Source organism: Diorhabda sublineata, chromosome 5 (assembly GCF_026230105.1).
Source record: "Diorhabda sublineata isolate icDioSubl1.1 chromosome 5, icDioSubl1.1, whole genome shotgun sequence".
Classification (NCBI taxonomy): Eukaryota; Metazoa; Arthropoda; class Insecta; order Coleoptera; family Chrysomelidae; genus Diorhabda; species Diorhabda sublineata.
The window spans coordinates 16,248,425-16,723,421 of NC_079478.1; the positions used below are offsets into that span (position 1 = coordinate 16,248,425).

Genomic DNA, 474,997 nt, shown 5'->3' on the forward strand with positions numbered 1-474,997 from the left:
GTAGGAGGCCCCCCCTAGAGATCAAATGTAGCTAACCGCAAAGCGACCAAAGTCGTAAAACGTGGGAGCAATTGACTTTCTTACCTATTAATAAATTCCGCATTTCATGAAAAATTAAGGTTTAATGTATGTTGTAGAAAGTATTGAAATATTCACAATGACATTAGGATTTTGACATCCGTTTTTAAAATCGCCGTCATTTTCATCACGACTATATCAAATTTGCAAAAACGCAAGGCAATTAAACAGTTTTAAAATATGTAGTTAGGGATGATGTGTGTGTGCATTGCATTTCTTTCTACAGTTCACCAGCATTCACTTTAGTTTTGTATAATTTGTGTGCGGCATACGTACGGCATTATTTTTACGAACGTACAATTTTAATTTGTTTTGTGTACAATGCCATCTGTAAGTGTCCATAAGAAACAGCAATTTTGGCACGAAACGCTTAATCTAACACATCTAACAGTTGTTGAAGTCCTAGAAGAAAAAAATTCCTTCTTTTCCGAAACGGAAAAAGTATTAAAAATTTTGATCGCTTTATCATGCACGACTTGTATAGTAGAGCGATTCTTTAGCAGGCTCAGAAAACTAAAAACATGGCTAAGAAGCACCATGGCAGAAGATCGCCTTAATGGTCTGGCCATGATGAGTGTACACAGAGCTATAATAAATAAAAACCTAAATAATTTGAATGATAATGCGGTTGAAAGTTTTTCAAAAAATCCCCGCAGGTTATGTTTTAATTAAATATTATTTTTGTTAAAATAAATAATTATTACTGTGTGTAATAGTTTGATTTAGTTATTGTGATGTCGAGGGCTTGTGAAGTTTTATACATTTATATTGATATTAGAACCGTTCTTATTACAATCGTCATCGAGGCAAAGAGGCAAAGTGTAACGCTTCATGCTCTCCACTATACCATAATATTGCCCCATTGTCCCCCCCTTAGTCATAAGCTGGCGACGCCCTTGCAACAAGGTGTTGTAATAAAACGATCTTGAGAGTGGATCCAAACTAGAGCTTTAGCAGACACTTCAAAAGATAAACCCTCCTATTTCTATGCTCTTTTTCATCTTGATACCTCAACTGCTGTCGTGATTCAGCATGTTTCTTGGCTTTGGATACCTGGTTCCCTGGTGTAATCCGTTAGCTCTTTGAATCTCTTAGCGATGTCGTCCATAATTTATTGATTTTATTTGTCTAACTCTTGTTGGCTTCTCACAATGGCTCTTGACAGCTAGAGTATCCCTCTACTGTAGATACGTATAGTAGGGTGGCGATAAGGATAGCCCTGATAAGAGAGAAATTGTTTCCATCTTGAATCGTCTTCTGGTGAGCTCTTGAACGTCAGTATTTGTTGTGGAACTCGTAGTCTTTGGCCTTGGTGGCCCATGTTGTCTCTGATGTTTTCCTGTACTCTTTGAAGTACAGTTTTTGGATTAGTTTCGCATTGATGTTGATATTCCAAGTTGCGCAGCATTCGGTGAATTATAAAATCTTTGTGTTACTATCGTCGGTTCGGTGACCCTGTTAATGACAGAGGATGTCCACCGTTTATACAAGGATATATTGAAAAATTCTTAGCCTACAATAGAACCAAACAAAATTTCCATGTCAAAATATTTTATTATTCAACATATTCTCGTCTTAATTGGATACATTTATTACAGCGAACCTGCAACGTCTCTAGTCCTTTCAAAAAAAATGTATCTTCTGGCTTTGCAAACCACACCTCCACAGCTTTTATTACCTCCTCGTTGGAAGAAAAGTTGAGGAAAGAGATGATAATCTGGTGCGCGTCTTTTCTGGACATGAAACTTCTTAGATCTTGGAGAACCAGAGTGTCGCCATTCCATAAATTGTTGCTTTGTTTCTGGGTCGAAAGAAATGTACCCAAAGTCTTATCCATACTAACAATTCGGTTTAAGAAGTCTGCATCGTTTTCAAATCGAGCACAGATCGAACGCGATACTTCTACCCTTGCACGCTTTTGATCAACATTCAAACATTTGGGGATCCATTTTGCAATTTGCAATTTTTTTCATGTCTAAATTGACGTGAACTATATGATGAACGCGTTCGTATGAAATATTCAGAGCTTCAGATATCCGTTTTAGCCCAATTCGACGGTCTAATACTATCATGTCATGAACTGCATCGATATTTTCGGGGACTGACACAGAAACTGGCCTTCCCGATCAGTCATCTTCAATGGAAAATATACTTCTTTTGAAGCTTGCAGTCCAATTTTTCACGGTCGCATACGAAGGACATTGATCACCAAGGTTATTAAGCATATCTTCGTAAATCTGCTTACCTCTTTCAACCCTTTTAAATACAGGTACTTGATGATGGCTCGATACTCCAATTCTTCGATTTCCACAATTTCGGCGGACATCTTTTTTCTTTTAATTTATTGCGTAACTCTGGTTTACTTTTTTGACATCAAAGTTTACACTGACACTTCTAATAAGTTATTGTTCGTTGCTATGGTAACGCAATATTTTGTTTATGCATGGAACTGGTCTAGGCTAACTAGGTATCAATACATCCTCGTATGTGTATACCTGGGGAGAGAAATGCTTCTTGTAGTAATCCTGCCTTCATCAATTCTAGTTCGTATCTAGGCTTTTCAAACTTGACAAGCAACATGCTCATGTTTTTATCATAAGTTCTAATATTATTAATCAAGAACCTGAACTGGTTATTTCAGGAAGTTGATTCATCGGCAAATATCTTTAACCTCTTAAATTGGTAAAATAATTGGCATATTGACTATAAGCATGGGTCGTCGTCTTTAAATCAGTCCTATTCCGAGGCAAATTTGTGGGTCTATGAGCTATGTTCGGTTTTACGGTGGATGGGCTGCTAACTCGTTCCACTAACCCTCCTCCTTTTCTCGGGCTTGGGACCGGCAACACAATCGCTAAGCTACTCAATCCACCCAGCGATCATGCAGAGACCCGACCTGAGACCTCTAAAACGAAACGGATATTGGAGACTACAGAAATGAAAATAGTTCGAAGAATAGCGGGAAGAACACTACTGGATAGAGAAAGGAGTGAAAACATAAGACGAACATGCGGAATAGATAATATCAATGACTGGGTACTGGATAGAAAGATAAAATGGAATGAGCACATTGACCGCATGACGGAAGAACGAATTGTGAAAATATTAAGGGACAAATCACCAGCAGGACAAAGAAGCATTGGAAGACCTAGGAAAAGATTGAGTGACAACCTCCCAGGTAACTGAGCAGAGGCAATAACGTGAAGAAAAACAGGCAATGATGCCTTTATACACAGCAGGAAGAAGAAGAAGACTATAAGCAATCCGGGTTAAGTGGAAATATGAACGTTATTGCCTCTTGTGCTTTTATTAAGATGCATAACATAGAATTTTCCGTTAATAAATTAGTACAGGCGAACACGACAAATGAAGAAAGCAACTTGTCAAGAGACGATATATTTTTTATTGGTATTCTCCTATACCGTCATTACATCAACCAGCTTTAGAAAATTCTTATTTTTTACGCTTAGGAAAATCTTTTTAAAATTTCATGCGAGTGTGAATGTTGTGAATGTAGTCGCTAGACGAGAGAAACAACAAGCGAAGTAATAGCCGAGACACACTTCTCATACACCACTCCGATCCGACTTTAGTCCGATTTTGCTCTAAAGAACGGATCGGTGCGGAATCGAAAGGAGTGCACACATGTATTAAACGCTTCCGAGCTCTTTCCGATTATCAGCTCTGGCTCGATTCATGCGCCACTCTAGCCAGTCTCGATCAATTAAAATCGCGAAAGTTTCCGTGCGCACAATGTTAAAAAATTTGAGCAACTTCGATTTAGCCATGGTGGCACTTTGTTTAAAAGAGGAAGATAAAGAATACCGGAGAGATTTCATGGAGAAGAGGAAAACCCAGATTTTGGGTACATTCTACTTGGAAAAGAAGATCTGTAGAAGGAGAATATTCTACACTTTTATCTCATCTGTTGGAGGACGAGACAAAATTTTACCAATGTTTTAGAATGTCGATGGCGGCATTCAACCTGTTGGAACTCCAAGAAACTTTGTCCTAACAATTTCATTGGAAATAACGAGGGCTACAGTGTGCGTGAACTATTCGACAGTACTGATGATACGACTTGAGAGGAAAGATCTTATCTTCAGAACTTTCCTCGACACGGCGGAGGGGAAAATCGCGAAGCATTTAATTTGGGGGAGAAGTTCAAACAATTTCCAGAGGGTAGTGTAAAGTGGCAAGATCGTCGACTTATATAATTTAATTTTGTTTGATTTTCTTATTATCGGCCTGATTTATTACAGCTATACAATGTACTCATTAAATTTGTCTATAGGTAGGCTACGGATTAACAAAAAGACAATAAATAAACAATAGATAAAAATTTTTGCTAGGTTTTATTGCTTATAAGTATTTTGATCTTATAGTCAAGGCTATCGATATTTGGATTTAAATAAAAACAACTCGGTATTTATAAAATCAAAAACTCCGTATCTGTCATGGTGGGAAAAAGTAAACAAGAAAAATATGCTTAGCATCGAATATTGTGTTTATGCGTCTATTTTGTGTGTAATAAGTAAGGATTATATTTAATCTGTACTGTACCTTTGACATTTAATTCCTTTGCACATTTTTTCCAGATCATATCTTTGTAGTTTGCGTTTCGGTACTGTTTTTACCAATTTAGTAACAAAAAACAAACATTATCGGATGCATTACCGTGTAGGACTGGGATCGGACCATAGAGATATTACCATAGAGTAGGCATGCCTACAAGTGAGAGCGTCTCGCGAATGAAAAGAGAAAGAGAATCATTTATGTATTTCTATCTCTTTCTTTTGTTGCGTACTGCGCATGCGTGTCTCTGATTCAACGGGTAACAGTAAAGTGCGTACATGAAATCTAATCAACGCGCATGCGCCATTAGACAGAGACAGCAATACATAAATTATTCTCTCTCTCTTTCTATCGGCCAGACGCTCCCACTTGTATGGGCGCCTATAGCATGCCTACTCTATCTGTAATATCTCTATGGATCGGACACGTGTCGGAAAGGTGTGTACTACGCTGTTCAAACTCTAGTATCATTTCATTCTCAGACACTCGTCCGACTGTATGATCGTAGTCGGATTGGAAGGATGCATTATAGGTGTGTCCCGGCCTTAAGAAAGTAAGTTTCTACCGAGACTTGTGAATGTTGATTTAATTTTAAGGCCGCTTGATATGATGCAATACAACGTGAAATGCAATGTAAAGTACAATATTTCTTGCTAAAAAGCATGTGCAGATGAAGTTCAGCTGATTGTTTCATGAAAGATCTCGCACTTGCGAATATTATCGGTTCGGTGTCATTTTTATTACGTGCACTTCTAGGGAGAAATCTAGTTACTTTTGGCTTAACAACCAACCTATCCATCCGGCTCGAAAACTTTGTAACTTACTTACTTAGTTTTGTTATCATTTTTAAACCGTTCACAAAACATTGAACCAAATTTTAAGTAAATTGTTTGTTCAATTCACTTATTGAATTTTTGTTAGTGGCAGCTATAATGGCAAAAGACTTGCATAATGTCAAGCGATGTGCAATATTTTGACCTTGCAAGTAGGTACGCATACACCTTATTTTATTTATCCTGTAAATCATTTTGTTGATTTCTTGAGACTCGACAAAACAAAATAAATGTCATATTTTTAGTTTCAATCGGTTAAAGTGAGATTATATATCGGAATTTTGTTACTATTTTTTGTATTCTCTGCGTAAAGTGTTTTTCAAAGATACGAATCGTGTGAAATCTTTCATTTTGGTATACATGTGGTCATAATAGAAATAGAAGTTACTCGTTATCTTGTGGTTGTCTATTTATTACCAACATACTGTTATTTTATTATTAAACGTATTGTTTAAATATCTTGAATATAATCGCTTCAAATTAGAGGACAAAATTTCGTTACAGCCGGTCTGACGTAGCAAAATCATGCGAATGTGCTGCTTACGATGTTTGACACATTAATTTCTTTCAGATATTGAAATATCTATGGTAACCTATAGAAGTAACCAGAATAGTTAATTAATGAAATAGGCCAATGAAGATGCATGTAAACGAGCTATATGTTAACTCATAACTCATTTGTCTTATCTATCTTAACTAAAAGCAGCTACTGGACTTTTTTAAAATTTCAATCAAGCAGATTTAGCTACAAACATTAATTGAAAAAATTTATTTGAGGACTCCAGTTAAGTAAAAAGCTTAGAAACAATACTCAAGTGAAAATTCAAATCACTCAAGATAAAAAATGAAATTTTTTTCAAATTCCATATGTTTTTCAATACTCCTCCTTTGAACATTCATATTTTTAGCGTATTTTTTACAATACAATTAAAAAAGCTGTCACACTCTCAGCGCAAGAAAAGAAGAAGAAACAAAAATTTTAATTTATAAAAGGAAGTTTCCATGAGAAATAAAACAAGAAAAATTTATTTATTTAATAATTTTGTTCTTAAAATAATTGGTTTGCGAAATTGACGTCGATTGATGTCGATTCACGACTATTCATGTCATATGGCCAATAGAATCAATTGGATAACATTTTGGTTAATTTAATTTTTTCTACATTAGTTATAATATTCATTTTTTTTTTTCATTCATTTACATTCATAAAGAATGTAATTTCTGAATTGGTCAAAAAGCGCGACAAAAAGTTTTGTGTCTAATTAATGTAGTATTATTATTAGTGATGGAGAGTAATAGTGAAGAAAACTGTACACCAGAAGATGTTGATGAATCGGCAACTGCAGTGACTATGAATCTTCTCTCTGAGAAATCCAGGGAACAGTATTTGAAGGAATTTAATTCTTTTATGGAGTGGCTTACTAAAAAATGCATAAACAGCTTCACAAAAAGAGTGTTTCTAGCTTACTTTGAAACTAAACTCAAAATGTGAAACTCTTCAGCACTTTGGTCGACTTAATCAAAACTGAAAAGCACCTTAATGGTGAATAACCACGTAGACATCAGTAAATACTCGAAACTCATTGCATACTTGAAAAATAAGTTAGTTAAAATAAGTTGGTTATAAACATTTGCCCGTGAAGATATGAAGTTTCTGTTTCAAGCTCCAGTCGATCATTTATTATATTATAAATATTATTTGTAACATCTTTCAGGTTGTTTTAATATTCGGAAGGAGCTCTGGGAGGGAGGAATTATAAAAATTATAAATTAATAATAACGGAAATGTTTTAATTATCAGAGCATCTGATACAAAAACTTATGTTCAACGTCGATTTACTGTTATTGGTGGAATATCTGACAATAGTTTAAACTTGGTCAACATATATAATAAAAAATTTTAAAATCAACGACCCACAAATGTCAAAACAGATCATTATATTTTGCTGTATAGAAATGGAAAATGCAAAACCCTAGTTGTAGGTATCAATACCTTTTCAAAAATTCCCTCGCTTATCGCAACATATTTGAATTTACCTAATCGAAAAAACTACACTGGGCATACAATTCGATGCTCTTCGGCGTCAGTATTAGTGGATTCCGGGGGTGATATAATTCAACTAAAGAAGCACGATGGGTGGAAATCCAACACAGTTGCGGAGGGTTACGTAGACGACTCAATATTAAACAAAATGTATTCCGCAGTGAAATTTTTAACGGGAACAACTATACCGACCTCAAGCAACATTGTAAATGTTCACGATCCTACGAACAATCCAATAATCACTAGCTAAGTCAAGAATCAATAGTAATGTAACTTGTTCTTCACTTCAAACTAATAATGCTCACAGTTGTACTTTTAATATTACTATGGCAAACTAAAAATTGATAAAAGTTTTGTCGAATTTTTAAGTCTTCGGACGTAATGAGTAAAGTAACTTTTTTGACTCGTAGGAATTGCCGTCTTACTCGCGAAAAAAGTTTTACTTTACTCACTTATTGCATAAATACCTATTTCCTTATAATGCCTATATATTTCATTTCGGCACATCTACAGGGATTGAATGCAAAAATCCCAAGCTCTCTACATGCTTCCTGTGAGGAGATGTAACAGACAAACGGGCGGACGGACAAAAAGCTAGTAATAGCATATTTTTTGTAGAAAATACTCTCCCAGAGTGCGACGATTTTTTTACTTCTCTTGTGAAGAAATGTATTTATTGGGTAACTGTTGGAAGAAAAGAAAAAATCTCCTTAAACGTCATTTGACTGTGTTTTTCAGAAGAAAGTAAAAATTCGATAAAATTGTTACTAAAATTTTTTTGTATGTAAAATGAATTTGTCGTAGTTTTGAAAAATTGTTATCAATTTTCCAGAGGAGTAGAGAAATTTACGTAAAAACTGATTTCCCTCAGCGATCTTCTCACAAGATTTATATCAACATTGCAGTGTGACGTACTTGTCTTTGAAAGTTGTTGCCTTAAAAATGAATTATGATATATCTTACGGGGGATTATCAATAATATCTTCAAGCATACTTTATACATTTTAAATATAATTGTTTATTAAAGAGTTATATACTATTTTAATATAAAAAAGCGTCTTTATATAATTACTTTCTATGTGTGTAAATTCCTTATCAAGGTCTCCATCAAAAAAATAACGTCAAGTTATTATGGTTACAATCAGTTTTTGTGTCATAAAAAGTCAAAGTTGATTAATTTTCTGTAGTGTTAACATTGTTGTTGGTTTGCTTGTTGTCTAGTTTTTTTGTTATTGTATGGTAAATACCCAACCCTCGGCATTCCAAAGGCTTATATGTTGTGGGCGGTGATTCAACAATTATTATAGTTCATATAATATTATCTCTGTTGGGATTACAATTTCAATTTGCAAGGTCTTCCACTAGGTACATAGTGTAAAGAACAGGCCTGTTAAACTAGAGACACCAAATATTTTACTATTTTTTCAACTTTTTCTGTAAGCAGCCTTGTTGTTTTCCAGATTGCCAAGATTATTCTAAAAGTATCCCAAAAAGCGCTTATAAAAAATTATCATCTGCACTATTTTCTTTAATCTATGTTATTAAGAGTTTTTAGTTAATATATTTGCGGCATTTACTGCTCTTTACAAATTAAAACCCTAACTATGGAATTTTCATTAAGATTACTAAAGATGACTAATCTCTAATTTTGGTTGGTTTCTCCTTTTTATATTATCATATTTTGTTTTCCAGTGAAGGTATCATTAATGAAACTTTATGATACACTGGAGTATTTGTTGTGAATAATTATATAAATACTAATTCACCCTACAATTAAGACCTCAAAAAAGAAAAAGAAGCTGAATGTCGAACTGAAGTAAACTTTCAAGAGGTGTAAAAGTTGATGAATAGTAAAAGTTTTTAGGTGGTAAGGAAGTAAGGTCACTGGTTAGTAAAATGTTATTAGGTGTTTTGACTTGCTGACCGGAGAAGAGTAAGAGTAAGGGTATTTAAAGTATAAACGTAAAGTACACAGGAATTGAGTTAGCATGGAAATTATTTTCTTTGAGCAAGTAAAAATAGTTCTGCGCACTTACTTTCTTAAAAATAAGCTTCTTGTCCTGAACTACAAGATATTCTATTTTAATGTTGAATCACGTCTAAATTTGCCCCAAGTTAATCCCTTTACCTGCATTTCCAAAAGTATCGCTAACAATGACATGAAGAAGGGAATACTTCAAATCCAAAATTAAAAGTTTCTTGTCAATTTACTTTAACTAATTGCTATTTCTACCGAAACGAAATGAATCATAGTTAAAACTATCAGTGTCAGTTATTGAAACGTACCTAGAAGTTTGATTGTTTGCGAAAATTTTACGTTTTCGAAAAAGAAGGTTTTGGAACGTGGAGAAATATCATGGAAGTGTGGCCATAGAAAAATGAATTGTAAAGGAAATAATTTCAAGTGTATGCAATAAAAAGTCAAGTGAAAGGCATTCACAAATTATTTGTCGAGCTTCAGCAACAAATCCGCCACTGTCAGTTACTTACTTACTGATGTTGCCTGCATTAGAAGAAATATCTATTTGTAGTCGCCCTAAAATCCTTCCAGGTCTATTTACAAGAAGCATGGTATCGACAGATTAAGTCGATTGGATTAAGTTCTGATTATGGATTAAAGACATCTCCAATCCAAGTGAAATGGAGGGCTGTATCGTATTCGATTTATTGTCTCACAATCCACATATATCGTCCTCCTACTGTGTGGGTGTAAAAAAGTGTTTGGCTATTTATTGAGTTTCCTGAAAATTTAGAAGAATGTTGAAGTTTTGTTGTTATTACTAATTTCTATGAGAAATATGTTAAAGACTGCGATAGTGTACTTGGTAAATTTAACATTTAGGTGCTATTATATAAATATTGGTATTGAATAATAAATTAGTCAAAGTTAAGTGTACCATTTGTTTTTCGGTTTTTTCGGCCGATATAAAAATTCGGCGATGAATTCACCCACATGAATTAAATGAACCCTTAAATTCCAGCGACCAATTTAGTTGTCGGATTAATGAAACAGGTGATCTTGGCGACGAGTTTAGCACCACCGGTCCAAAGAAGGGATTAAAGAGCTTCTAGGATTAACCGACCATAACCTGAATCGCGATAAAGTAGTTCAGATCATATTCACTGTCTGTCGGAACTGAGAGATATAATAGCCTTATGATAGAACCTTTATATAGAACCTTAGTATATTAGTGGGCAAATGCAATCAGGTTTTGTCGTTTTTTTTTCTCTCACTTATTAAGTTGCTAATTACCTGCAAATGTTTGTATGAGCAGTCTAATATAGTCAGGTACTTATTAATGCTTGCAGTCCGTGTACTTTTCGAGATAATCAATAGCTTGTTAGTTTTCAGAGTCAATGTGAAAATCCATAAATATCGTGGAAAATCTTGGATCTCGTAATAGGTTTTACGCTTATTTCTTATCAATATTGTAGAGAATTAGTGGATTAACTCCGGAATATCGACATACTCAGTATATAACCGCGTAAAAAATTGTATTTTGGCATCCTAAAACTATTATCAAAATTGATATCGTCGCAAGTGGTCGAAGGTCACAAAAATCGATTTTTTTCACATATTTTGCAAATATCTTGTCTTCTATGAGTTTTACGCTATTTGTATTAAATACCATTATTGTAAAGAATCCAATTCTCTACAACTTTTGTATTCAACATTTTCTTATACCTTGAACTGTTTTCGAGATAGAGGACGTAGAGCGCGCGGTCAGAGAATTATCTGAGGTCAACTAGTAGGCTCGATAAAAAACTCGTATTATTAAGGTTTATAGATTTAATATTGTCGAAATTAATAAAAATTTTAAGAACAAGTTCTAATTTTCTTCTTCTTCTCCATCTTCTTCTTTATCATCGTCGTCATCGCCCCTCTGTTGCAGAATTTCAAGTTTCTCTTCTTCTTTTTCAACGACATTTGACTCTAAGTCATCTTGAGCTACAGCCACTTTTGCAGTTACAGAATATTGTATTGAGTAGTTAATCTGGTGCAGGTCGTGAAATAGTCATGATAGGTTCAAGGAATTCGATACGCATGGTCTAATCCTATCCATGGGGTTTTAAATCATGGCCTAACCAAGTTGATGGAATATTTGATAACTACACAGGTTTGTTCGACTTTGTTGACTTGACAGAGATGATCAATGCTATCCACCGATTTCGGAGCATTATAAACTGCTAATAAGGTTTGCATTCCACTCTCAAATAATCTCTGAACTGGACAGCTTTCTTGTTCAAATTCTGTAGCAAGTTTATAGATTTTAAATGAGATGTACTTAATTATTTTCTACTTCAAATGCTATTAGTATAAGTGAGAATATAATTACAATGTAATTAAATTACATCCCTTACTAATTTTTCAATTACCGAAAGAGATTATGAGTGTTAATGAATTGATAAATTTAAAAATTATTAGAAAGAAAGATTGAATTTACGAGGATGTCTTGATATCTAGTTAGCCTAGAGCAGTTCCATGCATAAACAAAATAATGCGTTACCATAGCAACGAACAATAACTTATTAGAAGTGTCAGTGAAAAGTTTGACGTTAAAAAAGTAAACCAGAGTTGCGCAATAAATTAAAAGGAAAAAGATGTCCACCTAAATTGAGAAAATCGAAAAATTGGAGTATCGAGCCATCATCAAGTATTTGTATTTGAAAGGGTTAAGAGGTAAGCAGATTTACGAAGATATGCTTAATACCCTTAGTGATCAATGTTCTTCGTATGCGACCGTGAAAATTGGACTGCAAGCTTCACAAGAGATAAATTTTCCATTGAAGATGATGACCTATTGGGAAGGTCAGTTTCTGTGTCAGTTCCCGAAAATATCGATGCATTCATAACATAATTTTATCAGACTCCCGAATTGGGCTGAAACGGATATCTGAAGCACTGAATATTTTATACGAATGCGTTCATCATATAATTCACGTCAATTTGGACATGAGAAAAATTGCTGCAAAATGGATCCCTAAATGTTTGAATGTTGATCAAAAGCGTGCAAGGGTAGAAGCATCACGTTCGATCTGTGCTCAATTTGGAAACGATGTGGACTTCTTAAACCGAATTGTTACTATGGATACTTAGGTACATTTCTACGATCCAGAATAAAAGCAACAATCGATGGAATGGCGACACTCTGGTTCTCCAAGATCTAAGAAATTTCATGTCCAAAAATCTGCTGGATAAGTTCTTACTTCAGTTTTTTGGGATTGCTTTGATTGATTACTGACCACTCTACGGTAAAACATTAAAGAGAAAGACGCGGAAAGCTATCCAAAGGGGTTTTGTTTTTACAGGACAACGCCTCTGCACTCAAATCTCATGTTGCCAAGCAAAAAATTCGTGATTTAGGGTTTGAATTACTAGAACACCCCCCTTATTCACCGGATTTGACCCCGTCCGACTATTATCTCTTTCCTCAACTGAAAAAAAGTTTATAAGATCGTAAATTTTCTTTTAACGAGGTGGTAATAACAACTGAGGAGGTCTGCTATGCAGAGCAAGAAGAAACAGTTTTTTTGCAAGGTCTAGAGACGTTGCAGGTTCGCTGTAATAATTGTATCCAATTAAGAGGAGAATATCTTGAGTAATAAAATATTTTGACATTGAAATTTTGTTTGCTTGTTTGATTCTATAGTAGGCTAAGATTTTTTCAATACATCCTCGTAATCTAAAAGTTAATGAAAATGACCTTAATATTACGAGTTTTTGATCGGGACTACCAGTTGACCTTAAATAATTCTCTGATCGCGCGCTCTACGCCCTCTATCTCGAAAACAGATCAAGGTATAAAAAAATGTTAAATACAAAAGTTGTATAGAATTCAATTCTCTACAATATTGATAATTAATACAAATAGCGTAAAACTCATAGAAGACGAGATATTAATATTAACGACTTGCAACCATTGAATTTTTGTTTTTGAGTTTTGAGAATAGTTTTAGGATGCCAAAATACAATTTTTTACGTGGTAATATACTGGGTATGTCGACATTCCGAAATTAACCCCCTATAATGACTGTACAAAGATAATGTGGAAAAATTTACGATAATAAGGTAATGAGAACAGATTAATTTTTAATTTCCATCAATAATCGTACGGGAACTTGTCTTGGGCTAACATCACCAATCAGCTGATAGGTGATCTATCCGATACAGGATCATTATTTCATTTCATCACAGGGGAAAGTTGCATACCCCACTCCCCCGATTTAGGATCTTTCTTAGTCAGGGTAATTGTCAAGTCAAGATATTCGATCATTAGAATTCTACTTTTAATATACAAAATATAAACCAAAAACTCATTTATTGATTAGATGTAATGGAGCATTTTGTTAGCGACATAATCGGAGTTTTCAGTGTTTTTCTCTCGATTAGAAGCTAATTATTTTAGGTAATGAATTTAATGTGCTTTATCATTGTTTACTGATAATTACAGATTACCTATTAATGGGCCAATGTTTAGTTTGTTGCAGTAATGTCTTCTATTATATTTTATGAGAAATAATGACATAAAATTTTTAAAATTTGAGATATGTAGTATGTGGCTTGAACTTCTGTCATAAACTGTTCGTCTACAATGTATATACTTAGTTACTCAACGAGAGCTTGCCATTCAACTAGCACACTTGAAGGAATAATTTTTGAAAGAATTGCCATCGGCTAGTTTGTTCACAGTGCCTCATTATGCTAGTCCATATTTTTTACAATGAAGATTTTGATTCAAACGATATTTAAAAAATTAAGGTGAACTATTTTGATAACAGAAAGTGCGTTCCACTTAGCCTTCACAGCATCTTAAATACTGTTTTGAACGTTCCACATAGCGACTATGATCCTTATGGTTTGGCTAAAACGTCACTAATGACGTCGTGACTAACGATTGGGACCCATGTCAAAACTTGGCAAGAACTGGCATAATTTGAAAAACTCAAGGCAACATAAATTGCAACCATGGAAATCTACCTTATTATTTGATGTGAAAAAGGATACTATAAGTACTTTTGAAGTATTTTTGAGACACATCGCCAAATTTTACTATCGCTGCAGAAGGCATTTCGATTTTATGAATGTATATTAGTTAAACATTCCACCAAAAAAATTAATAACTCACAGATTGTAGCATGACCTCTTAAAACTTTTGCTTTATATTTTACTTTGCCATTTCCTCCAATGCTCAGAACATTTCATAATTCATTCTACTTAGGTTTACCATTATAACGTTTTGAACTAATTGGAACGGGAAAGACCGTGGTTGTGAACGTGATTGTCGTGAGTGCTTAGCGGAACGCACCATAGATTATTTGATTAGATAGAGCGTAAAGCTCATGAATCTAGCTCGCTAATACTGATCTATTGATCTATTATAAACCCCGGACATTGCAAAGTCTACCAAGTGGCTATACGGCTTTAAGAAGCATGCTTGTAGGTGCTACAGCTTTTCTCTATGGATTTCCTATCATTCACAGACTGAATTATGAAGAGAGTTAAGACAAGTGTGCATTCTATCACCAATGCTCTTTAATTTGGACTCTGAACAGATATTTAATGAAATTATATACGACATACAATAGGATATGGTAGGAAACGAAAATCATCATGCTGAAAGGCACTAGGAATAGGTCAAATATTTATATCCGAACACGTAAAGTATCTCGGGATATGTCTCGATTCTAGCTTACGTCTATCAAAACATATAATTTTGACAGCGAAAAAAGCAGAAATTAAAACTACAGCTTTTATGAAAATCATGCCGAATATAGAGGGGCCCAGTATGGGGAAAAGAAAAATGTATTTAGAGTTAGTCCACTCCACGGTGCTAGATGGGTCACTGATATAGATCAGAGCTCTCGATAAAGCCAAATTTCAAGATATTATTACTAAAGGGCAAAGAAGACCGTGGATAAAAGTAACATTGTCTCTACAGGTACTCACTGGTACCCTACTTATACACCTAATGGCTAAAGAAAGAAGCGATATGTACGAATACAATATGAAAAAAAGGAAAAATATGTTAGAAATCAAATGTTAAATTTATAGCAACTGGAATGGGAACTAGAGATAACAAATACCCAGTTAACAAAACAAATTAATACCGGTCAGAATCTGGTACAAGAAAACGTATTAGTTTTTTACGTAGGGATTAGGCATGGGTCCTTTGAAGCTTATATAGACAGCATAGGGACAATTTTAAATAATTTGTGCGGCGTATGTGGCACTCTCGACAACGCGGGGCAAATTTTACTGCTGCAGAGAGACAGGACCTACAGACGATGGTAGGAAATTTAACAATAAATAATTTCTTTAAAAAAATCATTAAAACAAAAGAGTCCTATAACAAAATTGTCCATTCCATAACAGAAATAGGAAAACGACAGAAATATGATCGAAGAATGAGGAAAGAATGTGTGCTATGTTACGTTCCAGCAAGGAATTGGTCCCGCACATGATGAAATAAGGGGTGGTTTAAGTTGGTGAGGGTCCCACACTATCAGATTGGAAGAAATCCGCCCCTGATGCGTCACCCCCCACCCTTCAAAGGCTAGATTAGGCTCGTTATAAGTTTTGTTATTTGAAGCAATTTATTCACAATTTATATGCCGTTCATGCAATTTTCTCGTTTCAATAACTTTTTCAAAATTTTTCATAACTCCGCCCCTTTTTAATTCCGCAATGAATGGTTGCATATTTTGAGTCCTCCCCAACAATCCAAACTACATACCAAAGACTTCCGTCACCGACATGATACGGAAGTCTTTCCCAATTATTTCGAAAGCTGAACCGATTTATTGCGATTTGAAGACTTTTTCTAGAAATTTTATAAGATAGTTACTATGACAACACACATTTTTGCCCCACCGTAAAACCTAAGTAATTAAGCCGTGACGCCAAGCTCACAATCGCTTATCTATACGTCGCTCAATTTTATTGACTAATTTTGTCATGAATTATATTTATATTTTCATGAAAGTTTCAATATTAGAATGAGTCAGAAAGAGATTTCTTTATATAACCGCTATTAGATGCTAACAGTCTTATAATACTAGCGGCTTGCGAGCGGCTGCGGGAAGGAACGAGCGCGCAACGAATGAGTGCCGAAGACGCCGCGGCTGCGACGAGAGGACGTCGGAGACGAATACGAGAGGATCGACGAGTTTGGAAAGACCAATTATCCATTAATCGAATGGAAGAGAGCGACTACTTTGTGTTGTTTTGCAAACGAATAAAAAATAATCCATAAAAATTTCGTACTCACCTGCGAATGTCACGACCTACAGTTGTTGCATCTGATACAAACTGACTTAAGACATGAAGACACACATTTAAGATTATCAATGACACTTGAAGAAAGACTTGTATTGTATTATACTTCATCAATATTATTAATCGGTTGATTATAAGTTACTCACCAATTATCAAAAGAACGATGGTTTTACAGTAACGATTAAATTATTTCACAATGGTAGTAAGTACTAAGATTTGGGAAATTACTATTTAGAAAAAAAATCATTATAAATTGTATCTTCAGTGTTACTGTTTTCATCATAAACACTTGGTGTCTCATAGACATATGCTTTTATTTTTTTAAAATCCCATGATCTCCATTTGATAATCTGGATGAAATGAGTTTAAATCTTCAACCAGAGATAACGGAAAGTTGTATTCGAATTCACTTTCACCACTTTTTCTGTCTTTATTCAGCATTTGAATTTACTTTGTAATCACTTTATCCTCTTCCCATGCGTTCTTTTAAGTACGATCACTAAATTCTCTGCTTCACTCTGTATCAATATCCGAATCTCCCAATGATACCATGATGATACGAGTCAGCATCTACGTTCCATCACATTCGTGTCTCGTTACGAACTCAAGTAAGGATTGAAGTACGGATTGATGTTTGTACGCGCAGTTTGCAGCGATCTCGTTTCGCATCCGCAACTAATCCACTATGCGTGCGCGACGTGATCGTTGCGCGCTTGCTTCGCTCGCACACCGCTACTATGATAAGCACTAAATATTCAATATGGGGCACGAATGGCAACTTCCTTTCAAAACACCAAATATCAAATGATTGTACTAGACAAACTACTTAACACAAGTTGTTGTGTTGTATAGGGAAAAGTTTATTTTCTATTTGAATTCAATAATATGCATAAGAAAAATTGTCATTCTGTCCTCCTCTTGTATAATGGTTGGCAACATATTATCGATTGATTTTAAAAGTGTTATTCTTTTTATGAAATATTTAATCAATACGAGTATTCCGGACCTGTTAAAAGATAAAATTGTAACGTGGGTAGAAGGGATTATCCAAACAGGATGTATTTATATGGCTTGGAAGAAGACTGATAACGTAAAATTACCGTAACAGTTCTAATTAACTATTTAAAATGGCAAGTTCTAATAATTTAACGAAAAATATTCGTAGACAAAATATTCCAATCCTATACACGAAGGGTACTTATTATGAAGTTGGATTCAATGTTGTAAGTTTATATCTTACTTTATTATAAAATAATTTTAGTTTCCTACCTGCTATTTCTCATTCCAATCCTTTATTCTCCATATTTTGCTTAGCGTGGTTACTTTTCTTCAATTTGTTTTAATGGAATTTCTGTCTTACGCGCGTTTCCACAACCAGGTTATCGTCTTCAAAGACCGAAGGTTAAGTGTTTTGAATACATCCGAGTTAACTGTTTCTTACTAATATCATCCATATACGAAATATTACTCATGTAAATTCCTCTCTTTCTCACTTTTATTTTAACTATTTTTGAAAAATAATCTCAGCTGCTTCTATAGAATGTTTTAAAGAGTCGTACTTCAGACAAGCAAAGCTGGTATCAGCCCCATTTTCTCCTAGGGGGCGCGAAAGTGGGAAAATACCTATATTTTTATCTTATATAGGCTTCCCGTGTTACAAAAAAATGTGTTGAAAACAAATCTATTGCTATGTTGTAACTAATCTCATGTACAATTCTATTGTTCTTATAATATTGTATGAAGGCTTCGCTCACGTGAATTATATTGACTACATTCACAGAGCATCTAAATATTAGTATATACATTCTGCAAATCTTGCACATAAATTTGTTGCAAGAGATAGAATCTCTTATATCATCAAATAGAAGTGAAGTTGCTAGCAGAATTTTGGAACCATATCTTGCTTTTGTAGTTCTATTGACATATTCAAGATGCTAGAACCGTTGAATTTCTCGAATCTCGATATTTGACAACCATATATCGAATACCAACGTTATCTCTTTAGAAAAACCTGAAACAATATCGCATCCAGCAAGTTACCAAGGGGGCTCATACCATATCATGTTTTGCAGTACAATTATAATTTATGTGGTTTTTCATTAAATTTTTGAATGAATTTATTAAAGTGATTAATATAGAAAAAATCTTGTGATTTGGATTAAAAAAATACGGCGGGGTGTTTTAAAACCATCCCTCCTTATTAAAATGTTTTGCAAGAACATTTTGATTAGATGGTAGAACTTCATAATGCACAATTCTTTGAAAATTTTCCCAAGCTTTGCTAATCAATATTAAGCAATAATTTTTCATTTCCAAGAATAATTTACTCCAATAACAGTAATCCGTTTTTTTATGTCGATGTTTTGTTTTACAATTTTCATATCATTACCACACATTAATTAACTTCTCAGTTAGTTTGTCTGTTCGTTTCTTTGTTTGTCTATTTAGTTGCAAGCTTTTATTCAAATTCTAAACAATCTATTGACTTGTAGTTTCGCATATTTTCTCGTTTTTGATGACAATACATGATTCAATAAAAAACTTAATTATAATATCGATTATCGAGTGAATTTATTACCTTAATTTTTATAATAAAATGCTATAAAACTATAGTATTTGACAAATAGATGCCTCTGCCAGAAACAAAGAATTATAATTTCACTAAAGATGTATTACTAATTTTAATGAGATATTTGTGGATGAAATGGAGCTCGGTATTATTAATTAGATTGAAAAAACCAAAACTGCATTAATCATTCCAAAAAAATAAAAATTCCGTATTCAAAATAAGGATATACAAATACGATAGTTAATAAAACAAAACTTATTTATGAAAATGTAAAACACCTTTCCTTAACATATTCACAAGGACAACAACTATAAAAAGTTTTAATAAATATGATATTACTATAAGTCATAAAGGACATAATACGTTATCGAAATATTTCACTACACAACACCCGAAAACAAAAGAAAATATTATATATCGAGTACCTTGTAGTTATTGCGATACTATTTATATAGGGCAAACATCTCAATATTTAGAAAATAGATTAAAATTTATCAATATAATGAACAAAGTAAAAATTCCATTAACAACGCATAAAATATTAAAAAGCATACATTAAATTATAAAACTCACTACATATACAAGCAAGAAAGTAATCAATGATAAAATAACAATTAAAGTGAAATTTATAATTCTACTTGCTACTTATTTATTATTACTTAATATTTTTCGCTTGGTAAATACGTTACCGCCGTCCAAGCCGAGGTATTCGCTGAGATCGAATGCGGATGCACCATACTAAATCGACGCCACAGGAACAAAGTAATTTCAATCTGCTTAGTAAATCATAACGGCTGATAAGGAGTGCTCTAGACAAGTGCTGGAGTGCAAGAAAGTCCTACAAAATCTGGTGAGTGATGGCTGCAAGATCCAGCTCGTTTGAGTGCCCGGTCACTCAGGCAACAAAGGCAACGACGAGGCGGACTCACTCGCCAGACTATGATCGGCGAACTCACATAGAGGCTCTAAATTCATTATATAGATGAACCTTGTGCGACTCACACCAAACAACTGCACCATCTAAACAGGCGAGGAATCCGACTAGTGACCGGACACTTCTATCTAAAACGTCATCTCCACACCATGGGTCATACACTAACACGAGCGTGGTTTAAACACTTTAAAGGGTTCAAGCCAAAGCGTTTAAGCGGTTTCGCAAAGGATATCGGCCTTTAGTAACATCAAGTGAGGCACGAGGGGCCTATTTGAAAGCCTATGTGCTCAACGACCCCTTGGCCGCCTACAATGTAACTATGCACTATTCAATTTTACTGTTATCTTTCACTTTTTTATTGTGAAATCCGGTTACCATCTCCCTACATATCCATACCATTTTAAAAATCAACTATGTTTTGTCCTTGCACTATTTCTTCTACTACCTTATTCTTAGGTTTTCTTCTGTCTTCACGAGATACATAATTTCCTCGGCGTATGTGAGAATAAATCTAATAGCAGCTTTGTGTATTTAGATAACTTGGTTGTGGTACTTAAATTCTTTCTACTTGAGGCTCTTCACTTGTTGTTGTGAGGTCATGGTGAAAGCAGTGCCATCATGAAATTAGAAGTTTAGAGAATTAGAGTTTTGGGATCAAAGTCGCTCCTAGCGAATTCAACCGCATAGTTGATCAAATTCTACAAGGCCTACCTAATACTAAATCGTATTTTGACGACATGGCACCACCAAAGAAGAGTGCATTAAAAATTGAAACAAACAAAAATGCATACTATTCCAGGAAAAAATCGAATACCTTGGGCATCTTATTGAACACAACAAGATATCTAAAAGCCCTGAAAAGGTTCGGGCTATAGCTGACATGCCTAGACCTGCTTTATACCTAATCACTCGACTGCATTCATCAAACTGAAAAACGAATTGGCTAGCGACCGAGTATTGATGCCATACGATCTAACCTTACCTTTAATCTTGTTCAAAACTATTCTATGTTTATGATTTTTCGATCATTTTCTTGTGTGTTTCTAATTATTTTTTGCTTAAGCTATTGATTTTTTGATGTCATCTGCATATGCTGCTAACTGAATGGATGTTTGTGCATCGTTTCTTTTAATGGCACCCTGTTTTATTGTTGTATCTAAAGCTGTATCAAATAGTTTTCACTCACTAAAAGCATTTTCAATTAAACTAGGTTCCAAAAAAATTTTCTATAGTTCAAAATTTCGTAAACAAGTATCTCACGTGAAAGAAAAAGTCAATTCTTATTAAAAAAACTTTTACTCTAAAACTATTTTTAGTCTTATAAAACTGGAAAGGATAAAATAAAAAATATTGAGTAGAACTTTTTATATAAAAAATTACACTTTATTTAAAATACACCAAAAAAGAAAAATTTGGCATAAATATTGTAGTAATGGTCGATTTTATGTTTGCGTTTGTTAGAGATTCATTTTACCTTACGGAACTTTTAACGAGTATTAGCAATTTTTTGTAACGAAACTCAGCTAGTGAAAAACATATTCAATTCCCTTGTCTTCGTTTCTTGGATGATGGTTTATGCAGCTGTGTTGGTTAGAGCATTTTTGTTAACTATTTCAGTCTGTGATAAAGACAAAAGAAAATAAAAATACTATGTTGTAGGGTGTTTTTTGGACAAAAAAGTTCCTTCACACTTTTTTTGTAAAAGCTATAATTTCCTCAGAGAAAGTATTAATGCATTCCGCGCTAGCTGCATAAAATATGAATTCCACATAATATAGTTGCATTATCACGTCCATGTGACACATATTTAACATATGGAATAGAATATTGAAACCATTCATTTTGAAGCTGGAGATAATAAACTTTTCGATGGTTGCATTTATCTATCTAAATAATAAATATCCTCACACATATAATAATACCAATAATTTTTTAAAACACGTTAAATTATCAGTTTGGTGAAGTCCTTCGAGCATAAATTTTTTAGTTTATTAACGTTAAAAAACACGATCAGTACATCGATTTTCAATTTTTTCGATTTCTTGAATTTTTAACTGAAATATGTATAACTCTGCTTAAACTTGATATTGCCTATCATTGCCTCATCATATTGCCTATACCATCATCATATTGCCTACAAATAAATAAAAAAAAATTAAAAAGTTATATTTGAAAATGTTTCGGAAAATTCGAAATTTTTCAAAAATTTTCAAATGTTTGCTTAAAAAAACCGAAATACTCATTTCTACAAAAGTAATTTCATAAATGAGTCAATGGAAATTAATTGTGGCTTCTATAGTAGGTATTTATAAGCTTGATTGCCTTAGAAAAATGAATATATATTTACAAATTTTTGGCGAGAAAACTATAGCTTTTACGGAAAAAGTATAATAGACCTTTTTTATTGAGTAAAACTTACCCTATATTGTAGTATTTTTTATTTTTTTTAACTTATTCGCAGACTGAAATAATGGGAAATTTTGAAAATCATAGAAAATCGATAGTTTTTCTTAAATCAAGTAGAGTATTTCAAAGTACTTTTAAACAAAAATCAACCTTTTTGCTTTGAACTTATTCTTTTGATGAAAAATTGCCTCCGCCGACTAGGCTATCATAAGAGCTATTCAAAGTAAAAATCCATAACACTTAATCGTACAATGGATATTAACGTAAATACGTTAATGTTATTTAAAAATGGTTGTAATATGTGAAAAAATGATTAAAGAAGTTAATGACAATACTAAATTTATAAAACTTTAAACGCCTATTTTTTATGGTATTACTATGTTCGGTAAGAGTATGATAAGCCACCCCTCGACAATCATCATGAAACTCTATACATAGACTATTGATATTACGAGAAATCTATTTATTACATCTATTTTATGCGGAAATATTTACTTCCGTAGATACCGGAAGTGGCCATTATCTTAGGAAGGCTTACTGATATCGAACCATGAATAACTTTGTTCGATAGATCTCATGAAGATCTATCTTTATGTGAAAAGTGCACTGCAACATTTTATCTATTGCAGAATATTCAATATTTTTATCAAAAAACCTAACCTTACAAAAATTACTAAATTTTCAAGTTATATATTGATTTTTCGTGAATATAATGTATATTGTATTTGGATACTTTTTCCACAAAAACTCTAGTGCACATGCGTCAATCATCATAACTTTCCACACACTGATAAATATTGATGATATCTATCTAACAAAGTTATCCATCGATATCTGTCAATCATCCTGAGATATTGGCCACTTCCGGTATCTCCGGAAGTAAATGTTTCCGCATAAAATAGATGTAATAAATAGATTTCTTGTAATATCAATAGTCTATGTATAGAGTTTCATGATGATTGTCGAGGGGTGGCTTATCATACTTGTGCCCTATGTTTTTTCTACTTTACTTAATAGCGAGTTTCTCAGCTAATTATTAGATACTAATAGATCCTAAATGATCCAATTCTCTGTATATTTATATACCTATATCAAAATTTTTTTGTTTAATTCCAAATAAGCTGTTCTTTTGAAAATTTTCTTACTTATTTTGTTTAATTAATTATGTGAGCACCAAATAGCTGACTAATACCAAATATTCAAGCCAGAGCAATTATCAAAAAATTCCTAATCGAATTAAAAATTTGCTTTTCATTAATTCTCTTAAAACTCGATACAATTATATTTTATTCTTCGTATTAAAAAAAAATAATAATAATTCAAGGTGCACATGTCAACTATTTAAAAAGAAGGGATTTAACACGCACTTTTGTTTTTATCGTAAAAAGTATCAGTAACTTAAGGTCAACCAAATAAATAGTGTACTATCATCAACGTTGTATTCATTTCGTCAATCGGAATGAGTTATCACCAACATCGATTCTATTCTCGTTTTATCAAAACATCTGTATAAAGCTCCCAACATATATAATACTCTAATCAGTTGGTTATGATAGTGCTGTGGTGATTCGACGGCAGTTTTCTTCTAAAAATAATGCCTGTAACCGCCACAAAATCGAGGTACCAATCTATACCGATACTCTACACGAGAGGGACTTATTATGAAGTAGGGTACGATACTGTAAGTATCTTGTTTATGTATACAAATTTAGACTTTATGAAAAATTTATTATAGACTTATTATTCGTTACAAAATGATATGAACTAAATATATATTCTTACATGAATCAATTATATATGGGAAATGTCACATTTAAAAACAAAATTCTTAAATAAGCAGTGAGCAAAAACAGATTCTAGATATGAATGTCTTGCAAGAATTTCGTATTTAAATATGTTTTCCTCAAAAACAGTGGCGGATTTATAGATTTTCCGTCTGTAAGCTATTTATCTTTTGTCGCTTCTACTGATCTTTGTAAAATGAAAAATTGGACATTGATATCGGTATCGCGAATCGATCGCAAAAGATCGATACCGATACCAGTAAATGGAGAGAAAAATTATATTTTAATCCAGTTTATATAGTTGTCAAAATGAAATTATCATATTTTGAAAAATCATTAGCTAGAATATTTATCTTTGTTTAAACAATAGGCTGCCTCGGTACATTTATTGCGCTGACAAAGTAGTTCCATATCGTCTTTGATATATTAGGTGTAGAGTGTACAAAAATCCTACTTTTAGATAATGATTTTGATTTTTGATACAATAACCAAAAAACCAAAGAGCTTAACGTAGACCGTGTGTTTCCCTCTGTTAAGGATTGGTCCAATTTAATTTCACTGTAAATGTTTATTATACCATTGTTTGTTTTTTATTTGCGAAATTGCCTCATTTATCCCTGTATGGGCATAGATATTTTAAAATTGGTTTGTAGGTTGTTCAAACAAATTATGAATATGTTTCTAGTATGAGAATTTTTTTACAAGGGGCTACTATACATCGATGGTATCGGTTTCGAGAATCGATTTTTAGGTATCGGTATCGAGAATCCACTAATTTTGGTATCGACACATGTTTACTAAAAATTATTGCTCATTATATTATATTTCTGGAAGTCTTAAGCAAATGTTCATGTAAAGAAGTTTCAGTATTTGATGCACTGTATATTAAACTATAATTCAATTTTATTAAATTGTAAAAATGTCACATAATTTTATTTTTAAATTTTATAAATCAAAGTAGAAAACTTGTGAACAAAAATTGTCTCGCTAGGCTACAGCCTGCTGCTCGGGTGGAATAGGCTCAGATTGAGTTTCAAAAATAATTTGTCAAATAATTTACGGCCGAGGCACACCCTCTGACTCACAATTATCTATATAAGTGTGATAGAGCTGTGTCATGTTCGAGAAAATTGTTTCTAAATATTCTCGTGATTTTTTAGCACGACAGTAATGCGACGGCATCTTTGGAAGACCTGCTACAAACTTTTCAACATATTTTTGGTCTTCAATTTTCTCTGGATTTCTGCGATTACTGGTTACAGTAGGCAAATCGGGAGGCATGGCACAGTCTGTTTTTGTCAGCCAATATCTGACAAACCAATCTTTAATGCCAAGAGTGGCTAAAAACATTTTTTCACAGGCTTGGTGACGTTCATTATCAATCGTCAAAACGTAGGTTCAATTATCAATTCTTTTGGATGAATCTGGATTTTTGGTAATTTTCTTTGGTATTTTATTAACGTGAGAAGCTATAAATCATTTTCGCTGCTCCCAGTTCATGTTCTTCCAGAAATTTTCAAACAAATACTGCCGCTATTATTCGTTTATGTTGTCAATGATTTGAATTTCGGTTTCTTGCAAAACGCAGAAGTGCACGCTGGTTCCATGGATCTTGCAGGCTTAAATTTCGCATTAGTCTTTGCTTTTATGTCTCTTCTGTATTTTAATAATTTTCACCTTTCATCCGTAATTCTCTATTAACATTGCGTTTGATCTTTTGTCGCTTTGTTCTGTCGTTTTTTATGATTTAACAAAACACCGTGGTATGGAACATTACTAAGTATGAGAATTTTTGAAGAACACGATAGAGTAGCAGAAACACTGGATTGCTGCATAGTTCCGGGTTTTATTATTTTTATCTGTACATTGAGTATTATTTTCATTATCAATGACTATATCAGAAATTGTGTCTTGAGTAATCGTAGATACGAGAAGATATTGGTTTGAAGTAGGGGAAGATTCGTTGCAGATCAAATAAGTCATTGCCAACTATTTCTATAACTTGTAGATTGTTAATGTCAATCTTTGCAATATCTAAGTCTATGTTTTGATCAAATATTTTTTACATTGTCCTGGCTACTTATAATACTTTTCATTGAGTCCCCGAAAATTTTTTCGTTTATTGGTATTGCAATAATTTCGTATTTATTAGGAACATTGCATACTTTGATATCAGAAGAACTAGTGTTATCTTTTTGATTCAAATCTAAAAAAAATAATAGGAATTATTGCATTGAAAATATAAATAACAAAAAAATAAATGGGGACCTCAAAACAAACCTATGCTACTAACCTAGTTTAATTATTTTTTTTTCTTCTTTGCAACTTTGTTTACGCCGTCTATGTTTTGACGTCCGTCCTGCTCCTTGCAATTGTGCACATAACAATTTATCACCTGAATTCGGATCACTCCAGGAATTTATTTCTTCTCCATTCATATTGTATTATTCTAATTATTGAGCTCCCTGAAAGAAATGAAATACATATTGAAACACCGCCTTAATTAAAAAAGAATGTTAGTAAACACCGCTTAAGTAAATGAAGATATTCTATTATCATTTCTTTTTATATTAATACGCGTAAATCAATAAACATTACTTTATTATATAGCTTACCTCTTAATATTTTATTAAAGCTTCTTGCATAGACCTTTCAGCGATAAAACTCACATGAAAATATGATAATCACAGAGCGCGAAATACTTTTACAAGAAAAGTATGACAGACTAACGATATGATCTTTAGATCTTGTGCGTAGATCCCGGTTGATTTTAGGATGTTGATCAGTTTTTGGTTTGGCACACAGTCAAAAGCTTTTTTACAGCCAATAAAGCATACAAATACATTAGCATTCATGTCTCTACATCTCTGGGTTAGCACATTCAAGAAGAAAATAGTTTCCCGGGTTTCCATTCCGTTTCTAAAGCCAAATTGCGAACGATCAACCAGTCGCTCACACTTTTTATATAAACGTGTATGAATGATCCGTAAAAATATCTTCAAGGCGTGTGACATCAAACTAATCATGCGGTATTCGTTACATTGTTCCTCTTTGGCAGAGTGACAAAATTGGATCTTAGCCAGTCTGAGGGTATTTTTCCGACTCTGACATTCAGTTGAATATTTTGGTGATAAGATTTAGACCACCCCTGTCTTCCGCAGCTGCAAGGTTTCCGCGTATGGTTTCCGTAAATTATACCGCTGATGCTTAAATACTTCAAGACGATTTAAGAGATAACCGACGTAATGTTGCAGCAATTCATCCAGAACTCTACGAGCTGTTGACACAGATGTTCAGGGACGACACTACCAGATATTTCTACTTCTACTAAATTTGTGCTGAGAAATATGACTATTTCATGTCCACACCAAATTGATTATTCATTAGGGTCTGATTCTACTTGTGTGGCTTTAAATGCGCGCTGATCGAATTTTATTTCTTATTTTTGTGATATCTTTTGAGATGTAATAAAGAGATTTTGAAATATCGATATTTGTTGTCCAGTGTCCAGTTCACTATACCATAAAAAATGAAGCTCATGAATACGGAGTTTATGAAGGTCAAAACGAGCATAAGTGGTCGCCAGCTACTGCACAGTAGTCGTCTCGATCGTACCTCGATCTGAAGATTTTGAGCTGACAAATGAGTACGTTTTTCTGATATTGGTGTTGCAATGTGGTATTTCATAATTAACTAATCCATTAAATAAATTTATTGTCATTCTGCAATGTACGTTTTCTACATGCAATGTATGTTTTAAAATGTATCGATCATAATTGAGAATTGAGAATTGAGAATTTTAAATAAAAAGGAGGGAGAGTTGCTTCTACGGGAAACATGTTTTAATTTTTTGAATATTTTTATCGTGTTATCGAAACAAATTCAAGTATGTGGCTCGAAATCGTCGAGATGTGGTGAGCGAGTCGAACAGACGACAATTTGTTACCAGAGCGACCATAAAAAGCGGCCGCTCTTACACCATACTTTACATTTATGTTTTTGCTCGATTGTTCCCTGAATACTTGTTCTTCTCTACTTATTTAATGATGTCATTATCATTTTATAACCTAGTTAAGGTAAATAACAATAAGTTGTTCACCTTACTGTCGTAAACATATGTTACGCGATGAGATACAAACGACAAAACTAAACTGAACAATTTGAAAAGATCTATTATGTGATAAGAGAGTGATAAGAGATAAGAATATTAAATTTGATTTCAAAAATTAAAATAAAAAAAAATGATAGTATTCATCAAAAGTGTATATATTTCTGGGGGCCGACACATGTCTCCGTAAACATCTACCAATCTCATCCAAAATGTGTTCAATGGGATTTAAGTCTGGACTGGGAGCAAGCTAAACAAATTGTTTGATTTTAACCTTGTCAGTACGAGCAGTGGGAAGCCAAGCATTATCATGCATAAAGGTTGCGTCGTCTCCAAGAATAACCATGAATGGTACAACATGGTCTTCTAGAACCTCTATCAGGTACTTGTGCGCAGTCAACATCCACTATTCGATAAAGACTAACTCCGTGCGAGCGCCAATAGATATGCCTCCCCATACCATTACTGATCCTCCACCAAATGAAAGTCGCTCGGCAATACACGCTTGAGCATATCTCTCGCTTTGTTGTTGCCACACTCTCACACGTCTATCCGATCCCGGTCGATAGAATCGCGATTTAGATGATTTCTTAGTGGAACCGCCGTGACTGTTTGGTTTTTCAAAGCATTAGAAACGAGAAACCGTCATCTGCTATTGTAACCGACTTATTGCTTTTTCAAAAACCTCGTTAACATTTTTTATGAAATCTTCGTGCACATTTAACATAACGAAGATGGTCCCTAAAGTACCTGGCCTGACCTAGAGATGGTGATAGTTGCTTGAAGAATATCACTGAATCAAAAACAGCACAAGCGTGGGTCCACGACTTCACGCCCAAAAACAAAGAATAATAAAACAATGGTTTGAAAAGGGAGAACCGGCTCCAAAGATGCCAAAGATTGTTCCACGTACAGACAAGGTCATGGCATCGGTTTTTTGGGATGCACGAGGTATAATTTTCATTGACTATATTGAAAAAAGAAAAACTATTATAACAAAATCACCTAAAATGACTGATCTCAGAAAATAATTAGTTTCTGACGATGTTTTAGAATCCATGTCGCTCTTTAATGAATTTATTTTCTATTGTGTTTCACTAAAGTTTTTTCCATATTTTCTTTCAACTACTTTTTTGTAATTCCAATAGAATTGCGAAAAGGTTAAAATTGGTAAGAAGAGCTAAATTCAATTAATGTTATTTGCAATTAACGTTTAGGACTTCTGAATCTTAGTTTCGAATTACTACCTGCACACCTTTCGTTCACGAATGCTAAGTTTTTGAAATATTTTTTAGTATGCCAAAAATGTTCCTCCTAATCTGCGCAATTGTTATATATTATACCACGTATTTTCCAAATAAACTATATTTCAATAAATCCCATTGAATATTATTGGAAGTTTTTTTTTCCTATAAGAAAGATATAAATTTAGAATTAGTCAGAGAAGATAGATCATGTTATTTTTTTCAAGGAACTAGTATATATATTTATTACAAAAACGGTCTAATGCTTATTTCTAAAAATTTATCGACAGAATGTGACATTGTATTCATTAGTTTTATATTCATGTATGTATTCATTTATAAATTATACATTTATAAACATGCAAAATCGTCCTTCGGAATTAAATCTAGAAGATTAATGCATTCATTTCATTAACCCAGATGCTTTAAATAGATATTTTATACAATTCTTATCTTTTTATATAAAAAAAGCCGTGAGCAGCAGAGCTCCATCACGAAAGTCGAATTTTTCGTCGAATGAAGAATTTAACTAATACACAAGCAAATCTTTCCATAAAATGAATTTCTTAGAAATGATATCAATTCTCAATCTTATTTCTTTATATGGAAAATTTGCTATTCCTCAATAACTTTTCATTTCACAAGTTAACTCTCTCTCTCTCGAATGAAAATTCATAATTTTAATAGACCCGGTGGTCTCAAACCCTCTTGTTCAATTCCAATGGACAACAAAGAAAAAATTGTCATAATGACAAGAAATTTCGAAAATGGGAAGTAAAAAAATCACCCTAGTAACGATCATACTCGTATTATTCATTAAATAGGAGACGGTCCAGTTCAACAATTACAACGATCAAAATGATTTCGGGCGTTTTGTGCTAGAAGAACTGAAGAAGAAAACTTTGAACTTGAGAAAGACAATTCTTCAACATCACCCCTACTTGCATGCGAAGTTCGAACCCTCTAGTTAAACTTTTTCTGGCCAAAAAATAAGAAAATATAACAAAAATGACCATAAAATGGAGAGGGGTGGAGATGGAATGTGTCGACCTTAGACAGGAAATAATCTCGCAACTAATTGAACCTACATGTGAAATTTCATTTTTCAGTCGCTTTTCGTTTGACCTGCAGATGTGAGCAAAGGTCAAAAACAACTTTTTTTGCACTGCGACCCATCGAAATATTAATTTGTTTTCAACCAAACTCTAATAACATCAATCCGCCGCCAAAAAAGCCATGTATGCAATTTTGAACCAAATCGGACCCATAGCAATTGCTCGAGAGACGAAAATAAGAATTGTAGCTTAAACAGATATATATATATATATATATATATATATATATATACATATATATATATATATATATATATATATATATATATATATATATATATACTACAGACATTCGAAAAACCATCATAATCGTGTTCTTCAGGAGGTCTCAAAACATGGGAAAAATGATGCCCCCCATTTTTCTTCTAGTCATGTCATTTAATTTTTCCTTGAAAAATTCGACTAATAAGATAATTTTATTCTATTCAGAATTTGATTACAAATTTTAGTTATACGTGGTTTTAAATTTCAACATTCATAAGAAAGTTGAAGAAACAGTTGGAACCAGAAAGCAAAGACAGCTTATTAGTGGATAAAGATGGCAAAATAATCATAGACACTCAAAGCAAATTAGAAAGATGGACAGAATATATACAACAACTTTTTGATGATATCGGAATAGCAAGATCAACATCAGAAACAAGGAATTTGGAGGGTGGATTAGATATAACAATAAAATTAATTAAGCACTCAAAAATATGAAGAATAACAAGGCACCTGGACTTGATGAACGATCGGTAGAACTACTTAAGCTGTTTGAGGAATACCAATTACAAATACTGGAAAATCTTTCTAATACTATTTATAAAACAATATGTAGCCCATTAGAGTGGCTACATCCATTTTCATAACAATCCACAAGAAAACAACTGCCCGAAAATGCAGAGAATATCGGACTTTATCACTAATGAGTTAAGACATTCTTAAAAGAATACTGGAGGAAGGTTTTTGAAGAGGACTTGGTAATCGGGATGCCCTTTTCAATTTTAATGTATTAATCCAACGCTGCCTTGATGTTAACAGAGCTTTATTAATTAGGAGGAGGCTTTTGATAGAGTCCGACGTAAAGAATTGATACAGATACTGAAAGAAAAACAAATAGATTACAGAGACCTCAAACTATTAGAAACACTTATCATAACTAGACAGCCAAGATGAATATAGAGGTAGAACTAACAGAAGAAATGCATATAAAAAGTGAAGTAAGACAGGGTTGCATATTAGCACCAATATTTTATAATATATATTCGGAAGTAATTATCCAGAAAGCACTAGCAGAAGAGGAAGCGGGGATTCGAGTAAATGGAGTCCCAGTTAATAACATAAGACTTCTTTCCATGTAAAAACTTGTATAACCAATTGGAAAAGAAAATTTAACATATATACATATACTCGATCGTTCTGTACAGCGGAGTGGAGCAGATACTTTAAACAAAGCAATAATGAAAAAACTGGAAGCCTTTGAAATGTGGATATTGAGAATATAATGGACAGATAGAATCGCAAATAAAGAAGTTTTACGCAAAATGGCAAAACATGACTATCATAAAAGCCTGTAAATTAGAGTACTTCGGTCATGTAATAAAAGGACAACGATACGAATTCCAGAGTTTGATTATGCAGGGAAATATAGAGGGGAAGCGAGGTATAGGTATGGTCGCCAAACTTCGGTCGAAAAATGCACGATAAGAAGAATAAGAAGAAATGATTTTAAGGACAATATCTCATTCAATCACTCAAGAGATTTGAAAAATTAGTTCAGGAAATTTCGTTTGATAAACTATCTAGATAATGAAGTTCAATTTTCACTGATACTAAATCATTCGAGTCAAATCTAATTTAGATGGGGGATTTTTTTTTGAATAATTACCAAAAAAATTTTGGTGTAGCAAAACCAAATATATCCAGTGAAAAATGCTGATACCAAGTTAAATTCAATTTTTTAATTCCATTTATTTAGTCATCTACTCTAAGGAAATCATCTATCATTATGACTTACAATGACATATATGGTCATAGTAACAGTGTAATATTCTTTATACTTTTACTAATATCTTATGATTGTGTAAAGTTAACATTAAATAAATACACTTGTAAAGTTTGAAATTCTATCACCGCCCTTCACCGCTCCGATTGAGTAACTTTTTGGATGTATTTTTGACTGATTTGATTGGGATATCTCGCACTATAACACTATTGGCTACAAATCTGGAAGCGTTGAAAATGACGAGCATCACCTTTTGGAGTCTCTGCAGGATCTCTGTATTGTCGCTGTCTTTCAGAGCTAAATTCCTTATGTCTATATCGGCATATGGTTGTAGTAGCACTTCGTTTTCAGTTAATAGGCCTATAAGCCAATATATTTGGTCAAGTTTTACACCTAAGTGCTACCGCTTGGTAAATATATAAATCTGCCAAGTTACTCTTTGGTCTAAGTGAGGTCCTAGGTATTTAGCTATGTTGGTTGTCTGCCAAGTTCGGCTTCGTTGATTTTGACATAAGCACATGTTTCCTTTCAAAACAAGACCGAATATCTTCTGCTTGATTATTGTTGAGGCTAGATGTTCTTCTCTTCCTGTAAGTTGACCAAAGACTGCACATCGAAGATCCTGGAACTGTTATATAGTGTAAAAATGGGATTGTTTTTACTAAAAAGCAAGAAATCAAGTGAATTGTTAATGGCGGAGCTCAGAAAAGAGCTAAAAGAGCGAGAATTGGAGACCAAATTGGTTTAGAGATGATTTATGATTGATGGATTTATGATGATGGAATGGGAAAGTAGGAACAATATCTCCAGAAGAAACAGCAAGTATAAGAAGGGATATGAATCCATTACGAGTATTAAAAAACTACATTAAATACTAAACTGTTCGAAAAATTTGTTATCACAAAGGCTATTCTATGAATTGTAACATCAAGGAAGCATTTTATGGACAAACCGTAATGAGTTTATGCCACTATCTTGTTCAGGAAGAGGCGACCGTAGACTTTATGTTTCACAGCGAGCTATTCGAAAATGCAGCTAGACACCTGCGAAGTTCAGTTTCAATAATGAAATTAGCCTATCGTAGTTTTGGTGCCTGGCGAAGATAAAGCTGTCCTCTCTTTAATCACCTGTGAAGTCCTGTTTAATAATAAGAAGACGTTACCGTGGTCTATAGATGCAAGCATGCCCGATGTACCTAGGAAGTTCTTTTTCGTAAAATGAGGCTAACTTGGACTTGATATTTTGTGACAAGCTCGCTGAAAATGTCCCTTTAAAGGTTTTCAGATCAGGCACATGCAAAAATCTTGATCATTGGTGAAATAAAAGAACTTACGAGAATGTACTGGTGCTCTAGAATATGCGATAACTGCATAGTGATAGAGGCAGAGGTGAAAAGGTGAAAGAATAATAACTTATAATCTTTACTATATTTCCAATTCTCGTAATAGATTAAGTGCATATTTATCGGAAAACCAGTGTCTGAATAAACTTTTTTATATTGTGACGTTTGATTATTAATAAATAAAATAAAACGGTATTAAATATTCCAAAAGAATCAGCTTCTAAAAATAAAAGAACGAAATTATCTAAAACTACCAATAGATTCAATCTCACTCAACAACAGGGTCAGTAAACAAGAACAACCAATAATGTTCTATATTTTTGTTAGAAAACAATGTTGCTTAAAATTATTTTTTGTGAATAATTTGCATTGAATATGTATAGACAATATTTAAATTAAATATGCTAATTAGTCGGATGTTATTCAAAAATATTTCATTCAAAATGAATGTTGATTAATTTTTATAAATATAAATTAGAGCTCATTTAGTTAGTGATATTAATATTGTGAAGTGAGGTCTTCAGTTTGGTTTTGTATATACAGTGCGTCCATTAAGTAACTATTAAATCCATTAATGGCTAAATAAACAGGAAGATGAAAAACTCTAGAAATGAAAGGAATTTTGATACTGTTTCACTTATAAAAAAGATAATGTGTGATACAGGGTGAATAAAATTTAAGTTATGACATCGGCAACAGTAAAAACCTCTGTTTTGTAGATTGCTACCGTTTTTATGCTCACTAGTTGGCGCCATCGGCGAATAAGGTCAAATATGCGCTAAAACATAAGTTTTGTTCTGTGGGAAAAAGAAATACATAAGATTGCGAAAGAAAAAGTACTTGTTGGTAGCAATTCGCTTGGACAAATATTGTGTATAGTGTAGAAAACAATCTCAACTCAGATGTTCGCGTTACCTAAAGAACAAACCACTGAAAATCTGTCATAATTACCGTTAACATACTAATTATAATAAAAAACGCTTGATCGACAGAATAAAATTAAATCATAAAACATCCAAAAAAATTACATACATGAAAAGTTCTATAGATATTGATGAGTTGATTACCTCGACACTTATATTAGAAGCTGATACTGATTTATGTTTCCACGGAGTAAGAAAACAAAGACCCCTTTATCACAGAAACATAAACACTTCTTCAAGAGTCCAGAGCGGCGTTTTTAAATACTAATAAATCGAAATACACATTATCATGTTTACATTCTTTTCGCAACTTTGCCTTATTATTTGTTACTTATACACCTCAAATCCATTTCGAACTGGAAACTCATGAAAATACATATTTCTCACACAGATAGTTTTGAGATTGGATATCAAGCCTTTTACATTTGACACCTAAGAAATATCATATGTTTAAAATAAACTTAAATCCGTTTCTGTACTCTCACTAAATTCATTTAATTTTGTTTTGACTGCTGAAAATATATTTGACAATAAACAATATTAGCATATAAAGAAGCTTTCTCATGCCCGATTGTCAAAAATGAGGCAAATTTTTGCTGTGAATTCATACGTCTTCGGATCGTTATTATTAACATCCTTATTACCAGATATTTTAGTTATAATATTAGTTCCAAAAGTTGTTTGTAGTGAAAGCATCGAGAAGTAATCATCAGATTTATAATAAACGCATTCAGAAATATATATAAAAACATTATTTAAATATAAAATACATTGAAATATATTGAAAGTATAGTAGATAATTCTGCAATTAATTAGCCTAAATCACATTTGTGGATGGTTTCAACATTCGTTAGAGTGATTTAACTAATCCGGCAACCAGAATCATAACATTACCAGTACCTTTCTGATTATATTCCTTATTCGATGACATAATTTACGATAAATAAGAGCATTTAATATGATAATAATATTTCAAATAGTAATAATTTAATTGGTATTTAGACACGTACTTAAAAAAACAAAACAAACAGTAACATTTCCTCCAAAAATATATTTTGAGTTGGTAGACACAAAACAAAAAAGTACTTCGTTATTTCAAAATTATATCTATCCACTATTTCTTCTACATTATTAGTTTAATTTTACATTAAATAAGTTTCTTTGGTATACTTGATACGATTTTATTAAAATTTGATACCAGTATCTGAAGTTTCTGTAAAATATATTAATTACTTATTAACCCATTTTTTGCCTGATATCAAAATTAACTACAATTTGAACCGCAGAATATGTTTTAAACACGATAGCACTTCGACACAATTCACTTTAACTAGGCGCTAGATTTTAGACAGATTCGGAACAAAACAAACAGTTAAATTGTCTCGCTACATCATTTATTATTATGAAGTTCGTCACTCAATTTGATTACTTATTTTTTAAATAATGAGTTGCCATGAAAAACTTGGCGATTGGGAATTTCAAAAAACTGTTTCAATAGTCATATCAGTCTTGGATTTTTTTTCGAATAGTATATTACAATAGGAAAAACGCATTTTTTCGGAAATTGTTCTTTTAGCTCATACAATACTTCGTAGACGCTGTATATAATATATATATATATATATATATATATATATATATATATATATATATATATAAACAGATATATAAATTTTAATATTATGTTTAGAACGATATAATCATATTACGACTAAATTATTTTTAATTTCATACTCAAGGTTAATATAAACACCTATTTCGTGTTTTCAATTTCAGCTGCTATGCATTTGTATTAATCGAAATTACGTAAGAGGAATGATGAAACATATTACTGTGAATGAATTTTTTATAGCAGCAATTACTTGTATCTATTTCATCCAGTATGTGTCGAGACGAGCAGTTTCAAGTTCCGGTATGTGATTTTGCTACTTAAACCGCTTTAGCGAGAGCGTGTTTGCCGTGTCTGTCATGAAACATGAATCATATATAGCCTATGCATTAATTTCAATTTATTTGTTATTTATTTGTGACGAATTGAAATGTAATTTCATTTCAAACGTCTATTTCTATAGTAAATTGTCTATACCTAATGAAAATGAAAAACCACTGGCAACCCTGTGTGGCCGGAATTTATTTCCACAGTATTTTGTCTTTGTGGAATTTTTGTCAGATCATACCGCTATAAATTTATAAAAAAAATCCATTTTTGTCATTTCATCAGTATTCAAATTTTAACAGAATAAATAAAATAAATAAACAATTGATAATATACAAAACTACAGAGAAATTCCATCACCAACAGTCTGCCCGCGCCAAAAACGTGTCAGAGCAAGTGCAAGCAAGACAGTAATGTAGAAACCTGCGGACCTAGAGTGAGAGCGCTTATTGGGATCTGTGGACGTAGAAACATCACTTTTGAAAGATTTTTCTGTACTTTTGACGTATATATTCTCTAGGTCATTGTCAAGGATACGGCGGGAAAATATTAAAACGTGGAATATTCTCGGTATTCTTTTCTTTTAGGAGTGACAATTCGTATAAGTTTTATAGCTGTTACCTGTACACAAGTGACGTTTCAACAAGATTAAGAAAAATCAATTGTATTATATACCATTTTAAATCTACGTCTAATGAAGTCCACAGATGCCCAATAAGCGCTCTTACTCTAGCTCGCAGATTTCCATATTACTGTCTTACTTGCAACCGCACGTACAAAATACTGTCGAAAGTAATTTCCTAAAATTTTATGACTGATACTTCAACTGAAATAAATCTTATTTCTTCTTCCAGAAGTGACTTTTCATTTTCAGTAGGTACAGAGGATTTACTATAGAAAGTTTCGTGACTTTTGAAATGACCACCTAAAATTAGTCACTGGTTTTTGGTCTACAACGAACTTACACTGGACTATGAAGTTATTCGAGGCAGTAAAGCTGTGGAAACGCTACATTAAATAGCTTTAAATAGTGTCAAAGTATTTTATCACAGCAAGCTTTCAATAGACAGATTGTAACCGTTAATATAAACAATAATCGAACCATATGCTAAAATAACACTGGTAGCTAATTATTTTTTGCTGGAAAATAAAGCTGAAGCATAGTCTAATAGAATGAACTTATCTATATATGAAGATGGCATAAAAAAAGCTGTAAAACGTGAGATTTTTTGGTACACCACCACATACAGAACAGTTACATTTAATAGCATCCCAGGGATCTTAAAGTTCATTATCTATATTTTTGCCCAAAAATCCCCTTACACTTACGAGTTCCAAGCTATAAGCGCTTACTTGGTAAGCTTTTCTCTCCAATTATTACCACCCAGCCACTTTCTAGTTCGTATTCCAATAAAAATATATCCTCTTAACTTGGCGTCATTGTACTGGGGCAAAATTAAAGGTATTCAAATTCCTCGCCCTCTTCATTCCTAGCCTTCACAAAGTTTTTAATTAGTTCAATTTTAACATAAAGCGAAAGCAAAGGGACCTTTTTGGGTCTATAAGAGGTACATACGGTTGAAGTTTGGACCTTACTCATTCATTATTTCATTAATCTTCCGTGAGTGCACTAAAATTGCGATAACTATTAAATCACCAATGAGTCTTTCAACAAGTGCAATTCCTTAGGAGAATGCGTGATATCTAGTTCCTACATTAAAATATCAATATCAGTACATACACATAATGATTTTTCCATATTGTAAAATGTGAGAAACGTGAAATTCCTTTTTCCAAAAAATTGTAAATTTGTTTCTTTAACAAGTAAGTTCAACTCCTTAAGACGGGAACCATTGAAGTTCTGACTGTTACTCTTAAAACGATATCTTGCTAAACCAACCACTGGTAAGTCTGCATTGTGAGGAACAAGTTTTATGGCAGTTTGCACATTTGGATATTCGATCTTACGCTTTTCTTTTTTGGAATAACTTTCAGTCTTTGTCATATAAAAAAAGCAATCAAAATGGTTGGTGGGTTCTCGCCATACCATTCGAACTGCCAGAGACATATTCCTTCTCTTCCATGTTTGCTTCTTAACCAGTAACGCTGCAACTACACAGCACAAATGGAGAACCCACTGTTTGTCTTGATCTTCGAGTACAATGCCAAAATATATGAAATAAGCCTTTTCCACATTTTCAGACAATGGTATGTCTTGTGACTTCGCCAAACAAAACTTGACATGCAAACATTTTGATCTTCACTCAACCATTAACTTAAATGTAAACTAAATAAGATAACAAATAACCTACTGTATAAAATCTTGATGTTCATAAATACAATTTGATAACCTTTCAATGTATGTTATATAAAAATAGCAATCATTAAAATGGTTGGTAGGTTCTCGACATCTTCCTATCTGTCTACCTTACATTACTATATTTAGCAGTTGGCCTTGTTCTTCCTTTTTCTTTTTCTCATACCGTCTTCTTATTGAAGGTTGGCGAACCACGTTTTTAAATGCGTCTCTGTCCCTCGCATCTTCAGGATGCGTCTATAGATATGACTATATCTCAAATGCTTCAAGTTTTTTTATCATATGAGCTCTCAAGGTCCAGGTTTTCTCTCCGTACAGCAGTACTGACCACACAACATTTCATAAATCCTATTTTGACGTGGAGGTTTAGATTTCTGTTTGCAAACATTGAGGAGTACTCGACAAATGTCTTTCAAGCTATTTCAATTCTGATCTTGATTACTTCGTTTGGATCCATTTGAACGTTTATGACTGAACCAAGATACTTATATTTTTAAACCCATTTCATTTGTTTTCCATTCAATATTAGAATAGGGTTAATACCAATATTTTGTTTTTTACTTATAACCATGAATTTAGTTTTTTCAATATTTATAGTGAATCCTACATTTTCACATTATTGGTTGATTCTCTCCAATAGGATTTGAAGATCTTCTTCTCTCTCAACCATTATAACAGTATCAACGAGTTTTAAGTTGTTGATTAATGTTCCTCCTTAAATAGTTGTGGAGAACGAACGCAGCCTTGACGAACTTTTAAATTTCGATTTCATCTGTCTCTATGTCCTCAACACACACTACTGCCGTTTGATTGTAATAGATATTTTTGATTAATCGTATATCGCTTGGATCTAAGTTAATAGTTGTTAAATTCTCTAATAAAAAATCTGCTAAATAGCTACGTTTTGAAACAATTCCTATCACTGAAGGGTCTAGGACAAAGCTTTTAAAAATTTTTCAGAAATTTCAAAGATTCATGGATTCAACGTTGAGATAAGTAGTTTATTGCTACCTATTTACTAATATAATAATTCACCGTATGTTTTTATAATTACTCGTATTGTTAAGAATATAAAGAAATGTATATATTGTCATTCTCGAGGCTGCTTTTGTTGGATGACATTAGTATTTAGCAGTAGTTATTTCGCATTGACGTTTCTTGGTCATATAAAAAAAATTACTTGAACAGTTGAACTTGTAAGCATCGTACCATTCGCGTGATGGGTAATGGGACTAATTATACACCAAGATAAAACTATTATTCAACAATAATGAGTATAATTATTATCTCATAAGCTTCAAGGTGTTTACGTCGAAACTAGAACATATTGTAAAGTAAATAGAACATTATTCTAATTAAATACTCCATTGTTTATAATGATGAATGTGTAAACTACTAAACGTAATATTTTTTAACAGAAATAATTTACGATGTTTTTACCTAACTAACTTGAATTTAACTACACTGATATATCACTTGCAGCATGAATGCCAAAATATAATTTGTATAAACCATACAAAGACTTCCCGTCATAAACAGCAGTAACAAACTATGAAATGATAAAATAAAAGAAAATAAAAAAAAATAAAAATTACTACTAGCCATTACTTGCGAATAGAATCCTGTTCTTTATCTACAATTATCAGAGAAAAAATACGATAAATCACTAATTTTTGTCCATATGGTAATCATAATCACAGTGACAATACTACAGCTGGAGCTTTCTACTTTTCTACGGACAATCTAATTGATAAATTTTTAGATTTGTGAAAAAATAAAATTTTATATTCTTTTGTAAAATGTCATTTTTTGTCAATCTTATATTTTATTATCTACCTTTCATTTATTTGAGTTTTGTCGGAATGAAGAGAAACAATAAACACCTCAGTCGGAATATAAATTAATTCACTGTTTATTATGTAAAATCAATCTTTTATACTTGAATTTCTTTTCTTAAGTACAATACAAGTATTTACTATTACTCGATTTTTCAAAATTATAATTATAAAAATATTAAATATTAATTGAAAAAATTACATTCAAACGATAAAACAACAAACTTGAAATAAATGTTTTATTGAATGAAGATACCATTAAAATAAAATTTCAATATACAGGAGAAAATCACAATGACTAACAAAATTATAAAGACACTTTCCAATAAATATGCCCTCAAAATATTGCAGAAAGTGGGAAAAGATGATATTGATTTGATTTCAATTGGTAAATGATTGTGGATTTTTTGCATTGTAAAATATTGAGCCCTTAACTAATTCTTAACGTGGAGTAGATAGGTAAAGGTCGTGTTGGAGAAGCTTACGAATTAAGCAAACGTATTCAAAGATGAATAAGGAAGAAAGAGTCAGAATTTTTAATCTTTTAAAGTAGTCCCTGCAGTGAACCCTACTGTTTAGTCCGAGTGAATATCTAACAGCTCTCTTTTGTAGTTTGAATATTCGCTCAAATTGAGTCACACAATAAGGGTATAATAAACTGTTAAGGAGATTAATAAGTTCAGTTCTTTGGAAACTGATTTCAGCGCAAAACAGGAGAAACTTAATTTTTTTGATAAGGCGGTATTATGTAGCTCCCATCTCAAGGATTTGTCCAAAATAAGCCCTAAAAATTTTAGAGATTCAATAGTGGTGTTATTTAATAAAAAAGGCTACAATGTATTTTTATATGATAAAACTTTAGTTTTTAAAACGTTGAGACAGAGAAGATTAGAATCGCACTATGATTTAACGATGATTAGGTCACTAGATATGGTCCTATGAGGTGCAGTGATATCTGGGTTCCTCTAAGAGAAACTAGTCTCGTCTGCAAAAGTACATATTTTACCACTGGTGTCTGGATAAGCGATGAAACAAAATAAGAGCTAGTACTGAACCTTGAGGTACTCCACATTCTATTGGCTTGCAAGAAGACATCGTTGTATCAACCCTTACAAGCTGACTTCTGTTGGTAAGGTATGACTTGAGCCATACGAAAGGTGTTCCCCTGAAACCGTAGTACTACAATTTATTAAATAAAATATTATGATTAATACAATCGAAAGTCTTAGAAAAATCACAAAAAGTTGTTGCAGAGGAGTGATGGCTGTTTAGGTTAGATTAGCACATGGAAAAAACCTCTTTTGACCAGTCTTTCTATGATCTTAGATAAGGTGGGAAGGAGTGCAATTGGGGGATAATTCGATGCTTGATTTTTATCTTCTCCTTTATGCGGAGGTATATTTATAGCTGTCTTAAGGCAATAGGGAAAAGTGTTATTTTGAAATTAAGCATCATGGATATATAAAAGTGAATCATGAGAAAGAGTTATAGAGTTTGATAAATTTTTGTCTACATTCACAAAGTAATTGTTGAGTTTATCAGGTGAAGTAGAGATTATTCTCGACGAAGAAGGTTTATTTCTTAGATCATTCACAATGGACCATGTTTCTTTAGAGACGAGTCGAGTCTCCTATTATAATAAATATCTTTGGCAGCCTTTATTGTCTCATGATAAATTTTTTTGTATAGTTTCACGTAATTTGTGAAGATGACACTATCGGAGAATTTCCTTAGGTGAGATAAAGATCGCATGTTCTTTGTAGATATACGTAAACCTTTAATGGACCAGTGTTTATTTTACTTATTTTCAATACGCCCGAGGGAAAAAAGTGATGTGAGACTAGTTAGTGTTTTATGAATCTAGAAAATTCGTCCACATCACTAGAGAGCATGTTCCAGTCAGAGGTTTGACAACGATGCTTGAAGTTTTGAAAACTTTTCTCCGAAAAGATACGACATAATTTGCGAGAAGCATTTTTAGTATTCGATTTTACCGAAAATTTTGTAATCACTACTTTATGATCGGAGAGACCTGAATTAAAGACAGAACAGTCGGTGGATTCTAAATCATACGATATTTGGCAAATAAATAAGTTTAACTTTTTTATTTATAAACGTATTTAGAAAGTGTTGTAAACGAGTGCTTACAGATACTTGAAACATTCATCTTGGTCAAAAAATAAAATTAAATCGCGAACATTTTGATGCGATTATTTTCTAAGACTTTCGAAGTGTATTAAACCAAATAACTCGCTTTAACTTTTGGTGATAAAGGACCATCTTAAGCCACCATGTTCCGCTGGTTTTCCGAATTTAATCGTGGTCACCCTTCGTTACAGGATGAATATCATAATGATCGTATCGGCTGCTGTGCCAGAAAACATCGATGCTGTGCTTAAACTGATTATGAAAGATCGTCATGTGCCGTACCGTGAGATTGAGGTATACTTGCGCATTAGTTCCACTCGAATACATTAAAAATTGTCGGTCAAAAAGAGATGTTGGCATTGGACACCACATAACTTGACAATCGTTCAAAACAAAAGTCGTGTCGATTGGTGCAAACAAATGCTGGGAAAATTAAGTCGCGGTGCAAAAAGTCGTGACAGGCGACGAATCGCGGATCTATGCATATGAACCTGAAAATAAACACAATCGACTGTATGGGTCTATCAAGACTAATCAATTCCAACAAAAGTTCTTCCGGCACGAAGAACTTCGAACCAAAATTGTCGCCTGTTTTCTCGGAATAACTGAGCCTGTCACCACCGTTCCATTAGCGCAACGGTCGATTTTGAATCGCAGAACAGTAATCATTTTCCACGACGACAATGCGAGCTCTCACAGATCAGTTCAAATGAAAAACGTTTTTGAATAGTCAAAATATCGAATGATTTCATGTTATTTCCGCAAATCAAAAATAAATTGCGAAGTCAACGTTTTTCTATACGTTCTATATGTTCAAATCACATGTTTTGGAGATCGGAATGGAAAAAATTATTCGACAATTAGTTTAAACGCATTTAAAAGTGTATTGATCGTACTGGAGAATATTTTAAAAAAAATAATGCCTTATCCAATTGTAAATATTTTTTTTCATTTGTCTATCTTATAACAATAGCAACCCTCGTAATACGTTTTTTTAGAATGTTTTCAATGAACTGACTCATATGCTAATTAAGCTTTTAATTACAAGAGGGACAAATTTGTGACATAGTAGTAGTTATTAATTACAAAACATTTCAACTTTTTAAATGATAAAAAAAAGATTAATTATACTTTGAATTTATGAGAGAATATAGATTTCACTTAAATTATCTAGGTCTTTTTTTATGATTAAGGTATGTATGTATCAATATTTTTTTCAATGTATTTGATTATGTTCAGAGTTTTTCAAGTTTCTCTTTAATCAGATTCATTACACTTTATGTACCCTTGATAATATAGTAATTACTGAATTCATATATGCTACAGAATAATTATTAATAAAAATAATATTAACAATCAGGGTATTTCTCAAGAATTCTGCAATTTAAATGAATAAGAGTAGATGAAAAATTAAATAATGTGAATATTATTTCAATAAATAACTCATGTAATAAAGTAATAATTGTAGTTATTTGAAATTAACGAGCTTGAAATAAGTATTATCGGTGTAATTATATGACATTATACTGTTGTATTCTGACTCGGTAGTACTAGAATATATGTTATTATACAAATATCTAAAAATGTTTAACTCCATTCATCCTTATATATCCTGAAATACAATAACGAACATAAACAAGGGTCACGAAATTAGAATAGCTTTTTGATAGGCAGACATAAACAAGCTTCATTGTGTACTATTTTTATAAACTAGAAGAAAATTACTTAAATTTAGTGAAAAAAAAAGGTATCTAATAGGAATAAATTCTAAACATATGATATATATTAAGGATAAAATGTAAGAGGCTTAATTTTAAACCAAAAAGTTATGTGTTTATGTAAGTAATATTTGTCTGGACATTATAGTGCTTATTTTAATTGAATTTAATAAAGAAAGAACACATCTATTTTAAGTAAGTGTTTTAAGTTTGAAAATTATTGAATTGAAAACACAACAGTGGAATAAAGAATGTGAATAAATTATTAGTTTCTAAAGCTAAGAGTTCGAATAAAATGAATACTTCTTCATCCACACTTCTTTCTAAAACTGAATAATAAGGATAATACCATTTTTAAAGGGGTGAATTAAAAATCTTCTTAATTCATATGAAGTAAATTATTGTGAGATAAAAGAATTATTAAGTTTATATCTTCACTTACTCGTCCCATATCAATACAAGGTAGTTTTGGTATTAAACTGATCACACTGTTCTCGCTACCACTACACCAAAACTCAAAAAATTATACACGCGTTTCGATAACCAAGTTGTCGTCTTCATAGACTAAGTTTACCTTCAGTCTCTGCGTCAGGCAGTGTTGTTGTGAGTGTTGGTGTAGTGGTAGAGTGTTCAGTATGAATAACACCAACAGCTTCAGAAATTCCAACCTAATTTGACATGTATTCCGCATTTGAAAGAGTACTTCTTTGCATAGAAAAGTCTCAAAAAACAATTTTTAGAAGATTAATTCTGATAAAATGTTCTCCATAATTATCCTGTATTCATATAGATTGCAGGATAGTATAAATGATTATCATAATCACTTCTTCCCAAAATATGGGAATCTGTTATTAAAACCGTTTGGCAGTTATTTGCAAAAATCATATTCACAATTCACCTCTTTGAAGAATTATATATCCCGTATTATAAAATTAAAAATATAGAATATTGTGGAAGGGACGGACGTAGGAGCCGATAGCTTACCATGGTCGAGAAGTTTTTTTTTTACGAATGGGGTCATTTTTTCTTCAATCGTCCTTCTCTAAGTAGTTGATACACATCACACCTTGTAAATACCAGAAAACGGTTGCTATCACTATAAAACATAGACCTTTTTTGGAGCACGTTCATCAGGTATCCACTGTTTTGATTGTTCCTTGGTCTCCGGTGTGTAAATGTAGTCTATTCTCACGAAACGAAAGAAAAAATTGTTAGGATTTCGTTTACACAGCATCAAATACTGCTCTGAACTGGTATCAAGATTGCGCTTGTTGTGCGAAGTGAGCAAACGTGTACCCATCGCGCTGACAGCTGACAGCTCGTACCCATAACTTCATGCTGGAATTGATCCATACCTACTGTCTCATTTATCTGCGGTCTGCTAATGCAAAATCGTGAACTTTTGTCACGTGATAATCGTTTTTGAGGCACCTGGGTGCGATTCATCAAAAGCCGACATGTAACCAGCATTGAAACACTTTTTGCTTTCGCTGGACAATTTCTTCAATAAATGAATTGACTCATTTTGCTCTTTTTTAATTTCATTAGTAACTCTACCATTATCCATAGAATGGTCCCAGTAGTTCCTGATCCAACAAAGAAAACACAAAAGTTTTGGAAAAAATGTTCAATAAGCTTGATACCCTTTTTACAATAAGAATCGTCAAGCTTCTCAAAATAGCGATTAACTACCGACATTATTATTGACAAATATTTGATCACCGAGCCATTTTTTCGAGCCTGGGAACAGAAAATAATCCAGGGAGGCTAAATCTGGTAAGGAGGGTGCATGAAATAGCAATTCAAAGTTTAATTCATTAATTTTGGCCTTTGCAATACGGATGTGTGAGCAGGTACATTGTCTTGATGAATCAACACTTTCTTTTTGGCCAAATGCGGCTATTTTTGCTTGATTTCTTCGCTCAAACGTTGCAATAAGTTGCATAATACTCGCCGTTTATAGTTTTTTCTTTTTCTCAATCTAGTTCAGCTTTTTTATTGGTTGGGCTAAGGCCTTTCAAATAAAAATATGGTATCGTATAACGATGACCAATTTTTTCCATGTGTACAAATTAACTGAAAACGTTCAATATTAATGGATGCCAAACAAATACTAATCGATGTGGCCTCTTCAAACTTTAAACATATGCTGTATAGACTATGTACTTTCTAATACATTCATCTCTAGGTTAGGCCATGTACTTTTGGGACCATCTTCGAAGTATGCCGATGTTCTTTATTAGCAGTTCGGACATAACTTGCTGTCTCTATCTCTAATAATAATTCAATAACTACACGATAGTAAATTGCTAATGGATACTGGCTCCATCGGACTTTGAGCATGGTACTTATGGGACTGTCCTTCTACTTAAGACGTATTATTGATTTTGAATCCCCTCTAGATGTTAATGTACATATTTATAGATCACCTTGTATTAAAATCGAAAGTATGAAGCCTTTAAAATATGCAAATGATGAGCTGTTTACTGTTTATTTTGTTGTGATAATTATTGGATTCGAAGTTATAAAAAAGTAAAACTATTTTAGTAATCTTCAATTATATTTTCAATGAAAAACTTTGATATAAGGTCATTTCTAAAAAATTTGCCTTGAATTTCGGTCATCAGCTTTAAGAAGTGTGTGAACACAACGAATTATGCAAAAGGAATTTTTAAACACAGCATTGGTCAAACTAGATTAACGATAATTTCTCGCAATAAACTAGAGTTTGCATGTTATTAGCAACATTGTTAATCATTTTATCTGCATAAAATAAATCATTTTATATAAAATAATTTCATATAAACGTTAATTTCACCGTAAATAAACATCGAGAAGCGGTGTCACAACAAGCAGAATTCTTCAGAAGCTAACAAGAAAACGAATAAGAACAATTCAATCAATATTTGATGGAATCGTTCGACCAAGACATTTTTTCCAACAATGGTAAGCTGCTGAAATAGTAATGCTCTCGAAACCTAGCAAAAATAAAACAGAATTGAGCTCATTTAGGTCTAAAACATATATACCTATACCAATACTATACAAAGTTTTTGATAAACTTATTAAAAAACATAGCATGCTAGTTAATTCATCATCAATTCGGATTTCTCACAATGGAACAAGTTCATCAAGTAGTCGAGCTAGAAGTGAAGTCCAAAATGATTGAAAAAATTATTGCCTTTTTTGTAATGAATCGTCTTGTTTTTAGGTCTCGTTTGATAGGTAATCAATTTAAAATTATAGTATATTTCGGTTTTTCTCAATGAAGTAAAACCATATCTCTTTTATGAATTATCACAGACCTACTTGCATAACAGATTCTTTCTCGTAAAACATCACATATTGCTATACATCTATTTGTGTCCAAAGTATTCCAAGGAAGCGTATTGGGACAAATACTGTATCTGTCTCTTACCTCTTACTTGCTAACCATAGACACAGCAAACTAGCGTCTCACCACAATCCAGTTTGAAAAATAATTTAAACAAAATAGAAGTATGGCTGAAGAAATGGAAAAGGAAAACCAATAAATTGAAATACTCAAATAAGGAACCAGTATCCTCCAATTACACTGAATAACTGCTGGTGCACACAAGTACAGAGCAAAGATGTAGGCAAAACCTAGTAAACACATATATTCATCGAGATAGAGCAACTGAGACTTAGACTCCAAGGGATTTATTGGGTCATTGATAAAAAACCACAGCTACTATTCCTAAAGTTCTAATTTATTTAGCTTGTTAGCTATACTATTATAAATCTCATTTGTACATACGAAATATGGTTATGTTTACAAATATAATATAGAAATTATAAAATTATTCTCAAATTTGATTTTGAGTTTGTACGGTACATGCCCAATTCCGTCATATAAAGGAGCCTACCGTTAATAATGTACAACACTGCTGTGAAGGATATAGAGACCAGATTTAATTTAGTTTTCATTCTTATAGTGAAAACAGAAGAATAATTAACATTAGAAATAAGATATTTCATTGAAAATATCTCCTACATGTCAAAATTTGTAAAGTCTGCCCTTCGACTTTTCAATCGTTCTGTGAAGGCATACATTTCAAAATATGGAGGTTGTGCAGGAACTGCTTGAACGTGACTGCAATTCACAGAAAAACGCGTATGAGATTCTCTTTTTTTAGTGATAATGAATAAATTGATAAATAAAACATATGCAAATGGGGTGACGGCAATCCTTGACAATTGCGAAAAAGTCATAAGTCACAGTGCAGTTTCCTCATCTGCAATTATTGTTACCTGGTTCTTCAATGAAAATGAAGTATTAGTGAATTCGGGCTACTATGTAAACAAAAAGTTAGTTCGCACGGCTGGTGCTGGATTTGGTTCCAATAAGACGATGCAACGACACAGACCGCAATAGTATCGATGGCTGTTTGGAGATAACACTTCCCAAAACTCCTCATATTAATGTGAGTTTTTTCTATCCCGTGTTTGTATGACCCTTCAGGATACAAAACAATATCCAATAAAAATTACCATCAGAACGCCTGCTATTCTTGAGAGAATTACAAACGCCAGAAATTGAGAATAGGGAACATCGTCTACATGATTTGCTCTCGAAAATTAAAACTTTCTGAGTAATACAATGCATTTTATTAAGTTTAGAAGTTATGCTGTCGCTCCCATTACGTGTAAAAGAACAAGTACTAATTCCATTTAACGTGTTACGTTGATTTTTTTAGTTTAATTAATAATATTATATTTTGAAATTCTCGTATTTTTGACTAAGTACCGTCTATTAATTAACTTAAAGCGACGTTCTACACACGTTTGAAATCAGAGGTACTCCATTAAAAAAATTGGGTATCGTCGTCATTTGAAAAAATAGTAAATTGAAATAAAAATTCGTCCTGCTTATGAAATATTTAATATTATTGTTTATTTAGCTAAGCTATTTATTAGAGTTAATGCGATAAGTTTTGTACTTTCTCCTACCATATTTTTTCAATTTTCAGTGTCATATGCAATTATGTCAATGTGCACATTTAAGAAGTTGATTAAATGTATCGATTAATTATTTACATACCGTATAGTAAATATTGAATGAATTGAATATTGAATACTAATAAATGATAAGTCTAACTATAAATAGTGCATTTTTTGTTGCAAAACGTAGTAATTTCTTCTTCAACAAGAAATGATTGATAAAGGCGCGTTCTCAAGGGCATTGATCGATTTACGTTGATTAGAAATAATTTGAATTCCAATCGAATTCTATTTAAAATTATTGCCAAGCAAATATTGCTCTTCTGACCCTGTATTTTGTGGGAGTCTTTATCACTACTTATTACTCTGCATTTGTTGTTCCAGTCACGTATTCCTTGTCTTTTCATATTCTCGACAATCTGATATTCTCATCTACTTTTTAGTCTTCCTTGCAGTCTTCGTTCGGTCTCCATTCTGTAATTTCCTTTTTCCACTGTCGTTTCTGCATTTCTTCATTCTGTTAATTTGTACGTTCCATCGTAATCTTTTTAATTCCATTTTGTTTACTATACCCTCATTTTCAATTATATTGTTAATTCTATAATTCATAAATTCTCCATACATTTATTACAGCGAACCTGCAACGTCTCTAAACCTTTCAAAAAAATGTTTCTTTGTGCTCTGCAAACCAGACCTCCACAGCTTTTATTACCACCTCGTTAAAAGAAAATTTACGATCTTTTAAACTTTTTTTCAGTTGAGGAAAGAGATGATAGTCGGACGGAGCCGAATCTGGTTAATAAGGGGGTGTTCTAGTAATTCAAACCCTAAATCACGAATTTTTTGCATGGCAACATGAGATTTGTGTGCAGGTGCGTTGTCCTACAAAAACAAAACACGTTTGGATAGCTTTCCGCGTCTTTTCTCTTTAATTTTTTCGCGTAAAGTGGTCAGTTATGTCAAATAGTAATCTCTAGTTATTGTTCTACCCTTACCCAGAAAATCAATCATATTTACTCCATGGCAATCCCAAAAAACTGTCGCCATTCCATCGATTGCCATCGATTGTTGCTTTTTTCCGGATCGTAGAAATGTACCCCAGTATCCATAGTAACAATTCGGTTTAAGAAGTCTGCATCGTTTTCAAATCGTGCTTCTACCCTTGCACGATTTTGATCAACATTCAAACATTTGGGGATCCATTTGCAGCATTTTTCTCATGTCCAAATTAACGTGAACTATATGATTAACGCGTTCGTATGAAATATTCAGTGCTTCAGATATTCGTTTTAGCCCAATTCGACGGTCTGATAAAATCATGTCATGAACTGCATCGATATTTTCGGGGACTGACACAGAACTTGGCTTTCCCGATCGGTCATCATATTCAATGGAAAATTTAACTCTTTTAAAGATTGCTGTCCAATTTTTCAGGGTCGCTGACACTTTTTTATGCATGGAACTGGTCTAGGCTAACTAAATATCAATACATCCTCTTCTTCTTCCATATATCCCTAAATAATTACTGGTTTTATAGCAGTCTTACTGACTCTTAATTTGATTGCTCGGCTCATTTTCTCAAGTCATAAATAAAAAACTGTGATTATTTTTCAATATATTCTCTCTTTATTCCGTCACACTTTGCAGAACATCAACAACGTTTAAAATTATAATATTCGTACATCTGTTTAATTTCATCGTCGCTATTAAATCTCTTACCCCTTTGTCGGCCTTTAGCTTTGCGAACAATAAATGGTCGAACAGAACGAGATTAAGACTGTATGGTGGGTATTCAATCTATGTGAAGCCACTTTGGTGTACAGTAGCCTTGGAAAGCGAAGCAGTGTGGACTGGAGCGTTGGCATGAAGCAAGTGTACGCTTGCTTTATGCCTCAAGCCATTTTACCTCATCTTTTTCGATAATTTATTGATACATCTTTCCTAGTAAGTCAGAGGAATATACCGTGTTCACGGTAATATTTAATTCAAAGTAATTCAAAAGGATACACTTGCAGTCCCAAATTATTGTAGCAATCACTGTTATGATGCTTTTCGTGATATTTGCATAATATATATCGTTTTGGTACACGCTCTCTTAACCGTATCCCTCCAAGGAATTTCTTTTGGATGTCGGTTCATAGTAAAAGAGCCCTAGTTTCATCACCGTATTATTTCCATGCATTTAAAGTTGCCGAATACTTCGAAACAGAAGTCATTTATGTCTTCAACACTTTTTTGGTATCTCGCTATTAAAGTTATTGATTAGCTATTCATTATATATCTATTAATAATAATGATAATAAATTCCATGTTATATATTGCGATGAATATTGAGTTACAATTGTCTATCGACCTTTGTGTAAATATTGATACCTCAAAGGCTCCTACGTTAGGGTAGTTAGTCCTGTGTTTGCATCACTGGTTGCCTAGCAGCAGCTGGGATAATGAAGACCAGCTTTCATACCATCTTTTTTAGGTGGTCGGGATGTATTTGGTTTTTCTTCCCTTGCAATATTTGCCAACCTATCATCTGACATTCTGTCAACGTTGTCTCTCCAATCCCTTCGCCGATTTCTCGCCCATCTCATAAATCCTAGATGTCCCATGTTTATATAGACTTTTCCGTAATTTGGAGGATTACAAAAATAGCATTTATAGCAGACCTGTTCTTTCTGAATCCCTGCTGTTTCTCAGAGATACCAGATGACATCACTTCTTCCGCCAAAATTTTAATGAAAAGTTTTTGTATTGCGCTCATCAAGCTAATACCTCGATAATTTTATGGATTGTTTTTTCACCTTTTTTGTAAGTTGGAATCAAAATACTTTCCATTATAAACACTCTTGGTGTCAACTATTTTAATGAAAATACTCTATAGTTCTTCGTGTAACATGGTACCTCCATACTTGATCATCTCGTTTGATATTTCGGCAATACCTTGAGCTTCAGTTTAGTCACCATTTGTTGTATTTTCTCCAATGATAACGTACATCTCTCAATTTATTCCTCATCGTGATGTAAGTTCTGTGTTGATGTACTTGTTGATGTTGAATCCTAGAATTCTCTAAAATACCTCTCCCATTCTTCTATAGTTATTTTTGTGTTTTGTATATACTCATTTATTGGCTTTTTTCTATTCCTGAGTAGGCTCCATATTTTCTTTCCCCCAGTAGAGATCATTCTCCATATCACTCGAACATTATTCTCCCAATTACAAGAAAAAAATATAATAAATTGATCGGTTACGAATTATATATCGTGATGATTATTGAGTTACAACTGTCGATCAACCTTTTTGTAAATATTGATATCTTCAAATAGTCCTAATTACAAGGAAAAAATCTGAATCTATTGATCAGTTTCCAATTATACATCGTGACTAGCAGACCCGCGTTGGTGTGGATGAGTGATTTGATTTGAACTAATTATATTGACAATACAATTGCTCACTCTTCTGCTTGTTCATTCAATGAAATTATACTGGCATCGAGTTGTTACACGTTCTTCACATAGAATAGATCTGAAGAAATTTTGGATCTTCATTTGGCATTGGCATCAATGATCCAATTTTATGATAAACCTGGCCTTGAATTTTGAATGTTTTCTCAAAATTACGAACATCAGATGACAAATCACAAACTTTACATGCTCCAAACGACGTAATTTCGAAGCAAGAATTAAATTTTCGTGTCTTACGCAAAAAAATTGATTCATTTGAAATTCCAGAAAGAAGGGATTTCAAAGGTTCAGGTGGAGTAGGGAGTGGTGACAATACAACTTTTCCTAATGCGCAACACATGCCGGGTGTTTCATTGCAAAATTTTAACGCCTGACAATAATTGCATATTTTGTCCATCGCACCAATAGTAACATTGGAATCAGCCACGTTATTGATGTCTGGTTCATAATTAAATACAAGACGAACTAATAATCCACGTGTTACTGCGCGGTTGTTTCGATGATTTTCTCGGTTTTGTTCTCTATATGAATCCATGTGTTGTTGACGTGCCACCCTGGTTCTCAATGCATTTTCTTGTCGACGATTCTCACGCTGTTGTCGTGCACGAATTTCAGCTGCATTTCTTTCTGCTCTCTGCTCAACTGATTCATGAGCTCTTTCAACACGTGCACATCGAGTCTTCTTGCTACGGGCGTTGAGGTTGGATTTTTTGGGTGGCATTTTACTAAAAATAGTAATTGAATTTTTAATGTGAATGAATTTCGCTGTTGTCTGAATAACTGAGGGTTAGGAGTAAAAAAAATATTCGAAGTAATGTACGCAACGAAGACAAAATGAAGTATGATTTGAAAGAAGGGACGTTAAGTGGTACAGGCAAGACATGTATAGTGTGTAGTCTAAGAAAATATATCACGTTAAAGTGTGGGCCATCTATGAGGTGCAAAGGACAAAATTTTACAGTTCTCTGTAAAGAAATTCGCTTAAGGCGCCATCTGTTCCAGATTTATGGAAACTACGATTAATAACAACAATCAACGTTGATAATCAGTTTATTATTAATTATTGAGACCATTAATTTAAATAATAACTATCCAATAATTTAAGTTGGACCAATTGCCAACTTTCATGAATATCAGTTGACTCGTTTTTGAGTTCATACGGAAAATACACACGGACACTGAATTTTTATATATTCATCATAAAGATGAATATTGAGATACAACTGTCCATCGACCATTTTGAAAATATTGATATCTTGAAAGACGCCTAATTACAATGCCAAAATCATACTTTATTGATCGGTTTTGAATAAGTTAGACCCGCCATGACAACGTAATGTTAGATGTAATGCTAGTAAACTTTTAAACCCCGTTGTGATAAAAATAAAGTAATTAATTACATTAATCATTTAATTTAATGATACTTATGTAATATGTAAATGAAGATTGACCTGAAGAAGTTACACACTAAATTGTTATGAATAAACTTTTCATTGGTGTATTTGTTTAATTTAATTTATGTGTTAAATTTCCTCTTTTCAGGGAAGAACGTTTTCTGGAATAATACATAGCTTTTTAAATGGCAACCCATCCTTAGAGGAGGATTTTCTACCAGCATACAACACACTGGAAGGAAAACGAGCATATGAAGAAACTTTGAATTCAGTTAAAAAGAATTTTCCCCAATATATTAGAGAACTGGAAGGGATTGCCGATGGAGCCAACGTTCCGTTTTACAAGGTAAGAAAGTTGATTCATACACTTCGCGTTTCGTTCGCCTTCCACCGACGAGCCTAAGCAGCAGATAAATTCTACTCAACGCCCGTAAAACCCTAATAACAGCTACTGGAATTCTCTTTTTTCTATAAAGCCATAGATGTTGTGGGCAAGATTTATGGGACGCATATCTCCAGCGCTGTAAGCTTAAAATAAGGCTGCTTGATACGTGAAATTTACAATAACTATTTTGCATAGACTGAAGATAATTTGGTAATTATGCAGTTTAACCCTCTCACCTCCGATCACCTTGAAATTTTAATATGTTGTACAGGTTTTCACGCTAAATATGTTGGGCGCGCAAACGTCATCTTCACATACTTAGTTTTCTTAGGTTGAAAAATGTAAAAATCAAATAATGTGTTACTTAGGGGCAGGGGCGGGGGTTGTTCAAAAGTTGTCTGGAAAATGATTATTTGACAAATTCTTCGCACGGTGATTTCATTTTTATTAGAAAAAGTAGTAATAAGGATTAGCCTAATACACATATTTCTTCAGAGTTTCAAAGCTGAAAAACTATGTGAAGACATACTTTTCGCCTCCAACATATATATAAAATTAATCAACATAATTGCCTCTATAACTTATTGAAATTTCAAGGTGATCGGAGGTGAGGGGCCAAAACTGCATAATTACCTAAAATTTTTAATCATCATGAAGTCTCTTGAATTCGTGGTTCCATTTTTGACAAAACTGACGGTAGTTCCTCAGCAACATCATATCAATGAAGGATTGTAGAAAATCATTTGATTCATTGTCACGTCTTGATGTAGGCGCGACGAGGTAGCAAACAATGACGACATCCATGACGTTGAGCGATCGCTAGCGATAACATGTTGGTGTTATAATCGATGTGGGTACCCAGATTATTATACCTTCCATGACTCGTGTCGCCAGATATTCAAATAAGCGTAACCCAAAATTTTCTGCTAATATTATTTGTATCTATATTTCATATCTACTAGTAAATTTTTGCCTTGTTTTGTCTTTAAAAAGAAATGAATCAAGACGAATAAACAAAAAGATAAAGCTATCATAATACGAGGATGTATTGATATCTAGTTAGCCTAGACCATTTCCAAGCATAAACAAAATATTGCGTTACCATAGCAACAAACAATAACTTATTGAAGAAGTGTCAGTGTAAAGTTTGACGTTAAAAAAGTAAACCAGAGTTACGCAATAAATTAAAAGAAAAAAGATGTCCACCGAAATTGTGAAAATCGAAACATTAAAGTATCGAGCCATCATCAAGTACCTGTATTTAAAAGGGCTAAGAGGTTAGCAGATTTACGAAGATATGCTTAACACCCTTGGTGATCAATGTTCTTCGTATACGACCGTGAAAAATTAGACTGCAAGTTTCACAAGAGGTCAATTTTCTATTGAAGATGATGACCGATCGGGAAGGCCAGTTTCTGTATCAGTCCCCGAAAATATCTATGAAGTTCATGACATGATTTTATGAGACCGTCGAATTGAGCTAAAACGGATGTCTGAAGCACTGAATATTTCATACGAACGCGTTCATCATATAGTTCACGTCAATTTAACATAAGAAATGGATCCCCAAATGTTTGAATGTTGACCATAAGCGTGCAAGGGTAGAAGCATCGCGTTCGATCTGTGCTCGATTTGAAAATGATGTAGACTTCTTAAACCGAATTGTTACAATGGATGAGACTTGGGTACATTTCTACGATCCAGTAACAAAGCAACAATCGATGGTTCTCCAAGACCTAAGAAGTTTCGTGTCCAAAAATCTTCTGGAAAAGTTCTTGCTTCAGTTTATTGGGATTGCCAATGAGTAATCATTATAGATTTTTTGGTTAAGGGTAGAACAATAACTGGAGATTACTATTCGACATTACTGACCACTTTACGCGAAAAAATTAAAGAGAAAAGACGCAGAAAGCTATCCAAACGTGTTTTGTTTTTGTAGGACAACGCACCTGCACACAAATCTCATGTTGCCATGCAAAAAATTCGTGATTTAGGGTTTGAATTACTAGAACACCCCCTTGTTAACCAGATTTGGCTCCGTCCGACTATCATCTCATTCCTCAACTGAAAAAAATTTAAAAGATCGTAAATTTTCTTTTAACGAGGTGGTAATAAAAGCTGTGGAGGTCTGGTTTGCAGAGCAAAAAGAAACATTTTTTTGAAAGGTTTAGAGACGTTGCAGGTTCGCTGTGATAAATGTATCCAATTAAGAGGAGAATATGTTGAGTAACAAAATATTTTGACATTGAAATTTTGTTTGGTTCTATAGTAGGCTAAGAATTTTTCAATATATCCTCGTATAATACTATATGAAAACGAAGAATTTCACACTATTTTTGTAATATTAAAGGATGACTGCTAATGTATTTGGAAAATTACTAGACAAAGCTAGATCTAAAATGCGAAGGCATGAAGCGAATGGTAAAACTTCGGAAGAAAAGCTAGTTATTGGTTTCGAGGAACAGAATATATATTTTTTGAAACCCTCACTACAATAATCCATGAAAACTCTGTATATATCAAAGAAGTACATTTTTCTTCTATCCCCCACGTAACAAGGCAATGGAGAATTATCCTCCAATAAGGATTTACTTTTTACACTAACTCATATAAGTTTTCATAACATGGACTATAATTTATAACTGACAGCTTTTATATTTTAACTTAATCTATTTACAAGTTAGTTTGGTTGGAATCGTTTAAGGCGACGCAACTCTACGTTTTCTTTAGTTAATTTCCTTACGAGTACTTTAGAGTGGGCACTTATTTTGGCATTGTAACTTAAAATTTTGTTCTCGACTTCATCTCTGACCGAATGCACTCTTTCGAGGATAGAATTGGGCACGTACCACGGGGCGTTCATAACAGTTATAACGGCTTTCTCCTGAAACCTTTGGAGGATTTCAAAGTTTGAGTAACTTACAGTAACCCAGATTTGAATCTCATAGGTCCATATGGATTTTAAATTTAACTTATGGAAGAGCAGCTTATTTTCAACGTACAGACGTGAGCTTCTGCCAATTAGTGCATTTATTTGAATTGGATACCTTCTATCTAGGTATAGGTATACCAAGATGTTCTGTCTCGTTTTGTTGTTTAGCGTCGCTGTTGAGCATGTGTCTTCGCGTAAAGTACCTGTTACCTGAGTTGGCTTATTTACGCAAGGCTTGAATTTCCACTTGATCATTCAGATTGGATTTTACTACTGTGATTCATAAGATGTCATATCAACTACAAACTGAACAGATGGCTATAGAGAAACAACCCAAAAGACTCAAACTATAGCTGCTAAAATTCACCTCAGGATTTTGAGTGTCATACTTAGGAAGAGAATAAGTAATGTACTAATACTGTAATATTTTCCTGTGGTTTGTATCGTGAAGTTTTCCTGGAAAAATCTTAAAACCGGCGCAATCGACAAAATAGGAACATTCCAAAGACAAGAGTGGCAACAAAAGTATAAATTTTCCTAGCAATACTACTAAAAAATTTATTCAATTCAACATTGTTTCAGATATATTTAGAAATAAATATAACAGACAAAATGTTTTCAATAAAGTTTTTGTAATTTTAAATTTTGTTGTTATGAAATATATTAGTTTATTACGAATAATTTACATACAAAAAAAATAACTACACTAACATTAAGTCATGTTTTCTTTTTCCAATTAACTTACTTATAAACAGTATAAACTTCATTTCTCTAAAGTAATTTTTATATGATAATATCTACAGTTTCGTTTTATTAATTTTTACTTTACTTGCAGCTATTTTTGTTACACATGGACGACATAATGTTACTAGCTGTTAAAAAAGAGACGAAAAATGAACACCCCACAGGTTGTTCATCTATCTGTGTAAATAATAAAGGACATGTGAGTAATGTAAAACATCTGGTGGGGATTTTCGATTGACTTGCTTGAAATTCTCCAAAAATTAACAATTACAGTTTATGCTTTCGTTTCTTTCTTTTGTATTTTAACTCTAAAAAGAGAATAGAAACGTACTTTTTGATTTTTTTATTAATAATGGGCGTTAGTAAATTCGGCGAAATAGAAGGTGGATGCTCTTATAAGGACTTTCGATTAACTCGCTTGCAATTCTCCAAAAAAAAATAAATTACAGTTTATGCTTTCGTTTCTTTCTTTTTTTTTTCAATTAATAATGGGCGGATGGGCGGTAGTAAATTCCGCCAAATAGAAGGTAGATGCTCTTTTGGTGTGGTAATTTCAGCCAGAGAAATTTAGGATGCAATATTTGTACATGTAAAGGGAAAAATTGTGGGGTGCTACTTTAAAACCAAAAAAACTGGATTAAATATTATAAAAATATATCAATTTGAATAAAGAACTATATAACTTTCTTCTGCTGTTATACATATTGCAATTGATGCGTTCCAAATCTTGTATAGTGAGGTCCTTGGCTTCTTCATGATTCAATTCCACAGGCCTACAATGATTTTGGTGCCGCTAAAAGTAAAATAGATTTCAAGTACGTTCGGGACCCTGATAAAAAATTGATACTTACTTTTTTAATGCTAAGTGTAGTTTTCGCGTTTTCGCAAGGGTAAATAAATAAAAAAACATTTAATAAATTTATTAAAAAAACAAAAGAACATTTAATTCAAAACATTTAAATACATTAAATTACTCATTATTTAACAGGTTAGATGCACCTGTTTTCAGATTTTCTCAGGTGGACGTCTTCAGGCATTCCCGTGTAATACTCCAACAGTTATCTGCCATCATATGCTCATCCCAGGGACCTTGGTATCTAATCTTCCATCACCTTTAAATCTTTATGGAAACGTTCTCCTTGTTCTTCGCTATATACTCCAAGATTTTCAGGAAACTTGTCTAAATGATTATCCAGATAGTGTACTTTTATGCTTATATTACATCCAAGATTTTTAGAACTAATTAAGGGCTTATGAACTAATTCTTTGTAATTTTCGGCCTTCTGATTTCCTAGAAATTTTTTTACAACAGCAACAAAAGATTTCCAAGCCTCTGCTTCTAAATCATTCATTGAATGAATGAAATCTTTCATTGAAAGTCTAATCTGTGGACCATCAAAAATACCAGCTTTTAGCTTTTCATTATTTAAACCGAGAAACTTTCTTGAAAGATATACAAAACACGGACCGGTTTTATCTAATGTCTTAACAAATTGCTTTATAAGTCTTAATTTGATGTGCAGTGGAGGCAAATTAATCTTATCTATAGAAACTAAAGGTGGGTTTATAATATTTTGTTTACCAACAGTCATGTTATTTCTCAAATATATTTCTCAATCTTTCTTGATCCAGTGATCTTTCTTTGCCCTGCTGTCCCATAAACATATGAAGCATGGAAATTTAGTGTACCCTCTCTGTTAACCTAATAGAAAGTTCACCATTTTTAAATCGACACATATAGCCTATTGGTGCTTCGAGTACTCAAGTTTTTTTAAAACAAGATACTCCTCTTTTAATTTCGTTGGATGAACAATAGACACAGCTGCATGTTTATAACCAATATCTAGTTAAACACATTTTAAACTTCGCTTAGAGCTGTCCATAAACATTCAGCTTTGTACCTTGAGAGTCTCAAGTTCATTAGAAGGCCACCAATATTATTACAATAAACTATATCATTTCCTGGGCTAAAAAATGGAAGAAATTCTTTTTCGTGATCATCATAAAATGTTATTTTAGTACCTTGAGATAACAAATTTCTTTCTTTGAATCTAGATGCTAATAGCTCAGATCGCTCTTTCAAAACGTCAAGGTCTCTAATTAAATCATTTAAAGCATCTTGAGAAAAAAGTGAACGCTCTGTTTACACTTCAAAATCACTATCACTGTCACGTTCATCAGAAAAAACTTCCAGCACCTCTGTGTCCGACAAATCTGAAAGATCTTGACTCATAGGAGATATCACGTATCAGGTACGTCACCTGAAAACAGTCGAGGTTTTTTAGCACTTGGTAAATAAGGATATGTCATTTTTCTTTTGTTTATACCATGTAATTCTACAATACAAAAATAAAACAGCTGTCATCAATGCGATTTTTCGGTTCTGTCCAAATCATCGGCACACTATACTTTAGATGATTACGTTTTACCGTTTGCCCACTGTCTTAAATGTTCACTACACAACTTGCACACAATGTTTGGAACCCACGGTTTGTCTAGAGCTTTCATCTCTACGGACTAATTAAGCAAATTATAACATATAATTAGCGGCCCCAAACAAAAAATTTTTTTGTAGACCTGTTCTCTTTGCAAAATTTTGCATGCGCGTTCACATAAGTCATCCGTGGACTCTCGTTTGCAGAAATGGAAAATTATTTGTAGAGTGGCATAACTGTCAAGTTCATACAGATGTTGTCTTTTCCATCTAGTTTTATCAGCTTGAATGGTATTACTAAGTAATACTGAAGTAGTTTATGCCACAACAAAAGTTTACCGTGCAAAATAGCTCTAACAATGATTACGATTTTCCAAGAATTTTATTCTTTTGTTCTAATATATAAATATCTACTCTAGGGATGTTTTCAAGTATATTATTGTACTAAAATGTAAATTAGGGTGAAAACCATTTAAAATGACCTTCGTGAAACTGTAGGTCACATAATTAATTCTGCCGAATATACATCCCCTGTTTGAATCGATCTTGATTCCTTGAAAATAATAAAATTTGTTTCTAGCTTTCAATACCTGTAAATCAATATAAAACCGATTTAGAACCATGAAAAATTCTATTCGATTCCTTTGGAATCTTAAAAGCAGCAAAAGGTATATAGTTCGTTCTTTTTTAAAGTGACGGTACATGGTAGACGTCAACTTTTCGTTGCCAGTAATAAGCAAAACCGGTGGTTGTAAAAAATTACTTAAATAAAATTATTAATTTCCGTCTAGGCTGTTCAACCGAAGCCGCTTTTGAAATTCTGTAATTGTTGATAAAAGGACTTTACCATAAGTTATTCACAAACTTTCAAAAGCATCAATTTTCTCACATTTTTCAGGAAGTATTAGGTCATACAGAAGATGCTTTGGGAGAAGTTTTAAACCACATTTATTTCGTTTCCGCTCATATTATACCAGATAAAATTGAAGGAAAATGTCCATTCAAAGAAGAAAAATTCACTTCACTTTGTTACGCTGGTCACTTACCGGGATATACCATGAGTTATAACCACCATGGACTAATATTTACAATTAATACTTTGAGTGTTAAACACACATATCCTGGAAAAACACGTAAGTTTGACACACAAATATGTAATTTTCGCTGTTATGTGATTTAACAGAGTAAATTTTGAAGTTTGTTTTTTGGTATGTACTTGTTTAATTGTTCAATAAAGTACAATTTACAAATATATATATATATATATATATATATATATATATATAAACATATTGTAATCTTATTGTAATTTATTTATATTGATAGACGGGATAAATTAAAACACGCGGCATATCCTCTTGCCTCCAATTTAATTACACACAACTAATTTATCTTCAAATAGATAAGTAAATAACCATTAACTTATAATTAAGCCTACACTGTAAATATACATTTACAGTGTATTTCAGTGAAAATATTTTATTTTCTAAACACAAAACAAAATAAAAAATAATAAAAATTATTACATTTTGTATCTACAGGAGACTTATCACAAATCCATATTCTGTTATTTTATTTTCATCTAACATGTTAATTTGTTTATCTAAAATTGATTCCACCTGTCTTGCTCTTTTAATTTTCATTCTAACTAGACAATTAATGCTTTTTATTTTTATACGAGGGCTGTTTTTTTTCAGCTTCCGATAGGCTATAAATAAAAGACAAGTTTATATAAAACAATCATTTTATTACCATTACGGTTATTCTTCGACATAATCACCGAAAAGATTGAGACATTTGTCATATCTGTGGGCAAGCTTTTCAATACCCTCTTCAAAGAAAGCTGCCGCCAATGAATTTAAGTAGAGTACAACACAGACCTTGAAACTTCTGGAAATTCCATAGACAAAGCAGTAATGGTGAATCTGGTTTTCTTTAACCATTTTCTCAACTCGTTGACCAGGTCATCTGAAACGACAGATTTGCATCCCTGGCTCCCTTCATCATGCATATCTTTAAATATTCGACTCCATTCACGCACGACACTATCACTCATTAAGTTTTCCCCATTTTATGCAGCATTATGGCCTTCAGCCTATAGAAAACGAATCACATCTCGCAATTCACACTTGGCGGGAGCGTAAATAATGGCGGACATGTTTACGTGGCTGTAGCACAACGCCGTCTGACGCCTGAATGTCAACAATGGTGGAGTCTATAGTGCGAGAGCTTCGCAGTCGCCTAAAGCGTATGCCCGGTTCCTCTGCCCGCGTAGCGTCTGCACAGAGCGATCAGAGGTTGAAAAACAAGACAAACGGGGAGTTCCGAAAATAAATGAAAAAAAATTGGGATTATTAAAGGTAATCGGAAAACCAAACAAGGAGTTATATAAAAATTCGAGTGTACATGAAGTGACGATAAAACCAAACCGGGAGTTTCGGAAATATGGTGATTAAGGGCTCTGAAAAATCAATTGAAACAAAAGAAATACAATTAAGAAATTCCAGAAGTGTGCAAGGACTCGAAGTTAAGGAACATACGAAAAAACTATCTGCATGATGGGTGCAACAATTACTTAATGCTGAACAAAAGCCTGCTCTTATCAAAAATTTATAAAAATGTTTACGGAAATCAAATTTCTTCATCGATACATCACAGTAAATGATATTTGGGTTGAAACAATGGACTTCATCCGAGTGACGCGGTCCGAAGAAAGCAAAAACCGTTTTTTGGGTTATGGCCACTTTGATTTAGGATTCCAAAGGTGTAAGTTTCATTGCTTGCCAATTTAAGGTATCGTTAGAGAAAAATTAACCGAGCTTGGCTTGGAAAAATAAAATATTTTACTTTACTTTTACTTTAATATAACTTTTTCATTGATGTGACCCTTCCGTAAAACAGCCCTCGAATCTTAAACAAAATTATTCGAATAAAACTCAGTTTTCAATTTCCAGCGAGAATGTTTATTACCAGAAGTCTTCTGGGTGCGGAAAATTTCGTCCAAGCTCAAGAAATTATAAGGGACCGAGGTTGTGGAGCCGGTAATGGCTGTTCAATTAACATGACTTTTTTGAACCAAGAAGGGGACAGAATGTTTCACAATGCCGAAATGGCACCTTCCGATAAACAAGAATCTCAATTGAACGTTTTTACTGCTAGTCCTGGAGAATGTATTATCCATACCAACAAGTGAGTTATAGAATTTCTTTATTAATAAATGAAAATTCGAAAATATTTAATATTTTGGGAACAGCCGCCGTATGGACTTGAGGAACAACAATTGCGTTATTTACATTAAAACTATCATTAGTAATGATGTTTTATTCTCATTTTTTTATAGAAAAGCATTGCATCTTGACTGTTAGGACAATGAGTACATTACATTTTCACTTACACTGCACTGTATCGAATCAGATTATACGCAATTCATAATTCGAGTTTGTTAATGTTTGTAAAATCCTATTTTTTATCATTGTTATATTATACATTTATTAATTAGGATCCGTATTAACTTGTCTGTTAACTTCATAGAACTCAAACCTGAGAGTTGGACCTACTTTCTTTACATAGTTCCTGCATCAGGAGCGAAGCTTCTCTTAGATGGACCCTGCACCACAATTTGTGTGGAACCTTAAATTAAACTACAGATAAGCCTAAATGGAGAGTGAATTTTTTTAAAACAAAACCAAAGCTGTGATATCAAATTTGTCTATGTTAACTACATAGGACTCAAACCTGAGAGTTGGATTTACTTTCTTTATGTAGGTACCATATCAGGAGCGTAACTTCTCTTAGATGAATCCTGTAACAAAATTTTTGGGGAATCCTTTAATATAACTTCAGAAAAACCTAAATGGAGAGTGAATTTTTTTAAAACAGAACCATGGCAGTAATATAACATTTGTCTGTGTAAACTTCATAGAATTCAAACCTGAGAGTTGGATCTACCTGTATCAGGGTCGTAGCTTCTCTTAGATGGACCCTGTATCAAAATTTGTGGGGGGATCCTTTAATCTAACTGCGGAAAAGCCTGAATGGAGAGTCAGTTTTTTAAAACAATATAGGTTCTGCCTGGATTTCATACTATCTGTTCTGTTTTTTGTCTGTTTTTAAAAGATACAGAAAAAATGATTTATTTTATGATGACACGGCAATTGATTATTAAAGATAAAAAAACATTTTATTTAAATTTGTTTTTCTACTCTTTTTCTTTGAAGCAAGAAGAAATAACTTGTCATGTTTCTATTTTCTTTCTTTGTTTGGTTTGTTGTAAAATGAAGGGATTTATGTTTAATAACAACTTAATATTCTTCCTATGCGCAACCCCTAATTCATTAGGAAAATATCTTTGTAAGGCGCATGGTTTGTAAGCTTTCTTTATTTCCGTATCGAGTGATATTGACCGAGTCCAAGTGATATTGTGGGTAACATTTTAAGATTTTTTTACATGGATTCGGGGCCCTAGTACTTGAGGGCACCGTATCTCGGATACAGCTGTAGTGCAGATAGCAATGGAGCATTTGTTGATTGTTGAATTTGAGGTTATTTGATGTGATTCTTGCCTTGTAGTATTAACAATAATTGAAAACGATTTAGTACTTTTTAATATTTACATTCGTCCGATGACGAAGATGTAGTGCCACCGTTTCCAGATTACACTTAATGCACACTGCACTGGCTGAACCGACTCTAGAACCAGTGCAAGCAGTACAGTGAACTGGGTGAACTAGTTCTCTTACATTGCTACTAAGAACAGCGACACTAGCTACAAAGAACGATTAAGTGTACACTTCCTGAATTAGTTCTGCCAGTGCAGCTACCAAGAACAAACCTATTCTGGTATAACTTGTTTCGAATTTCACTTTGTGATATTGTGTGTTACTATTAAGTTTTTTTTAGATATCTGCGAATCAAAATAGATGAAACGAATGAAAATATGACAAATAGTAGCCTAAATAGAATGGCCACTTTCGCAACCTATCCTTCACCAAAACAAAAACATGATGTACTAAAAATGCTGAGCGATACTACTAATCCTAATTTTCCAGTATTTCTTGACACACCGAACAATTATGTTAAAACTGTTGCAGTAGGTATGTATTTAATCGGTTTTTATTTCCTTCATACTGAAGTTTATCATACACTGGTAGATTAACAAAAATGGTTGAAATGGTGCTATTTCTCACTTAAATATGTATTTCACTAGTGTCTTCATTCAATTCAAGTTTCTCAAAGGTAATGATACCGAGAAAACTGGGGAACTGACCAAGAAGGTCCTACAAATTGAGGAAATCTTTAAATCTCCCTTTTATTAGCACATGCCATTAGTAGTGTCTATATACTATCTTCTGTTCTTAATTCTTAATTTTCATTAATCTTGTATTTGAATGTGTCCTAATATTTTATTTTTTAGATATTAACTTGTAGTTCAGTTACATTGGTAAGAACAAAATACCGGGTGTTTCAAAAAAAGGTGATCCTGTCTTTAGGACAGATAGAAAACTGAAAAATATTTGAGGTTCAGTAAAAAATTTTGGTACGCCAACCTTATTCAAGATAAAGGGCAATGAATAAAAAAAATACACATTTTTTTCTATTTTGGCGCAACTACTGGCAACCTTGTATTGAAATTTCATACGAATATGTTTTAAAAGCTGATATATCCAATGAATTTGTTTTTATGTCTAACCCTCATAGAGGGCGCTAGTTAGACGGTTCGTTTCAAGTAGTATTGAACATAACTTTTTCAATATTAGATTAATTAAGCAAAATTTCTGGTGAACTCAAACATCATTTAATTTTACACCAAAAAGGTATTCTTGATGAACTTGATACTGTGTACTGTGTTTGAAATGTTTTCATTTGAAAATTATGAAGTAATAACTGATGCTGGTATAAAGTATTGACAACGTTATTAATTATTATTATTATTAATTAGTGAGCATTATGTGAAATGAAAATTTTTTGTCATGTAAATGAGACCCCATCGATAAAACATACATTTAAAAAAACTAAGACTGATGCCTTAGTTTCTTTAACGTTTCAAAAAAATTCAGTCTAATCTGTATAGGATCTTGTTTCTCAAAGTTATATTATACATTTATTAATTAGAATCCGTTTTAATTTTTCTATGTTAACTTCATAGTAGTCAAACCTGAGGGTTGGATCTACTTTGTATCCTTTAATCTAACTTCAGAAAAGCTATAATAGAGAGTGATTTTTTTAAAACAGAACCAAAGCAGTGATATCAAATTTGCCTATGTTAACTTGTTTTTCAAAGTTAAAAAAGTATGACATTGAGCTATTGGAGGCCTTAGTATGAATCAAACAACAATTTGATGATCATGGATTGTGGTCCTGGAACTCAAACTGTTGTTTGTTTCATACTAAGGCCCCCAATAGCTGAATACCCATACTTATTCGACTTTACACGGCAATAGCATTTTCTCTGAGTTTTCCATGGAAAACTGTCATTCATTGATAGTTAAGCCGTTGAGACAATAATAATTACATTTCTGCAACCTTGTTATTTGTTAAATTAGATATTGTTAATCACACTCAAATGTCGAATACATTGACATGTTATTAACCTTAGGCGAGTGTTTAGGAAACTCTAGTGCAGCGTTATGCACAAAAGTTTCCTTGAAGAAACTTATCAAGTAAAAATACATTTAGAGCCATTGAACGACGTTGTCGAGAAACTGGGAATGTGAGTCCTAAAAAAATTAATTCTGGTAGGCCAAGAACAAGAACTGTTAATAAAGAAGATATGATTTTATATTCAGTTACTCTATGAGAGTCAAGACATATAAACAAATTCATTGGATGTATCAGCTTCCAAAACATATAATAGTTGCGCCAAAATCGTAAAAAATGTGTATATATTTAACATGAATATTTAAAACAAGGCAGTCGTCAACAAGTTATGACCAAAAACGATGTAGCAATTATTTTTAATATTACATGCATCCATAATATCAAAGACGAACACCTAAAATAATACATATATAGCAAAAAAATCGACTTAGGCCACACTCCTACAATCGCAAGTCACTGGCAAAAATAACAATATGTTTTGATCGCTAAACACCCTTTTTTATGCTTATTAACAATAGTTATAATTAGGGGTAACTGACCCTTATAAGGGGTCATCTACTTGACCCACCACTATCACTTAGCCATCAAACGTTAACCAATATGCATCTCCATTAACAACAAACAAGGATTATACCTGAAAATGGACACAAGTGATAAAGCCGCCCAAGCGGTCACTCTATCGCAACAAGACCATAGTCGGCGAGAAGTGACCAGTGCGCTGAACATAAGTTCCCAGAGTTTACAGTCGTTACCAAGAAAACAGGTGATAAAGGTGCATAGAAGGAATATACGATTCATTGTCGCCGAGAAATCAGGCGCTCACTCTTGTTCAAGTCCAACAAGAGCTCAGAAAAACGCGAAGAATGGCAATGAGTGACTAGTCGGCCAGGAAAAGACTTAAGGCAGCTAACCTTAAGCCAAAAAGGCCAGCTATTGGCACCAAATTAACCCCAGCCCATCGAGTAGCCCATCTACAATTTGCCACAAAATACGTTATTTGGACTGACGAACAATGGAGCTCCGTTCTTTTCTTAGACAAAAGCAAGTGTGCCCACATGGTAGCGATAGAAGAGGACAAGTCTACAGATGACCTGAAAAAAGATTCAAGTAATGTTGCAGTTCATAAGAGTAAACTTATTAGATTCTTATTATATATGTTTGTAAGTTGTTTCTTAGTTTTATTATAATGTCCTGAGTCAGTTCTTTTGTTTTAAGACACAAATTAAAGTATACATCTATCACTTTGTTTACATGTTAGTTTTCACTATGTATTTGTAGTGTTTATATATACATTCCATTCGAGAAACTACAATTTCTCAGACATTAGAATAAAAACAACCTTTTAAAAATTATACTATAATTACAAATTTTGTTTTCAGGTATATTCGATTGTGTTGCTAAAACATGGAGTTTGTACTCAGACAACCCATCAAAAAATGAACCATTGGTTGTACTACCATTAGTACTTAAAAACAATTAATTGCTACCACTTCTAAACTAATTTATATGTGTATGTACTTAAATAAAGTCTTAAAGATTACTAGTGTTTCATATATTGGTGAAAAATTTCATTGTGTTTGAACACTTTAAATAGTTCAATTTAAAACAAAAATTCCTGAATGTTATTTAATAATATTAATCTAAATAGTTCAAAAATTATAAAAATAAAATTTATTATTGGCATATTTATATTTCTTAAACAAATGTTTATTATTAATTCATTATATTTTTAAACATATTTTATTTCATTGGCAAGAAAAGTGAAAATGTCTCAGATACCAGTGAAGCCTCAATTGGTTGCTATAGAAAAAGGAACTTTTCACATGAGAAGCTAACCCAACAACTGCAAACAAAATCAGACAACCTTCTCAATGGCTCAAGCCCAAGCAAACTAAGTCATATTGTAACAATAAATGGTCTTCACTTGTTAAAATGTTTTCACATTTTGCAAAAATTGATGCTAGCTGGCTCTAACCATTCAATGTGATTTCAATATGGGCTTCCGTTTTCATGTTCCCCAATTGACAAGTAATATAGCTCTAAAAATAAGATGTCACATTTGTGGAAATAGTTTAAATATAATTTCCTAACAATGCAGTTGAAGAAAATATCGAGCATGCCTTAGTGTTGTGCAGTTCCATTTTGTTTGAAATAAAAAACTTACAAAAATCTTCAGCTCTCTTGAAGCAATGGTAGTGCTGATGATGCACAAAATATGGAAGATTGGGAACTAAAAGATGTGTACTGACCCAGTAATAACCAATAGCAACAAGAATAATTTCTGTTGAAACTGATGTAAAACCATTGTTTATTGAGAAATTTCAAATCATTAATGAATTAAAATTATTTAAACATTTATTATAATTTTTTCAACACCAAAAGAAATAAGTATAACATATATTAAATTGCTTATATTAAACTAGAATATATTAAATAAAATATAGTACTAGAATTAGATATTTCAAATATACAATAAACATAATGGAATTTTTAGTGAAGTATGTTGTCTTCACTGGAATCAAATATTCACCTCACATACCACAAGATCCTCCAGGACAACCACCAACTGTGGGAGGGTTTATGTCTCTCATAGTTCTGAATCTGGCTCCACCATTGCCACCACCACCCCCAGGTCTAAAAAGAACACTGTTAAAACTTCCTTTTTATTAAAAATCATATAAACATTTACCCAAATGGTCTTCCACTACCCCAACCCCCTCCTCCACCGCCACCGCGACCCAGGGAACTACCACTTCCCCTGTAAGAGCTAGAGCCACTAGAACTGCTTTGGCTGTTGTAATCAATTGGAATCAGTGTAACAAAACTGTAGAGAATAGTGAAATTGAATATAAAAAAAAAATACCAATATATTATTCTAGGATACATACAAATTAATGATGAAGTTAATGACACCATCAAATATCTTTGATATTCGTGTAAACAAGGGAGGATTTTGCTGAACTTGACCACCTAAAAATCCAAAATAAAATGGAATTATGCAAAGCAGAAGAAATTCGAAAACTTACCAGTCACATACGTCATTTTTAATTGGTAATGCTTAAATGTGAATTTTATTTGATATAACAATCTTCTATAGGCACAATTTCCATATACTATTTAATGAAATAAACCAAAGATGGTATTTTTCAATACACCACGTCAAGTTATCTAGTTTGACAGTTTATCCACAGATAATTTTGACATTGATGTATAAAGTTTAAGGTTCAATATGTGACTAAAGTTTTACAAAGAATACATTACACAGGTGCTATTAAAATTATTAATTTGCATTTGCGAAAGTGAAACATTTTTAATTTTATCATTAGTCACTCAGAAATAAAATTTAAATGGCCAGGTAATAAAATATCCTATTTGCAAAGCCACATAGAAAGAAATAACTTTGTGGTTCCCTATAATGAAAATTTTACTTCACCAAAAATTGCCTAAATAAACGATTCTGAAGTTGAATCGGAATCGGAAATGTCAACCATTGCTAGATTTGTGTTCCGTGGTATCCTTCTTTTGTGATTTTGCTAGGAACACGAGAATCACGTTGTAAGTTTTATAAAAAGCTTAGGTAAAGCTTATGTTAACAGTTTCACAATTATCTAAATTTTAATTTAATAATCTTTATATTTAATTAATGATATATATTTTCTTCATTAATCATTAACCTGATTTTAGCATGGCTCCAAGATACGAGATAGCAGTTGGTCTTCATAAGGGCCATAAGACCACCAAAATTGCAAGCAAATCTAAAATAAATAAAGTTCGTCCCGCGAGGTTGAAGGGGATCCAAACCAAACACACTAAATTCGTCAGAGACATTATCCGCGAAGTAGTAGGACATGCTCCGTATGAAAAGAGAGCTATGGAATTATTGAAGGTATGTAATTTTATCAGATCTTGTAATTTTCATGATTAATATGCTCATACAATTATTAACTCAGAAACTGGATTAGAATTGCCAATTGAATATGCTATTTCACCTCACTAACTCTTTCTACTATCACATTGTTTAATTTTTAGTTTTATTTGAATATATATTTTTTATAATATTTACAATATGTAATCAATTTTAAATTTTTGAATATATTTCTCAAAGTTGATACTATTAATAATTATTATCTTCTAATCCTAAATAAGTTTTTAATGAATGTTTATATAACTTGGGATTTTCTGGCTTTTGAAAATGTAATTTTCCAATCATTTTTACAATTTTTGCATTATTGATATCTGTATGTCACTTTTGAATGAACTTTTATGTACAATAAATTTAACTGATCAAACTGACTACTTAATCCTTTTTATATTTAATTTTTTGAATATTAATTTTTTTATTTTAGATCAATTTGATTCAATAACTACTATTGTATAGTATTTACTTTTTATGTTGTGTTCCAATTTTAATCCATCAAAACATTACATGGCACTAACAATCTTTGTCTGTAAAATGATATAATAAGTCTTTTTTTCACAATTTTCGTATATACAAAGAAGTAATATAGGAATTTTCTTGTAATAAATATAGTTTGAAAAAACTCTTTTAAGGGGGTATTCTGGTATAGAAACCTAAACTTTAGTCATTTCAAAGGAATTGGTCGAGTAGAACTTGAGATATCATGTTAACCACTTTAAAAAAAAAAGTAGTTTCGAGAAAAACGTGTTTAGAGTTTGAGAAACAATTCTAAATGAATAACTCGTTCTACTGGTCCATCTTAGAAACACAACGTCACAAAATTACTGTACCTCCAGAAATAATGCAAATTTATAAAAATCCATTTAAACACATATTGCGATTTTTTCAAAATTCTAGACCAGAATACCCCCTTGAATTGATTCAAACTTGAAAGTTGAAAATTATTTTTGAAATAAGCTTACAAAATAAAGAATGAAATATACTATTATTGTAAAAAAAACGTCAAAATCATGATTTATGAGAAAGATGAAATAAAGTGGCCCACACTTTTTTCACAATAAGTATAGGTCTCATTATTGCCTATATCAGGACCAACTCCAAGAAACTCTCCTCATATGAGAAATGTCTCTTATTCTACCTAAAAATCCGACAAATCTCTGTTTCATTCATTATTGTATTAAGCTATTTTAAAAAAAGTCTTTTTTTTTTGACTTTTTAGTTTGATGTGCTTTAAAAGTGTGTTCTTCAGTTTTTTAAAACTATGTATATTTTTCCATTTTTAGTTTTAAATGCTATGAAAACGTGTTTTTCTTTTTTTTTTTTTAAACAAATTATCGAGTCGCAACGTTGGAGTTGATAAATTCTTTGAAGTGCTTAATTTCCAACACTGAGATCGGAGTTCGAATCCTTTGTTGCACGAAATTTTCATTAATTAAATAAGCCATTTGCTCTTAGTTCAAAGAAGAGTTAAAAATAAACAAACCTACATACAGGTGAAGCTAATATAAGTATGTTAAAAATTATGATGCTTTCTACATACAACAGATATCTGAATATTTGGAAAACTGATTAAGAAGTCATCAAAATGGTCAATATAATGTAGCTGCATTATTAATCAACAAAATAAAAAACATACTTTATTATAAATAAATTCTTAAAACAGTCAATTACAAAAAATGTGTGAAAAGGGTTTTTAACAAAAAATGAAAAATATATCAATGACCAAGCAAAATTTATAATTGTATTTTAGAATTTTGACACTTTGAGACTGAAAAATCTAAGTGTGATTGCATTTTGATATTTGTGTAGTTTACCAAATAATTTATATAACTTGGCATTTTAAGAGAATTAGATATTAACATTAAAAATAGCTTATTCAGAAGGTTTAATCAAGAAATTCTAATATAATTCTTTTGCAGGTATCAAAAGATAAGAGAGCCCTAAAATTTTTGAAACGGCGTCTTGGCACACATATCAGAGCTAAGAGGAAGCGTGAAGAACTATCCAACATATTGACGCAAATGCGTAAGCAACAAGCTACACATAAGTAGAATGTATAGTTTTAATAATTAATAAAAAATACTTTCTAAATGGTATTTTATTTCAATATGGAGGTACAGTAAAAACCCATTGCTACGGCATTTTATGGTTTGGTACTTTCAATAGTTTATTCTTGGTATTTCACAAGTTACTTGAGTTATATTTTTTGCCCCTGGGATGCGAGCGCCATCTAGCAATGAGATACCACAACTATGCGTCGGTCTTATTGTTAATGCGTTTTTTGTAAGCAACCCAGGATGATCATACCTTCATCTTTCAATTCTTTTAAAGAATTACTGAAAGATGTGAACTGAATTCATAGTATATAAATACCTTGTCATACTAAAAAATTTGTCGTGGGCCGCGTTAAATTTTTATAAACAATCTGACCGCTCATATATCGCACCACCCTCAAATAGTGTTAAGTCAAAAAAAAACAAGCTATCAAATAATAAGCGTTTCGGATGATAACTCAAAAACTGATAGAGTTACTACAATAGTAACTTTTCATAACATGAGTTTTATAGCACCTACGGATTTTGCTAATTTTTTGACTTTTGGCACTATTTGAGAGATGTGATATATTCTGCTATTTAATATTACGCCAAATTTCGTTTTTTAGTCTTTTCAAAAGCCTAGATTGATGGAAAGAAGCGTGAAGAATAGTACCAAGGACTAATTACCCATAATTGTTTTTTTTTACATCCTCTTTACACTGATCATCAGTCCATATTCCTGATGAAAACATTCAACGTGAATATAATAGAGAAAATTTTGGGTTTTCACACAGGAAACGAGACTGAATAAGACTCCGTAAAAGACTGGAAATATCGAAATGTCTAGGATGATCTGAAGTCCTAAATATCTGAAAAAAATCTCAATTACTCTTAGCGACGCAATTTCAGCAGGGAAATTGAAATCAAGTGGAAGACAGAAATACTATTCATGTGTATATTGTTTCATCAAATGAAAAGATATAGGGACACACATAAAATGATTTAGGAGAATTGAAAGCAATAAAAGTGAGAAAAAAAGTTATTTGGACATTAAGATAAAATGTGATAAGAGAAATCCTGACTCCGGACGAACAAGAGGAAATAAGAACACTACAGTGCCATAAGCACAATAAGTGGAATACAAACCTTGCCAAGCACTATCGCACTTTCCTCTGGCAGCACTTTCATACAAGAACGAAATAAAAGGTTAGAAGTGAGCTTCTAAACTCTTGTAATTCTTCACATCTTCATTGGTCGTAAATTTTGTACGGAAAACTAGGTACTCCAGTCTGTCTAATTTGGTAACGCGTGGTCACTGGTCCTTATATGCCTCCATATCTTATGGCAGCTCAAACGGATCACAACCACAATCCTGAACTAATCCTAAATTAAATTAATGAATTTAAAATTTTTATTGGTTTGGGAGTGTCTTGGAAATCTTCATTTTTTCTGGATATGTCATGAAGAGAAAAACTTGTAAGAACTCCATATTATTAGTTGTACAGTTGATAGAAAAGATAATTTTATAAGTCTATTAAATAGAATACATTTTTTTCTTCCATCCCAATCTAGTTGTGAAGGGTTTCTTAACATTCTTTCCACGTTTCTCCTGCCGATTGGCCCATGCCTCTGACATAGTCTTTAATATATTCTGGTATTTTTGAACCATTTCAAGGCTAGGATATGATGATTGTGCCACTTGTACTTGTGAGAAAACTCGAATTAAAATTTTTTTGCAGTATATTTGTAGAGGGTAATATAATTTTGGCTACTTTTAAGGTTCATTTTTTGATAAAGTTACAAAGCTAAATCGCCTAATTGAACTAATTTATAGTATGTCAAAAAGTATTGATAAGACCTTACGAAAATTTAATTCAGATAGAAATTTTAGGTAGCAACGAAATGGAGTTTATTGAATAAATCCTCCCTTATTTCATTAAGAAGTTTAGCCAAATGATGTGTTTTTTATTTTCAAGTAGGGAAATTGTAATGAGCCTTATAGTCGAGAATATTTAGAAATTACTAAACACAATATTCTGTGTTAACCAATGTACCTACTTATTTTCCAAATTGGAAGCTACTGTTCTAATCAACTCCAACAGAATATTCATAAATATTCTGCAAATATAAATTTTGTAACTAGTAGATGCATCTTGCTACATAATATTCTAACTCTGTGAAAACTATGATTTGATAAAATCTAATTAGTGCAGTAAAAAATACTATAGTGAGTTAAGGTGAGGATGAATTAAAGTTTCTATTTATTTCTAGGAATTCTATGTGAAATTTTCTGAATAATGTAGTTATATGTGATAAAAATATTTGTTCCGCAATATTAAAATTGTATATATTTCATTTAAATCAATACAAAACTCGATAAAGGTATTTATAATATCTGAAAATTATTAATTATGCTGTCTACATCATTGACTACAGCTTCATCCCAAGGACCATAAATTGTCTCCTTATATTTCTGCAAATATACAAACAAGAAAGGACAAACAATGCTTATTAAAACTACTGTAGACATGTATAAAATAAGTGCTAGGTTACTTAAATACACCAACAAATAAATATCTATTATTAAAAGAATCCAAACAAAATAAAGAGGGTTTTTCAGAGCAGTACATAAAATTGGAAATAGTACAAACATTTCTATTGCTGCTGTCATTAAAATGAATGCATTAAAAGCCGTTGACAGTCTTGAAGCTAAACAAATTGAAGCAAAAATTGCTGTGCTCAAAGATACACTGTTGGAAACAATTGCTGCACCTACTCCATAATCAAAAAAAATCATGTGTATTGCCATCATTAAGAATGTTGTAGTGTAAATGGTATCTGTACTCACAGTATCTGTAAGTGTATGAAGAACTGGAGAAAAGAGCCTACCAACAACTATAAATGTGATAATAGTTCTTAGATCATTTCCAAGTTTATGGATTACATTTTTACTAAACACTAGAATGTAATATATGAAAGCTATTGTAGTCACTACACTCATACAAGTAAGTAGAACAACTGGTTCGATCCATTCATATAATAAATAAAAGTAGATTGATACAAATGTAACTATATTGCAGAATTCTTGTAGTATTAGCAGGGATCCTAAGACAGCTTCTGTAAATGTAAGTTCCCTGACATTTATATTTTTCCTCAAATCGCGTAGAAAGATTTTTTTATCAGTATAATTATCTGGATATGGTTGTCTTTCATAAAGTACTTTTTTCCAAATGGGTTTTGTATTCGACATTGAAAATTTTTGACTGTTTTAAAAATAAGGTTAGTGTTAGTTACATTTCAGATTCTTCTTTTTAAATAAAACAGCCTTAAAAGATATGTACGCTATTATTTATTAATTTAAATCAAATAATGGTAAATATTTTAAAATATAATAAAGAATATCTTTTGTAAATAAGATGTATTAAACACTAAGCTCCATAATTTATACTTCTAAAATTACCCAGTATAAAAAAGAAGATAATGGAGTCAACATGTCAGTAACAGCTGTATCAAATATGAACCTTGACTTGAGTTAAATAATAAAAAATAATACGTAAATAAGTTTTATTTAAATAAGTTTTAAGTTAATTAGATTTATATAAATACTGTTCGATAAGAACATTTTTAATGGAATGCGCAGTTTAAATAAATTAATAGTGATATTGTGAATTACACACAATAAACAAATAGGATATACGGAGAATGTGCGACGAAAGTACGAAACAAATCCTTGCTTATTATTCGGATTCGGATGACGAAGATAACGAGCCATCAGGTTTAAGCGACGTAATGCGAGGTCTACTAAACACGTATGGATATAAACTTTTTATTTATGGCACTATTTTTATTCTAACTTATTTTATGTAAACATTCATTTATCTTGTTTACTGTCAAAGAGATTTCATATTGTTGAACTTATAAAATATGATTTACTTGATAAAATAAATGAATATTCAAAGTATAATTGTCAATGTGAAGTTAACACAATTGACATTTAGGCTTCTGTTTGATATAACAATAATAAAATGTGAGTTACTTGATTAAAAAAAATAAAAGTTTGAAAAATAGTTGTCAATGTGAACGTAACACAGTTGACATTTAGGCATTTATATTAGACAATTAAATTGACATTAACATTAAACTACATTGTGCAATTTACATTGGTAAACACTTCTGTAAAATTTGTAATAATAATCCTTGATTTTTTAAGAAAATGAAAGTATATACACATACAAATAAATCGAGTTGCTTCTAGATTAGTAGTCTTATTTTATGATACCATTTTATCTGAATCATGTGAACTCAAAGCCGAGATAACCAATTTATTCATAAATTTGCAGCAATATTTTTGTTCCAGTTGGAGACACGATTTAGGCTATGTAGACCAAAATAATGAAGATGATCATTTTGAAGGACCTCATCGTCGAGGAGGTAGATGTGAAATTACTACCAAAACCTTAAATGTAAGTAATATAATCACAATTCACATTTTATTTAGACCCAAATAATTAAATGCCTTATTTATGAAAATATAATTATTTGATCACAATTCAATAGTCATCTTAACACAGTAATCATTAGAAATAATCTAATTGATGGAAACTCCCAAGGATTTGGTCAATAAATCAATCTCTTGAATATGGTCTAAGACATTAAAACATAGAGACAAAATATATCATAAATCCCATATAATAGTGGACTATTGTTGTTGTAAATTGTTCAGGAGAAGGAAAGAAAACCAGATCTGTTTGGATTCCTGGTATTTTATATGATCAAGTTGGGCATATACTTTGAGAATTAATATTTTCAGAGAGAGTGGTGTAAAATATGAACTATATTTTTTAATGATATCATGAAATTTGGGCAAGGTGATGAAACAGAGATGTGAATAAAAAAAAAGTTTCATTTATAATTTTTCTGAATTAACTAATTAATTCGGAAAAACTTCACAATGGTGAAATCCTAGAGAAATTCAATTAAAGATATTTATCTAGTATAAGCTTGAACTCCTCTATTAGAATACAAAATTACCTAGAAAAATGAATTTAGGAAGTAATGAAAAACTAAAATTTTCAAGTAGATAAATGTTTACTAATAAGAAAATTACTAATAAATGATTTATTTTCGTATTTATACTTTTTATGTGAACTTGCCTTGAAATCAATGTAATGTAACCTAAAACCCTTGAGGCAAAACGATAAAACTAGATTAAATTATTTACTTTTTTGTAATTACATCCTGAATAAAAATCCTTTACACTTTTCCATCAACTTTCTCATATCCCATTTGTACTCCTTATTACAAAACATATCAATATCATTTCAATTAAAATAATGTATCTTGATTAATTTATATCAAATTTATGTCTTCCTGAAAATTTTCTCCTACTTTTTCTTTAATCTCCTTTCATTTGCAATATAATTAATTAATTTAACTAATAATTAAAATTTGTTATAGCTTTTACTATCTTGAAAGTTTTTTCTTCTCAATTTATTATAGCTTTATGTTAATTTAATACATCTGATACCAGCAATTCATCATAATCCATGTTTTCCCATTTTATTACATTTTTCTCAAATATTCACAAAAATAATAAGTTCTTAAAATAAGATTGTAGTGTTGTCATATCAACAAATATTTTAGATCATTATTCAATTATTTTGTCTTATGTTGTTGACTTTGAAATATAACTTCATTGAAAGCATATTTTTATTTATTTAATATTTATCGAACACTATTTTTTAAAGGAACTTCCAAAAATATTTTCTCATAGATACAGATAAAACTGACAAAGTTGCAATAATCCAACTAAGTAAGAAAATTTGATATGTGTAATGATTTGCCATTTACTGTCTTCGTAATGACTTTGAATTCGATTTAGTGATTCTATATAAACTTATAAAGATATCTTGAAATTCTTCTTTAATATTTAGGCTAGTCAGTTTTCCTTAATGACTAAGCAGACTTCAGGTGCAGAAGAAGCTAGATTTAAAAAATTGAAGAAAGATAATGTTGTCCAAATGGTGATTGATAGAGCGGTAGGTACAGTAAATATGCAACAATTATTTATTTCTTGTATGTCTCTTGTATATATAAAATTGAGGATATGTATTTCCCTATTTCATTAGAACAATTATTAATTACAAGTTGCTTATTGATATTTTAATAATAAATTTAGAAGAAATATTTTTCAGAGTGGCGTTTATAATAGAAATGGTTTTTGCCCTAGAAGAAAATGTCAAATTTCCAATTTATATTTACCAAATACAAACTTCATATTGGATCATTCAACAGACAAAATATTTTGTGGGGTATTTTCAAAGGATGGGAATCGTTTTATTACAGCAGCACAAGGTAATAACCAAAAACCACTAAAAAATTCAAATAAACTTTTGGGAGTTCAGACTTCATCACTAATTCATTCCAATTTCAAGCTGTTTTGTGGTAATTTTTATAACTAATAATATATAATCATATTCTGATTACATTGTAGTAGTAGACATTACCCTGTTTCATTTTTCAGATAGAACTATCCGAATATATAATTCAGAAAAGAGTTCATACAAGTTTCAACATTTTATTTGTGCCAGAGATGTTGGTTGGAGCATACTAGATGTTGCTTTTAGTCCCAACGGTGAACATTTTGTTTATTCTACATGGTCATCATCATGTAAGTTATTTTTTTTTATAGATTCAAAAATCTACAATCTTGTTTCTCTGATAAAGTCTGCAAAATTGTTTTTATACAAAATAAGAGGAATTTCGAATATCATAGGTATTTTTCCCCCCAAAAATAAGCAATATGAAACACTGTTTTTAATTTATCTATATCTATAATTAGATTTAAGCAACAGAAAAATATTTTTTCTACTACCTTGTAGTAAAGTATGTAGCTTAGACACACTTTCGAGTACAAAAAAAAAACAAACTTTAAGCAGTAGTGCGTAAAAAATGTATTATTAAGGTGACCATAGTATAGTGGCTACAATACGAGGCTTAGATGGGGGAGGTTCCAGGTTCAAGTCGTGCTATGCCATTTTTTATTTTTATACTTATGTAGTCATAATTATTCTTAGGTGGCATTTATACATGTCAATAAGAAGTTGACTAATTTAATAACACAAATTTGTCTCTTGATTTATACTAATCTTGATTAAAATATTCAAAATAATTATAAATATATAATATATTTTATGAGGAAAATTACCTTTAAACTTCTGTATTGTGATGAAATTTTCGCTAGTAGAAAAAATATTGTATGCAATCCGTGTGCAAAGGCCTTTTTTCGACAAAATTCACAATAAAGGTTACTATACCACACACTTGTTACATAAATAACTATTTGATATTATAAATTTTGATTCAATATATTTTATAAAAACACAATAACACACTACAAAAGGCAAAATTTAGAGACTGAGCAATACAAACTGCAAATATAAGTATCAATACAAATAAATTAATGTAATGATAAATCTAAAGAAAAGAAAAGTACATCCATTTCTTTAAAACACTTGGAGAAACATTTATCATTGGAGCAGATTTAAACGATTAAAAAAATATTAATTGGTGTTCTAGGCTAATCAATACAAAAGGTAAAGAGCTACATGCTGGTATAGAAGCTATAAATGGAAAATGCCGTTCAACTGGAAAACCCAGATTCTGGCCCATTCTTGATATAAAATACCAGATTTTTAGGTCTCAAGAAAAGTAGCTATGAATTTTATAAAAATTGACGATGCTGAAGGCCCAAACTCAGACCATTCTCCTATATTACTAACAATTGTCAAATACATTATATTAACAGAATGTAAACAAACTTTAACTAATAACTGGACTGACTGAGAAAGTTTTAAACAATGTATGCAGCATGGAACAATACAAAACAAATTACACAGAAAACAAAAGATGACATTTACACTAAAAAAATCGGAAAACTCGTTCAAAGGAAAAGGAAAGCCAGAAAAACATGACAGGAGAATAAGAACATACTAAATAATCTCACCCAGCAAGTAAAAAAAAATAAAATAAAAAAAGAGCATCTAAACCATTATTCAAGTGGACTAACGGATTTAATCTATCACTTCCAACACTCACAATTACGCTGTGACTCACATTTCGACAACCAAGTTATCGTCCTCAGAGACTGCGCACTATCCACTGTGGAAATATAGGAGAGGATTAAATCAATTCAACAGATCCCGCCAATTCGAATGAAAATGTATCGTGGCAAGTGACGAACAACAAGAGGCAAATATTTTCCAAATTACTGACATGGAAAATAATGGTGGAATTTTTAGGGACAATGATAGGGGTATTGATGAAGGATTAAATTGTGGAGAAGAAGAAAAATAGAGCTTACTATGTCTAAAGAGGTGGAAAAATATTGTAACAGTTACCGAGAAAGGCCATTGTGAAATTCGCAAACTTCATACTGTACTGTACAACAAGGAAAACAGCTACAGATACTCAAATGAGGAAAACCAATGCATAAAGTAAAATCCTATAGACCAATATCATTATTACCAATTAATTGAAAATTATTTAAAAAAATACTATTAATAAGAATGCAAATAATATTTGATCGAAACGAAGCTATTTTATCCCACCAGTTGGATTTCCACAAAATGCACTCCAAGTTCAAGTATTTCATATAACAAGTTTTTTTTTAGAAATTGCAAAACCATTTGATAAAGTGTGGCATAAGGGTTTGTCACTAAAAATCAGAAAATATTTACTTGCTCATTATGTTCAGCTAATAGATTGCTACCTAAAAGACCATACTTTCGTAGTAAAACAAGAAAACTAATATACAGAGCTCTGACTAATGTTTGGGATCAATATTGTACCTATTGTGACATTAAAAGTAATATATGAAGCTCAATCTTGGTTTAAGCGATGTTTTTTTCTACAAGAAAATCAAAATGAGGCCAAGAAATTGACTTTTTCACTTAGTTATTTCTAATTTTGAATCCACACAGCTAACTGTTTTAATTACAAAAAAACGAAAACTTATTGACTCGCCTTCGTAAAAATACAAACAATTTCTCACAGATTTTAAAAAAATAGAAAAATGATTAAAATATTTGAATAAAACTTCAAAATTGATGAGAATTTTCTAAAGAAGTTTTCAAAAATTCAAATTACACTGAAAAAACAAACAATGAATGTGACTGTTACGGAAAATGTTAAATACGCTACGACATTTTGAAAACGACACTATTGGAAAATCAATTGGAGAGATGGTCAAGAATCTTCAAGATTCAATAAACAAAATAGATTTTGGACGAAATGTCGTATTAAAATCAAAGAGGGAAAATCTGCCCATATCAACTTTACCTATAAAAAAATAAACTATCTCTCAGTTACACTAAGCGATAAGAATATCGCATATAAGAAAACGGTCAAATATCTATGACAACAGCTGAATATGAAAATAAAGTGACAGGGTCATATCAAAAAGAAAACAGAGGAATTGAAACTCAGATATAAAAAACTATATTTGTTACTAGGAAGAAGTATATTTATATATTTTTGTTTGATAATAAAATTCAAATCAAAATCCACTAAACCAAAATATCAAATACATGATGAGTAATACTACAGTTCGATATACAGGTCCGCACTAAGGGCCCATTATTGTGTAGTACAAAGTATTATTATATATTTTAGTCGATAGTTTTGTTGACATATTTTGAATATTTTATTTTTTGTTTCCAGTACATCTTTGTCCAGTGTACGATACTGAAGATAATCAAGAAACATTGAGCATCAATAATAGTCGTAGATTTTGTATCTTCTCAGTAAAATTTTCTTCGGATGGTAAAGAACTTGTGGGTGGAGCTAATGATGGTTTTTTGTACATATACGATTTAGAGAGGCATAAGAGAATTTTTAGAGTAAGAATTTCTTTAAAATCAAATAATGATTGATCACATTTCAATATAATTTTAGATACCAGCACATGAACATGATATCGATGTCAATTGTGTAATGTTTGCAGACGATTCGTCACAGATAATTTACAGTGGTGGAGACGATGGACAAGTAAAAGTTTGGGATAGAAGAACATTGAGGGAAATCGGTCCTAAGCCAGTCGGAATTTTAGCTGGTCACACAAACGGCATCACATTCATAGGTAAAGTATATTACACAGTATTTCATCTAACATTTATGAATCTTTGGAAATATATGCAAACCTCACTTTTTTTATTTTTCCACTCTAACTAGTTTTTTATGCATATACATGAATTACTCAAATTTTCGTTTTTAATCTCAATAACTGGATACTGCAGAATAAGATGTGTATATTGATATTACTCACTTAACTGTAATGCTTTTTGCCTTTGCAAGTGTCTTTTCTATACATTACTTTCCGTTTCATCCCATAATTTCCTCATTCCATATTTTCCTTAGTGTTTTGTTTCTTTTCTGTTGTTCTTACTTTTTCAGAAACTACTAACCATTTTGTTTTCTCCCATTCTTGTAATATCTTAGCTGCGCTTCTTTAGTATGTATATGTATCCTGTCTTACTTCTTGCTTGGTCCTGAATGGTTTTGACGTTTTGTGCCTTGTCCTTATAGCATTCATATTCTTATAAAGTCCTTTGAATTCGTTTTTCATTGTTTTCTTCTCTAGTTTTTAGGATATGTTGTTCCTGTATATTTTATCGAAAACCTTCTCTAGATCTATGAAACAAAGATGCTCTCATAGTTTTTTCTGATACTTGTCTTGTTATTAAGTTTGCTTCTATCACCCCTATATTTGGTCTGAAGCCATATTGAGTGTCTTCTAATGTTTGTTCAATTACTCTTCTCAGTCTTATTTCATCAACCCTGTATACAGTTTGATCAACTTTTCTTAGTAGTGTAATTAGTTTTCTGGTGCCACCGCTGTTCTCAGTATTCCACTCATTATAGTGTTTAGGAAGTCTATAAGAAAGTAACTTTCTGCTTTCAGCAAATTAACTGTAACTATTATGCAGTATGTTCCTGCTTTCATTTTTTTCATCACATTTGTTTTTCTTCATCTGTTATATATTGTCTGGTTTTTCTCATCCCTTTGGGTTAACAAGTATTGTTTCCTGTTTACTTTCTCTTTCAGTTGTTATTTCTTCTCCTTCAACAATTGTTTAAAATATTGTTTCCATCTTTCCATGATTTCATCTTCTTCAATTTTAATTTGTCCATCTTTGTCTTTTATATTTTGTAATGTTGCTTTATTTTTCTTTTTATTTCACAGTACTCTAATTTTTTTCACAGGAATTCTTCATTGTTTCTTCAAACTCAGTCCATGATTTTTTTCTTTGATTCTTTTCTGGACTTCCAATCTTTCCAATGTTTTTTGTTTTCATTTTATTCTTCTTGAGTTTTGTAGATAGGTAATTCTTCTATATTTGTTATTACTTCTTCGTTGTTCCTTTCACTCTCTTTCCATCAATGTGTTCTTCTAAATCCTTTTCTCATCATTTTTTTTGGAAAGACCCTTTTTCTGCACAAAAATACAAAAACTAAAATTATTCAAAGAATCTAAACAAATAGAATAATCATTACCATTACCACAGTTAATAGCAAAACGACTATTTGTTAAACACATACTTTATTAAGGCGCTTCTTTCTCATGTCACTGTATAAGTTAATAGAGAATCATACAATGATTTTTTTTTCTTGTTCTCTTATCTTCTATTCTATATCTACTTTTCAGATGCCAGGTTGGGACTCGTGTTTTTCACATTTTCCAACCCTATCAAGTACCATAATTTCTTTCAAAGTTTTCCTTTTTTATGGTTTATTCGGTCAATCCATTGTTCTTTTGGCTTTGGCTTTCCCCTTTGATTTTCCTTGATTCACGTACCTCCATTTTTTTCCTTACAGAAAAATTATATAAAAGAGTATATATTTAAAAAAAATAGTTCCAAGCTTGCCCTGTAATCCCCAATTTTTTCAGTCCTTATCTTGGGATGACGATGTCCAATATTTGGCCCACCTTTTCCCTAGCCAATTCTCCACCATTAAGTCAACGTGTGCCTTCTACTTTCGTATTCTCCTCCATACCCATCTGACTACATCTGTATTAATGATTAAGCAGTTATATACACACTGTACGAATTATTTTATTTGTATTTCAGATTCAAAAGGAGATGGTCGGCATCTAATATCCAATAGTAAAGATCAAAGTATAAAACTTTGGGATATAAGAGTATTTTCTGATAAAGGAACAATTAAGCGAGCACGAAAAGTAGTAGCACAGCAAAATTGGGATTACAGATGGGAATCTGTTCCAAGAAGATGTTGGTATATTATTTTTTCAATTATTTTATAAATAAAAATGTGTATTTGTTCACGTTTTATTTTTATTCTAGTGGGTTCTATGGGTTTAATAGATGGAGATACATCTGTTATGACATTTAAAGGACATGTTGTAACTAAGACTTTAATGAGATGCAGATTTTCGCCTTTAGGATCCACTGGACAAAGGTATATCTATACAGGATGTGGTATGGGCAGAGTAGTTAGTAAGTGAACCAATTGTATAACAAATGTTATATTGATCATCTAGTTTACATATAAACATAATTATTCCATAAGATTACAAAAATTTGGGTAGTTGTAGTATTTTTGGTAAAATCTAATAGTATCTATATTCTATTTGTTAAAATACATTTTTTTCAACGATGTTTCAACTTTTTTAACTCTTCTAAATAACAGTAATCGTCGGTTTCTGCAAAATAGATTTGCTATCACTTTCTCAGTTGGTGATAATCTCTTTTTTTTAAGCCGAACTTTTAGGTTACGAAATAGGAGAAAGTTACTAGTAGCAAAATGTGGGAAATATGGATCCTGATCAAACTGTAATGACTGATTTTGTTTCTGCTATATCTCTAAATTTAATCAATTTGTGTCCAATACCATTCGATGACCCCTTACAATGACTAACATAAGTTATTATCAAATAATCACTATACTGAAATTCACCAATTTGAATGCAAAGCTCCTTTATCTTCATGTTTAGGTCTAAAACTTTTTAGACGATCCTCGTATGCACATAATGGGTTTACTACAGCATAATAGAACAGAAAATATCCCTGCATTCTTAAAAATTTACCTGTTATCTTTTGTCAGCTAATTTTTTATAGTTAGTGTACACAGGGTGTCTTATCAAACACAAACTACAAATAATACATGCAATTTCATATTCCTGTGACTCAAGTTACTTTTATGCAAAACTGTCCTAAGAGAGTTATTTTAATACTGTCACTTTTTTGAAGCATATCTCAAAAAAATCCTATAAATTTAAAACTTTTTGCATTATATAAACCTGCAAGAAGAAGTGTTAACTATGAACCCGCGTTTCTTTTTTATTACAAACGTTTCAAAGTCGTCAGGGAAATGAGTAGTAAATTAATAAATTTACAATCTAGTTATTTTCCAGATAAACTGAAAACTGCTCTTGTTTGGTCTTTGATTACGATTTAGTAGCAATAACATATCTCACCTGGGGCGGAGACTTTCATTCGTGTTCCAAACGGTAACCGATGTGCCTTACCAAATTGGCAAGGCAAGTTTTGAACGGACGTGGCGCTGTTCATGTGACCCCAGCGCTCCTAATACAGCACAGATTTCTGCCGGTTGTACAGTGTGAAACAAGGCATGATAAAGGGTTCCGCCCGTATGACGGACACCTCTAAGATCGTCTTTTCCCTGGTACTGAACCGACATTCAGTGTCAGTTTCTTCAAACACATTCGGATTTCGATCGTGAGAAGTAAGGACAGAGACGAGGTTTCGAGATATGACTAGCGTGAATGTTTTCAACTTTCCATTGTCATAGTTGGCCACTTCAATTGTTCCACTGTCAAGAGTTTTGATTAACTCCTTTCCCGCCGCTTTGACAATAGCGTTTGTAGTTACTGGAAAAGGCTTATAATTAGCGAACCGGTTTAAATTTGATATAATATGGCGTGTAGCTCCACTAGTCATTTGTGGTAGCCATGTTGACGTAATTGCCAATCGAGACCAGAGCAACACGATAATCGGTCACATTAGCTAGAAAAATCAAGGCACTGACAAAACAACCGATCCTCAGCTTTATTGTCAAACTGCTCAACCAGAATGTTCAACCTATGGTTCCTTAGCTGACAAGCTACCTGCAATTCGCTGTTAGCTTGAGCTGCAGACTTTTGCGCTTCGAGTTTTGGTTTCTCAGCCTTACTTGGCGTTTCAGATGAAAAATCAGGCTTCTTCCTGGTATCTCCAAAGATTCCGACCGCATCATACCACTCCAGCACGTTCATATTACGATCTTTCTATGTCTTCCAATCCTCTGCACCTTTTAGTCGTTCGGTACCTTTCACTCAACCCATTTTAGAGGTGGACGAACTCCAACTTAGCGTTTGAGGCTATCATAAAACACATATGGGCGAAAGAGGCACTTCTAGGATTACGCCTAGGTTGCTTAGATCTCAGAACACAAAATAACGCAGTTAATCGAACTGGAACCCATAATGTAATGAGATTTTAAGGTCTAATCTAAATAAACTTAACAAAATGCACCATTTTCAAGAAAAATTTATCAAAGCCAAATTTATCTCGGTAGGTTTTATGAAGTGTATTAAGACTGAAGTTTATAAGTAAATGTTTTTTGAGATATGCTTAAAAAATTACCAAACAGCATCATTTTCGAAATGAACTACACCCATTAGAAAGAATAAAGGTAAATTAAATTATTTGGACATACAAATACATCTAGTATCTGTGGTTTGCATTTTGTCAGAGGGTCCTGGACACTATAAAAAATTGATTTTCTGTATATTTTTTTTAGTTTATGATGCTCTTACTGGTAAACTGGTGAAAGCGTTAGGAGGACATCAAAGTTGTGTTCGAGATGTAGACTGGCATCCTGTTCGGAATGAAATATTAAGTTCATCGGTAAGGAGTGAACTATTTTGATAGCACCTGAAGTAAAAAAAAGTTTATTAGGTTTTAGGGACCTTAAGTACATACGATTATAATGACTATTTCCTTCGAAAAATTTAAGCCAACCAAAAAGCTGTAATATTTTATGTTTACCTAGCAACGATCAAATTTCAGCGATAATACTGCACTAGTGCAAATTATCGATAATTTGCACTAGTGCCAAATTTTCGTCTAGGATTAATAAACATCATTTGGTTTTAATTTCATATTTTAAGAAAAAGAACAATTATTGTTTATTTTAAATTAAATTTTTCTCAGGAAATAGTCTGCCAAAATGCCCTCTCGTGCATGTCAAATTGTCTCATAATTTCCTCTCGTGCGCATTCGCGCACTCGAAAAAATTAAATTATCGACAATTTGACATGCACTCGGGACATTAATATTGATAATTTGTTTGAGAACATAAGTAAATTATTGTACTACACTTATTACTTGCTTGCTATGAACAATATTGAATGGAGGTCAAAAATTTTGTGTAATATTCTAATTAACAATTTACTTGGAAATATAAATTTTTAATATTTTATTCTTTTATCCCGCTCAATAATTTCCAAATTTACATGTAGTTATCAAAATACCATTGTTTTTGTGATAGTATACCTAAAAATATACAATTTTGAGACTTATTTCAATAAAAAATCATGTGTTTTGAGGTTTATAGTAGAATAGAGGTTGGCTGAGGGCCGTTAAGCCTTCTGAGAGGCCGTCGTGCCCAACTTGACTTACCAAAAACCGAGGCCCGTTGAAAATGTGTTGTTATAAATCTAAAATTAGGTTGGCATTCACCTTTTTTATGTACGTTGTCAGTACTACTGTAAGTGAATGTATCAAGTAGGTGTGACAACGACATGGAATAATGTAGTCGTTATAATTAATCGAATCCTGTTCTATACAAAAAATGAATTGGATATTTACAATCTCTACTTTTATTTCATTATTTTTAAATACGCTAAACAACAAAATGCGATCGAGCGCTTTTGCTTAAACCTTTTGTCGAATTAGGATTTGATTCCTAATCAGCCAAAGAGAGATAAAATGCGGTGGCTTGGTTCCGCTGTCAGGTAGAGACCACATGATGAGCGTCACCACGTCAATGAAATCCACCTGTTATTCCATCAGGTTATCCCGCTCGACTAATGGCCAGTTTCAGATTCAATAGTCCTTCCGATTTCCTGTAGCTAGCACCGGGTCCTACTGCGAATGCAGTTTTGTGGCGTTTGGAGCAAACTCGTTGTATAACCAGGGGTTTTTGGTTTTTTAAAAGACTTTACCTCAAACTCACGGTTGAAAGCACTGGGTGGAAAAGGGTTGGAGGTTGAGGCAACCTTACTATCCGAGGCCATTAAACGTTGACCTCTCTCTGTAGCCATAGCCTTCCTTCTCCTTTTATTTTCTTCACACTACTGATGTTGCCGCATTTGAGCTGGGCCTTGTTAAAAGCACCAGTCAAAGCTTTGACATCGGTAGAAACGATGCTATGGTGATAGTGAGTTCCTTGGTATCTGTTTGCTCTTGGGGGGAAGGGTTTCCTGCAGTCATTGTTCGCGACACCTGTATTTTGTGAAAGATGTGAAATTTTATTAGGAACAAATAACATTGTTGTAACCATTTAAATTTTTCATTTGCCTGTAAAACTATTTATAATTCTTATCTGAAATTTTATATTATTATAACCAACAGGTGAAGGGGTTGTTTTTTGTTTTTAGTGGGATCGAAGTGTTCGTAGATGGGTATATCACAACAAACAGTATGTTGATGAAGAATATTCTGGTGAAGAATTATAATTCTAAGATGATCCATCAGCATTGATATGAATTCTAATAAAGTCGCTATTTTTATAAATAATGTAAATAAATATATTTTTATAGGAGATCGTTTTTTTATTGATTTCAATTATATAAATAAATAGTTTGACTTTTTTAGAACTGTTTATTTATTATATAAACTATATAAAAATGTTAATATGAAAAAGTACAAATTACATAAAGGAAAATCTAATTTAATAAAGTCCATGGGCTTATATTGTTATTGGTAAATTAAAATTCATCACCTAAACATGTAATTAATTGATTGGATTCCAAATGAGAATGTATAGCATATACACAGCAAAAATAATAAATATTAAAGATACTGCTAAAATAAATGTTTTTCTATTATGTGTTCGCAAATGAGCCAACTGTTCCTCGTGGGTCTGAAGTAATTTACGTACTTCTACTAATTCTTGTTGAATTTGGTTTTTCTTATTTTCTTCTAAAAAACCAACTCGCAGTTTTTGTTCCAAAGCATGAATCCTTTCATATGTTGTTTTGATAGCTTCTTCTGTTTTATTTATCTAAAAAGAACGATTTATTTCCAAAAAAAAAAAAAAAAATAAAACCCACACAAAAATATTGCGAATAATAATACTAATTGGAAAATGTATGCATTTAATATCCTAGCATATTAAGGATATATATAGTTGTAGGCTATGAAGAGCTCTTGCATAGAAAACACCAACAGTTTGGCTTCTATCAGTAACACCTAGAAGAAGTACCTCCACAAAAAGGTACTTCAAAGTACAATGTTTATAATTAAACCAGAAGTTCCTCATAGTCATGTGCTGAGGCCCATTTGCTATAAAAAGTACACCAGCTAAACTAAAGAGGCCTTGTTACAATACATACTCAATTGAAAAAAAAATGTTGGAATTGTAACGAATGTCTCAGCATTGGAAATGTTAATAAACACTTGCGCATTTTGTATAAAAGAATGTAAGCAAAAAAATATCAACTACATGTTTGACCAACTGATTGTGTTTGTAAAAAGGAACAAATAGGAGATTTCATTTTCCCCTAATCTCTCTGTAATAAAAGAATTTTTTAGTTTTTCAGAAAAATCAGATGTTCACTTGTTACCCATTAGTAAGAATATATGTTACCTCAACCATTACTGAATAGTTTACTGTACTCATATTTATTTTCAGGGGTTTATTGACTTGCTGTAGGTAATGAAGTCATTCATAAACAATATTTTTTAGATATGACGTGGAGGTAGTTCAAATCATTAAACCTGAATATTTAAATAAATGTAAACTACCTTATTTTGTGAGGTTATAAATATGTCAAGAAGTTAAACAAAAGTCGTTTAATATATATCGATTATTAGCGAGCTTAAGTTTTCGAATAGGAGTGTAGTACCACAGAAAATGCATTCCACTAAGCGTTCACGTTTTCGTATAAAGGCTATCTATGGTTCACAGCGACTGAAATATTTTTTTGAGCGTTCCGCATAGCGACTACCATAGTTATGATTGCGCCGAGAACATCACTCATGACGTCATGACTAACGTTCACGACGACCCTTGTTAAGAGGTAGGACGAGGTGAGCGTTGAGAGAATTCAAAAACTCAAATAACACAGACTGTAACCATGATAATATAACTCATTAATTGCGGTATGGAATATTATAAGTACTTTTGAGGTATTCTTGTGACGCACCATCAAATATTTTAGGTACTATCGCCGCAGAAGATATTTTGATTTTACTTTAATGTAAATCAGTTAAGCACTACATAAAAGAAATGGAAACAGCATAGTGGATTTTCGATGCCAGTGCCCTTAATGATAAGCGGCAGAACTAATCTATTTTCACGCTTCATTTAAAGTTAAAACAAAGATGGTATGTTCTGTGTGTAGTACGCCTGTCAACTATCATATTTGTAAAAAGAAGACAAATTTTTGGTTATGTTTAGAGCATCTCAAACGCCGCCGTAACGTTTTATAAAATATAAGTATTGTAAGATCACTTACACCGAATTAAAATGAAGCTAGTACGGTTAGTATTCAGATTAGTTGTAATATATGACGTTTTTAATACCACTATTTATTTTTGTAATAATTTTTTTTTCTTAACCTTATTTCGGTTTTTGCCTTTCAGTTTTTTGATGAAATTAAGTCACGAAACCGTGAGTATGGAACTCAAAAATGGCACCCAAATCCACGGTACAATAACGGGTGTAGACGTAGCAATGAATACCCACTTAAAAGCTGTGAAACTAACTCCCAAGAATCGTCCAGCAGTAAATTTAGACACATTAACTATAAGAGGCAATAATATTAGATATTTCATACTACCAGATAGTTTACCACTTGAAACTCTTCTTATCGACGATACTCCTAAGGCAAAAGCTAAGAAGAAGGAGTCTGCTCGAGGAGCAGCTAGAGGTAGAGGAAGAGGACGTGGTAGAGGTGGTCCTAGAGGAAGAGGTAGAGGCAGAGGTCGTCGATAAGGAAATGAAATATAATTATCTACAACTGTATACAGTTAAAGACTTATTTTCTATGACTAGGTTTAATAAGTGTTTGAAAACATTCTCTTAATAGAAATAAATTTTTCATATTATGAGTCCTATGGGATTTGTGAATTTTTTAAAGTTTTTAAATAAAAACTTTGTAATTATTGTCAATGTGTTAATCAAGGTGATTTGTTTCCCATAGTATAGTAATAGAAATGGTAACATGATAGTGACTTAATTATTTGATTTTTTTTTAATAAATACCACTGTAGAGGAATGTTTTATGATATTACAATCTGATCAGAACGAAATCAATGAGCAATATTATTCTAACCTAAATTACTAAGATTACCTTAGAGTCTAATGTTTTAATAACACTTAAACCATTGTACTACACCTATCCTCATTAAGCTCTGCTTTCTCACTAAATAATTGTTGCACTAATTGATGATAGTCCTTAGTATCTTATTCTGGAATCATTGAATAATTTCAAAGTTAATCTTACTGGCACAACGCCAGATTGTATGCCATAACATAAAATAGGTCTCAATATTTGCTTGTATAGAAGCAGTTTGATGTACATTGATAATTTTGAACTTTGTTCTAGTAGCCAATGCATCTTTTTATTCTTAATATCAAGCTTCTCACCTACTTTTTTTTATATGGACTTTCCAGCTTTCTAGTGAAGTCTAACATCGAGAGTTATATACATATTTTGCTGTATTAGCATAAGGAACATAAACATTGTTCATTCTGATAGGAAACTATCTTTTTTATTCATGAAGTTGATGTGAATGGATTTAGTTTCATTCAATTTAATATCTCTTGGCTCAGTTGCTAATTTGGACAACAGATGTTTGAAACTTTTTAGCAACTTCTTTGTGGATATCTCTCAAGGCCATAACTGCCGAGTCAACAGCGAAAGTAGTTATTGTGTGGTGTTCATGTTCAGGAATGTTATTAGTGTACAACAGATAGAGCACTGTACCAAGTACACTACCCTGGGGTACTCCTGCCTTGATTTCTTTTAAATCAGTATATGATTCGTCTTTGCAATAATCTGAAATATCTGACTAGTAAAATTTTAGGATTTGGGAATATTGTCTTGGCAGAACCAATTTGTGAAGTAATCCTTTGTACCATATTTTACGAAAGGCTTGCGTCACATCTAAAAAGACAGTGGAACAGACTTCTTTTTTCCAATGATTTGGTTGAAAAACTAACATAATATCTAGAAAAGTTTTCAATGTTAGTTACGACAACCTTGCATCTAAGAGGAGTCTCTTTCAATGCCTTGATGCTTACTAATATTGTTAATGGCTGTTATCAGGAGACAGGCTGCCATTTTACCCTTTTCAAAAAGCACAATTTTCTGATGTAGTTCACAAGATTTTTGCATGTGAGTCGTGGTTCATCTACTTTTATAATAAATTTTATGCATTAGTTGCATAATAGGTAATAAGTAGGAATCAGTCGCACCTACGCATTGGAAAGGCTATTTTATGTTTTAATTATATTACCCCAAACATTAAAAAATCGTTATAAAAAATTATATGCCTTTATGTGATTGGGAAAAAATATGCAAACTCATTTTCAGACAACGTTTTTGGGTTTTTTTTTTGGCAAATTAAAGAAAAAAATGGAAAATATCACTGGCTTCTTAATAATGGTTTTCAATATATTTCATATTTATAAATAAATTGTAAGAGGTAGTTGGGATATAACTTCACCAAGTTCTCATTTTACAAAGTGTATTATTTGCCTTTCTAAAATATTCCATTTGAAACTCTTACAAAATATGCCTGTCTTCCGACTCCCTGTTGTTTCTTTTTTTGACTTTGAACATAAACAAGTAGCAAGTAAATATTAAAAAAATGGTATGGTTATGATGTAATATATTTTTTTCTCCAGAATAGTTATTAGGGACTTCTGACATTTAAAACTTTCGACGATATATATAATAGTATGAATAGTATCGGTATATGATAAATAAAATTCCTGTACACTCTGTTTATTTAATTTATTCTCAAAAACTAAGATATAAAAGTGCAAATCCCTATGTTCAACCCGGTTGATAAAATATTGCTGGTAGAAACTGTAAAAACACCATCTTCAATCCAAAATGTATAATACCAGCTTCAACTAAAGAAAATCCGGAGGAATACATTTTTTGAAGAAAAATGATATTGTTTATTTGATTATCCGTTTATTTTAAATAAGAATCAGCGATAGTAAAAATATATTTTGAAAGAAGCTAAATACATCAAACAAACTTTTGTTAATTCGCCTTTCGCGATATTACATAAATAAAAACCTCATGAAATTTGTGGGGGCAAATAAAAATATTTATTGCTAAAGAATATGGTTAGATATTTAGTATACTAAATTTTATTAAATGAAAATTATGTTATTTCTCAAAGTTATTATAAAAATATAATATGAATGTTCAATAACATTGGATTAAACATGTCGAAATATTACATCTTCCATGAATTGTTCTCATAACAAACCACAATAAACGTTTTGCAAATGTCCTTAAGAGCATGCGTCGCCTCAACTGGTGCGTTTAGATGAATTCTAGCGTAAACATGGCGAATATCGGGCAAACTGTGTAACTTTAATAAAAACAAATAAATCTGATTGTGCTATATACTTTATAAGAACAATTTAATAAACTGTGTGCACCATAATGTGAGTGATTTTTATCGATAATATTTCGGGTTCGAGTTATTATCCGGGCTTAATAATGTATGACATTTAATTGTCAAGATATTTACCTTTTTCCACATTTTTGCTTATGGTTTTAATTAGATTTTGATGAGATTACATTCGCTGCTTTTGGCCTCTATTAGGTGTTTAAAATGATCAGTATTTGTATTTTTAATTATTTTCAGCTTAATTTTTTCCAAATGTCATTTTTATAGGTTAAGTTTTGAAAAATTTGTAAATTTTTTTTGTTTCCATTTTAAATCTTGAATAATTTTATTGTATATTGAGTAAATATTTAGGTTCGTTTAGTAATTGTGGAAATAAAAATGGAAATCGCGAGGAAAACATGCGGAAGGCCCTTTTCTACACTACCTAAAACTGCTACTGAAGAGGTAAGGAATTATCTTAAATAAACAGTAAAATATTGGGTCTGTATACTTGTCGTTAAGTCAAGTTTAATTTAATTGCAGATGAAATTACCCAGATATTTAATTTTATCTTATTTTTGTATCGAATTTGCATTTGGCAAGTTCACAAGAATTATATAAACTGATATATTTAACAACAGATGGCAGTTAAAGTGTGATTTATTGAAAATTCCCAGGATAATACTCCCGGGCTAATTAGTCACAAGATTTAATTGATATAGTATATAAATATAAAAATCCAGAGTTTAATTTAATTATTATTGGAAACATATTTCTGTAGTTTAAACGAACAAATAATAGACAGATAGTAAACTAACTGTATTTTAAACACATTCATATTAGTCTAATTGTTCTAAAAAGAAAACAGTTTAGTTGCTGTTACATTATTATCTAGTTAGATAATGTCCAACACCAATAGGGAGTAACTTTAAATATCTAGATATTTTTGCTTTGTAATTAGTGATTATCGTTTTTTGATAGCCAATAATTTTTATGTTTTATAATTAAGTAGAACTATGTGGTATTAAAATATTTTTTAATTATATCCCAAAATATTGGTGTTCAATTTTTCTTGTTAAACTTGAAATAATGGTTTATAAAACCAGAAATTTGAATATAATGAAATTATGATGAAACCCTGTTTTTAATAATTTCTAGAACTCTAAAACTCGCTTATTTGGGGGTACTTAGTTGCTGTACATTCTAGCTCATTCAATTCTAAATTAATAGTCTATAACTGATATTTATAGGATATTTTTAAAAGTATTTAACTGAAATTCTAATATAGGGTATCTACATTTAAAATTCTTCAGATATGTAGTTAATTTTAACTGTTAGTGATAAGCTGATTTCTTGTGGGAAATATAATTTTCAACACCAGAAAAAGCAGTTTGAGGGTTCAGAGTGCATGGTTTGCAACTTCTTCACTCGGAATGAATAAAGTACTTGAAAAATTGGTTCAATCATCCACCATATAACCCTGATTCGGTACTTAATGACCTGTGCCTGCTTTTGTACATCAAAAAACTACGTGGTTGACGATTTTCAACACCAAAAAAAGCAGCCTGTGAGTTCGAAATGCATCGTTTGTAACTAATTCTGTTAGAATTAATACAACTCCTAAAAATTGCTGCAACCATCCACCTTATAATCCTGATTCGGTATCTAATGACCTCTTTTTGTTTCTGTACAGAAAAAGCAGCTTGTGGGTCAGACTGCATGGTTTGCAACTAATTCAGTCAGAATTAATAAAGTTTCCAGTATAGACCAATAATTACAGTTTTAATAAAATATATTGTATATTGAGACATCTAAATTGTTATAATATGGATGAATATATGTATCATAAACAACTGACATAAAGTTGTTTTAAGCCTGAGATCATTTGGAGGAATAGTTTAGGGCCAATTTTACCTAGGGTAAAACTGGATATTAAACTAAAGTTTAAATTATGATTTGAATTCTAGTTTAAACTAAGAATAAACCAGCTTGTTCTATTTACCAGGTCACAGTTAGACCGACATTTTTCTACCAGATGCCATAAATATAAACAAAATTTTTCAGATATTGGTTTTAAAGCTGAATTGTTTAAGAAGGTTGTATAAATTAAGAACAAAAAAATCGTGCAATTTCTATGAAGTAGTACTTTTAGTTAACCTTCTAAACAAATACAAAATTACAGTAGAATCCGTAAAAAAGTGATATGGTAACTTGAAAGGAAGAGGAAAAAAATTGGGAGGAGCTGGCAAAGAAATTTAATGATGAAAATTACAAAGTCGGTGATAGTACCACAAAGAATTTAAAAAATGTGGAATAATTTGAAGATTCGTTTGATTGTATTCATCAAATATAAAGTGCAAATCTTCAATAATTCAACCAAAACCTTCTATAATTTAAAATTGCAAATAATTTGAAAAAGTTAGGTTTCAGATCCTCCGTTTTATGTTAAATTGAAGTTCAAACTACCCTCAGACCGCCGGTAACATTTGAGGTTTAAACTTTACTTGTAAAATTGAGCCTTACTAGAGATAATGACTAAAATTTAAACCTTAAATTGTCAATATCCTTCAAAGTATAAACATCTATCCTAATTAATTTATTTTCTTAAAATTATTACTACTATCTAACACAAACTAAGTGTGATAAATAATATATAAAATCATTTTATCAACAAAAGTAAGAAGGTATAACATTTGAATTCATACCCTCAAACAAATACTTGTGGCGTTGCTATTGGCTCATGTTTCAGAAATCACTTCATAAATATTCCAAGACTCCCTTGCACCTTCACAGTGTGTTTTTTTTGAAATAAACTAACATCTGTTTTTGGGGTTGAGAAGCGTCCCTATGGTTTCTCTTCCTCAACTGATACATTTTTATTTATAAATCGTTCATATCGAAAGAAGTTGCAAATAAAGTGGAAGTTTGGAAGAGGAAAATACTCAGAAATTTTTTGGAGAAATCCAATCTGATTAAGTGGTTTGAAAAATAAATAATAGCCGTTTATGGTCAACAATAAATTTCTTTAGAACATCTCTTCATATTACCATCATGGCAAGGTGGCGTCGAGGTGTCTTGTTCTTGCGTAGGCAGGAACTATCGTAGTCTTCCTTGTAATTCAATAGAAATTCTAGATGTCTGCATACTTCTTCCTCGCAGTTGTTTCAAACATGACTCCTTAGCTAAAGCTTTCAAATAGAATCGCCTGTTTTAGTATTTTGGCAATCCCATATTATTATTATCTATGGAAATTTGTGAATTGATTCCCCTTATATTGAGTAAGGCCAAGAAAATGATCATAGGCCATCCGCGAATATTTCTAGCAATATTATATGTCGCACGTAGTTTGTCCACGACGTCTACCCCAGATTTTGTTGAATTGTAGTCTAGTATTATTTGAGCTTTTCCCGTTTCTTTATCGACTTCTTCATCATAGTGCATACTAGAGATTACCATAACATTTTTTCCTTTTTTATTTTGGAGCCAAGATAATCTTCATTTAAATCAAAGAACGTGCTTTTCAAGATCGGTGGCAGTTCAATGTCTTTTGTGCTATTTGAAATAATCAAATAACACTTCATTTTTACAATGGGAATTTGAATGGTTAGGAAACACAATCAATTAATTTATTCTTAATTAATAATGTAAAAAACACTATTTTTGTGTTTTTTGTTTTATTTTTAGATGAAAGTAATCTTGATATTTTAAGAGATTTAAAAAAAAATTATTTAGACCGCTTACCATCAGATGAATTAAACAAACTGCTCACAATTCAATCCTCATAAATACATTTTTAGAAGAGCGATTTGAAGACAGGTGGTTAGCAAATAATGGTCCTTTTCGGTGGCCCCCTCGTTCTCCCAATATGAAGCCTTTAGATTTTTTTATATGGGTTAACATAAAACAAGAGGTTTACTCACAAGCCTTAACAACTAGAGAAGATTGTGAGCTAAGAATTCGAAATTCCTTCAATTCCCTTTCTGTGATGATGATGTGCGACGAATGAAGGCGTACTGAGAAGGGTTGAAAAATGCATTGAAATGAATGGAACACTTTTGAACATTTACTTTAAAACATCAGACTACGAGGATGTATTGATATCTAGTTAGCCTAGAGCAGTTCCATGCATAAACAAAATATTTCGTTACCATAGCAACGAACAATAACTTATTAGAAGTGTCAGTGTAAAGTTTGACGTCAAAAAAGTAAACCAGAGTTACGCAATAAATTAAAAGAAAAAAGATGTCCACCGAAATTGTGAAAATCGAAAAATTGGAGTTTCAAGCCGTCATCAAGTACCGTATTTAAAAGAGTTAAGAGGTAAGTAGATTTACGAAGATATGCTTAATACCCTTGGCGATCAATATCCTTCGTATGTGACCGTGAAAAATTGTACTGCAAGCTTCAAAAGAGGTAAATTTAGATGATGAGCGATCGTGAAGGCCAGTTTCTGTGTCAGTCAGAATTGTTACTATGGATGAGACTTGGATACATTTCTACGATCCAGAAACAAAGCAACAATCGATGGAATGGCGACACTTTGGTTCTCCAAGACCTAAGAAGTTTCGTGTCCAAAAATTTGCTAGAAAAGCTTCAGTTTTTTGGTTCCGTCCGACTATCATCTCTTTCCTCAACTGAAGAAAGTTTAAAAGGTTGTTAATTTTCTTCCAACGAGGAGGTAATAAAAGCTGTGGAGGTCTGGTTTGCAGAGCAAGAAGAAACATTTTCTTGAAAGGTCTAGAGACGTTGCAGGTTCGCTATAATAAATGTATCCAATTAAGAGGAGAAAACGATGTGGACTTCTTAAACCGAACTGTTACTATGGATACTTAGGTACATTTCTACGATCCAGAATAAAAGCAACAATCGATGGAATGGCGTCACTCTGTTTCTCCAAGATCTAAGAAGTTTCGTGTCCAAAAATCTGCTGGATAAGATCTTACTTCAGTTTTTTGGGATTGCCATGAAATAATTATAACTGGAGATTACTATTCGACATTACTGACCACTCTACGGGAAAACATTAAAGAGAAAAAATGCGGAAAGCTATCCAAAGGTGTTTTGTTTTTACAGGACAACGCCTCTGCACACAAATCTTATGTTGACAAGCAAAAAATTCGTGATTTAGGGTTTGATTTACTAGAACACCCCCCTTATTCACCAGATTTGGCTCCGTACGACTATCATCTCTTTCCTCAACTGAAAAAAAGTTTAAAAGATCGTAAATTTTCTTTTAACGAGGTGGTAATAAAAACTGTGGAGGTCTGGTTTGCAGAGCAAAAAGAAACATTTTTTTTGAAAGGTCTAGAGACTTGGCAGGTTCGCTGTAATAAACGTATCCAATTAAGAGGAGAATATGTTGAGTAATAAAATATTTTGACATTGAAATTTTGTTTGGTTCTAGAGTAGGCTAAGAATTTTTCAATTTTTCATAAAATTTCGTAGCATATCTTATTATTGTCACAAATGGTTTAATTCGATTAACTTTTGCTTAAAATCTAAAATGAACCCAATAGCTTCAAATTGTAAAGTATTCTTTTAATAATTTGCGGTTTCGATCGTGGTCTAACTGGATATCTTACTGCAAAGAAAGCACATGTTCTTGTAACAACTTTGCCATACTAACCATGTATTAAAAGCAAATTTACAAAATCTTTTTTATTTCTTAGTGCTTGTATCAACGGGTCAAAATAAAATAAAAAAATAATTTATAAGGGTTTGCAACGGTCAACTTTTTCACAAAAAAATTAATTATTCAAAAAGTATGCATTTTTCGAACAAAGTTTTTGGACAAAAATATATTAAAATGTACAAAAGTAAACAGGATGTTTTATTTAAAATAACAAACTTACAGTCGACTTTCGGTTCTATCGGAAGTCGGCTATCTTTGAAAATATTTTAGTTAAAAACATCGTATCCGAAAACCCAAACGTAGAAATTTTCATGATTTTACCATAAGTATTTTGCCATATACAGATAGTATTCACTCGTCGTGGGACACACTGTATATTTACTCTCTATCTCTATCTTTCGCTATATATACATAAATAGGAGCGGGTAAAGTAAGTATAGACGTCTGAACAATCATCGATGGTGTTGTTGTTGTTAGTGTTTGCATTATTCCATCCATCCACCGATATTTTTCACACAAGACCGCTCACATGTTCATAAACACCAGTCAGCGGAAACTGCTACCCGTGAGCAATGAGTATTAATGAACCGATGATGATTGATCGATACGATGTATCTAAAAATTCCCGTCGCTTAGTCTGTTTATTAGTACACGATCGTCGGTTGGATTTTAGATACAATGTTATGTATGTCACTTACCTAACTGATACAAAGTATCTTTTAATTTGTTAAAAAAGGTTATTTAAACTGATAATGATGCGTCCAGGGTAGGACTAAAGTATTTTTTTCGAGAAGTATAATTTGATTTATAAATTATGTCAATTGTAACATTTAAAAATCACTTTTATTACATAGGGCTACTATGTATGTTTAGAGATGCCACGAAACTAGATGAGTTAAAGCTGTCATCACTGCATTTAAAAATCCTGAAGTAGTAAGCTCAGACTGCAGTTGAGTAGCTGCTGTAATAGAATATACGAGGATATATTGAAAAATTCTTATCCTACTATAGAACCAAATAAAATTTCAATGTCAAAATATTTTATTACTCAACATATTCTCCTCTTAATTGGATATATTTATTACATCTAGACCTTTTAAAAAATGTTTCTTCTTGCTCTACAAACCAGACTTCCACTGCTTTAATTACCTCCTCGTTGGGAGAAAATTAACGACCTTTTGAACTTTTTCCAGTTGAGGAAAGAGATGATAATCGGACGGAGCCAAATCTGGTGAATAAGGGGGGTGTTCTAGTAATTCAAACCCTAAATCACGAATTTTTTGCATGGCAACAGGAGATTTATGTGCAGGGGCGTTTTCCTGCAAAAACAAAACACCTTTGGATAGCTTTCCGCTTCTTTTCTCTTTAATTTTTTCTCGTAGAGTGGTCAGTAATGTCGAATAGTAATCTCCAGTTATTGTTCTACCCTTTACCAAAAAATCAATACTGATTACTCATTGGCAATCCCAAAAAACTGAAGCAAGAACTTTTCCAGAAGATTTTTGTACACGAAACTTATTAGGTCTTTGAGAGAGTGTCGCCATTCCACCGATTGTTGCTTTGCTTCTGAATCATAGAAATGTACCCAAGTCTCATCCATAGTAACATTTCGGTTTAAGAAATCGAGAACAGATCGAATGCGAGGCTTTTACCATTACACGCTTTTGGTCAACATTCAAACATTTGGGGATCCATTTTGCAGCAATTTTTCTCATGTCCAAATCGACGTGAACTATATGATGAACGCGTTCGTGTGAAATATTCAGTGCTTCAGATATCCGTTTTAGCCCAATTCGACGGTCTCATAAAATGTCATGAACTGCATCGATATTTTCGGGGACTGACACAGAAACAGGCCTTCCCGATTGGTCATCATCCTCAAAGGAAAATTTATCTCTTTTTAAGCTTGTAGTCCAATTTTTCACGGTCGCATACGAAGGACATTGATAACCAAAGGTATTGAGCATATCTTCGTAAATCTGCTTACCTCTTAACCCTTTTAAATACAGGTACTTGATGATGGCTTTCTTTTAATTTATTGTGTAATTTTTTTTGACGTCAAACTTTACAATGACACTTCTAATAAGTAATTGTTCGTTTCTATGGTAACGCAATATTTTGTTTATGTATGGAACTGGTCTAGGCTAACTAGATATCAATACATCATCCTCGTATAGTGGTACATACGATTTGCCATCGAAATATGAATTTGTCTAGAGATGAGTTTCCCAACGTGGGATCCACGCCCCACAGGGAGAAAATTTGATTGTAAATGGGGGCAATTCGAAAATGGACTCAACACAATCTTAAACCTGGGTTTTTTGGCGTCGTCGAACTTCCCTCCGGCAGACACTTTACAATCTCGCTAATCAATGCAGTTGTTCGCTTCTGAATCAAAGAACTTTAATTAATGAAGAACGTAAGCTGAGGCGACTCGTAATGAATCTGTGGTTCGATGATAGGTACCTATCAAAAAAAGAAGCAAGCGGGGATGTTGCAGCCAATATTAGTGGATTTGTGTGATATATCAAATATGCTGTATCAAGAACTCGCAGAAATGCAAAATGAGTGAGTTAAAACTTTATCTAATCTGGCAAAGCCTGGCTTTGTGAGGAAATAGATATCCAATACCAAAATTTAACCAAATGTGCTAGAAACCTACTGTTAGAGCACTTGTAGACGTCCGTTTTTTCACCGAACAACGAACCGTCAATAAACGGCTGTCCTTGAATATATATTTTTTTACCGGATGGATGTTACCTGGGACTGCCGTCTTACATGCGCTAGTTAATAGTTTTGAACTGGTAGTCACGCGTGAAATGAATAATAAGAAAAAAAATTCGTATTATACAAGAAGAAACAAAAAGAAATAGAAAAACATAAAAGGTCATTGTGGATGCATCCTATATTATTAGAAAGGGTGAATATGGTGCATTTCCTACTCATTTTACGTAGTTGGAAGGAGATGAAAGATTTACAATTACTTTCGGATGAAGAAAGAAACCTTTCAACTTTTATTAACAGCCATTTATAATAAAATAACACAAAACAGGCAATACGTGCGGCAGCGTCAACAAGCAGCCATAAACTGGCGTTGATGACCGCACTTTCTTACACCGGAACTGTGTCCGTCGTCCCGAGGGGAAACGGTGGTGCATCCGGCGTATATTGTTCGCCGGACCGATGTCCGGTGCATGTACACACATCCATTATAAATCATACATCACCGCGAATCAGGCAAAAACCACGGTCCGTTTTTTTCTACAACGTCTACAAGCGGTCTTACGGTTTCCATCTTCATATTTAGTTTTTTAAATTTAAATTTGGTTAAATTTACCGGAGACTGCAACGGGGAGACTTAAGACTGAAGCTAACCAAATTGGAATCTAACATAAAATCTCTGTGCAGCAAATATCAAGCGCTAGGATTCAACTAAATTTAAAAAATTAAATTATAAAAAAAATCTTTATTAAAAATTATTTTAATTTTTCATCATATGTTTTGAAAATTTACTTACTGTGTTTCGTTAACAATTTCTCCTAAAACTTACTTAGTTTCTTAATTGAACAATTCAATTTCTTAATATTGAAAAATGTGTATATGTTACATAGGGCGGCAACTAAGAAGGGCTTGGGTGGGACATGGCACAAAAGTGTTTGGGAAACACTGGTCTAGAGAAAACGTGTGCGGTTTGATGTACTATGGCTTTCAAGGTCGGTTCAAGTCGTAGCTGTTCAAGTCTTGAACATCTACAATGCGCATTTGGAGATGAAAGTGTAGGTAGGCCCTGTTATTCAGCTACTGTTGGATATATTCAGAATCCAAGTTGCACCTATCAAGATTGATGCAGTTCTTGAAGTTGGATCTGTAAAACCAAATTCAATTTTTATTTTATCAATGCAAATATTGAGACGGCTAGTTTGAAATTAGTTGTTGATGTTCATTTTAAATTGAATCGCATTTACCGAAGATGTTGAATGCTTCTTGGTAAATTTTCTTTATCGTAGAATGCAGAATTAAAAGCACAACCAGTGATAGCGTAAAATAATATTCCGATCTTTCCTTTATTTTTCATTGTATGTGGCAAAATACTTATAGTTACATCATGAAAATTTCTACGTTTGGGCTTTCGGATACGATCTTTTTAACTAGAATATTTTCAAAGATGGCCGACTTCCGGTTTTACCGAATGTCGACTGTAACTTTGTTATTTTAAATGGAACACCCTGTATATTATTACATTTTTGAAATGTACGTAAAACTTTAGTTTACTTTTGTCTAAAAACTTTTTTTAAAAATGCATACTTTTTGAGTTATTACAGAATCTTATAAATTATTTTTTTACAAGGATACCCTTAAAGATATGAAAATGTTTTGTGTTCGTTTGCTTGTAGCAAGGTCAGAGGTATTTGAATCTACGTTGAAAAAATTTTCATTTTATACAGGGTGTTCCATGTTTAACTTCATAAATATCAAATTTCTTTATTTTCTTAAATAGAACCACCCGGTACGTAAACTTTACCGTTATCCAGAAATTAAATGTTGTCTGTAAATTTTGAGAGATGCAGGTGTGGCTTAAATTTTGTTTTGACCCGTTGATACAAGTACTAAAAATAAAGAAAAAATTTTTATCTTGTCAAGATGTGTAAAAAAATCAAATCAAATTTTTATTTACTAATTCTATTCCAAATTTTAGTCGGTTCCGAGATATTTGAGGTTTTAAATTATTATTGTATTTTCTAACAAGTTTTAATTTTTTATGTATACTATTTAGTAGGCTTTATAATAAATGACACTTATTTAACTGTCATTAGTCAATTGTTGATACTTTCGAAAATCGTTAAAATGCCTCGTTCTCAATTTAACAACGAAGATTAGGTAAATTTGTTTTTAATACATGGTGAATGTGACGAAGTTGTTACAAGAACATGTACTTTATTTGCTGCTATTTACATAATCTTCGTTATTAAATTGAGAACGAGGCACTTTAACGATTTTCGAAAGTATCAACAATTGACTAATGACAGTTAAATCAGTGACATTTATTACAAAGCCTACTAAAAGTATACATAAAAATTTAAAACTTGTTAAAAAATACAATAATTTAAAACCCGATATATCTCGGAAACTACTAAAAGTTGGAATACGATTAGTAAATACAATTTGATTTAATTTTTTTCACAGACCTTGACAAGATAAAGAAAAATACTTTTTTATTGCTTAGAGCTTGTGTCAAGGCTCAAGATAAAATTTAGAGCACACCTCTAAAACATTTAACATCTGGATAACGGTGAGGATTAGGTATAGGAAAGTATACATGAATTTGCCTTATTTTTTACCCCTGAATGCATTAAAATAGAAAAAACCGGGTGGTTCTATTAAAAAAAAATAAAGAAATTTGATATTTATGAAGTTAAACTTTGAACATTTTTCATACACACCCTGTATAAAATGAAAATTTTTTCAACGTAGATTCAAATACGTCTGACCTTGCTAAAAGCTAACGAACATTTTTTTCATCTTCAAGGGTGTCCTCGTAAAAAATAACTTATAAGCGTCTGCAACGTCAATTTTTTTACAAAAAAACTTAAAAAGTATGCATTTTTTGAAAAAAGTTTTTAGACAAAAGTAAACTAAAATTTTATGTAGATTTAAAAAATGTATTAACATACAGGTTGTTCCATTTAAAATAACAAACTTACCGGAAGTCGAATATCTTTGAACATATTTTAGTTAAATAGATCTTATCCGAAATTTTCATAATTTGACTATAAGTGTTTTGCCATATACAGATATTTTTAACTCATCGTGGGACACCCTGTATAGCGAAAGTGAACAAGAAAACCTCGTAATATTACGTACATCCTTTTTGCCATATAAAGTTTGGACAGTTTTACGTCTGGAATACTTTACAAAATAAATTGGATAATATTGTCCGTGATTCACGCTTCACAATAACATTTTTCACATATTTTTTGGGGCCAGTCATAAGCATTATAAATTTATATTTTTACTAATTCTACTAATTTGAGTTAATAGCAAGCTCATTTAGATATACTGTAAACAAATCGGATTCCACTAAATAAACTGAACAATTTACTTCATTAGTAGTAATATAAACATACCCACATCTCATAAATATTTTTGTATGCGTGTTTGGTATGTCATTAATAACATACAACGACTACTGGTAAATTATGTGATATTTTTTTTGGGAAAGAAACACCAAAAGGTACATCTGGTAATCCTAACGAAAGAAAAAATAAATATCGTTTTTTTCGATACGTTTAAAGTGCTTTCCTATAAGTTATGGGATTAATAAAGTCGAATTGATTTGTTGGCTCTGCATACTTACTCACATATATTATACAGCAAATAATACTTTAAATTATATTGTTGATAATATTCAAACTCATAAATTTATTAAATAATCATTCAAAAAGAAAGCCTCTATATTCAAAGTATAGCCCATCGTATTCTATGGTTTTGTGGCGATCACGCCATATACACATTTCTCCGAACAACTTCCTCGATAAAACATTAATTATTCGATTCCTGGAATTCCAAGGTACCTTTCTTTATAATCCCATTAACATCCTAGTAGAATGTAATGAATTTAATCCTTTTTAATATACCTGGTAAACGTAAAAAATTAAAATACTAACACAAATCCAGGCAAGACGTTTTGATTCAGCAAAGCGATCAATTCTCGAACGCCATCGAAGCTATGCAGCTTCCAGAGATTCGGCGCGCGTGACTAAATTTAGTTTTCCGTTTTGTATATGATTTTGTGTACATTGTTTTGTTTGGTATTTATAGTAAGTTTAAGTAGTTATGAAACTTTTTTATTGTGCTACCTCATCACCATCCTCGACCTTAAGACATGGACCCATAGTTTTAACCCAACGTTCAGCAGGCTATTTGAGACTTTGGTGAAACCATTCTTTGAGCTTAAGGTACGGTACCTTACCTAACCTTACAAAAATTACTAAATTTTCATTTTATATATTGATTTTTCGTGAAAATAATGCATTTGCATACTTTTTCACAGAGATTCTAGTGCGCATGCGTCAATCATCATGACTTTCCACACGGATAAATATTGATGAGATCTATCTAACAATCTATCTATCCATCGATATCTGTCAGCTTTCGTGGAATAATGGCCACTTCCAGTATCTCCGGAAATAAATGTTTCCGCATAAAATAGATATGATAAATCGATTTCTCGTAATATCAATAGTCTATGTATAGAGTTTCATAATGATTGTTGTGGTGTTGCTTATCATGCCGCTTTTGGAGTGCATGGATTAGCTTTCCATCTTCTATCGATGTATAGCATTTTTACATCTCCTTTAGATTCAAATTTTTTCTAGCTTGAGTCTATACCAGCGGTGGTAACCTTGATTTTGGGAGCCGCGAACTCCAAAAACTTTCAAGGATAGCCCAATATGGCCCATAAAATAATAAAAAAAAAACGTAAATTTGAATTTGCCACACAATCTGAAACAACGTGTTATTTTTGTGATTTAGGGGAGGGTGGCCTAATCTGGATCAATTTTATAATTTTTACGATATAAAAGCAAGGAAGAAGTGTCGATAAAAATTGAGTAGTAGAAAAGAAACTCACTAAGTGCACTTTCAAAAAAAAAACATTTATTAATTTTGAATACCATTTATATTAGTAAAAAACAAATTTTGTCATCGTTCCAATATAGAAAACTGGTTCCCTTATTTGAACCCCTAGCTTTCTAAATTGGACCATTAGCTTTCTTAACGACAATTACAACAATACAACCTTTTAATTGCAGCACTAACTCCAGCACACCCAGTTTGATTCCAAGTGCGACATTTTATACATTGTACCATATCTTCTTTTTTTTTACACAATGCACAAAACCATTTTCTGTTTTATGTTTCGGCATTTTGTTAAAGTTTGTTGAACTTATTTTTTCAAAGTTTTTAAGTTCATTCCGTCTAACTGTGATTTGTAAAGGCTGCTTGTTATTTTCACTGCTTTCTGAGCTATTGGAGCTTTACGAGAAGACGAAGGACCATCTGGAATTTGCTTTTTTTTGTTCGCGGTGATATTTCTTCAAGAACTCTCCTAAATCGTTTATTCTTGTTGTCACTTCTATCTTCATCATTATTACTTCTAGAAGTTTTATCAGAGGTTGCAGATTGCAAAATATCAACTGGTGCAAATTGGTCATCTGTGAATACCGGTCTAATTTTGGAACTACGGAAGGCACTCTCTGCAATTCCCACAATGGTCGCTCTGCCATATGCCTCATTAAGTAATTTTAACATTTGCGTTTGATATATAAGAAACGTTTCTTGAGCTTGTGTAAAATAAGTCTGCAAAGGACCAAAAAATGCTATATCCAAAGGCTGCAAAAGGTGGGTGGTAAAGCCAGGCAGTTGAAGTAAAACGATTCCATTTTTTCTAGCAAACTAACAAGCCTGCAAATTTTTGCTGTGTGTTGTATGGCCATCAAGCAGTAGGAAGACTTTATTATGTGTATTGCAGTTGATGTTTTTGGAAATGCATCAGCCATTCAACAAAGAGATCTGACTCAATATATCCTGTCTGAAATTGTAACAATACTGGCGGGAGGTGTTCCAATTTTCAGATCAGGATGAATTTTTTTCTCTTAATAATTATTATTTGTAGAATATATACACTGGCAGCACTAACTGCACATACTAATAGCCCCTCCACACTCTCGCGAGAATCTCCACGAGATTCTCAGCGAGAACGTAGTGAGAACTTTTTTAGGGTACACACTCTCACTTCAGTTCTCTGCTCGATAACGATGGACGCTGAAGTGACTGCGGCAAGTTTATTGTTATGCGCATTTGCATATTATAATTATGCGTATATTAAAGAGAAAAGAATGATTAAAAAGAAGTGGCGAAAAAGAAGATGGTGGATGACAAGAATTCATGGTAACGAAGTTTTTTTGTTTTTTAATTCGTTAAGAGGTACTTCCATCAATGCACGATTCCACCGGTTCCTCTTGAAAATATTCTAAAAACTTCAATTCAAGTTCGTTTATCCAAGTTACGCTCACATTGATGCCTTGCGGCACACAACACCATCATTCAAATCGGAAACTCGCTGGTTACTGAGAAACATGCGAGTGTGGAGTCAATAAACCTTCTCACATGTTCTCACGTTCTCGCGCTCCTTTCTCGCGCTGTTCTCCGTATTTGCCGGAGAATAGCGCGAGAACTTGATAAAAATACGCGAATCCGTTCCACATTCGCATTTCTCACATGTTTCTGCGTTCTCGCGAGAGTGTGGAGGGGCCTTAAGAGTATTGACGCCACGTTCATCACTTATTAGACTTCCTACCTGGTGCTTCCCTTTACGAGCAACTATTTTTGGGAATCTTTTTTGCATAGAGGTAAAACCAAATTCGTCTACGTTATATATAGTGTCTGCTGTAAATTTATGTTTATCGACAATTCGTTCAGAAAGATAGAAAAAATGGGTTTTTCTCTATTAAAGAAAGCCTATGGCTCAGAAATAATTCTTTCCATATATGTAGAAAATACCGATGGTCTACCAAATGCTTTAACATTATTGCGAATGGAGTTTTTTTATCAGCATGCCTCTTGATAGTCCCTTTGGAGCCCCATACACTCGACTACATCAATTCAAACCGTAATCACCACTTTTGTACGCAGCAAGTGATATCATCTGGTATCTCAGAAGAATAGCAGGGATTCAGAAAGAACATGTCGGCTGTAGATGCTAGTTATGTGATCCGCCAAATTACAGAAAAGGCTATAGAGTTCAATAAGGCAGCCTATACGTGCTTCATCGATATCATCGAAGCATTTGATAGGGTACGTTTAAGGGATGTAACAACTCTACTCAAGAGAAAGAAGATTCTTTCCAATAGAATAAAAGTAATCGGAGACTTAGATACCGATAATTACACATATGTCAGAATAGATAATAAACTCAGCATTATAATGGATGAGATTATAAACGAGGTAAAGCAAGCTGGAAGAGGATACCGAATGGGAAACAAAGAAATAAAAATAGTATGTTATGCTGATGACGCAGTGATCATCTCAAACGAAGATAACTTACAAAGGCTAGTGTATAGGTTTGAACTAATAGCGAAAACTTTTAACATGCAAATATGCCTAAAGAAAATCAAATCTTTTACTGTATCCAGAGAACCGAGAAGACAACAAGTGATGTCATTCAAATATCTAGGAGCGAACATAAAAAGACGTCATTAATATCAGGGTACCTGAGAGATGTAATTTGGCGAAATAAATATATGACTACCGGGAGCAAAGTCAGAATATACAAGACCTGTGTGAGACCAGTAATGACATACGCGATAGAGACCAGAACAGAGAACACCATAACTAAGCGGTTTTTAAGTTCTACTGAAATGCGAACGCTGAGATCAATAGCGGAACACACATTATTTGACCACAAGAGAAATGATGAAATAAGGGATATATGACATGACATCCAGGATGTAGTCAGATGGGCGAGAAATCGGCGAAGAGAATGGAGAGACCACGTGGACAGAATGTAAGGTGACCGGTTGGCAAAGATTGCAAAGGAAGAAAACTCGAATACATCCCGACCACCAGAACTACCACGTACAAGTTGGTATGAAAGCTGGTCTTCATCATCCCAGCTGCTGCTAGGCAACCATTCATGCAAACACAGAACTAACTACCCTAACTTACGATGATGAAGAAGATCCGTAATTACTTACGTTTGGGCGTACTAACAGCTTTCACTCTCTTATCAATATAACAAAGTTTCTTCGAAATCGAACAAATAACACTTCTTTCAATGTAACCATGAGACGTTTCCTCAGAAACACGATTGCATTAACCTCGTCTGCATCTACGAGTATGTATAACAAGTTGCCTATCTAAAAGCATACAGATTTTATCAATCTTTGAATACTACAGCGGTCCAAATTACGTTATGTTCCAAATTAAGCTACTTACTCCTACTTATTCTAGCTTAGCTCTAAATTTAGATTTAACAAATTTAGGAGCTCATGTGATTCACATGGGTGCTCCGAATAATTGTCTCATGGCACACTCTATTGTTTTTGATTATATTCTTTTCGAAACATTGTTCCAAAATGTAATTGTTTACCAGTCATTTCTCTTAAATTCTTTCGGGCGTTTAACATATTGTAGTCCAATATCTTCAACTCTACAACTGTTGTATCTTTTATTATCGTAAGAGGGCATTGCCGATAACATCAATAGCGAAAGGATTTAGAATTAGAACGAACATTTAGTATAACACATAACAACTTATCCAGATTTGCGTGTTAGTTTCTCAATATTGTTGAATAACTGAGATCTTAGCTGTTCTATATGGTGCGGGGTTTTTAATCATAACTGGAAAAATGAATTTTATTTTTATTGTAAATTTGGGCTCAACAATAATGATAGCTTTCTACTCCTAGTAACATAATGTACTATTTTGTAGAGCTGTGTTATTGAAACATGTTTTCCACTTGTTGGGGCTACACTAGCGGCTAACGTTAATGCCCAAAATCATTATCGAATGAAGAAAAAAAGGAAACAGAGGAAAAGAATAAGGTAATAATTCCATTATTCGTCGCCAAGCATAACTTTGCATTAGGTACACGATTCTTGAAACTTTTGTGTTTCGGATCCCACAAACATGGTTCTGTTTACAGAATCTCGAGAAATGCAATTACTTTCTCGTTACTCCACTCCATGACAGTAGTATGTATTTCAAAGACAAACACGTGCGATCTCGTCGTGCTCACGACACACACTGACAATACGTAGTGTGGCCGCTTCATGGCATTGATTCTGGCGTTAATATTTTTGATGTATCGCCACTTGAGCTATCGCCTAACGCCAAACGGCAATGTTAATGCCGTTGTTTAATTATATCGTTAAGTCGTGGCTACACCTACGGTTAACGTCCTTTCTCGCGATAATTAATGGCATTTCTCGTTAGTGTGGCCCCAGCATAAAGATAATAACTTTTTTAGCTTCAATAAAATTGGTTGGTTCATAGATAATCATCCAACATAAAAAAAATTGTTATTGGAGTAAATGTCTGAAAAATGAATGTTTTTATGAAAGCTGTTGTTTTCTAATTTTCTCTTATAACTGCACACTCATTTTTACCTAAGAAAGTAGCTCATTTCACACGTGTACTAAAAAATAACAAAACGTACATGTATTGAAATGCTTCTTTTTCTTATGTTATAAACGGTCTCGAACGATAGACGGAATAGGTGAATACAATATGAATCTGGCTGGGTGCCGAAAGGCAAAAGGCCAATTTTAAGAAGACTGAAGAAGTAGACAAGATGATTTTTTGAGGTTATATTAGTGTTTACAATACAAATTGAAAGTTTGTTGTGATTTGTGTTCAAATACATACTAGTGTCTGCAAGATAATTTAAACGTTAAAATTATATTAAGTGTTATTACTATTACTGGGTAATGTATAAAATAGTTGAATGAAAATTTATTCTCCATAGTGAAGAAAAACATTCTTCACGTCTGACTTGATTTTACTAACAGTTAAGTTAAAAGTTTGAAAAAAATATTTCATAATCATTCTTTTCATTTTTGTCATCTCTAATATGACAAAATAAAAAATATTTCGTATGATTTTTTGACTTTTCAGCACACGTGTTTATATACGTTTCAACACATGTGTTGAAATACTTTTCAACACATTTGTGATATTGTTTAATTGTCTTTCTTATTTAAGAAACATGTTTTTTTGAAGAATTTTTTACGTGGTCGTAGGAAAAATAGTGTACACAAATTGTTGGAAAGTATATTTCACGAAATGTATCACTTTCCACACTCGTTATGTAATATACTATTTTAATTCCAGTTTTTTATCTATATTTTTAAGATATTCTGGTCTATTAGAAATACACTAAATTACGTGATATATTTTTTCGGAACTCTTACAAATACACTCTTTGGGTAACGAGTCTGCTTCCAATGTTACTTCGTCGCAGTCGGTTCGACGCATCGGCTTAATTTAAATACCAAATTAGTGATTAGGAAAATGAACATGGTTAACACAAAACAAATCGTATTTAAATATATTCTTGTGGAAAATGCGAATGGTCCGCACGAAATAATTGATTCTGAATTGGAAATAAACAATGGTAGTTTGAGGGTTAATTCGTTTTTGTATGTGGGAAATTCGTTCTGTGTTTGTTTTTCGCTGATGGTAATTGTAAATTTATAATTCATTCAAGGAAAATAATTATCCTGAAAAAATTATAATTAAAATATTCATGTAAAGGATAAACATATTCTATAATCAATTAAGAAACAAAACAGAAACTAAACATCACAACAATTTCCTTATAATAATATGTACTTTCCCAACAGCTATCGAATTATTTCAATGAATATGATATTAAATCATAAAGGACCTAATACACATTATTGAAATATTTCATTAAACTAGAATCTAAAAGGGCCACTGTCAAAGAAGCATTGTATATCAATTACCTTTTAATGATTTAGACACTGTTTACATAGAACAAACATGCCAGTATTTAGAAAATAGATTAAAAGCTCATCAATACGATGAGAAAACGGATCTGCAATAACAAAGCAAGGAATATCATAAATACATACATTCAATTACAAAAATTTACATTACATTACATTAGAAATTTTTTTTGAACGGAATCAAATACAGCAAAATAAAAGTATGTTTAAAAATGATTCATATACATAGAAAGAAGAAAGCTGATAAAAAACGACCTAAACAATTAATTAATTAATTAATTTGATTGATTTCTACATTTCTTTGGATTGCAACATTTGAGGAAAATTGATTTTTTGTGGTTGATACAGATTTTCATTTTGATAAATTGAGTCCTATATAAAATGTGTCATTTAAATATGACTGTTTTGTCATTTTGACAGTGATAAAAAAGGTGCATCGTTTTTTATTACCGATAAAAACGCCTGTTTCTGATTAGTAAACGTTCATTTAAATAATTTGATTGTATCAATATAGATAATTATTGTTGTTGTTCATTTATATATTCTGTCGTTAATTTATCTTGCCAAAAAACACTTGTTTGAGGATAAATTTCTTTTCAACTCAAAATTTTTTCATCAGTAATTTTGCTCAAAAAACATTTGACAAAATCACTGGACCTTCGGTCTCACGATTTTGTCATTTTGTGATTGGAAAAATCATTTCGTTGCAAAAATAAATTTATCCGATAAAAAAAGTTCTTGTGTTTTTACTTTTCATGGAAATAGACGTCAATTTTCACTTGTTTTTTGAAAATTAAGACGATTTATCAAGAAAAAAGAAATTCGTTAGGCTATTGTTCACACACCGATTTTGGACGGCCAGTATAAAAGCGGCCGATATTTTATTGGTAGCAGGCTACTTGCACATACACTTGATTTTTACTTGTCAAACAATCAGTTGCTTTGTTGTAGTGGGGTTAGTGGGGTCGCCAGAGATCCTACCCGCTACTTGGTGTATTTTTGGTCATCGGATATTCTGAGGGCTAATGGGGATTGTATATATGTGTATAATTGTAAACAAGATATTGTGACGGATAAAACAGGAAACTATATACCAAATGTATTTTTTTTGCTTATTTTCCAACTCAAAATCGTTTTTCAGAGCGCAGCAAACTTCGATCCACTAACGAAATAAGGACATAATTATCAACAGTGTAAACACAACAGCTTTTGGAAACGAAACAATTTTGCCAATCAGTAATTTAACGAGAAAAACGGACATCGTGAGAACGAAAGTCTAGGGATTTTGTCAAAAGTCAGTTTTTCGAGCAAAATTACTGATTTTGAGTTAAAAAGAAATTTTTGTTTTAAAGAGAAGCTCGAGTGTTTTTTGGCAAGATACATTTTCTCCTATATAAAATGTGTCATTTAAATATGACTCGTTTGTCATTTTGACAGCGATAAAAAAGGTGCAACGTTTTTTATCACCGATAAAAACGCCTCTTGAGCGTCTTCATTTAGTATGCTTACGTCACTCTAATGTCTGCCCTGTCTTTTTGGGAAAGTTCCAACTCAACAAATAACAAAAAATATAGACAAAACAATCCAGCAATCAACAAAAAAATTTATGGAGAATTTTTTACTCTACAATTATTGTTACAGCAGTTTTTCTAGAATTCCTCATAGTTTTCTAGTTATTCCCGTTTCAAAATTTTTTGTGTTTCAACTCCCAAAATTTGGAATATCCGTGTCCGTAATTTTGTTAAGAGTTGCCCAATTTAATTTAAGGTTTTACCTTAAAATCACCTAATTTGTCTGTACTAATTAGTGACATTCATTTTCTCATGAGTAATTTTATTCTTATACCAAGAATTTTTTTTTATTATTGAAAACTTTGTTTAAATTTTTAAATTATAATATATGAACACAAAAAAACGGCTTCTTAAAACAAGTATGACGTTTTAGAAAATAAAATTTTCATTTTGTTTTAAGATTACTTTCTCTGCCATGGAAAATTCTTAGAATCAAATGTTTAATAAAATCGTTAACTAATAGAAAATTGTTTATTAATGGGGGTCATCAATAAACGGTGTTAAAGTACACTATAATACATATCATAAATACCGTTCGGTATTTATTTTCACGACATCTTATATATCGTTAATTTAATGAATTTAAGATGCAAATTGATTATAAATAACTAATATAATTTGAATCGAAAAAAAAGTCTGCATAGAAAGAAATTTAGTAGGTAATATTAAGTAAGCAGGCCTGTGCATACCACAGCAGGAAAGAGTATTGTCAGCAACACGCGAACCGAACGAGAAAATGTAGGAGGCGCGCGCGCGTCGTACCTCGCCTGCCTGCCAATATTGATCTTCGCTTGTTCGGCGCTCTCGACCGCCTCAGGACCAGTCAAAGGACAGCGTCAGCAGAGTAGCCAACTACGATAGACAACAACAAAACATACTGAACGCGAACATTTTCCGCAATGCTGCTAAAGAGGAGCGCGTAATTTTTTTCGCTTCCCAGATTTTACGATTTGTTCGTTAGTGCGTGCCGGTTAGATTTTGGTATTGTTTGTGGTTTGGCGAAGTGACCCTTGCGAATTTTTTTTGAAAATACATTAGTGCAACAGTTGAACCGGGTTAGGAGCGCTGTGGCAGGATTGTTTGTGGTTTATAGTTGTCGAGGATTTTCGAGCTGTAGGTAATTTTCTTGTTGTTTTGGTTGTTGGTATTTGTACTTATTTTTTTATCGATTTATTTATTGGTATAAACTTTTATGTTTTTGTTTTATTTAATACGAATGAAAAATTACAAACAAAAATAGATATACAAATTTGTTATTTAAAATATTGCTATCGAAAGACGTAAGTTGCGTTTTTATTTATTTATTTTTGAAAAATTGTATAGATCTAATAAATATTTAATAAAATTTATTATAAATCATTCTTCAAATACGTAAAGTAATAAATAATAGTCGCGCAGAACCTTTTTCAACAATTTTGAAGCCACTAAAATATTCCAGAAATTTAGCATTTGACAACCATGAGCGTAGTTGATTGTAAGTATTGAAATAATATTTTATGCCTGAAAAATTGATTTTAGTTCATATTAACAAAATTTGATATCAAATATAACCACTTATCAGGATTTTCTATTTAGTCACTTGATATCCTTTATCGATAACGATTACATAATATATAGAATATTGAGATATAATGACAGTTATTACTCTTGTCAATTGATAATATTGAATAATATTGACAATTCGATGGAATGATATTAGTCAATCGCCATGTACAAATTGAATAAAAATGCATTATTTTGTATACTTCCTTTTTCCCTTTCAAATTCAATTTTAGCGTTATTAAGTACTATGTGAAAAAAACTTGAAACAGGTCGATTTTGTTTCTTAAATTGACAATTTACAGTATGCAAATATTATCCCCCTCCAGCACCCCTCTCCCAGAACTATAAACAACCCTTCGAAAATTTTAAATGAGAAAGAGGGGCACCTGGTTGGAAAGGAATTCTAGTCCTTTGTCCAGCAATATGAAGTTTTTTTTTTAAATTTGGTTGAATAATAATTGAGAAAATTAAAAAGGTTTTATTATAAAAATAATACACATCTTTCCATACGTTTTTTCAATTGATCGAAGCAGTGCTGAAAGTCTTTTTTGGTGAGTGCCTTTAGGAGCTCTCCCGTTTTTTCCTTTAACACTTCCTTCAACTCAAATTGGATCCCTTTCAAAGCAGATCTTTTTCTAACCTTTCCAGGAAATCTGAGCAGACACATTGACGCGAGAGATTTTGGTCATGAGTCATATTTTTTAGCACCAACTTCTCATAGAATTTCCTCATGTGTAATTCCTTGTGTAAAATTTTCTAACCGTTTCTTTATCGGCGTTTACAGCCTAGGCAATTATCTGGATGCTCATTCGACGATCTGCACGCACAGTTTGGTTGATTTTTCCGCAGTTAAAACAGTCACAGGGCAACCTGGGCGCTGGTCATCTTCAGTGCTATCTCGGCCCTCACTAAAGCGCTTATACCACTCAAAAACACGCGCACGAGATAGAGAATAGTCCCCATAGGCCTCTTGCAACAATTTATAGCACTCAGTTTGGTACCGTAGAGCTTGAATTGGAAATACAAAGAAAAAACGAATATATTACAAATAAATTACAGGAAGGAAACAATAAAAAACTATCCTATTTACTCTACTGCAGTATACTTACAGTATACGTCTTGATTATCACAACAGGTGTTCGAAATGACCTCGAAAGACATATAGGCATGTTTGAAAGTGAAAAAGTTACATAACAAGGCATTTCTGTAAAAACATTCCCAAATTTATTCCGTTTTATTTCCATCATGTCATCCCTTGTCGTTGGGGATATTATGTACACTCTATTATTAATGTGACCCCAGAAGAAATCCGGAAAGAAGGTTGTAAAAAATTTGAAAAAAAATTTAATATGTTATGGCCAGAGCATGTTCGTTATAAAATTCATCTAACAGCATGATAACGATCCCAAGCATTTCTCGAAGCTGTGCTAAGAATATCTGACAAATTGGAAGGCAATGAATTACTGAAAGTAATGATCTGGCCGTCATATTCGCCCAACCTCAACCCGATTGAGTTGTGAGATAAATTCAGGTTATTTTTTAATTTTAAGAAATATTTAGATAGTTATACAATAAACGATGATGATTGATTACAAGCTTCTAAGTTATGGAAGCTTCATCATTTATTCCAAATTTCAAAGAAAAGTATTAATGGAGTACCTGGGCGTTAAAATGTGTTATACAAAAATAAAAATCTACTTATTTAGAAGTTGTGCATTTGGTTAGGAAATTGTGAAACAGAATACGCTTTAGATTTTGTTTGGGATAGCGAAATATAAGTAAATTATGAATATTTAAATTAAATAATATGAAATATTCGCTTTAAAAATTAATAGTTCTACTTCAGTTTAGATCAAACCACGGACGATAATGTACTGTTGGTAGTTATAGTCGGAAAAAGGTAGTGGAAAAGAGAAAATAGTATCCATAAAGTTAAAGCAAAAAGACTGACATGTGCACAGTTTCACATATTATTTGGTCTTCTTGTAATCCACGACGAAAGGTTCTTTTTATACTTTAGAATGAGTATGTCTTCATTTGATGAACTCTGCTCTTATGTCAAAGAAGATATACAGAGACAAAGAACTAATTTAATAATGCTATGATCGAAATTGTATATATTGTAATACAAAACGTAAATTTAATTATCGATTGTCCAGGGCAAGAATATTCATAGAATGCACTTTTGACGGTTTAGCGAACAATAATTTTATACTGCCATACACCTCGATCCCGATTTTGCAAATGGCACCGTTTTAACTACCTGGTTTTCAAATAAATTTGCTACGTTGAAGCATGGTTTCAAATTTGAAGATACATTGATTTGCGAGATGCTGGTTATACCAATTATACGCACAGTTGGTGCAAATACAAGCTCAAATCAAGTGAGAGGTTATTTCTCTGCAGGTAGTACTACTCTTAGCACTATGACAAGGTATAGATATTGTTCTTCCAATGTCAATTGCAGATTATGAAAATCCTTGCCGAGAATTTTGTTTGATCTACCATAGGCGTAGACACCTCATTTCATAAATTTATTATTTTTATAAATTCTTTCAGAAATTAGTATACCTTATGCGAGAACGTATTCGTTAAGAATCAATCGAATCATTATAAATTGGACGGCATTATACGCCGTTATTTAGACAGATGCACTTAATTGTCATAATTTGAACTTCATTGAACTGAAAATCATTATTAACCGAATGTTAGATTATAAAATGTGAATAGACGAGTAAAATGTTCTTGCCTGTAAGTGCGTTTGGTTTAAACAGGATACCAGACGTGAACTGAAGTCTTTTTGTACCCCATTCGTTTTTTTCTCTGGAAAACGAAATTCCAAAGCAAAAACCATAAAGAAAAAAAATTCATTGTAAATAAAACGAAAGAAAAAGAACAATTCAATTACAAAGTATCTTTAGAAATAATCATGGTAGTCATAATCTTCTGATGTTACGTTCGCCCATATTTACTCTATAGGGTTAAATATGCAATAGTAAATAGATAGAGAAGAGTATGACCCTGTTCTTTGTACAGCTTATCAATATAATAAATTTTACTTTGGACCTTTAATAACAGTAAGCAATTCTTTGTTTATTGGGCTTTTTTACGATGCTAAAAAAATTTATAAATTAAATAAATCTCACCAAGCACCGCCACTGCTTATCGCAGACTGTCTGGCAGGAATATTTCGAAAAAATTGTGTACATTCGCCTTCCGACAGTTTCGGCCAGTAGAAATGCATTTATGTTTACAATTCGATGTTTTCATTGGTAAACAGTGGAGATGAGTCCACGTGGACTGACGGTTTGTTAGATGTTTAATTAATTTTATACGGGGAGTAAACATTATTTTTCATTTCAATTTGGTATGAGTGCCGTGCGTATTTATGAAATATTGATTGTTCCTCGCATAACTATCTTCTGCAATTGATATTGGAAGAACTATACCAAAATCAACAAATATATATTTTCTTGCCAACATTTGACAAAATATACGTTAAAAGTTGCTCTAAAAGGTTTTTACAGATCTTCTACACACTCTATATAGTAATATAATGAATATTTCTTTAGAATACGATAATTATTTTATTTTCAACATAAAACGGTTTGACAATGAAATGTACCAGTATAATAATATAATAATAAATAAATCTTTGCCTACCTTTTAACAGTATTATCAAGTACATTGAAGTTTTTCTAGTACTGTTTACTTGGATCCATAATTTTCCCTCGATGTTTCTATTAGAATACTTTATATTCCAAAGCGAGGGCTGTGTTTTAATTTTATTTATAAAGACCTCAGTATCAAACGTTTTTTACTTTCAATATCTTTTCGCAAACTTGTCGTAGACTGAAAGAACGTGGTTAAAACGTGGCTGTTGATCGTCGCATTTTGAGCACTAACATGACTATCCACATAAGAAACTGTGAAGAGCATTTTTGTCGCGGCACGGCGTCCCAAAAAACGCTTTTAAAAGCGTTTTTTAAATCAGTCGCGGTCGTTGGTCGCAAGCGGGGCCACCTACAATCAACGTAATACATCGCTGCGACCAGGGCGCGAGCAAGGCATTAAATTAATGGTATTCCACCACATCAACAAATAAGTAAATATAACATATAGAATCGTTTAAATTAAAAGAAATTTTGGAGAAATGTTATTTTTATCTATTTTTTTGTGTAATGCAAATATTGATTTTACAATATAATATTAGAAGTTAGAATTTAAAGTATCAAAAACAAAATCCCGTTGTAATTTCATTCATTCCTCTAAAGGTCCGAGATTAAAACCCTCGGGAGCCTCGCTGTATGTATCATGGATATCAGTAATACCTTTCAACTTAGAATGACCCATATAAAGATATGAATCTTTTTCATTTCATACCAGCTTGCTGGTAAATCCGCTACTGTCTTTTTTATAAATAGGAATAAATAACAATTCTTCCTGTTTCTTTCCACTACCACATTCAAATAATAAATGAAATCTTCAAGTTTACATTGACAAAAGAAAATACTAACCATTATAATTGGAAACTAATAATTTACATATCACAAAATTGGAGTAAGGGATAAAGCTGAATATGTGTCACTCAATTTATATATCCAATGTACTTGAGTTAACTCTTCAGTGTTTTTAACTTCATTAGTTTTTGTGAAAAGGGAATTTAGTAAGTGCTAGTCATATGAATTTCTCATACAAAGGTTCTTCAAATTAAGATGATTATATTCATGGTCTTTGTAGAACGATTTCTGCGTCAAAGAATTAAATTGAATTAACTCCTCACTCGGTGTTTTAAATCGTAGTAGTATATATAGTATATAGTATAGTATATATAGTATAGAAGTACAGGGCTCTATCCAAAGTTCTTATTTCGTGTAGTAGGCGCCTGTTTTATCTTCGACATCCTTGCCTCCTATCCTGCTTCAAAGTTGTAGCTCCATCTTTTTCTGGGTCGGTCGGTACTCCTTCAGTCCAATGGGGATTTATCGCGCGCTATCTTGACCAGTCTGTTGTTATCCATACTAGTTATGTGCTGATTCCATTCTTTCTTTCTTGATAGAACCTATTCGTTGACGTCATCTATTTTGCACAATCTTCTGATGTCCTCACTTCTTTCCCTGTCTGCGTAGCACTTTCATCTCTGCTGTTTCCATCATTATTTTGGTTTTCGTCGTTTCTGGCCATCTCTCTGCGGTATAGGTCATTATGGGTCTTACCGTCACCATGTATATTCTCGATTTGGCTTCTATTCCGATATGTTTATTTCGCCATATGGTTTCGTTCAAACATGCTGCTATTCTTAAAGTTTTAGTGTTTGCTCTCTTACTTCGTTCTCTACGTCTCCAAATTCTGAAATTTCGATTCCTAGGTATTTGAATTTCATTACTTGGTGAATTATCTTGTCGTCTACGACTAACTTACTTCTTATCGGAGTTTTGGATGTGGTCATACACTTTATTTTGGACGCAAATATTATCATATTATTTTACTATCTAGCATCTTGTTTATTATATTCTTAGGCATAGTTGAAGCTAGTAAGTTTTCCATGTTTCTTCTTTCTTCCACACATATCACGAATTTGAAAAAGGTGTATTCCTTCGTAAGTTGCCACTTGCTGTATATGCACTTGAACGCTATATATGTGCGCTTGAAAGTATTCGTGACCAGTTAGTAATTGCGTTAAAAAAATTTACCTGACCATGCTTTCGAGTATTCCTTGGTATGATTCTATTTTTTTGTCCATTCATCTTTTCCTCCCTCCATGTTTCAGCTTTCTTACCATTATTATTATATTATTTATTATTATATTTACCAACAATAATCGCCTTCTTTTTTGGGGTTTCCTTGTTCTTTGAGTGTTCTTTCTTCTACTAGCTTCCGTTAAAATTGTTCGATATGCGTTCATAACTGATACTATCCTTTTTTGAATTATAACCAGTATAATTCTATGCTGTTGCTTTTTCGGTATCTTTTCCCATGTGATCATTTCGAACAGTATTATAGAGTTTACAGTGTTGAATATTTTTCTTGTCGATTATTTCGGTTCTCCGATATTTGGCATTAACCGCGAGAGGTTCCAAATTTAGTGCCATTTATCACACGCGTGTTTTTTGCTTGGATTCTTATTTTCTTTATCTTTCTTCCGGTTGCGAATATAACAAATTCGTTTCCTGTGCAGCTTTTTCTAATGTTTCCAATATGTAATATTCTTTACGACTTTTTTTTGGATGTTTTGGAAGAGATTCTTTGATTTATGTGGTTTTACCTATTATAACCTTTACGTTCAATTGCCTTTATTGTTTCTAAACTTTTATAACCAGGATACGACATCAATCTATCCACAGATGATGATTCTAACGTAAGTCTATCTCAGCTATAGAATTAAATATGGATAAAAGAGGATCCATATAAATGATAAAGTTGCCTCGGTCATTGATGAAGAATTGAAAGTAACAACCCTAAATACTGAAGAGCGAAGAGAAACTTCTACCAACAACACTATGGGAAGGTATTAATTTTACGAAAGGCTTTCATCTTGAAATTTCGGATCCTTTTTTACTTTATCGACTAGTCTATTGTAACCATAATGAAAATGAATTTTGAATATTAAATTTTCTAGTCCAACTGAAATAATATTTGGATTTGTCTAAAAATACAACGAATGACGATAACTGAATTACGTACTTGATCTTGTCACGCCCGTTTCTAAGGCAACCCTATCGACTAAATATGTACAATAAAGACGTGTGGTACACGTTTCTTCTATGTATCGTTGAAAATTCAATGAAAAATATTGGTATCGTGTCACTTTCTTTGAGAAAAATTTTTGTTGAAATAGGTTGTTTTACCTAGATATTGAATTGTGTTGGATAATTTTCTTTCTTCTACCAGTTTTTAAATTTCTTTGACAATGTTGAGGGAGAAAAGTTGTTCATTATCAACCAAATTAGAAAAATACAGAGCACCATGTTTCGAACTAGATCTTAATCGATTTGGTGCTTCTAAAATAAATTTCGTTGTCATCTCTCCACAAATTAGATGCTTTTTTAGGTCCAGAAAATTTGCTATAAGTTTAAAATAATACAGATAAAAAATTCATATAGCATACTATACTATATAGTATAGCATTCTATACAAAGTTTGCTATTTTAGTTTTGAGATATGGCAACACTGTTGTGAATATGGCAAATCTAACATTACCGTCACAAAGTTTGTCATTTTAATGGTGAATGTACTCAGAACATATTGTCAGACGAGTGCTATTTAAGTTGTTTACAGATACTTGAAACATGTAGCGAAAGTCGCCCAAAATCTGTGCCAGAAAACATCGATACTATACGTAATTTGATATTGTATCGTCATGTGACGTACCGTAATATTGAGGCATATTCGGGCATTAGTTCCACTCGCGTTTATTCAATATTGCATAAACATTTGACTGTCAACTTTTGTTCGCCTTGGATATCACATAAGTTGACAAAAAAGCTCGCGTCGATTGGTGTAAAGCAATGCTGAAAAAATTCAATAGCGTTGCTTTAAAGACGTCATAGTCGACGAATCATGGATCTAACTATTGACTGTAAGGCGTCTTTTATGCACGCGTTGTTTGTCGATGGTCGCGGGGCGACAAAAAACGCGGCGTTTTCAAAAAGCACGTTGTTAAATTTGAGCTTTTATGCATCGACGTCAATCAGCCGCTCGCTGCCTGTGTCGCGGCGTACTGAAATCCTGTCCCCGCGTCGCGATAGGCGTTTTTGCAGAATTGTATTGATATGTAAAGAAGTACCATGGAAAATCTGGACGTTAATTTTTTATTGACGCAATAAAAGAAAAAACATGTTTGTGGGATTCATCATCAGAAGATTACAAAAACAGGCAGTTGATAAGAGATGCGTGGAATGAAATTAGCGATATCATTATTTCGATATTATCATTGATTTCAATGTGTATCTACACATTAACACTATTATTATACTTGATAATTGATTCCTGGTTCAAACGCAAATCCCCGTACCAACTCCACATGGTGCTATAACGATCACCATCCACACTAACGTGGCGACCATTGTCGTCGACGAAAAAATATGGCCTTATAACGCCGCTGGCATGCAACCGCACCTAACAGTTATCTTTTCTGGATGAAGTGGTTTTTCATTAAGCACATGTGGATTTTCACCCGCCCAATACCGCATATTTTGTTTATTGGCAAACCCATTGAGCCAGAAATGAGCTTTGTGAGTGAAGACGATTTTGCGATGAAATTGATCATCTTGGCACATTTTTTCAGAGCCCAATCGGAGAACGTACGTCGCTTTGAATGGTCCATCGGCTTCAATTTCATAAGGTGGTCTTGGCGAAGCCCACTCTTGAGAACGCCGTGGAATTGACTGATTTGGATCATTTGCTACGGACGCTTCAACGGCAGCGATATTTTCGACACTTCGATCAACTCGTAGTCTTACTGGCATGGCAACATTACACAACGAATATGTAGAATCAAACTTTTTCCCTAAACTTGTTACTGCCTGTCTACTAGGTCAAGAATACAACCGAAAATCGGACTTGTTCGCTCGTGTACTTAACCATAATGAAAAGGTTATGTCTACTGAATAAACTGACAGTGACAGTTCGATGTTAAGTGGAAAGGTGCGTTCACAAACTAATTTCAAAATTATCAAGTCCCTATTGGAAATCCCATTAGATTGCGAGGTCAACGTTATTCCAAAGAGGCGGTTGATGCGTCCAAAACACATATTTTGGAGTTACATCAATCAGAGTGGATAAAATACTCAGATCATTGGTTTAAATGCATGCAAAAGTGAGTTGATGTCTTGATGGAGAATATGTTGAAAAACAGTAAAGCCATACCCAATCATAAATATTTGTTTTTATTTGTCTATTTCAACACTTAAGGTAGTAACCCTCATATTAAATCGTACTCGACAATTTTTTTTCCACCACCAGTTTTTAAACGTTATTAATGATGTTGATGGAGAAAAGTTGTTCATTATTAACCAAGTTAGAAAAATATATATCATAATTGTTTCGAACCAGATCTGAATTGATTTGGTGCTTCCAAAAAAAAACTTTGTTGTCATCTGCCGACAAAATAGATGCTTTTTTGGGTTCATATAGAGACTTTTCTCTCTTCAAAAATGCAACGTTCAAAATAACATATAGCGTACTATAGTAGAATGAACCTATCCAAATATGAAAATGGCTAAAATAAAGCTGTAACGTGATAATTTTACACTTACAGAACATAAAATTTATTAAAGTAATTACTTCTTTACTATTTTAACGTTTTAACTTAACTTTAACGTTTTGTATTGATTGTATTCGTATAACCTAACATACTGTGTGGAACAGCCAATCGGAATAAATAGATTTGAACTGTTGATAAATACATAATATAAGTCTTTGTTAGGTCACAAACTTTCCAGACGACTCTCGTATGCTAAAAGTCCATTTCAAAACATCAAAAAATGTGTATCAACGATTTTGATTATACCTAATTAAATGTATGGAGATGGAAAGAGGACATGTAGAATTTTAAATAAAATCAAAAGAGTTGATTCTTCATGTTTCTGACCGCTTTTGTAGCTTTTTATTTATGTTCAATGGCTAGTTTTCTGGAATGTATCAAGAATAACATTTCATGGCAAATGAGTGGAACTTTTTTATATTGTATAGACTGTTTGAACTGAATGTGTAAGTAATCCAAAAGACACTGATATTTAGTGTGTTTATTGACTTCTTTTATGCACTCTTCACTTTCTGAACACATTTTTGTAACTACCAGTTGCGCAATGATGTTTTAATAACTTCTGTATACTGTTTATTTAGAGTAGAACGTAAACGTTTTACAACATTTTCGAAAATCTACTTTTATGTTGGCCTAATATTTATGTTTTTCATTGAATGTATCAAAAATAGTAATTCAAATTTCAATTTATACAAACTTTATTTATTTACATTATTTTCTCAGATTTATAGCTAACGTTTATTTTCGAAATATTTGATTGAACTCGAATGTTTTTTTTCAGAGACAACAATTTTATTTACTGATCTATTTCAGTACTGAAAGGATAGAAATTGACTAAATATATAACACAAATGAAGGATTTCTCCTTTCGAATTTTGCGATATATCAAAAACGCTGCGGCGGCTTTAACGGCATTGATCCGATTATTTGTTGATTTTCCTTTTTCAACTCCTAAAATATTTCCTTCACTAAATCTGGATAAGTTATTCGAATGAAAAATACGTCTAAGTCTAACCTTATTTAAAAGTGCCAACCGCATTTTCACAAAGTAACGTAGGGTGAATAAGAAGATTTCAAAACAAAGAAATAAATCCTTATCTGGAATGTCAAAAAGGTCTTATACGTGCGTACGAAGGCTTTAACTACCTTGAATTTGCAGGGTACTTTATCAAATTATGCCAAATAGGGTTACACTGAAGTGATTTATACGCCTGTTCCAGAAGTAACTTAATTTCCTCATATCGAACAATCAGTCTCTTAGGTCTAGTAAACAAAAAAGGCAAATCTCATTTTAATTATTAAGATAGTTTCCTCCTAAAGTGCTATAATCAGTATTTTCAACGTTTCTATGTCCGTTTTATATGCTTCTGATTCATCTAACACTTTCTCTGTTAGTATTCGTCAATGTAAAAGGTTTTTTTGTAGTTTCTTTGTAAACTATTGTCTATTTTTATGAATCAGTGAATAATAAAATAATAAAGCATTCGAAAGTCATAGGCGTATCACTTTTAGTAAAACTGTTTAATTTTTTTAGAAGGTATAAAGGTTCAAACTGTTATTTTCAAACGATCGTTTTATCAGTAATATTGTCAAACTCTTTTTCTTAAATCATATTAGGCGGGGAGCCGGTAACACTGAGAGTCTTGTCAGAGCCGAATCAAAAAATTCTATTTAAATAAATAAAACATAAGTATATGAATAAATTAAGCTCGGTATGCGTGGGTTTCTATTGCCGAAACTATGTAAAAAAAAATTATTAAAAAAATGTTTCACAGTAAATTTTATTGGCATTTTATTGGAAAAAAAATCACGCAAACCACTTTTTTTGCCGGAAAGGTCTGGCATACCTATTTGAAGCGTGTTATGAGGGTTAAATTTTCTCCATCATGTCGGAAATTGTTTTTTATTTTATTTATTTTTATGTGATTTTTAAAAATATCTTGGTCTGCGCGATCAGAAACTACCGGAAATACCTTTATTTTGGAGTAAATCTTTTTGTTGAATTATCGTTGTTACATAATTATTATGATCTCGTAAATTATTTCAATAATAATTAAGTTTCTTGTAAAATTACTCTTCTTGATTAATGTTTTTTTTACATACATAATATAGTTATGACAGAGTACTGTTTTACGGGTGAATCGCAAGAGCTGGAATAGTTTCTATCATGGAGAATAGACTATATAGTCTTCATGGTTTCCATGTATATATTTATTACTTTTCTCTAGCTCAGGTAAGGTTGTCTTTGGGTATTTTAGAAGGTAGAAGACTGTCGCTTCAGTCTGCTTCATCTTCAAGTGTCGAAATTGATTTCGATAATTATCAATAAATATACTAAGTTTGAGAATAAACTCCTGTCAATTATTTCAATATTATCTTGTTGTTTCAATTAACTAAAATAAAAATTCTATTATTCCTTGATTCCTATTAATCCCCACATTCTTTTAAATCTAAGCAGAGAAAAATACATCTTATTCCACAAAAAGCATTTACTCCAAAATACATTCATTGAACATCGTACATTTTGGAGTAGATGCTAATATAGTTTATGAACTTCAAGATGGTATGCTGGATTTTTCCGGCAGTTTTGTAGTTTGCGTAATTTTTCTTCTAAAAGCCAATAAATCATCACTCATTTGAAAAATATTTTTTTTTTCTTGCAACTTTCCTCTTTATTGTGCCAATACTAGTACGCAATGATATGGTGGGATCTAACTACCGTCATTCCACGACATCTTTTGCTTCAAATGATTTTCTATTTGAAATTTTTGTTTTCTAGGAGTTTTATGTGCTGTTTGAAAATCGACACATCTTTTTGATAATTCCGTAAAGCTTTCTACTAACTAATTGCATTGTGTCATCAACACTTTTACATAAATGCTTGACTCTAAACGATTTAAAACAAGAAAACAATTCCTTCGTTTTGTCAAGGCATTATGTTGATTTTTGTTACTACCTTACCACTTGTGATGCATGTAAAACCAACATCAAAATTATCGACACAGCCATGCCGAAGTAATTTTTGCTATTCTAGCGCCATCCCTTAAACAAAATAATTTCTTCTACCCACTTCAAAATAATTCCAACTAAATCCAATTTACTTGATATTTATTTGCTTGGAGTATTTTCTTTAGGTCTCAATGCTAATTCACGTAACGAAATGAAACAACAGTGAAAATACATTTTTCCTACGGCTTTAATGCTGTATCTTATCTGTTCTCGATAGATCCGTGAGGATGTCTGCAATTTCTTCACCTAACCAATTGTGTTACAATATCAACAACAGAATGGAGACCGTCTATTGAGAGATCAAAACGAAGTTTTAGTTCATAACGATAATATATTTCCATCTTTGCCTGTAGTATATAGCGCTAACTTAGAGAAGGCTGTCTTGAAACAATTGTAAAAACTAAATATGCCCTCAAATTATCGCGGACGGCGGGAAAAGATGGAATTGATTTGATTTCAATTGGTAAGTGATTGTGCAGTTTTTTTGCATTGTAAAATATTGAGCCGTCAACTAATTCTGAACGTAGAGTAGGTAGGTAAAGGTCGTACTCTGCGTTCGTAAGTGGAAAGCTGCGCAACGACCTTCATGAAATTGGAGAAGCGTGCTAACGAATTAGACAAACGGATTCAAAGATGAATACTGAAGGAAGAGTCCGAATTTTTAATCTTTTAAAGAATTCCCTGCAGTGAGCCCTAGTGTTTAGTCTGAGCAAATATCTAACAACTCTATTTTTTAATTTGAAGATTCGCTCAAATTGAGTAGTACCACACATACCCCAGAAGGGAAAGGCATATCGGAGATGTGACTCGATAAGGGCATAATAAACTGTTAAGGATGTGGATAAGTTCAGTTTTTTGGAAACTGATCTCAGCGCAAAACAGGAGGAACTCAATTTTTTAGATAAGGCGCAATATGTAACTCCCATTTCAAGGAATTGTCCACAACAAGCCCTGAGAATTTTACAGATTCAACGACGTCATTGGTAGTGTTATTTAATAAAAAAGGCAACAATGTATTTTTATATGATAAAACTTCATTTATAGTAACGTTAAAATAGAGAAGATTAGAATCGCACCATGATTTAAGGGTGATTCGGTCACTAGATATGGTCCTATGAAGTACCGTGAGGTCATGGTTGTTTCAAGAGAAACTAGTCTCGTCTGCAAATGTACATATTTTACCACTGGTGTCTGGATAAGCGATGAAACAAAATAGGGTCTAGTACTGAGCCTTGGGGTACTCCACATTCTATTATGATTAATACAATCGAAAGCTTTAGAAAAATCACAAAAAGTTGTTGCAGGGGATGGATGGATGTAGATTATTTAGGAGGAAGAATATATCATCATTTGTTCATTTATTTCTTAAAAACCCAAATTGATGGGTAGTAAGTATTTTATATTTAAACAGAAATGATAAAAGCCTCTTTTTGTTTAATTTGTCTATGATCTTAGATAACGCGAGAAGGAGTGCAATTGGGCGATAATTCGATGTTTGCTCCTTTATGCAGAGGTATAATTATAGCCGACTTAAGGCAATTGGGAAAAGGGCCATTGTGAAATGAAACGTTAATTAAAGTAGTAAGCTGATTTAATGTGCAATCGGACAGACTCGAAAACATTTTAAAGACGAGTTCCAGTTCCAGACGAGTATTTATTTTTGATGTCATTAGTTATACTGCGAAGCTCTGCTAAAAATACGGACATAAAGAAGAAACTGTGTAAGCATTAGCATCAAGGAGATATGAAAGCGGATCATGTGTAGGAGTTGTAGAATTTGATGAATTTTTGGCTACATTTATAAAGTAATTATTGAGGTTATCATGTGAAGTAGAGATTATGCGCGTTGAAGAACGCTTATTTCTTAGATCATCCACAATGGACCATGTTTCTTTAGAAACATTACGAGAATTGTCGAGTCTCCTATTATAATAAATATCTTTGGCATTGTCTTCATTTTTCAGTATAGTTTCACATAAAACCTAGAACATGAATAAATTAATTTCCTCACCTTACTAATGATTTAGTTGTGTTACAAATATAGTTATTATAACGCAATAAATCAGGTCGCCTGTGGAATGTCAAATGTCAAGCAATGGCAGCTCTATTCACTTAATTGTATAGTTGTGAAACGTTCTACAAAATTGTACAACAACAGTGCAATGTCTTAAACCTTCTAAAAATAATGAAAGTATCGTTTATTTGTTATTCTTTGTGTAATTGATATTTTTATTATACTTAAATGGAAATTTTCATTGACATTAAATCTTAAGTTCCTGTTATTTATTACATCATTTTGCTATTATCTTTAAGGCCATAGAAAAAGTATAGTGTTTAACTTGCATGGAATGCTAATTTCCCACTCGTATGATTCATACTCATGGGATATGACTATCATTCCTCGCTCGTTAAACAATATACTATTTTCAAACTAGAGTTTTTACAATAACATTTGTGGCCTAAATCTTGTTACAATTGGTCTTTAAGAGTGATTGTTACATAATAGATGACGATGTTGACAAAGTTGAAAGAGTGTATATTAAACATATAGGTACAGAAGGTTTGGTCATATAGGAACAATAACATTCTAATAATTAGCTGAAACTTCCGTTATAGAATAAAATAAAATTCATGATCAGGGATATCACTTTTAAAAACCAATTATACCAAAATTTTATTTTTGTGTACATTTCAAATTCCTTTTACTTGATATTTCCATTTCCAATACTCTATGCAAATAATGCTTTTCTTACATATGAATACGTGGGCATAAATGTCAGTTGTAAATTTTATTCAACCGCAATATTTTAATGAGATTGTTTTCGAAGCCAAACCTTCAGTTTCAGAGGGAATAATGTATTATTCAATCGATATCAAAATACTGGTAAAATCTGTCGATTGGCGGAAGGGGAAGGGGTAATATATTTACCTTTGATGTTCTATCTTTTCAGCAAGATTAGATTTATGTTATTTGCTTTGCCACTTGTATCCGATACGATTCAGTTCCTGAAATTTTTATAATGTTATAAAACTGTTCATTTTGATCAAAATGTTTGATTCATGTTTTTTTAGACTGTCGTTCTGAAACGAAAAGAAGAGATAATTGTTTTCTGTTTAAAATTTTGTAGCTTACAAATTTTACAAATGTTCCACAACTATCGAGAGATTCCTATACTTTCTTTAGAGGCATTGCTCTAATCTAGAGCACAGCAGGCCTTTTATGCCTATGGCCTGAAGTCTCTCTACTGCTTTTCTCCAACTCCTTTTGTTCATAGCTGCATTGCGCCAGTTCGCTGCCCCTTACTTCTGCAAATCTTCCTTACATGCCTCTACTTGTTAAGGCTCTTTCCACCCAACTGTTTTCTTCTATTCTGGCTATATGCCCCAACCAACGCAGTCTTTTCACCTTTACTATATAGCCGATCTTTCCCTGTCCATATAACCTTTTAACACTTCATTCGTTCTTCTCCTTTTATCTTGTTCCACTTGTATCCCTCCAAAATTTTTTCTAAACATTCCTCTTTCCCATGAATTTAGCCTGTTTTCCTGTTTCTTATTCATTACTCAGCATTCACTACCATATAAGACCGTAGAGTCTAAACTATCCTGTAAATTCTTAGCTTCGCTTAGACTTTAAAAGGTTTTCAAGAAATTCAATTGTTTTTTGCCTCTTGACAACATTTTCTCGAATTATTTAATTTCTTCTCTTTTACTTGTTACCGTCACTCCCAGGTATTCAAACTCTCGTACTCTATAGAACTGGAACTCTTTGTTTTGTTTTGTTGTGATTTTTAATTGTTTATCCCTTAAAAGTCATTACCCATTTCCAAATACTTGGTCTTGTGTTCGTTGACATGTAGGTCATATCTTTTTGCTACCTTTTCAAGTAGTAAAAACATTTTTATAGTTCCTGTTTTGTTCTGGTTATGACCAGTACATTCGCTCGATTCTTTAACAATTTTCGAACAATTAGTCCTATATTTCAGCATATTCAAAAACTTGCTCCAGTACGCTAGAAAATTTCCAATATTCGAGAACTTGCGAAGAATTGTTCTAATTTTCAATAACTTTTTAAAAAGTTCTTTATTTTCCAAAATTTTCGAAAGATTACTGGAATTTTACAGAACTTTGAAAAGTTGTTCGAATTTTAAAGAACTTTCATGGAATTGCTTAAAACTTTCGAGATATTGATCCAATTTTATAGAATTTTTGTGAAATTACTACAATATACAAAACTTTCGAAAAAATACTCAAATTTTCCAGCACTGCCGAGAAATTGTTTCAACGTCTAAGCATATTCAAGAAATTGCTCCAGTATTCTCGAACATTGTATAATTTCTTCCCATCTTCCAGAACTTTCGAAAAATTGATACAATATTCCACAACGTTATTTAGATTTCTCTAATATTTCAGTTGAATCAAAAAATTGCCCAAGTGTTCAACTATATTCTATAATTTGCTTGAATCTTCCAAAACCTTGGTGGCTTATACCAAAACTTCCGAGAAATTGTTCAAAAATTGCAGTAGACTCAAGAACTCGTTCCAGTATGCTAGAACATTCTAAAATTCATTCAGATATTCCAGAACTATGAAAGAAAATCTCCAATATTCAGAAATTTCGAATTCTCTTATTTTCAAGAACTTCAAACTTTCGAGGTATTGCTTTATTTTTTGAGAATTTCGTTAAATTATACCAATATCCCTAATTTTTGAGAAATTCCTCCAATGTTCTAAACCTTTCTAGAAATGCCTGTAATTTCAAGAACTTGCTTCCATTTTCCAGTTTTTTGGATAAATTGCTCCTATATTTCAGAATATTCAATAAATTGCTAGTATTCTAGAAAATTCTATGATTCACATCTTTCAGGACTTTGACTATCCCAGAACTTTCCAGGAATTTTGCTAATATCCAAAAACTTTTTAGAAATTGCTATTATTTTTGAGAGATTGCCAAAATAATTTTGAAGAACTGAAAATTTTAAAGTCGAATTATGTCGAATGTCGAATATGTACCATAATTTTCGAAACCATGCTCCAGTTTTTGAGAAGTTTTCAATCCTTATCATATTTATCAGCACATTAGCACCAGAGTGCAGAAGGAGAAGATTGAGGCTAGTACCACATTCAAATACTGTTCGTCTCTCCCAATGTTTCTTAAAAACTTGGAAACTGAGTAGAAGGTTTTTAAGGAATATAGTAAAGAGTTTTCGAGTTTGAAACAAATAGAATAATTAAGAGCTCAGTTTGATACTAAATACTAGAAATGTGGTGTTTCGGAGCGACATAAATGTTTCATGTAGGACATACACAGTGACCCAGTAAATATTTGGAAAAGTACCACGGAAAACCATATCGTTCAGCCTTTTACCAAATTAACCGGTGATGTGTGTCTGTAAATGTTACAAAGTGCAATAAACTCGTTAATTATCAAAATTATGGAAATATGAATTCAGTAATTTGGGAATAAATGATGTTTAACACGATTACGACTACAGTAAGAAGATAGTTGAACTAGGACTAATGTGGTAGATGGATTGTACAATAAGGTCCAACAGAATAGTTAGCACGTTCAAACCTTTGGATTTTATTTTTATGTAAAGGCTTACAGTGCTGAGCAATGAAATCGGTGTTTCGAAACAACGTAATGTTGCAGAATGTAGAGCTCTTTCCGCAGATATATTTTAAATAAGGCAAGGGCTTCACTGTAATTTCAAGCACATAAACAATATTGGTATTAATGAATGATTTTTTCAATTAATCTAAAAAAAGTTGTCCTTAAAATTGATTCAATTTTAAATAATCGGCCACAATGGCCCTATGACATTAATTAATAACACAAGATTTATCTGAAAAAATTCTGACTTCAACCAGTAGATGTTAGCACTTATCAGTATAAGCTGGGTAATATATTTGCGGATGCTTTGACAGATTCTCACTAAAATTTCAGTTATTTTGGACGGTTAGTTTATTTTTTAACAATCGTATAAATGAGTAGTTGCAAACGGAAAAATTGAGTATCAAGTTGCAATTAAATATTTATTTTGACAATTCGCCTACGCAAATGAAAAAGGAGCTAGATACTGTGAATAGAGACTCTGCACCATCACCGTATAATTTTGGGCATTTGAATATGACCACCTTGACTGACGACGAGCTTTCGGGACGACCAAAAACTGCGACATCAGCGATATCATCGAAAAAGTTTTTGCATTCGAATGCACATTTCCTAGGCCTTATTGACGAGGCTTAAGCAAAAATATACAGATTTTTCGCGTCGATTTATAACTGGATTCACCATTACACTTCTGAAACGAAGAAGCATTGAGACAGTCAGTAACAAAAGGCGAACCAGCTTCAGAAAAAGGTAAAGATGATCCCATCGGCTGGTGATGGTAAGCACATTTGAAGAAAAAGAATACACTTTATCTGCCAGATCTGGCCCCTAGTGACTTTTTCCTGTTTCCCTACTTTAAAGTTTCACTTGCACCAGGACGTTCTCGCATAATTAAACATCTATTTTGGTGGAAAATAAAAATAAATTTGAAAACAATATCTTGGTTCTTTGTTAGATCGAAAACTTTACCGACAATCCTCGTATGTTGCACTCTGCTCGCTTTCAATACTCACGAAAATTATAAATTTTTCCGCTGAACTTATTTCTAAAAATATTAATCTCGCTAATTTTATGTGAATATACTAATTTATTTCGGGCAATAAACAAAAATTCACACTAATACTTATCGAAAAAAAAAAATAAACTTTACGAAACTAAAAATACAAAAACCGAAAGTGAATCTATTAAGAAATTTTAATTTCGACTAAACTACCTCTATTTCTTAATAGATTCTATTGGCGGGGAAGTTTGGAAATTTTTCCACTCGCTTTCCAAAAACCGACGCCATGACTTGTCTGCAGATGGAATGGTCTTTGTCTTCTTTGGAGCTGGTTCTCCATCTATTGGTTCATCCGCATCATTCTAGTTACTTCCATCGCTTATCTATGTTTAAATTTTCATTATCTGTATCTTCTTCTTCATCTCTTATTCTCTACTTTATCTTCTATATCATTCTTACAATTCAAATCATATATTTTTTGAGCTATCTCTAACCTAAAACAAATATTGTATTTTAGTCGTAATCTTATAGACCGCATTCGTTTTTTGGCCAAAAAATTATTATTTCCTAAAATGTATCTATCGACAATGTCTTATATCTATCAACAAAAAAAATTGTATCTGTAAGTTCAGTATTTATAGTACTTACAATCTCAGTTACAGTGATCTGAACAAAAACACTTTTTCAGTAATACTCAGATCCACGATGGAATTCAAAATTATATGAAAACGAAGTAGTGTCGAAGCTAAGAAGATACACTGGAGAGGCACCTTCAAGTAGTGATGAAACGAATGCCTTCTGATCTCACATCTGATCATCTGCGACAAACGAAGGGTGAAAAATAATTTTATCTCCAAATCACCTTTGTATTATTGTGACATGACTATGCAAATGTTTGAATTGTCTAAAGTCGTCGAAATATGGAGGAAACGTTTTTAAATTTAGAGCCTATATATACTACTGTTACTTTTTATCTTTTGTTAAGAAATAACAACGGAATCGACTCCATAAAAGGAGCTCAATCTATTACTCGAATATCAACAAAAAGATACATAGAGAGTCTCCAATAACATAACAAGTACAAGTAAAGTGAAACCCGAACGCTCTTCAAATCCCAAAGGTCAAGGCGTCATTCGTTTTTTTCGATGGGGATGACATCAAAAACGCCAACTATCTCTTATTTCTTACGTTTTTCTTTTCTTCTTTGAAGACATTCAAGGATTCAAGGAACGTTATGGTTTGAAATTAACTAACACTTTAAACATATGTTGACGAAATTGAGATGTTGGGCAGTAATATACATTGTTTCATCGATTCAAATAGTCATTAGGTTAATTTCAGTCTAGTTTTATAATTTCTGTATGAAGTGATTATCAAAATTTTCATGTTAATTGGTAATCTTCATTCAGAAAACAACGAAGGTGTTTAATACTTGTTCTAGAAAGTTTTATAATTTTGCAGAACATTCGTGTTTAAGAATTTGAATTTTCTCTAGAATTCTATATACATATATATATATATATATATATATATATATATATATATATATATATATATATTTACAAGCTTTAAAAGTATTAAAATCACCGGAAAATCTTAATTAAGTATTTCCCAGACGATGAATACATATTCGAAAACTTGCAAAATATATTAAAGTTAGTCCTCTTTGGTGTTTCCTTGCCACGTTCCCAATAAAAAACTACTCGTAATATAGCTGGCAAAGACTTATAAGGTCAGGATATCATACTAGCTATACTCTTGAGAGCCTTTAAAACTTATTTATTGCAGTTAAAGTTTAAAACGTAGATTCGCACACTGCAGTGCTAAATTTTATGCTTGCCACAGATGCAGAAATGTCTAATTTTTTTTTCATTACATCTTTATAACCAACCCAACTACGAAAAAGTCAAATTAATATATATTTTATGACATATTGGAACAAGCAAAATATCGAACTCTGACGTGCTCAAGTATTACCATGTGCCTGTTTTTATCTACAATCTGTAGACGCCCTAGTAGGTTTCCGGTACGCTCGACAAAGTCCACATTTAATATCATGAGCTCCTCTAATATAGTGCATCAGTAATATTCTAGACGGCTTGATTTTTTTCTAGACTTGAAGAAATTAAAGGTGTAATATACATTGTTTCCAGGATTCAAATGAAGTGATAATCGAAATTTTCATGATAATTGATAATCTGAATTAAGAAAACAACGAAGATGCTTATTACTTGTTCTAGAAAGTCTTATAATTTTGCAGAACATCCGAGGCATTGCTCCAATTTTCAAGAATTTTCTAGAGATTTCTAAAATTTTACAGGACTTTGAAAAGTTGATAAAATTTAAAAAAAAATTCAATTCTAACATAACTTTCGTCCCATAATCTAGAACTATGAAGAAATTGCTCCAATATTGCAGCATATTGAACATCATGTTCCAGTATGCTAGACCATTCTACAATTACTCGAAGTTTTGATAACTATCGAAGAAAATCTCTAATAGTCCAGAAGTTTTGAAGAATTGCTTTAATTTTCAAGAACTTTTAGAGATTTCTATTATTTATTTATAAAATTTTGCAGAACTTTACAGAAAGTTGTGAAAATTTTTAAGAAATTTCTGGATTGTCTCGAAACGTTCGAGATTTTGTTATAATTTTATAGAACTTTCGTGAAGTTGCTCCAATAATTTGAAACAGATAATGTCATTCCATTTTTTTAATATCTGTATGGAATGGTTATCAAAATTTTCACGATAATTGATAATCTTTATTTAGAAAACAACGAAGATGTTTATTACTTGTCATGACAATTTATAAACATGACCTACAGAATGTATTCGAAAGTCATGTATTATAAACAATCGACTTTGGATTCAACGTAATTCACGACATTTCCAACAACGTTAAATTAATAATGTGGTTGGTAAGTAATGGATCAAACCTCACTAAAAGATTCTCCACCTCTCTGAGTATTATCATCATATGCGACTTTAAAAATATATTGATAATAAAAAAGATATAAAATGGTGAAGTTAAAGTAAGAAAAAAGTATTTAAACACAATAAATAGAAAGACTATGGTTATAATACAAATTTGAAAATTAACGCTTGCATGTATGTTTGAGTGAATGAAACAAATCGCAATCGATCTAATATATCAAATTCTCGTGTTGTGGTGTTTGTAATTGAACTCCTCCGAAAGGACTTGACAGATTCTCATGAAATTTTGTGTGCAAATTTTTTTTTTAGATAAAACTTTTTGTTTTTATTTTTTTATGATATAGCATTAAAAAATACATACAACTCTACATTTTCAAGCATCTACGATTTTTTATGTGTTAATTATAATCTTTAATTTTTTTAGCAAGATTTTTATTTTTTGTGTTATGACTTAGAATAAAAAATAATATATTACTCTCAATTTTTCACCCCTCTACGATCAACCCCTCTTTTTCCATCGCGATTTTTTTTTGTTTTATTTTATCCACAGATCCGCAATACGATTGCAAGATGGCAATATAATAATTATAGTACTAAAAATTCTTATTTATAATTTCAATTTTCTTTTTGTATAGATCATAGTAGTGACTGTTATACGTATCATTTAGATTTTTCTGTGCAACTCTCATGTTAATTTTACTCTCATTGTAAATTTATCACTAAGTTCCAATGAAATAATTATTTATTAATAACTGAAAAGACAGTTTTCACTGTCATGTAAATAAACACGTATTGTGAGGTCACGCTAACAACGGGCATTATCGTACCTGTACATATTCTACTTAACATCTTTTGCAAATAGTTTTAAATCAAAACAGAAACGTGTTCGTGTTCAATAAATATACGTGCTCTATTATTGTGAATGTTAAGTCAAATAATGAGCAAACGAATACAATATTGAGTCACTGTTTCTCACAAATAACTATTTGAACTTGATTTATTTACTGGTTATATGTACATTCAGCAATTTGAGTCGTCGAACAATCAAATCTCATGCATATAAGAGCACGAACATCAGGCGAACAAAAGAATGCAGATGTGCGTGTGAGCACGGCGTAGTTATGTCAAATCACAAGAGGCACGAGATGAACGAAATCAACAGAGACAATGAAAACGAAGAGAAACGCGTAGATTCATAGTAAACAGATGTAAGGAATTGACCACCAACAATGCATTTACATCAGATTTATTTCTTCGACTAGCATTCCAGTATGAGCCTGAATATTAGGCTCATTTCAAAGTGCTTTTTGTACAACTATATAAAGCATACTTTCATTGTCTATGAAACACTCATAGTAAGTTAGTTTCTTATTGGACTAGAAAAATATTTCGTATATAAAATTTATATGGAAGAACAACGTTTTATCTAGTTAAAATCTATAAAACCATCCGTTCAACCATGATTTAAAAATCGTAAGGACCAAATAAAAATCGATCGTTTAGGGTTGGGGCACACTAAAGTGACATACTCATGTCTATTCAATCGATAAAATCCTCCAATATGGGAATCTTGTAATGAGAATCTAAACGTGAAACAATTATTATTGAACTGAAAGAAATAAAAAGGAAAGAATAACTAACAACTTCAGAAACAATATAATCTCTCTCTATTTAACAACAACCAAATATTTAAAAGATACTCAATTGTATCACAAATTGTGAACTGACATGTCACTAATAACCTTTTAAGTTGATGCGACAATAATATAAAAATATGGATATGGATATGAAACTATTAAATCCTCAATCATCAAGAGAATAGCGGCTAAGATAGTTGAACTTGCTGATTTGGATGTACAGATCTATGCCTGAGTGTTTGTCAGATAATCATTAATTGTTGTGTGGGGTGTAACTTATTACCATAATTACCGTAATATTGAAAATATTTATAACATCTGAGATCTACGATTCGCCATGTAATTAGAAATGCGAGTAACTGCTATCATATCAACAATTAACATGATTCCACCAATTCAGATGGAAATATGATGAGTTATACATAGAAATCTTCTTCATGCATTCTCTAGCTATTAATGTATATTAATACATTATAGTCCAGTAAATAAATGTCGAAAAATCTACGAAGCTGGGCAAATTCTGTATAGTATTAATTCAAGTTTTAATCAGTAGATTCTGACTAGTACTATGATATTCGAAAATGTTTTGGGAGAAAAAGATCGGGGAGTCTCCTGAAAATAGTCCTAAAAATTCGTTTTTTTGCCAATATCTTCTCAAATATTGTATTTGGAGAATATTATATTATGTAAAAAATGAAAATTATTTCGTTACCTATAAAAGTTACATAAATGATTTTTTTCGCAGCACAATATTTTTTGCCCTAGCGAGTGCTTTGAAATTCAAAATTTGACCAGGATTGTTTTGATTTTAGATTTGATTTTGAATAAAAATTATGTTTTATAACAGGTATATGGACCTAGAGATGGTGCTAGTTGCTGAAAAGTATCACTGTATTGGAAAGTACATAATCTATATAGCATATATTTTAAGTTTGAAGATGCCACGCTGTTTAGTATTTGTTTGGCATCAATAGTGAACGTTTTCAGTGAATTTGTTAACATTAAAAAAATTGGTCATCCATACGTGTTACATTAGCTCAACCAATATAAAAGCTGAACTAGATTTTACTCTGGATGAGACTGTTCCTTCGTTATCAACAGTAAAATATTGGGTGGCACAGTTTAAGCTAGGCCATACGACCTGCGTAGACCAGGATTGTAGTGGTCGACCAAATGTTGAAGCGGTACTGGATGATCATTAATTGAAACTGCGAGAGGTAGAAGACGTAATAGGCATTTCAATAAGTGCGGTACATCACATTTTAACTAAAAATTTGGACATGAGGAAGCTGTGCGCAAGATGGGTTCAGCGATTGCTCACAATGGAACAAAACCAACGCCGCGAATATTGTCAACGGCGAACTTATTGAAACGTTTGAGCGAAGAAATCAAACATATACAGTCGCATTTGGCTAAAAAGAAAGTGTTGTTTCATGCACCAACTCACACATTCGTTATCGCAATGGCCAAAATTAATGAATTAAATTTTGAGCTGCTACCTATTGCACTCTATTTGCCAGATTTAGGCCCCTCCAACAATGAAGAGGTGATGTCGGCAGTTAATGGCTTTGACGATTCTTATTATGAAAAGGGTATCGAACTTATTGAACATCACTGAGAAAGGTGTATGTTGTAAGTTGAAAGGAGAAAAAAATAAATTTTTTCCCAAAATTTTCTTTGTTGGTCTTGATTCTTTTAAGTCTGTCCTCGTATATATAAAAAGGTCTAAGAAATAAGAATCTATAGAAATTCCAATTAATTATTTAGATAACCAGAAAATATGTCAGTTTCTTATAAATTTGAGATCAATTTGTGTGAAATCACGCTGAGTGTCATGTTTAATATCGCATAGACCTATTGTAGATAGCCGCGTTGTTCTCTTGCGAAATATACTGCGCCTTTAAATGTGAAACCACGGGTATAGTCGACTTCTCAACAATTATCGGGATTGCGAACGTGATTTTTCGCCTGAAGATGAGTGTTTGGAGTACATTCATTGTTTGAGCATATGTTAAGCATTACAATATCATGATGGGGCTAAAAAATGTATCAAAAACTTACACAAATCAATTCAAACCAGGTGACAACATCTTTAATTTATCAGGGTTTTATCTAAAGGAAATTATAATGTTTGACGTTGAGACATTTCTACGTTACGCGTGACATTAGTATGGTATCAGAAACAACGAAGTATAGGAGAATCGATCAGAATTAGTAAATTATTTTAGTATCTGTTCTTAAATTAAAATAAGGTAGAATGCACTTAAAAATTCCACAAAAAAAAATAGAGCTAGTTTGGAACAATTTATTTTTTCCTGAGAAATCGGAACATATGAGTTATATACATAAATGAAAAGCTCAGAATGTAATTTTCATGTTGAATAAGTTGTAAGGATAAAAAAATAGGGACCAAGAGCAAAAATGACCGTATTTATCGTCTGTTGGCAATCCTTGATTTTTGAAAAAGGAGTAAGAGCCAAAACAAAAACGCACTATTAAAAAAAGGACATTTTAAGCTTTCCAGTGATGTGCAATAGAAAGCGTTAAGGGAATTTATATATTTTTTATTCAAGATTGAGCTTCAAAAACATCCAAAGAAACGAAATTTCAAAAGTGACTACATATGAAGTTGAACAAAAACACTCTAAACAAGATTTCTTGGCTTATTCAATACCCTTCAATGACCCATCATCTAAAAGGATTCATAATAAAATAATGGACAAGTTTCTAAAAATCGACAAAAAATCTGAAAAAATTTGGGTTAATTTTTGCTATATTTCGAAAAAAATCAAAATAGGGCTCAAGTTACAGTATATGATATCTATGGATCTTTTCTTTTGAATCAATAGTGATCAAAATATGGACTCAGAACAGTACTTAGAAATAAAGGGCACGTTCAGCTGCCATTATCTTGAAAAAAATGAAAATACTGTAAGTGCTATATTTTTTTTAAATATTAGCAGAAAACAAATGATCAGTTTGGAATCACTTCTCAGGGCCTCCTTTGCCCTCTTTTTCCGAGAATAGTGTCGAATTTCAAAGTACTAGTCAGACTATACCGATTGAAACTTGAATGAACGATACAGAATTTTTTCCAAGGCTGGACTCTTTAATTACTAGACTTTTATTTATAATAAAGTGTTTATAATATCAAAACTATTACAGATAGGTATAGGGAATCTTTAAGCACTATGATGCTTTGAAATTATACAAGGTATTCCATTTGAAATAGTAAAGTAATTGATATTTGAATATAGTTGAAGATGACATAATTATTTGAACACCCTATTATAAACTTATATAATTCAAAGTCTCCTTAATCACTGTTGTAAATTTCACTTGTCTAAATTAAATTAACTCACTGGAATCTTTAAGCACTATGATGCTTTGAAATTATACAAGGTATTCCATTTGAAATAGTAAAGTAATTGATATTTGAATATAGTTTGCAAAAATTGGAGCATTACAAAACCTGCATACAGTCAATCTTTATCCATTTTATTTTTGATACTATTCAATTTCATATTGTTCCATATGCGGCAGTAGTGAGATAACTTGCATATGAATCTAGCTTCGTCGATTTAAAACAAAAGTTGGAGTAGTCAATTCCGACGTGGTCGTTTTGTTCGCTCTAGGCGATCAATGTGAATCACAAAATAATCAGATGCTGGTGCTTCTTCAAGATTATTAAAGCAATTGTTCCTAGGAGCGTTTTGCGAACATTCTTTTCAAAACCAATATCATAAAAAAACGATTCTCATTCATTAGACTTATCAGAAAATGTATTCCCTGGGGCTAATTTCGTTAAAGAAAATTTTATTTTCTAGAAAAATAGCATAAACATGACCAGCATAATTGCATCTCAAGCGTACTTATTTCAAACATTACACTTATTGCTCGTAAATTTTATTATTCCATATAATATGTTATCGGAAAATATAATTTCACAAGGGAATATCCCAATGTCCTCAATTTCAAATAAAAGCAGCATTAATGTATTCAGACAAATACGAATCACAATAACTATACAGGGTGTCCCACGATGAGTTAAATCTATATGTATACGGCAAAATACTTGTAGTAAAATCATGAAAATTCCTACGTTTGGGTTTTCGGATATGATATTTTTTACTAAAATATTTTCAAAGATGGCCAACTTCCGTTTCCACCGGAAGTCGGAAACGTAGAAATTTTCATATTTTTACTATAAGTATTTCGCTATATACAGATAGTTTGAACTCGTCGTGGGACATACCGCCACTATTTATTATTTAAATTTTTCGAAAAATCTTTGTCAATTGTCTTTGTTCCCATTGTGGTCAAAACATGTTTCTTCTATTATTAGTCAGGTGAAAGTTGATTAAGGTTCCAACCTTCTACCATAAAGTTCCAATTGCCTTTTTTCACAATATTTCGTAAGATAGTTATTGTTCTACCAAAAAAATTTGATAAGTTTTACGAAAAATGAGATATTCCATTTTTTTGAGCCAGTATTTTGCGGCATAATATGAACAATTCTTAAAATTGTCGATATATGGTTGGACTTTAACCTTGCATATCTTTAGAAATAGTCATCTTAGTAAAAAATCATTGCATCACAATATTAAGAGCTCAAAATTTAACAGAACTGCCCCACTCTAATATTCATCTGTGATTACTTAATCAAGTGAAAAGATCGCCTAGGGCCTAGCAATAAAAAGTAGATCAGCATGCGAAGTAACACGAATAAAAATGAAAGCGCTTCATGGTTTCAACCAGTAGCCACTGAAGCAAATATCACTTCAGAGGCGGAAGGGACGTCATTGGTGGCGAGGAATGTTCGTTATAAACTGTCACAAGCGCAATCTGTTCTATACAAAGTATGTCAAAACAAAGAAAATTTTATTACAAGAATACATTAGATGAGTCATGGTTCCATCACATTGAAGTAGATACTCAAATGCAGAGTAAATACTTTCACCACCCTCTCGAAAAAAATCATAATGCAACCTCAAGTAAAAAAAATTATTTTGGGGTGATGAAGGATTACCTGCAGAAAGCCATTGTGACAATTTGGTTCCACAATTAGGTGAGGCGATAAAAGGAAAACGCCTATGGAAGTTGCGTGAAGGTAATAAGGATAACGCACCAATAGCAGGTCCAATATTGCAACATCTCCTATAGTATAACCGAACTAGTTGAGAATCTATCATTTTTTTCAGATTAAGCGGTAACCGACTGCTTCCGAAAAACACTTGCATTCAGTTTAAGCTCGCTCCTTGACGTAGTCCTTCTGTTTCCACGTTAGTTTCAAGGGTCAGTTGAGTCGCGACTATTAAAGAGTAGACGGTGTACATACAGTACATACGATTTGATATCGGAATATACATCTACAAAGCGATTGAGGCATCTCTTGGAGCTGGATTCGCTATAGTAAATTCAATTTCACATAATTATCTTCATGTGAAAAAAAGTGTTGTCGATGAATGCCACATACGCTTAACGGTTGCGAAAAGGCAGAGCAAATACGAATTTAAGAAGTATGAAATGATAGTAGACATCGTATTCTTTTTAAAACAATAACATGTGATGAAATACACATACCATTTTATGGCTACCATACCTGCCAAGAAGAACCGTGTGTACATTCACGACGATTCATCAACACCAACAATGGCGAAAAAATAAAGGTCTGTCAACTTAAAGCTACAGCATAATGTACACCACAGAGTGTTTACCTTCAGTTCTTTTGTCAGTCAATATTGCATATTCATACACTGCACAGCAAACAGTTGGAAATAATCTAATTGTCATTGAACATCCCCATTTGCCTGATTTAGCCATGTATGATTTCTAGTTAGTCTTTAATTTAATGAAATTATTTACGTGGTCGACGTTTCACGACCGAGGATGAGTTACATAAAGCACTTATTCAATTTTTTGATACTGGTAATTACCTTAAACACAAATACCATCATTTTCATAAAAAGACTTGTATAGCTACTCTTATGCATTACGAAGTCTATGCTATTTTCTCATATTATTTTTATAACTATTTTTGACTAATACACTCTCTTTCGGGATCTTGTCGATTGCTATTTCTAGGTCTATATAACCTGAAAATACCCTTCTCTATATATGCTTTTTGTTATATTAGTTTTTTGCGAAGATTTTGTGCATTTTCTTCTAAATCCACTTTGGTTTTCCAGATTTGGTCTTAATTTTATGACTACATAGTTTTCTATAATAATATCTAAATAACTCATATAGGAGGTTTGCTACTAAGTTTTGAGGTATGGTAACACTGATGTGAAATTGTCAAATCTGACATAGGCATCATTAAACTTTTTTAATGGTGAACGTGCTCAGAACGTGTTATTATACGAGTGCTATTTCAGTTGTTTATAGATAATTGAAACATTCGGCTGTCAAAAAGATTTGTCGCGTTGGATACCGCATAATTTGACAATCGCTTAGTAAGAAGCTCGTGTGGATGGGTGCAAAGAAATGCTGATAAATTCAATCATGAATCTAAGCATATTCATCCGATCTAAAAAACAATCGACTGTACGAGTCTTTCAAGACCAGCCAAATCCAATCAAAGTTGTTACCGCACTTCGAAGCAAATGGTCGAATGTTTTTTCGGATTAACACGATATGTCGTCACCATTTCATTAGAGCAACGTAGAACGGTCAATTCTGAATGGTACACCAGCAGAAGACAAATCATTCTCCACGACGACAATGCGAGCTCTCACAAATTAGTCAAACAAAAACGCTTTTGAACAGTCAAAACATCGAATTCCCACAGATTGAAAATTAATTGGAAGGTCAGCATTTTTCTACACCTGAAGAAGCGGTTGATGCGTCCAAATCATATGTTTTGGGGCTACTTCAACGGAATGGAAAGAAATGCTTCGACAATTGTTCAAACGTTTGCATACGTGTATTGATCTTAATATAGAATATTTTGAAAAACAAAAAGCCATATCCAATTATGAATATTTGTTTTATTTGTCTCAACTATGCCTCGTTTTGCGGAATATTTATTCGCGATTCTTTTCCGAGTAACCATATTTTCAAGTTTCTGTTAGTTTAGTAAAGCGTCCGATTTGATACGTTTTCGTTTGTACAGATTTATGGATATTATTCGAGGCAAAGAAAATACTGAAACAAAAGAGAAAGATCGAAATCAATGGGAGGTTTAGAGTGTAAGACATTGTGTTTTATGTCTTGTCGAGCTACGGTGCTGGCAATATATTGAGTATATATTGTGTGGAGTTTTGGGACTCAAAAAATAAAACACCAAATCAATTTTCCTTAGAAAACTTTAAAATAATAGAGACTATGGAACATTCATCTTTTGTTCTTGCTATATAGTGTATTATATAAGAAAAATCACTACTATTGTATGAATTTTATTAATTTAGTTGATACAAACAAGCAGAAACGACCGCCACAAAAAAAATCTCAGACTGAGAAAATTACAAAAAAGGAAAAGCTGGCTAGATGATTAATGTTACAGTGAAATACAACAAAAAATTAAACTCAAGACAAAAGATGTTGCAGAATAAAGTTGTGAAAAGCAAAATTGAATATAACAATCAAAGAAAAAAGTAAAGAAATTATGTAGGAGGAAAAAAAGATGTTGAACATATAAGAAAACAAAACGAGAGTACTACCACAAATATAGAAGATAAAGAAGGAATCCTTGTCGGTGACGAAGAAGAAAAAATTAGAAGATGGAAAGAATATTTCGAAGAAACATTTGAGGTCGGAAATGACAGAAACGAAAATGCACTTGAAGAAATAGCAAATGAAGAAAACCTTGAAAAGTGCTTCCAAACCTACCAAACAGAGAGAAGAAGTTGAAAAAGTGATAAATACGATGAAAAACAATAAAAGTCCCGGAGATAAAGGAGTAACAAAAGAACAAATAAAACATAGCGATGAACAGTTTAAAGAAGAAATTTCCAATTTACTTTGTCAGATTTGGAAAACCGAGAAAATTCCAGAAGCATGGAGAAAAGTCATTATATTACCCATTTACAAGAAGGGAGACAAAACATTGTATGAAAATTATAGAAGAATAGCTTTGCTAGACGTCACATACAAAATATTCGCATCGATTTTGAAAATATACGCAGAAAAATTGTACCAAGAAGGGTTAGAAAAGGCAGAGGAACATTCAATAAAATTTTTATGATAAATCAGCTAATTACTGAGTGTGATTAATATGAGATACGAACACAGATGCCCTTTCTGTTGATTTCAAAAGAGCTTATCATAGTGTGAACCAAATATTACGAGAAGCATCAATATCAACAGAAAGGGCATGATATTTAACAGAAGTCACCAATAGTTAGCTCATACCGATGATGTGGCGTCAATAGCATGAAACAGAAGAGAGCTTGAAAAAATCACAAAACAACTAATAACAGCAGCAGATGAGATAGGCCTACACTCAAATAATGAGAGAAGAATGCTTATGGAAATAAAGAATAAATGTGAAAGTAAGACAAAAAACAATTTCAAAGTACATAAAAATGATGAAACGTTAATAGAATTTAAGATAGTAGTTAATAAATGCCAAGAAGAAAAGGAAATCGAACTAAAAATTGCCAAAAGTAATAGCTGTGCAAGTAGTATTAGAAGAATATTAACATCAAAAGAGATATCCAGATCTACGAAAGTTCGAATTTATAAGACAATTTTGATACCCACTCTGACATACGCCTGGGAAATAATGACGAATAAAACTAAACCGAAATTGGAAATCTGGAAGCGAGAATTATTAAAAAAAATGTTTGGAGGAAAACAGACAGAGTTAGGATGGCAGAGAAGATCAAAACATGAAATTTACACACTTTTTAATGAGGCACCAATCAGCGCATTTATAAAGACAAGATGATTACAATGGCTAGGTCACTTAGAACGAATGGACGAAGACAGATTCTTGTCAATTGTGTAAGACTTTCGTGACTGTCTTCCAATGCTTGAATGTTTCTTAGGCTATTAGGATATCGCGTCGTCGAAAACTGTTTCTACCTAATGTTTCTCCAATTCGTGCTGTTGGCATATCTATTCAAAAGTTACGTGCTACTCAGACTGATTCTGACTATATTATCTCGTTGGTTCAGTCTTTAAAATATTTTGAGTGCTTGGGTCTATTTATTTTGGCTTGATGATCTTCGATATTCATTATCGCAATGGTATATCCTTTATCAGCTTGAAGAACTTATATGTTTCTGTCATTGTTAAGTTCCCTAATAGTTCTCAATTCTTTCTGTTTAAGATTATGTTTGGATTGGAGAGTTGGTAGTAGAATCCTTGCTCTTTTTGTACGAATCTCTTGAGCCTTTTCACTTCGAAATTATGTGGTACACTAACTTTTCATCCTCTGACAGGATTCTATTACTCAAGTTTTGTTGATGTTTGGAATAGGGTTTCGGTTATTGCTAAGATGATAAAACATGCTTACTTATTTTGCTCAATTCTCCCTAATGTTATATTTTCTTTCCCGTCAGAGTACTTTCAAGCAAAACAAAGTCAGCTCGAACAAATGATACAAACTATGGTCCTTTAAATGACAAGATCCTATTTCAGATATTTCTTATAGCAGTGGACCCGTACTGCAGTCTTCTAAATTACAAAATTTTCGAATCAGCTTAGGGACGCCTTTCATACACAAGACCTGAGAAAGGTTCAACTGTAAAGGTCAATAAAAACAAGTTATCAAAATAAATTAATTGCAAGTACAGGTTGCTATGGTATTATCTTTTTGGTGATTTTTGATATTTGTTATTTATTTCGAGAGGTGCTTTTTGAAAATAAGAAGAAAAATACATTGTTTTTGCTAACAATACTTGATATATAGAATAAAATTACCCTCTAATAGGTTTTGGGACACACTAGAGTGGAGGGAAATGAAATAGTGGACAGACTTACTCAGTAGGGGCGGATAAACCCTTTACAAGAATTGACTGTTCTGAGGTATCAGCTGTAGGTCAATAGTATTAAAAAACTAGTGAGTGAGGTAGATAGGAAAATAAACAGGAGTTGAGATGGGCAAATGTACTTCTGGGAAACTATAATCAAAGAAGATCTATGAGTGCAAATCTATTCACATTATCTTGAAGTGCTAGAGACTGGGAGCGTGTGAAATATAAGACGAAAGTCTTTAGTAACTGGAGCCACCCGATAATTATGAACATTCTATGAAAAATGGGACCAATAGATCAGCTGAGAACACAGTATCTCCTATGCCATCGTAGGAAAGGAGACACGATACATTGTTTGAGTCGTGGTGTATGAGACACCCTAAACTATATACACATAGAACGATACAAAATTAATGTCATACAAATGATCAAAAAAACACAAGATTTATTTTTCTGTGAAAATTTCAATTTAATCATAAAACGATGAAATATGTCCTGTTGATTTTTTTATATTCCCGTGGTGAGAACTTAATATTTCCCGGGATAAAAATAATCCAGGCAATTAACTATCTGTATACACATTTTATCCAAATCCCTTCAACAATTTTTACGAGATTGACCAACCAATATTGTTAATATTAGTATGATACGACATTAAATCAATATATAGCAAGACATATTGGCCTTGTTTGCGAAAAATCAACGAGCAAGGGAATACGAAACTCGAGACTGATCAAAGTGAAAAGTGAAACTAATAGAAAATTGATTGTTTACAGAAGTTCAGAAGTTAAACGTATCTATTTTCCCAGTTGTGGATACCGCTATTTCCTTTAAGGTCGTCACTAAAAATACATTGTTTATCTTATATAGTCTCATAAAATACAATTCTTATTCTAAGATTAACATTTTTTCTCATTATTGTAACCAATAGGCTATTTGATGTGATTTTAAATTGTTTCAATTTTTTCTTAATTGCATAATAAGCACCTTGAATATATTTAATTGTCTTTTCACCGATATGAAAATATTATTCAAATTATTTTGTCGTGTTATAGACATTTTTAAGCTATTGAGACTTGTTCTTCCAATATCAAATGCAGAAGACAGTTATGCGAGAAACAATCAATATTTCATAAATACGCACGGAACTCATTATCAACTTAAGAAATGAAAAATAATGTTTAAAATAATAAAATAAAATCTATCAAACTGTCAGTCAACGTGGACTCATCATCTGCACTGTTTACCAATGAAAACATCGAATCGTAAAAATAAATGCATTTATTTTGGTCGAAAGGCGTATATACACAATTTCTTCGAAATATTCCTGCCAGAGACAGTCCGCGATAAGCAGTCGCGTGGCTTGGTGAGATTTCTTTAATTCATATTCAATCATAATAAGACTTGCTGAAATAACTAGAGTATTTAAATTTTCTATTTATCGAGTAGTGGGTTGCTTTGGATCTTTCACAGAACCGTAAAACATCTAGAGACAAACTGAAATCAGTTGACAAAGCTGAGTTTATATAAGGAGAACAGGGTTGCGACATTAGAATACAATTACACCAGTTTAGAAACATTGCGTCAAATTTTGTCAGCATGCGATTTTAAACACAAAAAACTGAATAAACGTATGGCAATAACCGAATCGTCGGTAACAAATTCAATTCAAATAAAGAAACAATTGCTGAAACTGAGGCATATTTTGAGGCAAATGAAAGCAAATCCTTCTACAAGCACAGATCAACTTTTGGCAGAAGTGTCAGTTAATGCAGCAAGAGCCTCATTAGACAAAGCTTCTGTTTACTTAACAAAAGTGATGAAAAAGCATTCCAGGCACTTTTTCTCGTGCTTTGAGGCAAATTAATATAACAGATTTCTTCGGAAATATGAATTAATTCCCATTATGAATATGTACACGTATGTACCTCTCAACTTTTCTATAGTTAAGAATGGCAGTTAATAAATAATATGTACTTGATTAGTGGCACTCAATAGTTTTATTTCTTTTTTCACAAAAATTTCGAACCAGTTGATATTTCCAACACCCGATAAAACGTAACATTATAAGGGTCCCTCGAGTTTCGAGTTAACGAGAGTGGACTGACTATATATTGATTATTTCCAATATTATACTTCATTGTACCTTACTCTAATTGTTTTGACTTTCATAACAATGAATCCTTGTACGTTTTGTGCATATTGTAGTTACACCACTTGATGTTATAATAATACTACTCCAGATATTTTTACCTTGACCATGAGTTCTTAGCTGGGAACTAATTAATAATAGTACGTCCAAGATGGCGATTTGAAATAATTTCCTGTCATAAATACTGTAGATATCTTTTAATGTATATATTTCTTTTTTAATCTAGCAATGCTCACGATTTTCTTCAGTTTTCGCGTCAAATCAGTAAGTATTGTTTAAATGATAACGATGATTGGTAATTGTTTTTAAAATAGTTCAAATTATAATTTAAAATTATTATCGTAGAATTATATTTACTTTTTCACTCGCCTTTTTTATATAAGTATGTAATAAACTGGTTAATAAAACTTGCGTACATGGAAAATCCCAAAGTTTGGTTTAGTTCAGTGGTCGGCAAACTTATTAGCCAAAGAGCCAAAATATGAACAAGACAAAAATTTTTAAAAACTAGAAAAAAATAAATTAAAGTTTGAGTAAAATAGGTCTGTCTACTGTTGTTTTTAATGGCATGATTGCAAGTTCTCATCGATAAGACCATTTCTCGGTATACTCTTGGTAAAATTTGATGATATGATTGAAAAAGATTGTTCGCATATATATGTGAAACCAAAGAGCAAAGAACAGCAAACGCAAGCTTTTTTAGCTAATCATGAAGACGGCTTTAGACTTATCGCGTTTTCGTGTTTCACACTATTTTCGTGTTGTTTCGCGAAAAAGGAATCGAAATGCGAAACACAAACAAATCGCTTTCGAAAGACGAAATGCATCTCTTTACACTTATCGCGTTTCGCGGTCTTTTCGTGTTATTTCGCGATAAGTCTAAAGCCGGCTTGAGAGTCAGGAATACTATACCAAGCGTTGAAAATGATCATGTCTTTGTTTTCCAGGTCATTCAAAGCAAACCACTTGTGTTGTGAACTAAGATCACATTTTTTTTCCTTCACCAATATTTCTACTTCAACACCAAGACATTCGTATTTAAAGTGCCATATCTCTTTATTTTAAAATCTACTTGTCAATTTCGAGATATTCGAGATAAGAAAATTTCGGTTGTTATAACATTTAGAGAATTTTTGACAAATACTAAAGTTGCTTTGCCGTTTTCAAATTACTGAAACTCGCTGGATAATGCTTCAATATTCAAAATTATGGTTCCAAAATGGTGTTTAACAATAGAGAAATTATTTTCTTGAGGATTCTTCACATAAACAATAGTTCATTTCAAAATCCTAAGCGAAATGGATAATTTCTTCTCGAATGTTATTACTTGTTCTAGCATCGAAAAAATTAAGTTTCCTTTCCCTACCTACCTTTTAACTTGAAGAAAAAATACGTATATTCTCGATTTATAGAGGAATTTCAATTTTTCAAAATAATATTTAATTTTGTTCTCAGCAAGTTTTTTAGAATGAAAATATTATTGCACCTTAGGTAGATATTTGTGCCAGAGCCACACTTGAGTAGCCAAAGATCCACATGCTGCTCAGGAGCACTTTACCGACCACTGGTTTAGTTAAATGTTTTAAGTGTTATATTTTTCAAAATCTATAATTAAAAATTCTTAATGGCTTCTTAAAATCTCAATAATAAAGCCTTTCAACCCTCCAACAGTCGCGTGAATAACAAATTTGCTAGCTCCAAGTAGTTTTTTAAAAATATTTATTATTAGAATTAATAGAAAATATGAAGACCATTACAATAAAAATATATTTTATTGAACTGAAAGCGAGTTTAAAACTTCCTTTTATATTATTGCTCTTGAGAACATCGGCGACCTTGATGGAGTTTCTGAAAAGGCTGGTACAAAGAAATCGACTGTGGGATGCGTGCCGTCAGTCTTATGGAAACTTATGTTGGGTGACGACATAGTTCGTGTCATATTATCCGCCCGGTCGTGTATATGGATTTTTTCTAATGGCCAACTCAAGTATACAAACAATATGTGATAAGTTATTTTTGAAATAGTTTATTGAGATAACAAAATGACAAACATAAACTTGAAAGTTTTCTACAGAATTTAAACTTGAGTAATATAAAAAAATTAACTTTGTAAATGAATATTCCTTTTTCATTGTAGTCATTTGAGTCCTTGTACATCAAACAAGTAAAGTCGAAAAGTTGATGCAATATGCTCCTTACCGTGAGGGAATTTGTTTACATAGCGGGGTTTCTCGTGCGAAGAAGGACATTCCACCACCCCCTGCCCCTAAGTTCTATAGGAGATTTTTTTCATTTTATTAAGAGTTAGCCTGTTGGCTATACACTCTTACCATCGTGGTTTTATGGTCATCGTATTGTGTGTGTCTGTTTTCGCTGCTTTGGGTAAACCCTTTCCAACCGTATTCGGCAAGAAAAGGTCCAATGCGAGTGGTCCTTCGCCGTCCTTAATTCGCCACTTGCAGGTGCGGATTTTCCGTGTCGGGGGGTGCCCACAGGTGGGTTGATACGGAAAACCTACGATCTTAAAAAACATTTTCTTCTGGTTTTTGATTTAGTCGGCTTTATGTTAAAGTTCGTCTTAGAAATGAAGCAGTTTTTGTTGGAAGTGGCAGGGATAAACAAGTGATAGAAGCTGAAGTGGTCATGTGAGGTCTGATGAGAGCTCTGACCAAAGATGTTATAATTTTGGAATTTATAATCGTTATATTTAAAAGGCTACAAATAAGAGTAAAAGGACAACGATTACGGTATCGTAATACTCTTTCATCTTATCAGCTACATCCTCAACACATTTAGTAACATTATATGCCGAATGTGCATCATTATGAAATGTTGAAAGTATAAGAACATGTTCGTGTTTTTTCGAAATACTTGGGATCAAAATATATTCATTTTCACTATATCCAAAGGCACACGTGTGTAAAATAGTTATCGGTTATAATATTTCTTACTGTTAGTCTATAGGATGTATAAGACCACTTGTTGCATCGTTTGGTAGGTTGAGGTGGTTTTCCGGCATATGCCTTCATATGATGGACATGAAAAGTCTGCGTATCTCCATTTTTTTTTCCATATTTAGCTGGTTTATTGCTAACACTTCTACTAACGTGATATGTCGACTAGAACTAACAGTCATAAATACAGAAAATTAAAATTAATTGAAACTATGTATGATAACACTATTTATTAGGGACCCACTAGAGTATTTCATTTGAAATAAGTTTTACTCGTTCTTATAAAATCGAATATTTTTATATAAAATTAAGTATATTCTGTTAACTTAGGAAAAAAATCAGGTGTACAATCACTATAAAGTTAAACTGAAAATCTAAAGTTGAATACAGGAACATATGGTGCTCGTTTTTTTTAATGCGTTTTAGTTTTCTCAATCTAGACAAACGAAAGAATAATCTTGCAGACAACGATATTATTCTCAGTCTTTTTAAGAGTATCTGATGAGCCTTTTCTGTTGTTCTTTCCCAAACTGCTGAGTTGCTGTAAGGAACCACATCCATTGCTATACTAACAGTAGAAGGAGTTAGAAAGCGTAGGCTATGTATCTGTTAGATATTGGAATGTTAGGAAGCTTATCGTCTAAAAACATAATATATTATTCTGGTTAATTAATCTTATTGTTATTTTTCTGGTTAATGTATACATCATTGCCAGAAAACTCTGATGCAAACCGAATTACTTTGAAACCACATTTCATTCGGTAGACTTTTCAAAGATATCATTGAATTAAGTAAAAATAATCCACAGTTTAATACTCTTAGTTTATATTTCGATTTATTTTTGGAATATGCCACAATTGATATTTCACTACCAACTTCTTTTATTAGCTTAGTTATAAATCTTTTAAGAACAACAAACAAATTATACACTTGCACAAAATATTTTCTGCATTGTTAACGTAACAGCTATGTAATATTTCAAGAAAATATAAATATGCCTCGTTAAAAATAAGCAGAAATAATACCGTCTAGAATATCCGTTATATATATTAAGGAGCTCAATAGAAAGAAAAATAGAACAGGGAAATAATTATATATAATATTTAAGGATTTTTAAGTTATATTCTATTCAATAGATATAAAAATGGTATGGGATACAATGAGGAAAATAATAGATAATAGATATAACAAAAGGAATTTATGAAAATGTTTGAGGGAATATTAAAATAGATCGATAGAGGGTACTATGGAGATGGAGGTAAAACAAGGAGACAGTCTTAGTCCTCTTCTATTAATACTAGCCACGGAGAGGATGATAAAAAGGCTAAAAGAGAAGATAATTGATTACTGGAAACTAGAATTGGTGAAAATGGATGGATTAGTATATGTCGACGAATGATAATAGTAGCAGATTAATTTAAGAAAATGGAAGAAAAAGAAGACACATGGATAAAGACAATAGAAAAGAAAGATAGTAAATATCATGAGAAAGTGGGTAATTAGGTAAGTAATTTCATAAATTGTGGAAAATAAATAGTAATCATGACCAATTTTTGGACAAAATTGCCCGTTTAATTGCTATTAAAAATAAATCTCTTTGGTTTTATAATTTAAACTTGTATTACTATAAAGAACAGCCCTTATAAAATCGACTATGCCTAGATATCTAATGAAAAATTCAATCAACTAATTGAAACTAAACCTAGTTTTTTAGTATCTTAGCAATACGTTTATGGACTCAATAAGAATGGGAGAATTATCTGCTGTTAACGATAAGATTAATTTAAAAGGGTTCTCAGTTGCTATTAAAGCAAGTTAATCGCTTATTACGTAAACTTTAATCAACCCCAACCGGGTCGATTTATAAGGAATAGTTGATATTATATCTTTAACGTGAATTAAAGGTTACAATCTAATAGAGATATATTCATTAATTACACTGGACGACAAGATTTTCGTAACACAGGGGACACATTTACTTTTAAAATGGAAATACCAGTCCAATAATAGGAAAAAATATTTATTAAGCCCTAACACGTACCACTTTTCAATAGCTTAATTATCCCTGTTTACATTAACAGGTAGGTAATTTTATAAATGGGCGGTTAATATCGGTAATTTTTATGGCCGAAAAAATACCTGAACTGTATTATTTAGAATAATAAACATTAAAAATTAGTATTCTGTTGAGTTTCATCGTAAGTGGTTTTCTGTTCAAAGTGCAAAAAGTGATTATAAAGACGAAAATGTGGAGTAAAACGTGTCCTGACAAATTTTGCTATATTTGTGAAGAATTTATGGAGAAATCGCAAACCAGCCTATTTTCCGAAAATGTGGAAAAAGCTTATTTCAAATATTTTGGTACTTTAATTGGAAACAAGACAGGAAGTGGGCCCCCACGCGTGCTGTGATTGTTGTAGCGTGTCATTGGTGCTATGGATGAATGGGAAGAAAAAAGCACACCTTTTGCAATTCAAATGGTATGGTGGGAACCTGCTAACCATTTTGACGACTGCTAGTTTTGTCTAACAATGACTGAATGTTATTCTAAGAAAAGAAAGAACAAGACCGAGTATCCACATTTGCCGTTTGCTATACGACCTGTTTCCTATAACGAAGATTTACCAGTACCAATTACGCCTTTAGATCCGCAAAATATTGTTTTAGACGATACTGGAGACAACGTATCATCAGGGAGCTCCGAAGAACAATGCACCGATCCTATTTTTACTCCAAGTACCAGTTCCGGCGAGCCACATTTGATTGTTCAGAGTGAGTTGAATGATTAACCACGTGATTTGGGGTTATCAAAGCAACAGTCTTGCTTCCCGTCTTAAGGAATGGAACTTGTTAGCCGAAGAGACAAAAATTCTACAGTATGGAAAATTCGTTGTGTGCGTGTACGAATTTTGATGGTCTAATAAAGGAAATTGATATTGAGCATAATCTCGGTGAGTGGCGCCTATTTATTGACTCGTCTAAATACAGTTTAAAAGCAGTGTTATTACACAATAGAAATTTAATACCCTCTATACCAATTGCTCATTCTGTGAGGATGAAAGAAACTTATGAAAATATGTGGGGACCTGAATGTGACGAAAATTTTAATGAGACTTCAGGGAAGGTTTACGAAACATTGATGTTTTCTTTGTCTATGGGATAGTCGGGCATTAAATCAGAACTATGTGAAAAATTGGCAAGCAAGGAGTGAGTTTCAACCAGGATCTCAAAATGTTAAGTTTATACTCCTTGTATAAATGTCCTCATGCTCCCCCCTTCACATTAAACTTTGATTGATGAAAAACTTTATAAAGACTATGGATAAAAAGGTTTATGGATTCAAATATCTTAGAAAAGTTTTTCCCCAGTTGAATGATGCCAAATTAAAGAAAAGTATTTTTATTGGGCCACAACTAAGAAAATTGCTGGACCATGACAATTTTGCAAAAAAGCTCACCAGATAGGAACTTAGAGCATTTGTTAGTGTAGTGAGAGGATTTTTGGGCAACAATATGGATCCAAACAACCAACAGTGATGAGCAGGGTGAAGAGTTTCACCAAGATATTAGAACAATGGAAATTCGGTATCAAGGGCGACGGAATTCTGCCATGATTGGGGATTACTGTTGGTTTTTAAAAAGAGAAAGTACAACTCTTAATAAAAGGACAAATTGGAGTTAATTGATATTTAAAGTGATTTTTTTAATAGATTGGCATCCAAAGATCCCTTCTCATTCCGCAAATCAAATATAAATTGCGGGGTCAACGTGTTTCTATACCTGAAGAAGCGGTTGATGCGTTCAAATCATATGTTTCGGAAGTACATCAATCGAAATGCAAAAAAATGTTTCGATAATTGATTCAAACGCAAGTAAAAGTGTATTTATATCAATGGATAATTATAGTTTGTTGGGGGGTGACGTATTCTTGGGCAGCACTTATCGGAGCAGCTAAGCATACGCAAACTATTGAAATTCACTATTTTTCGCTCGAACTGATATTTTTAAAGCTGCTTTAAAACTTGCCTTGTTTTATCAGTTTTGTGGTCGGAATTCTTTGATACTCCTTACAGACCTTCAAGTAAGAATAGATAAAGTATACATACTCAATAAACAGCAACCTGATTAGTCCCGACCGTTAAATAATAAATCCAAACAAAGTACCAGTGCGTCTCTTTAATGGCTTCTACATTCTTGTCGATTCATAATTTATTACTTGTTACTCACATTTAATTGCTAAAAAGGTAATTAACAACATTGTTGAATTTGAAATTTGATCGAATACTGCATTCTACAACCTTAAATTATGGTAGAAATTTATAAAAACAGTATATTATTCTCATTGCGGTATGGCAATGTTAAGAATTTTAAAACCGCTTATAAATTTTTCAATTACTTTTTCAAACCTAAAGGTTCATACAGACATGCCAATGTACTTGGCCGAGTAAAATGCACGCACATCACTAGCAAGAGATTTGGTATGCCGAGTTTACACGTATGAAGTAGCTAAAGCAAGTTACTAAAGCCAGTAACTAAAATTTAAGTCCTTCTTTTATCGAGTGTCTACATTTTGATAAGTATTCCGGTTTAGTTATCATTTAGTACTGTGGAATTAAACATGACTAAAAAAATACGTGCAGCAATACGGCATTGTATATTGGACATATGTGGTGAATTATCAGAAACACTTGCAGTTGAAATGAAGAAATGAAGAAAAATAAGTACCACCAAACAGTCGATTTTTTAGTTTTTTTTAGTACTCATGTCGAATTTACATGGGGATAGTAGCTAAAGCAAGTAACTAAAGTACTCACCCCCACTACGTGATTTGTGTACTACAATTCCCACTTAACACGTCTAGACAGGTCTTTTTAGTATAGTAATAGTGGTTTAGTGGTTTATGGTGTTATTTTATTTAAATACGAGAAAAATGGCTGTACCTAGCCGGAACGCAGATACCACCGTGAAAATTTGTTCTGGAGTACCGCTTAAAGAATTCTATGGAACAAAAGAAGGGGTGTTTGTAATAATAGAAATGTTCGCGAAGCAGCTCTTCAACAAATTGAAGAAATAACGGGAAATAGAGGGATTGGCCTCCCTCATAAGGGTGTCAGACTTCATTATTGAAGGATCAACTTTATGTAGTAGTATGTCAAATTATTGTTTGGATATTCTCATGCAGTTTTTATATTCCTCGAGGTCTTCATTAGCCAGTTCCTTTAACAGCATACAAGAAAACCCATGAGTATTTCTACGTGCTAACCAGTTTCTTATCCATATACGCTTCTTTTTCTTTTGTTCACGTTCTATTACGTTACTAATTTCCTCGCATAATACAACTAGACACTCTTTTACTACTGATCTAAAACGTTTTCGTTCAATTTACGCCATTTTCATTCAGTGACTAAACAGAGTTGGAGAGCTGGTCGCCACTTCGACTAAGGTACTTTCACAAGGCTGAAACTTTTTCTATATGTCATTTAATATTATATTTAAAGTAGAAAAATCAAATTCTGGCAAGGTTATCGCGGTTACAGCAATATCCACTACATATTGCAAATTTTTTATTTAAAAAAATGTATCTTTACAAATCTGGCTTTCGAGTATATTTTTAATTAGACAATTTTGAGTAAAAAAAATTCTTCTGCAATTGACAGTGGAAAAACTGTACAAGAAATGTCCCGTTTAATGAAATTTTCATCTACCTACAACGACTTTTTGTGAAGATTTGCATGAAATCAAAACCATAAATAGATACATTGTGAGTTGAAAGAATGGTACCACTAAATGTCTGTAAAATTTTTCACAGTTTCTCATGAAATAAGTCGCGTTTTCTTATAATGTTATGGAAATGAATGCCATATTATTAATGTTGTTTCTGCAACAAAGTATAATTTATCGACTTTCTTCTTTTTATTGTACTTTTTACTGGTCCCTTCAATTTCTTTTCTAACCGAGAGATAGGTAGGAATAGGTTTAGGTAATTTCTAATACACCAATAGTTTATTCTCAATGTATGGTTGTAATTTTTCTTCAAGTATCCGATATAGTTGTCTAAGTTTAATCTCAATCTGTTTTCTTGTATTGGACGAGTTTTTCTTCCAATAAAGTCTACTATTCAATTGGATTCAAACATAGACTTGAATTCGTCATATGTCTAACTATTCTTGTAACATATCGAGATTTGTTTGAAGGATTTTCAATGCAGTTTTCCGACGATCATCTAGCCAAAAACATAGTTTCAGAACCTATTATCCGATGTAAACTGTTTGTTTCGTTTAAAAATGGCGATTTAATGATACTACTAAGTCGATTTGTAATTATGCTCAATCGAATTGATATTTTATAACGCGACAGCTGAAAACGGACTACTGATACTCTCTAAGGTAGTTTACCTGTAAGGTTTTCTTGCACAGGTCAAACGAACGTTGCTTGTGTGTATTAGAACGCTCCGGTGTACTAACGTGTTTCTTGCTAATAAATTGGTTTTTTATCTTACACTGGTCACCCACAAAGGTACAAAAAACTGCACAGATCCTTTCGTTCTGGTCTACTTGCACAGGCGTTCCATCTCAGATAGACCTCTCCAGTGAACGTGTATGGCAATCGTAAGGCTCTTTGATCAATATTATAACCACGAATCCAATATCTACTCTAATTTTTTGTTTGTTATGAGCATAACTATTCTTGTAAATAAAACTTGCAATTTTATTAAAATTTATAATAAATTCGAGTAAATTTCTCCATTACTTCAAATATGGAGCACTCAGTTTTTCGTAAATTCTCCATTTTCTACAAAAACAATTTAACAAAGTTGAATTGTTCGCCTTCTTGTTTGAATTTTCATGAAAATTGCCAATCATCCAAGACTGATTTAAAATTTTATTATACTAAAACTTTTTTGTTTTTTCCTGGAAGTTTTCCGATTAGAGAAGTGTTTACGATGAATAAAAAATTAATGTTTTTCTAATTAAGTTCACAAGCGTTTATAAAAGCGAATCAGGTATACACACTCATTTACTTAGTGATAAGGATTTCGAAATATAAATACTTGTATGTAACGAATCTTTTTTTTCAATTATGTTGCATACTGAATGCACTGTTTTATACTCAATTTTTCCACCAATAAACTTTCTCTCCCGAAAATTAATTCCAGTGGGAATCTTTTTATTCATTCTTTGACTACTAAACTATAGAGTGGGCTGTAAGGAATTAGCCCTTTGTCCCTATTTAAGCTACTTTTACATCTAGCAATTTCAATGCTTTCAAACGCATTTAACAATTCATTATTGGATACAATATTTATGACATAATTGTGACTGGCAACGTGATCGGCGAATCCTTATTTTCCGATCAGTCCATTTTTCAAATGAGCTATGTGCTCTTTAAACCGGACAATAACGGATCTCTTAGACTGCCCAATATACTTTCCATCACAATCACCACAGCAGACAGTGTAATTGTGAGTGGTGGTGTAGTGATGGTGTAAACGGTGTATTTAATATTGATATCGCCAACGGTTCCAGAAATTCCAGATTAAATTATGTTACAAAGAATTTAATAAATACTTTCTATAAAATTGTTAATAACCAATAATTATTTCAACTCTAATATCTACTTAAATGTACATAATTCATAGATATGAGGCGTTACAACGAAGCTCCTTTTATAAATAAAAAAAAAGAAAGTTCCACACAAAATTTTATTATGGATACACACTCGTGCGGGCATCTATCCCCGAACAAAGACCACGGACGGTTAGGTTAGGTTAGTATTTCGTGACACGTTTTTCATGCGTAATTCCTTTCCTCTTCCCCTAGTTTTGTAGGAGATTCCGAGAGGTCTTTTCTTCTCGTGAAGGTCCGGTGGCTATACAACCTTGTCGTCACGGTTCAGCGATCATCCTAATATGTATGTGTATCGCAGCCTCGTTTAAATCCTTTTTAAAACTTATACAAGAAAAGATCTTAGAGGCCCCTCGCCTTCTCTAGAGCTGTCCTTGATGTATAACGCTTCACTTGATTATGAAATTATGTCGTTACTGTCGGGGGGACAGTCCTTTTATTTAATCCGATTCCTGAGACCACTTTTGGCTTTCAATATTTTTTGTTTTCTTTTATTTTTGGAGTTTTTTATTTTGTTTCTCTTATTTTTGGTGAGGGATGTTATGTGTATTGTATTTTTAAAAATGTTTGTATTAACCTATAGATCCAATTGTTTGCCTTTTTTCCTGTAGTTTTCTCTGGTGTAATTAATTCTTAGTTTGTATGTGTTTCCGCTCCTCGTAAACATTCTTGTCTTGGCGTCCATTATATCTAACAGTTTTTGTTTTGACGTATATTTTTTCACTGTTTGTGGCCCAATGGTAATTTAATACTTATTTTACCGTTATGTTCTGTCTGGCCTCTAATTTTTTCATATTGATTTCGCGTGTGTCCCCATGTTACCAAGGCAATTGTGATGAATGGTACTATACTCCTAATAAATCGTGTGAGTTTCGTGTTTGTCTTCATTTCACTTTCTGTACCGATTAAACCGTAGTCTCACTTTGTCCACTGTGTTTTTAACGTGTTCGTTAGAAGCACGGGAACAAAAAACTAAAATTTACAAGAAAAACAGAAATGGTTATAAGATACAGAAGAAATTCGATAAATGAAAGATATATGATATAATAGGAGAACAAAATATTAGCAGGAGGTTGGAAATAGTGGAAAGATTGGAGTGAGACACCGAAATCCTCCTCCAAAACCTAATAAAGTAGAAAGAGACAAAAAAGAATTCAGTGAAAAACATCAAAAAGTAGTATCTATTAGAGTTTTTGGAAAGTAGACAAAAATGGATCTTTTTCCTATCCTGAGAGTTTGTAAGGGTTTTCTGAGTATAAAGTTAAAAATTTAAACCTAGAATAATAATGCGCACTTGCAATTGTTTGAAATTCTACCCCCAATATTGTGCCACTACCCTCTGTTAAATTGAAATGATAAATTCGTTGCTCCGTTCTTCATTCTTCAAACAGAAGACGTGGTGTGGGTGTTTGTGACAAGATAGAATGACATTAGTACATCGTAGATTTTATGCTAAGTCAGCGTAGAGCTAGGTTATGTGTTTAGAATGTAAAATATTTTTTACTGAAATAAACTGTGAATATATATTCTACTTTTGTTTTTATTTCATAATGAAAATCCTGAGCTGATCAGCGAAGAAGCAATAAACTTGTGAGTGAAAAATTATATAAGAAAAGTTATCAAGTCCGACGTCTTAGTGCGTTAAAGATTTACGTGTTGTCAAATCTTGTGTGAAATTGTCTATTGTTCTCAATATGAAACCATGACTACTATTGTACACTTCACGTAGTTTTTCGAATTTCCGTATGTTACTTTATAAACATATTGTAGCTGAAAATATATTTTTTCTACGACCGTGCGTTTTAACCCACTTTCCCGCACGCATTTTAGTTTTGAAAGTGTCACTTTCCCGCACTAGTGCGGGAAAGTAAAATTATACAAATTTTGACCTTATTAGATAGTTTTTTACTTCTGAGATTATAACTATTGTTACTACAGGTAAATAAATATTTACGAAATAGTCCATCAAATAAAATTTAAACTTTTTCTAGCTTTTTGTAGCATTTTTAATTTTTTGAAAATATGAAATAATACAGATATTTTTTATATAACCTTGTAATTGTTACTAAAACGTTAAAGTTGTTCAAAACGTCTTGAAAGTGACCGAATATGTGGAATCTTCTTTTAAATTAAACCACATTAAACCGAATCCGACAATAATATTAATGGATTCATCCGACGAAGAACTTCCTGAAGCCATTTTGAAGGCTGCAAATGAAACTAATTCCGAGCTGTTGCCTGCCAAATGACTTAAAACCGTTGCCGTCATCGTCATCTTTATGCGACCTGCAACCGATGCCATCCTCATCGACGTCATCTACCTTCCAGTTGAAACCAAATAACTCCACTGGACCGGCAATTCTTACTTGTCTACAGAATACAACAAATTGTGTTTTCAATATTAATATTTATAATAATTAGTAGTTTTTAGTTAAAGTTTTGTATATTATTATGTTTGTTGGAATAAAATAATTTTTGAAAAACGGGTTGGTATACTTTTTTGTATATACGGTCGTAGAAAAAATAATGCGTAAAGTGTCTTGACCGCTTGCCCGAACTCCGCTCCGCGTCGTTCGGGACAACTGCAGTCGCGTGCGGGAAAGTATCACTTTCCGCACTTTTAGGAAAATAACTATTTCAAAGACGGAATTGATTTATAAAAATCTTTCCGTGGCGCAGTCGGTAGGATCAAGTTAATGTCATTTTTTATCTAACTGATTCAGAACAATTTAAGGATATAAGAATAAGGATGAAATAAGTATATCAGTATTAGGGAAAAATTCAAGTTCTATGGAACAATTTAATCAATCTCTGACAACTATTCGATAAAATCAACAAAAATTTCAAGACAATCTAGAAAAATCTAAAGTCTATTGACTCTTTAGATAGATAGATATAGAGACTTTTCGCGATAGAAATATTGAATATTTCTATCAACGTCACTTTGAATATTCAATTTTGGAACCTAAGAATCTAAAATTTTTACAAGAATTTATACATACATAAGTAATACTTTGGTGTTTAATTGCCACATTCCCAATGTAGCTGGCAAAAAATGCGATATAATTTTTTTAAAGAAACATAAATTTTTACGTTTCGACTTTTCTTCAAGTCTTTATCAAAATATGATATTGACTCTGACAATATGCTTATTTATATTGATCTATAGAACACCCTCATCATGAATATCAAAATAAAGATAAAATCAACTTAAAACTTTGTTCTAATAAGAAAAATTAATTTTTCCTTGGTTTCCACATCTCAAATATATTAAATTAATTTGAATTTACAAAATAGAGCTATGAATTTTACTTAAATTATTTAGGTCTTTTTATCATTTATAGCTTTTTCGTTCTTATAAATGTGAACCTTGTACTAATTGTGACGCTTTCTACATAGGGCAAACATCTCAGTATTTAGAAAATAGACTAAAAGGTCATCAATACGATAAAAAGAATAAAATTGCATATCAATCAAATAAATATAAATTATAAAGATTCAAAAATTGGAACGGAATCTAACACACGGAAATGAGAATTTTTAGAAATGCTTTACATTCATAAGAACGAAAAAGCTACAAATGGTAAAAAAGACCTAAATAATTTAAGTAAAATTTATAGCTCTATTTTGTAAATTCTAATCAAACTACAAATAATTTAATTGTGTGTGTGAATAGTAGAAAATAAATTTATTTTTAACTAGAAACATTTTATATTCCTCAAAACTTTAGTTTAAAGCAAAATTTTAATTTTGTCTTTTATCCCTATAAAAATGTTACACTGGGCGTAAATCTCTTTCAAAAGATAAATTTGACAAGTTCATCATTTGAACTATGGCAGGGTAGGTTTGCCATGGAGTTATGCAATATAGATTTGGTGTAAATTTATGAATTATTTATGTACTAGTGATCGATTCTATGTTACGTATTCCAAACACGAATACCTTTTCGAAACGCCAAGGAACGTCTCCGGCATCGTGGTGGAATTTATTGGCAAAATTCATGTCAATGAAGTGACGAAACATACCGCACAAAGATTTGTCCATATTTTTATTGAAATCGGTATCAGACTTAGAACATTGAATTAAAACATCAGTGGTAGCGAATCTATAAAATCGTTAAAATGTAAACATAAATTATAAAAAGTTTTCCATCACCTTATTTTTGACAAAAGGTATCAGGTTGTTCGTATTGCTTGCCAGTAATGAATTTAATATTAGTATAGACTATTGCTATAAAAAAAATGTAGCAAATACAGATAGATACATAGATATATGATGGTATATTATGGAACAAACATATCTCAAGAAATATGTAACGTATTGTAATGTTCTTCTTATTTGATTGAACGGCTTTTAAACGGTGCGGTGAATTTATAGACTTGGCGTATCTTACTTATCAGTATGAGAGGGTCTCTTGAACAATACTGGGTCGAAGTTGTCCCTTCTTGTCCGACCCGTTCTAGTTTTCTTGCGACTGGGGTTCTTCGTTCGCGGGAGTCTAGCACTAACTCGCCCTAATTCCAGCATCTGATATTCACGGCTTCTTATCTACCATATCTCTTATCAAATTGACGATCTGGTCAAGTTTGTTTTCGTCACTTTCTTCTTGTTTAGTTTTGTCCTTGTTATATCATGAAAATATAGATTATTAAAAAGTTTTCCATCACTTTATTTTTGTGAACCGGTATTACGCTGTTCGTATTGTTTGATTTCAACCACCAACATTTGTTTACAATCTTGCTATTAATGAAATTTAAATTATTTGAAAAATAAATAAATGACTTTCAGATTATTAACTTGAAATATATTCTTTAAAAAATTTATTTCAAATAAAACTTATAATTATAATTCAAAATCTACTGTTACAAGTTGTATTATCTTAACTAATAGAGCGAAGATTGTGAGTTCCATGTGTATGGTTATTCTGGTGACTGCGTCGTCTTGATGCCCACACGTGTAAATTAGCTGTATATGCACGTTGGGTTCTTGAGAGTTTGTTTGTTGGTGACTGAATTTTAATTTTGAAGCACTCAAATCTTTTCCAAAATTAATACACTTATTTATAATGGATGCACTAAATATAAGTAGTGCGATCCATGATTTCTTAGCCTAACATAGAAAGGTTAGTCATTAATAAGAAAAACTGATCCTGTTTTAATATATTTTTTGACTGAAAAAACTGAAATTAGAAATTAGTACTTTCCGGTTTATTTTTAGGTCAGAAAATCTCATTTTGTCGGACCGAGCCAGAAAATTATTGTGATAGTCCGATAAAAGCTTCTACCGGACTCATTTTTATTTACTTTCTGGTCTATCTTCAAAGAGAATATTAATAAAATAGTTAGTCTAAGATAGTGGTCAATTGGTTTCTATAGTAACCGAGTTTTGTATTATTTAAAACAATAAAATAACTTGACATATTTTAAAGTTTAGTTGAAAACGTGACAGGCTTGCAGGACTCTCCTGCTTCTCTCCCTGTAATTTGCCTACTCATCCAGTAAAAGATAACTTTCGGGATTTGTTACGTAAACTACTATTTCCTTTATTACCATATTATTTACATACAATTTTCACAACGTGTGGTTAAAGCGTCTATGCCACTATAAAAATGTGATGTGTCTTAGCCTCTTTAGATTATCCCGCCTATTCTATTTGACCGTCACTGTCAAATCTACTACCCCTTGACCTTCAGCTTTACGAACAAATAATAGTCGGACAGAACCCTATCAGGGATATATGGTGGGTGCTCAATTTATGTGAAGCCACATTCTTGTAGAGTAGCATTGGAAAACGAAGTAGTATGGACTGGAGCATTGTCACTAAGCAAGCGCATACCACGGCTGATTTTGCAGCGCCTTTTTTCGATACTACTTCGATGCTAAAGCAACTGCTTTAGTAAGTCACAAATAATATGCCACTAGCACCGTTGTATGTAATTCCTCAAGATCAATCTAAAGAATACCATCGCGATCACTTTTGTGGTGCTTTCCGTGACCTTTGCTTCTAGCACTCCATGAAATCTCTTTTGGATGTCCGATCATAGCACAAGACTATAGTTCCATCACCAGTTACAATTTATTATATTGTTTTTCTTAGTCCTCGCGAAAAAACTCTAAATATCGCTTACAATATTCTAAGCGGTGCTGCCTTTGCGGTGCACTCAGAATTCGAGGCACCTACATTGAACTAATTTTTGTCATATTGCTGCTCATTTTCATTAGGACACTTGTTTTGGAAATGCCGGTGTTTAAGTGCCGGTTATTTAGAGCAGTTTTTTCTACTAATTTAATGTTTTTGGAGTAGTTATTATCACAGGACCTCTCTCACAGGTCACCTTTTAATGATCCGCGTCATTCTGTTTTTGATTTATGTTGGTAGTCTTAGTCACCTTAGTCAAAAATGTTATAACTCAATTTGAGACATTTTTCAAAATAATTTGATTAAGTGGTCGGTCGAGCTTTATTAGAAAAAATGGATAGAAGCTGAAAATTGAAACTCTATTTATATATATGAAGTTAAGAAATCATGGACTGTCCTACGTACTTTTGGGACATAATCATAAGCCTGATACACTTATTACTAAATACATATATATGTATATCATATTTTTAGGATAAGTTTTACTTCGATTCCTTTCTTTTCCACTAAATTTATTGAATTTTTTATCTCCGTTTGTGAACGGAATTTTCATTTGTTATCTCAGTACACTTTTCGCTACATGTCTATGGGTTTTTGGACAAATCACATAGATATATCTTGCTATTTGTTATTATTTCAATATTATCAGTTATTCTCATGATTTTTTTACTGTAGTTATAGTCAATATTTTTATCATTTTTGTTCTTGTTTGTTTCAGGCGTCTCAACCATGGGGTGTTTTGGTAGCAAAGACAAACTTTCCAAAGAAGATATGGATTTTCTAAAATCGCATACCCGTTACGATGAAAGTACAATTAAAGAGTGGTATAAAGGTTTTAAGGTGAGTACACCTACATTGAATGGTTTTATTCAAATAACATCCAAAAATCTCTAAGTAGCAGATTTTTTGTTACTTCACTTTTCGACTCAAGTTTCTTGTAACCCTGTAAGGAAGTTATAAATTGAGTTAACTATGAACTAATTACAGTTCATGGAGTATTCGTCATGGTATAAGACTATATGGCCTGTTCTTTGAGAAACCGACAATACCTACAGCACCGTACCAAGAAACCGCAGTTGTAAATCTTTTGATACAAGTCGAGTAGTCTAACTGCCCAAGTCCATCGTATTCTATGTTCTAACACAACGTTCAGAAGCTTTTTGAGACCATTTTTGGGGCTTAGATGCAAAAAATTACTACACTGGATTTTCAACAATTTCTTCGGATTCAAATTGTTTCCCATAGATCTGAATAAAGGACTATCCACAAATAACCGTGACGGGACGGCACCGATCCGTAGCCTCCGGTGACATCTATGATAAATTTTTCTTCACCATTCACATAGTACTAAACCTTTTCCTCTTAATGTGATCAAACATATATCATCGAGTTATCTCAGTTTTCCCTCCACAATGAATTTCAGTACAGAAGATTTAGCAGTAATTGCATTAATTATTCGAATTACCACACGTTGTAGTCGCTGATGAGTCTTTTCAGTTAAAACCGGTCAGGAATTAGACGATCGAAAAAGGATACTCAATTATCGCTTGTGTCGTGCCAGAAGGGGAAAAACTCAGATTATACAGGCAAATTCAGTCATTACATGCAAATACATACGAAAGTATGAAAGATCATCAGTGGAGATACGAGTACTTCTGGGAAAGAATACAGTCCAGTCAACTCAGCACTAAGGAACTTGTCTCACAAAGGCGAAAATTCCACCAAACACACCTTTCAAATTAGAGATGCATTTAAAGATCGTTTTGCTTCAGAAGCAGGATCAGTTTCTTGGTAAAACCAAGCTATCGGTGGTGAGAACTAATTTAAAAACTCACCATCGACTTTGAGCCCAGTTTTATTCCAAATTCTTCCTTTCTAATTGGTATTTAGGTATTTTGGGCAGGGGGTCCTTCATATAAGAACTGGTCGTTCCCGAACCAATTCGATGAGAAGCTCGACGTTCATATTACAAAAATTGGGTACACACAGAAAATATTGAAAAGTGAATCGAGTAAATGTTTTTCAGGTCCGTTTTTAAAGTAAAAATATCGGCGAGGATGTATTTCTAATTTTAACGATGGATAACGGAAGGGCACTGAGAGTGTCGGAGAGTTACGAGTCATGTTTGAATTTCCCTTTCCCTCTTTAGTTTACTAAGAATTTCATCAGCCGATATTTTTTCCACTGGAGGTGGACTTTATTCGGAGTAACTTTCGCAGTATGTTGTTTAGCATTATTTTGTTTAAATTTTGTTAAATCGTGAGTTAAAAATTTCTAAGCAACCAACACGACTATCAATAAAAAACAAGCATGGAACAGGAGACGCGAAGATACCGGGGCGCAAGTAAACAAGTTGGACATTATGGCAAATTTAACTTTCTCATCTGGGACAATGCCTACCTACAGTTGAATTTGGAGTTGCGGATTTTGGAATAGGGAAAAGCCTAAATGGAAACGCCACACAAAAACCTTTACATTCTCCAAAAGTGATGGTTTGGATGGCAATATCCTCAAAATGCATAATTGGCCGGTATTTTTTGCCAAAATGCACTTGATAGCATTTTTACTAGTATATGTAATCATTGTTAAAAGTAACGTAACAACAGTTTCTATATGGCAATAGTAGTTTACATAACAAGTTCCGAAAGTGGTATTTTACTGGACGAGTGGGCAAATTGCAGGGCGAGCCGCAGGCGAGTCCTGCAAGAATGAGAGTTCAAGTAGGAGACCACTTTCGGGACGCATTACGTACAATATTTTTTAAACGGGCATTGTTGTTCTATAAACACAATCAAATGCATCATTTTGAACATCCATTTTATAATAAATGTCACGTTTTCAACTAAACGTCAAAATAGGTCAAGTTAATTTATAGTTTCAAATAATACAAAACTCGGTTACTATAGAAACCAATTGACCACTATCTTAGACTAACTATTTTATTATTTTTTTCATTAGGATAGATAGGCCGGAAAGTAAATAAAAATGAGTCCGGTAAAGGCTTTTACCGGACTATCACAATAATTTTCTGTCTCGGTCCGAGAAAATAGGATTTTCTGACCTAAATGTACTAAAAATACTACTACTACTAGCCTGTTTTAAAAAAAATACTATTTTTTAAGGATATGTATTAGTATTAAATCGACTTTACGTAAACCATGAATTTTCAGCGCGACCTCATACTTATCCCTATTTAAAACAAACCGAGAAAAATAATTTAATCTAACATGAACTGGAACCACGCAATTTTCTCTACCAATCATATCGTTCATTATCAAGTATGCAGTATGCGCCTTTCGGGCGTGCTTAATTTTGCAAGAGTGGCACGGAAGGCAACTGGGATGAGTTGGTTTAGATGAACACGCTCCGAGCGTTAAACGAGCGAGGAAAAGGTGTCAAATTAATCGAACAGATTTTCTTTTCATTTGTTTTTATTGTAAATTGGAGTGAGTTAAGTAGTTCGGAACGGTCGCTGGAGGCGTATAAATAATTTAGAAATTAGAAATTTTAACATAAATGTGAAAATTTCATTTAAGAACTTTCCTAAAATAATACAGATTGTTTTTATAGAATAAAAGAAATTTTCTTTCAAATCGACACAAACATTTATTTTTATCCCGAATTGATATTTCTACAAAGAAATGCAAATGTATTGAATACATTTTTACCTATAGAAATATATATTGGGTATATTATGGTAAAAACATATATCAAGAAATTTATAATGTATTGTAATGTTCTTCTTATTTATTTAAGGACTTTTTAAACGCTGAGGGTAAATTTATACATATTGCCTTACTTATTAGAATGAGAGGGTTTTTGGAACAATTCAGGGTTGGTGCTGCCCCTTCGTATCCGACTCGTTCTAGTTTTTCTGCTACTAGGGTTCTTCGTTCGTGGGAGACTTGGGGCGTTTACACGAACTGCGTAGAAACTCTAGCTTTCCCAACCTCAGTAAATGCCTGTATTCCCAAACATTCCATCATGTTTTCTGGCGCTGATGGATAAGCAAATCGGTCTAGTCTACTTCATATTCTTGAAGCGCTTCGTCACGTTTCTGCCTTTGGTTCTTCAGCTAAGATTGGTACAAGTGTTGTAGATATTCGTGACCATATCGCATGTCCATCCTCTTCCTCAGCGGCTGGAAGTCATCAGTTTCTTCCAGAGGTATCGTCTGAAGTACATCTGAGGCGTCTCCTTGCAGTGCGACATAGTCAAGTTCACTATAGCTGCTGTTTGACTCAGACAAAACTACCAATGTATTCTGTCTTAAGTTGAATTTGTTGTTTGAAGAAATTAATATGTTTGATCTTCTTCTCTTCTAGATATAACATTTTATAGACGTCAGTTGCTATGTCAATTTTTAATGATAAAATATTGACTGAAATATCTTCCCTCGTAGTATAAACATTCTGGTCTATATTAGTAGAAATATCATTCCTCACAGTCGAGATTAAAGTGGAAGCCTCATCATTGAATAAAAATGTTTTTGGATCAAATCTGTCACTTTCTAGTACCACTTTGAGTCTTTCTACTAATTCACTCTTCTTCCCGGACGTTTCCAACTCGCCATTTTCCAATTCTGCTTTAAGTTCTCTCACTTTCAGGTCACTTGGTCTCTTAGCCACTTTCACGTCCCTATTTATTTACATTACCCCACACCTGACACCAATGTAATATTCTTATTTGTTTAAGCATACGGTATGTCTTACTTAATATAACACTAAACTATTCACTAACACTTATTACTACACACTTTATTTAAATGCAGTGTTTACTTTTTAGTATCCTGATGTATTTACTATGACATCAAATTATTTATTAATTGCGGCTGCTGAATTATCGCTCATATATATCCAGCAGCTTTCTAAATAATTCGGATTCTTGAGATGTCTAAAATGCCGTAAACAAACAAAAAGGCCGTACCTAGAAACTGTAACTATAAAAACGGTCACAAAATAATGTAAAAAGGTAAAAAAAATAGATAAACAGATATACAGACCATACAGACCTTGAAAAATATAAAAAATAGGCGCATTCGCCAAATTTTAGCATCGATTACGATAATAGAACGGGACCGGCTTCGCGGTCTATATCAGTGGACGAGTACGTAATAGTATAAAAGCATATAGAAATGGGATATAACATAAAACATAACTAAATTATGACAGATCTAGAAATTACAGATTTATATTTTGATGTCAGTCCTACATTAAAAAATTACAATATTTATAAGAAACATCTTATATAATGTTAAGTTACATTGCGAAACAATTGACAGCAATTTATCTAAAATTGGACCCCTAATTAATCTATTATTGCAGTATTTCTTAGTACCTTACCTTAGTAATCGGCTTATCTAAGATTAACAAATTTGGTCCAGTCGCTATTCCAAGAATGTTTTATCTATTGGTGACATAGAAGAAATAGTGGAGAAATTTAGTCACAGTCTTACATCAGGTACGATTCAGTTAGTAAGGTGAATTGTAAAAGATATAGAAGACGATAGGTGTGAAAAAATATAGTTTGAAAAGGAATATGAGGATATCAGCAAGTAAGAAAATTCATCTGTTAGTGACAGAGATGAAATATCGGGGAAGAAAGTTTTAAATCGAAAGAAGTACGTATGGTTCAGTATCTTAAGTTGGCGAAGTGAATTCGTACAAAGAAGGCAAAGGTGATAGGTTTAAAAAGGAAAATAAGAATATAAACGTAGAAGAAAATTCATCTGTTAGAGACATAGATGAAACATTAGAGATGAAATTTATACATCGAAGAAATCACGTACATAAATTTCAGAATCTGTAGTTAGTAAAATAAATTCTCACTGAAAATCGAAGATGGTAGGTCCGAAGAGGAATATTAAGAGAAGAATCCTGGAAAAATGAAAAAATAATTTGGCACTAGGGACATATAATAAGTAAGTTCAATCTAGCAAAACAAAAAAAACCTTGTGAGAATTTTGCCTGAGTTTTATTTATCATATAGATTCTAAAATTTATGGAGGGTACAATGGGTTATATTGGAATTATGAGTTTAAAAAATTATGATCGCTCTCGTGAAGCAAATGGTACAAAAATATTATGTTTGTGACTTTGGTAATTATTTTTCGTATAGGGAATTGAATAACATGTGTGTAATTCAAAAACAAAATTATATTCTAGAAACTTTTAATACGCCAGTTGCTATTATTCATCGATTATTAGAGCTGTGGAAAGGCAAAAACAGAAATAATACTTGCGACAATTCGTATCAGTTACCAATAGAACTTATAAGAAATAAAACAACCTTGGTTGAGACGTTTAAAGAATATAAAAAGAAAATAGCGGTTAAATTTATGCCACATAATTCAAGAGCACCAATATCTTTTCTGTTTGGTTTCTAAAAAGGAACTTTGTTTGCTATGGTTCAAATAAAATATAGAGATAGGGAGTGTGCTTAAAAATACGAATGATGACATTTCGATTTACTTCTATGGAATTTTGTTTGTGCAAACTAAACAAATTATGAGAATGAATGTATGTATGCGTATTCATCAGAGCAAAAATATAGAATAGCAACAGCAACAAAAATCCAAAACTATATGATTTTATTTAATATACATTTTCACAGATAACTGTAATGATAAGACTGTAAAGACATTTTATCCGATGTTTGCGTTAAATTTTTTGTTCAAACTTCATAATCTGAACTGATATCAGTACTAATAAGAGTCTGCGTCACCGACAAAATGCGCCACTTTTAGAAGAACCAAAAGATGACCTCTGTCATTTTTCCAAGTTATAGTTGGATGATAGTTGGAATCAATATGAGAGATTTCTTAATCGGACTTTTTTTATGAAAACACATCTTTCAAAAAGGTAGGAAATGATCAGGTTGTCTAAGGATATAGAACTTTTCGAAATTTGTATTTCTCCAGCCCAATATAATTTCATAGAGCATCCATTTTTTTATTTAGGTACAATAATTTCAATTTCATTATTTTACTCAACCCTTGTACAAAACACAACACGCGTGTATTCACGTGTTTTATGGTCCCTTAGGTCACACCCTGATCTATACATGTTTTATAGCAGGTACTTAAATGATAATGACTCAGTGTAACAAATAAAAAATGAAATTAGTGCAGTACATTATTGGTATACAAAAACTATTAAAATGTACTAGTTTGTTTATGATTTATTACCATTTTGATATTGGTTTTTAATTTTTAGAAAGTGAATCATATCAATAGCGTAATCGTAATAATAAATAGTTCATAGGATCTATATATTAAACAACGAGCCCTATATAAATAATGTCAGTTCTCTATGTTCATTTTGTTTTTATATTAAATGATCATCCAAAAACAAAACTTCAATATTTGCAGTGTATCTTATTTTTATCTATGGTTCTAACCTAACGATCAGCAAGTTATTTGAGATTTCTTTGGGCTTAATTGCAAATAATTATTGCAACATCTCCTTTGGATTCAAATTTTTATCTACGCAAGAATCCGACATGTTTCTGACTGAATAAATACTAATCTGACGGTGCAAAGTTCAGACCAAATACTGGATTTGTTAAACGTTCAATACCACCAAGTTCTTCGATCTTATTCCGCGTAACTGTCGTAGTATGTGGTTGAGCATTGTCTCGTTCCAAAAGATACCCTCTTTCGGTTAACTAAACCTAGTTATTTCGACAATCTGCAATGATTTCGAAGTACATTAAATCCTTTGGCTATCGAATGTTATAAAACGATCATCTTTCGGCAGGGTAAGCATCTGTTAACACACCTCTACTCGACGTGTCGTTTAATTTTCGGTTAATTTGGGTAGCACCTTTACAGATCTAACCTAATGATTCTAAAAGGCAATAGATGGTATCTTTAGAAGATCCGAGGAAATCTGATAATTGACGAGTGTTGATACTAGGTTGATTTTCTACTGCTTTCCCTGTAACGGACGACCTGAGTGCGAACGATATTGAAGCGTCAAATCTCCACTATTAAAACGATTAGACCAACGCTGTGCCTTTCGCTCGTTAACAGTATCTTTTACTTCAATTTCATATATTTTTTTGCAGCCACGGCTGCTTTAAACTTTTGTTTCCAATATGTCTTAACAATACACGAACTCCATACTATTTATTACAAAAACTGAGTCGTCAATTAACAAAGAGAGAATAGTTGAAAGAAAGTAAAGCAATTGTTCTCTTAATAGAATTAGAGACTAGTCTTATCAATTGAGACGTACGCATTTTCTCCTATTAAAATCGACTTATAAGGCACCCTTTATATGTTGTTTATATGTTGCATATAATTACACTGGTCGACAAAAAAGGTTTTTATGTTACATTTATAGAACCATATTCATTGGTAAAATATTTAATATTTATTAAAAAAATAATTTCACGTTTTTTAAATCGTATATATTGACAATATTTATAGTTTACATCTATTAAAAACAAAAAAATCACTTTCAATGTCAATCATGGCCGAATCCCATCGTCTTTGATACCGAATTTCCATTGTTCTAATATCTTGGTGGAACCTTTCACTGAAATCTCCCAAATTTTCGGGGAACAATGTCAGAGGAAATGAATTTTCAATGACATTCGAGCACCAACGGATTTATAGGTGTCTAGAAGTTCATCAACTAACTGTTGGTAGTTTGGATCCATATTGTTGCCCAAAAATCTCCTCACTACTCTAACAAATGCCTTCCATGGTCAAGTTCCTGTCTGTTGTGCTTTTTTGCAAAATTGTGATCGTCCAGCAATTTTTTTATTTGTGGCTCAATAAAAATACTTTTCTTTAATTTGGCATCACTCAACTGGGGGAAGAATTCTCTAAGGTATTTGAGCAATCATCTTTATCCATAGCCCTTACAAAGTTCTTCATCAATCCAAGTTTATTGTGAAGGGGGGGGGCGGAAGGACATGTTTGGGTCTATAAGGAGTATAAACTTAACATTTTGAGATCCTGGTTGAAACTCACTTCTTGCTTGCCAATTTTTTTTTCACATAGTGACGATCTAATGCAATGTTCCGTAAACCTTCCCTGAAGTCCCAATAAAATTCCCGTCACATTCAGGTCCCCACATATTTGCCACTTGTAGTTAATTTTGTCTAAAAGCAAGCGAATATTTTCATAAGTTTCTTTCATTTTCACATAATGAGCAACTGGTATAGACGGCTTTAAATTTCTATTGTATAATAACACTGCTTTTAAACTGTATTTAGACGAGTTAATAAAAAGGCGCCACTCACTGAGATTATGCTCAATATAAGTTCCTTCATTATACCATCAAAATTCGTACACGCACACAACGAATTTTCCATACTGTAGAATGCAGAAAATGTAGCATTTCTTTTCCTAAAGGTCTTAATTTGTCTTTTCGGCTAAGAAGTTCCATTCCTTAAGACGGGAAGCAAGAAGCTCAAACTGTTTTCAGAGTGCTTTGATAATCCAAAAATCACGTGGTAAATCATTCAACTCACTTTGAACAATCAAATGTGGGTCGTCGGAACTGGTACTTGGAGTAAAAATAGGGTCGGTGCATTGTTCTTCGGAGCATCCTGATGATACGTTGTCTCCAGTATCTTCTGAAACAATATACTTTGAAATAGACTTTTTTCACGTTCTCTGAAAATGACTTGCGATTTCACCTTAAATTCTCCACAAATGTAGCAAAATTTGTCAGGAGAGAAGTTTTGCAACTGCGGCGCGTTTTACTCGACATTTTCGTCTTTATAATCACTTTTTGCACTATGAACAGAGAACCACTTACTATGAAACTCAAGAGAATTTTCAATGTTATTTTTTTGTTTATTATTTTGAATAATACAGTTCAGCTATTTTGTCGGCCATAAAAATTACCGATATTAACCGCCCCTTCAGAAAATTACCTACCTGCTAACGTAAACAGGGATAATTAAGCTATCGAAAAGTGTTAGGGGTTAATACTTTTTTTTCTATTATTGGACGGGTATTTTCATTTTAAAAATAAAGGTGTTTGTGTTACGAAAAGGCCAGTATTATTATAAATAACTAAAAAAAATTATTTTGATGTAAAAGTATTCTCGCTTATGCTCCACGTTTTTCAGTGTATCACATTATATCCGCATCTTATATAAAAATATTTGTTTATAAAAATTAGTCATCTTGTTTACTATTGTAGAAATATTGACGTCATCTTTAGAAAGAAAACGGCAACGGAATATTACTTATCATCATAATAGACTAAAACCTTTACCTTTACAAGTGACGCGGAGGTGGTAACTACCGCACCGAGTACTGTAAGCTTGAACGAAGCCCATAAATAAACCACAAACCCTAATAAGGTACACGTTCTGTGCTTTTACTTTAATTAAAGGATGGGTGTCCCAGGATGTCGATTTAACATCAAGTCATTATTTGTTAGTAAAGGTCTCGTTGAGTTGAATTTACTTTAGGTGGACGTAGAAAACTTTTTACTGTTCACGAAGTTAAAGAAACATAAAAGTTATCATTAGGTCTAAATTGAAGGCTACATACACCCACATTGTACCCGTTTCTTTCATTCGGATATTTCGGGATGAATAATGGCCGTACGTGTCATGGACAGCATCGTGTAGGGGGCGATTTTATATATAGCGGCGGCTAGATTATGGTTTACTTTTCATGAAAATATCAGAAATAAGTTAATTAAGGACTACATTTATTTCTCGTATCATTTATTATCAATTACAGTAAAATTTAAAAAAAAACGGGTAAGTATTTTTAATTACAAATTATGCTGCTTTCCAAACGCAAGGTAGTTATTGGAGCTCTTTCTTTCGATTCTAGAAACTTCGTTTTGGAATAGAGCTGTTCACATTGATAAATTGAGCCAAATAAGGTGTGAATATACTTTCCATTATGAATTTAATTCTGGAATCCTTCTGCGGGCACACACTGGAACCAAACGTCAAATAGTAAGGGCTGAAATTCTAGGAAGGTTTTTGTTGGGAAGTGAAGGGGGTTAGTTGCTGTAAATTTGACATGGAATTCGTAATGAGCGAACCCAAAAATCTCCATTTGAGATATTTTAGAACGATAACTTGATTTTTTTAGTTTTGGCCAGCTTTTTAAGATTTGGCTTCACTGTGCGCCATATCAAGCTGATATTTCTGAAAATATGCAACATTTGGAAGGTAAAAGCTCGTCCTTAAGTTGCTTTAATTCTATTGTCCGCAAAGAAGACAGTTAATTATTAATAATATAAAGCAAAGTACAGTTCTATTACATGTCTCCATCTTTATTTTGCATCATCACTGCATTAGAAGTGCCTGAGTTATGATTTGATACGTCAATAATATGTAAGCTTAATTTGAATAGATGTCTTTTATAATCAGACGTAGTCTTATCTGAGATTTAATGTATTTTTCAACGCTCATGTCTGTAAATGTCAAATATCGCACTGTCAATATTCTTTGTAAATGACATTTAACAATAACATGCACGTATTGAGATCTCATAACAAACACGTGCGTTTTGAAAAGAAAACTTAAACTTCTTGGTTTAATTAAATTACAATCAATTTTTTATTTACGTAAGACTTTATTTGGTCTATTTACAAAAATTTACCCAATTAAAAAACATAAAAACTTTTAGCATTGGCGAGATATATTTAGGAATGACAGAGTGATGCCCCTAAATGTAGGCAGCACATTATGTAATCTTTCTAAAAATATGAAACGTTTTCTTAAGTAGCATGCTAGGAAAATAAACGTCATATAATTTTTATTGCCAATTTCTTGAACAAAATATGATTGTATCCGAACATTTTCTCAACTTTATGTACGAATATGTCTGATAGTAGTGAAAGTGATGAAATTATGAGAACTCAATCATTTAAGATTTTAGAAAAAGCTCAAGCTGCCATACATAATTTTTTACCGCTAAAATCCAAAGAAAGGTACGAAATTATCTATGAAAAATTTATGGATTGACGGCACAAGCATAACGTTAAATCCTTTTCGGAAAATGTTTTACTTGCGTATTTTGAAGAAATATCAAAAACTATGAAGCCATCTTCTCTATGGGCCATTTATTCGATGCTAAGAACTACACTAAACATGAATAATAACATTAACATAGCAAATTATGTCTTCTGATGTACCGAGCAGTACGACAATTATCTATAAATAACCGTTCATCATCTTTAAATAATAAGGCACAATCGATTTACAATAATTGTTCAATTGTTATCAACAACTATTACAATAAAGTTTAAATAATTGTGATGTTTTTTATTTAATGGAAAAAAATTAATGGGCGTAGAAAGAGTATAGTACGTTACACGAGTTATAAGTCCATTACGCAGTCATTTAATTTATAAAATTTTTCACTTCATGCGTAATGGATTACTTACAACTCTTGTTACGTAAAATACTATTACGGTGCTTCGCAATCCTCAAATGGTCGCGATTTGGTAAAAAAATTTTTCTCCCTGGTTGACCATCAATGACTGAGCACAATATTGTCAAAGAAAAGGCAATTTGGCAACTAAAATACCTTTTAGTTGTTACTTTTTTTACTATACCTCTCCATCTGTTTCTGCCCTCTCTTTTCTTTCTCTTCTCAATTATTTCCACCCTTATCGAATCTGATTTTACCTCTTTTATCCTGTCTCTTGTTTTTCTTATTCACTCGCACTTCTTTTGCGCGCACTTGTAAATTTTGCTTCCATTTATTCGACACATATGCCTCAACCACCTGACTTCATCAATACGGTGATATAAGGCTCGCCATAAATTTCTTTCAGTTCATTGGGTTTTTCTCCATGATTTGTTCTTTTGCTCCCAAAAATTTTTTTTCGAGGTACTTCTCTCTCCCACACTTTTATTCTTTCAGCATCCTTCTTCAGTAACCAGTACTCACTTTCATATGATACAGTCACTCTAATAATTTTTTACAGTCGTGTCTTTACTGCTTTGGATATTTCTGTTACTTCTATAACCATTTGCAATCCAATTTTCTAACTCCTTCATCTCATTATACGTTTTCGTTATCAGCACTCCAAGTTTAGCTTTCAAAATTATATTCTTTGTTTTCCATCCGAAAAGTCTGTTTTCTCACTTATTCTTTCTTTACATTTCCATATATTTAGTCTTCTTACTATTTACCCTGAACCCTCAATCTTTTTAATCCGTTTTCCAGTTTTCTGTATACTTTTAATAGTTCCGGTGGTAGATAACACCATGTGTATGTATTTGTGTATTTGCGCTTTCCTTGTGATTACTTCCAATATGAGGTTAGAAAGTGAATAGGGGTCTCCCTACTTCAGCAATCTTGAAATTTCAGTTTTATGTAGAGTCAGTATCACTATTCTTCTTAGCTTTTATGGGACCCCTCTAACTTATGAATTCCCATCCAACTGTGTCCTCCCTATCGTATCGTAAGGTTGCTTATAACTTATGAATAGTAGATATAGTTCTAGATTTTGGTCTTGGTTATTGCTCTGTGTTGTTTTTAAAGTAAAAGTTTCCGTGCTTCGTCCTTCCCTGAAACCTCTTTGATATTCACCTACGTCTTGGTTATTATTTGATCCCAATTTGTTTCCTTTTCTTTTGTAAGATCTGAATTCTTTCGTGCAATCGCCTACGAGACAGTAGACAATTGCTTTAACTTTTAAGGCTTTTTTGTACAAAACTGACAGTGGTGACACACCATCCAATATATTGTAATCGTTTTTATTCTCAGACATATCGCGTTTCACGGACGCTATTATCACCTTTTTTGAATGCGCAACGCCACGCATTATAATTGTGTGAGAAACTATAATAGAGTAGAGATATATTCTGGAAAATGGGCTTTTGTGCTTTAAGACAAAAGAGCTCTCAGAGAACGAAAAGTAAATGAAAGGGACGTACCGACGACGGTGACAGGTTGAAAAGGGAATTTCAATTAGAAATCACAGCTTTGAAACTGAAAGGGAAACAAGCGGAAAGTGTCTTATCGTTAAATTTTGACCAATATTAGATTATAATTTCTTGCTTTTTCCTAAAGATAATCTGCTAGATAAATTATTTTTCCTCTTTTAAACTCGTCTCACAGAAGGAAAAATCCATGTCAATTCGATCCAAACTAAAGGTGCAATTTTATCTAATTATAATGAGAATGTAATTCTCTGTTGTTTTGAAATCTATTATAGTAGATAGCTGAAAATTTGGTGTACATAAAAACATATCGCTTATTATTTTTTCTGTTCCCTTTCTCTCATAGCCTAAAATCGCTCTCAATCTAAATGACATATACATCAAAAAGCGGAGCTGTCAGTTGCAAAATAGTCTAAGCCGTTGATTCACAATTGATCGATTTTTATTATTGAGCCTCATACAATATTCCCGACTTCTTGAATCCTATTTACCCTTACGTGTGTAAAACGTGAGGTGCAGTTTCTTTTTTTCATCGATTCTTTCTTCAAAATTCTTTCCGTTTCTTTCGGTTCTTTGTTTGTGGTAGCACTTTGTGTAGTTTCTTTCCTCCGTTTTTAGAAGCTTTTTTGATTTCGTCTATCCAGGTCTTCCTCTATGTCTTGCTCGTATTATTACGACTTCAAATATTCTTGTAATCCTTTCTCACTCGTTCTTTCCACATGTTCGAACCATTTTAGTAGAATTTCTTCTTTGTATTGTTCCACATATTTTGTTTTAAATGTTTTGTTTCTGATTTCGTTTCGGGTCTTGTCTCAATTTTCCGGAGGAATCTCATGTCCGTTGTTTGTACCTTTTTTCTGTGTCTACTTCTTTGGGCATTTCATTGTTCCATAAAAAAGATGTTTCTATCCTGTTTTCCAGCGTTTGCTCTTATTTCTGTTATTTGTTTGTTCATTTTTCTATCCCTCGTTATCATTCAGCCGATGTATTTGTTTTATTTGTACATTTCCTAATTTGATGTCGTTTGTTTTTGTTTCTGTGCTTATGTCTTGATAATATCTATGTATGTATCCATACTGTATTTTTTGAATATACAATAGATGGTTTCTTATCAGAATTGGATGCTCTACAAAAGTGTCCATTACGGCCAAGCCGAAACTTGAACCGTAGAAGTAAAACGCGTTTTCTCGCATTTATCTCGTTAATGACAAGAGCTACAACAAACTTGTAGAAAATTCTATTTTCTACATAAAAAGCCGCTAAAATTAATTTTTCCGGAGATATTTAATCACGTCAAATGATTAAAAAATATCTCTTTTCTACTATTCATCACAGCTTTCTTAAGTAATTACTTTTTTTAAAAATGGAACAGCAAAAAGATATAAATTGTTGGAAATATGTTAATATCGATTGTGAAAAAAAGTTTTTACAGTTATAGATAAATTGACAAGTTATAAATTTTTGTAGTCTGTAAGATTTTAGCTAAAACTAAAATAAGTAACGACAAAAAAAGGTGAAATGTACTTGTGTAATTTTTATATTCGGTATATTTCGGACTATTTATATTTTTTTACCGTAACATTTTTTTAAAATAGTAATTAGTTCAAAATGTGTGATGGATAATAAAAAAGAGATATTTCTTATAATTCGAAAAAAAATTGAAATTATAGACACTTGGTGCTAAGGACCTTTATTGTAGAAAATTCTATCATTAGAAATGAATACGGAAAAACATGATTTCTATGGAAAAATCAAATTTAGAGGCCTGTACTACCTCGCCGGTTAAAGTTACGGCTTGGCCGCAATGGATACTTTTGTAGAGCATTCAATTCTGAAAAAAAAAACTGTACATGGTCGAGCCATAGAAAATAAAAAATAAAAAAACAGAGTTCCTGTTTTTTTAAGGGATAATCTTTACACTCCTCGGTCAAGGGCTCAATATTAATATAGGGCACAAACTTTCAGAGAATTTGTTTGGGTACTTGCAACATTTCACGATGGGACAGCAAAAAAATAGTTGTAAAAATACATCCTAGTGTATATACGAGTATTAATATGCAACCTTGTGTTACTCCATTATTTATTTCGAATGTTCCTCACGTTTCATGTTGCATTCTGACGTGATTTTTGTTGTATACAGTTTTCTAATGCTTTTAATTAAGTTTTATTTCCTCCTATTCCAATATTTTCCATAAGTCTTTTTATTGACTCGAAGGCTTTTTAAAAACATGTTTAAATTCCTTGTATTTGTTTCTCCTAGGTTTGTCTCAGTATGAATATTGCGTCTTTGTCCCTTTGTTAGGTCGAAATCCTAATAAGTTTTATCTGGAACCGTGTCTAATTTTTTCATCAATCTCTTTTCTACAAATCTAATATACAGTGTTTCCGGTGGCAAAATTAGGATTTAAAATCTATATAACAAACATTTCTAGTTTTAATCAATATAAGGTAGACAAATGCGGGTTATATTTTTTAAAAATTACATCGTCCAAATGTTTGCAGTTAGGTTGGACACATTCTTGGAATCTACCTTTGGTATTTCTTGCCACTAGCTGGAGAAGTGCCACCGAGATGCCATTGACTTCGGGAACGATATTCTTTTTCAATTCAGAGATTGTCGCCGGGTTTGTTACATTTTACTTTTGAGGTATCCTCACAGAAAAAAGTTCATGAGAGTAAGATCCGGGGACCTCGGTGGCCAAGGGATGTCACCGAAACAGCTTATTAATTTGCAAGGGAAGAAATCACGAAGCAGTCCCATGGTCTCCCCAGCAGTGTATGGCGTAGCGCCATCTTGCTGAAACCATGTCTGTGAAATGAAGGCAGGATGTTTTCTTAATGTTGGAAATAAATAATGGTTAAGTGTTCGCCTATAAGCAACACCGTCTACGGAAATTGCTTGCCCTCCACGAATTTCAAGAAAAAAGAATCCAATTATTACCCTACTTGACAATGCACACCAAACCGTCACTTTCGGACTGTGAAGTGGCTGTTGATGTTTTAAGCGAGGGTTTTGTCTTTTAGGGGACCAATAACGACAATTTTGCTTATTTACACTTGCAGTCAAATGAAAATGTGCTTCGTTACTTCAACAGATAGTGTTCACTGTGCGAAATCGCTCCTTAAGCACAATTTAAATTTTAAATGGATGAAATTGGAGATTCTTCTCCAATATTTCGTGCACTATAGTATTTGGAAGCTCCAAGGTAGCCGCTCTCTTGCGAAAGAACTGACGCGGATTATCTCGCAAACTTGCCGCGACGGGTTCAATGTTTTCATTAGTTCTCGACGTCCTGCTGGGCCCCGGTCGTGGGTTGTTTTCTGCTGAACTTGTTTCTTGGAATCTTAGCACCCATGATCGAATCAAATCTTCACTTGTAGCGTGACGTAATCGTCTAATATTGTAACGTGAACAAAATCTTCGACGGGCAAATGCACACGAATAATTGGCTTTGAAATACGCTTCGATTGCAAACGCACGTTATTAACACGTCCACTGCGACATCGCGACTAAATAACCCGCACGAACGACGAATTCAGCCACACCGGACACCTGTTATACAGGTATATTTTCGCTACGTAACTCAATAAGATAATTGCTCTTTAGTCATTACATTCTTGGCTGTCTTCCATTTTTAATATTTGTGATATAATTTCTATTACAATTTTAAACCAAGAAATACCGATGTTAAGTATTGCCACAATTGATCCTCATAATCAATCAAAAGATTTTTTTCTTCATATAAACTCTTCATCATTATAATGTCAGGTCCAAATCGTCCATTTTCCGCTGGTGTACGACCACCGTTCGCCGGAAAAACATAATTTTTACGTTAATAGTCACTCATATGGTAACTTAAGCGCGTCGTTGCGTAAATTAAACCATAAAATTGCGAGACCGTTAATCATTTGAAGGTATAAGCTCATACCTTAATTTTCATCATTCGTTAAGGGTTATAACGTCGTCGATTAAATATCCCATTTTTATGAAAAGAGAATGTTAATGATATACCTCCATTTCGTAAAACTTGAACCATTGTTCTTGAGACATTCTTCAAGATACATTTGTTGACTCGTATTTATATAAATTTTTGACATGCTTTACCTACTTTACAGTGTATTTTAGTTCAAAATATTTATAAGTTCGATCTAATATCGTATTCAGATCTCGAAATAATATGCTAATAACATTTACATAATTCAGCTTTCGAGTTTTTTATGAGTAATTGCACGTATGCGATGGTAATAAGCTCGTTTATAACACTTGGCGTGTTCAGTTTGACTTACGAAATAAGATTTTATTGGTATTTAGATTTAGAATTCCATTTGCATATAAAAATGAATGGTGCAAGTAGATATATTGATGATTATTCCTTTAAGATTATTAAATATATCGTGGGCTTACAACCAAAACTGACCCAGTAAAAAATTATCTATTCGTAGTGAACAGAACTACCAAAAACATTGGCCTCTTTTTGGTTTCCTCATCTTCTCAATAGTTTAATTCAGGGAATAGAAAAAATAATAATAATTTTATAAAATTACTCAGCTTCCTGTATGAAATATCAATATTCGACACTCACTGAACCAATAGATTGAGACAGTAGCTTCAAAAATGCACTAAGACACCTTCACCTTTACTGGAAAAAATAGATGCTTTTAGATAACCTTTACTTTAACGCATTATGGATGCCTTACAGCACATGCAGCAAAATTTCAAGTTATAGAAAAAGACAAATCTATGTACTTTCCACTTGAATAAAATATTTTCATCTCTCTCACTTTTAAAGAACTTCGGAAACTATAAGACCTTTCGTAGTTTTGAAGTTTATATCTAGTATTACGTTTATAAAAGAATAAATATTGATAAGATATGGAATTATAATTATTACGGAGAAACAGTATTTCCACAAAAAACACATACTCTAAAGTGAATTTATAGGTTATATAGAGGAAGTCTTATAAATAATATCGATTTCCAATGTTCACTTTGTTTCTGTATTAAATAATTATACAAAAAGAAAGCTTAAATATTCGGGTAATTTTATATTTTCGCGCCTCCTCGTTTTTTGGTTCTAGAAAATCGAAAAATCATCCGATTTCGATGAATTTTTTTTAAATCTTCGTTTTTACGGCGGATTTACGAAAAAAATTATGGGAATAAAAAAACGAAAACTTATATTGGTTTCAGGGCTTCAAATGTTTATATACACTCACTCACGTATAATTGTTGATAACTTTTTTCCAAATAATCAAATGAAGTTGTTGAATTGTATTTTTTCTCATAATCTACACATAAAAATGAACAAATTGAAAAAAAATTCTCTTAAAATTGACCTTTAATCACATATAATCGTTTTTACCTTTTTTATTAAGTAATCAATACAGTTATATGAACAAAAACATTCTTAAAATCAACTGTACAATATTAAAAGTTAATTTTGAATAATTGAAAATTTTCACCATTAAAAAAATGGTACCTGTTAAAGAGAATTTAAAGTCATAAAACCATATAAAATCTTCAAGTGAGATATTTCCATTTTTTTTCACATTTTTTTTCGCCGTAAAAACGAAGATTTAAAAAAAAATTCATGAAAATCAGATGATTTTTCGATTTTATACAGCCAAAAAACGAGTATAAAATTACCCATTCCATTTAGCGTACATGCAAAAAAGTTTCTGCACCGCATTTTCAAAATCTGAATTTGGATTAAAATTTTGTCATGCATCTAAATAAATAGTAATCTAACGGTGCAAGGTCAGGACTAAATGCTGGATGTGGTAGGAACTCACTATCGCATCAGCGCTGTATATGGTTTAGAGTTGTTTTGTTGTAAGAGAACCAGCTTTAGTTTAACTAAACTTGGATATTTCTCATCAGTTGTCCACTCTGTACTTCAGCATTGATAGGCCGACAACTGAAAAGATTTCGAGGTACATTGACTTTCATAATTCAACTGGACACACAACAAGACTTTTCGCTCGAATCGAGCTCTCTTTGAGACGGGTTCAATACGTCTAATAAGATGATAATCTTTAGCACGGCAAAGTGCTGTGTACCCAGCTCTACTCGAAAATTTGTATGAATCTCGGTTGAATACCAATGTATGGTATGTACGGTATCTTTAGAACGTCCAAGGGATTTCTATAAACGGCGAAAGCTGGTCTATTCCACTGAGCGCGAATGATCCTCGAATATCAAATCTTATCTATTGAAACGAATAAACCAACACTGTAACGTTTGTTCATTAACTGTGTTTTTCCTTTCAATTTGACATTTTTTTCTGCACGGCTGCTTTAAACCTTTGCTTTCAATAATATCTTAACAATAGAGGAATGCTAGATTTATGCACTCTATACTATTTATTATAAAAACGTACTACAAAAGAATAATTAAAAGAAAGTAAAGCAATTGTATTCTTCATAGAATTGGAAACTACTCTTAACACTTACAACACACGTGAATTGTCGCATAGGAATTTACACATATGAAAACCAGCATTACTTTTAAGACACCCTCTATAATTCTATTTGTCGAAAAAGAGTCAGTGCATTTTAAATCGGTTTGCCGATTCTTTGCCGATATTCTTGAAGAGGACATTAAGAGGAATAAAATAGAAAAAGTAAAACCATATCACATATGTGGGGGAATGTTCTCCCTCACCACACACTCTAAAAGGTTTGCCTGACTCTTCCAACAAAAAAAATTTGTTTGTGTCAATTTTTCCTGAAAGAGAATGAAAGTTTTTATCGAATATGCTCTAGACAAACCATTTCATAACCACGGGAGAAAACATTATTAAATTTTTATAATAATAATAATTAATTTTTTCCCGCTTTGCAAATCTATGCGAACTCGGTTCCCATAGTTTTGAATTTTCAATTTCCATTGGCTTTTAAGATTGATAACTTCTGGACTATCAATTGACTGTTTTAGTTCAAAAACGAACCGAAGGATTTATTTGATTGATTATATTAATTTAGGAGTAACTTTTCTAACAAGTATAATCGATGAACTATTGTTTGTTAAATAGATGCAAAATAGATAAATTTTCACATTCCATATTTTACCAGAATGAAAGAAAGTGTGCAATTCACTTCAATTGAAAAAGTGGATTGTGAACAGCTTAAAGCTCTGAATAAATCATAGTTTATCGATTTATTTTTTCTGTTTCTACGTATCTCTTCGACCGACCAGTTTTTATACGAATACCGATTAGAGATTGAGGAGAACGTTTTAAATTATACCTCGTCAATTTGAGTACACGTATACCTTTTTTTCTGATTACATATATCCCAACGATATTGGTTTGATTTGATAGTCATTAACCGCTATTTTCCGTTTCCATTATTGGAAAATTTTTACCCGTCACTTGAAGGAAAAAAAATCTTGCTTGGTAAATCAGTACATTTCCTTCGGTTTTGGATATGACGATAGATGAGAGAACAAGACATCCTTTTGTTGAATTTAGCTCGATGTAACTCTCGTTTATATATGTTCCAGACCGTTTACGAAAAATAGACTATATATAAAAGGACTAGTCCGTATAGAAGAGGACTGAGGATATTAGTCTATATGTTTAAAAAGCTTGTCTTTTAATGAACTGTCTGGTGCGTTTGTAATAGGTCTAGTCTATTTATATACGGCCCGGTTGCAACTACGCCATATGTATATTTCTAAAATATTTATTATAGAAATGAGTTATACATAAAAATACGTACGTAAAGAATACAAATCAGGACATTTCATTTTTTTATTTGTTTGTACAACTTAAGCTATTATGGCATTTAGAATTACATAATACATTACCTTTTTGGACAAGTACATTTCTTTGATTGACATTTATCCTTAAAATTACATTTTTTAAAACCTTGCCCATATCCTGACGATTGAGCAGTAGTCATCGATTTATGAGGGATTTACCTGTCTTCGGAAACTTCTTCAATTTTCAAAATGTTAGAAGGGCACTTACTAAATTCTGAACGGCTCTAGTATTTTGAAATCACTCCTTGTTTTGTTCTCAAGCGGTAAAACCCATCTTCTATGGCTTCCAGTACTACAGCTAAAACTGACATAGCATCTCCTCTGCCTAGATCGACGTTTTGAATGGGAATTCTTACGGTTGATTGATATTATTTTCATTCGTTTTTGCCTGTAGCTGTAATCCATCATGAGCAGCTTTTCTCGCCATTGCTATGTTTCTGTTTCTAGTGCAAAAACTGCAAATATTTTTCGAACATGGGTTTCCAACATCGAAACCTTCACGGGATTGAAACAAGTACTGCTACTAAAATACTTTGTACAACAGCAAAAAACCGGTAAACTATCCACGTGCTTGGAAATACTGCCATCGAGCATACGGCCTGAATCACAATAGTCCGTAAATGAACGGTCTATGAAATACCATATTTTTTACATACACCCAATTTAGACTGTATGTATACGACGAAGGAATTTCAATATAAACTATTTAACTAGCTTCTTCCCAATCTACCAGTATGAATTTAAATAGAGCATCGCCATTAATTAACTGAACTATTGCACTATTGAGTACAATACTTATTAGAATCGATATCGATCAGTATAAAAAAACAAGAACGAGAATATGTACGCCTGTCTCACAAAAGATCCCGTTCAATGTAGTCTCCTAAAATTTTCGTCGAAACAAGAATTTGTTAGAGTTATTAAGTCCATACAGACGTGCTTAGGTGTATATTTTCGTACTTTCGAGTACGGAGTATATCTACGATTTATCGAAAAGGTAGATTCATCCATAAACAATATTCACTGGTTTTTACAAAAATATTGTACCTCTCTTTTATGTTTAATACGAAGAATCCTAAGTATGGAGGCTAATCTACCCCATTGGGTGAAATCTCACTTCGCCACTCATTGGAGTTTTATGCGGTTTTCCTGTAACTGTAACATGAACCAAATAGCCATCAACAGAAAATAATACAGCTGCAGTTGTATCCGCCCTTGCACAACAATATGTGCTATACTTTCCATAAGCTATTTAAATCGACGAACTATTTTGTTTTGTTCCCTTTATCTTCACTTTTTATTGATCCAATCATGTTGTAGGTAGGTAGACGCACACACAGCAAGTGAGTATCACACGGAAAGTGAGCTCTTCCAAAAAATTACCACAATCCCAGATCTGCAGAGAAAAATCTCTCCTGAAATATCCCATATCCTATACGAAAATGTCGCTTTTTCAACCAAAATACCATTCAACCAATCTCTCTCTAAGAAAAACAACATTAAAACATGAAAATTTGGGAGTAATAAATAAAAAAATAATTAATTTGAATTATTAATGAGAGTTTCCCTCTCTACATCTAACAAATGCAGCAATTTCTCTCTGCATCCCAATATTCAAGACCTGAAGAAATCGTTTACGGTTAATCACTTTTTAAGAATGTGAATAGTAAGACAAACAATTTACGATATCTGTCGGTCTGTTGGTACAGGTATTTCGTATGAAAAAAAGTCAGGATCAGGCAAAAAAGCAAAGGATGCTAAAAAAGAAGAGAAAAGCTTGGGTTAAAGTGGCTCACGGAAAACTGGGAGGCATTTTTGTGGAAATTGGGCAGAAAATTAAAAATCTAGAATAAATATTCTAAAGGAACAGCATGTAGTTCAAAAATCAAGGACATCGGCTCCCAAATATTATGAGAAGCAACAAATGGAACACAAATCAAAAATTAGAAGTCTCAGTAACAACGAGTTTTCACCCGCTAAAGTTTAGAAATCATTATCGATGACGAGTCATATTTTACTTTTGACGGGAGTTAAACGGTGACTTATTATTGTCAGTCGAGGTAAATTCAGAAGTGTATTTCAAAAGTCACATAAAGAACAAACATCCTGAAGGAAATTTTGTGTTTTGACCAGATATGGCAAGTACTCAATTTGCAAAGGAGGATGTGGGAGTTTTAGCAGAGTTGAATAGTGAGAAGTCTAGGAATGTGCCTAATGTGTTTCAACTGACACCAATTGAATGCTTTTTTGTTAAATATTCCAAAGTTTGGGAAGCAACTATACATGACTATTTTGAGCAAACTCCGTCTGGGTGCCGACGATTGTTTCATAGAGTAAAGTGCAAATATTCAAAATTCAAAAAACAGTTTGTAATTTTTTTGTTCCCACGCCCTTATCTCTAAATAGAAATGACTCAGTGGTTACTCTTCTGATCTCCGTACCAAATACGTCGTGGATCGATTTCTACAATTGGTTAGACCTTATATCGAACTTGTGTTTGTGTAGTATAACCACCTCGATGTCTGATTGCCTCCTCTTTCGTTTTTACGGTATAAAGTTGTAAAGTACGGCTTTCTATGGGTTTCAACCCATAGAGTAGCGCTGTATAACTAAAACCCTCTGGTATGTTTGAAAAGCATTTATTGAGAGAGACATACATGTAAAAACGTCAAAAGGAGAAATAATTAACTATGCAAGAACATATAACCATAAAATAGACAAACAAGGAATCAACTAGCTAAACAATACTGGAGATTGAAAGTATACTTAGTAACTTATTGGGTGAACACATTTTAAGATATTTTACCTTCAAGTTATTGTAATGTTAAATAATTTACTTATTGTACGTATGTATATTAATGAGATTATACAGATTATGTCCGGAAAATATTTTTTTCTGAAGTGGCTGTACGTCGCAGCAGTAACACAGCAAACCCAGCCTTAATCTAGAGTGACAGGACATATGGATTAATACACGTCTTTCTCGGAGGGAGGTCAAATTCAAGATGGAAAAAACGTTCGACCACTGGTGGATGATAAAGTTTTACGTGAGACTCAAAAAACACCAGCACAGACTTTCGCTTTACATCAGAATGCATTATTGTCGCTTGAGATATCCCAGTTGGACAGATAGCTAAGATGTTAATTTCCTTAAGTCTGAGTAAGCATCTTGTTGCTTCATTCTAGTGACTCATTTTCATATATACCACTCTTTGGTATACGGATATTGTTAAGGCAAGAGTTTGTTCAGTAAATATTTAAGCTCTTTATCACTTTGTCACATGCCTAAGTCACGTCTAAGAAAATTTATAATTTTCCTATGACATCAGTTACCCTGTGTACTCTGTAGCGGAGGGTGTTTTTCTTGGAGCTAAACTGATGTGACGGGACTTAAACTATTCAGTAGTATTTTCTAGCTTTGACATCATGGGTAGTAGTGATATTGGCCTAGATAAGATACTACATTTGGTGGTTTCCCTGGTTGAAAATCATATAACTTTGCACAAGCTAGGTACATACTCAAATCGGTATGTGTATTAATAATATGCGCTAATTTAATTATAGCAGGAGCTTTCTCCGAGTTGATATTTTATTTAATAATTGTGGATATTTTCTTTGGTATTAGACGGACTGAAAATAATTGCGATGTTCTTTTCCACACGATGTCACTTTAAATGACAGTTATCCCGATATTTTCGCTCTTAGTAATGATGCTGGAAACCAAAAAGGGATAAATATCTTTTATTATAAAATAATCTATCTTTAGTCATTTTCACACCCACGCCACGTTATGCATGTCATTTAATATAAATCACGGATTCAAAACAACGCTAATTGAATCTGATTCCTGTTACATTATTAGTTCTAATTCTGTTTGCCATTATGAACTAACATATTTGTGGGTTTAATTGAAACATCTACGATGAATATGCATGCAAACAAATCTGAATTTTAGATTATATTAGACGTGTGCGATTTTGAAAGCAGAATTTGTGCGTCAACTTGGGAATTTACAGCAAAGCGAACGTTATTAAAATATTAATATAGTCATATTTCATGAATAAGAAACATCTAAATTCTAAGAACTTGTTGTAATTCGGAGAGATGCGACTGAATATATAGTTCATCTCTACAGGTCTTCTAGACCCTTGGCTCCAATTTCTGTATTCTTCTCCATTTTCTTGGTTCTTTTGCTACTTTTCTCTAATCGATAATTCCTACCTCATCTATATCCCGGCTTCTTGTAGTTTCTTGTAGCTATTTGCTCTTTGGGCGTCTTCTGGTAATTTTCTCACCATCTCTTTCCTCCAGTACAATTCATACAAATTATTGCTGTGGAATTCTAGTAGTGGGTCCTAACCATCTTACTCTTTGTGTTATATTCGGCTTCTTGTGTATCATTATTAGTTTCAACGTTGTTTTTTGAAAAGGGGGAAATTGGCCATATTTTCGACGGGGGATATAAATATGCCTATAATCTGTAACTACTGTTTTATTCAACTTCTATGCTCTAACAGGATTGAGGTTTTGTGCCTTTCGTATATTGATATTTTTATGACGCCACAGGAGCCCTCCTAGCCAATCGGTACCGATCATTACTGCTTTGGAATTCACATTTAAATTATTCCAGAATTCCTTGACGCATATACGTAACACTTTTTGTGTTGTGGGTATCCTACATTGCATAAGCGTATAATATGAGAGACCAATGTCATTTCCTACGTTTAGTAAAGGCTTTCTACCCAATTTAGATTTTTTTCTTTGTTCTCCTCTAAATATCGTCTCAAAGTTCGACGACAAAAATAAACAGATTTTGCTTAAGTATCACTTACGACATTTATTGAGAGGCAAGTAAAAAAAATATCCTTAGGATATTTGATGTGTGGGTAGAAATCAAAACTATTTTATTTAATAACTTTAAATATAAATACTGAGGGACAGACGGTCAAAGAAACTGTTCATAAAAAGGATAAAACTTGTTTTAAAATAGTTTTCAATTTTTCCTACTGGAAATAAGGCCAAACGACGCTGATATTTTTACGGTCAATCTACATTTTGTTTTGATTATGATATTCACAAATCACATTGAACTTTTTGAAACTAAACACTGTTGCGCTAGGTTAAAATGGGCTTTGGCTACAGCAATACTGGCAATATTTTCCTCATCTTTTTTTGTCATAGTTAATGTTTCTGATGTATACAGATATCTTACAATTGTATCATACGCTATCTGATTTTGACTGCTCTTGGTTTTTTTCTTTGAGTATTTGAGTATTATAAATTTGTAGATGTTACGGTTACTCCTATCAAATTGATTAATTTTCTGAAATTATATTCTTTTCCATTTGCTCTCTATTTAGTATAATTGCTTTCATCTATGCGCTTCTCCATAGTGTTATTTTATATGCTCTTTTTTATCTCCAATTTTCTATATCTCTTTCTTCTTGTTTGTTGGATTGTATAATTGTCTCTTATCCTTTTTGCTTGATTTCTGTCATAAAGGTCTGCCTTCCACTCATCATGAAACCACTCTTATTTTCTGTCTTTGACTTTTCTAAGTTTCACTGTTTGTTTGGATCATCGCCTTCAAAATCAATCCCTAATCCTTTTTAAACGATGAGTTTGTATCTTCTTTTTCAGTTAGCTTCGTTCCTACTTCATGCGCTTTCAGTTTTTCAATCTGATACTTTCCTTCTGTCTTGATTTTATTGTATGTCGGAAGTTCTTGTTTGAGTTGCGTCCCCACAGTCTTTAATAGGTCCAAGATGTATTTGAAAGGTGATCGATTCGATTTGATTTTATGTCTTATCTTCTGAGGATACCTACATTTTTTATGAATGTGATCAAACGCTGTGCTTACTATTTTCATTTGATCATGCAAATTCAATTAATTTTCTGCCACTTTGGTTTCTACTTTTGCTTTCTGCTATCACGATAAACTCTCGTATTTTTCCACTTAGGTCTCTTAGTGCAATAGAAATATCAGCAATTTATGTCTGTTAAGGATCAATAATTTTATATCGAATAGCTCCATGTTAATACTTCTGTTGACATTTTAGTTTGGGTATTAAAACCCTTGTCTCGGACTTATACCCATTTGAAAGTATAGTTATCATAGATCAAAACAACACTGCGCAAAGGTGGATTTAGAAAAGGGAGAATTACAAACTCAAGAAGATGTGTCAAAAATCCCTATTCTAAAACTCCCAAAAACAGGTGTTTTCGACTATACCGATGTCTCCAAGATCTTAATAAGAACAGGCATAGTTGTATATGGGCCAAGAACCAAATGCGCCGAATCAATAGAAACTCCCCTAAGCGGAAATTCTAGACGATGAAATGTCTAAATTAATTAGGCAGTAGACGGAGGACCGATAAAGCAAATAATCTATGGAAAAAGGGTATTAAGTTGCTTTTCATCGGAGCAAAACTAAAAAAGGAATCTACAGATTTAAAGATTCGACAGTAATCCTTGGAAACTAGAATCGTAAAATATCCAATGAATAAATAGACAAATAAACAGTAACAACCTATCTGAATGGACGCCTACTAGATGATAATTTAGAAATATTGAGGAGTATTTAATTACCTGCAGACTTTTGTTTACGTGCAAATTTCTACAACACCGTCCATTTCAGTTCTATAAAAGATTATTAATTTTTAAATAGAAATAATCAGGCAATTTAAAACAACCTTAGAAAAAGAATTTGCTCCAGTGGCGTAAAAAAATAGGGGAATAAAACTACAACTACAACTAACCCTGACAGCGCGCTACTGGTTAAATTTTTCCAAAGTTTGCTTATGTCAAAATATTACTTTATTAAGGAGCATATTGATCACCAAATTTGGAAAAAAATTTGAAGGCGTTCTTGATTTATGGCTAATTTTTGATTTTGATTTAAAATTTTGAACACCCTATATCTCAGCAACTAGGTCCTGTAAGGGTTCGTATTCCTGTATCAAAATGAATGATTTATTGATATCTCTCTGTGGTAGAGCGTTGTCGGTCGAATATAGTCGAAGATTGAGACTGAAGAACTAACCTCTCTGAACCGTCCTAAATAATAGCAAGCATCAATACTCTGGGACTGTAGGAAGTGCATGACCTGTCAAGATCTTTCCGATAAGGGACAAAATCGATCTTTCAAGTCACGGTTCCTGTACAAAAACCCGTTATATTTATTAATACATGACATGTTTTAATTTTATTTTTCTCCCTATTGGAAAGAAATAGAAATATGAGGTTTGGCGGAGCATTTACCAAGGAAATTATTATTTGAAATATCAAATTTATCCTAATTACAGACTGACAGAGCGCTAATATGAAAGAAGCCTAACTCTATTTATAAGCATAAGAGATGAACAACAACAGCCACTTGTTAGGAGCAGTTGAAGCATTTTTTCTGCAAACATCGGTCAAAAGTACGTACTTCCGTCCCTAGTAGCAGATGAAAAATCGTATACACTACATGGGTCGAAAATTCTTTTTCCGCTCAGATGAAAAGTTCGCTTTTGGTCATTGGTATGCGAGACAAAAGTACGTTATCCTTTCCCAGCAAGAACTTGATTTTGCTTCCGATATCGTAGCAACAACTTGTTTATCGAGATATTTATTCTTGATAACAGTATACTTTTCATAACATTTAATTTTCATTATAGTGTTAAAATATAGAATTGTGATTTGAAATATGAATTTAGTGATATCAAAATATGAAAAACTATATGAAGAATTTGTTTCGTAAAAAGAAAAACAAGTCAAATTCATTTCCTGAAAAGCTATGATAATAAAGAATTTCAGTTAGTGTTCAGTACAATAAAATTCAAGCATCTATTCAGTGGGGTCTACGCTCCCCAACCCACGTTCGTTATGAATTTGTAAGTACCACGGGACAAAAGTAGAGATACAAGAATCGCGGGTGAGTATCCCCTACTCCCTAGTTGTATAATGTACTGATTGTCATTGTTTCGAGATAGATACAAAGATACTCAAAGTATTTTAATTTGAAGTACGTTTTTTGAAATTACTTTTAAAAGGCGTCAAAATTTTCATTTCTAAGTCCAAATGAAATTTTTAATTACATTCTAAGTATCTATAGGGCGTCCAATTTTTCAACAGATTTTCCATATTTCCTGATTTTTATAATTCCTACAAATTCAATTCAATAAATATTTTTCTCATTTTTTATGTATAATTTGTAATATCCTCTCAATATTGATATTTCAGAACAATCATATATTTTTTCTAAATTCGCACCCTCCAAAATACAAACGAATAAATAATTTCCTGCATTATTTTCCATGTTTCCTTCACCTCATATTCGCTTGCCGTCATTATGATTGATGATTTTTAATTAAAAACGAAAACAATTTTTTTCCTTCGATATTTACAAGTTTTAATATGTTATATGTTATAAAGGATTATATATACATCGTCAACAGCACAATAAACATTGTTTGGTATCTTGATGAGATTCATCAATGCTGTTAAGCGTGATAATTGGCATTTCTGGCGATTTTTATAATATTAACCCATCAATATTAAACTTTCCGATAGTCTAATAATTAAAAACCGCATAAAAATATATGAGATATACACATTGATTGTTTTACTGCTTTTTCAATCGTATTTGATCTTCTGAAAATAATTAATTGATTAATAATAACACTCTTTTAATATTTTATTTAAGTTATTTTGTTATTTGTCTGCTTGTTTATTTGCTTGTTTAGATGAAGTTTTCGAATAAAATTTTGGTAATTTTATACTTTCGCGGTCCCCTCGTTTTTTGGCTCTAGAGAATCGAAAAATCATCCGAATTCCATAAATTATTTTTAAAATTTTCATTTTTACGGCGGAATTACGAAAAAAATTATGGGAATAAAAAATGGAAACTGTTTTTTTCACAATCTACACAAAAAATGAACAAATTGAAAAACAATTATACAAAAATGTTGATTTACCATGCTTTTACAATTAAAAATAATTTCGCTTAAAATTGATGTTTAATCACTTCCATTAAAAAAATGGTATCTTACTAAGGTTGTTAAAGAGAATTGGGAGTGAACATTTGTTCTGAATTTTTAGCACACCCCCCTAACTAATTTTTTTTATTCCTATGCTTTTTTTCATGAATTCGATTTTCTAGAACCAAAAAACGAGGGGACTGCGAGTATAAAATTACCAAAATTTTTACTAACTTTCAATCTTACTCACTTTCCATGCGGTACGACAGCCCTGTGTGGACCTTGGCCTTCTCAACAATGGTCCTTAATAACATTATTCATGTCTTGTAGCATCATCCTTTAATATCCTTTAATATTGAATATTTCGAAGATCATCCAACTATCTCATTTTTCACTCCTCTATTCTTCTCGTATTGTTAAATCATTCGATTTTGTCTTGGTTTTGCAGGATATCGCTAATTTCGGGTTCTTCATTCATCTCCCACTTTCATGCCTCCATATATTTTTTTGATGACTTTCTTTGGCATCTGTTTCTGTCATCGTCCATGTTTCCTCACTGTATCTTGACTAGAATTTTTTCTGAGGACCCGATAAGGATCTTATCAGGTAATTCCGCAAACTGCTGAGGTAAAGATCAGATTACCTGACAAGAACCTGATGAGGATGTAACGTAAAGTTTCTTTGGGTTACTTTCCTCATTTTCGATATATTTGCATTACATACATACGTATATAATTGTTTAAAGACACCCTAATCGCTATAAGGTTTTTTCATATTTTTTTGCATGAAATTTCTTACAAAACATTTCACTTTCAAATAAATAGAAATAGGATGAGGAAGAACGTTCGTTAGGTCCAAACGCTTCCAATATAAATAGAAGCGATATAATATATATTATCATGTTAACTATATTAAAAAATTTCTATTCACCCAAAGATTTAGATCTGGTTTAGATTGATATCATCATCATATGATCTGGGAAACCTTATAAAAATCATTATCCGGTAAGGTGAAACAGAGAGATCCGTTGTATGGACTTGATCAGGAAAGCCTGAAGAAAAATTAATTTATAGGGTCAACCTAATGTGATCCTAGTGTGGACCTCGTCAGGATAACCTTCTTCTTCTTCTTCTTCTCGTGTAGTCTTCTCATTGAAGGTTGGCGACCACGTTTTTAAATGCGTCTCTGTCCCTCGCAACTTGAAACAATTTTCCGTCGCTTAGATTTGTCCATTCTCTTATGCTACGGAGCCAGGATTTCTTGTTTCTGCCCTGCATTATGTTTTGTAACAGTAGGTATTTGTCGTTACGTAAGATGTGTCCTATGTCAACATTCTTTTTGTTTTCCATTCAGTGTAAGAATAGGGTTAATATCAATGGTTTGGTTTTTACTTATAACCATGAATTTAGTTTACAATTTACAATTAGTATTTACAATATTTAGTTTTTTAGTTTAGGGATAACTTAATAAGAAATATTTTTCTTTTCAATAAGGTGATCCTAAGAGTTTCCTTATATGGACATGATCTGTGAAACCTCATAAAAATCATTTTTCGGTGAAGGTGAAACTGAGAGATCTATTGTATGGACTTGATCAGGAAAGCCCTAAGAAAAGTTAATTTATTTTCAATGTGATCCTAGTGTGGACTTCGTCCGTCAGGATAACCCGATAATAAATATTTTTAATTTCAATAATTTCAATTTTCAATTTCAGGGCAAACTGATGAATAATTAATTTATTTCAAATATGGTTGTCATGAAGCGCTCCTAGCATGGAACAGGTCTATTATGTTGGAAGTTTTATCTATTGACTTAAATTTCGTATACATTGTCACTTAACGATTTATAACAAAAATGCGTTAACGTGGTTAGGTCGCCACTTTGTTCTTAAATGGTCCCAGGTTTAAGTCTGACATACGAAATTTTGCATTTCTGTTATACTCTAATTATATTTTCAATTGATTCAATTTTATGAATTTCATAACAATTTTTTGTGAAATAAATCAGTTATATGAGCTTCTATTATTCTAATTGTGGTCTCACAAAACTAACAACTTTCTGATAAACCACACTCTAGAATGCAGTAAAAAATAAAATATGGCGTGAAGTTTATGTTTGTGATTTTTGAAAACCAATCTTTTTATAATTCATAACGGAGGCTGACATAAATTTTCCGACAGAAAATCTTAAAAAAGATAGCAATTGAAAAAAATATAATCCACCACAGCCACCATTTTATATGCTCAAAATTGGAAAACATCTACTTTTATAAAAACATTGTCTCCATATATTTCCGTACATATTAATTTTATTTTAATTAAACTTGCCGTATAAACAGATTGGCAAATTGTTTAAAAGTTTATTCAAATACAGGTATTTTACGAGTTGACTAACCTGCTGCCCGTCAAAAATACTGAAAATTCTCCACTTTTGTCAAACACTGTTCCATTAGGCCGACTTTAATATGAAGTGAAGGAAATATGATGCGATATTATACCTACTTGAAACAAGGAAAATTTCTGTACCCCCCTTGTTGACCTAAAAGAAACCTAACCATTTTTAGATCAACACAAATGACCCCTTTGTGGTCTTCATACTTTGGATTTCCATTATACTGGAAATTGTTCGTATATCTTCACAAATTGTATTATCTCATTATTGTTGTTCCATTTATCAGGCATCTTGAGTTAAAGGAACACAAAATACAAGCTCAACACTCTGTCCCACATATTCAAATGTTCAAATTTCACAGTTAATTTTATTAATAAATTGATTAATTTAATCTTTTTAGCATTTAGCATCAAGTTTTTTTCTTCCTTCCTATTCATCTTTGAAACCGTTTGCCTAATTCCTAAGCACGCTTCTCCAATTTCAAAAAGCCCATTGCACGGATATTCAAACGCGGAGCACGACCTTCACCTACTTACTCCACGTTCAGAATTAGTTCAGTGCTCAATATTTTACAATTCAAAAAAATGCACAATCACTTGCCAATTGAAATGAAATCGTTATCCCGCATTTCGCAATAATTTGCATTTATTTGTATTTACTGGAAAGTGCCTTCTACTCTATAAATGATTTTTGCTATGGACTCATTAATTATTATCTATTACTATTACATATCATTGTGATCTTCTTCTGTATATTAAAATTTTATTTTATTTGTATCTTTATTTAGTTATTTTTATGTTTGTTTTTTAGTTTTTACAAGGTTTTGTCAAATTTGTAACAATTTTTTGACAATGAAGCAGTTTTCTCTCTCTCTTCTCAATTATTATAGCCATAGCTTAAGTATGGTATCGAAATAGCGGTAAAGATAATAAATTAGGGCTAAATTCATGATATTAAGTCGCTTGACAAAAAAATATTCAATTATAATAATAATTGTATTACATCAATTGTCAACCCACTCTGTGAATTTTGACTAGACTATTCCACCAATCTGTCAGATCAGTGGAGCTAATATTTTCGTTTTTCGCTTTAATAATTTGAGAGCAGACTTGTAGGTCGTAGAAATTGAAATAATCAAAAAGGTTCTATACTATTTAACTTTATGACGTCCAGAATCACCTTCATATCCAGTTTTTAAATTAAAAGCATGACTATTAATAACGTATTGAAAAAAAAATTGAATTGGGAGCAAGTATGACAGTTTTACTGATATGTAGATCAATTTAGTTGTATAAAATAGTACCTCTGTATGTTAAAAAGTGAAAGTAATGACCTTTTATTTATAAGAATTATTTATAGTATCATTATAGTGTATTGAAACGATCAAAATAATCTAAACAATTATTCTAGTTATATTTGACATGAATTTATGTATACTATAATAATAGTATATGATGATTTTGAATCAATCAAATGACATTTGTGGGTAATAAATGTTTCAATATATTGCATATATCAACAAACAATGAATAATTTATAAACCTGTTAAACATTTACTAAGCTTGTGAGAATTATAGATTTTCGGAGACTCGTTTTCGTTCTTTAAAATAGGTCTAACTGATTGACTCATCATCGCACAACTTCCGAGCTGAAAATTTGCTGCTTACAGAGGTAGATGTGATATTTCTTCTTCATTTGCTTCCTGTTCAATCCATTTTCAGTTCAGTCCTTTCTTTCCAAGGTTATTTGCTATTTCTGTATTCCATTTATTTCTGGGTTCCAAATCACCTAAACTGTTGTGTCCTCTTTCATTCTCACTATGTGTCAAACTATCTTAACCAATGTTCAATTTATTGCCCTGTACTCCCTAATTTTAATTTGTGTCGTTCCTTATTTTATCTAGTCTTCCCACCCCTGCTATTTTTCTCAGTATTTCCAATATATACGTTGTTAGTCACTGCTTCAATTTGTTGGTTAGCAACCAGGATTCGCAACCATAGATCAGCATTGGCAAAAGTACTAATAAGAAGATTTTCCTTTCTGTACGTGTTATTATCTCGTTATAGTTGAAAATACTATTTAGACGGCTGCATATGTCGATTTTGTCTTGTTTACTGTCTACTTCTTGTATTTTTATATTTATTTCTTCTGATTTGATTGATACATTCATTATTTCTGTCTTTTATATATTTATCAGCAGTCCGTATTTCTTCATTTTGTTACTCCACTTCTGTATTTTGTTTCTTTTGTGTTAACGAATATTAGTAACGCATACATTAGTTCATTTATGTAGATTGGTCTCAGTCTGTTGTATCCTATGTGTGTTTTCTTCTGTTTACTAACTTTTCTGTTCCTCATTATTTCCCCTTATTTTTTCTCTATTTATTCTATCGAAGTCTATCTCTAAATTAATAGCTGCAAAATAAATCCCATTGTCCGTATTTTTATTTTTTCTGTTATTTCTTTAAAACTGAATATCCAATCTTTCGTTGAGATAATGCTGCCTATGTTCAATAGGCTTGTTTGTACAAAGGAGTGATATCCCTCTGTAATTTTTGCAATCCTTCCTTTTTTGTGGATGGGTGCTATTATTGTTAAATACCAAATATTTCGATAATTTTTTTCGCAATAATAAGTACTATTTATTGGAAAGAAGACCTAATTTCACAATAAGAAAAAATCTTAGAATATTATTACTATTTTTTCAACTATAGATACAAGGAGTTTCAAAAGAAACTTACATAACCTAACAGGAAAAAGTCCATAGTGGTTTCGTGGAGATCAATTTGACAGAAAAAATTTAACGAATTCGTGGGGCAGATATCCATTGGAAAAGTTGCTTCGTCATACTGGAACCATGTCCTTTTGTTATAACCATTGGTTTTGCAGTTTAGGCACGAAGAATTTGTCTTACATCTTCACGTAATGCTCTAAATTTACTGTAACTGTGCGTCCCTATTCCTCTTCAAAAAAGTAAGTGCCTATAATTCCTCGCGCTTACATAGCATCTCACACGGTCACTTAGTTACTCCAGTAACGGCGAGTTTGGTTGTTGACGTGTCGATTGAAATTAAAATGAACCTCATCCAAAAACAAGATGTTGGTAAACGTTGGAAAGCTCTCAATCATCTGATTTATGAAGCAAGCTTCTGACCAGAATCGTGAGGTTTCAATTGTTGCAACTTAATTTTGTAATGGTGCAGCTCCTAATCTTTGATTAAAATACGAAAAAATGATGATACACGCACATTTAAATTAACAGCACGCTTCCGAAGAGATCAGTCAGGCTCGTCACTAACACTCTGAGTATCAGTGTTTACGTTTTCGGCCTGGATTTTGATTTATCCAATGTTGATGCGGTCTCTTCAAACTTCCCGACCCATTTTCCCATCAGTAGAGGACCTAACGCATCATTTAAGTGACGAATATTGCATAATTTTTCACGAGCTGCTGTTGAAGAATTACCATTCTCCACCACAACAATACGAGCTCTTACACATCGGTTCAATTAAAAACGTTTTTGAACCGTCAAAACATCGAATTGATGGGTCATCCGCCGTGCAGTCGTTGTTAGGCATCCAATGACTTCTTCTTATTCCCGCAGATGTATGTTTGTAAGGATTTGGGGTCTTGTGTACACTGTGATCTATTGTGTCCCTCTTTCTACCTATTGTTTACAACTGACCCATCAATTCCACCCCCAATCCCAGCTAGAATATGGCTTGGCTTTAATTGCCTCTTCGTCTTCTATTTCATAGTTTACCTTCAGACGATAACTTTGTTATTGTGAGTGTAGGTGTAGTGGTGGTGTAAACAGTGTGTTCAGTATGAATATCACCAACGGTTCCAACTTGAACGTTTTTCTACGCCTGAAGTAGCAGTTGGTTCGTTCAAATACATGTTTTGGAGGTAATGGGGAGGCAATTGTAATGGGAAAAATTCTTCGATAATTGGTTCAAATGCATGCAAAAGTATATTGAGAATATTTTGAAAAACAATAAATCCAATTATAAATATTTGTTTCTATTTGTCTATCTCCAAACTTGAGTAGTAACTCTCGTATGATTATTAAACCCAATCTATTTGTCAGATTTATGTGAAATTTTGACAATCTAGCCAAAGTATTGCAAACCTCTTCCGTTAAGCCGCTTTCGTAGGATATTACAGCAACATTATAAAAATTTATGTTGGTTGTATTAATGAATTAAAAATTATTAATATGAACAAAAAAACTATCTACAGTTTTTAATTGGAACGAGAAAAAGTCTTTACATTAACAAAAGTCTTTATATTAACAAATTGTTTCAATTATAAATTAGCTGAAGACAGAGTATCTTATTATCCTAAATATTTTTGTCTGTGTATTCAAATTCTAGGCGTTTAACTAACTCAATTGTCAATCGACCAGCAATGTTGACTAAATTTGTCATTTTGGCCTCAAATCAAAATAATAAAACTGTTTATGTCACAGAAACTTTGTGATGATTTTTATTTGTTTTGATGGATCCTCATTATCATTTTGTTTCAGGCACATCCAGTTTTTTTCTAACAGCTAAATATTCTGTTCTGATCTGATTTACCTGTTTTTGTTCGAATAACTTAATTCAGGCGACTGTATCTAGCATTTAACTAACTAACGAAAATTTACGCAGTTAATTGAAAAGTATTTTCGTTTTCTTGTGCGCCACCAAGATAAATCCTGGGTTTCAAATATATGTTGTGTTACATGTGTGAGACTCCTATTAGGTTGGGCTAAACAAGAATCTAGACATTTACCTTTTGGTATACCAATGATTTGAACGTAACCAAAAGATTAAGTAAGTAATAGTTATTTTTGTTTGATTCAAACAAATGGTGTCACAACCATGTCCAAATACACTCTCCAGTACCCAAACTTGTCTTTGGCCAACAAACCAATCTTAGATAGTGCCGAACTGCTTGTGCCAGAGCCTTCAAATCAAGCAAAAAGTCGAAATCTGTTTCAGAAGTCAACCCGATAGCGGATAGGGTATCTCAAGAGAGTGACCCAAGTTATGAACCGCCGATTTGAAAAGAACCGTATTTATTGATATAGTGATTTGAACGATTTAGTACGTGATTTGAATTTGAAAAAACAAGCTGAGCTTTTGGGGTCTAGATTGAACGACTAAAATTTACTTTCTCCTGGTACGAAAATTTCTTATTTCCGACATCGTGACGATGAAATAAAATCCTACTTTTCTAAACCAGATGACTTAGTCTATTGTAATAAAATTCTTGTAGATTATTCATTGACTCCTCAAAAACTTGCTTGAAAGCAGTGTTGCTATACAACAGAAACAAATGTCTTTCAGGGCATGATATGAAAGAGACTTACGATAATATAAATTTCCTTATTAAAAAAATTGAATACAGTGAACATGTTTGGAGTTTTTGAAGTCATTGCTCTTTTGCTTGGGTTGCGTCTTGGTTAAACAAAATATGTTCCACTTGCGAATTTGACAGCAGTGACAGAAAAAGTAACTACACGAAGAAAGTATGGCCCAAGCGTGGATCACTTACTCCAGGGCAGAAGAATGTTAAAAATGGTCCTTTAGTGAACCCTGACGACGTACTTTACCACCGTTGCATATAAAGCTCGGCCTGACGAAACATTTTGTAAAAGCTGTGCTTATGGCAGTGGATTATTATAGCTGAGAGAAGAGAAATTTCCCAAACTCGGCGAGGCAAAAATTAAATAGGGAAATTTATTGGTCCACAAATTCGGCAACTAATGGATACAAACTTTGAAGGAAATCTTAATGATATGGGAAAATTCGCTTGAATATATTTTTAAAAGGTTGTTGAAATTTCCTAGGAAACCATACAGCGAAAAATTTCAAAAACCTAATCAATGAGCTTATAATTTCATACAAAGCTATGAAAAATACATATCATGCACTCTCATTTAGATTTCTTCCCCGAGAATTAGGATGCTGTGAGTGACGAAAGAGGCGAAAGATTTCATCAGGACATTTCGTAAATAGAATAGCGCTATAAAGGGAAGAAAAAGTCTCGGAATGCTAGCATTTACTGTTGGGGACTTTAAAGGGACCTACCGGAAGCCAAACATTCACGAAAATCATAGCTATTCATTATAAATTGAAGAATATTTTTGTGTTTTTGCGATTTTTGTACTTTTTATAAAAATATATGTCTTGATGTGAAAAAAAACCTGATGTATCAATTTTTTTCCATTGATATATTATTGTTTGGTGCCATTAAATTGGTGAGGTACCTATGTCGAATCCGAAAAATCGTTCGATGAGCGCACAAGAAAATTTAATCTGCCGAAATGAGTCCCACAGATGGGCAAACATACCAGCTTTTGAATAATTATTATAATTAAGACAAAACGAAAAACTATCAGCAACATCTAAGATTTTCCAAAATGAGCAAATGTTTAATATTATACTATAAAATATTGAACAAAAATTGACTGAAAAAATTATTTTTTCTAAGAATAAGTGCATTTTTGGTATTAGGTTCAAAATAAGACAAAATTGCGTATTTTAAAAATTCCACAAAAATGGCTTTTAATTTAAGAATGGTTCGATTAGGTTAAGTTAGGTTAGGTTAGGCTAGGCTAGGTTAGGTAAGGTTAGGCTAGGCTAGGCTAGGCTAGGCTAGGCTAGGTTAGGTTAGGTTAGGTTAGATTAGGTTAGGTTGGGTTAGATCAGGTTAGGTTAGGTCTCCTACGACTACGACTATAATTGCATTGATGAGAAAGTATTAAATCTTTGTTACTCTGTTGTTAGCTCTTGTATAATTTTTCTTCTTTTGTTTACAATAATAAACATTTCAAGCTAAATATAGGGATTGAAGATACCGTCTTTATACCAACGAACGTACGCTCGATTCATCCTCCTATATAATCTCTGCGCTTGAACCACTGTGCGCTCCACTCACGTGCGCTCCACTCACGTGCGCTCGATGTACGCATTCATTAAATTTTGTTGACCAGTGCAATTATAAATAATAGGGGCAATGTTTAATGACACATTTATTAGTCATTACTATAGAAAACTCGTCTGAAATTTGTATTAAAAAAGACATAAACAATAGAGAATTGTAAGGCTGCAATGCAGTATAACCCTGAATTACACCGAACAGTAAAAGTAGAATAGAAAATCGATGTTTATAAAGAAACGATTGGAACGGTACATTACGAAGAAAAAGTAGTATTCGATATGTTGTTGATTGTATTCGTTTCAGTACTAAATCTAATAAAATGAGAATTTACTGAACGAGATTGAAAATATTGTAACGTTCAGTAGAGATAAATCTGAATTGGTTGAATATGGGAAACTAATACTTCCTATACATGTTGCAAATCACTCATAATTTCAACGAATTGCGATAAAAAAAATAATTTTTTGTTACTTTGTAAATATGCCGCGAAATTGTTCTAATAACCCGGACAGTTTTTGTTACGTCTTTGGAGAATTAACTTTTACATCTCAGTGTAGAAATTTTACGACTTTAATTGAAAAGTTTCATTTAGACTATTTTCGTTTTCCCGTGAGTCACTAAGATAAATCCTGGGTTCCACGTTTATCTTGTGTTACATGTGTGAGACTCCTATTAGGTTGGGATAAACAAGAATTTAGACATTTGTCTTTTGGTATACCAATGATTTGGACGTAGCCAAAAGATCATGTAAGTGATTGTTATATTTGTTTGATTCAAACAAAAGGCGTCACAACCAAGTTCAAACACACTGTCCAATACCCAAATTTATCATCGGCAATCCTAGATAGTGCCGAACTGTCTGTGCCAACGAAAAAATCGTCTGAAATTTGTATTAAAAAAGTCATTAAAGACTTAAATAAGAAAAATAGAGAACACCGAATAGTAAAAAAAAAATAGAAAATCGATGTTTATAAAGAAACGATTGGAACGGTACATTACGAAGTAAAATTAGTATTCGATATGTTGTTGATTGTATTCGTTCCAGCACTAAATCTAATAAAATGAGAATTTACTGAACGAGAATGAAAATATTGTAACGTATCAGTAGAGATAAATCTGAATTGGTTGAATATGGAAAACTAATACTTCCTATATAGATTGCAAATCACTTATAATTACAACGAATTGCGATAAAAATATAATGTATTAGAATTTTTCAGAAAACTATGATCGGGAATCCGATCATGAGCTGTTCGTAAACTAACCCGGATCACGTTCATTGTTCTTCGTAAACTGATTAAGTTGGTGGTAGTCATATGATGGATCCTTTTTAGTAGTAGACCAGTGGGTGAATGATATCAATTGACAGTTATTTTCAATTGTTGATGGTTTCTTAATAATAAAACTTATTTATAACTCTCAAATCGCTGTCTACTAATAATTCTCATGTGTAGCGTAATTGGTTACTAAGGTTTGTGGTTTACATTTTTCGCTATTTCACTATAAAAAAGTGTATTATACAACTAAATAAATATCATGGAAGAATTAACGCTCAAACCAGTAACAAAAATCAAAAGTTCTTATAGATCAAGTTTTAAATATGAAGTTTCTACCGAAAATTCGGAAATTATGATCTAAATTCCGTTCTGGGCTAGGATCGACAATCAGCTGATAGTTGATGTACCTGAACCCGGGTTGTAGTTTCCAAAAATGTTTCATACCATCATGTGTGGAGACAAGCATTGATAATTTTGAATCCGTTTCGGCTCGCTAGAAAAACAGTAACAATTTTCAAGTTGCATTCGAGATTTTTAAGTCGATTCAGTTGAGGATGTTTTTCGGCTTCAAAAACATATGAAAATATACACACTTCTTCGATGAAACAAGCTATTAAAGAAGACATCTACCACAATTTGCTTTTGATTCATTTTTAGTCCTAGTACCAAGAGATTGCTGGCTCTTCCCGAAAATCATAAATGAGCTACAAAGGAAACGTTTTTACACCATTCCTGGCATTGAAAAGGCCACGGCAGAGCAGATGTTTCGGAATATGCCTTCCAGTTTACGATTTTTGTAGTTAATTTTGGTGTATTCTTTTTATTATTATTAACTATGCAAATTCTTCTAAGGTGATAGTAATCTTTCCATCATCATTTGAAGTAGACGATAATGTCAAATAGTCAAAAAAAATGTATGTAAATTAAGATGTAAGTTTCCGATGTCAAAAGGTTATTTCAAATAAGTTGTCGAGAACATCAGTTGGAAATGTTATTATTTAACCGATTGAAGAATAAACTAAAATTCCATATTATTGTATTGTGCTATAGATAATACACTGAAACGACAGAAAGTTGACAAAGAACTGAAAATTTAATTATTATGTTATTCGAGAAAAAGTGTATTTTATGAAGCCAATTTATTGCTGACATTGGATATGATTCAGAATAGTACCTTAATTATGACTGGAAGTGTTTAAAGACGGTGTTTTTAAAGAGTATGGTTTTAAACATGAAAAACTCAACAATATAATTCATTATTCATGTTTTATGAGTCGATAATTTTTAAAACCAAAAAAAATATAGTAGCAAGATGTAATCGATTGGGAAAGGAAAAAATTGAAGAAAAAATACTTCATTGGCAATCTGAGGTCGAGAAGTGGAAAAGGGTGAGGTTTTAAGGGCAAAAATGATTTATATCAATTTGTAGAAAAACTAAAGTTTAGTGGAAAAAGTTAAATAGCAAATTTGTGTTTAATGAAAAGTTCAACAAATTTTTTGTCTTATTCAATATCGAAAAAGCACGCCAATTTTGAATAAAAAATGCTTAAGTGAAATTATCGGCTTTTTTTAAAGTAGGTGCACTATTTGTTCATTGAAATCTCTACTTTTCAGTGGTGTGAAAAATATATATCACTGTAGTAAATTTTTTCAGAAAACTCTCAGGAACTTATTTATAAAATAATTCACCGCCTTTTTGATCAAACCTCGTATATTATGGTCTGAACACAATTCGGCGTCATTACATATTGTTGTCAATTATCAAGTAATTATAATAAATAAATAGAATTAGCTTCATTCCCTGACCTTGTGAACTTTCAAATGAATACATAAATGTTTCAACCCTTAAAAATGTAAGTTTTCATATCTGCAAAATAAGCATGAAGATGTGCTATCACACCCTCTTTAAATGGCAATAACTATTCTCCAAGTAAAATTGTTAGGTTGAGAAACAAAATAAAGTCAGTAGGTACCAAGTCTGCCATGGAAAAATTACGCAATATCTTCATCAATTCAAGGAAATAACAATATGCAATTTCTATAAATTTTTTATAAAATTCTTAAAGGAAGTAAAGTGTTCGGTCACATAGAACGATATATATTTTTTTGTTACAGCAAGACTGTCCTAATGGCCGCCTTACACCAGCCAAATTCGTAGACATGTATAAGATGTTCTTCCCATCAGGTAACGCAGAAGAATTCTGCGACCACGTTTTCAGAACTTTCGACATGGATAAAAATGGATATATAGATTTTAAGGTAAGATCACACGTTAGGCTAAATTATGTCGAATACAAATCTTGATATTTTTCAATTATATTAGTTAATTGAACTTAACTTTGGTTCTTACCAAGTTTAAATATTGAAAATTAATCTGTTTCCAAGTTAATAAATTATGCCTCAATTAATCTTTATTTTTAGGGAACAATACTAAATCGTCAGCAAAAACACATTCATAAATTACAACTATTTCTATATTTCTGTATCCTACTTGTATCTGTTTCACTTTTATTTTCACTTTTTTTAATCTTTGTCGTGAAACCTTCGGTTTGGTTATCATTTTTCTTCACTTCACAATAATTCTATGTTCCTTTTTCCCTACGGTTACCATCTCCTCAATCCTCAAAATTCTTTCTTTGAATTTCAAGTTTCTTAGTGCTGCCATCTTATTTCGTTGATATTATCTTTATTTTTGTTCCTTTAGTCTTTAGGTTTATTTTAGTAAATCTTTGTTCCACCATCTCGTTACTATGTTATTGCCACCAATTCTGCTAATGCCCCACACTCTCATGTCCTTAGTATTACGAGGATGTATTGATACCTAGTTAGCCTAGACCAGTTCCATGCATAAACAAAATATTGCGTTACTATAGCAACGAACAATAACTTATTAGAAGTGTCAGTGTAAAGTTTGACGTCAAAAAAGTAAACCAGAGTTACACAATAAATTAAAAGAAAAAAGATGTCCACCGATATTGGCGTATCGAGCCATCATCAAATACTTGTATTTAAAAGGGTTAAGAGGTAAGCAGATTTACGAAGATATGCTCAATACCCTTGGTGATCAATGTTCTTCGTAAGCGACCGTGAAAAATTGGACTGCAAGTTGCAAAAGAGATAAATTTTCCATTGAAGATGATGAGCGATTGGGAAGGCCAGTTTCATCATATTGTTCACGTCAATTTGGACATGAGAAAAATTGCTGCAAAATGGATACCCAAATGTTGACCAAAAGCGTGCAAGGGTAGAAGCATCGCGTTAGATTTGAAAACGATGTAGATCTCTTAAACCGAAATGTTATTATGGATGAGACTTGGATACATTTCTACGATCCAGAAAAAAAGCAACAATCGATGGAATGGTGACACTCTGGTTCTCCAAGACCAAGAAGTTTCGTGTCCAAAAATCTGCTATGGGTCGCCATGGAGTAATCATGATTGATTTTTTGGATAAGGGCAGAACAGTAACTGGAGATTTCTATTCGACATTACTGACCACTCTACAGGAAAAAAATTTAAGAGAAAAGACGCGGAAAGCTATCCAAAGTTGTTTTGTTTTTGCAGGACAACGTCCCTGCACACAAATCTCATGTTGCTACGCACGCCAAAAATTCGTGATTTAGGGTTTGAATTACTAGAATACCCCCCTTATTCACCAGATTTGGCTCCGTCCGACTATCATCTCTGTCCTCAATTGAAAAAAAGTTAAAACGTCGTAAATTTTCTTGTAACGAGGAGATAATAAAAGCTGTGGAGCTCTGGTTTGCAGAGCAAGAAGAAACATTTTTTTAAAGGCCTAGAGATGTTGCAGGTTATTTTGACATTGAAATTTTTCAATATATCGTATATCTCAAGTTTACTCCACATATCTTCCATTATACACTTTTATCTGAACTTGCGCATCATTTCCATTTCTTTTTTGATACATTCTTTGAAATTTTCAGCAGCTTCCTTCTCCCTTAACTTATGATTAGATGCTGTGAATCCTTATGTTGATAAAATATATTAGTTACTATTATCACTATTTATCAACATCACTCCACTGTTATTTCTTTCCTTTTCTCCATATATACCAAAATATTTATTTTGGCGTAGGAATAATTCTTATGACAGAAGTGAGGCTTTTTAAAATAAAGAAGAATATTATTAACAAAGAATACATTTCAAGTAAGCGTTTTAGGTTTGCGAGGGATTTCATGTGTTTAAATGCTTAAAATTGCGTGTTCACAATGAAGTAAAGGAAAGTAAAGATATGTATTGAAAATATGTAATCCCTTTGTAGTTAAAATGTTAAGACCCAGATACGCGTAAAAATTCTATAACATTTCGCTGTTATTATACAGCCGGAAATAGAGCGAGTTTGACATTTCTCATTTCTTTATTCTTCCTTTTACCATGGGTCTAAATAATTTGCGGCAAAGTTTCTAAAGCCAAGGGGGAGCGATTGACATACAATACATTTCCGTCTTTTCAGTCCTTTTTCGTTTAATCCAAACAAATTTCGTTCGAAGTAAGAGCTATTGTAAAAATCAAATTGTGTTCGTTGCCGTTTGGGTAAAACTTTGTAAGAGAATTAATATATTTTTTACAAGTGACAAACATGAATGAACTAAATGACGTAGCTAATTCAAATAGCTTGAAAGTATTATTTCGACATTTAAAAATGGAAGTAACAAAGGAAATGATTATTTCTGTAATTTTGTATCATTACTTTCCATCAATTTTTCTTTTTCCTTTGATATAATTTTTAAGTTTGTTTCTATTTAAGTAGCATTCCGCGCAATTCCGTATCATAACTAACACGAAGTATATTAACGAGAGTTATAAACAGATAAAGTGAATTAGGAAATGGGAACCGATTACAGATTAACAGCGTTAATTATTCTAGGTATTTGTGCGTGATTGACACTTACACACGACAATTAAAATACATTCTGGATAAAATGATGTTCGTACTCATAATCATTTCGATTACTTCAGTCGCACAAAGTTTTTAAAAGAAAAACTAAACCCAGCAAAGTTTGATATTCGATCAGAAAGAAGTAATAACGTTACTGAATATATAAAATAACAAAACTCATGTTTTTCGAATTTTGTGTTTTTATATTAATGAACAGATAAGTCAAATAACAAAATAAAAACCAGTAATCATTGATATAAACACATTTCTAAAATTTAGACAAGAAATGTGTGATGTAAGCAGATAGAGGATAGACTAGATAAAGGAGATTGGAAGTAACAAAGGAAAATTCTATTCAAGAAGAAATAGAACGATTAATAGAAGGCAAAAAAGAATGAAAAAGTTATGTATAATAGCAATACGAACCAGAATCCTCGACCGACAATATTAATGATATTGATAAATAATTAATTTCTCCCTACTTTTGCCAATAAAAAACATTTCCTCAGTCTAGTATAGAGGTGTCAAACTCAATTTTGCTGAAGGCCATGTATTAAATTTTGATTTCGTAAGTGGGCCAGATTGAAAATAATAGAAATTATCTGAATTATAACATTTTATTTATTAAATTATACAAGTATATACTATACGGTTGTTAAAAATTATATCAAAGTTATAAAAGATGGTAGGTAATCATGTTGAGCTCGAGGATACAGATACCTGACTTCGCTTGTTTATGACAAGCTCATTGATGTCAGGTATCATATTTTAAGAATTGATTGGAGATGTCTTGTGCGATGTTTGTTCTTATTTATTTTCATGACGGAAAACATCTGCTCACATAAATAGGAGCTACCAAACATGCAGAAAATGCGTGCTCCAAGCTTTTTTAATACCGGGTAATTATCCAAACTCTTGAAATAATGTGTATAAAATGTAAGAGCGTTAATTTCATTAAATTTTCCTTTCAAAATACTGTTCGTTTGAAGATCTATCAACTCCATTTGCAAATGAACTAGTGCCTGTGAAGCTTCAATGGATTGTGTCAAATTGGGAATTCCATTTCATTAATTTTGTAAAAGTCTTCAAAACGATTGTTGAATCTGTTTGGTTCACTGTGCCAAATGATTTTAAATGAGGGAAATGGTCCAAAGATTGATTTTCTACTTGATTTTCCCATAGTCTCTACTTTATTTCAAAGGCTTGAATATATGAATACATTTGAGTGACAATCAGTTTTTTACCCTGTAACTTTGTATTCAGATTAGTCAAGTGTTTATTCATATCTATCAAAAGGTACAATCAATCCACCAGTCATTGTCAAAAAATCTTTCTCAAACAACTCCTCGACTGAGCCAACAAAGATCGTCCAAATCTTGTAAAAATTGCCTGAACTATCGATGATTTCGTCCTCTGCTCCTTATAAAATTTACAATTTTAATTAAAGATTGCATGGCAAGGTCCGTTTTTATATGTTTGGATGCCAATGATTCCTGATGAATTATATAGTGAAATCCCACAAAATTCCTGATGTTTTCTGTTTGCCAGCCATGACAGGAGCGCCATCCGTAGTTGTATTGCTTCGTATATTCCAGTCGAGTTCAAATTCTGCTATCAAATGCTCATTCGCAGAATTAATATCATTTACTGTTGTAGTACCTGTCAATGGAACGCACTTTAGTAGTTCTTGAGTTATTTCAAAGTTACTGTTAATGCCTCGTGTAAAAACAGCAAGTTAAGCTATATCAACAGTATCGGTACTCTCGTCAACAGCCAGTGAAAAGTTTGTAAATTCCTTCATTTTCTCTTTCAACAGTAAGGTCACTGGTCAACTCTTCTGGAAATAGCAGGATGGTCCCAGAAGTACGTGGCCTGATCTAAAAATGGTTTAAAGAAGTTTAAAGTTTAAAGAAGCCACGTTGTTTAGTATTTGTTTGTCAGCCAACAATAGTGAATATTTTCAGTGAATTTGTAAACATGGAAAAATTGGTCATGTTCATTTGATACTTTTATTTGAAAGGCCTCAGCCCAACCAATATAAGAGCTGAACTAGATTCTACTCTGAGTGAGACTGCTCCTTCGTTATCAACAGTAAAATATTTGGTGGTAGAGCAGGCAGTGGTGGCCAAATGAGGTGACGACTCCAGAAATAAAGCCGAATTTTTGCGCTTTTTCATAACCATGGATGAAACGTGGGTCCATCACTTCACTCCCGAAACAAAAGAAAAATCAAACCAATAGACTGAAAAAGGAGAACTGGCTACAGAGAAGGCAAAGACCGTTTCATTTGCAGGAAAGATCATGGCGTCGATTTTTTGGGATGTGTATGGGATAAACAATGGTTTTTAAGACTTTTTTGTTCGTAACAGACATAATGAATCATTTTAATGATTTCAACATACGACTCCAAGGAAGTAACAGCACAATTTTGAAAATGTTTGAGGAATGGAAGAGTTTTACTTCAAAATTGATATTATTTGAAACTGACATAAAACCTAATAAATTTCATTTTTTTTCCTTGTTAAAAGGAAGGAACGATAGTTACATTTCGGTCATTATCAGTGAATAGGAAAGTCAGTTTCAAAGTCTTAAGAAACATGGAGGAATGTTTACATTTATAATAAAGCCCGATGAAATGATAGAAAATATTATAAATTTGCAGTATTTTGAATATCTAAGCATTGACAATTTTAGTTTAGAAATGATTGATTCTAAAAGTTCAACATTCGGGTTCACTTATAAATATTTTCACAATTGAAATTTATTCTAAGTAAAAACAAGAGCTGGTTAACTATTGAAAATTCAGATGTTTGTGTTCGACTTAAAATGACTAACTATAATCCAGAGTTGACTAAAGTTACGTCAAAAATTCAACATCAGGTGAGCCATTGATATCGAAGAGACAGTTTATAAAAGTTATTTAACTATGTTTGTAATTATTTTCCTAATAAATTATATTTTATTATTTACTAAAATGCTGTTCGTATACGAAAATATCTATGGCCCAAACGTATCCTTAATACTCGCATTTTGGTTGATTTTGACCCGCAGCCAAAAAAGGTTACCGACCACTAATATAGAGGCTATAACCCTGTCAGCCATTTTGTTGTATCTTGCTAGTTTCGGACGGGTTTCGTCAGAAACAGTACACTGCTGTTTTGATTCAGGTGTGTAATAGTGTATCCAGGTTCCTTTAATACTTACATATCCAAATTATTTTTTCTGAACAGCCTCAAACAGTGCTTAGAATCATCAATTCGTAATTGCTTTTGTTCTTTTGTTCGAAATTGGTAAGAAGTTTCTACTATTCAAATGTTCATTTAAAACTACTCAAAGTTGTCAAGACTTCTTCCAAATTTTGATTTTGCACATGATAAATAAATTAGTCAAGATATTCATCTCGCATCTTTCTTACTCTCATGCGCTGTCATAACCAGTGACAAGTTTAAATCCGTTGTGGCTTCTCTCTCTGCTACTATAGCCGCGTCTGTCGTGAAACATGGAGCTTGAACAACGTATCAACGTATGAGATACCTAGACACGAAATTGAGTCAGCTGAGAACGTGAAATGACCATGACCTCAAAATCAAATAAAAATGTGTAAAACTATGTAACTTCGGTTGCTCGCAAAGAACTATCAAGAAGTTACCTTATGGGAAAGTTGGTACTGCTCTTAAGTTACTTTTTGTTAATGGATTTTGGTGGTATCATTGAGAAATATTCCTAAGGACGGAAAACTGTATATTATAGTCGAACTTACAAATTGGTAGTGGAGACGCAGCCGAAGTAAGTCATTCGATTAGACAAGATAGTTTTTTACCAAGTATTTAGCCATCAAAATATTGAACTTATAGTTTGATAATTTTTGATATTAATTGCTGCTTTCGAAGAAGATGCACGATTTGGTACATTAGATACAGGTTACTCTAGTAGCATAACTTTGAGTACTTCACCCGTTAAAATTCTTCGCGATACGTTTATGTTGTTGTGAATAGAATCCTCGGTGATATTTGAGGATTTCATGGTAAATTCGTTGCGAATGGTAAATATGTATTAAAGTTGTTGGTGATGTTTATTCAAACTAATAAAACTGACCCAGAGACAAACTAACATGGACAAATAACGAGTTAGAATTTATGTCTACGAAACTTGGAATGGTGCTATAAATTAGTTTTGTTTAATTTATGTAAACGGAGTACATGAATAATTAATTAACGTTGAATTAACGACCAATTTAACAGTACAACGGGTACGTAATAATATGAATAGAGTAACAACTTGAATCAAGAAATCAAAGAAGCATATAAGTGTAGTTGATAATAAAATGTAAATATCATTGATAGATTTCTATTCAAAAGATTGTTCTACCCGAAAAATATTCTAGGATTTTTCGAACTGAACGGGATGGAACCATCAATTCAATCCTTGAACATATAGCATATTTATATTATTTTCCCAGATTTATCGTATAGCGAAGCGGCGATAAGAGCTAAGTTTATTTATACAGGGTGCGGCAGCATAACTTCCTTTTTTCAAAAGTTAATAAAACTTATTGTATGAATCAGAAAATTTTTATTCGTTTTTTATAATACAGGCACATACATAAAGTTTTGTTTTACTGAGTTTTGAAGATCAAATCAGTTAGGTGACGTCCCCCATTCTCCATACACTGAGTAAACCGATTTCTGGCGTTTGTCATGACTCTTGCCAGCATAGCAGGCGTTATGTTGGCAATTTCTTCCTGGATGTTCGTCTTCAAATCTTGTAGGGTCCTTGGACGGTTCACATACACACGGGATTTCAAAAAACCCCATAGGAAATAATCACAAGGGGTCAAATCGGGAGAGCGGGCTGGCCACTCCAAATCGCCCCTAATTGAGATAAGGCGCTCTGGGAAGTGTTCCCTCAAAACAGCCATCGATGTTCTTGAAGTGTGTGCCGTTGCTCCGTCTTGTTGGAACCAAGTGTCCCCTAAGTCCAACTCATCTAGCCGTGGGAAAAAAAATTCCTGTAACATGTTTACATACCGGTGCGAATTCACTGTCACTGTGACTTCATTTTCCTCAAAGAACCAGGGACCAATAATTCCACGTGAGTAAATTGCACACCACACTGTGACTTTAGGTGAATGCAAAGGCCGTTGATGCAATTGTCGAGGATTGGTATCAGCCCAGTAGCGCATGTTTTGTTTGTTTACGGATCCACACAAATGAAAATGGGCTTCATCACTAAAAAAAACAATAGCGTCCTCAGGAACGACTTCCAGAAAAACCTCACACGCGTTCCTCCGAGAATTGAAGTCACGTTCAGAAAGTTCCTGCACAATTGCCATCTTGTATGGATGAAAATGAAGATCATCATGAAGTATTCTCCTCACAGAACGATCGGAAAGTCCAAGGGCAGACGCATGTTTGCGCGCAGAACGCCGTGGTGATCGCAACACTGAAGTTCTAACTAACTCAATGTTCTCCGGTGATCTAATGGGCTGAGGGACTCCAGTTCTTCGTCTTGTCACACTTGCAGTTTGTCTGAACGTAGTGACCCACGTAACAATTGATTTCCGGTCCGGGACAGGGGCCAAGGGGGCTAAATTAAAGCGATTCCGAAAGGCGCGCTGGGTTGCGATCACAGAACATCCGCTCGAAAAGTAAACCTCAACGGCAAACGCACGCTCCTCACTGTTCCAACGCATGATGGCGACTGAACTGTGCCGGGACAAAACTTTATAGTCCCCCCTCTCGAACGAGACCACTAGCACTCCGTTACGACATCTACCGACTAAATGGCGAACTTTTTAAAAAAGGAAGTTATGCTGCCGCACCCTGTATATGGCGCGGAGATATGAGTGAAAACCACATCCCTTAAACTGCTTTTATTCCTCGTCCTACAGAAAATTCTACTAGACCAGTCAAAATAAACATTTGTCTATTTTGACAGTCAAATGTAAAAAATCCCCATCGATCCTACTTTTGCAAAAAAATGTATTCAAGGTCATTAGTACAAAATTAAGTTTTTTTTTTCGTTTTTCTCGAAAACGAGAAGAATTATCGTGAAAATATGTTTGACAAAAGTTGTAGGTCATACAATTCTCTACAAAAATGGTCCAGTCACTTTTTCTCTTACGACTCACCATTCGTGAGATATCGCGGTTTTAATAATTAGAAAATTCATATTTTACATAATATGCACTAAAATGCCGCATGTAGGTGTCATCGGACGTTCAATATAAATGAAACTAAGAAACTATTGGTTTTTGATCGATCTATGAAAGTTCCAACAAACAAATAAAAATTTCTTGCAAATCCCCTTAATAAGTCTTGCGTCTTTTTAATGTTATGTGTAGAATATACAGCTGCTAGTATTCCAATAAAAAAAGCTGATAACGATGCTGATGTTATAATTGATACAGCAATAGAACACTGGAAAAGTTAAAATACATCTGTCGTTGTTGACGAGGATGTTGATTTGTTGATATGTTTGACTGTACGGAATCCAAATGATAAAATTCTGAAACCTGGGAATGCTCAATTACAATCAACAATATATTTATCACAAAGTCTCACTGCATATCTGAAATGTCCAGCTCATATTTAATTTTTACATGCAATGACTGGTTGCGATACAATATCGGCAATTTTCAAAAAGGTAAAATATCAGTATTTAAATTGGACATGAGAAAAATTGCTTCAAAATGGATCCCCAAATGTTTGAATGTAGACGATGTAGACTTCTTAAACCGAATTGTTACTATGGATAAGACTTGGGCTCATTTCTACGATCCAGAAAAAAAGCAAAAAATTGATGGAATGGCGACACTCTTGTTCTACAAGACCTAGGAAGTTTAGTGTCCAAAAATCAGCTGAATAAGTTCTTGCTTCAGTTTTTTGGGATTGCCATGGAGTAATCATGATTGATTTTTTGGATAAGGGTAGAACAATAACAGGAGATTACTATTCGACATTCCTGACCACTCACGGGAAAAAATTGAAGACAAAAGACGCGGAAAGCCATCCAAAAGTGTTTTGTTTTTACAGGACAACGCCACTGCACACAAATCTCATGTTGCCATGCAAACAATTCGTGATTTAGGGTTTGAATTACTAGAACACCCCTTATTCACCAAATTTGGCTCCGTCCGACTATTATCTCTTTCCTCAACTGAAAAAAAGTTTAAAAGGTCTTAAATTTTCTTGCATCGATGAGATAATAAAAGCTATGGAGCTCTGGTTTGCAGAGCAAGAAGAAACATTTTTTTAAAGGTCTAGAGACGTTGCAGGTTCGCTTTAATACATGTATCCAATTAAGAGGAGGATATGTTGAGTAACATAATATTTTGACATTGAAATTTTGTTTGGTTCTATAGTAGACTAAGAATTTTTCAATATTTCCTCGTTATTATATATTCAACGTCGCTGCCAATTTTCAGCTCTATGCGAATTTTGGCTTATGAATTATTTTTGTCTATTTTAACTGGATAAACGTTCATATGCTGCGAAATAAAACATGAAAAAGATTTACCCTCATACCATCAACCAAACTCGCAACGTTCACGTTTATTTTCTGAATCACAAATTTGTAAATCTTTGCCGATTAATCTAGAAATAAATAGTCTAACTCTTAGCAAACTTGTTATAAAATAACTTGACATTCATTTTATTTTTTTACGCATACTATTATTTCCAATTACTTTTAGAATGGGTGCTATATTTCTTTAACTAATCGCTTACGCTGTAGCTAGGCACTATCCGATTTTTCAAAAACGTTAACATTCATGACTACATTTCTTACATCATTGGATGGCCGCAACATATCGACATAGTAAGGATAATCCTCCTTCTATTTTCCAAAAGATGAAGTGACACCATTTATATTTGATTCAACAGTTGTTTCCATGCTTGCCTATCCTGTTCAATCTTTTCGTCATGATGCAGTCTCATATTTATTAAGAATTTTGTTTGGTCTACCCACTTAGTAGGATATCTGCCTCTTGGGCGTTTGCCTTCTACTTTCCCTTCTATGATTAACCGTTTCATTGTTCCTGTTCTTCTAGCTATATGTCCGAGGTACTGCAGATACATGCGATTTATTCTGGTTTTCCGCCTTGTACGTGGACCAAATTCTTGTACTACGGATACGTTGGTTTGGTGTTCTGTCCATGATACTCATGCTTATAATCTTCCCTGAAAGTAAACAATACCATTCGATTTCCTTACAATACAATCTTAGTCACACCGTTAACTTAACAGAGGTCTTTAGTACAACTGATTTAATGTATGTACTCGTACATTAGATGATATGCAAACACTAGTCTAGCACCCTCAATTATCATTTATGGAATCATTGACCGGAGTTCTTTATTGATTACTTCATTCTCATTCCTCTAACTGTGCAATCTCGCTTTTCTTAATGTACAAGATGTGCAGATGGACATGGAAATGATTTAGATTTGCCTGTAATCCGACCCTTCTTCATCTGACGATGGGTTTCTTTATTCACAGTAGCATGAAAAAAGCAGATTTATGAGTAGAAATAAAGTGAGAAATGGCAAAGTAAAAATGTATCGGCAAAGATACCCACATAGAACATTTCAATCAAGTGTTTGGTTACTGATTAATTGTGATGTACTGGTTTCGGTTATTTTCTTTGGGTACACCGAAAAATGCAGCATTCTAAACTCTTGTGGATTCGAAAATTGATATTGTTGCAAGAATCGTCAGTGGTGCTGCGAATATCCAACAAAATCTGGATTTGGAATTTGGAACCAATAAACATCTTTTGCGACATTCTCAAAGTTTGTCCCAATATTTATAGAATACGTGTATACCACGGGACTGCTTATTAAAAAAAATAATAAAAAATAACAAATTTTGATTACGTGAAGGTGTCATTAATCTAATAAACCGTTACAACCAAATCGCAAATAAACTTCATTAATTAACGCGTTGCATTCACTCTATAAAGACAAGTTGATGTCATTTATTACGTGTAACTAACAACACCGCATAATTTCCAAGTTTAAATTGACGGTTTTCTAAAATAAATTATTGTGAAAGTAATTGATAGTACGGTCACAAAGTTTAAATACAAGTATTGAAGACCATTTAAAAGACAATGTGAATCAATAAATACTTTCGATAATGAACCTAGTTGTTATTACGAGGGTTATTAAGAAAATAAGGCACGCAATGCTTAAGCGATAATCACTTATATTTTGTGTCTGCGTGCGCAGCATTTCGGTCGGTATCAATAATTCCTTTACGGTGTCCGTTTTTTAGATAATCAAATTTAAAATGCAATTGAAAATCTTGCAATTATGGGTGCAGTCTGATTTGGATTGTTTGGGAAGAACATAAAGAACACCCGAATACTGCGATTGACGAACTTACCGCTGCTTTGATATTTCTATACACGGCGATCGAATCGTAAGGTGGAGGGGGTCCATAAGTTCCCTAAAAAAACCAAAGAAATGTCTGTCACCAAGGAAAATCACGGCGACAGTATTTCGGAATTTAATTCTGATTAATTTTTTCGAACGAGTTGACGTCATAAACTGTCAAAATTTGCGCAACCTTAGAATAGCAAGTAACATGCTTATTGACGGTTTCATTTTTTTTTTCAAATATTTTTCTTATTTCGTTAATTAATTATTGTATTTACTTCTGTTTTATAGTCACTTTCAAGTTCAAAAAGAAATTGATTTATTGTCGATCTCTTACCTATTTCGAAGAGAACAATAAAATATAAGTCCTGAATTTTACACTGTCTCGTTACCTACAAAGCATACCAAAGGGTAATTTTCGTGGTGATAGGTTATTGTTTGTATTCACTGGTCTGCAATTGTCCGGTTGGTATAACAAAAAGAGAATAAAACCAAACCACTACCACCTCCCCCACCTTGAACACAGTTGTGTGTTGTAGCCATAGTTTTCTCTGTGCTCTTGACGTGTGTTCGCAGCTTCTCTGTAGGGATGCTGAAAACTCAAACACTTCCATTGAACTCGAATATGTCCAGAACTCCAGATATACCTAATAAGATTAGTGAAGATGATTTTTATTGAATCGATTAATAAGACCAGTAATTTATCACTAGAATCTGTTTTAAATTCAATGTTATTTGGTTTCTTCCGTGCATATTATTTTGTCAGCTATATGAGTTTATAGGCAACATTTTCCATCTTCCAATTACACTGGCGGAAAATATTTTCGGAACACAGACGAGACCTATTTTTAAAATGGAAATACCTGTCCAATAAAAGAAAAAAAAGTATTAACCCCTAACACGTATCACTTTTCAATAGCTTAATTATCCCTGTTTACATTAGCAGGTAGGTAATTTTATAAAGGGAAGAAGGGATAATATCGGTAAATTTTATGGCCGAAAAAATTACCTAAACTGTTTTATTCAGAATAATAAACATGAAAATAACATTAAAAATTAATATTCTGTTGAGTTTCATATTAAGTGGTTCTCTGTTCATAGTGCAAAAAGTGAATATAAAGACGAAAATGTCGAGTCAAACGTGCCGCAGTTGCAAAACTTCTCCTGACGAATTTTGCTATATTTGTGGAGAATTTATGGTGATATCGCAAGCCAGACCATTTTCCGAAAATGTGAAAAAAGCCTAATTGAAATATTTTACTACTTTAATTGGAGACCAAGACAAACAGTGGACCCCCACGCGTGCTGTGTTAGTTGTAGCGTTTCATTGGTGCACTGGATGAATGCAATTTGCAATTCCAATGGTATGGCGGCAACCTACTAACAATTTTGACGACTATTACTTTTGCAAAAAAGCTCACAAGACAGGAACTTGGAACATGGAAGGCATTTGTTATTGTAGTGAAAATATTTTACCAATGAACATGGTTCTATAAATGTAACAGAAAAACCTTTCTTGTTACAATAATTTTTTTTCATATTTTCATGATTGTATATATGTCCATTTTTTCACAATATGCTATTCATTCTTGTGTTACTATAAAAAAAAATTTTTGTCGACCAGTGTTATTAATGGAATCAGCACTTATTCATTCAATCATTTTTACTACAGCATAGGATTCACACACCTGCATTACCAATTAATAAATGTTACTTTTTCAAGTATTCACTCTATTAAGATAAAATATTCCATACATATTATAAATACTACAAAAAGAGTAAATTATATACTTAGCGAGAAATTTCGAAGACATTTAATTACTGTACATACACAATGAAATATTGTGTTTCTCGGCTTCTTATTAGAATCAACAAGCAACGATCACACAATAGTTTTGAAAAAAAATTTAGGAGTTTATAGGTTGTAATAATACAATATCAAAATGGCTTTATAAATAAGGAATTCTTTATCTTTTTGACCTTAGGCTAGACTGATCCCTAAACCTGACAGTTTGCATTTCTCAAAACCATAATATTTAAAGCAGAAGTATTTACCGTGCCATAGTCGAATGTGAAGAAGGGATACCATATCTGAACTTTCTATTTATTTATATTTACCCGAGAAGAGCAAAAAGACTGGTCGAGGAACTGAATCGGGATTTTCGTAACAAAATTTGCGCGTGAATATTTTAAGACGATTACATATCGCGGGCATTAACAAGAAATGGTCAAAAATACCCAAAAAGACGAGAGTGTCCTATATATACCCCAATTAGTAAATACCAAGATACTGTCAACTACGGTGGATACAAGAGTTATTGTTGTGGAGCATAAACAAAGTTCACACTCGCCAATTTGAAAAGCAAACGAAACACCCTAATAATGTAGAATATAAAGAAAAAGCAACATGCTACATGGGTTGAGTAAGGCGGAATATTCTATATTTTGGAAGGTATATCAGCATCACGTTCTCTCAAGGACACTTTAAAGTTGACTACATCAAAATAACATACCTTTTGTTCCAAAAAAAGTAACCCCCCTAATTTACCTCAGACCTGTCCAATTGCAAGGCTCTACTCGATTTTAAATAAGCAAGCTGCATCTTTTTAACAGCAATAATTATGAGCATATGCATAAAAAATACAGTAGAATTTTCCTTTATCAAGATTTGCATTCGCACGACTATTACAACAAAGAACTTGAGAAATATTTATTAGTTTCATGCAAACCAACAATTTTGACTAATATCGAATTATCATTAAAGGTGTGTTTATAAAATAAAATGCGACAGCGCGGCCGCTCTAGTACTAAAAAAATACAATTATGTGCACGCGAAAAAGTCATTTTAATTTCTACTATCAACGTGTTAATTATTATTCCTGAACATGACTAGTTGCCTTACAGTTATTCCATTATTTATATTCCAGATTGTTGAGATTTAACAAAATCTCTGAAATTTACTTTAATTAGGTATAATTAAATAAAAATATCGTTTTACAGTACTCCAGAGGCTCTGTTTATAAATAAATATTTGATGACTTAAAAAGGAGAGACTTGGAAATAAAAGGTAATAAGGAATTACGTGCCAATTGTGGCCAGTACATTGTACTAAGGAACTGTTCATAAATTACGTAACGCTGAAATTTCAAAATTTCATGGCCTGTCTGACTGTCTGTAACGCTACCGTAACAATGTCTGTCGGTCTAGGATAACGTGACAACCTCTCGAAAAAGAAAACGATATAGACCATAAAGGATATTCAAAAACGATGCTTTGCTTATAAATGTTTATTTCATTCAAATATTGCAAGCTAAATTATCTAATATCATATTATATTAGACTGTTGAAAATATATTTGTTCTGATACATTTTTTGTCTTATTAAAAATAAATTTTGGGCGTATCTTAAGTTATACACTCATTTTAGATTAATCAGTACAATTATAAAAATCATTTCGTATCCTCGATAAAAGGATGTTCCGACAATTCTCAAAGATTATGAATTTCTGGAACAGAATTTTTCTTAGTTTCTTAGTTTCTCAGTTCATAATAATTGATTATTTTCAGATTTTCTATATCAACGTATCCACCCTCTCGGCTTGTTGTAATATTTCTTTGACTCGTCTTGCATTAAATTGAAATGGTTTGACTCTTTCTGATAAAGACACAGATGAGCTATGTATGCTTTGCTTATGAATTTTGAAATTTTTTTTGTAGCGAAATACAAGCCACACGAGCTGCAAGTTCTTCCCAACAAATATTTTTGCACGCTTGGGTAAAAATTGTCATGAGGCATGCTAGTGAATCCTGGATGTTCTGGTTTAATGTCAATACGGCATGGCAATGGTTACGCCGAATTGTCTCAATTCGGTAATTTTTAGGATTTTAGGATCGTTCAAGTCAAATTTAAAAAATGTTACGTTACATTTTTAAAAAAAATCCCCTCTGTCTATCCGTAACACTACCGTAACAAGTTGTTCTTAGTATGTCTGTCTGTCAAGGCGTTACGTAATTTATGGACAGTCCCTAAGCAGTAAAACTGTGTTTCAAGATCGACAAAACACAGAGAACCTAGAAACTTTATGATGTGTCAAAGTTACCTAAATATTCATCAAGACATGTAGTAACGTCAGGAGGGATTGAAACCATTTGCTGGGATTTTATTACTCTGGACTCTGCTAATAACGTCTTATCCTAAGTACTTTTCTTCTTATAATATTAATTATACACACTGTATACACAATTTCGGTCCAGACCACTGAAATATAATTGTCCTCACAGTCGTGTACAATAGTTGTTTCTTGTAATGTTTAACAATGGTATATTGTATATTAAGTGATGAAAATGTAAGACTCTACACGAATTTGTAGAATTGAACCACGAGGCCTTAGTGAGACAATCACAGAAAAACGTAGTTGTAATTTATTTCTTAAATTATGTTTATTGTAAAGTTACTTACTACTATTTTGAATATAATTAGTGCCTGCAGTCGGTTTTTGACCATTTTATGTTTCTCAGTTGATATAAAACTTGGAATTTCATGCGTTTAAGAAATCATATAAAAATTGTTAATAATAACAAATTGTGGAGGTTTTTAGTTTTAGGAAAAAAGGAACATCAACGATTAATGCTGAGTTCACGTCTTTGATATCACCAAGTTCAACATTGTAAAGTTCACCTTTCCGCGTACATCCACAAATTTCAAAAATATTATTTTAATCATGTTCATGGTAAAGTTACTAATATTTTGAATATAATTAGTGCCTGCAGTCAGTTGTTGACCATTTCATGTTCCTCAGTTGATATCAGACTGACAATTATTTTTCCCATAATGGCAGCAGTTGGCTTGAGGAAGATACATGAGAGTATCCTACAGCTTCTGTAATATGTTTTGAGATTTCTATGTTTTTGATAATTATCAATTACCAATTTTATTGATGCCTACAAATTGCTTTGTACATTTTCTTTTTATAGATAGAATCTTTAAGAAATTATATAAAATTGTTGATAATAAAAAATTTTGTTTTAGTAAAATGAACATCGACGATTAATGCTGAGTTCACGTCTTTTATATTCTGGTTCAACATTGTGAAGATCAACTTTCCGTGTACATCAACAAATTCCAAAAATAAAGGCGGGCTCAAAATATGAATTTTAGTTAAAAGAAGTAAAGTTGCACGTCATGTTTATTAACAAATAGAGCAGTACAAATGTTAACACCCTGTTTTGCTACTAGTGATTCATGGGGCGTAATATATATGGTCTACAAGGTACTATATTTGCATTTGGTAAAGAGCTCACATTCTTAGGAAAGGATTCCATTTGTTTTTAATTTGCTAGTCCGTTTGATACCGTCAAGCATGACAACACTATGATAAATAGGCTGCAGAGTGCCAACATCAACAGCAAGGATACAAGAATTATTCAAAACCTCTACTGGAACCAGAAAGCATGGGTTAGACTGAATCAGACAATCAACACAGAAGACTTCAAAGTTTTAAGAGGGGTACGCCAGAGGTGTATTTTGTCTCCTATGCTGTTCAACCTTTATGTAGAGAATGTCTTTGCTGAGGCTCTTGAGGGCTCTAATTATGGCGTTAAAATTAATGGATACCCGCTGAATAATATTCGCTATTCGAACGATACGGCAATACTCACAGACAACGTACTCGAGATGTAATTATTACTGGATAAAATAAATAATATTGGGAAATCATATGGCTTAAAAATATGCAATAAAAACCAAGTGCATGGTAATAAGTAGAAATGCAATTTTAAGTGCTCAACTGCATATAGATAAGACGCCTATCGAGCAAGTGAAGACGTTTAAATATCTAGGGATAAATGGGACCCTCAGCAGGAAATTAAATACTGCATTGAACACGCAAGACAGGCATTCATTAAATTTAAACCGATGTTGTGTAACCATAATCTCTTCTTTGACCTTCGGTATAGAATGGTCAAATATTATATGTTTTCATTTTTACTGGGCGGCATGGAAACATGGTCATTAAAGATATCGTCCATCAATAAACTAGAAGCCTTCGAAATTTGGACCGTTCGAAGAATGATGCGTATTCCATGGACAGACAGAGTGAGGAACGAGGATGTACTAAGAAGAGCGGGGACTGAGAGAGAGTTATGTAACTTGATCAAGGTGCGAAAGGTTGGATACTTGGGTCACGTTCTTAGAGGAGAAAGATATACAATATCCCATTTAATCATACAAGGAAAGATCGAAAGAAAGAGAGGTATAGGCCGAAAATGTCATGGCTACGCAATATAAAACACTGGACAGGCATAAATAACACCGATGAGCTGTGTTATGCCGCTATAAATAGATGTCTGACCATAAGATAATCGCCAACGCACTGTAGGTGCAAGGCAGTAGAAGAAGAAGTCGATGTCCAATTATCTATATGCAGGTTCATATCGTTTCCTTGAGATAGCTGGCAATAAATATCCACTGATTTGTGTGGCTCTTTCTACAATTTCAGTGGCAGTTAGGTTCTTCTCGTCGTTATCGTCATTTTTATCGCAGAAATCCATCCTTTTGTAACTTTCCAAATTTTAGTGCTATTATTATATTTTATTATTCAATATATAAATTATTATGTTTCAACTGAAAATTCTATAACTCTCTCGAATTAGCTCTGCGGAAAAAATAATTATGCCATGGAAATGTTCGCTTGGGTAATCATCAACCTGTGTGCAGAATAAAAACACAGCCGTCGGGCCCTAATCAGATTTCTCAAATTTTTTATTTCACTCGCGTATGCCGTTCGTTCGTTTCCGTGTTAAATAATTTGCAATTTAAAATTTTCGATAATGGGAAACTGTATGGAGTATGTCATATTTTCTAGTGGTCGTCGGAAAGTTGTTATATTCTTTTAGAGACATTTTCGTACGTTTATTTAAAATAAAATAAATATATTTTTAAATGAATTAGGTGTCTTCTGGAATATTTACGATGTACGGTAACTTTGACTCCATGAACTCAATGTTGAGTATACATTGGTATATGACAGATTACATCGGGTTATTGGTCACCGACTATATGTTATTTATTTTTATTGCTTTTATACCTAGAAATAAGAATTAGAACAAAAAATACTTCTGAATTTGTTTTATCAGTATAAAATCAATGAAAGTGCATAGAAAATCCACAAAGAAATTTATTAAAACATATAAAAAATCAACAGTTTTATAATGGAGTTAAGAAATTTAAAAATGAATTTTTTCTGTCATGTTCGGTGGAAATTTCTCTTATTAACATCATGCTTTCAGTATACTGGCCTTGGTAATGTGTCTCAATTTCCACTTGTTCTTCCGAATAAGTTCCCCATATTATGCTTAAATTTATCTAGATGAAAATTTAACATATGCATTTTTAGAGACATCCCATAATAGAAAAACTCGTGATCATATCAGTGATCAGCTCTTCGTACTTTTCAGCTCTATGGTTTCTAAGAAAATCATGAACTACTGCCTTAAAACTGATTCAGGCTTTTTTCTTTATTGCACAGTTAGTCTACAAAAATATTACAGTTCATAATTTTTTTTATTTGAGGGCCAACAAAGAATCCAGCTTTAATTTTCGCCTCTGAGAGATTTGGAAAAACTTTTCAATTATTTGAAAGCTTTAAACTCATGATTAAGAGCTTTTACAAATTATTGTTTAATAAGACCCAATTTAATATGCAATGGTGGCATTAATATAGTTTTGAGATCGACAATTGCTTCCAGTTTAATCTAGTATTTTCCTACTTCGTGCTCAGTACGTGCAGGCCAATGTTTTTGTCGGTAGTGAGCGATATCATTTCTACTATCTCACAGGCATAAATAAAAGGAGTGTTTAATATAACCACCTTGCATTCCTGTCAAATACACCATCTTGAAATCAACAATAACTTCCCACTTGCATTCCATATATTTAATTGCAGCATTTTACTACTGTCGTAATTTTCTTTGAGATGTACGGAATTTGCTAATGGAATCGATGGAAATTTGTTCCCATTATGTAGTAAAACAGCTTTCAAACTTTCAGTAGAACTGTAAATAAAAAGACTCTATTTAGATGTATGACATGGAATACTGATTTCTTTAAATAGACCTTTCATGTCATGTCAGAAACAAAAACATCTCCTTACTGAAGAAACAAAAAAAATCTTCATGACATTTTTTTGACGGGATAAAATTTAATTAAATTCCATTATTTTAATCGCGATTCTACTAACTCGGCTTTACTTTTTGGAAGATTTAAGTCTCTTATTAAGTCATTGAGATCTTGGTAGTTGATTAGATGTGGTATTTTTGGTTCAGATTCAAAAGCGAATTCAGAATGTACGGATACAGATTGCGAATTGCCTTGAGAGAGTAGTTGCTTTTCCAACAATGGCGAAGCAGGTGCAGGATTTTCTTCTGTATGTGGTATTGGAGCAGATGTGGATGGTAGGTCAGTATAAGTTGTATTCTTTGAAGTTCTACCTCTGAGTAGATTGTCAATACAAAAATAAAAATCAATGTAATGATTACTGGGTTTCCTCCAAATTCTCGGCACTGCAAACTTCATTGCTCTTTTCTCACCTTGGTGCCAATAAAACAATAAAACGTAACATAACGTAAAACTAGTTTATGTTATTATAAGATAAAAATAAATAAAAAATAAACTTACTGTCAAGATTGTATCTGCAAGAGTTACATGATACCTTTGGAGCCCATTTTTTGTCTTAATTTTCAACTGGTAGATTGAAGTAAGCTCGGAAATCTTTGAATTTGTGCTTAAATCAAACTTTTTCTCTCTCACTTTTATCAATTGACCGCAAGTTTAACAAAAATCATCTCGTTTATAACTACTTGTAGCCATTTTGCATAGATTGATACAGTGAAAAATGATATGAAAGAAGTTAGTTCTCTGTAATATTTAAACACCAACTGAGGTACACAACGACCTATGCAAGAAGCACTCCTCATACGACCTCTTATTCTCTTTATACACCAATAGCGCGCGAAAACGGACATTGATTGGGCGCAAAAATCAAACATTGTCAAATTACTGTAAGTTCTTAAACAGAAAAAAATTTTTAATTCTAATTACATCTCTTTTTATATATTTGCTTATATAATCAGATTATATTAAGTAAAACCTGTGCGCAAAAAAATTTTGTTGACTCGTATAATTGATAATTATTTTTTTGAAGTCTTTTTTGAAGAGATCACTCCATGAATGATAATGAAAATGAAATTGTTAATAGGATTTCACGTTAGGTCAATTTCAATCAGAATATTCTCTGAACCGTAATGGAAATAAATTAAAGATCAATGATTAAGAGATCCCTGAAATGTTACATAACGCCGAAATTCCATTATAGTGCTTTCTAGTCTTGAGAAACGAAAAGGCATAACGGAATTGATATTCAAGGAGTTGATTGTACTAGTCGAAAGCGACCCGAACTTACAGATAACTTCAAAAGATAAGTTATTCCATTTTCAGTAGATCACTAATTATTTTGAAAAACTCGCTTTGGAAAATATTTATAAAGTTTTGATCATTTTTTTGACATTTCATTTGCGTGGTAGAAAAAGAAAGTATCAGCATTTCTTATTTTTGTTAACGCTATTTCCACCCTAGTTATATTTCTACTATTTCTTAAAAATGTAGTTGTTAAAAAGGAAACTTGGTATTAGCACAGGTAGCAGCGTTTACTGGTACTTTAAGCCTGTTTGCTTTGGTAAAATTACGACATTGACAATTCGAAGTGCACTCAATAAATAGTGCTACAAAACAAAGAAGATATAAGAAAATATAATCCTGTTTTCATTGGCTAGACACTGGAACGCAAGCCTCGAAAATATGGCCATCTCCTAGCGCGAACTCAGCGGTATTTGAACTCGAGCGTGTTTATACGAACGCGAACGAAGGCGTCAGCACAAGTTTATAAATTGTCCTTCCTGTTCTGAAGATAATTAATGTTTTGCATGTTTATAATAACATCTCGTGAGGTATTTATTCCACGTCACCAAGACAGAATTAAGTACGAGGATTAGGAGTAAAGTGCAAAATTGCTGACTGCTCCTTATATAAGGGTTGATCCCCAAGAATACCTCATCTCAACAACGAGGTCCTATTGGGTAAAAGTGATATATATTATCATTATCTAGAATCATAACAATAAAAGTAAATTCAATTTAAAATTGTGTCGTCTTGTTGCAAAACCTTTCATTTCCATAAGAGAAAATATTTCAGAAGAGCCAATTTTCTGCCACACCTAGGGAAATTGAGATAGGATTCAAAATATCTTGTTGTTAATGTTTCAAAACATTAGTAGGTTTCGTTTGGACGTTGACGTTAAATAGCTGGGTTTTAGGGAAGAAAAAATCATTTACAATGTTTCATATAACTAAAATTTATTTCAGATTGAGTAAAGTTATAAAGCAAAACCTCATATTCGAGTGGCCTAATCGTTTTCCTGAGGTTTGCACATGATGTTTTTATTCTCCAAGAATTCGTTATCTCTTACCTCGTAAACTTCCAGATTATATCCCTTTTATTTTTCACTACAGACTTTCTGGTTCCTCATTTCTGTAAAAGTCTGCTTCTTGCACTAACTACTATTAACTGACTACTTATCTTCCTTTAGTCATGGCCGTTATAGTTTCTTCCATGCTTAAAAAACTCTTCCACTTTCAGTTGAAATACTTTCATGAGTTATAGGATCATCGACAGTATCTATTCCATTCATCATATTCTCAGTTTGAACGAAAACCTTATCTGAAACTAGTTCATATTACTCATCTTTAGAGAGCTGCTTTAGTGAGCTTTGGATGAATGCCCGAATTGAGGTTTCTTCGGGTTCTCTATAAGGCAGTATCTGTAACAAGAAACGTAAAAATCATTGAGAAACGATGAAAAATGTCATGAGAATAAAATCTTCCACCAGTACATTCTTTATTTTCAGCCCTACATTAGGATTTCAGATACTAGTAACCTAGTAAAACTCTCATAATGAGATGAAAAAGTCAATACGAGTAAAAATAATTTTGGACATACCTTAAAACTTTTTCTTGGCTCCTTTTTCATGCAATAGGATTCCTATACCCCTTCTTTATTTAATTTGCAGTAACTGTATCAACGAATTTCTCCTTTTTCTGGAGGTAAAAGGAAAACACTCACTTCCTCTATACACATCTTTTCTTCGTCAATAAAATATTCAAACACTATCGTCAAGACGTGATATAATAGCGGGTACATTAGCGCTATATGGTGAATATAGCTTTAAAAACCCATGAAATTTGCGGATTTCACCGATTTTGGTATGATTTCTCGTCAAGGAATCAATACAATTGTCTCTTGACATTTTTTACCTAAGCATGCAGTAACAAATAGAAGTGCACAATTAACTGTACATATTGTGCTTTATTATCATATTTTGAACACTAAAATCTACACTTGCATGATTTGATTGTGATAATAAATAATAATTGAAAGCTTTTAACTAAATATATAAAAAGGAGATTAAAATTATTATGCGGTCGGTTTAATTAAATTTTGGATGTTTCTGACTTGCCGTGAACTTTCGAACTCTTCTTGACTTGAAATGGTTAAAATGTTCGTTAAACCACTTGAAACGATAACGACCTAACCACGAATATTAATCCTTATGGAGTTTCTAACTTGTTCCAAAACTTTGTTTTGATAGTACACACAGGACTGGATTTACAGTATCTTTCAGTTATAATTCATCAGGTTCATGTAGTCCAAAATATAACAGATAAAATTCAAATTTTCTTTCCATTTAAATCATGCTTCAAGATTTTTATTACAAGTGAATTTATAGCAAAATAATGAATTTGTCCCACAATAGCCGCGCTCTGTATACTAATTGGCATTGACTAATTGACGAAAAACCCATTGCAATGGCTATGATGGTAAGGGTCTTCTTACTTTTGTGGAGATTCAGAGGTTTGTGTTAAAGTATTAAAATACAGATTCGGATTATCTAGGTAACCGCCTAAATTTTATTTGGGTCAATTTTGGAGAAAATATATCTCTGTCCAGTTACTTATTTATCATTTGCATATTAAAATATCCCAAATTTTGGTTGTAAAATACCGTACTAAAGATTTCAAGGTTTTCCATTTATGATAAGCATTTATTACTCTACGCACTTTCCAAATAGAGTATAATAACTGAGTAGTACAACACGTTCAAACAAACAATCACAGTCCATAAAGCCACAGAAATACGTCCGTACCTGACGCGATTCCGATACAGGATTGTACTCGTTTACATTCATGTATCACTTTGTCAACACCGTGTTGCCATATGTTGAAAATAAATACAAATAGGTAGTCTGTAACAAATATATTCAATAAATATCAATAATATTATAGTTAAAATATAGAATCACGTCATAAACATTCTTAAGAAACATAAAACTATAAAAAAATACAGTGCGTCTTATAATTTGGCTGTGAAGACTGTAAAGACTATATTCTTGCCAGTTAATAATGTACTTGGTTGCTTCGAACGGCTTTTTTAGAATCCAGTCCATTCAGGTGACTGCAGTTTGATTTAGATCTAAAAAAATATTTTCTATTTTGTTTAAACAGCTTGAAATAGCTTTCATAATAATCAATTGGTAATTATCTTCATTCCATTATTAGAAAACTCGTCACCCGCTTGGAAAGAAGCTTGGTCATGCTCTAGTGTATGTAAAATGATGTAAACATTTCTATATATCTTCATAAGTCCTTCTAATATCTTTTAATTTCACTTTATGCTTTTCATTATGATTTTTAGTACCTAACCTCTTCTATTGACCATCCTTCTGGTCCACCTATGTTTAAGAAGTTTTTCACAATGAAAAATTGTTTCTATCAAACTATTACAAGAAATAAACTGAACTTTTGAGTGTCTTTATACTTCAAGGAAATAATATGATTAGTGGTGATCAAAAATATTGCATTACCTAACTAATTGTCTATTCTAAACCTATGTAGTCTATCCGTTTACCTGAATGGAAAGGGTGATATTTTTGGGCGAAATCAATTCTCTACATTGTTTTGTTATACAAACTTTAAAAGTACATTTCAGTTTTGTAATTCTGTAAATTACAACAGAATCTCTTTTAATCTTCAACGTTCACAAAGCCGCCAATTAACGTAATTAAGTTACATCCGTAGTTAAACAGCTTTCATTGATTTGAAAAATTTTAAGCACGTCCTTCTATTTCTAAAAGAGCATTTGGAATTAGCAACCAATTAAACAAGATTAACACTCTAGAAACAACGGATATTTGCCACCTTCCGGGATTATAAACAGTAAGGCTTTTGGTAGAGAAAATGTTAATGCCGAAGGGACTAAAGTTTAATTCAACTATTTTGTTACAAACAATAAAGTTGTATCAAAATGGTATATTGCCTTCATTTAACTCAAATACCCAAAAATTAATTCATATTATTATACTCTTTGACATATAACGCATGTTATATGTTATATGCGCTGACGCTCTCGTTGACGTTACGTTCGAGTTCATGTTAGCTAAGCGTACGCGAACTCGGGCGTTTGTGTTTATAAATCTCAATTCATAATCTGTTGAATTTATGTTGACGCGAACGAGGGCGCCAATGCATGCGTAAAAGTTTATAAATTGAATTTATTATCCTTTAACAAATAAAGGTCACTTCATAAACTTTTGTGCTCACCCCCGCGCTGGCGTGGAATCGGTGCTGCATCGGAAAATCCAGACTTTTTGGGGTAAACTCATATATTATTGATAACTTGAAACTGATAAAACATTACATATAATGAATTTAGGTCAGATTGTTTTTTTTAGGAAAATCAACATCTTGTTACATGACAAACATTCCTATCCTTGTATAGCTACGATTCTTACGCTCCTACTCATACTCGTATGCGGATGATTTTTATCACGCTTATATTAGCTTTATCTGTATGTTGGGTTTGTTCCGAAGCTTGTTTGTAACTTTTCTTCTAGCTTATTACTGTTAGTATATCCCACTACTTTAATTGCGTTCGTTAGCGGGCGAGCTAAGACGTTAACCTCCGGATTCGTCGGTCATGAGTTCAAATCCCGTTAACGCTAAAATTTGTTTTTTCAGTAATTTTTTTTAGAAATTATCACTGCAAATTTTCTCTATACAACTAAACAAACTTTACAACTTTTTGCTCTCTGTTGAAGATTTATTGTACTACCTACGGTACTACTATACTTTAGAATTTAACACATTAAATTTAATATGTTGTTCGAGAAGATTTTTGCATCCGTGTACCCTCTGTTGGAGATTTACAATACTAATGTCTAGAACTTAGAGAAAAATTTTATTTTTAACAATAATTCCAATCAAAAAATGGAAAATACATATAGTTATAAGAAAACCAACCAAAAAAGACGCTTTCATAGCATATGAAACTAAGAAGTGAAACATATAGTTTAAAAAAATGAAAAACCAGCTTTCAAAGCACATCAAACTAAAAAGTTGAAAATAAGCTTGAAACAATAATAAATGAAAAATACAACAAATATGGAACGAAGCACTCCACGCTTTTATCAAAATAACACTAGTATTTTCGATAATTACTTTTTTCAACTTATTTTAAAAATAATTTGGGACTTTGCTTCAAAGCCATTTTTTAGTTTATTTAAAATATCTTTATTAATAGTCGGGATGTGAATATGTAATTCGTACTCGTATTAGTAACTATTCACATTTGGTAGGTATGTGTAGTTTTTACTTTTGAAACATTGACCCAATTTTTCGTACCTGCAATTCTTCGGAGTATCCTTCGTAAATTATTGAAACGGCAGGAAAGAATCCTTTGAAAAAGTTTCATGTCCCTTTTTTTCTTGTTACAGGAATTTCTGCTGGCGATCGATGTCACGTCGAGCGGCACGCCGGAGGAAAAACTAAAGTGGGCCTTCCGTATGTACGATGTCGACGGCAACGGCGTCATAGACATTCAGGAGATGACAAAAATTGTCCAGGTGAGTGATTTCTATTAACTTTTTCACCCTAAAGCAGACCATCATTTGGACGTTTGAAATTATTAGATCTTCTTTTTTTTCGAGTCATATTAGTCATGAAAAAACGTCACTCTCCATAAATCGCAAATTGCATTAGTGAAGAGCACTCTGCGTAGGATAAGGAATTCAAATTTTTAATGTTTCGGGATTTGATGCAAAAAATTCGAATTAGAAATGTTTGATTGTGTGTGTAAGTATTTTCAATAAAACTTACAATTTATGATAATTTTCTTCAGAATGTCTCTTTATGGCGAACGGTTTCCTTGGCATTTATAACGATCTAAAAATCTATACATCTCCTAAACCATACATTTTATCTAGTTGAACAAACAGTACTTTTTTATTAAAAAGTTGATAAAAATTTATTTTTACTATATTCACATTGTATAGGTTGTCCCCGTAAAAGTTACGGATTTTTAACTATTAAGCATGAGCTGCCTCTAACCTATAGATCAGAAACCTGTGGTTGTGTGAGAATTTCACAGCATTATTTTCACTACCGAATTTTTTGCATCATGAAACAAACAACGCGTCCGTAAAATGTGTTTGCGAGAAAATGTCATAACTTTGCAAAAAACTGCTGCACTAGGAAGAAATATATATTATTTCTCACTAGTTTTACAAATAGTATTGTATACGTAGCTGGACTAATTCATAAAGTTACGAAAGTTGCAAAAAATGGAATCTTTTGAAAAGTTATTGTAACAAAATTTGATCACACGAAAGATAAAAGCTTTGTAATAAATGAGTCTAAAACAAAAACAATCAACATCAAAAAAGTAGGCGAGAATATTCTCTAAATATGATGGTGTTTTTGATGTAAATGAATCCCTGCAAATTTGACTTTAGTCAGCGATGTTTCAAAGAGATATTGAGAATGAAGTAAATTGTACTAAAGCCAACGTTGATCGAATTCGTAGGAACAGCCAACCAACGGGAAATTAAGTGAAAAAAGATGTCTCTTGAGAAAAAACGTCGAGTGAAGATAAACGCCACAGCTCGGATTAATGAATAGATGCAGGATGTGTCGTCTCATCGCTAAAATACATAAAATAATAAATTAGAGTTTTCATAAAATAAATCGGAACTTCAATTTGAATAAATTAGTTACAATATTGATGCTGCTAGTTCAAATCGGTTTATCTACATTGAATATACAATAAAAATTTTTATTGTTTAGAAAAGTAATTCATCATTCAAGCATCAAAAATATTTAATTCCAAAACAAAATCCAAACTTGTAACAAAGCTTTGAACAAATTTATCCATGTACAGAATTAATGCTAAAACAAATATAAGTAAAGATTGTAAAAATCATGTTGAGTGTGAGAATCTTCCAAACAAGATATAAGTTAGGCTGAAAACTTCGTAGGTTAACACATAGGTGGCGATACTGGTATTAAGTCCATATGATTTTCAGTTATCTCTAACCTTCAAAAGACATATGTAAAACTTTTGTTGGTTTGAAAAAATAAGAAGAAATTTCGCATGTCAAGAATTATTGATTTTTGGAAAAAATACTATTGAAGGCGAAACTTGACCTAAAAAACATTATTGCGTTCAAACATCCTTTAACGAATCCTGAGTCACTACCAATATGGTAAGATTAAGGCTTTTTCCGTTTACACATGGGGTTTTTCAACTTGAATGTTATTAAATTAACCAGGTTTATGTCGTATACATTTTTTTATCATTTCTTTCGGAACTCTGCGTTATTTCTTTCAAATATTTTCTGTGCCTCTTCCTCTTTAAATGCCTATTTATCTCACGTAAAATACGTAACAAGACACGACTTGATATTTTTGTTAGATTTCCAATAGATTAAAGAGAGAATACAATTTCTTTCACAATTGGTAATTCATTTTTAATAAAAAAACTCACATACTACACGAGATTCCCTCTCTGTTATTTTGTACCGATTTTGCCAAATATTTTTTGTAGTGAATTCCCCAAAGAGGCTGTCACTGACGGAACCATCAAAAAAACCCACAAAAAACATCGGATAACCAGAAAGTGATCCTGACTGAGACAGCTAAGACCCCAAAGGAATATGTAGGATATATCGTGATTGAAGATAAAGCTCTGTTCAAAGTGGGTGCCGCGCAAGCTCAAAATGGAACTGACGACAAAGTGACGACAAAAGTCAACTAACAAGATTATGATATTTATTATTTTTTTAAGATGCGCATGGTATAATATTTATCGACTTTCTTAAAAAGAGAGAAACCATAATCAGGGACTATTAAGTAGCTTTATTGGAGTGTTTGGAGGATGATATTAAGGAATAATGATTCAATTTCAAAAAGAAGAAAGTTTTGTTTCTGTAAGATAATGCACCGTGTCTTAAATCAATGAAAATGATTGCAAAATTGCGTGAATTGGGCATCGAATTGCTTCGGCATTCTCAAAATTGGACCCCCAGCGATTTTGTCCTTTTCGCAGACCTCAAGAAGATGCTCGTTGGACAGAAATTTTGCGCCGATGAAGAGGTAATAGCCGAAACGAAGCCTATTTTGAGGCTAAAGATTAATTGTATAGAAAGAGAGATTTGTTGGTTAAATTTGGTAGGATAAAGAGGAGAGTTTGTTGGAGTGGGCCCTGGTATAGGAATTGCTCCTCTTCAGGGTTGGAGTTGTGTGGGGTTGTGTTTGTCGTTTGTCCTCTGGAGAGGAAAAGCGGAGATTTTGGCTAGAAGAAAGCGAAAGGGAGCTTGCAAGCAAAAACGGATTTTCTCTATACTTTATTTGGAAAGAGCGTAGAGTAATAAATGCTCATCATAAATGCAAAACCTTGAAATCTTTAGTACGGTACTTCACGTCCAAAATTTGGAATATTTTAATATGCCAATGATAAATAAGTAACTGGGCAGAGATATATTTTCCCCATAATTGAACGTACTAAAATGAAAAATAGATAATCCGAATGGCCATCTTTTTCTTTCCAAAATTGAAGGATATCTTTATTTCTTTCTCTATTTTAATACTTTCACATCAAACTCTGAATCTCTCCAAAAGTAAGACACTTACCATCATAGCTGTTGCAATGAGTTATTTTTATTTAATTATTTACAAATACGAGTATATACATGTAAGTATGAAAAATAAAAATACAAAATATACTAAACTACACATTACTATATTATATACAACAGTCTACAAATATTTCCTGTAACATATTTAAAGTATGTACATATTTGCAATATATGTATTCTATTCCGAAGAATTAGTGGATGAATTGTTTAAATTAATCATGAGAGGTTCAACAGTTTGATCAATAATGTTGTCTAATTCCCACATTTTTTCTTCCTGTTTGATAACATGCTGAATGCGTTTTTGTCAGTTTACAGCAGTAACGTATTTAAAGCTTCGTTTAGTAATATTCTAACGTCCTTTAATTTAAATGTTGTGTTTTCCGAGCTACTCCGCCTTTAACTTGGGCCCATATCAATTCGATCACAGTGATAGGCAGGAAGATGAATAATAGTAATTTGGTGATTTCTTGCCACTTCATCAATATTATATTTCTTGTGGGGATTTTTATTTATTTTGACAATTGACAAAAGGTCGTTTTTCACCAAGTCATTGTTGAATGTAATATTTTTTTGTATTACCCAGTTAATAATGTCTTGTTTTCTCCATGATGTCGTAGGTAGACTTTCAAATTGTCTCGAGTGGTAACTGGCGTTGTCAAGAACAATTACAGATCCGGCTGGAATAAGATTTGTTACTATTAATCGTCTGCCTTTCCCTGATGGAGATCTCAATCCTGTTTATAGTCCCTCCAAGAAAACTTGTCTAAAATTGTTAACCGTCTTATTTTGCAATATTTTTCAGTGTGCCCCTCGTTAACCCAAGTCTTGTACAAATAAAAAATAGTTTTTCCTTCCTCCCGGAGTTTTTTAATCGTCCGTAAATAAGACCTTCTCCAACACACGACTAGACCTGTCATCTTCGAACACATACTGTTAGATCTTCCAGACTCACTGAAGGGTACTGATATTTTAATGCACCATATACAGTTAAAGCCATGGCTTTCTCGTTAACAGAGAGTGCGTATGTCTTCACTTTATGTATTGGAGTATAGTTTTCGAAGGTCGACATATTGAAAATTCACTAAAGTTTTGTAAACGTTTCTGTGACAAACAGTGCGCTAGAAATGCAGTTGTGTACTGGGAATTTTCTTTTATAGGACTTTTTCTTAAACTGGAACTTATCAATAACCATTTAATATATATTTAATATTTCAATGTTTTATTACCATCTTGCAAAATTTACCTAATTATCGTTTTCCCCAGGAAATATTTTACAAATCGTTTTCAAATTAACCTGTCTGGTATAGGTATATACTATAAAGGAAGTGAAATATTCACCTGTCAACATCATTCCTTTCTTAAAATACCCCAAAGGAATTGTTTTGGCCGATAACTAAATATAGTTGGAAATTTGAACTTGATGCAATAAATTTCTTAGAAAATAAATGTTGGATTCATTTGCTAAGGTTAAATAATGAATTGTTCTTAAATGTGACTACGGCTATCGTGGCCAGGAAAGGGATTGATTTATTACTCTACACTCTTTCCGAATGGAGTATAATTGAGTGTTTTTTTTATTTTTGAAAAGTTTTTTTATTTTTTGGTTTTTTGAAAAAGTTTCCTTTACAATTGGTAATCCATTTTTAATAAAAAACTCATATACTGCACGAGACTCCCTCTCTGTTATTTTGTACCGATTTTGCCAAATCTTTTTTGCCCAAATTATAATTTTGTCATTATCGATTTGTGTATCAATAAAGTATTGCTTTTTGGAAAAAATACTATTGAAGACAAAACTTGACTTGATGAAAATTTGTTGCGTTCAAACATCCTTCAACAACTTGCAAGCAATTTTTTGGTTTTTTGAAAACAATTTTTTTTGTTTACTTCAATATTTAAAAGGAGGTTGGCGGGTACAGCTGCGGCTGCGGCTGCTCAATTCCCTTTTGTCGGCCATTTGGCTGGAAAACCGGTTCACCAAGTTGCAGACTAATCGTGTTATAAAAATGGTATTGAAAAACAGTATGATCTCTATAATATTTGTAACACCCTTGAAGAGAACTATATTAATAATAATATTAAATTTGATCAAAAAAGATTTTTTTTAATCTAACCTACGAAATTTTCAGCCTACCTGCTAGAGGGAAAGATGTTATTGAATGCATTCCTTATAATTAAAGAACAATAATAATTCAGACATATTGTCGTTCACAGTTCAATATATTGATGCCTGAATAGCTAAAATTGAAGGAAATCTTGGAAAATAGATAAATATTTTTTTCATAGAGCTTGAAACATTTTGTCTATCAACGGTTTTGAACGTACATTGAGTAATTTCTTTTTTAAACCCAAAAACTTTAAATCGGCGATAATAATGTTTTCTTCGGGGAAGATAGCATATAATTTATCAATATTTCTCTCCAATAAAATCAAAAAAATTGGAAACTGACTTTAATTAATGATTTTCCCTTACAATTTTCCCATCAATTTATAAGCATCAAATATCAGAATATCTATCATTTTCCTGTCTGGTGAGAAATTTTTTGCTTATAATTTACATTTTATTATGATGAAATGCTCTTCAGTAATTGATCGCAATCCTTCCCTTAACTGAAGTGTAAATCCATGTTAATGACAACTGCTTGGCTAAATGAAGGCCTCAAGTGGGCCATTAAAGGAAAATGTCAGGTGCTTTCATTCATTACCCATCATTTTCATACTTCTAAACTTATAGTACGGTAGCTTTTAAATAAATTTCTTCTTATATTGGATGGACTTGGTTACTTTTTAACGGAGAGTCAATTAATAATATATTTATTTCCTCCTATCAATTTATATATTAATTATTTAACAGATTTTGTCCAATTAATTATAATTTTAAACAAACAATATGAGTTATGATTCGCTACTATAACTCACTATAATTTATCTGAATTTATTCTCGGAATTATTTACGAACCCAATACCAGGGTAGCTCAGTAATTTCGAACAAGCTGATTAGCCCAACGAAAACACTCCATTGTTGTATATTAGGGGAGTATTTTCACCTTTATAACTTTGACATGTTTAGGTTAATATCTAATTATTGTAGCTTTTGTACTAACAAAGGTCAAGTCACATATAGTAACAAATGTATACAGGGTCCGCCCACGACGAGATAAAACTATCTGTATATGGCAAAATAGTTATAGTAAAATCATGAAAATTTCTACGTTTGGGTTTTCGGATACGATCTTTTCTATAAATTATTTTCAAAGATGGCCGACTTCCGGTTCTACCGGAAGTCGACTGTAACTTTGCTATTTTAAACTACCCTGTATATTAATACATTTTTAAAATCTACGTAAAATTTTAGTATACTTTTGTCTAAAAACTTTTTCGAAAAATACAAACTTTTTGAGTTATTAATTTTTTTTGGAAAAAATTTGACCATTGCAGACCCTTATAAATTATTTTTTACGAAGATATAAAATTAGTTTCTGTTCGCTTGTTACGAGCAAGGTCAGACGTATTCGAATCTATGTTGACAAATGTTCATTTTATACAGGGGTTTTTATATTATTATTGTATTTTTTAACAAGTTTTAATTTTTTATGTATACTTTTAGTAGGCTCTGTAATAAATGACATAGCATTATGTTGACGGAAGTAGTAAGTCCGTCAAATTTTTCATTTAATGTTTGGGCTTGGATGAGTATCAATGGACCTGGCGTTTCTTGGAGAATTTGTGCAAGGTTCAACTCTCAAGTTTACCTTAATATTTTAGACAATATTATGTTGCCATTAGTAAATCAAACTTATGGTGAAAACAATAATTGTCCTGTTCACACCGCATAATTTAACAATGGTTTCGACAAAACAATATTGAAACTTTGCCGTAGCCTGCATAAAGTCCTGATATAAATCCCATTAAAAATTTATGGTGGCTGCTGAAAAAAATTCCCGTACTAGAAATCAAGAAGAGCTATGGGGAGCCATTGAAATAGCATGGAAAGACCCAGATTTAAATGAAATTTAATTCATTCCGTGCCAAGAATATTAGTTATTGCGAAAAATGGATCTCTAATTAATTACTAACAAATTTTCGAATTCAATTATTTATTGTCAAATATTTTGAAGATTTGTTATGTTATCTAGTGTTTTATCATCAATATAAGTATTAGTGTAATAAATTTTTTTGTAAATACTTACCTGATAACTTGGTGAATATTGGTGAATGTGGCAACAAATATCAATTAAATTTATACAGCTAAAAAATTGCAAATATGTATAATAAGACTTGTATGTTTGAGATCATAAGTTTTATTGGGTTTAACTCGATAGTTGTAGGTGACAATCGAATTAAATTACGCCTCGTTTTCGCGGTATTTCATCTACTACTTATTCCAAAGATTAATGATATTGTGTTTTAGTAATTTTATTAATTCAATTTACAAAATGGAGCTATTCTCTATTGGGTGGTTGGTAAGTTTTCTACCTGTCGGCTGTGGTAAGGGGCGTTACCTCTAAGAACTACAGATCCTGGTTATATTCTTATGAGAATATCTGAAAACCATTCTTCTGCACACATTTCATCATAATAAATTCCAGTTTTTTCAAAAGACAAATGAATTTAAACTTCCTTTGACGATTCCCAATATGAGTAATATTAAGGAATTTCCCGTTTATATATGGGGCTTTTAAACTTGTATGTCCTTCAATCCGCCAGGTTTATTTGGTATAATTTTTCTATCACCATCTTTGACATTTCTTTCAGATATTTTCTGTGACATTAAATTATATACTATTTGTCAATAAGTGCATTATTCCTATTTTTCTTTAAATGCCCGTTCATCTCACGTAAAATACGTAATAAGACACGTCATGGTATTTTTTTTGGATCATTAGTTTGAAGGGAGAAAATAATTTTATCTACAATTGGTAATCCTTTTTAATAAAAAATTCATGTACTCTTATTTTTAGTGCCAATTTTGCTTGCCAAATTTATTACAATTCTAATTATTTTCATTATTGATCCTTTTCCAATTATTTTTAATATAGAAAACAAGAACAAAGTGTAAAAACAAATTTGAAACTTTTCATTAGCAGAGCTAATTCTGTTCCAATGGTTGTTGAATTGGAGGCCTTAATAAAGAAAATTGTATATATTTGTTCAACTTCAACAATCATATTTTACGAGACAATAAGTGGCACCCAGTATCTCCATATCTTACACCTCTATATTTTTTTGGAGTTATTCAAGCTCATAGATAAAATGTAACACCTACAAAAGCTGTTGGACCGAATTAGAGACGAAGTTAATAGAACTCATTCGGAAACTTCATGTAATGTGCAAGAAGAATGTGCATGTAATTTTGCAGTTCGTCAACTGAAAATATTATCTGACTAAATGAAATTATTTTTTCCATTTTCTATGTATAAGCATTAGTCAGTTGAATGTATACTGCTGAATACATTATTCAAAGAACTTTCAAATGAAATATTAGAAGACCCACTCTTCAATATAAAAAAAATCAACGATTTATTTTTTTTAATAAATTGTCCAGAAAATAATTAATTTGTTCCAAAAATTAGCTACGCACTGTATGCACTTAAATCCATTGAAAAAGATCAATCAATATGCAGACACTAGTTTTTGAAGGGCAGCTATCACTAAAAGAGTCATCTGACAGAATCATTGAAAAGACCCATCATAGTGAAGCAAACATTTACTTTTATAAGCTACTTAACTATCGATTTACCGTTCCTCTCACTTTCCAAACAACGAGTACACAAATCGAGTTTGAGTGAATTAATGGACTGGAAAACGCCCAGATATTTTTATTGAAGTGACAAGAACTCCTTGTTTTTTCATATTATCGTGTTCCGGTTCGACTGTTAAAGTAAAAGGGGTAGAAAATATCAGTTTGAGCAAATGATAGGGCATGACCAACACTTTAATGGTTATAATGAAAGTTTATTTTAAGATTTTCTTCACCTTGACATTAGTAATTTGTCGTCATTGCGGTGTTTTTCACAGTTTTCACGAAATTTCTTTGGTACTTCACATACTGAAACTAGCAAATATATTACCAAACATAGTTTCTATTGAGATGGACACACCGATATTCTAGCGTTTCTAGTAAGAGGAAACATCTGATTTACCCCACATATGACAAACGTAATTATTAAGTACGTTGAGGAACCACTTATCTATGCAATGAACTCTTTTCTTTAAGGCAAAAGATGAGTTTTAATGATTATACTAAAAATGAAATCGTCCACATCCACAAAACAAAGAAATAGATCATTAGAGACGTGAGATATTTCAAATATCACATATATCACATAAAATACCCAGACATTGGATATTGAAAAAATAAATCACGAAATACATATGTATTGAATCAAAATAAAAGAAATAAAACCTGGCGCAAAGGTGATAGACAATGGATACATTGATTAACTAACATTATCAGTAAGAATATTGAAAAGTAAAAAAGAAGACCACTGATAAAAGTAGAGAAAAGGAAATGGAGGATATTAAAGTGATTAAACGGAAAATACAATATGAAAGAATAGAAAAAACGATAAAACGCAAACATAAAATTATTAAAATCACGACGTGAATTCGTGCATCGAGCGCACGTGATTCGAGAGCACGTGATTCGAGAGCACGGTAATTCAGCGCACAGGTTATATAGGACGTTGAATCGAGCGCACATTTGCAGGTATAAAAACGGTATCTTCAATCCCTGTATTTAGCTTGAAATATTTATTACCGCAAATAAAAGAACAAAAATTATAAAGAGTTAACAACAGAGTAACAAAGAGTTCATACTTTCTCATCAATGCGAGTATAATCATAGTCTTCAAACTTAACCTAACCTAACCTAGCGTAACCTAACCTAACTTAACCTAACCTAACCTAACCTAACCTAACCTAACCATTCTTAAATTAAAAGGCTTTTTTGTGGATATTTCAAAATACGCAATTTTCCAATTATTTTGAACCTAATACCAAAAATGCACTCATTCTTAGAAAAAATAATTCTATCAATTTTTGTTCAATATTTTATATAATATTGAACATTTGCTCATTTTGGAAAATCGTAGATGTTGCTGATAGTTTTTGGTTTTGTCTTAATGATAATAATTATTCAAAAGTTCGTATGTTTGCTCATCTCTAGGACTTCACTTCAACAGATCAAATTTTCTTGTGCGCTCGTCGAACGATCTTTCGGATTCGACACAGGTAGTGTGCGCTAGATGCAAGAAATGTTTTCTAAATGTGCCTGTGTGCTCCTAACCCCACCCACGACTTGAAGGTGTCCACCAGATTACAGGTTCATGGTCGACTACAGGAAATAATACAGTTGTAGCTGTACCTGCCTACAACCTTTACCCATCTCCACCCTCCGAAAGCTGTTTGGTTCGAAAATCCATCTTTACGCCGTAATCATTATCAAAATTAATTTCACGCACGTAAAAAGGCGGACCTTTTCCAAAAATCAACATCTATATCAACAAATATACTTGAATTTAATCCATATCCTATATGAAAATGTTCCCATTCCAATCAAAAACTAACCAATGAGTGTCTCTCTCTCCTTCTACACTTCTCATATTATTAATAGATGTACTTCTAAATCGTGATTTCAAACATTTCATATTTTTATTTCGTTTGTTTATTTTTATTTATTACTTCCTGCTGTATATTTCGCGCATTCTTTTCAATATTCTTCTTGATAGTTCTTCTGTTACCCTCTTTAATAGTCTTCCTGATGGTTATAGTTCCTCGATATGCTGATTTTCCATTAATTTGTGTCCGCTATTATTTCTGCAGAAAGAATAATAAATAGTGACTAAGGAATTTATACTAACAATAATACTATACAATTTTTTTAAGCACGAAACAAAAACCTTAAGACTAATAATGAAAATTGAGAACATCAACTCAGATTTCATTAAAAATTAACAATAGCGAGATAAATCAAATTTAAGAAATATAGGGTAACATATCGCGAAGAGGATGTAGTAAATGTAGTAGTGCTGAAAGACAAAGAGAAAATAAGACGAGAAAATTTATATATTCTAATTAAAAAAAATACTAGAAAGCAAATAAATGACAAATAGCTGGAGTGAAACAAAAAAGTAGAGATTTTAACATCTAAATGAAACAACGAAAACTAGCAGGGCTTAGAATAGGTTTTAATACAAATGACAATCTATTAACCATAAAATTAAAATTGTAAAAACCAACCAAGTTCTACTATACATGGCACTCATTGATTTCTAAAACTCTTTTCACAGTATAGAACACTGTATCGTAGAAAACTCATTACAGACTGGAAGGATCGACTATAAGTATAGTTTTTCCAATATCAATTGCAGAAGACAGTTATGCGAGGAACAATCAATATTTCATAAATACGCCTAAGCGGCCTAAGACATAAGACTACCGAAGTTCTAATGGGGTACAAAAAGGGCTCAGTTCACGTCTGGTACCCTGTTTAAATCAAACTTCCTGAGAGGCAGATACATTTTACTCGTCAATTTACGTTTTACAATTTAATATTCAGTTGTAGCAAGTTAACGAGGTGTTATAATGATTTTTATCTCAAGTTCCAAGTAGGACTACAATAAATGCATCTGTCTAAATAAAGGCGTATAATGCCGGCCAATTTATACTGATTCTGTTGCCTTTTAACGAATACTTTCTCGCATAAGATACACATATTTTTAAAAGTATTTATAAGAATAATAAATTTATAAAATAAGATATCTACGCCCATGGTAGATCAAACAAAATTGTCGGCAAATTTTTTTATAATCTGCGATTGATATTGAAAGAACTATTACGATTTAATAATAAATACATATGAAAAAAACACACTAACTATTAAACTAAGGGTACAAACAAAACCAATTAAGATATGCCGAAAAGATAAATAAGAAAATATTATTTTACCCAAACTGTTTAATCAAGAAACGAAAAGCGACATTTTCAAAGAATTTCTTTGAGGCCTGAATATAGACGAGAAATAACTTAATCACCTGCTATTTCCGGAAGATATACTGTCAATAATAATTAAAAAATAGAAACTGCATGTCATGATTAAGAAATAAAACTATGAAGTAATAAAAATCAACAAGGAAAACTATAAATTACAGTGGGACGGATAGATCTAGAAGATGTAAAAAATCATATATTTAAGAAAAATAATAAAGCCGAATATTGAAAATCAAATTGAAGAAATAAAACGAATAAGATTGACACAGGCCTCATTTGGAAATCTGTCATATAAAGTGATGAATAAAAAATAACTTCATTACCTGAAATTCAATATGTAATTCTGATATTCACATAAGGCTATTAAAACTGGAATTTTATAAAAGAAAACATCCATAGAATGGAGGAAACAATCAGATCCGTGGAAAGATGAATGTTAAATATCAAACTGGCAGACAACAAAAGAAATAGTTGGATCCATAACAAAATAAATTCACAGGATGTCTCTAGACACGTGGCAGAGTTAAAGTGGAAAACGACTGATGGAATAAGATAGTCATACGCTGGAGATCTAGAACCATATGAGGAAAAGAGGAAGAGCACAAATGTAATGCTTGAACAATTTGAAAAAGCTGACTAGGACCGAAATGGATGGGACTCTAACAAGATGGAGAAGTGTGGAGGAAGGAGAGAGATGTCTATGTCTAAAAATGAACATATGAGGCTAATTAGGTAGATAGTTTACCACTAAGGGGCTCTTATAACGTTAGAAAAACCTGGGGCCAGAAAGGAGTATGGCGGATGCTTAACTAATTCGAATCCCAACTAAACTATTGCGGCTATTGCATTAGCAGACCAGTGACTGCTTTCAGCAATCAAAAATACAGTTGGCATGACATCTTCTTGAACTGTTTCGGCAGCTGTCAACCTTTATACTGTATATTTTGGCCTATACATTATAGTGATAGATCCATGACGCGTTCATTGTTACTAAAAAGTTTTTTCGTCTTGTCATACTGTGTCAAATATGACTGCGAATGTCTTTTTGAGTTTGCTTGTGTATTTAGTTATAGTTCAGACAATTTTTTCAAGTTTCAAGTAATAGTCAAATGGAACTTTTTAACACTTTCATGTGTAGTAGCGGTTGTGAATCGTCCACCAGCATGTTTTTCTGTAGTAGTTTGTCCACCAAATTAGAACTTATCTTCTCATTATGTCACCTACCTACCAAATATGAATCTTCATTGCAGACAACTTTTTTAAAAGCAAGTATTTAATTACAACGCTGCTCGGCACGATTCATTTTAATTCTGAGATGTGACTCTCTCGAATTCGTGTTTCCACTGTAGACACGCTGCAACAGTTTCTAGCGTAAGACTTGATTTATAAGTGGATCGGGGCAAAACCTCAATCAATAATATTGCGGTCCTGAATTAGTTATTTTGAAGATTGTTTATATTTCTCCCATATGGCTATGTGGATAAACATAATCCATAATATTAAGAGATAAATAATATTTTTTCCCTTGGAAATTTCCGACTAGACTGACTACCCCTGACAAGAAGTGTCACATGACTTGCGAACTTGTTGCAATAAACAATGAAAGTATGTTACTAAGAAGATACTTACATCTAATATCACAAATTTCTACACGATTTGAGTTTTTGTTTGAGACCATATGGAAGCAATCCTATGTGAAAATGTGTAGAATATAATGTGATGAAGTTCCTGATGGTTCATGTATAAACTTTACTATGAAGACAAGATTATATTACTCATTTCAATTATATTGCAGGAATACCACTAACAACATGAATTTTATATCCCTAACGTGAATTTTGAAAATTCAAATTATATAGTCACGAATGCTTTATGATGAAATAAATAAATAACCTATAGTCATAAAGTTACTTTTCAATGTAATCCTTCCAGCGTTTGATGACTACAATTTGTAAATCTAGTGAACTTCTTATCTATTTATTCCCATTGTATCAAGATTTTTTTTGTTACAGGCGATATATGATATGTTGGGAGCGTGTTCTTCCAATAGACCTGCCGATTCGGCCGAGGAAAGGGCCAAAAATATTTTCGCCAAGATGGACGAAAACAACGACGGGCAATTAACGCAAGACGAATTCCTCAAAGGATGTCTACAAGATGAAGAATTGTCTAAAATGCTCGCGCCCTAATGTGTTTAATAAGAATTTAAAGAAAAAAAGAAAATTCCTATCGTCGTTATAGGTCCACATCCACACAACTTTTTAATATATTTGTGTCCTACAAAAAGGACAATTTACCAAAAGGTTTTAATTATCATGGCGCATTTTCATGTGGATTAGAATAATAACATGAAAAGCATCGATGAAAACTTTTTAGAGTAGGAGATATGATCTGTATATTATTTTGATTTTTTTTTGTTGAGCCTCTTTTTTGTTTAATCCAGCTTGTCTCTGTTGCTCAGCTTGAAAAAGTATATTTTTATTACGGATTGGTAGGCCTACCCCTAAATTAGCCATTATATAGTGCATTTAATTTCGAAATAAAACATGTGTATCAGTAGCCGTACATATCTTAGACTATCTTAAAGTGTTATTGTATGTAATATTACGGGACTGCTTATTATTAGTCTGGTCAATTTAGACATTCGAATTTACATAAATCTCCACCAAGCTAAAAATCAGTAAATTCTTCAAAATATATTTAAAATCAATACTTGAAAAGAAACAAAAATTTATTCGAGAATAAAGGTCAAAAAAGGAGTTTTTCGCGATCTTCAGCAAAAAGGTAAGTTGTAAGTATCGTAAAAATAACTCTGGCAAAAATTATAAATCAAAAAATTATCTACAAAAAACGTAAAAATACTTTTTGTCCTACGAGCCACTGTTTCTGTGATATAATGATACAAAAAGTTGCAATCATAATATCCATGGGTCTGTTGTAATCATGTTTAATTTGAAACTATAGCAAAATAAAGGAAATTAGTAGAGATTGAAAAGATAGAAGCGATTTAAATAAAAAAAAACAGTTGTGAAATTTAATCGTCGTAACTTTCAATTTCTTCTTTTTGTTCGTCTTCTTCTTCATCTTCATTCTGAGTGCATGTAAATTACGTCAATAGCGATGTATCGCATGTCGCCCTGTTGGAATCAAACGGATTTTCCACATTTGGTGATTCAATTGCAGTTGCAAAAAATTGTGTTGAGCAGTTTTTCCGTCACAGGTGGGAATAAAGTTTGAACGGGTTCTAATGTATTGTTGGCTAACTTCCAACCCCAGTCTGTAGTGTCTAGCTGACAGCTAAGTCACACTTGAACTTGGTAATATACCCGAAAAAGATGTTGATGAGCAGCAACTCAGGTTGGAGGAAGACAAGCCAATTGAACTTGTTTTTCACTTTTTTTTTAACGAAACATGCATATCGATACTTATCTAAGCCGGTAGTTTTTTAGGAGATCCTTACATAGAAAGAAAAAAGCGAATGTTGTTGGTAATAACTTGTCGAGTTTAATTATTGTTTTTAAAAACTTTAGCACATTAAACAAAATCTTTTTTTCTACATTTTGAAAACTGTTATTTTACACTTCCTGTAAAATGCAGATGTCGTGTCACAGCCAGTTATTACGTGTAAAAACATTACATGATTTTGACATTTTGTAGAAGTAGATAATAGATGCCCGATTTATGTAGAGCTATTACAACTCTAAGAGATGTTATACGTGGCGCACTCATGTATATTATGACGATTGCAACTTTTACAACTTTTTGAATCGTTACATCTCAGAAACGATGGTTATTAAAAAAAGTATTGATACGTTTTTTGTAGATAATTTTAATATCTACAATTTTTGTTTGACGTATTTTTATGATAAAACTTACCTTTTTGCTGAAAAACCTATTTTTTGACCTTTGACTCTGAAAAAAATATGGGGACCTTCACAATTTTATTTTTAATTATATTTTAAACAATTTTACTGATTTTCAGCTTGATCGGAATTTATGTAGTTTCTCTTATTCTTTTATTTAATTTTACCGGACTATATTGTGTATTGGAGAGATATAGTTATGTATTCTTCAATAAATCTTAAGGACAGTAATGGAAGTTCTCAAAAACATATTTTCAAATTGTTTCAGCCGTAAATAGAGCTAAGACAATGTCTATTACATTATCTATTGGAATTATAGCTTAAAATATGATAAAAATTACTTGATTAATTCTATAATGTTCGGTAGAGACACATTTTGAAAAATATTGAGATTAAAACGAATACTTGTGAGAAATTTATTAAAAAATATAGTTAAATATATCCACATTATTTATAAAAAGATTCTATTTCCAATTTAAATGCACTTTGTATAGTACCGATCAAAAATAAAGTGACTGCCGTGAAAAAAAATCACTTTAACCCTTTAAAACATTTAATTAACCGAAAATTAAAAAAAGTAAATGAAAATAAACTGAATGTGATAAAAGTGAATAAAATTTTTTGCCTATTCATTAGATGGTAACCATTTTTTAAATTAGGTTGCACAAAGTACCTATAGGTATTGAAAAAATATTTGATATGTTTTTATTATTTTCTATTGTAATAAGACATTTTATTACAGGGTTGGCAAAGTGAATCTAGTCCAGAAAAACTCACAAATATTTTTTGGGCGTGTACAACAACAAAAACTCACCTGACTTTTTGATTGAACTGGGTTTTTGAAGAGTATGCAATACTAAATAATTAGTATATAAAAATAGCATTTTACTTTTCAAACCCAAAACCTAAAAATAAGTTTTGTATGTTATAATCAGATATAGAATATTTATATTTTCACATTTCATTTACTACATTTCTTAGTAGTCACAGAGTGTGTGACAAGAGTATAACAAGGAATAAGGATTAACAAACATATAAATAATCATAATTAACAATATTTTTATGTTTAAAAGATATTTTGTTAGAGGAGAATGAAATTTCCTTAATAAAATGAATTTTCAATTCTATAATATCACACAAAATAGGTTTTCATACTAAACTTTTAATATTTTGTTGATCCCATTTAATTACATTTTTGCCAATTGCAGTAATAAATAATAATAAATAATGTTGCCCCACTATAACAAGAATTTTCATACATTTAATTTGATGATAATGATGATAAACTTGCAAAAACTATATGAAAGAGTTTTTAACCTTTCAAATTGATTCCTAATTTCTTCAAGGGTCTAACAACAGGGTTTTATTGACATAATAGATTCAATATCCTTTTCCGGAATAAGAATCAAGAAACATACAAATATATGAAATTAATGATATTCTCTTCTTTAAATGATTTTGAAAATTTTGAAAAAAGTGAATAAAATCATGATCATTTACTCAAGAAAATAAATATAAAAAGCTCCAAGGAGGAAGAAAACGGAAGAAATTGATATTTTCACTTCAACAAATATAAAGAAAAAGGAAATTTTCAGTTTGAAAACATGCCAAGGACTGAAAGTGCTACTTTCAGTATTCCAGCCGCGGCGTTCACAACATTTTTTAGACGACTCATAAGGATGTAACAAGAATTCTATTATATTTTCTCTGGTTTTGATTTTTTTGCAGTATACCCTTTGTTTTGTTTCTTCAGGAAATTGATGAGTTTTGGATATTTGTTGATGTGATGTGTGTGAGTACTTTTAATCATCGAGAATGTAGACCATAAAGTAGAACTTTTCCATATTTTAGATTTTTCTGAAAAATAAGCGAGCACTACGTTTTCTGTTGGGTTTTTCGCCTTTTTTGGTAACACCACTTCATAAAGAGCTCGTTCCATTTTTTTAGTACCTTGCACGAGATTTATCCGGCAACGAATTAAGAACGGCCCCGTTGCCTTCTTCGTTGAGATCAGGTGGCGTGGATTCGATTAATTCTTCATCGCTGATGTTTTATTTTTCATCATCATTCATTGTTATTCAATAATTTAGACAAAACTTCGGATAAAACAAATAATTTCAGAAAATTAAAAATTTAAATGCAAAATCATCGAAGTGAAACTGTCAACATTGAAGTGGCTAGAGTCGCATTTAATGAAGTCTAAGTCAAAGTGCAGTAATTAATAATAATAAATAATGTTGCCCCACTATAATAAGAATTTTTATATATTTATTTTCAAAAATGACGATAAACTTGCAAAAAATTATGTGAAAGAATTTTAATCTTTCAAATATATTTTTCATTTCTTCTAGAGTATGGACAGTGTAGCAACAGGGTTTTTGGTCATAAGCAGAATCATTATCCTTCTCAAGAATAAGGATTAAGGAACATACAATTGTATATAATCAATAATATTTTGTTGTTCAGAGAAAATCATGGACATTCAATCAAGAAAATAAGTATAAAAAGCTGAAGGAAGAAACTCAGAAATAAAAATAAATATAAAGAAAAGGGAAATTTTCGACTTGAAAACATGACACAAATTAGTTATAGATATTATACTATTTTCATTAGTTTTTATATTATTTTATTACTACATATCAAATTGCAGTAATATATAATGATAAATAATTGTACCCCATTATAATGAAAATGAAAACTATGCGAAAGAATATTTATGTTTTTAAATTTATTCCTTCAACAGAAAATTTCTTCTAGAGTCTCTACTGTATAACAACATTGAGAAGGATTCAGAAACATGCAAATATATATAATTAATAATATTTCCTTGTTTAAATTATTCTAGAACTATTCTAATAAATGGAAATAAAATTAAGAACATTTAGTTAAGAAAATAAATATGAACAGTTCTAACACAGGAAGAAACTGACATTTTCAATTTTACAATATCATGCCTGAAAGTTTTCAATTCCATACTTTTTTGATTTTTTTTCATTTTCAAAAACTGTTGAAAATAAACTTGCAAAAAAATATGTAAAATGATATTTATGCTTATAAAAATAAATATTCAAAAGTCTAAAAGAGGAAGAAACTGAAATTTTTAAATTGAAAACATCACACCGGAAAGTTTTCAATTCAATAAAACTGTAAGAACGTTTGTAAAATATGACCCAGGTATGTAAATTTATGTAAATTATTATATCTGGTCTAATTTACAGTTTATCAATCAAATTTACATTCACCTGAATTTTTGTGGTAATATTTGTAAATCTTTATTAATACTTTCAATTACTCTAAGTCTGTTCCACAACTCACATTATATAAATCCAAATTTAGATTCTCTTAATGAAACCACAGCAAAATGGAACTAAATACAGAAATTGAGAAATATTATGAATATTAGAATACCAATAAAACTCTGGTGGCCTGTGTTTTTATACAAAATATTTTTGTTTCATACCAAAAATAACAAAAACCTAGAAGTTTTCAAAAAAATTCGGATGGGTTGGGTTTTGTACAAAAATGGGATTCTTGCCAACCCTGCTTTATTATTAGTATATAGGATAGCTCACTTCTACGACAGTATCTCAAAAATTCTCCGGCCAAAAGGAAGCTACAGATCGGTATAGATTAAGATAACTTAACTTAATTTACCTTTATCAAAAAGTTTCTAATGCCCTTTGATAATGACACTGCTAAGTCAGTTTTTCAATATACTGCAACCCGCAAACTTCAATTTTAGTACATTTTATTAACCTGCAGTCATTTTCTTTGCTTAAAATCGCTATTATCTATCGTCTTAGATGAAATTCAGTTTTAATGTTTTGTATATTTGTCATACAATATCAATATTGAATCCCCAAAAGACTTTTCTTTTAGATAAAAATATTTAAAGTGGTGTCCCGTTCCTCTAAGCATCCACTCCCGGATAAATCCGCAGATGGGTGCAAAGAAGAACATTCCACCACCCCTGTTATTTCGACAGATTCTCATCCTCATTCGCGTCACAGTTGCGCGCGTAGACTCCTCTGAGTTCTATGAGAGATTTTGGAAAGTCTTATTTTTTTGTTAAAAGTTAATCTTATGGGTATACACTCTTTTCTACTTCGTAGAAAGACGTATGGACGTCTTAATGTGTGTGTTTGCTTCGGGTTAATCCTTTCCAACCTTTTACAAATATTAACAAGATTCTTGTCAGGGCATTGCCACCTCAATAGATATCTAGAGACGCTAGGTTTAGCAGAAGCTGCAATGTACAAACTCTGCTATGTATACAACGAATTCTATATCCACAATCTCTCGAAGTGTGAGAGATTTCGGAACTGTGGAGCACTACACCTGTGGGCGTATGAAATGGATTAAATCCTCTCATAGAACAGGATCATAGTTTGCAAGCAGATGCACGAATTTCACGTAACCACATAACATCGATTCACTTTAAACTAAGCATAAAATAAAAGAAGCGTAAAATACCCATGAATTTGATGCACTGACATGAAAACTCTGCAGGTTTTCTTAAGCTCGTTTTACGATATTGAAATGATTACTACATCGTCTGCGTATGCCAGAAGTTGCGCGAAGCAACGCAATACGAGCGCCTAAAACTTTTTTCGCCTTTTGATAATAAATGGTATAACTAATCAGGAATTAGATGCTTGGATGTTATTTTCACCTTTATAGAGTACACGTCTAATTTATGCGTAAAATACTTTATTTGTATTAATATTTTGGATGACTTCGGGGCTTCTCTGCATAAATAACAAAACGTGAATATGAATAAATGAACTCGTTTTTAAATTCACTCGTTCCCGGTATTTATAATTTGCGTTGTTTTCAAATTCAATAACTTATAAATTACAACTAACTTCTTAATGATTTCGCTTTATTTTTTCTGTTTTGCAATTCGATAATATTTATCTCAAGTCTCAAAACGCCTCGTAATCCATTCCACTTGGGTTTGGACTAAGTGGAACGGGAAAGATCTTAGTCGTGAACATCATTGTCGTGAGTGCTTAGTGGAATGCACCCATAGTAGTTCTTTTTTCTGTTCAATTGAAAAAATCGAGCCACTTGCCACCATCTTTTCAGTAGCTTAACCCAACGCTGTGCTATCGCTACGTTATGGGTTGATTGGTATTCGAAAGATACATTTATATGTTCTAAATAGTTGACATATTTTATATATATCGACATTTAAAGAAAAGAAGAAAGATAACTATTTCTTGTCAAAAAAATATTGATTGCAGATTTCAAAAAAATTATTAATTAGATTTCCTCAAGTTAATTATGTATAAAATAAACACTCCAACGGAAATTTCGTATTGAAAAAATACATTTAATTTCATAATTGTGCTAGTTTCGAAATATGTCGTACAAGTGACCCAACCTATAGATATACAGTTGATATTATTCCTTACAAGGCATTTATACATATACAACCTTTATTTTTGTACATACACTTAAGATTTTTAATACGTTCTTAGAATATTGTTTATACGCATATATGATATACTGGGTGATCTGAATTAAAAAAAAAAAAAAATAAATAATCCAAATACATAGGTTGTCTCTCCAAACTTTTTACTACTACTACTACTATATAATAAAAAAATTCTCAATAAACCTTCACAGTCAAGGAGAAAACGGCTCATGAGTACCGAAAATTATTCCACCTAATTTTATTTTATACGATTCTTTTCAAATTGCCCTACTGATGATAGAAATGCATGTAGCCATGAGGCAACCCCGTGTCATTTTATTTAAACCGAAATTGTTTAAACAATTGCAAGAAATTATTATTATTCAACCGGACAAATTTTTTAAATTCTTTATTGAAATACAAATAACAAAGGTCTTTTCACGATAAAGTTAATATTTTTAGAGATATGAATTTTGAAAGGCTCAAAAAATTTCGAATTTAGGTACTTTCGACCCATGAAAAGTATATTAAAACAAATAAAATACAAATATTTTTTTTTTCAATTCAAATACCATTATATTTTATTATTCTGGATATAAATGCATAAATTACTATGATTATAACAAATAAGTAATATAAAGTGATTGAAGTTATTATTACGGTACCCGATTAGATATTCTTGACTCAGATCCTTTGTTGCCTTGTCCATAAACATCTATCTCGTACCGTACTAAATCACTTCCCGGATTATAACGTAAATAACTATTACAGTACTAATTTCAGTCCGTAAAATGGCACTTTACGGTATCCTCGTACTTTACAGTACTCTTAAATTTTCCCAATCCCGTTCGAAATAATTAGAAATAAAAAATCAAATAACATCAATAACTAAACTTTTATTCTAATTTTTGAATGTTAACAGTAATGATGCAACTACTGTTACCAGAAAAAATTATTATAGGAATTACTGGATGTACTTCTTTATTTTTAATAATGCTGGAAGATGTGTGGTTTTGGTTTAACACTTGTACAAAAATTTCACCCTCTTGTATCATTCTTGCTATTTTCTTTTTGCACTCGACGGATTCTTTCACATATTTTTATGCCACTGATGAACTCTTCCATCCACCATGTCGTTTTAAAACATTGATATCAGCCCCAACATTGACGAAGTTCTTCTGAAGCAATGTACGGTGTACTTTTCTGGATGCTCAAGATTGAGGAAGTCAGCAATTTTTTTAGGTGCCCTGCCAACAGTGTGTATTCCAGCTCTTTGACCTATGCAGTTTCCTTGTCTGTAGCGTACTAAAAGTGCTTTTAGTGAAAGGTGCTTTCCCAAATTTTTATATTTTCTGAACACATCCAAATTGCTGTTGATGGTTTGTATTGCGATATATGTCTGTGAAGTTGTTATTACGGCACTGGATTAGATATTTTTGACTCGGCTCCTTCGTCGCCTCGTCCATAAACATCTATCTCGTACCGTACTAAATCACTTCCCGGACTTATAACTATTGTAAAATTGTATCCAGAAAAAAATTGTCGCTAACAAATTGTAGAAAATTTATTTTATTTATTTATTTATTTATTAATAACATTTCTCTTCTTAACAATTTTGATAAGTTAACAGTTTTTAAGATAAATGGGAAATAATGATACACGACACGAGTTTGTTCAGTGTGAATATCAGTAACGGTTCCAAAAATTCCAACTTAGCTCGGACGTATACTAGTGAGAGCGAGAAATCAATAATTAAAAAGCAGACATAAAACAATAAAATTTTTTCTATTCGGAATATTATCAACTATTGTATGAAAAATTGAAGAAAATTATTTGTCTTATATTTTTTTAATATATTTTTCATGGGTTAAAAGTACCCAAATTCGAGATTATTCGAACCCTTACAAGTTAAATATCTCTAAAAATATTAACTTTATCGTGAAAAGTCGTAGGACCTTTTTAATTTGTATTTCAATAAAGAATATAAAAAAAATTCCGGTTAAAAAATAACAATTCCTTGCAATTGTTTCAACAATTTCGGCTTAAACAATATGGCACGTGGTTGCCCTATGGTAACATTCATTTATATCATCAGTAGGGCAATTTGAAGAGGATCGCATAAAATAATTGACGTGTAATAGTTTTCGGTACTCACCAATTTCTCCTGGAGTAACAATTTTTCGATAATTGTTTTGTATTCAAAGGTGTACATCGTATTCTATGTAATATAAATGATTAGATATAGTATTAGTAAGTGTTCTTGAGATATTTAGCTTAGTATAGCTGTACCGGCTTTATTTATTGATGAAAAGATTCTTCTAATAGAGAATGAATTTTTATTGAATTCGATATACTTAGAAACTATATATATTTGTCGTTCACTTGGACCTATAATTTTACAGACAACCAGTATCGGTGAACAAATTATTGTTTTAATTCATAACATGAACTAATTTACGTATTTGGAACACTCAGTATTTGTTGGGAATTTTTTATTTACATAACTAATTATATTATAGTCGAAGAGCACAATGTATCATATTTAGATTTTAGTTTCATGATAGTTTTTTGCTGACGTGGCAATCAGATCCCACAGTGAGACCAACAATTTTAAAACTAAAAAAATTAAAAAAAAAGTCAATTAATATATTAAATGAATGTGATCCCTCACCTCCCAAATAGCATGTAGTAGTAATAGAAAATCATCTTGATACTGTCGTGGAAAGTACGACAAGAATATTTTGTCCAAAAAAATCGAGTGGCGTTAAATATGGAGATTTCATTGGGCGAATTTGATGTAGGGTAAGTATTTTTGTCATTTTTTCTACTGATGTGCATCATTCCATTGCTATTGTCTGCCTCAATTTTGTGTCTACTTTAATCCGTGATAGAAGTATACAATGGTACTAAGAAAATCTACTTATTCTGTTAGATATATAATGGATTCCGTTGAACTGGGCAATTTATCAAATGTTATATTGTTTAATATTTGAATTTTAATTTAACGAAGGTAATAAAGCAAAGGATTAGATGTAATTGAAATTAGTTGGAGCCTATCCTTGAATTACCTATTAATCGACTCAAACAAAAAGTACTACATAGAAATTTGAGATTGACTTAAACATTCATGGATTTAAAAAGGAGATGAAAGCATAATATTTTTAATCAAAGTTAAAATAATGTCTTCCTTTTGACACTTCCTGTTATTTATTCAAGCTAGAATTAAGTATAATAGTGTTAGAACAAATAGTAGTCCTAAAATGTGCGTCTTCTGAATAAAATTAATCTTTGCAGATCAATTATTACTTTTAATCTAATAATTCTTACAAACTAACTACTTAAACTCTGAGATCCATTCTCTGATGTCTCCTAGTTGATTATAATAGCTACGTATTTCATTGTGCTCTGCTATGACACTGAGAGAGTAAGCCGATGATACAAGGTCTAATAGCTTAGTTCCTTTCAATCTTCGTACTGCTTGTTGATGGTTTAGCAGCTACAAGGCTTCAGGATTGTCATGTAGATGTAGTCTGGCTTTATGCTTATCAGCAAATCTTTCTATTCCATCTTTATCTGTAACGTGGGGTCTTTATTATATTGCGTTATAATTTGTTGTGAAAAGGTTTGATTGTTGATGTGTACCCTGACAGATCGAATTAGAGGCACATCGGTTTTAGTATTTGTGTATTGAAATTTTGTTTTAAACCGAGGCACATCGGTTTTAGTATTTGTGTATTGAAATTTTGTTTTAAACCGATAACTTAGAATGTTGGCCTAATAACCAGTAATAATGATTATAGTGTATTGGTAGTTCTAGATGTTTTCTTTTCACATGCTCTTTCCATCTAAGTCATAACTTTTAAAGTTATGCCCAAATATATCTCACTCTTGTGAGTTAGTAAGTATTACATAGTTTATTAATGAAATCTACATGTAAAGATTTCTGAATGCTTGATCTTTCAATCAAGAATGCATGAAACAATTAAATTGTTCTGCCATCGATTCATTTTGATTTTATGTTACATTTAGTAATGCAGTGTCATCTGCGACATTAACTATTACTATTCCTTCTACATCTGGAATATCATGGGCGAGAAATGTTGAATATGTGTCCTAAAATATTTTCACGCCAAAGCTAATTTCCATTTGTTTTAATTCTGAGTATCAGTCATCCTGTTTTGATTAGATTAGATGAGCTAGGGCGTAAGGTCATGAATCTACCTCGATAACACTTTGACTATTGGGTACTCCGGACTATTCACCAGTCAGAAAGCAACTACTTTGCAAAGTGAGTTAACTGTCTGGAGCTATGCGGCTTACCTCTTCTGGCTTTAAAAAACCGAATGTAAGTACCATAGTTTTTGTCCTTCAGATAATAGTTCACCAGGTAGGGTCCAGTAAGTATACCAGTATCTCCTTAGCTCGTCTTTGTTAAATGAAAGGGCCTTTTCAGACCAATTTGTGGAATAGGAAAGAAATCTTCTTGATCGTTTCAGACCTTCTCGTTTTCCTAGTTCTTTAAGACCATGACTTGATGTCTTTTTTCTCCAGATGATCGGCTTGTTTATTGCTGTATGCTCCGGGGAGGCAATGTACCCACATAAAACTAATTTTACTATTTACTCCCAATTATTTCAAAGATTAGATGCAGTTCCACACTAGCTTTGACTCAATTTTATAAGAGTCAAGTGCTTGTAGGGATACTCTGTTATATGATAGGATGAATATCTTTGTATTGTTATAGTAACGTTGTGCGCAACAAGCTGCGCTTGTAAGGATATTGCGGAAGAATCCTCTTTAATACTGAGCAATCTATTTGAAATATATGTTGAAAATATTACTGGATATTGTGCTAACTACATTTTATTTCGTAGCAGTCTATTGGCATGGACCACATCTGAAAATACTGTCGAGCAATTTTGTTTCTCATCTATTATATCGGTATTACGATGTTCCTGATCTATTGTAGAGTTTTTTGACTGATGGGTATTGCCATATCTTTTCTGGCTAGTTTGTTGATAATTATGTACCCTATAAACGCGTAGTATATTATTCCTGGCTAGTTTTACAAAACTACTTTTAATCATATGGGACAAAGTGGAAGGTGACATGAAATTAACTATCCCAATGTCTTATAATCATCTCCAAAATAAGAACTCATTCATAGAAACGATTCAATAGTTATTTTATAACATATATCTCCATATTCAGTTTTAAAAAAGTGTACATATAAATCAGGTCTATAAATTAATGTTCATAGTTCTGAACCAACTTGTATAAAAATATGAGGCTAAATTTGTTGCTATACTGCTTATATGAGTTACTTCTAAACTTAATATTCTAATATTTTAATCTCAAGAAGGATTTTTGTAACTTTTCTTATCACTTTCAGTTAACAGAATGAAAACGTGTTTCAATTTTGACAAATTAGGACACATATCAGTACCAATACTTTCAACGTGTTTATTCTCATAGTTAAATTAGCAGTAAATACATAATATCTAATTGAAAGTTTATTGAAGGAGAAAAATTAATGACATCGGTTTATTTGAAGGAATCAAAAATTTTTCCATATTTTAGAGAGTTAGAGATCTAACTGACTAGAAGCAATGTCAAATGAAACACGAATACAAGTAATAGTGAAACAGAAATTGCATTATTAAGAAGTTGGTTAAAGTGACAATAAAAATTTTGACAAAACATTCTTATCAACTTTTTTGATAATTATTGAATGTATTAGTCAATGTCGTAACGATATTTATCCCAAAGCCATTATGGAGCAGACTTGGTAAGTCTTTAACAATTCAAACTCACATTTTCCACAATAGCTCTGCTTAGAATTTTCCAAAATTATTACACAGACAGAGGAAAAATATGTCAATAACATGAATTCGTCTCCTGCTTTTATTGCAAAGTTAAAAGAGCTTCAACTAAACATTCCCGTTAACAAAAAGTTATCATTCAGATATTGAATATTCGGAATATAAATAGAGATTTTCTACTGTTGCTAATTACGACTCTGGGTTATTCTAATTGCTTGGTTTCGATTCATATCCTTGCTGTGTGTGATATTCTCATCTCTATGATCTGTAGGGAAGAATGAATCCGCGTCGTTCAGTTATCACTTGGATAAGTTCCCACGATCGAACAATTGGATTAACTTTTGGCACACTAAAAGACCTGACTGGCATGGCGTAACAAAAAGGTAGAGTAGTGCAGCGAGCTAACTCAGATACATACATGTTTACCTACTCATTGCACATCTCGTTGTGTTAATTTATCTTTAAATTTTCAAGAAGAAAATTTAAATATGTCATTCTAAATAATACGTGTTTATATTCTGTGTTCTCATTTGTAAGTATATCTTTTGTGACACAAAATATATGAAAAGTTAGTTAGAATATTCATCCAACAGAATATGTAGTTTTTCTTTATTAAATGACTAGTCATAACCTTTCATGTTTCTGCTTCTTTCTTGAATAAATCAGATGCATTTTACCCTATTTTTTTTCATTTACGTTTTTAGCTAAACATTATTCATTAAGAACTCATTAATGTCATGGGGACTGTTTAGATAATGTATTTTGATGAAGAACATTAACGTTTTAGTAGAGATATCAATGATTCGGCAATTCCAATAATTGTTCGTAATTTATTTCAAATTCCACTGCGTCACTTTACGTGATTTATTGTGTATAATCTTTCGGCCATTTGTTGATATAATGGTAGATGGACTGCGCTTGGAATACTACATATTTTTCTTGGAAGATGGTTCCCATATTCAGTAATAGAGAGATTTCAAGCCACATGCATTTTGAAATATGTTACACGCTAAACTATTATGATATTTTTACATCTAAGAATTCAATTAACGGAAGTTAGACGTTGGGCGGTTTTGCCTAACTAACCTCAAATTATCTGTTGTCTGTGTTATTTGATTTGTATACTATGCACCTAAATGAAATATTGTCGGGACAAATCGGCGTTACCAAGTTAAAACATTCAGAGATGTTTATATTCTTCTTCTTCTTCTTCTTCTTCTTCTTCTTCTTCTTTTTCTTCTTCTTCTTCTTCTTCTTCTTCTTGTAGTAGGACGAGGTCCTGTCAGGTCTGTCATCTGCCCTCTTGTGACGCCGATGTCCAGGTATCGTACCAGCGTTTTGGGGGCCTACCGATTGGGCGTCTTGTGTCTGGTTTCTGTGTTTTGGCCCATTTGGCAATCCGTTCTGGAGCCATTCGTTCTACATGGTCTCTCCATTGTCGGCGTCTTGCTCTTACCCATCTAACGACATCTTGTACTCCCAGTTCTCTTAAGGTATCTGTGTTGGGTATTCTATCGTGGAGTGTGGTACCCTTTATTGTTCGTAATATCTTCATCTCTGCTGTTCTCATTTTTCTCTTTGTTTGTGTTGTGTCTGCCCTTGTTTCTGCGGCATAGGTTAGTATGGGTCTGATACAGGTCTTGTAGATTCGCGTCTTACTTTCTATGCTCATATATTTATTTCTCCATATAATGTCCCGTAAATATCCCGATATTCTAGTTGCTTTCTTGATCTGCTTATCTACCTCGTCCTTTATGTTTCTGCTGCTCGTTGTTTCTACCCCCAAGTAGTTGAAATTCATTACTTGCTCTATAATGCGCTCATTTACTACCAACTTGCATCTTATTGGGTCTTTGGATATTACCATGCTTTGTGTTTTCTCGCATGAGATTTGCATGTTAAGTCTCTGTGCCGTCAGGTTAAATTTATGAAGGAGGCGTTGTAGATCGTCTTCATTTTCAGCTATAAGTATAGCGTCATCTGCGTAGCAAAGGATTCTCAGGCGACGGTTATTCATTTCGATGTTTATATTATATCTTAAAAACAAAAATTTTATTTTTCATTGATAATATTTTGTGTGACTAGGGATTGAACAAAACTTGTGCCGTCTGGTTTCATCCCGTGTTACATGCTATATTTTCCATAAAATCGGCATTAAAAATTAAAGTTTTAATGCTTCTTATTTTATTAAGACTATTATCACAATTGGTGCTTTATTCATATACAAACATAACAAATAATATTAATAAGTTGTTTTAAGGCTATCACTTTTTACTATTACGTTTTGGTGGAAATTTCAAATTTGAAAATCAACTTACAAAATATTTTTGTTATTTTATTACTTTGTTCATAGATTCTAGTTGTTTTACCAATTATTATCGAGCAGTTATCAACGATTTACTAACACACAATGTTTTGAAACATTGAAAATAAAAAATAACAATTATTAACTTTTAAGTTCAAAAAGGAACAAAAACAAACGAAACAAACTATCAGCTGATCCCCTCGATATATTAAAGTAGAAAGGACGCTTTCATATAGCTATGACCTAATTATTTCATTCAGGAAATCCCTAATGTTTGCAACTAATGGTTGACCTAAGCATCGAATAATTCACCCACAGAGTTGACGGTGCATATTTTACACTTTGACCTCTGTACTAACTCACTAATACTTCAGACTATGATGCAACTCATTCAGATTCTCAAAAATTTATGAATATCTCGTGAACACTCAGATATTTCAATTTAGTTTCAGTTTTAATGTGTTGCTTTTGTTTTGTACATCTATATTTATTGAATCCTTGTTTATATTTTTGATTCAGTCACAGAAATATATCAGTTTATTTACTAGTTAGAAAGACGATATAAGGGCTTGATATAAATAAAATATATATGAGGGAAATAACTGGTAACGTATTTCGTTGATCAAAATGAGAGGCTTGAACTCTCTCTTTGTTCTGGGCAGAGATAAGACAATAAATATTGCTCTAAATAATTGAAGTAAATCGTTCGAAACCATTGAAAATACTTGAATCGAATTTTCATTGTCAATCTGTGATATGTGCAGTTGAAATTTTATTTCATACATTACCTAAGATGGAACTACAAATTTCAAATTTTTCATAGGTTATATTCTTTTCAAAACAAAAACTGTATAACCTCGAAAAGTATAACGTCATACAAAATGTTGGTTACACTGCTTAATTCTGCAATAATTTTTTTCCCACAAAAATTTTTTTATTGGTTTTGGTTATTTGTCAACCTACATAACGAGGATTTTTAAGAAAGTGAGAAAGTTTCTGAAATAAATAAAAAATAATTGGCGGTATATAATCGCAACAACATGTTCCTTTGCGGCAGCTTAACGCCGCGCCGACAGACACTAAAATATACATCATCAACGCTTTGCCTAGATCATCCAGGCATAAAAGTTTCTTACTTTATGAATAGCCCTCGTAATACTGAGTATATCTTTGTGGTAACGTGAGATTAGAGAATGAAGAATTGTATGCAACAACTAATGAATAATAAGTAATAACACATAAAGAAAGATGTAAATGAAAGTTGTATATAGTAATCAACAAGGTGAACTTCAGTACTTTTCCAGTCTAGTATTTTTGTCCAGATTCTGGGCCAGTGGCAGTAGATACAAAGTAATTAATTCTAGTGTATACACAAAATGTACTAATAAAAACTGAGTTGTTATTGTTTTCATTAAATAAATGTGTTATCTAAACAGTCTTAATATTTCTCAAATGCACTCTAAGAAATTGCAAAGTGCACTTTCTAAAAAAGGACCAGATTGGCAGAGGGTATGCGCATTTATGGATAAATTTGAATTTTAGATGTTTTTAATATGGATGTAATCTGTACTTTACATTATAAGCATATCATATGTGTACAAGGTAAGCATTTATTGACTTTAGATTGATTCACCGTATATATTTTGATATTGATTATTGTCTTGGAATTTCTAACACAACGCATATTGGTCGTGCTATAATAGAAATTCTATTCAACACGAGAATATATGCGATTGTGGTAGTAAAGTCCCCGTTTCCAGGATAATTTTAATGTATTAGTCTGATTAACACGATTAGTTTTATTTTCAAAATCACAAATGGTGGTGTCAGACACAATCTTATGTAGACAATATTTGTAGTGAAATTTATCTTCCTCTAATTTTTGATTGTGGCATATGATCTGTGTTTTTTAAGACCTTTAAAACTTATATAGAAACTTATTCAAGAGATCAACACATGGCTTTAACATTTGAAACTGATTTTGGGCTCACGGTTATCGCGATTGTTCTTGAATAAGCGCATTCTGAACATCCAATTTTGGGCCACTTAAGGTTAGCTTGTTGTCTGTCACGAATATTACGAACAATATTGTCTTTCGAGATATCAACTATTGATGGTTTATCATTATCGTGATGAAAAACTCTATTTTTTTCTGTCTGATGGCAACCATAGGTTCTGGCTAGCTTACAAAAAAGATAGGCGTGGTTCACTATAAATTTGTTACTCTTTAAGATAAAGGTGTCATATGGTTTTGTCCAAGACTAAACTTTGTATATATTTTTCACCTGAAAATTAGAAAAATAGGAAAAAGATAGACACCTATCTTCACAAAATATGGAATTTAAATGAAAATAAAAAGAAGCTTTTCAAAAAAATAAAATTTCAAGAATACTAAGAGTAAAAAAAATAAAATAAAGAATTTATCTTTTAAAAAGTCATATGAATAAAATCTGCTCCTAGCCTTCTAATCGTCTATTTGACCAAAAGCACGTCATTTGGCCACAAGCACGTCATTTGGCCAAAGATGTAGTCCAGTCAGAAAAAATCTTCTCCCGATAAGAAAGACGACGTCTCGTAATGAGACGGCTACCAGTAAAAACAGTCAGCAGGTACACCAAAAAGGTGGATTCTCAATCAAATAAATAAGCCAATACTAAAACCGGCGTGATTTTGTGAGGGCCGCTTCTTCTATATAGCGTAATTAAAGCCTTTTTTAATCTATAACAAAGGTTCTCGAGTCAAAATTTCTACAAAATCTTTACCCAAATGACGAGGTAGAATATTGAAAATTACCAATAGTTGTCCAGCAGCACTACAATGCACAGAAACTATTGACGTTACCAGTATGTAAACCATACTAAAAAGTGCATTTTTCTAGATGTTTTGTTTGACTTTATTCCTTATACTGAAATTTAGTTCACGTACAAAAATTCAATAACCCTTATAAATTTCGAGGTAAACATTTGATCGGTTTCCAGATGGTTTAAAGCTCAAATAGAAAAATACCGATGAGCTGAATATTTTAAGGCTAAGCTGCTAACACTGTTGTCAAAAGTATCCCAATAAATACACGGCAACAATGGGTGGCTTGGCATGAAAGAGTTTTGTTGTTTGTATCCGTGTATCCCATTTTTACAATTTCATTCTCATTTACTTACTTAGATCAGATAAGTTTATTATAATTATTTATGCATATTGTTCATTATTTTAATCATATATTGTATCAATCTGACCAAGAGTATCTGAGATATCAAGTTTCGTGCTACAAAAATTCTCTTTGCCACCACCTCCCTTTTCTATTCTCAAAACATACAGCAATAATCGCACATGTAACAGCAGCAACAGTCTTTTCCATTTTTCGAATAGTACTGATATCGGTGTTCACACGCAAATTATTGACAACATGTATCCATAATCAATACGATACGATAAGATTTATTGACTATTATAAATACAATACCATTTGCGTAGTTCTATAAGTAAATCTCACTAAGCGGTTATCAATAACATGACCAAAGCAAAGTAAATCGTGCACACAACGCACTTTCTGTCAATAGAGGAGCGCAATTTTCTCATTGCAAAAATTTCACAGATTCCCCTCTGGTACCTCTTTTTGTAGAGCTAAATGTTATTTTCATAGTTTAATTTCAAGTTGTTTGAATCCAACCAAGATTCAGCTACCTTCTCGATGTTGTTACCCTCTTTTGTTAGGAATGTAGCATCGTCGGCGATGCATCTAAAATAAATGTTGCAAACATTTCGAACTTGTGTATCTCTGTCTATATTAGCTTTCATGCATTTAGGTTAAAATCTTTACTTTACTTTATTTATGGCCCAGTCATTATAGGGGATTCACCGCGGAAAATCGACATATTCAGTATATTGCCAGGTAAAAACTTGTTTTTTGGCATCCTAACCTAACCTAATCTAAAACTATTCTCAAAATTCACATATAAAGTCGGTTGTCAAAGGTCACAAATATTGATTTTTTGCAAATATCTCGTTATGGATTTACGCTATTATTGTAGAGAATTTAATTCTTTACAACTTTTGTATTCAACATTTTTTATACCTCGAACTTTTTTAGTGATAGAGAGCGTGGAGCGCGCGGTTAGAATATTATCTGAGGTCAACTAGTTAGGGCAGACTTTACAAGCCCAGTAATGGGGTTGTAAATGCGTAACGAAGTCCTGGAACCTATTATCACTATTTTACCATCTATACCAGATGAATTACTCAATGCAATATTCTGTAACTTCAAAAGTGGCTCAAGATGTGAATGCAGGAAAGCGGGGTTACAGTGCTCTTTAGCTAGCGGCCAGTGTAATGAATAAGCTTGTCTTAACGCTGTACCATATCAGACCGATATTAATGATGATAGAACCTCTGACCCAGAAATCATGAATGAATTGAGACAAATGTCGTTGAAGACGGTAATGAAGAGGAACTAGAAATTCTGTAGCAGACAGACAATGACGACGATGATGAAGTAAAAGAAGAAGAAGAGAATTGTAATTAGAACTTGTTCTCGAAATTCTTATTAATTTTGACAATAATAAATCCATAAAATGACACGATTATTAAAAACATTAGTTAAAAATTTATATAGAAAGTCATTAGTATAAATTAGATTAGATTTAAAATACAATTTAAGTATTTTCCTCAATAATTTCTTAATTATAAGGCCAGGTAAGTGTTATTGAATAAATTGACACTTAATTAATAAGAGATAAGTAACCAAAAAAAAGAATTTAATTTAAAAATTAATAAAAAATGCTAAACATTAAAAAATACATTAAAACCCATAGAAAACGAGATATTTGCCAAAAAAATCGATTTTTGAGACCTTTGACCTCTGATTTTAAAACTTGCGATCATCCAATTGTATGTGAATTTTGAGGATAGTTTTAGGATTCCAAAATACAATATACGTGGTAATATACGATTTTCCGAGAAATCTACCTAATTAGGAATAAGATGACTGGACCATTAGCACTTTCTCGAATAAATCATTCTCCAAAGTTATGCATGAGATTTTTAATATGTTAACCCTATTATTTTTCTCTATCTTTTTCCAATATTAATTTTTATTGTTGATATTCTGCGCAAAACTTTAGTGATCCTATTCAAATATGAAATTTACATTTTGAAAGCTACTAGTTTTATGGGCAGTTTCAGAGCAGTCGCGTTCTGTATATATATTAGATATTTATCATTCTATCATTTTAAAGCCGTAAATAGCTGACTCTCTCATCTTTATTATTTTAGTCATCCAAATTTATATTATTATGTATTTATACTTTCTTCTTGCATTTATCTTTCAAAAACAAATTTTAGTGCTGTTAATTAACACTAACAATTAACAGGATCATTATTTCCGTGATAAAATTACGTCAACAATTTTTAAGTTCGATTTTATTAGATATAATAAAAGTAGAGGTGGCTGCGTTAAAAATAAGGCTGGTTATATAGCTCATTTGGTAGGTACCTCTTTATAGGTTTATTTTTAGGGTGTCATTCAATGCGACAGTTGTATATTTACTTTTCATTTTTGTCTACCATAAATCAAATTTACATCCTACCAACTGATTCTTATACTTTTTATTAGAATACATTTTTTTCCACCGGTGCCACTGTTCAATGTTGTGGAATCAGTGTCCTATCATGCCATTGGACAATGGCATCATTTTCAGATAAAAACTTTTGAGCGTAGATGGCTGTGTATGCAGCTGCATTGTCATGGAAGAAATAGCTCCTGTCTGCCACAAATTGAGTATTTTTAGACGAACACTGACAAAAATTAGATATAGAATTTCGCTGATTTGGATATTTGATACGCGTCCACACAGAGATTTGTCATCAATGTGTCGCTATTTCTGAATTTCCCCCACAGCGTCATTTTCATTAGATGCCTTCAGTAGAAAACAAAACTTAACAGCTGCACGTTGTTCACTTAAACATGGTATCATAAAAAACGAAACAAGAACAAAGTAGTACTGGCAAAAAAATCAATGCGGACAAACAGAACAAGACATATCGATATCACTTAGAGTACTCAACTGGTAATTAACGCTATCTAATCTCTCACGGAAACTACAAAAACTTCAAAAGCTCCACTCATGGTAATGCTATTTCGATTATTATAGGATTCTCGTAGTAACAATGCCTCCACTTATAACTGTTGGATTACTTTGAAAAAGACATTCTGTCACTGGTTATCTCATTTGCTCTTCAACTAAGACACAAAATTGAGGAAAGTGAAGATTAAAATGATGAAATGGATGAAAATATTAGAACAAAGTTTAACTTCAATCAATTCACTGTATTCGAAAATTAAGGAATCACAAAAACGTTATCGTTGTTAGATATTAGCTCAGAATCTTACGCAGACTGTGTTGCCGAAGAAAACGTTTTATACATATTGTTTTATAAATTTGATAATATTGTATATTGTTTGCCTCATACAGCTCTCAATGTTTCCTGACAAGTTCTATTTGTTTTTTCCCGACATATTATATTAGAGAGAATAAAAAATAGCATTCGACTAAACATTTTTAGGACCTGTTTTTAAACTCCGATTCCTGAGTTGCTGAGGTCCTCCTTTTTTAAAATTCTTTCTGTTGTCTAATCGAAAGTCTTTTTTTGTTTGGTAAACATTATTTGATAGCTTCTTACTCTCCGTACATGAACCACGCTATCCATATCTCTGTCTTCTACATCTAACCCAATCTGACATCTTCTACTTTTATTTGTACCATGTTGTTCCACTGGTAGTCCTATTGTCGGAGTAGGAGTTTTGTCATTTCGGCATATGCCATGGAAGGTTTTTTAGATTTTTACTTTTCTTATTGACATATATTTACATTATATCTCCATGATGTCCTTCAAAAAGCCTGGTATCACAGTTACCTTATTCTTCAAATCTTTTGTTGAGTTTTTCCTACTGGTAATGCTAATCCCATTGTTGTTCGTGGCATAAGTTTCAGTTTGATCGTGTACAACGATTTGGTTTTTTTATTATGAGGGATTGAGTCTTTTGTCAATATATTTTCAGATTCTTTTTGCTTCTCGCTCGATGTTATATAGCATTCTCTGTAGGTCTTGATTCTCAGCTATGAGAACAGCGGCGTCGACGTAGTAAAATATTTGTGGTTTTGTATTTAATTATGATTTTGTCATTATCAAGTTAGAGTATGTAGATAATTTCCTTGCATTATAAAATCCGTTACTGATGGTTGATGATGATGCATGGTTCAGGTTATCTGCCGTTATTAGAGAGGAACAACATTCTAAACCAGTTTTGATACATCATTATATATTGGTCGAAATTTGGAAGGTTAAGCACTAAAGAGGATATCAATGTATTGAACAAGAAACTAAATAAATTCCAAATGTTATAAAATCAGTAAAAGGAATCCGGATATGTGCACTTACAACCCTTGGTGGTCTTTTATAGGCTTTTATCCTCACTCAACTATAACTTATAAAATAAACAAAAGTGCAGCTATACTCATAAATCATCATAGAATTCTATATCATCTCTATAGTTGAAAAAGTTGTAGGACAAAATCATCGAAAACATGATAAATCATCAACGCTGTTGAGATAATTTTCCTTGGAAAAACTTTGTTGGTGATTGTGTTGAAAATTTCCAGGTTATCCTTTTCAATTTTTTACTGATACCAAAAGACATTAATAAAGTTAAATGTCCGCAGTTCTTATTCATATAAACGTTCGGTTTGAACTAAGTTGTGCAAGTTTCTAGCGACGTTGTGCCAACAGGGCATTCCAAACATAATCTTGGAGAGATCAATTCACTAAACGGGATAACAGCCGACGGTGCATTAATCTATACAGTGGTAATGTAACGCGCGTAGCTGTGGCCTGGCTATTGTGCCGCATTGTCAATATGCGTCACCAATTAGTTTATGATTTTACTCGCCTCTGGTAACAAAGTGGAAGTTAAAATTTATTATGTAGCTAGGTGTTAGCTAGATTAATTGCTAATTAATCAATATATCTCCAACTTTGTGGTGGTTCAATTCATAATTTTAAATATGCTACTTTTTACTACCATTGAAATTGGATTCCAAATTAGCCAGTCATTCAACAATTCAGCATTTGTGCGTGGGACCTATGGAAAACAATTCTTGGGTTGGAGTGCAGATTATCAACTCCTTGATTTCGGTATGTTCCTCTGCTTTCGTGGAGTGTGGTTTCTTCCTCTCGCATCGTGAATCTTTACTTTGTATAAATTAAATCTGCTTTTTAATCTACATATACATCTTTTGGAACCAATTGAAGATCTAATATGGTTTTTTATAGGTCAAATGTGTTTTCACTTTACATACATACCTTTAAAATATTTTTCCAATATAATTAATAATCGTGCGCATCTTCCCATACCCTTGAGGTACATTGCCGTATACTAATGGCCAGTATTAAATCCGGTGATCAGCCTTAGCTCGGGTATGTCTTCCAGTACATTAAATGACGGATTTTGGTGTGTCGCGTACAGTACAGTACGTTGTCTGTACAGCTATACATGTAAACATAGGATCGGAAATTGAGAAACCCAATCGCGTACTCGCAACAGTACTTTTCGCTAATTTTATTACCATTTCTGATATTAAGTGCAACTAGCAATTGAATTAAAACAATTGTCGACTAGAACTTTACAATGAAAATTAGTATAACAAAGATGTCGGGAACAAAGCACGAAATATCTAGCAAACGGATGAGACATAAAACTAAGCGGCGTTTAGATCAAAAAAATTGCAATCTCCGACAGTTCCAAATGTAATGGGAGACCAAAAAATATCTTGCTGTAGTATGAAGTTGGATAGTAGAATGAAGCTTAATAAGGATATCTCTAAAAAAGCTTCAAGTTATTGCATGGTAAAACTTTCTATAAAATTAATATCGCTAAGCATATCTCTAATTTGTTTCCGAATAAAAATATTTTCGCCTCACTAAATTGTGGAACAACTTGTCTTGGTGTTTTTAGAGTTGAAAATTCCTTCCCTAGTAAATCTAGCCTTGCCAGTATACAACACATATTTTGGAAAATTTCGATTTTCACGAGACTTTTGTTTATAACAGTTTGAAAATTGGATGCGCACCTGAAAATCTCTAGGTTCTAATGCTTGAACACTGGCCAATTTGTATGGATGTAACACTTGTTCTTTTTGAGTACTTAAAGATGGCCTTTCAGAAATTTTATTTAATAATTCCCCTTCAACACGATGGGACATCTGTTCATTTTGCTGCAGCGGTAAAAAATTACTGAAACAGACCTTTTAGAGAAAAATGGATTGGTCGGGGTGGACCCAATTGTTGGCCTCTAAGATCACTTGACTTGAATCTTATCAATTTTTATAGGAGGCTATATGAAGTCCTTAGTGTACGAAACAATCATCGAATATGAATAAGATCTGATAGCTAGAATTCAATCTGCGGCAGAAATCATTCAATCCCATCCAGATTTATTGTCAGGCACGTTTTTCAATGACAAAACGGTGTAATAAGTGTATTGAAGTAAGCGGCTAACGGTTTGAATAATTGGGATTATGAATAATTTGTATTTGTTTTGAACTACTTACGCTTAATCATCATTCGAAATTAAATGAATAATTAATTAATTTGTAAATTACTTACATGCTTGTTTTAGACTTTTGTTTAGAGGCAAATTTCTACAACACCGTTCATTTTAGCTCTATAAAAGGTTATTAGTTTTTAAACTAGAAATAATCAGGAAATTTAAAACAATATTAAAAAAAATAATTTGCTTCAGTGGCGTAAAAAATGGGGGGATAAAAGTGACAACTAACCCTGACAGTGCGCCAATGGCTAAATTTTTCCAAAGTTTGTTTATGTCAAAATATTACTTTATTAAGGAGCATACTGGTCTTTAAATTTGAAAAAAACAATTTAAAGGCGTTCTTGATTTATGCAAATTTTTGATTTTGATTTAAAATTTTGAACACCCTATATCTCAGCAACTATACCCGTAAAGGTTCGTATTCCTATATCAAAATGAATCATATATTGAGATCGCCCTGTCGGTCGAATATAAAAACACCCTGTATAACTAGCTGTTTGTCTTTCATCAACTACACATAAAATCATTCACTTTAAAACTCAAACGAAATAAAGAATAAGAAAAGTTACGTAATATGAATATTTTATCAAGGTGTTAGCTTTATAAAAATAATTGTTTGAACTAGTTTACAAAAATCGTGTTGTTTTTGATTGTTTGCGGTTTTCTTCCTATCATTGGTATATCCTGGAAACTAAATAAAAAAAATTATTGCAGCTTTATACGGTGAATACAATAGGAGTTTACCTTGTATAAATCTAATAGTGGAATACTGTAGTTTTCCAAGTATCCGAATTTTTGAGAATCTAGTACTTTTTCTGTGCCCTCTGTATCAGATTTTGGGAACAGTCAAATCAACAATTTGTTGTACGTACTTACATATCTTGTAAAGGAAATTAGATAAGGTAAATATTGTCGTATATTATAAATTTGTTCCAGTGATTAGGATAAGCTTACGATTGAGTGTTTTTGTTTTCGTATTTTTTCATATTTCATTTACAACGGATGTGATTAAATAATTGGTGACACATTCATATGCATTGTGTATATGAGTTTTTTGCATAAATTAGAATCGTAAAGTGTGGTAAGTGAAATAAAGTTTTGGATTCAGAAAATAGTAATTAATCTTATAGCATCTAATAAACACGCAATACTACTATGTTCTTGATATAAAATCTAAAATTAGAAAAATGTCTGGTTCGTTATTGAATTTTCCATACATAAAATTTTAAATTCTTTGTTCGTGTTTTGTTAAATATAAGTTTGCCAATAGTATAGAACGTTTTTACTCATTTTTACTCACAAGTGTACGAAATTTTATCAAACTTTTTTTATAGAATCTTTTTTCTGTAATCATTTGATTATGCGTAGTAAATGTCGATTTCCGTGTTGAATTTTATTAATTTATTTCCGTATTTGAACTTGAAAATTTTTACAAAATGTGTCTTTTATGTTTTACAAGAGTTGTTACAAAAAGTTATTTTCTATTACTTTTGTACGAGGTCTCACAATTAAATAAAGTGGTTGATACTGTAAAAATAATTTATGTTAAAATTTTGATAACAACTTGATCCCCTTTAAAGTAATTTCCTTCCACCCTTCCAGCGATTTTTCTAGGCGTTGCGTTGTAGCATTTTATAATTAGCACCCGATAGCACCCTCGTCTCAGTTGTTTGGATGTTCTTAGTAGATTCAAAATGTGCTCTTTCTTCAATGTATTTGATTTGTGCAAAGTCACAGGGCGATAAATCCAGTGAATATTCAACACATACAATTACTTTTGGAATGGCTGCACCATTATGCTTATTTACGTGCCCATTAAAGTGAGAATGAAATTTATCTAGCAACTAGACATTGTTAAACGTCAAAAAACGCTATATTGAATTTATAATTGTAGCAAGATTCGTATCTTTAAAGAAAAACTGCTCTACACTCTCTACGCTTTTTGCCCTTCACGATGAACTTGGGCTCTGTATTTCGATTTTTCTAGTGTTAAAAGATTTATTTCAAACCTTGATTACGTTCCGGTGGTTAAATCACTTAAATCACGTGCCCATTAAGGTGAAAAAACAAGACGTGGTTAAACGTTGAAAAGTACCTAATTTACAAAATGAACATTGGGCTCTGTATTTTATTTTATCTAGTATTTTACGAGTCTTTTCAAACCTTGATTACGTTCCAAGCGTTGTATTACTGTTTTTGTAAACTTCTGGCATTCACAGCACGCTAATCTGCTGCCGAGAACTGCTTACAAGAACCTACCTACCGGCAAAAGCCTCATACTTCTCAGTTTCAATGTTCATGCATTAGACCAAATATGATATTCTTCCTATTCTATCTTAGGAAGAGAAAGTGACAAAACATCTGTTAGAACTTACGTAAAGTAGTGAGGTATTTCGATTCGTTTTCTTACAAACTGGATTTTTTTCGATTCCAATTCATGCAATCCTCTCTTTTTGCATTTCAATTATCAACAGCGAATAAAAATATTACTGTCGGATTCTTTTTATTATTTTATTTTATCACAAAACACTGGGGTTGGTGTTACTGCAATGTAATTCATATGAAAACTGGTCAATAGAATGTATTCCTTAAACATGTGTGACGTGGCTTTGGATGTTTCCGAAATTTCTATAGAAATCCAAATACAGACCTTCATAACAATCTATGTGGAATGTCAAATTCATTTTCCCAACATTTCTAATGAGTTCAAATTTTGAATTGTTTAAAATGAAAATATATGTGAAACTGAAGGTGTAGTTTTTGATAAAAAATTATTTTCTCCAATTAAAATAAACACATTGGCTATGAAATTTCTCCTAATTAAATATTATGAAATAGGATTTGAGGATATCGACTACTTGAAAAGTGTAGAAATCATTTGAACGTCAAGAACCCAACTCACGGTACTGCTGCGTCGCATCCAACTAAATCGTACGATTTGAGTGCAAGCAGAAAAGACTAACTGCTGCAGTATAGCAGTGTCGGTTTTTCTTTTTTAAAATTTGTTTTCTCATAAATATCGAGAATGGCTTCTGCGGAAAATTTTTTTGAGTTGTACAAGGAACAAAAGTGTTTATGGAAAGTTAGAAATGATCTATATCACGATAGAAATGCACGAAGTAGGGCTATGGACATTTTAATTGAAAAATTTATAGAGGCTAATAAAGAAGCACACGAAGATTTTGTGAAAAAAAATTAATTATTTTAGAACATTTTAAAAAAAGAGAATTAAAATTAGTCAAGAACTCAAGTAAGTCCAACATAGTGTTAATGCAGAATTATCCACATCTCAGTTCTTTTCAACTTTCACTGATAATTCTTAATAATAAACAAAATAAAAAGCAATATTACATATTTGTATATGTAATCTTTGTTTATTTATTGAACTACCTTTAAATATTCCTAACGAAGAACTGTATAAATTGCATAATAAGTTTCGGGTATTATTCTATCCAATGATTGAGCGAATATGATACTGACAAACTTTAAATCTTCAGAGCTCCTTCCGGTGGCTAGAAATCTAGAATATTTGAACAAAACGGTAACTTCTCTTATTTATGTGAACATCGCTTTCATTAATAAAACCTATAATTGTATTTTTACAAATTTTACGTCAAAGTTGCTGAAAGCCGCTCATGTTACCAGTGTCAACAATTCCACGTAAGTAGATTCATCCATCCGTAAGTAATTTCTATTCTATATCTGAATGCAGTCGTAGTTGTTCTAATAAGTTAACGTGACTCGGTGAACAATTTTACCTGAGCCATTCTTTGCACCAAAATCTGCGGTTTCTTTTAGTTTCATTTTTTGTTAAGCATAGAGCGAGAGACGCTAATAAAATTAAATTATTTTGATTTGACATGACCGAAAGCGAAGATTATACTGCGGCGCAGTATCGTGTGTGCCTTCGTCAATGTTTCTACTAAGTTGTACGATCTTGTCGTTCGATCCTGTCGAACTTCACCGCAGTACCGTGAGTGGCCAGCTTTAGTTCTTATAGATGTTTTGCTAATTTCTCGGCCAAAACAGCAGTCCATGTAATGGTGCAGTCTTTACGCAGTTAGATAAATGAATCTACTCTTGTGACATACGGATCCAACTTTTAGAATGTAATGTCGATATCTACTGTTTCTAAAAATATTCGTCGAAAGGTCGTCGTCTTCATTATCTTCTGTCGCTTGCAGAACTCTATAACTAAATCATCAAAACAGTCATGAAATACATCTGTCTGTAGTACCTATGCAACTCGCCAATCTTTCAGTTTTATTAAGGAATTAAAATTTCTCAATTTTAGGAAAAAATTGGTGCAGTGATTAAAAATAGTTATAAAATGTATGCTTTAAAGATGTCACAAAATTGTATTCCAGACATATATTTGTACCTTGCTTCGTACTATGAAGATTGAACGTAATTTTACTCTATCATCGATACAGTTAATAAAATTTCACATTTCCTACGTTGACGAAAAAATAAATATATATTGCTGTTTCTAAAGAACACTTAGATAACCACAAAAACTTCCATTTTATAGTAGTGTGAAAAAAATATATACAAAACATTGTCCAAGTAACCCTCTAATTTCTGCAGAAACTTTCCTCTTTTGATTGTTACTTGTTCTAGAAAACACAAATTGTGGTCTGTTAGTTTTTTCATCATCTTCAGAAATTTTTTTCCGCTGAATAAATGAAGAGCAAGAAAAGTAGAACTTTGTAAACAATTTTCTCAAAATCTTTAAGTGAGGCACGGATATATCAAGAGGAAGTAAATCCAGATCCACGTCAAAAACTACACTCTTGTATTTGTGTCACGAAACATAACTACTCTCATGTTCAGTACAATAGAACCTTGTGGCAATGTTTCATTGAACGATGACGCAAGTACTCTGTGGCGGTCCTTAGTGGAATTACAGTTATTGTTGTTTCAGAACAGCGATATTATCTTCAACATCAACTCTTAATATATATTTATACAATATTATTCCATATCCTTCAATTACAATAAATAACTTAGACTACAGGGTTGCATTCTACGCTGTTGCTGTTCAACTTGTACTCAGAGCAAATATTTATAGAGGCACTATAAGAATGCGATAAGGGCATCAAAATTAACGTCAATCAACAATCTCCGCTATACTGTCTTATTGGCAGATCACGTCGAAGATCTACAGATGATTCTCAATGAAGTAACTACAATAGGCGAAAAAGCTGGTCTTAAGATCAACAGAAAGAAAACCAAATTTATGGTGATTAGTAAGAGAAAAATACAAAATGTAGATCTGTATACAGAAACGGATCCCATTGAGAGAGTACACCGCTTTAAATACTTGGGACATACAATAAATGATGAATGGAACCCCGATTTAGAGATTAAGATTAGAATTGAATTGGCAAGATCCATATTCATAAAAATAAGAAAGCTCTTGAGCAACTTCAACCTGAGCATTGGTACCCGATGGCGAGCGACTAAATGTTAACTACTCTCCACGCTGCTTTACGGTGTGGAAGGGTGGACACTAAATAATGTAGTAACAATGCAAAAATTAGAAGCGTTTGAAATGTGGCTATAGGCTATATAGACGCAGCTTAGAAATACCTGAATGACTGATAGAGCAACCAATACGGAGAATGGCTAAACATTTAGAATTGCTTGTAACTATTAAGAAAATAAAAGCGTCCTACCTAGGCCATATATTTCGGAATGAAAAATACTGTTTGCTACAGCTTATCTTGGAAGGCAAGATAGCAGGTAGGAGAGGGTTAGGTAGAAAGAGAAAATCCTGGCTGAAAAACGTACGCGAATGGTTCCAAATACCAGAAGCTTCGTATATAATTCATGCGGCGTAAAATACGTAAAATAAAGAAGTCTATCAAATGATGGTCGCCCACTTTCGGTACAAGACGGCACTAAAAGAAGAAGACGAAATTTGACTACGTTCTCTGTAAATTCGTCTTCACTTTTATTATCTCTGATTATAATGGTATTAGACATTTCCCAAAAATTTACCAACTGTCCATTAATTGTTTCCTATCAGATAAATAAAGTTTTTATTGTACATCGTACATATTCTGTCGTATGACTGATATGTGTGGATATGAGCTAAATCGATAAGTTTAGTGAGCTTGTTATTCAAATGTCCTTGAAGAAGTGTTTGTATGTTAAGCACTTGCGTTTTGCACGTTAGAAGAACCCTTTTTGATCGATGCTGACTGTTCTCATGCAAAATGTACATCGTACCACTTAAAACTTCTATAAGGGTAAATCTAATAGTTTTAAAAGTATATTTTTGTTTTATAATATAGTAATAGATTCAAATACAAAATTAAAAAATTTATGATTTGTTCTAAGGAAATGAATTTCTGTATTTGAGAAACAAAAAACCCTCTCACATATAAGTGGTAAAAAAATGGTTGTTTATTTATGTATTTATGTATGATAAATCGTTTATAATTAAGGTCTCTTCTGATTGGAATTTAGTTTTTGAAACAGGAAAAAATATTGACGATATCATATTTTGATATAGACCGAAATAAGTCGTAACGCCAATATTTTTACCTGTTTCGAATTTATAATTGGAAAAGATCTAAAATTAAGACGATTTTTCTATAAAAACATATAAAAAGGTCTATGAAACGGCCTTAATTGTCTAAAGTAAATGATTTTTAAACAAACAGATTAACTGAATAACTAATTGAAAACTCTATGTAAAGAAGCAGCTATTATTGAAAAGTTGAAAAAATTTGAAATCAATCAATCAATCATTATAAAAAATTTCTTTTTAAAAAAGACGTTTTCCTACCTTGACATACCCGTTTTACTTTTAATACTTGCTCAACATCCACATCGAAATTATTATTTATAGTCAAAATAATACAATAAATGTATCTTACTTTATATATTTTCATCTTTGAACATCTTGTATCTTCATAATTCTATAACTTTATGGTTTTAACCACAAAACCATAAATGAGACTTTAGGTGATTAATCAGTTGATCAATTGATTTTACAGTTTCCTCTTCTATATTTTCAAGCTTCCACATCTTCAATTATTTGTTCATCTGCTTTTTTCTTAAGTTTTGTTATGATTTTTGATAAAATATTGTTACATTTATGTCCAAATAAGCTCGTGTTCATAGTGATATAATAAAAGAACAGTGATTCCACATTCCTTTGTTATTGCATCAAAAGCGTCTTTATATAAAATGAAAAGTTCTTCCTCCTAGATATAGTTGTAATTCCTTTCTCAATTAAACAGGCCTTCAAGCACTATATACACCTAGTCCAAATCTGCTTTTTCCAAAATACCACCATCAAAGGACAATGCATTCAGGGAAGAGCTTTCTTCCTCCCCCACGTATCTCTTAATAGAAACATTAAACATTCTCTGCTCTCCTTACGACTTCCATGAGCTATCCGGTTATCTTTTTCTTCAGGGTAGTGCCATGCATTTTAATCGCAGCCTCTAGAAGGAATGAATCCTTAGCCGATTTATTATGAATAAAATAGCGAATCCGCTTACTAATGCTACCCCTACTCGAGAACCTTCCCAACCTCGGTTTGACAGAATTTCTACTTAATAGTCCCTGAAATATTCTTCCAAAACATTGGTAAACGTTGGTCTTTGATTCATGTAAACTGCCATGAGTTTCATCTTCCCCAAAATGAGTTATTGTTAAATTTCAAACTTTCCCAGTTGGAATCTGTAAAACCATTGATAAACCCACGTGAACTTTCCTAGGAATTTTAAGCGATTTGCCTTTCAACTCTTGTAAAAGTGTGTTAGTCCTTAATTCAGAAAGTTTAATATAAATAGATTATTCATTTTCCACAACAGTTATTCATTCTTTTTTCAACATTGCTGATCTACAATATTTTTTTCTTTCCTGTTTTGCGATGAGATCAGTTTCCAAAGAACTGAACTTATCCGTTTCCTTAACAGCATATTATACCCTTCTGGGGTATGTATGATGCGACTCAATTTGCGCGAATCTTCAAACTACAAAAGAGAGCTGTTAGATATTTACTCGGACTAAATAGCAGGGCTCAATGAAGGGACTTCTTTAAAAGATAAAAAATTCTGACAATTCCTTCCTTATTCATCTTTGAATCCGTTTGCCTAATTCGTAGCATGCTTCTCCAATTTCAGAAAGGTCGTTGCACGGCTATCCACTTAGGAACGCGGAGCACGACCTTTACCTTTCTACTCCACGTTAAGAGTTAGTTAAGGGCTCAATATTTTAGAATGCAAAAAATGCATAATCACTTGCTAATCGAAATCAAATCGATATAATCTTCCCGTATTTCGCAATAATTGGAGGGCATATTTACAGAAAAGTTCCTTGTACTTTGTAAGTGACTTCTAGTCTAATTTCTCTCTCCCTTAAAGAAAATTAGATTCATATTAAATTTTGTTAACATTAATAAACTTTATTCCTAATAACATACTTCATATTATTTAGTATTATTTTGCTTTCAGACAGGTAACATTTCTGCGGGCTCCAAATGAATAGCAAACACTGTTTTCAGTCGAATTGGAGGAAATCATTTTTTCATAAAGTACATTTGTCCACAATCCTAATAACAAAACTTCCAAGTTCCTTCTAACAATTTAATATTCTATCTTTATTCCTAATTAAAATGTCTCATTAGAAATATTCTAGAAAATGGTGCTTTCAAGTAAAAAAATAAGATCTATAAAGGACGAACCCTGTACTAAATGTTTTAGAAAGTTTCCTTGGGTCCACAGCAGAATTTATTTATACTTTTCTTCACCATATTAACCATAAAAAGTTGAGCAAATAGTATGTAAAAGCCTTCTTATAAATTTATTTTTCGAAAACTCTGCTGAATTATGTTAGTTTTTATAAAAACAATATTGTCATAAAGAGTTGGTTAGGCTAAAGTTATTTTAAAATTTTCTAAAAACGATTTCAATATATATCTTGTTTATTTATCGTTTTCAACTTAAAATAACAACTGTTTTCTGTAGTTGAAGAAAAAACAACTATTTTCGCCATCAATTCTCATTTTTACTGCAATTTTCAAAACGAATCATCCTGTGCATCCATTCACACTACATTTTATTATAGTACAGTTAATTTCAGTATTATATCAAAATAGTTATTTATGATACAAATGCCAGTATCATACAATATTTTATGTGCGACCACATTAAAAAATATTTTATTGTACTTTTCAACATTGAATAATGGGATCAAAACGTTGATGATTTTCATTGACATTGGCTTAACTTTTCCGAGAAATATGCGATAAAAACATTTTTCGTGTAATTTTTGATTTTGTTAATGCTACAACAATAAAAAAAATCGCCATATGACTTCATGTAGATATTTTTCTTGAGTTTTCCGGATACAGGTTTTAAGTTCTTCTCCCATGTTTATTTAGCTTGAAAATCAATGTTGTATCAATCAAAATTTGAAAAATATTTTGCAAAATGATGATGACATTTCTCACTTCTTAATGGCAGTACAAAATTATTACAATTATAGAACCCTTGACAAAACGTATACTGCTTAGTACAGCTTTTAGAAGTATTCTAGAAGCTGTACTAGTAAAGTGAGAACTCATCATGTCCCTGTAGAAGAGAGGACAGTAAACAGAGATATTCTTATTTATTAATATTATGATACATTTCAAAGAAAATCCTTTTCTTCGACAATCAAAATTTTCACTGATTAAAATACCTATTCCTCATCGTCACTTTAAGTATGTCTATAAGTAATTTATTCTTTCACTTCCACAAATAATAAAAAAACTATGGAACTTTATCCTGTACTATAAGCGACAATTTGAAAAGAATTTACTATTCACTTAATATCTTTTTTTAATAACAAACCATAATTGAGAGATCGTACATTGCAACTACCCCATTTTAAATCATCCCAAGCACAGCAGAGGAAAGAAATCCGTACCAAAGCTATCCAAAATCAACCCAGTCCAATATTAAGAAACTCCTAACCAAAATAGATATAACAAGCCATCGAACTTGCTTTTTTCTTCAGAAAAAATGTATATTCATTACTTAAACTCTTTTCTTTAACACGAAATAGGAATAATGAGTAAAAAAATTTAAGCCAGTTGGTCGATGTTCAGATATGTTAAATTCTTATTAATTAATTTTATATTTGTATAAATACTATAGTATTTACCTTTTTGATACATTCAAGTACTATTCATTGTTTTTAAATATATTAGCTAATATGATTATACAATGAAAATGTTGTGTTGAACAAGAAATATTTTGTAAGAATTAGACATTAGTTTGTTTTCAACTTTCGCGACGATTTCAAATTGTCGAGAAACAATTCAGATACTGCCCTGTTTTCTTCTATACTTCAAACCTTTAACCAAATGATTCCAAAAAAATTCAAGAGGAAAAGGTTGTTCAATTGTTGATAGAATTAGAAAATTTTAGCTAAAAAACGATCATGAAAATTTTGACTGTTCTCTTGATATTCTAGAACGTTTTTGAAGTATCACATTTGAAAACAGCTTTTGAAATTGAAATTACGATATATACATTGAATACAAGGAACTTAGCTCCATTTTTCGCACTGCTCGACTTATCCCTATTCCTGGCCTTGTTTTTCCAACTTTCAAATTCTCTTTAGCTCTTGTTTCACTTCATCTTCCATCTGATCTTCTGAACAGCCAACAAGTTCAACTTATAATTATCCATCTGTACATTCTTTATGAAAGGTTATCTGTGCAGGTTTGCCTCTGCGTGGAATCAACTATAACGTGTATAGTATCCATAACTGCTTCACTGTTCCAAAGTTATTTACCGTTTCCCAGTTGTCGCCGTCTTCTCAGTCTAGTTGTGCTGTGTTTTTTCGGTAGGTGATCGTTATGAAGATGAATCCTAAACACGACAAGGTAGTAATACTAAAATTGAGGGTGACTAACTCGATTCCTGTCCATTTAATTTATTCTGTTTAATTCTAACTCAAACTGAGTTGAAATATTCACCATTACTAAAGGAGATTATTGATTTATTGAAAATGTATATAAATCGATTGCTTTTGCAAATATTGAATTATATATAAACAAATTGTTAAACATGATATATATCGCAATACGTAAGTTAGTCTATTCAGTATTATCCAAAGACATGTCCCTAAATAATCATTTGAAAACCGCATACAGTCTCAAAATCAATTGAAAAATTATAAGTATTTGATGAATAATAGTTATTTGTATTCCAAGGACTGAAAGTGCTATTTTGTTGGACGAGTCTGAAAATTTTATATTATGGATATATTGAATAGTAGATTTCAATAGTTATGATAATAGAATCAGGCCATGATTCGAATAAATACAGACAATGAATAACAAAAATGTTACATGAAAGCAAGATGATACGCACAAACAAAACTTTGTTTCTCATGGGTGTAAGATTTTCAAAATAAATATATATTTATTCAAATTTCTATAATTCATAAAAATGATATATTTTCCTTTCACCCTATACAATTGCATTTTCGTTCCTAGAATGTATTGTCCGTAACTTTCGAATCGAAACTGTTTACTCTTTAACGCCGTTTTCCACCGGTAGTTTTTCCATTTTCTCGCGTGATCTGTTAGAAATTATATTCTCGGCAAATAAAGCGCTGGGAAATTCATTTTCACCAAGTTTAATGTCATCTAGCGGATTTTATTTTTGTTCTCGCGCGGTTCGTGTGTATTAGCGAGTTGTGTGGAATAAAAAAAGTTTTTAGTTGGAAATGCTTGAACGTTTTCATGTAAGTACACTGTTTAATAGCAAAAAACGATTGTGGAAAGACCGTTGTTGACTGTTGAACATTTTTGATTCACTTTTAAATTATTTATATAATTTACATAATTAATTAATTGAGTTAATGGAGTATTTGCTGCAACCTGGTGAACTTGTTTGTCAGCTAAATAGTCCAAAATCAACCGTTGTGACTATTGAACATTTTTATTCACTTTTCAAATAACCTAATAAAATATCAAATACTCAGACGAATTAAGGTAATTATTAAGTTAACACTTCTTGTTGTAAAACTGTAGTTTTAACGATAATTTCAAAAGCTAATTTTAAGTATAATAGTACGTAGGTGATGATGGTATCTGAAATGAACCCTATAATTATATTTATTTCAACTTGATACTGTTTTTTCATCCGTTTCATATGAATTCTTCAATCTCTCGAAATAAAGTTCATAAGCGGTTTCAGCCTTCATATTATCAATAAACATCATTAATGAACTACCAATTTAAACATGCAAGTAAAATCAGTTTCGTTAGTATAAAATCGATAATAGAACGCCGGTAGGTACCTATAATCTAGTCGTGATCTCTGTTTCTATCACGAAAACACTTTCAAATAGTCTCAATGACTTTTAGCGAACAAAGTTTAGTTAAATATCAATTCTAACTTCAAGGACGTTGGGAATGTTTCAGGTCGATTTCTTAACTTGATGGTGGCTATTCTGTCAACCTTCAATTTTATAACCTACAATTTATGCGTTGGAATAAATCTGGATAATATAAATTTGGTCTATTTTTTTATCAGAAACTTTCTAAAAACAACAGTAAAAATTATCCTGAATGTACAGTACAGTAAAATAGAGGAGATATTGCAATGTATACACAAGAAGAGAGAGATTTTCAACTATCCAGATAAACGAAAGGAAAATTCAAATTTTCATCTATTTTATATCAACTTAATAGACGATAATGACGATATTGTCCCGTTAGAAAAATCAAAGTAAATGGAAACAATATATTTCAATGTTACCATGAAAAAGGGGTCCCTGTAAAGAGTGAATCTTCTTGGAACTGTTTTTCCACTCTTCTCGATCCTTTGCTGATTCATTTATTGTTTTGTCTTTTCCTTTCACCGTCCTTCCTGTGTTACATGTCTAGCCAATTTTTTCCCTTGGTATTCCTTCCCTTTTTTTATATCACTTTTCTTATTAAGTGGAGTTTTCCTTTTTATATTTCCATGTCAATTTAAACATCTTTTAACTATTTTTTTTCTTATTGAGCTTTTCTATAATTATCTTATTTCTGTCCAACCTAGTTACGAAGAACGCCTTCCAGAGGTGTATTTGGAAATCACAAGTGACTCTGAATATAGCCATACAATATTTTTGAATGCCGTTTGACATGGTGCAAGATTGCAATATCAAAAATAGTGCACGATGTTTGACATTATGCGAGACTCTTGCTATTACATCATGTCTGTCATTATCTGAAACTAACGCTTTTCTCTTCTGTTATCTACTTTCGAAAATTGGAAGAAAATGATGTCAGAAAACAAATAAGAATCAATAGGAATGTTAGATTTGCCATAGGAATCTAAAGAGCTTTAGAAAAATGTTTTGACAGATGAGATTATCTAACTAACATTTGGTCAGTTGTTAATCCAAAAGTAACTAGATATGCATGTAATATAGATGGTACTATATCAATAAATTTGCAAGAATTTATCAACCTATCTTCATATACGTATACTTGTTATCGAGGTACGAGACTTCATGTCAAACAGCCTTAAATAAATAAAACAATATTTTAAGTTCAAATTTGGAAGATTCGCGATAAGAATCTCTATTTCTGATCTTGCTTAAACAATACCCTTTTTTCTAATTGATTTCGTAGAATTAACGCTTTTTAGAAACTATTTTGTGAGTCTTAGATAGAATCAATACTTATTGAAAAGAGGAAAAAAATAGATATTGAAGACTAAAAAACTTATCATATCCTAGTAATATTTTATAAAAAATATCAGTTTAGATGAACAACTATTGAACATTATTTTCAACATTTTTCTATTGTTCAAAAAATTATTTAGAAAAAGCTTAGTCGTTGGATAATCCTAACTTTTAGACGGTTCTTCATTATAAATCCGCCGTCGTCATTATTACCCGTTTATAGTTATATTTAACATAATATGACTAAATTTTGGTAATATGCCATTAAAAGTTCAGTAGAGTATTAATTTAAATGGATACAAGAACATCATAGTTTATATTTTTCAATTTGTAAAATAATTTTTTCAGTTTTAAAAATGATACCGATGTTTTAATTGTTTATTAGTATCAAAAATTTAAGATAACAGATGAAAGTTCAAATTTTGATGTTTCTCTTAATTTCTAAAGCCGGCCCCACATCTCACATAAATTATTGTGTTGCGTATCATTCGGCAAAATTTTTTGGGACGCACATTTATTTATGTTAAGTGTAGACATAGTACCGCGCACATTTCCTACGCACACACTATGCACGCTTTCCGGCAGTCAACGAACGCAAAGGATTTGCGGCACATAGTGATATACAAGGGCCGTTTTTTTAAACCTCCAATCGCTCCGTGTAGATGCTACGAGGGTGGAAGAAAGCGGACATGCGCTGTAAGCACTACAGTGCTGCAGAAATCCATCGGTGTGTATGGGGAAAACTTCATGAGTGATAGTGTTGTGCGTGAATGGTGTCGCATGTTTAAAGATGTGCATGATTAGGGGAGCAAAGGATGCAAATCTCTCGTTTCAGATGACCTGGTCATGGAGTTGACCGAATGGTTAAAGAAAACCGCAGATTTACCATTACTGCTTTGTCTACGGAATTTCCAGAAGTTTCAAGGTCTGTTTTGTTACTGAACGATTAGGCTACATTGGCGGAAACTTTCTTTGAAGAGGGTATTGAAAAGCTTGCCCACAGATATGAAAAATATCTCAATCTCTTCGGTGATTAAGTCGAGAAGTAACCGTAAGTGTACCAATCGTTTGGTAATAAAATTATTGTTTTATATGAACTTGACTTTTATTTATAGCCTATCGGAGGTTGAAAAAAAACGGGCCTCGTATAATGTGGACGTACTAACTAGTGTCACGCAAATTCGTGAAGGAAATTTACAATTTGTGTCGGATAAGATTTCCATCTTTGGTTTTTCTTGCTCTCTGTTGTACTTCTTGTTGTGTTTTCATTACTACCTAATAACTGAATTAGAATTAAAGAAAGAATGTGACGTTTTCATCATTATGAATCACCTCAATACCAAAAAGAAGGCTAAACAATGGAGACTTGTTGGATTAAGAATCTGTATGTAAAAAGAAATGAATATGGTGGAAACTATTCAATAAATATATCATCCCTGGATGACAGTATTGGCAATTTTCGAAATTTCTTATAATTTATCCATTCTAATAAATTTGAATGGATAAAAAATTGCGAAACAAGACACATACTTTCGGGAGTGCATAATAGTGAAAGAAAAATAATTTTCGGCTTTTTGCCAACTGGTGATTCGTATACCAGTTTACAATACCTTTTCAATTATCGAAAGAAAATATACAATGTCATTAGAAGTGCGACTTACAAATTGAGCAACACTGCACAACGCATGACGCAATAATTTACTTTGTGTCATTATTCGCTTTCCTGTACACATTTTTGCGCCTCATCGTTGTACCGTACCGTACAACACAAGAATTTATGTGAGGTGTGGACCCCCCTTTACACAGTACTAGTACACTACCAGAATATTCGATGACTGCATAGCCATATAAACAAAGGTCGAGTTACATGTAAAGAAAGGATAAACTAACAGTCGCGTTACCGGTACCTACTTATACTGTTAATACAATGAATTACTTTGAAAATATTACTTTTTTCTTATAATCAGAATTAGTTTTTATGATATTTTCAGTATTCAACGACTGAAAAACGGTTTCGAGTTTCGAAAATATACAAGATATCCCAATAGAAACAAACTATGTCTTGTCGTTTTTTACTGTAATTTTGAGAGCATACCTGTACCAAATTTAGTCACAATCACACATTTTTCCAAATTATTTTTTTTTCTATTGATAATAAGAATGATGATAAACCTTTGAACATTTCTATTATAAGTTTTTCATTATTGTAAATTTAAAATATTAGAGATATAGTTATGTTACCCAAAATCTGTCTGTTATTCTATATAGTATCGGGTTATACTGGGAATAAATTTTTTCTGGAAAATTTTTTCATATTAACCACTGTTAACAAAAATGAGAGAACTTTAACGAAGAAGAAGCTTTAATCCAATTGTTAGATTTCCATACCATAATGATGTTTGAAAATATTGCACTGATTTCAATAGGTACACAGTAAAATGTGATATTTTTCCTCTGGAAATTTCGAATATAACAATTTTGTATCTATCATAGATGTTGAGAAGGTAATTACAGATATGGAATACAAATATGAAAAGTTGATGACGGAATTAGATATAGCAGAAACAAACATCTGTTTCTGTCTGCGGGGGATGATGAATCTCCACCCAATTCTAGAATTCCTCTTACAAACATTTGTAAAAGGATACATCCGATAAGAAAATAAAGTAGAGGTTAGACTAAATTTGAAATTTTGTTTGCTTAAGAACAAAAAAAATTAGAAAATAATACTTTCAGCCAAGTATTGTAATACCATGTGTATCCCTATGAAATTATTGACTGAAATACCCAACTTGGTCTATTTCGGCGTCGATTAACTCCAAGAAACGCACTGTTTGGATTGCTGTTTGGTCTCTGGTGTGTTAGAATGGATCCAGATTACGTCTTTGGTTGCGAAACGGCACAAAAATTTCTTTACATTGCGGATGGATAGCATCAAACATTCTATCGATGTACACCAGCTCTTCACCGTTAAAATTGTTTTAGAGGGATAGTTTCCTTCGCGGAGTAAATCACTATTGAAAACTTTGTACAGGCGCTGAAATTATCCTCTAAAAATTTCAGCCATAATTTAAAAAAACAATAATCATAGAATTTATTGTAATTGAAAAAAAATCATGGTATTTCCAGTAAAAATCTTACAATCTGAGATTGGAATCTTCCGAAAGGTGTAAGATATATCGGATCCGTCATTTTTCAAAAATCTTTATTGTAAAATCAACGCAATTAGTGCATCTGTGACTCCTTTTTGAATCTCTGTATAATTTATCTAATCCTGAAATGTTAATTATTATTTATAAACTGTAGGAATTATAGCATATTTTTATTCTAAAAGTTTAATTTCTTACAAGCGACAATTCTTTTAGAGCATGAAAGTTTCAGTAAATTGGTTGAATTCTCGATTGAATTGAATGTACTCTATTATGTGTCTAGTATTAAAAATTTTTTTACTTATCAATTAGTTATAAAACTAGATTGGATTGTTGTTGTGGATACATCAAACATTGTATCAATCATATTTTAATAAACAACAATTAATCTCTAAATTAAATTTTTGTTCCGACTCTTTGCAATTCCTTGTAAATCAATAAGTAATCGTTAAGTGATTATCGCACTAATTAAGAAATGTGAAAAATATTCAGGATTTAGAGATTTTATAGATCATTAAAAACCCCAAATATTGTACATTTTGTATGTAATTTGAAAGAATGATTCATCTCTCGGAGTTTCTCTCTTTTTCCACTTTATTTCATAATGACGCGGTTTATTCAAATTTTGACAGGCCACAAATGACAAATACTTGTTGAAAGAAGCAGTATTGCTTTTCAATTAAGAGGCAGAAGATTCAAAGAATCATGTTTTCTTATTATTATCACGTGGATTCAAGTTTATTTAATTATTTTGATATTGACTAACTTAATTAACATCAACAACTTCTCTCTTTGCTTTGGTGTAAACTCCCAAAGTCTATTTATCGAAGAAAAAAAAGAGAACCAAAACATATTCAACGCATAGAGGACGTGATCAGGGCTAAAAATGCCAAAGCCCGAGCATCTAACAGGAACACACTCCGCGCTTAAGAAATCATTTGCGGTTTCATACAGCAGATTAATAATATAAATTATAAATAATTGTGCATGATCATTATTACAAGTTAGGAATAGAAATAAGATTTAGAAATAGCGTCTGTTCTCTTCTTAGGCGGACTATAGCTAATGAGAACAACTTCATCATTTGTCTCTGTGTCAGACATGTTAAAGAAAATTGTGCAACAGACAAATATAAACAATCTCACTGCAGTACGATATCTGTACTACACCTGATTTAACGGCACTCGCCCTTCTCACGCGGCTCTTTTTTGTGGTATATTATGGACCAATAACGAAGCCGCCTTTCGCCCGGGATGGTCACGTGCTGATCAGTCACTGATCGTTGTTTTGGTTTACCATTTTTCTTCGATAAATAGACTTTAAATGTAATACTATTAGATATTGTTGATCAATGAAAGTGCACGTAATATTTTTAATTTTTGCAAAAATGAAACATTGGTGACAAATACTTTTTTCTATTTTATTGTTATTGTTTCTACTCAACTTTGTATACATCTAGTATTTACTATGTCATTAAACAAGCCAATAAATAACGTATTTACGTATATAAATAAAACCAAAACTTTTCCACAATAACAGGAAGTCACGCGATGACGTTATCGAAGGGCGAGAGAAAGTTAATATGCGTGTGATTGTTTTAATATTATTAGTAAGTTATTCTACATTTTCCGTATTTCGTTCTTTCATACTCATCTTTATAGACCTTTTAAGTACCTTAATGAAATAGATTCAACGCGAAAGACATGCCTATAACACTGTGTGAAAATAGAGACCATGTGCGCTGTACTTCGGTAAGAGTCTAAATAAGGAAAGTGACAAATAACTACAGTGGAGCTCAGATTATTCACAACGTAAAGAAAAATGATTATACCATGAAAATTCAGTGCACCATGACATCTTTTGACGTCAAAGTCATAATCGTACATCGACTTTGGAATTACTAAATTTTAACAACACTATAGAATTATTTGTTGGGATTTTTGCTATGAGAAAATGTGAAATAATTTTTAAGTATATAAAGGAAGTGAATAAACCAGTGTTAGTGTTTCAAATTGAGACTAGAATTTTTGGTAAAAAATACGAAAAACGTTCATAGCATACCGGAGGATTCCATTGTCACCAACAGGGTTCATAGAAGGTATTGGAAAGATCATAATGACTCATCGAATTTGTTGGGTACACCAATAATATGAAGAAAAATATATTCCCCCAGGAAAGAGTAATTAAGTGCTTCCAATTATTTTTATTTTTACCACAGCATTTAGTGAAAATATATGGGAATCTTATTGAAATAATGTTAGTAGTAAAGCTGTTACAGTATTTGCGTGATTAACTTACTATTGACTATATCTGTTACGCTCAAAGACCACAAACGCAAGGCGCACAGAACGCGTTGTGGCTGTTCTGATATAGCCAGAACCCGAATGAAATTATTTTAGATTTAGAAGACGTCAGCTAACGTAATATAATGCTGCTTATTAATAATCATTTGGTAACAAAGTAGTACAACCCTCATTATTTGAATAAATGTTTAATGACAACGTTTTTATATATGTTTTATATCCATATAGTCAATAGTTAATATAACTAACCTAACTGCATCAAACATAAAGTTCAATGCAATTCAAAATGCCATAATAATTCCTCATGCAAAAACAAATAGGTGAATATGCAGCGAAGGTTGATTTTAGTAATATACTTTCTTGCATTAAAACGATTTTTAATAATTTATATTAACTATTGACTATATGGATATAAAACATATATAAACAAACACGTTGCCATTAAACATTTATCCAAATAATGACTGTGGTACTATTTTATTACTAAATGATTATTAATAAGCAGCATTATATTACGTGAGCTGACGTCTTCTAATCTAAAATAATTTCATTCAGTTTCTGGCTATATCAGAACAGCCACAACGCGTTCTGGCAAACGCAAGGCGCACAGAACATGCTGGTTGCTTTAAACGGCCACTGGCCGTTTTCGATCTCTGAGCGTAGCATTCTAATTCATAGGTTTTAAACCAAAAGGTTTGAGTAATGCAGCTGTTGTCGAACTGTTTAAATACACTCTCAAACTTAACGTAATTGCCACAATTACAGTTATCAGTCGGAGTCATGGGAAATACTCATCTTCCAAATAGATTTGTCTAAAAAAAGGATTGAAAATATATGAATTTTGTATTAAATAAAATAATATAGCTTGAAATCCGCGAAGAAATTGAACACTATGGCCATTATAAAAAAAAATTAATTCATTCAAATAAATCTCATAAAAATCCCAACTTCCTTATTCTTCAAAGTGTAAATTGTTGTTATTGTTGTTCGAGGACTATATATAGGATGGGATAAAATTTATGGCTGAATTATGTCGTAGAAAAAATTGTTACAAATGAATCTTTAATTGTGTATTTCGTATACTTTGTAATGGTATTTGCAGAATAATCTTAATATCCTAGGTAATTATCGCTGTATGCCACCCATTTTGACGGTTTTGTCAAATCACATTTATTTCTAATTCGTTATTGTAACAATGTACAAAACGAATAACAAAATTAAGTTTCAAACTCCCATATTATTGTTTCTAGTTGTTTTATCATGAACTTTCGCTCAATGTGCAACAGTTTGGGTACCAATCGTGCCTTTAGTTTGCGATATTTGCGTTGTTCTACGCGGCGAATGTTGTTTGGTGTGATGCTGCTTCGGTACAGACCATCATGCGGTTCATTCTCCGATTTCGGGGCCATCTTAGAAAGCATTTAAATACAGCACATCTACTCAGGTACTCACTATCAAATTGATTTCGTAAACGCCGAAGAATTTTCGTGGTTTAAAAAATTAACAGAAAATCTGCAAATACCGTTACATAGAAGGTATAGTTGTGCCAACACGAGAGGTTGGCACCTTCAAAACTACTGGTAGTTCTCTAGCAGTCATATTGATAAGACCATAATCATAACCTCTCGTGTTAATGAAACGTCTAGGGTAGATACAAGACTACGGCCGATCGCAGGTTCTGAAGATGCCAAACTCTCGTGTTAGCAAAATATCAAGAATAAGAGAGAACCAAAAAGTATACATATATAATTCTATTTGAGATTCAATATTAAACCACAAATTCGGTGTTCCGCCCATTTTTCTCAACATTTTATACTTTATAAAAACATAGCCTAACCTAACCTCAACCGTTTGCTTATCTTGATTGATGATTATTTCAAATTTTTCTAACACACTTTTTTCTTCACTTTCCATCGTTGTTTGTGAATGAGTCTCTAGTGTCATGACACAAATTTAATTTTAATCTGAGGTACTTAGAACCCTCAATCTTTTTCAAACTTAAAATGGACTTATTTTTTGTGCCTAATATTCAATTTGGATGAAAACATCTCACTTCAGCCACAATAATTAATTAAATTGAGCACTATCATTTCAACGTGGAAATTTAAAGTACCTATCTTTGATGTTTGACATTGAACCTTTTACTTAAATTTGATAATATATCACACAATTTTACTTGGATATCTTCTTCCTTCCACTAAATTTGACTACGATGCAAACCGATAATTTTCAAATGAAATACGAAACTAAGTTGTATGTGATTGCATACGCATTACCTGATTTTTAGTTTGGAAATGAAATTAATTTAATTCCATTTGTACTATAACCAGAATTATTCTATTTAATAATACATAATAACTTTTCTAACAATGTAAAAGATTATTTATTTAACTGATTGAAGCAAAATGTTTAAAAACCCTTTTCATATGTTGTTATTAGTTGAAATAAATTCCATATTCGGTCATTTTTGTTAACAGTTATGTTCATCCATTAACGAATACGGGTGTTTGGATGGTTTTGTTCTCTACTTGCACATAATGTACGATATTCTCAATGTAATGTTTACTCTAGTTGTTAAAAAACATAGAAAATAAGAAGTACGATAATTGTGAAGGACACAGGACGTATTGTACATGGAAGCGCCCTTGGTTCTAATATAGAATATTTAATATCCAGCGAAAACCTTTGAAAATTCATATTCAAATAAAAAAATTTGATGTATTTATTGAATAAAAAAATAACAATAGAAGCCAAAATGTATGAAATCAACTTTAATATTAACAAGAATTTATTGAAACAAAGCAAAGAAATGTAAAATTTTTTGAATAGAATATGTAAATATTGTATATCATTAATTTTATTTCTCAAGCATTTAAATATGGACCTGAAATATTTCAGAAAATTGTGAAATTTGAACAAAATATTGATAAACTATTTTTACTCCTATTTACTGGTGACCAAGCCAGAAAAATCACAATACACCAATAGCACGTTTTTATTAGTTTCCTTGATTTATAATAATAATAATAATAATAATAATAATAACCATTTAAAAATGGACATTATATTCCTATATACAAAATGATTCATAACTTAGTAACTGCGTTTGTTTTACTGTTCAAATTGGTTAAATTTGTCGCATTTATGACATTGATCAATATTGTAAACAATAATTGTCTTTTTTATTTACAGATATATAAAAATCTCGGTTTTGGTATAAACGTAATGTCATGCATAGTCATCGAAACGGTGGCAGCTATATTATTAATTATTAGAAATCTTTTTGAAAACCTTCATTTTTGTAACTTTCTAAATACAAAATAATATATAAAAACAGCTATCAAGACCATAAATTTTAATAAGATGCTTCAGGAGTTGCTGCACTTAAAATAAAAGAAGTGTTCTAAAATCAATTTTTGTTGAAAATGAACTAGTTTTAATCCTTCAATAGTTTCTTCACTTCGCTTAGTTCTGCTTGTTTCTTTCACAATAGGTCTATCGCCTGTTCCTTCTTTGATATTTCCCCTAATCCTGGCCGTAGGTTATCACTCCACTTCTTTCGTGCTCGACCTCTACTCCAATGTATGTGTTCCAATTGGAGATTTATCCCTTTCTATTTTTACTATTTTATGATTTTCGTCCGAATTATATTTTGGGTCCATTGTTTTTTATGCTGTAATTTATTGATGTTTTCTACGTCACTGATATTTTTGCTTCTTTCTCGGTCTAGTAGTGTTTTTACCGAGATCCGCCTAAGAATTTTCATCTCTGTAATCTCCAAGAGCTGTTTCGTATTTGATGTTTATGGCTTTGTTTCTAATGTATAAGTCATTGCTTTACTTTGTTGTTGTTGCAATTTTGATATAATTAAATACCAAATCCTTTTCAAACATAAAGCACTTACTTAAAATTTATGTACTTTGTATTCCTAATATTTGATTAAAAGGAGCTCACTTCATCTACAGTAATAAATTAATTAATCAATTTAAGATTAATTTTACTTCTATATACCTTGTTCTCCACTTGTTTGATTATTCTTTGCTATCAATTAAAATATTCTCGGTTCATTATTTGATTTGAATTTCTTATAAAAAGAATCTAAATATTTCCGAATTTATTTTTTCAAAAACTGAAGTCAGCTAAGTTAACTATCCTGTATATTAACAATAAATTATTGAACATTTATGAAATTTTGTGCTATTTTAATAATAGAAAATACTCAATAATTTTTTTAACATTACAAAAGGTGAATTTAATTGATTTAACTGACATATTTAAATAATATAATGTTGAAAAATCATTTTTATATGGTATTATTAAATAATTAATTCTACGAAGTTACTACTCTGAATGGAACATTATGTATTACTTTATATATAGGAAGGATAAAAATAGAAAAAAATAATGTTTTGTTCAATATTAAACGAAATTTGTAATACTATATGTTCTAAATTATATAAAAATCACTTTATGTGGACAGTTGACTTAAAAAAGTTGATATAGTTGAATACGCAAGATTGTAAAGAAAGATTTGGTATGAGAAAATATTATTTACTTCAAATATAAGTGAAGTAAATTCCAACACAATTGAAAGTTTATTATACGTGAATATAAAAAAATAAATTCAATTCTAATGTTTGAATTACCAATTTTTTTATTAACTGTGGTGCACTACCCTATAATTTTTAATTTAGTTTTTAATTCAAATCTTTCACATAAAGCTTTAATCATTCTGTAACATTCACTAATTCTTATTCTTAGAAAAATAATGAATTATTATTATAATAATATACGTATATATGTGTTTTATATTTTTTTGATACTAAAGTATTTTTTTCAAAGGCTTTTGACTCTTAAGACACAAACAACTCGAATGTAATAATAGTATATATTATACCTATTATGAGGCCCGAAGCAGTTTTTAAGGGTAAAAATATTATAATTAACACATATTGATGGCAGATATCTTTGGATTTTTATCACTAAATATTATGACAATTAAATCATATACATATTGAATTTCGAATTTTATTTCAAGAAACTGCACAATATTCTATCAATAAGTAGATTAAATTTTCCCAAATAAATGTTTTGTCGGTCATTTTGTGTTGTTATAAATAAATTCCAATGTTTCTAAAGACTTATCGCAGACGAAATATTCTGTCATAGATTTTAATATGCTGCTTGTTATTACTCCGGTTTTGGTCATGTAAATGGGAAGATTAGTAAACAAAAGAAATAGCCAAAGTAGCCAAAAAAAATTTTTAATAGAAATCAAATCCTTAACTTACAAGGTAATTAAATAAGTACTGCTGACACATGCGCTGTTGAAACTCTTAAATCGCCATTACTCCACAGCAGTTCTAAAACGTTAAAGCGACAACTTCGCAGTATACGAGTATAGTTCTGGAAGTACCTGGCCCAACAACAAAAATTTTGAAAAAAAATATATTTATCTTTCAATGTAATCTCCTTTTAGCTCCACACCCTTTTCATAATAAGAATCATCAAGCCATTAACTGCCGACATAATCTCTTCACTGTTGGAAAATCATTGACCTCCGAAAAATTTTTCTAAGTCTGTAAACAGAAAATAATCTGAGGTTACTAAATCAGGCCAATAGGGTGCATGAGGTACCAATTCAAACTTTAATTCATTAATTTTGGCCATTGTAATAACGGATGTGTGTTGGTGCATTATATTGATGAAACAACACTTTCTTCTTAGCCAAATGCGGTCGATTTTATTTTATTTCTTCGCTGAAACATGCAATAAGTCCGCATAATACTTGATAGTTTTCTATTTTTCAATATAGTTAATGAAAATTATTCCACATGCATCTAAAAAAACCGACGTCATTACCTTGCCTGTATATGGAACGGTCTTTGCCTTCTTTGGAGCTGCTTCTCCCTTTTGATTCGGGTGTGAGGGACCTACGTTTCATCCATGGTTATGAAACGGCGCAAAAACTCGACCTTTGTTCTATGAAACATTGCCAAACACTGGATGGAAACATCTTAACGACACTGTTTTTGTTCCATTGTGAGCAAACGCGGCCTAGCTTTCTCATGTCCAAATTTCCAGTTAACTTTTTGAAATCTCTACTATGTCTGCCAGCTCGCGCACCGCTTTGTGGATTTACTTGAACATTTCTGAAGTCGTCATCTCATTTGGTCGATCGTTGCGATGCTGATCTTAGAAGATTGTACGGCCACATTTAAAATCTGCTACCGAATATTTTACTGTTGATAACGAAGGAACAGTCTCACCCAGAGTAGAATCTAGTTCAGCTTTTATATTGGTTGGGCTGAGGTGTTTCAAAAAATAGTATTGTATCGCATAACAAATTTTTTCCATGTTTACAAATTCACTGAAAACGTACAATATTAATGGCTGCGAAATAAATACTAAACAACGTGACGTCTTTAAACTTGAAACATATGCTGTGTAGATTGTGTACTTTCTAGTACAGTGGCTTTTTTCAAGCAATTAGCGGGTAGTCCGGGATACGGCGAAAATAAAACATTTCTGTTCATACTCTTGACTAAAGAATGAAGAAAAAAATGGAACGCCGACTTAATGCATTAATTTATACACTCGTCATTTACAATTTCACTATAACAACCTACATGGTTATAAACTGATATCCTTCTATACAATATTTTTCATTTTGTTATTAATGTCCAAATCAAAGTGATTACGTACCGTAGAAGTTATGCTTAGCTACATTTGCAGCTAAGCCATTATATCGCTTCGAATTTGAACAATAAATACTTTTTTAATATAAATACCTCTATTCTGTGATAAGTATTTCAAACTATCAATTTCGAGTTTTGATATTTTATTGTTTTCCTGTTAAGAAAGATAATGTAACAAAAGCAGTTCTAATGATTATTTTATAATTGCAAGTACATATCAGTTTTAAAACGTCGTATACTTGTTGTTGCAACCAATTTTGAAAAGACCACTTCCAGTCAAGCAATATAGAGTATAAGTAGCTCAAAGAAAACATCTAATTTAACCTGCCGCTTTTACTTTATGGCCTATTACTGCGGTTCGGTGTACGTAAATTGTTACCGCATCAATTACTACTAATTTTAGGATTTATTATCAGCGATAAAATTAGTTTTGAAATGAAAATTGTAAAAAAGTATATTTTGTTTTTTAGGGAGAAGATAGAAAATTGAATTGGGGGTTTAGGGCAGGTTGAAAGAAGTGAAGTTATGGGGAAACAGAATAGTAAATTGAAGCCGGAAGTTCTGGAAGATCTCAAACAAAACACAGAATTTTCAGGTAAATCATTACAGTTTTAATAAATATGAATTGATTTATTGGTGTCGCGACGGTGACGTCGCGTCATAGAAAAAATTAGTTTCTTTATATGGGGTTGACTTTGTATACATAGGTGACACTATATTTTGATGTACAAGAAAACTTAATAATAAATTCATTCATATTCAATTTAATCACTACCTATATCAATCGAATTTTGTAACCAAACTTCCACAACTTAAAAAAAGCCAGTTATCTTTTGGAATACAATTGATGAAGTGGATATTTAATGACTTCTACATTATTATCACATGGAAATTGAACTTGTATGCAATGTGTGACGTTGTATTATCGTGATGCAACATTAACCCACAAATACTGACTGACTAAACTTTGATCTTCGAGCTCAATTGCCTTCACTAATATTGTACTACGAAAGCAAATTGCGTACTTAACATTCTTGGCAGATCTTGCTCTTTCGTTATTGTTGGTGATGGTTAATTTCCATGAATGTTCGTAAATCCAAACACGGCTGTCTATTGGAAATTCGTTTGGTTAGGGTTATTAAATTGAACACTCTAATAGGTATTGAACGTTGAACCATATGAGGACGAATTATGGGCAATAATTCTTGAAGAACCTTAGAAAAATGTTGTAAACTATTATAAGACTCGTATGTATTTGTTTTATTTTGTTTTGATATTCAAACACTCTCCTAGTAGGTAGAAATATCAAAATTGATATGTATGATTCAACAATATTACTGGTTTACAGAGATGTTGAACATTATTCAACATGTCTAATGTTTCCCGCGAGATTCTTATTTTACCTTTTGGAAAACGTGTGTAGCACCCAACTAATAGCAAATTCACAGGGCCTCCAAGTACAACACAGTTGCTCGTTGAAGAACTTTCATCACCAAATGCGCGTTGTAACCATTCAAGACCTTGCAATCATAATTCAGCATGTTATGTTTACTACGGGTGGTAATATATTAAAATGCAGTATTACCAGCTCTTACTTCTCTGCTTTCGTGTCATCTTAAAATATACTGAGTGGCCGTAGAAAATATTTTCCATAAAGTTCTTTGCAATTTGAAATAAATGTATAACAGACAAAATCTCAATGATCAATTTTATCATTTATAGTACTTTAGAGTACTTTAGACATTACAAGGACTGCTACTTTAACCGAGAAAGTGGCAAAACATCTAAATGAGCTAACGTCAAAACGACTAAGCACAACTTTATATTCCCTTCAATAATTTTAATCACTTCAAAAGAAACGAAACGCGTTTTCAATGCTTTTATGTTTCAATATTAGTTTTTTATTTTTTACCAAGTATTGAAAACAATTTTAAGTTTCAAGAGAAATCAAAAATTATTTCCGTTCTATTTAAGGAATCGAGATCGATTATTAATTCATAAAAAAGGAATCAGGAAGTAATTTTTCTATTCTTTTATAAATGAAATACAAAATGTATAAAAATCCAAGAATTGCAATCGGTTTTTGAAAAATTGAATTCCCCTTTTTAAGAAAGCAAATCGAAAATTGCTACTGGTTGACGTTAGTCCTAATATATGTTTTGCTAATTGCTAGTAAGAAGAGGAGGAATTGCAGTACATGTAACTATATAGTCGTAGTGTTGTCCTCACTTTGTTTTATGTCATATATGGGGATAAACAAATAGAATGAAAAGTAAATTTTCATTAATATTACTTGCGGAATGGAAATTTTCACAAACGAATTGTTGCTACATCTTTTCTAAGCATTTTCTTAATCAATTCATTCGATAACATATAATTTGTTTAGAGAAATGTCAGCACCCCATACGGTACCACAGAATATTTTTCCGATAGCTCAGAGGTTTCCATAATTATTTAATTTCTTAATATTTCAAATTATGCATATTACGAATGTGGCTAGAGCAGTTGCCCTAATTGAGGATGGCAGATCATATTCGTAGATACGTTGCAACTTTATATGAAATATCGAAGTCAACAATCTACCAAATAGTGGCTAATTTGATAAAAGAGAGAATGTTCATAAGAAAAAGTGATTACGGTAGCAAACGATCTATTATGTTTGAGAATGGTCGTTATGTTGTATTACAGAAACACAAACGAAGCAGCGTTACAGATCGCTAACTTCCTGAAAGAACATCAATAAATCATGAAATCAGTAGAAGAAGGCTTAAAGACGCTAGATTAAAAACACGAAAAAAGAATTAACTCCAGAAAATACAAAGCAACTGGAATAATGCCTATTGGACAAACAAAAATCGATTTTGTATCAATTAGTGAATGAAATACATATCGTTGAAAAGAGAAAAGTAGAGAACTTCATGCCTACCTAATTTTTGGTGAAAGTTCAATATTGGGTGGGATTTATTTAGCGACATTAATAGTTTTAGTGGAGTTTTAGTGTATTAAATACTCATGGATACAAGAGTCAATAATTTCTTTTATCTGCGGTATTTTTCGCTTATGCATGATAACGTTCGTCTTCACGTAGCACGTTATGCTAGCACCTTTTTAAGCACATAAATGCAATTGATAGACCAGTACGTTCCAACATGGAAACAGAAAAGGAAGGGAACATAAGAGGTATCAGCACCACCTTACTATCAAAGACAGATTCGTACGACATTATTGCTTACCGCTTTTCTGAGAAGGAAACAACTACATCTCCGTAGCGATTACAATCCTCTCCTTGCAATTGCGAGCTATTAGAGATATTGCTATCAATAAAAAGGTCGTTCTTTAGAGGAGATGTAGTTCAAAATTAGTTGTTCTCTCATTTGAAAAACTGTAAACAATAAGTTCGAATTATTGAAATACGAAATAATAAAAGAGGTGGTAAGTTGTACATTTTGATAAATTAGACGCACCTCGTATATCATCTAAATAGGGAATTAATTGAGGATTGTGGTTTGTTGAATTTTTTTTCTTTTAACAAAATTATCTACTTCGTTCACATTATCACATGTGAAATTTGAAGTGAATAGAATAATTAAAAAGTTTATTCCTTCGAACAAGTACGACCCATATTATTCAGTAACCTTCCCAGTCTTTGAATTTGAACATTCGTATTGAGAAATTTCTAAACCTATAAAATTTTACATGAGAAAAAACTTCATTATTGCATTATTATCAAAACGCACTAAAAGTGAACACTAAACATGTTTATTTACAAGATGTGATCTGTAGTAATCAAGATTAATACGCTTCGTTATATCTTGCCATAAGTTAACCATGCTTCAGACTTCTCTCTATGATTTAAGTGTGTGTTTCCCCCTTTCATATTTCCATGTCTCCAACCTTCATCCAATTCAGTTTTGAACACATTAGATAGAAGGTTACTGAGCAGTGGACAATCGGACGCAATTGGCAGTTGTCCTAATAGAAATATTAGATGGACAAAGCAGAGACTGAGCTTTTTATTATTTGTATTATTGCCTATTAATTGAATATTGATAAACTACGAGTATATAAATAATATTTTGAATTTCATAGCCTCAAAGCTCTCAACATTAATTTCGTACTGAAATCATATAAAGTGCTGTAATTTCTCTCTCAAAATTTAAATACGAAGTCTGGCTATCAAATAACGAGACTGGTTATGAAAAAGGGTTTTATTATAAAAATGATTCTACACTCGAATGCTCCCCGTCAATATACTCCACTCCCCTCGCCACACACCTTTCCACACGTATTTTGCATTGATCGAAGCAGTGCTGGAAATTTTCTTTGGTGAAGGCCCTTAGGAGCTCTGTTGTTTTTTGCTTTACCGCTTCCATCGACTCAAATCGGGTCCCTTTCAAAGCAGATCTTTTTCTTTCAAGGAAATCTGAGCAGATCCGTTGACGAAAGAGCTTTTGGTTAGGAGTCAGATTATTTGGCACCAACTTCGCACAGACTTTTGTCATGTGTAATTCCTCGTGTGAAATTTTTCTAAACGTTTCTTAATCGACGTTTACAACCTCGGCAATCATCCAGATGCTCATTCGATGATCTGCACGCACAATTTGGTTGATTTTGGTTACTGTTTTTGGAGTTGAAACAGTCACAGGGCGACCTGCGTGCTGGTCATCTTCAATGCTTTCACTAAAGCGCTTACACCACTCAAAAACACGCGTGCGAGATAGAGAATTGTCCCCGTAGGCCTCTTGTAACAATTTATAGCACTCAGTAGGAGTTTGTTTTAGTTCAACGAGAAATTTGAGATTGATACGTTGCTCCTGTTGAAACGTGTTTTGGGACGTGTATAGACAAGATATATAGATACCCAACGTACTTCTCGTTTTTTACCCCATCCGTTTAGGGCGCTCTCTTGGCGCGCGCGCAGTCTCGTTATTTAATAGCCAGACCTCGTATCGTAATAAATACAAAACGAAAACACTCAGGAAAGATGATACAAAATTTGAACCTTTTGTAAACATTCTCGTCTATCAACAATAAACAGCACACAGTGTGTTTTGAACATAATCTTACATTTTGAGATTATGTCCGTTCTCGTAGCTTTGTCGATTTGTTTAATATAATTGTTTGTATATGTTACAATGCCAACGTAAATTAATGAAAATTCTCTCTATGTAGATGCTGAAATCCAAGAATGGTATAAAGGATTTTTAAAAGACTGCCCGAGCGGTCATCTCTCTGTAGATGAATTTAAAAAGATATACGGTAACTTCTTTCCATATGGCGACGCCTCCAAATTCGCCGAGCACGTTTTCCGCACATTCGATGCTAACGGCGACGGCACCATCGATTTCCGGGAGTTTTTGTGCGCCCTTTCTGTCACCTCCAGGGGTAAACTTGAGCAGAAATTGAAGTGGGCTTTCTCCATGTACGACCTCGACGGCAACGGCTACATCTCCAGGCAAGAGATGCTGGAAATTGTTACGGTAAGTAGCGATGGCACTTGACATTTATTATGAACGCGTATATTTCGTTTGAATAATTTTTATTTATTTCGAAATTGTGGTAATAATAAAATGACAATATTTTTTCGAAATTTTCATTTGATGGAACGTCTTGATCCTAAATTTATTACTTTTTAGGCTAGTTTTCAAATTTTAATATTAAAAATATATTCTGATTAATAATATAAATCTATATGCTTATCAAGTTAATTTAATTTATATAAAGGTTTGTAACTTCTATTAATAAAAAAATCTTATAGGATCTGATAAAATGGCCATTATATCAAAAAGTTCTTTTTAGAAACACAATTGGATTTTTTATGTTGGACCACATGTTCTATAGTTTATCATCGGTTCCTTTCCCTTTATTTATATCACAAACAAACTGCTCCTTCCTATTTGTCTGGCTATATATCCGTTCCTGATAAATTCAATAATTATTAAACAAAATTTTCATTCACTTCACACTAAAAAAAATTTTTCTTGAGAAAACAATAAACGTGTGGAATGCATTTATACGTATATATTATATAACGTAATTTAATTCTACACTATCAACAAACACTTATACACTAAACTATTCACTAACATCTAATTTATTTAAATAATAAGTTTAATTGTTACTAAACCGATGTGTTCATTATGATATCAAATTATATATACTAACATCAACATATACTCATTTTATATAGTACTATCATATACTAGAAACTACTCATTTTCCGCAAACAAACAAAAAGGCCTTCTTAGAAATCGCCTTTATAAACAGGCACAAAAACAAAGTAAATATGTCACAAGAAAAAGATAAACAGATATTATGGAAACAAAAAGTACCCAGCGCTTCCGTCAAACCGTAACATAGATTACTATACAGATTGAGTTTTATGTATGGAACGACTTATATCAGAAGGGCTTGTACGATTTTTATAAATTTTTGTGCACAAGGATCTTGTGATACGGCCGGTATTATGGTGGTATCTACATTGTTGTCATATATTTCCTTTATCCGGAAAAATAATGAATTTTGTTATTTAAAATGGATCACCCTATATATTTTGTGTTTTTAGAAATCCTTAAGAAATACTGATTATTTTTCATGTAATATTCTCTATACATAAATGCCATAATTTCGGATTTATAGCTCCACCAAAGGAGAAAAATTATAAAAGAGTTAACAACAGAATAACAGAGTTAATACTTTCTCATCAATGCGATTATAGTCATAGTCTCCTAACCTAACCTAAGCCAACCTAACCTAACCATTTTTAAATTTGAAGGTTTTTTGGTGGAAAATTCCAAATGCGTAATTTTTTAATTATTTTGAACCTAATACCAAAAATGCACGTTTGCCGTTTCCATTCGCAGGTGACGTTTGCCGATTTCATTCGCGGGTGACGTTTGCCGTTTGACGTTCTTAGTGTACTGCGTTTTGTTTTCGTGATATTTTTAAATTTTTGTTTGTAATCCGGTATTTATGGACGGTATTATGGAAAATAGCGATTTTTTTTATTGGGAGCATTAGGCCTTATAGTGTGAGCAAAAGCAATAACAGAACTTAAAAAGAAAAAGAATACGAAAATGTACAAAGTGATACCAATAAACAGATGTCGAAAATCTAACGCTCTAACGCTCATACGTCAAAATCACGTGACAAACGCAAACGGATATGATTGTCTCTTTTCTATTGCTACGAACAGCCGACATGAAAAGAAAAAAATTGTTTATGTTGAAAGTCACCAACGGTAGAAGGCGACGTCCAACGGCTACTATGAATGGTCTTATGCATTTCAATGTTTTTGATTTTGTATAACAGCAAACGGCAACAGCAAACGGAAGGTCAAGTTTATCAATTGACCTTCATTCCGATTGACGTCATTTTTTGAACTCTTCTCTTATTACATCCAATACAGTTTGTGAAGGATTTCCGGAAGTTTTCCCTAGATTTCACAAAAAATTTCTGCTTTTAATGTTAGTGAAAAGTTTCCCAACACTATACTTATTTATGATGTGAGCGATGTTTTATTTTGTGAGTGAAGAAGTTTATGACAAGAGCGGGAAACAATTTCAAGAACAAAATGGAATCACTCTTAACATAAATGTCATATAATGTGTAAATTACGTTCTTGTTCAATTATTCTCTTTGGTTCGTGACTGCTTAATATGTTTGTCGATGGTTGAATAATTAATAAAATTGATGATTTGATTGTTCCTGTGGATATTGAAGGGTTTGCAACTTTGGAACTCCTGCCTAAAAAATAAGCTCAGCAGTACGATATTGCATATACCAATTTCTTGGCTTGGTATAAATCGAAATATGTAAAAGGGTACTTCAGAGAACCTGTTTTCTTGTCATGCTTACAAGACAAATAAAAAATATGGAGCTCATCAATTCTGTGGAGTAAATTTACAATGAAAAAGTCAACCGCGCTTTAAAATGTGATTGTTGGTAAATATTTCAAGGTATTGGCATGTTTACAACGGAAAAGTAAAGAATATCGTCCCTAAAAATCAAAAATTTTTAATCACAAAAACGAAAATCTGTCGTTTTTTCTGTACTATTGGGAAGTATGTTGTCTATTTCTGTAAGTGCATTGCACTGCACCCTTCTGTTATCAAATATCTTCATTTTACCCTGAAATACATGAATAAATATTTTTTATTGTTGCCGAATTTCTGAAACTGTGAGAACCAAAGCAATATACAGACCACTGTTTTCATAGATTCTTCGCTTCTCTGGTGGCAAAGCAAAGAGCAAATATTAAGGAAGTAAAAAAACATGGCGGATGGAAGTCTACGACAGTAATCTATGTTAATTATTCGATTGCTTTTAGAAATGACAAACCTCTAACAACTCAGCAGATTTTGGAACGTCATCACTCAATATTGTACTTTCGGTTTCTACTAGTTATGGTGGTACTGGAGATTCTAGTAATTGTGATGCGATGCTCCCAAACGTCTCAAGGCATTAATGTCAATAATGTTTCTAGTTTTACGATTAATATTGATATTCATAAGTAATGATTGTTAAATATTGATAATAAAAATTTTTAATCCCTAAAATTATTTTTATATTTTTAACACGCTTCCACGTGATCAATCACTGTTGACTATCATTGAAAGTGTCTTGTTTAATGGTAATGGTACCAAAAAAATTGAAATTCTTTGAAAAACTATACGCAAAATAAAAACTAACGTGTTGTCGACTTCGGATTTAATAAAACTAAAATAGTGAGCCTTATGATGGGCAGACTTGGATGATGTGTTGCTTATTACGGAGCTATGACTTAATTATCACATCTCGTATAATATCTACATGACAAAATATATTACGTACTATAAGTACGTACTACATTTAGATGGATCACGACAATCTTATTTGTCCTAATCAAATTGACGTCGACAGGGGTCTGAACTTTACATCCTTCATAAAATACGAGGAAAAAATTTGATTCAAGGCACGTAATTTTAACTATTTCAAGGTTATAGTTATATAGTTTATACTGCTTCCTCAAAATGGCAAATTCTTAAGATGTAATATCACAAGATGAAATTTTGAGAATCATTTGGAAATTTATTAGTTGTAATCTTGTTAGGAGAAAAATATTACTAAAGAAAAATGTAAACAAAAAGGCTTTTGAAAGTAATCTGATAATCCTACAATTATAATAATAATCTAAACATAACGTAAGTGTAAGGTGACAATTAAACTTGGAGAAAATATATATATTTTTAAACAAAATATAACATTTAAAAATAGCTGATTAAAATATTACATATTAAGTAATTAGACCCAATTTTGAGAAAATTTCTTACTTGAATTCTTAATAAATCCCTTGCAGTTAATTTAGTATTGTTTATAGTCCGCAGCAATCTATTACATCATTTTAAGTCCTTTGGGAACAAATCACATCCTTGATTCTCAATGTTATACACAAGATTTATTGAATGTCATTTTGAAAAATTTACCACAGCTAACACTATACATAATCAAAAGGACACAAATACACGAGCACAACACAACAATACTCAGTCATCAAGGGAAACTGCACAATGTCTACCAACATTAAATTATTCAATTTTGTCTCAAATTCGCCCACTTGATTAATAGTTATGTTAGCAGATCCATCTAGGCCTCTGAACTTGATTTACAAAAATGATCCAACCTTTAGCTACCTGTGTGAAACGTCCATCAAATATGTGGTTTATGTGATACAGCCTCAAGACAGACAAAACTTGTAGGTATAATATGATCTACTACCCGTGCAAAGCAGCTAGTACTAACTAAGCAAAAATAATGAAAAAATTAGAATTTTTTAGTATTGAAATGGATCCCATCGTTAAAGATTTTTACAATGCACTTTCCTACATTGCAAATTCCGATCAACCTTATTATCCTTTATATAGTCATAATACTCAAAACATAATTCAAATATTTTGTCTTAGAGGTAAACAAATTGTATGGTTGATAAGGTATTTTATTTGTAAGTTGCTCTTTGCTTATAGGATTAATAAGCTAAGGAATATTCTGGAGTGTTCATAAATGTGCTAAAATGTTCTTTGGTCTTTCGATTGGCTATAAAAACACAACAAGCTTAGAACATACGTAATCCTCAAAATAGTACGAAGATCACAATTGACATTGACTTGGAAGACGACTCAACTCATTGCAGAATACGGACATTGAACGATTATGACAGACGTTTCAAACTAAGAAATACTGTCGGCAAATGCAAAAACTGTAACAAGACTGAAGACCAAAATCACTTAATTAATAACTGCAAAATACGCGACAGACAAACCACTAGACACAAGCTAACAGAAAGACAAAATAATACGAGGGCCGTTTTTTTTCAACTTCCGATAGGGTAGAAATAAAAGACAAGTTCATAGAAAACAATAATTTTATTACCAAAAGATTGGTACACATAAAGTTACTTTTCAACATAATCACCAAAGAGATTGAGATATTTGTCATATCTGTGGACAAGCTTTTCAATACCTTCTTCAAAGAAAACTGCCGCCAATGTAGCCTAATCGTTCAGTAACAATAGAGTACCAAACAGACCTTGAAACTTCTGGAAATTACGTAGACAACGCAGTAATGGTGAATCTGCAATTTTCTTTAACCATTCTGTCAACTCGTGAACCAAGTCATCAGAAACGACAGATTTGCGTCCTTGGTCCCCTTTATCCCCCGTCATACACACGACTCATTCTCCGATAGATTTCTGCAGCCTATGGCCTGCATCTTGTAGAAAACGAATCACACTTCGCAATTCACATTTGGCGAGAGCATGAATAATGGCGGACATGTTTACGTGGTTGTAGCACAACGCAGACTGATGCCTGAATGTCAACAATGGCGTCGTGTGTAGTGCGACAACTTCGCAGTCGTCTACAGCGCATACCCGCTTTCTCCTACCTGCGTAGCGTTTGCACGGAGCGATCGGAGATTGAAAAAAGCGGCCCCCGTACTAAACGATGACGACGATATATGAATTGCTCATACAAACTACACACTACCTGCATTTGACAATAACACACACCATAAAACAAACAGAAAAAAAATATTTTTCTCGTACAAGAAAACAGTTCTTCTTTTTCTGCGGATTTTTGGGATGCGGCTGTTGGGATGGGTTCCGTTAACAGTTGTTTCTAAGGATACTGGATGGAAATGTCGAGTAGATCGTTGATGTATAGGAAAAAGAGAGTAGGTGACCTCAAACCTTTCTGAGGTGTGTCCATCGATAGCAATCTGGATGGATTGGTCTTTGAGAAAACTACTAAGCCAGTCGATAAGTGAGGACGACGGTATTTGTCGTGTATTAGTATGTGACTAAAAAACTCCATTTTCCGTTTTTTTACTTAAAGATCACTTTCTTCTTTTTCCTTAGTCTGCATAACTTTCATGTTAATGCTCCGTCCAGGATATTTTCAAAATACGTCAATATATCCAAATTTCGAAAGATTTCAGTCTTTTTAAAGTAGCCTCTGTTGTGGTCCAGCCTCTACAACATAGAACAAAACAGAACATATGTAGCATCTGACTAGTCTTAATTTTGGTTGAAAATAAATATCTTTGCTTGTATATAGTTCCTTCATGTTGTTAAACGTAGTTCGTTCTTTTTATCCGAGATTGTATTCTGGTCCCATTTCGTGATCACTATGGTTCCGAAATATGTGTACGTTTGAAATTTAGAAAAAGCAAAAAATTAAATGAAGAGCTCGATATTTAATCCTCACTCTAAGTTAATTGAACCTCCCTTATACCCACCTTCTCAGTTTTGATTATTTTTTTAGGCAATCTATAAAATGGTGGGATCAGTAATGAAAATGCCTGAAGATGAAAGTACCCCCGAGAAACGCACTGACAAAATCTTCCGACAGATGGATCGCAATAAAGACGGAAAATTGAGCCTGGAAGAGTTCATAGAAGGTGCTAAGAGCGACCCATCCATAGTCCGACTGTTACAGTGTGATCCCCAGGCACAATAGTCGCCATAAATCATACTCACCAAAAAAGTACAGACATTTTTTTTTAATTTAACGTTCTGTAATTTAAACCGTAAAAGGTGTAGACTAGTGTTTGGCTTATGACTTTCAACAACAATATGTGGCGAAACGATTCGATCAGGAACTACAGATCTGTGATTGCTGGTTTTTGTCTCTGTTGATTTGAATGTCAAGCAAAATGTATGCTTCCTACCTCTTTAGTATGATTACAGTATGAATTTTAGAGCTAACAACAATTTTCACATTGGCTACATTATAGCCTGTGTTACTAACAAGGATAAATCAAACTAACATTTAAAATTAAGGTAGTCGTTTAGGGTAGCCCACTTAAAGAATTCATTCTCTTAATTATCATTCTCTCTATTTTTTTATCATATTTTGTTAATATCAGTTTTATTTTAATAATATGTTGATAGGATGAAAAATAATTGAGTTTTTTTGACTTTCTAATAGTAGTAAAATATTTTATGAGGATTAAAGGAAGACTATTTTTTTTATAGAAAATAAAATTGTTCTTTCATTGAACAACCAAAAAGTATTCAGAATGTTTTAAGGTCTATTTAACAACTCTAGTAGTGATAAGTATCCACTTTAATGCTGATCGTTTTATATACATAAAACATTGTCTGGGTCCGACTAAATTTATGGCGCTTAAATGATTGTGTAACAAAATTTCAAATGAATAAATTGTTGCCTACTTTCATAATTTATGAGAAGGTATTAAGCGGGTATCTTTCTACCTATGAGAAATTGAAATGTTTCAACCAAAATGTTTAAGTGCCGCAATATTTAGTTGAAGATAAGTCTGTTTAGAATACATACACAGTTAACGATGAGCTATAATTACATTATTGCACTTATCCAAGTTGTTAAAAATAACTTTAGCTACCCTATAAGAAAAAAAATTTTGTTTCAGAATTTTTTTCTTCATGGTGCCAGTTTTTTTCAATATTATTACTGTCAAATTGGGTCATTTGAGATAATTTTAAACTTTACGCGTGTATTAAAAAGAAACCGTTCAAGCTAGATCATCCAAATCAACGCCCTATTTTGGGTCTGTTACTATAATATGATACCTTCTACATCAAAAAAACAGAAATGAAACACTTAAATATATATAATTTCTTTTCTCAAGTTACCTCCACAGGAGCGGTGACTTGACAGCCTAAATTGTGTTTTGAAAAAATAGTGTTTTTTTAAGAAAAACTGAGTTTTTAATACTACTATTTTATTATGTAACAAAAGTACAAAAGTTTTGAAAAAGATAAACAAAAAACATTTTTCGGTAACCTATCTATAGATATATATAAAAACTAAAACTATATAAAAACTAAATAATAGATACAGGAACTAACTTTGACAATATTTGTATTGCCTCGACAACTGTAATGTCTTCAATCCAAGGAAAAATAAATATTTTTTTTGTATTTTGCTAACTGGATCATAAAGCTGCACGTGAATAAAGAATTTGGCTTTGTTGCAGTTATTTTTCCTATAAACTTCTTTAAAATGTTTAGTTTGTGTGGAACTTGGTATGAAAATTCCACCAAAACAAAGTCTCCAGTTTTTAGTTCTGCTGGATTTACATCATCCCTGTCAGAAGAATCTTTTAAAAGTCTTTTTTTTTCTCTTTGTTGATGGTGCGGTGTTTACATTCTGACTTAGATTGTGTAATTCTTCTTCAATATTTTCTTGGATTGTATCGCTAATATTTTCATTGCTTTTTCTTAGAAATATTTTGAAAGCATTGTCAATTATATTATTCCGAGTTTTTAGCTTCGAGGTAGGGTTGCAATTTTGTCAGCACTTTTTGTCTGTTTATTGGGTAAATTCAAGAGCTTCCAATTCAAAAGCGTATCTCTCCAAACTCCTTTTAAAACCATAATATAAGCCACATCCAATGGTTGACATATGTGTGTACTATTTGGAGGTAGTAAGATAATTCTTATCTTATAATCTTTGCATAATTCTATACTAGAACTGTCAAGATATCTCTTAATTAAGTATCTCATATCTACTGAAGTTAGGGAATACCCTCATTCAACATATAACGATTTTGCACCCTCCGGTTTATAGTGTCCTTTGGTATTACATATTTTTCTTGTAGTTTTCTTAATGAAACATATTTTTCCCTTTCTTCCATGGCTTTGTCGAAATTTCCAATATCATATCTTCTGTAATTGGCCCCAATTTTACGTCTATAGCGTCCCATTTTCAGCACCTGGAAAATATCTTTTTTTATACTGAGAGTACCTTAGGGTGACTTAAAACATATGTCTCATATCACCATCTTATACGACGTATTTGGATTGTTTTGTGAATAAAAATACGTCTATTTCTTTAACAGAAATGCCTCAATGTGAGCCAGATATAGAAACAGTAAATAAATGTAAAAGAATTGCGATATTGAACTTGGGTTACACTAAATAAACAAAATTTTACATCATAATGTTGAATAGAGCAAATATTACGTTGTTTAAATATCCACAAAAAAGTAGGCACCTTCTCTAAACGAGGTATGAACCACTACTAAATTTGAGCAAATACCTATTAGGGCGGCGTTGTGGAATTATCACAAAATACGTAAAGTTTTGTGGCAAGTCACCAAGCAGTCTCAAGTGACCCGATCTGACGGTATATAATATGTAATAATTAAAAAAAGTTGTTTGTTCTAATTTTCAAAACTGATTTTATACACTAAAGAATTTAAATTATTTGTTAGTCTACTCCTTAGATGGTTATTGTTTAGTTGTATACATCAACCACTCTTGTGTGATCGCGAGGTAATTTGGCAATGTCCCGGTTTTTGTCATATTTGTAGATTTTTTAATGATGTTTATAAAGATTTTTACTGAATCCTAATATCGATTGTTAAGAAAGGGAAAGTACGACTCTGTTAAGGAACGAATAGTTATCAGTCTGTACATTTTTGATTTTACAAATTGCCGTTTAAATTTTATTATATTCATCTAAATACTGAAAATTAACTTATGTGAATTGAAAGCCAATTGATCAATTTAGACTTTGATAGTAAAATAACATTGAATTTTCTATTATTTTAGTCGATTTTGGTACTTATACAGTCCAAAGTAAAAAAATAAAAAGTTAAAATACAGGTGGTGCATAAAATGATGAGTTCGTTGATAGTCAAAGCACCCTTTTTTGATGGAGAAATTGAAATAATTAGCCGAAGGGGTGTATACCAGTATTATTGCTATACAACGAACACAACAATTTGATATATTTTATTGACATCTGCAAAGTTGTGATCAAATGTTTTACTTCCGTAAGTTGCGGGATACATCTGATCATCAGTTAAAAGAAGATAATTGATATTACTCTATTCAACTTGTTTGCCAGACATTGATTAACAATTCAATCACTCTGCATTTTTTTTGCCAAACATGTTGGGCTAGTGAATCGATTTTGGAATTGATTTTATGATAATAAGCTTTCACATATTTGATTTACAGTTTTAGATCATATAAAACTATATCTCCATAATTATGAAAATATATTTATATGTATGTATACGTACAACATTTGTGTCATCTATTCACAAATTCAGATATTTATGCGAATTTTCTTTGGATTATGTTATATGAAATGATTGATATGTAGATTGATATTAGGGTATTGAAACATTCCAGTGACAACATACTAAATTTTTAATTTTAGTATTCCCGTATTTGAATCTCATGCCTTACGTAGTTGGGAAATTGAATGTACTCTACATAAAATTAGTAGATATATCTATAGTCCTACATTAGGACTTTTATATACAAAAAATGTTCTGTATGTTCTCTCTGTAATGTTTTTTCATGTGTAATCTCAATGTTGTGGAAGGATATTTTCTAATATTCAGTTGTTTCCTTTCCTGCTATTTTCCATGCTCTACTTTAAAGAAGTTTAGATGTTTGATAAGATAAACTCAGTCATGAACACGCATTTGCCCTACTATATACTTTTATATTCCTCCATGTACTATTTTAGAAGCTGCAATTACAAAAAGATTATATCAATCCTCAAATATAAAAAATGGAAAAATAAATAATTTTTTGGAACTATATTCATGCCCTAATGAGGCAACATTTAAACTCTCTTAAACGCTCTTTAAACGAGCATTATTGGAAAATGACACCATTATGCGAAAGTATCTGAAACTAGAACATAAAAAAGAGCTTGTTTAGTTGCTAATCTCGTACATTTTGATGAATCTGGTTTTTAACTCATAAATGAGTTGGTTAATCTATCGGTAGAAACACTTTGTCGCTCTGATGCCAATTTGTGATACTATTTTCAAGTTTTTGTTTAAACAAACAATGAGCGAAAATTATTCACGTTTGGCTTCTAAATTGAAGAGCCACTAGTTAGACCGCAATAAAGATCTTCGGTAAGAAGTGAGTGGCATATTAAGTTACTTAAAAATCCTCATATTGAGACTATTGAAAGTGATAATTCGAATGACGGTCTCAAAGAATTGTTTTTAAGTCCAAGCAAACAACTTATAAAAAAGCAGATTATCATCAGATAAATTCAACAAAAGCATCTAAAATATCAACTTACATACGAAATGATAATTTAGAGTAAACTTATAAATATTTTAAAACGATTCCTCCGACTTCTAGTGAACCAGAACGTACTTTTCCATCGTCTGCATATTTGTTAAATCAGCTGAGGAGCTAACTTGGAGATGAAACTTTAGATGGATCATTATTTCTAAGATGTTATTTTCGCAATGCAAAGAATTTCAACTACCAAAAGTTTCGCCATGAGTGCCACGACACATGTGGTACGTTAAGAGATTTAAAGTTCGACATTCTGTATGCGAACGATTTTTCATTTTGATTAATTTTACAAATATTTGCTTAATAATTTCATAAAAAGAGATTTTTAGTTCATGTAAACCCGGGATTACCTCGGGATTGCCTGTTTGCAATTTTGTATTTCCGGGATTGGAAAAAAGGTTCGGGATCGAATCCTCTACTTATACCAAACGATGATATTCTACGTTTATTGTTATAATACGTCAGACATATTTTTATGACACATTGTTGTTTTTCAAAAAGGTATTCATACTGGAAAAATAAACTAACAAAATAAACTGTAGGGCACATTAGTGGAAAAAAAATTGTATATCAATTTTAAAAAATAAAACCTACGGTATCTATTACCAAATAAATTAAACCATAAAGGCATTATATATGGTTTTGAAAAAAAGTTTATGACACTTAGGAATATTCATGTAAAGTCTTCAATAACTAAATTCCAATCAATCAGTGTAAATACCAATGAAAGGTCGCGATAAATAACTTAGCTGTTCCACTGAATAACCACTCCAGATTTTAATTATCTTTGTAACAGTTTGGAAAACGGGGAGGTATATGTCTACATTGTTTAAACGATAATTTATTTAATTACAAAGATTTTTTGTGAAAATGAAAACCATATTAAATAGAAAAGTATCGCCATAAGTGCCCAATTAATCCACCTCTTTCTACAAAATAATGATCAAATCTATTACACAGATCTTTTTATATCTTGGCACCAAAAAAAACTCCCTTTTAATTTGTTTAGATTACCGTTTCTTTTATGGCTGTTTCGGAATATATATAATAATTGTTCTCTGGAAATAGTTTCTGGAATGTTCCTACTTTAAAGCAGCGGTAACAATTTTTCCACTTAATGTATATATCTTTAGACTTGCTTAATTTCAGTTTATGTCACTTTAACATAAAAATTTATTAACGATAAAATGCCAAGCAAAGACAAACCTCACTCACATATTACAACTATACTCTCATTAGATAGAAACCTATTGAAACAGTTAATTTATTATAATTAACCGCGAAGTTTTACCAAACTTATACTTTTAATCAGGTTTTCAATACAGTATATACCGACCGACCTATTCAAGATTTTGGTTACATTTGAAGAACGAAATATCCTAGGATCCTACATTGTTTCTTAGAAAACTTCCATTTGTAGGCTACTCTAAAATTTTGATTTAAACACATCTGTGTTCACTGTACTCATGTTTTAAAAATATCTATATTTTTAGCATATCCTACTTTTGCCGCCTCATTCAACCAGCTTTTATTATTATTTTGATAAGAAGTGATTACAATTGAGTAATTTAAAACCACACTATTTTTATTACCTTAAATATTTGGAGATAATCTGAATCATATGTTCAATATTAAATATTTGACGACTTGTTATTTTCCTAGTAAATTCTTGTTTATATAGAAGTTTATCTTATCAATTGTCTGTTTTATCAAGAAATGTGTATGTATTTGTAAGTGTGATTAATTGAAAATTGTCAATAATTACACACCATTACTTATGATTATTTGATGATATAGTGATTGGATCTGAAATTAAATTTCATTATGTTTAACTGTTGATATCAATAGTTACTTTCGTCGGTATATAATAATACAAAGATATAACAGAAATTATACAATCCACATTCAAAATTTAAATCTTTTTTTATCATTTATCTGAAACATACCACAACTCTAACACTAATGTAAAATTTATAAAAATCTTGATAACAATAATTTTTTTGACATTTATAGCAGTTGGGTTAGCACTTGCCATATGAGCGTTGGAAATTTTTTTTGCGTACATTATTTTTGAATAGGGGAACTTGGGGCAAAGTGGTCACCTTAACAAAGCCTTCCTATAAATATTTTTTTAGTTACTGAGAGAGTATTTTGGATGACTGAAGTCTCTTCTTCCATGATTTAGCTGTTGTTTACCGACATATCCAGTGATTCTAGACCAGAGCTATGAATTTATAGAAGAAAAAGTGAGTTAATGCAAAATATCCGCTTTGCCCCATATATGGGGCAAAGAGGATACGTACATCGGGGCAAAGTGGAAAGTAATTACCAGATAAAAGAAAACACTTTTCGTACACAAGAGTTTAATACAAAAACAAATAACACTTCATTGTTGTGATGAAAACAGCGAAAACGACATTTTAACAATTTTGAGCATTATGTATCAAAGAAAACCTTAAAAGATTGTAGGCTTTTTACTATGAAGCACCACTTATTATTGAAATGAAAGAAAAATAAACATTTCCTCTATAAAAAAAAAGAAAGGAACAACTGACATAAACATAGATATTCCTAATAAAAATTTAAGAAGGTTATTAACAAACTTTAATTTTTCCGTGTCTCAAAATTTCTACTTTAACTTTTCCTAAAATTTCGTTAATAACAACTTCGCTAATGTCTTTTACTTCAGGGAAAACAAAAATATCTCTCGATTGTCTATATTGCCGCAAAAAGGAAACAATAATCTTAGGTTCAGAGGTTTTTTCAATGCTAACTATTTGGACAAGAAACTTTTTTTTTTGTCAATTTGTCAGATGTTAATTCTGTTAATATAAATTCATCACTATTTAGATTTTTGATGTCAACCTCTTCAATATCGAAATCCTTTGTCTTAGGATAAAATTTTAGGTCGCTATCTGTATCACTTGAATTTACCAACTCAACCAGAATTGAACTGTCTGACGACGTATCTTCATCCGTGTTTGTTCTCTTTTGTATCTTTGTTTTCTTCGTTTTTATCAATATTTTTTTAACCGCTTCTTTTTTGCCTTTTGATATTTTAATTTCTTTTGCAACTTTTAACTCTTCATAATTAGGGGTTGATGTTAGCACCATGGTTTTCCCCCTTTTTAATTTTCTTTTAGGCGCTCCTACATCACTCACTTTGGGTAAGGGTAATATGTCTTGCGGTGAATAATATAGGTTTCCAGAGATTTCTTTTGAAATGGGATCTACAGCTTGTGATTTTTTTAGTACTGAATGGACTATAGGAGACGGGGATCTAACTCTAGAGGGCCCTGGTTGTGGAAACTGATTTATTTCATTAAATCTATTCTCAAGTAGAACTGATTGCGGAGTGTTTGGACGCTCATCCTCTGGTAGTCTGTCAGTAGTCTCTGCCGGTTTGAATAGTTCCTCTGGAAATACATCCGGATTATATGGATAAATTCCAGTGGCTTTGAAGCCATTAATAGCATTTTGTGCAGTTGCGGCCCGTTTAAATGCGTTACCAAACAGTCTCCGACTTGATATAATGTTATCACCTTCCCAGGATTATTCAGTAACCATTTCTTCGTTTCTTGTTCATAGTACATATTGAGCGGAAACATGAAGGCAACATCTAATGGCTGTAGCTGGTGGGATGTATGTGGAGGTATTACAATTATGTTTACATAATTTGCCCTTGCCTTTTCAACTAACGTTAAATTCTTAGTGTGCGTTGCATGGCCATCAAAAATCAGTAACACCGGGTCAGTCTCGGTGGGTTTGGTATATTTCAGGAAGCGATTAAACCAAGCATCAGAAAAAATCTCACTCTGCATCCACCCACTCGGGTGATATTCGACGATCGATTCCGGGGGAAGCCCGTGCTCAAGGGCTGGGCATTTTCTTATTCGCGGGAAAATTACTAGTGGAGGAATATAGAATCCAACGGCATTGAAACAAATTTCTGCAGTAGTTAAGGTGCCTCTTTCCGCGGAACTAACACAACCCACCTGTTTTTTTCCTTTACTGGAGAATATTCTGGAGGGCCTATTTGGTACCGTAGACACACCTATTTCGTCGCAATTAAAAATTCTGCTGGGTGGATATTTATGTTTCTCGAACATTTCTTTCAGAAGCTTAAAGAATGAACTTACATTAAATTTATTGAAAGACGAGGCCCTAGCAGCTGGCGTATATTCTGGCAGTCTTAGAGAAATATTTTTGTTTCTGGTTAAAAACCCATAAATCCAATCACGCCCTGCAAGACCTTTGATGGCATTAAAATTATGAGCAATCTTATTTTTTTCTGCAAACTGGAATGCAAGGTGTCTCAGTTCCCGCGTGCCGAGGCCAAAAAGCCTACTTTCCATTTCTATGATGAAATCCGCAAGTTCCTTTTCTTGCTTTGCCGAAAAAACAGGTCTAAATCGCCCTAGATATTTTCTTGAAGCTGCTTCAGGGTCCTTGTTCGATTTGACTCGTCTTCGAAGTGTTGTCAAAGGGACTTGGTACTGACTTGCTGCCTTTTTTGCACTAAGTATATTATTTCTGACATCCTGTATAGCTGCTATCATACTGTCTTCCGACCAAGATTGTTGCTGAGTTTTACGTATATATTTACGCACCATTATGGAAATTCTGAAAAAAAAATTCAACTTAATTTTTCTATAGGGCCAAAGTGGAACACTTTGCCCCATAATAGGAAACCCACTTTGCCCCAATACGTATCGAAGCAGTATTTTGAAAGTAATAAAAAAATTAGCTTGTTTTGTTTGATTGCTTATATGTACGTCTCAGATATATATAAAATGTCATTCTAACCTTATATGATACCGAACAAACAATTTGTATTTTCAGCTAAACTGCTACTTTACTTACCAATGAATATTACAAGCACGTTGTTCAAAACTTTTCACTTCACGAAAAAATTGCGTGCAGTCTCGACCGTGGTTAAATGCAGATTAAGTTAGCTGTACATACGTAAGGGGAATGATATACGTGAAGATACCTATAGATGTCGTAACCATGTTGGAAATACCATATAAAATCACTTTGCCCCGAGGGGCCACTTTGCCCCAACTTCCCCTATTTACTTTTTAATCGTATTTGAGTTAGATTATTGGTAATCACAGATAAATGTCTTTTATTTCTTAATATAATATCGACCAAATGTAATCAAACTCACTTAACATATACATCACTGATGTTCAAAAAATTAACAGCTCAAATAAATTACATTATCATTTGTATTATTAGTAATTCTGAGTAGTGGGTTCGTCTGCAGGAAATAGTATATATTGTATATATATTTAAAGTTTTGATTATATCTATATGAAGAAAAACAAAACTGAAAATTATAATGCATAAAACAGTATCTTCTACAACATTGAATTCGGCATATCTTGCCGTATTGAAAATAAAAACATGACTTTTGGTGTTCAGTAAAGAATCACACATCTAGTGATTTATATTTTATAAAAAGCCGCGGATTGTTAGCTCATCCTCGCATAGTTTTAGTGACATAATATTTAAACTTTAAATTAAATTTAGTATTAAAGCAGAACATTTTGAGCATAACGTTTCCTGAAGAGTATAGGTTGAATTCGTTCATGGAGTTTAACATTGTAATGTACTTAATGTACTCGGTAGCAGTACTAATTTAGTGTTTGTATTCACTGCAATTAAAACTCTGACCACGTTTTTTAGTTCTATTGTTTCCAACAATTTCAAAGGTGTACTTCAATTTCATAGATTTATACACATAAATTTTCTGTTTGTGGTTGTAATACAATATCAGAAACTGTTAATTCAGATGCTAACATACATAAAATAAAAAATGTAGTAAGCTTCAAGAATGTCAAGACAAGGCTGTCCAAGCTCAAGTTCGTTACAATTGTTATATAAGTAAAAATATTGTTATTTGTATTAAATTGTTTAAAATTTTTGAGATTTAATGCAAATAGAAATCTTTCTATTTATATATAATAATTCTAAGAAATTCATTCACATTATCGGCTGACTTTCGAGTACATATATCAAAATTGCGTGTAGTGATGAGTCTCACACTAGCATTGACTGTTGAATGTGTTATTTTTATATAGTAAGCAGGAGGCTGGTGAAGAGGATACATCATTCTCTTTTTGCTTTCAGGATAGCGTACTTATAGATAATGGTCCTGCCTATAGTTTAATAGAAAATGAATTGAAAAGAATTATAAAAAGGCCAAGTTAACAGTCTCAAAAGGTTACTTCGCCCTCCTTTAATGTGTTTAAAAAAATAATTTAATAAACATAATTCATTATAACATTAAAAATGTATATTTCTAAGAAAATAAAGGAACATTTACACAGCCACAAAAGAAACTTAACGAATGCTTTAAAATAAATATTTCAATTTTTACGAAACAAAAAACTAAATCATGTTATATTTGGAAAAATCAAAATTTTCCAATGTGAAAATTTGTCTTAATGTCGATGCAAGTTTTTGTGATTCTAAAATAGTCACAATATCGTGTGCAAGAATGAGACCTGTGTCATCGATTTTAGGAAAACAAAAATTGTTCTGTCATTTTAGTCTTAGGCTCGTCATTGTGATCATCAGTGTTGTGGAAGTCACTGACTTCATCTAATTCTAAATTATCCTCAGATTCACTTTCCATGGTCCAGTCATATTCTTGAGTTTCTTTATCATCCTTACTTGCAACAGATTTTCCAGGTTCAATAAATGAGGAAAAGTGCTTTTGTTTGCTGTACTTTCTCATCGATTTTTGGTTTTGTATGTTGTTATTTATGGCGTCAAACTACCTTTAAAGGCTTAAGACGCTTACATCCAAAGGTTGTGTCAAGTGAGTTGAATTTGAGGGTAAAAAGATAAATCTAATAATGTTTCTTTGACACTCTCTGATGATTGTTATGTTTAAATTACTCGATAGATTATCTCCGATTAGAACTTTCGGCCCATCAATTTTTTTGGCCCACTATTTGTGTAAACCAGTCCTCAAATGCGCTCTGGTCAAACCATCCAGATTTGGTTCTATTATAACGAGTTTCAGAGGGTCCCCCGATACACCAGGAATCAAATAATCTCTCCATCTTATACACAAAGTTCCATCTGCAGCGGCAGCAAACATGACGGATATTGAAGACTTTGTCCATAATGCGTTCAGGGTTTTTAATCTTGTTTTTAATTTTTCTGAAAATAAATTTTGACGATGCAGGATCGTCTTTCAGTTTAGTCTTGTCCTAGTGGAACCAGGTGGAATTCCTGCCACGTTTCTTTCTAAATAATAAGTAATTGTTCATTTCCTCATCTGTTTTCTCAGCTCTTGCTTTTTTAATATATTGGCACTGTCTGCCTGATAATTCATGCTTGTGTCTATGAATAAAATTCTTGCACCAGTCTACGCCGGGAAAATTGTCTTTGAACTCCTTTAGGCGGACACCTTCTTTGTCTAAATGACTCTTAAACACTACTCTCAAATCTGTCATGGTTAGGGGGCAGTCATATTCGGAGTTGGCTATTATAACGTCGTCAAAGGATCGTTCAATATCCGGGGCGATTTTGGATGCTTCTGTATATCCCATTTGATTACTTTTAATCAATAGAACAGCTCTACGAAACTGTTATTCGGTAATAATCTTTTTAACGCCAACTTGTCTTTTATACGCTCGAACCATTTTCTAAAAAGAAACACAATGTGTGGCAACTTTACTAACTACAAAAATTATTGGAAATTTAGCATCTGGGAAACTGTTAATATCAGAAATAGAACTCACATATACACAGGAATAGATGATGTTGAAACCAGAAATCAAGAATTATTAGCAACAACCTCAACATAGCAACATAGTTAAAAATAAAATTTTTACTCACGTGAATTTTTATATATGTGAGCTTCTTCGCCGATATCCGAACTCGTACTGCTTAAGACCAGTAAGACCTATGGATTGCGTAGTATTTTGCCACCAACTGTATTAGAGCAACTTAGCCAAATTTGGAAATTTAGAAAAAAATTTTAAGTTTTTCAAGCAATGTTGCCGCGGCTGGCAAAGTATCTCCAAGGTACTTGATATTAAATATTTTTGTGAAAATTTCGAAAAGCGTGGTCATTTGCTATGGCCATTGAGTCAAACGTGGATTCAATGTTATTAATTGATTTTACCTTCAGTGATAAATGACTGAATGTGCCTCTAAGATATACAATGCAGTAATAAAGCTTTTATAATTTTTGTTTGTGAACTGAACCAAATCGTATAGGAATTATTTAAACTAGATAGTTAATTTTACTACAAACTAGAATTAAATTATATACATATAGTATTGAAATAAAATATCATAGCTTAGATATGAGGTTTACATATCTACCAGAAATCTAGACCTTATTCAAATATTTTTAATTTATTAAATTTCGCGAACTCATTTAACCATACTCTTCCTTTAGATTTGTGTGTTGGGAAGAAATGACACTATCAAAAACTCTAACATTATATCAGGTCTCTAAAAAAATAGTCTGAAATGTTACTATTGTTCTATAAAGGAAAGTGTGTACAGCTTGAGATAATTAATTGATAATAGAATAAGACCTCTCTCCCGACACGCAATACTATTTAATATAAATTTACCTTTTGCTGATCTATTGAAATCATATTACCTTTATCTCTCTATATATATTATTGTAACCAGAATAATCCTATTCTAGTATCACTTGAATGTTACTGTTTTTCAAAGATTTTAATGTGATTTGAGGAAAGTTTACACAATATGAAGATCCAGGAACGGTTCTGTAATTAAAAATTAATAATTTAAATATATTCTTAATTAAACAATCAAAATATAAAAGTAAACTAAATAATAAAGTCATGTCAAACTGCCCTGGTTTTTAATAGACAGAACCGCTTTCAACCTTCATAACTACACTATGTGTAAATAGTCTATATTAAACTCGTTTTTTCTTAAAATAGATGTATCGATGGTAAAAGGTGCTTATGTGCAAGAATAGAGCGGTACAAGTTGCTTCTTACAACACACATAAACTATTCACAACTCAGTTTAGAAAAATATAATATTGTAATCCTGGAATTTGGAAGTGCTTGCCATATTTTTAAAAAGTAATCATCACTTATTGATGCTATACGGAAGATTATATATTACTGTACTTGGTAGGCAAAGACATATCGCATTTTCATATATTATTCTAGCAGATCTTTTTCATTAGCTTATTTGTTATGCGACTAGATATTGTATAAAAAATCTATTGTTAATAACTATTGCAATGCGCAATAATTTATTCTATTCTTTGAATAGTCAATTTATATACTCTTATTACTACAACTACGAGATATTTTACAATGAAAAACATCGAAATATTTGAATTTTGATTAAAACATTCGCATTACGTATTATTAGCATTCCTTTTTTAAAAAAATCTGTTTCACTACTATATGTACACACTGTTTACTACCACTAACCAATATTCAGGCAACGCGTGCACGTGTGAGGTGACGCAGCACAGCACTTGGGAACGCGGAGCTCGACCTTTACCTACCTACTCCATGTTCAGAATTAGTTAATAGCTCAATATTTTACAATGCAAAAAATGCACAATCACTTGCCAATTGAAATCAAATCGATATCATCTTTTCCCGCATTCTGCAATCATTTGAGGGCATATTGATTGGAAAGTGCCTTCTACTCTGTAAACGGCTTGTATTCCAATAATATTTAATTCCGAGCATGCTGCATACTGGTTTAATTTTTGCTGTGGACTTATATACGACTTATATAATAATTTTGTTACTCATTGTGGATTTCTTTTGTATTTTGAAATTTTATTTTATTTGTATTTTTATTCAGTTATTTTAATGTTTGTTTTTCAGTTTTTTCAAGCTCTTCTCTAAAAATTTTATAAATTTTTTGACAATAAAGCATTTCTCTCTCCTCTCTATATCTTATATAAGACGAAACTGAAGAATCGGATTTGGGGTGATATTGCAAATGTCGCGATTGGCTTCTGTGCATTACATCCATGTGACTAGATATCGTGTAGTCGGATCATCTCATGTACTTCTGCAAACTAGTTTAAATTCATTCGGGAATAATTAGCAAAATCATGATCACGCATTTTTTTTGTAATTGAAAATTGTCCACTTTTTTTCTATTCAATAAAATATATATGTGAGACATTTTTTGATGCCAGCTAGTCGCAAACTGCCATTTAGATCTAAACCCCAGTGTTTCCTATTTGAAAACGAGTGTCTCAGTATGCGGATCACCACGCAGTACGTGTAGCATGTACGAGTCGTGTCACGCTACCTCACACGTGCTATACGTGTCCCAATTTGCAGTTATATGCGAACGAAAGGTAAATATATAGTTTACCTTGTCTCTAAAGACAATAATTTAGTTATCGGAATGCGCCTCAAACAGTGTAATTGTTAATTTTTTTATTATTAAACAATGTTTTCATTATAAATATTTCAAGCAGTAACAAAAGTTCCAACTAAGTTCTGTAGTGCTCAGAAATATTTATTCAAACGTGAGTTTGAATAATCTTATTCATAATAATAAGTGTTTTAAAGTACAAAATAGTTGTCTAAATTTCAGATTCATAGTATTGTTAGATAAATATTTGATGACCACGATTATTGATTCAATAAAGAAAAACGAAACTAATAAAAACAATAATTCCTTTTAAGGTAAAAACTCACTCTTATAAATCCAATTTATTGCATTTCTGGAATATATAACAGTAGCTGTACTTTTTTAATATTAATTAATGTATGAACTGTGCTAATTTTAATCAATATTCTGCGCACATTTTATATTGGAGGGTGCATCGAGCGTACATTTGCATATATAAAAATAGTATCTTCAATCTCTGTATTTAGCTTGAAATGTTTATTACCGCAAATAAAAGAAGAACAATTATAAAGAGTTAACAACAGAGTAACAAAGAGTTAATACTTTTTCATCAATGCGATTATAGTCATAGTCTTCTAACCTAACCTAACCTAATCTATAATTTCTTAATTATTTTGTACCCAATACCAAAAATGCACTCATTCTTAGAAAAAATAATTTTTTCTATCAATTTTTGTACAATATTTTATATAATATGATAATAATTATCCAAAAGTTTGTATGTTTGCACATCTCCACTAGATGCACGACATGTTTTCTAAATGTGCCTATGCGCTCGATGCACGCGCTCTCCTCGCACCCCACCCAATTATCCATACACTATGGAAGTATATATATAATTTTTCATATAATAAGACTATTTTATTCATACTTTGAGTAATTTTATTTCATTTTTTGATTCGAATCGGTTTTTAAAAGATTCTCAAATGAATTTTGTTTCAGATGTTTTCTAATACATAGTTTATGAAGTAATTCATGAGAATGGGGTTTTATGTTTTTGTTTTTGCCTTTATATTTCCTCGATTTTTTGTAACCATTACTTTCTGCTTACTTTTTATTATGAAAGATTGGTTCACAAAATATATACCTATAATGAACATTTAGAATATAATGGGTCATATATTATATATGATAGTAATTCCTGGCTATTATATAAAATTAAGAAATTTCACCAAAACCCTATTTAAGTCCTCGCAATTTAATATTAAGCTACCTTCTAACAAAATATCCTACATAATTCTTTTGCCATTCAATTCCTCTGGTGTATAATAAATTTTTAGTATACAGGATATCTCAAATCATTGTTTCCATTGGCTAAAAATTGAGATTTCACTTACCTCAAGATTTCTAGGAAATTGAGGGTCCAAGTACACTGAAATGAAGTGCTTGAAATTGAGTTTCAAAGAGATGAACCTTGGTGCATGAAATTTATTTAAATATTTTCCTTTTAAACGTTGCGTGTTCTAATTGTAGATAATGTGGTACTTGTTTTTTCTTTTGATTCTCAAGTCCGCTTCAGTAGCTCTGAATTGATAGATGTATTATTAATAAAAAGTCAATTCATACGATTAATTTGGAAGTTTGAGGAGTGGCAGAAATGTATTTATACTTTTTCTTTACCAAAGTTTTATTCAAATTTTTTGATCCCCTTCAAAGAAATCTTAAGAAACTAATCATCACACCAACGTTGTCCCAACTTTTGGTAGCAGCGCTAGAAGTCTCAACTGATACGGCTTTTAATCGGTCGGTCACAGTTTCTTTAAATATTCGTAGAGGATCTAAAATGATTTCCTTTTAAGATATGTTCCAATTTTAGCAAAAAAAGTTACAAGGATTCAAATCAGAATTCTTGCTCACTAGGTACTCTTCTTAATAAGATCAATGCACACATTTCTTCTATTGCTCTTCTATTCAGTTATGAGGTTTTTCAGCATCATTTTGACATTTTGACACAAAACTTTCGCATGTTTAAATCGTCTGTCAACATTTGATGTACGATGAAAGAGTTTGAATTTAACTGTTCACTCCTCACTCTAGTTGTTAAACGTCTGACGTTTTTGACAGTTCTTGAAATTGAAGGTTTGATACCTTCCAAAAATGATTTGTGTTAGCGGAAAACTTGTGCTCTTGATAAACAAATTTCCCAATATGTCTGTTTCAACTTTTCAAGTGTCTTTATTACATAATCTCTGGGCATCATTTTTGTAGCATACAAAAAAACACAACTTCACTCATGGTATAAATATTGTTGAAACTCGGATTGACGAAGTGGAAGGTATTACCAAACGATGCCGGTCTCAATACTCTTCTGCCATACCTCGTATATTGTTTATTAATAATAGTTTAGCTAATGAAAACAGTCATTAAATTTAGAATCTGTGTAGTAACCTGAATTGAATTAATTTTGCAACTATATTTTTAAATAAGAGAATTACCAGGTTGTATTCACACGGAAATTGAATTTTGCATGAAAAAAAATTATATATATATATATATATATATATATACACGATAAGTGAAGCTCTACAATTGTGTCGAAATTCAGTTGATTTATTTTTGTTCCATTAAATGATAATACTACTTTCTGCCATTTTATAATGTTCTCAGTTTCAGTGCCTTGTAATGTTACTTTGAAACTGCCTTAAAGCCTATTATTACTTATTTCTTCTGTATATTTCTTGCCTTTTAAATAGAAGCATGTGAGCACTCTATGATTCGTACTACTGAAATAAATTCCAAATTTTTTAAAGAATTTTTTTACTACGTTTCTTTTATGACATTGAAATTATCTCTTGGTTTAATCAGTCTTAAGCTCCTAAATAGTTGACGGTAATCATATGAGAAAACTTGTATTTAAAGTATAAAACCATTTATTGTAAGAGTGATTAGACTATGGAAATAGATTAGTTTGATTACATAATTTATCATTTATATGCTTAAATACGTCTTTTAAAAAAGTCTCAATTTATTCTTACTAATACTCATTGTTTTGTTTCATCGTGGACACTTTGTTAAAAGATATTTTGACTTTTAATCTCTTCTTACAACGCAAAAAGGGGCCTAACAACTTATAGAATGCGAAAAATGCAATAGATCTAGTCGTTTCTATTGATAAGTTGTATCAAAACTAGTTTTTTTATTACAGGCCATCTAATTCGGCCTTAGGCACCAAAAAGTGTAGGTGAAAGCACACGCCGAACATGTCTCGATCTTCCCTATGTCTTGCGTAAATGTTGTTTTCATTACCAGAATGAACTTTCTCGTCTATTACATGTATTACCAAAATAAAATTTGCTGATGCATCAATCAAATGTTGATTTTTATGTTTTATTTCACCTAACTCACCTTTCCTCATATATTTACCTTTATAGAGTTTTAGAAACTGTAATATAATGCATAATTTATTGTATCATCTATCCCTATCCAGATTGGTGAACAATGGTCCTCTCGATCTCAAGATTCAACTTACAAGGTATTTTTTCTTGTCAACAACAATATACAACAGAATGTTAGTTGTTTTGATTAAAGAAAAAATTAATAATTATCCAATGCTTCTATTAGTCTACAGCTGGTTAATTAAATGAATGATAATTTACGTTTCTCAGTAATATAAATAACTTATTATTACTGAATTAACTAAAATGTAGAAATCAAAATGGAAACGTAATTAGGGATATGATTAAATTAAAAAAAAAACATTCACTATTGCGATGATTTTACTTGTGGACAATACAAACTATACGGATTTAAATTTTTTGAAAACTGATAATCGTCTAAAATCTTATCGTTTAATTCAATACAATAATTTTGAATACCTTTTATTAAAAGTATCTTTCACGAAATAAGATTGGAAATTCCCGCTAATTTGAGTTTTGGTTATCAATTTGATATCTTCTAAATGTTTATCGAATTTTTCTAGTTTCCATATAGGGTGACTACGTTGTCTGCAAATTCTTTCGGCCCATGTTTGTGCACGGGGAATGTCTCTTTTTACTCCTCTTCGTCGACTTTCAAGGACTTCCATTATGTCATCATAATAATTTGCTCGATATTCATAAAGGTATTTGTATGGGAGAAATTTTGGTCTGAAAGAAAGACACGTATGTTATGATACAGTAATATTTGTAACATATCCATCAATAAAGTCATCAGAAAATATAGGGAAGACTGAAGAATATGTCTTAATAGTTATAATGGTCGCACTCAGCGGATGCAACGCATAAGCATAAAGGCTATTTTTGTTATATTCCGTTTATTGAAACGAAATTTTATTAAACTCAACAATTATATAGAGTATTAAGTGTGGTGATACTTTGTCTAGTTTCTTTTAAAAGAAAAAAAATCCTAATTTTCTTGAATTAAATAATATACTTAAAAAATCTAAATGCTATAATTTCGAATTTTTTACAGAATATTTCAACTATATTAAGCAAAATAACCTAAATAGATTTGAAAAATTTTGTTTTTTTATGTTTCATTTCTATCTCTCTCCCATCTCTACGTATAAGATGAGTATGAGATGACGGTATTAAAAAATTTCAGCAATAATTCGTTAAAAAAAAAATTATAACTATAACTTCAAAAGATATCAAGTGTTTTTAAAACGAATGCGCCACTATGCCCTGTACTATACCCACTTGTCGACAATTTTGTTTGATCTACCTTAGGCGTAGATAGGTAATCGAATCATTATTAATTGGACGGCATTATACGCCGTTATTTAGACAGGTGTACTTAAATTGTAGTCCTACTTGGAACTTAGAAAAAAATCATTATAAAACCTCGTTAACTTGCTACGATTCGGTTATTGCCATCCGTTTATTCAGTTTTTTGTGTTTAAAACCACATGCTGACAAAACTTGACGCGATGTTTCTCTACTTGTATAATTGTATTCTGGATAATTTGTTTTCTTTTGCTGTATTATTAAATTCATACCTCTCTTTATTCTCACTAGATTTTGCTATTTAACTGTCTTCATTCGCCCATGGTCTAAACCCACGCCACTGCAATCGCAGAATATTTAGCAGGAATATTTTAAAGAAATTGTTTACAGACGCCTTCCGACAGCTTTGGCAAATAGAAATGCATTTATATTTACGCTTTGATGTTTTCATTAGTAAACAGTGGAGATGATCAGTCCACGTGAACTGCCAGTTTGTTGGATGTTTACCGAATTTTATACGGGGAGTAAACATTATTTTTCATTTCTTAATTTGGTACGTGTGCCGTGCGAATTTATGATATATTGATTGTTCCTCGCATAACTGTCTTCTGCAAGTGATATTGGAAGAACTATATATAAAAATGGACATTTATAATTCTAAACAGAATTGTGGAGTTACAGTTCCGCTTCAGAACTGTTCAGTTTGTATTGTCATCCAACGATTCCTCTAAGGTTTCACAACAGCTCCATTAATATGTGTTTTTGTAATTCATTGATTACTTTCGGTTATTTAACACGATTATTATATGAATAAAAAATTTCTTATCTAAATTATATGGTACCAAAATAGTCGTCTTCTAAATGGAAAGGGGTAAAATGGCTTGAGTTTTTTGTAGGCACTTATATAACTTATATAACTTCCAGTTCGTCCGTTCAAATGTTGCTCATATAGAGACTCAAATTCCACCCACAATTGTTCTAATCGACGAGTCGCTCTCTATTACATGCGAGTGTTGATTCAATAAAAGTTGACGTTTGTTTGCTTAGCTCTTTTTTCTTACATCAAAAAATCGAGAACAAGGTTCCACATTCAAGTTTTGCGTGTTTTTCTCGCTTTATTGTGAGATTCTCGTGTGAAAGTTACTTGTCCTTAAGGGTTCCCTGGATTAGGTTGAAAAAAGTCGCTTGAATGGGCATCAGATGAGTAGTCGACATACCGACAGACAACGCATTGGCTCCATAAATAATCATACTCACCTGAAAAACACCAACAAGAGCTCTAACGATGTCAACTGAGTTCCTGAATCATCTCTACATACATATATGTTACCTAGTTATTCCATGAAATAACTCCTTTAAAGTGTGTATATATTATTGACTATATGAAATAACTAGGTATTCTATAAACTAATTTATCTAATTTATGCAGTGTATAAATGGTATTTATGGAAACGTACCATAAAAACATTTGTTACAACAAGTGTTACTAAAATGACACTTGGAATCACAAAGAACATTATTTCAAAGACAAAATCATTTTTTTTGACATACTGGGTTTTACAGGAACATTTTTTAAATCTATATAATTAATTTTTGTTCGAAGATACTGAACTTGGATCGAGAATATTGTCTTTTCCTATGTCAACTTCAAGCACTGGGATACGGACAGCAAACCTCACAGAGGCTTCAGATTGAGATTTATCCAACATTAATTTCATCTGTTTTGCTTGAATTTCTGAACATTTTTTAGACCTTTCTCTTTGAAACATTAAGTTCATTATAACACAATCTGCAGACTTTCTGCTAAACTTTATCTTCTGAAACATATTCTTCTGAACATGATATGTGGACAGACTCCAAACATTTGAGGCCAACTATATCTTCACTGCATTCTTTTAAACAGATAATACATACTTTAGTAATAGATTATTTAATATTATTTTTTACTACTTTTCCATTATCAGGTTCAGAATAAACATTCATTGTAGTGAAAGTATTCTGCAATTTATCTTCGTCAACAGTGTTGCTACAATTTAAAAGCTGAATGTAAAAATTGAACTAGAAAATGTACTAGATTGTACCAACTTCAAACAAATTTAATAAAATTATAGAAAGATGTATAAACAAATGTTTAAATTAAATTTTTTTTCCAAAAATGTTATAGACTGTGTCAATTATTATTTTAAGGATGAAAAATTTATATAAAGTTTACCGATAAAATTAGCAATGCAGTACAAAAATCTCACGATCTAAATATAAATTAACTTGGCTCTGTTTTCTAATTATTGTTACAATCTAGTACAATTTCTGGTTTATTTTATTAAACGAAAATATAAAATAAGTTTATATTTGCGAACGCAGGGAAAATGTATTAGAAAAAAGGAAAAATGTACTAGCGTATAAAATACACTAAAATGTACTAAAATTGTACAATTGTACTAGCTCTGGCAACACTGTTCGTCAACCAGAATGGCAGTTGTTGACAGTTCAGTTCTAGCTGAGCAACCAAACATAGCCATATATTTGAAGTAAAAATGCATTTCAGCAGCAAAAAATGAAAAAGAGAGAAATAAAAACTACAATATTGATAGAATCAATTTTATTCTACAAAAATATGTGGGGGTAATTATAATTAGAGTTATAGTCACATAATGCTCAATTTTGTTGTATCTACAGAAATACTTTGCTACATAAATAAAACTATTATCCAATTAAAAATAAAGAAGAAATCATATATTGCAAATGTATTTACACGAAAGTATATCCTGATCCTGTACCTGTGGCAGTGTTTCATTTCTAAACTAAAGTGAAAATATAAAGGATTGAGACTAAAAACTACACAGGGATTAAACAAAGAAATTATTTGTCCTCGTAACAAAAATATATGAAGTTGATAGTTGTTCACATTATGGGTTATAGTAACACTAGGTACCCAATATCAGAATGTTACAAATAGCATATTGCGGAATTTAAAATAGAAATCGGGGAAAATAGAATACAATAAAACTATAAGATTATCAACCATTTGGAAGTGAAAGATATTGTTATTTTTAGAACAAAAGACTGATCCATTAAAGGAAAACTTAATTGATGAAAACATATTTTACGAAAACATGTTGTCTCCTTTGCAATTAAATCTAAAACATCTGCCATACTTGCATATGTTAATAGTAATGCTACAACTTTTTAATTGTTCGCAACCTTGGAACAATATTAATAATGCCAAAATTATGAAAGAAAATTGGTGGAGGAAGTGGTGGATGTTATGCCTGAATAAGAACTAAATAAGTAGAATATTCTTTTGATTCCCACTTTAACTGTTTCTGGTTATTCTTTAGTTAACGTGGTATCTCCAAACCGACGACAAATTAGTGCAAAATTAAATAGAAAGTTCCTTGTGTAATATTATGAAAGTAAAAAAATATATCTTAGCAAACAGGTGAATATGCGAATAGGGGAATCACATGGTTTAAATACTACAGCACCTTAATCATTTACAAGTATACGCCTCAAGGTTGCCCTCAGTGAGTCTCTGTTCTTTATCAACTCTTCAACTGAACACTATAAGAAAAAATCTTTCTGAATCTCATGCTTGCAGTGTTAATTTCATTTCTGTTGCATTGCGTTAAATGCTTAGGGCTCACAACACTGCCTGAGCTCCGTAAAGGTCCAGAAATATTTGATCGGTCGACCACTGAATTTTTTTAAATAATAAACTTCCGTAGACGGCTCTAGGTAAGTATGAGTGCCATTAAAGAATATTCGGGAGCCTATCTTCTTAAACACATATTTCGGGTTATGTGTGAGACGAGAAGCTTTATTTACAAACTTGTAGTTTAGTTAAGCTCAGGGGCTTCGACTATAGAAATATTAATAGAAAGGAACATGGTATTAAAAAAAAATAGAGGAGGAAACTAATATACCCACCAAGTAAGCGAGTTAAATATCTAGTTCTAGAATTCAATCCCTAACTTTAATCCATAACAAATCCTCAATGCAAAAAATTTCACGATATACTGTTGAATGACGTAGCATGTTCTTGTCAATAAATATCATGACATTGTTAAAAATATCAATAGAATTTAAATCTGTTGATTTAGAAGGCTAATTCAACAGTCGGAAAAGTTTTCCTACAATAAAGTTTCCAATATGCAGGACTAACAGCTCAACCAAGTTGTTAATAGAATTTTATCAAAACAATGGAATTGATAACGCTATAGCGTCATTCAAATGACGCTATAGCGGTTAGGTAAAATGTTTGAATTGCTGACATTATAGTGAAATAATCCTGTCCAAACTGATCATTATTTGGATCCATAACCAATACCAGCAAAATTTTTAATCCTATGATTTGAATTGTTTTGATTACCTAGATTCATATTCAAATACATCTATCTTTAAAACTGACTACTGAATTAATATGATAAAAAAAAGTTTTGCAAACATTTGAGAGGAAAATTATCGAATTTATAAATAAAATTTGAATACAGACAAGACACTGAGATAATACAAACATTAGTACTAATCCCAAGCAAGAAATGAAAAATTGTTTAAAGATTGAATAGGATCTTGAAACATTTGATTTAATTATGTAATAGAATTATCTAAAATAGTACGTAATATTTAATATAAATATTAATTCTTAACAATAAAAGTAATAAAACTGTGTAGTTGAATTAGACAAAGCAAAGAAAAATATATTTGATTGCGGTTACATATTTTAAAAATTAATTTTAATAAATATTTTCTATTATTAGTTGATATTTATTGTTATTTAATATAATAATGGTGAAAATTGTTTATTGAATTGATTTTTGATATGATAATAATAGAACTTCTCACTTAATTTGGTATTTTCGACAAATTCTAGATCATTTCTAATTCTCGCTGTGTAGACTTTGTGTTGAGTCATTTTGTTCGAAAACGTTCTTAGAATTCTTTCGGCCCATGTTTGGGCTCTCGGTATGTCTCTCGCAATTCCTCTTCTCTTCTTGTCCAAGTAATCCATAACATCGTCGTAGTAATTTTGTCTATATATGTATAGATATTTGTACGGTAGGAATTTCGGCCTAAGAAAAAGCATCAGTTAATATTTTTGAATGAATAAATAAAAATATTATAAAGAAAAATAATTCACATGAAATTTTATAATAATAATTTAATCAGACAGAAAGACCGAATTTATTAAAGAAAAAGTAAGCATCGTCCAATCAATTGTTGCGTAAAAAGCTCTTTGAATCCTATGTCAGTACTTATCAATATAAGTTGGGAAATATATTTATACGTGGGCTGTAAGATTCTGACTAGATTTTCAGCCATTCTGTTCACCTATTTTCTGATCGTATAAGTAATTTCTAAAAACGGGAAAAAATCAGTTTCGAACTGTTATTAAATATTTGTTTTTGTAACATGTGTATTAGGAGACGATCCTTTATGACCGTAAATATTTGGGCAGCTGAATTCCAACGTTGCTTGACTGACGATCGTTCGGGATGGTTAAAAACTGCAATAAGCACTGCAATTTCATCGAAAAAGTTTTAGGAATAGTATTGGACGATCGTCTGATTAAGGCTAAAGAGATAGAAGAGGCTATAAGCATAGGCATTTAAAAGAACGTAATGAGTGAAAAATTATGCAAACGTAAGCAATCAGCAACTTGGGTGGCGCATTTACTCACTTAAAATCAGAAGCGTATTCGAATGAACATTTCTTTGGCCTTATTGACTCAGTTTGAGCCAAATGAGTCTGATTTTTAGTATCGATTCATAACTGTAGAGGAAACCTGAATCAACTACTATACTTTTTAAAGGAAAAAACAGACAAGACAGTGGATTGCAAATGGCGAATGCACCTTTTTTTTCATACAACCCTCGTAGAAGCTGATGTAGTGTCCATGTCTTTTATTTAGACTGTAACGAAAAATTTCATAAAATTGGAATCACTCAACTCATTTTCTTGTACTCACTATGTGTATCTGAAGAGATTACTGAACATTCTAGAAACTTTAAATTCATTTCTAAGCTTTGGAGTTTTTAATTTTTAACTCGATTTCGAATATTAATGATTAATGACTATGGAACTATTAATTTCAGAATTGTTTACTATTATGATGTTAATATGGATTATAATGTCAAGATTTAAAAAAAAACTGAAAGTGATAAATTTGAATATTAAAAAGTGTGTCAACTGGTAATTGTAATTGTAACATGCCATTCGGCTTGTTACGTTTCTTCAAATATTTTTAATATTCCTTTGTTCTCGTATTGTGGCATAGTAGTTACTTCTGATTTATTTATTCCAACATTCGAGTTTTTGAAGAAATTAATTTGTTAACGACCTCTTACTCCATCCGAAAAATTCAATAAAACCTCGTAATGTATTCAAAATCTTTCTCTACCTATCTACACTCCAGTGCTTAAATCAAAGTGAATTTTAGTAAATTTGTGGTTTCAACCACACCAAAAGGATCCAATCGGTGCATCACAAAATACAAATTCAACTCCACTGCAACAACGGAGAATTCAGTTGAAGGCTGCAACCATCCCTTTAACTGAGACCGAATACCATTTCCTTCTGCCAGGAAAGTAATTAATCAAAATTCACTTTGATTTAAGAACTGGAGTGTAGATAGGTAGAGGACGATTTCTAATACATTCAGAGGTTATATTGAATTTCTCGAATGGAGTGGGAGGTTGATAACAAGAAGAAGAGAGAAGAAAAACGTAACAAGCCGAATAGCAAATTACAGAATACTAGAATCTTAAGAAAACTGCAACCACATAAAATTTCATCAAATGAGAATATATTATAATAAACGGAGCAGAGACACACAAGATTTCTTTATATTTCTATATTTATACACCACTCATCTAATCTCCAAAGTTCTAATGTACTCCAGTATCTGAAATTGCTTGAATGAAGTCACTTTCGAGAGTGTAGCATATTTTTGGGATCTTTCTTAACGTTTCTTTCTCTTACACTTTATGTTAAGCGGATTTTCTTATATCACAGAAAGGCTTCGGGTAAGTAAAAATATTTTAACTTATTTACTGGCAAGTAACCCAAGACCCGGCACTTTATCGTTTTTACCTAGGTCATTGATAATGGAGAAAATGCACTTTCCTAGCACTTTCACAAATTTTTAGATTAATTTCCACACACCTTTCAATATAAAGTATTGCTGACTGAATTATGTCAAGATGGTAGACCCTCTTTTCCTATATATCTTTACATCATCTTTAGATCATATCGACAAAGTAAAGATATGCTTTCTTAGTGAGGACCGTTTTTCTGCTGTCTAATCTAATCATTAAATATATGTGAGATTTGTGACGATCTTCAACTCTCTGAATAAGCAGTGACACATTCAGACAAATCTTTATACTAAACAAAGTACTTTTTCTCTGGCTTCTCTGACTTACAGTGGTATAACAGACTATTGTCCATATTTGATTATGGATCTCATAATCATGACATCCAGCACAAAATATTAGGGTTATAACCCTAATATCCACTAGTCAGACTTTTGCACACCATCAGAGTCATTATTGCACCACTGGCAGCAAATTCAACGTGTTCATACGGAAGCTGCTATAGGATTAGTCTCATATATTTGATTTCAAATTTTTATTCTATATCTGCCTGTTATAATTCTGCACTAAATCGCTATCATATGTTCGTGTGACATAAATATACATTAGAAGCAAAGCTCCGTGATCCTGTGAAGAATCTCATTCACTTCAAGATTCTAAATAAGATATTACTCCTATTGAGGTAGTTGTGCAGCTTTATCAGAGGTGGTATGATTATCTAACTGACCCTCAGCTATTATCCTCGTTGAAGTTCAGAAAAAATTTGCGAAAGGTGGATGTGGCGATGTACCCGTATACATATGTAAAGCATTATATTTTACAAGGTGATGTATAAAAAATATAAACGAATTACAAAGGTTAGCATTTTAGATAATGTGCTAATCAAAATAATTTATTAGAGAGTTTTAGGAAAAATGTGGTTTTCAATATTTATAAATTTTAGCTCATTTTACATACGCATCACTTTTATAACGATATACAATATCGCTGGAGTTTGTTTATAAACTAAGTAAATGAAAAATACTTTGTTTGATAATAGCATAAAGTTCTACACAGAAAGAAAATATCAGTGAAGAACTATATATTTTAATAATTTATATTATTATTACCAAAGATGATATTAGAAAGGAAAACAATAATAAAATAGTATGTAAACGAATCTAAAATGCGCTACGTGAAGGAAAAATAAGAATAAAAACAACTAAACATAATAAAAATGTTGAAGAAATTTTGTCAAATATCACTAAGGATTTCACATCATTTGAAGTTTAACTTACTCTTCAGAACCAAGGTAGTGCGATGGGCTCAAGAAATCAGGAAGGGGCTACGAGAATATGTTTTGGATGATTCACCGATTTTCGGGGATAAAATAAAAATTAGGAGAGAAAACCGGAGAAGCTTTTACGATAAATTCCATAGTTAATTTTTGTTAGTAATAATCTTTATATGAACAAGTGAAAATGGAGATGGTGAAACATGTTAGATGGGTGAGCAAACTGCACATAAACACGTCAATTATGGGTAGAATTTTTAAAATAATTTGATATTAATTGAACAAAAAATGGTATGCACTTACCTTACATTAAAAATCCTACCAAATCACAAGACACAAACACTGAACTAAAACAAAGTGTAGATACGGTGTGATGAACATGATGTTACAGTTTCGAAAATTTTATCAAATCACGATTTACATTTATCAATATTTTAATGCGTGTTAAGTTTTTCATTCTTAAGAAAGTTATATTTAAAAGTAGGTACTCGATATCGACCGTGTAACTATCGCCATCTATTATAGACAGATATAAAAACAATGGAACGACTTCCAAAACATGAATTAGTACAATAAATTTACAAAGTTACCAGTAGAGAAAAAATGTGTTTCGCAGTATTCTATGTAATATATTTTTCTATACTAATAGTCCGGGAGCGGTCAATGCTCCGTGTGCAATCATAGGACCAAGGATAAAACAGTGGTATTCTTATGTTTTTGAGCTGCCGAATCCAAATATGCCCGGCGTTCTTGAGAAAAACTGGTACGTCGCAATTTTTTAAACAAATTATGAACAAATGATTTTTTCGATCCGGACAATTTTTTATGCAAATATGGCTCATTCTAAGAAGATCAGGTCTCTTGTCATTTGTCCGTATAACGCATTTTTAAAAATTTTTGAAAGTCGAAAAATCGACGATCTTTACTAACTTTCGATGTTAATAACTTTTGACCAAATAAGCATTTTCTAAAATTGAAAAATCGTACTTGTTCTTTGAACCTTACTCTACAAATTGCTATACTTCAAGATTAGTACAGATCCGGCATTTGGCACTTATCACACAGGTGGCTCTATTCTGGCGCTCTTTTTATGTTGCCAATTTACTATTTGCCTTAAAAAAACATCAACAACAAAACTTTGGCATTAACGTTAACATTCTATTACATAATCTCTCTAATTACACGACCAAGTAGATTACAACATGAATTATTGTAACTGAACGCATTTAAACGAAATGTATTAGCTTTCTTCATAAAATGAAGTGCTAGTGTCATATATATTGTTCAATAACTTTCAGTTGTTGTATTACAAGTTGATTTTATTGTTATTACTTCATAAATTCATAAAGCCAGTTGAAAAAATCAGATGTAAACGTTTGTTGTTCGATTTAGATATTTAGTCATCAATATGAGAAAATGAAAATTCGATATCAACGTAAGTAAATGAAAACAAAAATGTGGAAATTCCACAATACTAATAATAGTATTAAATTAGTATATATATATATATATATATATATATATATATATATATATATATATATATATATATATATATATATATATATATATATATATATATAGGAACAGTACTTGTTTGTGTGTTTTATTCTGCTCGCGGCATGGGCATGTTTATACACATTGACACATACTTTGATGGTGGGGCATTATGTAGCGATAAATTAAGTTAAGTGTGAACATTTTGAGTTTTGTTCATAACATGGACAAATCAGTACATTTATTTGATCAAGCAATATGAGTTAAAAATGATTATGTTGTGTGTCAAAAAAACAAACGACAAAACAAGTTCCATTGAAAAGGGACAACAACAAATGTGGCTATTTATTCAATGAGATAAATTATACAAAAAAATTTCGAAAAATATATTCTTTTTCATGATTTGATAATATTTCAATAGAACTCTTTTTAAGGCATATAGGAAATTAACGACATAAAATGCAGAACAAAGCCACCTGCCTTCGCCGCACCTTGATCGAGGCTTTTCAACGCGCTGCAACGTTGAGAAAGTGCTTAATTGTCAACCGTGATAAGTGCCAAACGCCGGACCTGCACTAATATCGAAGTATACCAAGCTGTAGAGTAAGGTTCAGGGAAAAAGTACGATTTTTCAATTTTAAAAAATGTTCAGTTGATGAAATGTTAATAATAATCGTCGATTTTTCGACTTTCAAAAATGTTTAAATATGCATTATACGGAAAAATGACAAGAGACCTTATCTTCTTAAATTGGGCCATATTTGCATAAAAACATTATCCGAACCGAAAAAACCATTTGTTCATAATTTGTTTGAACAATTGTGACTTAAACAAAACGTACCAGTTTTTTGCAAAAACGGAGGGAATTTTTGGATACAGCGGCTCATAATATACAAAAGGATTCCTTTGTTTTATCCTTGGCACTATGATTGCATACGGCATCATTGACCGCTCTCCCGGACTATAACTCATGTATTCCCAGTTACTAGTTTTTAGTTTATTTATGTATAAATTCATTGTTTTCAAGCACTTTTCAATGAAATGATATGTGACTCCAACACCCAAGAATCTTTACTCAACCGTAACAAACCGTATCTATGTGTTTTTAAATAAATATCTTTACATAACCCTGGCTATGCGCTATGCTAGGATAAATTTTTTCTATGTTCTTACAGATTTCTATTTTAAAATTGGTCATTTCAAAAAGACCAAATAATAGGTTTCCAGATACAACCGAATCCCGATGTGCTCGGTTAGTATAGCCATAAAATGCTATTCTAGAAAACTTCTTCATAAACCATTTTAATTTCATTGATTGTACTACTGTATACATGCAGATTAAAGACAATATCATGTGTGTATAGTTTATCTACGGAAAATTAAAAATAACAATTTAGAGTTGTAGTAATTTCCTAATTCCCTTTCACTGAATTACTTTTGGCAATAATCCAGCATCAGATATCTTAGAAAATAAGCCTAATTTATAATGTTAATATAGTGACAGTCTCATTTATCAGCAACATTGTTTTGAACAAACAGGTAAATACCTAAAAATTGAATATTTTTAACAATTTACTTCATCTATTCCACTACTATTTTTAAAATCTTGATGTGTTGAGACAAAAGTGACAGTTTGTATATGTTCCAAGAGTTTGATATTGTAGGGGTATCAGTAAGATTGTATCTATTGTGAAAAATGGATCTTTAACAACTTACATTAAGTTTTGCTGAGTTGAAAAAAAGTTCCAAGGAAACTTACGAAATGTTCGGTTCTGCCTATGTAGTAACAGAAGATTTTCACAAACAGTATGAGCAACTTAAAAGTAGAAATAGGCAATAAGCATATTTGTTCCAACTGGTGATTGAATTTTTGACAGCTTAGCGAAGAACTAGCAATCCTGTAAAAATTTTTAACTGATGACGAGTGAGTACTTAAGTTATTCAGGGACTTTGGAGTGACAAACGAAAAGAAAATCATGTTTTAATAAGCATGGGACTGAAAGATTTTAAAGCATATTTGGATCTCATGACTAAAAATGCTGTGATGAAAATTGGATTTGGATTGTGTTCAAAAACAATATTAACTTCTCTCTAAAAAGACTTATCGATTAAAATTAAACATCAAACAGAGTTTGTTCCAAAAGGAACTGTGAACTCTAAATTTTCAATGATATAATTGAGCTTTTGCGTGTGTGAAAAAACTGTCCTGGAAAATGGGTCGACGACTTTCTTCTTCATTTGCCAGATTTTGGCTAAAAGTCTGTCTGTCAACATCTGTCTTGATGTAGCACCAAGTAACGTTCGTCTGTTTCATGAAAATAAAAAATATGCTAAAAAGCACATTGATATCATTTCTGAAAATGAAAAGACCGCGATGTAATAGATAAAAGCCATTCTGAAAAAGCATTTCAGAAGTGTGCTACCAGCCATCGATTAAATATTGAGACAAATACATTTCTAGTGACGGATAGTATCACATCAAGTATATATAAATTTTTGATTATCTGAAAATTATTTTAATTTCAATTCATTGGAAATATGGAAAAATCAATTATTGTATACTAAAACAGTATTAGGTTAGATTATATAGAAGACTGTTACCTATACTTTCCTTAGATACAGTCAAAATTGACCAATAAATGCTTATCAAATTTCATCACTTTTCATTTTTGATCAACTTATATAAAAATACCAGTAATATCTGATTTTTACCTTTGCTATGTCGGCATAGTTGAAAGTAGGGTTGTGGTATTGTATCTTGGACCATATTTATATGTATTGCTATTGTTAATTATATATAATATTAAATAATATTAATATCAATGAGTATAGCCAAAGATAGTTTTCGTTAGTCTTTTTAGATGTTTTGCGACCTTCTCGTTTAAAGTAGCATTCCATATAACTATAGGGTCCAAGAAATGCGAGGATAGTAAAATAAAACGTCATAATTTTCGAAATCCGAATTATAATAATGAGTTTGGAATAACTTTTGTGAATAATTAGATTCAGATTTTGTTTCGTGAGTTTCACGATGATACCGAATATGTTTTTGTGGGATTGTAAAATCAAAACTCACGCAATAATTGATGTTATTTGCAAGTCCCGATTCAGTTAACCTTTTCTTATCATATAGTTCCTCGTAACTGTTAGAACTTTAACATAATTGTTTAAATAGAATATGTCGAGCTGTTGACGTAATAATTTGGTTAGCAATATATTGAAAATAAATTCTATGTATAGGTCTAATAACCAACCCTTTGTCTCCATATGTTGTGTGTTTATTTCCGATTTTGACATTTAAAATTGGATTGTTGGCTCCTAACATCGATTTTAAGTGCTGTAATTTGAGTAACATCACAATATGCTCTTAAAATAGATTGTTCTAACGCTTCTCTATTGTTTTCTAAATATAAATGTCAAAACTTTTAAGAATGCATTACGTATGTTCGTGTGATAATTTTTTAGTATTTCTTTTGGCTCGACAAACTACTATTTTTTCATAACAAGTTTGTAGTTATCAGCACATGTCGACTATATTTATTTCTGGATATCAATAGGTAGATTTGAAACTATTAAAACGATGTGATGTATGTACTTGAAGATAGTATTAATTAAAGGGATTGGTGTTTTGTTAATACAACCATACTTATCTGTTATTCGCTTTTCCACGATGTTATATTTTGTGGCTGATCGATTTTCATGACAATGAGATGTACTTTGCATACCAAAACATGATACATTAGCGGTCTATAGATACTTCTATCTGAGCTTTACAAAGCTTAACATCGCTAATGATTATGACTATCTTAATGCTAAAGAATAAAAAATTTTAGGCAAAAAATCGAGGAAACTGTTGAGTAATATTAATATGGATACACACAGATTCAAAATACTGGAAGAATTAAAAAATATACAGAAATTTACATTGTCAGGGACGATATTTGTTTTAAAACTGAATTGATTTGAAGGCTTTTGGGAAACTACGAGTATCCTAATCATGATCTGAATGTTCGAAAAGTAGGGATCAGGTTCACTATTGATCACCATCTATCCATATGTTAGGATCCTTGTATGCAAATGGGTAAATGCTATCAGCTGACGCATTGTTTCGTTCGCCTTGATTAATTCTTAGTATAAACTTAATCGCTTGCAATTTTAGTACTTTGTGGCTTTTCAACACAAAAAGCTTATCGAATCTATAGAATCTATTATACAACTGTATAGAGATCTATAAACACAGAAAAATTAAAGAGATATAAACATAGAATATAAAAAAATTGTGAATTTAGTAGGAAATTTCTACCAAAAATAGATCAGTGATATAAATGTCGTTCTGGGTTAGAATCTGCAAAAATATGACCCAGGATGAATATTAATTGTCATTTTAGATATTTCCAAAACGTTCAGGATGGATATTTTTAATATCTACTTTATTGTAATTCGCATTTTCGGAAAAACTAGTTCAGTGTTTGAATGTAGCAAATTTTAGTAATCACATTAAGTCAATTTTTAAAATGAACCACAATTTTTTCAATATAAAAAGAACAGAAGAGACTTTTTAAACGATAAGCCCACAAATCCATATTTTCCATTTAGAAAGTTGTGTATTGTTATTCAAAGGAACTTGAAGTAAGGGATTACAAGAAATCCAAAAGTTCACATTTTTTGTTGTTGATATGTTTGTTTTTTGAATAAAATTAGATTTCATTAACTTCTTCTTTCTACTTTGTTTTTGGTCTTTGACCATTCGTTCTAAGTGACCTAGCCATCGTAACCTTCTTGTCTTTATAAACGCGCTGATTGGTGTCTCATTGAATTGTAAATTTCATGGTTTGATCTTCCTATCCCTCCTAACTCTATCTGCTTCCCTCTTAAATTTTTTCTTAGCGTTTTTCTCTCCCAGATATCCAATTTCTGCTTAGTTTTATTCGTCTTTATCCAAGTTTCAAAAGCGTATTTCAGGGTGGGTATCAAAATTTTCTTATAAACTCGAACTTTTGTAGATATGGATATCTCTTTCGATGTTAATATTGTTTTAAGTCTGCCTGCACATATGTTACTTTTGGCAATTCTTCTTGGCATTTATTATCTCTACACCCAAATACATTAAATTTTTCACTTCCTTGAATTCTATTAGCGTTCCTTCATGTTTATGCACAATCTTCTGCTGCTGTTATTAGTTTTTTGTGGTTTCTTTAAACTTTCTTCTGTTTACTGTTCGTCACATCATCAGCATAAGCTAGACATTGATGACTTTTGTTAAACATCATGGCCTTTCTGTTGGTGTTGATTCTTTTTATTATGCCTTCCAAAGCTAGAATAAATAGTACAGTTAATAGAGGGTTTAGTTTATAATTATTTTGAAGGTCTAAAGCCGGCCTCTTATCTGGATATGATTAAAATAAACATCCTGCGTCTTAATTCTACTCAGTTCAATTGAATCCTTTCGTTAAACTTGCTTCAAGGAAAGAGTAAGTTCAATGTCATGGATTAAATTTTATATATTTTTTTTTTCACGGAAGGCGCAACAGATATTTTAACAGTCCAGCGACAGAGCTCTTTTGCTAAAACATTAGAATGTAGAATTACTTTGCATAATTGTGAGAAAAGGTAAATTCTGTAACACGAATAAAAATATTGTGAAGTCTTATTAAGAAGCTGTGATGTTGCTGTGGAAAACAAGACATGTGGAATATTAGAAATTATAAAAAGAAATGACTTTTAAGACGTAATATGTAAAATACGAATAGTTGTAAATCACAAATACTTGTGTTATAACATGATATTTAGATTTTTAGATAAATTAAAACGGTTTATGTCGAAAATGAGCTCCTAGTGTAAACTGCATTTAAAATGCTTGCACAAATATCGTTAATTATTCCATATTATACAAGATAACTAAACCATATCCCTAATGATTATTGCAAAGAAGCAGAAATTACAAGCAATAAAAATTGGTGTACCAGAATAAATGGCAGCAAGCGAGAGTATACAGTGAATGAAAAAGTATTGGCATATGGCCATGAAATATTAAAATTATACCCTTACCATTTCCATTTAAATTCCATAGAAACAGCAGGGAAAGTAGCTAACCTAGGCTCCGGTTGGTGATAAGGGAGTAATAAAATCATGAAAAGGAGCTATTAAACAAATTCACGATGAAAAATGAGTTTAAGGAAAAATAGGTCAGAAAATTATGTATAACTTCTTATGTACAATTCTAAGTTTCAAACTAAACCGTTCGAGTACTGCAGCTGATAGTTAAAGACAAAAAATCTGTTTAAAATACCCGAACAGTAGTTTATAGTGGATTATAATTAATAAAACAATTATTTATAATACATTATTATTACTACATTCAATTTTAAATATTAACAAAATTAAGTTTTTTCTCATTGTCCCCACGCCTATTAAATAATATTATTCAGAAGTGATTAATTTTATTTAGTGAGCGTGCCAAACTTGAGAACAACTCGCATCATATATCAAACTGCTTCTTTTGTAAATAGTCCAGGTAATTCCAGTACATACGAGTACATAGATAACGCTATATATTCTGAGATAAAAGAAAGCAACAAGTCTTTTATGATTTGCTAAATTTTTTTCATCCTCCATTGTGAAACAACCACGAAAACTTTTCTATTAACTAAAGAATAACCAGAAATCACACATGGTCAAAATATGTAGAAGTTCAATGACTGTTACATTATTTTCAATTAAACTTCACTTTATTTTGACTAACTCGAAAACTGCAGGTGAACATTTTGTGGTGTAGCAGTTTGCCGTAACTGCACATTGATCTTCAAGCTCAATTGCTTTCACTAATTCTGTACTACGTAAAAAACTGCTTACATAACTTTCTCGACAGATCTACGCTTTATCGCCAATATTTTCTCCACATGAAGATGATCATGTAGGATCATGTAAAATTGAATAGCTGCCTCAATATTTTGATAGGTACATCTCGGATTTACTTCAATCATACGTCTTACTCTCTCAATATTCTCATCAGTACGTACTTCATCACTAATATCCATTCCTTTTACTATACACAATTGTTCACTTAAACTGACTTTAGAATCATACTAGATTATAGCGCGGACATGTTCTCTAGGAAAATTCATATTTCGATGGCCATAATTTACTCCATGATAGCAGCGACTCAAACACACTCAGAGCTAACTACCTAATGAATGTGGTATTTAAAAATACAGTATGTCATCTTTAATTACTCCAGCTTCATGGTGCTCAATGAGAAGTCAAAGAAAAATTAAAAGCTGAAGTGAACTTTTTTGTCGTTGGTTTATTATTATAGAAAACGCAATTACCAGCATGCTTCAATCAGACCCATGGTAACGAAAGGCACCTGGCTTCAATTAAAAACAGTACATAATTTGTGAAGAAAAAAATAAATGGATTTGAAAATCTAGAATATGTAACACATTGTATGAGTGAAGGCTTATTTTTATATACATTTTACTGTTCGTTCAGTTAACTTTGTACTATAAACTTTAATATTCTTAATAAAAGTACCTACACAAAAGTCGAAAAATGAAAATGGTCATTAGTATCAACAAATAATGTATTTATTTGTGCTTATGGAGATGGATTAGGTTGAAACATGTGATTCTATTCAAAGAGAAAAGAAATATTTATGCTGGTGCTGGAATCAACATTTTTGTTTTACCAATTTGCTAACAAGTTGACGAAATGATGGAATTATTTGGAATATTTTAAATCCAAAATGTGTCATTTTTTTTTAAAGTACAAGCAGGAAATATTTCTCGGGGACAATACCAAACGGAACTTTTGTAAAATTGATATGAAATATTGAAATAATTAAAAAAAACGTTGCTTACAGATTATTCCATGTTTGGGTATATCTATCCACTGACAAAGAAATTGATTTCGGGAAACTAAACACCTGAAAACGCTTTTATGGACTCAATTTTGAGAAAAATCTATTATATATCTGGCGTGTTGACTTGTTATCTAATAAAAAGTCTTGTATTATCATACTTTTTGTTACCGCAGACATCCTTAATCAATCCATTTCATTTTCAATTGCTTCACGTCTATTCCTTCAATCATTTGCTTTTCACTATAAAACTTCATGCATTAATTCTTTTTTGCAATAATCTTTGTCTTTTATAATCTATTGAAAGTCAGAGGTTCTAACTCCACCTGCTCCGTTATATTGAACTACACCATAATTATTTTTCTAATCTCGGCCATTGATAACAATGGCTATTCAATTCAGCGTCTTTAATCTCATGGATTGTAAATTGTATATTCGAGTTTTTTGGTAATAGAATCGATCACTTCACAAATCTGTGTGTTTGTTCATTTCTCCGATTTACCGCAGAAGATTACTTTGATAGTGAACTCTCACATAGCTGCTTACTCATGTCTAAGTTAGCAACTAGTAAAATCATGTAAAGTAATGGACCCTTCAGGATAAATTAATAGAACAAAAGTAACATCAAGCAACTAAGTTCAATACAAATTAAATAATTTTAAATAAGATTAAGACTCTAGTATTTTTATTATCATTTTAGAAACCGCAAGATATTCGAAAATTCCAGTATAACATTTAACGCGAAGTCTATAGAAAGAGTAAGATATTTGGGCATATGACTTTCTGAAGACTGGACATCAGACAAAGATAATAAAATGCCGCATCGAACAGATCAGGCATTTGTGAAACTTGTGTTTACCAATTTTGTTTGACCTTAATCTACGATTAAGATTCATCAAATGATACGTATGGTCGGTGCTTCTCTACAATATGAAAGGTTGGGCATTGTAGAAAGATGGAATTAATGATTTCGACGCTTTCTAAATATGGATATATCGCAGAAACTTAAAGTATCCTGGATAGCTGCACTAACAAATGAAGAGATACTAAAACGTGTTAACAAACAACGGAAACTCTCTGAAATTATTAAAAAGAGGAAATCGGCATACATAGGGTATATAATGTGAAATACGAAATATCGATTCCAGCAACTGTAAATTGAGGACAAGATTGAAGGCCGGTGAGGGATCGGAAGAAGGAAAACATTTTTTCTGTGAAATATCAACAATGGACAGGCCTACAAGATATACAGTCATTAATACACCCCGCAAGGAATAAATAAATAATAGGAAAGGTTATCGCAAACAACTTTCAATGGATTGCATTAAAAGAAAAAGTTTTTATTATTCTAAAGAAAATTAGGAGCATCATAAACCCTTACCAAAAGCTTATTAAAAGCTATGCCCCAATTCAAAGAAATCTTTCTAGTTGATAATGCATAGTTTTGCACTAGATAACTCGAACTTCGTTGGCTGTTTGTGATTTATTAGACATTTTACCGTATTTACTAGATTAATCTCAATATTACTATCAATAATTCAACAAACACATCTTTGAAAGAATGAGTATTAGAAGTATTTGGATGGTTGGTACAAGTGATGAAGAGAATTTGGGTACTAAATAGATACTTATTCATATAAATTAATTTCGAAGAAAAAATTTTTATGAGCACACCACGATTAATACTGAACTACATAATTACTTTAAACGTTGTATAAACACATTAACTTTGTGAAAACTCAATGTTACTCAGTTGTTACTACTTTATCGGTCTCGCGAGTGAGTATTTTATCCAGGAAGCGTTATTACTCGAAAACATCAAGTAGCTTGGTGAGATTTTGAATTGCTATGAAATTGACACGAACATTTATTGCAATGAAAAACTAATGCTTACGGATAATAAAAATTGATATAATAAATTTTCTTCTAAAATAAATTATGAAATCAATGGATGATCTACTTTTGATAAAAATATTTACACATCAATGTTCGGCAATAATGAAAATCCTATAAGCGCTGAATTCAAACTTTTGTATGTAAATCGACAGCTAACTGATATACAAACAAAAAGACTCGAGAAGCATCGATGCAAAATATATTTTGCCAATGCTTTTTTTCTAAAAAAGTTGTTTTATTCTCATAATTCAATTTGTCAAATAATTGAAAGATTTTGAAGGCTCTTTAAATATTTACCTAATCCAATGTTTGAATAATAATAATTTATCGGGATCTAAATATTCATCTTCCGCTTCAGGCTTGGCTCCTTCCTCAGTTGCTTCTGCTTGAGGAGCTTCTGGGGCAGCTGGAGTCTCTTCCGCTGGTGGCGGTTCTTCTTTTGCTTGTTTGCCAATAGGTTTTAATTCCTGTTGTGCGTCGTCTTCGCCAGCACCAAACCAATCATCACCCTCGTCGGCCATATTTTGGAGCCGCTGTAAAGAGTGTTATGATATTTAAATATTCTTATGAATTTAATGAACAATTTTATGAAACAAAAACATGTGAAAATTCAAAATAATTAATTTAACAACATAAAACGCAATATGTAAGATAATAAAAAGAGAGCCAATTGGATATTCAAAAGCATGATGGATAAATACGAATTGGCACGTAAGAAAATCATCAAACAATAAATGAAACAAATTGAAGAAATTACAATTTAACATAATCGTATTTTAAGGTCAAATGTCTCATTTAGTTTTGCTTACAATTTTCTGATTGAATCAGTTCTGTTCCAAAAAAGCTTTTCGTCTGCCGTGCTGGGAACTAGTGGATTTCATTATATCACTTTATGAGAAACATAGATACAAAGGTACTAGTGATGTTATGGTTCCTAGATTCTAGTTGCTAGAATGGTTAAACCAACAAAAAGAAGTGGAAACTATTCACACTTGTAATTTAGAATGATTGATTGCAGAAAATCCGTTCAGTATTACTAGATTAATACTTCAATAATTTTTAAGAATCTAGCAATTATTGACCATTGATGGTAATAAAAATTCTAATGCCTATCTAGTGTCTGGTTGATGGAGATAATCGACGAGATTCTCAACTTTTCATTTTTGTGTTGCGGAACTGGATAATTTTCCATTTTGTGCTTTTCTCACTTCAAATCCCACACAGGAGCCCCCAGAGCTGGACAACGGGATCAGGCCTGGGTAGTCGAGGTTAGGCGCACCAGCCTGGGCAAAGTCTGGTCAGCCGGGCATTAGATGTCCCTGTGGTTTCCCAGTTTGGCCTAAGACTGTCGAGCGTAATTTTGGCCATTCAATAGAAACCCAGACTTGGACCAGATCTGGGTAACCCAGCCTTGGCCATGCCTGTGATTTCCCAGCCTTGGCCTAAGATTGGTGAACATTAGGCTGGTCGTTCTAAGGGAACCCAGACATCAGCCAGATTTGGGTAACCCAGATCTTTGACAAAAACTTCCCACTTTTATTTTTACCAAATACACGGAAGTACTCGATTTTGACGGACGTTAGAAGAGAAGTTTAAGTCTCCAGCTTTATGCTTAATATACTTACCTATATATACTGTCGGTCTACCGTAGATTGCACTACCGATAAATTTTTTCTTTCTATATTTTTAAGAGAAATTGTGTTTTTATCGTCTATTTTTCAGTTAGATTAGTTGAATAAATTTATAATTCAGTCCTTTATAAACAAAAAGCAGTGAGCAGCAGAGCTCCATCACGAAAATTGAATTTTTCGTCGAATGAAGAATTTAACTAACACACAAACAAATCTTTCCATAAAATGAATTTCTTGGAAATGATATCAATTCTCAATCTATTTCTTTATATGGAAAATTTGCTATTCCTCAATAACTTTTCATTTCACAAGTTAACTCTCTCTCTCGAATGAAAATTCATAATTTCAATAGACCCAGTGGTCTCGAACACTCTTGTTCAATTCCAATTGACAACAAACAAAAAATTGTCATAATAACAAGAAATTTCGAAAATGGGAAGTAAAAAGAATCACCCTAGCAACGATCATACTCGTATTATTCATTAAATAGGAGGCGATCCAGTTCAACAATTATAACGATCAAAATGATTTCGGGCGTTTAGTGCTAGAAGTACTGAAGAAGAAAACTTTGAACTTGAGAAAGACAATTCTTCGACATCAGCCCTACTTGCATGCGCAGTTCGAACCCTCTAGTTAAACTTTTTCTGGCCAAAAAAATAAGAAAATATAACAAAAATGACCATAAAATGGAGAGGCGTGGAAATGGAAAGTTTCAACCTTAGACAGGAAATCATCTCGCAACTAATTGAACCTACATGTGAAATTTCATTTTTCAGTCGCTTTTCGTTTGACCTGCAGAGGTGAGCAAAGGTCAAAAACCACTTTTTTTGCACTGCGGCCCCTCGAAATATTCATTTGTTTTCAACCAAACTCTAATAACATCAATTCGCCGCCGTCGAATTTTTCGAATAGTTCATATCGAAGACTTAAGAAGTGGAGAGTGGTAAACAAAATAAAGAATACGAAGAAAATAATTTGTGTTAGTGGCAATAGTGATTCTTCTCAGTCAGAACAGAACAGATTGTGCAGAACAGAACAGAATGGGATTTACCGCTTTGGGACAATGATTTTGATGATAATATTACGAAGTATTCTGATACTACTATTAAGTTAGTGATTCTAACGACAACAATGTATTTATTTTTTTTATTATAAGAAAAATGATCTTAGAATAATCATAAGAATATTTTTATATCAATGATTGATAATTTAAAAAAATTATTTGTATCAAAGATTGATCTCAAGTTAGCTTGTCATTTTGATGCAATAATAAATAAAAATAATTAACACCTAATTTTAATTTTTTTTATTATGACTTTGTAAGCATATATTCAGGTGTAACAACCAAACACGACTCGGGCCTGGTAACTAAGAATGGCCCAGATATGGTAACCGACAATGAACCAATAATAACAAACAAGCCTGACAAACTGTTATCAATCCAGTCTTTAGCCAAGGTTATACCAAGAAGGGCTTACAAGCTTGGCCCAGTCTTGACTATCACATATGGCCCAGTTAAGATAACCAAGTATGGGCCAGCTTTGGCAGTGATGCATGGGCCAGCCTTGGCAGTGATGTTTGGGCTAATAGTAGTTACCAAATCTGGCACTCTGTTATCATTCCAGACATTTACCACGACTGGTCCAAGCTAGGCTTACAAGCGTGGGCCAAAGTTGCACAGGCTTGGCTCATATTTGATCCGTTGTTTCTTCTTGTATGCAATATACCCGTTTCGTAAATTGAAAACTTTTTTTCTGTATTTGCTTTCTCACTAATTTACCAAAAGTATCATATTTCGTCATTTGTTGATAAAGATGAGCAAATAAATATATTTTGCTTATTTGATATCGCCTCAAATACCTTCATTTGTTCACTTAACAGTTCCGAATTTGTTACACCAAAAATATTTAAGTAGTTGTGTGGTTTTCTTCTGTATATCAAATTTTTATTGGTATCTTTATTTAGTTATATTTATGTTTCTATTTTTAGTTTTTACAAGCTTTTATCTACATATTTTTGACAAAGCATTTATCTCTCTCTATTTATGAAGGATTCATATATCAGCTATCAATTCGTAACGTTACGAAGCATATATATGAAATGAAGACTTATAAAAAAACTTTTAACTGTGGAACACTACAATCAAGTATTGTAGAGTGTTTGGGGAGTTGTCTTGGCTTTTCAGCCGCTCTACACTTATATCTAAAAGATATTCTGTGCATGGCTCTGAATCTCATTGTTCTGCCTCCAGTTTCTGTTCTACTTCCCAAGATGTTAGACTATTTGTTCGAGGTACTTTAGCCTTTTGCTTAAATGGTTAAAACATTTACAGTTACCAAGCTTGTCGTCTTAAGGTGATATTTGAGATGGCAGTATCCTGACGACTGGCCACTAGTTTAATGTGGTTTCTAGACATTTCGAAACACTACTCAGACTTCTTAGTTGATGTGTTTATGAATTTTTTAGATTGTTTTGCACTTGGAGTGTTTCTTCGGATAGATTCTCTCATATTTAGTGAGGCTCTGGCTCAAAATAAGGAGTCGTTGTCCTTTTTATAACTGGCTGTTTGCTTCCTCATTGCATTAAGTATTTTGTTTATTATCAAATTTTACATTTTAATATTGGAATTAAACATATTTCGAAAAAACGCTTTTAAAATAGTTCTTAGTTTTTAAATTTTCCTTTCATAATGTTCATAATGTTATGTTTTATGTTATAATTATTCAATACTTAAATCATTGATAACAGAAGTTTTTTTTATTAATTAGCCAGTTTATTGTCCCGGTCTTAATCAATTGAAACATCCATGAGAAGATAGATTCGAGTATTTATACACGCGATAAACGTTTACGTTGAACGTTAATTTGAGAATGTAATAATCTCGAAGCCCATATTCATCCCGCCTGAGGAGGAACATTGAACAAACCACATAAACAGAATATTATGTTTGTTTAAATTTAATATTTCTGTTACATCTATTTCTAGTATGGAATTTAAAAATTTGTTTCTGATGTTTCCAATTCCTTGTTCTGTGTCATTGGAAAATAGGATTAAATTTTTTTACACCTGAGTGTAATTCATGTAAAAAAACTGTCACATTTTTATTCATATCAACAACTTATTTCGTTGTAATTCTATTGAAGTATGGCTTTTCTTTTTATGAATTCACATTAATTTTGTAACGGATCTTTATTTACAGATTTTTCCATAGATCAACTAAATGCAATTCTGTATTTAGCGCTGAAAGTTCTGTCCTTGAGATACTAAAATTATTTGACAGTTATCGGACAAATCACATAAATAACTTCTGCTCAAACTACAGTATCATGTTTAGTGTTGGAATCTGTAGTTCTCTATATACTCTATATAGTTCAATATAAATTTGAATCATTATTGGTCATATTGGTCATATACCAATAACCTCATATTTTCTGATGACTTCGAGATCCAGATACAGAACCTTGGGGCACTTCAAACTAATTAAGCACGTTACTGAGAAAATTATCATTTACAATATATCGCGTCCTTTCTAGGTGATAAGACTTTATCTTTTGCAGGTCTGAAAACACTGCAATGTTGGTTTTTCCTTAAGAACTGAAGATATGTGGTCCAGTAAATACGTAACAGCACCAAGGGTGCTAGTTTTTTTGGAAAACTATATTGGAACTGATTAAATATTACATAGTTATCAATAAAAACTTTCATCCTTTTTTTTGTAACCCTTTCTATGATTTCTATAAAGTATCTATAGCCGGATTTAAAACTGGAGTTATGTACTATAAAGATTTTTAATAACATTCATTCCAACTATCCAACTAGAATGGCGTTTATCATTTTTAGAAGAAAAAATTTAAACTTCCGTATATATTGTTTAAGTTTAATAAAGAAACCAAAAGCAGATTATATCAAAAAAATAGACGGGTAAAAATGTATTCTAAAATGGAAAAAATTATAGAAATGGAAATATTCGTCACATAAATTATCATTATTCTACACAAAAAAATATTTGTAGCTGAGGTAAAATGGAAAATAGTTTCAAATATACTTGCATCTATTTTTGCTGTTTATAAAATATTATTAAATATCTAATTTGAAAACCGTTTTAGAAAAGATAACACACAGAACTAAACATAACATAAGACACGAACAAAAATTAATCCTTCATTGCAAGAAATCACAAATAATTGTATTTTATAGAAATTAACACCCACCTTTAACTAGAACAATTCGATTAGTTGAACTTGGATGTACGACTAGAAATAAAACAAAATTAACAACAGTTTTAAACGAAGTCGTCTTCTCCCCTCTTCTTCTTTACACCTTGCCAATTAATGAACAAAAAATAAATTAAAATTGCTAGAGAAATAATTTACTTTATTAGCCACGACAGTGGCAGAAGCAAATTAGTTTTTTTCCAAGATTATGAAGAGGAGTTCAAAATTAAAAACTCATTTGTCAGGAAAATGAGTGCCAAATAATTAAATTTTTTAACTTAGTAAAAGCGCTGTTGCCGATCTAGTTCCGTATATGAGATAATATTATAAATAACATGGATGTGTAAAATATAAAAGGCTTGCAAGCAAGTTCATAGGCCACAGAATTTTCCGAATTATAAATATTAAATACCAAAATACATTTCAACAGTATATCGAAAATGTGAATGAGCTTAAAAGACGAGTAAAATACAAAGGCTGGTAGTAGTTTTAGTTAACAAGTGACTGTAGTAAACTGTTAGATAAGCAAAAGAGTTATCACTGCACTTACTAGATGTGGATTCCATGGTACCTAGCATGACAACATGGGGGGATATCTTCCATGACTTGAATCTTAAAAAGGTGTTTCTTAACGATGTGCCGCTTTTTCTCATTGTTTTTGGTGTAGGATATGTTACAAAAGACTCTATTTAATATTGAATTTTTTGTTAATCGAAAAACTTTTTCTTTACCATATATTAACTAGGGTAAAATGTTTTACAGTGAAACACTATTTTATTATTGGCATATATGAAAACGGTTTGCTAAACTGTTTGCTCTATTGGGATTAACTTAACACCTAATTTACGCCCTAAAACTTAAAACACATATATTTCTAAAAAATGTCATGTGTTTCATCTACACTGTACCAGTTAGCATATACACAGTGAACCGACATTTGAACATTATAACTAATGTTCGCGTTGCAGCGTTGTCGTGGAGGTCTCGTCGAGATTGAATGTGCGAGTCCCGTTAGCAAAAGATAGATGCCTCTGCAACACGCAAATTGTCAAAAAATGCTTCCATACTATCAAGAATCAAGTTATCGTCTTCAGAGGCTGAAGGTAAAGAGTTCAGTCTCTGAAGACGATAACTTGGTTATCGCAATGCACGTCATATAGTGTAATTGTGATGTTGGTGTAGTGTTGGTGTAAACAGTGTATTCAGTATGAATTTCACCAACGGTTCCAAAATTCCAAGTTAATCAAGAATCAATGGAGTTGCCCTTGCCAAACTACAACGCTTAGGTGACCTTAGTGAAAGTTGGGGATGTCCAGTACGAAATGATTTTAGCAACTGCGTCAATTTTGTTTTACGACCAAGAAATAGGTATTCTAATATTATTTTTGGCTATTTCGTAGGCTATATTTCTGCAATCTACGTTTATTGCGCCATAAAACGTGTACGCAAACGTAAAAATTCTATTTACTTCCCGTCCTTTTCGCTGCTTTTCTTAAACCAAGAACAAGATGTGATAGATCAAGCACCTTCTCTCATTTGTTCTTCGACATGTTTGCCGATTTACGGTCTTTCTTTAATACAAAATAAAATAATTCCAGACGATATACAGGGTGAGTCGGGAGGAGCGCGCCAAACTCTAGGAGTGTATTATACACGTAAAAATAATGTAAAAAAACTAATATGTTCTTATCCGATTTTCATTTGTTTTCAAGTTATCACATAAAAATTTTCTTAATCATAGCTTTCTTTTAATAAATGTTCAAAAATACCGCCATTGGTTCTAAACATTTTCTGCTTGGTCTACGAAGGGCCTTTGTTGCTTTCCCACTTGATTCATTTCTTTCTTCTTGTGACTACTTTTATTTTGTAAACATCATTTCTCATCCAACCCCATAAACAAAAATCTAGTGGTGTGAGGTCTGGAGATCTTACAGGCCAATTGGGACCTCCATGACCAATCCAACGCCCTGGAAAATGTTGGTCCAAATGTTGCTTGAGCTGAAGAGCGACATGTGCAGGAGCTCCATCGTGCTGATAGTACATCTGCATTCTAATATTTACAGAAACATCCTCTAGTAGGCATTGTAATTCTTTTTGTAAAAAATTTAGGTAGTTGTCTCCTGTGAGACGATTCTCTGTCAACCATACCACACCACACATTTACAGAAAACCGATGTTGAAAATTGCTTTCGACTGTTGCGTGGGGATTTTCGTCCCACCATACATGATAGTTACGAGTATTATTAATGTCATCACGGGTAAATGTAGCTTCATCCGTAAAGAGTTTACTCGATACAACACGATGATTATTATTTATCCGCCAACAAAACTCCATACGGTTAGCGTAATCCTCTGATTGTAGATGCTGTACTCTCTGTACGCGATAAGGATATAAAACTTGTTCGTGGAGTGTGTTTATCACCCTTTTTTGTGGAATTCCCAATTGAGTGGCAATTCTCAGTGAGCTAGTAGTTGCATCTTCTTCTACTAGATGCAGAATATTTTTTACTTCTACCAAACCTTGTCGAGTAGCGCGTTCAGATAATATGTTAGCACTAGGAAGCTTACCAGTCTCGCACAATTTGTTAAAAACTCTAATAAATACGTTTTTATCAGGATATCTTTGGTGTGGAAAACGTTGACGATATTCTTCAGCAGCAGCTGTGGCATTTCCATTACAGAAACCATAAACAAAAACCATGTTTGCATATTCTAAATTTGAATAAGTATCTGGCATTTTGCAACATTAACAATCACATAAATTCGAAATTAAACGTTCAGTTACTGTTCACTGTACATGTCAGAATTATCAAATGCTTTTGAGCCTCGAACATGGCTTACTTTGATAATGTTAAAATTCACATATAAGTGGAAAGCTAGTTGAACATTTTTAATTACTCCATAACTTGAAAACAAATGAAAATCGTATATGAACATATGAGTTTTTTTACATTATTTTCACGTGTATAATACACTCCTAGAGTTTGGTGCGCTCTTCCCGACTCATCCGTATACCTATCGCTTTGTCGTTTCCTTCCAATAAAGTAATCACCTAACTAGCTTCCACAAAGAAACTCACAAAACTAAATAGCCCCGTAGTAGCAAAATTCCAGTGAAATGTGCTGGATAATATACTTGGAATTGGCGAAAACAAAGCAGCGCCCAATATCAAAACCTAAAATGTTAATCTTTTGGATTTTCACAAAAAGTTAAAATATCAGAATAGCCGAGTTAGTTGGACAGGGACAAAGTTATCGTGAAGTAGCAAATCTGTTTGGCGTACACCACATAACCATTGGTGAATTGATGCAAAGATTTCGAGAGACCGGTTCACATTCTAGGAGGCCTGGACAAGGACGTCCTTCAGTTTTAACTCCTCAAGATGGTCGTTTTTTGTAATTAAATTCATTAAGAAATCGGTTAATGACAAGTGTCCCGCTCAACAGCCTTTTACGAGAAGGCCGAAATGTAAATATCTCTGATAGATCAATAATACGACATCTTCAGAATGCTGGTCTACACAGCAGAAGAGCTTTCCAGGCACCTTTGCTAACCAGGCAGCATAGTGTTGCTAGACTAAGATTTGCAAGGCAACATTTAGATTGGAACTTAGAAAATTGGTGCCAAGTTTTATTTACTGATGAGGCAAGAATCAGTCTAAGAGGTCCAGATGGACGTAATCAAATTCGAAGACGGCGAGGAGAAAGATTTGCCCAGTCTTCTATCATTCCAAGGAGCCGTTCCTAGGAGGGTCTATCATGTTTTGGGGAGGAATTTGTTTTGATGCCCGTACAGAATTAGTGTCTCTTCCTAGACCCGCCCTTAACACAACAAGATACATAACTGACATTCTTGAAAATCACGTCGTTCCGTTTGAGCCATTTATTGGTGCCATGACGGTCAAGAAGTCCAGATACGAATCCTATCGAGCATGTCTGAGACGTCGAAATCCATCTCCTCAAAATTTAAATGAGCTTGAGCAAGCACCTAATTGAAAGCACGCCCAGAAGAATGCTAGAAACTATTACATCCAGAGGCGGAAATACACGCTACTGGCATCTTAAAAAAAAGAACATTATTGTTTTTAATGCAAGTTTTATTTTTAAGCAAATTTGGTTTTATTGCAATGTTTATATTTTTATTTTTTTACTCATTAAAAATCACTCAAAATTACTACACATTTCTTATTATTGCCTTAAAATGATTTAAAAGAAGTTAAACAATAGCAATATTACTTTAAATTTATTAAACAAATAATATTTTTAGAAATCGGGGTGGTGTGTTATTTTTGACCACAAGTGTATATTGCTTCATATCTAATTGGTTTAAAAGGAGACACGTCATAACTCAGGTTACCCCCGATACGGTAACTACGTATTTCGAATACCAAGTTTTACATCTGAGACAGCTCTAAGAATTCGAAGACTACATATTGAAAAAGGTTAGTAAGATTATGCGTTAGCGAACTACACACAAATTTATAAGACATATGAGGATGGTGCCAGAGATAGAGGTAGTTGCTAGAAAAATACCACTGTATTAAAACGTACACAATCCATACAGCATATTATGTTTCAAGTTTGAAGATTCTATGTTGTTTAGTATTTATTTGACAGTCATCAATAGTGAAGTTTTTATTGAATTTGTAAACATGGAAAAAATTGGTCATCGTTATTTGATGCAATACTTTTATTTGAAAGGCGTTAACCTAACCAATATAAAAGCTGGACTGGATACTTCTCTGGGAGATACTGCTCCTTCGTTATCAACAACAAATGAGGTGACCACTCCAGAAAAGTTGAAGAAAATGTACAAAGCGGTACAGAATGTTTGTCGATTAAATCGCATACTAACTCAAAAGTTGGCTATTTTGAGGATCTTGACGACTCTTATTATAAAAAGGGTACCGAACTTATTGAACATCCCCAGGAAAAATGTATGGAGCTAAAAGAAGATTACGTTGAAAATAAAGAAAATTTTTCTGATTTCTTTTCTTAGGCCAAGTACTTCTGGGAGTATCCTCGTAAACAACCGCGACGACAAGAGTGTGTAGTCACCGAGGGTAAACTTTCATAATACGAGAAATTATCCCCTTGAAGTGAAGTACAATGTGGTCACCGATTAGCTTCAGATATGAACGTTGGGGACTTCGTAACCAAACGAAAACCTTCTTCCAGGAAGTTATATGAAAGCTGAACCAAATTTATTATTAAAAATAGTATGTATATGTTCGTACACCTTGCTCATTATATTATTTTTTTTGCCAAGTTGGTTGTTTGTGAGAAAATCGGCAATTGGACCATACAATTTTGATTTAAATTTTTACATACTTAAACACCTCAAATATCTGTCAAACTTAAAACACTTACTGATAATGGATGTAGTTTTTTTCCCAATATTTTGTTTTGATTGAAAATTTTCTCTTTAGCCACAATAACTAATTAAAATTAGCACTATAATTGCTACGTGGAAATGAATTTTTTCGCATAAATTTGAGGCTTTGACATACGTATTGAGAAAAAAGATTGAATGATTTTTATATGGTGTTATTTTAATAAAGTTGTATAACTAAAATTTTACGTAATTTTTTAATTTTCTTCGTATAAGTACGTTCTTTTGGCTCTATATAATTATGTTATTCAATTGATTTGATTGAACTAATACTTCTACAAATAAGTTATTAATTCTTCAGTATCAATTTTTAAAATCATTTATGGACTTACGTTAAACGTATACGATTATGGTTGTGTGTGCTGAAAGGACACAACAGAGTGAAAAGCTCATACTGTCGACAACTGACAGGATTACATCAGGAAATTTAGAAGAATCCTCCTGAGTTGGTCTTGAGAACTAGACTCTGTATTTCACCTCGACAATGATAGGTCACACATATCTTCAACGGCTCACTGATACTACTATACTATTATTACTATATTATTATTATACTATTATTATATATATATACTATTATTACCCGGAAAGTTTAAGGGTAAAAATGACACATAGGTAGTTGATTAAATTTTTAGTAAAGACAAAATTCATTAACGAATTAGGTAAGAGTCAGAAATAAGACCCAATATTCGACAGAAAAGCGGCTTATTAATGTCGTTCTGTGAAATTTGTCTTATATACATCAAATATGCCAAAAAATTGAAAAAAAAACAAACATTTTCTCCATCTCCGCGATTGCCAAAGTGTTTTTTTTTTGAAAAATAATTGTAAACTCAAATTTCGAAAATAGACCAATTTCAAGTACAACATTATACAATAGGAAACATTCAGCATATGCATCCAATAAATTTAGTTAGTGAAAATTAGTATTTTATTTTAACCCAATCCAAAATTTTGATTTGGTACATTATTTCGAAACAGCTGAAATAATTGTCTGTCTAGTTAATTATCTATAACAAATTAGTATAATTTTTCAAACAACAGACAGTGATTAAATACATTTTTACATAATCTTGAATATATAATTAGTGGATGTGAAGGAAAATTATTGAATATAATCAAACTACACAAAGTAAAGCGCATAAAAATACACACACAATTACGGGAGCACAAAAAATAGCACTTTCGCAACAAATATTCATTATTGGATATGGCCTTATTGTTATTCAGAATATTATCCATTAAAATCAATATATTTTGGCATTTGTTTTAAACATTTGTCGAAGCATTTATTCCATTCCGATAGAAGTACCTTCAAATCATGTGATTTGAAGGCATCAGCTGTAGAAAAACGTTGACTTCGCAATTTATGTTTAATCTGAGGAAATAAGAGGGAAGCATTGGGTGCCAATAAGAACTGTAGGCCTCTGGCCCAACAATGTAAGATTTCACATTTTCGTGGTGTAGAATTATTAATCTTCTGCGACTGGTTTCTCTGATTTTTTCAAACACTTATGACAAACGAATAATAGTGAACTAGTCAGAATTGATCCTTCTATGTTGCTCTAATAGGAAATTGACGTCATGTCCAGTTATTGTTGGATTTGGCTCGTCTTGTAAGACCCATATAGTCTATTGTTGTTTAGTTTCGGGTTTATACGCATAGATCCATGATTCGTCGCCTGTCACGATCTTATAGACTAGTCTTTTGAAGTACCGCCGTGATTGAATTTTTTCAATATTTGTTTGTATCAATCGACACGAGCTTTTTTGAACGAGTGTCAAATTATACGGTATCCAGCGAGACCAAATCTTTCTGACAGTTCATGCAAAGTTAAATGTATAGAAGTGAAACAAATATCCAAGTATGTCACAATCTTACGGTATGTGACATGACGATCTTGCAATATCAGTTCACACCCAGCATCGATGTTTCTGGCACAACAGCCGATTTAGGATGAACCTCACGAAATTAATCCTGTAGCGAAGTGCAACAACGATTGAGTTCAGAAAATCAGTGAAGCTCGGTGGGATGAGATGGAGCGAATTGATCGGCACAATGCTGGCTTAAACCACGTCGAAATAAATCGGGAACATTTTCTTACGATTATTTTCTATTAAATTCCATTTTTTGAACAAGATGAATATTTCAAGTATCTGTAAACAACTCAAATAGCACACGTTTGACAACGCGTTCTGAGTACGCTCTCCATTAATAAAGTCAAACTTTATTATGGCAATTTTAGATTTGACATATTGAAATCAGTGTTGCCATATTTCAAAACTTGAATAGTAACACTCGTAATTACCTGCACTTAAACTAACTGAAATAAATTCTCAAATAAATTGCACAAGATTTCTTCACGACGATTTAAACTAAAATCTCAATTCTAAGGGAAAATTTCCTCACTCTTTCACTAACACTCTTCAACAGTATTAGGGCTGAATTTTTTTGTCGAACACTTCTTTATAGGTAGTCCTAGGAAGGATCTGTCGGATTTATATCCAGCAATCGCTCTGGCCAGTTCATCGGTCTCTCTCTATGAGTGCAACGCGGGGTCGTGCGTGAAAATGAAATATGACACAGGTCTAGTAAAGTTCGCTTGGTTATAAAGTTACCCTTTATATCTCTACATTCTTTTCCTCCCATCAATGAAATTCTCGCAAAATAAATATCTTCTCTCGAAGTGAAAATCGCTTGTCCTCACAATGTTACATAAGCAAGAATAAATCAAAAAGTTTTAAGGCCGTTTGGAGCTGTTCAGGCAAAGTGAAAAGCATTTTAGTGTTCAAGTGTTCATGTGACCATGGATGGAGCCTAAGAATGATTACTGTATAACTGAATCACGAAGGTAATTGTGATTCTAGGAGAAACGCTATAATCGGTTTTGCGATACACACATATGTGGGAAATATAATAATAAGTAACAACGACTATTATTGTATATTCTTGGAATTATTGAAAAAAGAAGCCACACATGATTGGGCCTATATGCAGAAGAAGATTTCTCATTCACTTAAAAATGCACCGTGTTATTCGGCAAAAACGGCAAACTCAATGAATTGAACTTTCAATTACTTCTACGCGGTCAAATACTCTATTTATATTCTCTCGAAATGTGTGAGATTAAGGAAATCCAGCGTATGAAATAGAAAACTGAAGTTTTTTGGGAGCTAGAGCCTTTCCACTTCCTGAAATACCTTAAATAAGTGGAATTAATAGATCAACTGTGAACAATGAGCATCCTTAGTGCTACGACAAGAAAAGGGGACGCAATGGATCCTTTGAGTCGCACTATATATGACACCCTGGCACATCTGCTTCACAGCCACAACTCGATGTTCTAAAAAGTCAAAATGTTTCAAGGAAAAAAATATAATCAAATGAGGAACTCTATATTGAGATCAAAGAAACTTCGTTCTATAGAAATGACATATAAAAGCTGAAAAAGCACTGGACTCATTGCATCAAGGGAAATTATCTTGACTAATAAAATGAAAATTGACTAGGAAAACTTATTTCTTTTCAGTAAATGACTAATTTAATGATCGATTGTTAGTATCCACCATTTCTCTAAACATACATTTTTACAAGAAATTTCTCTTATATTCCAATTCTGTATATTTTATTATTTATTTATCCTTCCATTTTTGCATCAATATTATTATCTACGCTTATGAATGAGCTCATTACATAAGCTTAGAAACGATTTTTTAAATGTGTTCTAAATATAAATAGGGTGTTTATAACTACCGTGACGTTTTGTTGTGAAGGGTTATCATTTTCACTATGATCTAAAAATAACTAATATTATAAATATAAATATTTACACTATTTCTATGCCAAAAGTACATAAAAATAAGAATTTTGCACACTTAAACGTGAATGTAAGGGATACTAATAAGAAAAAATCGAGTATGGCAGATAGTTGTGTACTAATCGTACAGCAGATTCTAAAAAGAAATAACAGTTAGTACAAAAAATTTATTTTTGGGAATTTTTTTCTCCTTCACTCCACTTTGTCCAATACTTTCTACTACCGACTAATCCTTTCAAAATTGGCCAGCATACTAACTCTCTATTTTCCTTAATATCGCTTTTCCATATTCAAAATATCTATGTCAAAACCTTGCTCTCAAGTTGGGAGTAATTGAGAGGAAAATGAGTTAATTTTTGATATGTTATATTGGAACTATGTAGCTACCTTTTATAAACCAATTTTTGTTTTTTTATCTTGTTACTTTCCAAAAATTTCAATCTGAAATTAATTTGGGGATTAAGAAATGATTTCAGCTAGAAATAAAAAACCCATATATATTTCACCTGTGGAATTAGTCACATGCAAAACTACCCCATTTCAGAGCATCCTAACCCAAATTCTGCAAAGGAAACAAATTCTACACCATGGCCATTTCAAATTAATAGATTATAAGAAATTCTCACCAATAAACCCATCAGAGTTTTAGCTGTTGCACTGATTTAAAGGGATGAAATTATGTGATGATTTGTAATCGAATTAGATATTTAATGTAATTATTCGTTAAATTTAATGAAATAATAAGCACATAATAACGAGTGGCCTTGTTTGTTGTTGACTTTCGAAAAAAAACCAAAAAAGTATTGATTTGCTAGCTAACGCTAAGTAAAAAGATTTTTAATTTAGAATTTTAATTTATTAATTAATAAAAAGATTCATTTATATAACAGATGCTGATTATGAAAAAACTAAAAAGTATATTCTGGACATATGGGTACTATTACTTTCTAATAATGATCTGATAAATCAGATATTGAGTTAAGATTAATTGTCATGAATAACAACGTAGAATGTCATGGAGTTAAAATTATTTGAAACTGGTTGTAGTGTATGGAAAAATAGTTGAAGAGTGATTGAAGCAAGTACCGAATACCATAAAGTATGAGCGTTTCGAATTTTATGACACTGCATACGAATTGTATACATCAAACATTTACACTTTATGGTATTACTTTGTAAAATTAATGCTAATGTCCATGGCAGTTAATTTTAACTTTACTCAATTACGTAACTTAGAAAGTAGTTATATATGATCCTATAGGATCATCTATTTTTTATTGAATCGTGTATTGTCATGAAGAGTGAGAAAGTATGTGAAATTTCGTCGTAGATTATGGGTAGATTAAAAGATTAGTTTGAAATTAGCAAATTCCTTCTAAACCGGAAAATAGAGTAGATTAAATAAAGTTAAGTAATGAGAAATGTTTGATAATTCTTCTTCATTGAATTGAATATGCTGAGATTATAATTTTTCTTTCAAAAAGCTGCATTCATAGTTTTCTTGATAGATAAATGAGGAAAAGTAAGAAGTGAAGAAGTATGACGTGACAAGGGACAATAGGTAATACACAGAAAATGAATATATCATTGCAATTACTAATTGTTTCTATTAAATAAAGAATTATGAAAATTTATTGAAAAAATCTATCGAAAATGTATTGTTGGATATTGTCGCTCGTGATATCGTTGAAGCTCACGTAAAATAACAGTGAACAGGCGTCATTGATCAGGTCTAGATATTCATGAACGAATGTATCTCGGACAATCTCAAGAGAGCAGAAATGAATATTGTCGTTTTCATGAATCAAATACATAAGGTGTTTCTTCCGAAAATTTTCGATGTTTTAGAATTTTTTTAATAAAAAACTATGACATAAGGTACTTAAAAGTGAATTGCAATCACAATTCAATACAATTGAATAGCTTTCAGAAAGCTATGGTTTAGATTTAGTGCGTATAACTTATTTGAAAGCGTAGAAAAAGTTTCAATGTTTCATTCCTTTTAGCATAATTCTTACAAATCCTCTACAAACATTAAAAAATTCTAATCACTATTTACAATGAATTAATCATCACCTTACTTCCTTCTGCAAGATTACATCCCTTCAATCTCAATCAGTTTGTAGCTTTGATGAATTTAAACTTTGTACAAAGTCTCGAAAGAGTCTAATATGTGATATAGTTTAACAACATTACATTTGATTTTAATATCTGTTTTTTATATAGACCGAAAGATATCAAAACGTCTAACTTTTACATACTGTTTCAAACTGATTTCCATATAAAAGACAAATTATAACGAAAAACATATAAAAAGGTGTAAGAAGTAAAAAGTTAAAGATAATTGTATTATTGTTTACCATTACATGCTCACAAATTTGACGATGTGACAATTCAACGAGTAAATGAGATATGTGGCTATATGATTTACTCGACATCAAATCGTTTTCCAATTCTTAAAACACTATGAATAATTCAATTCTCAAAATATTTAAGTCAATAGCTATTAACTACATTTTACTTTTATTAAAGCACGGATACAATCATAATAAGACCTCATCGCTCAACCCATATAAGTTCGTTGTTTTTATCACAACAAAGCAACATAAAAAGTTTCCAATCTATTATGTGATATAGGAAAGTATAAGATCCCACACACGCTTCCAAAGCGGTTTATTTATAAAAAGGACGAACGAAATGCTTTAATGACAGATCCAAGTCTCTTAATAACCTTGTTTCATTGACATTATCGTTGGAATTGAGGTTCGTTCGGACTATTTCAAGGATGATTTTCTATAGAAAGACCACCTCGATTTACAGAGTGAAACAAAAATATTGCATATAGTACAGAGCATGTCGAAAACTATATTTGAGCTTTTTAAATATAAAATAACAAAATGAAATGTGCTTCAGTTGTATCGAATTTGTTTATCTATTCTTACTTGAAGGACTATAAAAGGTAGAGTGAAGAGTATTGAAGAATTAAAAATAGCAAAAAAACTGATATATCAGAGAAGTTTTGATATACACAACTGTACCAAGTTATATGTCCGTTATTCTAAATGGGAACTTAACGTTTAAGTTGTAACAGATGGGCTGAAAAGTTCGTAGACTAGCATAGAAAAAATAAACATCATTCGAGAATTTAAATTTATCACATCAAAATAGGCCGCAGTTTCGGCGATAACCTCTTCATCTGTGAAAAATTTATGTCCAGCTAGAACCTGAGAACAGTAATAGTCTCTAATGACCAGGTTGGGAAAATACGGCGTAGAAACAATTTTTCATTGATTTTTGACACGCTGCGTTGTCCTGATGAAACAGCACTTTCTTCTTCTTCTTCAGTTGAGGCCATTTTCGGCGGTTTTGTCCTTCAAACGCTCCGAAAACGTTACGTAATAGTCGGTGTTTATTGTTTACTACGATTGAGCAACTCTAACCACTGCTCATAATGATCAATTCGTTGGTTGTTTTATACCCACACAGAGCTTTCGCAGACCCAAATTTATATTCATTTCAGTTCATTTGATATATTTACTGTCTCCGAAATTATTTTGTGGAGGCTTTTGATGTTTTGTTCGGCAACAAACTTTTTTGGGCGTCGTCATCGTAGCTCATTTCGCTTCGTTTAAACTCAGCAAACCAACGGTTGACAAGACACAAGAAATCCCTCTTTATTTGTTTTTTCAAACTAACAAAAGTTGCTTAACTGAAAATGCTATTTCAAACTAATAGTTGAGATAGAGAGGTTCGTTGGTTTTCTTTGGGTGTGTTCAGAAAATTTTTCATACTGGGCTTAGCCCTATGCAGGGCTGGGATTGTGGGGAATGGTAGTGTGATTTATACTGTTTCGAGTTGAAAAGGGAAAAAAACAAACAATTGAACCGGAGTGAAGAAGAAAATAAAAGAACACCTGATACAAAAAACGGTTCTTATCAAAACTGGCACTAAGTCAGGTGTCATATTTATACTTAAAGATTAGTAGTAGTATTAGATATTAGTAGCCCCATCTATTTTATACTAGAAGCACCAGCCTAGGAACTTTTCAACATTAGCATGAGCATACAAAAAATGTACAACCTCAAAATTACCAAAAGCAAATTGATTTTTTCAAATATTTTCACTATTTCCATTCAGAGGAAAATCTTTACTGTCCAATTATGGTATTTTTTTGTAAGATACCTGGAAAATTCCCATACTTTTTATATGTATTCTAGCCTAATACTACCCAAAATTTTTTAAATGTGTAGGTAATTAAAAAATTAAACAATAGTGACGTATTCTCTAGATCCCACACGCTACTTGCTTTTGATGGTTGTAAAAGCAGTTCGAAATGTATGAGCGGCTTCTTTAATTTAATAGCCGACTATTAAATAAACAAGATCTTACTATTAATTAAGTAAATCGTTAGTCTGTTAATTCTCAAGGGTGATTTAGTACTTGGATGAAGTCCAAACCCATTCCAATTCAATATAATTTAAGGGGAAAAATTGGCAATCTGAAAAAATGTGTCATTATAATATATTTATTAGAATTAATCATTATTCAATTTATTGCAAATTTTAAAAGAATGATAATAATATTTGTGTTTTTATCTTTTATTAGATGGATTTTGAATCTATAAATTTCAATGTAATACAAAACCTTATAGTATATTTGATATTTTCTCTTCGCTTACCGGATTGATTAACTATGATTTTTCTATAACTTTTTTTGAAACAGATTGGTTCAGTTTGTTAAAAATCACCCTTACTTATAATTTAAATAACTTATCTCTCTACCCCATACAAATTAAAAATCCCGCCCACGATTCCATTCACTTGTCTCCCTTGTCTATCAGGTAAATGTCAGTGTGTACTGTCAAAATCTTTGAGGTTAAAACTATTTTGTCTGTAAATAATAAGTTAATAGTAAATAAGGTATTTTTTTACTTAGTTGAAATTTAATGACATTGTCTCGGACATTTATATGGCGATTATACTTTACTATCAATGCAATACTACGTAATTTAATTTTTTTCAAGGACTCTTTATTGATTTTGATCATCTACCTATAGACTAATATTATACATCACAGATTTTGCTTTTGGCTAATGTAAATTATTAATCCAACCAGATAAGTATTATTCATAATTTGAATATCAATTTTTAAGTAAAAATACTTATTAGAACAGTAACTGCTGCTTGTTATTGTAAATAAATATTGATTTTGCAGAAAAGATAACCTGGGTAAGCAATTTGTTAGTAAGAGGAAATTCATTTTTATTCATTTATAAGGTATATATTGCCTTTTTAATTCATATTTTAATAGGAAAAAATCCACCAGCATGTTATCCCCAAAGTGAAAAGATACAATTCTGAATTTAATTTTCTTGTCAAAAATAATATCAATGGTTTTCATTACATACACATATTTTGGATTGTTCAACATCCTCTTGATATATTTTTGGTTTCAATTAATTTAATATTATAGGTACCCAAAATAAGAAAGGATGACAGTTCAACAGTATTGTTTAAGATGGAACAATCATCAACCAAACTTCATATCTGTATTCTCTAGTCTTTTAAACAGCCAGTCCCTTGTAGATGTTACTTTAGCAGCAGAAGGCAAACAACTACAAGCTCATAAAGTCGTTTTATCTGCATGTAGCTCTTATTTTCAAGTAAGTATATTAATAAGATATGTATTTGTATGCATAACTTTAACAAGACATTCTTATAACTTTGAAAATTTTACAAATTATGAAATAAAGTTCATTACACACCTACTTCTTGAATAATTCCATATATATTTGTTATTACAATAAAATTTATGGTGAGATTCAAGTATTGTGATGTCTTGGCAAATGCTAAACATATGTTACATTTAAAAACTTGTAAAGGTATTCAGTCTCAATCTTTTTATATTTTCTAGTCATTATTTGCTACAAACCCATGTAAACATCCAATTGTGATTCTAAAAGATGTCAAGTTTACTGATTTAAAAGTAATGGTGGATTTTATGTACCATGGAGAAGTAAGTGTATCACAGGAACAATTACCATGTATATTGAAGACAGCAGAAATGTTAAAAATTAAAGGTAAGTTCAGAAAAGTGCAGTGAATTAATCATATTTTTGTTTGAATGTTTGCATAAATATTCAACAGTAACATATTGATATATTTTGACTCTAATGTGATACACAAAATACTTGGAATTTGCTTTGCCTTGCTTAGGCAATGTTTATCTAATTAACCTCTTCTACTTAAAAGATATTAATATTTTACTTTGGTGGATATAAGACACTTTTCATAATTCTTTAATTGTATTAAAAACATGTCAGATATTGATAGCTTAGGTGCTCCAAAGGATTACAAAGGTATATTGAATTGCTGCTTTGCAGAATAAGAGTGGCTCCATAGAAGGCTAGAAAGTAGAAATAAAAATTTAAATTTAAAAAAAATTGTTCAGAAATTTCTTCAAAAAAGTTTTAAAGAAATAAAAAGTGAGCTTGAGTAAATCCCAAAATCACTACTTGGGCTCCTCTACTAATTGTTGGCATCTTCATTTGATAAGTCATTATTTCATGTTATCTAGGATTTCTATTCGCATAAACTTTTTAAAGTTTTTTTGACACAATTAAAAACACTTGCATCACAGTTTTTTGTTAATAGATTACTTATTAAGTATCCTTCTAATTAGGTGAGGTTTGTAATAGTTAGATATTTTCTCTTTAATCCTGAAATATGTACAAAGACACATGTTTAGAATTTTTTTACCCACTTAATCTTCAATTTTTGGTAGTAAACTTACATAGTTTATAAAAATGTTTTTATATGTCTTCTCTATTGACATTTTTTCGCAAATAAATAAAAAAATGTAAAAAATATTCTTGGCAGAAATCCATGGACAACTTCACACAGGTCATTATTTCATTATCAGACTAGACTATTATATTGATAAGGAACATCCTCAAATATTTTTTCACTTTATCATTTGCTAAACATTGTTTACATATTAATTTTTGGAATTTTGTGTAGGATTAACAGAAATACCTATGGAGAATCCAGCAGTTAAGTGTCATAGTCAGCCAGAAAAAACAGAAATTGGTGCACAAAGTACAGATAATTGGAGTTTGGATGAAAATAGACCTGTAAGCCCATCTTCACCTTCAAGTAAAAGGTAAGAAAATACTTTCCCACTATAATAAAAAAAGAAAAATATTTGTATTGTAATATATTTAAACCTCCTTCAATTATAAAGAAAAAAAAAGAGAGTTTCTAATATTTTAGGAGAAGATTAAAAAAGAATGTTATATGTAGTTCAACAATAACAACAGAAAATGCAGAAGGTACCCAGAATGAAATTTTATTAAGTACAGCAAATAATGTTTTCGAAAGTGTTTTAAAATCCGATAACCCTACAAATGTAGAAGACAATTCACAAAAATATAATGGTATTCCTATTCCAAGTATGCAACCATCAACATCCCATCAAAGGGACACTGAACAAACAACTCATCAAATTATTACAGTGAGTTAATCAATTCACTATTTTGCCTGATCTTACTTAATGGTTATAATTTCAATTACCACCAAGTTTGTTTTACTTGTGTTGTAAATGTGTTTATATTTTTTGTGAAGTAAGCTGCTTCATAGCTACCACATATAAATTTTCCATTAGATGCCTTAGTGAGGTATATGAAATGTCATGTCAAATGTCATTGTTTTTTGGGAGATTCAATGCATATTTGTCAAGGTTGCAATTTTTTTACATTACTTGAATGTTTTGAAGGGGAATAGTTGTGACTGGCTAATCACTATTAACTCATGTGTGAGAAAGTTTTGTCTTTCAGAAACTCACACCGAACAAAAAAGAACTATACAACACTGTGCTATATTAGGTATTTTTTATATTTCCACTTTTACAGCTATATTTTAAGACCTCATTCTCTGGTTGCAGTGAACATAAAATCTGTATTCACAATTATTTCAACTTTCCTTAACAATCCATAGCTTAAGACTGATTTCAAATGATTATATCGTAGTTTTCCTTAAATCTACAACAAAATATTTAATTATGATGAATTTTTTCAGCACATAACTCCACCTCAAGATGTAAATGTGAATACTTCACAAGTAGAATGTTCCCCGGTAGAAATACCCCGTACTTGTACAACTAGTCAATCAACTACTGGTAAGTAAAAAGTGTATTACAGTTATTTGTTTAAATTGAATAATACAGTCAGAAGGATCTCATTTCCTTGATGTAACTTGTACTTGCACTGAGACTTTTTAAATACTTTATGACTTTATGATAGCCCATGAACTCAATTGTTTTGTATAAACTATAATGTATATTATAGGGTAAAAGTCAGTAGATGAGAGACAACAAATAATTTCCTTAGTTAGTTTGTTGTACTTTACAATCATGAAATTTTCATTAAAGAGATAAAATATAATAACCACAAAAAATACGAAAGATAACAAATTGTTCGCAGAGCTTTGGGAATTTTCGAGCAAGCAAGTCTCGTTCGAATATCTCGCCAGCAGCGCCCCTTTAAGCCTGGCGCCCTGGGCGATCGCCCTACTGTTCCCTACCCTATTGGAAAAATGGAGAAACAAAAATGATTTTATTACCTACATTGAAAACGAATAGCTCATACTACATACAAACAATGCTTTAGAAGCTTTCAATAAACTATAGAAGATGGTGGCATGCTTCGTGAGCGTCATCCTCTGGCGTGGTTCTTAGTAATTGCTTCTGAAATAGTCAAGGACTGGTCTAATGAATACATATTTAATACTGAAAGACAGTTTGCTCGACTGCAAATTCACAGTTAAAGAATAATGAACAAATCAGCAGATACGTGTAAGTAGTTATAACTTATCGCATTCACCGACAAATATAAACATGCGCCTGATAAAGTATCGACCTTCTGTTGAAAATATGAAAGAAACATTATTTTGAAATTTAATGATTGGATTATGAGATGGAAAAAAGTTTTGACCGGTAATGTATATAATAGACTGGCTCTTAGTCAACCTGTAATATGACGCAAATCAAGGTATTGCTGTAGTGATTACTATTGTTGTCTCTCTAATATGGAAAAATTTTCAAGAAGACCCAACAACTCTATAAAATATTCGGACCCTTTGACTGTTATTAAACAGTACCATATTCAGATGGTCTCCAATTGTCTGAACTGACTTAAACTGGAGAGATGTTAAGTGACTCTAAAGAAATCAATGGAAGATGAAGAGGATAAGGAATTTTCTAATCCCAGAGCCCGAAAATGTCATTCAAATTATCTATGACCTATGACCTAAAGCATCTAATAGTGAACAGTGTCTATAAAGACGTGCCGGTGCCATTAAAGATTAACACTGAGGTAATATGCTCATATAGAATTCCAACTCGGTCGGATTTGGATTGTAAAAATTATAAAAGCTCGTGGGAGACCTTTGACGAATACAAAGAGCAACATTTTAGCGAGTGGGAGATAATAAAATAAAAAAAGCAAATTGGTTACACGTCACATGCAATTGCAAAGTTTCTCAAAAATTATATATATTTGCAAGCATCTCATTGAATTGGCAATCTTGGCATGTTCAATCACCTTCAGAGGCAAGAGTTATTCCAATTGGCATAAAACGCAAAAGTGGATGACCAGAAAATCTAAGAAATCATTAATTGTACAGTAAATTATTACAGAATACTGATTCCTCTTAAGATTTTTAAAATGTTTATTATCAGTTTTAAAAGGACTGGAGGATTAATTAAATTGAAAGAGTTTTATTTTTCAACCTTTGGTTGAATAAATGCTCAAGAAAATCATTTTTTTTTTGGTAGTAGTTAATTAATTTAGAGACATAAAAAGCTCGGCATTAGTAAAAAATCTTATATTGATAACAAGTCTAACTTTAGGAGTTTGTTTACAATGTTTGGGCAACTAATTATATTAACTTAGAGTAATTCACTTTAATATGATAACGACATATTAAATATTTGCATGTCATTTTAAATTAAATTGTGGTTGATATTTTGGTATTCCTTAACTATTTTTTTAATTAACAATGATTTCTTTCGAGTAATTTGGTTTAATAGGATGGTAAGATGTGAAAAGTTTGTTTGTACTTTCACATTAAAATGTGGTTTTAATTTTGGTGATCATTTACTTATTTTGACTGTTACATTTTACTATATCTAGTGGTAAGTTCAACATAAGCCTTCATTAAATTGAAAAAATAGTTTTATAATTGGTTTTTTAAACTTTTATACCTGAAAAAGTATATTTCAAAAAATGTAAATTGAGGATTTTTATTATGTAGTCTAGTGTCAATTGGCTTTTAGACTAAATAAAGGTGAAGGTTCAAATTTTTTCAATTGCTAATCTTTTATGTCATTTTTATAAAATGAACGTGTTTCCTAATAACAGTAAAATATGTAATACTGTGTTTTATCTATTATTTGTAAATATTAATAAAATAAATGAATTGTAGTCATAAAGCATTTAAAAAGTGGAACCTTGCTTATATTATTTTGTGAACATCCTGTGTAACCCAATTAAGCTCATCAAATTTTCAATTCATGTTTTCATCCTTATTATTTCTTTTTCGTTCATCTGCTACTAATAGTTCCAAAACATTCTACTTTCTACAACATGTTGAATTACCAGCAAAATAATATTTTTCCAAAGCAGATCTTTGAAGAGATATATTCTCTTTGGTTTATTATATTTCTTAAATTGAATGAAAAATAATATTTCTAGTTATAAAATGTATAATTTAGAAGCCGATTTCAAAAGTAATAATCTAATATAATAATTAAAATCAGATAAAAATTGTAGATATTCATAAATATTTTTGATTGCAGTTTTTCTAGTAAATTAACATTTTTCAAAACCATAAAATATTGTGGGACCTACAAGGTAAATTAATATTATTTAGTTATTATCTACACTCAATATCTTGAAAAATCATTGCAATTAACGAAGAATCATGAAACAGGTCAGTTTTGAATGGATGGATATACTAATTGTCATGAATGTTGCATCAACGTCCTTCCCTTAGTAAAAATTTCACTTACACGTATGGTAAATTCTTCTACTGCTATTTAATAGGTTCTATCTTGAACAGGAAGTGTAGAGAGAATAGAATTATAGAGAAAAACAATTATTAAAGTTTTTAACCCAAAGATTTTCATCTACAATAATTCTACCACCACAACAAGAAACCCCATGTATTACAATGAAACGGATTAGGTGTAGTTCATACAAGTTTCGTTAACATATCATTATTTGATATTTAGTACCTCTTTCAATTCAAAAATTGACATGTCTTGATTTTGTTTAGTGCAGTGATTTGAGATATATTACTTCAAAATTAACATGAACATTGCATAAACATGTTACGAAAATATTGTATTGAAGCTTCATTGACCATAAAAATAGTTGTAGAATTATTGTCTGGATAATTAACAAAGTAAATTTTAAGCTTATTTGCTTTACACAGTTCAAAACTACTCTTGTACGCAATCAATTATGATGCTAACATATCCTTATCCTTGCAGGCATTCAGTGGAATGTTTTGGATCAAACTGGCTTCACGCATTTTTCATCAAACTCTGCAGCATTATCGAATAATGTTGGTACACAATTCACTCCTACCTCCCATCCAAATAACAATATCTTAAACCGTCCTAATACCGATGTGACTGTACAGTATCAAAATCTTAAAAGAAAAAGAAGTTTCAATCCCCAAGGAGATGAGAACTTTCTCAGGGCATTAGAAGCTGTCAGATTTGGCGGGATAGGATTTTGCAAAGCGGCTAGGATGTATGGAGTGAATAATAGAACTTTGTGGTTGGAGTACAAAAAACGGGGATACCCAAATTTTAGACTTAGTATTAAGCATCGTAATCAAGTAACAGATAGTTGTAAGGAGGAAACGGTAGTTCATAGTGATAGAGACATATGTACAGTTAATCATCCTATAGCTATTATAAGTGGTGCTGTTTTTGACAATAAAGATGTTCCGAACCGTTCCAAATACTTTGATGGCAGTGAAAATGCCGCAGAGACTATTAATTTTCAAAATATCAATCTTGAGCATATGTAGAGTTTATAACGTGTATTTTATAGAATTTGTATATATTTTCAACCTTGTGAAGTCCAGCAGCAGTCCACATCCCAAAATCTTTTTAGATAACAAAATCAGCTTTTTACAGGTGTCATGTAGGAAGTAATAAATTCATTTAAAGTCAAATCGCCACCCATTATTTCAAATTTTATTAAAACTTGGTTCTATATTTAGAGAAAAATAAAAAAATTATTTATATGTTTGAAGATTCTTGTTAAAGGAAGTGAAATATTCCATACAAATTAATGCAGCTATTATAAAATTTACTGAACTACTTACAATCAAGTATTATTGAATTAGCATAAACTTTAAACTTCTGAACAGCTGATACTGCTGAAATGTAGATGAAATAAATATATAAAAATATAAATGGACCAAGGGTTTTGACCTTTTCGATTATATTATTTTACAGCCGTCTTCTTCGTTAAACTACCTACAACTCCTTCTTCAGTTCCATAGCTGTACTCCTTTGTCGTTCCAAGCATTTTCTCCGTTGGTTTCTGATGGCAGAAGAAGAAACTAAGTTATTTAAAGTTTATTTCCTTCCCCACAGAACCCACACTGGTCAGTTTCCACTTGACCTAGTCTCATTGGGAAAGAAGCAGTATCCTATAAGAAAGTCATTTAGAAGGGGTAGCATATTTTTACTGAGAACCAGATATTTCTTTGATCTGAAACTATTGAAGTTCGCCAGAGTAATTCTCTTTCAAATTATTCCTTCTCTTGAAATTTTTTCTTGTAGGTGCATTTTCTTACGTGACTAAAAGATTCCAGGACAGTAGAATGCAAGAATATTGGCCTCATCATTCAAAGACATTCAAACTTTCATGCAATTTAACCCCTTTCCTAAAATCTATGCTGCAATCTGGATTAATAGTCCAATAAGCGTCCGTCGTATTTTTTCGTTTAAATTAAATTTAATTTAAATGAAAAATTCATGTTTAATAAGAGTTAAAATTCAGCAATACTTAATAATGTGTTTAAATAATTCCAAATATGATTAAAATTAGTTTTATACAGTGGCATACTTCAAAGTATCATTCACGCAAATCATACAGTGAGCCACTATTCTATATGTACTACAAAAATTGCGTAAGTATTGGATGGATAATTCCCAATTAATTTTGAATCATAATTAACTTATCCAGCTTTTGTTATAAACATCAAGCACATTTCTATAACTTTTTGGAGAACATTTATCATGCCAGTTCTTTGATTTAAAGCTAAAGATGCTTTTTTGAAACTGAAAGTAATGGAAATTTGAAATTAATTTAAATTTTTTGTGTCATAATGATAAAACTACTGCACTACTATAATGAAACAACCAATATTAGTGTTGTGATTGTTCAATGAAATTAAATTAGTGGCAACAAACACAATATTTGGAACATATACTCACTCACCTGAAATGTTTAGATATACTACATTCATTTCTTATAAAAAGACATATGACACTGTTACTAGCCTTATAATTTTCTTTAACTAGTTTCTAATACCCTCACGTTTTGATAGCAATAAAATATATCAATTACTTGGATACCCACTTTTTCGGGTATCAAAGATTGTATTTCTAAAAAAATCGAGATTACTCTTTCAGGGTAGACATTTGATAAATATTGTAGTTAAAAGCTAGAAACTAGTTTTTCAAATGCTTCGGGTCAGTGATTTGTAACTGTATGAAGCCAGTGATTCCCGAATTGTCTTGAATGCAAACCAAAAGTCTTATTGTTCTTTCCTAAGGCACTCCCAGACTAATTTGGTGAGGTGGGAGCCCACGCTTTGATAGCAACTAAACTATCATGATGGATACCTCATAGTTTCTTTTAATGAAATTTTTCTTGAAAGTATTTTTCAATCCATATTTATGCTTACCATTGTGATGCTTTTTTTACTATTCATTTTAACTTTATTCTTTTACAGTAATTGTAATTGTAACAATGTTTTATGAAACGATTCTATAATATACAAACCGGTTTTGATAAAAATACTCATATTAAGCCTTTCTTGTATAAATCACTTTATTTAGAGTCGGATATTTTAAAACTTTTCATTTCAACAATTTTGTGTCATAAATTAAGCTCTTGTCATCATAATTAGAAAATGTGATTTTCATTTCTGGCTTAAGGATTCGCTTTCATGTGTTATACCAAAAATAAATAATCGATTGCGTTTTAATTCAACTAATTGTTGTTAAACAAGTAGTATTAGTATCAAGCACAAAAATTTTTGCTCTTTCAACTTTTTTTCTACTACTAAACCCAAGATGTGTATTTGTTGCTCATATTTTCTGGGAGACTTTCAATATTTGAGTTGTTGGTTGTAATGTAATATTGTAAGAACGGCATCTGTTGTATCTATTTATAAATTAGTTCAAAGACCTGATATATTTATTTTTTTATATTTGATTACTTGATCTCACATAAAGATTCACTGGTCAACACGATTTTTGAGCCTGACTTTTGCAAGTTGAATTTTAATCCTCTACTAAAAAAATTTGTTTTTATCATAGTTTGCTTTTGTAAAAAGTAGAGCAGTTTTTTTAACACGTTGAACACAATGCGGTCCATAGGCTCATAACTGCACTTTCTCCACAGCCCAGAGCGGTCCTATGGGCCGCACGACGTAGTTGAACCGTCTGAGTCCCTAAAATCTTCCACTTAGTTGATTTGTATTTTTTTACTGTACCCTACACAATCTTTGATCACCTTGGGACTAGGACCTCTTTTCTTCGCTAGGCAATGTTTTTGGTTTTGGCGTCTCTTGATCAGAAACATCTGTAGTTTCTTTTTCAGTAACTTCTTTGCTACCCTGATTTGAGAATCTAAATGCAATATTTTTTTGTTATACTTTTATAGAGGATATGAGCATTTATCTTTCTGTACCAAATAACAGCTCAAAGTAGTGTTGTTACTTGTCATTTGATTAGACAGATTTATAGTAGATTTACCTGTTATAGTCGGCCACGTCCTCAAGGCTTTACAACCTTTACTTTGTAGAAAGCATCAACAAATTTTCTTTGCTAGTAATTTCATTTCTTCAGCTTCTTTTGTACAATTTCTATGGGTAGTCCTTTCCTAATTTTTCGCAATGTCTCCAATAAATGATTTTAGTTTCCTTGCAGCTTTTCTGCTAACTCCAAACTTGTATAATACACACACTCATTTTTTACACTTTTTATTATCACACAAAAAATTGTTTGTGCCTTGGAGAAAGTTTATCAATTTTGGCTGGGGCTCAATGTGTTAATTTTTGGCAAAAATCAATGATTTTTTAATTTTGATTGTAATTTTACATTATGACATAAAAAATTTTTGCAAGATATCAGAGTTTTTATATATAATATTTATGATAAACAATGATATTTTATTGTAGAATAATAAGAAATTAATGTGTAAAAGTGAATATTTCTTGTATTTCTTCTAAGTTCCTATGAGCTATCTCGTATTAAACCCCAGATGTAATCTCCTATCATATTCTCATTGTACCGCCCTTGATAACGCCGTTCAAAGTCTATCACATCTTGGTGAAAACGCTCTCCTTGTTCCTCGGAGTAGGCACCCATATTATCTTTGAATTAATCCAGATGAGAATATAGCATATGAAGTTTATGAGACATTCTAAAGCCCATAATTTTGAAGCTAATTATCGACGTAAATCAGGTACCTAATAGCAAACTGAAACTAAAAATTTAAATGATTTTTAATGCCTAAAATCAGAATTCAAGCAAAAGAACGTGAATCCAAAAAGAAAACTATTGTTTTGTTCACCGTTGATTGCAAAGTTGACAAAATGTAGACAAAATAGTGATTATCAAAAATATTTTATTTCTTTATCAATGATTGAAATTTATTGCCATTTGTTACCGTGCTTCAATGAATTTGACACCCGACATACCTATAACAATTCTTTTAGCAAGTTAAAATTTATTTTTCTTCTGTATTTATTATTATTAATAAAATTACTAATTTCACGTAATTGGTTATATCTGTATACCTAGTCCCATTTAATAATATTATTATAGCACTGTACCTACAAACAAAAATAGATTTCCAAACAATTTAAAAAAATGTTCTCCAATTTCTTAGCATTTTTTTTTAAATATTTACTAGCATGATTTTCATGATTTTTTTCACAGTAATGTATAGGTAAAAAATTTCCTTAAATTTCATGCAAAAATAAAATATATTTCTGAGATATATTAGGTATGGTAAAACTAATAAATTCGGTTAATATTCATAAGAATGTTATAAAAGTCCCTAACTTTACGAAAATTCGTTTAGTTTGCGCAACTGCTTGGCACGTGACTACCACGTGATTTCAGAAGTAGTTCTAATTTCGTTGCATGTAGATCCTCTCCATCACAAGTGAATCCGAGGTACAACTTTCGAAGGGATAATTTCCCCCAACTCTACAGCGATTTTCTCGATATCAATTGGAATCAATTATTGGTTCAAAACAACGTTGTCATAGCTTGCGAATGTTTTTACAATCAAATTCAAGATGTTAGCGTTCCCAAAATAATTACCAGATCTTTGAAAAAATACCCTTTATGGTTTAACATTATTCGTAATCATTCATTCGAAACATCGTTTGTTACAAAAATTTAAGAGTATCAATAATAATGATGATTACATTGAATTTAGTAATCTGCGAGCCAAAATTAAGAGAAATATACGTTGGAGTCTTTATAACTCCATGAGAAATGTACAGCAATAGCTAACAAATGATCCTAAGAACTTTTGGTCCTATCCAAATACCAATAGAAAAACTACTAGTATACTTAATAGCATGTTCTATAAAAAGACATCTCTTAACCAACCAGATGACCTTGTAAATGCTTCTGTTGATTATTTTCAGTCGGAATATATTACCTCATCTACTCCTAATTTTTATCCTGGTAGATCTACGGTCTCGAATTATATGTGCTTAACGCTATTTATTTGGATAACGGTGGTCAGGTCTATACAGATTTTTCCAAAGTTTTTGATCGCTTGAATCAAGGCATTCTTCTGACTAAGCTATCTAACATTGGCTTAAGTGATTCATTTACCAACTTTTTTAAGTCATACCTCACGGATAGAAAACTTATAGTTACCATGATTTCAACTCCATAGAAATTAACGCTTTTTCTGGAGTGCCCAAGGGCTCAGTACCTACTTGGGCCACTGTTATTTCTAATATTTATTATAAATGACATTGTCTCAGGATTAAATTCCAATGTTCTCCTTAATGCCGATGACCTGAACCTGTATTATTCCATATCGGACATTGGTAACTGATACTTATTTCAATCTGATATAAATAAAATTTGGGATTGGTGTGATAAAAATGCACTTCTTCTAAACATTTCAAAATGTAATACCTCAACTTTCACTAGAAAACTTAATCCCCTTCATTTCAACTATCGCATTTCTAATAATATACTTAAAACGTCTGCAGCATTTAAAGATCTACATTTGATAGTAACTTGAACTTTATTGAACATATTAATATTATCCTTGGTGGAAACTTTAGAAGCCTCAGTTTCTCGCTGAGAAACTCTAGGCAGTTTACCATAGTTAAAACCGTATCTTTACTTTTTAATGCATTCGTTCTTTCAAAACTACAATATGCTTCTCTTATATGGGACCCAAGCTACCAAACTTATATCAGAAAAATAAATAATATTCACAGACAGAAAGTATGTTGAATATATATGGTTCAGGTCTGAAAATATTTATCCACCACAAGGAATACCTCAAAACACACTGTTAGAACGATTTCTTGATTTCTCCCTTGATATTCTTTCACAAACTTGTAACGAATGAAATTGACTGTCCAGAATTGCTAGGTCTTTTAAAAATACATACTCCTCGAGTTGCCACCCGATCCCACTCTTTATTTTGCTTTTCAGTTGCTAGAACTAATGTTCTCAAATTTTCTCCATTATATCGAATGAATCAATATCACTGTCAAATGCAGAACTCTGGATATTTTTTGTAGCACTTTTTCTAACATTTTTTCCGTTCTACAACTTTCTCATTATTTACACTTCATCTAAATGTACCATTGTTTACTTGTACTTTACAACTTTAATTGTTCAGTTGTTAACTATATGTCTTTCCCAACTTTTCAATTGACCCTTGGACTGTAGGGTGGTGCAGATAAAATGAAATAAATAGGTTAGGTTATGTACTAACTACTCAAAAAAAAGCCGCACTCTATTCTACTGGCCCAATAAACCGGGTTCGTTAATTTAATTCTGATCAATTTCAACTTCAATTATATTTTATGAAACTGTTCAAGATCTGTATTATTTCTACATATTATATAAAGTAATGAATAACTATAAATTTGAAGACTTTTTTTAAAAAAATTTAAATAGAAAAAAATCTCATTTAAATTGAAAAAAACCACGATTACTGCCAAAAGGTCATGATATTTATCACATTCCCCATTACGAGTTGGGTATTTTATAAACTAACCGGTAAATTCGATAAATATGTGATAATTTATCGTATTTACCAAAATCAGTGGTGATTACGTATAATCATCGGTAATTTTATATGATCACCGATTTTTACTGTAACATATTCATCACATAGATTTAAAGTAGAAAATGTTTGAAGTATATATATATATATATATATATATATATATATATATATATATATATATATATATATATACACAAGACTATACATTTTATCGAGAATTGTAGTCGCTCAAAATTGACCCTGTATTTTTGAGGGTGGTCTGCCCACATTTTACCCTATTTAATTACAGTTTATTACATATTTTTGCAGCTTCGACTATTGTTCTCTTGCATCTGTTTGTTCCAGTCCCGTACTCCCAGATTTTCCATATCTTGCACAATCTTATCTTCCCATCCATTTTTTGGTCTACCAGGCAATCTTCTCTTGCTCGGTCTACATTCTGTGATTTTCCTTGCGCCCTGCCTTTTTTCCATTCTTTTAATGTGCCCTCACCATTGTATTCTTTTTGCTGTAATTGTATAAACTATATCCTCATTTTCTAATACATTCTTAATTTCATAGTTCATTAGTCTTCTATAGTCATTATTTCCAACTTTTACTAGTCCATGAATTTTCCTAACTATTCTCCTCTCATACATCCTTAGTTGTTCTTTGTCTATATGTATGACGTATGTAACTACTGGTCTTATCGCAGTCTTGTAGACTCTCAATTTGGTTGCTCTGCTTATTCTTTTGCTTTGCATAATAGTTTTGTACTTATTATATGCCCTATATCCTGCATGAATTCTTTGTTTTGTCTCGTTTTTGTTGCATTGTTCCTAAGTACTTAAAGGTGTCGACTACTTCGAAGATGAGGTTATTTATGTTCGCTGTTTCCTGTTTGCGAATTTCCTTCCTTCTTTCAATTTCCATATATTTTATCTTTTTCTGATTTATTTTCAATCCCCTTTTTTCTTGCCAGTACTTAAAGGTGTCGACTACTTCGAAGATGAGGTTATTTATGTTCGCTGTTTCCTGTTTGCGAATTTCCTTCCTTCTTTCAATTTCCATATATTTTATCTTTTTCTGATTTATTTTCAATCCTCTTTTTTCTTGCCTCCCTTACAATTTTCTCTAATGTGTTCTCTAGACTCTTTCGGTCTCTTGCTATTAGTGTCAAATCATCAGCATATTCTATTACTTGTATTGATTTATTAATGATACTTCCATTGATATTACTATATTCTCTTATTATGCCTTCAACTGCAATGTTAAACAATATCGCTAAGAGTCCGTCACCCTGTCTTACCCCAGCATTTCTTTCAAATTCCTCAGTTGTTCCGTTTTTTGTTATTACCCTTGCCCTAGAATTTAGTATAGTCATTTTCACCAATCGTATTAACTTTTGGGGTACATGTAGTTTTTCTATGTCCTTTATAATCGTCCTCCTTTTCAGACTGTCGAATGCTTATTTGAAGTCGATGAATAGCATTTGCATATTAATGTTGTCCTCATAGCTTTTTTCGACCACTTGCTTTATAGTATGTATGGCATCTATTGTAGATTTTCGTTGCCTAAAACCTTTTTGGTATTCCCCTATTTCTAGTTCCACTACCTTTTTCAGTATATCATTTATTAACGTTAGTATTTTGTATATGGTATTAAGCTAACTAATACCTCTATAATTACTTCATATGTTGGGATTTCCTCCCTTCAGTATTGGTATAATCGATCCAGTAGACCACTCTCTTGGCATTGCCTCTGTTTCCCATACTCCTCCCATGACATTGAATGTCTTGTACCATAGTTTATCTCCTCCATATTTTATTAGTTCATTCACTATTTCGTCTGGTCCTCCTGTTTTATTGTGTTTCAATTTGTCTATGATGTCATTACATTCTGCTTCCGTCGGCTTTTCTTCATTCCCTAAAATGGTACCATTGTCACTTATATCATCTTCTTCCGTTAATAATTCTTTGAAATACCGACTCTATTCTCTTTCATTAATATTTGTTATATTTCTTTTTCTATTTTGTTTCTTTATATGTTGATATAATTTTACATTATTTTTATTGTGATTTGAAGTTGTCCATACTATCATTTAGCCATTTTATTCTCTTTGTCTTTATTAACTTGGTGCTATCTTTTCTTATTTTTCTATATACATTATAATCATCTCGTTTTAAAGTTCTTAGCCATTTCAACCTAGCTTCTTTTTTTCTTTAATTTTTATTGTACATTCCGCATCAAACAAATCGTTATTTTTTCTAATATCTTTTGTACCAATGATTTTCTCAGTTGCATTTATAACACTTTTCTTAATCTATTTCCATTGCTCATCAATAGTATCTTTTTCTTTACACTTTTGTAGTTGCTTTTTTATTTCTTTTTCGTATTTTCCCTCCCTCGTTTTCAGTTTCTCCACATTCCATTTTTTGCTTTTTATCGCCTTGTTCACTATTCTTAATTTAATTTTGATTATTACTAAGTGATGATCAGTCTCAACACCTGTTCCTCTGTATGCTCTTACATTTTGTATCAATTTGATCTTTTTGATATTAATACGTGATCTATTTGGTTTCCCTTGGTACTACCTGGTATCATCCACATAATTTTATGTTTAAAGCACATTTTGATAATAAAGACAATGTACTTGTGAGTGTTGGTATAGTGGTAATATAAACAGTGTGTTTAGTATATACCTTACTTAAAAATTTTAATTGTTAACATTATTCAAATGTGTCTTTTTTTAGTAACATTTTCTCCTGGGTCATCGCAGTCTCCTCCACTTCAAGAACACATGGGTCCTAAACGAGGACGTTTTTTGATGAGGCAATCCCGAATAAAGCGTGAACCAGATTTGTATCCGGAAACGGAAATAGAGCCAGTAGCCTTGTCTCAGTACCTGACTCTTCCGCCACCTATAAGGATAGAACGACAATGCTCAGAACCTATTCCTAGTATTTCACCCTCACCTGATAATTTACTTAATGTTCCAGAGCACGTTCTAATTAAGCAGCATTCACACCCTATATTGCCAAGTAAATCTACAGAGGTGAGATTAGTTTTATGTTTGTGAAACTACAAAAAATCTGTGTCTCTACAAGAAACTATTTAGCAAAACTGAATGTCATGAATTATGAATTCCAAACAACAATCACTGGTTCGTTTTTTATTGCGCCGCCAAATAGGATTAGTTTGTAATATTAAATTGCATTGTTTTATTGTATCTATAACAAAGGGTTAAATAACGTAACCTAATTTAGTTACATTTTCCTTTGGCCACTTGCACCGTAAGATTAACAATGGTTTATATTTTAACACTGGCTTAATTTTGTTTTTTGAATTGCACCATTGCATCATTTAATTAAACCCTCGAAATCTGGGGCTTAAACTGATTTTATTTTCAATCTAACCTATAATTCGGGCAATTTTGTGTTGAAAAACACAGGAGAAACAATCATTATCGCTATTGGTATTACACAATATTATGGTCTCTGCTCTGCAAGACATTCGTTTTGTTTAAAGCCAACACTTATATACATTTTGGGGCAAAATGAGGATATTCTAATATAGATTCCACTTCTTCCAATAGCCATAGACATTTAATATATGTTGCTTTCCATGTAATATCCTATGGTCCTTGTTATAGTTCAAATTGACGTTGGTAAGGAAATGACTTGTAAATAATGGGATTTCATCGATTTGATCCAAAGCTCCCATATTCTTTACGATGAGATAATAGGAAATTGACTGGGCTTAAATCCGTACCATGATGACAAGTTTGTTTTCGAATGATTTTATTGTTTTCCAAGAGATGCAAAATAGCTGTATTCTCAGAAAAACTTACTGGTGGTAGATCCGTACATAGATTTGGTCTACAGAATAGTGACTCATTCCAAGGAAGTAACTGGATAATTCTATTGAATTGCACAGAACATCATTACAACTTTTTATGTTAAATTTGGATTCATAACGTTATTTTGGCTTTATTCTATTAAGGCTCATCGTTAAAGTTTAAAAAAAACCCTCCCATATCTCATGATTTTCACTTTTTGTCGAGGAACTGTCATTGCCTTGTTCTTTACTATAATTAGATAACTCATAATGTTCTATCGAAATTATCCTGGAATTCTATTCTATTTTGTACTTTTCTGTCGATGTAACCATATACAATAATGAAACAATAAAAATAATCATAAGGAATTATTACATGAAATAACCATTGAAAAGTGTATGAGTATTTCCCAAATTTTTAAGAACATCAAATAATTAATCGTAAGTAGTTTCAATCATTTCCTTTTAATCTAAATAAAATTTGTTAAATAGTCTACTACTTCGTTACTGGTTACTTGACTGTGATTGAAGGGTTTTGTAATGTACTTGTAAGTTTGTGTTGAATGTATGTAGCGTCAAAAACTTGTATTCGGGAGGCCTATTCTGGGTTTATGCAAAAAATAAAGTAAAATAAAAAATAGCTAATCATAATTCCATATTCTAATCAGCTTGTTTCCATTTATCCAATTTCTAATAATTTGTGGATTTTTAGCTTTTCCTTTAGTCGTTTAAAAAGTGAAGTCTCCCATGTCGAGTTTTTTTCTTGATTGGTATTTTGTCTATTTCTTTGTTCTCGATAGCGTTTTTGAATTTTGCGATGATATGAATTAGATGTATTTTTTGATCAGAAGAGAGAAAAAAAACAAATAACTGCTTGTATAACCTTAAAATGTATGATTTGAAGATAGGTGTTTGTGCCAATTCATTTAATTTCTAAGAAAATTTTCCCAGATCGGTGACATAACTTTAACTTGAACCACATAAAATACGGTGCAAGCGATTATGAGTTAAACCGCTGTTTGAATTTTAACAGCCAGTTATTTTAAACAGTGGAGTAGAGATTATGGTGCAAGTGGGCATTAGTGTCATATCTGAAAAAAATTTTTATATCAATGTACAAAATAACACCCTTCTATTTAAAAATTGATCAGCTGATACTGATATTTTGATTTGATACTGAATGATTTACATATAAACATGTAGTTTAATTATATGATATATTTTTAGAGTAATACCAGATCCAGCCATTGTCCTGTGGTACGATTAGGTCCAGCTTTAGGTTGCAATTTCTGTTGGAATACAGTCGATACGCATGGAAGGACTCTAAGAAGAAAAACCAAATATCATTGTCCTGAATGCCAAACGAATCTCTGTATAGTCCCATGTTTTCAGGAGTACCACAAAAGTCAAGGGACTGAAGGAAGCGGTGGAAAAGCCAGTATCGATCCATTATTACCATCTTCCCCTACCAAAATATATCCTAAAAGTAATTAAACTATTGCTGTGTTAATGTCAGGAAATAAAGTCATATTTATTTAATGTTTTTTATTCATATATTTATAATAATTTCTAGCTTGGTTAACCTAAGTGAAAATCCATTATAAAATAACAATGGAAGAAGTTATTTGAAATGTAAGAAAGTTTCTCAAGTCGCATATTGTCGTCTAGGGACACAATAATCAAAGTGTAAGCAATGTACAACCATGGCCTTAACGCCCTAGCTTATCTAATCTAATTGTTTATAATAATAACTAAAATCATTTAAAGATTTTGATAATTGTTTGTAGGCTGGGATACTTCATTCTTGGTGCAAATTCGTCCCTCATAATGCATATTTAAGCTCTATTCTGGCCCTAGTTGAAGGTTTTGTTGTTACTGATCGATGAAAGTAGAGGCTAATGTAAGGAACAAATTTTTAATGTCAAAGTTAATAACAAAAAACCACCAGCGCCCAGTGGACCCAGCACATCTTTCTAAGTGATCTAGCCTCTTCTCATCTAGTAAAATTATTCATTTCCACACATTCTAACAATAAATTACAGGGTTTCTTTGGTTTTTCTATTTATTATTTATTTATTGATAGAAAAAATATTTGTGCGAAAAGATCTCAAAATAGATCTTGATGAGATTTCTCTTGGATAACATTGAAGGTAGAGAAAGGGTATAAAAAACAAGCTTAGGTGTAGATTGCACAAAAAACTGGCTTTAGCTGGAATTTCTGGAACCGTTGGATCACTCACAAGTAGTTTATCTGACGCGCGCTTCGATAACCAAGTTAGAGGTTAAAGGTACATTCGGAGAAGTGAACAGTGTTATTAGAAAGTACAACTAATATAAATGAATTAGAACAAGCGGTTGGGTTTTTATTTCGAAATATTCTTCTAATTTTCGAAAAATTTATTTTTAGGTGTACGGGTTTGAGAAAACGGAGATAAAGTTAAGAAAATGAAAATAAACATGTGTAAAAAATTTCGAGGTTTTCTAAAAGTTATGTTTTTAGGTTAAGAGTTCTTATAGGAAGAAGAGAATAGTAGATCGTTATTATTGATTGTGTGATCAAGCGATAAAGATAATTAATTTTTGAATTCGTAAAATGCAAATAGGGAAGGAAAAAAAAAGTAGAATGGACTATTAGAATGAAAAATATGAAAAAAAGTAATCGGGACTTTTTTAAGGTGCTGGAACTTTGGGAACTGGAAATTCGTATACAGACCTACACTTTGTATGTACGCTATTATCAGTGGCAGATTTATAGATTTGCCGCCTGTAGGTTATTCATTTTTGCCACCTTTACTGACCTCTGACATTTCATACCATAGTTTACAATTATAATCAATGTAGAAGCGTTCAAGTAAGTATACCGCATCTAATACTATATCAATTTTTATTAATTTACTTTTTCTGTCAAAATTTCGAAACTCGTCTTCTCCTTGCGAACTATAATATTTTTTATTATGAGTCAAAATAAAAAATTTTTGTACAAAATTTGTTCCGCGAAATCTACTGCTCTAGGCTACAGCCTACTCAGTCTTCTGATAAATTCACCATTGGCTATTATATACATAGGTAGGTTGGTTACAAAGCCCGTTTGGAACGGGACAGTCCCGATACTTTAGGCTTTTGCGATTTTCCCGTCGGCTTGACGAAAAGTAAGTAGTAAGTCCCTTTTTTTAGCAGTAATACGAAAATTTTATAAAATAAGTAAAAACTGTTACTTGGTAATAATTCTTATTACACATTCGGTAAAGATTTAGATTCACTTCTTCTAGATTTTCCCTGATGAATAACATTTGGTTATCTGAAAAATCTCGTCTGCAGATCCAAACGGTAAGTTCCATGTTGATGGTCAGAGTGGATTTCGATCATTCCTGTGATAAATTTCACGAAATGCTAATAAAAAAAAGTGTATTGAAAAACGTAGCAGTTTCCAGAAATACTTTTGGCACAAAGAAAAAGAAACTGCACAACTATCAGTACATTCAAGTGAAAATGTTGATTGAACTGTCACTGGTGTACATGTTGATAGAACAGGCTATTTAATTGAAGTGAATTCGTTTTATTTTAAGAAAAAAATTTTCTAAGAAGATGTTTTGAAGTTTTGTAAATACCTTGTTTTGAATTTTGTTTCAATAATTTCATAAACATAATGCATGTTTTGCATAAACATGCTTAACTATAAAACATTTTAACACGTTGACGGACAATTGCGGCTATAGCCGTCAAAGCGAAGTTCACAATGTGGCATGACTGCTATAGCCGTCCAAAACGAAACGGTCGTTTTTAGACACTATGGCTATAGCAGCACAAATGTGCACTTACTGGCGTATACGTAGAAGCATAGTGTCGTGTTTTGAAAACATCTTTTTAGGTTGAAGTTCATATTTCACCTGTTATACGAGTTGCAGATTCAGTATGCACGTGGTTGTGAAGGGAGTAGTGCGATCGTGTTTTCTATTGAATTTATAGTTCTTATTGATACGTTTAACGATATTTATTATTATTTATATAACTATACTGGTATGTATTTGTTTATTATTCATTTTATACTTTAAACAGAAATAAAAAAACAAAATTTAGCATTTTAGGTTAGGTTAACGATACTATAGGTTATACTGTTTACTTTTTTTTTGGTTTTACATTTGAAATATAAATAAATAATGATAATGTAAATGATAAATATATATTATGTATATAATATACAATAAATAATAATACAAAATAAAATGTTTTATTCAATATTTACAGAAAATGGACAGTTGGGAAAAAGATCAGGCTAGGCTGCTGAAGATTGTTGAGGAAATGAATAGTGGATCAAGCAACAGTGAGTCTGAATCTGATGCTGACAGTGCTGAAAATAACAATTCGGATAGTGAAGATGATGAATCAACTACAGATGAGGAATATGAAGCACCAGAAGAACCAGAAAATGATGAGACATGGCATACCAATACAACATCTATAAGAAACTTTTCTTTTGATGCAGATGCCGCTGGGATTCTTTTGGATATAGAAGAAAATGTTTCTCCAATTCAGGTTTTTGAAAAAATATGGGATGACCAAGTAATGGAAATGATTATAAAATCTACGAATGATTACGGCATAAAACTTTGCAATTAAGCACGGCCACATACAAGGCATAGTAGAAAGGCAAATTTCAAAAATACTGATATGATCGAAATGAGAAAGTTTTTAGGTTTGTGTTTGCTTCAGTCCCAGCTAAAATTCTCCAGCATTAGAAAACTCTTTTCCATTGATGCATTACATTACCACCCAGCATTTCCGTCACAAATGTCTGGAAGGAGGTTTGAGCAAATATTGAGGTGTTTTTGTGTTGAGGAAGAAAATTCAAACGACCCTTTGAGGAAAATAAAAATATTTCTTGATTTGCTCATACAAAAGTTTGCGAATGCATATGCACCAAACGAAGCATTATCATTAGATGAATCGTTGTTATTATTTCGAGGAAGGCTTTATTTTCGCACGTACATGAAAGGCAAAAAGGCAAAATACGGAAATAAATTCTATGAACTTTGTTCAGCCCAAGGTTACGTTTTGAATATAGAAGTATGCAAAGGCCATCGAGAAAACGATGAAAACATGACAACTATTGAAAGTCTTGTGATGCGATTGATGCAGTCATACTTAAACAAAGGCCATCATTTGTTCATGGATAATTATTACAACAGTCTACCATTGTCTAACAAATTACTTAGCAAAAAGACACATGTGACAGGAACTCTTCGTGTAAATAGGAAGGGTCTGCCACAAGAAATAACACGTCGTAAGCTTAGAAAAGGAGAACATGTATGGCGACGCCAAAATCAGACTTATGTGTCCAAATGGAAAGATAAACGGGATGTGCTATGTCTAACAACAGCTTACCACCCAAGCATGATAAACATAGCTAACCGGCGACAACAGGAAAAGAGAAAACCAATTGAAATAGTGAATTATAATCAGAATATGTCAGGTGTAGACAGAGCAGATCAGATGATGTCCTATTATTCCTGTCCACGGAAGACAATTAGATGGTATAAAAAGGTAATCTTTCATCTACTGGATGTAGCAGTATGGAATTCTTTCTACATCTTTAAAGAAAAGACAGGTTCTCAAATGAAGTATATAGAGTACAGGGAAGCAATCATACGATCTCTAACTGGTATAGATAATAAACGGGATGGAAGAACTTTGGTTCAATTTAAACGTGCACAAATCCAAACCAATGAAATCAACAACAATGGAACACAGCATTTTCCTGAGAAAATTTCACCTCCTGAAAATTATCATCGAAAAACATATTTTCAGCGTTGTAAACAATGTTATAAACAGGGAATAAGGAAGGAAACATCATATTGCTGCAAGAATTGCGTGTCAAAACCTGCACTGTGTCCTGCACCATGCTTTGAAACATGGCATACCGAAAATAATGTATAATAATTATAAAATTATAATAAATTTTTTTGTCATTTATTTATTTTTGTTTGATTAAGAACTAACATTTCGTGTAAAACTCCCAAAAATACTTTGTTGCATACAAAAATTGCTTGTTTGAACCATTAAACCTGTCATTTACGTTTTTAAATTTTTGCTGTTATAGCCGCCATCGTCCTATCACTTAGTGTATAGAGTCCGCTGGCGCCATGACGGTTATAGCCGCAACCTAATTAAAGGTACTAAATTAATCAAAATTAAGTTTATTTAAGCAGAAAGAGTAAAACTATACTTCTAACATTATAAAAATCACAAAAACATATAGTGTCAATTTTCGAACTTCGCTTGTTCCTACTGTCCGTCAACGTGTTAATTTAGTTTTGGGTTAGGCCAGTATTAAACATCTTAAAAATATTTTACAATTTTTTATGTATTATTATTTAAATGCAAAATAAATGTTGGAATTTCCGGCACATTTGAGTTCTTTCCTGTGCCCTACACCTCAACCGCAAAAATAGTCTGACTGTCCCGTTTTTGAACAAAGTTTTTATGGCCAGCCTATAACCATCGGTGAAGCCTTAGTTCATGACAACATTTATTCTGTAAAGACAGAAGTTTTTTATTGAAATTTGTCGAGGACTGCGTAGCCACAAGATGTATATGTTGTACTATTTATTGGAAGTATTCGTGGTTTACTTGAAGTTTCTGCATGAAACTGTAACATACAAGAGCAACATTAATTGAAATTTATCTAGTAAATGGATAACTGAAATTCAAAATTATATGTATTTGACATAATAAATGCGTTGTGGACTATTACAAATTATGATTGGGCAGATAAGTCTACGATTATTTATGTAACTAGTTTGTCGTTAATATTGCTTTTGTAGGTACGTCTATTAATAAACGTCAATTCAATATCCAGATGGTTATTTTTCAAAAAGTTTTTTCACAAACAATGCAATCATCTACTGTTATAAAAAAATTGAAAATTTCATTCATCCCAAAATAAAAGTGTTGAGTGGGAGCACATAACATATTTTGGTGGGGAAACCAACTGCTCGAAACATTATTTTAACACTTCGTTACTTGTAGTGGTTCTAAGTGCAAATAATAATTATAATAAGAATATTGTATATACTTCTAGGTAAGAAAAATTGCTAAACCAAATCAGTTTTTTTATAAGCATTTGAAAATATATTTATACATATTTTTTTAAATAAATTTTGATCTAATATCGGTCAAAACTCCGAGATATTTACGTATGCCTATGGTTATAAATATAGCGAGCCGCTTCTAGTTTAAGATTTCAGATACCCAATCCATGTGTAACTATCTAAAAATACAATTGGCATCGATTTGATAATGATTAAAATGTAACTAAAATCAGTGGGGAATTACTACAAGACACTGTGTTTGGTCATGTAAGTTTGTTACCGGGTTATTACCTGTAACTACACGTGACATGGGTGTAGTACCGTATCCGTTAAGGGGATTGATTTCATTAATTCGTCTAATTAATTTCTCAATCCGATCTTAGTGTTTTCTGAGGTTTCAATAATAATGATTCTTCTGCTGATCGTAGATCTTAACCACAGAGGTTACTGATGCGAACTTTGTATTAGGCCATCATAAGCTAAAGATCCTCTGTTTTGGTAGAGTCTCGTTCGTCATTTGTTGGACACAACCTTATAATTTTAGTTACTTTATTTTTATATCATCCACTATTCTTTTTCAGCTGCCATACTTCGCTACCGTAGGAGAAAATCCATTTAATAATTTAATAATTATCTTGTATTTGTTTTGGTTATGTAGATGTCTCATAAAACGTTGTTTAGCAATGATTTTGCTCTTTTCCTCTGGATATTTCTGTCCCAAAAATTTGTATTCTTAGCAGTAGTTCGTATATAATGTACGTTTTCCAGTTGCACATTTCGCTTGAGTCCTCCGTAACACATTCTTTTTAGTAAATGTTGACTTCTAATCCCTATTTGCTGTATTCTTCGAATAGATGTTATTATAGAAACCTCTGGAGGAATTTTCGATTTTTATTTAGAAGTTCTTATACAGTTCCCTAAAGGAATTTATAATAGTAATCAGTGTTATGCTAAGGTAAATTTTTTTAAGACTACAAATAATCGGTGGATTTCTTTTTTTACGGCTTCCATTTCTTCCAGAAATTGTTTTAAGACAAAATAAGTAGTCGTCTGTTGATCTTCCTGCCCAAAACCCATCTTGTTATTCTTCATCTTCATTGATAGTAAATTCTATTTCGATTATGAATACTTTGCCATATAATCTGCTTATTGTTGCTGTTATTGCAATACCTCCATAATTTTCACAAGCCTCGTTGCTACCCTTCTAATGAATTAGGGAAAGGTACAACTGGTTTTGAAGATTCTTCTAATTATATACTAGTTATCGCTAAATGAGTCAAATATTAACCCAATATTTTAGAATGGGGTTACATTTTGTTGAATATATATTGTATACGTACCCTTTAGCGGCTTTTTTTATTACCAAGTTTTATGGAAATTTTCCATTTTTCTAAATAGTTTTAGACTACTTATTTATTCGCCTGATTATTGATACTTCGAAGCACATTTCACAAAGCAGTTGATACGAAAGGAATCTTTTTAAATCACTGGAAAGTCACGAATGAATTAATATTTTGGAACATTATCGAAAATAAGAGCCGGCTGAGTCGATCCACTCCTAAAAATTTACTTGTATGAGGTCGGTTTTAGGGAAATTAATGAAAAATCTTATTGTAAAAAATATTTTATTTTTCAACAAAATTTAACTCCTCACATTTAGTTCAGCGAGTTCTAAACTTTCTCAAATCATACAAAAAATAATCTTTTGGAAGGGATCCAAATCAAGTGAACAAAACTCTTTTCTTTCTTCGTTTATTCGACATCAAAACGTATCAGAAAATCACAATTAATTCTAAATCATACATGTATAAAGATTATATTTTTGTAATTTCAAAATACCATGAATATGACTTTACTTGTCAAAAAACCGGTTTTCCATCATTTCGACTAGGTTTTTATTTCTAGAGTATAATGATATACTTAATCACCTAGTCATCCTAAGACATTCGTTAGAAGTTTTAATGCATTGAGCCCTCACCTTGATTTTACATATATAACTTTACATGCTAAATACGAGGTCTGGCTATTAAATAACGAGACTGCGCGCCTAGACGGATGGCGTTAGGTTAGGTTGGGTAATTATAGTCTCCCAACCTAGCGGTAAAGCAAAAACCGGCAGAGCTCCTAAAGGCTCTCACCAAAGAAGATTTCCAGCACTGTGTGTGGCAAGAGGAGGGGAGTATATTGAAGGGGAGCATAACCTTTGTAATATTTTGAATATGGCATCGAAAACATAGTAACTAATAATATAATTACCGTAATTAGAGAATTTTCAACACCTCTGAATACTCTTCCAACTTCCACCTACGTATCTATCAACTGTTTAGTAGGTACCTAAAACACAATACCGTCAATTAATATATCCATTAATATATCCCCAGATATTTATATTAAGTAAAGAACTATTGGTAAATATTTTATTTACGTTCAAACTATGGTCGATAAAACATTGTAATTAGATATATAGTAGTATTATAGAAAAAAAATATTTTAATATACTTATCCGCAAACTCTTCTCCATTTGGTTCTATAATTTGATTCCTGTTTTAACTTGTCCCCAATTGAATCTTCTTTTTTCCGGATTGTTCTATTTCTGTATTCCGTTTTCGTCTTGGTCTGCCTATTTTCTTTTTTTTTTTTTTGTTGCTTTGGCATCCATTATAACCTTAACTGTTCTGACTCCCTTTAGTCTCACTATGTATCCAAACTATCAAAACTGTTGTTCGATTTTTTTCTCTTCACTTACTTCGTTAAAGTCTAATTGTATCGTTTCTTATTTAATCTAGTATCTTCACCCCCACTATTTTTTCTTAGTATTTTCATTTCGCATTTTGTAATTTTCTTCTTCAATTTATTGGTTATCACCCAGGATTCGCAGCCAGTCCTCAGTGGTAATAGTACTGATTCGTAGATTCTAAATGTTGTACCGTTTGTAGTTTTTATTGGAAAATACTCTATAAAGGGCTACATATGCAGATATTATCTTATTTACCCTATTGGCTTACATCTTCGTCAATTCCTCCGTCTAGTCTTATTACTGTTGCTAAAGACTTTAGCTTGTTAACACTCTTCTTTAGTTTCTTTAATATGTTCATTATATTTGTCTTTTGTATATTTATCAGTAGTCCTTTTTGATATATATCATCACTCCACTTCTGTATTCTATTTGGTAGCTCTTCTTTTGTGTTAGCGAATATTGATAGGTCGTTCGCATACATTAGTTTGTTTTTGTATATTGATTGGTCTAAAACTGTATTGTATTTTTTTCCTTCTTTGTTCATTTCTTTACCTTGTTTATCAATTTTTCTCAAACTTTTCTATTCCTCATTACTTCCTGCCTATGTATAGTTCAATAAGTTGTCCATCTCCTCTTTTGGTCTATCTTATGAGTTCACTGAGTTTATATGAAGTGCTAAGTAGCGATAATTGTGAAATTAATCAAAAATTTATTTATTTGAAACAACAAGAAACCATTTGAATGCCGAAGATTTAGTCTGATAAGGATTTAAAAGAAGCCAGGGGCGTCATGACGCGCAGTACCGAGATTTGAACTTTTAGCCCATGTAATGTATACGATTTTTTTTTCAAAGCCGCACAAAAGTACGTACTTTCGACCGAGGTATGAAGAAAAATAATTTTCTATGCACTTGTCCCAATGCCACTCTTGATTCTTGACTTTCTTCTTATAACATAAAAAAATCAGTGGTTTCACAATTCATTCTTTGAACCAAAAAGACACTTCGTTAAATTTGGCGTTTTAGAAAATTAGAACAACGAATCTCGACGAGACAATTATTTTAATGATATAGTACTGCAATGCGCATTGTTCGACCTTCACAGCCAAGGTAATACCAAGCATCAGGCCAATGATAATTTATTTCTCAAAAATCAAAGTTAAAGATAGCGCCGGAGCCACTGGCCCCTAGAATCTGACTGAAACTATTCTTAGATCGACACACAAACCTCAAATATTTTAAAGAAAGCGGTATGTGTGTTTTTCAACGTAACTCTTAAAAGTCGTCAGGTAAAATGAAATAAAGGGCAGTCGCAAAAAACGAATGTTTGTAAATAAATCTATTCCACTGAATTTTTTAATATTTGAAAGAACACAAACCAACGATTCTTAGTTTATTAACCGTTATTACTCTTTTTTGCCTCTTTTCAGCACACCTTAGTTTTTATTAATAAACAAAACATATTTGTATTAGAAATTTTCTAATTTTCCTCTAGCTCATATCATCAAAAACAAAAATTGGTCTTTAAGAATGATCTAAATAATGGTTGCTGATGATAATATAGATAAAAATTATATTCTGATTCTAATAATGAGCTGAAAAATATGATATGGAGTAAAGTTAAAATAATTCATTGTCATGAATACTATCGTACTAACAGTAAATGAATAAAGTATCCCACGGTTCGCGAACTTACTGTATATATGAAAAATATCGAAGCTATTTTAAATTTGAAGTCTAATTTGTTAAAACAACTCAGTTCAATTAATAATACTCTCATAGAATTAGAAAAATGGAAAATAGAACATTGGGTAATTATCTAGATTAGGTTACACTGATATCGACTTCGCCTGTTTTATTTATTGACGACCACCTCATATAGAAGTATATTAAGTGCAATCAAGTGTCATTTTAGAAGGATAATTGGTAAGTGAGCTTATACTAACATAAACCTTTGTATAGAATAACATTCATTCCTGGGAACATTTCTTTTCTACCATATTTTTTTCATTTTTTTTAATATATATTTAACAGAGATAGAATAATTTAACAGTCAAGGGAAGCAATGTGGGGAAAATCAGGGTGGAGAAAACGTAATACAAATGAATGTAGAAGAAATTGATGTCGATTATCAAGAACCGGCAAGTTCGAAAAAAGACAAACAAAATATAAAAAGTAGTAATAAATACTGGTATTTAGACAAAGCACCGTTCGAAGTTTATATTGAGGCAGGGTCGGAAAATAAAAATTTTGGAAACTATAATTATCTTGCAATTTCTAGAGAAATTTTTGACTTAAAAATAAATAATGAATAAATAATGAATAATGAAAAATAGGATCAGTATAGAATTTTCAAAATATACCGATACTAATGAATTTTTGATAAATCAAGATGTCAGGAATAAGGGTACGAAGTTTTTATACCAAGAAAAAACATTTCATGTAAAGGAATAGCCAGATACATATCCACAATTTTAGATGAAATATTAAATGAATATTCACAAGTCAATTATGGGGCAAGTATAGCATATACAGACAAGACTATATATAACTAACTAACATATAAAATCCAGCAGGACAAAAATTAAACTTGGAAGAATGTAATGAAATTATATCTAACACAACAAATCAGTACATAATCATGAGAGATTTTAATGCCCATGACAGCATGTGGGGATGGAATGGTAATGATGCTAATGGCAAAATAATTAAAGAACAACTAGAACGCGAAAATTTAATAGTATTAAATGATGGCAAGTACACACGTATGGGGGAGCACAATCGCAACCCATCGGCACTAGATTTAACCATTGTATCTAATAATATCGCAAAAAATGCAATTGGAAAGTATTTGAAGACCCAGGTAATAGTGACCATTTCCCCACCATCTGTGAATTTTCTAATGGAATGAACTTTATGAAGGAGGTAATATACAAAAGAAATTGTAAAAAAGCCGACTGGATCTCATTCAACCAAGTAATAACAGATAAATTGACAGAAAAAGAGGAAAATTTGGACTACAACGATTTTTATCACACCCTAAACGTAGCAACAAACGAAACTATACCTACTGAGTAAGATAAGAATTAACCAATCAAAATATGCAGCTTGGTCGGACGAGGAATGCTTCGAACTAATCAAAAAACGTAGAGAAAACATCAACAAATTTATAAATTCACCTAACTTGGAAAATTACATTGAACTCAAAAGGATAAAAGCATATGTAAAACGAAAATTAGAAAATAAAAAGAAAGAATCATTTAGAGAATTCAGCAGTACTATCAATAGAGAGACACCAACCAATAAGATTTGGAAAATAATCAAAGGCTTCAAAAATTATTCTCAGAACAATTACACTAATCTTCCGAACCATCAAATAGCAGGGAACATTTTAGAAAGCCTAACTATTTGTAATATCAACCCAGATTTGAGTCTAGCAACTTGTAATGACAAGTTTGAATCGATAACATATAACGAATTCAACAACATAATTTCAAGGAAAAAAGACTAAGCAATTGGGAAAGACGGAATCTAGACAAAAACACATAAAACAAACTAATTGGGATATATAACAAGATCGTTAAAACAAATAAAATTCCGATAGAATGGAAATAAACCATAATACTACCATTTCTAAGACCTGGAAAAAATATAGAAAACCACAACAGTTACAGACTTATTGCATTAACATCATGCGCGGGTAAAGTATTAGAGGGCATTATAAATACAGGGATAAAATGGATAATCGAAAATAAAAAATTCTCTCGAAATTCCAATTAGGTTTTCGTAGAAACAAGGGATGGAATAAAGCTATATCATTATTAACATATGCTGTCTTAGAAGCATTCACCGAAAAAAGCTCTTACTAGCAGTATTCATTGACCTAAAGGCAGCCTATGACAGTGTCGACTTACATATACATATTAGTAATCAAATAACAGGCAAATTTAAATACACTGAGTTAATGAGGAAAAAATTAATAGTGAACTTGGTAAAGGAAAATGACAATATTGTTCCAGTATGGATTCCGGCACACGCTGGAGTCATAGGGAACGAAAATGGGGAAAATTACATTTATAGATGAAAGGCATCTAACAATAATAAGCAGACTCAGAACATGCCATTGCCGCAACAAAAAACATTTATTTAGAATAGGATGTGCTACTGATCCATACTGTATCTGTGGACAAACGGAAGATTTAAACCACATTTGTTTCGGTTGCCCAATTAATCAAACCTCCAATTTTGATTTATATTAACAAGCTAATTGAACTAAAAATATCTACACCAATTACATTATCCAACATTTTAAACAGAGAAAATTACAACATTATAAATCTAATCATGAAATTTATCAAAATATACAAAATTGAGATATAAACAAAAATAATAATTATAATAAACATATACAGTTAAAACTAAATATGAAAATAAGTCAAAAGAGAATCCATCCTATCAAGACCCTGGTCCTATTTTTCCTAATCGAGGTTTAAAATAAATAAAAGCGAAAACCAGCGATGGCCAAATACTGTTTAGGTCATCATTACAATTATTTGATTCTTTGAACGCAAAAAAGTTCCTGAAGGGATGATTCCCGCGCCCTATATATATATATATATATATATATATATATATATATAGTCAAGTCAAAAATTATATTTCTTTTAAAAATTATCAAAAAAAACTAATTTTAAAACAGGAGAGACCTCTAATCAAGATGCAACATTTAGATGCAATTATATATCAAAAGGTCTAAGAAACAAGAAATTAAAGAAATTTATATATATATATATATATATATATATATATATATATATTATATTCTTGTTTAGCGTAATTTTCTTTATAAAATACTAAAATTTTAACGAAATCGGAGGGTTGTAACCTAATCTAGATAATTACAGAACATTTTTATATAAAAATTAATTGATTCTCGCGTTATTGAATATTTCACCAATTTTTTCATTAAATCATGTATTATTATCGAAAACAAGAAAATATACCAAGTCAATACGGTAATTGAAAGTTAGGTAATTTTTTTCTAAACAAGTAAACAGACAAACTAACAGATTAAGTAAGTTTAGAAACAGCAAGTCAAACGCCAATAGAAAATATATTACTTTTTGGTAAATCTGAATATACTAAGATTATAAACTGGCATGGCTAACAATGATAATTAGTGTATGTCGTGCCTTGGAATTGGGACCATTTTCCTACTAATTGCACAATAAATATTATAAACGAGAGAAAGATACATTTTTACAAAAAAAAAAAAATCAAAAAAATCTTTTCGTTCACTCTTCCAACAAAATGGAATAACAAAGTTGAGAATCGGATAAAATCAAACAAATGATTGAATATTTCCAATAGCGGTTTACGTAAATGGGTATGATTTTTATGGGAGCACCGATATTTAAAAGGGTAACATACCTACATAGATCTACAAACTTTCTATCACATGCGTTGTTATATCAGATCATCAAATTACTGCATCCAGCTTTACTTCGTATATAATAACGACAACATTATGGACACAACTGCAGACGATCATTTGCGTCACTGTAATGATGATCATTTAATCATATGATTAGCGATTTGTAGGCCTACACCTTGAATGGTTTCACACTGTTTCGAACTTTTCCACAAATTTCCGACCCACAATATGAAAAAGTTTACCGATATTGATACGAAGCATTTTCTGGGTGATTATAAACTGCGGGCTTCATTATAGATCCAAAGTTGCTTGCTATGGGCGGGTCTCAATACTTATTATTACACTATTACACATTAATACATTAATACAATATTATTTGCGGGTCACACAATTACTTTTTGCAAGACCACTGTTTTCATTTGAGTTGGAGACATGTTAGAGGTCTGGTAAAACCATTTGATAAAAAATAATGATCAGGTAATAGAAAATAAGTGCTTCCAGGTACAATTTATATTAAGATGTATGCCAAGCATCGAAAAAGTATTTAGAACCATACATGTGAAAATGCATTCATCTGTTTTACTTCGTTGCCACTGAAAAATACTGATAATAGACTGAGATGTTCACAAGAATACATAAAATATAAATTCTCAATATAAGTGCCCCTTAGATTCAAGCAGTTCAAAGTATGCATTGAATAATCAAAGAAGAAATGTAAAAATAAGCTTGATAGAACAATATGTGGCCACGCTGCTGATGTATGACAAATATAAAATTTATGGAAATACTCATAATTAAATGCTAGAAAAAGGTACCTACTTTCATATTTTATATTTTAAGAAAATGAGAAATAGGTTGGTTGGTTTTTTCACGCCAAATCAAATTGTGCTGGGAGAAGGACGTATTAATGATGAAAGCGAGAGTGCTTTTGAAAAGAACCACTCTATTCAAACAATATGGTTTTTGGAAACTATGATCGGGTTGACCTAATCATGATCCAAATGTTCGGAAGGTAATCTGGAGTGCGTTCTTTGTCATTCGTAAACGAAAATAATTTAACTCTAGCTGAAGGGTTACTCTGTACATTTTGTGACGTCTTAAGTATTAAATTCTGACTGCAGTTTAGTCACTGCTATTAAACAGTTTATTCATAATGAAATTTTTTGTAAAATAGTGTATGTTGGTAAATGGCTAATAACTGTACAATTATAATTATTAAAACCTCTAAAATCGATTAGAGAACTGAATTGAGGTCTATACGCACAGAAAAACTTTAACATTTTACTGTCTGTCCACAAATCGACAGAAAGTTTCGTAATCACGATTGTGATTTTATCCTTTTTATCCTGCCTCTTACTGTGTATTTATTAACAAATCATTAAAATCTGTGGTTCAATTTCAGCATAAACCAAACCGTTAATAAGATTTTCCACCAAGTGTGCTACTCTATGGTCGCATTCGGCGAACGAAACAGTTCAAGTGTTGTAAAACCCTAGCTAGGAATGGACCTTAGACTAGAAAAAAGATCTAAGGTGTGGACGATATACATCGATGTATTAAAAACACTCGATGTATAGTATCGATCGATCGAATCAAACCTATGTATTCTTAATTTTTCAACATCGATGTTTTTTTATTCAATGCATCGAAACATATCCTTATAAACTTAATCCCTATAGAACGTCAAAAATCTATCAAGGCCAATTTTTCAGACATCTCTTATTCAGAATCTGGCATGAAATCAAGAAAATTGAACAATTGTTTGTTATATATGATTTGTAAAGATTACCAGCTTTTCTCAATAGTCGAAAATGAAGGTGTCAAAAATCTTATCAAGGCAGTTATTCTTCAATATAAAATACCAAGCAGAAAAAGTCTGAAGCGATGGTTGGACAGAAACTTAAAAAAAAATTTGTACCATAGAAGACATAACGGCACAAGTATGATATGCCACCCCACAACGATCATCATGAAACTCTATACATAGACTATTGTTGATTCGAGAAATCGATTTATTATATCTATTTTTTGCGGAAACATTTACTTCCGAAGATACTGGAAGTGGCCATTATCTCAAGAAAGCTAACAGATATCGAACCATGGATAACTTTGTTCGATAGATCTCATCAAGATCTATCTGTGTGTGAAAAGTCATAATGATGACGCATGGAAAAAGTATGCAAATGTATTATTTTCACAAAAAATCAATAGATAAAATTAAAATTCAGTAATTTTTGTAGGGTTAGGTTGGGTTAGGTTTTTTGATAAAAATGATGCATTTACATACTTTTTCATGGAAACACTTCTGCGCATGCTTCAATCATTATGACTTTTCACACACAGATAGATCTTGATGAGATCTATCGAACAAAGTTATCCTTGGCTCGATATATGTTAGCCTTCCCGAGATAATCTTCGGAAGTAAATGTTTCCGCATAAAATAGATATGATGAATCAACCTATAGTGTCATCAATACTCTATGTATAGAGTTTTATGATGATCGTCGTTGGGGAGGCTTATCATACTCTTACCGACACCTAACCTTGATATCAAATATTTGGTCTGAGACGTTAAATATGAAAAGTTTCATAAGTGCTACTGTTCATTTTGGCAGAGACTTTGAACTCATTTCAGTTTCAGTTAGTCTCGGCCTCTACGAACTTTATGAAAGACATACGTCACAATATATTTCTGTAATGTAAAACTTATTGAGTTCAATAAAAACAACCAAAATAGCTTCCGTGTTGAAAATATATCAAAAATTAACAAAAAAGGTTTGACAGTGAACGCTCAACAGGTTCTTGATCACTACCACTCTGCATCCTGATTTTCATTGGAACATTGTAGATTTGTTAGCAATCTTCAAATTAATATAGCGAATACTTAAAAAGACATATGTATAACAAAATGATTCATTTCAGTTAATTACGAAGATGACTTCCAAACGAACAGTACTTAGTAGACCAAGAACCAAATTATATGACGCCAATTATAATATTGGAGAAAGTTATTACAAATCCGCCTTAGATAGATTAGATAGAAAATACTCTGGAAGACCGCTTACACCACCTCGCCACGAATCACCAGCAGCAGGTACAGACAAATAGAGAACGTAAATGTTTCAGGTTTTTCTTTAATTATCCAAACGATATATAACTTGAATTTCATAATTATTGAAGATAATTTTGTAAATATGTATTCTTTCTTATTCTTTATTTACAGAAAGTATTGCTGAACGTCATGCCAGAATTTTTGCCGATGAAGATTTGGAATTTTCTCGTAAACGAGCGGAAAAACACATCAGAGAAGACCATGCTTTCGATTCGCGAGGAGGACGAATTATCCGAGGTGGATCTGTTATGGACAATTTGGAAAATGATATAAACGATGAGGTGCGCCGATTTTTTGCGTAAATCTGTCGATTCCGATCGATCGGTTTTAAATTTATAACAGATGTACTTGAAAATGATTATGAATACAAGCAATAAACACAAATAAAACAATGCCATTGCATTTTAAGCAGCTAGAATGTAATAATAAATAAAATTGATTGAATACGTAACATTTTTGTATAGCATAGATTGAAAACTAGAAACATACCGTTATTACTGATTTGGTCAACATATTATCTAGTGATACAATAAAGCCACAAATGTCTCTAGCATCGCAAAGCAAATAGTATTCGACTTCGATACCAGTTTATTATTTAATTATAATGTTAAGTGGTCTTCTGTTCAGTTTCACTTCGACTGCCAAGCTAGAGAAAGCTGTAAAAGAATAGAATTTGTGTGTGAATAAAGATGTTAGCAATGTCGAAGGAAAATGTTGAAAATTTATATATATGCAAATAGTGTTTGATTTCATTATAATCGTGCAAATAAGAGCTATTTTGCTTTGTGGAACCTAGATTAAGCTCGAGTCATGGCCCCCAAAATTCTGTATGATGACAAATGTGTCGAAATACCAATACACTAAAACATCGCAAAGCAATAAAATTTTCCATAAAAATCTAGTCCAAATTCTTCTTCTCATCATGCGATGTTCTATTTAATTTTTTTTTCTGTCACTGTTTTCTTCTCTTGTAATGACGCGCTACTATACGAGGTCTGAGAATAAAGTAGTGAGAGTTATTTTATACGTTATGAATTATTTATCATAAAAATATTCAGTGATGATGAGATTCCTTTCAAAATAATTCTTTTTCTCATCGGATCAAGTCATTTCGCCATAAGTCTTTTACTGAAACCTCCGACAGTCCTAATCAACATTTTCGATTTCAGGAAAGAGAGGAGTCGTACACGGTGTGTTCTAGGTTTGTGCTGGAGTTTCTTACAAGAGCCGGTGATTGATGGCTGCAATATCCAGTTCGTTTGAATGCCCGGTCATTCCGGCAGCAAGGGCAACGACGAAAAAGACTCGATCGCCAGATTGGGATTTGCAAATCCACCAATGAGCCCAGAACCCATTGTTGATGAAGCGAAATGTGTTGCATTCACGTCTCACGTGTTTAAAGGCAGTCGCAGATGGATAAACACACCTTGCATGAGACAAGCTAAGGTACACATAGATGGGTCTTCTGTTTTTCTTACCAAACATCTACTTTACTTAAATAGGTGCGACTTGTGACTTGAAACTGCAGAACCGTTATCTGTGAATACCCAAAACGACGCAGGCGCGGTTCAAGCACTTGGCCAAGCTTCACAGTTTGCTTAGTAACGTCAAAAGTTTTTCTTTCTTTCTTGAAGTTTAAAACGCGTACTGGCGGGATACATTATCTTGATGCAACACCCAATTGTTCGCAATGTCTGGACGCGCTCTGCCTTCTTATTTAGTGATAAAATACGAGGTTTTTTTGCTTTTCTGGAAGGTTTTTCGAAACCATCAGTGGATATTAGTTTGTCTACTAGCATACGAACTATTAACCGATAGTATTGACGGATTAGGGCACGTACCTCGACTGATACCCCTCTTCGCGCTTCGTCTTCCATGCTTTATTTGATGTCTACAAAACACTTTTAATACTTCACAATTTGCCCAACTCCGTACAATATTTGATTGCGTGGCCAAATATCATTACAAAATTATCAGATCTCGTAGAGGCAGCTTTACGGAAAGACTTTTCACTATTATTGAATAGAGCACTAAACAAAAATTCATATTTATATGCTTTTCTTCAAAATTGAGCTACTTTGAACACACGAAAAGTAGATATAGTGGAAGGATGAGTCCACAATCACTTATTTTCTTATTGGAGTGCATCTGTTATAATAATTAAATCGTTTCTGAAAAGAGAACTAAAAGAATTTTAGTAATTAATAGCTGACCTTGAGACAATCAATATTTTGCTTCATTTATAACCTCGCCATAATCTAAAAACTAATTTTTAAACTCTAATATAAGCTAATTTCGAATAATATCGAGTATATTTATATTTGATCAAAAATTTAATTTAGAAATTTTCAGAAACGTGCGATGTACCGATTTTTTTGTTAGTTTTATGTTTAAAAATAGTTTTTGATGGTCATGAACTTCAGTATTGCCCACACGTAAAAGTTGATTTCAAGCATGACGACATTTTTCCCTACCCACTTGCATCGTTTATGTTTTGTGTTTCATAAAATTCATTTTATTATGCGATGGTAATATAGTATACTGAAATATTTTAAGGTTTTTAAAAACTATGAAATGAAAAATATATCATTTAATTTGTGTCTGAAAAATGAACAAATATAAGTAGTAACTAAGTTGAAATTTCTGGAATCGTAGGCGATATCCATACTGAATACACTATTTACAGTATTTACATCAACACTCACGATTACATTGTCTGACACGTGTTTCGATAACCTAGTTATAGTCTTCATAGACTGAAGGTAAAATAAAATCTAATGACTTGACTTAACTGTTTTATACTAAATGTTCGCACGTGTTGGAGTGAATTCAGTGTAAGTGACGCCTATCTACTATCCATCTTCCTAGCCTTTTCAGTATGATTGAAGAAGCATCAAGAATTGTTAAGAAAAGGGTTAATTTCACATTTTGTTGGTAATCTACTAGATAACATATAGACAAAAACTATTTGTATAAGGAAAACGATCAATATCTGTATTAACAATGAAAAATACACAGCAAGTTTACTATAACGTGCTATAACTATAAGTCGTCTTTGAAAATTTTGTAGATTTGTTGGTCACTTCCTTCTTAGTCTTCTACGATAGTGATGTTCTAGTATTGGAGGTGACTAATCGAATTTAGTTCTGTTAAGACTTCTCAATTACAAATTTGTAGTATATCTACAGTAGTCTTTGGAATAATTCATTAACACGGCCGTAAAGATTGATTCGATACATTCAAATAGGTTTGTTTATAGTTTAATGTATTCTATAGTTTATTTCAGAAAGGTATAGAGTAATAAAACCTCATTAGGTACGCAAAGGGACCACAGAGTGACCCAACGAATATTTAACCCACTTTCATAGTTTGGCATTGATATCATTCTTCATAAAATTCTTTCTTTTTATCAAGTGCAGGTAGTACCACCCGGGTTGGGGTCAATATATGGGCTTAGCCTTTTGTTATCCATTCACTGAAAATAGTGTGCCAAAGGCGTGCTGATAGGATACTCGTAAAAAGCAAAGACGAATCTGAAATATGGTGAGAATTAGGCAGAGGCATTAATAGAATGTTAAACGGTACCTGTTAAACGCAAAACGTAACTGTATAATCTACTGAATTTCGATATTGAAACTTCAGGCCAGAAAACATACTTCTTCTAATTCTCTTACGCAATTACTTGAAATTTTAATATTACAAACAATACTATTTCAAGACCTACACCTATGGCCGACACCGAAATTGAGCCGAACTGGACTCTATACCTTATTGAAATAGACTATAATGTTAACTAAACTATACCAAAAGAAAACAGTGATATTCTGCTTATAGTAAAAGTCACGTGTTCTGAAGGAAACCTAAATCTGTTGTGATTCAAAATGAATGAATTTTCTCTCCAAAGATTAGGTCACAATTAAAATATTGAATATTTTAGTGAAATATTTAAATTGTAGTTCAAATTTACTGAAGCAAAAATATTTTGTTGTATACTATACTTACTATATTATTAATATGTCATTTATAAAAATTTTTTAACGGTTTGTCATCAAAGTCATCAACGATATTATACTAGAAGATATTAAATCGTTGTCAGAAAAATATTCATATAGTTTTTTATTCAACCCTGTTTATGTATAACAAGTATCTTATGCAAACTGCACTTTTTTTAATTTTAAATTCATTATTTATTTACTATAAATACTCGGAATTTAAGATACACATAAAAATACCTGAACAATTAGGCATCTTCAAGTATTATTATATATAAAGGCGGTTTGACGTTTGCCAATCATAGACTTAATATTAAAGTTAGACAGAGCGGCATCTAAGTGAAATTGTAGTGTTGGAAGAGAGAGAGAGAGAGAGAGAGAGAGAGAGAGAGAGTAATATCATCGATTTACCACTCTCTACCTCTCTGTACTGGCTATTAAAATTAAAACTTGTTACTCCCCTCCTCTGCCATTTCCACCACTCGAAACTTCGACGTCATGATGATCCAATCATAACAGAGTAGAGATGAAGTGGTATACCGATATTCTTTCTCTTCTTCTCAGTATTTTCCATACCCCACTCTCTATATCTTTAATAATAGCTCTATGGGTTGGCTACGGTAATTATATTATGAAAGAAAAGTTATGTGAATATTATCAAGAAAGTGCTTCGTCGCATGGAATGATTTGTGGTTATAGTAAATTCTTGGATTCATGCAAGGAATGCTGTTTCTAAAATAACGATCCCATATATTTGGTACGAATAATAGATTGAGATTACAATAAATGTATTTCTGATTAGGATTATATTAACAAAAAACTCCTAGCCGAGCCTACGATATCCGTCGCCCGGGTGCAAGAACAAAATATACCGCCCTATTAGCGTACCTAGTCAAAATTTCATAATTTCATTAGTGAGGCGAGATATGAGGTCGGATAGAAAAGTACCTACCTACGCCGGGAAAATATTCATTAGTAAAAATCGTCTCTATCTAGCAAATGTGTCTAGATCTTATTGGAGATAGGAGTAATTGGATAATTCAATGCCGATTTTAAAGTGTATGTATGACGCACCTGCTGTTTACATTTTAGATTGGGAAAATTAATAAAAACATGTTATTTTTTTTAGAGACATTTTGCCTTTTGCCGCCTCGTGTTAGTGCCGCCCGGGTCCCATGCACCACTTGCATCCCCGGCACGGCTCGGCCCTGAAAAAATTTTTCCCATTAATTATAATACCTTCACAACAAAAGTGACAAGTTTCGTCAAGAGACGGCATTATTCGAGAAAATGTATTATGCCACGGATAGGCCGGTATTTACGCACAAAGAAAAGCAAGGTACCACGATGTTAACCCTAAATATACAAAAGACTTTAAAATATATAATATTTTCTATGAATTTATCTGTTATTGGAGATGATTTTATTGACATGTCTTTTAACATCGCTCACAATTTGATGAGAACACTTTTATCCACTAGTCTATTCTGTAATGAAAGCCGTCTCAAAGAATGTATCCAGAATAAATTCCTCACCACCTTCCAAAACTTTCAATTTGATGTTGATAATCTACTCCTAACAGCGATTTTTAGTCTGTTTTATGGGATCAAAAAGTTCAGTTTTCTTGGAATTATTATTTTAGCTCTCATGGAGTAACGGGAGTGAAAGTGAAATTTTTAAAACAGGAGATTTCATTCAGCTAAGTGTATATTTTCTGAAAGTTCGTTAGTAATTTCAAAATAATAGATTATTAAAAGACTGACTAGTTTTCAAAAAATTAATAATTATAACATAAACATATAAATGAATATAGTCCACTAACAGTATAAATATAATTTGTATTTTTTATTTGCATACATTCGCGCCGATCCGAAGTAATTAAGCCTAATGGCCCCTCGAATTACACGGAAAAAAGAAAATATATAACGGAATTTTCTACTATGAACATTTGTACGTAACACGAAGTCAAATTTAATTAGGAAATAACTTACAAATGCATACATGCATTTACAGTATTAGAAGAAACACCTTAGGTATATACAACTTTATAAAACTGTCCAAGGTCTTCTGGTTTAAAGTAGAGCAGTGCTTTTGACAGTCATGTCACGCCAAAGTTCTAATTTCAAAGGTATCGCTTGGGGTTGCCTCTGGTTGTTGCTCAAAGTAGCATAGTGCTACGTCTGTCTGCAAGAGTCAGACTGGTACAATCGTAGCACTTCATACAATGAGTAACAAATGTCATCCTAGTCCCTCTAGATCCATGTCATCTATAGGTCAGCAAATCCTCCTTTTCCCTAACTCTCTACCCCTCTCATTATTGGATTGACTGCAATATTCTACTTATTATAATGGTTATTGCAAACCTTGTTTGCAATAACTATTTTCCGCACAATTGTTCTTATAGAACGTTGTTGCTTGTTTGTCGTATACTATTAAATCAGCGATTCCAATTTTAATATGTTGAGGTTAAACCCTGCTTATCAAAAAACTAATTTTTATAATAATTTGAGTTTTGAAACACCAAGTATACCTTGGTAATTTTCACAAAACCTATTGTTCTGTAAGGGGTCTTCTTATATGGTAAATATGAGAAAAGGTATTGGGAAAACATTGAGGGGATGTTGCTTTTATATGTATAAGTTGGGCTAACGCCTTTCAAATGAAAGTACAGTATCACATAACGATGACCAAATTTTTCCATGTTTAAGTTCATTATTGATGGCTGTCAAACAAATACTTAGCATCGTGGCATCTTCAAACTTGATCATTTGCTGTACACATTGTGTACTTCCTCATACAGTTTTATTAATCGAGCAACTACCGTCATCTCTAGGTCAGGCGAGATACTTCTTTGACTATCATCGTAAAGTAGTGTTGAACAGTTTATTCAAACATATTAATATTTTTATGGATACAACTATGTTTTTCCATGGCAGGTTTTCTTACAAATATCCATTTGGAAAATGAACAAAAACGTTATAATTTGACTGATAATTTTAAAGTTTGGTATAGAGATCTAAATTTTGATTGTGAACAAATTATCTCAATCCTTTTTCGGCGTATTTGCCACATAGGAGACACCCTATTGTAGAGAAAGTTACCAAGAGGTGCTCCCATGAGACTAATAACAGCCTCCCATCGTTTTTTTTCATGGTTCGAATAACTTTTCTTACTCAATCTTGGTCGATGCTATCCTATTTCTCGGTGAGTGCCGTTTTGATGTTCCATTTCGTGGCCGGTGCAGGATTTCTAACCCGAACTTTTCTCTTAAGTTCATCTCATGAATTATTGATTAGATACGTGCTGGCCAATCCATAGCGGCAATTTCGATATCCTAAAAATACTGCCGTACAGAATCTGCAGTATGATGGATGGTATGAACCTATCTATTTCTATATATCAATTCTTTGTTAATCCCCTCACCTCATATACAGTTTCAATAATTCGGTTTTTGCTTTCTTTGAATTTTTTTTTCAAACCATCCAAAAACCTCCTATAAAATCCAAGTTTTCTTTTATGCAGCACTGAGCGAACCTTTCTTTGGATCTTCTGTAGACTCGTCTTCTTCTATCGCTGCCATGAAGGTACACTCTGCTTTCATCTGAGAAGAGAACGGAACACCAGCGCACATTTTTCGCGCGTCGTCGATGAAAGTTGCCAGTCTTTTAATAACGAAGATAAATTCTGGAAACAACAGACTGGCTCATGTTCAGATCTCTGGCCACTTTTTGATAACTTTGGCCTTGTAGCAATAGGGTGGCTGCTTGAGCAGCTTCATCATTTGCTGGGTCCGCTTTCAGGTAGAATTCTTGTTTCTTGTTAACGAAGATGTGTATCGGTTGAAATTTTATGACTAAGTGATAGTGGTGGGTCCGATAGATAACCTTTTAAAAAGGACAGTTATCTCTAATTAGTACTATTGTAAACAAGCATAAAAAGGGTGATTACTCTTTATAACATATTGTTGAACTGTGAGGGCAAGAAACATTACTATATTTCATATTATTCTTAAATGAAACTATTAGCTTTAAAATTCTACTAAGAAAAATGCAGTTTCGTATTGTTTTGCTAGTGACTTGCGACTGCAGGGTTGTCGCCTGAGTCGATTTTTTTTTGACGAATGTAGTTACTGCCAATAATAAAAAAATTTGTGTAAAAGTTTTGTAATTTATTTTAGAAATTGATCTCGAGGAAAAATGTGTCCACGTTCGTATTATAATTTATTTTTTAAACACTGCAATTTTTGTTCACAATTTCTTTTCTTTCACAGACTGCCTCATCTATAAGACGTCTCCGAGCTAACAAAAAAGTATCGATTATCGATGATGTGGATCTTGAGAGCACTTCCAATAACTTGAAATCGATGCGTTTGCTTGATAGGACCGACAAGATTTTAGACACCGTTGGTATAAATGATACTTTACCAAAAAAATTGGCAGAAAGAGAATCGTCTCAAAGACGCAGTGCGCTAAAAGTGACATTTAATCCGGACGAAGATAATTTGACAAAATGGACACCTTTGGAAAATAAAGTAACATCCTTCAGAGCGAGAAGAGAAACAGTAATATCAGGTGTGGAAACAGATAGCGGCGCAGCACGTAGAGCAAAATTGACGAAAGACAGATTAAACGATTTGGAAGATGAAATGACTGCTATTCAAGAAAAACAAGCTGCTAGAGAAGCTAGAGTAGCCAGATTAAGAAAACTGGTAGCCGAAACTGAACAAGATTCAGCAGACTTTGAGTTGTCTCAAGTGAAAGCTGAAAGAGCAGAAGCTCGAAAAGAACGGGTGGCTATTGAATATTAAATTAATATCTTTGATTGAACTGGAGCTATCTACTTTTCATTTGTTGAAAGAAAAACAAATAGTTCTATAGAGTAGTATAAATATTTTTAAATGTTAAAAATTTAACTTATTTCATTTCTTGTTTCTATAAAAATTTATACGTAAATAAATCGGAAAAGGTGAAAAATAATTGGAGGAATGTTTGAAGCCTCCTTTTTATCTGGAGATTATGTCAATTGGAAACGAGTTATATAAGTACTTGATTTACAAATTATAAAAGATTTATGGATGTTTTTTGCAATTGATATAAACTCATCATTGCATTTTTTTAAAAGTTATCTATCCCAATCATGAAATAATCTTTCACATATACCAAAATCCATTCTATTATTACAATTTTTCAAGAAACTCAATAATGTGTTCATTTATATTATTTTTATCAATTTAATTTTGGTTAAAAAATTTTTATTTTTATTTTATAAAGAACCAATTTTATAATATAATTTTTATTTTGGATTGTTTATATTTTGTACCTGTGTCTTATTTACTATTCAAGTTTCAAAAAAAACGTTGAGACATTTTGTTGTATTTGCTTATTGTATATAGTGTATACACCGAGATTAATATATTATGGAAAAAATTATTTGTTTCATTTCAGTCTATATTATAGTAACTACTTAAATAGCATAAGTTAGATCACACAAATAACTCTAAAGTACCTGGATGACCGAGCTTTCTTCGGTATTTTGTGTTTTACAGAAATTATATTTAAATACGAATTCCATACTGATGCAGTATGAATAATATTTTTTTATCTTGCCGTCATAATACGATGTCTTTTTTGAAACCTCCGATCCCTCTGTGTAGACGCTTCGCGGATAAAAGACATGCGGACATGCGCTGTAGGCGACTGCGAAGCTTACGCACTGCACACTCCACCATTGTTCACATTCAGGCATCAGTCGGCGTTGTGCTACAGCCACGTAAAGATATCTGCCATTATTGAAACTCCCGTCAAATGTAATTCGTTTTCTACAGGCTGAAGGCCATATTGCTGCAGAAATCTATGGGACGTGTGTATGGGGAAAGCTTCATGATTGATGATATTGTGCGTGCATGGTGTCGACAGTTTATGGATAGAGGGGGCCAAGGACGCAAATCTATAGTTTCAGATGACCTGGATCAACAAGTTGACAGAATAGTTGAAGAAAACCGCAGATTCGCCATTACTGCTTTGTCTACGGAATTTCCAGAAGTTTCAAGGTCTGTTTTGTATTATTACTGAACGGTTAGGCTACATTAGCGGCAACTTTTTTTGAAGAGGGTATTGAAAAGCTTGTCCACAGATATGGCAAATGTCCTAATCTCTTCGGTGATTATGTCAAAAAGTAACCGTAAGTGTACCAATCTTTTGGTAATATAATTATTGTTTTATATAAACTTGTCTTTTATTTATACTTTATTTATTTAAATAAAATATCACGAGTGCAATTAGTTTAATATTTTTGTCATCACAATTTTAATTTTGTAATCTAATACTTCCTTCCATACTATATTGCAGGTATGTCGACGATTTTCATAGATAAACTTTTAACGTATTTGGTTGCTTATATGCCACATATAACATGCCATGCATGAAGATCGGATTTTAACTCAGCTATAACAGATTTAGAGGTGGGCCCTTCAGATTTGTGGTCAGTCATGCCAAATGCAGATCTAACGAGAAATTGCTGCATGGTGCATCCCAGTTTTCCTTTTGATGGGTCAAAGGTTATCGTTGGTATATGTATTTCTTTGTCAGATTGTTCAACAATAACAATTTTCACATTTATTATGTGAATACACAGGCTTATTACCACGACTCTTGTACCATTGGATAATCAATCTGATATATCTAAATTACTCCACAAAATTATTAACACATTTTTTTTCAATTTTAGTTCGTGTGGTGGTAAGTCTGAAATTTTGACACTATTCAGAAATTCTGATATTAATTAACTGCTCCTTCAGATTGACATTTCATTGAGTCATAGCTATGGTAGATTTTGTACTTTCCAGGAAGTTTGGCATCATCAATTTTTTCAAAATATTTGTAATGAGGCGCGAGTTTTGCTCTGTCTTTCATCCCTTCATAATTTCCATTGACTAAGCAACTACCAAATACTTTATCAATAAGATTGTTGCTCGAAATGATATTCTTTGGCAATTCAAATTCTTTATACTATTTTAGTAAATAGTCGTTACTATATATCAACATCCATCGATTGAGTTTTGTTCGCACGTGGCTGTACAGGCAGAAAATAGTGAAAATCTCCTCTTAGTACTATTACTTCTCCACAAAGAGGGACATTCAAGATTCGGACTATCCAAACGCTACCTTTTACTTGTTATTTTACCCCCAATTATTTAATTTTTCTTCCAATAAAAAAAGTTATGTTTAAATTTATTATCGATAACTCGAGTAAAATGACATTTTTTAAAAATCAATTCCAGCTACATCGATTTTCCGTTCCCAAAGCCCCCTATATACTAATTTTCATAAAAATCGTTGGAGCCGTTCCCTAGATTTGATACGGTATGGGATATAAGTATTTTTGAAGCATACTTATCACTCACAAACAAATGTTTTACTATATTTTGATTATACTCTAATGTAAATCAGTTAAAAATTCCACAAAAAAATTCAATAACTTACAAATTCTAATAAAACCTTTATTTTTTTTTCTGCCATTCGTTAATATTTATCTCAACGCTCAAAACGTCTCGTAAGCTATTCCACTTGGGTTTACCATTATAACGATCTTGACTAATTGTAAGTGGAACAAGAAAGATCGTGGTCGTGAACGTGACTGTCGTGAGTGCTTATTGGAATGCACCCAGAGCGTTAATTAATGTACAGGTTTTTTAAAGGTACCATATGGGTTGACGAATTTCCTGTTTATGTGTATTGTACTTGGCTAGCAATAAATTTATCCCAACATTGAATCCATAACTAGAAGCATTCCTGGAAGGTTTGTTTTAATACATGTTTAAAATTCCCTTGGAAGAGAACTATAGCACCAGTGGTAGCTAGACCATTTTTGACACTTCAAAGACCGTAGTGTTTGAATTTATCTCACATAGCCAGATTTTATCTACAATATGTAGATATACTCTTTGCTGGAAAATAGCAATGAAAAGTTTGTTAATACAACTGAACGACGAAAAGGCAATGAGCTTAGAACAAGTTCAAAATTATGAATATCTTGGGCTGCTTATAAAGGACGACGGTGACGAGGGAGGAAATCTGGAAGCGAGGAGAAGTAAGCAGTTGGAAGCGCTGATTGCGATAATAAGATCCCAATAAATCTCCATAAAGGCGAAGCTACATATATACAAAACAATAATAAGACCAATAGTGAGCTACGGAGGCGAAATGTGGATCCTTAACAAAGTAGAGGAAGAGAAGTTAGATATATGGGAGAGAAAAATACTTAGAAGGATACTAGAAGGGATATCTATTGCCGAGGAAAACAAATAATGGAATGAGGAATCTATTTGGAGACGCAGAACTAAGCAAAATAATAAGATCGAAAAGAATAAAGTCGCTAGATCACATACAGAGAATACCAGATTTTAGAGCAGCTATGATGAACATAGAACAAGGAAACGAGGAAAAGATGGTACGCAGAGGTGATGGAAGACCTAAGAAAGATAGGACTGGAAAACGAAAGCAAAAAATAGGAAATAGTGGAAGGGAATCACTCTCATGCTATGGGTCTAAAAGGCCTGCGTGAAGCACCTATATATATATGTAGATGTGCTTTTTGAAACTATCCATTAGGTTACTTGAAATAGGTCTATTCAAAATAAAATGAATGAATATTATAAAAACAAATTCTATATTAAAACAAATTTTAGATAATAATATGATTCCACCAAACTCTTAAAAATACAAATACCTATTACAAAAATCACAAATAGAAAATTGAAAAACTTACATTGTAATTCCAAATCCTTTTTATTCACAGCACAACATTAGAAAATATATAATATTCTTTATATCTATATGATAAATAAACGATTACAGAATTTATACAATGATCTGCACAAAGACAAAAAAAATCCAGTGCAAAATTTCTAAAAGGCAATTGTATTTGTCTTTCTAACATTTATAAGAACAACAGTTTTCAAAAACAGGAAAATACTCATCATATTTTTCATTTCAATAAACTATTCTATTTTAAATAATTTTTCATTGCGAGAACAGAAAAATGGACTTGTCTATCAAGTCAAGCGCCAGAGCAAAATAATATCTTCAGAGGTGTCCCCTGAATGTAAATCCAAGTGGGGCCGCCATCTTGAAAAATATTTTTTATCAGATATCTCACGAACCACGCATCGTACGACAAAAGATAATTTTTATAGATAATAATTTTTGACATCTTTTTTATTTGAAACTTTTTTTAGTATAGAATTGGCAACTAAGTACTTTTGCTTTTTACTGATAGAGAGCATTGCTTTATTTTTTGAAGAATTTATGTAAGTACTGTACTTTGACGTTTGTCACGTGATAGTGGTCACATTGACACAACTTTAGAAGTAACTAGTGCGTGATTATTATTAAAGCTATTAGTTTTGGGTTATTAAATGGAGTGCAGAAATGAACATTTTCGGCATATTTTCCTTCTTTATTTCCGTAAAGGAAAAAAATCTGCTGCGACTCACAAAGAAATGTGTGAAGTTTATGGTGCTGATTGCTTATCAGAATTAGTATAAAAAATTCCGTTCTGGAGATTTTTCCCTTCAAGATGAGCAAAGTTCTGGTCGGCCTACTGATGTTGATGTCATCAAAGTCATAATTGAAGAGGATCGTCATATAATTGTTCGAGAGGTGGCGAAGGGGTTACGTGTATCGCACACAATAAATGAAAAACACTTAAAATGGCTTGAGCTATTTGAGAAGCTTGATATTTGGGTACCTCACTAATTGAAAGAAATTTATTTAAACTTAGAAACAACATTTGCGATATGTACCTTAAACGAAATGACACCGATCCTTTTTTGGAAAGAATTATCACTGGTGATGAAAAATGGGTCCTGTCCAGTAACATAATTCGAAACGATCATGTAGCAAAATCGATGAACCAGTGTTTTTTAAGCTGTTTCCAAGGAACCAAAAGATCAATTCTAATGTTCACTGTCAACAATTAATGAAAATGGATGAATTAATCAAAGAAAAGAGGGCAGAATTGTCAAATCGGAAAGGTTTAGTATTCCACCATGATAATACAAGGCCTTACACAACTTTGGCAAGTCGTAAGAAACTATTGGAGCTTGGCTGGAGTGATGTCACCAGTCAACAGAATTCTTTGTTCAATCAAACTTTCACGGATGATGATGACCTTCAATCGCACCTGGTTCAGTTTTTTACTGATAAGTACCAGAAATTTTATCAGCGCGGAATCATGAAGCTGAAAGAAAGATGGCAAAAAGTCATTGACAAAATAGAAAATATATAATTGATTAAAAACTATTCTTTGTTAAAAAATAGAATTTTATTAAGTTGTACTGCTATTTCGGGTCGTTCGGAATTTCCCCGTCTTAATTTTCCAACAGTATTCAGGTATAGGTAAATCTCAACAATTTTTGTCTCCTAGTGATGCTAGTTTGGTTCCCTCACCTGTTTAGTATTGAAATTTTCGTAGATGCGTCAGTTTTTTTAGAGTAACATTCATAAAGTATAATATAAAATAGTATGATACGATCATAACGTTAATTATTATTATTAATAATAACAATTCTTGGTGTAGCGTAGTGTAGTATTGTTTTTCGCTACACAGACAATATTTTATGATGATACCGTTTCCCCTTGTAAATAACAATAAAGATAAAATATCAGTAGTTCTCCACACTAATTATAATTTGAATTGATTCGCTACACAGCTGTATCGACTTTTTTGTGTTACATATGCCATTTTATGCTTTATGAAATTGTTTTCGTATACAAAGAGCAATATTGCCTCTGATAATGTACGGAAAGCAAGTTTTATCAAGCTGCAACTCTTAAACTATCAATGTTACGAGAAAAAGTTTCCAATAAAATTTCAGCCCTACAAATTCATTTACCGCCATTTTTAATTTATCATGATTTGTTAACTATATATTTATTTTAGAGATATCTGATAACACGTGTTTTTCAAGATGGAGGCTGACGCGGGCGCTCCCCATGACACCCACTTGGATTTACATTCAGGAGACACCCTTGAACATATTCCAAAAAAAAACTTTGCAAAAAAGTACATGGCGCATATCCTAAAGGTCTTCACCTATATTTTGTGCACTTACATGCATTTCTGTTTCGAAGTCTTTATATTCAATGAAAAAACATCACAAATGTAGGCAGATCTACAGAGTGAGTTTTATGTATTGAACGCCTCAATTATCTCAGAAACGGCTTGTACAATTTTTATTTTGTGTACAACGGTTTTGTGATACGGCCGGTATTATGGTGGTATCTATATTTTTCGCTTTTCGAAATACTTATTATTTTTCATCTAATGTTTCCTATACCCAAATGCCAAAATTTCGGAGTTATAGCTACATTTGCGTTATCCACCGATGTTAAAATAATATGACTGCTACAATAACAGATTTGACGTTTCAATAAATTATTATTCTTGTTTATTGAAAGTTTACTAAAGTTACAATGGATCGTTTATCTGAAAAAGAACGAATTGATATTTTAATGATATTAGGATATGTGTAGAAGTAATATCTTCAATAATTTATATTCTAACCGAAATCCCATAACAACATCTACTGTCAGTAAATTAGTAAAAAAGTTTAACAAAACTGGTACAGTAAAAGATTCATCCAAATAAGGGCACAGAAAAAACTGCATCAACTGAAAACAAATCTTTAGATATTTGTGTCCAGTTAGAAGACGATCTACACTTGAGTACTAGACAAATATCCAGGAAATTTGATATTACGCAAACATCCGTAATGAAAATTTTAAAGAACTATCAGATGACGATAATTGTAGATACTGGTCAGGTAGATCTCTTTTTCATTGGGGATAACTTAAATGGTACGGCGTATTTAGATTAGATAGATATTTCCAAATCAAGTATTTTCAATTACATTTAAAAAAAAAACTTCCATTATTAAAAATTTTCAAGAACAATATTCAATACGATAATATTTGGCTACAAGAAGATGGTGCCTCACCTCACTATGCGTGTATGGTGAGGCAATAGCTAAATAATGTGTTTCCCAGAAGATGGATTGGAAGGCGTGGTTTTATCGAATGGCCCCCGCTTTCACCCGACATGAATCCTTTAGACCAGTTTCGTTAAACTTTTTTACTAACTTACTGACACCAGACCTTGATACGAGATTTGTATTAGCGCATAAATTATTAAAGAATATTCAAATTATTCAATCGTAGCCATCTAAATGTACAATATTTATTGTAACTCTATACTGTAAATGTAGCTATAACTCCGAAATTATGGCATTACATGATAAATAATAGTATTTCTTAAGGATTTCTAAAAACACAAAATATTTAAGGTTATCTATTTCACATGACCCTTGCGCACAAACATTTATAAAAATTGTAAAAAAAAATTGTAAACTCATTCTGTATTTGGATACTAAAATTAAATTTACAATGTTCTGTATCACATACCAAACATATTGAAATAATAAATACAAATTTCTCACTGCTTCGGAAAACATCAAAATACTGAATAAAATTAATTTCTTAAATTCGATCGAATGTGTCAAGCAGTCTTTAAATACATTGGTTTCACCAATTGTACGACATTATGATTATTAATTATCGCTGATCAACTCTCAATCTACCCAAGTCCTGTTCAATAGAATGTTTCGTTAAATTATAATTTCTACTAGATGCCCATTGAATTTTGATTACTCTACCCTTGTTTGATTTTGTTTTAATTTTAGTTTTAATTTTTTATTTAGAAATTCATTCTACTCTACGCCTCTGGCAGTCTCTCTTTCTTCGTTACTTGTCGTTTTTATGTAGCGAGACGAGAACGCAGTATATGTATTATATAGACCGAAGTAAGAACGTTTGGTTCTAATAAAAAGAAGCTTTGCTTCCAGAAAATAAATGGGACTTTGTTTCATTTAAAATAAATAGAAAATTTAAATACAAAATAAAATTATACAGTCCACTTCATTCAATACAACATTTTGGTCATTCGAGCCGGATGATTAACAAATTATAAATAAATAAAATTGTGTTGTGCACAAGAAGATCCTTTCAAACTACCGCATCAGGAAGAAGAAACCTGTAAGTCCTTTCCATTTTATTATTTATTCCTCCTCATAGTGTCGTCGATTTCTGATGGAAGAGTTTTTTATTATTGCTTTGTAGTAAATAATATATAGTTCAATACAATTGCAAGATAAAATATTTCAAGTTAACGTTAAACAAAACTATAGGTATTACCTTGTCGGTAAGGCACACTTATTTGACGTAAATTTAAATAAAGGTAAAAATTGGTTTCAATATAGGAATATAGTATTGTTCTTTACTTTATTATAAAAAAAATTGCCTTATTTTCTTGCTCAAATATTATCATTCAATATTAAGGTATCGAGATGAATTCACAAGTAATTTGCAATTAATATAAATATCGATTAATACACAACAAATTATTTTGAACTATTCATGTTGTATCTTTAGAAAGGTATTTGCAATATTTGCTTCCTAGATCCTAGTAAGAAAGTAGTATACTCCGTTTTTTTATCATTAGCCAAGTAGACAAAACATTCGGACGGCGCCAGCGGAGCGGCTAAGTACAAAAAGGTCGCAGTTTTTCTGTAAAGTTATTACTAGTAAACAAATCAAAACTCATTTCATAGGCGCGCGATAAAAATAAAATAAAATGGCCGAGTCGGAAAAAATGAAGAATTTATATAAGAAAAGGTCTATTATTAAGGCATCAGTTACAAGGCTTGAGAATTTTTTGAAGGAAATCGAACAAGATCCCTCAAAAAGAATTTACGTAGCCGATAGATTCGAAAGATTTAAAGTATCATTAGACGATTTTGAAACAATTCAATCGGAAATTGAGGAAAATTTAGAAGATACGGAAAGAAATCAAATTGTTTTTGATAAGGATCGTAGAGAATTTGAAAACAAATTTTATGAGTTACTAAATGATGCTAAAACCTTGATGAACACGAACGATGGTGTATCAGATATTGAATCTTTGATAGTCGATAGTTCTAGGCCGCGATCAGGTATATCTCATAATCTAATATTACCAAAAATTTCCTTACCATCTTTTTCGGGTGAAGAAAATTGTTGGTCATCATTTCATGACCGATTTAAATCACTAATTCATGATGATTCGAGTTTGTCTACAACAGAAAAATTCTTCTATTTGCAATCAGCAGTAAAAGGTGAAGCTGCAAAATTAATAGGTGACTTAGAAAGTACTGATTCAAATTATGAAATAGCATGGGATATGTTAAAAGACAGGTACGAAGATACAAAATCTTTGATTAAAATCCATTTAAAAAATATTTTTGATTTGCCTAAAATCAATAAAGAAAATTTCTTTGACTTAAGAAATTTCTTAGACATATTCAATTTAAATTATAGAGCATTAAGGCAACTAAAAGAACCCGTAGATGAATGGGACAGAATTTTATTATTTTTATTAGAAGAGAAACTTGACAAATATACACGTAAGGAATGGGAAACTAAAATACATAAAATAAAATCCCCGAAAATTGATTTATTTGTTGACTTTTTAAAGGAAAGATGCAGCATAAATAAAAATATAAATAATAATACCAATGTAAAACAGAATAAAGTGTTAAGTCACGCTTCTTTACAGACTAAAGGTCAATTTTGTATATATTGCAATAAATCTGATCATTTAATTTATAATTGTGAAAGTTTTTTGCGGTTAGATGCAGTCTCTAGGCTAAATTCAGTAAGGAAATTAAAGGGTTGCGTAAATTGTCTTCGCGAGGGCCACTTTGCTAATGTTTGTAGAGGATACAATTGTAGCATATGTAACAAGAAACATAACGTATTATTACATATAAATGAAGCTAGTAATGCAACTAGATTTTTTAATACTAAAGGAAATTTGTCTAATACAACAAATAACGAAAATGAACTTGAAATTAAATCTAGAATCGTCAAAAGTGGTGAAACTGCATCCGAAATTAATAGTTTGAGTTCTACAAGTATTTTTAATAACTGTGTTATTTTATCCACTGCATTGATAGATATCTTCGATGTTAATAATAAATCAGTGCGGTGCAGAGCTCTTTTGGATTCCGTAAGCCAAAGTTCATTTTGTACGACCGAGTTAGCACATGCATTGAATTTACCATATAAATCTGTTTCAATTCCAGTAGTAGGTATAAATGCAACAAATTCTACGAATGTTTCTAAAATTTTTCAGGCAAAAATAAAATCAATTCATACTGAATTTGAAGCAAATTTGCCATTTTTAGTCATAGATCAAATTACAGGCAAGGTACCACAGTTTAATATAGATCTTTCAAACATTAAAATTCCTAAAAATTTATTGCTGGCTGACATTACTTTTGATACATCAGCTAAGATTGACATTTTGCTTGGTTGTAAAATATTTTACGAACTTTTATTAAGCAATCAAATCAAGTTAGGGAAGAGGCTACCTATTCTACAGGAATCGCATTTGGGGTGGATCATTTCAGGAAATTTTACAGCCCCTTCAATGGCTACATTTTGTAATCTTTCTAAAATAGACGTTCAGGAACAATTAGAGTCCTTTTGGAAAATTGAGGAAGTTTCTAATACGAATCAATCCGTTTACTCAGTAGAAGAAAATAATTGTGAGGAGCATTTCGTAAAAAACTTTTATAGAGAAGGTGATGGCCGGTTTGTTGTTAAATTACCTTTCAAAAAAAAACCTATTTTTGGCCAAACTAGAAAAACTGTAGAAAAAAGGGTGCTGAATAATAGTTACTTGAATACGGAATATTCTAAATTAATGGAAGATTATTTCAAGTTGGGGCATATGTCTTTGGTAAACGAATCTTTAAGGTCAGAAGTTAAATTCATTTTACCTCACCACTGTGTACTAAAATCTAGTTCTTTGACAACTAAAGTACGGGTAGTTTTTGATGGTTCCTGTAAGTCAACTAATAATATCAGTCTGAACGACGTTTTGTTGGTGGGTCCAATCATACAACCTGATATATTTAAATACATTGTTAAGATTTAGAAAGCACCAAATTGCCTTTACGGCAGATATAGAGAAGATGTACCGACAAATAAAGTTACATCCCTCGGATCGACAATTTCAACATATATTATGGCGAGAAGATAAGTCCAAATCGGTTCAAGAATATGAACTTAATACTGTAACTTACGGCTTAGGTCCTAGTTCATTTTGAGCCACCAGATGCTTGAAGCAACTGGCTATAGAAAATTCAAAAGATTTTCCCGAGGCAAGTCACGTTATAGAAAACAATTTCTACATGGATGATTTAATCTCAGGAACCGACAGTGTAGAAGACGCCATTTATTTAATCAAACACGAAGCCAAATAATGGTATTACAAATTTACCAGAAACAAAACTTTCTATAAATTTAACCTTGGGAGCACAGATATGCAATGATTTTGACATAATATCTAAATACTCTAATTACAAAACTTTATTGCATGTGACTGCGTATTTATTTAGGTTTGCATCGAATTGCAAAAGGTCAGTAAAACTCAGAAATTTAGGTGAACTAACTTTGGATAAACTTTGATAAAATCAGTACAGTACAAGAATTTTAAACCAGAAATAGACAAACTCAAATCAGGAAAACAGATTTCACGTAAAAGCAAATTGCTTCCTCTTTCACCATTCTTAGATTCCGAAAATATATTGAGAGTTGGTGGCAGGCTGAACAAATCTGATCTATTTTATAACCAAAGGCATCAAATTATCTTACCTTGTAAGGATTATTTCACAGAATTAATTGTTAATCATGAGCACAAAAGGCTTTTTCACGCTGGTACTCAAACAGTACTAGCTACCATTCGAAATGAGTTTTGGCCTCTTTCTGGTCGCCAAGCTATCCGCAGAGTTTTACGAAAATGTGTAAAATGTTTTCGAGTACAGCCTACTGGGCTAATTCAAAAAATGGGTGAACTACCTTCATCAAGGGTTAACCCATCAAAGCCATTTCATACGGTAGGTATTGACTATGCTGACCCATATTTAATAAAGGACAGCAAGCTGCATAACAAGAAATACATTAAGTCTTATATATGTTTGTTTATATGTTTTTCTTCCAGGGCCACTCACTTAGAACTAGTTAGTGATCTTACCGCTGATGGCTTCCTTAATGCATTCAAAAGATTTATTTCTCGTCGTGGTTTATGTAGGCACATTTATTCAGATAATGCAAGTACCTTTGTAAAGGCAAATAAGGATTTATTAAAGTATTTTGAATTAAGCCAATCTCCAGTTGATCAAGAGTTTATAACCGATAACTTGATTACTTGGCATTTTAATCCTCCTTACTCTCCTCATATGGGAGGATTGTGGGAACGTGCAGTTCGCTCTACTAAACACCATTTGAAACGTGTACTTAACAACACTTACCTTACTTATGAATAATTTTATACTCTTCTATCTCAAATTGAGGGCATCCTAAATTCTCGCCCTCTCCTTCCTCTTACCGAAGATCCTGATGATCTACAGCCTTTGACTCCAGCACATTTCTTAATCGGTACTGCTATTCAAACAATTCCAGAGCCAGCTGTTCCTGCTGACCATAAAATTCAGTTATCTCGATACAAGCACATTACTATGCTGATACAGCACTTTTGGACTAGGTGGTCCAAGGACTACTTGAACTTACTCCAGCAGCGACCCAAATGGCGAGTTACTCAAATTGACTCTATCCAAGTGGGATCTATGGTGCTCTTAAAGGAAGATGATACTCCTCCAATGAGTTGGAAATTTGGACACATAGTAAAGACTCATCCAGGCAGTGATGGACTTGTTAGAGTAGTGACAGTAAAGACTTACAGTGGTATCACTAAACGTGCCATAAATAAGATATGTGTTTTACCTATAGACGATTAAGGGTTATTTGGTTGTACTTATTTTTTACTTGTATATAATTTTATGCTATGTTTATTGCTTTAATGTATATTTTTTTTCTTTTTGAAAGCTGGTACTTTCAAGGCCGGCGCTATGTTTGATTTTATTTTAATTTTAGTTTTAATTTTTTATTTAGAAATTCATTCTACTCTACGCCTCTGGCAGTCTCTCTTCGTTACTTGTCGTTTTTATGTAGCGAGACGAGAACGCAGTATATGTATTATATAGACCGAAGTAAGAACGTTTGGTTCTAATAAACAGAAGCTTTGCTTCCAGAAAATAAATGGGACTTTGTTTCATTTAAAATAAATAGAAAATTTAAATACAAAATAAAATTATACAGTCCACTTCATTCAATACAACAACCCTGTAATGTTGTTAGCATCGAGATCAATTATAGTCTAGTTTAGTTTTTCGACGAAAAACTCGACATTTTTAAAGTTTTTTTGCGAATAATTCGAAAAATTTTTGTTCTATCAAAAAAAAACTGTAAAGATTAAAATTGTAGCTTTTAAAAAACCAAATAAAATCATTTTTTTATAATTTTTCTACGACTAATACGAACCGAGATACGGCATGTTAATGGTTAGTTTTTTTCGATAAATGCATAATTTGAAATATTTAAAGCCAAATAACGAAAAAACATTTTTCGAGGAAAATTCATAGAATGTTTTTTACAGTATATAATTAGAGCTTTAAAATAAAGAAAAGTCTCTAGCTTGAAAATGGGGTGACTTACGATCAAAATAAGGTCGGTTCCAACTTTTTTTATGAAAAAATCCGTAAAAACAACCCCCTAACTACTCTCCTAATTAGTGATTCTGTGATTCTCTTAATATATGTATTATCAATACATTCAAGAAGTTTGACCAATTTAAAATGCATAATTTTAGAAAAATTGGAGTTTAAAGAGCAAACGGTTTTTTGCTATTTCGTATTTTTCACCGTTTACTTCAAAATACTGTTAACTGATATATTTCTGTGTGTAGATTTTAGACACAGTAAATATTTGGCGAGATATAGCCGTCTATTTACGAGCGAACACCACCTTATCCGAGCCCTTTAAACTCACACCATTTAACAATTAAGGGATATTAAGGAATTTAACTTATATAGTCTTGAAGCTCTTGGAAAACCCTGCAAAATCAAATTAATACGCAGCGCAACAAGTTAAAAAAAGTTAAAGGTTTGAAAGCTTTTCTCGAGCAGATGCGGTATGAACATTTCGTCAAGCCACAACAAGAAACAGTGTAGTGAAGCTATCTTCCCTTCTGCCCATTGTTGATGCCTTAGGCAAACAACAAAAAGATGCTATTATTAAATTCAACAGTGGCGTCGAAATGAAAACATCCGAGCAACAGGTTGGAGACGGGATTTTAACGAACGTTTATTATACCCCGTACGAATGAATAAAATGCCCGCACTCGATGAATTTTTTAAAATGATCTTTTGCTAATGCAAAAAAGGGTGTGGCACTTTATGCGGGTACAGAAAACTTGAATTGTACTGCAATTCCACTTGTTCTGGGTGCTAGGATGAAGACTGTAATTGAAGAGGACGAAGACGACATCGACTTCGATGATGAGAAAATTAATGGGCCAGATTTGAATTTCATTGTATGTAAAAAAAACGAAAAGCGTCGAACGGCACATCCAAATTTTTGTACAAATCGATGCCAGACGAAAAAATTGCAAGATTTTGCCTTTTTTCGAAATTTATTTCCTGGACTATTAGTATAAAAGCAAGACCGGGGAAGTTTACTCGAATTCTTAATTCTATAAAAAAGATTTTTAGTGCCAAAACCTGTTTTTTCTTTATAAATCATGATTTCACAAACATGCATCGCGTTTATATTTTGTACATATTTTTTTACAATTAGAATATCCAAGCTTATTGTCTTTAATTTCACAAATTAAGGAGCAAAAGCAAATAAAGAAAATAAAAGAAGACTTATGGATAAAGACAATAGAATATCTTAGATTGGAAGTGAATATCAAGAAATGCGAAAGAATGGTAATAAGTCAAAAAAGAGGAGATGGTAAAGAATTAAAAATGAAAGGATCAAGAACAGATAAAGTGACCAATTTTGAATATCTGTGAGTAATTTTCACAGAAGATGGAAAAAGAGATATAGCGAACTGAGTAAGAAAAACGGATAAAATATTCTATGTTCTTAATAATACAATTTTTGGGAAAAAACAAATAAGAGAAGACAAAAACAAAAGTATACAACTTGATAACTGTACCCGCGTTAATAATATATGGAAATGAACAAAAAACTACAGAGTAGAATAGTAGCAGCGTTATGAAGCAACTTAGAAAAATAGCATGAAAACGAGGTTGGGTAGATTGCGTAATGAGGTAATTTTAGACAAGCTTAAACAAGAACCAATAGGAAACAAAATAGTTAAAAGATGTTTAAACTGATACAGATACATAAAAAGAGAAACGCCACAAAAAACAAGATAAAAGTGATAGAAGCAAAAAATAAAATAAAAGAAAACTTCGTTTACAACAAGTAGCAAAGGGGAAAGACAAGGGAAACCAATACAGCGGATGAATAGAGTAACAAAGGATTGGAAGAAGTGAAAAAATGGATGGAAGAAGAATGAAAACTAAAATCCCAAAACTCTCACGCACGAAATTTGAACTGGTACGGATACAAAAAAGAAAAACACCACAAAGCCTAATAATAAAAGTGTACAGAAGCAAAACGATATAAGGTACTAAAGTACTAAAGAAGGAAGACAAGGGAAAACAATATAACAGATGAATGGAGTAGGAAAGGATCGGAAAGACTGGAAAAAAAGGATGTAAGGAGTATGGAAACTAAAATCCCAAAATTCTCACCCTCGAAATTTGAACTGATAGGGATGCATAAAAAGAGAAACACCACAAAGCCTAACAAGAGAAAAGTGACAGAAGCAAAACGATATAAGAAGGAAAAAATCTTGGCTACAAGTAGCAATGGGGAAAGACAAGGAAAAACAATACAGCAGATGAATAGAGTAGCAAAGGATTGGAAAAAGTGGAAAAAATGGATGTAAGGAGTATGAAAACTAAAATCCCAAAACTCTCACGCACGAAATTTGAACTGGTACGGATACATACAAAGAGAAGTATCACAAAGCCTAATAAGAAAAGTGACAGTAAAACGATATAAGAGAAGACGAAAAGAAAAACTTGGCTACGAAAAGTATCAAAAGGGGAAGACAAGTAGATGAAAGAAGTAGCAAAGGATCGAAAAGAGTGGAAAAAATTAATGGAAGGAGAATGAAAACAAAAAAATGTACAATTAGAATACCTCAGCTTACTGCTTTTTAATTAAAACATAATTAGCAAAAGCAAATGCGGGCTACAGACAAATCCTCACTTCCACTATAATCTGGCTAAGTGAAATGGGAATCTAGTAGAATATAAAATTTATTATAATTTATTTTCACGTTGGTGAAAAACTTTACATTAATTTTCCAATGTTCTAGGAAACATGCTGGTCTCATGTATTTATACGAAATAATTTTACAAGTACTATTGCTTGTATATATACGTACTTAAGAAAAATAAATATATAATTTTGACATCACGTTTTCCCTTAAATTAGGTTCCACCATTAACGGCCGGTTTCATAATACATTTAAGGGAAGCTTTAAATTTATATTTTTCATTAAATTAAGTCGCGTGTTTCATAATTGACATTTAGCCTAAATGTTCTTTTAATTTGAACTTTGAGGTAAAGTCAAAAATGTTTCTCTTTAGCACATAAAAGTCTCCTTTAGCGACAAACGTCAAATGCAAACATATGCTATGTTTGAAGTCTAAGCTGAATCAGTTAACCAGTTTTTGAAAAGGTTTGGAAATTTTTTAAATTATTACCTTATATTATCTAAATTTTTCCATAAGTTTCGTTTGTGTCGATTACACGGGCCAAAAAAATTTTTTTTTTCTGTTTAAGAACTTAGTGATTTGACAATGTTTGTTTTTTGCGCGCTATTGGTGTAGAAAGAGAAATAAGAGGAGTGCTTCATGCATCGCTCGTTATGTATGAAATTTGGTGTTTGAATATTACAGAGAACTAACGTCTTTCATATCATTTTTCACTATATCAATCTGTGCAAAATGGCTATAAGAAGTTGTAAACCAGATGCGTTTTGTTATATTTGCGGCCAATTTATTAAAGTGAGAGAGAAAAAGTATGATTCGAGTACAAATTCAAAGATTTGCGAGGCATATCAAGCTTAGTTTAATCTACAAGTTAAAAATCTATATTTGGGGGTTAATACGTTGACTGCCATGGCAAGGTTCAGATTTTCGTTTAAAATGACAATTTGATTTAATTACATTATATTATTAAAAACTCAAATCCTAGTGCATAGTTATCATAAAACCCATAAAAAATGTGTTTTTTTTAAAAAAGGTGTTACGAATTATCTCATAGTTGGCTTCTGTAAGATAAATCTCTTCGCGGAAGCCAACTACGAGTTAATTCGTACGCAGACACGCACAGATACGATTCGACCTGTCGCTTCTCTAAAGCTAAATTTGAACTAATTTTTATAATTATTCGTATTTTAATAAATTTTTTGTTCATGCAAGCCAGCATTGAATTTTGTTCTGTTCCCAGAACCCATCTATCGATATTAGCACTTATATATTCCGAGTTTAATCGAAGCTGCACAAAAATGGCAAGTAAACACTTTACGGGTTATCTCGTAGTTGGCAGTAAACGTGTTAATAAGAGAAACTTCTACCGAATATGACAAAAAAAGTAAAAAAATCATTTTTAAATTTCTTAACTCCATTTTAAAACTGTTAATTTTCGATTTGTTTTAATAAATCATCTCTTTGTGGATTTTCTGAGTACTTTTATACGGTGTTATAGTTTTTAAAAAGTAACAAAGTCATCGTATTTTTGGAAAATAAATGGGAATTCAAATAATTGAGAGAGCAAGGAAAATGAGGATAATCAATAACAGTGCTTTTAATGGGCGACAGCGAATATTGGCGGTTACCACGTGTCACTAGATGGCGCTGAATTTGGCTTCTATAGCGGTGAACAACAATACAATCTATGAGGTTGTTTGATGATGTTTAGTTTTTTAATGTTTTTTCAGTGATTTTGGCGAGATTTCTCTATTTTTGCAATTGATCAAAAGATGACAAAACTTCAAGTAACCTTTTCTAACATCATGCAATATATTGGAGTCAGAAGCAGATTACTAAAAGAAAGTGAAGCGGTTTTTAAGCGGGACATATGGTATTATCTGGCCTAAAAGGAACAAAAGCCATTAAAGACATCAGACCACAATTAATCTGAATGATGAAGTTAAAGATTAGAAATGCAATTATTCATGTGAGTACGGGAGGAAGAGACTTGAATATATATACGAAACTACCAAAAAGGTACAAGAGTTTTATTGGCCACTAGAATGGGATTTTAACGAGCAGTACATTTATAACACTACAAATTTTTCTTTTTACCTTAAAAAAGCACTTGAAACAGGTATATTATTCTACAGTTTAGATTAAAATTTCAAATAACACTTTCTAATTCCTATAAAACAACAAAACTAATTCGTATTCTGTCTTTATTGTTCACCACTATTGAAGTTTGAAAGAAAATCGACAGACGCGGCCCACTTCGTATTTTTCGTTAATCGTATTCAGAGATATCTCATGACAAAATTGGAAAAAGTGAATGCAAACACTGAAAATTTATACGATAAATCTATTATGAGAACAAGGAACGTCGTAGAAATAAAAATTGTTCATCTATATTATAAAAGCTTTAATAATTGCGATTAAAAATGATAAGAAAATCATTGAATAGAAAAACTGAACAAAAAAATGGAATTTAATAATTAAATTGGTAAATACAGCACACCACCAAAGATCAAGCCAAAAAAAATGTTAGCGTCCAATAACACTCACTTCTGCGTTTCATTTTATTTTTTTTTCTAACGACACATATTGGAAAATGAGAATATTGTCAGCCTTCTTTCAACGTCATAAAGGAGCCTTTAATTGAGACACCGCGCCGTTACAAATTGATTATCGGACCAATTCACTTTAACAATTTAGTTAAAGGGCCTTTTAATCTAAAGGAAGTTTTAGTTAAAGTGCTAGTTAGGGTGGGATTATGAAACCGGTCGTAAACATTGGATCATAATTGACTATAACCAGTTTACAAAAAATAAATTTTGATATATTCGCTTATCCAAGCAACAACGAACAGATTCGATTAAATTAAATTGATAGTTATTTTGGAAAACTTTGTAAATTAAAGTAAGGAATAAACAAGATTGTACGTGTACCATTAGAAAGAGACTGTCGCTCAACAACATATGAAAATGAACTGTGAACAAAATAATAAGATAAATAAAATTATTAAGTTATTAGGAAATTCGCTTCGCTGGTATGCAATGTTTAATAATTTGAATACATCGTTTAATATAAAATACATGGTCTTTTACAACTGATGAAATAGAACAATTTTGCCCCGAAATTATTTTATTAAAAATTAACAAGCACGTAAAGCAGTCTTATAAAAACCTAACTTCTTGCACATGTTGTTTCTTTAAAGACAGATCACTTCGATTAGCAATAATGAGAAAATCAGTCACACGTCAATGTAATAAATTTTGTCATACAATACTAAACACAATACGAAAACAGGAATGTATATTTGTTTTAAAACATACTATAACCTGATCAAACTAACATGGACCAAGTTTGATTTTCAATAGTGCGGCAATTTAACCCTCAATTTTTTGAGCGATTATTTTATTTTGTGCGATTACACGATATAAAACTTAAACTTCTGGACCAAATTAACGCACCATTCATGTTTTTCTCCATAGTCTATATTTATTGATAACTTACTGTACGATAAGTAGACTATAGAGCTTGTTTGACAGTGACAGTTGTTATTTAAGTTAACTATAGTATCATATAATTGACAGTATAATTGACTAAAACTGTGTTAACATTTGCTTAAACCAGTGTTCACCCAAAGTTAATCGATTGAATAATTGGTTTGTTTCGTTTTTTAATGATTGCTGCAATTTATATTTATTCAAAAGATAATGTTCAGGGATCACATCATTAATTTAATTAAGGTGCTTCCAGTTACTTCAGTTTTTAAATGAATTCAATTTTTATTTCACTAAAAATTCAGTGGTGTCCAATTAGTTATAAATTTTTTACTCCTTCTTAGTATTAGTTATATATAATTGAGATGAAGCCAAATACCACTTCCAAATGAAGAATTTTCAACCGAAGACTTGATTTTACATCTATAGAGAGTTATTAAGAATCTGTTTAATAAATTCAGAATGTTGGAAATAAGTTTAGTGCTTTAATTAACTAGAAATAAGAGTGTCTCTTTGATTTTAAAAATTATTCCTCCATAGGAGTAAATCTCTTTGTATCGAAAAAATAACCAAACAGTACTGCATAAATCAGTAACAAAATATAATACTGTTATTAAACATTTTTCATCCATGTTAGCTAAGGTTATAGTTGAAATAATCCTTGTTAAATATTACTAATCATGTGGCTTTAGAATATCATTTTTTTTTGTTTTAAACTCAGTTCCAAGATATTCTGCTATAGCTCGAAAGATAATTACTTGGTTTATACGTGAACGTCATGTAAAACAGAATATATCATTTCAAATACTGATACACTGTTTACTATAACTACACCTAGACTTACCATTATACTATCCGTTATCTTTAAGGACACTTTAACAGTTTACCCACATGCCAGGGATATAAATGTCGGTGAAGTGGTAATAAACAGTGTGTTTAGTATTAATATCACCACTAGTTTCAGAAATTCGAATTTAATTATTTCAAATATTCACAAGTGTGGAAGTCTTGAAGTAGAAGGAGATACTGAGCCTGCAAAGTTTCTATTAATAATATAACCTTCTGTAATTTCATACATCCAGTCAGCTAACAAGTTCTGTCAGACACAAGAATATTGTTGTAGATATGCAGGAATAATATGTCAGATAATACAATCATAACAAATATGAAGATATTTACTAAAACCACACAATTAGTACTGTTACTCTGTATAAAGCACAAAATATTTCACTCAATACCGTGGGCAAATATCATGACCAAACCTGGTTCAACCATCATATCTTCACCCATATGTCTATTGTCACAGGCTAAAACCAAAACTGCTTGTTTACCAGGTACTCTCTTACATACATAGTTCTCATATTGCCTACGATTATTCTGTCTGGTTTCCAGAGAACACAAACCTGGGGGCCATCTACGTTCGTGACAGTTTTCCATTAAGTCATCGAGAATATGTGGTGGACATCCCATTTCTGTTAATGTCCTTTTTATCATTCTCTACACAAATAAGATAATTATGTATTCTTACCTCAAATTTTTCAATTATACTTACCTGTAATATTTCATCTGGTGTAGATATCATTCCTCCCCATCTTGTAACCCTGGCCCTTTGTAATGAATTACTCCAACGCAGTACTTCGTCTCTCTCCATGGCATCAGCTATTGCCCTCATAGAGGGATTCGATATCCTCATTGCTCTCATAAAATCCTAATTGAAATTTTAAGTACTATAACTATTTCTATTTACTAATACTTTTGTTAATTTTATAATTATTATATAAGTATATACTGTCGGCAAATATAGTCGGCTTAATTGTAAAACCACCAAACCCCAAAAATATCAAATTTTCGTATTTTTGGTACGATTTATTCAATCCACGTTTATGTTTGAAAGCACATAACTCCAATAAACTTAGTTTTAGATTAGAAAGAAAATTTCATATCACCCAACTTTTAGGGGGAAATATTTCTTTTTGCAAACCTAGAGGCAGCAGGTGGTTTTGTTTTGTTTTATTTAAAAATTAATAATCAAAAGTTTGTAGGAAAACAATTCTTGATACATATGGTTTAAAGACTGCTAACCAATGGCTCATGGAAATAAAACAGACAGTGCTGGAGAGGAAATAATAGATACTGATGAAAATGGAGATCTAACATTAAGCAATGTAATTGTAGAACAGAAAAGAGGGCTAACTACAAGACAAGAGCAAAAGTTTAACAGTTTGAAAGGTTTTTTAGTATCTTTGCCATCAGTTGAGTCCCATTACTGTATGCAATCCCGAAAGCAACTTTATTTAGAGCCCATATGGAATTCTCAAACACACATTCATATGCACTACTCAGCAATCTGGTAAAAGGAAAAAATGTTACTTTATTGTAAATGTGTAGTTTTCATGAGTATTTTGAACATTTAAATTTAGCCAAGTTTAAGCTCAGAAAGAATCAATATGACCATGTCAAGCTTATATCTTACACCATATCAAGAAGCCGAGTATATGAACCACCTTAGTAAAAAAAGATGCATAGCTAGAAAAAAACAAAATAGATGTAGAGAATTAGATCTTCAAGCTTTGCGAGGCGAAAATTAGCATAACTTTTGTATTGTCAATTTAAAAACTAAGAATGGATGTGGTAATATATGGAACTAGACTTAGGAGAGGTTTACAGAAAATGAATTGTCAAATATTATGATTTTCTTGAATCTGAAATTGTTTATCCTGAAGCAAGGAAGTTATTACTATACAGCGATGGCTGCACTTACCAAAATAGGTGTGCAACCTTATCAAATACATTACTACATCTTACCAACATGATGTTATTATAGAGCAAAAATTATTGGGAAAGGGGCACACATATATGGAAGGTAACTCCATGCACTCTGTTATTAAAAGGTATTTAAAAAATAAGGATATTAATGTTCCAGCAGATCATATTACTACTTATAAAAATGCTGGAAGAAATTCTAAGCGATATGGAGTCAAATATTTGGACCAAACTTTCTTTATGGACTACAGTAAGGCGATAAAATACAAGACGATAAGATCAGGAGAAAATATTGGGGATCCCAATTTGACAGACATTTGGTGTCTTCAGTATTCTGCTAATGGAAAAATCTATTACAAGCTAGATTACTAAGTTCTAGAGTTTGAAAAATGAAGCAATGAAGAATAATTTGATTTTTCGAGATTGTACGACATAGATTGAAAACACCATGAAAAAAGATCAACCATCTTCAAGAACTGAAATAATTCATTTTGAGACCAATTCTTTATTTACTGTTTTGTTTATTGTTGTTTATATTTGTACAATATTAAATTGAACTATTTGTTTTTCTATCCTAGTATTAATTTTTAATGAAAAACATCCTATTTCCTACAGCTGCTCTCAACTATTGTTCCTGAAATGTTGATATGATGATAGAAAATATTTAGTTTCACAATATTTTTTTACTATCAACCCAAACTGTGCAGACAATATTTTCCAAAATAATGAAATGAACTCCGTTAATACATTTTATCTTTTTATTAATAACATAAGTTCGAGGATTGAAATTAGATTTCATGAATTTTCAACTGTAGCCAAAATAGCTAAAAATATTAAGTTAATTTTAAAATATTTACTAGACCATATAATTCCTGAAGCAGTATTATTATTGAAAATGCCATACATTACTTTACAAAGCACCCATCTCCATGAAACCTGAAATGGTAAAGATTCTAACTCACAACTTTATTTGACCCAGTAATATAACTCAGTCGTTTTCTTTAAATAGTTGTTAATAGAGTTAAATTACTTGAAATAAGTTTAACAAAATAATGCATATGGTATTGAAATTGATTTTTTATGTCTCCTGTAAAACTTGTAAAAAGTGAGTTAAGTAGTTTTAGAATTCGGCTGACTATATATATTATTTTTTTTTTCAAATTATTTTAAATATTAGAATTAGAAAAAAAATTGAAGGTTCATACCAAGTAACATTGAAAATAATTGTTGTTAATTCAGTCAAATGTTGATACCTTAAGTAATTGCATCTCCCTTCTCTGTTCTACTATCAGGAACCTTTGTTCAGTCATTTCCTGTTGAAATTCACTCAATTTTTGTTGTTGAGTATGTATTAGTGCTCTTAACTCCTTTACACAGTTATGGTCTTTCAATTCATCCTTAGGGATAATAAGTCCACAACCCTGTTCACAAGGAAGTGGTCTTTTCGGATTATGTTCACATTCTTCCAAATGTGTAGCTAGAGCATCCAATTTTAGCACGCGGGTACACCCATATTGGGCATTATCACAAGTTATGCATAGTCTGAAAAATAAGACGAGCATTTAAGTATAGCTCAAAAATAATAAAAATTGGCATATATTAGTTTATATAACTATTCAAATATGAAAAGAAAATTTCAGTTTTTTATTTGGTGGTCACAATTGAAGATTGCATATTATGTTTTTGTATAAATAAATAAAATAATAGGTACCTTGATAGTAGGTTCCTTATTATTCTTGGTACTTGTCGCAATTGTGGAGAAGTTACAATCTGCCGGTCAACTGGACAGGTCGGTTGTCTGGAAATCCACTCTGTTATACAAGCTTTACAAAATGCATGTTCACAGACAAGAGCCTAAAAATTATTTATAGAAATTTTAAGCCTCTAGGATAACCACATTATTTGAGAGTATACATAATTAATTTTTCTCCATTTATAATTAATTTTTTGAAGTACAAAAAATTGTTTATATATATATATATATATATATATATATATATATATATATATGTGGTAATAATGGGAAACAGAATTTATCTTTCTATTAAAAGCTATTTAAAAAAATTAATTTTAAAACAGAAGAGACTTAAAATCAAGAACATTTAGATGCATTAATATATCAGGTCTAAGAAATAAGAAATTTACTTGGTAATATATATTCAAAATTGAAGTCAAAATTAGTTACAGGCTTTACGTTAATTTTATGCGATAATGACAACTGTTTCAACTGTTTGTAATAAATAGTTGCATAATTTTTAATAAAAAGGTTTTCTTTGGTATCTTAAAGTGCTTTTGTATAAAAGCAAGACCTTCAAACTTCCATATAGGGTAATATGAAAGTATTCAAAATTTAATAGAAACAAAACAAACCATAAGCTAAAAATATTCAAATACCTGGATAGGATCCTCCAAAACACCTGAACATATAGGACACACCAGTTCTTCATCTACTTCTCCTTGAAATCTGTTAAGTTCAAATCCCATGTTAACAGTTTAAGATCATAGCAATTTTTTTAATGATTTCATGAGATATTTTTTGTAATAAGTTTTTTTGGGGAGCAAGTTTTGGAGCTTTCACCTGCCTGCCTCCCACTTCCTGAATCTTGTCATATATCATATCAAACTCCAAGATCTGTCACTGTCAGTTAACAAGAGAATTGTTTATCAACAAAGAATATATGATCATTGATTTATTGCACATTTTACATAATATATAATTATTTATTATACAGTTATTTACCTTATACAGGGGCCCCAAAAGTTGCTAAAATAAATTTTCGTTTAAAATTCTTTATATACTTGCAGTTTGAAAATACAAAACCGTCGATATTGAATGTTTCAAGAGCTCTTTCGAAAATCTTGAATAATTTTCGAACACGAGTTAATTTTATTTGGATTCTATTCAGACAATTGCCATTTATGAGATATGAGGTTTGTAGAGCTCTGTTCATTCTGGTTTCATATGATGATCCATCTTTCTTTATCAAATATAGTTTTGTTTGTGCATCTCTCTTAAAAAGTGTGGTATAAGCTGTCAAACCAAATTTTTAACGTAATTTAAACGTCACCTGTCATTTGCGTGTAGATCGAAAACTTTTCCAATAATAAATTATAAAATAAATATTTGTGTGATTAATCTAAATGTTCACATTGAGACAATTTCACGACAATATTGTAGTTACAAAAGATGTATAAAAGTTTTTTGGTTTCGTGTCGTTATCAACAGCAGAGGTTTGTTTTCAAACTGTGTGTGGAAATCAGATAGGAGGTACCCCATGTCACTTCACTGTTAATATTTTTATTCCGTAAGTAATAAATCTATACTACTGTATACTTCTCTACAGCCAACTTCCTTTTTTTGTATTGATATTATTAATATTTGCTATTTATAATATTAATTAGGTTTATGTTAAAAAACGATTGTCTATTCAATTTTACCATTGTTCATTGGGCACTGTTGATTAAATATGATAAATATACCTTATTCGAACAATTTTAACATGCATTTAATTGATGCACTGTAATAAGGTACTCGTAATTGTATTGACTTTTAAAATTGAAATGTATTGACTTTGGACTCTATTAATTGATAGAATTAAGAAATTAATTGGTTTAGTATTTTTAATAATTTATTATCAATAATAATAATTAGTCTATTTTAACGAATTTAAACAATCAATATGTATTCTCAAATTTCAAATGTAATCTTTAGTCAAAATGTATACTTGGGCTTTCCAAACAATTTAAGAAATAATATTATTGAATTTAATTAAATCAATCTCGCATCTTCGCAAATATTTAATTAGGTTGTAAGTGTAGTGTATGTTTTGCAAATCACCACATTCTTTGTTTAGGCTCTAATAGCTCAATTAAAATAGTAGTTAATCATGAATGCTCTATTGGATACTAGACATTTTATATAAAATAAAATAGAAATGTATATTAATTGATATTGCCAACTTGCTCATGAATTAAATAGATTAAATCTGTTTCTTATTTTTTACTGTTATAAATAAGTAAGTGAACTGAATTATGTATATACTACTTAGGATAAAATAGTAATAATTGTAAGTTGGATTGTTATTGAAATACATATTTTATTATATATGTTCTTCAAATATATATTTTCTATCATTTGGAATTTCAATTTTGTCTGGCAGGTGTGAAATATAAACTGTTACACTAAATTAAAAAAAAAGGTTTAATTTCCTTCTGCTAAATATAGAACAGATAAATTGGTCTAGTGTCTAGCTGCGAGTGACAAAATTATCAAATGGGAGTATTTACGAGGTCTCCCTATTATTTTTTAACAAAAAACATGAATATCAATCATAGATTTGTCTAAAAAATCATATATATTACAAAGTTATTTTCAAAGCTTAAGCTGCTAATTTTTTGCTACAATAAGAGATTAATATTATTTTTAAATATCATTTATTCGCTTGTATTTGTTTCTTGCTGTTTATTACAACAGTTAGTTCAGAGTGTTTTAAATTATCCAATGAAATTTTGCTCTGGAAATTTTTGCAAATCCTTCTGCAACAACAACAGTATGGCTTTGTTATTTTAGTATAAATTTGAAAATGTGATATGGATTTAAATGTTGATGAAAAATCATGTACAGAGCAAAATTTTACTTCAAAAAATAGCATATAGAATAAATTTTTTGCAATATATAACTTAAAATACCATTAAAATTATGTTTTAATCCACTGTAGACAATAAAAATTATGAGTTACAGGTCTAATATTCCATAAATTTCCTAATAGTTACAATTGAAAACTTTATCTTTTATTAAACCAGAAACAATTCCTGATAAATATCTACAATCTTATTACAAAACTTGAAGGTCAGTAAGATTATTTGCTTGCTATATGAAGTTTAGGAGTGGGTTTTAATTTAGTTTGTTATTAATAATTTTTGAAAAATATAGAAAATAATGCTGTGTTGTGCTAACATGTTCTATAAATCATACCCATATGTAATTTTTTTAGATCCCTTAATATGAAGAGAAATCTTCGTCCAAGCAGCAAACTAGGCAGTCAAGAATTCACTTCAAATCATTTGTCTAAACAATATGATGGTAAAATAGCTGGCTTATACGATTTGGAAGAAACACTTGGTAGAGGTCATTTTGCTGTTGTTAAACTTGCCAGACATGTTTTTACTGGAGAAAAAGTAGCTGTTAAGGTTATTGATAAGAGTAAATTGGACGAAGTTTCGAAGGCACATCTTTTTCAAGAGGTGAGAAAAGTTTAAACATAAAAGATGAAACAAAAAACAGCATATGTTCAGTTAGTTGAGCATACATGTTTATGAAGCATTTCCAACGTTGATGATGCTGCCAAGCTATCAACATTATAATAATTTGTAATACATCAACAAAAATCGAGCAACTGTTTTTGACAGCAAATTTTTTAGCACATAGTTTATTTGTCTTTTAAATATTTATAAATCTACCTTGAATACACATCATGATTGCGATAATGTTTATGCAGATGAGATGATGGAAAATTTATCAATACATCAATGTATTAAACAAACAAAGATCTAACAAAATATTTTGAATAATCAAATCATATAAAAAATTGTTAATGTACATTGTAAACATTCTTAATGATTTTTGGAACTCAATGTCAATTGTGTAAATCAAATTGGAAACTTTTTGCTTGTGAATTATTTGATAACTTGTTGACATTAGTAAATAAGGCTTAAAAAATATTTGAGATCCACCCCTTTTTACATCTTTACATATTTGCGAACATTACCTGGTCTTCATATTGAGTTACGTTAGCTTATTGTAAAGCTCATTAAAATTATATTCTAAATATATACATTTTCGGATAACACACTATTATAAAAGCATAAATGATGATGATCAATGTTACATATACTTAACTAGAATAAGAACAGTTTGTTTATGATTTCAGAATAACTAGTTATAAATCTAAAGGATTATTTTGGATTCAATATTTCTGCTCCATCTATGAATTATATTTTGTGTAAAAATATCAAAATACTTTTACAGGTTCGCTGTATGAAACTAGTTCAGCATCCTAATGTAGTTCGTTTGTATGAAGTGATAGATACAGCAACTAAACTGTATTTAGTATTGGAATTAGGTGATGGAGGCGATCTTTATGAATATATTATGCGACACGAGACTGGACTTCCCGAAAAAGTTGCCAAAGAATATTTTAGTCAAATTGTGAGGTAAATGTATATAGTAGCTGGTGTATGAAAGAAAATTTTCTAATACAAATACTTTCAGAGCAATATCGTACTGTCATCAACTACATGTTGTACATAGGGACCTGAAACCTGAAAATGTAGTATTCTTCAAGAAACTGGGCATTGTCAAATTGACAGATTTCGGTTTTAGCAATAAGTTTTATCCTGGTCAAAAATTAGAAACATCTTGTGGTAGTTTAGCTTATTCTGCACCTGAGATACTTTTAGGAGATTCATATGATGCACCAGCTGTTGGTAAGTACTCATACAAATTATGGTAATATTTTTATATTCACATAATCAAATGGACTGTATATTTTTTAGATGTTTGGTCGTTAGGAGTAATCCTTTATATGTTAGTATGTGGTCATCCACCATTCCAAGAAGCGAATGACTCCGAAACCCTCACAATGATAATGGACTGTAAATATGATATTTCTCAACATGTTTCACAAGACTGTCGGAAGTAAGTTATAGAAATTTTCAAAGAAGATGAAAATGAGTCAGTGTTTGTAATCATATTCAAAGTTGTTAAATATGTTAAAAGAAACTTTGAAATAACTCAAAAATCACAATAAAAAATTAATATTATCAATGTCACATTTACTGTATTAACTCACATTTGAATTAATATCATATTGTCATCGGAAAGAAATATATGGACCGAAGGAATCTAAAGATACTTTGTCAATACTTACACTTAATTTCTGGTATTTTTTTAGCCTAATATCTAGGATGCTACTAAGGAATCCTGAAAAACGAGCTACACTTTCCGAAATCTCAAAACATCCATGGCTCAAGAATAGTAACACATTAAATGTCGATTCTGTACCTTTAGTTTCTAGAGAACAACTATCTGAAGAGGATCATAATGTTATTGTTCAAAAAATAGTAAATGGGAATGTTGCTACAAAAGAAGAAATACAGGAGTAAGTTGTAATTTATTATTTTTAATATCTCTTCATCACTTAATTTTCTCTGACTTCCATAGGTCTTTGGATAAAAACGAATATAATCATATAACAGCTACGTATTTCCTACTTGCCGAATGCAAATTGAGATACAAACGACAAGATCATTCAGCTAAAAATAAAAGACCCGATGAATTAGCTGTATTTAAAAATACACAGGATGCTAAAGAAGTTTCATCAGTCAGTATCAAGCCAACTTTATTAAATATTCCCCGTACTCCCGGAGATTTGCCCCAGGTATGTCTACAGAAAGATCTATTTATCATACTATAATACATTATGACTTATTTATTGATGGGAATCAAGAATTTAAAATAAAGATCAAATTTTAATAATTTTACATTGTCAAAACAGTTCTCTAACATTTATACAACACTCCAGAATATTCTATAGCTGTGAAAGTAAAAGACAGGTTACAGGGGAAAGAAGAATAACTATCTCAATAAATTATCTGACTAATACTGTGTTTTTATATTGGTAAATTTAAAGGTTAAAGAAGAATAACTGTATAATCTAACTTTATTAGAATGCTTCATTAAATTTGGTTCCCTACTTTCCCATTTGGCATTTGAAAAGGTAAAAAGAAATGAGAAGAAGAATTGAGTTTGTAAATTCTTTTATGGCTGTTTAAGAAATATTGTTCAATATAAAACGTGAAAGTGTCTTATTAATGTTGACTGATATGGCTTTTTAAAATTGTGGCTATAGACATTTTGATAAATATAAGTAGTTTAGTGAATTTAGATTAACTGACGAATATTTTACAATCTAAACCTGATTAGATTTTAGTCAATTTTGATATAGGAGGGAGTGTAGTTAAGAAGTTGAGGTTGTTAGAAATTAAAAACAAAGAATATTTCTTTTGAGCTGATTAATCATTTGTAAATAAGGATTTACTCTTGACAACTGTTAATAAAATTATTGGATCATGCATAAATTAAAATGTTCAGAAATTGAAATATTTCATTATGGGTCTTCATTGACGATAGGTTAATATTTTATGAGTATGACAAACACAACGATAATTTGAAGAAGTCGATCCATAATACTATGTTTTATTGATAATGCAACTTGGTACACATAACCAAATTTTCCATAGTAATACGATGAAAAAAACATAATGTACCGTCAAATACTGAAAAATGGTAGTGTAACCCTACCATTGAATGAATATCTCATTAATATCACTCAAGAGTGGTCATAATGAATGCTAAAGTTTTATTGTAGAAAGAAATTGTTTCAAATTTTATTGTTCTGATTATTTGAATTTGCAATAATTGCAATACAAATTAAATTCAATACAAAATAAAAGTCTTTTCAAGTACGAGATGTCTTTTGGATAAAAAAATTATTCTGAGAATTGAATAGATGATTTTTGCAACAATCTACATTGTTTACTTTAAAGTTAAATATACAGGAATACTACAAAAATCAAAACAACATTTTTATACAATATATAAAATTGCAACTTATCAATGATCTAAATATTTTGCTTACAGTTCAGGCACATTTTTGATGAGTACTCGCAAGGGTTCATAAATGAAACATATGTGAAATGTTTTCGTCTAATTCTTTTATATTAAATCGTATCTCACGAGAAATTCTTGTATTCGTCACTTTCCATTGAAGGTGCGGTCTAATAATTCATCTTCTAATAATTTGACAAAAACATCATTTTCCAGTTATAGATTGTTTTTGAATGCTTGATGAGAATATGTGTTTTTATGTCACTGAAGTTAATTAACCAAAAAAATATGGTCATAGGCTTGTACTGTTTGGCACTTTCCTTATAAAGTGCGTCGACTCCCCCCTTTGTTAAATTATAGTAGCGAATAAGGCTTATCAGATTCTTCATATGAAGGCAAATGATACATGGGGAGACGAGTATAACCGACTTAATTTTTTAAGGGACATATGAAGCAGGGTCATTTCTTTTGTGAAACCAAGTAATGTTCCAGATTTAAGAACTTTTCTATGAACTATGAAATTGAGCGGGATCTCTCGGTGAATTTTTTTAAGGGTTTCTTCGTACGTGAGTCCTCGATTTTGTAGTTGCTGAACAAGTTCAATTGTTGAAAACTTTTTGTTGACTATGATATTGTGATATGTCCTTTCAATCAGTTTTACTAATTTTAATATGTGTTGACTTAGAAAATGTTTTCAGTGCTTCATACAAGCCACATCCATCAGATCGTTTTCCAGTATAAAGATAACCATTGTTGAAATAATGCATTCGGGAATTTGCCATGTCATTTTAGGCCGTATTTACAAAGTTTCTTGTTCATGGCATGTTCATTTTATACTTTCACCTACCTGTAAATTAGACCAGCATTTCTATGCAGATATCTAATATTGCAGCTATTGGTCCATCTTTTTTTCTGGCTTTTTGATGTACGGAGTTATCAACCATAAACATGCCAACAAAAATGCAAATTTTTGTTTGCTCATTACACGTCTGAACATATCCCTACCATTACCGTCTGTAGCAAAAATTCTTTCAATATGTTCATGATTCGACACAAAAGCAGCAAAATAATATAACAAACCAATCAATGCTCTTAGTCCAATCATATCTACACTTTGAATTACTGTTCAAAAAGTATCTTTGAACTTTTGTTTCTCCTTTTCAATTTTATCATTAGTCTATTGGGAAATAAAAGATTCCAAATCAAACTAGGACTTGCAATATCATCCAAACCTGCTACTCGTCTACATAACATAACGTTATAATGTTATGTTTTTGAGCGAGAAATAGAAGGTTCTGAAGACCATTAGAACCGATTCTTGTCATAAAACTTGTTTTTGTGCTTTCATGTTCATATTCCAACTCTTCTTCTGATCCTGATAGGCGTTCTTGGGCGTGATTGTGGACATCAGCCTCAAAATTCTTATCATGTTCACTTACTTTGTAGGCATCATCCATATTACCACAATCACTTTTAAGCATCTCAAGTTCTCTTAAACATTCCAAGGTCACCTCTTCGGAACGAGGATTAGTAGTAAAAATCCGTTTTGAAGGATTGGCTTCAGTTTTCAATTGTTAAATTAATTTCTTTGAAATTCTCTATCGGAAATACTACACCATTTTTAACGTGCTATACCATCGCTGCAGGCTTGGAACAAATTAACTTGAAAGTATCGAAAGGCATGCAGTGTAATGGTAAAGTAAGGGGGAATATTAGAAAACGGTAGGTAAGGGTTAAGTTAAAATCCCATTCCACAGTGTTAAAGTTGTATTTAAAGAGATGTTGAAATATATATCTAACTTAATAGGATTTAACTTGTCTATTTTATATAACCCACATATTTAAAAAATGCCATTGAATCCAGATTTTTTTCACATGTAAACAAAATTTTTATTGGCTGCTTTGTTTTATATAAGATATATTAAAACTACATTTTTATCTCAATTTTAATAATATTCAATGCGATATTAATTATTTTGTATTTGTATCTCGTAAATTCTAAAAAATATATTGTATGAATTTGAATGATATTGGTCACAGCTATGTGACTGAATAATCCTAAACTTAAAGTAAAAAAGAAGACGACTTGTACTTATAAAAATCGAGTCTGTTACTGTCACTTCAGTCCATTCACATTGCAGTAACTAATTTTGAATAACATACAAAATTCTAGTGAATTTCCAATGTAGAAGTTAATCATAATTTTTAATTCTCCAACATTTTAATTTCATGGCGTGCTGTGATTGTTGTAAGAATAAGATATCACAGAAACCCGACTTGGATTCATCGATATTTGATCAAGAATCATACTTGGGACGCGTTCGACATTTATTCTCAGCCACAAATCCGAAATATTTGTTTGTACCTAATAGCAAATTAGAAGATGCAAGCTATATTGTCAATAAATATGCCTGCGGTGAAGGATTACCAGAAGGGTGTACTGAAGAGGATCTTTGGAAAGCTAAGACTTTGTATGATTCTACTTATGACTCCCACACTGGCGAAAAAAAGAGTTTTCTAGTTCGTCCGTCGTCTTACGTCTTTTTAAAGACATTGATTTTTGCAGGAATGTTGACATATTATGAAACTGTTCCAGGGCTAGCCTTTTGGCAAATAGTTAATCAGTCCTTCAATACTTTAGTGCACTTGAATAATAGAATTGACGATCCTACCCCATCCATCAAACAAATATCTGTTTCTTATGTATGTGCTACAGGAGCTGCTGTTTATTCAGCTGTGATTCTTAACAAATATTTACAAAGGATACGTGCGTCTAGATTAGCTTTTAGATTAATACCTTTCAGTGCTGTGGCTATAGCGAATATGATAAGTATTCCCATTCTTCGTGCGCAGGAACTAAAAGTAGGAAGACCTATTTATGATGAAGTGGAAAAAGTGGGAAATTCGAAAGTTGCTGCTAACTTGGCTGTTACTGGCGATGTAGCTAGTAAAATAATGAAAGCTGCTCCTCCATTGACAGTAACACCTGTTGTAATGGATTATTTAGAGAAACGTGGAACTCTTTGTAGGTATCCGTGGATGCAAGGTCCTGTACCTTTCAGTCTTCTATTTTTGTGCTTGACTTTTTTGTCACCTTTGGTTGGAGCTTTTTTCAAACCCAAAGTACGAATACCCTTCAAACATATAGAACACGATGTAAGGTGTAGGTTAACTAAGAAGAAATATTGCTGTAAACCTCCCTATTTCGTTTATTATAAAACTGGAGCGCCGATACCATACTGAGTCTTTATTAACTGTCATGGATATAAAAAAACCTTTGAAAAATAAGATAGTAGTTAGATATTATAACTTAATAAAGAAAACATGAAACTATTCATAAAATGTAATACGAAACTTAATAAAAATGTAAATATCACAATATATTTTTTTATTCTCGCATAGTTGGTGTTCGAAATGTTACAATGTTAAGATCACAGATCTTAGTAATTGATTCACTTATAGTTTGAATCAGAAAAATATATTAAGTTATGTAATTGAAAATAACAGAGAAAAGAGATTTTGTATTTTATGACAAGTTTTTATGATATACGATGAGTTTTTTTGTTAAACCACCATATTTTTGTATATTTACAGAGGTCCCGCAAATGTAGCATAGTCCAAGAAGATGAAGAAGAGGAGGATATGCCGTCTTGTGCAGTACGTGAAGACTTAGCACCTACTCTTAATCGACGTGGTTCTCGATCAGAAGGCCGTTTAAATTTGACGTTACAAGAACGTTTAGCCGAATCGGAAAAAAGGAAACCTGTAGAACTGAAATATCCAGTCAATGCCAAAAAGTCTTCAGCGACGTGTAATAAAAACCTAAGATCTGAGGAAAAGTCACAAACTGGAATTTCAAAGCCCATGCCTCCTGTTATATCCATTTTTCCTTCAGACGAAGAAAAAAATACTCGCACTTTGGAAGATCCACTTTCAGAAGTTGGTAAGTATTATTTTCCAAGAAAAAGGCTCAATATTTGTAAATTGACACTTGGCTGATCTATGGGTCACTTTTAATAAAATTTTTGAGTACTCATTTCATTTTTCATTAATAGCACTTGCATCAAAACTACTAGAATCCTTCACCAAATCCAATGACATATATGGTGAATGTGGTTAAATTAATATTTTTTATCATTATGTCTGTAATAAAAATTGTTTTATTTCTTAACAGACATAAATAAGCAAGAGTGTATATTAATACTGCTTATTTTTCTCTCCATTTTAAGTGAAACTTGCAAACAAATTTATTTGTTATGTTATCAATGATCTAGTTGTGAAGCCTTTTTGAACACTATATCAATAAGCATTTTAATTTTATGGAAATAGATAATTTATAAACCTAGAAGATTCACAGGTGTAATATTTAAACACTTAAAATACATTTTCAATGTTGAATCCTTATTGGAAAAAAATTACTAAGCAACTCTCTAGATAAGTGTTAATTTTTTAGAAATGAATAACTCTCGTCATACAATCGTTACGTGCAAAACATCATATGAACGAAGAAGAGCCAAATTTCACCAAAGTCGAACAGCTTCATGTAGTTCTTCAGATGCTAGTGACGACGATAGTGAGAAACGTAAAAAACGTGCTCAGAAATTAAGTACACCTTCTAAATCCATTGAAACGCGGCGAGATAGTCATGATGACAGTAGTGATTCACAGGTAAATCATTATTGCACTATCATTGATATTGTTATGCTTCCTTCTGTGACCTGTTGAACAAAAAGCACTACAAGGATGACTATCTTTTTCCCTACAGTCTTGTTAGTACATGGAGTGAAAAATAATAATACAAAAGCAAAGTATCATTCAGTAACCTTCTGTAGAACTTAGTAATTGAAATTCTATTATTGACTAAAACATTAATAGTAGTCCACATTTAATATTATTTAAAACATATAGCAGAAGGGGATATCAATATTCATTTTATAAATCAAACTAATTGAAATTTTGTCATTTTTATAAATTCTATCTACCTCTTTCAACATTTGTCAACTGCCAATTCCAATTTCATTCGTACAGTGCATATATAATCAATTCAAGGCTTTAGAATACTCTCATATTTTCTTCAGAACATTTTAGAATACTTACATGACTCTTTAAGATTTGGTAACCTCATAATCCTATTGGTAAAGGTCAAGTTATGGGGAAAAGAAGAGCACCTAGTCTCGTTACAATAAAAAATAAATTTTTTAGTACTCTTTTGGATCTGTGTTTGAATTTACTCGAAACTGAGCTATCCACCTTTGTTGTATGAGATTATTAACCCCAAATGAAATAAGACACTGGGTACATTTGAGATTAGTAGTATACCTTTTACATAAGCATTCTTCTGCCCTTTGATTTTCTTAATTTGTAGTCTATTTATGTGTGCCTTTCAGCTTTTCAGATGTGGATAAAAAAATACTTGGTGTGGAATGTTAGGTACTATTTCTCAGATACTACTTGCTCTAATAGGTATTAGGTTGTTTTATCTAAGTTGGAATTTCTGGAACTGTTGGTGATATTCATACTGAACACACTGTTTACACTATCACTACACCAACTCTCACAATTACACTGTCTGACATATCTTCAGAGACTTCTTCTTCTGGGACTAGCTTGGTCATCAACACGCGCGTCAGACAGTCTAATCGTGAGTGTTGGTGTAGTGGGGGTGTAAACAGTATAAATATTTGAAACAAATCTTGGTGTATGGTTAGTTTGTGTGTAACAAGTTTTGTTGAATTTATTTAGGAACCTGGTACTGGACAAGGACCAAGTGGTTTCACTAATTTGACCAATAGTGGCGTTAGCTTCGATTCGAGCTCTAGCAATAATGATAGACAAGAACAAAACAAACAACGGGAGTCATGTAATGATAAAAATGAGAGGAATCACACCAATACTTTTGAAAGAAGTCAAAGGTAATAATTTATATGATGCTAGCTTTCAATATGTTTTCATGTGTTTTTGTTTCACTTATTTATAAAGGGTAGCTTGTTGGTTATAATGATGGAATCAATGGTTTATCAAATATTAATGGTGGTTATATATATTATGTGGTGGCTCCAAGAGCTTGTTTGTATTCGATTGATTGTCGTGTGATAAAATGTACTTGATTAACATTTGACTGCTCTAAATATATAATGGACAGAGATGTACAAAATCCCCTCCACAAAGTATCTAGAATACATAATACAAGATACTTTTAAATTAAGTATTTCAAATACCAGATACAAAATACTTTCGAGAATAGTATCTGAAATACTCGATGCAAAATAAGTATCTTCTTCTTCTTAAGATGAAAATACTTTTGTGAGAAAACAAGATTTCATTGATATTACAAGGCGAAATATTATATTTTTAAGTAAAACTAGTTCTTCAAATATTTCATTCTTCATTTTTCTTTGATGAGGCCTTAGAATTATATCCCCAAAAGAAAAGAGTCGCTCCACAGGGGCAGAACTCGGCAAACAGGTGTTTTATTTCAAAAATATTTTTTTATTGTAGGGTAAGTATTTAAGCTATTTAATCTAATATCTTAATTATTTATTTTTTGTATATTTTTTAAGTCAGCAGTGCTGGCAGTAGATCCCATATTTTTACCACTTGCGATAGAGAAATCAGAATCCTCTAAAACTATATAATGACTTTCTTTTTATATCTCCTTCAATACTGTCTAAAGCCTCCTAATTTTCTTTTTCAGATCAATTAATTTTTCATGTTTCAGTCAGGATAAGTTCTCTTACATATTTCCTCCACTACCCATTTTATTTTAAAGAATGGATGTGATACTGAGGCTAAAATTGCATCATTTGCTGCGGGCTCCAGCTGCAAAAATTTTTAAAACGTCTTTTTATGTTTTCTTCAATGATATAAAGAAGAGAAAAGCAGTATTTTAGATTTTCTGACCTAAGACCCTTAATGATATGTTGAACTCTCAGGTAATAGACAACCATAATAAATATCTTTTCTTCTTCCAGGTTTTTAACATTTTCATTGTTTCAATAAGAGTGCTGTAAGCTAATAGATCTTGGATAGAATTCTAATAAGAGTTCCACCGAGAAGGAGAAGTTGGTGACTTTTCTGTCATCTCCAAATATGTTTCACTTGCTTTTGGTGATCTACAACATAAATTCCAGAGAGATTGGCATTTTTCTAAGGCTCCCTCATGCATTTTCTTATATAAAAAATTTTTTAATCTTGCTTGTTTGATCAAAGTGTGTGTAGCAGATCTTTCATGTCTGGGCAGAAGGCAATCGCTTTCTAAGTCTGATAAAACATCTAGTAAAGCTTGTAATACTAGCTGTGATTCATTTTCATCAAGTGATATTTTTTCAAGATCTTCATATACATGTGAAACATGTTCATTTTCATCTGTTTCTGACTTCCCAAATACACCAAAAGCCTTAACTTTATTTGAACCATTATCTATAACTGTTTTAACAATTTTTGATAGTTTCAGCTCGTTGTATGAACGTATATCAGCAATTAGTTCTTCAACTTTGTCACTACCACTAAATAACTCCGTTTTAATTTTTATCTTGTATTCGTTGTACTCTTCACTAAATTTAGTTTTAGCTGTACGACGATACATAACTTTTGGAGGCTATGTTAGTTGCTATGCACCTGTAATCAAAGCTCTAAATCTAAAAGCATTTGACTCCACTATTGATACTGGTGTCATGGTTTCAACAATAAATTGTACAATCAATTTGTCCAAATTAACAGATCTGGAACCAGTTCCAATATTTGTAAGAGTAGACTGCTATGATTTTTTAGATAGTAAAGCTGATTCTTAATTAGTGTCAGTATTAATCTGATTAAGTTTTCTTTTTTCAAGTGTTTTATTTTTAACTTTTTCATAATCCTCCATCTCTGTGTGACCTTTCCTCTCTATTAATACAAAAACGGAGATTAGTTGAATTACACTGACTATTTCCTTCGAAAAATTTAAGCCAACCAAAAAGCTGTATTATTTTATGTTTACCTAGTAACGATCAAATTTCAGCGATAATACTGCACTAGTGCAAATTATCGATAATTTGCACTAGTGCCAAATTTTCGTCTAGGATTAATAATTAATAAACATCATTTGGTTTTAATTTTATATTTTAAGAAAAGGAACAATTATTGTTTATTTGTTTATTTTAAATTAAATTTTTCTCAGGAAATGGTCTGCCAAAATGCCCTCTCGTGCATGTCAAATTGTCTCATAATTTCCTCTCGTGCGCATTCGCGCACTCGAGAAAATTAAATTATCGACAATTTGACATGCACTCGGGACATTAATATTGACTATTTCCTTCGAAAAATTTAAGCCAACCAAAAAGCTGTAATATTTTATGTTTACCTAGCAACGATCAAATTTCAGCGATAATACTGCACTAGTGCAAATTATCGATAATTTGCACTAGTGCCAAATTTTCGTCTAGGATTAATAAACATCATTTGGTTTTAATTTTATATTTTAAGAAAAGGAACATTTATTGTTTATTTTAAATTAAATTTTTCTCAGGAAATAGTCTGCCAAAATGCCCTCTCGTGCATGTCAAATTGTCTCATAATTTCCTCTCGTGCGCATTCGCGCACTCGAGAAAATTAAATTATCGACAATTTGACATGCACTCGGGACATTAATATTGAATATATTAAAAAAATAGAATATAATGACCATAATCTTGATGAAATAGATATGTAATGAGTTAGTAAACATCTCCTGTACAAAATAGGCATCTGCATAAAAAGATCTACTTTTAAATGCTTCAAGAAATTTGTAGTAGAAGTAACACTACCCCTTATAACTTTTGAATATATATTGCATGTTGCAGATATATTCTCAATACTTGTTTATTATGTAAAACAATGCTTCAAAATTAGTGGTGTACTTGAATATTTCTCTATCTCTTGATCCCTGAAAACCCAAACAATATGTGTTAAGTTAGGTTAAGAGAAGGGTGTGAAACCCGCCGAGTAAAAAAATTGTTTATATTCTTTTAGACATCTAATTAACAGAATAAAATAAAACTTACTTTTCCATCTTTCGATTTCGAATCTCACAAAAGCTTTTTGTTGATGACATGTTCATTTCTTTGCATATACTTTTTCTATGTTAGGAGATATTTATAGCATAAATGCATTAAACTGAAATTGTCATTATTAGTCCAACATCACATCGATAGATGGCGATTCTTTCTTTTTACTAATGTCACACATATGCAAGCACTGACCTCACTGACCTGTATGTATACATGATTTATGTCAATATATGCAAAGAAATGAACATGTCATCAACAAAAAGCTTTTGTGAGATTCGAAATCGAAAGATGGAAAAGTAAGTTTTATTTTATTCTGTTAATTAGATGTCTAAAAGAATATAAACAATTTTTTTACTCGGCGGGTTTCACACCCTTCTCTTAACCTAACTTAACACAGTCAGTGCTTGCATATGTGTGACATTAGTAAAAAGAAAGAATCGCCATCTATCGATGTGATGTTGGACTAATAATGACAATTTCAGTTTAATGCATTTATGCTATAAATATCTCCTAACATAGAAAAAGTATTTAGAAAATACTAAGATACCAAATAATATATATTTAAATGCAAGGTACCAAATGAATTTTTAAAATGTATTTTACATTCTAGATGGAAATACGTATCTTGTATCTATGTTTAAGATAATTGTATTTTAGACAAGTCACATCTCTGATAATGGACCATTTTTTTTTTTCAGAATTTGTCGAAAAAAGGGTAGCAAAACCCGTCTTCGTGAAAGTCAGTCCCTCAATAGGATAACAGAAGTCCAAGAAGACAACATGCAAAACTTAATTGCTTCGAATACTCCTTTGGGCTTGTCTGGCTCATTAACACCAAAAGTAAAGAGCGTAGGTGCAAAAATATTACACGGCTTTAGTCGTTCTTCAAAAAAACCTCAAGAAAAAATAAAAAACTATGACGAGAAGTTGAGATTGTCTAGAAGAGATACATTAGATGAAAAATTAGAATGCAATAAAATAGAGAAATGCGGGATCAGAAAAATCAGAATGTTGGGAAAATATTTTCATGTACAGAAGAAACTTTGTATACCTTTAGCCAGTTTATTCCGGAAAAACGGATTGTATAAGGCTCAGTCATGTAGCTCATTAACTAAAGACAGAATATTGACTAATTCCAATATCTTACAAACCAGAAGTAGACCAACAAGCTGTATAAAAAGTGACGGCGACATAAATCAAAATGAACCACTGAAACCCTTTGTTGAATCAAACAAGAATGTTCTTGATAATGTATGTAATGAACTGAAGGATATATGCACGGTTCAGGTGCATCTTGGGCAAGCGTCAAAATGTAGTTTCTGTTAAAATACCTATAGTCTGTTACCAAAGCTATATATGGTGTTTTTTTTCTGTGTGATCCGCCTCAATGACATTTGCGTCCAGTGTCAAAAAGCATAACAGAGAAAATATATGGTTAGAGTGTACTAGAAATATTGAAACTTAGCTTTTTTCCAAATAATTTTATATGATTAATATATTTTGTAATACTGAGGATTTTAACAACATAATTTAGAGCTTATGTTTTCATAAAATGCAATTATGTTTTATTGGAATTAATTAGACAAGTCAATTTAGACATTCGAAGTTACATTAATTCCCACCTAGCTGAAAATCAATAAAATGTTTAAAATATAGTTAAAAACAAAATTTACAAATTTTTGAAACGATGGCTCGTAGGATAACATTTTTTAAGACCTTGAATAAAATTTTTCCCATACACGGGAATGATGGGGAACTTTAAAGTTTTATTTTTAATTATATTTCAAACAATTCCACTGATTTTCAGCTTGGTGTGAATTTGTGTTGCTTCATTCTTATTTTTTGGTCTAATTTGATCAGACTATATATAAATAATGTGAGTTTAGAATTGATATGGCACACTAGTGCAATATGTCGAATATACTTCAAAGGATATCCTAACCCAAAGGTTATTGTCTAAAAAAAAGTAATGTTTTGTAAAGGATTTATTAATCAGTTTTATTGTTGAATACTGACAAGCAATAATTTTTGTACACAATACATTTAAATGACATTAATAACATTTAAGGAGAAATATGGTAATGAAAAAAAATATCAATCAAATTCGATTTAGAATTTTTTGTTAAAATATAAATATTGTATACCTATGTTTCAATCTTTCTTAACTATTTTTTCACATTTTCGTCAACATAATGAGAAAAAGAAGAGAAATAACAAGCTCATACAAAACTGAATATTACTTTAACTTTTTCATATTTTATACAAATTATCAACTAATCTATTGTTATTTGGGTTTTGGAAAACATTTTGCTGAACATAGGCATATTAATATAAAATCTTTTATAAACTTATATCCAATCTATTAGTGTGAAGTTTAGTAGAACATCGTGATCAAATATAATAAATTTACTTGTTCCATTAGATTTCCTATTCTTTACGTATTTTTGTGGTGTTTTAGTTAGCATCGAAATCTAATAGTATCAAAATATTAGAAGGCAAATGTGTATTGATTTCTCATAACAGACTATTTAGACGGTAATTTATTGGATTGAAAAATTATCTGACACAAATAATTTAACCCTAGAAAAGTCGATACTTTTGCAAGGGAACACACTGTCGTCTGAAGACGATAATTTGCTTATCAAAACGCATATCAATTAGAGTAGTAAATAGTGTGTTCAGTATGAATATCCCCAACGTTTTAGAAATTCTAACTTAGTTGTATAACGGCTTAAAAATAAAGTATATGTTAACAAGAAACAAATTAACGATCATTTTCGAAAAATTAAAATAAATATGAAAAAATTCCGTTCGCAATAATTCACTTCTTTGAATTAAAAAAAATTTATTATCAAATTATAGAGCAGTTCTTTTAGATAGTCTATGTCACACTACATACTTTTGCTACCTCTCCAGAGGCTTTCGGATGCCTTTAAAAATCTTTCGGCTTGCCACATAATCATTTGCACACGAAGGCATCTACCCTACATTGCTTTCAAATCGCAGTCCGCCAAGTGTCTCTTTCAATGAACTAAATAAATAATTGCATGGCGACAAATCGGGGCTATAAGGCGGGCGATCAAGTGTTTCCCAACCCAATTTGCGGAGACGCGTACAAACTTCCCAAACTTGGCACCCTTCTGGCCGAAATTTTATGGTAACCGAGCCGTTTATGAATTATTTGCCCAATATTATCTACGCTTATGCCCAATTCTTTAGCCATTTCAGTTTTCCAAAATGAGTTTTTCTACAGCGCTGACGCTCTCATCGGTAACCCTTATTCTTAGGCGCCGCACATGCGGCAAATTTGCCACCACTTCTCGTCCTTTTCGTAAAGCGGAAAACCATTCATATACTTGAGTCTTGGAGAGGCACTTATCCTCGAAGTAATTTTTGATAAACTTCCGTGATTTTACATTATATTTGACCAAAAAACGAATATTGATGCGTTGTTCAACAAACAGTGGTACATCTTTCTCGATCATGGCTATAAGTACACTGAAAAGCGAGGTTACGCGGTTTCGGCTGTTCTATACGCTTCGTAACAGGCCAGTCTAACATCTTGTGCAGGGACTTTTACGATACTACATTTTTCGCGAATTTATTCAAACATTCCGGTTTATATTTGATCAATCCTCTATGAGATGGTCTCATATCTATCAGCTGTAATTATATGTGAAGAAACCTTTTATTAAAAGTATTTACCAAATAATTTTGAACCTCACGTTTATTGTGAATCAGTCAACTGTCTTGCTGAAATCGTAGATTCGTTCAAAAGCAAAGAATGTCCTTATTGTCTAGATTTTGAATCATAATTTCAAAAAACTTCATTCAATATTACAAACACAAGCCAAAGACAAATCTTACCTTATACTTTTCCCATACATTGTCATTGATTGGAGTATGAATATCATGGAACAGTTGAGTTTATTATAATTCATCACGACGTTGTAATCAAATTCGGAATTGAACATGAAAACATTTACATTGATATTCCTATGTACTGTTATATTTGTCGAATACTGTATAGAGTTGAAAAAATAAATAACAAAATGACACAAATTTAAAAAATAATCAAATCAACAAGTGTGACGCCTTCATTTTCAATTTATTCAGTGTTTCGTTAACTGAGATAACTTAAATATCCAGTTCATAAAATAATTAAAGGAATGTTAGTGTTTGTCAGAATTGAATTTTGAACAAAATATCAAACCTCGAATCAGATTTTTTTGGAATTCTGAAAAATATAAATTCACTATGGTGACTAATGTCTCACAAGCATACAATGATTCTTTGCACTCCAAGAGGAATCTGTACTAATGGATTGGTCAGGATTAATATGCTGCTTTTTGTAGCAAATAAATCTCAAGGACAAAGAATTCCCATCTTTCCAGAAATATTTATGATAACCAAGCTAGGAAAATGTTTCTAACGCGATACTGTGAAAGATTGCAATTACAAGGCAGCACATGTATATTATTAGGTTAATGCAAATTAGATGGTATTATAATATAAATTAATGTAGTAGATACCACGTGTCATGAAATAAAAAAGTCTTAAATATTAAAACATGTTATTGCACATAGACTGGAATAAATATGTAATGTATCAATAATATAGACTGATATAAATAATTTTTTCATGATGCAGTTACACAAAAATTCAGTCAAACAAGTGCATGTTATTGTAATACAGTGCAGATATAATATTTTAGTCGTTTTCTCCCCATCAGCAAATGTGAGTCTTGGTCCACTCACCTTGAACACCATACAATGGGCAAATTGAACAACAATCGAATCTTATAACCATCAATAAATATCAAAATTCACCCTTCACTATACATTCAGCTTTAATTAATATGATATTTCATGATTATTCAGTATTTTATCAGTCATAGAATTTTCTGTATAGGATTTTAGAGAATTAAAAAAAATCTCTTGGTCAACATAATATTGAGAATAGTAGTTTATTTAACCCTCTACTGCATGAATTATGAAAAAATTTATTACAAAAATGAAAATTAAAAAATTACTTACATAAACTAAGAAAAAAGAGGTCGTGTATCGGTTCGTAAACACCCAAACAAATTTTAATAAAAAAAGTACGTACATATATGGGTTCGTATGAAGAATAAAGAAACAAATATAAATTTAACCACAATAATTTTAATCAAGAAATGCCGATAAACAGTTTTGTTTGTCGTTGTAACATACGAAAACCATGCATTTTCTACACTTTATGAAGTTTTTTGGCTACAAAATTGACATTTTTGTCGGTTTTTCGTCCATTCAGGCAAATAGTCTATTTTATCAGTGTTCACGGAGTTTAAATGTACATATTGATGTCTGGCAGGAACTTCCTCATTTTCTTTGGTATATTTGGTGTGCCTGGATAGGATGTAGCGCAGAAACTGGTGTTACATCTCTGCTGTGATTTACAGAACGCCCTCTTTTTCGTGCCATTACAGTTTTACTCGATTTGCGTGTTCTGAAACAGCTTGCTTGAAATCAAATAGAGACAAGTAAACGTCTGACTTGTTTCTTTGCCAAAGAATCCAAGCATTCACAACACTCATGTCTATCATATTCGTTTATACCATTTTTTGGGATTGCGAATAGAAACCAAGCATAGAGTCCAATATATCAACGCTCTTCATATGTCGCTTATATACTTCAACTGCTTAAGGGCAATTAATGTTTTTGTATAGTTTTTTCTTTTTAAAGTCCCTTCGTTTTGTAATCGGCATATTATCCGGTTTATTATCAAACCAAGTAACGGTACCAACATTAACTTGTCAATGGTAGCAACCTTTTCAAGGAAAAATCCACATTCTTGTTTTTTCATTTTCAACTCCTTTGTATATATATATATATATATATATATATATATATATATATATATATATATATATATATATATATATATATATATATACAACGACATTGCCGTTAACACCCAAGACTGTTGCACCTTCAGGTCTCTTATTACTTTGATCACCAGCAAAACTATCAAAATCATAACTAATAACGTTTATGAGTCTTCGCTTGGTTTTATTGTTTTAAGTTAGGACGAACTTTTGTAGGGATTATCTGTTCAACTGGTTCAACTGATATTCCTCTTTCGGTACTAGTAAAAGTTGCTGCCTATTGCCATCTAAAAGTGGGCCCACTTTGAATAACGTATCGTGGCCTAAACTGCCCAACGAGATATAATAATTGTTGTAATGGAAGTGTAATTTTTTTTAATATTTCAAATCTATTGCATGTCATAGTTTCGTAAATTTGTGGCTGTCCTAAAGCCTTGTTCCAGTAATATCGTGTAGCAGGTAATTTCTCTAAAACATGAATATTAAAATGCCAATAAATTGCTCAATTACTTGTTTGTTAGTGGGTTTGTCGAACAGTCTACACTCGCAGGTTCGTACCGGGCTCACAATATAGTTCGCGCTCTTGACGGGTATACATGTCATGTAATTTTCAGTTTTTCAAATAACCGTCCCACAATATCCACGATATCAATAAGTGTGAGTTCGTTATCCAACACGGTATTCATTTTGTATGCAAAATCGTGGTGTCGAAAACACAACCGTCCTTTGTAATTGCTACTGAGCAACCCGCGAATGTGGAGTCCAGAAAATAAAAACATGAGGAAATCTGCTGGTGTTTCAAGTTTTTCAATAAACTCTGGCAACTGCGTGGCTCCAATAAAAATCAGAATCTGAAGATAATTCATCATCACTAAGCGAGCCTTCTCCAGGTATAATATTAACATGGTTCTGAGCAGGATCCATTCTGCAAGAAAGGAAAAATCTAATGCCATTCGCAGACCCCAATATGATAGAAATATGCAAAAAAGTGAACATTAAATAACTTATATGAAATAATACAATAACAGCACCATGTTTTATTTTTTTATCGCGCAAAATTTACCATTTTCACGTAGTAAAGTATTTATAGATAATGAGTTGCACTTCACACAAGCCTAGAAAAGTGAGGTTATAACCAAAATGACATTAGACAATAGATAACAAAAAACATTTTCGTATTGCCAACATAACTAAAATGTCCATCATCCCTATAGTTATTGCTTGTGCAAAATAACGAGTAAAAAGATTTTAAAACTGGTGAACCATATATGGGTTTATATGCGGTAGAGGGTTAAGGGTGGTGTATGAACTTTATTAATCTGTAAATAAAATGTTCATATCTTATTTATCAAATACTAATCAAATTTTTGTTATATAACAGTATAAGTATCTCTGGTATGCTTTTGACAAGCAGTATTAGAATCGTCACATAGATAGCACCTATTGTTTGTTGAACTTTTTAAATTCATTTATAATATTGACGTTCTTATTTCTCTCATTTTAATTATTGTTGGTTTATTTTTACAGAGGTGTTCAGTTTATTACGCTATTAAAAGAGTAAAAAAACTTGATGTGAATGTTGTTGTTAACCCAAAAAGACATATAAACTAACTTATTTTAGATTAGATTATTTATAAATAAATTATTTCCAAAGCGTGTTGTTTTTTATTTATCGAATAGCGAATTCTTCCAAAAGAGGCATGTTTCTAAATTCCATATTTCCATTTATCCATCCAATTATATTTCCAAGGGCACCAAGAAGAGCCAGAGACACACGACAACAGTGGATCAAGATCATTATTAGCTAGATGTCGTAGCACTTCTAATGACTTCAGAACACTTCACAATCCAACTGTTCATATCGGTTACATATAGCTAGACAAACCTTGGACCATATCCACCAGATAAAATTTATCGCTTCCAAAATCCCCAGATTTGCACCTAATTGAATATGTTTGAAAGCAATTCGGTAGCAGGTTGAGAAATTTACAGGGTTTTCCTTAATCTCTGATGGCTCTATGGCATGAGATAGATATGACATGGATTAAATATTTCAGGAGACTAATAACTTTAGACACATTATGGAATGAATAAGAAATCACCCAACTAGAATGAAATTTTTATTATTACTATTTCTGTTATATATGTAAGTCTCTTTCTAGAACTTAGTTTTGGTATATCATTAAACTTACCAATTTAAAGACACACAACTTATATATATCTAAACAAAATTGAATTATCAAATTTTCTGTTCTGCTGAAGTATGAACAACTCATGAATAATAGACTTGCTTTAATATAAATCTTTATTCTGTATAGGCAACACAAATTTCATTTGTCACATATCAGCTAAAATCACGATATCTAAGTAATTTGATTATGGTGTTTGTGGAGTTATGTTAATGGTTTTTATTAGGAATATTTAATTAGTAAATATCTGAGAAGTTCAATTATAATTGCAAACGATGATATTACATGGAAAAGTTTGATTAATTTTATATATTAGTCAAGTATTGTCAATATTTTCATAAAATAAAATAATTTCTAGTTAAATTTATCGGTTAGTCATGGAAAAGGTATGATATTTTACTGGCATTTAATGACTTATTTGGTCAGATCATTATTCACCTGCATTGTAAACCTTAACTTCGTGGAAAATATTTTTCATTAAAAGGTAGTGGCATGGTATACTATCTATATATAGTGCACCTACTGGTTTTTGAAAATTTTAAGATGTTAAAGTGTATATGAACTGTTTATGTTGTTAGTTATTTTATAACATGATTTAAAAATTCAATTTTTGACATTTTAGGATCAGTTACGTTGTGGATAAAAGAAACAATTTTACAACAGTTTATCAGGCATTATTGTATAGCAAGATGTTAGATAGGCAATATTACACATATAACACCAGTAAGGAAAAATATTCCATTAGTATATTTCTCAGAAAGATTCAACCAAAATGGTAGAATATTTTTTCCTCCAAGTATCGTTGTAATTTCTATATACTTCTATACTCTTGCATATTGGTCCAGGTAGAAAGTTTGTCGTTGTTAGTTGGGATTCCAAAAAGTTGAGTTATACTTTATACTTCATTATTTTGTTCCTTTTGGATACCACCACTTCCACAGTTTTTTTCAGATAAGACCATGGTTTTGTGTGGCTTAACTTGTACTGTGAAGAATAATTCTACAACAAAGAAGTTCTTCAAATCCATTGGAAGCACTTCTGTCTTTTGTGACGAATTTCGTCATTGGAAGTTCCACTTTGTGAAGCTTTTGCCTGTTGTTAAAACATTTAACACAATATCTGTTGCAGTCTATTTCATCTGAGTTAATCATATATAGAAAAAATTGAAACAAGAACCAGTTTTTATTTTAAGTTGAGAAGTTATCCAGCTAGAGGGTAAGAACTTTTTCATCCTGCTTCGATGAGAAAAACTGATGAAATGTACTTATAACTTCATCAATGGTTCTACCAAAAAAGCCTTCATGTCACACAGCAGCTAAGATTTTGAAAGATTTTTGTTTTTGTCCCACACTAACTAAACTTTTATTGTAGACAACAATGCGGTGCACTTTTGAACATATCTACAAAATATTTTTTCTATTTCTTTTCTTTTTAAGCCAAGTACTAAGCACGATAATTGTCACTCTTTGTGAATTTTTCACTTTTTATAAGCTTTGAATTTTCTAATATTTATATCTCAGCTTTACATCCCACGTTTTGACACAAAGTTGCTATGCATTTTAATAGAAGATAGCTCGCACGAGAAATGTAACCAATTAGTAACATGTTCTTTGCTCCTCTTTGTAAAATGGTTACTTTGAAACTCACAGATTAAACTTTAATGTGAAGGCGCCTCTCTTTTAATTTGGCCCATCTTGCAGCCATTTCCTTTAGAATCATCTTGTCGACCAAGTCATTCTCGCTTTTTATCAGCATCAAAAAATTTAGCCTTTCTTCGGCCATTGTCGTCCTGTAGGCATTTTTTATGAACTAGTTTGCAAATAGTTGTGGTAGATTTCAACACAAAACAACAGTTTTAAATTTAAGTGCTATATTTAAAACTATTCGCATGGACTTTACACCATCCGAATAAGAATACCGTATTCAACGTTATCAAATAAGATGTTTTTAGCTTTAGCATTAGACATTAGAGAGCGAAAAGTATGTATAAAAACATAAATCTGGCTTGTAAGTATCACAATGGACAATGGGTTCATCCGTTCATCAAAAAATTCAGAGAAGATATTTAAGATAGTACCTACCTAAAGCAATCTCGCAAAAATCTGATAAAATATAATAGGCAGATTTTACTTATTTATATAAAGGGCATGGCTTACTTTTATGTACTCCCCCCCTCCCTCATCGCGACGCCGGTGGTGCGCTCGGCTAAAGAACTTTCGGATTAGACACAGGTAGTGTGCGCTAGATGCACGAAATGTTTTCTAAATGTGCCTGTACGCTCGATGCATGTGGTGAGGAAAATATTTTACAAACATTCTATATCATGAAGAAAAAAGTATTGTCTCGAAGTTACTGCCCAAAAGGTGACATTAGTGCTTACTGATTAGGAGTAAGGCAGTAAGCCAAGTAGTTTCCAAACTTCACTAACGTAAAAAAATTAAAATATTAAAAAAATGAAATTAAGCAGGCATTTTGAACTTCATTTATATTCATTTGAAAATTAAAAATATGATGTAACGTATCCTAAATAGAGTAGATATTATTTTAAGAAATTTCTTGAAAATGAAGCTTAATCTCAATTATATCTCAGGTTGGAACTAAACAAAAATTAAAGCAATTTTTGTAAATTTTTACGACTCGAAAAATTAAAATACGGGCTAAATAAAATTGCTTGGGGTAAATATCTAAAACAGTTATAAATAAATATTTATAACTCGGCTTTAGGTTTGAAAAATCTTTCCTATAGCTGTTTTAAAACTTTTACGATCGATATATTAGAATTAGAGGTTTCATTAAAAAAATCATTAAGCATTACTTTTATTAACGGTATGTAAATGTTTACTTAATGTCTAAAATATGATATGTTCATAACACACTACAAAAACATGTTCAATTTATCTGAAACTGAATGTATTTATAATAAAACAGGTAGATAAAAATCAAAGTTAGAAGGTGTACTTGAGTGCTAAAATAATATTTAATTAATGTTCAATAAAATTACAGATATTTCTTTTTCAGTTTAGAATTTTATTACCGTAGCAAAATATTGCCCGTGTTGATTAAATGGATATATATTGAAGTTATAACTTTTCTTAATAATATAATTGAACTGACTAAAACATTTACATTATAACAATAATATACACATTTATTTCAAAATACTCGCTTTCAATTCGATTGAACCAACTTCAGAGGATAGCTCCAAAATATGCTCTGTCGAGGAATGAAATCAGGCTTCCCAGCAATAAACATATTGTGCTCTCGATTGTTTGGATAGAAATTCTTCTAAGAAGAATGTCCAAGCTAGCGTAGGGGTTTAAACAAACTTTACATAATTACTAAAAACATAATAACCTTTATGTGACTACCAGGTCACTAAGGTTTAATTAGCAATTGGGATGTAGGCAGCCTTGCTACAACGACTCCATAGTTTGAATCGGAGGCTTACTGAGACGTCACATCACTTCCGTCTTATTGAAGAAACATTCGATTCCTAAGAAAATCTAAGAGATTCAAAACCATTTCAGTTAACTGCTCGTAATATTCAGAAATAGCATTAAACCACCTTAAGACGATAGGCATTGCAGAGGACGACAACTGTAGATTCTGCGAGCAAGCCATAGAGACAGCAGATTATATACTCTCCGAATGCTCTGCCCAGTGGGACATGTAAACGCCAGAAAAATAGCTTTCTTAAAGAGGAGTATACGTATTTTGAAAGCAGAATAATAAGTCTTGTAGGAAATACATTCTAGATATAGGTGCAGAGTGGCTGGAAAGTCAAAATGACCCAAACAATCAACAATCTATTGTGATGTAAAATAATTTGTATTTTTGGCTTGGTCTTGTAAACTTGTCATTACACTTTTCTACACTTTACTATACTACTATACACTCTTAATGAGTAATACTCACATGAGGAAAACATTGGAATGTAGAAAAATATAGTTGGTAACCATACAATTTATCAAATGGAAACAAAGAATACTATAATAAATGTTCGAAGTGGGCACCTTGCACTTCTACACACTTCCGGAGTCTACGGAGGATATTTAAATGTTTTATTAATAATAATTAACATTTATGGACTAATGAAAATCTTCATGGTACAATTGAAATGAAGAATTAACATCGATTTTCTGTTAATATGTGGGCAGGAATAATGGGTAATAATTTAATAGGTCCATATTTTTTCAATAATAACCAGAACGGTCCACGATATTTAGAATTTCTTCACAATCATTTCTCACCCATGTTATGTGATATTCTTCTAAACATTCGTAGAGACATGTGGTTCATGCACGATGGAGCTCCTCACTTCCTAAATGATCTAAAAAATCATTATAATAGCATTTTTTCTAATAGGTGGATTGGTCGAGGAGGTCCATTTGCATGGCCACCAAGTTCCCCTGAATTAAATACAATGGATTCATTTTTAGGGGATATCTTAAAAGTTTGGTATATGCAACACCGGTAATCACGAGGAACGAAATGATCGATAGAATAAACTTCCATTATGACGCTATAAGGCAGAATCTTGGAATCAAAGTTCAAAGAAATATCTTCCGTAAACTTCACAATTGCATGGTACCACTTCGAACATTTATTATAGTTTTTTTTTTGTTTTTATTTGAAAAGTTGTAGGCTAACCAACTAAATTTTTCTACGTTTCAATTTTTTCCTTATATAAGTAACACGAAGTTCGACAGTATGCAGTACAATTGGAAATATTTGATTGTGTTTTAATACTTCCTTGTATTTTC

General features: G+C 31.9%; 16 protein-coding genes and 1 long non-coding RNA gene across 34 annotated transcripts; 12 read left to right on the forward strand and 5 right to left on the reverse strand.

The window, feature by feature from the left end:
* The first annotated feature begins 17,897 nt into the window (after nucleotides 1-17,897).
* LOC130444091 (beta-alanyl-dopamine/carcinine hydrolase) lies at nucleotides 17,898-69,620 on the forward strand. 2 transcript variants are annotated; one of them, XM_056779079.1, is made up of 7 exons: nucleotides 17,898-18,030; nucleotides 55,137-55,334; nucleotides 59,141-59,248; nucleotides 62,382-62,616; nucleotides 64,438-64,672; nucleotides 66,383-66,576; nucleotides 69,460-69,620. In XM_056779079.1, the coding sequence occupies exons 1-7, from the start codon at nucleotides 17,935-17,937 to the stop codon at nucleotides 69,558-69,560; spliced, it is 1,167 nt and encodes a 388-aa protein (XP_056635057.1). In that variant the 5' UTR covers nucleotides 17,898-17,934; the 3' UTR covers nucleotides 69,561-69,620. The 2 variants fall into 2 exon arrangements, with proteins under 2 accessions (XP_056635057.1, XP_056635058.1); XM_056779080.1 differs by lacking the exon at nucleotides 17,898-18,030 and adding an exon at nucleotides 24,109-24,397.
* A 145-nt stretch (nucleotides 69,621-69,765) lies between these two features.
* On the reverse strand, nucleotides 69,766-71,317 carry LOC130444093 (glycine-rich selenoprotein-like). The gene is made up of 4 exons (XM_056779081.1): nucleotides 71,107-71,317; nucleotides 70,969-71,050; nucleotides 70,770-70,904; nucleotides 69,766-70,714 (listed from the first exon to the last, which is right to left on the reverse strand). The coding sequence occupies exons 1-4, from the start codon at nucleotides 71,120-71,122 to the stop codon at nucleotides 70,612-70,614; spliced, it is 336 nt and encodes a 111-aa protein (XP_056635059.1). The 5' UTR covers nucleotides 71,123-71,317; the 3' UTR covers nucleotides 69,766-70,611.
* A 244-nt stretch (nucleotides 71,318-71,561) lies between these two features.
* Nucleotides 71,562-74,090, forward strand: LOC130444100 (60S ribosomal protein L36). Of its 3 annotated transcripts, none has more exons than XM_056779097.1 (3): nucleotides 71,562-71,635; nucleotides 71,765-71,966; nucleotides 73,919-74,090. In XM_056779097.1, the coding sequence occupies exons 2-3, from the start codon at nucleotides 71,766-71,768 to the stop codon at nucleotides 74,048-74,050; spliced, it is 333 nt and encodes a 110-aa protein (XP_056635075.1). In that variant the 5' UTR covers nucleotides 71,562-71,635; nucleotide 71,765; the 3' UTR covers nucleotides 74,051-74,090. The 3 variants fall into 3 exon arrangements, with proteins under 3 accessions (XP_056635075.1, XP_056635076.1, XP_056635077.1); XM_056779098.1 differs by having other exon boundaries at nucleotides 71,585-71,657; XM_056779099.1 differs by having other exon boundaries at nucleotides 71,594-71,653.
* Nucleotides 74,091-76,366: 2,276 nt separating this feature from the next.
* LOC130444095 (phosphatidylinositol N-acetylglucosaminyltransferase subunit C) lies at nucleotides 76,367-77,289 on the reverse strand. The gene has a single exon (XM_056779085.1). It carries the CDS (start codon nucleotides 77,283-77,285, stop codon nucleotides 76,422-76,424), a length of 864 nt encoding a protein of 287 aa, XP_056635063.1. The 5' UTR covers nucleotides 77,286-77,289; the 3' UTR covers nucleotides 76,367-76,421.
* Nucleotides 77,290-77,496: 207 nt separating this feature from the next.
* Nucleotides 77,497-90,880, forward strand: LOC130444094 (DDB1- and CUL4-associated factor 11). 2 transcript variants are annotated; one of them, XM_056779082.1, is made up of 11 exons: nucleotides 77,497-77,844; nucleotides 78,393-78,498; nucleotides 79,969-80,073; nucleotides 80,230-80,389; nucleotides 80,559-80,705; nucleotides 83,756-83,934; nucleotides 83,990-84,173; nucleotides 86,164-86,325; nucleotides 86,398-86,550; nucleotides 88,856-88,962; nucleotides 90,717-90,880. In XM_056779082.1, the coding sequence occupies exons 1-11, from the start codon at nucleotides 77,738-77,740 to the stop codon at nucleotides 90,792-90,794; spliced, it is 1,488 nt and encodes a 495-aa protein (XP_056635060.1). In that variant the 5' UTR covers nucleotides 77,497-77,737; the 3' UTR covers nucleotides 90,795-90,880. The 2 variants fall into 2 exon arrangements, with proteins under 2 accessions (XP_056635060.1, XP_056635061.1); XM_056779083.1 differs by lacking the exon at nucleotides 77,497-77,844 and adding an exon at nucleotides 77,931-78,062.
* A 5-nt stretch (nucleotides 90,881-90,885) lies between these two features.
* LOC130444101 (uncharacterized) lies at nucleotides 90,886-92,076 on the reverse strand. Its single transcript, XM_056779100.1, has 2 exons — nucleotides 91,928-92,076; nucleotides 90,886-91,342 (listed from the first exon to the last, which is right to left on the reverse strand). Exons 1-2 carry the CDS (start codon nucleotides 91,958-91,960, stop codon nucleotides 91,073-91,075), a joined length of 303 nt encoding a protein of 100 aa, XP_056635078.1. The 5' UTR covers nucleotides 91,961-92,076; the 3' UTR covers nucleotides 90,886-91,072.
* Nucleotides 92,077-92,660: 584 nt separating this feature from the next.
* On the forward strand, nucleotides 92,661-262,405 carry LOC130444099 (probable small nuclear ribonucleoprotein Sm D1). Its single transcript, XM_056779096.1, has 3 exons — nucleotides 92,661-92,823; nucleotides 92,926-95,974; nucleotides 259,211-262,405. The coding sequence occupies exons 1-2, from the start codon at nucleotides 92,810-92,812 to the stop codon at nucleotides 93,275-93,277; spliced, it is 366 nt and encodes a 121-aa protein (XP_056635074.1). The 5' UTR covers nucleotides 92,661-92,809; the 3' UTR covers nucleotides 93,278-95,974; nucleotides 259,211-262,405.
* Nucleotides 95,822-321,913, forward strand: LOC130444096 (neurocalcin homolog). Of its 4 annotated transcripts, none has more exons than XM_056779086.1 (4): nucleotides 95,822-95,974; nucleotides 306,322-306,446; nucleotides 311,024-311,331; nucleotides 317,650-321,913. In XM_056779086.1, exons 2-4 carry the CDS (start codon nucleotides 306,377-306,379, stop codon nucleotides 317,842-317,844), a joined length of 573 nt encoding a protein of 190 aa, XP_056635064.1. In that variant the 5' UTR covers nucleotides 95,822-95,974; nucleotides 306,322-306,376; the 3' UTR covers nucleotides 317,845-321,913. The 4 variants fall into 4 exon arrangements, with proteins under 4 accessions (XP_056635064.1, XP_056635065.1, XP_056635066.1 ...); XM_056779087.1 differs by lacking the exon at nucleotides 95,822-95,974 and adding an exon at nucleotides 264,914-281,087; XM_056779088.1 differs by lacking the exon at nucleotides 95,822-95,974 and adding an exon at nucleotides 264,914-268,632.
* On the forward strand, nucleotides 95,848-255,726 carry LOC130444097 (neuronal calcium sensor 2). Of its 4 annotated transcripts, XM_056779091.1 has the most exons (6): nucleotides 95,848-95,974; nucleotides 96,292-96,384; nucleotides 171,163-171,284; nucleotides 213,767-213,910; nucleotides 240,808-240,936; nucleotides 255,009-255,726. In XM_056779091.1, exons 3-6 carry the CDS (start codon nucleotides 171,174-171,176, stop codon nucleotides 255,183-255,185), a joined length of 561 nt encoding a protein of 186 aa, XP_056635069.1. In that variant the 5' UTR covers nucleotides 95,848-95,974; nucleotides 96,292-96,384; nucleotides 171,163-171,173; the 3' UTR covers nucleotides 255,186-255,726. The 4 variants fall into 4 exon arrangements, with proteins under 4 accessions (XP_056635069.1, XP_056635068.1, XP_056635070.1 ...); XM_056779090.1 differs by lacking the exons at nucleotides 95,848-95,974; nucleotides 96,292-96,384 and adding an exon at nucleotides 117,435-117,765; XM_056779092.1 differs by lacking the exons at nucleotides 95,848-95,974; nucleotides 96,292-96,384 and adding an exon at nucleotides 117,446-117,769.
* Nucleotides 149,452-149,841, forward strand: LOC130444433 (uncharacterized). The gene has a single exon (XM_056779556.1). The coding sequence runs from the start codon at nucleotides 149,452-149,454 to the stop codon at nucleotides 149,839-149,841; it is 390 nt and encodes a 129-aa protein (XP_056635534.1).
* An 18,167-nt stretch (nucleotides 321,914-340,080) lies between the features above and the next one.
* Nucleotides 340,081-363,107, reverse strand: LOC130444098 (flightin). Its single transcript, XM_056779095.1, has 3 exons — nucleotides 362,956-363,107; nucleotides 357,411-357,646; nucleotides 340,081-342,567 (listed from the first exon to the last, which is right to left on the reverse strand). Exons 2-3 carry the CDS (start codon nucleotides 357,632-357,634, stop codon nucleotides 342,273-342,275), a joined length of 519 nt encoding a protein of 172 aa, XP_056635073.1. The 5' UTR covers nucleotides 357,635-357,646; nucleotides 362,956-363,107; the 3' UTR covers nucleotides 340,081-342,272.
* Nucleotides 363,108-376,998: 13,891 nt separating this feature from the next.
* LOC130444102 (protein tramtrack, alpha isoform-like) lies at nucleotides 376,999-396,117 on the forward strand. 5 transcript variants are annotated; one of them, XM_056779101.1, is made up of 8 exons: nucleotides 377,010-377,086; nucleotides 377,640-377,829; nucleotides 378,081-378,246; nucleotides 379,187-379,328; nucleotides 379,439-379,679; nucleotides 380,243-380,342; nucleotides 393,495-393,796; nucleotides 395,806-396,117. In XM_056779101.1, exons 2-8 carry the CDS (start codon nucleotides 377,659-377,661, stop codon nucleotides 396,070-396,072), a joined length of 1,389 nt encoding a protein of 462 aa, XP_056635079.1. In that variant the 5' UTR covers nucleotides 377,010-377,086; nucleotides 377,640-377,658; the 3' UTR covers nucleotides 396,073-396,117. The 5 variants fall into 5 exon arrangements, with proteins under 5 accessions (XP_056635084.1, XP_056635079.1, XP_056635083.1 ...); XM_056779104.1 differs by having other exon boundaries at nucleotides 377,022-377,395; XM_056779102.1 differs by lacking the exon at nucleotides 377,010-377,086 and adding an exon at nucleotides 377,096-377,280 and having other exon boundaries at nucleotides 377,638-377,829.
* Nucleotides 396,118-399,564: 3,447 nt separating this feature from the next.
* Nucleotides 399,565-400,512, forward strand: LOC130444437 (piggyBac transposable element-derived protein 4-like). The gene has a single exon (XM_056779559.1). The coding sequence runs from the start codon at nucleotides 399,565-399,567 to the stop codon at nucleotides 400,510-400,512; it is 948 nt and encodes a 315-aa protein (XP_056635537.1).
* Nucleotides 400,513-401,462: 950 nt separating this feature from the next.
* LOC130444024 (uncharacterized) lies at nucleotides 401,463-421,896 on the forward strand. 3 transcript variants are annotated; one of them, XM_056778987.1, is made up of 4 exons: nucleotides 401,463-401,656; nucleotides 412,758-412,929; nucleotides 413,059-413,228; nucleotides 421,210-421,896. In XM_056778987.1, exons 2-4 carry the CDS (start codon nucleotides 412,770-412,772, stop codon nucleotides 421,744-421,746), a joined length of 867 nt encoding a protein of 288 aa, XP_056634965.1. In that variant the 5' UTR covers nucleotides 401,463-401,656; nucleotides 412,758-412,769; the 3' UTR covers nucleotides 421,747-421,896. The 3 variants fall into 3 exon arrangements, with proteins under 3 accessions (XP_056634965.1, XP_056634966.1, XP_056634967.1); XM_056778988.1 differs by lacking the exon at nucleotides 401,463-401,656 and adding an exon at nucleotides 405,658-406,327; XM_056778989.1 differs by lacking the exon at nucleotides 401,463-401,656 and adding an exon at nucleotides 410,337-410,646.
* A 3,697-nt stretch (nucleotides 421,897-425,593) lies between these two features.
* On the forward strand, nucleotides 425,594-435,137 carry LOC130443742 (uncharacterized). Its single transcript, XR_008909876.1, has 2 exons — nucleotides 425,594-430,030; nucleotides 434,501-435,137. It is a non-coding gene; the product is annotated as an uncharacterized LOC130443742 (long non-coding RNA).
* Nucleotides 435,138-438,595: 3,458 nt separating this feature from the next.
* Nucleotides 438,596-447,443, reverse strand: LOC130443741 (E3 ubiquitin-protein ligase NRDP1). The gene is made up of 6 exons (XM_056778519.1): nucleotides 447,226-447,443; nucleotides 446,880-447,123; nucleotides 446,197-446,339; nucleotides 445,739-446,027; nucleotides 443,275-443,430; nucleotides 438,596-443,219 (listed from the first exon to the last, which is right to left on the reverse strand). Exons 2-6 carry the CDS (start codon nucleotides 446,967-446,969, stop codon nucleotides 442,950-442,952), a joined length of 948 nt encoding a protein of 315 aa, XP_056634497.1. The 5' UTR covers nucleotides 446,970-447,123; nucleotides 447,226-447,443; the 3' UTR covers nucleotides 438,596-442,949.
* Nucleotides 447,396-467,231, forward strand: LOC130443740 (SNF-related serine/threonine-protein kinase). 2 transcript variants are annotated; one of them, XM_056778518.1, is made up of 12 exons: nucleotides 447,396-447,416; nucleotides 447,664-447,790; nucleotides 449,480-449,729; nucleotides 450,514-450,698; nucleotides 450,757-450,971; nucleotides 451,041-451,182; nucleotides 451,439-451,645; nucleotides 451,708-451,924; nucleotides 456,748-457,096; nucleotides 457,607-457,821; nucleotides 458,896-459,065; nucleotides 462,878-467,231. In XM_056778518.1, exons 3-12 carry the CDS (start codon nucleotides 449,490-449,492, stop codon nucleotides 463,503-463,505), a joined length of 2,568 nt encoding a protein of 855 aa, XP_056634496.1. In that variant the 5' UTR covers nucleotides 447,396-447,416; nucleotides 447,664-447,790; nucleotides 449,480-449,489; the 3' UTR covers nucleotides 463,506-467,231. The 2 variants fall into 2 exon arrangements, with proteins under 2 accessions (XP_056634496.1, XP_056634495.1); XM_056778517.1 differs by lacking the exon at nucleotides 447,396-447,416 and having other exon boundaries at nucleotides 447,519-447,790.
* Nucleotides 467,232-474,997: the final 7,766 nt, after the last annotated feature.

Bases quoted from the DNA above. Each gene is read 5' to 3' on its own strand.
- LOC130444095 (XM_056779085.1), bottom strand. From the start codon at position 77,285: ATGTCGAATACAAAACCCATTTGGAAAAAAGTACTTTATGAAAGACAA.
- LOC130444433 (XM_056779556.1), top strand. From the start codon at position 149,452: ATGAAGAAAACCTTGAAAAGTGCTTCCAAACCTACCAAACAGAGAGAA.
- LOC130444024 (XM_056778987.1), top strand. From the start codon at position 412,770: ATGACTTCCAAACGAACAGTACTTAGTAGACCAAGAACCAAATTATAT. The intron at 412,930-413,058 runs GTACAGACAAAT...CTTTATTTACAG, and splicing joins CCACGAATCACCAGCAGCAG to AAAGTATTGCTGAACGTCAT. The intron at 413,229-421,209 runs GTGCGCCGATTT...TTTCTTTCACAG, and splicing joins AAAATGATATAAACGATGAG to ACTGCCTCATCTATAAGACG.
- LOC130444100 (XM_056779097.1), top strand. From the start codon at position 71,766: ATGGCTCCAAGATACGAGATAGCAGTTGGTCTTCATAAGGGCCATAAG. The intron at 71,967-73,918 runs GTATGTAATTTT...ATTCTTTTGCAG, and splicing joins GAGCTATGGAATTATTGAAG to GTATCAAAAGATAAGAGAGC.
- LOC130444098 (XM_056779095.1), bottom strand. From the start codon at position 357,634: ATGGCCGACGAGGGTGATGATTGGTTTGGTGCTGGCGAAGACGACGCA. The intron at 342,568-357,410 runs GTAAATATTTAA...GCTTTTTCTTAG, and splicing joins TTATTCAAACATTGGATTAG to GCCGAAATTCCTACCGTACA.
- LOC130444093 (XM_056779081.1), bottom strand. The intron at 70,905-70,968 runs GTATGTATCCTA...TATTCTCTACAG, and splicing joins ATTAACTTCATCATTAATTT to TTTTGTTACACTGATTCCAA. The intron at 70,715-70,769 runs GTAAATGTTTAT...TGTTCTTTTTAG, and splicing joins GGTAGTGGAAGACCATTTGG to ACCTGGGGGTGGTGGTGGCA.
- LOC130444097 (XM_056779091.1), top strand. From the start codon at position 171,174: ATGGGGTGTTTTGGTAGCAAAGACAAACTTTCCAAAGAAGATATGGAT. The intron at 171,285-213,766 runs GTGAGTACACCT...TTTTTGTTACAG, and splicing joins AGTGGTATAAAGGTTTTAAG to CAAGACTGTCCTAATGGCCG. The intron at 240,937-255,008 runs GTGAGTGATTTC...TTTTTGTTACAG, and splicing joins AGATGACAAAAATTGTCCAG to GCGATATATGATATGTTGGG.
- LOC130444094 (XM_056779082.1), top strand. From the start codon at position 77,738: ATGTGCGACGAAAGTACGAAACAAATCCTTGCTTATTATTCGGATTCG. The intron at 77,845-78,392 runs GTATGGATATAA...TTTTTGTTCCAG, and splicing joins ATGCGAGGTCTACTAAACAC to TTGGAGACACGATTTAGGCT. The intron at 88,963-90,716 runs GTAAGGAGTGAA...TTTTGTTTTTAG, and splicing joins ATGAAATATTAAGTTCATCG to TGGGATCGAAGTGTTCGTAG.
- LOC130444437 (XM_056779559.1), top strand. From the start codon at position 399,565: ATGAAAGGCAAAAAGGCAAAATACGGAAATAAATTCTATGAACTTTGT.
- LOC130443741 (XM_056778519.1), bottom strand. From the start codon at position 446,969: ATGGGATTTGAACTTAACAGATTTCAAGGAGAAGTAGATGAAGAACTG. The intron at 446,028-446,196 runs GTACCTATTATT...CTTATTTTTCAG, and splicing joins ATAAGGAACCTACTATCAAG to ACTATGCATAACTTGTGATA. The intron at 443,220-443,274 runs GTAAGTATAATT...TTATTTGTGTAG, and splicing joins CACCAGATGAAATATTACAG to AGAATGATAAAAAGGACATT.
- LOC130444102 (XM_056779101.1), top strand. From the start codon at position 377,659: ATGACAGTTCAACAGTATTGTTTAAGATGGAACAATCATCAACCAAAC. The intron at 377,830-378,080 runs GTAAGTATATTA...TATATTTTCTAG, and splicing joins CATGTAGCTCTTATTTTCAA to TCATTATTTGCTACAAACCC. The intron at 379,329-379,438 runs GTAAGAAAATAC...CTAATATTTTAG, and splicing joins TCTTCACCTTCAAGTAAAAG to GAGAAGATTAAAAAAGAATG.
- LOC130444091 (XM_056779079.1), top strand. From the start codon at position 17,935: ATGGCAAGTTCTAATAATTTAACGAAAAATATTCGTAGACAAAATATT. The intron at 59,249-62,381 runs GTGAGTAATGTA...CACATTTTTCAG, and splicing joins GTGTAAATAATAAAGGACAT to GAAGTATTAGGTCATACAGA. The intron at 64,673-66,382 runs GTGAGTTATAGA...AGTTTTTTTTAG, and splicing joins TGTATTATCCATACCAACAA to ATATCTGCGAATCAAAATAG.
- LOC130443740 (XM_056778518.1), top strand. From the start codon at position 449,490: ATGAAGAGAAATCTTCGTCCAAGCAGCAAACTAGGCAGTCAAGAATTC. The intron at 457,822-458,895 runs GTAAATCATTAT...GAATTTATTTAG, and splicing joins ATGACAGTAGTGATTCACAG to GAACCTGGTACTGGACAAGG. The intron at 459,066-462,877 runs GTAATAATTTAT...TTTTTTTTTCAG, and splicing joins ACTTTTGAAAGAAGTCAAAG to AATTTGTCGAAAAAAGGGTA.
- LOC130444101 (XM_056779100.1), bottom strand. From the start codon at position 91,960: ATGAGTACAGTAAACTATTCAGTAATGGTTGAG. The intron at 91,343-91,927 runs GTAACATATATT...CGTTCTTTTTAG, and splicing joins ACTATTCAGTAATGGTTGAG to ATAAATAAAACAGAAGAAGC.
- LOC130444096 (XM_056779086.1), top strand. From the start codon at position 306,377: ATGGGGAAACAGAATAGTAAATTGAAGCCGGAAGTTCTGGAAGATCTC. The intron at 306,447-311,023 runs GTAAATCATTAC...CTCTCTATGTAG, and splicing joins ACAAAACACAGAATTTTCAG to ATGCTGAAATCCAAGAATGG. The intron at 311,332-317,649 runs GTAAGTAGCGAT...TTATTTTTTTAG, and splicing joins AGATGCTGGAAATTGTTACG to GCAATCTATAAAATGGTGGG.